The sequence below is a fragment of the Ovis aries genome, chromosome 20 (genome assembly GCF_016772045.2).
Source record: "Ovis aries strain OAR_USU_Benz2616 breed Rambouillet chromosome 20, ARS-UI_Ramb_v3.0, whole genome shotgun sequence".
NCBI lineage: Eukaryota > Metazoa > Chordata > Mammalia > Artiodactyla > Bovidae > Ovis > Ovis aries.
The window spans coordinates 4,177,179-4,652,516 of NC_056073.1; the positions used below are offsets into that span (position 1 = coordinate 4,177,179).

The following is a 475,338-nucleotide window of genomic DNA, read 5'->3' on the forward strand; positions in this document are numbered from 1 at the left end:
CTCCAGGTAACATCAGTCATTTTATTTCATGTTTTCAAACTATGTAGGGGGTGGGGGGATTGCTTCTTAAAGTGTTGTCATCAACAAGTTGAGTGAAAAAATACAAAACAGGCAGAAGCCCAGACAGACCTTATTAAATGATACAGGTGGAAGTAAGCCTGTTCACTGAGTTAGGATGGTGTTATCTGTCACATATAGGAACCACTGGATATAGAGTTTTTTTTTTTTAAGTAAAGAGATTTAGGGGCTTTCCTGGTGGCTCAGCTGGTAAAGAATCCACCTGCAATGCGGGAGACCTGGGTTTGATCCCTGGGTTGGGAAGATCCCCTGGAGAAGGGAAAGGCTACCCACTCCAGTATTCTGGTCTGGAGAATTCCCTGGACAGTGTAGTCCATAGGGTCGCAGAGTTGGACACAACTGAGCGACTTTCACATTGGTGGCTCAGCAGAGCTCATCTGCCAGTGCAAGAGATGCAGGTTCAGTCCCTTGGTCAAGAAGATTCCCTGCAGAAGGAAATGGCAACCCACTTTAGTATTCAAATCCCATGGACAGAGGAGCCTGGCAAGTTACAATTCATGGAGTTGCAAGTGTTGGACGTGGCTTAGCGACTAAACAACATCAAAGGGATTTGGAACTATGATACCTCCTGCATTCACGTGTGTAACACGTGTCTTTGAACTAGACCTTACACTCACCTTGCAGGGGGATGGGGAAACTTCTTGCCTGTCCTTGGATCAGGCCTTTCTGTGGGTGGGGGTGGGGAATGGATAGTTTCTTTGCTATGGCCCTTGAGATGTTGGATTCCACTTCTTGGACAAACACTGACCGGCTCTGGTGACTCATGTGTGAAAGGCAAGCATATTATGGGTCCTTATGAGGAGCCTGCATGATTTCATGATGTTTTCCAACTCCCCTCTTGGTATCTGCCCAGGGCAGGGCAGCCCAGAGCTTCTGTTGCCTGAGGTCCCATCAGGTGTTGTGGGACATTCACTTGACTCATGATAAATGACACATTCCTTCTTTTTCCAAGCAGCCTGAAGATAATTTCATTGCCAGTCCTGTCTTATCCCCATCTTACCCCAGCTGTCTTCTCCTCCTGCTCAAATAAACACATCATGTCAGCATCTCCAAACTCTGAGTGAGTCTTTCCTAGTCTCTCCCTCCCTTGATGAGAAGTACCTTCCCTTCCCTGTGTGTTGAGAAGGGAAATGATTCATTAGGAACCACTGATGATTCCTGGGCAGCAAAAAAGTTCCCACTCACCATCCTGTTTCAGTGTGTTGGATGAGGTTCATGGTGGTGGTGAGGATAGAGGATGACAGGTTAGAAATGTTGGGGACGTGATTGTGGAGTAGATTACTAGAGTAGGTGTATGGAGTAAAGAAGACAGGGATGAGAGGAGAACCCCAGAGTAGGGTGAGGCTGGGGGTTCATTATCGTAATTCAAGTTAGGTATGTTGAGCTCTGCATGCTCTTGCAAGCACTGGGATGGAAACGTTACATTAGCATCTAGTTACTGGTGCTTCAGAGGCCAGGTCTTGAAGCAGATATATATTTATGAATCTGGTGAACAAAGTCTTTTAGGGAGACAGTCTAGGGTGAAGAGAGAGCCTAGAACTGACCTTGGAGGAGCTCTGACATTGGTGGGTGGAACGGAATAGTATCCCCAGGAGATGGGGGAGAAGCAGTCAGAGGGGTAGAAGGAAAACCAGGAGACTGTTTCCAACGTGGTCAAGAGGCTAAAGTCTGAGGGAAACAGTGGGATCAGGAGTGAGTAGTGGATGGTGACTTGTGGCCATTCTATTTCTATATCTCCTACAGATGCTGGAGGACATTAACTAAGTGGAAATGTGAAAGCAAATAAAGGCAGTATGAACTTGTGGATTTTTCTGGAATGCTCATGCTTCTAAATAAAAATTTATTTCACCAGTTTGCTTTCCATCTGTGTTATAATCAGTTCCAGAGAGACTTCATTTATCATAAAGACAATTCTTTATGTATTACAATGGAAACATTATAACTAGAAGTATGGTCCCATAAAGGAATATAATTTCATCCTTTATAGATTTTTAAAAAATCATTGTGTGTCTGTGATTCTCTTTATGAAGCCAACACAATCATTTGATTTCTTATAGTTTCTCATGCTGCATGCTGGGTTAATGATCAAATATCAGGAAAATGTTTAAACGACTGCTTGAATTGTATAAAGCTTATTATAAAGAGAATGGTAAGCAGCTGTTTTCCATTTCTCCTGATAGAAAACAAGAATACAGCTCTATCCTAAGCTTTAGAAACTTGGGTAACAAAAAAAAAAAAAATGGACTTTTGCCTAGAACAGAGTGAACAATGGAGAGTTCCTGGAGTACATAATACCACATGGCTTAATTGGACCATGATTTGGGGACTTCCTGGGGAATGTTCTCAGTTTCCATGGCTGTGGGCATTGCTGCAAGTGGAACCTTCTTTTGAAACACATGCAATTCTTAACTTCTCTCTGCCTTAAGCATCTGTCCATCCTGAAGATGGCAAAGCCTCTAGAATTTGATACCAATGTAATTTTGAAGATTTATTTCCCATTTTCCCCCTTGGCCCTCTATTTCAGGAAACCTGCTATCTTCAGATAGGGCCATTGTGCCATTTTCAGACTTTTCTCTAAATCTTTGGACTATCTGACACAGATGTCCCTTCTCCCATGGAACCTTCTAGAACACCCCAATAAAATGTGATCTCTCCTTCTTACTGAATTATTTAAGCTTTCTTGAAATTCCACTTATTTACAGCTCATTCATTCATTCAATAAATGTTGACTGAGTGTCAACGGTGATGAGCTCTGTATTTGTGATAGGTGCTGGGACTCAAGTGGTCCTTGTTCTGGAATTTGCATTCCTGCGGCAGGCTAGCGGTTGAAGATTCCATGCTTGGGGGCCAGTTTTCCTGGTTCACATCCTGTTACTCTCTAGCTGTGTCATCTTGTTCAGTTTTATATTTCTGAGCATCAGTGTCTTCCTCCGAAAACCCCAGGTAAATTACAATTACCTGAACCAACCGGATCCATGGCTTCATCTTGCTTTCCAGCTGGAACTGTCCTGGTGACATCTGATCTTCTTCCGTTAGGCACGGAGCCAGGATGTGGCCTTGCTGATAGACTTGGGTCCTGCAGAGTGGCTGCCTGGTCTGTTTGGAGCTGGGATGGACTTTTCACAGACACAGCAATTTGTACTCCTCTGTCTCCCTGAGTAGCTCTTGATTTCCTGAGAGCACCCAGCTTGTCAGTAAGCTGTGGCCGACTCGGTATCCCAGTCCCTCATATGTTTCCCTTCTTCCCTGCCCCATCACCCTCTTTTAACCCTCCTGCTTCCCGGGCATTGCCCATCTAATACAGTGTGTATGCTAGTGTGCTTTCACTAGCGTACACATAGGCTAGTGGCCGTGCTTTGGGTGCAGGCTGTTTTCTAGGGAAACTTCAATTAGTAGGATACTACTTCAGTGGCTTACTGTGAGGATTATAAGAAGTGCCCAGAACAGGACCTGGCACAGAGTAGGTGATAAGTGCTAGCTAGTATTCTTGTGGGAAAAGCAAATGAGAGAAGAGGGTCTAGGTTGAAGTAAGGTGGGTTCTTCAAGGATCCTCAGAAGAAACCCTATTTAAACCAGGACCTAAATGTTGAGTGCATGGGACATATAAACCAGACAGAAAGCAGCATTGTATTTGTGAACCTGAGGATAAGAGGTTTGAGGAACTGGATACGTTAACAATTAAACTTCATGTCTGTTTTATTCAGCAGTGATTCTTTGCATATTTGCATTTCGTAGGACAGGAAAGTTGATCTTGCCTAGCCTTCTTGCAGTTCTGTATAGTGACGTGTGAAAGCTGACCTGTGTCACTTCTGGGCCGAGGCAGGGTCAAGCCCACGTTCCTCATCTGCTACAGGGATCAGAGACCATGTGTTCCAAGGGATGGCATGTGATCAAGAATCCTTTGTTGAGTTAAGCCCTCCAACATTTGGGGCCTGGTTTGTTATTGCAGCGTCTCCCAGCGTATCCTGACTAGTACAGCAGTGAATCTTCCTGGTGGCACTGTCAGCTTCTGGACTTTGATCACACCTGGGGTGAGAGTGAGCAACAGCAGGACCAAGGCAGGGTGAGTCTGCCAGAGGCAAGTCAGGGAGGTGTGGCTTCAGAGACCACTGGCTGATCTTCGGATTTGTGGTGGGATTATAGTTTACTCTTATTTTCTAAAAAGTAAGGCAAGGATGTTTAAAAAACCAGAAGACTTCATATAGACTTTGAAAACTTGCTTTCATTATTTAAAGCGAGGTTGCACTCCGAAAAGGGGCTACTTTGAGAAGAAAATTATCTTCTACTTCCACTTTCTTAAAAGTCTTCACTGGAGATTCCACGTTGTCTGTGATAAACTTCCTTTGAGTTATTTCTACCTAATACTATCTTTTGATTTAAGTCCTTGGTTACAAAAGAACAACTCTACCAGGTATAGAGTAATTTCCTGAGGGAGGATAAAAAATAATTTGGCTTAACCCTAGATTCCTGAATAATATTCTCCTGTTCAGCTCTCTTATTAAAATTATTGGATCTAACTCTTTTTCACTGTTGCTGAATTTGGAACACGCCGTGTGTGTGGTGGCATGGCCGTGGGTCATGCCTATACTCTGGGATAGAATCCAAATGTTCATGTGAGGACGTATGTCATGCTTATGTTCCTTGATAAAGAGATTTTTCCTGCAAATGCCCAGAACGAATCCAGGATATCACACTGTGGCTTGGAAACCAACAAATGACGAACAAATGATGAACTGGCCATCGGTTTCTTTAAAGTCTAGTTATAACGGGCACATATTTGCCATCTGACATAACTGGTTTTGTGAAAACAATCCTAAGTAACAACAATATTCTCATCTGTGTCCTTTGGAGAAACTTGCTTTTGGGGAAAGTACATGTTTTTCTAAGAAGTTATTAATTCACTTAAGGGTCCATGTGTAACTGTCCCTGGTGATTGGATAGTTGGGAGATACTGCCAAAAAGGAAACAATGGGATGCATTCAGAGAACACTATATTGGGAGTGCTCAATTCTTAGAAAAATAAATGCAGAACATCTAATCTCACCACAGTTGGATACATATGTTTTTGCAGATGGAATGTAATTTTCTAAAAATGTCAGCTGTGTATGTCTCATAAATACTGAAAACATATGCTAATTTTTGGCAGCAGCCTAGGGAAGCCTTGGCTTCCCTTAAATGGGGCCTTAAATTTAAATTTAAATGCACAATCGGTGAGTGACTCCTCAGCAATGATGGGAATGTACAAGAGAGATGGCTCATGTGGTGCGGAGTCAGAGATTGACGGAAGGAAAAGCAGCAGGTGGAGAAGGAAGCAGCTGAAGACACTTCGGGGCCTGGCAGGAAGGCAGATGGCAGCAGGCCTCAGGTAGTTGGGGGTGCAGTGGACCCCAGGACAGGATGGGTCTGACTCAGACTCTGGGACCATCACAGTCCTATGCAGAATGGCTTGAGGGATGCTAGAGCCTGTTATCCTATCCTTTCCAAATCAGCTCTTTTGTTGGCCAGGGCTTTAACTTGGCTTTAAACTCCACATTAAGAAAACTAAGTACCACAAACTATAGTAATTTCTTGCACATTTTTGGAGATTAATCGTATAAAGAATTTATGTATCTGCTTCTAGATACAACATGTAAATAAAAATTTCGTTCACAAGAAAAAAAAAAAAAAAGAAAACTAAGATCATGGCGTCTGGTCCCATCACTTCAAGGCAAATAGATGGGGAAACAATGGAAACAGTGACAGACTTTATTTTTTGGAGCTCGAAAATCACTGTAGATGGTGACTGCAGCCATGAAATTAAAAGATGTTTACTCCTTGGAAGAAAAGCTATGACCAACCTAGACAGCATATTGAAAAGCAGAGACATTACTTTGCCAACAAAGGTCTGTATAGTCAAAGCTAATTTCTCCAGGAGTCATGTATGGATTTGAGAGCTGGACTATAAAGAAAGCTGAGTGCTGAAGAATTGATGCTTTTGAACTGTGGTGTTGGAGAAGACTCTTGAGAGTCCCTTGGACTTCAAGGATATCCAACCAGTCCATCCTAAAGGAAATCACTCTTGAATATTCATTGGAAGGACTGATGCTGAAGCTGAAACTCCAATACTTTGGCCATTCTTCTTGATGTGAAGAAGTGACCCACTAGAAAAGACTCTGATGCCGGGAAAGATTGAAGGCGGGAGAAGGGGATGACAGAGGATGAGATGGTTGGATGGCATCACTGACTTGATGGACATGAGTTTGAGTAAGCTCCAGGAGTTGGTGATGGACTGGGATGGTGTGCTGCAGCCCATGGGGTCACAAAGAGTCGGACACGACTGAGCGACTGAACTGATTGGCCAGGGCAGTGTATCCCCAAGAGTGTTCCTTGGGAGTGCTTGCTTCTGCTGGATGTATTGGATGTTTATATGTTCCCCATCAAAACAAAGGGCAAGGGGCCAGTTGGGATAAAGGGGGACTGAAAATAAGTTGGAGATACAATGAACTGAACAAAGTTATATACAAATCTTTACTTTTGGACTTTGCAAAGCCGTATATGTGAGGTGGCGCTAGTGGTGAAGAATCTGCCTGCCAATGCAGGAGACACAATAGAAAGGGGTTTGATTCCTGGGTGGAGAAAAAGCCCTGGAGAAGGAAATGGCAATCCACTCCAGTATTCTTTTTTTTTTTTGGAAAATGTTTTTATTTATTTTAATTGGAGGCTAATTACGTTGCAATATTGTAGTGGTTGTTGCCATACATTGACATGAATATTCTTGCCTGTGAAATCCAATGGACAGAGAGGCCTGGTGGGGTTACAAAGAGTTGCACACGACATCACACACACACACACACACACAGACACACACACATACACACACACACACACACACATGGGTTGGCCAGAAAGTTTGGGTTTTTCCAAACTTTCTTACATATATATACATATGTGTGTGTATATATATATATATATATATATACATACACACACACATATATAAGAACTGTGAGTCTTTAAAAGGGAATATGGTATTCAATATCTCTCAAAATGATCTAAACACAGATTTTTTTTTCCCCTTTGCTATATCTCATAGGACAAGCGTTTGTGAAATATGCTTGGGGAATGCTGGCTTGGATGCCTGAAGTTTGCCCGTCAGCTAATTATTCAATTGAGTTAAGATAGCAAGATTCCAAACCTCCTTTTAAAATAAATATAAAGCCATTTCCAGAGGTCCTGCAGGGTGAATTGCTATCTGGTACACACACCACAGCACTGGCAGAGCAAGTAGGGGGTTGCTTGTTAGCTGCCCATGAATAGGGAGTGGGAGAACGGGGGGTGAGAGGGGTGGGGGGGGCGTGCTCATGGTCTTTGAACAGTGAGTCTGAGGCTGCAGGAGGGCAACCGAGGTGCTGGGCTGGATGCAGGCAAGGTGAGAAGTTGGAGGTGAAGTTATTGTATCAGCATGAAGAATGGATATTTTAATTCTCTGGGGGCAGGGGTTGCATGCATGTGCGAAGTAGCTGGGGAGAGGCGAAGGGTGCTCACGGCTGGAGGGAAATGAAACAGTGAGGGAGACAGGCTGACTTTGGGGCTACGATCTAAGTATTTAAAAGACATGTGCCTCTGATTGTCAGCTTCTGTTGAAAAAAAAGTGGTGTTGTTTAAAAGTTATTCCTAAAACACAGTGTGAGCTTTGTCAAGAATTTCAGCATGTCCAGAGTTTCTGAGTAATGTCTAAAAGAATGAGAAAAAAAATGCATCTTCTTAGCCAAATAATTTCCCCTTAAAATATCATTTTTAATCATAAAATAACATGTATTGTAGCAAATTTCAAAAACATAAAAAATAAGATGAAGAGAAAGATCATCCTTATCATCCATAATCTTTCAATCTAGAAAAATGCATTATTACAAAATACTATAAATCTTTACCATATTATCTTCCAGTTTCCTCTCCCCTCTTTAGGCTCCTCAGTTTTCAAATTGTGTAGTTTTGGCTGATACTGAATATCGAACATAACATTTTCATGATGATACCATAGCTTAACTGAGTGTGTGGTCAGTCATGTCTAACTCTTTATGACCCCATGGACTGTAGCCCACCAGGCTCCTCTGTCCATGGGATTTTGCTGGCAAGAACACCGGAGTGGGTTGCCATTTCCTTTTCCAGGGGATCTTTCCAACACAGGGATTAAACCCTGAAGCTCCTGCATTGTAGGTGGATTCTTTACCTATGAGCCACCATAGTCGGCAAATATGGCTACCTGCTTTTGTAAAAGCCTTGAGCTAAGAATAATTTTTACATTTTTGAACTGTTGAAAAGAATCAAAGAATAATATATCCTGCTATTTGAAAATTCTATGAATTCACAATTCAGTGTCCACTAGCAATGTTTATGGGGACCCAACCATGTCCACTTCTTTCCTGGGCTGCTTTCCTGCCATGAAGACAGAGAAGTAGTTGGGACAGACACAGCACGGTCTGCAAAATTTAATACATATACTCTTTGCAGAATTCCCAAAAAATCTTTGCTGACTTCTGGTTTAATCAGTCTACAATTTGGGGGCTTCTGTTTGTTTCTTTATTATTTTGCCTATTATAATTAATGTTTTAACTGATATCTTTTGATGGAAATCTTTGCCTACTTTTCTGGTTAGGGTAGTTTCCTAAAAATCTGATTACTCTGTCAATATGAGTTATGAATATTTTAGGGCTCCTGATGTATGCATACCAATTTCTTTCCAGAAAGTTCAAACAAGTTTTACTCCCACTGGAAGCATACAAGAGCTGCATAGATTTTGCTTTTGGAAAGATAATCTTTGTACTACCCTGTCTTAAACTATCATCAGTTTGATAATGAAGCAGTATTAGTCAAGTCCAGCCTTGCTAGTTATGAGGATTTTCTAGGGAGTAAGTTTCACATCCTTCATCATTTTCCCCTCTCCTTTCAACGCAGCCCCGACTGCTAACACTTCCTGTACTGAAACCTCAAACAACGTGCCTGCTCCTCAGGCACTGCAAGCAGCAATGTCTATTGGAGAAGGAGAAATAAAAGATTCATCAGGGTCTGCATCTGATTCTGTGTAAATCTGAGGTGAGGGCTCCTTTGCTGGTCTACATGAATATACCTATATTTTGCATGACTGATTTTATGCTCAGCCTTAAAAATTCCACCTGAATCTGCCCACACCCTCTTCTTCTACTGATGAACGTTCTCATGTCATGAAGAGGGAAGTGTTGTTAGTATCACTCCCATGGGGGCTAAAAAGGATAGAACTGTGCCCATGCCCAGGGCCTAGTGACTCTCACTGTAATGGTATTTGGTTGGAGAATGGATATTTAAGCTTCAAAATGTTAAGTCTAGATTTTAACTGTCCTTAATGTGAAACTGATTTATGCTCTAGAGAATCCAATTTTTAAAAAATGTATTTTTAATGAAATATAGTTGATTTACAGTGTTTCAGGACTACAGCGGAGTGATTCATACATGTACTATATATATGTTATATAAATAGAATAATATATATTTATTCTTTTTCAGATTATTTTCCCTGATAGGTTATTACAAGATATTGAATATAGTTCCCTGTGCTATACAACAGGACCTTGTTATTTTTCTATTTTGTGTACAGTAGTGTATATCTTTTAATCCCAAATTCCGAATTTATTCCCCCCACCTTTCCCCTTCAGTGCCCATAAGTTTAGGTCCCAGGTTCCAGCCTGTCTTAGAGGGACTGGGACTGAAAAGTATTATGAGACCGTTGAATTAATTAAATTTAATCATTTTATTTTATTATTTTTTATAGCACATCAAGGTGTATCACATAACCTCATACCTAATATGTATCACATAATATAATACATCTACTACAAATTGTTTTAAAAACTTTATTTTATATTGGAGTCTAGTTGATTTACAGGGCTATGTTAGTTTCAGGTGTACAGCAAAGTGACTCAGTTATGCGTATACATATATCTGTTCTTTTTCAAAAATTCTTTTCCCATTTGGGTTACTACAGAGCAGAGTTCCCTGTGCTACACAGCAGGTGCTTGTTGGTTGTCTGTTGTAAATATAGCAGTGTGTACATGTCAGTCCCCATCTCCCAGTTTATCCATCCTCACCACACTTCCCCTTTCGTAAAAGACCCTTGAGAGTCCCTTGGACTGCAAGGAGATCCAACCAGTCCATTCTAAAGGAGATCAGCCCTGGGTGTTCTTTGGAAGGAATGATGCTAAAGCTGAAACTCCAGTACTTTGGCCACCTCATGCAAAGAGTTGACTCATTGGAAAAGACTCTGATGCTGGGAGGGATTGGGGTTAGGAGGAGAAGGGGACGACAGAGGATGAGATGGCTGGATGGCATCACGCGCTCGATGGACGTGGGTTTGAGTGAACTCCGGGAGTTGGTGATGGACAGGGAGGCCTGGCGTGCTGCAATTTATGGGGTCGCAAAGAGTCGGACACGACTGAGCGACTGAACTGAACTGAACTGAACCATAAGTTTATTTTCTGAGTCTGTTTCTGTTTTGTAAATAAGTTCAGTTGTATCATTTTTTTTTAGATTCTGCATGTAAGAAATATCGTTAATCATTTTAGCCTGGCCTTAGGCTGGTTGCCATCTAGAGAAACTCATTGCTTTATTCAGCAACTAATGCAGCAGTCTCTACTGAAAATACTCTTGAGCCCTTAACTCTTCCTTTTCAAAAAATCAGAAAAAAAGTCCTAGGGAGACCGCAGAATTCTCACCTCCCATGCGTTGTCAGATAGGTCGCTTCTGTGACTGGATGGGGCCTTGGGTGAGGGTCTCCCTCAGCTGGGCGCAGCAGGTCTCCCAGGCTCCTCACAGTGCAGGTCTGCAGGCAGCCTGTACGGGGGGCGGGGGGGGGGGGGCCCGTGCGGATCTCCCCTCTCAGGGACCGGCCGCGCTGAGTGTGGGGCTGGGCCTTCTGTGCGGATCGCTGTGAGCAGGTGCATGGAGGCTTTCTCAAATTCAGGCTCCAGCAGGTGCTCAAACCTGAGCTTTCAGAAGGGCTGAGGGGGAAGCCTGTACACAGGTTCTAGCAGACGGCTGGCTGTCCCGGCAGAGCTCCTCTGAGTCACTTGGCGTCTCCGAGGCCCTGTGCAGCCTGCCAAGTCTCCACCCCGCCCTCGCCACCCCAGGAGGCGTCCCAAGTAGGCTTTTAGCCAGGGAGAGACTTTGGCAGAGTGTGAGGGAGAGATTTCTCCCTGTGTTGCTTACAACAGGATGTCATGCAGGCAGGCGTCCTAATTTATGACCGCAAGTTCTAATAAAGAAGGCACATACATCTTCAAGAAAAAAAATCATCTTCCCAGGGCTCTGGGACAAAATCCACAAAAGTACACACACACACAAAGGGATTTGAAGGACAATGATGAATCCAGAAGGTTAGGAAAAAAGGATTTTATACCAAACTCTGAAATGAAAGTGATCAATCTAGAAGATAGTTTGTTAAATTAGCTATGATTTACAGAACGTGGGAAGTAAGGAAAAAAATGCAGTAGGTATGATTGTATCGCTAATGTGACAGTCCCCACAGAGGACACAGAAGTTCAAGCTCTTTAGATCTGGAAAGACAGAGACATCCTTTCATCCATTATCCTAATTTTTCATATGACATATGATGAAATATCTCTAAAGTGACCTTTAGAAAAAAGCATTTGGAATTAAACAGAATTAAAATTTAAGAGGCTGAGTGCTGAGTCATTTACCTGGAGAAAAAATGCAAGTTGGATAATAAATGTCAGATGATGACAGAAAATAAGTCAAGGGATTATGAGCATGAAATTGTGAAGCTGAACAGTATAGGACTGATTTTTATTTTTTTGAAAGTAAGCAGCATACTGTAGGGTGTCTTCTGCAAGTTAGCACTGACAATTTTCTGGATGAATTATGATCTGGGGACATATGCAGCACTTGAAGGAATCTCAGAGGGGTACTAAGAAAATGACTACAGAAATGAAAATACAGCATTTAAGAAAACTTAAGGAACTGGGACTTTTAGAGTTTTCAAAAAATATATTAAATAACTTCAATATCTTTAAATATTTCCCATTCTCTCTCTTTTTTCCTCTCTCCTATTCTCTTTCTCTTTTCTCTCTCTATCCCTCTTTCCCTCTCACACACACCCATTGGTGCTTGAAACAGTTTTTTTCTCACATATTGATATATTTGCTTCAAAGTTAACGGAAATTGAGCTCTTCATTACCTATCCTAGCCTGTTACTAACCATTCCTATTAAGAATTCAGGGATAAATGTTCATTCATGATACAATGGGATACTACTCAGCCATAAAAAAGGATTAAATAGAGCTATTTGCAACTACATGGCTGCACCTAGAGATTGTCATACTGAGTAAGTCAGAAAGAGAGAGATATATATCACATGATATCACTTATATGGGGAATCTAAAAAGAGATACAGATGAACTTATTTACAAAACAGAAATAAACTCATAGACTTAGAAAACAAACTTACGGTTACCAAAGGGGAAAGAGGGAGGGGTAAAGTAGGAGCTGGGATTAAGAGAACAGATATATACTACTGGATTTAATATGTATATAACGAACAAAGAACTAGTGTACAGCACAGAGAACTCTGCTAAAAATTCTATAACAACCTAAATGGAAATGAATTTGAAAAAGTAGGTACATATATACAGATAACTGAAGCATCTTGCTGTACAACTGAAACTAACATAACATTGTTAATCAAATATACTCCAATAGGAAATAAAAATTAAAAATAAATAGATTCATTGAATTAAAAAGAATTTTGGGCCCTGTAAAGTCCTAGTTGATAACTCTATTTCCAATTTTTAACCGTAACTCAAAGGAAAACCAGTAAATATGTCTTCACTTCAGATACATTTCAATCATGGATGGATGAACCAACAAATCATTGATCTTCCTCCTACTTTTGAAGATGCCTGTGTATAAATGACTCCGACACAGAGGCCAGTCACGTCTCCACTTCCCTCTCCACTTGGATAGCCAAAATGAAGCATCTTTTGAAGAATTTCTGTGGGAAGAGGCCTCACAAGAAATCACGGGTTAGAAATAGTCTAGTTTCTCATTTCTGTGTTATGGTTTAAATCTGAGGAGAGTTGAATTTGCCTTTCAGCCCTAAGATAAAAATATAAGAAATGTGACCCAAACCGTGGGGAACGTAAATTCCTTCAGTGTTCTCTTGTCCAGGAAAACTTGGAACTCTGAAATTAAGGGAGAAAGAAGCTATAAAATGGAGGAATTATCTCCAAACTCTTTTAGAGTATACTTGGATGCACTTTTGGATATACTTGTCATTTTTGTTTTTGCATCTTTTTTTTTGCCAATGTGGGGGTCTTACAGTTGGATCTAAGAACAAGCCTTCAGAAATAAGACTTGCCGATAGCCTGGGGAAATTAGAAAATATGTCAAATTTCCTTGGGCTTTTGCACTTTTAACTGAAGTTATAAAAATACCCATTATAGGTGCTAAGCTGTGATATTCAGCACTAATAGTTAGCAGTGAAAGTTAGATTGGACTTAAGGCACAAGACAGTTTTATGTTGACATTCTGTTTTCCTAAGTGTCTTTCACCTTCAGAGTTGCTTTGGGGCAGAGCCCTTCTGGTTGACAGCAACAGAAACCCAAGCCAAAGGAGCTTAATGAAAGCAAAAAGGGTCTATTAGCTCACTGAAGGGAAAAACCTGAAAGTAAGCCTACTTGCAGGAACCTTTGTCTTATTGCATTAGGTCCAGTCCTTCACGTAGTGAATGTTGGTTTACTCTTCCCACAGGAATGAGCTGGTGAGAAGCATAGATACCTTACACTCCACGACTTTGACTGCTAGGTGTAGGTGTGTGGCTCAGCAGGTGTAGATGGATGAAAGATGCTTTTAGTTGTTGACACTTAAACTGTAATAATATAGCAAATATATTAGCAAATATACAATGGTCTATTTTTCTGGACCTCAAGCAGAAGTGAGTCCTGAAGAGTCAAGGCAGAAGGTATTCCTAAGATGGCAGTATTTCAATTACAGGCAGTATTTTTGTAACATAACTCCTAAATCTACAGCCTGGGTTAGTATGAAGCTGAGGTGAGACAAAGGTGAGACTCTGTTTCCTGTTTTCTAATTTTGGGCTCTATGACTTAGATCTCTGTCATTGAGGAGGAAGAGGCCCCATTGTGGCTTGGGTACAATAATACTCTCAAACAAAAATCAGGAAATTTTACTTGACAAACGTAGACTTTTCTAATTTTTAAATTTAAATGCTTATACCCCTGTCTTAATAAAGAAAACATATAATAAATATTAAATAAATATATTAAATTATTGAATAAAATGAAATAATAAAATATTTGCTGAGGGATATGATAATTAAGGGCTTCCCTTGTGGCTCAGCTGGTAAAGAGTCCACCTGCAATGTGGGAGACCTGGTTTGATCCCTGGGTTGGGAAGATCCCCTGGAGAAGGGAAGGCTCCCCACTCCAGTATTCTGGCCTGAAGAATTCCATGGACTGTATAGTCCGTGGGCTTGCAAAGAGTTGGACACGACTGAACGACTTTCACTTTCACTTTCATGATAACTAAATAATATTAAACAAAAATTGAGGGATTTGCCTGGTCATCCAGTGCTTAAGAATCTGTCTTTCAATACAGGGTACCTGGGTTCGATCCCTGGTCAGGGAACTAAGATTCCCACATGCCATGGGGCAGCTAAGCCCGTACATTCTAGGGCCCACATGCCACGACTAGAGAGGCCCCAACAGAAGATCTCAAGTGCTGCAACTAAGACCTAATACAGCCAAATAAATAAATACGTATTAAAATAAAAATAAAATGAAATTCATATTTTTTAGAATTGGGAAACTTGGCACACAGTTTCTATTTATTAAATTTAAATATTTTGATGCCAGTCTGAAAGAAAATATTCAGTTCAGTTCAGTCACTCAGTTGTGTTTGACTCTTTGCGACCCCATGGACTGCAGCACGCCAGGCCCCACTGTTCATCACCAACTCCCAGAGCTTACTCAAACTCATATCCATAGAATTGGTGATGCCATCCAACCATCTCATCCTCTGTCATCCCCTTCTCCTCCTGCCTTTAATCTTTCCCAGCATCAGGGTCTTTTCAAATGAGTCAGTTCTTCACATCAGGTGGCCAAAGTATTGGAGTTTCAGCTTCAGCATCAGTCCTTCCAATGAAAATTCAGGAGTGATCTCCTTTAGGATGGACTGGTTGGATCTCCTTGCAGTCCCAGGGACTCTTGAGAGTTTTCTCCAACACCACAGTTCAAAAGCATCAATTCTTCCACGCTCAGCTCTCTTTATAATCCAACTCTCACAGCCATACATGAGTACTGGAAAAACCATAGCTTTGACTAGACAGACCTTTGTCAGCAATGTAATGTCTCTGTTTTTAAATATGCTTTCCAAGTTGGTCATAACTTCTTCCAAGGAGCAAGCATTTTTAATTTCATGGCTGCAGACACCATCTGCAGTGATTTTGGAGTCCAAAAAAATAAAGCCACTGTTTCTATTGTTTCCCTATCTATTTGCCATGAAGTGATAGGACCGGATGCCGTGATCTTAGTTTTCTGAATGTTGAGTTGTAAGTATTAAATAAATGAACTAAATGATTAAATAAATAAAAATGAAATAATTCATAAGAGATCTTTATGGAATGATAACTCAATGATATTAATCAGATATTAAAATATATTTATTAAAGTAAATAGCTCAGAAAATTCACACTCTGCTAGAATAGCTGGGCTTACAGTCGTTGCCTATTGTAGTAGTTTTCTATTGCTGTATAACAAATTGCTACAAATTTAGCAGCTTAAACTAACACAAATGAAATATATCACAGTTTCTTTAGTTTCTGAAGTTGGGCACAGAGGGTCTGGGGAAGCAGAAGTTTCCTGTGATCTGTGATAAGGGATGAGGAGGTGGGGAGGAAGTGGCAAGCCCAGAGGGTGGAGAGTGTCTTGGAGAAGGTTCAGGAGCTCAGAGCTGATGTTAAGTGCAGTAGAAACAAAGTCAGCATTTCAATGGGAAGAAGGTCAGAGGCACTTCAGAGAAGAAACAGTGGCAAAGTCTGACCTTGCCCCATTGGATGCATGGTGGTGCCTTTGAGAAAGACAGGGGAGCAGAAAGGAGGAGCACATTGTCTTGGAGGGAAAAAAAGACAATGAATGCAAGTCTGACCACATTTCATTCCAACTGCCTGTCATTCATGCAAATGAAGACGTCCAGTGGACAGTTGGGATACTGGGTCGATAAGGGCATGGTAAGAAACTATCCAAGGACACAGTAGGGGCCGACTAGGTGAAAGGCTAATGAGAGAGCACAAGGGAAAAGAAAGAAGTGATGTGGAGCCTTTGCAACAGTGCTTAACAAAAAGTATGTACTCGGACAGCTTCAGAGGAGCTTCTGCAAGCTATGGATCTGTAGACCCCATCGCCAGCATCCTGAATCAGTCTGGTTAAGCACCCCTGGTCCATTGAGTAGAGACATGGGCTGTGTATCCATAGGCTCTGCGTCCTTGGATTCAACCAACCACAGAGAGGAAATGTTTTTTTAAAAAAATCCAGAAAGTTTCAAAAAGCAAAACTTGAATTTGCTGTGTGTTTGCAACTATTATTTTAGTGTGCATGCCTGCTAAGTTGCTTCAGTCGTGTCTGTTTGCGACCATATGGACTGTTGCCTGCCAGGCTCCTCTGGATGGGGTTCTCCAGGGAAGCATATTGGAGTGGGTTTCCATGGTCTCCTCCAAGGGATCTTCCCAGCCAGGGGTTGAACCCACATCTCTTATGTCGCCTGCATTGGTGGGCTGGTTCTTTATCACTAGTGCCACCTGAGAAGCCCCGTTTACTTAGCATTTATAATTTATAATACATTTACTTAGCATTTACATTGTATTATGTATTACAAGTTATAAATGAGTTAAATTATATGGCAGGATGTGCATATTTATATGCAAATAATGTGCCATTATATAGGGCACTTGAGTATCCGTGGATTTTGGTATCTGCTGGGGTCCTGGAATGAATACCCCGGAAATACCCAAGGACAAGTGTGTAAGAGATTGTTCACAAACTTGACTGGGGCATTTCAGGAAGTTGTAAGAGCATAATTATATAGTGAGTTGGGATAGAAGAGTCTAGAGTAAGTTCAAACAAGCTATTCTAGAGCAACAGTTTAAGATGCGAGGAGATGGACCCATCAATAGGGTGTTTTGTGAGAAAACAGAACATGGTAGGAGACAGATCAACAGATCAACAAATGAAGGAGGGAATGTGGGAAATGATGATTATCCCCAAACTCCAAGTTTCCTATTTGACTTGAATTCAGTAGGACTCACTGAATGAGAGTATTTCTTCCCGGGGAGAAATTAATTTGTACATTCATTTGTACATTCATTCAGCCCAGATTCACTGAGCACTTACTATATTTCAGATAGTGTTCTAGCTGAGGAGGATAAAGCTGGGAGCAAGAGGACAGGAGCCTTCCCCGTCTCTTAGGGCTCACCTTGAGACGAATGCAAGACACCTGAGCATCTAACACGTAAAACTTCAGATAGTGATCTGTTGAAGGTAAAGTAGGGTCAGGGGTCCTGGGTGGTTCTCTCTGGAGGGCGTATGCAGGAAGGACTCTCTGGAAGGGACCTTTGGGACCTGAATGAAGGCACCTGTGATAACGCTTGGAGCAGAGCTTTGGAGGCAAAAGAAGAATCGAGTGCGACTAGAACACGCCGGTGTGGATTTGTCTGGTGTTCAGACGCGCAGTCGTGCCTGACTCTTTGCGCCCGCACGGACTGCAGCACACCAGGCTTCCTGTCCTTCACCATCTCCCCGCGAGTTTGCTCAAACTCATGCCCATCGATCGAGCCGTCTGTCGTCCCTTCTCCCCTTCTCCTCCAATCTTTCCCAGCATCCGGCTCTTTGCTAACGAGTTGGTTCTTCGCATCAGGTGGTGCGGATAAGGGAGGGCACAAAGGTCTTGGGCGGAGCGGGCAGGATGAGAAATCAGAGTGACGGGTGAGACTCAGCCAGGGCCAGAGCGCTTGCAGGTCTGAGCGCCCGTGATGGTTAAAGAACTTTCTGGCTGCCCCGCGAGGGACGGACTAAAGGGGGCAGAGCGCAGACCGTCCGTTTATCAGGCACCTTATTTCGGACTTTCCCTGCCACCTTTAAGTCCTCCAAGGTAACTGCCTATTTATTTGAGCGCGAACTTCCCTCGGGTGTTCCGGCAGCTTAGGTCAAAGGCAGGTGCCCAGGTCGGCCGCTGGACCAGGTGACTGACCCGGCGCCCGGAGGCGGGCCTGGGGCTCCCTGACTCCGCGCGAGGGTGCGCTCGGGTCGCGCCTCCTTCGCCCCGGCGCCTTCCACCTCCAGGCGGCCTTGCCCTGACCTGCTTCCCGGGAATGCCGGGCCCGCCTCTCGCCAGTCCCAGCGGGACGTGAGCTCCTCTGGCTTGTAGCGGGGTTCCCCGGCAGCTCGCGCTGGGGATTCGGGTCCAAAACCCACCCTCGGGCCTCGGCTCGCTGAAAGGGGGCGGGTGGGGGCGCGAACCCTATCTCGGGCTCCGCCTCCGGGGCCGGGAGCGTCCCGCGCGCTCCGCACCGGCCGCCCGGGGCAGACGGGCTCCGGGCTCCGGGAGGGGAGGGCGGCCGACCCGCTCCGGCCCAGGTGGTGGCAGGGCCGCGGCCGGTCACTTCCAGGACCCCCGGGCCCGCGCGGGGCTCGCCGCTGCCGCGACAGCACCCCTGAGCAGGGACGCGCGCCAGGTAAGGCGGCCCCTTCTGCCCTGTCCCTGCCGTGACGGCAAACCGGGGACCTCCGGCTGGAGCTCCCGCGTCTGCAGGGCGCAGTTTCCTCCCGCGCGTGCGGAGGCGGCGGGTGGACCGGCAGGCAGAGTCGGCGCCCAGGATGGAGGCTGGGACCCGGGATCTGTCCTGCAAAGTTCCTGGGCGGTCGCCTGATCCCCGGAGCTTCTCTGGACTCTGATTTCTGCTCGGAGCATTCTGGCCTCTGAAAATGGATGGTGCGCGGTGATTTACTCCCCTAAGCTCAGCTCTCTGGGCCGCGCGGTCTTTCTAGAAGGGGCTCTGGTGTCCGCACGTGCGTCGCAGGGAGCGTGTTGCCGAACGCGGGGTGGTGGGGTGTGCGCGGTGCCCCGCAGGTTCTCTGAGACTGCGGCCCTGGAGGCTCACTCAGGGGAGCGTGAAAAATCCGGGACGGCACCCAGTCAGTTGTATCGGAATCTGTGGGAGTGGGCTACACACTTCCCAGGTGACTGCCAGGTGGTGTGGTTTAGGAACCAGTGGGTGCCAGCCCTGCTTCTCCAAGCAAGGGGCGTCTCTTGGCAGCAGCAGCAGCCTCCCCTGGGAACTTTCAGATATGCAAACTCGGGGGGCCCGCTTGGGAGGCACAGACTACCCGAATCTGAAACTGCGGAGTAGGGACCAGCCCTCTGTGTGTTCCTGGACCCTGCAGGTCATGCTAGCGCTGGCTCACTGTAGAGGGCTCTGGGTCGGGTTTCAGCAGAGGGAAGGGCAGACGCCTTTGGATCTCCCTCCAGAGAAGGGAGGAAACAGACCCCTTTTCTGAAAATCTTAGATATTTATCAGTAGGGTTCTACCCATATTAAAAAAAAAAAATGCCGCGGACTTTTGGAGAATTCTGAAAAGGGCGGAGACTTAGCCATCACCTGGAGCGAGTTTTCCTGTAGTAAACATTTTATATTTTTAAGAGTTGAAAGGAAGCCAAAGAAGACATGCACCTAAGAATCTCCTGATTGCAATAACACCAACGCTTGGCCCCTGATGGGGCTGCTCCCTATCATCCCTGTCATCAGTACACGTTACAGGACTCATATGAGGTATGAGCAACTGGAGGTTTCAGGGATTCATGCCAGTTCTCCAGAGTGCAAGGAAATTCAGCCTTGCAGGTCTCTGAATTCTCTGAGTGGCTGCTTTTTTTTTTAAGATAGAGATCTGAGATTTCAAAATTTTGGCCAAAAAAAAAAAAAATTCCAGCTGTTCATAAGTCGTTAGTACAGAAATAGAATGACTTTGCAAATAGGCTTAAATGGATCTGAAAATCTGATGTTGGAAACAAAGCTAGAAGAGGCGTGACTGTGGTCCTAGCACACGTGTGCTGGGGTGAACACTGCTCGAACAGTTGCTTTGCAAGCTGCTATTGTCAGAGCCAATTTGTGATGAAGTATAGAGACCTTTAAGGGGCAGGTTCCAAGCTTGTGTTTCGAGAACTGGGGGGAATACAGGTTGTGGTGAGGACTAGGAGCCTCAATCTGAGGCCCAAGCTGAAGGTTCACGATCTGTTCTTCTGATTCTCTGAGCTCTGGGGCAGGGGTATAACTCTGTGAGCCTCACCTTCCTCATCTGCAAAATGGGCACTGCCACAGTTCTCGTGTTGTCAGAGTTAAAGGAAATAATGCTTCCAGCATAGTCAATGAAATATTTGCTAGTCCGAAATGTGCTCACACACACAGACACACACTCCAACTAAAAAGAAAAGAAAGACCTAATCCCCAAACACTTTGAATGAAAACTATGTTGAGAACATGGTCACATTTTTTATTTCCATGTATTTACGTGTCAGCCTCACCCTTAGAATTTACAGTTTTTCCTTCTTACTAGCATCTGAATATATGGACATCCTCTAATTATCTTCCTAATTTTACTCTATGTTTTATATAGAGCTTTCTAGAAAAAATTTTTTTCTAGTAGATTATCTTCAAGTCAACAGCCTAGTTTTTAATCTACCCACTGTGTATGGTAGAGGTTTTACCATCTGGTGGAATTTATAATCTTCACATTCAAATTTAAACAGCCTTAAATCTGGCTCTCCAGAATATCATTCCTTATAAAAGACAGTTCAAATGGTAGGCCTGGCATGCTGTGGCTTCCAAGAACATCAGTTTAGAAGTCCTACCTGGTGTTTCCTAGGTTCTTGAGAGAGAAAAAATGAAACCTATCTAGTTTTATCAAGGTTTGTTCAAGATAATGTGAGAGAGAGCAAGTTGAGGACACAGCAAGGACAAGCCTTAACTGGCAGAAAGGGCAGGTAAGGCCATTGAACTGTCCTTTTCTTTCTTAGCTGCAATAATTTCACAATACTTCAGAACCACACACAGAAGAAGCAACTCCTTTTACAATATTTGGTTGGAACTGATCTGGGCGATCCTCTTAGAACCTGAGTTCTAGTAAAGAAAAAAAAATGGGGATTAATTCCAAAAAATATGCCACTTGACTCTGTACTTTGAAATACATCTCGATTCACCTTTAATTTTAGTGATAAGTTGACTATTATATTTCCAACTTGGGATGCAGTTTTAGGACTCATCTTCCATCTTTAAATGTAAGAGATTGTACTCTTTCTGTTAACAGTCTTCTGTGACTTCTAGAAGACTAAATATAATACAGGTTTCAGCACATAAACATCTTGGTTACTCCATTCAGGAAATCAGGTCTTCATTAGGATACTTTGGAAGTTACAATGTAATGTTATTAAATTGAATATGATTAGAATTTAATGTTATTAAATTAAATGTAATTGTAACTTAATGTAAGTAGGGTTTTCTTTTTGGCTTACTGTGTATAAGATGAGGAGTGGCTCTGGGCATGAAAAGTGAAGATCAGAGGCACTTCTCTTCATGGGGAAAATGAAGGCATGTGGAAGCAAATTAAAAGGCTCAATAATCAAATTATGTATCCTGGATAATTTAACTCAAGAGCTGAGCATCTGTGATGTTGCAAGTCAGCGACAAGATGAGGCAGCCCAGTGAGTGGACAGTTTGGAAAGATGCTAATACCCCATGGTGATTTCATGATTCTCCGCTTGCAGGCACAAGGGCTGGAGCAGAGATAATCATAAAGAAGTGAGCTTAATTGCCTTTATTTTTCATAACTTGGCTCACTTAGAAAGGTTCTGATTGTCTTCATTTCAGTCCATTTATTTTGATGGCCCGCTTTGTTCCAGAGTTGACGGTTTTACCATTAGGGCCAACCTGGAAAGTCATGTGAGCAAAACACATCACAGGAAAGGGATATAAGTTTTTATTTTGTATTTATTATTTTTGGATTGTATTTCTCAGCATGCAGTAGTAACTCTTTAGTTTGTTTCATTAGCATTCTTGTGGGAAACAAGTTGAAATATTTATTCCTGGCCAGGGATCCAGTCTCATGAAAAGAGAATTGGCTCTGTGGCTGAGCCTTCTCCATCTCGCAGTTATGGACACACACTTTTCAACCACAATGCCAAGCCTTGAGTCCTGACTGGCACTTACTAGTTGTTTGAACTTGGACCAGTTGTGTAACCTTTCTTTGTTTCTGTTTCCTCCTTAGTAAAATTGGGGTGAATGCATACTAAGTCACTTCAGCCATGTCTGACTCTCTGTGACCTCATGGACTGTAGCCCCCCAGGCTCCTCTGTCCATGGGATTTCCCAGGCAAGAATACTGGAGTGGGTTGCCATGCCCTCCTCCAGGACACCTTCCTCACCCAGAGCCCAAACCTGTGCCTCTTAAGTCTCCTGCTTTTGGCAGGTGGGTTTTTTTTTTTTTTTTTTTAATACCACTGGCACCACCTGGGAAGCCCTAAAATTGGGGAATAGTACCTACATCAGGGGGGTTATCATGAGGAGTAAATGAGTCAACGAACATAAAGTTCTACTAACAGTAAATGCTTAATAAGTATTTCCTATCATTCCACCTTGGAGGTTAATGGTTTAAGCTGATGCTCTCTTTTTCTCTTTTCACCTCTGAAAGTTAGATTCTGAAAAGGCAGTGCTAATTCAGGTTATGTCATTTGATGCTTTTTCTGTTTAAGCTAGTAAGAGAATTTGTTTCTGAATAAATGAAGTCCTTCAACATTCTTGGAAAATAATACAAACTTTTGAACAACATTCTAAAAGTTCCCAGATGCTGCTACTGCGGGCCTGAGGCCACACTCGGAGAATGACTGCTTCACCCACTAGGTCCCAAACTGGACTAAACATTGGAATCACCTGAGATCAGAGCTGTAGCATGTTGATGCCCAAACTGATTAAAAAGTTAATCAGTTGGGTTAATTTATTGTGAAATGTAGTTGTCATGTGCTTTGAAAAAGAGAGGCTGTGTACCATTACCCCTTACCTGTCTATATGGAATTCCTATGCACTCATAGCATTTTTAGGGATATTATAATTTGTCCAGCTGAAACGGGGAAACAGTCTTGGGGACCTCATTCTTGGCTAAAAGCTCAGGAACAGTTGGTGGTGGCACCAGATAACAACAGGCTTCCTGTATTTTGCTCAGAACATTTTTCATTCAACTGCCTTGTCTTCCGAAAAATCAGATAATGTGGTAGAAGCACATAATCCCAGATAAAGTGCCCTAGGAATCCTATGGACCTGCCTGTCTCCCTTGACCCAGTTTGATTTTTGATTTCAGGGTTATTTATTGAAAAGATTTTCTAAATGAAAATTCACTGACATCACCAGAGCTAAGTGTAAGAAAATAAACATATAGCTAGCCATTGTGAAAAGGATAAGTTTTTTCTGGCTAGGTTAAGAATCTAGTTGAGTTTTTCCTCTTTGCCATTACTTTAGCAGTTTGGCTTTTACTAATGAAAAACTCAGAGGTATCTTTGAAAATTTCAGGAAACATGGACAGTTTTCTCAAGTCCAAGTTTGGTGACCTTCTGGGAATCCTGCCAGGTTCTTGTATTTGATTCACTGTTTAATTTTTGTTTTGACTTGTCTTGTTTTGATATAGGTCAGTGTAGCCATGATTGCAGTGTTACGTTACCTGTTAACTGTTTGTTTTTACAGTTATTGGTGTCAGAAAAGATTAAGAACTGATACGATTTTCTTTTTAAATTCTAAGTAAAAACTTCTAGTGAAGTTTGAGCTTTATAGGAAGTTCTTCTAAATATATTCTTTGGAAATGTAGCCTTTTGCATTTTTATCATGTAACGGGGGTAAATAAAAACAAACACGCAGAATATACATTTTATATTTTTATGGCAACTTTCAAATCTACATGTGATTCAATGAAACAAAGTATTGAATGTTTTACAAATGCTAAACCTTGCTGTATTTCTCTACTGAATTAAGAAGAGGCAGTTTGATTCCAACTCAAGGGGTTGTCTAGGCACTCACCAGTACCCAGAATTAGATGCAATATTAAAGATAAGGAAAGGAGGAACATTCTTTGTAAGTGTTCAGCCAATAATCACACTGAAGTGTCTGTCCAGCCTGACTGTCCCCTGGGATTCAGAGAAGTTACTTTGTTCAGTTTAGTAAGTCTATTGAGAGCCAATTGGCAGTTTTCTTTTTTTCAAATGGAAAGCTCCTTGAAATTTATTATATAAAAATAGCACTTTGTACCTATTTTTAAGTGAAAAAATGTATAAGACAAAAATAGTTTTGACTTAAATTTATGAAAATCAACAAGCGTGGCATGACGTGTCATGTCACTGTGTTTCTTTTCAAACCATTTTGACTCTCATTTAACATAATGTCTTGAATTAATCTTTAGAAAGGGCTGAATATGATTTTAAAAAAATTATTGAAATATAGTTGATTTCCAATATTATGTTAGCTCAAGGTGTACAGCACAATATTCAGTTATGCATATGTGTGAAATATATATGTGTATATATAAGTATATATGTTCTTTTATAGGTTATTACAAGATATTGAGTGTAGTTCTCTGCGCTATACAGTAAGTCCTTGTTGTTTATCTATTTTATGTACAGTAGTGTATATCTGTTAATAGCAAACTCCTGATTCATCCCTCCCCCCTTTCCCCCTTCAGTAATGGTAAGTATGGTTTTTGCTTCTGTGGGCCTGTTTCTGTTCTGTAAATGCGTTCAGTTGTGTGATGCTTTCTAGAGTCGCCATATAAGTGGCGTCATATGGCCTTTGTCTTTCTCTGCCTGACCTACTTCACTGAGTATATAATCCCTAGGTCTATCCATGTTGCTGCATGTGGCATTATTCCATTCTTTTCTATGGCTACTATTCCATTCTGTACGTAGACCATATCTTTATTCATTGACAGATTACAGCAGCACTATATGCAATAACCAAGACATGGAAGCAACCTGTGTCCATTAGGAGGTGAATTTGATTTGAATTTATATTATGGCAAGAAGTGGAGAAGTTAGCCCAGAGGGAGGCACTGTGGGGAAGAGAAAAACCCAAGGTCCTGAGAATGCGGATGACTCCTTCACTTCTCTGGAGGAACTCTCCTTTTTTTCTGACACTGCCTTTCCATCCTTTCATAGTTCCTTTTCTTTTCTTTCCCTGTTGAAATCACTTGTTAGCCAGCACTTCTGGACTAAGGTTTGAAATGAGAGAGAGTGAAAGATGCTTCGTGAGGAGCAGAGATGCCAAGGTAACTGTCTTAGGTAGAGTGGTTCATACATTTCCTACTTAAGTCCCTTTGGAATGAGGAGGGAGCAGGGATGAAAAGAAAACGTGGGATTCAGAACTCTTTTTTTTTTTTTTTCTTTATCTTTTCTAAAAAAAATTATTTACCTATTTATTTTTTAGTTTACAATACTGTATTGGTTTTGCCATACATCAACATGAATCCGCCATGGGTGTACATGTGTTCCCAGTCGTGAACCCCCCTCCCACGTCCCTCCCCATACCATCCCTCTGGGTCATCCCAGTGCACCCGCCCCAAGCATCCTGTATCCTGCATCGAACCTAGACTGGTGATTCGTTTCTTAGAACTCTTGATGAGATATGGAGGCACATGGAAACTTATTCAAACTCTTGTATAACTTAGTGGCGGCAAGTTTGTCAGTGTGGAATGTGACCTACAATCTAAGTTATATGTTGTTTTCATTCCGCCATTTGAATAATAGTAATAGTATTTGTGCATGAAGTGCTAAATAAATAGACATACATTATTTCCAAGAAGGCTATGGACCAGGAAATGGGAAACCTGGTTTCTCATCCCAGTCTACCACTAACTTACTAAATTGGTTCTTATCAGAAAAGCCTGTAGTAAAACAGACTTGGTAGGTGTGATTGTAAAGTCTTCTTTCATTTTCTTTTTCTTGCTGAAAAGCACCATTTGAGACCATCATGGATCATATGAAGAGTTGTAGCTTAGACCATCTGTGTTCAGAGGTGAAGTCAGTTTGAGTAAAACCCTTTAGGAAGTTAGTCTCTGGAGAAATGTAGCATTCCTTCCAAAAATTCCTATAACAATATTCTTGAATGTTTACTGAAGATGGATGTTACTGTGCATGGGAAATAATGAGATAGCAGATCTTTTTATTTCAAGAAAATTGTATTTTCCTTTTCATGATGCCTAAACAAACTTTTTTGGCCTCCATAGGGGAATTATATAAGACATATTCACTGGTCTTTTCAACACTTGGAAAAAAATTCTTATTCTCAAGTATGGGTTTATAAGTGAAATCATGTTTATATGAGTAATCATATTATATTTTTGAGCTCAAAATTGTATGTTCTCAAAATATTAACAGTTGCATTTTGGAGGTAGTATGATAGATATTTTCTTTCCTGATTTTCTTTGTTTCCTCTATTTTTTAATACACATGTATTACCTTTATAATGCAAAAAATAAATACATAACTACATGCTTTTTAGAGGAAGCATATGAAATGGTAATTTTGAATACTAATACAAATGAGAAATAATGATGTTACAATGTGATTAATTTACATTTCTGTAATTCACAAAGCACTTGTGTGAGATGTACTTTGAAATACCAGACACACTAATAAGAGATAGTAAAATGTGGTGAAAATGATAGGCGTGATTTTTATTAAAGCAGAACATCACTTTCTTACTCCTTGTGAGTGCCAAAAGAATATTGTGTATTCTAATCCTGTAAAGCCATTGAAGATTATCGCTGAGATTGGGGTTGGGGGGGTTATGTAGTCTTGGCCCTGCCACTTTGCACCTGTGTGACCTTGTTCATGGTTCTTAACCTTTTAAAGCTTAATTTGCCCATCTGTCAAGAGAGGATCAAAGGACCTACTTCATGCTGTGGTCAAGAATGTTCAGTGGAATAATTCACACAAACTCTTAAACACAGTGCCTGGCAAGGAAAGGTACTCAAATTAGTTATTACCACAAGTGTAGTATTCTTGCTACTTCTGATCTTGTTCACATGTCTGACGTGGATATCTACCTTGTGGAAAGCTTACTGCTTCATTAGATGAGGATATCCTCCAGGCAGCCTGGGTCATGGCGGAGAGGTGAACCCAGACTTTCACCCTTCTCCACTTCGTGCTGGGGATGCAGGGGAGTGTGTCTCCTGAAGCTAGCAGTGCTCTAGGGGTGCCAACAGAGGCTTTGCAGAGCAACTCCTGTGACTCTAAGTACTCATTTTGGAGTCTGGGAGGCCAGCATCCTTTGCCATATGGCACAATCCCCAGTGGTTGTTGGGTAGAGTTGGAAGTGTGCTTAGGTCCGACCTGCAGCTGCAGGTGGTTTGTCATGAGCTCCTAGATTTTAGCAATTGTAGAGGTCTCGTTGGTCAGGGTCCTGGATAGTCCATCTTATGCATGCATGTGTGAAGTTACTAGAGTCGTGTCTGACTCTCTGCAACCCTATGGACTATAACCTGCCAGGCTCCTTTGTCTATGGGATTCTCCAGACAAGAATAGTGGAGTTGGGTTGCCATGCTCTGGTCCAGGGGATCTTCCCAACCCAAGGATCAAACCTGCATCTCTTATATCTCCTGCGTTGGTAGGTGGGATTTTTTACAACTAGCGCCACCTGGGAAGCATGACTACTCCCTCTTTTGGCTCTGAAAATTAGAAGATTGCTTCGTTTCCAGGCAGATGCAACTCTGGGTTTCAGTATCCAGTTGCCTCCTCAACTAGAGACGTTTGTGTGGCCATAGCCCAGAATTTTATGTATCTGTATAGGATATGCGTTAATTCATCCACTAGGCAAATATTTTTCCAGCTCTTTCCATGGATTAATTCCAGATCCTAGAGATGCAGCAAAAATGAGACACAATCCCTGTCCTCCAGGACTCACAATCTCTTTGCAAATTTCACTGCGTCTGCTTTGTCTATCAGGGTTGGTATCATATCACGGAACTCTTAACCCTAGTATATTGCTGCTCTCAGTAGAGTGCTTCAAAGAGGGTGTCATGGTTGATTTCATATGTTAATAGCTCCCATACCCACTAATCTGAAGGTTTATTATTGGGGGTCCCTGGGTCTATGCTCTTCTCAAAACTGTGATGAACTCTATATGTATAATGTATATCAGTAAGTTTCTACAAAGTGTTTAGACTAGGCACATAGTCTATCTATCCAAAAACTAAACAAAAACCCATGATGAACTGAATTGAAGTGATCATGGCTTAAAATAGAAGGAAGTTATGGAGACGCTGGGAAAATCAGAATCAATTGTTTTTAGACTACACATGTCAGAGCCTTGAAAAAAAATGTAAATATTTTTGAGCTCTGATTCATTCTCAATTCGTCAATTAAGTGAATGTCTGGCCAGTTACCAATATAGGCTAGTGAGAGCCATTTGTGCATCTGTATTTCCTTAACTGTGCCTTGAAATATTTTTAATTTTTAGCTGGATAGTGTGATTTCACATTGGACATTTTTCGGCCAGACCTATTACATCATTAAATGCTAAGCCTGAGTATTACAATGAGTTTGTGTGTTTTAAATGTTTCTACATCATCTTGGATAAGGCTGCCAAGTTGAATTTCATATCTCCTATCTAGAAACCTGCCATGTTATCCATACTTGAGCCTAAAACAGTTTAAGTAAGACTAGTGAAGCAATTATAATTTCATATTTTCAAACGCTTTGAATACTAATGACTTTAAGAATAAATGTGTGCATGTTTTCCACTTCATTCCATCTTCAACTTTTCCACAAAGATGAGCGTGTATCATAAAGAGAGCTGCAAGAAGAGCCTCTTTCCCCTTCCTCTCTATAGCTGTTTTCATGTTGCCAATCCTTAAGCAAGGCCAATCTATTTCTCAAGATAGTATCCTCAAGGAATCTGATTATTACAGGGTTGCCATCTTCTCAAATGCAGGGAAGAAGAATCCTAACCCTGCTTCTCCAGAGGGTAAAACTCTGCTACTTTTACTGTTCAGTTCAGTTGCTCAGTTGTGTCCAACTCTTTTCAACCCCATGGACTGCAGCACACCAGTCTTCCCTGTCCATCACCAACTCCTGGAGTTTACTCAAATTCATGTCCATCGAGTCAGTGATGCCATCCAGCCATCTCATCCTCTGTCATCCTCTTCTCCTCCTGCCTTCAATCTTTCCCAGCATCAGGGTCTTTTCTAATGACTCAGTTCTTCACATCAGGTGGCCAAAGTATTGGAGTTTCAGCTTCAGCATCAGTCCTTCCAACGAATATTCAGGACTGATTTCCTTTAGGATTGACTGGTTGGATTTCCTTGCAATCCAAGGGATTCTCAAGAGTCTTCTCTAACACAGTTCAAAAGCAACAATTCTTCAGTGCTCAGCTTTTGTTATAGTCCAACTCATATCCATACATCAGTTCAGTTCAGTTGCTCAGTTGTGTCCAACTCTTTGCGACCCCATGGACTGTAGCACACCAGGCCTCCCTGTCCATCACCACCTCCCCGCGATTACTCAAACTCATGTTCATTGAGTTGGTGATGTCATCCAGCGATCTCATCCTCTGTCATCACCTTCCCCCACCTTCAATCTTTCCCAGCACCAGTGAGTCAGTTCTTCACATCAGGTGGCCAAAGTGTTGGAGTTTCAGCTTCAGCATCAGTCCTTCCAGTGAATATTCAGGACTGATTTCCTTTAGGATGGACTGGTTGGATCTCTTTGCAGTCCAAGGGACTTGCAAGAGTCTTTTCCAACACCAGAGTTCAAAAGCATCAGTTCTTTGGCACTCAGCTTTCTTTATAGTCCAACTCTCACATTCATACATGACTACTGGAAAAATCATAGCTTTGACTAGATGGACCTTTGTTGGCAGAGTAATGTCTCTGCTTTTTAAAATGCTGTCTAGGTTGGTCATAGCTTTTCTTCCAAGAAGCAAGCGTCTTTTAATTTCATGGCTGCAATCACCATCTGCGGTGATTTTGGAGCCCTAAAAAATAAAGTCTGTCACTGTTTCCATTGTTTCCTCATCAGTTTGCCATGAAGTGATGGGGCCAGATGCCATGATCTTAGTTTTCTGAATGTTGAGTTTTAAGCCAGCTTTTTCACTCTTCTCTTTCCCTTTCATCAAGAGGTTCTTTAGTTCCTCTGCACTTTCTCCCATAAGGGTGGTGTCATTGGCATATCTGAGGTTATTGATATTTCTCCCAGCAATCTGATTCCAGCTTGTGTTTCATCCAGCTTGGCATTTCTCATGATGTACTCTGCATGTAAGTTAAATAAGCAGGGTGACAATATACAGCCTTGACGTACTCCTTTCCTGATTTGGAACCAGTCTGTTGTTCCATGAACAGTTCTAACTGTTGCTTCTTGACCTGCATACAGATTTCTCAAGAGGCAGGTCAGGTGGTCTGGTATTCCCATCTCTTGAAGAATTTCCCACAGTTTGTTGTGATCCACACAGTCAATGGCTTTGGTGTAATCAATAAAGTCTACTTTTACTGCAGACAATTTCAAATTTTGACTTTTTTCCTTTTAAAATCTTTCTCCTGGGAGTTGTTTTCTCAGAGCCATTTCTTTATGTGTGCTAACAGGGAAAGAAAGAAGGCATATTTTATTATCTGCAAAAGCTGCAAGAATGGGCTTCAGTTTCTGTGATCATTGTCCTAACTGGGGAGTTGCCCGTGTGCTCAGTTGCACAATCGTTTTGTCTGACTCTTTGTGACCCCACAGACTGTGGCCCACGGACTGTGGCCCACCAGACTCCTCTGTCCAAGGAGTTTTCCAGGCAAGAATACTGGAGTGGGTTGCCATTTCCCACTCCAGGGGATCTTCCTTACCCAGGGATGGAACCCTGTGTCTCTGGCATTGGCAGGCAGATTCATCACTGTGCCATCTGGGAAGCCCCCATTAGGGAGTTGGGAAGTTTTAAATGCAAAAACAAGGAATTTTGATATATCAAAAGGGCAGAGGGGAGACAAGTGCTCCCAAGAAAGCTGTTATTGTCTTTCTTCCCATTCACAAAAAGGAGCTACTGATAATTATAAAAATGTTGATTCTGTGCTGTGGGCGGGGAGTGGGGGAGGGAGTGATGAGTCAGCAAGCTCCCTGGCTCCCTGGGTACCTAGTAGACTGAGGTTGCTTATGGTATGATTGGGAGGTGAACTACTTCAAATATAAGTTTGGAAGCAAAGTAAGGCTCCAGATGGTTTAATGCTGGAGGTCGGTGCCAGGGAAGATTTGGTCTGTGTCATACTTTGCTTCATGGAGGAGGTGTGGCATGAGCCTGCTTCTAGAAGCATGGTTCAGTTTAGACGCACGCAATAGTCAACATAAATCACAGGGCTGGAAATTACCTTACAAGTAATTGTCATTTGTGATACAAACGTTGTTTATACGAATGATGCTTGATGCCTTAATCTCTCCCAATAGCATAACTAATGAGCACATGATCTGATGCCAGATACCGTTAAGGATGGGAAACGTTCAGCTTTAAACATCCTTATTTATTAAAAATGATTTTCTTAGGTTAAACTGAAAAATTCCTCCTTGGGATGCCCATGCACTGGTCCTTATTCTGTGCTCTAGGAGTAACAGGGACAAAAAAAAAATCTCTTCCACTTCAAATCCAGTCATGCCAGGATTTGAAGACAAGTGGAACATGGTATTCTAAAACTGCTTCTTTCTTTCTTTGTCTTTTGCATGGTTTACAGTTACTTCTCCAGCCTGGTCCACCTTCCCTGGACATGCTGAGTTTTGATTCTTTCTGACCATTGGTTGCTAAATAGAAAGGGTGTAGCCCTGCTCTTTTCTCACTGTGGCCCAAGAGCAAACTAATTTTTGGCAGCTAGCTCACACAAATGACTTCAGTTTGCCATTAGCTAAGGCCTTTTTGTCTGCTCAGCCCTCCTGCTGTTAGGCCAACGGATTCCTTTTAAGCATTCCACAATCCAAATTTTGGATCCCAGGGTTTTTGTGTATTTCTTTTGAATTTTGTCTTATTGTGATTGGTTCATTATTTATCCAGGTGAGATCTTATCCACAGGCTTCCATTCAATCAGTTAGAAATCTTTTTTAGCTTTTCTTTATCTAGAAACTTGATTTGCATGTCATCATTTTCCTCACTCAAATTATGGATAACCAATGAACTTGGCAGGACACATGGCAGAATTCTAAAATATCTCGCCAGAAACCTCTCGCCAGGTTGGCAGCCACTGTTACTCACCATGGGGGAGCCATTGGATTAGTTTTATATCCAGACTACATTTATCTGCTCTCATTTTTGAAGTGTCATAAGTACAGTCTTCTCATGATATCAGCCTTGTGTGTGTGCTTGCTAAGTCGGTTCATTTGTGTCTGACTCTTTGTGACCCTATGGACCATAGTCCATAGGCTCTTCTGTCCATGGGATTCTCCAGACAAGAGTACTGGAACGGGTTGCCATACCCTCCTCCAGGGAAATCTTTTTGACCAGCGATTGAACCCTCATCTCTTATGTCTCCTGGATTGGTAGGAGGGTTCTTTACCACTAGTGCCACAGAGGAAGCCCAATCCTATCAAAAAAGTACAGGTCAAACCATACGGCACAGGGAACTCTACTCAATATTCTGTAATAACCTGTATGGGAAAAGCACCTGTTAAAGAATGAATATGTGTCTATGTATGATTGAACCACCATGCTGTACACCTGAAACTAACAACACTGTAAATCAACTATACATCAATACCACTTTTTAAAAAAGTGAAAAAAGTGCAGGTCAGTTTAATGTGATTTATTCTTGGTAGTTAAAAACATTGTGTACTGTTTAGGACATATTCCTCTTGTAAGGTTTGTAAGTGCTTGCGAAAAGGAGTGACGTTTAGAATGTTTAACAACCAGAAAAGCCAGGGCACCAGCTTTGCAGCTCGGGCACAGGGCAGTCAGAGGAGATGTCAGGGCAGCCAGCTGACAGCTGATTTAATCCCTCAGCCTTGCGGGTTTCCCAGAAGCCCACATGCTCTTGATCTTCAGTGGCATTTCTTTTCTCCTTTCTGCAAGTTTCTGCTGTTTATTACTTGGGCTTTGAGCACTGGTCTATATCTCACAAATGAAGATATATTGTGAAACAGACTTAAAACTGGGAATGGGTGTGATTTGTTTAAGGGCTTGATGGGAAGGGAGGGTTTATTGAAGGGAGAGCTGGAAATATTTCCAAATACAGGATCTGGAGCCCTTCTGTAGAAATGGTCACTGAAGCAGAGAGGGTGGTGATGTTTCCAGCTGAGCACAAATCTGTCAATCACAAGCTAACCAGAAAAAGTCTAGACGATGAAGACCAATCAAGACAGATGCTATCTTTTGAGAAGCAGTGAAGAAATGTTGCCAAGGGCACTGTAAAAGGATTGATTATCTCAAGGAAGGGTAACTCTCATGGAGGGTATCTTAAGCAGAAGGAGATAAAGGAGCAGGGTATGGGGGTGGGTGAGAGGAGGCATTTCTTTGGAACCTGAGGAGGTCATTGATGCTGAGGTGAGGGTTTCCATAATGGTGAGTATGTACATACAACTTTATTGAATTTTAGAGAAAATGAATAATGAACATTTGAAGCTGTAAGATGAGTATAATACTTTCTTGAGATGTATGGTCAATAGAAAACAGTAAGGAAAAACCTAGAGTGGGCAGATTTAAGCAGACAAACATAAACTTTCTGCCTTCCTGGTTAACGTTGTTGTATTGTTCAGTGGCTAAGTTGTGTCCTTCTCTTCATGGTGCCATGGTTTGCAGCACACCAGCTTTCCTTGTCTTTCACTATCTCCCAGAGCTTGCTCAAACTCATGTCCATTGATGCCATTCAACCATCTCATCCCCTGTCACACCTTTCTCCTCCTGACCTCAGTCTTTCCCAGCATCAGGATCTTTTCCATTAAGTCGGCTCTTCGCACCAGGTGGCCAAAGTATTGGTGCTTCAGATTCAGCATCAATCCTTCCAATGAATATTCAGGGTTTCTTTAGGATTGACTGGTTTGATCTCCTTACTGTTCGAGGGATGCTCAAGAGTTTTCTCCAGCACCACAGTTCAAAAGCATCAATTCTTTAGTGCTCAGCTTTCTTTACAGTCCAACTCTCACATCCAGATGTGTCTACCGGATGGACTGTTGTTGACAAAGTGGTGTCTCTGCTTTTTAATATGCTGTCTAGGTTTGTTATAGCTTTTCTTCTAAGGAGCAAGCATCTTTTAATTTCATGGCAGCAGTCACCATCCACAGTGATTTTGGAGCCCAAGAAAAGAAAATCTGTTATTGTTTCCATTTTTTCCCCATCTATTTGCCATGAATTGATGAGATTGGTTGCCATGATCTTAGTTTTTTGATTGCTGAGTTTCAAGCCAGCGTTTTCACTCTTCTTTTCACCCTCATCAAGAAGCTCTGTTGTTCCTCTTTGCTTTCTGCCATTAGACTGGTATCATCTGCATATCTGAGGTTGCTGATACTTCTCCCGGCAATTTGGATTCCAGCTCATGAGTTATCCAGCCCAGCATTTTGCATGATGTACTCTGCATAGAGGAAAGGGAAATAGCAATCTACTCCAGTATTCTTGCCTGGAAAATCCCATGGACAGAGTAACCTGCTGGGCTACAGTCCATAGGGTGCAAAGAATCAAACATGACTGAGTGCACGCGTGCGCACACACACGCACACACACACACACACACACACACACACACACATACACAGTGTATAGAAGTTAAATAAGCAGGTTGAAAACATACAGCCTTGATATACTGCTTTCCTAATTTTGAAGCAGTCCATTGTTCCATGTCTGGTTCTAACTGTTGCTTCTTGACCTGCATACAGGGTTCTCAGGAGACAGGTAAGGTGGTCTGGTATTCCTATCTCTTTCAGAATTTCCCAGTTGTTTTTTTTTTTGTGATCCACACTGTCAAAGGCTTTAGTGTAGTCTGTAAAGCAGAAATCGATGGTTTTTTCCCCCTGGAATTCCTTTTCTTTTTCTATGATCCAATATATGTTGGCAATCTTACCTCTGGTTTCTCTTCCTTTTCTAAATCCAGCTTTTACATCTGGAAGTTCTCGGTTCACATACTGCTGAAGCCTAACTTGAAGGATTTTGAGCATCACCTTGCTAGCATGTGAAATGAGCATAATTATATGCTAGTTTGAGCATTCTTTGGAATTGCTCTTCTTTGGGATTGGAATGAAAACTGACCTTTTCCAGTCCTGTGGCCACTGCTGAGTTTTCCAGATTTGCTGACATATTGAGTGTAGGACTGGTTAATATTACAGTTTCATTATTGTGAAATAGTCCTTCATTACAGAGAATAATTAGTATATCAGCGTGAATGCACATTTCTGCCTTCAGTATTGTGCCATACCTTGCTTGGAAGACCCTTACAGCTCTGTTATTCCAGTGGTGATTTATTTATGGACTATCCTCTATGCAAAAGTCCAAAGATTTGTGTCCCTCTGATTTTAGAAATATTCAGTCCCGCTGGCCATTTCTGAATCTGTGACGGGAAGGAATATTGAATAGAAGGAAGAGGGAGGGTAGGTGTGGGGACGCAATGTGGAAAGTTTTTTGTGGACCATTGTGAATCCCAAATATGACCTTCCAGAAGGTTGTAGGCTATCATTTCACCTCATTTTAATTCCTAAACTGCAAAAGGGAAAGGGGGTAGGGAGAGAGATACCTTAGGAGGTTGGTTATAGATATAATATATAGAATATTATATAGATATAATATATAGAATATACAGAATAACATATCAACTATACTTTAATTAAAAGTATTAAAAAAATACCTGAGTTAGGGAGCTCTTCTTCCCTAATGTTTGCCTTGTGTTTGTTTTACAGAGTTAGCATTCTTACTAAAAGAAATACTGAGAGGGAAGACAAAGGTTTGCAACACATTAATCAGGTTATTTTTGACTCATTCATAGAGATGATTTAACGGGGGAGAGCAGAGTCTGGTGTTAGCTGTGGATCGGCTGGTGTGCATGTTGTGGTTCTAAAATCCTTAGAAGGGTCTGTGTTGGGAGGGACAATATCAGACAGTTCCCCTGTTACCAGCATCCATTTCGCTCTCTGTCTGATGGACTGAAGGTCTGAGAATTTGAGGTTCAGTTGGTTGGTGGATTTATCAGTTGGGTTATCAATTCATTGCCTCTTTTTCTTTCTTTCATTTTAGAAAAAGTTTGTCTAGAATGGTTTATTATTCTGTTATTTGTATAAGTAAGGCATAGGAAATATTCTAAATGTTCAGTATTAGAGACAAGGTTGATATTTGCATTGATTATGCAATGGCATTAAAAATGCTGTTTAACAGTAAATGTGTCTTTAGATATAAGTAGAAAATAGTAAACAAATTTATATATATAAATGTTCATGTCAAAATATTCAAAGAAAAAAGGATACAGTTTTAAAACTTATTGCTTAGGAAATGAGTATTTTATAAATACAGTATATTCCCTTCTTGGTGCTGTTTAATCATTTTTTGCCTTCTATTTTGTGTGGTATGCCTGTTTTGTTTTATTAGCATTTTCCTAGTGAATTATTTCTCTGACTGCTTATTTTCAACACTTGTTGTCACTGAATTTTAGGTGGATTTCTTATAAGAAGCATATAGGCAGACTTTAAAAAAAACTCTGAAATATTTCTAAATTCTAAATAGTCAAATTTAACTTGTTAAATTTTATTATGATTGCTAATATGTTTGAATTCTTTCTTTGCATCTTACTTTATCTTTCTATGTCTATCTTGTTTTCTTATTCTTTACTATAATTTTTATTCTTAGTTTTTCCATCTTTGTTTGATAATCATGATGGTGTGATCATTAATCTAGAGCCAGACATTCTGGAATGTGAAGTCAAGTGGGCCTTAGAAAGCATCACTATGAAAAAAGCTAGTGGAGGTGATGGAATTCCAGTTGAGCTATTTCAAATCCTGAAAGATGATGCTGTGAAAGTGCTGCACTCAGTATGCCAGCAAATTTGGAAAACTCAGCAGTGGCCACAGGACTGGAAAAAGTCCGTTTTCATTCCAATTCCAAAGAAAGGCAATGCCAAAGAATGCTCAAACTACCGCACAATTACACTCATCTCACATGCTAGTAAAGTCATGCTCAAAATTCTCCAAGCCAGGCTTCAGCAATACGTGAACTGTGAACTTCCAGATGTTCAAGCTGGTTTTAGAAAAGGCAGAGGAACCAGAGATCAAATTGCCAACATCCACTGGATCATGGAAAAAGCAAGAAAGTTCCAGAAAAACATCTATTTCTGCTTTATTGACTATGCCAAAGCCTTCGACTGTGTGGATCACAATCAACTGTGGAAAATTCCGAGAGAGATGGGAATACCAGACCACCCGACCTGCCTCTTGAGAAACCTATATGCAGGTCAGGAAGCAACAGTTAGAACTGGACATGGAACAACAGACTGGTTCCAAATAGGAAAAGGAGTACGTCAAGGATGTATATTGTCACCCTGCTTATTTAACTTCTATGTAGAGTACATCATGAGAAACGTGGGACTGGAAGAAACACAAGCTGGAATCAAGATTGCCGGAAGAAATATCAATAACCTCAGATATGCAGATGACACTACCCTTATGGCAGAAAGTGAAGAGGAGCTAAAAGCCTCTTGATGAAAGTGAAAGTGGAGAGTGAAAAAGTTGGCTTAAAGCTCAACATTCAGAAAACGAAGATCATGGCATCTGGTCCCTTCACTTCATGGGAAATAGATGGGGAAACAGTGGAAACAGTGTCAGACTTTATTTTGGGGGGCTCCAAAATCACTGCAGATGGTGATTGCAGCCATGAAATTAAAAGATGCTTACTCCTTGGAAGAAAAGTTATGACCAACCTAGGTAGCATATTCAAAAGCAGAGACATTACTTTGCTGACTAAGGTCCGTCTAGTCAAGGCTATAGTTTTCCTGTGGTCATGTATGGATGTGAGAGTTGGACTGTGAGGAAAGCTGAGCGCTGAAGAATTGGTGCTTTTGAACTGTGGTGTTGGAGAAGACTCTTGAGAGTCCCTTGGACTGCAAGGAGATCCAACCAGTCCATTCTGAAGGAGATCAGCCCTGGGATTTCTTTGGAAGGAATGATGCTAAAGCTGAAACTCCAGTACTTTGGCCACCTCATGTGAAGAGTTGACTCATTGGAAAAGACTCTGATGCTGGGAGGGATTAGGGGCAGAAGGAGAAGGGGACGACAGAGGATGAGATGGCTGGATGGCATCACTGACTCAATGGGAGTGAATTTGAGTGAACTCTGGGAGTTGGTGATGGACAGGGAGCCCTGGCATGCTGCGATTAATGGGTTCACAAAGAGTTGGACATGACTGAACGACTGAACTGAACTGAATTAAGTTTCCTTTATTTTCTTCCCCTACCAATTATCTCTGGAAGTTACATTCTTCTTTGTGTAATAGTGATTATTATTACATTTCTATAAATCAGTTAAAACTTGCATTTTCTTACCATGGGATAGCCAGTTGAGATCTATCCCTCCCCCTCAGATAACCTGCTTATCCTATTTACATGACTTTTATCACCTTCACTTCCCTCCATCCCCCATCCCACAGCCAGTACCGGTTTGAGGGTTTATGTTTTATTTCCAGAATGTTGCTAATGTTTTTTCACTAACAATGTTATATTGAAGTTTTTTATTTTGAAGGAATAGTTTTTGGAGGGTGGCATGTTCGTTGATTTTTAAGAAAATTTCTGTTTCACAACTAGCTCTTAGTTTTATCTTCTAGTGATTTTTTTGCAGAGATAGTAGACTTTTGAGTTCTTTATTCCTCAAATGTTCAAAATATTAAAAAATGAAAGTAGCTTTGGTTAAGTCCAAAACTATTTTCATGCATAACTTTGAAGATTTGGATCCATTATCTTTTGGCTTCACTTTTGTGCTAAGAAGTCTGCAGAAATCTGAATTCAATTTCTTTTTATGTATCTTTTCTATGCCCACCCCCTCCCACTCCCCCTACCTTAGGATTTTTTGCTTTATCCTTTGAATTCTGATTTTTCACTAATGCTGCTCGAAAAGATCTTTTTCCTCCCTGTTCAAGCAATTTGTTACTTTTGAGGCCCTCTAAATCTGAAGATTAAAATCTTTATTTAGCTCTCAAAGCTTTTATTTTACCTTTTCATACATTATTTCTACACATATATCATTGTATGTTTTCTTTCTGAAAACTTTCAAAATATTTTGTAAGATCTGTGTCTTTTTGCTTGTGGTCTGGTAGAATTCTTCAGCTTGGTTTTCCATCTAGGTACTTTCCTCTTCAATTATTTTCACATACATTTCTGAATATGTTAATATCTGTATTCAAACATTCTTACACACATCTCTAAATATGAATGACATTTAAGCTAGTCTTTTTCAGACTGTTATTAACTCTGTTTCTATAGGTGTTAGTTACTACATCTGCTGAGTTTGTGGGCTTCCTCTATGGTGCTGTCTTTTTTTTATCATTTACATCTTTGTTTTTGCAGTTTCATATTTACTACTGTATGGGTGTTTTTTCCATTTATTGTAGCTTACCCTCAATGATTGTGATTTGTACTACATGCTGGTGTCATGTCATCTGGACATGCTTATTCCCTGTTCCTCTTGCGTTTGTTCATGGTGAACCTGAGTCAAGCTCTACCCATCCAGTCAAAGAACCCATAGCTTCCCCAGAGATCCAAAGAAAGAGCTGCATAATGTCCCAGAGGCCACGGTTATCCCTCATTTTGTCCACCTCTGTCAGAGTGTTTTTCCTCCTCCTGCTCTGAGAACCTTCCATCTTTGAGCAACCCTGCCTCCCCAGCAATATAGGCCGTGAAATTCTGAAAAGGCCACAGCCAGTGTTACTCTGACAAGGTTACTCTAAAGTACCTGTAATTGTGGAACAGAGCAAAAGTCATTTTAGCACCTGCATTATTACTTCTGTTCTGAGCAAATATCTGGACAGCCATAATTGCCCCCTTGGGCTCTTGTGTGATATGGCTTTAAGGATATTGTTTGCAATTTCTTGTGAATAGCATTTGGATGTTATAGGAAAATTAGAACATCTCATTCTGGATAATGTCTGACATATTGTAATTCTGAGTCTGCTCTTGGCACTTGCTAGAGAAACATCAGTTTCCCAACAGGAACCAAGTCCAGTGCAGCTGTTTCTGCTTTCACCATGGAATTTGAAAGTCTGTGTAAGAGACTGGATGTAACCAACCAGTTTGGGAGTGAACAATGGGAGTCATGAGAGTTTCCCACAACATGAATTTCTTGCCTTGTAGATGATAAATTTGCCTTGAATTGTGGCATTATGATACTGTCTTGAATTTGGGCATTATGATAACTTTGAGGACTCCTTTCTGTAAGAATTTTAATGAATATTTAATAATTATAATTTTAATTATAAAATAATAATTTATAATTTTATAAATATATGATAATTCAGTCTCTTTATCACACTTATCTCACATTACAGGGACTTAAAGATATCTTTTTAAACACTTTCCACTGATCTCATTTGCCAAGGTGTGGACCAAAATATTTACAATGTAGAATGATTTCTAGTTCTTGTGGGCTGGCTTTTCCTAGGAAATATTCATTATTTACTCATTTGAAGTATAGTGTTGTCATTTTCCAGAATACCAGGGATAGTTTTATTCAACTGTAAGAATGAAGCACACAGCTCAAATGCACATCCCCACTGCTCTCTGCTATTTAAGAATATCTAGACTAGTTTTTACTGGCATCTTAGTTGGCAGAAGATAAAAATTCGACTGTGGTATCTGTTGGTAACATTTGTGTGTATGTGTGTTGAGGAGAACAGTGTAAAATAGTTTAAGAAATCTCACATTTAAGGATCCAAAACCCTACTGCAAGCATTCAGTTGGGTCTGTGTAGATCTTGTCATTTGTTTAGAAGGAGGACCATTTTCAAGGGTTTATGTTTTGGTCTCATAGGTTAGCAATAACAAAGAAATACTTTCATGAAAAGAGATCACAATGATATTGGGCATATCTTTGAAGCTCTTTGAATGTAATAGAAATAGGTATGTTAATTTTGATTACAAAATACTTATAGAAAATTCAGAGTCTATTAGATCTAGTAGATCCAATTTGGAACAATGGGGAAAAAATGACCTTTCGGAGGAATTTAAGAAGCTACTTATTAGCCTTGTATTTAATGGAACAAGTCATTCAATAAGTCATTTCAGAGAACAGAACTGTAGCCAATTTGAAATGGAAGTGCTCTCCAGCTCACTCATCTCTTCCCGCTGGTTTGATAGAGGATATGCTGAAGTCCAGCCAGCCTTGTTTTCTTGCCCAGATTCCAACAGTATCTTCGTGACCTTGCTGGGTCTGGGACACAGATGGTCCAGCTGCCAATACAGTCCTTTTTTCCCTGCACCTGGCTGAATATGGCCAGGAAGGAACTGAATATTGTTGACTCATCACTTTAAAACAAGTTACTGTTACTGAACTCAATATAATACTTCTTTAATTAACAAATGCAGGATGTTCATCATTTTCCATGTCAGAGCTTCCTTTTATATGGTAAAAAATTGTACACTAGTGTATTTTGGAAGATGGGCTTTTCATTTTCCATTCTTTTAGCACAGTTAGTCACATTTTATTTGGTTCTCTTGAATGTCAGGATGGTAGATTGTTCACGTTGGCTCTTTTTTTCCTCAGGAAACATCTCTGGCATACCTAATGAGGCGGTGGAGCCATCTGGGAGGTTAATGAAGATGTACTACATGAGACATTTACATGTTACTCTTGGCTGTTTAGCAAGCATTTCCCCCATAGAGACAAAAGGCTGGCTTTTGGACTGGCAGAGCTATGAAGGGTATATAGGAAAAAGGATGATAGTATATTTGGGGGAGGGGCAGAAAACACTGACATTGATTGAAACTCTTGCATTTAAATAAGCACTATAAATATTACAACTGTTTCACATGGAAGCTAGAAAGTAAGAGTTAAGATGAATTCATTTTGGAAACAAGAAATTTGAAACTAAATTTAAAAATACTGCATTTCCCCCATAAACAAACACATAGTATGTGCATGTTTCCCATTTGTATATTCTTAGCTGAAGATAAAAATAGACTATTGGAAATTGGGAATATTAAGTCTATGACAAGGAGTGAGATCCAACAGCTATTTTGTAATTTTGAAATATACATTCTGCCTTAAACATACGTGAGCCTGATAAAAATCACCCATGACAATGTTTTATAAGTTAATAACAATACAAAGTAAAATATTTTTATTGCTGTTCATCTTGATCAAGAGTGCCACTTAAATTAATATGAGAATTGTGTATATTCCTCACCAATAAAATGGCTTTGTATAATTAAGGAAAATCTTTTGAAGCTTTGAATTTTTTATTATAGGAGAAACAAAAAGTCATGGAATCCTTAAACCTTGGAAGGTGCCAAAAATATGTCACTTCATGGTATTTCTTTTTAAAAAATTTGAAATACAACTTTGTGTTAATTTCAGCTGTATGGCAAAATGAATCAGTTATACATATACAATATTCTTCTTCATATTTTTTTTTCATTATGGTTTAATCGCAAGATACTGAATATAGTTTTCTGTTATATATGGTAGGACTTTGTTGTTTATCCATTCTAGTTTGCATATGCTAATCCCAAACTCCTAATCCATCCCTTCCTTACTCCCCCTCCTCCTTGGCAACCACTCTATATCTGTTAGTCTGTTTCATTTTACTTAAAAGTTACAAGATAATTACAGTCATTTCTTTATGAAAATTAAGAACATGAAAAATAAATTCATCTATTTAAAAGGAGAGCCTAATTGCAGATTCCAAGGCAACTCACAAGTGTTTCCTGTATTAATCAAATATGTCATATTCAGTGGTATACATATTCTTCATATGTGTGAGTTCTTATGAAAATATGGCCAGTCTGAATTTTAAGATATAGAGTTTGAGTGCTAATTATAAAATATGTTCAATTCCATTATGGTTTGTCATAGGATGTTGAATATAGTTCCTTGTGAGAAGGACCTTGTTGTTTATCCATTCTATATAAGATACTTTGTATCTGCTAAACACGGACTCCCAATCCTTCCCTGCCACACTGTTCGTGATATTTCTTAATTGATTTATTATTGAGAGATCTTTATATTAAAGAAAGAGTAAAACTTGGACTCAGTTCTTTGAGTTGATGCTATGAAGGAATACCATGTTTTCTTTAGTCTTCTGTGGTAGTCACAGAACTTTGGATTAGAGTAGCCCAGTTGTTATGTTTCTATATACTGGCTTACTTGGAGCTACCATAGAACAGTTGCTTCAAAAGGTTTTTTACAGGACCCACAGGAAGATATTTTATATTGTGGCACATCTGTGCGTATTTGATAGATGTATATTAAATATTGTCTCATGACAAACACCCACCTTTTCTACATGCATGATGTTCTGACATTTCCTCTTCTGTTCATTCTGTTGGAGAAGGAGAAAACACACACACACACACACACACACACACACACAACACTGGTTATGACCTGCTAAGTTGCAGTTTGAACAACTGCTATAAAGTTTCTTCCATATATTTTTTTGGGGAGGGTGATGAATGTGTAGTTATATATGATCATCGTTAACTTTGTTTGCAAAGTATATTTCAGGTCCATGATAAGTTGACATCTTCTGACCTCACATTAGTTCTGGTCAATGAGTTCAGTGGAAAATTGACATATGTTTCTGGACTGGAATATTTGAGACCCTCTAGAGCTCTTTACTTCTATCATTGAAAATGGTCATGTTCCTAGAATGGGCCTGAAAATGAGTTACGTGTAGCAGAACCAGTAGCCAGCCCACAGTGTACATAGAATATGAGCAAAAAATAAACTTTGTTGTTAAAAGGCAATTCAATTCTTGGATATATTTGCTCCTCAGTATAGTTTAACCTTTCCTGATAGGTAGAGGATAATTCAATTATGTATTCTGCTGGCAGAAAAGAGCCTTCATTTGAGATATTAACTTTGCCTAAAAACACTACACAGTTCCATATGTACATACCTCATATGATGCTTATACCTGCTTTCCTAAAAACTAACAAGCATTTTATTTCTACTTGCTCATCTCCCAGCAAACAATTTGGTTTTCCTTCCGAGTTCTTTCTCTTGGAAAGGACCAGAGGTGGGTCATTCTTATTTCTCCCCCACACTCAGAGATGAACTATCATTCTTGGCCTGTCTCGGCTCCCAAGTCTCTTTCCACTCCAGTGAAAGAGTGGAAAAAGACATTCTGCCTCAAGTCCTCCTGCTTCCTGGGGGCCTTTCTGTTTTCTTATGCCTCCACAGTGAACTTTATAAAATGTGACCCAGAGTATGTCTATTGGGAAATCCCTCTGAAGAATCCCAGGATGAGCTTTAATGACAAAATCCGTTGCTCTTCACTTGATTTAAAGACCCTTCATGGATTGTTTGCATCACTGGCATTCGTCACACTCAGGGCCTGCTGTGGACTGAACTGCGTCTCCTCCAAATTCATGTGTTAAAGCCTTCAACTGTATTTGGAGGTAGGGCCTCTAAGGAGATAGGATTAGGTTAAGTAGGGACATAAGGGTGAGATTACAGGATTCTGTTTTTATGAGAAGAGACACCATCCAATGCACACCGCCAGCAAGATGGTGGCCCACCAACAGGGGGCCTCACCAGAGCCCACCAAGCCAGCACCTCACCCTTGGACCGCCAGCCTCCACAGCTGTGAGGAAGTAAATGTCTGTGGTCAAACCCCCTGCTGTCTGGAATTTTATAATAGCAGCCAGAACTCCTCAGTCCCCATAGCTTTCCCTCTGGGAATCTCACTTCAGGAAAGCTATTTCACTGAACACATTCTGCCTGTTAATCGTGCTCTGGGTATGATTCGGTATTATCTTTCTCTCCTTTTAAGATTACCTGCAAATCCCTGGTTCTCCTTCAAGTCACAGGTCAGACTTTACGTCCTCTTGGAAAAATTTCTTGTCTCCTCTCCCAGGGGGAGTTAGAGCTTCATTTCTCTGAGCTCCCCTGGCACCCTGCCCATATGCCCATTAACATCTCTCCTCTTCTGTGGTAACTGTGCAGTTCATGTCTTTCCACAGAACTCTACATATTAAACATTTTTAATTGAAGTGTAATAGATTTATAATATTGTATCAATTTCTACTGTACAGCAAAGTGACTCAGTTACACACACACACATATATATATACACAGATTCTTTTGATATACTTTTCCATTATCATTTATAACAGGATATCGAATATAGTTCCCTGTGCTATACAATAGGACCTTGTTGTTTAGTTTAGTTCAGTTCAGTCACTCAATCATGTCCAGCTCTTTGCGACCCCATGAATCGCAGCATGCCAGGCCTCCCTATCCATCACGAACTCCCGGAGTTCACTCAAACTCACTCCCATCTAGTCAGTGATGCCATCCAGCCATCTCATCCTCTGTCGTCCCCTTCTCCTCCTGACCCTAATCCCTCCCAGCATCAAAGTCTTTTCCAATGAGTCAACACTTCGCATGAGGTGGCCAAAGTACTGGAGTTTCAGCTTCAGCATCATTCCCTCCAAAGAAATCCCAGGGCTGATCTCCTTCAGAATGGACTGGTTGGATCTCCTTGCAGTCCAAGGGACTCTCAAGAGTCTTCTCCAACACCACAGTTCAAAAGCATCAATTCTTTGGTGCTCAGCCTTCTTCACAGTCCAACTCTCACATCCATACATGACCGCTGGTAAAACCATAGCCTTGACTAGACAGACCTTTGTTGGCCAAGAAATGTCTTTGCTTTTCAATATGCTCTCTAGGTTGGTCAAAACTTTTCTTCCAAGGAGTAAGCATCTTTTAATTTCATGGCTGCAGTTACCATCTGGAGTGATTTTGGAGCCCCCCAAAATAAAGTCTGACACCGTTTCCACTGTTTCCCCATCTCTTTCCCACGAAGTGATGGGACCAGATGCCATGATCTTCGTTTTCTGAATGTTGAGCTTTAAGCCAACTTTTTCACTCTCCTCTTTCACTTTCATCAAGAGGCTTAGTTCCTCTTTACTTTCTGCCATAAGGGTGGTGTCATCTGCATATCTGAGGTTAACCATATTTCTCCTGGCAATCTTGATTCCAGCTTGTGCTTCTTCCAGCCCAGCATTTCTCATGATGTACTCTGCATAGAAGTGAAATAAGCAGAGTGACAATATACAGCCTTGACATACTCCTTTTCCTATTTGGACCTAGTCTGTTGTTCCATGTCCAGTTCTAACTGTTGCTTCCTGACCTGCATATAGGTTTCTCAAGAGGCAGGTCAAGTGGTCTGGTAATCCCCTCTCTTTCAGAATTTTCCACAGTTGATTGTGATCCACACAGTCAAGGGCTTTGGCATAGTCAATAAATCAGAAATAGATGTTTTCTGGAACTCTCTTGCTTTTTGGATGATCCAGTGGATGTTGGCAGTTTGATCTCTGGTTCCTCTGCCTTTTCTAAAACCAGCTTGAACATCTGGGAATTCACAGTTCATGTATTGCTGAAGCCTGGCTTGGAGAATTTTGAGCATGACTTTACTAGCATGTGAGATGAGTACAGTTGTGTGGTAGTTTGAGCATTCTTTGGCATTGCCTTTCTTTGGAATTGGAATGAAAACGGACTTTTTCCAGTCCTGTGGCCACTGCTGAGTTTTCCAAATTTGCTGGCATATTGAGTGCAGCACTTTCACAGCATCATCTTTCAGGATTTGAAATAGCTCAACTGGAATTCCATCACCTCCGCTAGCTTTGTTCATAGTGATGCTTTCTAAGGCCCACTTGACTTCACATTCCAGGATGTCTGGCTCTAGGTGAGTGATCACACCATTGTGATTATCTTGGTCTTGAAGATCTTTTTTGTACAGTTCTTCTGTGTATTCTTGCCATCTCTTCTTAATATCTTCTGCTTCTGCTAGGTCCATACCATTTATGTCCTTTATCGAGCCCATTTTTGCATGAAATGTTCCCCTGGTATCTGTGATTTTCTTGAAGAGATCTCTAGTCTTTCACATTCTGTTGTTTTCCTCTATTTCTTTGCATTGATTGCTGAGGAAGGCTTTCTTATCTCTTCTTGCTATTCTTTGGAACTCTGCATTCAGATACTTATATCTTTTCTTTTCTCCTTTGCTTTTCACCTCTCTTCTTTTCACAGCTATTTGTAAGGCCTCCTCAGACAGCCGGTTTGCTGTTTTGCATTTCTTTTCCATGGGGATGGTCTTGATCCCTGTCTCCTGTACAGTGTCACAAACCTCCGTCCATAGTTCATTAGGCACTCTATCTATCAGATCTAGTCCCTTAAATCTATTTCTCACTTCTTCTGTATAATCATAAGGGATTTGATTTAGGTCATACCTGAATGGTCTAGTGGTTTTCCCTACTTTCTTCAATTTAAGTCTGAATTTGGTAATAAGGAGTTCATGATCTGAGCCACAGTCAGCTCCTGGTCTTGTTTTTGTTGACCGTATAGAGTTTTTTCATCTTTGGCTGCAAAGAATATAATCAATCTGATTTCGGTGTTGACCATCTGGTGATATCCATGTGTAGAGTCTTCTCTTGTGTTGTTGGAAGAGGGTGTTTGCTATGACCAGTGCATTTTCTTGGCAAAACTCTATTAGTCTTTGCCCTGCTTCATTCCATATTCCAAGGCCAAATTTGCCTGTTATTCCAGGTATTTCTTAACTTCCTACTTTTGCATTCCAGTCCCCTATAATGAAAAGGACATCTTTTTGGGGTGTTAGTTCTAAAAGGTCTTGTAGGTCTTCATAGAACTGTTCAGCTTCAGCTTCTTCAGCATTACTGGTTGGGGCATAGTCTTGGATTACTGTGATTGAATGGTTTGCCTTGGAAACAAACAGAGATCATTCTGTCATTTTGAGATTGCATCCAAGTACTGCATTTCAGACTCTTTTGTAGACCATGATGGCTACTCCATTTCTTCTAAGGGATTCCTGCCCACAGTAGTAGATATAATGGTCATCTGAGTTAAATTCACCCATTCCAGTCCATTTTAGTTCGCTGATTCCTAGAATGTTGATGTTCACTCTTGCCATCTCTTGTTTGACCACTTCCAATTTGTCTTGATTCGTGGACCTGACATTCCAGGTTCCTATGCAATATTGCTCTTTATATCATTGGACCTTGCTTCTATCACCAGTCCCATAAACAACTGGGTATTGTTTTTGCTTTGGCTCCATCCCTTCATTCTTTCTGGAGTTATTTCTCCACTGATCTCCAGTAGTATATTGGGCACCTACTGACCTTGTTGTTTACTCATCCTATATATAATAGTTTGTATCTGCTAATCCCAAAGTCCCAATTGATCCCAACTCCATACCCCTTTTTCTTGACAACCACAGGTCTGTTTTCTATGTCTGTTTCTGTTTTGTAGATATATTCATTGGTGTTCTGTTTTAAATCTGACATATAAGTGATATTGTATGGTATTTCTCTTTTTCTTTCTGATTTACTTTGCTTGGTATATGAAGTAAGTGGAAATGGCATTTCCCATTCTTTATTATGGCCAACTAATATTCCACTGGAGAAGGCAATGGCAACCCACTCCAGTACTCTTGCCTGGAAAATCCCATGGATGGAGGAGCCTGGTAGGATGCTGTCCATGGGGTCGCTGAGTCAGACACCATTGAGCGACTTCACTTTCACTTTTCACTTTCATGCACTGGAGAAGGAAATGGCAACCCACTCCAGTGTTCTTGCCTGGAGAATCCCAGGGACGGGGGAGCCTGGTAGGTTACCGTCTATGGGTTCGCACAGAGTTGGACACGACTGAAGTGACTTAGCAGCAATATTCCATTGCATGTATGTGCTCATGCTCATTCACTTCAGTTGTGTCCAACTCTCTACGACCCCATGGACCATGGCCCGCCAGGCTCCTCTGTCCATGGGATTCTCTAGGCAAGAATACTGGAGTGGGCTGCCATTCCCTTCTCCAGTGATAAAGTATGAAGTGAGTGAAATGAGTGAAGTGAAGTCAGTCAGTCATCTCTGACTCTTTGCAACCCCATGGACTGTAGCCTAGCAGGCTCCTCCACCCATGGGATTTTCCAGGCAAGAGGACTGGAGTGGGGTGCCATCTCCTTCTCCATATATGTACATCTTCTTTATCCATTCATCTGTGGATGGACATTTAGATTGTTTCCATGTCTTGGCTATTGTAAACAGTGCAGCTGTTAACATAGGGGCACATGTATCTTTTTGAATTATAGTTTTGTTTGGATATATGCCCAAGAGTGGGATTGCTGGATCATATGAAAACTCTGTTTTTAGTTTTTTGAGGAACCTCCATACTGTTTTCCATAGTGGCTGCACCAATTTACATTCCCTCCAACAGTGTAGGAAGTGCAACCTATTTTATAAAGGCCATTAACTATGCTTTTCCATCTCTGTATCCCTATTGCCTAGGATGAATGCCCTATTGTCTGAAATGGGGTGGTCATGAATATTATTGATTGAATAGATGAATAATAGTGGTAAAGGAGTTATTCATTTATTAACTTTTATCTCCTGAAGATTTTTTCTTCCTTCTTACAATCCAAACAACAAAGCTTCATGTGTTTTCCTTATCAAAACCAGCTGTCAAGACAGGATTTAAAATCATTTACACTGAAGTATAAATAACTGATTAACAGTTATATCTCCCAAGGGAATTTCCATTTTAACATGGATAGAATTCTTGATCTACAAAAACAAATCTTTCTTGGTAGAATTTCAGGCTTAACAAGCACATGGGATTGGTTATAATTGGGGTGAGAATGGAGTTTAAGAAATTTTCTCTGCTCCAAATGCAAACCTTAAATGTGAGATCAGACCTGTCACCTGCTGGTTCATGGAGGAACAGGCATGTCAGATTACACAGCAAATTCACGTTTGTTTCTACTTCTGAGCATAGATCAGATGAACTGCACATCTGGTAAATGTTTGCACATGAAGTGTGCATCTGCCAAGCATTGTGGTTTCCTGGTACATCCCATCCCAGTGGCTCTGAGTCAAGGTCACAAAACCGGCATTGCAGAGATTTGGTGATCTGGAACTGCATTCTGCTTTTAGTTGAGAAAGTTGCTCTCTTAATTCCTTTGAAGACCCTCCATGTCACCATTAAAGGCTTGGAAAAGGACTTGGGTGATTCAGAGTCCATTCAGTTGTTTGAAGCCATCCTGTAGGGATGAGAATCTTGACTACTAAGAAAAAAGTCTTCCCAGAAAGTTCTTCCCAGTTTTTCTCATTGACCCATTTTTATGTCTGGTTGTCTCATCGAAGGTTTCATGTGCTAGAAAAGAGTGGGCATATGTATAAGTGTCACTGGTTCACTTTGTTGTACACCTGAAACTAATGCAAATTGAAGATCAGCTATACTTTAATAAAAATCATTTTTAAAAGCTTCATTCTAAATACTAACAAATCTTGCCTAACTTAGCTTTGACACCTTGCTCTTCATGGATGTGAAGAGCATCTGATTTTCATATAAACTGTAATGCTAGAGATACCAAGCAGTGCTTTGTTTCATAAAAGCAAAGCAAACCAAAGAACACAAAAGCCATCCCCAAACAATTCAAACTAAATTAAGTTAGGAAAATAGGATTTTCTGAATGCAATGTGACTCAAAGCAGACCTGCTAGTTAGCAAGTCTGCTGGTTAGACTGGAAGGCTGACTTTTTTTTTTTAAATTTTTACTTTATTTTACTTTACAATACTGTATTGGTTTTGCCATACATTGACATGAATCCACCACAGGTGTTTACAAGCTCCCAATCCTGAATCCCCTCCCACCTCCCACCCCATATCATCTCTCTGGATCATCCCCATGCACCAGCCCCAAGCATCCTGTATCCTGTATCAAACATAGACTGGCACTTCGTTTCTTACATGATAGTATACATGTTTCAATGCCATTCTCCCAAATCATCCCACCCTCTCCCTCAGAGTCCAAAAGTCCGTTCTATACATCTGTGTCTCTTTTGCTGTCTTGCATACAGGGTCATCATTACCATCTTTCTAAATTCCGTATATATGTGTCAGTATACTGTATTGGTGTTTTTCTTTCTGGCTTACTTCACTCTGTATAATCGGCTCCATTTTCATCCATCTCATTAGAACTGATTCAAATGTATTCTTTTTAATGGCTAAGTAATACTCCATTGTGTATATGTACCACAGCTTTCTTATCCATTCATCTGCCAATGGACATCTAGGTTGTTTCCATGTCCTGGCTATTATAAACAGTGCTGCGATGAACATTGGGGTACATGTGTCTCTTTCAATTTTGGTTTCCTCGGTGTGTATGCCCAGCAGTGGGATTGCTGGGTCATAAGGCAGCTCTATTTGCAATTTTTTAAGGAATCTCCACACTGTTCTCCATAGTGGCTGTACTAGTTTGCATTCCCACCAACAGTGTAAGAGGGTTACCTTTTCTCCACATCCTCTCCAGCGTTTATTGCTTGTAGACTTTTGGATCGCAGCCATTCTGACTGGTGTGAAATGGTACCTCATTGTGGGCTTGATTTGCATTTCTCTGATAATGAGTTATGTTGAGCATCTTTTCATGTGTTTGTTAGCCATCCGTATGTCTTCTTTGGAGAAATGTCTATTTAGTTCTTTGGCTCATTTTTTGATAGGGTCGTTTATTTTTCTGGAGTTGAGCTGCATAAGTTGCTTGTATATTTTTGAGATTAGTTGTTTGTCAGTTGCTTCATTTGCTATTGTTTTCTCCCATTCAGAAGGCTGTCTTTTCACCTTACTTATAGTTTCCTTTGTTGTGCAGAAGCTTTTAATTTTAATTAGATCCCATTTGTTTATTTTTGCTTTTATTTCCAGTATTCTGGGAGGTGGATCATAGAGGATCCTGCTGTGATTTATGTCTGAGAGTCTTTTGCCTATGTTCTCCTCTAGGAGTTTTATAGTTTCTGGTCTTACGTTTAGATCTTTAATCCATTTTGAGTTTATTTTTGTGTGTGGTGTTAGAAAGTGATCTAGTTTCATTCTTTTACAAGTGGTTGACCAGTTTTCCCAGGAAGGCTGTCATTTTGATGTTGTTTATAGTCTCAACATCCCTGATGAATTCTGTCCTAAAAAGCCAGGTAACATCACTATAATTGAGAAACTGGTTTATTTTCTATTGTTTTAATTCATAAAGTAATTGAAGAATTTCATAGTAGTTATTTTTTTTCCTCTAGGATTATGAAGGAGAAGGACAAATACTTATCTCTTGAAAAGTGGAATTTTTTTGGTAGATAGATCCATATAAATTCAAGGATAAGGGAAATTTTCTACAAAGTTACCTGTATTTAGTTTCTAGAAAGAAATAATATAATATTCTTATTATTCCAGGTGAGGGAATCAGAGTGACTGATCTTAGTATAAACTTCACTGCAGCTATGCAGATGGTATTCTGCTGTGCTTGATCATTTCTGTATTTTTCTATTTGGTGAATGCATTAACATTTGTAATGTTAATGTTTTTGATGTTGAGCTTGAAAATTAGTCAAGACATACAGATTTTTTAAGCAATTCTATTTAGTATTTGTATTATATAAACAATTCTGTTTAGTTTTTATACTCTGTTGATTTTTGGGAAGAGTGTTTAAAATATGGTGGAGAAAAGCACATAGTATTGAATAGCAGGCACAATAATGATACTAACTTCTATAAATAGATACATTTAAAAAAGTGTATCTATTTTTAAAACAATAAGATATTCTATTAAATTATTAATACATGTGAATATTACAAGCCATGAATATATTTAATATTTAAAATTTTAGAAAACCCTAAAGACACCATCAGAAAATTACTGAACTAATCAATGAATATAGCAAAGCTGCAGGATATAAAATTAATACACAGAAATCCCTTGCATTCCTATACACTAAAAATGACAAAACAGAGAAATTAAGAAAACAATCCCATTCACCATTGTGTTGAAGAGAATAAAATACTTTGGAATAAATCTACTGAAAGGAACAAAAGACCTATATATAGAAAACTATAAAACACTGATGAAAGAAATCAAAGATGACACAAACAGATGGAAAAATATGCCATGTTCATGGATCAGAAGAATCAATATAGTGAAAATGAGTATACTTCCCACAGCAATTATAGATTCAATGCAATCTCTATCAAGCTACCAACGGTATTTTTCACAGAACTAGAACAAATAATTTCACAATTTATATGGAAATACAAAAAACCTCGAATAGCCAAAGCAACCTTGAGAAAGAAGAATGGAACTGGAGGAATCAACCTGCCTGACTTCAGACTATACTACAAAGCTACCGTCATCAAGACAGTATGCTACTGGCACAAAGAAATATAGATCAATGGAACAAAACAGAAAGCCCAGAGATAAATCCACACACCTATGGACACCTTATCTTTGACAAAGGAGGCAAGAATATACAATGGAGAAAAGACAATCTCTTTAACAAGGGGTGCTGGGAAAACTGGTCAACCACTTGTGAAAGAATGAAACTAGAACACTGTCTAACACCATACACAAAAATAAACTCAAAATGGATTAAAGATCTAACTGTAAGACCAGAAACTATAAAACTCCTAGTGGAAAACATAGGCAAAACACTCTCTGACATAAATTACAGCAGGATTCTCTATGACCCACTTCCCAGAGTAATGGGAATAAAAGCAAAAATGAACAAATGAGACCTAATTAAACTTAAAAGTTTTCTACAATGAAGGAAACTATTAAGCAAGGTGAAAAGACTGCCTTCAGAGTGGGAGAAAATAATAGCAAATGAAGCAACTGACAAAGAATTAACCTCAAAAATATACAAACAGCTCATGCAGCTCAATACCAGAAAAATAAATGACCCAATCAAAAAATGGGCCAAAGAACGAAACAGACATTTCTCCAAAGAAGACACATAGATGGCTAACAAACACATGAAAAGATGCTCAACATCACTCATTATCAGAGAAATGCAAATCAGAACCACAGTGAGGTATCATCTCACGCTGGTCAGAATGGCTGCTATCCAAAAGTCTACAAACAATAAATGCTGGAGAGGGTGTGGAGAAAAGGGAACCCTCTTACACTGTTGGTGGGAATGCAAACTAGTACAGCCACTAAGGAGAACAGTGTGGAAATTCCTTAAAAACTGGAAACAGAACTGCCATATGACCCAGCAATCCCACTGCTGCACATACACATGGAGGAGACCAAAATTGAAAGGGACACTTGTACCCCAATGTTCATTGCAGCACTGTTTATGATGGTCAGGACATGGAAACAACCTAGATGTCCATTGGCAGATGAATGGATAAGAAATCTGTGGTACATATACACAATGGAATATTACTCAGCTTTTAAAAAAGAACTTATTTGAATCAATTCTAATGAGGTGGATGAAACTGGAGCCTATTATACAGAGTTAAGTAAGTCAGAAAGAAAAACACCAATACACTATATTAACACATATATATGGAATTTAGAAAGATGATGATGATGACCCTATATGCGAGACAGCAAAAGAGACACAGATATAAAGAACAGACTTTTGAACTCTGTGGGAGACGGCAAGAGCTGGATAATTTGAGAGAATAGCATTGAAACATGTATATTAACATATGGGAAATAGATCACCAGTCCAAGTCTGATGCATGAAACAGGGCACTGAAAGTCAGTGCACTGGGACAACCCAGAGGGATGGGATGGGGAGGGTGGTTAGGGAATGGGGACACATGTACACCTGTGGCTGATTTGTGTCAATTTATGGCAAAAGCCACCACAATATTGTAAAATAATTAGCCTCCAATTAAAATAAATTAATTAAATTTTTTTCCAAAAATTTGCCAGTGACCCATATTAGTGACACATTCTTACCATCTGAAGTCCTTTTGTTAAAAAATGACAATGTTGTGCTGAGTCTTGACCAAATTCTTTTATAATGTAGTTGATATTCTTTTCATTGAGTATCTGAAAACAGACTTCCTTTGGCCAGAAACAAGCAGAAAATTCAGCCAGGTGGCAACCTAAAGGCAGTCACATGCCAGAATGCTGTGCTCAGAGTAGGTTTTTGTTGCTCTCATTCACCAATTACTGTATGTTCTCTTTGCACTTGAGCAAAGAACTTAGCTACTTAAAAGCTTTCCAGGTTCCTTACTTGACAAACCAGTAGCAACCACTAAAGGTAAACTCTATAGAGGGTTTCAGAAACCTGGGGTCAGTGCCTCACTCAACAGCAGGTGCTCTGAACCAACGATGCGCAGTTGACCTAGTGGTGAGACAGTTTCTCATCCATCCAGGGTTTCAAATGGATTTAAAGAAATGGCCATTTAGTACTGAGGAAGTTGTTTGCTTGAATAGCAGCGTTATTTTAACTTGTATAATGTTAAAGGAAAATGGAACATTTTAAGGGTTTTGTGGGGAGAAATTTAAGTTGTGGCTTTGAAAGAGTCAGTGGTGTTTAAATGAAGTTAGTGGTTAGAATGATCATTTTTAGGGTTTTCAGAAAAAAGAAAATTTTCTGATTTTGTTTTCCTGGAGGGTCAGAATTTTGTCTTTATGTCTCTGCTTATTGACTAGCAGTACTTTTGCTAAATGCATTTGGATAATGGAGTTACATAGAATGGGAGACTGTCCAACTACAACATTTCAGCATAGTTGTCAGAATGAAATCTAATATGTCATTATTTTCATCAAATGGCTCATCGTGATGTGTTTTTTCCAGCTAAGGACTTGTAAAATAGAGCAATGTCAAGATAACAATAGCTTGTATGTAGTGTCACTGTTTTTAACTTTTGGTTGGGTCAAATCTGATTTTTAAAAACACAATCCAGCTTTCAAGTATTAGATATGATTTTATTGTTCATGCCTACCATGTTCCAAAGAGATTGAGGCTTGTTAAGTATGTCACTTATTGAAATAAGGTATGTAGATATCAGAATGAGAAGTATTAAAATAATTAGTATTTTTGCTTTAATTGTGTCTAAAAGTATGGACTATAATATATCTTTGCTAAAGAAAATTGTAAATCCACATAATGAATAATGGAGTTCATTTAGAGACAGTGATTTGGCCTCTTTATTTAAAAAAAAATATTATTTGTCTACTGTGTTTACATCAAAGATTGTGAAGAGTCTGAGATTTCACCCTCTTGCAGTCTAAGAAGTTAGTCTGCCATTGTTTCAGATTGGTATACCGGAGACTCCTGGGTCAGAGGCAGAGGACTTTATTACAACACAGCGGACAGTATGAGTTTCATATTTGCTTTGGTTCATCTTGTTCCCCTAGTCCCAGGAGAGTGATGTGGAGGAACCCAGGTAGATTCTGCTTACACAATGGTTTATGCCACAGCTGAGGATCTCTGAACTTAGGAAATCCCTTTTATAAAAAGCGTACTGGAACGCTTGTCCAACATTTGTACTGGAAGAAGTAGTCATCTTTACTAAACCAGCCAGGAAACAAATCCCTCATCCCAGCAGTGAGATACTATTTATCACCACAGCTATTTGGGATATTCCCAGCATCCTTGGGAATAGTCTGGACAAAAGCTGATTCAAAGGCACGGAAACTCCATGTAGAACTGTCCTCCAGTGCTTTACAGTTAAATTAAAATGGGAAATTTTAATATACATTCCAGATCAATTAATTTAGTTCTTATCAGGTGGAAATGTTTTTGGTGATTACCCAGAGGAACCTTGGTGCATTTTATTGCTCTGGTAATTGAAATTATATAATATTCCTGAGTATCTTTGATTTAAAGGCAATTTGCTATGAATACATTATGCAAGTATAGTTTTACACTGATTAACAATGTTATATAGTTTTTGAAATTAGAATTATTCCTTCAACTGCGAAAACCAAATCTGCTGAAATCATTTACTGGTGGCCTCCAAAAAACTTTAATGTACTTTGTTTGCCAACATATACAGAAAATGACATAAAACTTCATATAATTTTATATTAAAATTTAATGATTTAGTTATTTGGAAAAGCAAATAAACTGGTGCTTTGCACAAAGCATGTTATAAGTTGAAGAATATGGCCTATGGCATCCAAATAAAGAATGAATAAAAATATAAAATAAGAAATTACAGGACTTTTCCTTCATATTGCCTCCATAAAGGACACTTTTACTCTTCAGTGGAAAGAGAAAGATAAAATCAAGATGATAAAGAAGCAAAGAGTATAGAAAAAGATGTGTTATATCCTCCCTTCCACTGGTGTTATTGTCACTATCAACCATTTTTCAAATGAACACAACTAATATGTGGATTGATTATCATGAAAAGTATTATTGATAGGACTACTGTTTATGCCAGAAGTGACTGGTCCCATCATGGCTCATCTAGGGGTTGCAGGTTTTTTTTTGTTTTTGTTTTTTTTTTCATTCTGAATAGACCAAGGATATGTCTTCCCTCAGTATGTACCTTCTCAGCATTTAATAAAAAATAAAAATATGAGTCACTCAAGTGAGATTTCTTTAGAATGAGAACAGAAATGTAAAGGATGGGAAAAGGAAAGTATATAGAACCAGTTTATTTGCCTACCATTGCCAAAGTCATCAACTAAGCTTCGTTTTTTGAAATCTGGGAGTTCTAATCTGTGATCTACTTTGAAATTCCTCCAATACCTCCCTGAGAGTCCCTTTTTTTCAAAAAAAATTTGGGCTTAAACTGAATGTAAATATATCCAACTGACAGTCACACTGAAAATCCCCTAGGCTCAAAGCCAGAGTATTTTTTGTACATTATTTTTTTCTTAGCCTTAAATGTAGCCAGATGAATATTCATTTAGTGCTATCCTATCAACTGATTTAATGAATTATATGTCTTCTAATGGGAAATCTGAATTTCATCACAGAGATGGGTTACACATCTAAAACTTAGAGAAGTAGAACCTCTTTCATATTATATTATTTAAATGTACTAAAGACTCAGATTATATAACAATTTCATTCTAGGCATGATATCTTAGAGCTTTACAGATGTATAGATTGAAAAACACGAAAAATATAACCATCACTGAAGGGTTAATAGGGTAGCAGAGATGTGCCCGCAAACGGGTCTCTCTGTTCAGACTGAGTGTCCTTGCATACGAGGCGTTCTGCCAAAGAGTCTGGACACAGCCTTGAGTTTAATGGTCCCTTGCAAACGAGGGAGCATTCCCTTCTTGAGATAAGAAGGAGATGAGGGCTTTGGGCAGACTCTTCAGTAGACAGAGATTTCACTCCCCTTTGCTATATGATAACATGTATGTACCTGCACTGTACTGAAAAGGCTTATTCTTACAGTCTGGAATTCTGCCTAAGGAGGGCTTTATAATAATAAACGGCAATTAGTTTTCCCAGTTGTTCCTCTGGCCAGAGTGGTGTCCTGTCTGTCTTTTGTATGTCTTGTATGTTTTATGTCATTTCACTCGTAATCTCCAGAAATCTACACATCACTATCATGCAAGTGAGTAAAATATAATAAAAAATTTTATAGGCAATATTATTATAATGTTTTACAATTAGTTGTTTGTGAAATCAGAATAGATTACAAGGAAAATACTTTCAATTTTAAAAGGACTTACCTGTTCATGGGCCAAAATGAAAAGCAAACATAAGCAGTGAAATTGTGTGTGGTAGGTTCATTTATTTCCTTTTAAGTTATTATTTTTTGAAATATCTAATCTACTCTTTTTAGAATGTTTTATTCTGAAATGAAAGCACAACCCAGAAACACTGATAGTAAAAGTATAGAGCTTACGTCAAATCTGAAACAGAAGGCTAACCAACAAATTTTTGTTTTTACTTTACTGCTTTACTCTTTGGGCAAAGGATTATGAACATGGTAGTTGACTTCTAGGATAAAACCTAAGACTTAGAAAGTTCAAATGAAGTTTTATTCATCAAGGTCTTCTAAGTGCCAATCCTTGAGGCAAGCCTCTATTGAATTGGTGGTTTTTTTTAATGCGGTTGATTTTGTTCCTCAGGGGTACAACTGGCATCCAATGGGTAATAGGCCAAAGATGCTACAAACATTTTAAGTGCATAGCACAGACTCCATGATAAATTCTCACCTGGTCTCAGATGTCAATAGTTGAGAAACCCTGGACTTAATAAACAGTAGTGCATTTACTGCATAAAGAGGAACCACAGCATATTAATTAATAAGAGGCAGAGTGTGGCCTTAAATGCAGCATTGATGAGTGTGGTGGAAAACCGGGGCCACATGGCCTCAGAGGGACTTGACTCAAACTTTTAGTTCTGTCATTGTGTGATCAGCTTTCAGAAATCTCTCTGAGTCACACTGTGCCATTGTAAATAGAACCAATAGTTTAGTTGCTATGTCCAGGGCTTGTAGGATTAAGCAAAGTAATGTATATAATTGTTTAGTTCATTGCCTGGTTCCTATAGGATCTCAATGAAGTCAGCTATTGTTCAGGAACTATTCAACAAGAATCTTGTAGCAATTAGAATGGTCTAAAGATGGATGTTTAGGGGGCACCAAACATCTGTTCTTGAATAAGTTCAACCTGAGGATGGACAACATCTTGTATTCCTCCCATTTTCCTTAGTTATAGAAGACTATTCCTAAATAAAATGTAAAACAATTGATGGCTTCCCTTGAGTCTTTAAGAAATTTTAGGCAAGGTTGACATAAAGTAAGCATAGAACTGATATCATTACCAAATGCAAGTTCATGTGCCTGACGCACAGGGAACCCTAACAATACTGCAGTGCCAGAGTTTGAGGCAGAGAAAGGTTTACTGCAGGGCCAAGCAACAAGGTGGATGCCTCATGCCCTGCAAAATTCCAAACTCCCTGAAGGGTTTCAGCACAGCACTTTTTTCCCCCCAGCATAGCACTTTTAAAGGCCAGATAAGAGAGGAGCATGGTTGGTTGCTGCAAACTTCTTGATGTCGGAATCCTTTGTTCTCGCAGCCATCTACATAGGTCAGGTCACGATGTTCCTGCAAACCTCCAACAAGATAAATGATATATAGCACACTTTTACAAAAGTTGCAGAGCCAACATGACTAAGCCCAGGCAACAGAACACAAGGGTTAAAGGGAACAGATCTAATGTAGAATCAGATTCGTTCTTCCTATTGCAGTATTATTCAGAGATATTGAACTTGCTTTGTATTTTGATATTGAAGCGATGACTCTCAGTCCTTGCACACATGTTTCCCGAGTTGCCCCTGCTAACCAGTATTAGTTACTTGCTTGGACTTCCATAAGCTATTTTCTGTTTCTATATCATCAAAATTTTTTGTACATCTTTTGTATGCTCCTTATAGTGAAATACAGGGAAGCTTGGTGTGCTGCAGTCCATGAGGTTGCAAAGAATCAGGTGCAACTTAGCAACTGAACAATAACAATGCCTAGCACAGGTCATGGTTGGCTATCTGACTCAGTGTCGAAAGTGACATTTATTAAACGCCCCACTCCAGTACTCTTGCCTGGAAAATCCCATGGGCAGAGGAGCCTGGTGGGCTGCAGTCCATGGGGTTGTGAAGAGTTAGACATGACTGAGTGACTTCATTTTCACTTTTCACTTTTATGCATTGGAGAAGGAAATGACAACCCACTCCAGTGTTCTTGCCTGAAGAATCCCAGAGATGGGGGAGCCTTGTGGGCTGGGTCTATTGGGTCGCATAGAGTCAGACACGACTAAAGTGACTTAGCAGCAGCAGTACATAAGGTCCCATGAAATGCACTGTGCATGGGCTACATTTGGTGAGTGACAAATGTTTGTTGAATGAATGAATTAAATATATTAACAATAAATATAATACTGTTTTTATTATATATTATACATTAAGAAGAGGTGGCAAGAATACACAGAAGAACTGTACAAAAAAGAGCTTCATGACCAAGATAATCACGATGGTGTGATCACTCACGTAGAGCCAGACATCCTGGTATGTGAAGTTAAGTGGGCCTTAGAAAGCATCACTATGAACAAAGCTACTAGAGGTGATGGAATTCCAGTTGAGCTATTTCAAACCTGAAAGATGATGCTGTGAAAGTGCTGCACTCAATATGCCAGCAAATCTGGAAAACTCAGCAGTGGCCACAGCACTGGAAAAGGTCAGTTTTCATTCCAATCCCAAAGAAAGGCATTGCCAAAGAATGCTCAAACTACCGCACAATTGCACTCATCTCACATGCTAGTAAAGTAATGCTCAAAATTCTCCAAGCCAGGCTTCAGCAATATGGGAACCATGAACTCCCAGATGTTCAAGCTGGCTTTAGAAAAGGCAGAAGAACCAAAGATCAAATTGCCAACATCCAGATGTTCACGCTAGTTTTAGAAAAGGCAGAGGAACCAGAGATCCAACTGCCAACATCCGCTGGATCATGAAAAAAGCAAGAGAGTTCCAGAAAAACATCTATTTATGCTTTTGACTATGCCAAAGCCTTCGACTGTGCGGATAACAATCAACAGTGGAAAATTCTGAAAAGGAGGGGAATACCAGACCACCTGACCTGCCTCTTGAGAAACCTATATGCAGATCAGGAAGCAAAGTTAGAACTGGACATGGAACAACACACTGGTTCCAAATAGGAAAAGGAGTATGTCAAGGTTGTATATTGTCACCCTGCTTATTTAACTTCTATGCAGAGTACATCATGAGAAACACTGGGCTGGAAGAAGCACAAGCTGGAATCAAGATTGCCAGGAGAAATATCAATAACCTCAGATATGCAGATGACAACACCCTTATGGCAGAAACTGAAGAGGAACTAAAAAGCCTCTTGATGAAAGTGGAAGAGGAGAGTGAAAAAGTTGGCTTAAAGCTCAACATTCAGAAAATGAAGATCATGGCATCTGGTCCCATCACTTCGTGGGATATAGACGGGGAAATAGTGGAAACAGTGTCAGACTTTATTTTGGGGGGCTCCAAAATCACTGCACATGGTGACTGCAGCCATGAAATTAACAGACGCTTACTCCTTGGAAGAAAAGTTATGACCAACCTAGAGAGCATATTGAAAAGCAAAGACATTTCTCTGCCGACTAAGGCCCATCTAGTCACAGCTATGGTTTTTCCTGTGGTCATGTATGGATGTGAGTTGGACTGTGAAGAAGGCTGAGTGCCAAAGAATTGATGCTTTTGAACTGTGGTGTTGGAGAAGACTCTTGAGAGTCCCTTGGGCTGCAAGGAGATCAACCCAGGGATTTCTTTGGAGGGAATGATGCTAAAGCTGAAACTCCAGTACTTTGGCGACCTCATGCGAAGAGTTGACTCATTGGAAAAGACTCTGATGCTGGGAGGGATTGGGGGCAGGAGGAGAAGGGGACGACAGAGGATAAGATGGCTGGATGGCATCACTGACTTGATGGATGAGTCTGAGTGAAGTCCGGGAGTTAGTGATGGACAGGGCGGCAAGTCATGCTGCGATTCATGGGGTCGCAAAGAGCTGGACACGACTGAGCGACTGAACTGAACTGAAGATGTATCTTGTATTGTTTATTTTTAGTAATATTGTATAAGTTCAGTTCAGTTCAGTCGCTCAGTCGTGTCCAGCTCTTTGCAACCCTATGAATTAATTGCAGCATGCCCTGCTGCCCTGTCCATCACCAACTCCTGGAGTTCACTCTGACTCATGTCCATCGAGTCAGTGATGCCATCCAGCCATCTCATCCTCTGTCGTCCCTTTCTCCTCCTGCCCCAATCCTCCCAGCATCAGAGTCTCCAAAAGAAATCCCAGGGCTGATCTCCTTCAGAATGGACTGGTTGGATCTCCTTGCAGTCCAAGGGACTCTCAAGAGTCTTCTCCAACACCACAGTTCAAAAGCATCAATTCTTCAGTGCTCAGCCTTCTTCACAGTCCAACTCTCACATCTATGCATGACCACTGGAAAAACTATAGCCTTGACTAGAAGGACCTTTCTTGGCAGAGAAATGTCTTTGCTTTTCAATACACTCTCTAGGTTGGTCATAACTTTTCTTCCAAGGAGTAAGCGTCTGTTAATTTCATGGCTGCAGTCACCAGGTGCAGTGATTTTGGAGTCCCCCAAAATAAAGTCTGACACTGTTTCCACTGTTTCCCCATCTATATCCCACGACGTGATGGGACCAGATGCCATGATCTTCATTTTCTGAATGTTGAGCTTTAAGCCAACTCTTTCACTCTCCTCTTTCACTTTCATCAAGAGGCTTTTAGTTCCTCTTCACTTTCTGCCATAAGGGTGTTGTCATCTGCATATCTGAGGTTATTGATATTTCTCCTGGCAATCTTGATTCCAGCTTGTGCTTCTTCCAGCCCAGTGTTTCTCATGATGTACTCTGCATAGAAGTTAAATAAGCAGGGTGACAATATACAGCTTTGACGTACTGCTTTTCCTATTTGGAACCAGTGTGTTGTTCCATGTCCAGTTCTAACTTTGCTTCCTGACCTGCATATAGGTTTCTCAAGAGGCAGGTCAGGTGGTCTGGTATTCCCCTCCTTTTCAGAATTTTCCACAGTTGATTGTTATCCGCACAGTCGAAGGCTTTGGCATAGTCAATAAAGCAGAAATAGATGTTTTTCTGGAACTCTCTTGCTTTTTGGATGATCCAGCAGATGTTGGCAATTGGATCTCTGGTTTCTCTGCCTTTTCTAAAACCAGCTTGAACATCTGGAAGTTCATGGTTCACGTATTTCTGAAGCCTGGCTTGGAGAATTTTGAGCATTACTTTACTAGCGTGTGAGATGACTGCAATTGTGCGGTAGTTTGAGCATTCTTTGGCATTGCCTTTCTTTGGGATTGGAATGAAAACTGAACTTTTCCAGTCCTGTGGCCACTGCTGAGTTTTCCAAATTTTCTGGCATATTGAGTGCAACAATTTCACAGCATCATCTTTCAGGATTTGAAACAGCTCTATTGGAATTCCATCACCTCTAGTAGCTTTGTTTGTAGTGATGCTTTCTAAGGCCCACTTGACTTCACATTCCAGGATGTCTGGCTCGAGGTGAATGATCACACCATCGTGATTATCTGGGTCATGAAGATCTTTTCGTACAGTTTTTCTGTGTATTCCCACCACCTCTTCTTAATATCTTCTGCTTCTGTTAGGTCCATACCATTTCTGTCCTTTATCAAGCCCATCTTTGCATGAAATGTTCCCCTGGTATCTGTGATTTTCTTGAAGAGATCTCTAGTCTCTCCCATTCTGTTCTTTTCCTCTATTTCTTTGCATTGATCGCTGAAGAAGTCTTTCTTATCTCTTCTTGCTATTCTTTGGAACTCTGTATTCAGATGCTTATACCTTTCCTTTCCGCCTTTGCTTTTCACCTCTCTTCTTTTCACAGCTATTTGTAAGGCCTCCCCAGACAGCCATTTTGCTTTTATGCATTTCTTTTCCATGATGATGGTCTTGATCCCTGTCTCCTGTACAGTGTCATGAACCTCAGTCCATAGTTCATCAGGCACTCTGTCTATCAGCTCTAGTCCCTTAAATCTATTTCTCACTTCCACTGTGTAATCATAAGGGATTTGATTTAGGTCATACCTGAATGGTCTAGTGGTTTTCCCTACTTTCTTCAATTTGAGTCTGAATTTAGTAATAAGGACTTCATGATGGCCACTCCATTTCTTCTAAGGGATTCCTGCCCGCAGTAGTAGATATGATCATCTGAGTTAAATTCACCCATTCCAGTCCATTTTAGTTTGCTGATTCCTAGAATATCAACGTTCACTATTGCCATCTCCTGTTTGACCCTTCCAATTTGCCTTGATTCATGGACTTGAGATTCCAGGTTCCTATGCAATATTGCTCTTTACAGCATCAGACCTTGCTTCTATCACCAGTCCCATCCACAACTGGGTATTGTTTTTGCTTTGGCTCCAACCCTTCATTGTTTCTGGAGTTATTTCTCCTCTTACCTCCGGTAGCATATTGGGCCCCTACTGACGTGGGTCATTCCTCTTTCAGTATCCTTTCATTTTGCCTTTTCAAAGCTCTTAATGTAATAGGATGAACAGGGCATATAAATAATAACTTCTTCTTCAGTTAAAAGCTTTGATGAAAATGGTGCTCATGTGATAGGAACTACAGAGTACTATTAGGTGTTTCTCTATGATTGAAATGGATGAGGAATACATTTTTTTTCCCCCTATCTAAGAGGGAGATGTTGCCTTGTAGATCTATACAGTTAATTTAAGGAAAAGCTTTTGAATTTGAGTTGTTGAGAAATGTACTAAGAAGAAAATAATGATATGATGAACAACACTTATGAGTTATTCTGACTTGAAGTTGTTTTTAACAAAGGAACTATACCTTTTAAAACTTTTATACATGGAATTAATATTATAGAACAGTTAGGGGTATAAAGCTACTGAATGTTCAAGCATGTTTTCTCTATGAGGCTCCCCTGGTCATTCCGAATTAAAGAATCCACCTGCCAATGCAGGGAATGTACATTTGATCCCTGGGTTGGGAAGATCCCCTGGGGAAGGAAATGGCAACTCATTCGGATATTCTTGCCCAGGAAATCCCACGGACAGAGGAGGCTGGTGGGCTATAGTGCATGCAGTTTCAAAGAGTCGGATACAACTTAGTGTCTAAACAACAACAACTTTATACTCTACACTTTGAAGGCATGGTACTGTAGAAAAATTTGGGTACCTTTCTAGGACTTGGTACCAAGCTGACGTTCTATAAATATTTTAAATGCATTCTTCTTTAAAGAAAAGGACACTAAATTGTATTCAGATAGTTTTATAGTATAGATCAATGACTGGGTATCTACTCATTTGGGGATGCAGAATTTTTAATACTTGTATAGCATGTCACTATATGAGAAATTATCATCTTTAGTCCTCATGTACTCGGGTTGGCCTCCCATCTCGGAATGCACACATTTGAAGAATATGATGCCACTGGAGATGATATGTTTGATTAATACAGGAAATACTTGTGAGTTGTTTTGGAATATGTAACTAGGGCTCGCCTTCTAAATATACACATTTATTTTGTCATGTTCTTAATTTGCAGAAAGAAATGATTGTAATTAGCTTGTAGTTTTTAAAGTAATATGAAACAGACTCACAGATCTAGAGAATTGACTTGTGATTGCCAAGGGTGAGGGGAGGTGGAGGGAGGGAAGGACTGAGAATTTGGGATGAGCAGACACAAACTATCACATGTAGGATGGATAAGCAGCAAGGTCCTACTGCATGGCACAGGGAACTGTATTCAGTATACTGTGATAACCCATATTCTTGGAAAAGAATATGAAAGGAATATATATATATATATATATTATATATATATATAATGACTGAATCACTTTGCTATGAAGCAGAAATTAACACAACATGGGAAATCAAAAATTTTTCAATAAAAAATTAAAATATACAAATATGAATAATGTTGAGGCAAATGATCTCATAATTAAAACAATTTTTTGTTTACAAATGCAAACAGATGTGGAAAATGTATCTTAGCTCTCATGTGTTTTGACCTGGAAAAAAAGACAATGTCAAGAAAATATAGCTCCAATTCTGCAGGTGGTTAGGGATGAGACTTGAACTGGAATCTTCCTTAGAGGCAGTAAATAATGCTGACCTAGCCCTAGCTACATCCAACTGTCCACCCTCACATCTGTGTGAGGTTGACCATAGTCAAGAGGCTCTGTGATTATTCCAATGGGAGTTATTGGAATAACAGAGCCCAGAGTAGGAGGAGAGAGAATGGGATTCTCAGCATCTCTTTGAGTCATCCTAGTGTGAATTGGGTTTTAAGAGTCATCTTGGGCCAAAAAGGAAGTTTATGTGTATGTGAATAGGGAATGGATATCTTTTTGCTGTTTTTATATTTTGTTGTATTACCTTTTGATTCTACTTGATTTACAATTTCAAAGCTAAGATATAAACTTTCTAAAAATAAGCTCTGCTCCAAAAATAATGTTTGTTTTCTCTGTGGGATTGAATGGTATCTGGGGTGGCTTGGTTGATAGGTTGGAACCTGACCACTGGTGTGGGAAAATGTCCCATGTGCCAGTTGACTTTGTAGTCCTCCACAATGACATTTTGTATACTCTGTCCTAGCCAATCATTACATAGATGTGTGAACTTAAAAGAAGTCATCTTAGAAGGTGAAGATGGATTAGTATAAATCTATCACCATTGTAAAAACAAATGAAACTCAATACCAGTGGTGGATGAGCCATCAAAATATTTAACTGATGGCCTCAAGCATGTAAAGCATAGTGCGGCTTAGGGAATTAGTGGTTTTAAACCTTGCCATATGGGAATTTACATTACTGAATGCAAGTTCACGTGCCCGATGCCTGGTGAGGCCAAACAAACCAAAACATCAGAGTTTGGAGCTGAGAAAGGTTTACTGCAGGGTCATGCAAGGAGATGGGTGGATTGTGCCCCTAAACACCAAACTCCTCAAAGAGTTTCAGCAAAGCACTTTTAAAGGCAAGGTGAGGGAAGGGCATGATTGGTTGTTGCCAAGTTCTTGATATAGGAATCCTTTGTTCTTGCAACTGTCCATGTGAGTCAGGTCATGATGTCTCTGTAAACTTCCAAATGTTATTTTCTGATCTGAAAATTTTTATCTCTATATGAATGGACCCTTAAAGGTCAGAGCCCTGAGAATGGGCCATCCTGTATGTTTCAGGCAACCTGCTTTCACAAGTGGTGCAGAGCCAGCATGACTAATCACAGGCAACAGAACACAAGGGTTAGAGTAAAAGAAACAGATCTGACATGGAATCACATGTGTTCTTCCTTATTACACTCAAAGCTATTCAGGCAATTGGACAACACACATATGCATGAATGTATATTACTTACAGAAAAGTGATAGACATCTTAAAATTTACAGACAATGATTTATGAATATTCAGGGAAGGGGGATTCTTTTCAAGTATAGCCATTGTTGTTGTCGTTGTTGTTTTTTTTTTCCTTTTCACTCATAGTTTTGCAAATCCTGGTGTTAAAAAATTTAAGGAAAGAAGGGAAGAAAAATATTATTTATTGAGTTTGACATGAGCAAGAGATTTTGCTAGTTGTTTTTATGCCAATTTATTTAGCATTCCCAACAAGCCTTCAAGGTAGAAAGGGTACATTTATTTCTGATTTTAGAGAAGAAAAGTAAGCTTCAGAGATGTTAACAACCTTGCTTTAAGCCACGAGTAAGTGGTAGATGAATAACTTAAATCTATTTTAACAAAAAGCCTGTATTCTTTCAACTATGCTATGGTTTCTAGCAACGCATGCAGGAAGATAAAGAAGTGCGTATATTTGAGAAAATCTCCTAAAATGCTTTCATTTTGATCTATAGGTAACTGTACTTTGGCATATAGATGGTGTGAGTCAGGAATGGACACCCAAAGACAGTATAGGTGCAATGGAAGTGGTAGCATCACTTGGAAATCTGATAAGTGAGCTTGTGGGAAGACAGCCAGAGGCCACCCAAACTCTCAGAGTCCCCTAGGGCTGGACTAGTGTGTATGTCCAGTACTTTTCTGGCAAAGAACATCTCTCCAATAACTGAAAGCTGGTAGGAAGCAAGGCTGACTTTTAGCAATAAAAGTCTGTATGTATCTCCACCCATTACCCGCTTATTGAATTTCTAGTATGTGAAAGCACTATGAAATACACTGGGAAGAAGTGAGATTCAGATATATCTCTGTCCAGAAGAGACTAATGAACAAACTAGGGATCACAGTGGGGAGTGAAAATATGGACAGGCATTTAGGTCTCTCATCCATCTGTACTTGCCTTTGCTATAGAGTGTGAATAGTGGTACAGTTTTATTCAATGTACCCTTCCCCATATGCTTACCTATTACAGCACATTTATCCAACAGTCCACCTCTTCACAACTCGTTTATAAAGCCATTTCTCTGTTATAACAAGTTCCTATACATAGGTGGGTTTGTTTTTTGAATCTTTCTTCAGACCTGTTATTCTAGTCAAAACTTTTACTGATACTGAATCTTTATAATTACCAGAGTTTTAAATGAAACAATATCTGTTGTTGTTTATTCGCAAAGTCATGTTTGACTCTTTGTGGCCCCATGGATTGCAGCACACCAGGCTTCCCTGTCCTTCACTATCTCCCATACTTTGCTCAAATTCATGTCCATTGAGTCAGTGATGCTATGTAACCATTTCATCCTCTGCTGCCCCCTTCTCCTTTTACCTTCAATCTATTAGTACAAATCTATTACTTATTTTTCTTCCTTAAAATTGTCTTGGCTAATTTTGGTGTGTTTTGCTTTCATTGAAATTTTTGATTAGACTTATCAAGTTTCACACCCACATCCAAACACAAAACATCTTGGTTTTAATGAGAATTTCATTGAATGCCTAGATTCATTTGATGGAAAATTTGTCACCTTTATGATATCAAGTCTTGTCATATGAATGCATTCATTTTTTCATAAATTTAGAACATTTTGCCTTTCAATTATAATCTTGTTATATTCACCCTAGACATACCATTATTTTTATTGCCACTGTAAAGAATATCTTCAAAACACATGCATAGAATAAGAATTTGATAGTAAACAACTTAGCTTTGTATGCAACAACTTCGCCAAAATCTGTTATTTTAAATTATTTTTATGGAAAATTTTATTTATGTAGTTTTTCTAATGATATTGGTAATTTCATTTCTTTCTCAATTCTTTTACATTATTTTTATCTTACTTTCCGAGATGGAATGTCTATTAAGTGCTAAACAGAGATGATTGCAGACATCTTTATATTCTTTCTGACTGCATTCAAAGAGAATTCTTCTAATATTTTACCATTAATTGTTATGTTTCCTATTGATTTTTTATTTTATCATATTAAAACACTTATATGTTTATTTTAAAATAAGTAATGGCTGTTGTATATTTCAAAATAGTAAGTGTTGAAATTCCCAAATGTTTTTTCTGCATCTGTTTCAGTAATATGGATGGATATGAAATGAAAAAGCCCCAAGCCTATGATGGTAGGCTTGTGAATAGGAGACAGTAGTTGGTGAATATAGAGAAAGTAGAGTCTTCGGGGTTTTGTTGTCCATTGTGAGCAGATGAACATAAAATAGACATTCATGGTTCTGATTTAGGATAGCTAGGTAAATGGTAGAGTCATTACTTGAATACAGAATAGAAAGACAATTGCCATTTTTCAGAAATAGATCTTGAACTCACTTCAAGATTTGATGAAAATGAGATGCATGTCGGCTGTATAAAAGTTGATGTTCACTAGACTTTTGGATATAATTATTTAAAAATGGACTCTTGAATGGAGGAGTGAAGGGTACTCTGGAGATAAACATTTGGGATTCAGTGTTATCAAAGCAGAAGCTAAAGTTGTAGGAGAGGATAAAGTTCTCTAGTGAGAGTTTGCAGATAAGAAAAGTAGAGACTATGTGAAGTAAGTCAGAAAAAGAAAAACTAATATTGAATACGAGCCCCAAAATGTGGAATCCAGGAAAATGATGTAGATGAGCTTATTGACAAAGCAGAAATGGAGACACAGACATAGAGAGCAAATGTATGAATGCCAAGGTGGGAAGGAGAGAGTGAGATGGACTGGGAGACTGGGTTGACATGTATCCACCACAATGTGTAAAACAGATAACTAGTAAGAACTGACTGTATAGTACAGGGGGCTTCCCTGGTAGCTCAGTCGGTAAAGAATCTGCCTGCAGTGCAGGAGACCTGGGTTCAATCCCTGGGTCAGGAAGATCTCCTGGAGAAGGAAATGGCAACCCACTCCAGTATTCTTGCCTGGAAAATCCTACGGAGAGAGGAGCGTGGAGGGCTACAGACCATGGGTTTGCAAGAATCAGACATGACTTAGCAACTAAACTATCCCCGCCATATAGCACAGGGAGCTCTACTCAGTGCTCTGGCGACCTAAATGGTAAGGAAATCCAGAAAAGAGAGGTATATGTATACAGAGAGCTGGCTCATTTTGCTGTACAGCAGAAACTAACTCAGCATTGTAAAGCCACTATATTCCAATAAAACAAACAAAACTAACAATGAAAAAAGATAAGTAGAGACTCTTTGCTAACCCCCAGGAACCTAAACACACAGAGGATAGTAGGAGGGACTCCCAGAGGAGTCTGAAAATATGTCATTCCCAGGGTGAATGGTGACAGAAAGCCTTAGCATGAAAGTTTCAAAACAGAAAAAGCCGTCTGTATGAGCCCAACACAAGGAGGTTAAGAGAGATGGCCAGAGAGTTGGGTTACTTTGGCAATTAGGAAATCACTGGCGTGCTTGATGGGTAGCGTCAGTAGCACGCTGGAGTCAGACCTTGCACTGCAGCTGGGGAGGCTTTAAAAGAATGTGGGGAAATAGGGGGAAACAGATGAAGATCTTGCCCATGCTCATGATCCTTGGCCATAGAGGGGAGAGAGATAAAGGAGCGTGCACTCAAGAGAGTCAAGGGAAGAATGATCCTTTGAGAATTAACTGTAAGTTTCCCAGCTTGGAAACTGTTGGTTGGGTAAAGCCTAGAAGGTTCAACTTCAGTTACATGGGATTGTGAGCTGGTTATCGGACATGGGGAAGAGCTGAGCGAGTTTGTGTGATTGGACAATTTTATTTATTTACTTACTTTAATATTTTTTTGTATTTTGACCTTTCACAATTTAAAAAATTATTTAAATATTTAATTAAAAAATACATATTTGCCTGGTCCTTGGGTCTTCTGACTTAGGTCTGAAATCATGGTGTCAAGCAAAAAAAAAAAAAAAAAAAGAAAATAATAAGCAAATTCAAAGACTGGAGCTGACCCCTGCATGATGATGAAGTCCTTGAATAAGGGTATGCCTTTAATGAAGTAAAACATATGAAAAAATATATTTATATAAAACATAAACATTTTGGTACCTATTTGTGGCCTAATAGTCCAGTGATCAAATGGATCTCTAATTTGAAAACAATAACCTTAAATGAAAAAGAAAGGTAGCCTTGCCATTTGGGGTAGAATTGTGAGTCTGTTTTGGTTATCATGATTCAGAAAAAGCTCTTAAACCCACAGAATCTGCTGGTCTGTAGTAGAGGAAGTCTTTGCACTTGTTTTTGCTCCAGCATTAGAATCAGAATAGAACCATATTCTAGATTCTGTTTGTTCTGGCACATCTTAGTTCATTGGATTTGTTTCCAATTTAAATGATATCTTTGCCAGGTGAAGTTGGTAATGATTAAAGAAGTTTAAAAATAAGTCAAATCCAGTGAGATGCTTTCCATGTATTTAGGTTTCATTTGAAAATTATATTCATGATAAAATGGGGTAAATCTTTTTAAGTTGCCATATTTATTTTTATAGTTGAAATTAGCCAAAATTGCCAGCTAAGTCGGGCTATAACAAAAAAGTTCAGAGTTTCTATGGAAACATGATTTCATCCCATCTATGAAAACCCATTTTGTTTTTTCTCCTTTATCATGGAACTTGAATCTCTGCAATGTTTTTTCCTGTGAGTCCTACTCCAAGAAAAAGAAAACAGATTTCCAATTATACAAAAATTCACATTTTGCCCATTAGAGTTTAACTCCAAGAGACTTTCATCAAAGGAGATAAACAATGGCCATAGCCTAAAATCTTTCCTATTTGGGTATTAATCCGCAATTTTGTTATTTTTGTCTAGGATTTTTAAATACTTTGGTCAACTTCTAGTTACAGTTGGTCCAAGTTATGTGAAAATTACTTCATGATTCTAATATCCTTGTGTGGTAGCTGGCTGATTTAGAAATCTCCAATGAAAGAACTGTAACATTCATCTTCATTTTTACTTTCTTCCCATGCTGACCCCAAAGTGTAACACAAGTTTGTTCTCAATAAATTCTTATCAAACCAATGATGCAAAAAATACTTCAGTGCCTTCTGGGAACTTAGCATTGTCGAGGGCTCTGCAGGATTCAAAAGACAGATAAACTAATTTCTTGTTTGTAATTAGGAATCTAGGGAGAGTGAACAGTGAAATGTAAAGTGCTTGCTATGCATTATTTAACCTCATGCGAGCCAGAGTTTTGCTATCTCATTTAATCTTTACAATAGTCCTAGAATAGCTGTTTCATTTTTCAGACGAAGAAACTATGAGGTTTGAGAATAGGCCCAAGATAGCAACTGGTGGACCAGGGTTGAATACCAGCCCTGTACTGACTAGTATGCATACTAGTTGGAGAGACAATTCTACACAGAAACTCATTAGTGAAGTAGGAAATGTTATTGGTTGGGAGGAGCTCAGACGAGGAATGATGAAGTGGATGAGAGTAATCATGAATAATTGTAAATGAAAGCACTCTTTACTTCATGGTGAACATTACAAGTGCCTGAAGACAGAGTGCCTGAAGAACTATGGGTGGAGGTTAGTGATATTGTACAGGAGGAGTGATAAGGACCATCCCCAGGAAAAAGAAATGCAAAAAGGCAAAATGGTCATCTGAGGAGGCCTTACAAATAGTGAAAAGAAGAGAAGTGAAAGGCAAAGGAGAAAGAGAAAGATATACCTATTTGAATGTAGAGTTCCAAAGAACAGCAGGGAGAGATAAGAAAGCCTTCCTTAGTGATCAATGTGAAGAAATGGAGGAAAACAGTAGAATGGAAAAGACTAAAGATCTCTTCCAGAAAATTAGAGATACCAACAGAATATTTCATGCAAAGATGGCCACAATAAAGGACAGAATTGGTATGGGCCTAACAGAAGCAGAAGATATTAAGAAGAGGTTGCAAGAATACACAGAAGAACTATACAAAAATGATCTTCATGACTCAGATAATCATGATGGTATGATCACTCACCTACAGCCAGACATCCTGGAGTGCGAAGTCGAGTGGACCTTAGGAGGCATAATTAAGAACAAAGCTAGAAGAGGAGATGGAATTCCAGTTGAGCTATTTCAAATCCTGAAAGATGATGCTGTGAAAGTGCTGCACTCAATATGCCAGAAAATTTGGAAAACTCAGCAGTGTCTACAGGACTGGAAAAGGTCAGTTTTCATTCCAATCCCAAAGAAGGGCAATGCCAAAGAATGCTCAAACTGCCACACAATTGCACTCATCTCACACACTAGCAAAGTAAGGCTCAAAATTCTCCAAGCCAGGCTTCAACAGTACATGAACCATGAACTTCCAGATATTCAAGCTGGATTTAGAAAAGGCAGAGGAGTAAGAGATCAAATTGCCAATATCCATTGAATCATTGAAAGAGCAAGAGAATTCCAGAAAAATATGTACCTCTGCTTTATTGACTATGCCAAAGATTTTGACTGTGTGGATCACAACAAACTGTGGAAAATTCTTCAAGAGATGGGAATACCAGACCACCCAGCCTGCCTCTTTAGAAATCTGTATGCAGGTCAGGAAGCAACAGTTAGAATTGGACATGGAACAATAGACTGGTTCCAAATCTGGAAAGGAGTATGTCAAGGCTGTATATTGTCACCCTGCTTATTTAACTTATAGGCAGAATGCATCATGTGAAATGCCCAGCTGGATGAAGCACAAGCTGGAGTCAAGATTGCTGTGAGGTATATCAATAACATAAGATAGGCAGATGACATTACCCTTATGGCAAAAAGTGAAGAAGAGCTAAAGAGCCTCTTGATGACAGTGAAAGAGGAGAGTGAAAAAGTTGGCTTAAAGCTCAACATTCAGAAAACTAAGATCATGGCATCTGGTTCCATCACTTCTTAGCAAATTGATGGGGAAACAGTGGAAACAATGAGAGACATATTTTTTTTGGGGGGGGGGCATGTAGCGGGCTCCAAAATCACTGTAGATGGTGACTGCAGCCATGAAATTAAAAGATGCTTGCTCCTTAGAAGAAAAGCTATGACCAACCTAAAGTGAAAGTGACAGTGAAGTCGCTCAGTTGTGTCCAACTCTTTGCAACCCCGTGGACTGTAGCCCACCAGGCTCCTCTGCCCATGGGATTCTCCAGGCAAGAATAATGGAGCGGGTTTCCATTTCCTTCTCCAGGGGAATCTTCCTGTCCCAGGGATTCAACCCAGGTCTCCCACATTGCAGGCAGATGCTTTAACCTCTGAGCCACCAGAGAAGCCCCTGACCAACCTAGACAGCATATTAAAAAGCAGAGATCCAAAGCAATCTATAGATTCAATGCAATCCCTATCAAGCCACCAATGGTATTTTTCACAGAACTAGAACAAATAATTTCACAATTTGTATGGAAATACAAAAAAAAATCTTGACTAGCCAAAGCAATCTTGAGAAAGAAGAATGGAACTGGAGGAATCAACTTGCCTGACTTCAGACTATACTACAAAGCTACAGTCATCAAGACAGTATGCTACTGGCACAAAGACAGAAATATAGATCAATGGAACAAAATAGAAAGCCCAGAGATAAATCCACACACCTATGGACACCTTATCTTTGACAGAGGAGGCAAGAATATACAGTGGAGAAAAGATAATCTCTTTAACAAGGGGTGCTGGGAAAACTGGTCAACCACTTGTGAAAGAATGAACCTAGAACACTTTCTAACACCACACACAAAAATAAACTCAAAATGGATTAAAGATCTAAATGTAAGACCAGAAACTATAAAACTCCTAGTGGAAAACATAGGCAAAACACTCTCTGACATAAATTACAGCAGGATCCTCTATGACCCACTTCCCAGAGTAATGGAAATAAAAGCAAAAATAAACAAATGGGGCCTAATTAAACTTAAAAGCTTTTGCAGAATGAAGGAAACTATAAGGAAGGTGAAAAGACAACCTTCAGAATGGGAGAAAATAATAGCAAACAAAGCAACTGACAAAGAATTAACCTCAAAAATATATAAGCACTCCTGCAGCTCAACTCTAGAAAAACAGATGACCCAATCAAAAATTGGGCCGAAGAACTAAACAGACATTTCTCCAAAGAAGACATACAGATGGCTAACAAACACATGAAAACATGCTCAACATCACTCATTATCAGAGAAATGCAAATCAAAACCACAATGAGGTTCCCTTTCACGGTGGTCAGAATGGCTGCTATCCAAAAGTCTACAAACAATAAATGCTGGAGAGGGTCTGGAGAAAAGGGAACCCTCTTACACTGTTGGTGGGAATGCAAACTACTACAGCCACTATGGAGAATAGTGTGGAGATTCCTTTAAAAACTGGAAATAGAACTGCCATATGACCCAGCGATCCCACTGCTGGGCATATACACTGAGGAAACCAGAATTCAAAGTGGGGCATGTACCCCAATGTTCATGGCAGCACTATTTATAATAGCCAGGACATGGAAGCAACCTAGATGTCCATCAGCAGACGAATGGATAAGAAAGCTGTGGTACATATACACAATGGAATATTACTCAGCCGTTAAAAAGAATATATTTGAGTCAGTTCTAATGAGGTGGATGAAACTGGAGCCTATTATACAGAGTGAAGTAAGCCAGAAAGAAAAACACCAATACAGTATAATAATGCATATATATGGAATTTAGAAAGGTGGTAATGATATCCCTATATGCCAGATAGCAAAAGAGACACAGATGTATAGAACAGTCTTTTGGACTCTGTGGGAGATGGCAAGGGCTGGATGATTTGAGAGAATAGCATTGAAACATGTATATTATCATATGTGAAATGGATCGCCAGTCCAGGTTTGATGCATGAGACAGGGTGCTCTGGGATGACCCTGAGGGATGTGACAGGAGGAAGGTGGGAGGGGAGCTCAGGATGGGGAACACATGTGCACCCGTGGCTGATTCATGTCAATGTATGGCAAAACCACTACAATATTGTAAAGTAAGTAGACTCCAATTAAAAAAAAAAAAAAGCAGAGACAGTACTTTGCCAACAAAGGTCCATCTAGTCAAAGCTATGGTTTTTCCAGTAGTCATGTATGGATGTGAGAGTTGGACTATGGGGAAAGCTGAGTGCCAAAGAATTGATGCTTTTGAACTGTGATGTTGGAGAAGACCCTTGATAGTACCTTGGACTGCAAGGAGATCCAACCAGTCCATTCTGAAGGAAATCAGTCCTGAATATTCATTGGAAGGACTGATGCGGAAGCTGAGACTCCAGTACTTTGGCCACCTGATGTGAAGAACTGACTCACTCAAAAAGACCCTGATGCTGGGAAAGATTGAAGGCAGGAGGAGAAGGTGACAACAGAGGATGAGATGGTTGGATGTGGCATCACTGACTCAATGGACATGAGTTTGAGTAAACTCCTGGAGTTGGTGATGGACAGGGAGGCCTGGTGTGCTGCAGTCCATGGGATCGCAGAGTCAGACATGACTGAGCGACTGAACTGAGCCGAACGGAACATTACATAGTATATCTAATCAACACTGCATATTTGTTTGTTTATCCACTGAAATATAGTATCTTGGCTCTGATACTTGTTTATTAAATATCTATAATTTTTTTTTAAAAAGCAGCAATGCAGTGGTATATTATTTTGTTGTTGTTATTGTTTGGTCACTCTGTTGCGTTCTACTCTTTTGTGACCCCGTGGACTATATTCCTCCAGGCCCCTCTGTCCATGGAATTTCCCAGGCAAGAATACTGGAGTGGGTTGCCTTTTCCTTCTCCAGGGGATATTCCCAACCCAGGGATCAAACCCCCTTGTCTTGCATTGGTAGGTGAATTCTTTACCAGTGAGCCACAAGGGAAGCCTCCTGGTACAATGTTACTCTTCTTTTTAAAAAAGCTCACAAAAGATACATGTAAATTGAATTTGCTGATTATCACAGATTCACAGAATTCCAAACTGGTAAATTTGTTTCTTTTATAGAAAAGAACTCAAGTCCCAGAGAGCAGTCTTTTTTTTTTTTCTTTCTTTCTCTCTTGCTTAAATTCTAATAATGGCAAAATCAGGTTAAATATTATCTTCTAACACCTAGTCTAGTATTTTTAAGCCACATAATGCTTTAACGCATTTATTTGTAGCAGATAGATTATTGTTACTGTTTAGTTGCTAAGTCGTGTTTTTTTTTGAGGGGGGGTGTTAGTTCTAAAAGTTCTTGTAGGTCTTCATAAAACCGTTCAACTTCAACTTCTTCAGCGTTACTGGTTGGGGCATAGACTTGGATTACTGTGATACTGAATGGTTTGCCTTGGAGACGAACAGAGATCATTCTGTCATTTTTGAGACTGCATCCAAGTAGTGCATTTCAGACTCTTTCGTTGACCATGATGGCTACTCCATTTCTTCTGAGGGATTCCTGCCCGCAGTAGTAGATATAATGGTCATCTGAGTTAAATTCACCCATTCCTGTCCATTTTAGTTCGCTGATTCCTAGAATGTCGACATTCACTCTTGCCATCTCTTGTCTGACCACTTCCAATTTGCCTTGATTCATGGACCTGACATTCCAGGTTCCTATGCAATGTTGCTCTTTACAGCATCGGATCTTGCTTCTGTCACCAGTCATATCCACAGCTGGGTATTATTTTTGCTTTGGCTTCATCCCTTCATTCTTTCTGGAGTTATTTCTCCACTGATCTCCAGAAGCATGCTGGGCACCTACTGACCTGGGGAGTTCCTCTTTCAGTATCCTATCATTTTGCCTTTTCCTACTGTTCATGGGGTTCTCAAGGCAAGAATACTGAAGTGGTTTGCCATTCCCTTCTCCAGTGGACCACATTCTGTCAGACCTCTCCACCATGACCTGCCCATCTTGGGTTTCCCTGAGGGCATGGCTTGGTTTCATTGAGTTAGACAAGGCTGTGGTCCTAGTGTGATTAGATTGACTAGTTTTCTGTGAGTATGGTTTCAGTGGGTCTGCCCTCTGATGCCATCTTGCAACACCTACCATCTTACTTGGGTTTCTTTTACCTTGGGTGTGGGATATCTCTTCATGGCTGCTCCAGCAAAGCACAGCTGCTGCTCCTTACCTTGGACGAGGGGTATCTCCTTACCACCGCTGTTTCTGACCTTCAACGTGGGATAGCTCCTCTAGGCCCTCCTGCGCCTGTGCAGACACAGCTCCTCAGGTTGCTCCTCCCAGCTGCCACCCCTGGCCTCCAGCTTGGGGTGGCTCCTCCCCGCAGCTGCCCCTGGCCTCGGGTGCGGGGTGGCTCCTCAGGGCCACCGCCCCTGGCCTCGGGCGAGAGGTGGCTTCTCCTGTCTGCCCCTGACCTTGGACACGGGGTAGCTCCTCTCGGCCACTGCCTCTGGCCTCGGACGCAGGGTAGCTCCTCTCAGCCGCCGCCCCGACCTCGGATGCGGGGTGTCTCCTCCCGGCCGCCACTGACCTCGGATGTGGGGTAGCTCCTCTAGGCCACCTCCCCTGGCCTGGGACTCAGGGTAGCTCCTCTAGGCCACCGCCCCTGGCCTCGGACGCAGGGTGTCTCCTCCCAGCCACCACTGACCTCGGACATGGGGTGGCTCCCCCATTCCTGCGCCGTCGCAGCCTGGCACTCTCGGCCGTTGCCCCTGACCTCGGATGTGGGGTCACTCCTCTTGGCTGTGGTTAGTGCACCGGGTCGCAGCCGCATGGCTGTCTGGGGAGGCCTTACAAATAGCTGTGAAAAGAAGAGAGGCAAAAAGCAAAGGAGAAAAGAAGGATGTAAGCATCGGAATGCAGAGTTCCAGAGAATGGCAAGAAGAGATAAGAAAGCCTTCTTCAGCTATCAATGCAAAGATAGAGGAAAAGAACAGAATGGGAAAGACTAGAGATCTCTTCAAGAAAATTAGAGATACCAAGGGAACGTTTCATGGAAAGATGAGCTTGATAAAGGTCAGAAATGGTTTGGACCTAACAGAAGCAGAAGATGTTAAGAAGAGGTGGCAAGAATACACAGAAGAACTGTACAAAAAAGATCTTTACGACCTAGATAATCATGATGGTCTGATCACTAATCTAGAGCGAGACATCCTGGAATGTGAAGTCAAGTGGGCCTTGGAAAGCATCGTTATGAACAAAGCTAGTGGAGGTAACAGAATTCCAGTTGAGCTGTTTCAAATCCTGAAAGATGATGCTATGAAAGTGCTACACTCAATATGCCAGAAAATTTGGAAAACTCAGCAGTGGCCACAGGACTGGAAAAGGTCAGTTTTCATTCCAATCCCAAAGAAAGGCAATGCCAAAGAATGCTCAAACTACTGCACAATTGCACTCATCTCACATGCTAGTAAAGTCCTGCTCCAAATTCTCCAATCCAGGCTTCAGCAATACGTGAACAGTGAACTTCCTGATGTTCAAGCTGGTTTTAGAAAAGGCAGAGGAACCAGAGATCGAATTGCCAACATCCACTGGATCATGGAAAAGCAAGAGAGTTCCAGAAAAACATCTATTTCTGATTTATTTACTATGCCAAAGCCTTGACTGTGTGGATCACAATCAACTGTGGAAAATTTTGAAAGAGATGGGAATACCAGACCACCTGACCTGCCTCTTGAGAAACTTATATGCAGGTCAGGAAGCAGCAGTTAGAACTGGACATGGAATAACAGACTGGTTCCAAATAGGAAAAGGAGTATGTCAAGGCTGTATATTGTCACCCTGCTTATTTCACTTCTATGCAGATTACATCATGAGAAATGCTGGGCTGGAAGAAGTGCAAACTGGAATCAAGATTGCTGGGAGAAATATCAATAACCTCAGATATGCATATGACACCACCCTTATGGCAGAAAGTGAAGAGGAACTAAAAAGCCTCTTGATGAAAGTGAAAATGGAGAGTGAAAAAGTTGGCCTAAAGTTCAACATTCAGAAAACGAAGTTCATGGTATCTGGTCCCATCACTTCATGGGAAATAGATGGGGAAACAGTGGGAGACTATTTTTTTGGGCTCCAAAATCACTGCAGATGGTGATTGCAGCCATGAAATTAAGATGCTTACTCCTTGGAAGAAAAGTTATGACCAATCTAGATAGTATATTCAAAAGCAAAGACATTGCCAACTAAGGTCCATCTAGTAAAGGCTATGGTTTTTCCTGTGGTCATGTATGGATGTGAGAGTTGGACTGTGAAGAAGGCTGAGCACCTAAGAATTGATGCTTTTGAACTGTGGTATTGGAGAAGACTCTTGAGAGTCCCTTGGACTGCAAGGACATCCAACCAGTCCATTCTGAAGGAGATCAGCCCTGGGATTTCTTTGGAAGGAATGATGCTAAAGCTTAAGCTCCAGTACTTTGGCCACCTCATGCGAAGAGTTGACTCATTGGAAGAGACTCTGATGCTGGGAGGGATTGGGGGCCGGAGGAGAAGGGGACGACAGAGGATGAGATGGGTGGATGGCATCACTGACTCGATGGACGTGAGTCTGAGTGAACTCCGGGAGTTGGTGATGGACAGGGAGGCCTGGCGTGCTGCGATTCATGGGGTCGCAAAGAGTCGGACATGACTGACCTGAACTGAGTTGCTAAGTTGTGTCAGACTCCTTTGTTACCCCATGCATTTTAGGCCACCAGGCCCCTTTGTCCATGGGATTTCCGAGCCAGGAATACTGGAGTGGGTTGCCATTTTCTCCTTTAGGAAATCTTCTTTATTAATGTGTTATTTGTTTAGCAAGCCTAGAATTTTTCCTGTAAACCAAAAATAGCTCAGGGTAGGATAAATTTTTATATTTGTAGCAAAACTATAGTATAAAATCATTTATTAAGTGGTTCATCTCCATTATATCATAGAAATCTTATTTTTTGAGGGGTGGTCTGTTTCTGACTAGCAGTTAATATTAAATAATATGTCAATGGTTAACTCTCAACAGCAGTCATAGATCCATGACAATTCAAAACCAGAAGAATAATGATCTAAACCTTTAAAAATGAACCTAAGTACACAGTACATATGAATTATATGAGGCCCCAAGTTACCATAAAGTAGTTCTAGGAAACCCTCTAGTGTATCATAATTACAACTTGGGCATGAGGAATGTTAATAAAATGCTTTGCACTGACACTTTTAGAATTAAGAATGATTTAGCAGTAATTATTCAGCTTCAGCCAGGTCTCTTAAACTCTCCAGGAAATTTGAATTGTTGCCATCCTATTCTCCAGTGTTCATTTGACCATTCCACAATTTTTGAAACTCATCAAACTTGGTTAGAAAGATCAGAAAAAGAAATATTCATAAAACATCATGCTAAAAATTGTTGATGTGGGCATACACATTCACTGAGTTTTGATGAAAGTCTAGAGGTATTTTATTAATCAGGTGGCCTTAAATTTAAGTTTAATTTGAAAGTAGAAGTTGTGAGGAAGAGCAACTTAAAGAAGGAAAAGAAATTTGAATTTTCAGAGAATGACCCAGGGAAATAACATTTGTTTTTTTTTTTTTTTTAAAAACGGGATGATTATACTAAGAACTGTGAAGAAGGCTGAGTGCCAAAGAATTGATGTGTTTGAACTGTGGTGTTGGAGAAGACTCTTGAGGGTCCCTTGGACTGCAAGGAAATCCAACCAGTCCATTCTGAAGGAGATCAACCCTGGGATTTCTTTGGAAGGAATGATGCTAAAGCTGAAGCTCCAGTACTTTGGATACCTCATGCGAAGAGTTGACTCATTGGAAAGACTCTGATGCTGGGAGGGATTGGGGGCAGGAGGAGAAGGGGATGACCCAGGATGAGATGGCTGAATGGCATCACGGACTCAATGGACCTGAGTCTGAGTGAACTCCGGGAGATGGTGATGGACAGGGAGGCCTGGCGTGCTGGGATTCATGGGGTTGCAAAGAATTGGACACAACTGAAGACTGAACTGAACTGAACTGAACTGAACTGATGTATGTCACACATTTATTCAAGCTACAACCCTCAACCCTGTCCCATCTCCATGCCACTGCTCCCAATTTAGTTAATTAGCTTAGAGTAGAAACACTGAAACCAGGTAAGAGGTTTTTTGTTTTGTTTTGTTTTCTTGCTTCCCAGGTGGTGCTAGTGGTAAAGAACCCTCCAGCCAATGCAGGAGACATAAGAGATGCAGTTCAATCCCTGGGTCGGGAAGATCCCCTGAGAGAGCACATGGCAACCCCCTCCAGTATTCTTGCCTAGAGAATCCCATCAACAGAGGAGGCTGATGGGCTACAGTGCATAGGGCCTCAAAGAGTCTGACATGACTCAAGCAACTTAGCATGCATGCATGCAAATAATTCAATGCATTGTCTTCTTTTCCATGATGGCTGGGTGTTTACATTATTGTCACACATGCTCTGTGAGTATCAATCTGCTATTAGCCATACCCAGGAATGTTGTGACATATTTTTTAGTAACCTGGAGAAAGCAATGGCACTCCACTCCAGTACTCTTGCCTGGAAAATCCCATGGATGGAGGAGCCTAGTGGGCTACACAGTCCATGGGGTGGCTAGGAGTCAGACACGACTGAGCGACTTCACTTTCACTTTTCACTTTCATGCATTGGAGAAGGAAATGGCAACCCACTCCAGTGTTCTTGCCTTGAGAATCCCAGGGATGGGGAGCCTGGTGGGCTGCCATCTATGGGGTTGCACAGAGTTGGACACGACTGAAGTGACTTAGCAGCAGCAGCTGGCCATTAAAAAGTTCTAAAGTAAGAAAAAGACAAAACAAATAGGGTTGGCTATTCATCTTAGAAAACATTTAGAATAGAAAATTTGTGTTTTGGATACAATTTTTTAAAATTGTATCTATTACGAATATTTTCCTCCGCTGGGTGGCTTCTACTTTTATTATATTTGTATAATCAACATTTATATTTTTTTCTTCAATTACTTAAGAAGCTGAAGCAAACAAACCACCATGCTTCTATGACACCCAATGAAGTTTTAAAAATGGTGTATGTCATCTAATACCCAGTCCATGTTCAGTTTTCTCTGTCTCAAAAATATGTACAGTTTGTTGTTTCAATCAGGATCCAACAATGTCCACAATTACATTTAATTTCTCTTTTGTTTTTATGGCACTTGTTTATTAATTGTACAAATTTCCCCTTTCACTGATTTCATCATCTTGGTGTCATTTAACTTGGTGTCATTTAAGACAGGATGGAGTTTCTTACCATTGGGTAAATACAGAGACTTGAGTAGTTTCAGGGGTTCTTTTTTAATTGGCCAAAAATAATTCACAGATGGCCATGTGCTCCTATTATGTCATGTTGGGAGCAGCATGCATCTTATTCACTCTAATGATGCTAAATAAGGTAGGGGAGTGGGTTCAGGTGCAGTCAAGCAATGCATGTGTTCTGATTTCGTCTCTAACTTTTCACCCAGTCATACTGGCAGCACTGGTGTTCTTTGCCATATTATATTATGAATATAAAGAAGGCTGAGCACTGAAGAATTGATACTTTCAAATTGTGGTGCTGGAAAAACCTCTGAGAGTTCCTTGGGCTGCAAGGAGATAAAACCAGTCCATCCTAAAGGAAATCAACCCTGAATATTCATTGGAAAGACTGATGCTGAAGCTCCAATACTTTGGCCAGGTGATATGAAGAGCTCACTCACTGGAAAAGACCCTGATGCTGGGAAAGATTGAGGGCAGGAGGAGAAAGGGGTGATAGAGGCTAAGATGGTTGAATAGTATCACAGACTCAATGGGCATGAGTTTGAGCAAACTCTAGGAGATAGTGAAGGACACGGAAGCCTGGCACACTCCAGTCCATGGGGTTGCAAAGAGCTGGACATGACTTAGTGACTGAACAACAACAACTCATTCATTAGTAGTTGCAAAATATGATTTTTCTAATTCTATTATATTCTTCTAGCATTTATTAACTGTTGCCTCATTAACTGTATTATTACTCTGAATTATTATCCATGTAGAAAAAGTAGGATGAATATTTGATTCTTTTTCTTCATTTGTATGCTAGCAGTCTCCAAAGGTGGCCAATGTATGTTTTTTATTTTTATTTTTTTATTTATCATCATGAACTCATAGGTTTAGTAAACTGTTGTACATCAGTCCATTGTAGTCGTTATCACTTTCAATGGTCAGATGGTCTTATCTTCAGCAAATAGGAACCCCTCAGTTTAGCTTTTGGGTCATTTTGATCTAATCCTGGCCACTCTTAAGATTTTCCTTGTTTTTAGAGTGACAAGATTCCTCTGTCTTCGGTCCCTCAGACACAGAATCTGCTATTCTCTCTAAAGAGCCTGATTTCTTTTAATGGGAAATGGTATGAGAAACCATTTTGGGGTGCTAGAGTTGCTTACTGATGATTTTCTTCATATCAGTTTGGCATTAGTTGCCTTCTTCTACCCATTTTCGTTTACCCTGGCTCCTCTTTTGTCTATGTAATTTATTTTCTCTTTATTATCCTGTATTGCTTTTTAGCTTTACAAATTCTTACATTTTATTTTCTAAGTTGGCATACCAGGCACATCGAGGACCAGAACTCACAATGCATGCTTTGTTTTCCAGCACACTTTCTGGTATATCATGGAAAAATTGGGAGATTAGGAAGTTGAAGTACAATTCGACCTGAATTAGAATTTCAAAATTTTATTAGCTTTCCCTTTGGAAATTGATGTCTTTGCTTTTTATATGCCTTACTGTAAAAATTAGAACCGAGTTAAGTAAAAAATAAAAATTAGGCTAATATATGTTAATAAAAGAAGAATTTGAGGATAGGAAATGTGCTACATTTATATGCACAGCTTAAAACTACCAACAGGATCCCATGGCTTGATTTTAGTGGACTTGCTGGTACAGGCCAATAAAATACACTGTACTCCATGTTCCTTGACTATCTTTTACTGGCCTCATTTTAAATGGTTACACAGACATGTACCTTATTTCAGTGCTTGAATATTTAGAAGCTGCTATGGCCAGATGGGATTTTAAACCTCCCCACCAAACTTCAGTAACTCCACCAACTTACTGCCATTCACTTTTTGTTGTACAGCTCTAATGGATACTGTGTGATATGGCCTTGATTAATTACATATTTTGGGGAGCTTAATTTGACCTGTGAAATTCCAGAAGATATAACTTCAGTTGTGTTGTTTTAATGATTACTCACAGAAACCAAACTTTACATATATCTATGAACCATTCCTAATTGTTTCACTGGTTTGCCAGCATTTTTCCATTTTCAGTTCTATCTGTCCCAGTTGATACTGCTCCCACCACCTTAGTGGCTCAGATGGCAATGCAGGAGACCTGGGTTCAATTCCTAGGTTGGGAAGATCCCCTGGAGAAGGGAATGGCAAACCACTCCAATATTCCTCCTAGAGAATCCCATGGACAAGGGAGCCTGGCCAGCTACAGTTCATGGGGTCTCAAAGGGTCAGACACAACAGAGCAACTAACACTTTCCTACCATCTTAGGGCCTCCCAGGTGGTGCTAGTGGTAAGAACCCACCTGCCAATGCAGGAGACACGAGACATGGGTTCAATCCCTAGAGGAGGGCATGGCAACCTACTCCAGCATTCTTGCTTGGAGAATCCTATGGATAGGGGAGGCTGATAGCCTATAGTTCATAGGATCACAGAGAGTTGGACATTACTGAAGCAACTTAGCATGCATGCCTACCACCTTGATGCTAAAAATATGGAACACAATAGGAGTGTGTGTGTGTGTGTGTGTGTAAAAACATGAAGTCCAGAATTTCAGTTTCCCCACCTTTTCCTGTTTTACAATTTAGTTCAAAGACAGAGCATATAAATATGTGCTTATAAATAAGCATGAGTGTTAGTGTCTCAAGAGGGGACTATTTTTAGTCTTCAAATTTATTGGTGGGTTTATGACCAAGCTTAGCAACCACATTTTGAGATGGCATTTTCCCGATAGTCCCTTGTTTTCAAAGCTTGTTGCATTCCTGGTGCTCCTCATGCGAATTCCCATGCCTCTCCGGCCACAGACCCAGTGAGACCCATTCATTGCAAGGAGACAAGGAAGTTGCTCTCATCGTATCCACTGCTCTCAGAAGTTGACTTACAAGTATTTATTTTGATCTTAACAAAATATTAGTGACAGTGGCAGTGGAACATAATATAACATATGTATATATATTTTAATTGGAGTAGAGTTGTTTTACAACATTGTGTAAGTTTCTGCTGTACAATGAATTGCATTAACTATATGTACACATATGTCCCTTCCCTCTGGAGCCTCCCTTCCTGCCCTTATCCCACTAGGTCGTCACAGGGCACCGAGCTGAGCTCCCTGTACTCTAAAGCAGATTCCCGCCAACTGTCTGTTTCATACATGGTAATGTGTCTATGTCTACGCTGCTCTCTCAGTTCATCCCACCCTCTCCTTCCCCGGTGTCCACAAGTCTGTTCTGTACATTTATGTCTCTCTTCCTGCCCAGCAAATAGATTCTCTGTACCATTTTTATAACCTTAGAAAATGGAAGAGAGATGAAAAGTAAAACAGGATAATCATCAATTGATCTCATTTCTCGAGAGTCACCTAATGCTTAACGTTTAGAGATCTCTTTGATATTGAAAGGGGGGTGCTCTACACAATGGGAAGACCTCGCCCTAACGCACAGGAGCTGCCTACCCTCTGCGGATTCACTGTGCATTCAGGGGGAAAGGTTCTCAATATAACACACCCTCTGTGGATTCACTGTGCATTCAGGGGGAACAGTTGGAAATGAAACACACCAGCTGGGGTCCTGCTGCCTCGGTATAGCTCCTGCCCTTCCTCCCCTTCCTCCCTCACCTCTCCGTCACTAACCTTCCATCTGTCCCTGGAACAAACAGAGTTGCTCCATCCACAGAAGGAGAGCTGGTCCTCAGTTTCAGGCAGGATGGCTCCTTCAATTCCTTCAAGAGTCAGCTTGCAGGGCATCCTTTCAGATGCCTTCTCTGAGGTCCATGTTGAAAGCAGCCCTTGCTCTGCTCCTGGCCAAGTTGCCTTAGAGCCTCTTCCAGTGTCTGAAACGGTCTCACTCAATCATTTATTTAGTCTCTGGTATGTAGGCACCACAAAAGCAGATTCCTTATCTAGTTTGGTCACTTCTGAATTCCCAGTACCTGAAAGAGTGTCTGTTACATAATAGGCACTTGAGAAATGTTGCTGAATGAAGATCGTAAAGCATTGTGGAGTGAGAGAATCTGAGTGTAAGTTCTGAGTCTGTTGCTTATAGAGTGTGTGTAACAGGCCAGTCATGTTCTCTAAGTCAGCCTTATAATTTCCTCAACACTTCCCAAGATTAAATGGCATAGAGTAGTCTCAAACATTTGACACTGTAAGTTTTCCTTATCACAATAATCCTATGAGGTTATAGTATATAGATCATCATCTCCATAGTTGAAGATTACAAATCACCAGTTTCATTTCCTTTTTTTGAGCTTTAGAACACTGTAAGAAGGATATTGAATTATAGTGGGTTAGGGGCAGTGTTAAATCTATAATCTGGATTGCTTGGTGGTTAGCCTAGTATATATTTTCTATTAGCAGGAGAGCTCAGTTTAAATTCCTACATACTATTAAAAGTAATTTCCCCCTTTATCCTTATCCATGAAGAAGTTAAGTAACATTTTCCAAAACAGACTTTTTCATGTTTAAGGACAGTGTGTGTTCCTATGTTCCCTAGAGGCTTTCATTCATATGAATAATCTTAGGTGGCAAACCAAATTTACTGAATCAGAGTCTGCCTTTTAATGAATCTCTTATTTGTGTGAATGTTAACATTTGAAGGATGCTAAGGCTGCCTGATTACTCTCTGAGTAGTCAGTTTTGAATGTAGAGAGTCTGAGTTATGCTATTTAGGGTTGTTAACCTGCTTCTCTATAAGGGGAATGCATGCATGCATACTAAGTCTCCTCAGTCCTGTCCGACTCTTTGCACCTCCATGGACTGTAGCTCACCAGGCTCCTCTGTCCATGGAGATGCTCCAGGCAAGACTACTAGAGTGGGTTGCCATGCTCTCCTGCAGGGGTTCTTCCTAACTCAGGGATCTAACTCCCATCTGCAGCCCCTGCATTGCAGGCAGATTCTTCACTGCTGAACCACCAGGCAAACCCCATACAGGATTAGGAAGTGTCTTTTTTTTTTTTTAATACCAGAATTTTTAGAACTTTGGTGGACATTAGCCTATGGGAAGCTTTTTAAGTGTTTGTCCCCTTGCCCTGCAATCTGAAGCCAGTGGGTAGGGTTAAGTCATCCATATGTTTAACAAGCTCCCCCAAAAGATAGAAGAAAATGATAAAACTCAATATGCCTCAGTTTATATACTCCAGGCATAAGCATGCATGCATGCTAAGTCACTTCAGTCGTGTCCAACTCTGTGTGACCCTATGGACTGTAGCCCACCAGGCTTCTCTGTCCATGGGATTCTCCAGGCAAGCATACTGGAGTGGGTTGCCATGTCCTCTTCTCCCCCAGGATGCATAAGCATATGTCCAATTAAATAACTGTAAAATGTATTTGTTAAATATATGAGTTATTTTTCCATGGTGAAATAACATGGTGGTGGTATTTATTTAATGCCCTTTTTATATAGTCTACATTGATGGTTGTCAACTAAAATATAAAGCAATCAGACAATTCACTTTAGCCCAAGGATTCTGAAGGAATTAAATACTACGTAGAAATAATGAGGATATTTTTGGTAGAGGAGCAGAATAACTTAATTTTGAGGTTTTGGGGAAGTAAGTTAGTCAATATTTATTAGTACACATTGTTGCCATAAAACAGTACATCTCGGTGATGACTCACCCAAAATGCTTCTTTCTTAATGACATTTTTTGACCTTTATAAGCTCTTTGTCGAGAGGGCCAGTCTAATTTAAAAAATGATGGTGATGATTTTGGACTCATTATTTTTCACTGAGATATAAATTGTGTCCAACAAATTTTACAGCTTTTAAGCCTATTGCAATCTATGCACCCAAGTGTCATCACTGCAAATGTAGACTATTTGTAACACCAGTGGATTAATTTGTGCTACATTCCAGCCTACTTTTCCCATCAAAGGCAAGCTTTTCCTAATATGGCAGTTTTCTGTTTTGGGACTTCATATACCTGGAATCATGCTCTGTGTATTCTTCTGTGTTTGTCTCCTTTCATTAGATAGAATATATTTACAATTATTCATGTGGTTGAATATAATAAAAGTTTATTTTTTGTTTCTCTGTTTCATTACTTGAATAACTAACAACTTGTTTATCCACTTTCCTGTGGATGGCATTTGAGTTATTTTTAGTTTGGAACTATTATGAATAAAATTACTATAAAATTGCTAAAGTCTTTTTGTTGGCACATGTTTTCATTACTCTAGGTTATATACTTAGTGAAAGGATTGCTGGTCATAGTTTAATTTTGTAAGAAACTGAACTTAACACTTCTCTGAAGTGGTTACATCATCTTACACTCTTACTATAAATGTGTGAGTTCCAATTTCTCTACATAGACTCATAAACCTTTGATATTGTCAGTTTTAAAATTTTAGCCATTTTAGTGGGTGTGAAATGATATCTTATTGTGGTTTTAGCATACACTTCTTTGGTAACTGATGATGAGAACCATGTACTATGCTTATTGGCTATTTCTATATTTTGTTAATAATTTTAAAAGTTTGTTCAAGACTTTTGCTCTTTAAAAAATTAGATTGTTTTCTGTTGTTGATTTCTAGGAGTTAGTCTGTGTATGAGTCATTTTGTAAGCATTTTACTCTAAATATTGACTTATTTTCTTTATGGTATCATTTAATTTTGGTGAAATCCAGTGTGAATCCACTTTTAAAATTGATAGTGGTTTCTATATCCTAAGAAAATTCACCTAATCCAAAGATTGTGAAGCTATTCTCTTATGTTTGCTTCTAGAAAGCTTATAATTTTAGCTTTACCTTCAGATTTATACTTCATCTAATTTTTGCATATGAAATAAGGTGGGGTCAAGATTTGATTGGGATTGTGTTGAATCTATTGATCAATTTGAGGAAGATGAAGATGTAACCAGTGTTGAGTCTTTTAATCCAGGAATATAGATTTCTCCATTTATTTGATCTTTAATTTCTTTCAACAATATGTTTTAGTGTAGAGATTGTTCACAATTTTCAATAACTTTATTTCTAGATTTATGGTGCTTTAATAGTGCTGAATACTTTAATATATTGCATATATTATATTCCCATGGTATTGTATATATATATATTTAAAAACACTATTAACCTTGTATCCTGTGACCTTGCTAAATTTGCTTACTAGTTCTACTAGAGTTTTAGTAGGTTTCAAGTTTCTATGTAGATAATAATGTTGTCTGTAAATAACTGCAGTTTTAATTCTTTCTTATAGTTCTTTATACCCTTTATTTCTATTTGGAATGTGGCGCTGGCTAGGATTTTCTATACATTTTTGAGTAGAAGTGATATGAGAATATGGCCTTAATTTTTACTGACTTGGGAGAGAATGCATTTAGTCTTTTACCACTCAATATGATCTGAGCTATAGATTTTTCATAGATGGCATTAATCAAATTGAAGAATTTTCTCCTAGTCTTAGTTTACTGAGAGTTTTATCATGATTGGGTGCTAAATTTTATTAAATAATTTTGCTGTGTAAATTGAGATGTCCATGCAAATAGTTTTTACTTTCTTAGTGTTGTAAATTCAGAGAAGGCAGTGACACCCCACTCCAGTACTCTTGCCTGGAAAATCCCATGGTTAGAGGAGCCTGGTGGGTTGCAGTCCATGGGGTCGCTGAGAGTCGGACATGACTGAGTGACTTCACTTTCACTTTTCACTTTCATGCATTGGAGAAGGAAATGGCAACCCACTCCAGTGTTCTTACCCGGAGAATCCCAGGGACGGGGGAGCCTGGTGGGCTGCCGTCTATGGGGTCGCACAGAGTTGAACACAACTGAAGCGACTTAGCAGCAGCAGCAGTGTTGTAAATTACATCAGCTGAGATTTAAAAAAAACAAAACAAAACATTTGTTTATTTTTGACTGCCCTGGGTCTTAGTTGCAGCATGCGGGGTCTTCCTTGTGGTACACAGGTAGCTTCTGGGCTCCAGAATGTGTGGGCTCTGTAGTTTGCAGCGCTCAGGCTCTCTAGTTGAGGCAGTGGGGTTTAGGAGTTGTGGCACACAGTCTTATTCACCCTGCAGCATGGGGGATCCTAGTTCCTCAACCAGACATGGAGCTTGTGACCCCTACACTGGAAGGTAGAGTCCTCACAACTGGACCACCAGGAAAGTCCTGAGATTTAAACATTAAATAATCTTGCATCAGTGGGTTAAGCCTTACTTGGTCATGATCTTTTTCATATATTGCTAGATTTTATTTGCTAACGATTCATTCTGTATTTTTACATCCTTGCCTCGTGAAGGATAATGGACTATAGTTTTATCTTGTAATATCTTTGTCTAGTTTTTTGTTAGAGTTATGTTGGCCTTATACTAGAAGTTGAGGAGAGTTCTCTTTTCCTCTATTTTCATTTAATTTTGCTTCATAAAAGCATTTATTTTTAAATGTTTGGTAGAAATTACTGATGAAACTATCTGGCATTGGTGCTTTATTTGTGGGAAAATTTTTGAATAAAAATTCAATTTCTTTAATAATTTCAATTTAGATCAGTTTCAGTAAGTAGTGAGCTTCCCTGGTGGCTCAACTGGTAAAGAATCCACCTGCAATGTGAGAGGCCTGCATTCTATCTCTGGTTTGGAAAGATGCCCTGGAGAAGGAAAAGGCTACCCACTCCAGTATTCTGGTCTGGAGAATTCCAGGGACTGTATTGTCCATGGGGTCACAAAGAGTTGGACATGACTGAGGGCCTTTCACTTTCAGTCTTAAGACTTTGACCATTTCATTTGTCTCCTTACTGTCCTTTAAAGTCTGTTCAGTTCAGTTCAGTCACTCAGTCGTGTCCGACTCTTTGCGACCCCATGAATCGCAGCACGCCAGGCCTCCCTGTCCATCACCAACTCCCGGAGTTCACTCAGACTCACGTCCATCGAGTCCGTGATGCCATCCAGCCATCTCATCCTCTGTCATCCCCTTCTCCTCCTGCCCCCAATCCCTCCCAGCATCAGAGTCTTTTCCAATGAGTCAACTCTTCGCATGAGGTGGCCAAAGTACTGGAGCTTCAGCTTTAGCATCATTCCTTCCAAAGAAATCCCAGGGTTGATCTCCTTCAGAATGGACTGGTTGGATCTCCTTGCAGTCCAAGGGACTCTCAAGAGTCTTCTCCAACACCACAGTTCAAAAGCATCAATTCTTCGGTGCTCAGCTTTCTTCACAGTCCAACTCTCACATCCATACATGACCACAGGAAAAACCATAGCCTTGACTAGACGGACCTTAGTCAGCAAAGTAATGTCTCTGCTTTTGAATATACTATCTAGATTGGTCATAACTTTTCTTCCAAGGAGTAAGCGTCTTTTAATTTTATGGCTGCAGTCACCATCTGCAGTGATTTTGGAGCCCCCAAAAATAAAGTCTGACACTGTTTCTACTGTTTCCCCATCTATTTCCCATGAACTGATGGGACCAGATGCCATGATCTTTGTTTTCTGAATGTTGAGCTTTAAGCCAACTTTTTCACTCTCCTCTTTCACTTTCCTCAAGAGGCTTTTTAGCTCCTCTTCACTTTCATCTCTTGTTTCCATATTGACTCAGGTAATATATGTTTTCTGTCTTACTTCTTAACTATTCTTGCTATGATTTATAAGTATATTTATTTGTTAAAGAATTAACTCTTTACACATATTGTTTTTCAATTTTCTATTTCATTGATTATTCCTTTTTTAATATTTTAGGTTTAATTTGTTGTTCTTTCTTTAGCTTATTAAGGTGGAAGCTTAGATATTGATTTTTCATTTTTCTTCTTTTATGAAATACACTTTTAAAGTTAAACTTGCCCTCTTAGTAGTGGTTTAAATGCATCATAAATTTTTGATTAAAAAATGATCAGTTGAAATATTTTAAGATTTTCCTCTGATTTTCTTTTTAACTCATGAATTACTTAGAAGTGTATTGGTTAATTTCCAAGTATTTTGGGATTTTCTTCCCTTTTTAAAAAATTCATTAATTTTTTAAAAAAATTTAAAATTTATCTGTGCTGGGCCTTCGTTGCTGCCTGTGCTTGGGCTTTCTGTAGTTGCTGTGAGAGGGATTAGTCTCCAGTGTGGTGCTCAGGCTTCTCACTGCGGGGACTTTTGTTGCAGAATCTGGTCTCTAGGGTGTGTGAGCTTCAGTAGCTGCACCTGTGGGCTCAGGAGTCGTGACCCACTGTCTTAGTCACCCCTCAGCACGTGGAATATTCCTGTCCCAGGGATCAAAACTGTGTCCCCTGCACTGCCAGTCAGAGTCTTAACCACTAGGCCACCAGGGAAGTCCTTTTTTCCTAATTTAATGTCATTTAGGTCAAAGAACATAATTTGTGTGGTTTCATTTCTTTGGAATTTGAGGCTTGTTTTTTTTCTCCAGCATATGGTCTGTTTTGGTGACTTTCATCTGTACAACAAAAGGACGTATATTCTACTGTTTTTAGGTGGAGTGTTCTTTGTCCATTAGTTGAAGTTGGTTGGTAATGTTTCTTAAACCTTTTGTACCCTTACTAGGTGGTGCTAGTGGTAAAGAACCCATCTGCCAATGGAGGTGACATAAGTGATGTGGGGTCAGTCTCTGGGTCGGGAAGACCCCCTGGAGGAGGGCATGGTAACATACTCCAGTATCTTGCCTGGAGAATCCCACAAACAAGGAGCCTGGCAGGCTGCAATTCATGGGGTTGTAAAGAATCAGACACGACTGAAGAGACTTAGCATGCATGCATGTACTCTTACAAATTTTTTTTTTGTCTAATTCAATAATTACTGAGAAATGAATGTTGAAATCTCACACTTTGATATGAATTTGTCATTTTAAAAATTTCCCCCCATTTTTCTTCATGTATTCTGAAGCTTTATTATTAGATACCTACATATTTAAAATTTTATGTCTTTCTGATCCATTACCCATTTTTTACCATGAAAATTTTTTCTAAAATTCTTATTGTTTGTCCTTCATACATCATGCATTTTTTCCTTTGGTTAGTTTTAAGAATTTACTCTTAAACTTTCAACTAATTATGATACACCTAGGTGTATCATAATTACAAAGTATTTGTTTGGGGTTTGTTTGATCTGATTGGTGGAAGGATTTGTCAACTGAAAAATTCTTGGCCATTGTATTTAAAAATATTTCTTTATTCACTTTCTCCTTTCCATATGAGAAGCTAATTAGCTGTGTGCTGTTAATAAATGAAGACCACTTGATACTGTCCCAGAGAGTTCAGAAGCTCTGTTGCCTGCATGACTCACTCATCTCCCCACAACTTTAACTTGGTTAATTTCTATTGATTTATCTTCAAGCTTACTGATCTTTTGATATATGCAAACTCACTGCATTAGTTCTTTTTAAATATATATTTGCATTGCAAGCATCTCATTCGCATCTTTTTTTAATAGTTTGTATCCCTCTTTTGAAATTTCACATTTTTGCATATTGTTGTCCATCTTACTCATTAGATCCTTTAACATGTTTATCATCGTCATTTTATTTATAAATGACCCTGCTTGGTGCTTCTGATATCGAGATCATTTCTTGTTGTTGTTCAGTTGCTTAGATGTGCCTGACTCTTTGGGACTCCATGGACTGCAGCAGGCCAGGCTTCCCTGTTCTTCACTATCTCCTGGAGCTTGCTCAAACTCATGTCCATTGAGTTGATGATGCCATCCAACCATCTCATCCTCTGTTGTCCCCTTCTCTTCCTGCCTTCAGTCTTTCCCAGCATCAGGGTCTTTTCCTGTGAGTCAGTTCTTCACATCAGGTGGCCAAAGTATTGGGGCTTCAGCCTCAGCCTCAGTCCCTCCAATGAATATTCATAATTGATTTCCTTCAGGATTGTTTGGTTTGATTTTTTCCCAATTCTAGGTGCTCTCAAGAATCTTCTCCAATACCACAGTTCAAAAGCTTCAATTCTTCGATACTCAGCCTTCTTTGTCTCTGCATCTGCTTATATTGTTTTTCTCCTGATCAGAGTAAAATTTCTTGTTTCTTCTCATATCTTGGAAGACACTTTTAAGATTTCTCTCAGTTTTTCAGTATAGTTTCCACTTTTTGTATTTGAGTTCTTTTCTCTCATCCTTTCTTTGCCTTTCTGCTTTTTGAGATGTGTCTCTCCACTGTAGTGAAGACCCAGTGTGCCTTGGAAGGTCTTTTCTCAGTTCTGCTGCTTCTCCCCTAACCTTCAGCAAGATAAGGATGTGTATTTGAGGAATTCCCTGGGTACTTGGAGAAGGAGAGAGAGGGAAAGACTCTCTCAAGATTGTTTTATCCCGCTCTCAATTTTCTCTGTATTACTTGTCTATTCCATGTACCCCGATAAGGCTCATGGGGAAAATTGCTGACTGAGGCATCCTTGCTCTGTGGCTCGGGCCTCTCAGAATTCTCGTCTGTCACACTAACTTTGGATTCTTCTATACTGTGGCAAATTCTTCCTCCTCCTGGAATGAAAGGAGTTCTGTCCTATTAATAACTTTTGGAATTCAGCTCATTTAGGTTTCTATAAACCCTGTTTTTTCTGCTGGGTTTTAAAATCCTATAGTTTATCTGGCATGTTCTCATTGTTGGGAGTGACAGTCTTTGGCAATGATACACACTTTAACCAGGAGTGAAGTCCCAGGACTAACTTAGAAAACATGCTTAAGTCACATAGCTGAATGTTGATGAGTTAAATAAAATAGGTCCTAATGTTTATAATTATTACAGCCATTAAAAAAATGAAATCCCATCACTCAGTTTTATCATATAGACTTTTGTTTAAAATCCAGATTCCCTTTGCGTGTTTCTTAAATGCAAATCCACATTTAAAAGAAGGGTATGTGTTGCCCTTGAGAGTCCCTTGGACTGCAAGGAGATCCAACCAGTTCATTCTAAAGGAGATCTCCTGGGTGTTCATTGGAAGGACTGATGCTGAAGCTGAAGCTCCAATACTTGGGCCACCTGATATGAAGAGCTGACTCATTGGAAAAGACCCTGATTCTGGGAGGGATTGGGGGCAGGAGGAGAAGGGGACGACAGAGGATGAGATGGCTGGATAGCATCACAGACTCAATGGACATGAGTTTGGGTGAGCTCTGGGAATTGATGATGGACAGGGAGGCCTGGTGTGCTGCGGTTCATGGGGTCGAAAAGAGTTGGACATGACTGAGCGACTGAACTGAACCGAACTGACTGATGTGTTGCCCCTGAGATAATAGAAAGAAGATGATAGGGCTCTACAGGCTGTGTTAAAAGAGGGGATTCTAGTAAGTATTTTGAGCAAAGCATAAAGTTTTAGAGAAGTTTTTGCTTTCCCAAGATGATTATGAATTAAAAAATTTATCATGTTCTTCCTTAGCTCTGATTTATTGCCTTTCATTAATATAGATAAAATGTGGCTATTTGGACACATAAGTTAATTCCAAGATTAGTAAAAAATTAACTGGGCTTTAACTAATATTATAGTTTCCAAATTCAAACTTATGATTGTTAGGTATTTGTCTTTATTTTTCTAATATATTTAACTTTCTTTAACTTTCTTTCTTTCTTTCCGCCTCTTTATTTCTTTTTTAGGAGTCCTAAAGCAAAAACAGAAACATGGCCCACCATACTACATTTCTTTGGATAATTTCGGTCCTGCTTCTTCAGAATTCTGTGTTAGCTGAAGATGGGGAAATAAGATCAAGTAAGAATTATCAGCATTGTCTTTTTTTTTTTTAATCAACACATTGATTGGGGAATGAAATAGAAGGAGCCTAAGTATTGGCTTTAAGGATCTTATTCTTACTGTCTTTGATGCTGTGATTGCCTGAAATAAGTGAATTGCTATGTTACACGTTAACTGGGAGGAAAAGCTATCAGAAGTCATTTTAAGAAAATTCTGTGGTAATATTAACCCACCATTGTTGAGTCACTTATATAATCTTCATGATATGTAGGTAAAGTACCTACTCACAGGATTGATTATCAGGACCATCCTGTGAACTTATCTCATAGAGATAACAAGATAATCTATGTAAATAACATAGGCATATAAATTCCCTTCTTCCACTGGAGAAGGAAATGGCAAGTCACTTCAGTATTCTTGCCTTGAGAACCCCATGAACAATATGAAAAGGCAAAATGATAGGATACCAAAAGAGGAACTCCCCAGGTCATTGCTGCTGTTGCTGCTGCTAAGTCGCTTCAGTCGTGTCCGACTCTGTGCGACCCCAGAGATGGCAGCCCACCAGGCTCCCCCATCCCTGGGATTCTCCAGGCAAGAACACTGGAGTGGGTTGCCATTTCCTTCTTCAAGGCATGAAGGTGAGAAGTGAAAGTGAAGTCGCTCAGTGGTGTCTGACTCTTCTCGACCCCATGGACTGCAGCCTACTGGGCTTCTCCGTTCATGGGATTAAGTGCCCAATATGCTACTGGAGATCAGTGGACAAATAACTCCAGAAAGAATGAAGGGATGGAGCCAAGGCAAAAACAATATCCAGTTGTGGATGTGACTGGTGATAGAAGCAAGATCCGATGATATAAAGAGCAATATTGCATAGGAACCTGGAATGTCAGGTCCATGAATCAAGGCAAATTGGAAGTGGTCAAACAAGAGATGGCAAGAGTGAACGTCGACATTCTAGGAATCAGCGAACTAAAATGGACTGGAATGGGTGAATTTAACTCAGATGACCATTATATCTACTACTGCGGGCAGGAATCCCATAGAAGAAATGGAGTAGCCATCATGGTCAACAAAAGAGTCTGAAATGCAGTACTTGGATGCAATCTCAAAAACAACAGAATGATCTCTGTTCGTCTCCAAGGCAAACCATTCAATATCACAGTAATCCAAGTCTATGCCCCAACCAGTAATGCTGAAGAAGCTGAAGTTGAACAGTTTTATGAAGACCTACAAGGCCTTTTAGAACTAACACCCAAAAAAGATGTCCTTTTCATTATAGGGGACTGGAATGCAAAAGTAGGAAGTCAAGAAACACCTGGAGTAACAGGCAAATTTGACCTTGGAATACAGAATGAAGCAGGGCAAAGACTAATAGAGTTTTTCCAAGAAAATGCACTGGTAATAGCAAACATCCTCTGCCAACAACACAAGAGAAGTCTCTACACATGGACATCACCAGATGGTCAATACCGAAATCAGATTGATTATATTTTTACAGCCAAAGATGGAGAAGCTCTATACACTCAACAAAAACAAGACCAGGAGCTGAATGTGGCTCAAATCATGAACTCCTTATTACCAAATTCAGACCCAAATTGAAGAAAGTATGGAAAACCACTATATCATTCTGGTATGACCTAAATCAAATCCCTTATGATTATACAGCGGAAGTGAGAAATAGATTTAAGGGACTAGATCTGATAGATAGAGTGCCTGATGAACTATGGAATGAGGTTTGTGACATTGTACAGGAGACAGGGATCAAGACCATCCGCATGGAAAAGAAGTGCAAAAAAGCAAAATGGCTGTCTGGGGAGGCCTTACAAATAGCTGTGAAAAGAAGAGAAGCGAAAAGCAAAGGAGAAAAGGAAAGATATAAGCATCTCAATGCAGAGTTCCAGAGAATAGCAAGAAGAGATAAGAAAGCCTTCTTCAGTGATCAGTGCAAAGAAATAGAGGAAAAGAACAGAATGGGAAAGACTAGAGATCTCTTCAAGAAAATTAGAGATACCAAGGGAACACTTCATGCAAAGATGGGCTTGATAAAGGACAGAAATGGTATGGACCTAACAGAAGCAGAAGATATTAAGAAGAGGTGGCAAGAATACACAGAAGAACTGTACAAAAAAGATCTTCATGACCCAGATAATCATGATGATGTGATCACTAATCTAGAGCCAGACATTTTGGAATGTAAAGTCAAGTGGGCCTTAGAAAGCATCACTATGAACAAAGCTAGTCGAGGTGATGGAATTCCAGTTGAGCTATTTCAAATCCTGAAATATGATGCTGTGAAAGTGCTGCACTCAATATGCCAGCAAATTTGGAAAACTCAGCAGTGGCCACAGGACTGGAAAAGGTCATTGCAATTCCAAAGAAAGGCAATGCCAAAGAATGCTCAAACTACCACACAATTGCACTCATCTCACATGCTAGTAAAGCCCTGCTCCAAATTCTCCAAGCCAGGCTTCAGCAATACGTGAACCGTGAACTTCCTGATGTTCAAGCTGGTTTTAGAAAAGGGAAAGGAACCAGAGATCAAATTGCCAACATCCGCTGGATCATGGAAGAAGCAAGCGAGTTCCAGAAAAACATCTATTTCTGCTTTATTGACTATGCCAAAGCCTTTGACCTTGTGGGTCACAATCAACTGTGGAAAATTCTGAAAGAGATGGGAATACCAGACCACCTAACCTACCTCTTGAGAAATCTATATGCAGGTCAAGAAGCAACAGTTAGAACTGGACATGGAACAACAGACTGGTTCCAAATAGGAAAAGGAGTACGTCAAGGCTGTATATTGTCACCCTGCTTATTTAACCTATATGCAGAGTACATCATGAAACGCTGGACTGGAAGAAACACAAGCTGGAATCAAGATTTCCAGGAGAAATATCAATAACCTCAGATGTGCAGATGACACCACCCTTATGGCAGAAAGTGAAGAGGAACTCAAAAGCCTCTTGATGAAAGTGAAAGAGGAGAGTGAAAAAGTTGGCTTAGAGCTCAACATTCAGAAAATGAAGATCATGGCATCTGGTCCCATCACTTCATGGGAAATAGATGGGGAAACAGTGGAAACAGTGTCAAACTTTATTTTTTGGGGGCTCCAAAATCACTGCAGATGGTGATTGCAGCCATGAAATTAAAAGATGCTTACTCCTTGGAAGAAAAGTTATGACCAACCTAGATAGTATGTTCAAAAGCAGAGACATTACTTTGCTGACTAAGGTTCATCTAGTCAAGGCTATGGTTTTTCCTGTGGTCATGTATGGATGTGAGAGTTGGACTGTGAAGAAAGCTGAGTGCTGAAGAATTGATGCTTTTGAACTGTGGTGTTGGAGAAGAGTCGAGAGTCCCTCGGACTGCAAGGAGATCCAACCAGTCCATTCTGAAGGAGATCAACCCTGGGATTTCTTTGGAAGGAATGATGCTAAAGCTGAAGCTCCAGTACTTTGGCCACCTCATGTGAAGTGTTGACTCATTGGAAAAGACTCCGATGCTGGGAGGGATTGGGGGCAGGAGGAGAAGGGGATGACAGAGGATGAGATGGCTGGATGGCATCACTGACTCAATGGACATGAATCTGAGTGAACTCCGGGAGATGGCGATGGACAGGGAGGCCTGGCGTGCTAGGATTCATGGGGTCACAAAGAGTTGGACACGACTGAGTGACTGAAATGAACTGAACTGAACTGAGTGACAGCTCAGTGTGTTGACTCTTTTCTGATTGCCTTTAGGAAAGCTTGCATGGGAGAAGGAAAGCTGGATTTTGTTTGTTTGTTGACCGAACCTTGGGGCATGTGGGATCTTAGTTCCCTGACAAGAGACTGAATCTGCTCCCCTGCAGTGGGAGGTGGAGTCTTAACCATTTCACCACTAGGGAAGTCCCAAATGCTGCTAATTGTAGTTCTGCTATCCAGGTCATCTTTTACAGACATCCTAGCATACACACTGAGGAAACCAGAGTTGAAAGAGACACATATACTCCAACATTCATTGCAGCACTGTTTACAGTAACTAGGACATGGAAGCAACCTAGATGTCTGGCTGCAGATGAATGTATAAAGAAGTTGTGGTACATATACACAATGGAATATTACTCAGCTATAAAAAAGAACACATTTGAGTCAGTTCTAATGAAGTGGATGAAACTGGAGCCTATTATAGAGAGTGAAATAAGTGGGAAAGAGAAACACCAATACAGTATATTAACACATATATATGGGATTAAGAAAGACAGTGACAATGATCCTATATGCAATGGAGCCAAAAGTCACAGATGTAGAGAACAGACTATTGGATTATCTGGGAGAAGGCGAGGGTGGGATGATATGAGAGAAAAGCATTGAAACATGTATATTACCATATGTGAAACAGATGATCAGTGCAAGTTGGATGCCTGAAGCAGGGCACTCACAGCCGGTGCCTTGGGACAACCCAGAGGGATGGGGTGGGGAGGGTGGTGGGAGGGGTCCAGGTTAGCGGGGAGGTGCATGTGCTCCCATAGCTGATTTGTGTCAATGTGTGGTAGGGGCCACCACAGTGTTGTGAAGTGATTGTCCTCCAATTAAAATAAATAAAAATTTTTAAAAAGTGGGTTTATATTCATATTTTAAAACTCATAAATATAAACTCTCTTTATAAATGAATTAGTGTTCCTCTAACAGTAGAAAACAGGTTTGGCAACTTGATTCAACTTGACTTAAAATTTATTAAAACAATAACATTTAATGTTTGCAGAACACTTTCATAGTTCACTCCACCCAAGCATTCCATGAGGTGGACATCCTTTGTTTTTTGAGTGGGAAAAGAAATTCATAAATGGCATGGGCTTTGCACAGTGTCATACATCTGGTTAGAGCTGCAGCTCATATTTGAACCCAGCTTTTCATCTTCAGTGGGCTTCCCTGGGGGCTCAGATGGTAAAGAATCTGCCTGCTATGCAGGAAACCTGGGCTCAATCCCTGGGTCAGGAAGGTCCCCTGGAGAAGGAAACAGCAACCCACTCCAGTATTCTTGCCTGAAGAATTCCATGGACAGAGGAGCCTGGGGCGGGGTGGGGCTACAGTCCATGGGATCGCAAAGAGTCAGACGTGACTAAGCAACTAACACCAACACTTTTGTCTTCAATGAATTCCTTTCCTGTGACTCTGGTGATCCAGCCTCTCTTACAAGGGGATCTCTCAGAGTGCTCTTTCATCTGTGGTTTATAAATGGCAGCACTTGCTTTTGTGTCTGTCCTCTTGGGTAATCTTGCAGATATGAAATATAGGCCCCATGGCTCTGGACTGGAGTAGAAATGGCCAAGAATAACCCTGTACAAGTTTATGATCACTGAATCAAGTGATACACAAACACTCACAGTTCCAGGCACAACGCGCTCCAGAGCATCAGAGAAGGGCGACCTCGAAGAGCCAGCAAACACAGCCTTCCTGTCCTGTCTCTCCCTCAAAACACCAATAAAAGCGTAACCCTGTCATCCTCATCCACCTTCCAAAGATAGCAGGAGAGCTGAGTTCCCTTGCCTTGGACAATTTGTCTCTGGGCAGAATCCTGTTTCTGCAGTACCTGCCCTGAAGTCTGGCGACAGTCCCCATGACAGAGGTTGCTGAAAGAGTGTCCTTCACACCCCTCTGCATGGCGACACCACCTCATCTGAGTAAAATCACACGACTTAAAATTTGTATCTCACTATCATGACTCACTTCCTCCTCTTCCAAACCATCGTTTCCAAGGGCATGGCATCCTTGTCCTGTGGGCCATAAGCAATAGTATTTTTGCTGCCTTAACTGCAAAAGTTAGAGAAGCAGGCAGCAAGTGCGGCTCTTCCACCCTGTACTCTCTGTTGACCACAGAATCACCGGGACAAACCAATGTGTCTACAGGGCTGGGTCTGTCTCTCACCTCCTGAACTTTGCCCTTGCTTTCCTTCTGAGTAGAATGTCCTCCTCTTGACCTAGATAAAGCTGCTTTCTGATCTCAGGTTGCCTGTCTGCTTTCCCACAGAACCACCCCTGACTTTCCACAGTTAGGTTGCCACCTCCTCCTATATGTTCTCATAATTCTTTTCGTTTCTCTAGCTAGCTCGTTGTCTGTCTTACTAGGCTGGGAGCTTTTAGAGATATCTCAGGTGTGTTTGAAGCCAGTCAGTCCCTAGAGAGCAGGTATTCCCTATAAACACACTGAAAGAATGAAATAGGGTTAAAAGCGTGTTGTATACTGTGGAAAAGAGAGTTAAGAAAGCTTTTGTTTTTTGTTCTTTTCACGTGTGTACATCTGGGTATAACTTGTACCACAGATAGTCTTTTTTCTTGATAGAACTCAAAGATGTGCTGATTTCACATGCTTCCTGGTATCTTAATAAGTCTTTATTTTTATGGAGAGAGGAATGGCTTTACCTCTTTGCACTTGACTCACTTCACATGAGGAATGTTTTACTACATAAGTGGCTGAAGATGAGTGATCAGACCTTTACACGTTCATTCTGTATGTAGTACACAGATGGCTGCTTTCATGATCTTGGCTCATATAAATTTTCTCAACTGTGTCAAGAATGTGTGTGCCTTTGCTGGCTAGGTGAGTCCTGAAGTTGGCAGAAAGTTTGTTCTTAGTTCCTTTCCCCATTCATTGGTTTATATGTATTTTTACAAATATTTCAGATTGGCATTTAACTAAACATATTTCATTGATAATGATGTTAGTGTATAGCTGAAAATGATGCATTTATTTATTAAAATATTTTGTGGTTTCATTTATTCTCTGGAGAAATAGAATAAAACGTTGCTTTATAACAATACCTGCCCCTACAAAGAGATATCTAGATGTCATATTCATATGCAGCATCCATTTTTTTTGTTTTTTTATCTATCATTTAAAAAAAGATTTTTTTTTTATTTTAATTGGAGGATAATTGCTTTACAATCTTGTGTCGGTTTCTGCCGTACGTTCACATGAGTCAGTCATAGGTATGCATGTTACCCCTCCCTCTTGAACCTCTCTGCCAACTCCCATCCCATCCCAGCCCTCTAGGTTGTCATAGGTCACCGGGTTTGAGCTCCCTGCATCATACAGCAAATTCCCACTGGTTGTCTGTTTGACACATGGTAATTGTAAATATAAATGTACACAAATTGTAAATGTACATATGTTCTGATGCTATCCTCTCAATCTGTCCCACCCTTTCCTTCCTCTACTGTGTCTACAAGTCTGTCCTCTATGTCCGTGTCTGCACTGAAAATGAAAGTGCAAGTCGCTCAGTAGTGTCCGACTCTTTGCGACTCCATGGACTGGCCTGCCAGGCTCCTCTGTGCATGGGATTCTGCAGGCAAGGACACTGGAGTGGGTAGCCTTTCCCTTCTCCAAGGGATCCTGCCAACCCAGGGAACAAACCAAGGTCTCCAGCACTGAAGTCAGATCTTTGCTGCCTGAGCCTCCAGGGAAGCCCTCCAGGTCTGCCGTCAATGCTGCCCTGCAAACTGGGTCGTCCAGATCCCATTTATATGCATTTGTTTTTCTCCTTCTGACTTCGCTGTGTATAATAGGCTCCAGGTTCATCCAGCTCATCAGGACTAACTCAAGTGTGTTCCTTTACATGACTGAGTAATGTTCCATTGTGTATATGTATGACAACTTCTTTATCCATTCATCTGTCAATGGACATCTAGGTTGTTTCCATGTCCTAGCTATTGGAAACAGTGCCGCAATGAACACTGGGGTACATGTGTCTTTTTCAGTTATGGTTTCCTCTGAGTATATGCCCAATAGGGTGATTGTTGGGTTATATGGCAGTTTCATTCCTAGTTTTTCAAGGAATCTCCATACTATTCTCCGTAGTGGGCTCTATCGATTTACATTCCCACCAACAATGCAAGCACCCATTTTTTAATGTCTGATTTTAAAGCTGATTCATTCATTAATCCTTAAGATAATTCAAAAATATCAACAAAAATCATAGCCCTCATTTATAAAGAATTTTCATAAGTTAAACAGTGTGTCATATTAATCTTCACAAAACTCTTATGAACTGCTTACTGTATCTTTTACTTTAAAAATTTTCAGTTTTATTGAGGTATTCAATATAATTGATATATAAAATTGTACGATATATAAGGTATACACTGTGATGACTTTATATACATATACATTGTGAAAGGATTCCCCAATCTGGTTAATTAAAAATTCATGTATTTGAAACCTTCCTCTTTTTGTTCTTTCTGTAACACATGTACTCTGATGATTTTCTTTCTCACTTAGGTTGTCGTACTGCTCCGACAGATTTAGTTTTCATCTTGGATGGCTCTTACAGCGTTGGCCCAGAAAACTTTGAAATAGTGAAAAAGTGGCTTGTCAATATCACCAAGAACTTTGACATAGGACCGAAGTTTATTCAGGTTGGAGTGGTCCAGTACAGTGACTACCCTGTCCTGGAGCTCCCCCTGGGGAGCCATGAGTCGGGAGAGAGCTTGATGGCAGCCATGGAGTCAATACATTACTTGGGAGGAAACACACGGACTGGAAAGGCCATCCAGTTTGCCCTTGATTACCTTTTTGCCAAATCCTCACGATTTCTGACCAAGATAGCAGTAGTTCTTACGGATGGTAAATCCCAAGATGAAGTCAAGAATGCTGCAGAAGCAGCAAGAGACAGTAGAATAACGTTATTTGCCATTGGTGTTGGGTCAGAAACAGAAGAGGCAGAACTTAGAGCTATTGCCAACAAGCCTTCATCCACCTATGTGTTTTATGTGGAAGACTACATTGCAATATCCAAAATAAGGGAGGTGATGAAGCAGAAACTTTGTGAAGGTAAGCCTTAATATAATGTGGAAACAAGCAAGAATGACAGTTTCTACAGTTTTTTATAACCTGTTCATTTGCAGTGGGGGAGATGGTTATATTCAATGTCAGATGAGTTAAGTCAGAACTGAAGTGAGCACATGTTTCTGTGTTAGAGTTATTCTGGATAAATTTTGTTTTGGGGAACAATTGCTTTCTTGTAAAATCTGCAGTTGGAGGATATAAGATTTTGTGATTTTTGTGTGTGTTTTCCTTTCAGATACAATGTGTTTATTCTGGAGGTCATAGAAAGTTAAGATACATAAAGAATGAAAATATATGTAAATCATATATTATTATATCACTCCTGTTAGCAAGGTTTCTGCCTTTTTCATTCTAGTCTTTTTTGATTTCAGAGTGTTTGAGAGTTTATTCATGTGCCTAAATAAGGATGTGGTGTGTGTGTGTGTGTATGTGTGTGTGTGTGTGTGCCCTTAGTCTCTCAGTCGTGTCTGACTCTTTGTGACCCCATGGACTGTAGCCTGCCAAGCTCCTCTATCCATGGGATTCTCCAGGCAAGAATATTGGAGTGGGTAGCCATTACCTTCTCCAGGGGATCTTCCCAATCCAAGGATCGAACCCAAGTCTCCTGCATTGCAAGTGAATTCTTTATTGTCTGAGCCACTTGGGAAGACTTCCCTAATAGTCTTCTTAGGGAAGACTGCCTAAATAAGGACAATATTGTATAAATAATTTCATACTCTCTTTCCATATTATTTATTCTATATTACTATAAGTATGATTTTACTCTATTAATATTACAGCATATAATCTTTTAAGATTATTTATTTAAATTTTCTCCATTTTTGTATAGTTGGTTTATTCCTAAGTTTTTCTAATACAAATAACTGAATATTCCAGTACCTAATTGTGAATGGGAATTAAAGAAAACAGAAAACAAATATCAAATTACTAACATTTTTAAAACTTTTGAAGAGTCTTAAAAACTTCACTTGAGAAAAACAAACTCCCACCAGCAATGAGGAAACCTTTGAAAATATAGTGCTTGCTAGTCTATTAATTATGTTTACATCATTCCATAAAATACTGGAGTTAATTAAGTTTACATCATCCCGTAAAATATGGGAAAGTTCCAGATTTTGGTAAATACTAAACCTTTTAGAGTACAGACATACTTGTGTTCATGTTATTTGGGGGGAGAATAGTTTATTCATATCACTTATTTTTAATATTATAGGCATTTAATGTGCCATCTACCCAAAATCATATTCATGCAAATCGAAATGTTTTTTCCCAGTTTACTTACAAAAAATCTAAAAATTGTTTGGTTCACTTTTGATAGAAAAATTTCTACATGATTGTGACTTAGAAACAATTTGTTTATTTTTTTTTTGTATTTGAGGGGACTGTGGTAGAGAAAAATACTTCAAAGTTTTTAGATTATCTACTAATATTTTAAGAAACCACTTCAAAACAAAGAGCATAGAAAATTAAGTATTTTCTATAATAAAACTTTTAAAAAAGGTACTAATAAGTAAATACAAATGCTCAGTACAGTTATTCTTTTCATGATTCTGTAACAGCAAAACTGTGTTGACTTTTATTGTGTTGAACAGGTCAAAGGAATTTAGGTTTTTAATGTGTTGTTGGATTAGTTAGAAATCTTTCACTTTGAAGTTAGGTATACTTCATTATTAAAATAGACTTTCCATGGTAAAATTACACTTACCATTCATTTTAATCCTAAAATATAAATTTGATTAAATATGTCTGTTTAGTATTTGCTTCATAGACTTTTCCTGAAGATCTGTATTTTCATAAATGCATTCTCTGTATTTAAATTTTTAAAAATACACATGAAAGAGTAGCTGTGTGTAAAGGGGTAAAGCTTCTTTCAGCTAAAATGTCTGATCTGTTAAAAAAAAATCAGATTTGAAATCTTGCCAAATATTTCTTCATCCACACTCAGAAAAAGAATGTAAGTAATGTCTGTGTCTATTCAGTTCACATATTCACTGTACAATAGACATCTTTTAAAATGTACATTTGAAGTTGTACTTGTGGAAGATATGAGTTTTTTTGCACTTGACATTTCATACTGTATTATGCATTGTGATTAATGCACTAAATTAATGCACTGCTGTATTGCAGCAGCCTCAAATTATATATATTTGTTATATAATTAGCATTATATATGTTAGATTATTTGACTAACTCACCTTTTCTTTGACAAATAGTTAACTTCTATTTTGAGGTGTTTAGCATATAGGGTTGTTCCCTTTTATATTCTACTGTTCTTGATCCAGGATGAACAAAATATTATCCAACTCTTTGTTCCCCTATAGATTATTTCATATTCATGAATCTGCTATTTCCTTGAAGGTGTATTGTTCAATATGTTCCTTATTTCAAGACCACCTAAAAGTGATGGAAAAATGATTTCTTTATATATTGGAGAGTATTTCTTTCAACTTGGGCTTAGTTTGTCCTTTTTTAGTTCTTTTGCCTTGTAAAGGTAGGTTGTTTATTTGAGATCTTTATTATTTTTATTGCTATGAATGTCCTCCTCAGTACTGCTTTTGCTGCATCCCATATGTTTTGGTATGTAGTATTTTATGGTTTGTTTGTATCAAGATATCTTCTGTCGAATAAGTCAAATCCTTATTTGACTTAAGGATTGTTCAAGAGTGTATTAATTTCCACATATTTGTGAATTTTCCAGTTTTCTTCCTTGCATATTAATAAAAATATTAATAAAATAAAATAATAAAATTATTTTAGTATCATTCAGTTGTGGTTGGAAAATATACCTGGTATGATTTCAATCTTCTTAAATTTGTTAAGGCTTATTTATTTATTTATTGTTAACCTAACATGTTACCTATCCTGGAGACTTTCATCTGTGCTTGAGAAGAATGTGTATTCTGCTGCTGTGGCCATGATGAGGGTAGGCAGTGTATTCTATATATGCCTATTAGATGCACTTGGCCTAGAGTGTTGTTCAGGTTCTTTTGTTTTGTTGACCTTCTGTCTGAATATTCTATTCATTATTAAAACTGGAACATTGAAATCCCTTACTGTTACTGGGTTGCTGTCTACCCTTTCAGTTTTGTCAATGTTAGCCTCATATGTTTGGGTGCTGTAATGTTGATTGCATATATATTTATAATTCATATGTTTCACTGGCAAATTAACCAATTTTTATTTTATATATATGCTTCCCTAGTGGCTCAGACGGTAAAGTGTCTGTCTGCAATGCAGGAGACCCAGGTTTGATCCCTGGGTTGGGAAGATCCCCTGGAGAAGGAAATGGCAGCCCACTCCAGTATTCTTGCCTGGAAAATCCCATGGACTGCGGAGCCTGGTAGGTTACCGTCCATGAGGTCGCAAAAAGTCGGACACAACTGAGTGACTTCACTTTCACTTCCACTTAATGTCCTTCCTTGTCTCTTTTGAGAGATTTTAAAGTCCATTTTGTCACCGTTTTCGTTCTCTTTTGGTAAACTTTTGTATGGAGTATCTTTTTTCCATCCCTTTATCCCTTTACTTTTATCCTATGTGTGTCCTTAATTCTAAAGTAAATTTCTTATAGACAGCATGAATCTTATTTTTTAAAATCCATTTAGCTACTGTATGCCTTTTATTGGGGATTTTAATTAATTCACATCTGAATAACTACTGATAGGGATTGATTCTTTTTTGTTTTATTGATTTTTGTAGTGACATGCAAATTCCTTTTTAATTTACTTTTGTATATTTTCTATAGGTAGTTTGTTTGGGGTTACTATGTAACGCAAGCATGCCTACTCAGTCATTTCTGACTCTTTTCAACCCTATGGACTGTAGCACGCTAGTTTCCTCTGATATAGAAAACATCATATAGTTATAGCAATCTATTTTAATAACTTCAAAACTCTATTTTTCATTTTTTCTGCCCCCTTTTCACTTTTTAATGATGCCACAAATTATATCATCTTATACTCTGTATCCATTAATATATTTTCACAGTTTTCTATATCAGAATTAAAAGTGATTTAAATACCACTGTTACAGTGTTACAGTATTCTGAATATGTCTCTATATTTACCTTTACCAGCAAATTTTATTCTTTCCAGTGCTTTTGTGTTGCTGCTTAATATCCTTTCAGTTTGAAGGGCCTCCCTAGTATTTCTTGTTAGGCAGCCCTAGTGGTGATGAGCTTTTTCTTAATCTAGAAAACTATTTATTTTTCTTTCTATTTTGAATGACAGGTTTGCCGGGTATGTTATTTTCGGTTGGCAGTTTTTTTTTGTCAGATAACATACCTCTCTTTCTTCAGGGTCAGTATCTGGAGAGTTATTATGTTCCTTTGATTGAGTCATATATCTCATAGTTTTGTGTTGAGATTTACACATTTGAAAAAGCAATCACTTTCCCCAGTCTTTACCAACAGGCTTTGCCCAGTGGAAGTCCCTCAGCAATCTACCTGGCTAGAGATTTTGAAACCATTTTTGGAGGGATATGATTTCTTTGGGACTGTGTAAGCAATTTGTTAATTAGTGAGACAGGTTTCTTTTTCAGAAACTCATAATCTTTCACTCCATTTGGTATCTTCCTGTAACACTTCAAGTCCTCTAGTTTTACAAATTCCCCCCTTTCCTTGTTCTTAGTGGCCACTAGGTGTCCAGGAGTGCTGGCTCCTTGTCAGCATCATTAGTCAGGTGGGACCAATATCATTCCCTCAGGCAGCCCTTTGAAAAGCTGGGATGCTGAATACATCTCCACTCTTTTCTCTTCCTGAGGGAGAAGCTTCAAGTCATGTGTCTTCTCCTGACCATGCAGAGCCATGTCACAACAAGCCACCGTCACACTCTTATTTGTTCTCTGTAGTCCCCAGGCATTCAATTGATTCTGGTTCCATCAGTGCTGCAAATGAGTCAAGACAGAAACCAGTCTCTCCATCTCTCCAGTCTCTCCGTCTCTCCAGTCTCTCTGAAAGCTGGAGCATTAGATGCATGCTCCATTTTTCTTTCTTCCTCACTGGGGAGTCATTATAAGCAAGGGCATCTCTCTTGGCACTTATTTGTGTCATCCTGGAGAGGGAACTGATGTGCCAGGGTGAAATCACTCTTATTGCCTACTTTAAGATGTTATTCTTATTTTTGTGCTCATCTGGGGAACTTCAACTTCCTGACTTGAATATGGAGTGTTCATAAAGGTATTTTGGCCCATATATCATTGTTAAATCAGCATTTCAGTTAGGGAATGGTTGTCGTGACTTTCTATTCTGCTATCTTGCTGACATCATTCTTCTGTCGTTTTCGTGAGTCAGCCAAGCATGGCCTTGATGCAATAGAATGAGGAGAGAAAAGAAAGTGATTTCTTCTTGTGCTTTGGAAAGTACCAACCTTAAGTATCTACAAGGGCTTCCAATAGCTTGTGGTTTGAAGGACTTAGTTTCAGGACCTATATTTTGATTCAGGTGAGCTGAACTCACCTGTGCACAGAAGACAGTTCAAAGAGCAGGACCTGGAGACCGCCTGTGTATTCTTACCATTCCTTTTTCCACCATCGTGATTCTTGGATGAAGCAGGAACTGTATCTGTTTCTTAAAAGAGTATATGGTGGGGCCTCAAGAGGGACCAGAAGTCAGAAGGCAATTAGCTGTGTAAATGTAGCCATATGTTCTTAGAGAGGTGAGAGGGGAGCGAGAAAGAGAGCTGGCTTCCCTAAGTGGAACTTTGGTGTCTTTCATCCCAAAAAGCACTGGGGCTTTTTTTCCGTTCAGTGCTTTCCACCATGGTGTACTTTAATTTGGAATGATATTCAGGACTTCTTAATTTCTTTTTCTCTTGTTGAAATTATTCACATTTTGGATGACTCTTTGCTTGCAGATTGCTGGATAATTTGATTATCTAATTCAAGGCATAATACTAATAACAGCCTGGTATACTCCTCTCCCCTACTCTGTTTAACTTACATTTCAATGGAAGCCACAAAAGGTAAAGATACACATATCAGGAGCCATGGCCAGGGCAACTGAGTTGCTTTTGGAGATAGGATTTCATGATTACGTGATTTCATAACAAGCATGTGGTTAATCTCTCTGCTCTCACATGGAGCTCATTTCCTTCCCTCTGCCTCTCCACTATTGGTACATATGTGCTTGAATTCCTAACCACAGAGATGGGGCACAGGAAAATGAGAGGTCAGAGGTGGGGTGAATCTGGCAGATGGGATTTGATGAGGGGTAACATTTCATGAAACCTCATTGAATAGTCAGGGGAATCATTTTGTTTTCTATCTGTAGATTAAAAGAATTTAAATCTAATCTGAATTGGTGACAACCTACATTGTCAAGGCCTTGTAGTATATGCAAAAATATGGATTTTCCATTCATTTAATTAGAATAGAGCTATGTTTCTAATAAAGAAATATGATATGTTTATATTTCATGTGAAAACCAATGATGAGTATTAAATTTGAAAATGTAAGATGACTATGGTATGGTATGATTCAGAAAATATTCAAATTATAGCACACAGACCTTGCTCTCAGGGTTTATGATTGGATTTAAATGCAGCTGAGTATGTTCAGTTCATTATTTCTAGCAAAGAAATAAATAGAAAATATTCAGAATAATTTTCTCAGGAATGTTTAAAGCTTATATAAGTAGCTCACTCTCCCATTCTTTCTCTCTCTCTAAAATGTTATTTATATAATACATATCACTTAATGACATATTTTATTATTATAACATCCTTTAAAATGACCATTGGCATGCCCATAGGAGTGACATTATACAATCACTTTGAAAAAGTCTTTGACATTATATATCAGGGCAAAGAATACTGCTACCTTATGAAACAGCAGTTCTACTTAATATGTAGCTGTGAGAAATAAGTTCATATGTTCACCAAAAGACTATTCAATAATGTTCATAGCAGCTTTATTTAAAGAAGCCCCAAACTGAAAACAACTCAAATGACTGCTCACAGGAAAATGGCTAAGTACATCATAGCATAATTCATAGAGTAGATCAAGGCATTTTACTGAATGTAGGTTGTATCTTACAAAAAAGTTTAAAAAATTCACTAAGCACAATGCAATGTATATTAAAGTAAAGCACTTGATAGTTCTTTCTATAAACCTGAGGCCATGTGAATATATATGATGGTCTAGCCCAATCTATGGAGTCAGAACCAGATCTGAATTTGGTTCTTGACTTGGTCAATATCACTCATTCTAAATATGATCTTAGGCTAATTGGCTGACTCCAGCTTTGGTAACAGAGGCCTTATTTTCATTTTGTTTCGTTCATTTTATCTTGTATTTGGATTAAATAATAATAACATTTATTATCTCATACAGTTTCTGTGGATCAGGGACATGGGCAAAGCTGGGCTGGGTGATCCTGACTCAGGTTCTCTCAAGGAATGCAGTCAAGACATCAGTTGGCGCAGCAGTCAGCTGAAGGCTTGACTGGGGCTGGAGGTCTGCTTCTAAGGTGACTCACTCACAAGGTTGGCGAGTTGGTGCTGTTGTTGGCAGGAGGTCTCAGGTCCTGGGCAGGTAAACATCTCCAAGGAGCTGTTTGAACATCCCTGCAACATGCGACTGGCTTCTCCCAGAGTGAGTCATCCAAGAGAGCGAGGAGGACACCAGTGTCTTTCCTGTTGGTCACAGAGGTCAGCCCTATCAGTGTGAGAGCAAAGAAACTACATTGTACGCACATTATTATCAGCATGCTAGAGGCTAGAGCAACAGACAGGCATGTTAAGATGTCTGGATGTCTGCTAAATAAACAAAAGAGTTAGCATGTTAAAATGATGCATAACTGTAATATTTAACAAAAGTTCTTCTCATTTAAGTTAAAAATGAAAAAAAGGAGTAAACAATGAGTTATAGGAATGGGATACAGACTATTGTCTGGATTTGCCTAAAGGTAAAATGCACTACCTTTCTCCATCTCTAGTATTCAATCAGAGAAAGGAATAGCTTAACATGTCATCACGTAATCAATGCTTTTAAAATGAAAACTGACAAAACCAGATGAGTTACTTTTGTAATTACCCTTTATTTTCTAAGCCAAGGATGGATTTCCATTCCTTATATTTTTCTTATTGTTGAAAAATAACACATTCTCTGTTAGTGAGACTACTCACTGGTGAAAAAGATTTTTACTTTTCTGGGTTGCACACAAGTTGTACTTAAGGCTAATTGGAGTTTATTGGTTCTGTTGACTCACCACTGAAAGGAGTCTTATAAAAATCTATGCTTACTATGTCCCGCTGTCTGTCAGTCATGTGTTGGGCAGACATCTTCCTCTGATGAAGTACTCTTGACTTTAAATCAATCTATATTTCAAGACAGTGGGATTGCTTGCTGGTTAAAAGGATGAGATCATTTAATCAGTGATGAGAAAATAAATTTTGTGAATCTGGGCTTTGGTAAATGGACTTCTTGGATAATTTATTTAGGATTTGCTATTGCTATTTTATTGTATTTCCAATATGATGAGATGGAGTCTAAGTTATTACAGTCTTAGTACTAAATTGAAACTGAAACCATGGTGGATGTGGCACCTTTTCTATGACTTGTACATTACATGATACTGAAGCCCCTGATGATATAACAGACATTCAGAAAGGCTAATTATTTGTCACTGAATGTCATTGAGGGATGTGTGTCAGTGACACCTATACTCACATTTGCCTTACCATTAAGGGCAAGTTCAATTCAGGAACGTTTAAAGGAGCTGGCTTGCATAGATCTGAGTTGTACACAGGGGCATCATAGACGACTATATTTTACTGGACTATTGGATCTGGATCAGTAAAATTGCTTTCAGTCTCTGACTGCAAATCTCCATATAAGATTCCCCAGTTATCAATAAAATATGTGACTTCTGCAGAGGGGTGGCTTACAAACAATCTAACAAGTAGAATTGGATTGAATAGGCACTTATAAACTGGGCTAGGTGAGATCTGGAAAAATGTGTTCGTTATTAATTAGTATGATAATCTCACATCTTGTTAACATCTGGCTTCCCTGGTGACTCAGTTCAGTTCAGTCACTAAGTCATGTCAAACTCTTTGCAGCCCCATGGATTGCAGCACATCAGGCTCCCCTGTCCATCACCAACTCCCGGAGCTTACTCAAACTCATGTCCATTGAGTCGGTGACGCTATCCAACCATCTCCTCCTCTGTCATCCCCTTCTCCTCCTGCCTTCAATCTTTTTCAGCATCAGGGTCTCAGTGTCTTTTCCAATGAGTCAGTTCTTCACCTCAGGTGGCCAAAGTATTGGAGTTTCACCTGCAGCATCAGTCCCTCAAATGAATATTCAGGAGTGATTTCCTTTAGGATGGACTGGTTGGATCTCCTTGCAGGCCAAGGGACTCTTAAGAGTCTTCTCCAACAGCACAGTTTAAAAGCATAAATTTTTCAGTGCCCAGCTTTCTTTATAGTCCAACTCTCACATCCATACATGACTACTGGAAAAACCATAGCTTTGACTAGACAGACCTTAATCGGCAAAGTAATGTCTCTGCTTTTTAATATGCTGTCTATGTTGGTCATAGCTCTCCTCCCAAGGAGCAAGCATCTTTTAATTTCATTCTGCAATCACCATCTGATTTTGGAGCCCCCTAAAATAAAGTCTTTCCTTTTCTCCTTTGCTTTTCACCTCTCTTCTTTTCACAGCTACTTGTAAGGCCTCCCCAGACAGCCATTTTGCTTTTTTTTCATTTCTTGTCCATGGGGATGGTCTTGATCCCTGTCTCCTGTACAATGTCACAAACCTCAGTCCATAGTTCATCAGGCACTCTATCTATCAGATCTAGGCCCTTAAATCTATTTCTCACTTCCACCGTATAATCATAAGGGATTTGATTTAGGTCATACTTGAATGGTCTAGTGGTTTTCCCTACTTTCTTCAGTTTGAGTCTGAATTTGGTAATAAGGAATTCATGATATGAGGAACTAAAAAGCCTCTTGATGAAAGTGAAAGTGGAGAGTGAAAAAGTTGGCCTAAAGCTCAACATTCAGAAAACGAAGATCATGGCATCCTGTCCCATCACTTCATGGGAAATAGATGGGAAACAGTGGAAATAGTGTCAGACTTTATTTTTTTGGGCTCCAAAATCACTTCAGATGGTGATTGCAGCCATGAAATTAAAAGACACTTGCTCCTTGGAAGAAAAGTTATGACCAACCTAGATAGCATATTCAAAAGCAGAGACATTGCTTTGCCGACTAAGGTCCGTCTAGTCAAGGCTATGGTTTTCCTGTGGTCATGTATGGATGTGAGAGTTGGACTGTGAAGAAGGATGAGTGCCAAAGAATTGATGCTTTTGAACTGTGGTGTTGGAGAAGATTCTTGAGAGTCCCTTGGACTGCATGGAGATCCAACCAGTCCATTCTGAAGGAGATCAGCCCTGGGATTTCTTTGGAAGGAATGATGCTAAAGCTGAAGCTCCAGTACTTTGGCCACCTCATGCGAAGTGTTGACTCATTGGAAAGACTCTGATGCTGGGAGGGATTGGGGGCAGGAGGAGAAGGGGATGACAGAGGATGAGATGGCTGGATGGCATCACGGACTCGATGGACGTGAGTCTGAGTGAACTCCGGGAGTTGGTGATGGACAGGGAGGCCTGGTGTGCTGCGATTCATGGGGTCACAAAGAATTGGAGACGACTGAGTGACTGAACTGAACTGAACTGAAAATAATGTCTGTCACTGTTTCCCCATCTGTTTACCATGAAGTGATGGGACTGGATGCCATGATCTTCGTTTTCTGAATGTTGAGTTTTAAGCAAATGTTTTCACTCTCCTCTTTCACTTTCATCAAGAGTCTCTTTAATTCCTCTTTGCTTTCTGCCATAAGGGTGGTGTTATCTGTGTATCTGAAGTTATTGATATTTCTCCCGGCAATCTTGATTCCAGCTTGTGCTTCTTCCAGTCCAGCATTTCTCATGATGTACTCTGCATAGAAGTGAAATAAACAGGGTGACAATATACAACCTTGACATACTCCTTTATTGATTTGGGACCAGTTCCATGTCCAGTTCTAATTGTTGCTTCCTGACCGGCATACAGATTTATCAGGAGGCAGGTCAGGTCGTCTGGCATTCCCATCTCTTCAAGAATTTTCCACAGTTTGTTGTGATCCAAACAAAGGCTTTGGCATAGTCAATAAAGCAGAAGCTGATGTTTTTCTGGAACTCTCTTGCTTTTTTGGTGATCCATTGGATGTTGGCCATTTGATCTCTGGTTCCTTTGTCTTTTCTAAATCCAGCTTAAACATCTGGAATTTCTTGGTTCATGAACTGTTAAAGCCTGGCTTGGAGAATTTTTGAGCATTACTTTGCTAGCGTGTGAGATGAATGCAATTGTGCAGTAGTTTGAGCATCCTTTGGTATTGCTTTTCTTTGGGATTGGAATGAAAACTGACCTTTTCCGGTCCTGTGGCTCAGCAGTAGAGAATATGTCTGCCAATTCAGGAGACACTGGAGACACAGGTTTGATCCCGGGGTTGAGAAGATACCCTGAAGGAGGAAATGACAACCCCTTCTTCTATTTTTGCCAGGAAGATCAAATGGACAGAGGAGTCTGGCAGGCTATAGTCCATGGGGTCACCAAGAGTCAGACATGCACACATAGAAAGGAGTAGCTGGACATATCTAATTGTCCTGGTCAGACTCAAAAGATGGACAGTTTTTCTGTTCCTGACTATGGTAGGATTTTAAATAGAACATGTTTTTATGACCCTGATAAGACTGAATTACTTATACTACTTATCCGTTAGATTTAACAGAAAGCAATTTTTACTGCACCCTAGTGTTTATTTTTTTTATTTTTTAAAATTTAAAATCTTTAATTCTTACATGAGTTCCCAAACATGAACCCCCCCTCCCACCTCCCTCCCCATAACATCTCCCTGGGTCATCCCCATGCACTAGCCCCAAGCATGCTGTATCCTGCATCAGACATAGACTGGCGATTCGATTCTTACATGATAGTATACATGTTAGAATGCCATTCTCCCAAATCATCCCACCCTCTCCCTCTCCCTCTGAGTCCAAAAGCCCGTTATACACATCTGTGTCTTTTTTCCTGTCTTGCATACAGGGTTGTTATTGCCACTTCCTAAATTCCATATATATGTGTTAGTATACTGTATTGGTGTTTTTCTTTCTGGCTTACTTCACTCTGTATAATCGGCTCCAGTTTCATCCATCTCATCAGAACTGATTCAAATGAATTCTTTTTAACGGCTGAGTAATACTCCATTGTGTATATGTACCACAGCTTTCTTATCCATTCATCTGCTGATGGACATCTGGGTTGTTCCATGTCCTGGCTATTATAAGCAGTGCTGCGATGAACATTGGGGTACATGTGTCTCTTTCCATTCTGGTTTCCTTGGTGTGTATGCCCAGTGGTGGGATTGCTGGGTCATAAGGTAGTTCTATTTGCAATTTTTTAAGGAATCTCCACACTGTTCTCCATAATGGCTGTACTAGTTTGCATTCCCACCAACAGTGTAGGAGGGTTCCCTTTTCTCCACACCCTCTCCAGCATTTATTGCTTGCAGATTTTTGGATCGCAGACATTCTGACTGGTGTGAAGTGGTACCTCATTGTGGTTTTGATTTGCATTTCTCTGATAATGAGTGATGTTGAGCATCTTTTCATGTGTTTGTTAGCCATCCGTATGTCTTCTTTAGAGAAATGTCTATTTAGTTCTTTGGCCCATTTTTTGATTGGGTCGTTTATTTTTCTGGAATTGAGCTGCATAAGTTGCTTGTATATAAGTTGGAATGATCTATTGTTCCAGAAAGCATTCCTTTCCTGAATACTCTCTGAACATATTGGGCTAAAATTAACAACTGTTTAGTTTCCTGCACTTGCAAACTTAGATCTTGAGTTCTTTTTCTTTTTTTGTCCTTGCTCCTAAATGTACTTCTTCAAACTAACTTGCTTTATCTAGATTGTTCAACTTACCTGTCGTGAGTATTATCCTCTGACTGATTTTGTTAGCATTTGATTTTCTTGGTCCTTAAAATAACTTCCAAGTTCCAATTTTTATTTCCAATTTCCAGTGGAAATTGGTTCTATGCTTATACATACATCTTTTTAGGACACTATAGAGTAGTTAGTTATTTACCTTTATTTCCCTGGAAGGTTTTGGAAAAATTGTTGGTTGTCAATCAAAGTAGGTTTTTATGTATGGAAACTTTCTTTTACCTGTTTCTCATAGCCAGTGTATGCAAACTTGCAAACTGTATTTGAGCATTTTAGCTACATTTTACTTTTCGATTCCTGTGAATGAGGATATTTTATTGTTCTTGTAGGTGAGCAAATAGGGAAGAAAGATTATTCCTTCAAGAAAATATGAGGATAGCGGGGGCTGAGAAGAGAGAAGTGAGGAGTTATTGTCCAATGGGTACAAAGTTTCTATTTCTGAAAATTGAAGCTTTTCTGCTTTAGTGGTTTTTCCTTGTTTTCCTTTCTGGTTCCCTGAATAGTGGTGGTGGTTATACAACATTTGAATATACTTAATGGTAGTGAATTTACACTTAAAACCAGTCAAAATGATAAATTTTACGTTTACTTTACACTTGAAAAATTGAAGGCCTAAAGAAAAATAAAATGTAATTATTTAAATACATTTTTCCTAATGAGAGGGCTTCCCTGATGGCTCAAGTGGTAAACAATCTGCCTGCAATGCAGGAGACATAGTAGACATGGGTTAGATCCCTGGGTTGGGAAGATCCCCTGGAGGAGGGCATGGCAACCCACTGCAGTGTTCTTGCTGGAAAATCCCATGAACAGAGGAGCCTGGCAGGCTTCAGTCTGTATGGTTGCAAAGAGCTGTTCACGGCTGAGCATGCATGATCACTAATGAGATGTGCTAGATATTAATGAAACCATGGCTATATTGTGATTACTGATAGACATTTTTGATTTCACGTACCATGCCACACTGTTTCCTGTACAATCCTGGAGATTATTAGAATACAGTGCAAAAGACTTGATTATAGAAAAAGGATGAACACAGTACTTGCTTTATTCCCCGCACTTGCATGCTATTTTGAAGTTATGAAGCATTTCCATATACATCAATGCATCTGATCATCAGACAAGCCCTGTGAAGGAGAGCATTATTCTCACTTCACAGATGAGAAGCCAGAGGCTCATGAGAGGTTAAGAGGAAGGCTTTGGTCTAAACCTCAGATTCTGATCTTCAGTTGGAGCTCTTTGTCTAATATCTTATAACTTCTGTTTGGTAAAACAAATCAAAAGAGCAATTCAAATAGGAATATTCCTATGATATAATGTTTAACACATTTTCTTTTCAAATAAAGTTCTTTCTTTTGCAGTTTTAAATCAAATGCATTTCAAATGAGGCTTCGCGTTGTTCTGTATTACCCTGCCCCCTGCCAGGAACAAATCTTGCATCATAATGGCAGGAAGAATTTAATTTATTGATTTATGAGTTCAGTTATATAATACAGCCTAAAGTAATGCTCTAAATTCTCCAAGCCAGGCTTCAGCAATATGTGAACCGTGAACTTCCAGATGTTCAAGCTAGTTTTATAAAAGGCAGAGGAACCGGAGATCAAATTGTCAACATTTGCTGGATCATCAAAAAAGCAGGAGAATTCCAGAAAAACATCTATTTCTGCTTTATTGACTATGCCAAAGCCTTTGACTGTGTGGATCACAATATACTGTGGACAATTCTGAAAGAGATGGGAATACAGACCACCTGACCTGCCTCTTGAGAAACCTATATGCAGGTCAGGAAGCAACAGTTAGAACTGGACATGGAACAACACACTGGTTCCAAATAGGAAAAGGAGTACATCAAGGCTGTATATTGTCACCCTGCTTATTTAACTTCTATGCAGAGTACATCATGAGAAATGTTGGGCTGGAAGAAGCACAAGCTGGAATCAAGATTGCTGAAATATCAATAACCTCAGATATGCAGATGACACCACCCTTACGGCAGAAAGTGAAGAGGAATTAAAAGCTTCTTGATGAAAGTGAAAGAGGAGAGTGAAAAAGTTGGCTTAAAGCTCAACATTCAGAAAATGAAGATCATGGCATCTGGTCCCATCACTTCATGGGAAATAGATGGGGAAACAGTGGAAACAGTGTCAGACGTTTTTTGGGGGGGCTCCAAAATCACTGCAGATGGTGATTGCAGCCATGAAATTAAAAGATGCTTACTCTTTAGAAGCAAAGTTATGACCAACCTAGATAGCATATTCAAAAGCAGAGACATTACTTTGCCAACAAAGGTCTGTCTAGTCAAAGCTATGGTTTTTCCAGTGGTCATGTATGGATGTGAGAGTTGGACTGTAAAGAAAGCTGAGCGCTGAAGAATTGATGGTTTTGAACTGTGGTGTTGGAGAAGACTCTTGAGAGTCCATGAACTGCACGGAGATCCAACCAGTCCATTCTAAAGGAGATCAGTCCTGGGTGTTCATTGGAAGGTCTGATGCTAAAGCTGAAACTCCAGTACTTTGGCCACCTCATGCGAAGAGATGACTCATTGGAAAGACTCTGATGCTGGGAGGGACTGGGGGCAGGAGGAGAAGGGGACGATAGAGGATGAGATGGTTGGATGGCATCACCGACTTGATGGACATGAGTCTGAGTGAACTCTGGGAGTTGGTGATGGACAGGGAGGCCTGGCGTGCTGCAGTTCATGGGGTCACAAAGAGTCAGACATGACTGAGCGACTGAACTGAACTGGACTGACTACAGCATTATTACCACATTTATTCCCCGCTTCTTGTGTTTTCATGTGGAGGAGCTTCAGCTAGACTATCTCTTCTTTTAATAAGTTGTCTTGATTTTACATTAAAATGAGTTTTTAAATGATAAGAAATTTCAACTTTAAGTAGAGATGAAAAGAAATTAATTTAGTAACGTAGTAAAAGATTAATATTTGTCAGAAAATGTGTTATTTTGAAATGTAAGGTTGGTTTAATAGTGAAGTCTAATTTGTCACTTCTCTGCTTAAAGTTCACTTAAGTTGGCTTTTGTCTAGGTGCAGGCAAAGTTTTTTGGGGAGTTCTCATTCTTTCAAATTAAAAGCAATGCTGCAGTGAGTATGTAGATTGACTTTCTCCACTTTCTTTCACTGCTTACCACTGATGAGAAAATGTTTCTTCAGATAAGGGCATCTGAGATAAGTAGATGGTCATGTTGGCAAAGTCCCTTTAGCTTTTTCTTTTTGGATGGACAGGTTTGTGAAGCTGGAGCTCCATTTTCTCTGTGGATCCTATGTGAGCTTTGAGGCAAGTCCTGTTTCTCAGGTGGTGGGGAATGAATCAGTCCTGCTGGGCTGCCAGGCAGGGGTGGTTAATTAGAGTTCACTGTCTCATCAGACTCAGTGGTTCACATCCCTAACCAGCACCTTCTGCTTGCACAGTCTCTGTATCTTCTCATCAGTTAGTGCTAAGCTTCCTAGAGGAAGAAGGATGTGATAGATTAGGTCCTTCAAAACTCAGCAACCTCTGATCCAAGAGGAAAATACCCTTCCCTTCCCAGGGATACATCTAATTCTATTTATATGAAAACTTAATTTTATTTCCATTATTTCCAATATTAATGATACAAATGTCCATCAGCAAGTGTGTAGATAATTGTGATATATCCATACAGTGGACACTAATCAGCATCCAAAAAGAATGAACTACTGAAACAATAGCCAGAGTGGATCTAAAATAATCATGCTGCATGAAAGAAGCCAGACAAGAAAGAGGACTTACAATACGCTTCCATTGCTATAGAATTATATGAAATTCAAACTTATTTGTAGTGACAGAAGACATATCAGTGGTGCCTGAGAATGCGGATGGGATTGGGATCGTGAATGGTGTCAGGAACAGATTGCAGGGAACGTAAGGAAACTTTTGAGGCTGATGCACATGTTCATTGCTTTGTCAGTGGAGTTGGTTTCACAGGTATATACATGTGTCAAAACTTATTAGATTGTAAACTTTATGTTTGATTTATTATATATCAATTTACCTCGATAAAGCTATTAAAATAGCAAAAACCCAGGACTTCCCTGGCTGTCTAGTCATTAAGACACCAAGCTTCTGCTACACAGAGCATAAGTTTGATCCCTGGTCAGGGACTAAGATCTCGCATGCTGTGCTGTGTGGCCAAAACAATAAACAGACAACTGCAGCCAAACAAAGCAAAAACAAAATAAGAAACAAACAAGCAAGCTAAAAACAACTCAGCATCCTCAGACCTGGAGATGCAAATATCCGTATCTTTTCAGGAATACATCTAATTTTATCTATAACAAAGCTTTAATTAATTTCAGTATTTTGTGCTAAATGTTATGACAGTATTATTGACCTAATAAAATCCATCTCATTACTTTTTATTATAGGATAAATATGATACTGTTCCCTCTCTTTAATGTTTTTCAGGAGAATGCTTATCTTAAAGCACATTTTGTGGAGGTTCTTCTATTTATATTCTGTTAGCTGCTCTATAAAATATAAGCAGTCAGGCTTAGTGTGTATATTATATGATGGCCTTGGAAGAATCTGAAAATATTGCAACATTCCTACAGTATAACAGCTTAATAGCATTTCAACTGTACAGAATTTTCCACATAATTTGAGACACTAGTTTCCTAGATAATTGAAAAGCACATCACATTTTTATAATTTATATACATGACTGTATAATGCAAACCTTAATGATTCTTCTTAAGGAAAAATTCTTTATTCATTTATGAATGTGATTAATAGAATGTATAATCTGATTAATCATAGATGAGATAATAGGCCCATTTGAAGAATTTCCATGAACAGAAAAGACCCACAGTTAAGTTTTTTCCAGAGTGAGAGATCCAACGACATTTGAACTGTAAGATTATAAACTGCTAGAACTGGAAAGAGTATAAGGAGCAACACACATGTTTTTTCTTACCTCTCAAATGCTGGGAAAGCAAGCAAGCAAGCAGAGTTCATTTCCCGGATCCAAGAAGTTCAAGAGCGGTATCCAAGGGAGTGTGACTCCCGGACAGTCCTGGATGAGAAGCAGAAATCCTGCTCCAGCCCGCCTTTACCACAGGCCAGGTGTTTCGTTGCCTCTTAGTTAAAATAGTGAAGTGTAAACTTCAGCATAGTGTTGCCCTTAAAACAGTTCATAAACAAATATTCATCTTACATTTCATCCCATTTTAGGGAGAAAGAAGACAATTAAACTCCATTGTCAAGTAACAAAAACACCCTGAAAACAAAAACGTTTTCTCAGAAATACATTTACATACATTTGCATGCATATAGAGATTTTAGAATACTATGTTCTTTATTCCTCCCTTAATTTTCTTTTTTGTTGAAGTAACCCATGATTAATCAACTTTTACGCCTTTTCCTTCATAGAATCTGTCTGTCCAACACGAATTCCTGTGGCAGCACGTGATGAGAAGGGGTTTGATATTCTTTTAGGCTTGGGTATAAAGAAAAAGGCTAAGAAGAGAATTCAGCTTTCACCAACAAAGATTAAAGGATATGAAATAACATCAAAAGTTGATTTATCAGAATTCACAAGGTAAATGTTATATGTATTTTTCTATTTTATTTTATTATTTTTGTGTGTGTTAGTTACTCAGTTACGTCCAATTCTTTGTGACCCTGTGAACTGTAGCCCACCAGTCTCCTCTGTCCATGGTATTCTTCAGGTAAGAATACTGGGGTGCCAGTACCATACTGTCTTAATGACTGTGGCTTTGTAGTAGAGCCTGAAGTCAGGCAAGTTGATTCCTCCAGTTCCATTCTTCTTTCTCAAGATTGCTTTTGGCTATTTGAGGTTTTTAGTATTTCCATAAAAATCTTGAAATTATTTTTTCTAGTTCTGTGAAAAATGCCGCTGGTAGCTTGATAGGGATTGCATTGAATCTGTAGATTGCTTTGGGTAGTATACTCATTTTCACTATATTGATTCTTCCAATCCATGAACATGGTATATTTCTCCATCTACTAGTGTCCTCTTTGATTTCTTTCATCAGTGTTTTATAGTTTTCAATATATAGGTCTTTAGTTTCTTTAGGCCCAGAGATAAATCCACACACCTATGGACACCTTATCTTCAACAAAGGAGGCAAGAATATACAATGGAGTAAAGGCAATCTCTTTAACAAGTGGTGCTGGGAAAACTGGTCAACCACTTGTAAAAGAATGAAACTAGATCACTTTCTAACACCACACACAAAAATAAACTCAAAATGGATTAAAGATCTAAATGTAAGACCAGAAACTATAAAACTCCTAGAGGAGAACATAGGCAAAACACTCTCTGACATAAATCACAGCAGGATCCTCTATGACCCACCTCCCAGAATACTGGAAATAAAAGCAAAAATAAACAAATGGGATCTAATTAAAATTAAAAGCTTCTACATAACAAAGGAAACTATAAGTAAGGTGAAAAGACAGCCTTCTGAATGGGAGAAAATAATACCAAATGAAGCAACTGACAAACAACTAATCTCAAAAATATACAAGCAACTTATACAGCTCAACTCCAGAAAAATAAATGACCCAATCAAAAATGGGACAAAGAACTAAATAGGCATTTCTCCAAAGAAGACATACGGATGGCTAAGAAACACATGAAAAGATGCTCAACATCACTCATTATCAGAAAAATGCAAATCAAGACCACAATGAGGTACCATTTCACACCAGTCAGAATGGCTGCGATCCAAAAGTCTACAAGCAATAAATGCGGGAGAGGATGTGGAGAAAAGGGAACCCTCTTACACTGTTGATGGGAATGCAAACTAGTACAGCCACTATGGAAAACAGTGTGGAGATTCCTTTAAAAAATTGCAAATAGAGCTGCCTTTTGACCCAGCAATCCCACTGCTGGGCATATACACCGAGGAAACCAGAACTGAAAGAGACACGGGTACCCCAATGTTCATTGCAGCACTGTTTATAATAGCCAGGACATGGAAACAACCTAGATGTCCATCAGCAGATGAATGGATAAGAAAGCTGTGGTACATATACACAATGGAGTATCACTCAACCATTAAAAAGAATATATTTGAGTCAGTTCTAATGAGATGGATGAAACTGGAGCTGATTATACAGAATGAAATAAGCCAGAAAGAAAAACACCAATACAGTATACTAACACATATACACAGAATTTAGAAAGATGATAATGATGATCCTGTATGTGAGACAGCAAAAGAGACACAGATGTATAGAACGGACTTTGGACTCTGAGGGAGAGGGAGAGGGTGGGATGATTTGGGAGAATGGCATTGAAACATGTATACTATCATGTAAGAAATGAAGTGCCAGTCTATGTTCGATACAGGATACAGGATGCTTGGGGCTGGTGCATGGGGATGATCCAGAGAGATGATATGGGGTGTGAGGTGGGAGGGGGATTCAGGATTGGGAGCTTGTAAACACCCGTGGTGGATTCATGTCAATGTATGGCAAAACCAATACAGTATTGTAAAGTAAAATAAAGTAAAACACAGACACACGCACACACACACACACACACACACACACACACACATACACACACACACACACAAAGAATACTGGGGTGGATTGCCATTTACTTCTCCAGGGCATCTTCCCTACCCATGGATTGAACCCGGGTCTACCTCACTTCAGGCAGATTCTTTACCGTCTGAATCACCAGGGAAGCATAGTTGCTTTACAATGTGCTAGTTTCTGCTGTACAGTAAAGTGAATCAGCTATATGTATACAGATATCCCCTCCCTTTTGAACCTCTCTCGCATCCCCCCATAATGTTGTATGTTGATATAGTTTTTTCTTGATAAATCTGTAGACATGTTGAGAATTCTTTAAGCTTATACACAGTCTTCTTTTTCCAGTAATGTTTTCCCAGAAGGTCTTCCTCCATCATACGTATTTGTCTCCACTCAGAGATTTAAGGTCAAGAAAATGTGGGATTTATGGAGAATTTTAACCATTGATGGAAGGCCACAAATAGCAGTTACCTTAAATGGAGTGGATAAAACGTTATTATTTACAACAACCAGCATCATTAATGGCTCACAAGTGGTCACCTTTGCTGATCCTCGAGTTAAGGTAAAGATGCCTAGGTATGACTGTGTTATTCATGGGGAATTAGCATCAAGTTGATGTGTTTTGGGAGAGGAGAGCCATAATTTAACATGACTGAAAAGATATTGATTTCCTAATGTAATTTTGCTTACTGAATAAAAGCAGCAAAGGAAGACAATTATTATTTCTTTAAATTATTGGAGTATAGTTGATTTACAGTGTTGTATTAATTTCTGGTATACAGCAGAATGATTCATTTATACATATATGTTATTCGTTTTCATATTCTTGTCCATTATGGTTTCTCACAGGATATTGAATATAACACTCTCTGCTGTACAGTGGAAAGGACCTTGTCATTTGTCCATTGCATATGTAACAGTCTGCAGCTACTAATCCCAGACTCATAATCCACCCCCCACCCCTTCCTTCTTGCCAGCGATAGTTTTGTCCTCTATGTCTGTGAGTCTGTTTCCGTTTCTTAAATCAGTTCGTCTGTGTCCTATTTTAGATTCCAGATATCAGGGATATCACACTGTGTTTGTCTTTCTCTTTCTGGCTTGCTTCAGTTAGTATGATGATCTAACCCATGTTGCTGCAGATGGCATTACTTCATTCTTTTTATATATATAAAACATACATAAATGTATATAACATCTTTGTGCATTCATCTGTTGATGGACATTTAAGTTGTTTCTATGTCTTGGCTATTGTAAATAGTGCTTCTATGAACATAGGGATGCATGTATCTTTTTGAAGTATAGTTTTGTCTGAAGTATAGTATATTGTCTGGATATATAACCAGGAGTGGATCATATGGCAACTCAATTTTAGTGAAAATATGTCTTAATTCGTGTGAGATTATGAGGTGGGGAAAATTATATTTTCAGTACTTGTTTCTAAGTGCCAGGAATATTTAATTATAATAACCACCCAAGGAAGGAGCTATTGCTCTCCTTTTACAGAAAAAAAATGTTCAAGTATATTAAGTTCTCTCTCTCTCTCTCTCTCTTTTTTTTTTTTTTATTAAGTTCTCTCTTAACTAGCATGGCTAGTTAAGTTGTGACATCAGGAATTTAATTTAGGTCTGGTCAGTTTCAAAGTCCATGTTGGTCTGCTTTATACTGCTATGTCCTACAGGGTAATGAAGTAAAGTCATATTTGTCAGAACATTAAATACAGGTAGATAATGATATAGAATTTGCATTTATTAGGGGGACAGTTTATATCCCCCAAAGAAACATATATTTAATAAAATATATAAACTAAAAGTAAAAGTGTATTTTCCAAGTCAAATGTGTTCAGAATACAGATATCATGATAAAAGCAATTACATTTTGATTATTATAACAATCTGAAAGTGAAAGTGAAGTCGCTCAGTCGTGTCCGACTCTTTGTGACCTCATGGACTGTAGCCTACCAGGCTCCTCTGTCCATGGGATTTTCCAGGCAATAGTACTGGAGTGGATTGCGTCTGATAGCATGTTATATAATTTAGGAAATATAAAAGGCTGTACATGGAACTATGCATTTTTGCAATTTCTTCATTTGGTGAGAAGAATAAACTTAAAACGTTGTCTGCCATTTTCATTAAAGACGATGTGCTGGTTTCTGTAAGAAGTGACAAATGAATATGGCATGTTTCTCACCTAAACGAACTTATTTATAATGTGATATTCAGTGCTTCTGGTATCCCATAGAAGTGCAAAATGTGGAATGTGGAAGAAAAAGTGGATCCCAATACAAAATGTGGGCAAGTCTTCATAAATGAGTTGGCTTCTGGAATGGGCTTTGCAAGATGTATAGGATTTTGATAGAGAGACAGGACACGGAAATCTTGGTTCATTTCTAAGGAGTCACGTGTAGTAAAGTGCAGGGTTTTCATTTAGAGCATAGAATGTAGCGTCCCCTGTGTTTTGAGTATAAGATACTCATGCACACAAAAAGTGAGCCAGGTATAAGTTCAAACTTGTATCTTATATGTAAACACGGACCTGGGAACTGGACACACGGTTTTGCGTTTTGTTCACTCAGTGATGGAATTCCATCAAAAAGTCTTGATCACTGTCCTGTCAGGATCTAAGCAGCTCTCTCTTCTGCTCCTTTTCCTTCTTTCATAAAGAATACCTTTGATTCTTCCCTGGAACTGGGCTTTGTCCTAGGAATACAGAAATTATTAAGATGGGGGCATGAGATTAATTCTAGTAGAGGGAAGAAGGTTGGCTTGGAGAGGGAAGGGACAGGGATTGAGATGGGTTTAAAAATTATTCAAACAAAGCAAGATACCTATGAGCCTAAATTATGACAATGAGAAGGGCAATGGAGAAGTGAATCTGAGTTGTGCCTTAAACACATCCTTGCTGGAATTTTGCATCTACCTGTTATGGCAACTGAGGTAAGGAGAAGAAGGTAAGGGTGCTTGCTGTGGTTTAAAAACTGAGGATATTATTAATATCATTTCGTGGAGATCAGGAGAAGAAGATTTGGGGGAGACTGTCAAAGTGGACGGACTAGTTACATGATACACAGATGCCATGAAGTACGTAGGGTGAGAAGATAAAAGAAGCCACTTGAATTGGACTTTAGGAACTTATCTGTGACCTTGAGGGAGTTTTTTCCACAAATACTTTGGTCCAGCTACTTTGGAATGTGCGATGGAAACTCATGTAGGGATTAATAAAGTGATTGGTGGGTGTTGGCCTTTGGGACCCAGCTTGGGTCAGGATGAGTTAGAATATGATACAGCCAATCTGTGTGGTATGGATTTATGGTTGATGACTAAAGAATAGAGACAAAGAAAATACAAGATTGTTAGGAATTCTCTTTACGAATCTCCTGTATTCTCTTCCTATAGACATTATTTGATGAAGGCTGGCATCAGATTCGTCTCTTAGTAACAGAACAAGATGTAACTCTGTATATTGATGATCAACAAATAGAAAATAAGCCATTACATCCAGTGTTAGGGATCTTCATCAGTGGGCAAACCCAAATTGGAAAATACTCTGGGAAAGAAGAAACTGTTCAGGTGAGTAAAAATGATTTGCTTTCTGCATCCTATAAAATGGAGCTTTAGTGATAGTATTTATCGCATATAATTGTATTTAACTTAATTCCTTTAAGGGACTTAATCAAAAAGTGGTCAGTTCATTAGTGAAATTGTATGTTTGTGTGTATGTATGAAAATGAAAAATCAGACTTAATAAAATAATTCTTAGAAATATGTTCTCCTGAGTGCATGGTAGAATTCTATGTTTTTATGAAACATTAATTTCATATTTCTCAGGAGAAACCTCGATTATATCATGAATTTGGGAAAGACAATATGAGTAAAATTGTGAGTGGCAGTTATAAAAGTTTTTTTGCAGCTGTGAGGATAAAATTAGATTAATGTATGTCAGGATTTTCATAAGCAAAACTGTGACAGTTTTGGTATTCTTTTAAACTAGCATATCTATTATGGTTTGAGAGGTGTATATTTCAAGCCGTGTCTTGAAAAATCCGTTATTTGAAAAGGTATGTTTTTCTCACCCTGTTTCTATTAAGAGAAGATGGTGTCATATTCAGATGTGTGATTATGGTCTCTGTGTATTAATGTCAAATTGTAGTAAATATTTAAATAGTAATAAGTGCTGGGTTTACTCATCACACAGCTCTCTGTGCCAACAACTAAACCTTGGAAACCAAAGATGGTTTCTTGAGCCTCCTCTGTGTGATCAGGAACGTGGAGAGATGTAGGGTGGACACAGAAAGCCTGGGGAAGCTTTTCAGTGGCCCAGGAAATGCTTTCTAGAGGAGCTCTTAATACAAGGATACTACATAAGTACCACTGTGTTTCCCAAGGAAACCAGAGACTTGTGTTTGGTGCTAGGAAAGTTTTCCTTGGAAGTTAGATTGCATCACACCTTTATGCTATATGTCAAGAATTCAAATTTTGTCTTTTTATTATTGACTGTATTTTATTGTTATCAAAGATAAGTGCTTTGATCTGTGTCACATTATTGCTGACTACAGTGACTGCTTCTGTGCATCTGAGTTGCTTTTTATAAAGCAATTTGTTTGGGCCTCAACTTTAACTTGACTGGTTTTGTTGTTTCCAGTTTGATGTCCAAAAGCTACGAATCTACTGTGACCCAGAGCAGAACAACCGGGAGACAGCGTGTGAAATACCTGGATTTGTGAGTAGGATGGATTATTTTTTTCCACCAGGTGTTGCTTCAGTACTTTCAAAGCAATAAATAGAATGCAGATAGCATGTGAGCTTGAATTTAACTTACAGAGTTAATCTGTTTCTTCATTTTCAGTGCAAGTAAAATGATATTGATTAAAACATATTTTGAGGTTCACAATTAAAATTATGTTATTATGTATTAATGTACAAGTGTAAATGGAAGAGCACAGGGAACATTTTTTCATCATCTTGGGGGTCATTGTTGTTCCACTTCTTGAATGAAGCAGGGTTGGACCTGCTCTAGAAAAACAGAATTCATTGTCTGAAAGTCCAATGAGTAAAACATGTTTCTAAACTTCATTTATTGTGTGAGTGAAACACTTTATGTGGCATGATTCTGAAGAGTAGAAAATAATTCATTTTCCTGTCCATTAGCACGTTTTCTCAAACCATAATAAATATAAACGTTTCTTCTTATTGTTGTTAGGTAAGATTTTGTTATACTTCTCGGATATAAGCAACTTTCTATTCCTTTAGAGATTTTAGTGCATTAGGAAGAAAAAGATTATAAACTAAAATGTTAGAGTCTGATCATATGCATGTGCGAGTGTGTGAAATTGATTTTTCTCTGGGCAAAAAATGGTATATTGTTGGTAATGCAGATATGGTAGAATGTAAAACTTTTTGACAGCGTGAATTCTCAGTGACATTTGAGCCCTACACGGTTCTTTTCCTTGTTATAGTCTTGTTGTCATCATCTTCCTTTTCCCTATTAAAGTGAGTAACTTATGGATTCACATCTTTTGAAAATTTGAAAGCTCAGAGCAGTGCTTTTAAGGGATCTATAATAAAAATCAACAATAGAAACTTCTAGAAATGATTTCTTCTGAGTTTTCTACTTTAATTGTTGAAACATTGTAACTTTTGTTTTATATATACTTATAACTTGGGATATAAATTTCTTTTGTTTAAACACTATGATGTTTCTTTTAGCTGCTTATAACCTGGAATATAAATTTCTCCTAAAAGCATTAAACAGTTGTTTCATTTTGAGAGTCGTTGTGCATACTTGATTTATTGTATTTCTCCACTGACATTTGCCGTGACCATGGCCACTCCACCCCCTGCCTCCCGTAAGAGAAGCATAGCTTGAGACTGTAGTTTCTGAGTTCTCATATCCACCTTCTGTGTTTTAATGGCTCCTTCCTCACTCTCATGTGTGACTTCTTCAGGTTTGTTTATACCCTTTTTCATCTTTATTCCCATCTTCTCATTTTCTGATTGAATTTGTTATTGTTTGGAAAGACTACTAACCCATTTAAAATCGTGCATTATTCAGTAAGAAACAGATTGTTTAGCAAGAAGCTTTCCTAAAGTAAATTGCATAAAATTGAATGCATGTAGTTTGTGACTTCCTTAGATGTGTTTTGTCTTTTTCTCTGCTTCTCACGTGATTTCCAGGGTGCTAAGTCGCTTCAGTTGTGTCCAACTCTTTGCAATGCTGTGGACTGTAGCCTGCTAGGCTCCTCTGTCCATGGGACTCTCCAGGCAAGAATCCTGGAATGGGTTGCCCTGCCCTCCTCCGGGGGATCTCTCTGACCCAGGGACTGAATCCGAGTCTCTTATGTCTCTCTGGAGAATTCCATGGACAGAAGAGCCTGATGTATGACAGTCCATGGAGCTGCAAAGAATAGGACACAACTGAATGACTTTCATTTCACTAAGTGATTTCCAGAAAGTTTAAGAGAGCATAAAAGCCCCACCTTGAGGTAATTTTATTCCTGCGAGGCTGTTTTACCAAGCACACTCTCATCGTTGCTAATTTCCTTCCTCCATCCTATTATAAATGTGCTACTGCTGCTAAGTCACTTCAGTCGTATCCGACTCTGTGCGACCCCATAGACGGCAGCCCACTAGGCTCCCCCATCCCTGGGATTCTCCAGGCAAGAACACTGGAATGAGGTGCCATTTCCTTCTCCAGTGCATGAAAGTGAAAAGTGAAAGTGAAGTCGCTTAGTCGTGTCCGACTCTTAGCCACCCCATGGACTGCAGCCCACCAAGCTCCTCCGTCCATGGGATTTTCCAGGCAAGAGTACTAGAGTAGGGTGCCATTGCCTTAACAAATAGGTAATGTTTTAGGATGCTGCTGCTGCTGCTAAGTCGCTTCAGTCGTGTCCGACTCTGTGCGACCCCATAGACGGCAGCCCACCAGGCTCTGCCGTTCCTGGGATTCTCCAGGCAAGAGCACTGCCATTTCCTTCTCCAATGCATGAAAGTGAAGTCTAGGATATTTGCTATCAAATGTTTTAGCTCTTGCTGGTTTTGATACTTCATTTATTTCTACTCTAGACAAAGAAATATCTGTAAATTAGAAAGATAATTTAGAAATTTCATCCAAAACATGTCTTAAAAACATGTTTGTTGTTGTTTTTCTTTCAGAATGGTGAGGTAGGCCTGGATGCTATTATTCTCCTTATGGTAATATTTGCATGGTGGGACTGTTTAGCTTCCTTCCATCAATTGTAAGTATGTTACAGAAATAGAATCCATTTATGTGGTTTGAGTGTATCTAGTATTAATAGCTTGTTTGTGTGATGCTGAATTTCTTATTGGATTGGGCTAGATATCATTGGAAAGTAAACGTAAGTTGTCTTCACCATTTCACACACACGGACACACGCGTGTGCACACGTATGCGTGCATCTTGCCGTGTAGTATGTTTCCTTTTCTGTCTTCTAGTGCTTCAACGGTCCCAGCGATGTAGGTTCAACCGCAGCTCCCTGTATTTGTCCTCCAGGAAAACCAGGACTACAAGGGCCCAAAGTGAGTAACACCTACCTTGCTTTTTTTGTTAAAACAGAAAAACTAAAGCTGAGCAAGCACAAAATTCCTAATCACCACTGAGCCTGTTTTGAATATTCTGCCTAATATCTTAGAAGATTTAAATGGTGAGTTTTAGTGATTTTTTAAAAAAGTGTATCCTAATCTGTAATTGCTTTTGAACTTTAAATTGATACCACAATAAAGTGGGGGAGAATATTATTTTGTTTGCTTGCTTGTCTATTTGTTTTTTCCCCTTAATGCTGCTACTGTATCCCAAGAATGATACTTCCTTACAATCAGGTGAAAAATGAAGAAAGACATGTTCTAAGGTCTTAAATGTCTAAATGTTTAATCTGTCAAGATGATTTTCAGATAGAAAAATGAAAGAAACACTTGAAAATTGGTTTGAGTGTTGTGTTTGACGTCCAAGTCCAAAAAGAGAGTCAACGGGGTGCATATGCACTCATTTATTTTTTACTTATCATGCAATAATTATTTTTAGAAAGTATATTCTTTTAGTCATTTTCATACATGCATATCTCTCAGTGGCATTTACATATTTATTTGCATGTGTACCTGTATATATTTGTGTGCATATGTATTTGTTGTGTCTATTTGTATAAACATATCCATTTGTGTACACATTTGTATATGATTGGAAGTATGATTACATAATATTTTGAATCTGTTTCTATCTGTTAAATATGAATGACTGAATTTTTTAAGTAAGTTGATACTGATTGTGGCATCACTTAGACATAGCCTAAGACACTGAGATGTTAAGTGGTTTGTCCACTATAGATAAATCTTGTTTGTGCTGCTGTGCTGTGCTTAGTTGCTCAGTCGTGTCCGACTCTTTGCGACAACATGGACTATAGCCCGCTAGGCTCCTCTGTCCATGGGATTCTACAGGCAAGAATACTGGAGTGGGTATTCTATCCCTTCTCCAAGGGATCCTCCTGACCCAGGAATCGAACTGGGGTCTCCTGCATTGCAGGCAAATTCTTTACTAACTGAGCTACCAAGGAAAACCAAATCTTGTTTACTTAATATTATTTAAAAATATCATCTAGATAAAAATGACTTCTTAGCTAGAGAGAATGTTTTGAGTATTAATCATTTATTACCTGAAGTGACCATAATAAATTTTGCTAAATATGAATTATAATATTCATTTAGATGGAATTTTCTGATAAATTTTAATCATCACAACTAAAAAATTTCAGATTTTAGTTTGGAGATCTGAGAAAATTGAATACTGGTCTTTCGTGTATGTTTCCCCATCCATTTTCAGGTGATAGTGCATGACCCGCTTCAAACCTAGCTTGAAATTAAGAAAGAAACACAATTTAAGAAATAAAAGGATAAATTTAAAATAAACCTGTTTGGCTTGGAATTTGACTTCAGCCCTTTATAATATGTTATTGTGAACAATTTTTTGATTGCATTTAGGAAGATTAATTCACATGTTCTTCTGATAAAGTAGCCATGTTATTTAGGATATTTTGACACAAAGGAAAAATACCTGCAATACGCTTCTCAAACAGTTTACCTTGCAAGGCAGCATGGTATGACCTACCTACCAGCAGGCTATCTTTTGAAATATATTTATACAACTTTATTTAACTTGGAATATTTTACACTGAAATGATTTGATGTGCAAGAGATGATTTGATTTTCCATGTGGAAATCAGAGTTCCATGACATTGACCTCTCTAAGCCCAGAGGACCTTCCGCCTGCTCAGGTTGCCCCCAGGGCCTCTAAGGGGCATCCACTCAGGGGGCAGGCACCCAGGGCCTCCTGATGTATCCTGATCTTCATCAATGGTCCATTAGGCATCTTGAAGTGATACCAATTTTTATGCACGTATGTTCTTACAGCAAACTTTTAGCACACGCTTTGTCTTATCTGTTAAAGCCTCCGATTTTCAGTATTTTCAAGTTTCATGTGTTCCTCGTTTTCATTCTCTCTTCTTAGTCATCATCTCACCCCTTTGCCACCTACTACTTTAAGTGAAATTGCAGTTTTCCACTGATCTTCAAGTTGGCGTGCTTTCTTAATCTGCTTTCCATTTTCTTCAGAGGAGCTGGCAGGAGGACAGGAACACACACACACTCTTCCATCCTTTTAGGGCTCTTTCCCCTGGAGGTGGTTCCTTACTCACATCAGGGACCTGTATGTGAAAAACAGAATCCATAGCAACACCCTGAGATTTTCTTCCCTTGGAGAACTTCTGGCCTAGAAAATTAATAGGTTTTTAATTAGTCCAACAGAATCAGAACTAAAACAGACGAAGCGATTTTACTATACATCCAGCTGAGATGTATTGGTCGTTTTTGTTTGTTAGATGTTCTCTGGAATGTTTTACAGATTTCCATAGGCAGACGTATCTGTGCAGGAGAATCTAGTCTTCCCAGTAGCAAGAAATTGGATTCTGGGAGCTGAGAGTTAAATCATGGAACTGAAAGAGGAGAAATTCACATGTGGGTGGGTGAGTAAGTGCTGATTCTAAGATAAAGTCAGTCATCTGCTTCAAGTTTTCTGAACTTCCAACAAATATGACAACCCTTTGTAAAACCAGGTTAACTTAACTATGATAGCCCATACTTGGGCTTCCCTGGTAGCTCAGCTGGTAAAAAATCTTCCTGCAATGTAGGAGACCTTGGTTTGATTCCTGGTTCAGGAAGATCCTCTGGAGAAGGGATACGCTATTCATTCCAGTATTCTTGGGCTTCCCTGGTGGCTCAGATGGTAAAGAATCTGCCTGCAGTGCGGGAGACCTGGGTTTGATCCCTGGGGTGGGAGTATCCCCTTGAGGAGGGCATGGGAAACCACTCCAGTATTCTGGCCTGAAGAATTATCACAGACAAAGGCTTGCAGACATGGGCTGCAAGTCCATGGGATGGCAGAGTTGGACAGACTGAGTGACTAAGCACAGCACAGCTCATACTTGGACTCGTCACTAAGCATAGAGAAATAAATCTGTTAAGCATAGAGAAGCCCCTGAATGAGGCTGGCTTATTCATTCTGTCTCCCTACTGTCAAAGAGAGTGACTAAATTAATGATACTCTGGGAATGATTTTTATACGGAAGCATTTCACAGTGAAGGTTAGTTCAGTTCTCCTTTGGAATTTCAGTGTCTAGAGTAGTGCTTAATAGTAATATTTTTTATTTAATGAATTGTAAAATGATCAAAAAAGTAAGATTCACCTATCCCCCAATTAACCCATGTGGAATGTGTTTGTTCTATATGAAATAACCAGGCAATCTCCGGTTTAAAAATAAATCCCTTCCAAAAGACCTGTCCATGCAACGGCAGCTTCTTCCTCCACTTCGTAGCTAAAGGGACATTTGTGGGGACAAACTCCCCACATTTGGTCTAATCTTCAGAATCTTCCTGCCAGTGCAGGAAATGCAAGGAAAGTAGATTCGATCCCTGGGTCGAGAAGACATCCTAGAGAAGGAAATGGCAACCCACTCCAGGATTCTTGCCTGGAAACTTCTGTGGACAGGAAGCCTGGTGGGCTCGTCTGTGGGTTCCCAAAGAGTTGGACACTACTGAGCACACACACACAGAGTGAAAATGTGGAAAAAAAGCAATTTTTTCAACTATTTTTTAAGGAAGAAGCAATTTCTTAATAACTTATTTTTTTCTGAAATACCATTCTTTCTACAAGTTTATTGGTGCCCTTTGTTTCACCCTGATAATTCTACTGAGTAGCGATTCCTTTGGGTTATCAAAGTAGCCTCAGGCTAAAATACAAAAGCCTTTGGGAAATTTTAGGAACCACTGGGCGTTCACATATTTATGCTAATTTCCCCAAACTAAGTGGATTTCTTCTAGCTGAAGAGAATTAATATTTGAGTTTTGAGGGAGAGAAGAGGTTGGTTTCGGTGAAAACCAAAGGAATTGGTCTTAGGTCAGATACTTCTGTGGAGGCCAGTGGGTAGTCGCACAGGGGTTTTGAGAAGAGAGCTTTAAAACATGGGATTCAGGCCTAAGCGACCTTTGTTTCAGATGAATAACTTAAAATAATTAGCTTACTTTTGCAAATGCAATTGCTTCTCACTTTGTTCATATTTGCACACTTGCAAGGCCATGTGCAGGGATGTTTCAGCTTAGTCCATGATGTTCCCATTCCTGGCAGCAACTCAGAAATTCTGTGGCACAAAATCAATTCATCATAAGTAAGAATTGCTTTTCAGCTGAATACTTATTTTTTGAAATTGCACATGTTTCAACTAAAGTATAAGAAAGTAGATTGAGAATTTAGTCACAGTTGTGTAATTATATGTCATATGTCTAATTTAATATATTTGGAAAATTGTTTCCATGTTAAGCTTGCTAGGCTTCCCTGGGTTGGTTTCTGATCAGTTTGCATTTTGATGTGGGCAGAGAGAGGGGCATTTAGGAGCATGGTGTCTAAAGTTGAATTAGCTGAGTTCCCATCTCAGTTCTCACTGCTGCCTTGTGACCTTGGACAAGTTACCTAAGCTTCTTGGGTCTCAGTTTTCTTATATATAAAGTGAGAACAGTAAAATTACCTGCTTCATGGGATTCTTATGAGGATTAAGAAATTGAATACAGGTAGATCTCATAGGGGGCTTCCCTGGTCACTCAATGATAAAGAACCCTTTTGCCAATGCAGAGGACATACAAGATGCTGGTTCAGTCCCCAGGTCTGAAAGATCCCCTGGAGAAGGAAATGGCAATCCGCTCCAGTATTCTTGCCTGGAAAATTCCATGGACAGAGGAGACTGGTGGGCTAGAGTCAATGGGGTCTCAAAGAGTCAGACATGACTTAGCAACCGAACAACAGCAAATCTTGTGGAGCAGTGCTTAGCATGTAGTAAGCAACCAGTAAAGGTTGGTGTCAGCTTTTACTACAGTAGTAAAATTGAATTTTTATTCTAATTGGCCTTCTCTTCAAAAATCAGCTAGGGTTTTGCTTTATTCTTCCAGTTTTTTGGAAGCAATAGCAAACCTACCTGAGGTTTTGCAAATAAACCAGTAAGGCAATAGTTCAAATAACCACTAAAACCTACCAGAAATAATAGAACCTGCAGAAGAGATTATTTTCCCTCTGGGGGCCATTGACCTGTGTTGCCTTAAGAAGTCACATTGGGTTTATCTTGTGGGTGAATTTTTCCCTTGGAAACTTAGTTTTGATTCATTTAAAATATTATCGTTAAGTATGTTTTGTACTTTCATGCAGCTTAAAAACACAACTCCTGTTTCTTCTCATGCCAAAGTTTTATTTCAGCCTCATCATCGTAGAAGTTAAATCTTCTCAGATCCTTTTGATGTTGTGCATTTTTCTGATAATTAATATTATATGAGTAAAGAGGTCATTAACGGATTTGATCTGATTGGAAATAATCAGTTCAGTTCAGTTCATTTCATTTCAGTTGCTCAGTGGTGTCCAACTCTTTGTGACCCCATGGATTGCAGCACACCAGGCTTCCCTGTCATCACCAACTCCTGGAGTTAACTCAAACTTATGTCCACTGAGTCAGATATGCCATCCAACCATCTCATCCTCTGTCGTCCCCTTCTCCTCCTTCCTTCAATCTTGCCCAGCATCAGGTTCTTTTTCTTTTTTTTTAAATTTTATTTATTTACTTTTTAAAAATTTTACTTTATTTTACTAAACAATACTGTATTGGTTTTGCCATACATCAACATGAATCCGCCATGGGTGTACACGTATTCCCAATCCTGAACCCCCCTCCCACCTCCCTCCCCATACCATCTCTCTGGGTCATCCCAGTGCACCAGCCCCAAGCATCCTGTATCCTGCCTCAAACCAAGACTGGCGATTTGTTTCTTATATGATGTTATACATGTTTCAATGCCATTCTCCCAAATAATCCCACCCTCTCCCTCTCCCACAAAGTCCAGAAGACTGCTCTACACATCCGCGTCTCCTCTGCTGCCCTGCATACAGGGTTATCGTTACCATCTTTCTAAATTCCGTATAGTGGAGAAATAACTCCAGAAAGAATGAAGCAAAAACAATACCCAGCTGTGGATGTGACTGATGATGGAAGCAAGGTCTGATGCTGTAAAGAGCAATATTGCATAGGAACCTGGAATGTCAGGTCCATGAATCAAGGCAAATTGGAAGTGGTCAAACAAGAGATGGCAAGAGTGAACGTTGACATTCTAGGAATCAGCAAGCTAAAATGGACTAGAATGGATGAATTTAACTCATATGATCATTATATCTACTACTGTGGGCACGAATCCCTCAGAAGAAATGGAGTAGCCGTCATGGTCAATGAAAGAGTCCGAAATGCAGTACTTGGATGCAGTCTCAAAATGACAGAATGATCTCTGTTCTTCTCCAAGGCAAACCATTCAATATCACAGTTATCCAAGTCTATGCCCCAACCAGTAATGCTGAAGAAGCTGAAGCTGAATGGTTCTATGAAGACCTACAAGACCTTTCAGAACTAACACCCAAAAAGATGTCCTTTCCATTATAGGGGACTGGAATGCAAAAGTAGGAAGTCAAGAAACACCTGGAGTGACAGGCAAATTTGGCCTTGGAATACAGAATGAAGCAGGGCAAAGACTAATAGAGTTTTGCCAAGAAAATGCACTGGTCATAGCAAACACCCTATTCCAATAACACAAAAGAAGTCTCTACACATGGACATCACCAGATGGTCAACACTGAAATCAGATTGATTATGAAAATGAAACCACAACCCAAAACCTGTGGGACACTGTAAAAGCAGTGCTAAGGGGCAAGTTCATAGCAATACAGGCATACCTCAAGAAACAGGAAAACAGTCAAGTAAGTAACCTAACTCTATACCTAAAGCAACTAGAAAAGGAAGAAATGGAGAACCCCAGGGTTAGTAGAAGGAAAGAAATCTTAAAAATTAGGGCAGAAATAAATGCAAAAGAAACAAAAGAGACCATAGAAAAAATCAACAAAGCCAAAAGCTGGTTCTTTGAAAGGACAAATAAAATTGACAAACCATTAGCCAGACTCATCAAGAAGCAAAGGGAGAAAAATCAAATCAATAAAATTAGAAATGGAAATGGAGAGATCACAACAGACAACACAGAAATACAAAGGATTATAAGAGACTACTGTCAGCAGTTACATGTCAATAAAATGGACAACATGGAAGAAATGGACAAATTCTTAGAAAAGCACAACTTTCCAAAACTGAACCAGGAAGAAACAGAAAAATTTAACAGACCCATCACAAGCATGGAAATTGAAACTGAAATCAGAAATCTTCCAGCAAACAAAAGCCCAGGTCCAGATGGCTTCACAGCTGAATTCTACCAAAAATTTAGAGAAGAGCTAACACCTATCCTACTCAAACTCTTCCAGAAACTTGCAGAGGAAGGTAAACTTCCAAACTCATTCCATGAGGCCACCATCACCCTAATACCAAAGCCTGACAAAGATGCCACAAAAAAAGAAAACTACTGGCCAATATCACTGATGAGCATAGATGCAAAAATCTTTAACAAAATTCTAGCAATCAGAATCCAACAACACATTAAAAAGATCATACACCATGACCAAGTGGGCTTTATCCCAGGGATGCGAGAATTCTTCAATATCCGCAAATCAATCAATGTAATACACCACATTAACAAATTGAAAAATAAAAGCCATATGATTATCTCAACAGATGCAGAGAAAGCCTTTGACAAAATTCAACATCCATTTATGATTTAAAAAAAAACTCCCCAAAAAGCAGGAATAGAAGGAGCATAGCTCAACATAATGAAAGCTATATATGACAAACCCACAGCAAACATTATCCTCAGTGGTGAAAAAATTGAAAGCATTTCCCCTAAAGTCAAGAACAAGACAAGGGTGCCCACTTTCACCATTACTATTCAACATAGTTTTGGAAGTTTTGGCCACAGCACTCAGAGCAGAAAAAGAAATAAAAGGAATCCAAATTGGAAAAGAAGAAATAAAACTCTCACTGTTTGCAGATGACATGATCCTTTACATAGAAAACCCTAAAGACTCCACCAGAAAATTACTAGAGCTAATCAATGAATATAGTAAAGTTGCAGGATATAAAATCAACACACAGAAATCCCTTGCATTCCTATACACGAATAATGAGAAAGTAGAAAAAGAAATTAAGGAAACAATTCAATTCACCATTGCAACGAAAAGAATAAAATACTCAGGAATATATCTACCTAAAGAAACTAAAGACCTATATATAGAAAACTATAAAACACTGATGAAAGAAATCAAAGAGGACACTAATAGATGGAGAAATATACCATGCTCATGGACTGGAAGAATCAATATAGTGAAAGTGAGTATACTACCCAAAGCAATCTACAGATTCAATGCACTCCCTATCAAGCTACCAGCGGTATTTTTCACAGAGCTAGAACAAATAATTTCACAATGTGTATGGAAATACAAAAACCTCAAATAGCCAGAGCAACCTTGAGAAAGAAGAATGGAACCGGAAGAATCAACCTGCCTGACTTCAGGCTCTACTGCAAAGCCACAGTCATCAAGACAGTAGTACTGGCACAAAGACAGAAATATAGATCAATGGAACAAAATAGAAAGCCCAGAGATAAATCCACACACCTATGGACACCTTATCTTCAACAAAGGAGGCAAGAATATACAATGGATTAAAGACAATCTCTTTACCAAGTGGTGCTGGGAAAACTGGTCAACCACTTGTAAAAGAATGAAACTAGAACACTTTCTAACACCACACACAAAAATAAACTCAAAATGGATTAACGATCTAAACGTAAGACCAGAAACTATAAAACTCCTAGTGGAAAACATAGGCAAAACACTCTCTGACATAAATTACAGCAGGATCCTCTATGACCCACCTCCCAGAATACTGGAAATAAAAGCAAAAATAAACAAATGGGACCTAATTAAAATTATAAGCTTCTGCATAACAAAGGAAACTATTAGCAAAGTGAAAAGACAGCCTTCAGAATGGGAGAAAATAATACCAAATGAAGCAACTGACAAACAACTAATCTCAAAAATATACAAGCAACTCCTGTAGCACAATTCCAGAAAATAAACGACCGAACCAAAAAATGGGCCAAAGAACTAAATAGACACTTCTCCAAAGAAGACACACAGATGGCTAACAAACACGTGAAAAGATGCTCAACATCACTCATTATCAGAGAAATGCAAATCAAAACCACAATGAGGTACTATTTCACGCCAGTCAGGATGGCTGCGATCCAAAAGTCTACAAACAATAAATGCTGGAGAGGGTGTGGAGAGAAGGGAACCCTCTTACACTGTTGGTGGGAATGCAAACTACTACAGCCACTATAGAGAACAGTGTGGAGATTCCTTAAAAAACTGGAGATAGAACTGCCATATGACCCAGCAATCCCACTGCTGGGCATACGCGCCAAGGAAACCAGAATTGAAAGAGACACATGTACCCCAATGTTCATTGCAGCACTGCTTATAATAGCCAGGACATGGAAGCAACCTAGATGTCCATCAGTAGATGAATGGATAAGAAAGCTGTGGTACATATACATAATGGAGTACTACTCGGCCATTAAAAATAACACATTTGAATCAGTTTTAATGAGGTGGATGAAACTGGAACCTACTGTACAGAGTGAAGTAAGCCAGGAAGAAAAACACCAATACAGTATACTAACGCATATATATGGAATTTAGAAAGATGGTAACGACAACCTTGTATGCGATAAAGCAAAAGAGACACAGATATATAGAGCAGTCTTTAGGACTCTGTGGGAGAGGGCGAGGGTAGGATGATTTGGGAGAATAGCATTGAAACATGTATAATATCATATATGAAATGAGTCAGCAGTCCAGGTTCAATGCATGATACTGGATGCTTGGGGCTGGTGCACTGAGATGACCCAGAGGGATGGTACAGGGAAGGAGGATGGAGGGGGGGTTCAGGATGGGGAACACGTGTATACCTGTGGCAGATACATGTTGATGTATGGCAAAACCATACAATGTTATAAAGTAATTAACCTCCAATTAAAATAAATAAATTTATATTTTAAAAAAATAAGAAGAGAAAACATCTAATACCCTAGAGAATGGAAACACTACTCTCTAATGCCTGGCTGACACTGGCTATCTTTGGATTAGAATTACAAATTGTGCCTCTTCAGCAAGAAATTACATGTTCCTGCATTACTTTTCTCCATGAGTTTATAGCTATTCCTTTTCTATCTCTTTTAAAAACGGCATGTCCCTTCTCCTCAGCCTTTCCATGTGGTCAACCTCTTGGGCTAGCATAAAGAAAAGCCCATCCCTTCTCCACTGGCTCATTGATAGAGTTCACACAGTTCTTTCCATTTTTCCTGTCATGTTGCAGGAACAAACCTTCCTTGCCAGTAGTCTGAACTCGAATTTCAGACCAGAGCACTTTGTTCTGTGGAAGTTCCCTTAGCAGTGGCCTTTAGTTAACATATAATCACTGGGGTATGTGTGAATAATTTCTTGCTGTAGGTGTGAAGCCCTGCTGAATTTGAAATCAGTTATCTTTCTGTAGCAGTTCACCGATAAATGATGGCTGAGACATGATCTTTTTCAGCAAGATGCCCCTAATGGATTCTGTAATACACAAATATGATATCATTGTTATTATTGTTTTTGGACACACCCTGTGTTTTGTGGAATCTTAGTTCCCTGCCCAGGGATCAAATCTGTGCCCTCAGTGGATGGTCCTAACCACTGGACCATAGGGAATTCCCTGATACTATTTTTGAGGTAGTTCTTAGAATTAAATTATAAAACACATTCACCTCACAAAAAGTGTTGCTTTCATTGTTTTTCACACATGGTGACCATATGACTGCTCAGTTCAGTTCAATCACTCAGTCGTATCTGACTCTTTGCAACCCCATGGACTACAGCACGCCAGGCTTCCCTGTCCATCACCAACTCCTGGAGCTTGCTCCAACTCACGTCCATCACATCGGTGATGCCATCCAACCATCTCATCCTCTGTCATCTCTTTCTCTTCCTGCCTTCAATCTTTCCCAGCATCAGGGTCTTTTCCAATCTGAGTATTGGCCATTGGGCAGCATGCTACAGTTTTTAGAATGGGTCTGGGCTGTTGTTGCCAGGCTGTACAGAATAATGTTCCTTGGAGGTCTCTGGTTTGTGAGGACAGAGTTTGTATTTTAGGTGTAACATTTATTCAGGGATGCTGGGAGCTGGACAGCGTTGTTTGGCTTGGGCCTGGTTTTTCTGAGGCTTCGTTTTCATGGGGCTTCCCTTGTAGCTCAGCTGGTAAAGAATCTACCTGCAATGGAGGAGAAGCTGGTTTGATTCCTGGGTTAGGAAGATCTTCTGGAGAAGGGATAGGCTACCCACTTTAGTACTGTTGGGCTTCCCTGGTGGCTCAGCTGGTAACGAATCTGCCTGCAATGTGGGAGACCTGAGTTCAATCCCTGGGTTGGTAAGATCCTCTGGAGAAGGGAACAGCTACCCACTCCAGTGTTCTGGCCTGGAGAATTCCATGGACTGTGTAGTCCATGGGGTCGGAAAGAGTTGGATATGGCTGAGCGAATTTCACTGTTTCTTTCACTTTTCATTTTGATGAAAATATTCAAATTGTAGAAGTTTAATATTGTGTTAAAATGAAATTATAGTCAGAGACACACTGACTAGGAACAATTGTTGTACAGCTTTAAACTTCACTCCCACATGGAAGATCACAAAGCCTGTGGACTTCTTTTTTTTAAGGATATAAATTATTCCTAAAATTATTGAAGTATAGTTGACGTACAATGTTGTGTTAATTACTGCTATACAGCAAACTTATTCAGTTAAGCATATATATATATATATGCACACATATATATGTGCTTTTTCATAGTCTTTTCCATTATGGTTTATTGTAGGATATTGATATTAATAGTTCTATGCAGTAGGACCTTGTTGTGTATCCATCCTGTATATAATAGTTTGCCTCTGTTAACCCCAAATTCCCAATCTATTTGTCCCCCACCTCTCTATCCTCTTGGCAACCACAAGTCTATTTGTGTCTCTGAGTCTGTTTCTGTTTCATAGGTAAGTTCATTGGTGTCATATTTTAGATTCAACCTGCAAGTGATATCATATTAAAAATAATGATAAATTGAATTGTTATATCATAAGTCATGGATTCCTGTAGTGTAATGTCTAGAATAGAATTAAAGTTGTAGATTTCTGAGTGAAATATTAGTTGTTGAAGACATAATTGTTGTAACATTGCACAGTTTGTTCAGAATTCTAAAAATGCTTCCTGTCATAAATACTGACATTTTACATCAGTGAAAAGTACATCCCTTGTTATACCTGTAATGTTCACAGAATTAAATCCCACATAATTAAATATTATGAAATATTTCATAATAAAAAGGCTTTACTTTTAAAAGTAACTATGATATCATTTTTCTAACCCTATTTTGGGATTTCCAGTTATGCATTTGTTTGTTTGTTTTACAATAAGCTGCAAATGATGGAAGTGGTTTTGAACCCTGGTGGGCTCTGACTGAATCAATAGAGTTGGTTGTTTTGGACTGAGATCATTTTTTCCCTCTCTAGGGTGACCCCGGACAGCCTGGGAATCCTGGCTACCCTGGACAGCCTGGTCAAGATGGTAAGCCTGTGAGTACAGAAAGCTTGGTCATCTCCAGTACTGGGATTCTAGGGTCAATGTAACCTCATTGCAAGGGGCCAAGTTCAACAGGCAGGGGAGACTTTATTTAGGACAGTTGTCACAGAGGAGAGTCAACTCCACACAGCTGGACCAGAGGGAGGGGGGCTCCTGAGTGCTGGGTGAGCTGGGGGGAAAGTGCTGGAGGCCTTTGAGGCGAGGCTGATCCAGGGATGGAGCAAATGCAGTTGTTCCTGAGTCTGGCGAGTGTCCTCCGAGTGATTAGCCCATCTGTGTTTGCTCATGTGCACCTGTCCAAGTTAGGCTCCTCCCCTCTGTTTCCTTAATGGTTCAATTTCAAAGGGATGGCTCCTAGATCCTGGGGAAGGACCTGGGTTGTCACATGGGCAAGAAGCTTTTTAAAAGATTTGCATCTCAAAGGATCAGAGAAAGAATTAGATAATCAGTTTTCTAAAGTAAATGCTATAAGAAAGGAGATCAAGAGTGTAGAGATGGGAAGGAAAAAACTGAAGTTTCTTCAAGCTGAGGGCAACATTAGGGCTAGCTTGATCAAGAGAACTAGTGTATTAGTCACCTAGCTATCTTCACAAGAGCATACATCTTCACTACTTTTATTTATTCATTTATTTAAAAATTATTATTATTATTTTTTGCTTTACAATATTGTATTGGTTTCGCCATACATTGACATGTATCAGCCATGGGTGTACATGTGTTCCCCATCCTGAACCCCCTCCCACCTCTCTCCCCATCCCATCCCTCTGGGTCATCCCAGTGCACCAGCCCCAAGCATCCAGTATCATGCATTGAACCTGGACTGGTGATTCATTTCACATATGATAATTTATATGTTTCAATGCCATTCTCCCAAATCATCCCACCCTCACCCTCTCCCACAGAGTCCAAAAGACTGCTCTATACATCTGTGTCTCTTTTGCTGTCTCACATATAGGGTTATCATTACCATCTTTCTAAATTCCATATATATGCATTAGTATATTGTATTGGTGTTTTTCTTTCTGGCTTACTTCACTCTGTATAATAGGCTCCAGTTTCATCCACCTCATTAGAACTGACTCAAATGTATTCTTTTCAATGGCTGAGTAATATTACATTGTGTATATGTACCACAGCTTTTTATCCATTCGTCTGCTGATGGACATCTAGGTTGCTTTGATGTCCTGGCTATTATAAACAGTGCTGCCATGAACATTGGGGTACATGCCCCTCTGAATTCTGGTTTCCTCAGTGTATATGCCCAGCAGTGGGATTGCTGGGTCATATGGCAGTTCTATTTCCAGTTTCTAAAGGAATCTCCACACTGTTCTCCTTAGTGGCTGTACTCATTTGCATTCCCACCAACAGTGTAAGAGGGTTCCCTTTTCTCCACACCCTCTCCAGCATTTATTGTTTGTAGACTTTTGGATCGCAGCCATTCTTACTGGCGTGAAAGGGAACCTCACTGTGGTTTTGATTTGCATTTCTCTGATAATGAGTGATGTTGAGCATCTTTTCATGTGTTTGTTAGCCATCTGTATTTCTTTTTTGGAGAAATGTCTATATAGTTCTTTGGCCCATTTTTTGATTGAGTCATTTATTTTCCTGGAATTGTGCTGCAGGAGTTGCTTGTGTATTTTTGAGATTAATTCTTTGTCCGTTGTCGCGTTTGCTATTATTTTCGTCCATTCTGAAAGCTGTCTTTTCACCTTGCTGATACTTTCCTTTGTTGTGCAGAAGCTTTTAATTTTAATTAGTACTTTTGCTTTTATTTCCAATATTCTGAGAGGTGGGTCATAGAGGATCCTCCTGTAGTTTATGTCCAAGAGTGTTTTGCCTATGTTTTCCTCTAGGAGTTTTATAGTTTCTGGTCTTACATTTAGATCTTTAATCCATTTTGAGTTTATTTTTGTGTGTGGTGTTAGAAAGTGTTCTAGTTTCATTCTTTTACAAGTGGTTGACCAGTTTTCCTAGCACCACTTGTTAAAGAGATTGTCTTTAATCCATTGTATATTCTTGCCTCCTTTTTCAAAGATAAGGTGTCCATAGGTGTGTGGATTTATCTCTGGGCTTTCTATTTTGCTCCACTGATCTATATTTCTGTCTTTGGGCCAGTACTATACTGTCTTGATGACTGTGTCTTTGTAGTAGAAACTGACTGCCCAGTGAGTTCCTAATAGCAATGACTAGATGGGCTCAGAAATCCTATTTTGTTTTCAAGTTAAAGATAATGTTATTTTCCCAAGAATATATGCACTATAGTATCCCTATAATCTGACTTTAAAAATACCCTGTAAAGTTCATAGAGAATTTTAGGGATATTTATGAATTAAGGAGACATAAAGCTTAACCACTTTAAAACAACTGAGGCAAATGCTTACAGGTAAATCATCTGTCAGGATGTTTATCACAGTAAACAAACATGATACATTAGGTCTCGAATGTTAAATAATTTTGCCAAAAGAATATCTCCTGGGAGACTTTATCATGAGATATTAACTTACCATGAAGCCTGGGAAGGTTTATACTGTGAGTCAATAATTTTCAAGGCATGAAAGAAGCACAAGCCTCATGTTAAACCACCAACACTCTAACCATCAGGATTGAAGAGCTTGTTTAATCCCTGACGGAGGTTTGCTAGCAAATTTCATGCAAAAGATACAGCCAGCTTTGGAAGCAGCAATGTACTGCCTTTCACGTTGTGTTGCCTGGGAAAGGGGTTAACACACAGGGGAGCCCCTGAGAGAGTGACTCAAGGGAAGGCGTGTGCAGAGGTGACGAGGCCGTGGTCAGCTTGGAGCTGAGGAGCTGTTGGACGGGGGTCGGTCCTGCGAACTGACTACCCGCCCTCCTAGGACTTACTCCCGGTGTGACGGAGATTGGTGGGGGCTGCAGAAAGAGAGTGATGCGGTTTGACTCACGATTCAGAAAGATAAACATGAACGTTCTGTGGAGAGATCACATGAGTGTCAACTGAAAAAAAAGTCATAACCTAAAAAGCTTTATTCAGGGGACTTTCTGAGGACTTCAAGACTGGGAGGCGTCTTCTCAGACAGCGTGAGGGACAGCTCTGAAGAGGAAAAAGAGAGGCCAGAATATAGAGGGCTTATTGAAAAACAGGTCAGGTCGTCCAGAAATCAAAAGTACCTGCCATCTCAGCTCAGGAATTCAGTGGGTTTCTGTGTTTGGGAAGAGCCCGAGGCTGGGCTCCCTGAGATCGTCCTCTTGACCTGCACCTCAGGCGTCTGGAGCCAGTGTCCTGTGCCTCCTCACCCCGCGGCTCCTCAGGGTGCGCCCCGGGGGGCTGCAGTTGCTGCGGGCTTGATGGTGGGCGTGGTGTTTTCACCTGGGTCCCTCAGGGCTCACTGTCCAGGCAGCTGGAAAGCAGTGGCTGCAGCAGCCTTTGTTTCCTGATACGGCAGGTGGCGTTTTCCAGGCACATTCACATTCCGTGCCTAGGGTGTTGGATTTGCTTTTCATAATTTTTATTTTGCTGTGCTGGGTCTTCACTGCAGCGTGTGGGTTCTTAGCTGCGACGCCCGTGCTTCCTTGTGGGGTGCAGGAATGTCCCTGGCTGTGGTACGTGGGCCCAGGAGCCCCGGCGCACGGCCTCGCCGGCTGCGGCGCATGAGCTCGCTCGCTGTGGCGCATGGGCTTAGTTCCCCCGCAGCGTTCAGTTTTCAGTCACGTGAGTGGGAATGGGCCACCACGGAGGAGGTTCTTTCAGGATTGGGAGGGCGGCCTGGGTTAAGGGCCATGTACAGACGAGGGAGGGCATCGGAGGATGAGATGGCTGGATGGCATCACCGATGCAATGAACATGACCTCGGGCAAACTCCGGGAGAATCTGGAATGGTGAGGACAGGGAGGCCTGGCGTGCTGCACTGCACGGGGTGGCAAAGAGTTAGCCACGACTGAGAGACTGAACAGCAACAGCAGTGCAGAAGGAAGTGCTCAGAGTCAGGAGTATTTTTAACGTGAAACTGAGCAGGCTCATTGTCAAGTTAGACGTGAGGCCCGAAAGAGCCCCGGAAGCTTCACAGGCGTTTAGTTTGAGCAGCACGGTGAGTTTGGGGGCCCGTTTCTGGGCTGGCTGACAGAATCTCAGGACTCTTGAGTCAGAGAGAAGTTGGAGAAAAAAAGCACTCAGGCTCTGTAGCACGTGGATGTATCTGAGCCCACTACCGCTAGAGATGATTCAGGGAGTAAGTTCAGATCATTGGAGAAGAGAAGGGGGCAGGAGGCTGCGCTTAGGGCTCTGTTCCGGAGGAAAAGAGGAGGATCCAGCCAAGGAGACTGGGAGAAAATTGTCAGGGAAGCAGGAGGACCACCGGGAGACGATGAAGTCAGGAGGACCACATGGAGACGATGAAGTCAGGAGGACCACATGGAGACGGTGTCCTCCCAGAAGTCAAGTGAAGACTGAGTTTGAAGAAGGGGGCAATCCTTTGTGTCATTCCTGCCTTGAGGGTGATAAAAATGAAGTTCGTGCTTAGACTGCTGAATTTGCTTTAAAAAAATTTTTTTTTTTAGATTGTGGCTGCGTTGGCTCTTCACCGCAGTATGCAGGCCCTCAGATGCGGCGTGCTTGCTTCTTGCTACGGTGCAAGAACTTCTCTCGCTGTGGTGCAAGGCCTCAGTGGTGGTGGCACACGGACTCTCTAGGTGTGGCACGTGGGCTTAATTGCCCTGTAGCATGTGGGATCTTATTCCCTGACCAGGGATTGAGCCTTAATCCCCCGCTTTGAAAGGTGGATTCTTAACCACTAGAGTGCCAGGGAGGTCCCTGGATTTGCTGGATAAGTGTCATTGAGGACCTTGATAAATGAGGTTTCAGGGAAAAGCTGAATATAAAACTGGATTTGAGAGAGGTAAATCAGGAGGCCAAATGGTAACAGGGATACAGATGCTTCTGAGGGGTGTAACAGGGAAGAGAGACCTGGAGGATATGGGATGAAGGGGTTTTGAAAATGAGGCATAAGGGGGGAAATGTGATTTGGGAGATAAGGGATAATCGTAGGAAGAAAAGACTTGGGTAGGTAAGGGCACTGGTTCCACTCACAAGAGGGAGAGTGTAGCCTGGATAAGAGTCTAGGCAGTTGAATATTTACATGGGGGCAGAGAGCCAAGCCACTCAGTACAGCAATAGCCGAGTGTGAGGATGAAATGTTTATCATCAGAGTGCTTCTATTTGAGTTGAACGAAATGAGTAGATTTCAACCCTAACATCTCCCCCTTTTCCTTTATCCACTCCTGTTAGGTACGTGTCATTTCTCTTATAACCCACCCCTTCCTGAGAATAACTGCATGTGTTGCGTGACCTCAGCACACTCCCTCGCCCCCACTTGGAGGGGGGAGTTCCACTCTGATCACACAGGGGGAGGTGGGCTTTATGAAGACGAGCTGTCTGCCTGGAGACCCCTTCCATGGGACATGCTCTTCCTGTTGCTGGCAGGTGCAGTGTGGTCCCGGCTCCAAAGCAGAGACATTTCACCTGCTGACCCTTCCCAGTGATGCGGAGCTCCCCAGACAAGATTGCCATTTTATTCGGGCTTTTGTCTTTTTAGTGGTTACAAAGTCCTGAGAAGTATTGGGAGGTGAGTGCATTCCACAGGTTATCAGTTCTAGTTTGCTCTTTTACCACTGGAAATTAGCTACAATTTGACTTCCTAGTTGGCAATAGTAGTAAAGAACCACCTGCCAATGCAGGAGACTCAAGAGAGGCAGGTTCAATCCCTGGGTTAGGAAGATCCCCTGGATGAAGAAATGGCAACCCACTCCAGTATTCTTGCCTGGGAAATTCCATGGACAGAGGAGCCTGGTAGGCTACAGTCCATGGGGTCACAAAAAGTCAGACACGGCTGAAGTGACTTAACATGCACACAGCCTGGTACAATAACTTTGGATGTTATATATGTGACTCTCATTTAAACTATACTAGGCTTATTGTCTCATCTCATTCAGTACATGGATATTTGTGTTGTGTGTGTGTGTGTGTGTGTGTGTGTGTATGTGTGTATAGCTGCACCTCTGTAGTGTCTGACATTAAATGTTAGACACTATCAGATAATATCTGCTGTAAGAGAAAGAACAAATTTACTGCAACAGACAGAATAATGTCCACATCCTAAACTCCAAGCCCTGTGAATGTGGCAACTTACATGGCAAAACAGACTTTGAGATGAAGACATTTTCTTGACTAATCTGAGTGGCCCAGTGTCACCACCGTGATTCTTAAGAGAGGGAGGCAGGAGCGTCAGTCAGAGGAGGAGATGCTGTGGGTGATGGAAGCAGGGATCAGAGGGGGAAGCTGCCCTGAGCCAAGAGATGCAGGCAGCTTTTAGCAGCTGGGCAAGCGAAGGGACAGATTCTCCCCTGGTGCCTCCAGAAGGAATGCAGCCCCAGTGACAACAAGAATTTAGCTCCCTACCTTGGACTGCAAGGAGATCCGACCAGTCCATTCTGAAGGAGATCAGCCCTGGGATTTCTTTGGAAGGAATGATGCTAAAGCTGAAACTCCAGTACTTTGGCCACCTCATGCGAAGAGTTGACTCATTGGAAAGACTCTGATGCTGGGAGGGATTGGGGGCAGGAGGAGAAGGGGACGACAGAGGATGAGATGGCTGGATGGCATCACTGACTCGATGGACATGAGTCTGAGTGAACTCCGGGAGTTGGTGATGGACATGGAGGCCTGGCGTGCTGCGATTCATGGGGTCGCAAAGAGTCGGGGCACGACTGAGCGACTGAACTGAACTGAAGACCCATTATGGATTTTTGACCTCTGGAACCAGGAGTGTGTGTGTGTTAAGGCACTCTGGGGGAATTTGTTACAGCAGTCATGGGAACTGATACACTACCCCCAATGCTGTTTACCCAAAGGGATACAATTTTCTCTTAAATATCTTCCCTACCCCTGTCTTTCCTCCTCTACAGGAGATAGGAGGTTGGGTGGCCAGGCAGTAGGAGAAAGTGAGCCTGGGGCCAGAGCAGCTGAGGGTCATTAGTGCTTGTCCAGGGCCAGCGGTGGAGTGGGGTGCGGTGGGTGGGGCTCTGGCTGGTGGCTGAAGCCATCTGGCCAAGGAAACTTGGATGGAACAAATCGAAGGGAATTCTGCTTTGTTTGGATTTGGTTCTGTGCAACCCCCCTCAATCAGCAATTTGAATCTTTTTCACATTATAACGAGGCCAAGTCAACTGGAGCTTTAAATAGGAAATTATTCCACTCTGGAGAAACACTAATTTTCATCAGGAAAATGCCTTCAACCCGAATTAAAGAGCTGCCTTCAAATCCTTCCACTGCTTTCTCATTTCTCTATCAGTTAAATGACTCCTCTCAGCACAGTGTCTGAACGTATTACTATTTTACTGTTTCAACACTATCAAAAGAGAGGCCCAGGAAGTATTTATGTATCCTCTTAGGTACTTAAGAGTAGGACCACTATTAAAGGCTCTGCAATGCTATGAACATTGGAGTTTTTTAAAAGAAGGCCATTTTGGGGAAACATAATGGGGCTATTTTATGATCTTGTGGAAGTTTTTGTTTTTAATGGTGTTTCTTTCTGTCTTTTTTTTTTTTTTTTCTGTCATCATTAATTCCTCTTCATGAAGGAAGGTATTTCCCTGAACCTAAAGCCCTGGTTAGTTGTTGGGAAGATCTGGGGCCGTTTTGCTCTCTGCTTTTGAAAGTTGTTTTGCTTCCCTGGGTCTCAGCTTTTCTGTCTGGAAAATAAGAAAGTGGTGCCCAGTGAGGCCCAGTTTCTCTCCAATGCTGATTTTCTAAGATTTCATCAAAGTCATCACATTTGCTAAGAGAGAAAGTTGAGCTGGACCAAACTTCAGGTTTCTGGACAAGATTCTCCATATGGGTCTTCAGAACTGAGGGCTTCCCTGGTGTCTCAGATGGTAATGAATCTGCCCTCGGTTGGCAAGATCCCCTGGAGAAGGAAATGGCAGCCCAATCCAGTATTCTTGCCTGGAGAGTTCTATGGACAGAGGAGCCTGATGGGCTGCAGTCCATGGGATCGCAAAAAGTCAGAAGAGTGAGTGACTAACTCTTTCCAGAACTGACCCAGGAAGGTGACTGTGCACTATTTCTGCTGGACAAGTGTGCTCAGTCCAGAGTCAGCCGTGGGATGCAGTGCGTGCCCCAGCCCCGCTGCTCTCAGCCTGTCCCCGAGTGGTCCACAGAAGAAGGGTGGCTTTCTCCAGGGATTAGACCTTACAGAAGCGGCAGTTAGCACAGACGGGGAATTCCAAACTACAGGACCTTTTCCAGCCACACATAGCGGGGTGGGGCAGGTCCTCCAGATGAAGGTGGAAGATTGGTGGGAGGAAGGAGGGGTCTCCTAGAGCCTGCAGGCACTTGTGACCACTTGACTTTGGTTTCAGTCGGAATGAACTCAAGAGCCTTGGGAGGGTCTGGAATAAAGTATTGATGTGATATCACTTATTTGTAAAGGAAATGACTGACTTCCGAGTTGAAAATGGAAATTGGACTTAAGGGTGATAAGGGCAAAAGCAGGGAGATGAGACAGGAAATAATCTAGGAATGAGACGAAGGTGGCTGGCACTGGGTTGGTAGGAGTGAGGGGAAGGGAACTGCTTATCTTCTGGGGATATTTTGAAGTTAGAGCCCCCACGATTTACTGATGCATCAGACATGAGTTGCGAAAGAGCAGTCAAGGGTGAATCTAGTGAGATGTGGAAGGATGGGGCAGAGAAGACTGGGGAAGGGGAATCAGGACTTTGCTTTTGGACAGATCAGATGTGTACATTAGGTGTTCAAGCAGAAATTGTAAGTGGATGACTGAACATAAAAGTCTGGCATTCAGAGGGAGTTCTCTTTTTATGAACTGTCCTTTCTTGTATTTGGATTGCTACTAATGCAATTCTTGTACATTAAGATGATGAATTCTTTGCTATAGATGTCACTAGTACTCTTTATTTGGTTTACAAAAGAGGAGTAAAATTTCCCCACTATTAAGTATTTCGCTGTTTTTTCCAGGTTTTTTTTTTTTTTTTTTTTTTTTTTTTAGCATTTGGTACTCTATGTTCACTGACTTAATATGATTTTCAAGAATTTTTGATTCTTGATTTCATTTTGGGAATTTATTTTAGCATTTGGGTTGACATGAAGCTCCAAATAGCTTTGGCGAATTTGGAGGATGGCTATTCTAACAGACTGAATTCAACAGAATATTTGTCTGGGACATGGCATTTAAATTTAACCTTGTCAAAAGAGGAATTAACATATGTAATGTGTGACTTAAAAGGCTAATATGACTTTTGGCATTGTTGGTAATATATGATGTGAATATTAAGAAAGACTGCAGTCCTGCTTTTGGAGTGCTTTTGGTTAGAGGTACGAAGGAACTGGAATTCACTCAGAAGAGAGTCAACTCAGAAGACAACCTTGGGAGGGGTGAGGGGGTTACTGAGCTTAAGGTGTAATCCCAGCGAGGATGCTCTTCTCAGTTCCACAGTCCTCCAGAGTGGCGGTAGAGAATAGGAGGAAAGAACACTAGGAAACAAAAAAGTGCAATAAATAGGAACACTAGGCTTACAGAGGAAGCTTGGCAGGGGCGGGGGCGATAATTAGTAATAGGACCCAGGAGGCAAGCTTTATATGCTTTTTTCTTTTCAGACTCTGAACTGAATATGGTACCAATTGCGTACTCAGTCATTTGAGAGCTGTCGGGAACTGGAGGCTGGGTGCTGTGGAGATGCGGGGTCTGGAAAATGGGAGATGTTAGTGTACAAGTCAGAGGAATGCTGTGATGTAGTTTGGGAAAGAGAATGACAGGAAGTGGACTTGTTATGAAGGGTTGGGGATGTTCTAGACGGAACAGTTTCTACCTGAGCTCTCCCTTCCCCTCAGCCTGTGTTCCTTGCCAAACATGCTCACGGTCGCACTGTCTTCCGCTGCCACTGAACACACGCACACACACGCATCCTCAGGAGTCTCACTGATAAGCTCAAGGATGGACTGTTTGCCTCAAATGAAGTATCCAGTGCCTGGGCCGTTTATCTTCCTTTTTCTAATAAAATCGTACATAAAACTCACCTCTTCTATAAAGCTTTCCTAGACAATGCTTAGTGGATTAGCTCATTCTTTTTTTTTTCAACACACCCCTTATGTAAATTTCACATATGAATCTTTTCATGTTTATCTCATGCATCTCTTAAATAGATTACAATATATTTTATATATTATAGGTAGTATGTACAATAATAATTGTACATAATCATTATAGATGTGAAAGCTATTTGTATATTTAATTAAATTAGGGAATTGTTTGGTGACACATTGAGCACTTGTGATTTTTATTTTAGCACTTGTGATTGTAAAGGCCAATTCATGCCTACATTGTATCTTCTTTTGATTATAATCTGTCTGATTATAATCAGAGCTGTTTCCACGATTATTTTTAGAGCCCTAGGTAGTGGTGACTAGTTGGACACAATGTTTATATGTTTGTTTGTTTATTTGTTTTTTTCATTCTTCCACTCAAATACTAGGTATTTCATTGAGTGTTCTTCTAGGGTAAGGGAATATAGCAATGAACAAAACAGAAAAAATACCCTGCTGTTTTGGACCTCACATACCAGTGGGGAGAGACAGATAATAAATTCACAATTATGAAATAATAAATAAGCAATATTAGATGGTGGCAAGTACTATGAAAAAAAGTTAGCAGCAGAGCAAGAAATGGAGTGAGGAACGTTGGTCATAAAGCATAATTGATAGAGATTATAATAATTACTTTGGAATTATAATAATTACTAACATGGTACCAGTTACCTTTAAAAGTTGTGCATTCTCCTTTTGAAATAAGCTTAGTATAACCTTAAGTGTAACCTCATTCAGGGAATAAAGTAATTTACCTAAGTTTAATTGAATCTGTGAATCTGAGAACAGAACAGAGCTGTATCTGCAGAGATTATTTGTCAAAGGAAGGCAGTGGTTAGCTCAAGGCAAATTATAATGGGAAAGTGGATGGTGTTGTTTTATGATTATCATTCATTCTTTTATCTAAGGCAGGGAGAACTAGATTTAGATTAAGTTTCACTTGCAGATGTTGCTGCCCACTCCCCACCTTTGGATGTTTTAATGAATTTTCAACCTTTTAAAAAGATGGTACAAAAGTGCTATGCATTCAGTAGAAATTGCACTTTGAATTTTGGTCTTTTCCTGGACTAGTGATATGCAGTACAATGGTTTTGCCCAACTGTAGGCTAATAGAAGTCTTCTGAGCATGGTTAAGTCTTCTGGGCTACCCATGATGTTAAGTAGGTTAGGTGTATTCAGTGCATTTCCAGTTTATGGCATTTTCAATTTAAGATGGGTTTTTCTGGATGTAATCCCATTGTAAGTCAAAGAAGATCTGTATAGTAAATGTAACTTGCTTTCATTTGAATTAGAAATTCTGTTTTTTATTCCTCAAAAGCATATAACTTCTTTTTTCTTTACAAGTCAATTTTATAGAGATATAGATTGTTTACTATAAAATACAAATACACTCATTTCAAGTCTTGACAAATGTATACACCTGTCTAATCACCACTCTAATCACTATTCTAGGTTTCCATTCCTCTAAATTGTTCTCTCTCGCCTCTGTGCAATCATTTCTCCCTTTCTGCCCCGTATTAAATAGTTCCATTGATTCTATGCCCTTCAGTGTTAGCCACCAACCTACTAAAAATACTTCTGGAAGTAGGTGGATTATAAAAAAAACAAGTCTTCATAAATGAAATAGCCTTTTCAAGCTCTAGGCTTTCTTCCTGTGACTGTCATTCAATTTACTTTTTCTTTAGTCCATAAAAATATTTTTCTAATGATTATGCTACTTTATAGTTGATCACCAATTAAACTGTATTTCCCCCAGAGGCCATCAGTCAGTGGCAGAATTAGCCATCTCTCTGCATGAGCCAGAAACCTAGGCTTCATTCCACAAATTCCAAACCCCTCACCCCCTGTTCCCCACCTTCAGGTTAGACGAAACACCCCTGAGTAGGTTTGGGTTCTACCTCTCATCCTTTCCCCTGCAGGAAGCTTCCACTTTGTCTTCATCCATTTCCTGCCCCCTCTCATCTGTCCTCCAAGTAAGCTTTGCAGAGCTCCAGTCTGATTGTGTGACCCCCTGGCTGAGCGGCTTGGATAGGGATCGAAGACCCTCAATGCTGTGCACTTGGCTTCCGTCCACCCATGCCGGTCCTGTTTCAGAGCCTGCTTTCTTGTGCTCTCTCTTCTTTCTTCTCATGGGTCGGCTCATCCTGTCCACTGCCTGGCGGGCGGAAAGCCTCCTTCTGATGCCCTGTGCTTCCTTGACTATTCCTTTGAGCCTGTCTCTTCAGGAAGCTTCCCTGGACTGCCTACCTTACACCCCCCACAGCATCATGGTTCTTTCTTAGAGCTCAGTGTGTGTGTAATTTTATAGATATTCATGTGATTTATTTATCAAGTCATTTTAGCAATCAGTTAAAGCCTATGAACTGCTTGGCTTTAGTGACAAACTAATTTCTATGGTGGATATACCTGGAAAGACAATTTTATGAATATTGTTAGAATGTAGCTGTGTAGAAAATTTAGTTGTGTGTAGAACTGAGTTGCCCAGAAGAATCCACAGCACACATTAAAAGTATATACTTGATTTTGGTTGCCTAGTTACCCTGGCTGGGTATCTAAGAGACTCTATTGGAAATTTGGGAAACACGGAAGAAAGTTATGTAATAGTGTAAATTTTAAATCACGTTCTTTTTTACATTTAAAAATGGGAGTGACATCCAAAGAGATTTCTCTAGATTTCATTCTCATTTTTAAGTTTAGAGTATTTAAGGGAAACCAATGACTATCCTCATTACTGAAACAAAATTATACATTTAGATTGGCAGAATATTTTATGCTATGATTAGAACTGGGCTCAAAAGAAACTGTGACCCTTGCAGTGATTTTATTTTCTTAATTTCCTTTTCAAAGCTATACATCTTTCCTGGAGCATCAGAACTCTGAATCATGGAAGAAAGTAAATTGGTTCTCTATTCTTCAACCCTGAAATTTGGCAGCAAGAATATTTTTTCCTAAAAAATGACTCATTTACAAAGAGACTTTGTGTGAACGTGGAAAAGACTTTTATACTCTCAGAAATCTTGCAGTTGGGGGAAGGGTGGGTATTTGGACATGCTAAAATTGCAAAAGGGCAAAATTAATGTTGAGTAGTATTAATTGGTTGATGATAATGTGAAAGTTGCGGTTCTACAAGAAAACACAGAAACACCTATATTCATAAAAAGAAAAACTCAGTAACCTATATGAAAAGCTTATCATTTATCCTGTTTCAGGGCTTTTTTTTTTTTTTTTTTTGGTTTTAATGTACCCTGCTATGAGTCAAGCAATGTTTTATTTCTTGCTCCTCTTGGAAAATGTTCTATGTTGTAATATTCCTCCCTGTTAACCTTTATTTTCCTGATTTTTAATCCAAAATTTGTTTTACTGAATTTCATCCAACTTCTCCTGGTGATTTGCCTTGGGATCCCCCAGGTCGGATGTGGTTTTGGTTTTTCTTTATTTTGTTGCTAATCATGTTTCCTCTAGCGCTAAAATAATCCTTGAGCTTCTTGATACAATTAAGTTTTCAAGAATGCATCTTGTATGTGAAGAAAACAGCAGTAAGCTGGTTCTTATATAGTGGGAAGCACTGATTATTCCTGTGCCGCAGTTTTTCTAAAGACAAAGCAAACAGGCCCCTGGAAACACAGGACTTGGTTACATGTTCAGCGTCGGATCTGTACATGTGCTGAGGAGAGCTTGAGGCGTGACCTGATGCCCCAGGCTCTGACGGTGGCCATTAAGGCTAAAGAATAAGGTTCTGCAGAAGCGATCTATGGCTTTGTACACAGTCACTGAGCCTGAAGACAAGAAAGAAGCTTACCTTTGCTGAGGTTCTAACACCTGCCAGACATTTTCACCTGTGAGTCCTCCGTTGATTTATTACTATTCCGGTTTATGGTCAGAAGCTGAGGCTTAGCTCTGTAAAATGGATTAGCTGAAGTCCCGCAAAAAGTCAAGGGAGGAGCAAAAATTCAGCCCCAGGTCTTTTCCAGTTTTGAAATTCATTGTCTTTCCACTTCACTGTGTTGCCTCCCAGGACTTGAGGATGTGATGAGTGTGCCTGAGGTCACATTATGAGTCAGAGGTGAGCTGGGAACACTGTCTGGGGTATCTCCACATTGCCTTAATCCATTAAAATGTAAGACATTCACTTACTCCTTCCTCAGAGAGGAGAGATGCCATGGCAGCTTTTGATCTACTAAAGATTAACTTTCTGAAAAAAGTAATAAAGCACATATGACATTTGGCTTGACTTTTGAAAAAAAAATGTGAAAGCAAAAATTCATTAAATGAGAACCATTGCTGATGACCAATCATTTTGATACATAGTCAATTTCCATGGTGACTTTCTTTTGAGGAATTTTATTAACATTTCTTTCCTCTGGGTCCTCAGAATTCTAAGGAATTTAAAACAAATCTGGAGACTTCCCTGATGATCCAGTGGTTAAGACTCTGTGCTTCCACTGCAGGGGACATGTGCTCAGTCCCTGGATGAGGAACTAGGATCCTTCATGCTGTGTAGCCAATGATTATAATAATAATAATACCAGTGCATACTAGGCGTGCAATAAATGTTAGCTATTAAAAATAAAGCAATAAAAATATGATCCAATTAGTCTGGCACATGGAGTTCTTGAATCTGAATAATTGTTCTAGAGTCCTAGGACCGGATGTGTCACGGAGCATTTTCTGATGAGAGGCACATTTCTACCTGCTTGGTCTAGTTCCTAGCTATGTAACTTTTGACAATTTCTCAGTTTCCTCATTTGCAAATGGGGATAATGTAGAACTGACCTTAAAAGGTGGCTGCGAGGATTAAGTGGATTAACATATATGAAGTATATAGTCTAGAACATGATTATACTGTATAAATCATTGGTACTATTATTTTTTTTCCCAATGATAGTAGCATGCTGTAAGTCATGTCACTCTCTCCATATGGTGCACACAGGGTTTGAAGGATGTAAGGAGCACCCTGAGTGGTGGCATTTTTAAGGGACCTGGTTCTGTGTAGGCACGTGCTAGCAGTGGCAGCTGAAAAGCAATTCCAGGCCCATTTGATTCCAAAGGTAGAGAGAAGGAAATTCAGTGATAACTAGAGTGGCAGAGATTCCAGGCTGAACAAGCTGTGTCCATGGCTTTTCTTTCTCCTCCCTGATCTTGAGAGCATGGACCACGTGGTATTACTACAGCTTCAATTCCAGAAGCCACACAAGCAAACATGGTTCCTTGGGGACAGAGATTTTTTTACACTTGCATTCTGTATGGATGACTTGGAGGTGAATTTTTCCAACGTCTGGTTGACAAAGTATGCAGCAGATGCTCTGTTCAATGATATATAGAAATAAACGATCCTTTGTCTTTCATCTCAAGGGGCAAAATCCAGTGACACAGAGACAGTGCCATCCTAAAGAGCGAATGGTGGGTTTAGAAATTGCAGGTTGCTTTGTATGGAGTTTGAAGAGGTTTGTTTTGAGACTTGTTCATGGGGTGAAGTAAAATGTTTAAGGATGGGGCCAGTGGACTCAAGAGAAATATGTGAGTTTAAGGAATACTGGAGAAAACATAATGATACATTCTGTGAACAAGCAAATGGGGAAAGACTGATGGTTGGTGATAGAAATCATAGTCACCCCCATTCTGGGAGTAGCTGAGAGCTTTTTACAAAATGAGAAAGTATATAAAAAGAGAAAAATAATAATCGGAGACTGATCTTTCAGAGGCATCATTATTGTTGCTATTATTGTTATCAGAGTTAGCAAAGGATAGTAAAAGGAATATTTGAAAATTGGAATGGAAAAGCAGGGACTTCTGATGTCTCTAAAATTGCAGCTGAAAATGTACTGACACGTAAGTGGGTGGATACAAAGATCCATGCAGACACTCATGAATAGCCACATGGGAATGAAGCTTTGGGGTTTAAGAATTAGGGTGTTACTGGAGACATTAATGAAATCTGTGTCAATAACTGTTGGCAATAGAAAACTGGACTTGAACAGTAAGAGCTAAGAAAGACGGGATGTGAATCAGAGAGGGAAATGTTTGCAGGTGCCAGGTGGTCCAAGTCAACCTGACACTGATCCTGGGAAACTTGGGCAAGTGTTGAGGGTCTGAAGTTTGTTTTGGAGTTCAGTGGCCGTGCAGGGAGTGAAGATTGAATAGTCTGCATCTGTCTGAAAAAGTGTTTTACCAAGTTTCCAAATTCTGGAAGGATGTGTAGGACACAATGGATTTGAAAGTCACCTTAGCAGACAGCTCAGCCTTGCGAGGTGGAGGGACACATCATAGCCATGTTTGTGGGGTGAACTTTCTAAATAGGCAACCCAAAGTCTGTTATAGAGTTATCCTGAAGAATAGCATTCATCCAGGTATAATTTATTGCAGATGACCATAATCTGGTTTTTCCAGTGGTCATGTATGGATGCGAGAGTTGTACTATAAAGAAAGCTGAGCACCAAAGAACCGATGATTTTGAACTGTGTTGACGGAGAAGACTCTTGAGAGTCCCTTGGACTGCAAAGAGATCCTACCAGTCCATCCTAAAGGAGATGAGTCCTGGGTGTTCATTGGTAGGAGTGATGTTGAAGCTGAAACTCCAATGCTTTGGCCACCTGATGCGAAGAACGGACTCATTTGAAAAGACCCTAATGCTGGGAAAGATTGGGGGCAGGAGGAGAAGGGGACGACAGAGAATGAGATGGTTGGATAGCATCACCGACTCAATGGACACGGGTTTGGGTGGACTCTGGGAGTTGGTGATGGACAGGAGGCCTGGCATGTTGTGATTCATGGGATTGCAAATAGTTGGACACGACTGAGCGACTGAACTGAACTGATAATCAGGTAGTTTTAAAAAGTGTCACACTTGTTTAATCCTCCAATCCTAGATGCTTTTCTTTTGAATACATTGAATGTATTTCTAATGTGCAGAACATTTCTCCAGGAACTCTGAACATTGACTCTTGTTCCCATGTTAGTTACCTATAGCCATTTATCCATCTCTCTCTCTCTGTATTTCCCTCTCAAAGCCTTCTTTTGCAGTGAAGCATTTCTCAATAATTTTATTGAGCTAAAGATATTTAATACCATTTTCCTAAAGACTGTGCACTCCTTATTAAGCATTTGCCCCTTTGTAGTTGTGGTTTCTTAAACTTCTTCAACAGTCATTAAGTGAAGTTGTAGGTGTGAGAAATGTGAGAAAGAGTGAATTCTGAAATGGAAGGCTGGGAATTTCCTGACAGTCCAGTGGTTAAGACTCTGTGCTTCTACTGTAAGGAACACAGGTTTGATCCCTGGTCGAGGAACTAAGATTTCGCATGCTGCGCGGCAAAACCAAAAAGAAAATTGAAATGGAGGGTTTCCCTTTGTGAATATGATGAAATAGTTATTTCTTGTTTCCTTCTCTTCAGGGATATCAGGGAATAGCAGGATCACCAGGTGTTCCAGGATCCCCGGGAATACAAGTACGTGGTCTGTGTCTTCATATTTTAGAGGTACTGTTTCTAGTGAACCAAAGAACATAACTAACAGATTTTTATTTTGTGGTTAATTTAGGGAGCACAAGGACTGCCGGGTTACAAAGGAGAACCTGGGAGAGATGGAGAAAAGGTAAATACACACAAACAAAGTTGTATCTGGTTGTTTCAGTCACTCAAAGACAAAGGCTGTTACCTGTGATGACCCCCATTCAATGGTGTTCATCTTGGTGAAGTCCAAAATTTTGGCTCAGAAATGTCAGGGACCACTGGCTGATTAAGCACACAGGAGGCTTTTATCACCAGAACAAAGTGGTTGTGCCTAGATGGCCACTGGCAGATGGCACAGGTATTGGCATTGCCCTGGTGCCGTGTTCTCTCTCTCAGTTAAGCTCCATAGGGAGCTGCCTTCTTAGAAAGAAGAGAATTATATGAATGGAGTATGTTCCCATGTTAGTTACCTATAGCCATTTATCCATCTCCACAATATAAACCCATTTTAGTCTAACTGGATGGACTTCTTTCTCCTGTAGGGATTCTGTGGGTGCAGACATTTGTCTGACTTTCCTTTTCTATAGCTCTGAGATTTGCCATGTTTATTTACTTATTTTTTTTGTTGAGAGTTTTTTTTTTTTATTTTAGTTGCTTGGAGGTATTTAATTTATTTATTCATTCTTTGCTTAAATTGGAAGAACCATGTTCTTTAAATTTGTTCAATATATTATTACCTCCCCAAGGATCCAGTCCTGGATCCAGGAAGCTGGCCCATATCCAAGATGGCCATTTGGATTTGCTCAGATCCCCAAGATGATTTGTTGGCTTAATTCCTAAAGCACAATCTTATTTCTGCATTCTTTGAAGGCTCTTCTGCAGTTTGCACCTGATGAAAACTTGTGCTTAATTTTCTAGCTATAAGCCTTGCAAAATGATTGCCTTTTAAAGACAGGGTGCATGGTATTCACACCTGAGAAACACTGATCTGGACTCCATCCATTTTAAATATTTGTGGTTGTTCATACTGGTTATAGGAAATTGTAGCTGCCCAAGTACTATCTCTGGATGGACCCTCTGGCAGATCTCATGATGGGGGTGCTGCTTTCAAGCTGTTTGATCTTGGCATGTGATTTGACGTCTTTGAATCTTATTTTGTTTGTTGAATCAGTGGGGATTTCTTTATAGGTTTATATCACAAAATGAGTGTGATAACATATGAAAAATACTTAGTGTGGTTCCTGGTACAGGATTTTCCTTAAATAAATGTTTGTTGTCTTATTGTTCTGGTCTGTTTATCAAGGAATGAGGTTGTGGTTGGGTTGTTGCGTGGGAGTGGCTGGCATGTGTCCTGGGCAGGAAGTGTTAGGGCAAATAGGATAGTCAGTGACCGGAAAAGATACAGAGAAGGTGGCATCGGTCAGGGCAGCTCTGTAATGTGGGGAGCCAGGGAAGACAGAGCAACCACAGCAGCTGATGGAATTCTCGAAGAAATGGTACAAAATCTTCCTGCCTCTCAAGGGACCTGGGCCTCTGTGAATGTTTTTAGCCACTGGCACCTCTGCCTATTTTAAATGATGAAGGTGTTTCTTAGGAGGTGATGGAGAGCAGGCCAGGCCCACAGGTCTGGAGATGTTTTATATTTGTATGCTCTGGGCTATCATGAGAGACCCCCAACTCCTCTACAAGAATGAGAATGAGGGATCCCATTGGGAAGCTGCAGATATTTGTCCCGAGACCACATGCTGGGCACCTCACTCTAGTAGTGTACAGGATCATTGCTCTTCCTTTAATGTGTTCGCAAGTAGCCTGATTCAGGCATGGGGTGAATATATAAAAGTATGCATGCATGAATAAATGTATTTAGGAATGGATAAATGAATATATTTATTTAAATATTTTTGTGTTGACGGGTTTAAATGGTGGATTTTTATTCATTCACCATAAAAGAATTGGAGTAAAGCACCTTATTTGAAAATAAAGAACAGCAATCTACAAAGCAAACAGACTCACAGACACAGGGAACAGACTTGTGGTTGTCAAGGGGGAGGAAGGATGGGGGAGGGAGAGAGTGGGAGGTGGGGGTTAGCAAATGCAAGCTCTTATAAATAGAGGAATAAATACAAGGTCCTACTGTACAGCACAGGGAGCTATATTTAGTATCTACTGATGAACCATAATGGAAAAATATGAAAAAATATATATACACACACACACACACACATATATGTATATATGTATAGCAGCATCAGTCTGCTGTACACCAGAAACTAACACAGCATTGTAAACCAACTATACTCCAATAAAATAAAAATTTAGGGGCAAAAAGAACAATAATTCTATTAGTTACCTCTTAAACTACCTGCTCTATCGTTTTGAGTCATTGTATTATCTTTAAAATAGAAGCAAGTGACTCTCACAAAGCCATATATTCTAATGCAGAAAACAAAATGAATAAGATGTATGTTTATACAAATTTCTCTGCTTTCAGCCTAGTAGTGATTTTGTTCAGTCTTGTTTTCTGAAGTTCATCGTTTGGGCATCAATTCTGGTGGACGTAACTATGGGCCTAAAATCCCAATGTGTTGCCCCTAACTTCCCTCCTGACATCCTATGTGGCCGTGAGAATATCTTTACTGGAGAGCTGCAATAGTTCAGTGAGTTAAAGGCTTTTCCTTGGTTCTTTCTCCAGAATGTTCAGCAAAGGGAAGGTTGAAAACATACTCTGGGGATGGCCTTGACTTGTGGTCGATCAGGGCATTTTTTCCAGGCATCACCCATGGCCTTCAGGGGATTGTTCCACATGTACTGTTCTCTGTTGGGATATTTTCCCAGAATAATTTCCATTGTGGATTTCCACTGAAAACTCCCATGGGAGTTTCCACTTAAGATAATTAAAATTATATGCACTTTCTTGCTGACTATAACATTTGTTCCTCACATATCAGGGAAGAGAATGTATATAGATTTTGTATGGTTTCTTTTCCCCTGAATTTACAAAATTAAGAGGACATCTTATCCACCAAATGATCTTCAGTTAATGACTTTCAGTCCAAAGCTATTCTTTGGCCTCTAAGAAATACTTTGACTACTTCAAAGCACTTCCCCAACCTTAAGGAAGCCTAATAGATTTAAATCATGTGGAGAAATATATTTCGTTAAAAAAACAGTAAGCTGGGTTGATTAACTGATGTATATTTATGGGTTTTCTAATTGACTATGAAACTTGGCATGGCAAATGCAATTCTGGAGACACAGGAAGCATTAATAATTTTTTTAAACTAGCCAGACTTTGTTCAAATTCATCATTTGGTTTTTCAGGGTTTAAGAAAAAATATATCTTAATTCTAACTAAGGTTATCTTTATGGTACCAATTATATACATTTTGTTTAGTATTTTCATGAGAGCATCAAACACTTGAATTGTCTTTTCAGAATCTCTTTGCCTACTTGGTCTCAGCATCATATCAGGGTATCATGTGACAAGTGAGCCTTTCTTAGATGAATAAGCCTCATTATCTGGGCTTTGAAAGGCAAAAGCTGAAGTGATGTGACAGTGATATCTATTACACAATCAAAGAATTCCAATATATATATATGTTGAGAATAGTAATAAAGGACCAAGCTGAAAGGGTTATTAGAGAATAATATTTTAAAATTCAGCATTCCAGTGGCTTTACTACTTCACCTCTCATCTCTAGCAATGTTCCTGTAGATAAATGTTTTTCTTTTAATAAAATTGAAACAAAGCTAGTAGTGACATAGGAGGGAGAAATAGAACTGGCTTAGGAAGGGGCCACTTTTTGCTTCTTTCTTCGTCTTTTTCCTTCTTTCTTAACTAGGGAGAGTAATCTGCCCATGTAGATTTCTGATGGCCCCGTGGCCCACACATGTGTGTGTGCGTGTGTGTTGCAAGGTGGGGGATGGCTTAATACAGTGACAAGTTTCAGGCTGTGCCCTGAATTCAGACTGCTTCACCTTCCGAGTCATGCTTCTTAATCTCTTTCAATCTGTTTTCCCAAATCTAGAAAGTTGGGCTATCAGTATTTCTTCATAGCCTTGTTGTGAAGACTAACTAAGGCCATGCATATGTTTGACCAGAATTAAACACTGTTAATTAGGGATGATGACCATGATCATCATGGTGATTTGTAAACTGCCAAAAAAAATTGTAAATTAGTTTATCCGTTATTGTTTCTCTTAGTGTTGGACTGCACCTTCAGGAATACCTTACACCTTGCTTCACTTCCTTACCCTCATTGATGTGTGTGTCCCTCTATTGTGCTCTCTCTTCTGTTGCCATGGATGAACTATCCTTGTGTAATGCCCAGCCCTCCTACGTGCTCTAGGTCTCATCCTTCTCCCTTCCTGTGTTATTCATTAGTCCTGCTCTTCTGTGTCACAAGCTTTTTCTTTTTTTAAAAAAATTTATTAAAATAAAGTTGATTTACAATGTTGTGTTGATTTCTTCTGTACAGCAGAATGACTCAGAATGAGCAGAATGACTCAGCGGTGTGTATGTGTGTGTATATATACATATATCTTCTGCGGGCTTCCCAGGTGGCGCTAGTGGTAAAGAACCAGCCTGCCGATACAGGAGACATAAGAGAAGTAGGTTCGATCCCTGGGTGTGGAAGATCCTCTGGAGGAGGGCACGGCAACCCATTCCAGTATTCTTGCCTGGAGAATCCCCATGGACAGAGGAGCCTGGTGGGCTATAATTCATAGGGTCACAAAGAGTCAGGCATGACTTAAGCAACCTGGCATGGACGCATACATTTCATACGATGTGATATATGTAAGCATTCTTTTTCGTATTCCTGTCCATTGTGGTTTATCCGCAGGATATTCAGGACAGTTGTCTGTGCTGTACAGTAGGGCCTTGTTTATGCATGCTGTAAATAACAGTTTGCACCTGCTAATCTCAGACTCCTGCTCTACGGTTACCCCAGTCTCCCCCACCTTGGCACCCCCCAGTCTGTTCTCTGTGTCTGCGAGTTTGTTTCTGTTTCATAGGTAAGTTCGTTTGTGTCACATTTTGGATTCTACACATAAGCTATATTTATATATATATATATATATATATATAATATTATGTTTATATTCCACATATAAGTATATGTCTTTCTCTTTCTGGCTTACTTCACTTAGTGTGATAATCTCTAAGTTCATCCATGTTGTTGCAAATGGCATTATTTCATCCTTTTTTTGCTGAGTAATATTCTATTATAGATAGATAGACAGATAGATAAACCCCATATCTTCTTTACCCATCCATCTATTGATGGATACTTAGGCTGTTTTTATGTCTTGGTTATTGTACCTGGCACTGCTGTGAACGCAGGCGTGCAGATACTCATTCAAATTACAGTTCTGTCAGGTTACATGCCCCAGGGCAGGGTTGCTGGACCACATGGCTACTTTGTTTTTTCTTCATTAAATTTTCCCAATCGCCCAAGTCATGACCCATCAGAAACGTACCAAGGTAAATCCACTCCAAAGCTTCCTTCGGCTGCCCCCCTATTTTTCTGTTTCCCATCACAATGTAAATACTCAAAAACTCCTGAACCCCGTCCAGGAGGTCGCCCATGCCAACCTTATGCTGCGTGTTTAGATCATTAGCTTCCCCTCCCTTTGAAAGCCGGGAGTCGTTGTTTTCAGGCATCTCTCTTTATCTGTGTCTCAGCAGCATTTGACACAACTGTCTATTGCCTTCTTTTTGGAACCATTCTTCTCCTGGCTTCTGGGACCACATGCTCCTAGGTTTTCTCTTGCTTTCACTGGTTCCTTTTTCAGGATTTAATTGTTGTCATCTCTCTCTGTTCTCTAGATACTGGGGAGTCCCAGTTTCAACCCCATGCCCTTCCTCTCCTCCAATAATACCTTACTATTCTATTATTATCAAATATAAATGAATATGAATATCAATTTATGTGTCAAATATATATACACATCAGTGATAAGCATATATTGGAATCGTTGTATGTTGGGGCTTCCCAGGTGGTGCTAGTGATAAAGAACCCCCTTGCCAATACAGGTTAATGTTAGAGACGTGGGTTTGATCCCTGGGTCAGGAAGATCCCTTGGAGGAAGGCATGGCAACCCACTGCAGTATTCTTGCCTGGAGAATCCCATGGACAGATGGAACCTGGTAGGCTACAGTCCATAGGGTTGCAAAGAGTCAGACATGACTGAAGTGACTTAGCATGTATGCATGCATAAGTGTATGTTATAAATCATAGAATAAATCATAAAGTATTATTGAATATCTACACACACTTTTTTTTTAATGAAATATTTTGTTTCATCTGAATCTGGAGAAATCGTGAAGTTGTTACAAGCAAGGACTTTTTAGAAAAACTTTCTTTCCTTTGTAGAGCAGAAGTGGCACCACAGTTTCCTTCTCTCCTACCTCCTTTCCTTAGAAGCTTTTCCTCCAAGGCAGCAGAACCCTCCAGAAATCTTCTCTGGAGTCAGGCTTGGCTGAACTTCCCTTCCATCTGTCCATGTGGTGCTGACCTGTGTGTTTTGTTTTTCCCTACGTCTGCAGATGCTTTTGCAAACCCTCGATTGTTTCCTGATCCTTCACCCTCTTTCCTTGTAGGGCACTATAGTGGATTCAGCCTTTCAGTTCATGATGAAGAACCGTTCATTCTATATCCTGCCTCATTTCTTAGCTGCTCCGCCACTTCTTGTCCTGTTTCCTTTCCCTCTGCCATCATTGGGAAAGCTTAAAACTTTTGTTGAGTTTTTACAGAATGTTTCGTCTTTTCTTGATTTCAGACTCTTATTTCTTGTCTTCACTTGAGTGTGCTCTGTGTTGTGGTCACTGATAAACTGTGGCAGGGATGCTCCGGAAGGTGTAGTCCAATGGTGACTCCCAAGCCCAAGGGAATGCCCCTGTTAGAGGGAATGTACTAGTGGATTTAAACAGCTACCAGTAAATCATTATGGTCTGAGCCCATGTGACACTTGGTGTCTGCTTGTATCTAAGAGGATAAGAAACATAGAAGAGGTATAAGACTTACACTATCTTGGATGCCTGAAGGTATACTGTTGTGTGTATGTATGTTTTTCTGTTTTATTTTTAGACATACTTGCGTGGATGTTATCCACATGCATTCTCTATCACATGCCTCTTCACAAAAAGTCCTATCAGGTTAGTAGCACAAATCAGGCTTTGCCCATTTTTCAGTAATTGTGAGCTAGATGATCCCTATTTTACAGCTTTGAAACTGAGAAATGAGAAACTTGTCATCTGCCTGAATTTTCTCAAGAATTAGGGGTTGAAACAAAATGTCTTCATCTCAGTGTGGCTTTCCTTTCACCCCCCCTTTTTTTTTTTTTGCTTTGACCAGAATCTTTTTTAAGATTCTGATTATTCCTTTTTTGCTCTATTAGTTGCAGTATGGAAAGGCCTGTGTGCAGCTGAGGAGAAGGGGAGGGGAAAAGGGGGAAGGGATGGGGAAGGGAAGGGCGGGAGGGGGAAAAGGAGAGGGAGGAGGAGGCTGGAGGGATGAGTGATGGCTTGCATTGATTGTTCCATGCGAGTGCATTCATAATCTTACTTTTCTATGTGTACCTGTAAGATGTTTCTGCCATATCTCAGAAATAAAGGCTTTAAGAAAGAAAAAAAAAATCACTTTTGGGAAGGAAGGGATTGTTTATTTTAGATCTTAGTTCATCAAATTTTTAAACTGCAAAATCTTTGCAATGAAACACTTTTGGGCATGTAGTCCCATGTATATGTATGAATTATACACTGTACTACTGAACAAAGGATTATATACATTAAAAACACAGATACATGGAACGTTTAAAAGAATGAGAGTTTTAAAATATTAGTTTTCATATTTTCTCATTACTCAAAGACGTCATCTCAGCCTAACTTTGGAGACTGTGACTCTCAATCAACCTATCAGACTGACAGTCTCATCAAAGGCATGTTCATCAGTCATAAATGGGCTGGAGGTAACCTGGAGAAAATGGAACTATTTTACTGCAAATCTTGGATTCTCTTTGATTTTAATCTCTTGTAAACTAAGTGGAAACCAAGAGTGTAACTCCTCAAAATAATTATTTTAATGGGATTTTCTTGGAGGACTCGAGTATTTACTGTATTTTAGAAAATGGAAGTATTTTATAAATTCAATAAATTATCATGAATCATCATTAAGTCATCAGCTAGGACAGAGTAGGTTATGCTGCAATGACAGACAAATCCCAAATGCTGATGCCTTAAAGCAAAAGATTTATTGTTCATTAAATTAAACTAAGTTCTTAGCAGACTCAGGCTAACAGAAGTTTCACTCTCTAGATGATAACTAATTATGCTACCAGGTCCCTGGAGAATCAAACAGCTGTTCTTAAACCACTTCCATTTATCATCATTTAGCCAGATCAAATTTTGTAAACCACACCAACTTCAAGTGGCAGACAAGTGTGATTTCCCCCATAAGCTTAGAAGTAGAGAGAATATAAAATTGCTAAATAATGATCACATCTACTAAGACAAAATAGGAGTGCATCGAGAATGGATGTTTTTCTCAAGGAGATTGGAGTCTAATAAAGAACATGACCCGTACGAAGAACTATTCTAAGAGAGATTATTGGCATTATGTGCCAAAGATGAGAGCTGAAAAAAACTCAAGCAGTTTAGTGGAAAGTTGAAAATTCAAAGCAAAAAGCAATGCTTGCTCATTTAAAAAAAAAAAAAAGGCTTTGTGAGTGAAACTGTAAACAGAAGGTTAATCACAGCTATAGACTTATAGGAGCTGTTTTTTCCCAACTTAAGAAACCTCTAACTTAGGGGTGCTGTGGTTCCTTAGTGTGGGTATATCATCAAGACTGTAATGAACATCTTTGTATGTATTTCTCAGTACATTTTTCTGAGTATATCCATAGGAAAATTTCTCAGACGTGGAATTGATTAGAGAATCAAAGGGTTAAATTCATAACTAAATTTTAACGCAAATTGTTTACCTTCCAGAAAGTGTGTACTCCATCAACAAGTATGTGGAAAATATCTTTTCCCACACTTTTTTCAGCACTGATACTCATTAAAATTTCTGATTTTAATTACTATACGTTCAAAATGATACTGGTTTGATTTATAATTCATTTTTAGTGAGTAAGGTCAAGTACTCTGTCATGTGATTTTGGAAATAGTATCCAGTTTAGTTCAGTTCAGCCACTCAGTCATTTCTGACTCCTTGCGAGCCCATGGACTGCAGCACGCCACGCCTCCCTGTCCATTACCAACTCCAGAGCTTACTCAAACTCACGTCATTTGAGTCAGTGATGCTATCCAATCATCTCATCCTCTGTTGTCCCCTTCTCCTCCTGCCCTCAATCTTTCCCAGCATCAGGGTCTTTTCAAATGAGTCAGCTCCTTGCATCAGGTGGCCAAAGTATTGGAATTTCAGCATCAGTCCTTCCAGTGAATATTCAGGAATGATTTCCTTTAGGATAGACTGGTTGGATCTCCCTATAGTCCAAGGGACTCTCAAGAGTCTTCTCCACCACCACAGTTCAAAAGTATTGATTCTTCGGTGCCCAGCTTTCTTTACAGTCCAACTCTCACGTCAATACATGACTACTGGAAAAACCATAGCTCTGACTAGACGGACCTTGTCAGCAAAGTAATGTCTCTGCTTTTTAATATGCTGTCTAAGTTGGTCATAACTTTTCTTCCAAGGAGCAAGTGTCTTTTAATTCCATGGCTGCAGTCACCATCTGCAGTGATTTTGGAGCCCAAGAGAATAAAGTTTGTAACCATTTCCAATGTTTCCCCACCTACTTTCCAGGAAGAGATGGGACAGGATGCCATGAACTTACTTTTCTGAATGTTGAGCTTTAAGCCAACTTTTTCACTCTCCTCTTTCATTTTCATCAAGAGGCTCTTTCATTCTTCTTTGCTTTCACCCATAAGGGTGGTATCATCTCCCTATCTTAGGTTATTAATATTTCTCCCAGAAGTCTTGATTCCAGCTTGTGCTTCATCTAGCCCGGCATTCTGCATGATGTACTCTACATATAAACTAAATAGGCAGGGTGACAATATACAGCCTTGATGTACTCCTTTCCCTATTTGTTGTTGTTCCAGTCCAGTTCTAACTGTTGCTTCTTGACCTGCATACAGATTTCTCAGGAGGCAGGTCAGGTGGTCTGGTATTAGCATCTCTTGAAGAATTTTCCACAGTTTGTTGTGGTCCACACAGTCAAAGGCTTTGGCATAGTCAATAAAGCAGAAATAGATGCTTTTCTGGAACTCTCTTGCTTTTTCTATATTCCAGTGGATGTTGGCAATTTGATCTCTGGTTCCTTTACCTTTTCTAAATTCAGGTTGATCATCTGGAAGTTCATGGTTCATGTACTGTTGAAGCCTGGCTTGGAGAATTTTGAGCATTACTTTGCTAGTGTGTGAGATGAGTGCAATTGTGTGGTAGTTTGAGCAGTCTTTGGCATTGCCTTTCTATGGGACTGGAATGTAAACTGACCTTTTCCAGTTCTGTGGCCACTGCTGAGATTTCCAAATTTGCTGGCATATTGAGTGTGGCACTTTCAAAGCATCATCTCTTAGGATTTGAAATCGCTCACCTGGAATTCCATCACCTCCCCTAGCTTTGTTCATAGTGATGCTTCCTAAGGTCCACTTGACTTCACACTCCATGATGTCTGGCTCTAGGTGAGTGATCACATCATTGTGGTTATCTGAATCATGAAGATCTTTTTTGTACAGTTCTTCTGTGTATTCTTGCCACCTCTTCTTAATATCTTCTGCTTCTGTTAAGTCCATACCATTTCTGTCCTTTATTGAGCCCATCTTTGCATGAAATGTTCTCTTGGTATCTCTAATTTTCTTGAAGAGCTCTCTAGTCTTTCCCATTCTATTGTTTTCCTCTATTTCTTTGCATTGGTCACTGAGGAATGCTTTCTTATCTCTCCTTGCTTTTCTTTGGAACTCTGCATTCAAATGGGTATATCTTTCCTTTTCTCCTTTGTCTTTTTCTTCTCTTCTTTTCTCAGCTATTTGTAAGGCCTCCTCAGACAACCATTTTGCCTTTTTGAATTTTTTTCTTGGGGATGATCTTGATCCCTGCCTCCTGTACAATGTCATGAACCTCCATTCATAGTTCTTCAGGCACTCTATCAGATCTAATCCCTTGAATCTATTTGTCACTTCTACTGTATAATCATGGAAATAATGTTACTTCTCTGCAATTTGATTTTTATTCATATGCAATTTTTTCCTTCTGGACTCTTCATCTTTTTTAAGAATGATTTTTATATGCATGTCATAATTCTATGTAAATAAATTTCCTGAATTATATTATGTGTTTTAATTTGTTTTTTAGAATTTTAGTCATACAGGAATTTAAAATATGTATATATATAATATATGTATATGTACATATATGTAAAGTTTTACTTCTTTTCTCCTATATTTGTATCTATATAGAAAGATTCAGCATTCTAACATTTTGAATATAATTACTCATGATTTAATTTTTAAAATTTCTATTATTTTATATTTTAATCTTAAAATTTTTGGTATTTGGAGTAAAGTTAGATGAGTATTCATATTTTTACCTTTATTTTTCTAAAAGAATAGCCAATTGCTACAACAGTATTTATGAAATTTCACTTTTTTCTCCATTTATTTAAAAAACCATCACTATTCCTAAATTTCCATTTTCATTTGGGTCCAGTGTTTTTGGCTTTCCACTCTGTTCCACTTATCTGTCTACATCTTCTCCATGGCCAAATTGTTTAATTATTGTCACTTCATAATGTGATTTAATATTGGCAAGCCTAGTACTTCTTCATTACTCTTTATGATCAAAATTTTCCTGGCTATTCTTACATGCTTATTTTTCCAGATAAAGTCCTGTATCTTTTTTTTTCAATTTTTTTAGAGGTTTCTATTTCTACTTTAATGAGGATTCCTTTGAATTTATGGATTAATTTTAGAGGCACTAACATCACTTCAATATTGAGTTTTCCTATTCAGGACTGTGACTTACCTTTTTTTTTCATTTCAATCTTAAAACTCAATGGAATAATATAATTTTATTTTGTGTTGGTTCTCAACATTAGCTAAATTTATATGTAGGAATTTTTGTCTCTTTTGGTTCTGTTATAAGTGGAACATTTTCTTTAATATAGTTTTATTTTGGTTATTGCTTATACATATAAAAGCTGTTTTGTATGTTAATTTATAGAACAGCAATTAACTGATTTATCAGTTATTTCAAGGTAATAGGTATATTGGCAAATAGAGATATAATCATAAATGAATATATTTTTTACTCTTCTTTCCAAGTTTTACCTCTTTTATTTTTATATTTTGTCTTAATTTATGGGCTGGTAAAAACTGATAGAAAAACACTAAAAGCAGTGGAGATACAGGGCAACTTTGTTTAAAAGTTTTGCACAGTCATAGTCTCTTTTAGTCCAGATTTATGATTCTTTTGGTAGAATAATTCTCTCAATAGCAAATATTTATTTGTAATTTTGTATTGTTGACTTGTGATTCCAGCCTGCAGCATCATCCACAGTTCTATCTTAGTCATGGCCCTTTATGCATTCATTGGTTAGTTACGAATAAGTAGAGTTTCTTTTTATTAAACCATCATGTCCAGCTTGAGGGAATGTTTTGAAGCAACTTTTAGTAATTTAGAGAATTTGAGAATAGTTTTTCATGTTCATGGGGTTCTCAAGGCAAGAGTACTGAATTGGTTTGGCATTCCCTTCTCCAGTGGACCACATTTTGTCAGAACTCTCCACCATGACCCGTCCATCTTGGGTGTCCCTACATGGCATGGTTCATAGTTTCATTGAGTTAGACAAGGCTGTGGTCCATGTGATCAGAGTGGTTAGTTTCCTGTGATTGTGGTTTTCAGTCTGTCTGCCCTCTGATAGAGAAGGATAAGAGGCTTATGGAAGCTTCCTGATGGGAGAGAGACTGAGGGGAAAATTAGGTCTTGTTCTGATGGGCAGGGCCATGTTCAGTAAATCTTTAATCCAATTTTCTGTTGATGGGCGCATCTGTGTTCCCTCCTTGCTATTTACAAACTATGGTGGAGGTAATGAAGATAATGGTGACCTCCTTCAAAAGGTCCCACGAATGATGCACTGCTACACTCAGTGCCCCCAGCCCTGTAGCAGGCCACTGCCAACCCACACCTCTGCCAGAGACTCCTGGACACTCACGGGCAAGTCTGGGTCAGTCTCCAGTGGGGTCACTGCTCATTTCTTCTGGGTCCTGGTGTGCACAAAGCTGGGCAAAGGCTAATAGAGTTTTGCCAAGAGAATGCACTGGTCATAGCAAACACCCTCTTCCAACAACAAAAGAGAAGACTATACATGAACATCACCAGATGGTCAACACCAAAATCAGATTGATTATATTCTTTGCAGCCAACAATGAAGAGGCTCTATACAGTCAGCAAAAACAAGACTGGGAGCTGACTGTGGCACAGACCATGAACTCCTTATTGCCAAATTCAGACTTAAATTGAAGAAAGAAGGGAAAACCACTAGACCATTCAGGTATGACCTAAATCAAATCCCTTTCGATCATACAGTGGAAATGACAGATAGAGTCAAGGGATTAGATTTGACAGGCAGAGTGCCTGAAGAACTATAGACAGATTCGTGACATTGTACAGGAGGCAGGGATCACGACTATCCTCAAGAAAAAGAAAAGCAAAAAGGCAAAATGGCTGTCTGAGGAGGCCTTACAAATAGCTGTGGAGAGAAGAGAAGCTAGAGACAAAGGAGAAAAGGAAGGATATACCCATTTGAATGCAGAGTTCCAAAGAATAGCAAGGAGAGATAAGAAAGCCTTCCTCAGTGATCAATGCAAGGAAATAGAGGAAAACAACAGAATGGGGAAGACTAGAGATCACTTCAAGAAAATCAGAGATACCAAGGGAACATTTCATGCAAAGATGGACTCAATAAAGGACAGAAATGGTCTGGACCTAACAGAAGCAGAAGATATGAAGAAGAGGGAGCAAGAATACACTGCAAGAAGAACTGTACAAAAAAGATCTTCATGACCAAGATAATCACGATGGTATGATCACTCGCCTAGAGCCAGACATCCTGGAATGTGAAGTCAAGTGGGCCTTAGGAAGCATCACTACGAACAAAGCTAGGGGAGGTGATGGAATGCCGGGTGAGCGATTTCAAATCCTAAGAGATGATGCTTTGAAAGTGCCACACTCAATATGCCAGCAAATTTGGAAAGCTTAGCAGTGGCCACAGGACTGGAAAAGGTCAATTTTCATTCCAATCCCAAAGAAAGGCAATGCTAAAGACTGTTCAAACTATGACACAATTGCACTCATCTAACACACTAGCAAAGTAATGCTCAAAATTCTCCAAGCCAGGCTTCAACAGTCTGTGAACTGTGAATTTCCAGATGTTCAAGCTGGATTTAGAAAAGGTAGAGGAACCAGAGATCAAATTGCCAGTATCCATTGGATCAAACGAAAAAGCAAGAGAGTTCCACAAAAGCATCTACTTCTGCTTTATTGACTATGCCAAAGCCTTTGACTGTGCAGACCACAACAAACTGTGGAAAATTCTTCAAGAGATGGTAATACCAGACCACCTGACCTGCCTCCTGAGAAATCTGTATGCAGGTCAAGAAGCAACAGTTAGAACTGGACATGGAACAAGACTGGTTCCAAATAGGGAAAGGAGTACTTCAAGGATGTTTATTGTCACCCTCTTATTTAACTTATATGCAGAATACATCATGAGAAATACTGGGCTGGATGAAGGACAAGCTGGAGTCAAGATTGCTGTGAGGAATATTAATAACCTCAGATATGCAGATGATACCACCCTTATGGCAGAAAATGAAGAAGAACTGAAGAACCTCTTGATGAAAATGAAAGAGGAGAGTGAAAAAGTTGGCTTCAAGCTCAACATTCAGAAAGCTAAGTTCATTGCATCTGGTCCCATCACTTCATGGCAAATACAATGGGAAACACTGGAAACATTGACAGACTTTTTTTGGGAGGGGGCTCCAAAATCACTGCAGATGGTGACTGCAGCCATGAAATTAAAAGATGCTCGCTCCTTAGAAGGAAAGTTACGACCAACATAGACAGCATATTAAAAAGCAGAAACATTACTTTGCTAACAAAGGTCCATCTAGTCAAAGCTGCAGGTTTTCCAGTAGTCATGTATGGATGTGAGAGTTGGACTGTGAAGAAAGTTGAGCACTGAAGAATTGACGCTTTTGAACTGTGGTGTTGGAGAAGACTCTTGAGAGTCCCTTGGACTGCAAGGAGAGCGAACCAGTCCATCGTAAAGGAAATCAGTCCTGAATATTTGCTGGAAGGACTGGTGCTAAAGCTGAAACTCCAGTACTTTGGCCACCTGATGTGAAGAACTGATTCATTTGAAAAACTCTGATGCTGGGAAACATTGAAGGCAGGAGGAGAAAGGGATAGAAGAGGATGAAATGGTTGGATGACATCACCGACTCAATGGACGTGAGTTTGCATAAGCTCCAGGAATTGGCAATGGACAGGGAGGCCTGGTGTGCTGTAGTCCATGGGGTCTCAAAGAGTTGGACACAAATCAGCAACTGAAATGAACTGAACTGACTGCACTGAGAATGGTTTTTAGGGGCACACACTTGAGTTGTACCTTCCCAGAGGCTGCGTTTTGACTGAACTTCTTTTAAAGGCCTTCTCCAATTTCATTATTTGCCTATTAGAGATGGGGGTTAAAAGGTGTATTCTCCCCATCCCAGTATTTTTAGACTTGATCTATTCTTTTAATTGCAACTTGCAAACTGGCTGATTCTTTTCTGAACTGATCTCTTTTATAGTTACCTTTTCAAATGTAGCCAATACCAATTGATTCATGATACTGTCATTCTTTTTTTTGTTTGTTTTGTTCTTTAGCTAAGTTCATTGGATGCATTCTTTGCCTTTACAATTTATTACAAGCAAAGTTTTCACCAAATATTCACTGCATTACATGAATCATTGTATTTCCAACCTCCAGAAATTATTTTTCACTGGCCACTACCTAGCCTCAGAGCCACCACCATATTTGTTTTTTTAATATTATTATTTGGCAGCTTCTTTTTGCTAGTAGATAAATTTTTATATTAATCAGGCTACAGTGATTACTTAGGCTAACCTTTCCTGCAGTAACTGATGACTCAACTGCTCAATGGCAAACACAGCAGCCTTTGTCTTTCACATTATAGAACCATTGTAGGTAGACACTGGCTTACTTTTACAACTTCTTTGCTACCTATGACTTTTAAACCTTGGACACTACTTGGCTGAGTGTATTGGGTCTGACTTGCACGTTTTTGTGTTTTGTATTTTGTAGGTATTGCCTTAGTAGTCTCCAAGCATTTTACTGTTTCTCTGCCCCTCCCCTCTTCATTGCTGGATATTAATGTGGATGCTGTGCCTTTTAATTTTACTTAAAAATCTTGCTTATCACATGAGGGTAGTTTTGTTCAGATTTTAGGTTTTCTTGGTTCCAGTGTGGGTTAATTTTCCTGGTCTTCTCACTTCCTCTGAGGTTGGTGTATCTTATCTCCAGGAAAATATCACCAGTTTGAAGATGGTGTTTTCTATAAGTAGTCAGAGAATGGAATTCTTAGGTGAAACTAGGTTCATCCTTAAAGTGAGTTCAGTTTACCCTTCTTTTTGCACTTTTATTAAGTACTGATTACTCAGCTAAATTCCATCTTATCAAGAGTGTATCTTTGTCTACCTGACCTTCAACTCTTGTCTCAATTCAGACAGGTAGTTCTCTCACCTTTAACTTTATGCTCGAAACTGAAAAATGGGGTAGTAGGTAACCATGTGATTTGGTGACTTGGAATTTAGGGTGGAAAGAGTTGCCTTTCAAGGGTTCTATGCCTTGAATAACTGTAAACTCTTTAAAATGTGTGAATAAACAACCTTCATTAAAATTGAGATTTTTAAGAATTACATCTATCATAGATAACTGGTCACATCCTCTTCTCTCTCTACCAGACAGCTAAGGAAATCATAAATTTTTTGTATGCACTGTCTTAATTTGCCTAAATAAATGTGAATTAACCTAAATCTTGCTGAGTGAGCCATTGGGCTTCTCTTGAAACTGTGTCTTGACAATTAAGATTTTTGAACCTAAGACAACAGTACTAAGTCTCACAGAAATAAGTATGAAAATTATGTCCACCAAATATCACACTGTTGTGATTTTCTCCATCTCTCCTCTTCTGGAGATCATGTAGATCCTTCCCTCTTCGTAGACACATGTGAATAGACACCTACCATGAACAATTTACTGAGATCAACAATAGGAGAAAAATCCTCCACAGAACCCTAGACTTTCATCTCAAGTCTATCTGCACTGAGCTGGGACCTCAGAGGACGGCTCTCTCAGCAGTGTTAGCCCTCGGCCACTTCCATTAACTCCTAGGTCTTGCCACATAAGAGCCTAAGTGTTTTTAGAATGGATGACTGCTCTCTAAGGGTGGGGTAAGAACTATTGATGAGATTCCCCTGGCCTCTCATGTTCTCCTTCTCTGATCATAAATGAAACTGCTAAAAGAGGATTAGTCTTTTATAGGGACAGGGTTTTAGTGCAGATGTATATTTAACTGTTTGCAGATTTGTTTCCAATAGATTTTGTCAAGAATGAGGTGGAAGAGTATATATTGATATTTTTAGGCTGAAATGTGTTTTCTTTAATTAATTTGTTTTATTTTTAGGGTGACCGTGGACTTCCTGGTTTTCCTGGGCTTCATGGAATACCAGGATCAAAGGTTGAAGAAATCTGTTCTTTATAAAATTAAGCAATGTTTCACTTTATTTCAAATTGAAAGCACTCTATGTCATAAATGTGCTATCAATAAATGCTCATATATTAAATGACTAGGTTAAGATTAATACATAGTTTACATAAAGCTTTTACAAATTTCCTTTAAAATTTTCAGCCATAAATCTTATAGTATCTAAAAATTGATGAGTAACTGATTATATAGAAATTCTCTTAATCTTTATAAAGCCCTATTAGAGTAACAAATGCCCTCACTTTTCCTTTATAAAGCCTGGGATAGAAAACTTTTGTAAATAAACTTTAAATAATTTTATTTCTATTTTGTTTTGATGTTAGCATATTAAACTCCATTGTGTATAATTGGTGGTTTTCTTTAATCTATAAGAGAAATACTAAATATTTCTCTAAAATTCAGGATTTATATTTTGTCTTTTAGGGTGAAATGGGCCCCAAAGGAGAAAAAGGATCACCTGGATTTTATGGCAAAAAGGGAAGTTTAGATCCCAAAACAGAGTATCATATTGAACTTTTAATATAATGGAAATAGAAAATTGAAATTTCAGTCCCAGTCCACTCTGCTGGCAATTAGCTTTTTCACCTTTCTCTGTGGGGTTTATTCTGAACAACGAAATAATGGAAAAATGACTATTCACTGTTATACTTGATTTTCTATAAGAATACTTTGTGTTATTGACCCTTCTGAACTTAACAAAATATTTATAGATAGAGATTACTTGGAAGTAGTAGCTGTTTAACAGTGTGTCCTTTGAGAATCTTATTTTTTCTCATTGAAGGGAGATTATGTTCTCTCTATATTTAAGATACACATTTCTTTTAATTCTGCATAGATGTGGTTTCTGTGTTTAGTTGCTTTTAATAATTCTTCATCCACCTTATTCTCAATGTCATATTGTGTCCTGGTAAAATAATGCTTTGCCAAAAGCTGCAGGGCCAATACAAGCTGTGGTTCCACAAATTCTATCAGTCCATGAGGAAATTATCTTTTTTCCTATTTAAGTTTGACTTGGAATTTAAAAACCTTCTTGTAAGGATTGTTTTTGTTTGTTTTTAAAAACAGGGCGCAAAAGGTGAAAAGGGAAATGCTGGCTTTCCTGGCCTTCCTGGACGTGCTGTGAGTTTGACAGAAAATTTTCTTAAGTATTTTACATTAAATAAAATTTATCCTGTACTGTCTTCTTTTAAAAAAGAAACAAAACCAATACAATATTGTAAAGTAATTAACCTCCAATTAAAATAAATAAATTTAAAAAAAGAAACATTAGTGCAAAAATATATTAAAACACTTGTACTTATTTTTCAGGGAGAACCTGGAAGACATGGAAAGGATGGATTAATGGGTAGCCCTGGTTACAAGGTATTTACCAAAAAAGGTTTCTGTAACTAGTGAGTGATTATGAGAAAAATGTACAGATACTAGACTTTTGTTTGCATATGACATTGGTATAAAATGAATGAACTAAAAGTTGTAATTTAAAGATCATAATCAATTTATTTTGAATATATCATGAATTCTTATGTGTTGGGAATAAAATCCCAGGATATTAGAAGCTTCTTCAATGAGCCATTCAGATAGGTTTGTTTAGTTGATCTGAGCCACAGGTACTTAGCTGTGTCTTCCAAGGGATTTGACTTTTTTTCAGAGAGTAGGGGAATGAATCCTCAACCCTAACAATTTTAACCTTAATCCTGATAACTTGTGTGATACGAATATGCGAGAATTAGAGTAAGAAGAATGGGAACATGCCAGTGACTTATCAATCCTGAAAAAACTCAAAGGCACATGCTCCTATGATGGTGGGTGAACACCATCTTATTCTACATAAATAAGTTTTTCTGGGTCAATCATCAAACAGAAACAGTCTTTCCATAGTGTGACCTATTAAATAAAAGGACATCAGGGACGTATATATATTCAAGTCAATATATCTGAAATAAGCCAACAGTCCACATCATTATTCTGCTGTGTGTTTGTTTTGATCCCTAGGAGAGAATTTGTGTAAATCCATCAGCCAGCAAGACCACTTGGTCAAGCATTAGATTAGAGATGTCATCACGTTTCCTAATGGTCACAACTTTGAAGGCCTCACTTGCTCAATAATTCAGTTCAGATTTCCTTGATCTATAGGTGTTTTCTTTTCCTTTGGAAACACTGTCCATTTCTTCACTTAAATTTATGGAAGTTCTCTAAATGTCAAGTGAGTCCTTGAAGATTACAGATAGTGCTTCCTGAATGTACAGTACGGGGCTCTGTTTTCAAGAGTTCAATCATGTATTATTAATTATATTTGACTAGTTTGTGTTTTATTTCCTACTTGTTATTGATTAAGCAAGTATTTATTTATACTTTGTAGGTACTAGACATACAGAAGAGAACAAAATTCTCATGGGTTTTATAATCTAGTCTTTTGATGCTTTTAGAGAACACAGATTCTTATAATACAACTTGGAGAGTTTGCACATAAGTATATACAGTGTGCCCTCACCACAATTAATGGTATAAACATATCTGTCACCTCCAAAAATGTCCTTCCTTCCCTTTTATTATTGTTTATTATTTTTTGTAATATGAGCACAATATAAGATCTACCCTCATAGCAAATTTTAAAGTTTACAAAGCAGTATTGTTGTCTGTAGGCCCTAAGCTGTATTGTACAGTAGATTTCTAGGAATTATTCATTTTGCATAATTGAATCTTTGTATTCTTTGACCAATACTTCCTTGTTTCCCTTTCCCCAGCCCCTGACAAAAACCATTCTATTCTCTGCTTCCGTGAATTTGACCATTTTAGGTTCCTCATGAAAGTGGGACCGTGTAATGGTTATCATTTTACATATGGCTTATTTCACCAGTGTATGTCCTCCAGGTTATCCGTGTTGTTGAAAATGGAAAGATTTATTTCTTTTTTAGGTTGAAAAATATTCCCCTGTGTATGTGTGTGTGTGCGTGTTTATCTATATCACACTTTAAAGTCATTCGTCTGTTGATGGACATTAAGTTTCTTCCATGTCTTGGCTATTGCGAATAATGCTGCAATCAACCCAGTAGCTTGGATGTCTCTTCAAGGTTTTCATTCTTTTTGTTATATATGCAGAAGTGATATTGCTGGATAATATATAGTTTTATTAATTTTTTGAGGAACCTCCACATTGTTTTCTATAGTGGGTGTACCAATTTACATCCCTATAATAGTGTACAAGGGTTCCAGTTTTTCCAAATTCTTGCCAGCACTTGTGTGTGTGTGTGTGTGTGTGTGTGTGTGTATTTATAATAACGCCAACTGATAAGAGGTGATATCTCATTGTAGTTTTGATTTGCATTTTCGTGATGATTAGTGATGCTGAGCACCTTTTCATTTACTTGTTGGTCATTTGTGTGTCTTCTTGGAGAAGTGATTCCTCAGTTCCTTTGCCTATTTTTAAATTGGTTATGATTTTTTTTTCTATTGAGTTGTAGGAGTTTCTTATATATTTTTTATATTAACTCTTCATCAGATATGTGACTTGCAAATATTTTCTTCCATTCCATAGTATGCCTTTTCTTTTCATCTTGTTGATGAGTTCCTTTGTTGTGCAGAAGCTTTTAAGTCTGATAAAATCCCAGTTCTCTACTTTTGCTTTTGTCATCTGTGCTTTTGGTTATATGAATATTAGGATTGTTTTTGCTGTTTATGTATAAAAATGCCATTAGGGTTTTGGTAGGGATTGCATTGAGTGTATAGATCATTTGGGGTTGAATAAACATCTTAACAATATAAAGTATTCCAATCCGTGAGCTAGGAAAGCTTTTTCATTTATTAATTAATGTCTTTAATTTCTTTCATCAATATTTTATCATTTTCAACATTCAAGTCTGTCACTTCCTTGGCTTAGATTATTCCTAAGCATTTTATGATTTTTGATGCAATTTTAGGATTCTTTTCTTAATTTCCTTTGTAGATGGTTCATTGTTATTGTATAACATTCACTTATTTCTATATGTTGATTTTGTACACTGCAACTTTTCTGCATTTGTTAGTTTTAGCATTATTTTATGTAGTCTTTAGTGTTTTCCTTATGCAAGATCATATTATCTACAAACAGAGAGTTTTACTTTTTCCTTTCCAATTTAGATATTTTTAAATTTCTTTTTCTTGCATTACTGCTCTGACTAGTACTGTCAGTACTATGTTGAATAGAAGTGGTAGATGTGGGCATCCTTGCCTTTTTCTTGATCTTAGGGGAAAAATCTTCACCTGTTTGCCATTGAATATGATATTAGCTGTGGGCTTTTCATACATCTATGGTCTTTATTATGTTGAGGTAAGTTTCATGTAATTTGTTGAGAATTTTTGTCATGAAATAGTGTTGAACTTCATCAAATGCTTTTTCTGCATTTATTGAGAGGATCATGTGATTTTTATCTTCATTCTATCAATGTGGTATATCCATACTGAACCATCTTTGCATTCCAGAGATAAGTCCCACTTAATCATGATGTATGATCCTTCCGATGCACTGTTGAACTCAGTTTCCTAATATTTGTTGAGACTTTTTGCATGCATGATCATGAAGGATATTGGTGTCACCTTCCAAAGCACTGTTGAATTCAGTTTGCTAATATTTGTTGAGACTTTTTGCATGCATGATCATGAAGGATATTGGTCTGTAGTTTTCTTTTCTTGTAGTGTTTTCTTGGGCTTTATTTGATACTGGTCTAATAAGTTTGGAAGTGTTCTGTCTTCTTTTTCTTGGAAGGCTGTAAGGTGGATTGGTATTAATTCTTCTTTAAGTATTTCGAAAATTTACCTGTGAAGTCATCTGTTCCTGGGACTTTCTTTATTGGAAGGCTTTTGATTGCTTATATCAGTTCAGTTCAGTTCAGTTGCTCAGTCATATCCAACTCTTCACAACCCCATGAATCGCAGCACGCCAGGCCTCCCTGTCCATCACCAACTCCTGGAGTTCACTCAGACTCACATCCGTCGAGTCAGTGATGCCATCCAGCCATCTCATCCTCTGTCGTCCCCTTCTCCTCCTGCCCCCAATCCCTCCCAGCATCAAAGTATTTTCCAATGAGTCAACTCTTCTTTATATAGTCTTCTTTATTTGTCATTGGTCTATTCAGGCTTTCTGTTTATTCAGTCTTGGTAGATTGTAGGAATTTCTCTTTTTTTCTATGTTGTCCATATAATTATTCATAAGAGTTTGACCCTTTAAAAAATTTATTTTGAGTCAATTGTAACTTTTCCCTTTTTATTTCTGATTTTGAGTCTTGGCTATTATTATTTTTTTCTTAATTAGTCTCATAAGGAGTTATTCTTTTTATTTAAAAAAAATCTAAACTCTAGCTTTGTCTTTTTTTTAAAATTACTATTGTTTTCCTATTCTCTGCTTCATTTATTTTTCTTCTAATTAATTATTTCCTTCCTTCTGCTAGGCTTCCCTGATATCTCAGTTGGTAAAGAATTCAGCTGCAATGCAGGAGACCCTAGCTCAATTCCTGGGTTGGGAAGATCCCCTGGAGAAGGGAACAGATACCACTCCAGTGTTCTGGCCTGGAGAATTCCATGGACTGTATAGTCCATGGGGTCACAAAGAGTCAGACACAACTGAGCAACTTTCACTTTCACTTTCCTTCTGCTAACTTGGGCTAAGTTTGTTCTTTTTCTACTTCCTTGCCCTTTCTGATATTAATCTAGGTGATACATTCACATGTATATACCCACAATTGTAAACTTCAGTTTACTCTTTTTAACAGCTTATTGATAAATAAGTCACATATCATATATTACTCATTTGATGTATAAAATTGAATGGTTTCTAGTATATCTACGAAGAAGTCAATGGCACCCCACTCCAGTACTCTTGCCTGGAGAATCCCATGGATGGAGGAGCCTGGTGGGCTGCAGTCCATGGGGTTGCTAGGAGTCAGACACGACTGAATGACTTCACTTTCACTTTTCACTTTCATGCATTGGAGAAGGAAATGGCAACCCACTCCAGTGTTCTTGCTTGGAGAATCCCAGGGACAGTGGAGCCTGGTGGGCTGCTGTCTGTGGGGTCGCACAGAGTTGGTCACAACTGAAGCGACTTAGCAGCAGCAGCAGTATATCTACAGAGTTACTCAATCAACACTACAGTTTAATTTTAGAACATTTTCATCACCTCAAAAAGAAACCCACTGGCAATCACTCTGACTCTACACACGGACATCACCATCTGGTAGTGTACTGACATCACCGTAGTCAGTACTGAAATCAGATTATCTTCTTTACAGTTGAAGATGGAGAAACTCTATACAGTCAGCAAAAATAAGACCTGGAGCTGGCTGTGGCTCACATCGTCAGCTCCCAATTGCAAAATTCAGGCTCAAATTGAAAACCAATGGCTTAGGGAAAACCACTAAGCCATTCAGGTATGACCTAAATCAAATCCCTTATGATTATACAGTGAAGGTAACAAATAGATTCAAGGGACTAGATCTGTTAGACAGAGTGCCTGAAGAATTATGGACAGAGGTTCATAACATTGTATAGGAGGTGGTGACCAAAATCATCTCTAAGAAAAAGAAATGCAAGGAGGCAAAGTGGTTGTCTGAGAAGGCTTTACAAATAGCTGAGAAAAGAAGAGAAGTGAAAGGCAAAGGAGAAAGGGAAAGATATACTTAACTGAATGCAGAGTTCCAGAGAATAGCAAGTTTTAGTAGAGGTGAGAAAGCCTTCTCAAGGGAACAATGCAATTAAAGAAGAAAAAAAATAGAATGAGAAAGACTAGAGATCTTTTTAAGAAACTTGGAGATACCAAGGGAATATTTCATGCAAATATGGGATCAATAAAGGACAGATATGGTAGGGACCTAACAAAAGCAGAAGATATTAAGAAGAGGTGGCAAGAATACACAGTAGAGCTGTAGAAAAAAGCTCTTAGTGACTCAGATAACTATGATGGTGTGGTCATTCACCTAGAGTTGGATATCCTGGTCCGTGCAGACAAGTAAGCCTTAGGAAGCATTACTACAAACAAAGCTAATAGCGGTTATGGAATTCCAATTGATCTATTTGAAATCCTAAAAGTTGATGCTGTTAATGAGCTGCTCTCATTATGCCAGCAAATTTGGAAAACTCAGCAGTGGCTACCCTGCTCCAGTATTCTTGCCTGGGAAATCCCATGGACAGAGAAGCCTGGTGGGCTACAGGCCTAGGGTCACAGAGAGCAACTAACACTTTCACAGCAGTGGCCACAGGACTGGAAAAGGTCAGTTTTCATTCCAATCCCAAATTAAGGCAATGCCAAACAATGTTCAAATTACTGTAGAGTTGCACTCATCTCACATGCCAGCAAGATTATGCTCAAAATCCTTCAAGCTAGGCTTTAACAGTACATGAATGGAGAACTTACAGATGTATAAGCTGATGTAGAAAAGGCAGAGGAAACAGAGATCAAATTGCCAACATATACGTAGAAAAAGCAAGAGAATTTCAGAAAAACATCTACTTCTGCTTCATTGACTACACTAAAGACTTTGACTGTGTAGATCACAGCAAACTCTGGAATATTCTTAATGAACTGGGACTACCTGCCTCCTGAGAAATCTGTATGCAGGACAAGAAGCAACAGTTAGAACCTGACATGGAGCAACGGTTCAAAATTAGGAAAGGAGTATGTCAAGGCTGTATATTGTCACCCTGCTTAATTAACTTATATGCAGAATATATCATGTGAAATGCAGAAGTGGATGAATCACAAGCTGGAATCAAGATTTCCAGTAGAAATATCAATAATCTCAGATAAGCAGATGATACCACTTTAATGGCAGAAAGTGAAGAAGAACTAAAGAGCCTCTTGATGAAGATGGAAGAGGAGAGTGAGAAAACTGGCTTAAAACTCAACATTCAGAAAACTAAGATCATGGCCTCTAGTCCTATCCCTTCATGGCAAGTACATGAGGAAAATATGGAAACAGTGTCAGATTTCATTTTATGGGGCTCCAAAATCAACATGGATGCTGTTTGCAGCCACAAAATTAAAAGATGCTTGCTCCTTGGAAGAAAAGCTTTGACAGACCTAGACAGTGTATTAAAAAGCAGAGACATTACTTTACCAACTAAGTTCCTATAGTCAAAGCTATGGTTTTTCCAGTAGTCACGTAAGGATGTGAGAGTTGGACCATAAAGAAGGCTGGGCATGGAAGAATTGATACTTTCGAACTGTGGTGCTGGAGAAGACTCTTGAGAGTCCATTAGACACAAGAAGAACAAACCAGTCAGTCCTAAAGGAAATAAACCCTGAATATTCATTGGAAGGACTGGTGCTGAAGCTGAAGCTCCAATACTTTGGCCACCTGATGTGAAGAGCTGATTCATTGGAAAAGACCCTGATGCTGGGAATGACTGAAGGCAAGAGGAGAAGAGGGTGACAGAGGATGAGATGGTTGGATGGCATCACTGACTCAATGGGCATGAATTTGAACAAGCTCCAGGAGATGGTGAAGGACAGAGAAGCCTGTCATGCTGCAGTCCATGGAGTTGCAAAGAGTCGGATGCGACTTAGTGACCGAACAACAACGACATACTCTACCTCTCACCTACTTCCTTTCCACATGAATTTGCCCATATGGACATTTCATATAAACCACGTGGTCTTTTGTGGTTCATCTCTTGGCCTATCCTAACATTTGTGAGGTTCTTCGATGTTTTGCCCTGTATTAGTACTTTATTTCTTTTCATTGCTGATAATATTTAATTATTTGAATATATGGATATTATTCATTTATCAGTTCATAGACATTTGAGTTGTAATTTTAGGCTCTTATAAATAGTGTTTTATCAACATTTATGTACAAATTTTTGCATGGACATGTTTCCATTTCCCTATATTTTTGATAATGAAATATCTGGAGAATATAATTAAGTTTAACATTTTTAAGTTAGCTCACTCTTGATATTTACTTTCTTGCTAGGTCCATGCTACCCTTAATATTTAACTTTGGTTATGTCCTGAATTTTCTAATTAGTGTGGATCTTCTAATATAGTTAGGTTAATTTCTTCTTGTCTGTTTGAAATTTTTTACTAGAGTCATTCACATTTTTCTAAAAGTCTATTTAATTAAAAAGATAGACTTTATTTCTTAGAGACATTTTAGGCTCACAGCAAAACTGATCAGAAAGTACTAAATGTTTCCATATACCTCCTGTCCCCTCCTCCTATAGATTTCCCCAGAATTGACTTCTCATACAAGAGTGGCACATTTTTTTTTTTTTAACAATTGATGAACTTACATTTACACATCCTATCACTCAAAGTCCATAGTTTACATTGGTGTTCATGCTTGATATTGTACATTCTGTGGGTGTGGTCAAATGTATAATGACGTTTCCACCACTACAGTCTCAAACAGAATAACTTTACTGCCCTAAAAATTCTCTGTTCTCTACTTATCTTCCCCTTCCCCTAGCCTCTGACAACCACTAATCTTTTTAATGTCCCCAAAGATTTTCCTTTCTAGAATGTCATATAGTTGGAATTATATTGTGTGTAGTCTTCTCAGATTGGCTTCTTTTACTTAGGATATTCTATTACTATATGTGTTTAAGACTCCTTAGTGTCTTTTCATGACTTGATAATTCATTTGTTTTTAGTGCTTAATAATATTCTTTTGTCTGAATAGTCTGCAGTTTATATTTCCTTTTCAGAATGTTTGAATAATGAATCATACCTAATTTTTTCTGACCTTATTAAAATCTGTTTTCTTCCTCCCACCCAGCTTTTTGTTTGGGAATTTTTCAGTCATACAGAAAATTGAACCACATAAATATATGAGTACCTATTTCTAAAATTTGTTTTTTTGTTGAGCCACTGGAAAGTAAATTAGACTCCGTGCATTTCTCTCCTAAACACTTCGGCTTGTATCTCCTAAATGAAAGTCACTCAGTTGTGTCTGACTCTTTGTGACCCTATAGACTGTATAGCCTGCCAGGCTTCTCTGTCCATGGAATTCTCCAGGCCAGAATATCGGACTGGATAACTATTCCCTTCTTCAGGGGATCTTCCCAACCTAGGGACTGAACCCAGGTCTCCCACATTGTGGGCAGATTTTTTACCACCTGAACCACCAGGGAAGCCTGTACCTCCTAAGAATATTTTAATTCCATCATGATGTCCAAGAGATTTAATGTCAATATAATACTATTTTCTAATATTCAAATATTCTAATTGCTTAAAAAGAGTATCCTAAATAGCTATTTTTACACTTGATACAATCAATATCTGTGCACTGCATTTGGTTGTGTATTGGTCAGGGTTGCTCTAAAGAAACAATATCAATAGGGCATATGTATGTGTGTTTATACTGTTTATAATATATGTGTCAATGTATAAATGTATATTTGTATATCAAAATACATATTTATGTTTTCATGTATGTTATATATATTTTATATAGAGAGGGGTAAAGAGGTGTTGGTGAGGGAAAGAGTGAGGGAGAGGGAGGAATGGAGATTGATAAATTGACTCATTCATTCATTCAAAGGAATTGTCACATGCATTCATGTGGACTATGCTTTCTGTCACTTTAGTTTTGCTTCTTATAATGTCAATTAAATATAATCATATAATATTTAAGGCTTCCCAGGTGGTGCAGTGATAAAGAATGTGCCCGCCAATGCAGGAGACGCAGGAGACGGGGGTTCAATCCCTGGGTCAGGAAGATCCTTGGAGGAGGAAATGGCAACCCACTCCAGTATTTCTTGCCTGGAAAAATTCCATGGACAGAGGAGCCTGGTTGGCTGCAGTCCATGGGGTCTCAAACAATTGGATCTGACTGAACGACACAACACACACACACACACACACACACCATATTTAGTGGTATGGATATAGACAGTTGGTTTCTTCATTTATCAGCTGATGAACATTTGAATTGTTTCCCATATTTGGCATTTATGAATAATGTTGATATGAATATGCTTATACACATCCAGATTGGACATGGTTTCATTTCTCTTGGGTTGATACCTACTAGAATTGCTGCATTGTATTGGAGAAGGCAGTGGCGCCCCACTCCAGTACTCTTGCCTGGAAAATCCCATGGACGGAGGAGCCTGGTGGGCTGCAGTCCATGGGATCGCTAAGAATCGGACACGACTGAGCGACTTGATTTTCACTTTGACTTTCCGGCACTGGAGAAGGAAATGGCAACCCACTCCAGTGTTCTTGCCTGGAGAATCCCAGGGACGGGGGAGCCTGGTGGGCTGCTGTCCGTGGGGTCGCACAGAGTCAGACACGACTGAAGCGACTTAGCAGCAGCAGCAGCATGGTGAGTGTGTATTTAACTTCTTAAGAATATCCCAAACTATTTTCCAAAGTGATTGTGTTATTCTCTATTACCATTAGCAATTCAAGAGCATTCTACTTTTACCACATCCTGCCAACACTTAGTATTTTGTATTTTAGCTCTTTTATTTGGTACATAATTGTATCTCATATGGTTTTAGTTTGCATTTTTTCTGATGACTGACAGGGTTGGCATCTTTTTATGGGTTTCTTGGCCATTTGTATATCTTCTTTTGTGAAGTGTCTATTCAAAACATTTGACAATTTAAAACAACACTTTGGGTTGTTTTCTTGTTAATGAGTTGCAAGAGTTCTTTGTACAGTAGGTCTTTTATCAGACATGTATTTGTGAATATCATCTCCTGACCTTCACATTGCCTTTCATTTTCTTAATGGTGTTATTCAATGGGAAGAAGTTTTTAATCCGGATGAAGTCTAGCTTCTTAGAGTTTCTTTTTGCTTATGTCTTCGTGTTGTATTTAAGAATCTTTACCTAACTTAAGGTCAGAAATTTTCTCTTTTCTTCTAAAAGAAAATATTTTCAAATGTCTTAAATGCATGTATAAATTATCATAGTTTCTAAGATTGTACCACCATAGTTTACAAATGGTGTGATCACTCATCTAGAGCCAGACATCCTGGAATATAGTCAAATGGGCCTTAGGAAGCATCACTATGAACAAAGCTAGTGGCGGTGATAGAATTCCAGTTGAGCTATTTCAAATCCTAAAAGATGATGCTGTGAAAGTGCTACACTCAATATGCCAGCAAATCTGGAAAACCTAGCAGTGGCCACAGGATGGGAAAAGGTCAGTTTTCATTCCAGTCCCAAAGAAAGGCAATGCCAAAGACTGCTCAAACTATTGCACCATTGTACTCATCTCACACGCTAGCAAAATCATGCTCAAAATTCTCCAAGCCAGACTTCAACAGTACAAGAACCATGAACTTGCAGATGTTTAAGTTGGATTTAGAAAAGGCAGAGACCTGAGATCAAATTGCTAACATCCACTGTAACACTGAAAAAGCAAGAGAGTTCCAGAGAAACATCTACTGCTTTATTGACTATGCCAAAGCCTTTGACTGTGTAGACCACAACAAACTGGGAAATTTTTAAAGAGATGGGAATACCAGACCACCTGACCTGCCTCCTGAGAAATCCGTATGCAAGTCAAGAAGCAACAATTAGAACTGAACATGGAACAACAGACTGGTTCCAAATTGGGAAAGGAGTTCGTCAAGGCTGTATATTGTCACCCTTCTTATTTAACTTGCATGCAGAGTACTTCATGTGAAATGCCAGGCTGGATGAAGGACAAGCTGGAATCAAGATTGCTGGGATAAATATCAATAACCTCAGATATCAGATGATACCACCCTTATGGCAGAAAGTGAAGAAGAACTAAAGAGCCTCTTGATGAAAGTGAAAGAGGAGAGTTAAAAAGTTGGCTTAAAACTCAACATTCAGAAAACTAAGATCATGGCATCTGGTTCCATTGCTTCCTGGCAAATAAATAGGAAAACAATGGAAACAGTGACAGACTTTATTTTCTTGGGCTCTACAAGCACTGCAGATGGTGACTGTAGCCATGAAATTAAAAGACACTTGCTCCTTGGAAGAAAAGCTATGACCAACCTAGACAGCATATTAAAAAGCAGAGATATTACTTTGCCAACAAAGGTCTGTCTAGTCAAGATTATGGTTTTTCCAGTAGTCATGTATGAATGTGAGCGTTGGACTCTAAAGAAAGCTGAGCACTGAAGAATTGATGCTTTCGAACTGTGGTGTTGGAGAAGACTCTTGAGAGTCGCTTGGATTGCAAGGAGATCCAACCAATCCATCCTAAAGGAAATCAGTCCTGAATATTCATTAGGAGGATTGATGCTGAAGCTGAAACTCCGATACTTTGGCCATCTGATGCAAAGAACTGACTTACTGGAAAAGACCCTGATGCTGGGAAAGGTTGGAGGTGGGAGGAGAAGGGGACAACAGAGAATGAGATGGTTGGATGGCATCGCCAACTCAATGGACATGAGTTTGAGTAAGATCTGGGAGTTGGTGATAGGGAAGCCTGGCGTGCTGCAGTCCATGGGGGCTCAAAGAGTTGGACACGACTGAGCTACTGAACTGAAATGAGTTTACAAATTTAGTTCTATGATCCATTTTGATTATTTTAATTCCTGTGTGATATAAAAGTTAAAGTTCTTTTCTTCCCTTTTCTCCCTGGAGATCTGGTCATTACAGCACCATTTATTACAAGGTTTTCATTTTCCATTGAATTACAGGAGCATTTTTGCTAAATATCAATTGATCAATATATGTGTTAACTGATTTTTGAACTCTTGGTTCTGTTTTATGCATCTATGTGTGTGCTAAGTCACTTCAGTGGTGTCTGACTCTTGGTGACCCCATGGACTCTTCTGTGATCCCCAGGCTCTTCTGTCCCTGGGGATTCTCCAGGCAAGAATACTGGAGGGGGTTGCCATGTCCTCCTCCAGGAGATCTTCCCAACCCAGGGATCAAACCCATGTCTCCTGTATTACAGGTGGATACTTTATGGTCTGAGCCACCAGGGAAGCCCAGAATAAGTCTTGAAATTAGGTAGTTTAATTCTCTAAATCTGTTTTTCTTTTAAAAATTGTAATAAATAATTGAGGTTCATATAAACTTCACATAAGGTTTAGTATCAGCATGAAAATTTCTAACAACAACAACAAAAACTTCTGGGGCTTGTTAAAGAAATTTTTTAGTTTGGAGTACTTTTGTATTTACAGAAAGTTATAGATAAATAGTACAGTGAGGTACAAGTGATGTTACTATGTTGTCAAACTTATACAAACCATTAATCTGAACCATAATTTTGGATTTTCTCATGATTGTTTTTATTTTTCTTTTCTATGACAAAATTTGTCCCCAAAACATGAACTAATAACATCTTTCGGTATTGACATAGACAAATTCACCATGTTAGAATGTCATTCTTCAATCTGAAGTCCCATCTGTCTTTTTTGATTTTCCATTAGTTTTCCATGAAGGTCCTTGTTCTGTTCCAGGATCCAATCCAGAACACATTGCATTCCTTTTCTTTGTTTTTCTTTTTTATCATGTCTCCTTAGTCTCCTCTTATCTGTGATGATTTATTAGTCTTTTCTTACTTTTTATAACAGTTTTGCAGAGCATTGGTTAGGGTTTCTGTTAGAATGTCAGTCAGTTCACGTTTGTCTGATTAGACTGGAATTATTTTGGGGGGTGGTGGAGAAGGATAGCACAGAGGTGAGTGTCCTTCTCATTGCTGCTGCTAAGTCGCTTCAGTCATGTCCGACTCTGTGCGACCCCAGAGACAGCAGCCCACCAGGCTCCCCCGTCCCTGGGATTCTCAAGGCAAGAACACTGGAGTGGGGTGCCATTTCCTTCTCCAATGGATGAAAGTGAAAAGTGAGAGTGAAGTCGTTCAGTTGTGTCCAACTCTTAGTGACCCCATGGACTGCAGCCCACCAGGCTTCTCCGCCCATGGGATTTTCCAGGCAAGAGTACTGGACTGGGGTGCCATTGCCTTCTCCGTCCTTCTCATTATATCAGAGTAAATGACATCCACATGTCTGATCATTGGTATGTTAACCTTGATCCCTTGGTTATGGTGTTACAGTTTACCCTTGTACAACACTGGAGTTAAGGGCATAACCTTCCCCACAGTTGAAAATCCAAGTATAATTTATCGTCTGCCCTTTGTGTTTGTGGTTCCTCTGTATCCATGAATGTGAATCTATGGATGATTCAACCAACCAGGAATCATGTGGCGCCATATATATATATATAAAACTTGGCTAGCGTGTGAGCTGTATGCTAGTCAGTACATTCTTTGGCATCACCCTTCTTTGTGATTGGAATGAAAACTGACTTTTCTCAGTCCTATGGCCGCTGCTGAGTTTTCCAAATTTACTAGCATATTGAGTGCAGCACTTCAACAGCATCATCTTTTGGGATTTGAAGTAGCTCAGCTAGAATTCCTTCACCTCCTCTAGCTTTGTTTGTAATGATGCTTCCTAAGGTCCACTTGACTTCGCACCCCAGACTGTCTGGTTCTGAGTTCAGTTCAGTCGCTCAGTCGTGTCCGACTCTTTGCAACCCCATGAATCGCAGCAAGCCAGCCCTGTCCATCACCAACTCCTGGAGTTCACTCAAACTCACGTCCATTGAATTGGTGATGCCATCCAGCCATCTCATCCTCTGTCGTCCCCTTTTCCTCCTACCCTCAATCCCTCCTAGCATCAGAGTCTTTTCCAATGAGTCAACTCTTCGCATGAGGTGGCCAAAGTACTGGAGTTTCAGCTTTAGCATCATTCCTTCCAATGAACACCCAGGGCTGATCTCCTTCAGAATGGACTGGTTGGATCTCCTTGCAGTCCAAGGGACTCTCAGGAGTCTTCTCTTCTAGGTCAGTGATTACAGCATCATGGTTATCTGTGCCATTAAGATATTTTTTGGTACAATTCTTCATGTATTCTTGCGACCTCTTCTTAATAGTTTCTTCTTCTGTTAGGTCCATACAGTTTCTGTCCTTTATTGAGCCCATCTTTGCATGAAATGTTTCCTTGTTATCTCTCATTTTCTTGAAGAGATCTCTAGTCTTTCCCATTCTATATTTTTCCTCTATTTCCTTGGATTTTTCACTAAAGAAGGACTTCTTGTCTCTCCTTGCCCTTCTTTGGAACTCTGAATTCAGCTGGGCATATCTTTCCCTTTCTCCCTTGCCTTTCATTTCCCTTCTTTCTTCAGCTATTTGTGAAGCCTCCTCAGATAACCACTTTGCCTTCTTGCATTTAATTTTCTTGGGGATGATTTTAGTCACTGCCTGCTGTACAATGTTACAAACCTCCATCCATAGTTCCCCAGGCTTCTGTCTACCAGATCTAATCCCTCAAATATATTCATCACTTCCACTGTCTAATCACAAGTTATTTGACTTATAATATTGTAAATCAATTATATTTCAATAAATATAAATACATAGATGAGGGGAAATGACATGAATATATAATTCTTAAAGCCAAAAAAAGGTTTAAAGTGGCCCTTAAATGTACAGAGATGTTCAACTTCACTCATAATAAGAGAAATACAAATTGAAGCTATACCAAGGTACAATTACTCACCAGTTGACAAAAGTTCAAAAGCTTGAGTTAAAAATCCAATCTTCTTGTCAAGGCTGTGAGTAAACAGATAGTTTCATATATTGTTAGTATCCAGGCAAACAGTACCACCCTTACAGGTGGTAATTGGGGCCGGAAGACTGGAAAGTGACCCCCACTTGCTGGTGCTCATGTCTTTTTAATTCCTTACTTTTGAGTGTGCCTGGGACCTATGACTTGCTCCTAACCAACAGGTGTCACTCCTGTAATGATGGTACGTTATGAGGGGCTCCATTTAGAGCCTACTTGCTCAATTCTGACAACAAAGTAAGTTAATGTGGACGTAGATACTTTTGCAGTCAGGCCTCTGGATGAGAACACAAACCAGCAGACCTCCCGGTTACCGCTTTGTAAGACCCTACTCAGAGAACTGGGCTTCCCAGGTGGCATTGGTGGTAAGGAACCCACCTGTCAATTCAGGAGACATTAAAGATGTGGGTTCAACCTCTGGGTCAGGAAGATCCTCTGGAGGAGGCCATGGCAACCCACTCCAGTGTTCTTGCCTGGAGACTCCCATGGACAGAGGAGCCTGATGGGCTACAGTCCACAGTGTCGCACAGAGTTGAACATGACTGCAGGGACTTAGCATTCATGCACACACACAGATAACTCAGTAAAGCCATGCCCAGACTTCTGGCCCCTAGTGACAATGAAATAATCAATGTGTTTTTTTTCCAAGCACTTAAAAAGTAATTCATTTTTCCTAAATTATAATGCCAAACCATAGCTGTCAAATAGAAAAATAACATATTATTTGAAAATAGTGTAGCCTGAAACAAATCATAATAGTTAAAGAACTGTTAAAATTCCAAACCCTTTGATGTCAGTAGAGTAGCTAACTTTCCTGGATCTTCCCTCCTGTTTCTAGAGATGTTCAAGGCACTTTCACAAAGACTCTTATTTAATTTTCTTAAAAAGAAAAATCTATGAAGTTGAGAATATCAATATCATTTTGAAATTAAAATCAAATTAAGAGCAATTAAAGCATTTACCCCAAAGTGCACAGTCCTTTACATGGCGCAGCCTGAATTTCAGGCCTAGTTTGTGTGATTCCTTTATGCATGATGTCTTCCAAATTTCTTGTCTGTTTATTTGGTTAGCCAGGAGGAGCTTACCCAGTCTTACATCTTTAATATATTCTCTGGCATACTAGAATTTTGTTTATATACTAAGAATAAACCATGGAATAAGATCAAAGGTAAATTATAGTGTTTAATAACAAAGTAAGGATCTTCTTCAAAATTAAATTATATTCTCATGGTCACACACCTTCCACCAGATTTTGAGGGTTGCAATGGCCACAGTGTAATACTGTGGTGTAATACTAAATTACACCTCATGCTTTCATTTTTGTGGGTAAGTACCAAAGACCACCACATGAAAGGAAATACACATGCAATACAAGTTTCACATCTCTGTTTTTGGTTAAATTTGCTTTTTAAAAATAACGGGTTTGCTATAGAATAAATCATCTTTGACATTAGCTGCAGAGACTGGATTGAGGAATAATGTTTAGCATGACATTTTCTATTTATCTTATATCAGGAAGGAATTAATAATAGAAGAGCAAAATGATAAATTAGAGGTTGAGACATGTTACATGCCTTTTTTCCTACCAGCCAAACATATTGGTATATACCAGGATCTCCAGGTCATGAAAGGAATCAAGTGATGAAATTAAGTTCCAGATGCAGTACTGGATTTCATACACTAGTTGTATATAGCATTGGAAAATTTTATGGAAGATAACTAAGCAGAAATCCTCTTTTCGTCTCCCAATGAAACATTTTTAAAACAGTGAAGAGATCATTCCTGGGTCAAGATTACTGGCCATGATCTTGTCATAATTACCCTGCATAATCTTCTGACAGCATCTGCAATAGTTCTGTCCACAAATGCTCTATCCCATTTCCTTTTGCAAATAGCTGTATCCCATTTCATTTGCAAATAGCTCTGTCCACAAATAACTCTATCCCGTTTCCATTATCTTCCCAAAATTTGTCAATAAATCATCCATTTTGCCTACCTTAATGTGCTCCAGCAGTTGTACATATAGTCTTATATTATGTTCAGTGTGATTCTAAGCATTCTGGGTGATTAAAAAACTCCTATAGGATGTGTTTCTATGCTTTAAAGAATGTGAAAGCCAGGAAACCAGTGCCTACATAAATGAGACACTTGCTGAACAATCTGGCCATTATAAAACTCAGTACCAAGTACAAAGCCAGACAAAGCCATTGTGGTTCACCAGGGATGGGTAGGTGAGTGCAGAAAGGGTGTAGAGTCTCTTCCTTGAGATCTGGGTTAGAACCAGTGTGGTTCTCAAAGTGTGGTTGCAAGCCCAGCAGTATCAGCACCTGTTGAATTAGAAACTCTGGAGTGGGGTCCACCATCTGCAGTTTATCTAATGCTCCAGATGATTCTGATGCAGCTAGAGTTGGATAATCTCTGCTATACATTATAAAGAGTAGATATTTTATGCGTATGATTCTGTATCCTTCTGATTATCACTCTTGACAAGAAGTACAAAGAATAAGAAGAAATTAAATTTTCAAGTAATTGTGGAACTTCATTACTGATATATGTTGTTGATGGTGACTTTTTAAAAAAAAAATACCTCTTAATCAGAGTAACATATTAAGATGGAGTTAATGATCAAAGTAATAAAAGGGGAGGTCTTTACCAACCAAAGTGGTCATGCAATCCCGAATTAGTTGTTCTCACTGTTGGACAAACCTGTATGCAAGACAAGAAGCAACAGTTAGAACCCCACATGAAACAATGGACTGGTTCAAAATTGGGAAAGGAGTATGTCAAGGCTATATGTTGTCACCCTGCTTATTTAACTTATTTGCAGAGCACATCATGCAAAATGCTAGGCTAGATGAATCATAAGCTGGAATCAAGATTGCTGGGAAAAATATCAATAACCTCAGCTAGGCAGATGACACCACTGTTATGGGAGAAGACGAAGAGGAACCAAACAGCCTCTTAATGAAGGTGAAAGAAGAGAGTGAAAAGCTGTCTTAAAACTCAACATTAAAAAAACTAAGATCATGGCATCTGATCCCATCAGTTCAGTTCAGTTCAGTTGCTCAGTCGTGTCCGACTCTTTGTGACCCCATGAATCGCAAAACGCCAGGCCTCCCTGTTCATCACCATCTCTCAGAGTTCACTCAGACTCATGTCCATCGAGTCCGTGATGCCATCCAGCCATCTCATCCTCGGTTGTCCCTTTCTCCTACTGCCCCCAATCCCTCCCAGCATCAGAGTCTTTTCCAATGAGTCAACTCTTCACATGAGGTGGCCAAAGTACTGGAGTTTCAGCTTCAGCATCATTCCCTCCAAAGAAATGCCAGGGCTGCTCTCCTTCAGAATGGACTGGTTGGATCTCCTTGCAGTCCAAGGGACTCCCAAGAGTCTTCTCCAACACCACAGTTCAAAAGCATCAATTCTTCTGCGCTCAGCCTTCTTCACAGTCCAACTCTCACATCCACACATGACCACTGGAAAAACCATAGCCTTGACTAGACGGACCTTAGTCGGCAAAGTAATGTCCCTGCTTTTGAATATGCTATTTAGTTGGTCATAACTTTTCTTCCAAGGAGTAAGCGTCTTTTAATTTCATGGCTGCAGTCACCATCTGCAGTGATTTGGGAGCCCAAAAAAATAAAGTCTGACACTGTTTCCACTGTTTCCCCATCTATTTCCCATGAAGTGATGGGACCGGATGCCATGATCTTCGTTTTCTGAATGTTGAGCTTTAAGCCAACTTTTTCACTCTCCTCTTTCACTTTCATCAAGAGGCTTTTTAGCTCCTCTTCGCTTTCTGCCATAAGGGTGGTGTCATCTGCATATCTGAGGTTATTGATATTTCTGCCGGAAATCTTGATTCCAGCTTGTGTTTCTTCCAGCCCAGCATCACTTCATGGCAAATAAATGGTGAAAAAGTGTAAACAGTGACAGATTTTATTTTCTTGGACTCCAAAATCACTGTGGATGGTAACTGCAGCCAGGAAATTAAAAGATGCTTGCTCCTTGGAAGAAAAGCGCTAAAAAGCAGAGATAGTACTTTGCCAACAAAGGTCCATCTAGTCAAATCTATCATTTTTCCAGCAGTCATGTAAGGATGCAAAAGTTGGATTATAAAGATGGTTGAGCACTGAGGAATTCATGCTTTTGAACTGTGGTGCTGGAGAAGACTCTTGAGTGTCTCTTTGACTGCAAGGAGATCAAACCAGTTAATTCTAAAGGAAATCAATCCTGAATATTAGTTAGAAGGACTGATGCTGAAGCTGAAGCTCTAATACTTTGGCCACCTGATGGGAAGAGCCTGCTCTTTGGAAAAGATCCTGATACTGGGAAAGATTGAAGTCAGGAGGAGCGGGGATGACAGAGGATGAGATGATTGAATGGCATCACTGACTCAGTAAATATGCTGTTGTTGCTGTTCATGCAGTTATCGCTGACTCTTTGCGACCCCATGGACTGCAGCACACCAGGCTTCCCTGTCCTTCACCATCTCCCGGAGTTTGCTCAGACTCGTGTCCATTGAGTCAGTGATGCCATCCAACCAACTCATTCTCTGTTGTCACCTTCCCCTCCTACCTTCAATTTTTACCTGCATCAGGGTCTTTTCCATTGAGTTGACTCTTCCTATCAGGTGGCCAACGTATTGGAGTTTCAGCTTCTCTGGGAGATGGTGAACTACAGGGAAACCTGGTGTACTACAGTCCATGGGGTTGCAAAAAGTTGGACATGACTGAGCAACTGAACAACAACTGATGGACAACTCTCCTGCCCCCTTTAATTCATATACAGATGATCTAAACTATGGATTTGCTTCAGTATGACAATCACATATGATAATACCTGGAAGTGGTGGAAGTTAAGTTACCTAATGACTCAAAAGTCTGCCATGGTTCTTAAATCATCAGAATTAGCTGTTCACATAAATTGCTGGGACCCACCATCCAGAATTTCTGACTCACTGGGTTTGTAGCAGGGCCTGAAATTTTGCGTTTTGGAGAAGTTCCCCAGTGCTGTGAAGCTGATCTGGCTTGAGTAGGGACCAACCTTAAGAACCACTGACATGGGTGGTTCCTCCTGACATGATCATATTGGGTCCTGATGCTCAACTTTTACAAAATCAATACTCACAGATGTTGGTGGAGAGGAAAGTCATGTTTAATCAGAATGCCAGCTCTCTAGGGAGAAGGTGAACTTGTGTCTCCCAAAAACATCTCCGAAGATTCTGCTCAGCCATGTTGATGTATGGCAAAACCAATATAGTATTCTAAAGTAAAATAAAGTAAAAAAAAAAAAAAAGAAGTAGGAAGTAATATCAGTTAATCATTGGGATGGGGGTCAGAGTCCTTTCTATCCCCTCTGCATGCCAGCTTGAGTGCAGGCTTATCGACTCCTCATAATCTTTCTTTATATCTTGTCTGGTCCCCACAGTTTGTTTGGAAGGTTACTGAACCAGAAGCTAGGGAAGGTATCTGATCATCTGTCAAATGCTTATTCTTCACTTCTATTATACTTCTTTCATCTCCAGAGAGACTCAAAAAGTTAGGCAAAATATTGTGTGATCCAAAGATCTGAAAAGTGTGTCAGAACTGGAGATAAGTCGAACACAGAGTTCCTGGTTTAAGGTTAGCGTCAAGACAAAGGGACATCTTGCTGAGAACTCTTTCCTGCAAAGAGCTTTTTCCTGCCCAAAGCTGCAGTACTGATCCTTGTCAGTACTTGCCATAGTTATTTTCGTCCTTGTCAGTACTTGCCTTGTGTCAGAACTTGCCATAGTTATTTTCTCTAATTTTTCAGGCTTTTGAACTTGTAGCTTTTGTGAATCTCACAGCCATTTTTGTTTCTCTTTGGTATTTTTAGAAACTTTTCTGTAGAACTGTTGGGTCAGTAGGACCTCCCTGACCTCTAGTTTGGTTAATTTACAGGAAAACATTATCTTTTGCCCCCTTCTATTCTCAACTGTCATCTAGTGTTTGTAAATAAAACTGGAACAGATGAAATATTTGGCTTTAGTTGGTATTTTCACTGTGCTAATGAAATGCAAGAATTCATAAAAGTGGGAGAAGCAGTGTTTATATAATGTGATATGGTTGGATTTTTTTCTAAGGGTGATTGTTTTAGCCAAGTGTTATTGGTTCTTCTTTCTGTGGTTCATTTTTTACAATCTGGGGAGTTCATTAGGATATGGAACTATGGAAAATGGTGTTGACACGTGCTTTAATACATGTATTCTGAGACTTCCCCCCGACCCAACCTTTTAAACTTACCTGGACTCAGATATGTGAGTTATTTACAAGAAAAATATTTTCATTTTGGTTTTACTTTCTCTTTTGCTTTCATGTCCAGTGAAATGCACTCTCTGGTACAATTCACGTGTGGCATAGTTGTTTGCAGAGAACTTCGTTTGTTAAGATATAATACTTTCCCAAACAGACATACAACCTCATGGCTCTTTATGACCAATAGGTTTTAAGAAGCCTAAAACATCTATTTCAAGGGACTTTTCCCAACTGCCCTATATTTTTGTCCAGACAGTTTTATGGCCATATTGATCTGTGGATATTATACCTTTTAGGATTAAATTCAGCTAATACTTATTTTTTTGGTAAGCATGTCATGATATGTTTTTACATGCTAGCAATAGATTCATTTGGGAAAAACTTATAGCATGCCAGAAAGTGGATGTAAAATAAGGTGCATAAATAATTTGAGCAGAATAATTTAAAGATATATAACTGAAAACTATTATAATTTTAACAGCTACCTAAAATATACATTTATATGTTTATTTTAAACTAATACCAGATTAAAGTGCTGAATAATTTCAAGTAATAACCTATAGAAACTACATTCTTAAGGAAAGCTTTGTTTTGATTTTAAAATGCAACTCTTGAGAGGTAAGGTCACATATCCAACAGGGTGATCAATTTTAAAGTAAAAGTAAAACTATGAAAAGGACTGATGTAAATATAAGTCACATGTACTTTGAAGACAGAATCATCCTGTTCTCATAAGGATGAGTATACAGGTATCCCAGTTATCTTATAACTACTCAGTTATCTTCTGTCATGTATAGGCTTGATGTTTATACAGTCACCTTATGGATTTCAGAATGAGTTATTTGATGTCAGGGAAAGTTGACATCAATAGTCCAGACAACAAGGACCTATTGTAGAGCACAAGGAACTATATTCAATATCTTGTAATAAACTATAATGGAAAAAACCTCAAAAACTATATGTATATATACATATACATATATATGTGTATATATATGCCTGCATATGTACGTGTGACTGAATCACTTTGCTGTACACCTGAAACTAATATAACATTGTAAATTAACTATACTTGAAATTTTTTAAAATGAGGAAAGAAATCCAGAGGTAATTTTAGTTGTTTGTCTCTAATGTGCTTTAGTATATATATGCTGTGTGCTTAGCTTCTCAGTCGTGTCCAACTCTTGGCGACCCCAGGGACTGTAGCCCGCCAGTCTACTCTGTCCATGGGGATTCTCCAGGCCAGAATACTGGAGTGGGTTGTCATGCCCTGTTCCAGAGGATCTTCCCAACCCAGGGATCGAACCCAGGTCTCCCGCATTGCAGGTGGATTCTTTACCAACGGAGCCCCTGGGGAAGCTGGCAGTGTTGCACATATGTAATGTTGCATATTACTATTTTAGTGAGCATACCCGCAAATGGCATTCTCTGTTTCTTTTTATCATTAACAGGGAGAAGCAGGACCTCCAGGTGCTCCGGGGCAGGATGGATCTCGAGGAGAACCTGTGAGTACCTTCTGGAGTCAGTTCTAAAGGATGACGTTCTTCATCCGTCATGAAATCCTTTGACTATTTAAGTTCGCCTCTTCTCCTCCCAGATGTGTACGAACTGTGGAATGCTGTAAAGTATAAAATAGTCAACCTTCTTTTACAAACTGGGTAAGGTTTTGCTAACAGGAAATTTATGCACTGATTGAATCTATCACAAAAATGTCAAGCAGGTGCTTGACATGACAAGGAATCATGGCAGTGGATAGTGAAGGTATTTAGGTTTAACCTCTCCTCCTAAACCAGCAAATAGAAAGCTGGGAGTTACAGAGTGGGACTTCATCCCCTCCTCTGCCCCGTGCCATCCGTTCAGAGAAGGCAAGGAAAGATCACTTAATCCTTTTTTTCTAACTCCTCTGTCCTTCTTGCTGACTGGTGGGAAGGAAGCAAGGTTTGCTGCACCAGGAGATATACTCTGTTGGGAAAGCAATTAGAAGATTAAATATCTAAAGTTTGCCCATGTTGTCTGGATATAATTCTTCTGGTCTGTATTCTCTTCCAATTAAGAATGTATATCATTATGTTTTTCTGTTGTTTTGCCAGTCACTGAAACTTTGGTTTTTAGAAATATATCCCACGAAGATTGATCTTTACCAAAGATCAGATATTTGTGTGTGTGTGTGAAAAAGCTTTGAAAAACAGGGGAAAAAATTGTATTAGGTTTTGTGATGCAAAGAAATGAAGACTCCTCTGTTGTGTGTGATGCTGGTTTTAAGTATTTTTGATGAAGATTTTTGGCCCCACTAAAAGGAATGTGTTCACTTTATTTGTTCTATAAATGGGGCAGCCAAGAAAATTAGTAGTGCTTAAGTAGGAAGGACAGAGAGCTTATATAAACTCTTTAAAGCTAATTAAACACAGCTTGTAGAAGCAGGATGGTGATTCATCCCTGCAGACATTGATAAATGTGAGCACTAACTCTTGGAATTAAAATTGAGGATAAAGGATGTATTTTACTGGGAAATGATGATCTTGCTTTAAAGTACAACTGCATGCACAGGCCTGTTCCTTGAAACTTAAAGGCTGGTACTGATCAATCCTAAGAGTACTTTATTTATTTATTTATTTTTAAATTTATTTATTTTAATTGGAGGCTATTTACTTTATAATATTGTATTGGTTTTGCCATACATTGACATGAATCTGCCACGGGTGTACGTGTGTTCCCCATCCTGAACCCCCCCTCCCTCCTCCCTCCCCATCCCATCCCTCTGGGTCATCCCAGTGCACCAGCCCCAAGCACCCTGTATCATGCATTGAACCTGGACTGGCGATTCATTTCACATAAGAGTACTTTAGTCCTAAGGGTAATTTACTTTCTGAGTGGCAAATGATTCTCAGTTAACTTCAATCCAGGTAACAAACTCAGTTCTACCACTTGTTGGATTTATTAGCATTGGTTTCAACTGTATATCACTGTGTTTAAGAATTATAATCTTTTAGTCATTCATTCAATAAGCATCTACTGTCTGCTTTGTGCCAGACATTATATTAATTGAGGAGAAAATGAAGATGAATTTGTCATGGTCATGCCCTCAAGGAGTCAGATGTACCAATAGACAAAAACATCGTATAAAATGTTCTGGAGTGAGATACGAGGTGGGGATGGAGGAGGCTTGCAAAGTTGGCAGAGATGTATGTGATGCTAAATAGGACGTCATTGAAAAGGATACATTCTTATTTTAATAACCATTTATTGAGATATGATTCAAATACTACTGTATAAAATTTATCTATTTAAAGAGTAAACAAGATGCTTTCTTGGCCAAATTCTGGAGGAGGAATAAGAGCTGTCTAGTTGTTTGGTCTCCTAAGGCAGCAACCTGTAACATGTTCCAAAACACGAGAAAACTGACATCAGTTGACCGCTTAGAACAGACGGAGGGGATGTGATAGAACTAATGAATGAGGGTGTAGAGGTAGGCAGAGGCCAAAGCAAAACGTGTCTTGTATGTCTGTGCTATTTGGACTTGAATCTGAGCGTTGTCAGCGTCATTCAAGTGTTCTAAGGAGGGAAGTAAGGTGTTCAGTGACATTTTAGGAATGTCACTCCCACAGCAGAATGAGAATGGGAGGTGGAGGGCAGAGCATGCAGGAGGCCAGCTGAGCCCAACAGCCCCACCTCCCTCTGAAGCAGGGACATTCAGAGTTGGGAAGGGGAGAGGGCGTCTAATTTGAAATGAACTAAGAAAGCAACAACAATGCCCAGAGGTCAACTGGATGTGAGCAATATGAAAAAGGATGTCTCTCAAAGTCTTACCCCACATCTGGAGGCACAGGAAGACCAAGCAGTGAATAGGAACTAGAGTCAACAAGGATTTATTTCAGCTGGGGAGGTGATCCTATGATAGTTTCAAATGGGACAGTAGCAAAGTCATTTAAAGAAGAGCCCCATGATTTGCATAATTAGCATAGATATAGAAAATGGGGACTAATGTAGTTCCAATAAGAAAAAGTAGGTCAATTCAAGACAGTTTAAGAAGAATTTCTATGAATCTACTAGGTAGATTTCAAGAGTTTCTAAGAATCTACTAGGTATAGTAGATAGAAAAGTGTTCCCCGCCAGGGTATCAGATCTTAATAACTAAAACATGTAAATGTTATTGTATCTGAAAACAGGGTCTTTGCAGGTGTGATTAAATTAAGGATCTTTAATGTGGGCTATCCTGGCTTGTCTGAAGGGAAGCACATCTAATCAGTCAAGAGCAGAACTGAAGTTTCTGAAGGGAGAGTGATATTGGAGTGATGGGGCTGCAAACCAAGGGATGCAGGCAAGCAGGCAGAAAAGGCAAGGGATGGATTCTCCCCTGGAGCCTCTGGGGGAGTGCAGACTTCTGGCCTCTAGAGCTGTGAGAAAATAGCATTCTGTTGCTTTAAGCTACCAAGTTTGTGGTAAATTTTTACAGCAGTCATGGGAGATGAGTACAGTAGACCAGTCTTTAACCATCATTTATGTAACAAATCTATGTAAAAAGCCCATAGTGATATGATACACACCAAACTGTTCATAGCACATGTATTGATTAAAAATATTTGGGTTCAAAGCAAATAGATAAACAGCTTTAAATGACAGTTTGGTTAAAAGTGAAGCTCTTCAATCATTAGAATTTTCTGATTCACGAATTTTGTTAAACCTCTCATGTGTTTTGCAAAACTTCTTTTGTCCACTTCATATTTTTCGACATTTTTGCTTTGTTTAGTAACTTTCATCCCATCTGTCTGCTCTGTACTATTCATCATATTGCAAAATTGGAATAACTTAATTGTCAGATACATTACTGTATATGTAAACCATAGTATAAAAATATAATATTCTAGTTTACATAAAATGTAATGGCTTCCCTGGTAGCTTGATCTGTCTGCCCTCTGATGCCCTCTCGCAACACCTACTGTCTTACTTGGGTTTCTCTTACCTTGGATGTGGGGTATCACTTCACGGCTGCTCCAGCAAAGCGCAGCTGCTGCTCCTTACCTTGGATGAGGGGTATCTTCTCATGGCCACCCCTCCTGACCTTGAATGTGGAGTAGCTCCTCTCAGCCCTTCTGCGCCTGCACAGTTGCTGCTCCTTGGACGTGAGGTTGCTGCTCTTGGCCACTGCCCCTGACTTCAGGCATGGAGTGTCTAACTCAGTGAAACTAAGCCATGCTGTGTGGGGCCACCCAAGACAGACGGGTCATGGTGGAGAGGTCTGACAGAATGTGGTCCACTGGAGAAGGGCATGGCAAACCACTTCAGTATTCTTGCCTTGAGAACCCCATGAACAATATGCAAAGGCAAAATGATAGGATACTGAAAGAGGAACTCCCCAGGTTGGTAGGTGCCCAATATGCTCCTGGAGATCAGTGGAGAAATAACTCCAGAAAGAATGAAGGGATGGAGCCAAAGCAAAAACAATACCCCGTAGTGGATGAGAACAGTGATAGAAGCAAGGTCCGATGCTGTAAAGAGCAATATTGCATAGCTACCTGGAATGTTAGGTCCATGAATCAAGGCAAATTAGAAGTGGTCAAACAGGAGATGGCAAGAGTGAACGTTGATATTCTAGGAATCAGCGAACTAAAATGGACTGGAATGGGTGAATTTAACTCAGATGACCATTGTATCTACTACTGTGGGCAGGAATCCCTTAGAAGAAATGGAGGAGCCATCATGGTCAACAAAAGAGTCCAAAAGGCAGTACTTAGATGCAATCTCAAAAATGACAGAATGATCGCTGTTCATTTCCAAGGCAAACCATTCAATATCACAGTAATCCAAGCTTATGCTCCAACCAGTAACGCTGAAGAAGCTGAAGTTGAATGGTTCTATGAAGACCTACAAGACCTTTTAGAACTAACACCCAAAAAAGATGTCCTTTTCATTATAGGGCACTAGAATGCAAAAATAGGAAGGCAAGAGATTCCTGGAGTAATAGGCAAATTTGGCCTTGGAGTACAGAATGAAGCAGGGCAAAGGCTAATAGAGTTTCACCAAGAGAACACACTGGTCATAGCAAACACCCTCTTCCAACAACACAAGAGAAAACTCTGCACATGTACATCACCAGATGGTCAATATTTAAATCAGATTGATTATATTCTTTGCAGCCAAAGATGGAGAAGGTCTATACAGTCAGCAAAAACAAGACCAGGAGCTGACTATGGCTCAGATCATTAACTCATTATTGCCAAATTCAGACTTAAATGGAAGAAAGTAGGGAAAACCACTAGACCATTCAGGTATGACCTAAATCAAATCCCTTATGATTATACAGTGGAAGTGAGAGATAGATTTAAGGGACTAGATCTGATAGACAGAGTGCCTGAAGAACTATGGATGGAGGTTCATGACATTGTACAGGAGACAGGGATCAAGACCATCCCCAAGAAAAAGAAATGCAAAAAGACAAAATAGTTGTCTGAGGAGGCCTTACAAATAGCTATGAAAAGATGAGAAGTGAAAAGCAAAGGAGAAAAGGATATATTCCCATTTGAATGCAGAATAGCATTCTCCTAAGAATAGCAAGGAGAGATAAGAAAGCCTTCCTCGGCAATCAATGCAAAGAGATAGAGGAAAACAATAGAATGGGAAAGATTAGAGATCTCTTCAAGAAAATTAGAGATACCAAGGGAACATTTCATGCAAAGATGGGCTCGATAAAGGACAAAAATGGTATGGACCTAACAGAAGCAGAAGATATTAAGAAGAGGTGGCAAGAATACACAGAAGAACTGTACAAAAAGATGTTCATGACCCAGATAATCACAATGGTATGATCACTCACCTAGAGCCAGACATCCTGGAATGTGAAGTCAAGTGGGCCTTAGAAAGCATCATTACAAACAAAGCTAGTGGAGGTGATGGAATTCCAGTTGAGCTATTTCAAATCCTGAAAGATGATGCTGTGAAAGTGCTGCACTCAATATGCCAGCAAATTTGGAAATCTCAGCAGTGGCCACAGGACTGGAAAAGGTCAATTTTCATTCCAATCCCAAAGAAAGGCAATGCCAAAGAATGCTCAAACTACCACACAATTGCACTCATCTCACACGCTAATAAAGTAATGCTCAAAATTCTCCAAGCCAGGCTTCAGCAATACGTGAACCGTGGACTTCCAGATGTTCAAGCTGGTTTTAGAAAAGGCAGAGGTACCAGAGATCAAATTGCCAGCATCCTCTGGATCATTCAAAAAGCAAGAGAGTTCCTGAAAAACATCTATTTCTGCTTTATTGATTATGCCAAAGCCTTTTGCTGTGTGGATCACAATAAACTGTGGAAAATTCTGAAAGAGGTGGGAATACCAGACCACCTGACCTGCCTCTTGAGAAACCTATATGCAGGTCAGGAAGCAACAGTTAGAACTAGACATGGAACAACACACTGGTTACAAATAGGAAAAGGAGTATGTTAAGGTTGTATGTTGTCACCCTGCTTATTTAACTTCTATGCAGAGTACATCATGAGAAATGCTTGGCTGGAAGAAGCACAAGCTGGAATCAAGATTGCCGGGAGAAATATTGATAACCTCAGATATGCAGATGACACCACCCTTATGGCAGAAAGTGAAGAGGAACTAAAAAGCCTCTTGATGAAAGTGAAAGAGGCTTAAAGAGTTGGCTTAAAGTTCAACATTCAGAAAATGAAGATCATGGCATCTGGTCCCATCACTTCATGGGAAATAGATGAGGAAACAGTATAAACAGTGTAAGACTTTATTTTTTGGGGCTCCAAAATCACTGCAGATTGTAACTGTAGCCATGAAATTAAAAGATGCTTACTCCTTGGAAGGAAAGTTATGACCAACCTAGATAGCATATTCAAAAGCAGAGACATTACTTTGCCAACAAAGGTCTGTCTAGTCAAGGCTATGATTTTTCCAATGGCCATGTATGAATATGAGAGTTGGACTATAAAGAAAGCTGAGCGTTGAAGAATTGATGCTTTTGAACTGTGGTGTTGGAGAAGACTCTTGTGAGTCCCTTGGACTGCAAGGAGGTCTAGTCAGTCCATCCTCAAGGAGATCAGTCCTGGGTATTCACTGGAAGGACTGATGCTAAAGCTGAAACTCCAATACTTTGGCCACCTCATGTGAAGAGTTGACTCATTGGAAAAGCACCTCCTGGTGCTGGGAGGGATTGGGGGCAGGTGGAGAAGGGGATGACAGAGGATGAGATAGCTGGATGGCATCATCTCGATGGACATGAGTTTCAGTAGACTCTGGGAGTTAGTGATAGACAGATAGGGCTGGCGTACTGTGATTCATGGGGTCGCAAAGAGTCAGACACTACTGAGCGACTGAACTGAACTGAACTGAACTGGTAGCTCAGCTGGTAAAGAATCTTCTTGCAATGCAGGAGACCCCAATTCAATTCCTAGGTTGGGGTGGTCCCCTGGAGAAGGTAAGGATACACACTCAAGTATTCCTGGGCTTTCCTGGTGTCTTAGCTGGTAAAGAATCTGCTTGCAATGTGGGAGACCTGGGTTTGATCCTTGAGTTGGGAAGATCCCTTGGAATATAATAAAGTCTGATACTTTATTATGTAGGGAAACTATAGTATAAAAATATAATATTCTATGTTTATAGAAAATATCATACTCTCTGAATACGTATGCATAAGGACAGGGAGGCCTGGCGTGCTGCAATTCATGGGATCAGAGTCGGACACGACTGAGCGACTGAACTGAACTGGACTGAAGGAAGAATCTACATGATAAAAGTTTGGTTTAATCATGTTTTGGTTACTTTGCTTATTTTTCCTCCCCAGTTTGCATTTTGGTGCCTGCTTTTTGCTTGTCTGTGTTTTATTTTCTCCTGTCAACATGATATGGTTTTTGTAATACATTATAAAAATATAAGGCCTGGCTTTTGTGTATTTTGCAGTGTTTCTTTGTTTCTCAAACATATAAGTTTGTCAGGTTGTATTTCCATCTTTGTGCCAAGGAATGGCACAAAATCAAGATTGCTTCAAGGAATTCTCAGTTATTGGAAATGTGTTTTCTTAACTTCTTACTAAATCACTCTGAATTTACCTTGTGCAGTTAGGTGGATGGGGAGACAGGGCAGTAAGGGAACAGCATCATGCCAAATTTACTTGTAGTTGCCACAATAACTGTACACATTCTTTTTTGACCAAATTGGCTTTTAGGCCTATTATCATGTCAGTCAGCTACTTGGCTTTTGCTGGGGGTTGGTGACCAGGTTACCTGAACTGTCATCATTTCCCCTACTGTTCATCATAGCTGTTTTGTGCTGGTTGGAGCCCAGCAATGTCTTGTGTTTATCGTAGCTTTTCTTTCTCAAGTGTCTGATCCATCACATCCTTAGTTCTGTGATCACCAGCCCACCCACTGTGCACAGGGTGCAATGGCTCTTGGTGAAGACTTGCAGGCAGTACTTGGATTCCACTCTTCGAGCTAAGATCTCTGGAGCCCCACAAGGATGAAAGAAAGGATGCCACACTTCCTGGATCTATGGAGGTTAGCACATCTTTCTTTGTTAAGTCATTTTATTTTACACACACTTGCCGTATCATTTTTCCAGAGATGCAGATGTGGGGATTATTGTATTGTATTTGAGGACATTGGCTCATAGAGGCTTTTGCTTCATTTCCTCATACCTTCTGAACTCTTGCTAAACCACATCTTATGCTTCTCTTTGCAGTGTGTGTTAACTGCTGAGGTGGTCCGAGTTATCATTTACTTAAGAGACAAGTAGGTTTTTTGTTTCATCGCCTTTTCTGTGGTGCGACTATTTGGCATGACATTTTATGCACAGAGGTCAGGGGCAGAAAATCCTTGAGGGAAGTTAATGTTGAATTGCTATGGTTGTTTGCCACATGAAATAATCCACTTTATCATATACTAGCAATGTCGACGTGTCTTTATTTACTCACTTGGCTTAATTTTTTACTTAAGAGAGGTAAGAGGAAACAAAAACCCAACTAGTTTTGATATTGCTCTTATTTGATTTCCAATTGTATGGCAAGCTTTTTAAACTCGGTACATATTTGTAAGATTTTTTTTTTCCCCTACTCCCCTTTCAGGAACCAGGAGTGGCACTCCCTTGGTATGTGTTGAGTGAAACAACCTTTTAAACCTGATATGTGCTGTTAAGAATTTCACAAGGCACTTAGGGTGAAGCCAACTCACATTTAACAACTGAGAACATTTTGAAAATTCAATTGTCTTTATTATTGTAATAGTGCTAGTTCCAGAGTTTATGTTTTAAAACCTGATTGAGAATAACTCTTAGAGTGCATTTTGAATTAAAACACATAAATATCCCATTGGTCTACAAGTGTTAGTACACTTGTACCCAGTATATGCCACTTTTTGGTCTCCCAAAGAATGATGTTTGGCATTGTCATGACTGCAAAAATATCCTTTAATCTTAAAAGCAAACGTTGGCCTGTTATCTACAAATTAGTTCATCAATTTATGAATATGTTTCTTTCCTATTACAAATGATTCCACTGATATCGTAAAATCTGACCACCATCGAAGAACTTTATAAAACAACACTGTGGATTTTAAATTTAGAAGCTCTGTGAATTATGGTACTGATTATGTTTCTTACTGATGTTTTGAAGAAATCTTTTAAAATCATTGTTAGACTGTTAGTAAGCATTTAAGAATTCTTTACTTGAATCTTCTTGATTCATTTCTTTAATTTGAAAGAGGCCTTATCGAATCCTGAAATGACAAGATGAATAAATTCAGTTGAACGTGTGAAAGGATGCATGATTTATTCTCAGAATAGGTGACAAGTTCTTTGAGTCGATAGAACGTCTTTGTTGCTTCCAGGAGGCTCTGTTTCTGCTAGTGTGGGGATTGATGACACCCATCTCTGCTTTGAAGAGAGTGGTTGAAAGGAAAATGACACTACAATTGGTATACGATATTGAGTCTAGATTTTCAGGCTTATAAGATTTTGGCTTTAAAATTATCTTCTGCAGTCATAATGGGACCAAGGGAGGTTTTGTATACTTTCATTAAAAACTTTTGCTATAAGGTTCTTATATGATACCCTTGAATTAGTCCAAATAAGTTCTTTTTTCAAGGCATGAAAATACATAATTAACAAAACAGTGTTGTTCAAGATAAAGGCATATTTTATTGTAATTCTCAGTTCATGATCTATCTAGATGGGTATGTTAGAAGAAGAAATAAGGAAATTTCACATTCTTTCTACTTTCATAAGTGTGGTAGCTATTTTTTTGTATGAGCTGATGAATGCATCTTTTGGTAACTAGATCATTTCATTTTAAAGATCTCTTTCTTGGTTTCTATTTTTTAAAAAAGATTTCAAAATGCTTGAGTGTGTATCACACTGAAAACTGAATCAAATGTTTTGATGCCTTGAGAGTTGACACCAGAGTATCATTGATGTTTTAGGTATGTTTAAGGGAGGTGAAAACACAGATGGGGAATTTCTGAAAAAGCACTTGAAAATTTTTGCTTATATCAAAGTACATTTGCTTGTATCAAAATACATTTTTGCTTATATCAAAAATACATTTTTATTTTTGAGAATCAGAAAATAAGCTAATAATTAGTTAACTGATTGCTAATAGTTCTAGGTACTTAGTTTATAAAATGACTTTTGTAATTTTTAATACTGGACTAAAGGGTTCCATTGTTTGCAATAGAAGTAGTTTAGTTGTAGTTCAGTGTGTTTCTCGGTCTTGATTTTATAAACTAAGTACCTAGAACTATTGGCAATCAGTTAATTATTAGCTTCTTACCTGATTTTGATCTTGCTTCATTAAAAGATTATGGCTTTGAAATGCTTTTGGCAAAGATTTACACTTTGGAAGTTGTAGAAAAAAAGGTATGTTTTAACAAAAGATTAATCATGAGTAGACTAGTATTTATTAATACATTCCAGAAGTCCTGTACTACTCTAATGGTTCACAATTAATCTAATCAAATGAAAATGATCAACACAAGATATTAGAATATGCTTTTATTTTAGTAATTTAATTTTAACAAGTTGTTTGACTTTTTCAATAAAAATATTTCTTGAAAATAAAGTATAAAGAGTAATTTATAAAGTAAAATTCAAATTAAACTAGAGTAAAGGAATTACATAATGATTTATTTGTTCTAAGAACTATGAATAATTTTTGTTGTGATACAATATTCTTCCTTTCTGCTGTCTATGGAAAAAGAAGATGCTTTATTGATGGATTTAGGTGAAATATGAAGAACTTCTGAACAATATATATCAAAACTGGATTAAAACCACTAGTAGAGAGCTTTAGGGGCTTCCTAGGTGGCGCAGTGATAAAGAATCCACCTGCCAATGCAGGAGACGCAGGAGATGTGGGTTTGATCCCTGGATCAGGAAGATCCCCTGGAGGAGGAAATGGCAACCTACTACAGTATTCTTGCCTGAGAAATCCCACTGACAGAGGAGACAGGCAGGCTACAGTCCATATGGTGGCAAAGAGTCCGACAAGACTGGGCAACTGAGCACACATACACAGAGAGCTTTAAAACTGCTGAAAGCTCTTATTAAGATGGGTAGTTAGGTGCAGATATTTGCTGAGCAATCATGGAAAGTACAATACTGTACCAAGTGGTTTTAGTTGGAACATTTATTCCTTAGTTAGGAAAACAGAAAATTCACTCAAGAAACATATGTTGTACAGAAGAATGTATCAAAATCCTACTGTGGATTAAGACTGTTCAGTTCACTTCAGTATAGTTGCTCAGTCATGTCAGACTCTGCGATCCCATGAATTGCAGCACTCAAGGCCCCCCTGTCCATCACCAACTCCCGAAGCCCACCCAAACCCATGTCCATCACGTCAGTGATGCCATCCAACCATCTCATCCTCTGTCGTCCCCTTCTCGTCCTGCCCTCAATCTTTCCCAGCATCAGGGTCTTTTCCAATGAGTCAGCTCTTCGCATCAGGTGGCCAAAGACTGTTGAAAGCCATTCAAGACAAGTGAAGTTAATCATGAAAGGGAGAGTGTGAAGATTTTTTTTTTCTTTTTGATGAAAGGTTAAAGACTGGTGAGAGAATGATCTACAGTAGTTTTTAATCAGAGAGGCATATGAAAATTCAATTGGTAGAACCTCATAAATCAGAAATACTCGAACACAAATAATTTTCAGAAGAGTTGTTTCCTAATTTCATGGCTGCAGTCAGTGTCCACAGTGATTTGGGGGCCCAAGAAAATGAAATCTGTCACTGTTTCCATTTTTTCCTCATCTATTTGCCATGAAGTGAGGGGACCAGATGCCATAATCTTAGTTTTCTGAATGTTGAATTTTAAGTCAGCTTTTTCACTCTTCTCTTTCAGCTTCAAGAGGCTCTTTAGTTCCTTTTCACTTTCTGCCATTAGAATGGTGTCATCTCCATATATGATGTTATTGATATTTCTCCTGGCAATCTTGATTCCAGCTTGAGCTTCATTCAGCCTGGCATTTCACATGATATACTCTGTATATAAATTAAATAAGCAGAGTGACACTATAATTTGGAACCAGTCCATTGTTTCATATCTAGTTCTAACTGTTGCTTCTTGACTGACATACAAGTTTCTCAGGAGGCAGGTAAGGTGGTCTGATATTCCCATCTCTTGAAGAATTTTCCACACAGTCAAAGGCTTTAACATAATCAATGAAGCAGATGTTTTTCTGGAATTTCCTTGCTTTGTCTATGATCCAGTGGATGTTGACAATTTGATCTCTGGTTCCTGACTTTACTGAATTTAGCTTATACATCTGGAAGTTCTCAGTTCATGTACTGTTGAAGCCTAGTTTGAGGGATTTTGAGCATTACCTTGCTAATGTGAAATGAGTGCAATTGTGTGGTAGTTTGAACATTCTTTGGCATTGAAATGGCATTCTTCGGGATTGAAATGAAAACTGACCTTTTCCAGGCCTGTGGCCACTGCTCAATTTTCCAAGTTTGCTGACATATTGAGTGCAGCACTATAAGAGCATCATCTTTTAGGATTTGAAAGAGCTCAGCTGGAATTCCATCACCTCCACTAGCTTTGTTGATTGTGAGAATTCCTAAGGCTCACTTGACCTCACACTCCAGGATGTCTGGCTCTAGGTGAGGTATCACATTATCGTGGTTATCCAGGTCAATAAGACCTTTTTTGTACAGTTCTTCTGTGTATTCTTATGTATTTTTCCTTTCAGTTCCATTAAGTTCATTCACTCAGTTGTGTCCGTCTCTTTGTGACCCCATAGACTGCAACACACCAGGCCTCCCTGTCCATCACCAACTCCCAGAGTTTACTCAAACTCATGTTGATTGAGTTGGCGATGCCATCCAACCATCTCATCCTCTGTTGTCCCCTTCTCCTCCTGCCCTCAATCTTTCCCAGCATCAAGATTTTTTCCAATGAGTCAGTTCTTCGCATCAAGCAGCCAAAGTATTGGAGTTTCAGCTTCAGCATCAGTCCTTCCAATGAATATTCAGGACTGATTTCCTTTAGGACGGACTGTTTGGACCTTCTTGCTGTACTCCAGATCAACTGTCCTCCATGAAAAAAAAATTAAATGTGTGAGAACACTAAAAAAGAAAAATGGCAATAAACACATGAAAGCACATTCAACATCATTAGTCGTTCAGTTCAGTTCAGTTCAGTCGCTCAGTCGTGTCTGGCCTCCCTGTCCATCACCCAACTCCCGGAGTTCACTCAGACTCACGTCCATCGAGTCAGTGATGCCATCCAGCCATCTCATCCTTGGTTGTCCCCTTCTCCTCCTGCCTCCAATCCCTCCCAGCATCAGAGTCTTTTCCTATGAGTCAACTCTTCGCATGAGGTGGCCAAAGTACTGGAGTTTCAGCTTTAGCATCAGTCCTTCCAAAGAAATCCCAGGGCTGACCTCCTTCAGAATGGACTGGTTGGATCTCCTTGCAGTCCAAGGGACTCTCAAGAGTCTTCTCCAACATCATAGTTCAAAAGCGTCAATTCTTCGGCGCTCAGCCTTCTTCACAGTCCAACTCTCACATCCGTATATGACTACTGGAAAAACTGTAGCCTTGACTAGACGGACCTTAGTCAGCAAAGTAATGTCTTTGCTTTTGAATATACTATCTAGGTTGGTCATAACTTTTCTTCCAAGGAGTAAGCATCTTTTAATTTCATGGCTGCAGTCACCATCTGCAGTGATTTTGGAGCCCTCCAAAATAAAGTCAGCCACTGTTTCCACTGTTTCCCCATCTATTTCCCATGAAGTGATGGGACCGGATCCCATGATCTTCATTTTCTGTATGTTGAGGGAAATAAAAATCAGAACCACAATGAGATATTACTTCACACCCAATGAGATGGATGGTTATAATAAGAAAGACAGACAATAATAAGCATTGGTGAAGATTTGGAGAAATCAGAGTCCTAATAAATTGCTGGTACAGAAACAAATATATATATAAATTATATATATATAAAATGGTATAGCCATTGAGAAATCAGATTGGCAGTTCCTTAAGTGGTTAAACATAGAGTTATTTTATGAGCTAGGAATTCCATTCCTAGGTGTATACCGAAGATACATGGGTATACTGAAAGCATACATCCACACAAAACTTGTGTACAAGTGTTCATGGTAGTGTTATCCATAATAACCAAAAAGTGGGAACAACCCAAATGCCTGTCAACTAATGAAATGATAAGCAAAATGGAGTATTTCCATATAATGGAATATTATTGAGTCATGTTATGGACTAAATATTTTGTTTCCTGCCCACCCAAATTCATATGTGAAGCTGTTACTCCAGTGTGATGATTTTTCCATTAGTGACTGTTAATTAATCAACCATCTCATTATGTTTAAATAGGAAAAATGGAGATATGCATTGTATGCACTGGTTAAATGTAATAGTATACACAATATTTCAAAAATATTATTATAATTAAAACACATTAGTGAAAGTTGCTCAGTCATGTCTGACTGTGATCCCATGGACTGTAGCCCGCCAGGCTCCTCTATCCATGAAATTCTCCAGGCAAGAATATTGGAATGTGTTGCCATTTCCTTCCCAACCCAAGGGTTGAACCTAAGTCTCCTGCATTGCAGGTGGACTCTTTATCATCTGAGCCACCAGGGAAGTCCATAAGATACATAGAAGATAGCAAATTTAATACAATTTTCAAATAAGTGGGGGTTTTTAAACCATATAAATTAACTAAGGTTAAACATTCATCTGTGTTGTTCATCAAACTAGCTTCACCTTGATTTAGTATTTTAAAATATATTTTGTTTGGTGACTTCCAGCATATGTGAAATTGCAAAAAAAAAAAAAATACAATTTTCAGATTTTTCTGAAAAAAAAAAAAAATGACGTACAATTTTTACTTAGCCACTGAGTCAGCTAAAAAGATCTTGGAAAAATTCATTTCCTATTTTCTCCTTAGTGAGAAATTTGCCACAATTTGAGTTCCATGGAACCAAAAGTGTAGCCTGTACTTTATAGGTTTTCAGAGGGTCAGAGCTCACTTTAGAACAATTCTGGTATGATTTAGGAGCTTTATCTTTAAAGTGGAATTGTTCTTAGTTTTACGTACATCTACAGGCATCTATTCCTTTTACTAGGTACTGTACTTCACATGCATGATCACTTTTGGCTCACTTATGTCAACGGATAGGTTACTTTCCCAGATTTGGGGGTTTAGGGAAGTTACATGACTTTCCTGTGATATGGCAGTACAGTTTCTGCCCCTGGATCTCTCAGTCCTCTTCCTTGCATCCTCTGGATTATCGGGTGTATTGTTTCAATTTGATAAGATTTTTCTATTTTTTTTTCTCGTCATGAAAAACAATACTTTAACAACAGCAAAATTCATTAGAATATCTTCTTGGATTAAAAAAAATAGAATACTGGGATTAACATATACACACTGCTATATAATAGCTAACTAACAAGGACCTGCTGTATAACACAGAGAACTGTACTCAAAACTCTGCAATAACCTATATGGAAAATAATTTGAAACAGAATGGATATATGTATATGTATAACTAAAGAATCTGAAACAGAATGGATGTTACATGTATAACTTACAAATAGCTGAGGAAAGAAGAAAAGTGAAAGGCCAAGGAGAAAAGGAAAGATATACCCTTAGAATGCAGAGTTCCAAAGAAAGTAAGAAGAGATAAGAAAGATTTCCTAAGTGATCAGTACAAAGAAATGGAGGAAAACAGTAGAATGGGAAAGACTAGAGATCTCTTAAAAAAAAAAGAGATATTCATGCAAAGATGGCACTTATAATAAAGGATAGAAACAGTATGGACCTATCAGAAGCAAAAGATAATAAGAAGAGGTAGCAGGGATACACAGAAAAACTATACAGAAAAGATCTTAATGACCCAGATAACCACAGTGGTGTGATCACTCACCTACAGCCAGATATCCTTGAATGTGAAGTCAAGTGGGCCTTAGGAAGCATCACTACAAACAAAACTAGTGGAGGTGATGGAATTCCAGCTGAGCTATGTCAAATCCTAAAAGATGATGCTGTGAAAATGTTGCACTCAATATGCCAGCAAATTTGGAAAACCGAGCAGTGGCCACAGGACTGGAAAAGGTCAGTTTTCATTCCAATCCCAAAGAAAGGCAATGCCAAAGAATGCTCAAACTACCACACAATTGCACTCATCTCACATGCTAGCAAAGAATGCTCAAAATTCTCAAAGCCCGGCTTCAACAGTACAAGAACTGAGAACTTCCAGATGTTCAAGCTGGATTTAGAAAAGGCAGAGGAACCAGAGACCAAATTGCCAACATCTGTTGGATCATTGAAAAAGCAAGAGAATTCCAGATAAACATGCACTTCTGATTCATTGACGCTAGAGCCATTGACTGTGTGGATCACAACAAACTGTGGAAAATTGTTAGAGATGGGAATACCAGACCACCTGACCTGTCTCTTGAGAAATGTATTTGCAGGTCAAGAAGCAACAGCTTGAACCAGATATGGAACAGTAGACTGATTCCAAATCAGGAAAGGAGTACATCAAGGCTGCATATTGTCACCCTGCTTATTTAACTTCTATGCAGAGTACATCATGTGAAATTCTGGGCTGGATGAATCACAAGCTGAAATCAAGATTGCTGGGAGAAAAATCAATAACCTCAGATATGCAGATGACACCACCCTATGGCAGAATATGAAGAGGAACTAAACAGCCTCTTGATGAAAGTGAAAGAGGAGAGTGAAAAAGCTGACTTAAAACTTAACATTCAGAAAACTAAGATCATGGCATCTGGTCCCATCACTTCATGGCAAATAGAAGGGTAAACTATGGAAACATTGTCAGACTTTATTTTTGGGGGGACTCCAAAATCACTGCAGATGGTGACTTCAGCCATGAAATTAAAATATGCTTGTTCCTTGGAAGAAAAGCAATGACCATCCTAGACAGCATATTAAAAAGCAGAGACATTACTTTGCCAACAAAGGTCCATCTAGTCAAAGCTATGATTTTTCCAGTAGTCATATGGATGTGACAGTTGGACCATAAAGAAAGCTGAGTGCCAAAGAATTGATACTTTTGAACTGTGGTGTTGGAGAAGACTCCGGAGAGTCTCTTGGCCTGCAAGGAAATCAAATCAGTCCATTCTAAAAGAAATCAACCCTGAATATTAATTGGAAAGACTGATTTTGAAGCTGAAATTCCAGTACTTTGGCCACAGGATGCAAAGAGCTCACTCGTTAGAAAAGACCCTGATACGGGAAAGATTGAAGGCAAGAGGAGAAGGGGACGACAGAGGATGAGATGGTTGGATGGCATCACCAATTCAATGGACATGAGTTTGAGGAAGCTCTGGGAGATGCTGAAGGACAGAGATGCCTGGCGTGCTGCAATCCATGGGGTCAGAGTCAGACACGACTGAGCGACTGGCCACCACCACCAAATAACTGAATCACTAGCTGTACACTTGAAACTAATGTAACATTGTAAATCAACTACATGTCAATAAAAATTTTAAAAGAAAAACAGAAAATGGAGAGGTGACTTTAGGTGCAAAACAAAAATGCAGGTAACATGAAGCAACTTTCCATGGGCTCTCCCGGAGAGTCTTCCTATGATACCCCTGGTCTCATTCTGTAGCTTATTATGTCAAACTGGTGGTATTTTCTGTTATATATAAACACAAGTAGATCAAAATTATTTACAAGGCATTTTCTGTTGAAATTATCTTTGGCTATTTTGAGTCCATCTCCAAGTGAGTCCTAGTGTGTAGACGAGGGAGAATAACTCCAACCTTTGTTTCTTAGATTCCTTTTTGTCCCCTTAAAGATGAAAGGGAGTAGTAAACCTGTTTCAAGCAGTGGCATACAACTGGTAGTTTCCTTATAAGGATTTATTGCAAGTACTTGTATAATGGTTTCTTTTTGGTCTGGCAGCTATGAGTGTGCTACTTCTCTTTAGAATTATTTTACTGCAAAATAATCTTTCGTACATCGTTTGTAATGATCTGTCAGTTAGTGTGGAATTTAAACAAATTTGAAGTTCCCTGGATTCAGGAGTTCTCTGATGTTCTCAGGATTTGGACTTAAGCCTCCTGCTTCTGGTTTTCAGTTTTATTTTTACAGTAGCCTCAAGACTTCTCTATGTATACAGCACCAATGATAAAACATCTAGGGTAAAGATGAAAAGTTTCTCTACATTGAGGGACACCCAGAGAGGTTCACTGAGTTACATGGAGAAGAGAAGAGGGAGGGGGTAGTGAGAGGTGACTGGAATGAGATGAGGTGGGATCAAAAGAGGAGAGAGCAAGCTAGCCAGTAATCACTTCCTTATGTGTGCTCCTCAGTCTGGACTGCTCAGAGATGTTCACAGACTTATACAGGGAAGAGGAGAGGGAGGAAGTAGACAGAGGTGACCAGGAGGATAAAAGAGAGAAATGAAAAAGAGAGAGACCGATCCAGCCAGTAACCAGTTCCCTAAGTGTTCTCCATCATCTGGAACACACAGAGATTCACAGAGTTGGATAGAGAAGAGAAGGGGGAGGGAGGAGACAGAGACCACCTGGTAGAGAAAAAGGAGAGTCCAAAGGAGGGGAGAGCGATCAAGCCAGTAATCTCGCTCTCAGATAAACTTGGGTACTGAAGATTGGGTTTTTAAATGTACAAAATTGACAACAAATACCAAAAAGCAAAGATTAAAAAACTAGAGTAGAGGTTGGATTTTCAAAAATACAATATTAAAGAAAAGAAGAAGAACAGAAGGAAAAAAAAACACAAAGTCATGAGAATTATTAAAACAACAGCAACAACCACACACACGGGGTTTAAAATAGGGTCCTTTTTTTTTGGAAAGTGATAGTAGGTTATAAAAATTAAAATTAAAGGAGAAATTGAGGATGTAAAAATTTAAAAAAGTTAAAAGGAGAAAAAGGAAAGAAGAAAAACAATCAAACAACATCAACAACAAAAAAAAGAGAATGGTCGTAAAAATAGTAAAGATATATCTGGGACTTTCTCTGGTGTTGTGGGCAGTGTGGGGTCACTTCCAAGGCTGTTCCCTCTGTTTAGCTTCTTCTGTTTGCTGGTCTCTTCAGTGTCTGATTTCCGCCCTGACACAAGGTGGACACTTTTTTTTTTAGGCTCACTTGTTCAGTCGCGCTGTGGGGCACAACACTGCCGTGTGCTCGCAATGTCTCAGCCACGCTGGACATGCCCCTGCACAACTGGAGCCTATTATACAGAGAGAAGTAAGCCAGAAAGAAAAAAACCAATACAGTATACTAACACATATATATGGCATTTAGAAAGATGGTAATGATAACCCTCTATGCGAAACAGCAAAAGAGACACAGATGTATAGAACGGACTTTTGGACTCTGAGGGAGAGGGAGAGGGTGAGATGATTTGGGAGAATAGCACTGAAACATGTATACTATCACGTAAGAAAGGAATCGCCAGTCTATGTTCGATACAGGATACAAGATGCTTGGGGCTGGTGCACGGGGATGATCCAGAGAGATGATATGCGGAGGGAAGTGGGAGGAGGGTTCAGGATTGGGAACTCATGTACACCCGTGGCGGATTCATGTCAATGTATGGCAAAACCAATACAGTATTGTAAAGTAAAATAAAGTAAAAATAAAAACTGGAAAACAAGCAAACAAACAAATTGGAAGACATTGCAGAGTTCCACTGCAAACACATTTCTTTCTCAAAACTAGTAATGAAACATACTTAAAATATTTACAAAGTCAATGTCTTTATAGTATTTCCCCTTTTTAAGCAATGAAGTATAGTTTGCATGGAACCTTACGGTATTTTCAGGTTACAGTATCACCATACCACATTATAATGAGACATTTCTGTTCTTTATGAATTGGTAACCTCAGTAAGGCTAGTAATGACGTCACCATGCCAAATTATTACAGTATTATATACTCTAGTCCCTGTGTGTTACAGTACATCTGCACATCCCTGTGGCTTATTTGTCTTACAACTGGAAATTCGTGCCTCTTAATTCCTTCACCTGTTTTGCCCAGCACCCCAGCCATCCCCTCTGGTGACTACCACTTTGTGGAATTGTTGGACCATATGGTAATTCTATTCTTACCTTTTGATGGACCTCCCTACTGTTTTCCATAGTGGCTGTAGCAATTTACACTCCCACGAGCAGTGCACAAGGATTCCCTTTTCTCTGCATCCTTACCAATGCTTGTAATTTTTTGTCTATTTGTTGACAGCCATACTTACAGGTGTGAAGTGATATCTCGTTGTGATTTTAATTTGCATTTCCCTGATGATTAGCAATGTTGAGCATCTTTTCATGTGTATTTGGCCATCTGTATGCTTTTCTTGGAGAAATTCCTATTGAGGTCCACTTCCCATTTTTTAACTGGATTATTTTTTTGATGTTGACATATGAATTCTTTGTATATTTTGAAGTTTAACCCTCTATCAGATACATAATTTGCAAATATCCTCTCCCATCCAGTAGGTTACCTTTTCATTTTGTTTATGGTTTCCTTTAGTATGAAAGCTTTTTAGTTTGATATAGTCCCATTTGTTTATTTTTGGTTTTGTTGCTCTTGCTTGAGTAGACAGATCCAAAAAATTTCTCCTAGGAATTTTATGGTTTCAGGTCTTCCTTTTAAGTCTTTAATCCATTTTGAGTTTATGGTGTAAGACAGTGCTCCAATTTGATTATTTTGCATGTAACGGTCCAGTTTTCCCATCTCAATTACTGAAGAGACTTTTTCCTCCACTCTGTTCTTGGCTTTTTATTTGTAAATTAATTGATCATGCAAGTGTGGGTTTATTTCTGGGCTATGTATTCTGTTCCATTGATCTGTGGGCCTATTTTTGTGCCGATACTAATCCAGTCCATCCTAAAGGAAATCAGGCCTGACTATTCATTCGAAGGTCTGATGCTGAAGCTGAAACTCCAATACTTTGGCCACCTGATGTGAAGAACTAACTCATTGGAAAAGACCCTGATGCTAGAAAAGACCCTGATGCTGGGAAAGATTGAAGGCAGGAGGAGAAGTGGACGACAGAGGATGAGATGCTTGGATGGCATCACCAACTTGATGGACATGAGTTTGAGCAAGGTCTGGGAGCTGGTGATGGACAGGGAGGCCTGGCATGCTGCAGTCCATGGGGTCGCAAAGAGTCAGACACAACTGAGTGACTGAACTGAACTGCGATGTTTAGGATATTATAGCTTTCTACTTTGAAATCAGGGAGCAAGATATCGCCAGCTTTCTTCTTCCTCCTTAAGATTGCTTTGGCTATATGGAGTCTTTTGTGGTTCCATATAAATTTTAGGATTATGTGTTCCAGTTTTATGAAAAATGCCTTTTGGAATTTTATTAGAGATTGCATTGTTTTTATAGATTTATTTGGGTGGTATGGACATTTTTAGCATTATTAATTCTTTCAATACATGATCACGGTGCATCTTTCCATTTATTTGTGTCATCTTCAATCTCTTCCCTGATGTCTTACAGTTTTTGGAGTACAGGTCTTTCACTTCTTGGTTAAAATTATTCCTAGGTATTTTTAAATTTTTGATGCAGTATTATGAATGGGATTGTTTTCTTCATTTCTGTTTCCACTAACAATTATTAGTGTAAAGAAATGTAACAGATTTCTGTACAGCTGATCCTTAAATATTTAGGAGATTAGGAGCACTAACACTCCATGAAGTAAAAAATCTGCGTGTAACTGTTAGTCAGCCCTCCATGTATTGGGTTCCTTTGTGTCTATGTCTGAATTCCACATCTTTGGATTCAGCCAGCTGGGGATCTTGTACTGTTGACTTTTGAAAAAAATCTTCATTTAAGTGGACTTGTGCAGTTCAAGCCTGTATTCCTCAAGGGTAACAGTGTAGTGAGGAATTTTATAGCCTGCAACTTTATTGAATTCACTGATGAGTCCTAACTGTTTTTCAGTGGAGACTTTAGTTTTCTATATATTGTATATCATTTGCAAATAGTGACAGTTTTTCTTCTCCCATTGCAATTTGGATGCCTTTTATCTCTTTCTCTTACCTAATTGGACTTCCAATACTATATTGAAAAAAAGTGGAGAGCATGGCCATCCTTGTCTTAATCCTAATCTTGCAGGAGTACTTTCCACTGTTGAGCACGATGTTAGCTGTGGGTTTGTCATATATGGCCTTTCCTATGTTAAGGTATGCTCTGTTTGTCACCACTCTGTAGAGACCTTCTATCATTAATGAATGTTGGATTTTGTCGAATGTTTTTTCTGCATCTATTGAGATGATCACATGATCCTTATCAGCTGTTTTGTTAATGTGATGTATCATATTGATTGATTTGCAGAAATTGAAACATCCTTGCATCCCAGGGATAAACCATACTTGATCATGGTGTGTGATCCTTTTAATGTATTATTGGATTCAGTCTGTTATAATAATATTTTGCTGAGGATTTTTGCATCAGTGTTCATTTGGAATATTGGCCTGTAATTTTCTTTTCTTAAATGTTTTTATTGGTTTTGGTATCATGGTAATGCTGTCTTCCTAGAATGAGTTTGGAAGTATTCATTTTTCTTCAGTATTTTGGGAGTAGTTTCTGAATGATAGGTATTAACTCTTCTTCAAATGTTGGTAGAATTCACCTGTGAAGACTTCTTGTCCTGAAGTCGTTTATTGAGGATTTGGGGGTTACTGATTCAGTATCATTGCTAGTGAGTGGTCTGTTCCCTATGTTTTGATTTCATCTTTGATTTCTTTGTTAAATCACTGGTTGTTTACTAGCATATTGTTTTGCCTCCATTTGTTGCTGTTCAGTAGTTCAGCCGTATCTGACTCTTTGTGACCCTATGGGCTGCAGCATGGCAGACTTCCCTGTCCTTCACTATCTCCCGGAGCATGGTCAAACTCATGTCCATTGAGTCGGTGATGCCATCCAACCATCTCATCCTCTGTCATGCCCTTCTCTTCCTGCCATCAATCTTTCCCAGCATCAGGGTCTTTTCCAATGAGTCACTTCTTCACATCAGGTGGCCAGAGTACTGGAGCTTCAGCTTCAGCCTCAGTCCTCCCAATGAAGCTTCAGGGTTGATTTCCTTTAGGATGGACTGGCTTGATCTCCTTGCCATCCAAGGGACTCTCAAGAGTCTTAGCCTCCATGTATTTGTGTTTTTCCAAGTTTTCTTCTTGTAATTGATTTTCAGTTTCATACTATTGTGGTTGGAAAAAATGTTTGATGTGGTTGTTTTCTTAAATTTATTAACACACTTGGCCTAACATGTCATCTATCCTGGAGATTGTTCTGTGTTTACTTGAAAAGACTGGGCATTCTGTTGTTTTGAAGTGGAATATCGTGTGTGTATATATATATATGAAGTTCATTAGGCCTACTGTGTCTATTAAGTGCAAAGTCTCCATACTGATTTTCTATCTGGATGGGGTATTAAAGTTTGCTGCTGTTATTGTTTTACTGTCAATATCTCCCTTAATGTCTATTAATTTTTGCTTTATGTGAGTGGGTGCTCCTAATTTGAATGTAAAATGTTGCAAGTGTTATATTCTCTTATATGACCAATCCTCTTTCCATTATAAAATGCCCTCCTTTGTCTTTTTAACAGATTTCTGTCTTAAGTATTGGTACCCTAGCTTTCTTTGTTTCTATTTGCATGGAGATTTTTTCCCCATCCTTCACTTTCAGTCTCTGTGTGTCTCTAGGTCTAAAGTGAGTTTCCTGGGGGTCGCAGATAGATGGGTCTTTTTTCCAAATCCATTTAGTCACCTTAGACACATTTAGTTCATTTACATTTAAAGTAATTATTGATAGGTATATTTATTGCCATTTGGTTAATTGTTTCTGTTTTTTTTTTTTAGTTCTTTTCTGTTTTTATTTTTTTCTCTTTTCTCTTCACTTTTTATTTGATAGCTTTCTTTACTATTATATTCAAATTTCTCCTTATTTTTTGTTTATCTCATAGGGTTTTGGTTTGTACATACCATGAGGTTCATATATAACAACCTCTGTATATGGTCTATTTTAAAATTTATGTTTGCTTAAGTTGAGGCACACTCAAAAAGTACTATATTTTAATTCCCCCAGCCTTGTTTTATGTTTCTGGAATAATATTTTACATCTTTTAATATTATGTATCACTTAACTGTTTTAGATATTCTGATTTCCCTGCTTTTGTCTTTAAACGTCATACTAGGTTTTTGGCTGGTTGATCCACTACCTTCACTATTTGCTTGCCTTTAGCAGTGATATTTTTTTCTTTCATAATTTTCTTATTTCTAGTGATAACCCTTATTTTTAACTGTTTAAAGAAGTCCCTTTAGCATTTCTTATAAGATTAGTTTAGTGGTGAAGGGCTCTTTTAGCTTTCATTTGTCTGGAAACTATCTCTCCTTCATTTCTGAATGATAACCTCTCAGGGTAGAGTATTTTGATAGTAATTATTTTCCTTTCAGTACTTTGACTATATTGCACCAGTCCATTCTGACCTATAAAGTTTCTGTTGTAAAATCAGCTGATAGTCCTTGTCTTATGGAGGTCCCTTTGTATGTAACTATTTGCTTTTCTCTTGCTGCTTTTAATATGTTCTTTTCAATTTTTGACATTTTAATTATAATGTCAACTGGATTCATCTTGATTGTGATTCTTTGTTTCCTGGACTTGGATGTTTATTTCCTTCATGAGGATGGGGAAATTTTCAGGCATTATTTTTTTTAAAATATATTCTCTATCAATTTTTCCTCTGTCTTCTCCTTCTGCTGCTGCGGCTAAGTCACTTCAGTAGTGCCCGACTCTGTGCAACCCCATAGATGGCAGCCCACCAGGCTCCCCTGTCCCTGGGATTCTCCAGGCAAGAACACTGGAGTGGGTTGCCACTTCCTGCTCCAGTGCATGAAAGTGAAAAGTGAAAGTGAAGTCGCTCAGTTGTGTCCGACTCTTCGCGACCCTATGAACTGCAGCCCACCACGCTCCTCCGTCCATGGGATTTTCCAGGCAAGAGTCCTGGAGTGGGTGCCAGTGCCTTCTCCGCTTCTCCTTCTAGAACCCCTATAATGTAAATGGTGGTATGCTTGTTGTTGTCCCAGACATCCCTTAAACTATCCTAATTTTTTTCTTTTTTTTATTGGTTTCTTTTTCCTTTTTTCTACTCCTATTGGGTGATTTTCACTACTGTGTCCTCCAGATCACTGATCCATTTTTCTGCCTTCTCTAATCTGTTGTTGATTCCTTCCAGTCTGTACTTCATTTCATATTCAGTATTCGTCAGTTCCTGTCACTTTAAAAAAAAAATATTTTCTGTCTCTCTATGGATGTTCTCACTGAGTTAGGCCATTTGCCTCCAGAGTTCAGTGAGCATCTCTGAGACTATTACTTTGAACGCTTCATCTGGAAAATGTCTTATCTCCATTTCATTTAGTTCTTTCTCTGAGGTTGTCTTTTTCTTTCATGCAGAAGGGCAGAAGGCATTCTTTCATCTCTTCACTTTGCCTAAATCTATATGTCTCTTTCTATGTATTAGGTATAGCAGCTACATCTCCCGGATTTGAAAGGACAGTCTTATGTACAAGATGTCCTGTGGAGCTGAGTGGTACAGTCCCCTCTGGTCACCAGAGTCAGGTGCTCCTGGGGGTATCTCCTGTGTGGGTCATATGTGTCCTCCTCTTGTGATTGGGCTGTGATGGCTGCAGGCTCCCTGATGTGTGGATTAACTCCTGGGATCAGGAGCTGCTTTGGAGGGGTGCTGGGGCAGCCTGCTGTGCAGAATGGGGAGGGAGGTGCTTTACAGTAGGCAGCGAGGGCAGGTGCTCTGGGGAATGCTGGGGAAAGGGATTAGCTAGGTTGATAGAGAATGACAGGCTTGCCAGGCCAGCTAGTTAGAAGGAGAGTGAAAAAGAATGATGCCTGCCAGCACTTCTGACCCCAGAGAAGCTCCACCAGATCCCTGTCCCCCAGCACCTGCCATATATTATTCAAAGGATCTCCTTCTCACATGACCCAGGAGCTTTTCAAGTCGCTGCATCTGTCCTGGGACTTGGAGCAAGTGTAACCCCACTCACTGGTTTTCAAAGCTAAATGTTATGGAGCTCATCTTCCCAGTGTAGGGCCTCAGGCTGGGAATCCTGACATGGGACTCACACGTCTCACTCCTCAGGGGGCACCTCTCCAGCTGTGATACCCCTCCCACTGGTGGGTCTTCACACTGGGGATGAGAATTATAACCAGATTGCTTCTCTGCCCCTGTGTAGCCTTTTCGTTTTGTCCTGAATTGTAGAAAATCCGTCTTGCTAGTCTTCAAGTTGTTCTCAGAGATGATTGTTCCCTATGCAGTTGTGATTTGGTGTGTCCATGAGAGGGGATGAGCTCAGGATCGTTCTAATCTTCCATCTTGATCTGGAGCCTCATTATAGTATTTTTCTGCAGTCAGAATCAGCCAAACATGAAAAGGCAAGGTTAGTGAATGAGCGGCAATGCTAACCTGTTGGTGCCCCCTAGTGGTAAGCCTTAGATTGCCAGAGTCAGATCGAACACTGTGAACTTTGGGGAATGAGGTAGAGGAAGGCAAGGTAGGAAGATGTTGAAAAAGAAGAAAGAACGAGAGAAAAAAAAAAGTCCAGAGGAAAAAAAAAGTCCTCAAAATGAAGGAAAACAAAAATTGAGTCTTAGAAAAGAATTGACTTCATTTATTTTGCGACTTTCAGGAATGAGCTCTGAAAAGTCATGAAAATTTATTTTAGTCCCCGCTCTGAGCTGTGTGCTCTGTGCTTAGTTGCTCAGTCAAGTCTGACTCTTTGTGACCCCATGGACTGTAGCCCGCCAGGCTCCTCTGTTCATGGGGATTCTCCAGGCAAGAATACTGGAGTGGGTTGCCATTTCCTACTCCAGGGGATCTTCCTGACCCAAGGATCAAACCCAGGTCTCCCACATTGCATGCAGATCCCTACCGTCTGAGCCACCCAGGAAGCTCAAGCTAAGTGCTGGTAAGAACTCACTGACATAATATACCAACCATACAGCTAAGTTCTGTTATTTTTCATCATGTATAAGATGGGGACACTAAGATTCTAATTTAAATATCTGGCCTGGAATCAATCAGTATGAGATGAAGGTCTGACTGGCTCCAGAATCCAGACTTGCAACTGCTTCTGTTCTGGCCTTTATTAACAATCATTTATAATGTCTATAGCTAATAAGAATGATACTGTCAATATATGGGTTTTATATTCATTGCATCTTTAGGAATGAGCAAATCACTTCTTGATATAATAGAAGAAAACTTTATATACTTCTAATATTTTGATAACCGTATGATAATAAATATCTGTAAAACTCTGTAGAAAGGTTACAGTTTTTGATTTAAAAACTCCACTAGTTGATTAGATTTGTTTTGTACATTGAAATTATTGCATTACTTAACAGCAGATTTGATCCAAGAGTCAACAACCATACCACCTGGAATGCACCCAATCTAGTCAGAGTTGACCCGAGATGCTCTAACTTCAGGAGTTAAATATTCCATTGCATGTGGAAAAGTATAAAGTGATATCTTGTCTTTTCTAAGTAATGCATCATGGACATATTTCCTTCATTATGAAGTGGTCTCTAGGAAATAGGCACCAAACCCTTCATTCTAAATCATGCATTTCTATTTTTAATGACTTTTTTGTTATGCAGTAATGGTTTAATGGTTACAGAGAAGCTTCTAGAACATTTTTTCATGTCGGCATTCTTTCACCACAGCATTACACAGGATTTTCCATTTGATTTTCTGCTCTTCTTCAAGCCCAAACTGAAATAATAGAACTGGAGGAAACATGTTTCTTTATTCTCACCAAATAAAATTCTTGCTTCTGTCTTTACTTATACATGTTCATAGTAGCCTGAACCCAAAACTGCACAGACTGAATATGAAATATAAAATAGTTTGCTTGGAAAAATATTTACCCTGTGAAGTAATTGTTACTAAATACTTTTGAATCAACAAACTGGTAACACTCAAATGGTTTTGAATAATATTTCTACTAATGTAAAATTGGCAAGGTTTAGTCAATTTCAGTGAACGTATTGGGAGACCCAGGAAAATATTGTCTAGGAGAATTTTATTAACTAATATAGCTCTGAGTGATTTCAGTTCTTCTCATGAACCTCTCTCTCAACAGATTTTTATTCTATGCATGCTTGTGGTATTATATTAGTTTTGCCAAGAATTGCTTTTATAAAATGTTTTACATTTTATTTTGAGTATTATATAGTATTATGTGTTTCACTGGTATTTATGAAGTATTTAATAATTCTCGATACAGTTGAACTAGAAGATATTATGACTTCTTTAAATATCTTTGACTGAATGTATTCATGTTTGACTAATTTATGAAGACAGGAAATAGGCAAAGGAATCTATTTTTCTTAATCTGAAATCTCCCCAAATACTCTCAATATTAGATATTAGATATGATGAAATAATGTAAGATTTGTGGGTGTGTCCTAATATAGACCATGCTTAGTATTAGAATTATTTAGATCAAAGATATTGAATCAAATCCAGGGACTGATCTGGGTGGAATGGGGGCTCTTAAGACCTTCTAGGAGGCGAGGCCTGGGTGCTGCTCAGAGATGTTTGGGCATAGTTTTGTTTTTCCTTCAGAGTGAAAATGTAGCCTTGCTGACAGTGGGGTTGGCCGCAGAGACAGGAGTAACTAATAACTACTAATATAGATTGTGTGTGAGAGTTGGACTGTGAAGAAATCTGAGTGCCAAAGAACTGATGCTTTTGAACTGTGCTTTTGAACTTGGAGAAGACTCTTGAGAGTCCCTTGGACTGCAAGGAGATCCAACCAGTCCATCCTAAAGGAGATCAGTCCTGGGATTTCTTTGGAAGGAATGATGCTGAAGTTGAAACTCCAGTACTTTGGCCACCTCATGCGAAGAGTTGACTCATTGGAAAAGACTCTGATGCTGGGAGGGATTGGGGGCAGGAGGAGAAGGGGACGACAGAGGATGAGATGGCTGGATGGCATCACTGACTCAACACACGTGAGTTTGAGTGAACTCCAGGAGTTGGTGATGGACAGGGAGGCCTGGTGTGCTGCAATTCATAGAGTCGCAAAGAGTTGGACATGACTCAACTGAACTGAACTGAAGAGCATAGAGATTTGAACAGGGACGAAACCTTAAGTAACAAAAGTTTCTATGCAGCACAAAATTCAGCTTCTCGGGTCTGATGGTATCAGGGCAATTGCAGGATCTCTTTAGGAATTCTTGGGCCCAAGCAACACAACAGTGACACCCCTGCAGAACTCTGTAAGTCCACCTTGCATCTGATAAGAGTTTATAGGCAGATTTTACTTGAATTTTGTTTAAATTCAGACCTTCACCATTTTACTGAATTTGTGTGAGTGTGTATTTGAATAGGGTTTGGTTCTGGGTGGTTTCATGCTGAAACATGGTCTGTTGAAGTGGACTTTGACTGCTTTGAACGTATGCATTTTCTGCCTTAGAAACATGCAGTTCACATCACTCTATTTTCTTTATACTCATCACTCAATTATTTACTTTTGATTTCTCTTTAAAGTGCTAACAGGCATACTGTGCTCATGTATTATAACGTTACTTTAAATTTTTATACTGTTTTATTTATTCTCTAGTTAGTATGTTTATAGAGACTTGTGTTTTCAACTAGTGTGTGAGCCACTTGTTGATGGTCATCGCTCTCATACAACTTTTGTTCTCTGCAAAGGGTGAACTGAATTGAGCCAAATAGGATCAAACTGAATTCCACTTTATGGAATTTAAGTTTGGGTTTTAAAACTAGAACTGTGTGCTGTATCTTGCACCATCATTGTGGCTACCACATGGACAAGTGTTAATAGTTAAGATGTGACGTCAGAACAATGGCAGATTCTCCCTGCAGTAGAAAATACTTGATTTCATTGCCCTGATTTATGGAGGACCACTGCTGTTCTTTGAAAGCCTTGAGGATGCAGAGGGCTTTCAGAGAAATACCGATGGTGCTCAATTTCCCTATCTTCCAAATTCCTTTTTCTGGCCAGAGTCAATATATATCCATAAAAACAAATGTTAGTCATTTGTTCAATTGAAGTGTCATCAAGAAAGAAGCTAGGAAAATGGAAAGGAGCTAGGAAGAAATAAATTTTGATTGATACCATCACTATTCAATAAATATGTGTGATAAATGATCATTCTGGTAAATGTCATCGAATGACAATAGAACTACTTTCCTATCGATAAATGTGCTGGCATTATTCTTAAAGTTAGATAATTAGCATTAATTTTCTCTGAATCTTGCTAGAGAACTTGTACATTCGGGTTGAACCAGGTGAATGAATTCTCTTTCTCTCTTTGTGTCTCTGTACAAACTGCTCTGCTTATACTCCACAATTTTCTTGGCAAGGAAATCATCAGGAGAAAGATAACTGTATCTTACATAAGGAGTTAAGTTCCTGGGTGTTTCAAGGCTCAGTTTGAAGGGAGTTATTTAGTTTCATTAGTTTTTAGTCATGGTTCAGAAGCTGTGAGGCCTTTGGACCTGTTTTGTTGAATTTAAACTCCTATGATTTGACAGTCTTTTTGCATTAATCATTATAAGTAAAGCAAGAAAGTGTTCAAGTGAAATATCCTTATTTTATCACTTATGTTGCTCTGAAAGAAGAGCCAAGGTTAATATCCTCATAGTTTCTTTTCTTCAGTCTATATTTAAAGCTATAAATATCAGTACATGTTCGTATAATATTAAATCCCATAAATTTTTTCTTTTCCAAAATTTGCTTCCTATAAATAGCAGTTTCACGCTGACAAGAGCTATGCTTGATGATTTGCATCATTTGCAAATTAAAGCTCCCATTTTGGCCTATTCTTCTTTAATTATACTATCTAAATTTCTTAAATTAAAAATAACACATATATATGGAATTTAGGAAGATGGCAATGACGACCCTGTATGCAAGACAGGGAAAGAGACACAGATGTGTATAACGGACTTTTGGACACAGAGGGAGAGGGAGAGGGTGGGATGATTTGGGAGAATGACATTCTAACATGTATACTATCATGTGAATTGAATCGCCAGTCTATGTCTGACGCAGGATGCAGCATGCTTGGGGCTGGTGCATGGGGATGACCCAGAAAGATGTTATGGGGAGGGAGGTGGGAGGGGGGTTCATGTTTGGGAATGCATGTAAGAATTAAAGATTTTAAAATTTAAAAAATAAAAAACTAAAAAAAAAAAAAAACTACTCTATTTCTTTTCAGGGCATCCCAGGATTTCCTGGAAACCAAGGATTAATGGGACAAAAAGTAAGTATGACTGAAAGTTGAAAGATTTGGGCCTGGGATCTGTTTATGAAAAGGGCAAAGTGGTGATGTCTCTTCACATAGAATATATTTTGTCACATTTAGGGCAATAGTTAATGGTTCAAATGATTTAATTTTGGAAGCTATTATTTTGACCTTACAATTTTTTTGTTTGTTTTATACAGATAGTATAAATTTGAATTTATGCACATGCTTTCTATTTTACTTGGTGACTTTCTAACTTGTTCTCTTAGACCACCCTTTCAGGGTAAGTTTTCTATTTCCTGAACTATATCTTTAGAAATTCCTTTAGTACCAATACCTTGATTGTAAATGTTCAGTTTTTATTTAATTACTAATATCTTTATTTTACTCTTGTGTTTGAGAAAGGATTTTTGTAGGGTATACAATTCAAGGTTGCTGATTATTTCTTCTTGATGCATTGAAGTTTTTCTACTATCATTTCCTGGCCTCCATGGTTAACTATGAAAAATCTGCTCTTGTTCTAATCACCATTCTTTTGCAAGTGATCTGTCCCTTCTTTCGGCATTATTCAAGGTATTTTATTTGTTTTTAGTGTTCTTAAGCTCAGTGCAGTGTGTCTCGATATGGATTTATCTGTATTCATCTTGGTGGGAATTCAGTTTCCTTCCTGGCTCTGTGTAGGTATTTCTGTTAACTCTGAATGGCCTGGCTGTTAATCTCCATGTTACTTCTCTTCCTTCTCCACTTTCTGCTCTTTCTAGCAAATCTAGTTAGAAATATCTCATTCCTTCTAATTTTGTCCTCTCCATCTCTAAATTGCTTACTTTCATATCCTTGATCCTTAAATTCTGGTCAATTTTTTGGCCATGTTTTTCAGTTTCTTTTCTATTCATTCTTCCTTTACTGTGTCTAACCTGCTGTTTAAACCATCAGTTGATACAAAAATATAAGCAATCATATTTTTCATTTCTAGAATTTCAAATTTTAATGACATCCTTTTATTATTTTTTCTTAAAGTACAGCTGATTTGCAGTGTTTTGTTAGTTTCAGGTATACAGCAAGGTCATTCAGTTTTATTTATATATACATACATATATATATATATAACTGAATGACTTTTTGGATTCTTTTTCCTTATGTGACATGAAAGTTGCTCAGTTGTGTCCAACTCTTTGCAACCCCATGGACGATACAGTCCGTGGAAATCTCCAGGCCAGAACACTGGAGTGGGAAGCCTTTCCCTTCTCCAGGAGATCTTCCCAACCCAGAGATCAAACCCAGGTCTCCCACATTGGAGGCAGATTCTTTACAAGCTGAGCCACCAGGGAAATATTGAATATAGTTCTTTGTGCGAATAGCATTTTTTTTTATTCTTCATAGCCTCTTGTTCTGTTTTCAGTTTTAATAGTCTTTGATGATTCTGTTCTTTCATTTGTAAAGATTTCAGAGAATAGCTCTGAATTCAGTTTCTAGCCATTCTAACATCTGCAGTTCACTGTCACTACTCTTTCTTCTCAGTCTTGCGGTTTTCCGCTTCCCTTGCCTTGATTGTTGATTCTGAGCTCATTGCTTCATCCTAACAGGCAGGCATCCTGTCAGCCTACCTGAAGCGTGGGAAGCCTAGCTGCCTCCTGCTGGCAGGCCTGTGTACCACTGTAGCTGCCTTTGAGCCTTAAGCCTTTGTAGGTGTTCAGCTGCCTAGTGTTCAGCTTCCTGAAAGCTGAGCATGTGCCCTCAACATCCCCAGCCCTCTTGTTTCCTGCATCTCTGTCTCTAATGATGTTTCTGCAGAGTTCCAGATCTTCATAATTATAGTTGTAATCAAGAATATTTTTTATTAAAATAAAGGATCTTTGAAGACTTCCCCTACTTCTCATAAGATTAGCACTCTCAAAGACGATGAGGGCTTTGGTTCTTGATTCAGAGAAACCCTTGGAGCATAAGGTCAACATTCAATCCCCAAAGCTGACATCTAAATGCTATGATATGCTCACTTATGTCCCAGTCTGTGACACCATGGACTATAGCCTGTCAGGCTCCTTTGTCCATGGAATTTTCCAGGCAAGAATACTGGAGTAGGTTCCCATTTCCTTCTCCAGAATGCTTTGTTAGGAAATTCCTAATGATGAATTGATCATTTGCAATTTTAAACTTTATCTGTATTTGATTTTTAGGGAGATATTGGGCCTCCAGGACCGCTAGGGAAGAAAGGAGCTCCGGGAATACCTGTAAGTTAGTGTCATTCTTTGGGGTGTGAAATAGTGTTGCTATGTATCCAGAGTTCTCATTCTGAACCTCACACAATGCAGGTTTTCAGGAATGAGACGCACAGGCTCCACAACTGCCATCCATTTGTATGAAAAAGATTTTGTCCATTTTTATAGAGGAGAATAGAGTTCTTCAGCTTCTCAAAAAGTTGGCTATCTAAGAAAAGATCAAGAACTCTTACTGTAGCTAAACCAGAAAACAAATTCTCCAGCTCTTTATTTAAAAAAACAAAAACAAAAAAACTGAGCACTATGAAAAGGTCTAAATAAATGTTCTTTTTTATTTTTTAGATAATTTACAAATTTATGCAAATAAGGAAGAATACATTCAGAACACGTTGTATAGGAAGATCCTAAATTAGTGAGAAAATAATTTTGGAAGTTTTGGGAGTAAAGGGACATATGAGTTTGCTACTAAAAGTTATGAAAATCCTATGGCATATAAGACTCCATAAAAAAATTTCTGAAAGTCATTACTAAAAGTGATTTGGATTTCAACCTATGAATCAAATTGCCTGTAATAGCTTTTACTTTGAGTAAAAAATATCTGATAGTTTCTGACTTTTCATTTAATTATTTAAGTTTAAAAAGCAGGTATTTATCTTGTGAAAAGATTTGATAAAATTATGGTGAAAGATTTGAATGGAATATTCTTCCTCTATCTCTATCATCATGACCAAATTATTTTTTCATTGAAATATTAAACTTAATTATTTACTAGTATTTAAGTTAGCCTCCAGAAAATGAAAGTATTGAATAGAACTTCATTGAACTTCAAAAATAAGTATATTTAATATTTCTAATATTTGAAACACGGTGCTATGAGTAGTATATTTTACATTTTATAGTTGTGATAACAACCTAAATTGATAGCAAAGCATAGCAGTGATGACATGGTATTTTCAGTGTGACTACACTGAGATTTCATTTTCTGATAATGCTAACTGAATATTTTTGCTTATCATATTTTCCTTGCTATGATAAAGAGAAAGCAAATGTTTTTAATATATATGATAGTATAAAAGTTGAATCTAAATTAAATTAGTTCCTTGTTGCTAGAGTAGTTATTCAGTGTTTTATTTTGAATCATATGATTAGTAAAAATATGGCAATTTATAACTTACAGATTATTATATTCAGAGAATTTATTAGATTTTAACACTTTACAAACATTATTCAAGAAAATAAAAAATGTAAGTAAAATTGGCCAATATAATATCTAGGGAGAAATTTAAATGTTGGTCATCATGAGAAAAGGAAGAAAGTGAGAGTGCTGGAAAAATAAACTTTTCTTTACAGTTGTTTTTTACTAGCTTTCCAGTAATTTTTGCTGTTGGTAGGTGATTTAAGCAACCAGTTATAAGGGCTCTGCTGGCCTTCATGTTATCTTACATAACTTGATTCTTTATTCTCCTTATTTGGTTGTATGAATGGAAGTTTCTCATATATTGCATTACACATTAGTGGATTAATTATTATGGGACTGTATAACTTGAAAATTGATTGACTGCTTTTTAATATTCTTCTCTAAATTGCTCTTGCAATCCCCACTTAAAATGTAGGGTTTGATGGGAACCGATGGCTCACCAGGTCAGCCTGGAGCCCCAGGATCTAAGGTAAAGAAAATGAAATTAACAAGACTGAGGACTCTGTGCAAAATGACTATTGATGTACTTCAGTCAGAGTTTTCACTACACTGATGTTATTTTGAATGTGGTGTGAATCTATAAACAAGCACTTGGAGGAATGAAGTCTTCGGTGAAACCAAGCATGTAAAGCACGGTTGTGTGAAGCAACCCTAGTTTAAGCTGGGAGGAGTCCAGGATCCTCGTGACAGCCCTCTAGCCTCACTGCTAGCCCCGGCACACTGAGCAACACCCAGAATTCTAAGGAACCAGTGCTCAAGCCACTATCTAGAGCCTCTCTAGTGATGAGGGAGGTAAATTTTCCAGCTTTCAAGGCCTTCTTTGGTATATTATTTTGTGGAATATATGTGGAATTTTTATTTTTAAGATGCCTTATAATGAATTTTATTAGGTGTTTCCTCCCTCAGGACTGGACGTAAGTTGGCATATTCTCTTAACTTCCACATTTTAAAAAAAGTAAGGCAAGCTTGACACATATACTGAGATTTCAGGTGATGCTGTTTTTAAGTTAGAACTGAAATTCTTTTGAGTTTCCTGGTTCAACTATTTTCTAGGTGTACATAGTCAGGTGCTAAGAGAATTTCTTTTTTTCTTGGCTTATTAGAGGATCAGATTGGGTAGATTCTGGCTTGACTTAAGAAACTATTCTTGACTATTTTACTGAGTAGATTATAGGATAACTTTCTGAAAGAAAGTGATGGGATCTGGTCTTTTGAAAGCATTCATCCTTGAACTAGACCAGGGAAATAGATCCTGGCATATAACATGAGTAGATGGCCTAATCTATTCTACTTTTAATTTCTAAATTACCTAGAGAAAGAGATGGGATAGAATGTCAGTGAGTTAGGGAAAGTAGCTGCCCTGTTACTAGGGGTGAACTCTGAGGGTCCTTGGAACACTGTGGACCCTAGCAGTAGTAAGTGTGCACCCACCAAATGGGCCTTCTCCATCATTTCTCAAGGTCATTTTGTAAGAAAAGTAGAGTATTTGTATGCTCCTTAAATAACTGGGGTACAATGGACTCTCCCATGATTCTGGATGCTCTAATTCTTAAGAATTGCAGCCTGAGATTTTATCAGCTGTTTAAAATTAGCCACTTCCCATTGTTGGCTCACACTGAGCTGGAGGTCCGCTAAATCTGTTGGACTTTTCATAAAAGACTTTAGAGCAATGTATTTGTGGCGTCCACCCCTTGGGCAGGTCTGCTGATATGTCTGGCGAGTCAAGTGATTCTAACATCCCAGTTTATTTTTACATAAATTACTATGAAGTTTGATTTCCCTCACCTTGTACAATTTTTAAAATAGATTCAAGATGTTAAAACTGATTTTTAGCATCTATTTTTGAACCTGTTTTGTTTCAAATAGACTCAAGATGTTAAAATTATACCTCTAAAATGTAATCTTTTCAGTGAAACGTTTGATTTCACTTCTTTTCATGCAGTGTATTAGCTCAGGTCTTAGAATGTTTTTCTGCCAAGGACCAGGTTGGACATATTTTGGTCTTTGAGGGCCATACAGCTTCTGATGCGGTCACTCATCCCTGCTCTTAGAATGTAGAAGCAGCTGCTGTGTGGGTGTACCAGTGTTCCTTTTATAAAAATAAACTTTACAACTTTATTTATAAAAACAGGCTTTGGGCTGACTTAGCCCACAGGTCGTAGCTTACCTGCCTCTGTATCAGGAGTCCCCAACCCCTGGGCCTTGGTACCAGCCTGTTAGGAACTGGGCCACAGAGCAGGAGGTGAGGGGTGGGGCAGCAATGAAGCTTCATCTGCTGCTCCCCATCACTCCCCATCACTTGTGTTACCACCTGGACCATCCCCTGCCCAGTCCGTGGAAAACTTGTCTTCCCCGAAACCAGTCCCTGATGCCAAGAACTCTGGGGACTGCTGCTCTATATTACCGTATCCCTCTGGTTGTGTCAACTAATGTATTTGGGAACAGTGCCTACAATATCAACTGATATAAGGTCAACAGTAGAACAATGAAGCTGTTGCAAGCAAGGCAGCTATGATGCTGAGAGTCTGTGTAGATCTTTAGAGAACTTCCAATTTCCACTACAGTACTCATTTTTAGAATAGGTGTTGAACCACATGTAAGTCTTTTTTACCATACCAGATTCCAGTTTTGTAAAATATTATGTAAATCATATCAAAGTACATTAACATAATCAAGTCATGTAGTTTTCAGCCAGTCCTGTCACCCCTGTGAGTTTCAGCTTAACCATTTGTAAAATTAGAAATTTTAAGGAACCATGATGCTATGGTATAATCATGCTGTTAACGTGACAAATGCTTTAATTAAGTGCAAATATTATGTTTGTGTGGTTCTCAACATGAGCTGAGAATGAAGGTGGTTCTCTTTTCTGATCACACCCGCCCTGACTCTGGGTGGTCATCACTCCCCTCTCCTAGGTGTCACACCAACCTCTTTAATAACAGGGTTTTGCCAGACATGGACCGGGCTATGATTTCAGGTGTCAGAGCATATTTGAAAGCCAGAACCACCTCTGACAATCTCTCCTGATGAACCAGGAGGCGAGTTGTCTCTTTTCATAACCAGTCCTGTTTTCCTATCTTACATGCTTTGCTCTAACAACTTGGTCTTACTTTCCAAGTGTCTGTTAGCAAGGACTGTACTGGAATTCTGAAAAAGCATGCAAACTAAATGTTATCTGATTCATGTTTCTTCCAAAAGCCACTCAAAAGTGCATTTGAGGCTAATTTTCTTTCCTTAAGTTACATACTGAAAATGATTTCTACAGAGAAAGTGAAACAGGGAAGGATGATTTCCAGCCTAGAGGATGCTATTAAGATACATGAGTCTGGCCTCTGCAACACAGGCCTAGCTGATTAGGGCTGGTCCCTAAAGATTTTTTTACTTGGAGCTACCAGCTTCAAACAGGCTCATTGAAGACTTTATAAATATGCAGACTCACTTCCTTGTTTAAAATAGTTTTTCTTAATAAGAAGATCTAATATATAAATTCTATTTTACAAACAATTGGAAAGTTAAAACTGTAAAAATTGTTTAAAACATGTTCCTTTAAATGTCTGGTGACATTTAAATTCAAAATTTAAAATAATTTTGATGCATTGACAGGGAAATAAAGGTGAACCTGGACTTCAAGGGCTGCCTGGGGCTTCTGGGCTCAAGGTAATTCATTGTGTTTTGATGTATTTAGAAATGTTTTCAAAGTATGCGGTCCTCTCATTTTTGGGTGAGATTAACAGTTGTATTAAGAAAAGATATGTGAAATGAAGGATGAAATTAACGTACCTGAAAGCCAGTGGTGAATGTGGGCCAATTTCATTTCTGTGTTTTGGATATTTTATCATAGTTTGGGTAATAAAGGCATGACATATACCTTGGTTTTTCTAGAATTGGTAAAAATTGGTTGCTAATGTGAATATCCTCTCTGGTCCAGAGAATATCACTCTCTTCTGTGGCTGAGCATGAGAGTGTGTGTGTGTGTCTCCCAGGGTGGTTTTGTTCCTTGGTTGATGATTGATGGGACTTTATCTTCAGTTTGGGAGTCACAAATGCCTTACCAGTTTCCTCCAAACCAAATAGTTGATGTCAGTCATTTTAAATTCTTTTCTAGCCTTCAAAAATCTAGAGTCATATTCAACAACTCACAGTGAGCAAAGAGAACAGAACTTAGTTTCCACAAAAGAGTCATTTTTAGTTAATGTGACGAAAGTTTAGGACTAATGGTAAAACAAACAAAGCAAACCCAAAACACCATGAAGCACGTTTCGGAGTGCATCCTGTCTCTTAAAGTTTTAACCTAAATGTTGTTGAGACATCGTCATTCTATACTTTCACGTTGTAAGTCTTTCTTATTTAAGGCATTTAAAAGAAAGGAAATAATACCTATGACATGACAGGGAGTAGAAAATTCAGTTAAGATAATACAGAATATTCTTTGCTGTGAAAACAGCTCAAGAATTTATGTTTAAGAAAATAATTTTCCAGATATATAAAGTAAAAATCATAAATGTGTATATTTAATGGTAAGAATGTTCACCCCAATATTGTTTATAAAAATGGTGAAAATGAGTGTTTGGCAGTAGGAATTTTATTAAATATGGTAAATCAATACAATTGAATGATGTTCTATAATTTTAAAAAATTTAAAACATATAATGGTATATTAAAAATTTCAATATTAATATATTTTGAAGTAAATAATTTATTATAAAATTATGCATACATGGCACATTTTAGTAACTAAGTTGCCTATATGTTTGTGAGAGGTAGAGGGAAAATATATAACCAAATAAAAATATTGGGTAATGAAATTTTTAATAATTTGATTGCTTCTTTTTATTACCAGTTTTGTAACAATATATTTTTTTAAAGGAGGATTTATGAGAAAAGGCAATTTCAAAGATGAAGAGAAAATATTAGTAAATGCAAAGAGAGATACCCATGTTCATTATTTTCACTGCTTAATTTTTTATTGTTGAAATTATAAATATAAGAAAAATACCAACTATTTGTGAAGCTTTCAAATATCATATGTTCTCAGAATTTCTTAACTAGAAAAGATAGGAAGAAACATAGGACATCCGTGGACTTTTCACTCTTTACTAGTTCTATAATAATAACTCTGAATGTTCATAAAGTTTTTAGCTATCAGTTTTAAATTTGAGATGTATGTAGAGATACAAGCAGTGGGGCTGTTCACAAGCAGTGGGTCTGCGATGTTCATGTGATTTCTGTGTTATTTAGGGAGAGCCAGGAGCGGTGGGTCCCCCAGGAGAACCAGGATACCTGGGTTTACCTGGAATTCAAGGGAAAAAGGTATGATTTTTAGGATACATAATTCAGTGTTAATCAGCTGCGAACATGTAGGTTTTTCTTTTGGGCGAGTAGCAGAGGAGGACCAATGATACATTCAGCGGTGAGATGACCTCCGTACTTGGCACACATGTAACGTGTTCAACCCCGTGCCAAGAGCTGTGGCCTCTTTCATGTCCCTGCATGGGTACTGTCTCCTGCGTGAGGACCTTGGAAAAGATAGATTAGAAAACATACAGTTAAGTAATATCCTGTAAATTCATATTGTTCAGTAGGAGAGTCGAGAATTGTTTAGGGAAAGTGTGACCGAGTCCAAGCTTGCTCTGCTCTCCACTCGACAAGTTAGTAAATCCAAGAGACGAGGTTTGAGGCAAGGAAGAGACTTTAATCAGGGAGCCAGCTGACCAGGAAGTTGCAGGTTAGTGCCCCCAAAGAACCTTCTTGTCAGGGCCTGGTTGCCAGGTTCTTTTATGGATCAGAGACTGGGGGAGGTGAGGAAACAAAGGAAAAAGACTATTCAGTCCTTGCAAGTATTCTATAGAATGTCAAGTGGCTCAGGTTATCTCCCTCAGGCAGGCCATTGTGTATGCTAACAATAACAAAAAAGGGTTAAAGTCACAGCTGCAGATGCAGTGTAAATTTAAAACTAACCCTTCCAGGTTACTTAAATATTCAACTTGAGCCACTCTTAACCAAAGTGTGAATATCTTTCCCAAACTGAAGCAAAAGTCTGAAATGATAAAAATTATAACCAGAATGCTTGACCATGATATTCTTTTCTCTGAAACAATTATATTACAAAACAGTTCATCTAAAATTAATTTGAGTTTAAAATATAAGGCTTATATATTCACATAAAATATTTTGGTGAGATAAGATAGCATTCCCTTGGGTTCTCTCTCTATCCTATTAAATAAAAGAGCTCTGAGTTGTATCTGTGTAAATATTGTTGTTGGCTTGAAGGCTTTGAGCAAGAACTTAACTGGCTATCTGTCAGAGAAGTCCACACCCCTGAGTTAGTATCTAAACATTCAGGTTAGAAGTGACTGTACCAGTTTTGTTTTGTAAAGGGTACAAAGTCTTATGTCTCCATCTTTGTATCCCTTGCTGTTTCAAGTTTTGTATCATTTCATTTTTTCTATCCCTTATGTGTTATTTGCTCGGGCCCTAGGTTATTGTACCCAGAGCAATCTTTTTTGCTCTGATGAGTGGCAGTCAGCACTTGCTGACGCAGGGATGGTCCACACAGCAGTGATTAAGTGTTGGACTCTTAGTGGCTAGTATTTATTTAATACTATTGACTATAGCATTTACTTACTAAATCTATGTGAATATATGTTTGGATTTAGAGAATTTCCTTGTTCAGAAACTTGTCAGTTAAAAGAAAACCTGTGTTTTATTTGCTGTAAGCACAAAATTCTGTGTTTGGATGGCATGGCCCAAGTTCAACTTTGGGCAAATGCTTACCTTTCCTGATCTATGTGTTAATTATAAGAGCAAAGACATTGAACTAGTTGGTTTCAAACATCTCTCCTGGCTGAGAAACTCTAGGAAACAATATTATGGTATATGACTTTTCCTACAAAAGTTAATTTTTGAAGCATATATTTTCTAAATACCGTTTCAGCATTGTTTCATTGTTTCTTATAAATCTGTGGCTACTGTTTAGCTGAATAGTAAGAAGACTTTTCAGTTTGATTTCATAAAACAAGATTTGTCAAGTCTTCTCTTTGTTTAACCTTAGATTGTCATCAATATGGAAAAGTTTTCTTCTTCCTTATAACAAAGAAATTGTAGTAAACTTTCTTTTGAATATAAGAGCACAAGAAAGTATTCATTTAGAACATCATTTTGACATAATGTGGTTTTACTCTCTTCCCAAATATTATGTTAGCTTCTGTATATAAGGCACTTGTGGAATTTGCATGAGACCATGTATTTTTCTTTGCTGAAGAAAAACATGTTTATTTGAAAGGTTACAGAATATATTATATTATGCTAAATATAAAACTGCCTTTTTGCAGGGGGACAAAGGAAATCAAGGTGAAAGGGGCATTCAGGTATGTTACTGGCTTTTTTTTTGGCTTGCAATAAAGTCAGGACTTTATGGTTTATTCTTGTAATATCTGTTCATTTATATACTTTATGGTGTGTTGGTTTCCCCAGATGATTTGACATGACTTATAGCACAAATAAATTTGATAAGACACTATTCACTCTACATATGAAACATATTCAAACTAATAAAAAGAGGGAGAATTATACCAGAAAATTAGATCAGGCTGAAGAAATCTAGGGTGATTTAGGACATTTGGTTTTGGCTGTCTTAGTGAAAAAGGTGAAGAGAAGGGATGTGCTACAGCTTTGAGAGGGGAGGACAGTTCTACCTCAGTCCCAGTGGCTCTAGAAGAGATTTTTCCTTAATTGATCGCTGGTCCATGAATAAGACGCTGCTGGCTGAAACAGTGACACACTGATAAGGAATAAACTGTATCTGTCGGCCTTTTAATCTTTCACGTTCTAGAAATATATACGATTTTTCTGACCAAAATTGTAAATCTGGACAGACAGTATTTCAGCGATTTTTAAAAAATTTTGTTTTACTTTATTTTACTTTACAATACTGTATTGGTTTTGCGATGTTTTTAAAATTACAGAGGTTAGCAATAGTGGCTGAGTTTTGCTACATAAAATAAGCTTCACATAAAACAAAGACACTGCAGAATTTCCCAGAATGTTCAAAACTCTGGAATATCTAGAGGCATGAAAGAAAATTTCAAAGTAAAAACCTGCTAGGGTCACAGTCTCAAAGTGTTTCAGACAATGAAAGTTGAATTAAGCCCCTTCTCTGAAATCCACCACCCTGGTCATTTCTTGTCATGGGTCCTGGGTGACTGAAGCATCATTCTAACTAGTCTGCTTGAGTCCAGTCACCCTTTCCCCCAACCACAAAAAATGTGTAAGTTGAGTAAGTTGAAGGTGTAAAAGGTGTTGGTTTAATCCATTTATATACTGCAATATGATTACTACTGAAGGTGAGCTAATACCTTTATCATGCACGTTAATTTGTTTTTTGTTTTGAGAACAGTTAAGATTTCATATCTTAGCCACTTTGAAGTTTGGAATTTAACTGCATATTTAAGATATTAATTTGCTTATCTTCTGTACCACACAGTAAGCAACTTGATGGCAACGTAGGGACACTTTGCTGAAGTGTCCTGAAGTTACAGGGTCCTGCCAGCAAATACGGCCCCTGGGAATTCATGGGTATAACTAAATGGAAAAAAAAAAAAAAGACAAACCAAACCTGCTATTCAGGAGTGATTTAAAATTTCAGTCACTAGATCTTTAACTGATTGTATATCTAGGTGTATGTTTTACTAGACTATATTAATTACCCTTTCAACATACAGATGAAATAGTGGTGTTTCAGGGTCTGGCCCAATGTCTTATATAAGATGGATGTCTTATACAAAATATTAATTGAATGGACAAATATGTTTGTATCTTTATCAAGTTTTCTTTATTTGTCCTAATTTAAAGATCTTCATTCAAAATATTTTCTACAGTGTAAATGTAGAAATGTCTTTAATTTTTTTTATTTTTTAAATATAAATTTATTTCTTTATTTTTTTAATTTTTATTATTTACTTTCTTTTACTTTACAGTACTGTATTGGTTTTGCCATACATTGACATGAATCCACCACGGGTGTACATGAGTTCTCAAACATGAACCCCCCTCCCGCCTCCCACCCCATATCATCTCTCTGGATCATCCCCGTGCACCAGCCCCAAGCATTTAAAATGTCTTTAAAGTGGTCTTCTTGCCCTCACATGTACATAATACACACCAAACATAATGCCATTGAAATTAAGAAAATGACCACAGTCACTGAATTTTTAAACAGTTTTCATGCCATGAGCATGGACTCTGCAGAACACCCTCAATTGTCTAACATGTTCTATTTACATATTCCCCAAAGTCGGTAGTTTGTTTGTCTCCGTCAACTTTAACTCTAAGGTTAGGCTGACTTTCCTCTCACTTCTTTTCTTCTCTCCTCTTGCATCATTTTGCATATTTGCATCGCTGCTCTTGTGAACTTTGCTCTAGACAGCAGCAAAGTACATAGTATGTGTTGTGTGTGTGAATGCATCATGTATGTGTAAACTAATAAATAACATTTATTCAATTTTAAAGGGTCAAAAGGGAGAAAATGGAAGACCAGGGATTCCAGGATCACAGGTATTTTTTTTTAATGGAAAATAAATCAATGAATCACATAACTGAACAAGACTGAGAGTTACCTGCAAATAAAAATGAGTGAGGAGAGGGGAGATGTAGTGTGCGTTCTGAGTGCACAGGGATGAGAATGCTTGTGGTGATGGTGGTCAGGGCTTGCTTTAATTGTTTAATTTGTATTTTTATTTTCCCATGCTGATACTCTCTGTGGCTGTGAAACTTGGCTTGCAATACTTATTTCTCACCAAGTAAATGACTAAAGGTCGGGGCTTCCCTGGTGCCCTGTGATTAGGACTTTGCCTTCTAATGCAGGAGGTGCAGTTTCAATCCCTTGTCAGGGAGCTGAGCTCTCACATGCCTCTCAGCCAAAAATCCAGAATGTAAAAACAGAAGCAATGTTGTAAGAAACTCAATAAAGACTTTAAAAATGGGCCACATTTTAAAAAATGACTGAAGGCAGACAATTCCACCTGCTTCTTGGAGTAGTCATGGCCCAAGGCAGCCATTCATAGCAGCATCTCTGTACCTATTGTGGAGTTTTTCTTTTCTTCTTAAAATATGAGCAGTTGAGGCCCTGTGTAGTGAAAGAATTGACTTGTTTCCCTCTAGTTTGTTCAGAGACACAATTTGCTACCCTACGGATGTGTTAATCCCATCTCGGGGAACTGTCATGGAATAGATACATAAGACATGCTTTTCTTCTTTTTTAAGAAACATTTTAATAGTATAATTGCTTTACAATGCTGTGTCGGTTTCTGCTGTCTGCCAGTGTGAACCAGCCATAAACACACATATATCCCCTCCTTCTTGAGCTTGCCTCCCAGCCCCATCCCATTGCTCTAGGCTGAGCTCCATGGCAACTTCCCACCAGCTATCTGTGGAACACATAGTCACCTGTGTGCTTCAGCGCTAACTTTCTTCTTTAAACTCCTCCTGAAGCCATGTTTCTGTGAGATTGTCACGTGGCGTGTAGGTTAAGTCAGAGCCCAAATGGACAAATAAAATCATCCAACTGATAGGGAGTGTGGGCATAAGGCAGATTCCGTAGTTGCACTAACTGGTGGTAGGGGGATGAAACTGTGAGGTGATGGCTCCAAGGGTGGGGTTTCTGGGTCCCTCGCTTGGAGGAATGGGAGAGGCCCAGGCGGGTGGGAAGGCGTGTGTTTGAAAGCACACGCCCCGGGGCGCGTCTTAGATGAAAGGTAAGCTCTGGGTGTCGGGAAATTGAGAACCTAGAAGCCGAGCTTCAGAGCAGGCGTCACTGAGAGCGCCCAGGACCGAGTCCGCCCGTGTGCAGTGATGGTCAGGAAGAAAGGTCTCCAGTTTGGGCCCCTTCGCCCCATGATAAACGGCCGGATGACAAGCAGCGCTGTGCCTGCTCCCCGCCGCCCTGCTCTGCTTCCCCGGGTTAACCACACAGCAAGTGTGCATGGCTCTTCTCACGGGAGAGCCTCGCCTCTCCATGCGTCAGCCTGCAAGACCCGGCCGGGCCTCCTACGTTTTTACTCACAGAAACTGCGATAGGAGCCTATTTCCTTTGGATTCTGAGCGCACAATTTGGCGGCTAGCTCACTGGTTGACAGATGACACTCTTGGCAAGGTTCCTTTAACATCTTTTTTTTTTTTCTCACTTCTCAAGAGAAAAAGCAAGTCTGCCTCCCCCAAGGCAGGATTTGGGTTTCCTGGAAAGCTCTGTCCTGGGTGTGTTGGAAGCTGCATTTCCGCCCCCATGACCTAAGTCTACAGAGGGGTCGGGGCAGCTGTGGCCTCTCAGCTGCTGAGTGGTTGTCCCACCCATCTAAGTAAACAAAGCCCTAAGTTACCTGTCAGCCTACCAAGTGCGGCACGTGTGCGATTTGATTTTTTTTTTTTTTTTGGCCTTCTTGTTGTGAATGGGGCCCAAGCAAATGTTTCTCTCACAAGATCATCTAAGTGGATTCTCAGCTGACAGCTGTTTTCAGTTTCAGATCTAATTTGGTTCTAGTCCTGGGAGCTTTTATCTTTTATCTTTCCCTGTACCTGGATCCAATTGGAGGATTCTATCTGGTAGGGGACATCTCTGCATTTCTTCAGAAACTTCTATATTTAAAGAATGGCTTGAGAAAGAGTGTTTTACTCACTAACTGATTTTTTATATGAAAACTAAAATTTAGTGTCTTTATGCTCAAGTTTTGAGAATCTCCCTTACTCTGTGCCAAACACTGATTTTCCCTAATTTTTTCTTCTGTCTCATTTGGATCTTCATGTTGAAGGAACCTAGAAATAAACCAACATAAATCCTCAGACTTCATTGTTATATATGGAATTCTGTATTGAAATGTTTATTATACACTGAGTTTTATATTGAATTGCAGAACATGAATTTTTAACTTTAAAGTTGATTAATGATCAACTATATTTCAATAAAAAATAATAAAGTTGATTAATGAAATCCCTCCTGTGTATTGTGAAAGCTATACCCTTTGTTCTAAACTAATATTGGGTGATTCTGGAGCCTGAATGTACAATGAATTTCAAAAACAAAAAATTCTAGTGTATTTCCTAAAGGTTCTTATCATCTCTCAAAAATGTCATTGGAATGACTATGTAAAAGATAAGAGGAAAAACTTTAAAGGAACCATTCACATGTATCCCATGATTGTGATGGTGAGAGAGCTTCAGGTAAAGGTCATATCATGGGAGGAAAAAACTGCCACATTGGTCGACATGCACATATGCATGCTAAGCTGCATCGGTCATGCCTCACTCTCCTATGGCTCCTCTGTCCATGAGATTCTCCAGGCAAGAATATTGGAGTGGGTTACCGTGCCTCCTCCAGGGGATCTTCCCAACCCAGGGATCAAACCTGCATCTCTTGGGTCTCCTGCATTGGCAGGCGAGTTCTTTAGCACTAGTGACACTTGAGAAGCCCATTGTACAAAATTTGTGTTGTTCAGTTGCTAAGTCGTATCTGACTCTTTGCAACCCCATGGACTACAGCATATCAGGCTTCCCTGTCCTTAACTATATCCCAGAGTTTCCTCAAACTCATGTCCTTTGAGTCAATGATGACATCGAATCATCTCATCCTCTGCTGTCCCCTTCTCTCCCGCCCTCAAGTTTTCCCAACATCAGGATCTTTTCCATTGAGTTGGCTCTTCACATCAGGTGGTCAAAGTATTGGAGCTTTCAGCTTCAGCATCAGTCCTTCAATGAACATTCAGGACTGATTTCCTATTTAGGATGGGACTGGTTTGATCTTGCAGTCCAAGGAAATCTCAAGTCTTTTCCAGTGCCACAATTCAAAAGCATCAATTTCACACTCAGCCTTCTTTAAGGTCCAGTTCTTGCATCCATACATGACTACTGGAAAAACCATAGCTTTGACTAGACGGACCTTTGATGGCAAAGTAGTGTCTCTGCCTTTTAATATGCTGTTTAGGTTGACCATAACTTTTCTTCCAAGGAGCAAGCATTTTTTAATTTCATGGCTGCAGTCACAATCTGCAGTGATTTTGGAGCCCAATAAAATAAAGTCTATCACTGTTTCCACTGTTTCCCCATCTATTTCCTATGAAGTGATGGGACCAGATGCCATGATCTTCGTTTTCTGAATGTTGAGCTTTAAGCCAACTTTTTCACTCTGCTCTTTCACTGTCATCAAGAGACTCTCTAGTTCTTCCCTTTCTGCCATAAGGTTTGTGTCATCTGCATATCTGAGGTAATTGCTATTTCTCCCTGCAATCTTGATTCTAGCTTGTACTTCATCCAGCCAGGTGTTTTGCTTAATGTACTCTGCATATAAGTTAAATAAGCAGGGTGACAATATACAACCTTAATGTACTCCTTTCCCAGTTTTGAACCAGTCCTTTGTTCCATATCCAGTTCTAACTATTGCTTCTTGACTTGCTTACAGGTTTCTCAGGTATTTCTCAGGAATACCAGGTGATCTGGTATTCCTATTTCTTTAAGAGTTTTCCATAGATTTTTGTGATCCACACAGTAAAAGGCTTTCATGTAGTCAATGAAGCAGAAGAAGATGCTTTTCTGGAATTCTCCTGTTTTTTCTCTGATTCAGTGGATGTGGGCAACTTGATCTCTGGTTCCTCGGCCTTTCCTAAATTCAGCTCATACACCTGGAAGTTCTCAATTCATGTACTGTTGAAGCCTGGCTTGAAGGATTTTAAGCATTACCTTGCTAGCATGTGAAATGAGTGCAATTGTGCAGTAGTCTGAACATTCTTTGGCATTGCCCTTTTTTGAGACTGGAATGAAGATTGACCTTTTCTAGTCCTGTGGCCACTACTGAGTTTTACAAATTTGCTGCCTTACTGAGTGCAGCACTTTCACAGCATCATCTTTTAGGATTTGAAATAGCTCAGTTGAAATTGAATCATCTCCGCTAGCTTTGTTCATAGTAATGCTTTCTAAGGCCCACTTGACTTCACGCTAACATGCTTCTTTCCTAATCTCTGAATTTCCAGCCATGAGTGATTTAAGCATAGGACAGTCTGTTTTTCTCCCCTATGTTATCTTTTCTTTAACCCATCGTTTATCTATAGTACTCAAACAAAATTTAATTTTAAGAATCCAAATTTGAAACAAAATAGGATCTTAATCACTGAATAAAAGAATAAATATTCCTTATTTTACTGATTTGAGCTTTCTATTGAAGAATAGTTAGTGTACAATCATATATAAGATGTACAATATAGTGATGTAATTTTTAAAGTCTATACTCCATTTATAGTTATTATTAAATATCGGGTATGTTCCCTGACTTAACTTTTAATTTTCCTTAAACTAGTAATATATTTTAAAATAAGAGTAGAGTTTTAAAAGAATTCAGATAGAAAGCCATTCTAACCTACATATTTGACCTGCATCATTTGAAAATATTCATATAGATGAATGAAAGTTATGTCAATTAACCCTTTTATATTATTCATTTAGTATATTTCCTAGTCATCAGTCTCCTTGAAAAAGGTTTCTTGTATATGTAATTTTGTCACTATTTCTATTGCTGTCTTCCAAACCAAAAATTCAAGTTTGATTAAATATGTCTAAAGGGTACATGCCACATTGTTAGTACTATAACTTGTACGTTTTTTTTCCTATTAATTTTTGTAGGGAATTCCAGGCCATCATGGTGCAAAAGGAGAGGTATGTTTCTTCTTGCATTATGCTGTCCAGTCCTCACAGCTTAATTTTCAGTACTGTATAAATAAATCTAGCCATTGACATGCCAAGCAGAAAATATCTTTCATGTTCTTCAATAGTTCCTGAATAGAGATTTTCAGAATATGTAGGTTCACTGAATTAGGTACAAAATGGTATGCATTTGTCAATAGTATTGATTCCTATTCTAGATTAGGAACTGTTTTTCTGCGTATTTTCCAATGAGGAATAGTGTGCATTTCTATGCCTACCTCTAGAATTTAAACTCCCTGGGAACAAGACTGTCACAGTCACTGATGTATCTCTGGTACTATGCATATTGCCTAATCAATATATGTACTAATTAATGGTTATTTGTAGGGTTGGATGGGTGGTTGATTGGATGGATAAATTGCTGTTTCATATAGTATGAAATTTCCCTCCTGATCAATTATGGTGTTTCCCAGCAGTTACCTGTATAATTTAGATATATGTTTGTATTTATTCATATCTGTATTCTGGAGGACTTTTATGGTGCAATTATACCTCCTGAAATATTTAAATAGAACTTCTGAAGATTTCGCTTGTTTTTAGAGAGGTGAAAAGGGAGAGCCTGGTGCCCGAGGTGCCACTGGAGCCAAAGGAGAGTCTGGGGTGGATGGTCTGATGGGGCCCCCAGGCCCCGAGGGGCCACCCGGACAAGCAGGTCCTCCGGGTCCCCCAGGACTGGATGGGAAACCCGTATGTATTCTGCTTCTTTCACAGTTTTATGTTTTCATTCTTTGTACTTGGCATGTCCATGTTATAACCCCTAATAATTTGATGCAGGGGAGAGAATTTTCAGAAGAGTTTATTCGACAAGTTTGCGCTGATGTATTAAGAGGTAAGTCTCAAACATACAGATTTTAATAACTTTCAAATTTCAGAAGTCATATAAATATTTTTGTAGACATTATAAAAGCATAAGTAAGATGAAGAAAATAAAGGACATTTATCCATCTTTGTCTCTCCTATATAAGTATTTTTACATGTAACTTTTATAATCTTTTTCATAAAGTAATTTATCATTATTTCACCATTGATTAAATTTTCTTTTCTGACATAATTCTAGTAATTTTATTCCCCAATATGACACTTAAAATTTAACAGTTTCTTTTAGGAAGGTACTTTTCCCCCTTATTTAAAGCAATTTCCACAATAAAATTATTATAAATAGCAATGGATATTTCCTAGTTAAGTTTCTAGAAATGAAGTTATTGGCCAAGAGTTAAGCATCTGTAAATCTTTTTTTTTTAATTATAAGTGATTATTAATGTCCACTCACCATTTAAACATAAGAGTTGGGGTTTCTTTGCTTTCAAGCCCAGTTACCTGTCTTACTTCAAAGTGGAAGAATTCAAAGCTGTGATCATTGCCAGCCCCAGCACGGCTCCCCGGGTATTCCAGGGCCACCCGGTCCCATGGGCCCAGAAGGTCCCCGAGGATTCCCTGGTTTGCCAGGAAGAGATGGTGTTCCCGGATTAATGGGAGCTCCGGGACGCCCAGGTGCCAAAGGACTAAAAGGTACTTAGTTTGTATGTGTAAGCAAATGAACAACAACAAAATATATTTTTTGTATTCACCTCTTAAAGTGATTTAATAGGCAAGAGTTCATGTTTGTCTTCTTGAAGACAAAAAGTTTTTCTATCCCTACATCTTTAAATAATTTGTCAGCTGAGTTAAAGAATAATTATTGTATTTTTTGAAAGCATATCCTAAAGTCAAGAGAGAAAGTTCAAGGTTATAAAGCATGTGAACCTGTAAATCAGAAAATGTTGACAATGAACTTAGAAATTTTGCTTGAGTCCAATAGTGTCTTTAAATAGAACATCACAGACACCATTTCCTTTATTTTGACTTTGGTAATGTTTGTTACTGTATTCAACATTGTTTTCTATTATAAGAAAAATTAGAGACTTTGCTGGTGGTCCAGTGGTTGAGGCTTAGTCTTCTAATACAGGGGGCATAGGTTCAATCCCTGGTCAATGAACTGCGATCCCTCATGTCTTCGGGCCAAAAAACTAAAACATTTAAAAAAAAATAGCAGATGCAGTGTTGTGTCAAATGCAATAAAGACATTAAAAATGGTCCACATTAAAAAAAAAATCTTAAAAAAAAAGAATTAAGTTTTGCAACCAAACTTTCTAATAGTAGGCCACAACTTAACTGCTCTTTGCCTTTGAATGTTTATGTGAAATGTTGGTTGATAATTATTTCCTTTTAGTTTAATATGATTTGAACAATTTAGATGTTTCATCAAAGGAACAGCTGTGATGAACAGAAAGGGCTAAATAATAAAATTAATTCCAATAATTTTCCTTTCTTAATATTTAATCTCATTATGTTTCTAAAGCATTAATTATTTTAAAAACTGTGGCTTAAAAAATTCTCTTTCCTGTTAGTAATAATAAATAGGTGGTAAGTAATAATAAATAGGTGAAACTTTTTTAAAAGATTTATTTTTCTTTAATGTATATATTAACAGCTTTGAAAGAAACAATCTAAGGAAGAAGTGATTTTATGGGAAAAGTAAGCTTATTCACCTCTCTGACACTCTGCAGGCCTCCCTGGACGGAACGGGGCAAAGGGGAGCCAAGGACTTGGGTACCCTGGAGCACAAGGTCCTCCTGGTCCCCCAGGTAAGAATTGGTGATGCTCATAAGTGTTCCTGCACATTTTGCTTTAGGAAAATCACCATAGACCTATGTCCAAAGATTTGAAATCAAGACTTTTCTTTCCTTTTTTGAGTGATTCACATTCAGCACATTGAGATCTAACTACTAGAAGTTTTATCCTATATTACATTTATGAATCATTGAAGATTCCCTCTTATCATTTAGATTCTTTAGAATGCCACTCCTTAGACTAGATCTCATATGGTTTCAGTCGCCCATGCCTATCTAATGTATATCGCTGTCTGTATCATTGTCTTATCTTTATGATTCTCAGTTCAGTTCAGTTCAGTCGCTCAGTCATGTCCGACTCTTTGCGACCCCATGAATCGCAGCACGCCAGGCCTTCCTGTCCATCACCAACTCCCGGAACCCAAAATAATGCTGAAATGGACTCAAAAGCCAAACTCTGCTAGCTGTGTTCACTTTGCTTTGCCTCAGTTTTCTCATTTGTAAAATAGCGATGAGATGTTATTTCAGTTCAGTTCAGTTCATTCGCTCAGTTGTGTCCGACTCTTTGTGACCCCATGAACTGCAGCACACCAGGCTTCCCTGTCTCTCACCAACTACTGGAGTTTACTCAAACTCATGTCCATTGAGTCAGTGATACCATCCAACCATCTTATCCTCTGTCATCCCCTTCTCCTCCTGCCTTCAATCATTCCCAGGATCAGGGTCTTCTCAAATGAGTCAGTTCTTAGCATCAGGTGGCCAGAGTATTGGAGTTTCAGCTTCAGCATCAATCCTTCCAATGAATATTCAGGAGTGACTTCCTTTAGGATGGACTGGTTGGATCTCCTTGCAGCCCAAGGGACTCTCAAGAGTCTTCTGCAACACTACAGTTCAAAAGCATCAGTTCTTTGGCGCTCAGCTTTCTTTGTATCATGACACTGTTGGATGATTAAATGAGTTAATATATGGTGTGCTCTCAGACAGTGTATGACAACCAAAGCTGTGTTTTCCATAAATGTGCGTCATCACTATTATTTTAGATGTTACTACTTTTTGAGGCTTTCAGGTGGAGCAGATGATTCAATAATTTATATGCAAAGCATTTTGAACAATACTCAAGTGTCAAATAAACATTTATTAGTAGTAATAGCAGGAACTATTAGTGATAGAGAGTGCTCCCAAACCACACTGCTCCATCCCCAGACCTAAATATTTCAGTCACCAACTTTAAAAGGTCAGTGTCTTGATTTAATTTTCCTTTCTTTGAGCATGCTAGTTGAACTAAATTATGGTTTACAAATTGGTGTTATAATACCATTGTGTATGGATTATTATGACATTATGCTAATGACAATGTATTTCACTGTGGAAACTATATACCTATAATGAAAATAGTCATTTTGACTGCAAATATGGCACAAAAGTGACTTCATTAAAGTTTCCGCTTACTGATATATTACTGGCAAATCTAAAATAATATTGGCAAAAGTAAGCTGAAAGTAAGACATAGTTTAGCCACAAATTGAAATCTTAAAATTGTGAAAATGCGAAATCCACAAATTGAAATCTTAAAATGTTAGCTCTGTGTCTTCATTAGCTGCATGATTTCTGTAATAACACAGCTTGGCTTAGTTTTGGAAATTATTTTTGGATAGTTCTTTTCCAAATGGAAGGCATATAGAATTATCAAGAGGATTCCTTCTCTTTCCACTTTGAGTACAAATATGTAAAATGTTGAAGAGAGTCTTTTTTCCAGCTTACATGTTTTACAGATTGAGCTGTGTCAGCCCAGAAACAAACTCTGTGTTCATATGTTGCTATTGTTCCATCATAGGTCCAGAAGGGCCCCCTGGAATAAGCAAAGAAGGTCCTCCTGGAGACCCAGGCCTCCCTGGCAAAGATGGAGACCACGGAAAACCTGGAACCCAAGGACAGCCAGGCGCCCCGGGCATCTGTGATCCATCGCTGTGTTTTAGTGTCATTGTTGGAAGAGACCCCTTTAGAAAAGGACCAAACTATTAGTTTCTGGTGCCTCGTCCAGTAGCCTTGGCATGGTGCTCTTCTTTTGTGGTCTTTGCATCTCAGGAAGATAACAACAGTAATCCCTTGAAAAGAAACTCAAGTACCTCGGTGTTTTTATTATTGTTTTTTCCTTAGGAAAAATATAGAAAAGGTCACGTATACTGATTTTAAAGGCTCCTCAGTTCTTTGGACCCTTTAGATTGGTAGCATTAACTAAATCTCAAGGGTTTCTTGTAAGTCCATTCATTTTAATCAAAGTTCAATATATAAAAAAAAAAACCACCATTGCCTGTCAGCCAGTCAGTTTCAGTCACTGTGAAAATTTCACATTCAGCCTCTGTGCAGCAGAGTATTTGAGTTCAATTTCTTGTCTGTGTGAATTTCATGTTTCATAGCTCATTCTTCTACATTAGCTGAAACATGCATCTGGCCATGGGAAATGAGATCAGGGCTGATATTCAGCTTGGGAACAGACTGTATCACCACATGAGCACTATTCCAGCATCTGTGCTTATCAGACAGGGTTTAGCCACTCGGTGCTTTGAATACCACCTGTGAAAGAGATTAATGTGTTTCTTACTCCGTTTGCAAATTCTAGAATGATTCAATGAATGATGATGCTAAAAAGAGTAATGATTACATTGGGAATGGTCTAAATATGAACCATTAAAGACATTCTGGAGAAAAAGGTTCATTAGACCTGGTCAATATGTTCAAAGGAATCGTGAGTTCAGAAACACTAAAAATGCTTTCTTCTTCATACCTGCTTAGTAATTGGAATGTTTGTTGCATGCCTTCATTTTCCATTTCATTTACTGTATGTGTATGTTTATATATGTTAACTTTTATTGTAGCAAAGCTAATGGGAATCAGTGCTCTAGTTGACAGGAAAGGTAACTCCATAGATCCTAGGATGTCTTGATAATTTTTTAGCAGACTAAAATATTTTAAACAATCTTGGTGTACTGTACTTAATGCTTTTGTAAGGAATGTAACTTGAGATAGTCCATCCTTATCATGCTCTAAATTTGTTACATGCTTGTTATTCAAAGTACAATAAAATTGTGTAAAAGCTTGAATGCAGCATTTTTTATACTGACTTATAAGTGATTCTGAGTTTATTATGCATTGCAATGATCATTTATTTAGCGGGTATACTTTATTAACTTATTTGCCCTATTTTTAAATGACTGATTTGCATGAAATAAGAACATAGAAACTGGGTTGTGTGCCACTCGCCTGGGCAGATAAAGCCCCTGCTTCCTGGCCCAGGAATAGCTGGTGACCAGAGTTTAGCTTAATTGATGACATGTCCTTCGGTGACTTTGATGAGGACCTTGGAGGGGACTGAAGCCCATACATTCAGCAGCTGAATCAGCTTAAGGCTTGTTTTGGTGGTCTGTCTCCGGCAAAGCCCCAGGTGTCTGTTAGACCTGACCAAGCTACTACCCCTGCTAATTATACCATTTTGTGGGAGACCTGGTGAAGGGGAAGAATGGGAAACTTCCTTCTGCCCCTTGTTCCTTCAACCAGCTTGGAGCACATGTGATGCTGAAAACTCAGCCTCTGTTTTCCAGTGCTAAATTGAATCTCAGAGAGAGTTTTGGGTAAAATAGAAAAGAATAGCTGTATTGCTTTGCCAGGCAGAAGGGGACATAGTGGGCTCTTGTCCTTGGAGGCTGTGTGTCTCAACCTGGGAGGATTTGGTGAGGAGTTTTTATTGCAATGATTCAAAGGCAGCGTTGCTGATACGGTGCGGCATGTGCAGGATTCCTCCAATCTGGTCTCAGGTGACCTCTTGATCTCTTGATGAGCTTCTTTGGTTCCTTTCATCTCGCCCCGGGTGGTCTTCTCTGGAATGAAGAATGCTGACATCTGCCATTTACTGGGGGACCAGGACCCTGGCTGTGCTGGTGTTTCCTGACTGCTTCTCCCTTGTCTCTGCATCCTTTCACTTCCCTGATTAGCGACTGTTTGAACTTGCCGTTTGGACTCAGGGAAGGTGATGGAGGTTGGAGGCTGTACCCTACAAACAAGAAACGGGACAGAAAAGCTTCCATGTTCAGGGGCCCCACAAGGTCCTGCTCAGTTTCACATGGGCATGAAGTGCACAGAAGTGGCCAGGGACACAGTGGTGATGCAGGCATGTGGTCCAGCACGAGGACACTCATGTCTAAAAAGAAACAGGTAGAGCAACAGGGGATTGCTATATAATCATCCTAAAATAGGAGAAAGTGCTATGGAAATGTATGCGCGCATGCATGCTAAGCCACTTCTGTCGTGTCCAAGTCCTTTGACCCCATGGACCGTAGCCCCCCAGGCTCCCCTGTCCGTGGGATTCTCCAGGCAAGAATCCCGGGGTAGGTTGCCATGCCCTCCTCCAGGGGATCTTCCCGGCCCAGGAATCGGACACACATCTGTCTCGTGCATTGGCAGGTGAGTTCTTTACCACTAACGCCACCTGGGAAGCCCATAGAAGTGTATAGAATGATGCTATGGACTAACTAAATTGTGTCACTTCCAAATTCATATGTTGAAACCCTAACTCCCTATGGGACTCTGTTTGGAAATTAAGGTTTTAGGCTGTGATTATGGTTAGATAAGTTCATAAGAATGGTGTACTAATCCTGTACAATCAGTGGCCTCTTCTCATATGTCTGCATATGAGGAAAGGCCACATAAGCACACAGTGATTTGAGAGCCAGGAAATTATCTTACTAACTAAGCCAGACAGAAAATGATGAGAATACCGATGAACTATTTTCAAACAGAAATATATTCACAGACATAGAAAACAACTTTATGGTTACCAAAGGGGAAAGGAGGGAGGAGGGACAAATTAGGAGTGTGGGACTATAAAACAGATCAACAACAAGGACCCACCATATAGCGCATATCTTGTAATAACCTTCAATGGAAGAGACTGTAAAATAGAATATGTATTTGTATATCCATGTATACTTGAATCACTTTGCTGTGTACTTGAAACTAACACAATAATTGTAAATCAACTGTATTTCAATGTTAAAAAAAGTTGCATTAAAAAAAGGCCAAGGACTTCCCTGCTGGTCCAGTGGCTAAGACACCTTGCTCCCAATGCGGGGGGCCCAGGTTCATTTGCTGCTCAGGGAACTAAATCCCACATGCCACAGCCAAGATTTCCTGTGCCACAACAGCAAGATCCCACAGCTGCAAGGAAAACCAAAGGTCCTTGTGCTACAGCTAAGACCTGGCATGGACAAACACATAAGTAATAAATACTTTAAAAGAAGCCAGGAGGATCACCAGCATTAATCTTGCGCTTTCAGTCTCTAGGACCAAGAGCAAATCCATTTTTTAAATACTTTGAAAGAAGCCAGGAGGATCACCAGCATTGATCTTGCGCTTTCAGTCTCTAGGACCAAGAGCAAATCCATTTTTATTGTGTGAGCCACCCTGTGTGTGGTGTTATATATGGGAGCTCAAGCTGCAAAACATATGAGGGTGGAGAAAAATCCCTTAAAGCCATGATTATAAGCTGAGATTGGAAGGCTAGGAGACATTAGCAGGCCAAGTCATGTAAAGGGAATGAAAATGAACAAAATCTGGAAAACTGAGAACAAAACCTAAGGAATAAAAATCGTGTTTACTTTCAGTATCTGCTTTCAAAATTGTTATCTAGAGGTGAAATATTTCTGTAATTTAGCATGGTAGAGGGTATGTGCTAATATAGTCTTGCCTAACAAATTAGTTGGTACTAATTTTAGACTAACTCATAAAATACAGATGTTTGAAGAATGAGCAAGTGGATGTTTGTTCTGCAAGTACATTTTGACCACAACGGTGCACCATCGTCTCGAGTGCCTCTTAGTGCAGTTACAAGGGCATGGCTTCTATAGTGAGGTTGCCTGGGTTCAAATTTCCACTTTCTTTTTCTAGTAAGAGTCTTCAGGAAATGTCTTAATCTATTTGTGCCTAAATTTCTTCACATATTAAAAGAGGAATTTTAATAGTATTTGTTTTTCAGTCACTAAGTTGTGTCTGACTTTTTGTGACCCCATGAACTGCAGCACGTCAGTCTTTCCTGTTCTCCACGACCTACTGGAGTTTGCTCAAATTCATGTCCACTGAGTCAGTCATGCTATTGACCATCTCTCTCACCCCCTTCACCTTTCGCCTTCAGTCTTTCCCAGCATCAACTTCTTTTTCAGTGAGTCGGCTCTTTGCCTCAGGTGGCTGAAGTATTGGAGCTTCAGCTATAGCATCAGTCCTTCCAATGAATATTCAGGGTTGATTTCCTTTAGGATTGATTGGTTTGAACTCCTTGCAGTCCACGGGAATTTAAAGAGTTTTCTCCAGCGCCACAGTTCGAAAGCATCAATTCTTTATGGCCCAGCTCTTACATCCATACGTACATGACTATTGGAAAAACCATAGCTTTGACTCTACAGACCTTTGTCAGCAAAGTGCCATCTTTGCCTTTGAATACACTATCTAGCTTTGTCATAGCTTTCCTTCCAAGAGCAAGCATTTTTTTTTAAATTTTGTGGCTACAGTCAGTGTGTACAGTGATTTTGAAGCCCAAGAATATAAAATCTGAAACTGCTCCACTTAACTCTTCTATTGGCCGTGAAATGATGGGAACTGATGCCATAATCTTAGTTTTTTATAATATTGTTTCAAGTCAGTTTCTTCACTCTAATCTTTCACCTTCATCAAGAGGCTCCTTAGTTTCTCTTCACTTTCTGCCATTAGAGTGGAACCATCTGCATATCTGAGGTTGTTGATATTTCTCCCAGAAATATTGATTCCAGCTTTTGATTTATCCAACGTATTTTGCACGATGCACTCTGCCTAGAAGTTAAATAATCAGGGTGACAATATACAGCCTTGACACACTCCTTTCCCAATTTTGAACAAGTCAGTGGTTCCAAGTCCGATTCTAACTATTTCTTCTTGATCTACATACAGGTTTCTCACCACACAGGTGAGGTGGTCTGTATTCCCATCTCTTTAAGAATTTTTCACAGTTTGTTTTTGACCCACACAGTCAAAGGCTTTCATGTACTAAATGAAGCAGAAGTAGATGTTTTTCTGGGATTCCCTTGCTTTTTGTCTCTGATCAAAGGAATGTTGGCAATTTGAAGTTAAAAGACACTTGCTCCTTGGAAGGAAAGCTATGACAAACCCACATAGCTTATTAAAAAGCAGAGATATCACTTTGCCAACAAAGGTCCCCATAGTCAAAGCTATGATTTTTCCAGTTGTCATGTACAGATGTGAGAGTTGGACCACAAAGAAGGCTGAACACTGAAGAATTGATGCTTTTGACTTGTGGTGCTGGAGAAGACTCTAAAATCCCGTGGACTGCAAAGGGATCAAAGTAGTCAATCCTAAGGAAATCAACCTTGAATATTCTTTGGAAGGACTGATGCTAAAGCTCCAATACTTTGGCCACCTCAAGGGAAGAGCTCACTCACTGGAAAAGACCCTGGTGCAGGAAATCACGGACGGCAAAAGGAGAAGGGATGTCAGAGGCTAGATGGTTAGATCACTGATTCATGGGACAGGGATTTGAGCAAACTCCAGGATGTCGTGGAGGACAGGAGAGCCTGGTGTGCTGCTGTCCATGGGGTCGCAAACGTCGGATAAGACAGCCGCTGAACAAGAACAAGCAGCAAAACCTTGGGGCTAATCACCTTCAGGCATTTTATCTGTATTTCATTTCATTAGTTCCATTTAGATCAACTGTATTTTCATCCTGGTTCTTAGAGCTTTACCAGATGATTATTTCATTTCCATCATAAAGAGACTTTCAGTTGAGATGGAGCTGCACATAATTCGTTTTTCCTTTTTTTTTTTTTGGTTGAGGTTTTGTTGCTTTACAAAGTTGTGTTGCCAATCATTCCTTCTATTGCCAGTAGAGGGCAGCAAAATACACACGCACAAACCCCCACACACACCAAAAATAAGCTATGAAAACTTACTGCATTAATCGTATAAACTGTCGCTGTGTATAGTTAGCCTGAACATTTTTTTCAGTTTTGTAAGTACAGTTAGATTTACATCCTTAAAATAGAATTGTTCCAAAGGAGAAAAGAATCACGAGGTTTTCATAAATTGAAAACCTAAGCCAGAGGGAATGAAGCCACTTATACCTTGATGTCTTACCGGTCCACTTTATCTTGGAGTGATTTAGTTTATTGAAGTAGAGTACTCTGGCTAGGACCTTTGATGATGTCTTCAGAGTGATAACTTTTCAGGGAGAGGTGGCAGCTCACTTTTTGGAGTCTTCAATTACAGGGCTGTCTCTTTGGCTGCGGTCTTAGCTGCGTTGTGTCTGAGGAAGGCAGAAAACCGGCCTTGCCATTATGCAGTGATTCCAGTGAAGAGTTAAACGTCACACCCTCTAATCTGGGACAGCACGTGGTATAAATCATTAACACAACAGATGAGCAGCTCTGTGGCTAAAACATTAACAACCGAATTGTTGACGGTTATGAGGCATGATGGAGAAACAGAAAGAAACTCAAAGTCTGTTTGCAGTTTAAAAACAAAAGACCAGAAACAAACCCAGACTTTAGTTAAATTGAGCTGCAAAGGCTTTAACAAAACATTTTCTTAAAAGCTACATACAAAATTTTCTTTTGCTCCAAATAGCACATTTGAAATAAGGAACATTACTGTTCCTAAGCACTAAGGTATTTTTGATCCCCACCTTACCTTCCCCTAAAGTAAGTTTTCCTGTAAAAATTTTGAGTAAATGGATTTCAAAAGGACAACTTGAAGTAGCTGACAGAAGTCTCATTCTGAATAAGAGAGAGTAATGAGATGTTTTCCCCATCTTGAAGGAGGAAACAGACAGAACAGGCTCCTTGAAAGCAGGAATCCGTCTTGGATTTTGAGCTGTGTGCCCTGTGGGCTTTGAGCTGTGTGCCCTGTATCTACGGAAACGACATACCAACTGGAAAATCAGACCCCCCCGATGGAAGAGCCCCAGAGCTCGTACCTAGACTGTCACTTAAAAGAACACCCTAATTATCTGTGTAACCAAATAGAATCATAAATTCTATTATGTTTATTGGGGTATGACCACAGGCCCATTGATAATTGTCCACTTGTTAACTACCTAGGGTTAAGGCTTATGAATCACGGGTTAACTTTGATTGTATCTTTCTTTTCCTTTGTTCAGCCTAGTTTCAGAGAATTCTGGGAGGTGAGTTTGAGCAAGTACACTTAGGGTATATAAGATTTTCACAGAAACTGGTCGGGGTTCTTGGCTAAGCGGAGACTCTGCCTTGGGCCAGCTGGTGTAACAAACTGCACTCCACTATCTGCATTGTCCTTCTGAGTGAGTTTGTTTCCCGGAACACGGGGCTACAACGTCTCAGTGTCCAATTCAAAATAACATTACATCAAATTGCAAACATGTCTATAGATCCTACAGAGTGAAATTCAAAGGGAAATTTTGAAATAGGTAATTTTGACTCCAAAATAATAATAATAATAATGTTAAGAGAGTCCTGTGATATGTGACCCTGGATGAATCTGATAACTTCCCTGATTTTTTTTTTTTTTAGTCTCTGAAACAAAGGGTTTAAGTTACCATGTTTTGCAACTCTGGCTGCATTAGAATCACCAAGGGCGCTTCAAAAATATTCTCTTGCCAGAGTTCCACCAAACATTCTGGGGTCACTGTCACTGCCTTGCCTTTGAGGCCTCCAGCCAGGGAACAGAATCCTGTGAGAGTGATGGTTAGTCAGTGTTAGGCTTTGGGAAGCTTGTGTCGAGGGTGGCAAAAGATAAGAGCAGAGATGTAGGGAATGGGGACAGGGCTGCAGAGAGAGAAGGCAGACACCAAAGAATCTTGAGGGATTGCAAGGAGGAAATAGCAGGAGGAGGTGTGCATTGCAGATAAATCACTGACTACAGTGAGAAGACAGATTATCAGGCAAGACTGGAAGTAGAAAAGCTAATTCAGTGCCATTCCTGTGACCCTGGGGATAAAAGGATAAGACAGAGGCATAGGGGACAGGGGGAATGACCACTGACTTTGAAAACTCAGCCTCTGTGCACTAGTGCTGAATCGGAATCAAAGACAGAGATCTGGGTGAAGTAGAAAAAAATAGCATTATTGCTTTGCCAAACAAAAAGGGAAACAGCAAGCCGTGACCTCAAAAATATGTGTCCAGACCTGGGGGGATTTGGTGAGGAGTTTTATAGCAATGGTTCAAGAGCTGGGGTTGCTAATAAGAATCCTGGTATATGCAGGTCCTGATCCTTTAATTTGGCCTCAGGTGATATCCTGTTGGGCTTCCCTGGTGGCTCAGATGGTAAAAGAATCTGCCTACAATGTGGGACACCTGGGTTCTGATGAATTTCTGTTGTTCTTGAAGTTATTAAACTCTAACCTTCTCCGGAATAAAGTAAGCTTCATTAAGTAGTTCAGTTCAATTTAGTCACTCAGTCATGTCCGACACTGTGTGACCCCATGGACTACAGCACCCCAGGCCTCCGTGTCCATCACCAACTCCCAGAGATTACTCACTCATGTCCATCGAGTCAGTGATGCCATCCAACCATCTCATTCTCTGTTGTCCCCTTCTCCTCCCGTCTTCAACATTTCCCAGCATCAGGGTCTTTTCCAGTGCGTCAGTTTGATCTCTAGTTCCTCTGCCTTTTCTAAATCCAGCTTGAACGTCAGGTAGTTCATGGTTCACATACTGTTGAAGCCTGGCTTGGAGAATTTTGAGCAATACTTTGCTAGCGTGTGAGATGAGTGCAATTGTGTGGTAGTTTGAACATTCTTTGGCATTTCCTCTCTTTGGGATTGGAATGAAAACTGAACTTTTCCAGTCCTGTGGCCACTGCTGAGTTTTCCAAATTAGCTGGCATATTGAGTGCAACACTTTCACAGCATCATCTTTTAGGATTTGAAATAACTCAACTGGAATTCCATCACCTCCCCTAGCTTTGTTTGTAGTGATGCTAAGACCCACTTGACTTCGTATTCCAGGATGTATGGGTCTAGGTGACTGATCATACTATCATAGTTTTCTGGGTCATAAAGATCCTTTTTGTATAGTTCTTCTGTGTATTCTTGCCACTTCTTAATATCTTCTGCTTCTGTTAGGTCCATACCATTTATGTCCTTTATTGAGCCCATCTTTGCATGAAATGTTCCCTTGATATCTCTAATTTTCTTGAGGAGATCTCTAGTCTTTCCCATTCTATTGTTTTCCTCTATTTCTTTGCATTCATCACTGAGGAGGCTTTCTTATCTCTCCTTGCTATTCTTTGAAATTCTGTATTCAGATAAGTATATCTTTCCTTTTCTCCTTTGCCTTTCTCTTCTCTTCTTTTCACAGCCTCCTCAGACAACCATTTTGCCTTTTTGCATTTCTTTTTCTTGGGGATGGTCTTGATCCTTGTCTCCTGTACAATGTCATGAACCTCCGTCCATAGTTCTTCAGGCACTCTGTCTATCAGATCTAGTCCCTTAAATCTATTTCTCACTTCTACTGTATAATCATAAGGGATTTGATTTAGGTCATACCTGAATGGTCTAGTGGTTTTCCCTACTTTCTTCAATTTAAGTCTGAATTTGGCAATAAGGAGTTCATGATCCGAGCCACAGTCAGCTCCTGGTCTTGTATTTGCTGACTGCATAGACCTTCTCCATCTTTGGCTGCAAAGAATATAATCAATCTGATTTAAATATTGACCGTCTGGTGACGTCCATGTGTAGAATCTTCTCTTGTGTTGTTGGAAAAGGTTGTGTGCTCTGACCAGTGTGTTCTCTTGGCAAAACTCTATTAGCCTTTGTCCTGCTTCATTCTGTACTCCAAGGCCAAATTTGCCTATTACTCCAGGAATCTCTTGCCTTCCTACTTTTGCATTCCAGTCGTTTATAATGAAAATGCCATCCTTTTTGGGTGTTAATTCTAGAAGGTCTTATAGGTCATCTTAGAACCGTCCAACTTCAGCTTCTTCAGCATTACTGCTCCGGGCATAGACTTGGATCACTGTGATACTGAATGGTTTGCCTTGGGAAAGAACAGAGATCATTCTGTCGTTTCTAAGATTGCATCCAAGTGCTGCGTTTCGGACTCCTTTGTTGACTGCTAAGTAGTTAACATCTTCCATTTGTTGGGGGTTTTAGTTCCCTTAAAAGCTGGAAGATATTGTGTGTGTGTCCCTTGAATAGGAACCCAGGCCCTGCCGCAAGTCTGCACTCTTGTGTCTTGGCTGCTCTTCTTAGTCTCCTCAACCCTCCCTTCCCTGGCTAGCAGCTATTTGCACCTGCCCCTTGAAACTCCAGGAAGGTCATGGAGGCTGTCTCTGTTAGTCACTCAGTTGCGTCCTACTCTTTGCAACCACAAGGACTGTAGCCCACCAGCCCCTCTATCCATGAACTTCTTGAGGCAAGAATACTAGAATGTGTTGCCATCCCCTTCTCCAGGGGATCTTCCCCACCCAGGGATCAAACTAGGGTAGATTCTTTGCAGGTATTAGGGTAGAATCATTGCACATAGATTCTTTACCATCTGAGCCACCAGAGAAGCCCCATGAAGGCTGAATGAAGCCTCAGTTCATACAAACAAAAAACAGGGGACACAGACAAGTCTCCCAAGCCCAGGAGCCCCACAGAGTCCTGCTCAGTTTCAGTATTAGTCCTACTAAAATCAAGGCTAACACCCAGAATCTAGTCACCATGTCCTCAGGGACCCAGAGGGGTGAGGTCTTATGAGATAGGCTTCCTAGGAATGGCCTTCCAACATGTAGCTGTGAGTGAAGCAGATTCCTGGGTTTTACCCTTGCCACTTTCATGCCAGCAAGATCATTCACTGGTAGCACCTCTGTTACCTTAGCCAACTCTCTTTATATACTAACTGAACAGGCTGCCTGCAGTCCAGAGTGTGGCTCCTGTGGTTCTCATCAGCAGTGCCAACAGGTAATGCTGCACAGTTCCTGGAAGAGGTGATGACATTTGTTCCTGAATAAATCCCTCTGAGTTGACTATGACTGTGTTTACTCAAACCTCTTTGTTGCTGATAATTGCCATGATTTCTCCTATTTCATCTATTTATTCATTCAATTCATTCATTAAATAACTCCTTGGAAGTAAGTTAGTGAACTTTCTTCTGTGCTTCTAGCAAGACTGGTTTCTTTTGTTTGAGTGAAACTTCCTGAAGCTAGCTAATGAAACTGTAATTTTTTTCATTTTCTATTTTTTGAAAAACAAAAGGTGCTATGCTGTCTTTGTTACCATCCCCAAAATACCATATTATTTTAGAATCAATAGAAAAACAAGGCTTTGAAGACTTTTAGGTACTCAGGCTAATTAAATGCCTTGAAAACTTTGGACACTAGATAGAGAATTAGTCAGCTTGGGGGAAAAGTGGGGGAGTGGATAATAGGAAAAAATAGGCATGTTGTTAGGGAAAATCATAATTTCCAATTCCACTTTTTGTGATGTGTGATTTAATATTGGTGCTTTCTAAGGACATGACCACATTATCTAATTATCAGTGGAATAAAGTGGTTTTCTGGTGCCAAATATTACATTCCATAAGACTAACTACTGATGAGATTAGAAAAGCTTATCGACTGTTAGAGATTCTGATCTTTTGGCATGGAAATTAAAGTAACTACATAACTTTTTAGGTCTATTATTACCTAATTTCTACATAGGAAACTGGCAAAGAAATGTTGTTTCCCAAATGTATGTATTTATATGAAAATCTGCATTAATGCTTATTAAATGAAATTGGTACATAATATTACCCAGAAGAAAGAAAATTCTAACAGAGAAAAAAATTGAAATTGTTTTCTATTTCTCATTACACAAAAAATCCTTCAAATAAAAATAAACAAATCAAATAACTATTCTCCTCATTTCACAATTTTAAAACTGCCTGATATCGATCTGATTTCTGTCGTTTTTTAATCCCCTGCCTTTCTCTATTCTCTCCCTTCCTTCCTGAAAGTCCAAAATATAAACTAAAACTTGATATTGTTTACTGTATATATTTAGCAAATACAATAGGCTAACTTTAAAAACAACTTCATAAGGTATACTTTACATACAATTGAAATACATCTGTTTTTAAGTATACAATTTGATCAGTCAGTTCAGTCACTCAGTTGTGTCCAGCTCTTTGTGACCCCATGGACTGTAGCACACCAGGCCTCCCTGTCCATCATCAACTCCTGGAGTTTACTCAAACTCATGTCCATTGAGTCAGTGATGCCATCCAACCATCTCATCCTCTGTCGTCCCCTTCTCCTCCTGCTTTCAATCTTTCCCAGCATCAGGGTCTTGTCCAATGAGTTGGTTCTTTGCATCAGGTGGCCAAAGTATTGGACGTTTTGATAGGTTTCGACAAATATACGTGCCCTGTGAAACCATCACAGTTCAGCTACAGAACATTTGTATCAGCCTCAAAGTGTTTTCTTGAGGCCTTCCCCAGATAGTTTACCTCTCTTCCAGCTGTACTTACCCCCAAGCTGCTTTCTGCTGCTATCAATTGACAGTTTTCTTTTCTAGAGCTCTGTATACATGGAATCATGCACCATGTGCTCTCCTGTTTCTGCCTTCTTTCATTCAGCATAACGTTTTTAAGATCCACCTGTGATGCTGGATCTATCTTTTTTTAAAATATTTAATATTTATTTGGCTGCACCAGGTCTTAGCTGCAGCCTGCAGGGTCTTTAGTTGTACCAGGCAAACTCTTAGTTGTGGCATGTAGGGTCTAGTTCCCCAACCAAGGACTGAACCTGGGCCCTCTCCATGGGGAGGACAGACTTAGCCACTGCTCCACCAGGGAAGTCCCTTGAATTGTATCCTTTTGAATGGCTATATTTCATTTTGATTATTAATTCACTTGTTTTTTTAAATTTATTATTATTATTTTAGTTTACAATATTGTATTGGTTTTGCCATACATCAACATGAATCCCAATATACACGTGTTCCCAATCCTGAACCCCCCTCCCACCTTCCTCCCCATCCCATCCCTCTGGGTTATCCCAGTGCACCAGCCCCAAGCATCCTGTATCCTGCTTCAAACCTAGACTGGCTATTCATTTCTTATATGATATTATACATGTTTCAATGCCATTCTCCCAAATCATCCCACCCTCTCCCTCCCTCACAGAGTCCAAAAGACTGTTCTATACATCTGTGTCTCTTTTGCTGTCTCGCATACAGGGTTATCATTACCATCTTTCTAAATTCTATATATATGCGCTAGTATACTGTATTGGTGTTTTTCTTTCTGGCTTACTTCCCTCTGTATAATCAGCTCCAGTTTCGTCCACCTCATTAGAACTGATTCAAATGTATTCTTTTTAATGGCTGAGTAATACCCCATCGTGTAGACAGTGGGTTATTACCAGTGTGGGACTTTTCTGAGTAAGTCTGCTATGAATGTTCATTTACAAGTCTGGATGGTGATGCTTTCATTTTTCCTAGATATTAGCAGAAGGGAGGAAATTGACTCTGAAAGAAAGAGGGGAGAGAGAACCATTTGTTTGAAAATAGTGGGTTGGCCAAAAAGTTTGCTCAGATTTTCCCATAAGGTACAGAAAACCCGAGTGAACTTTGTGGCCAGTTGAATACATTAAAAAATTAAGTCAAGTACCATCCCATTTGTGATTTCAGGAAAAAGCAGGAGAATTGGCTGACCTTTGGAATGAGGACACTGGGTGTTTCTGAAGCGGATTTGAGCTTCACAACACTGTATTTCAATCCGTGTGTGGAGAGAGTGGTGAAATTCACTTGGATGTGGCCGTGGCTGGAAAGAATGACCTCCGTCCAATGTGGAAGGCCACGGTTCCCTCAATGTTTACAGCCACCAAATGCATCATGTTCTGAAAACTCAACTTGATGAGCTTTTCTTTTCAGTTCAAAATTAAATGTTCCTGTCTATAGTTTTGCAAAGAAAAGGAAAAGAAAAGAGTAGGTTAGAAAGCACTTGTGTTTGTTGAAGACAGGTTGTCTAAAACAGAGTATGTTTGGGAGGAAAATGTTATTACTATCTTTAGAGAAGAGAAGTCTTACTTTACAGAGAAAGCTTGCACCCTATGAACAAAATAAAGTAAGCATTTTAAATTCATTTTAGAGAAGGAAGCTGAAGTAAATAATTGTGGACTTTGTGAGTATCAGGTATCTGGTTAAAAACAGAGAAAATGTCAACACTTTGATCCTTAATCTCTCAATTCTCAGTGCAATCAATTTATTTCCTTCCTTCTTATCTGCTGCCTCACTCTGTACCCATGTGAAAAAAATCTTTAAAAATCCTGGATAAACCTATACGCAAGGCAGTCTAAGGCAATACCAATAAATATTTTAGTTTTAATAGCCTTTGAATAGCTGCTCATTTCATAGACCTTGAATTTGAACAATAAGAATTTAACACTTATAGTGCATTCAAATTACTTTCTTGAAATAGTCTTGTTTCCATTGTGACTTTCATTGTATTGTTCTTTCTTAATATGAGGATTAGAGCATATCTGATCATTTTTGTTGACAAATTTTGACATTGTAGCACACTTGTTTGAACTTTGAAGCTATCCACTCTGGGGATTACAACTTTTTTTTAACTTAGATTTTCAAGAATTGAGAGTCTTGGCTTATCTTCTGTAGCTCTGCATTCCAATAAATAACTCTGGATAATCATGATAGTGAAGGAAGATCATATTTGGAACTAATTTTTACTTAGGCTTTTGCTTTTCCAGAACATGTACTCACAATTCCTCTGAAATGCTTATAATCCCTCGGGTTTTTGAAATGAAACTAAAAGATGGTATGACTAGAGCTTGAAGGCTAGAATAAATGGACCTTCAATTAATGAACTTTCGAAGATGTAAGTGTGCCCCTGTATGCTAGCTGTTGTACTGTACTATTTTACTTTTCAAGGTACTGTATTGTAAGATTAAACACATTCTATTTATTTTTCACATTTGTTCTTTATGTATTATTTGTGTGAAAAGTATTATAAAGCTATTATAATACAGTACTATACAGCTGATTGTGTTAGTTGGTTATCTAGACTACCTTTGTTGTAATTATGAACGTGCTCTTGGAATGGAACTTGTTTGTAAATTGGGGACTTACTGTACTACTAATTGAAGAAAACCAGATATGTCAATTAAGAAATTTTGTACTTTTCTATATATGGAAAGATGCAAGAGTCTGGGCTCACTGAAATCATTCCTTTAATATGCACCTAAGCTGTCTGGGGCCAGTATCCTGTGTTCTTGCATCCTAAGTTTCCTCAGGGCTCACCGTGGGGAGTGGCTGAAGTCTGATGCCTGCTAAATGGCAGGTGGTATTTCCTCCCTGAGTTCCCTTAGGGCTCATCAGCTCACCAGAGACTGCGCTGCAATAGCTGATGACCGTGACATCCTTTGTTTACCAATATGGCAGGTAATATTCCATTCCTCAACATATAATATGAAGATTCCCCAGCCCATGGAGCCCAACGAGATGACTGGGGAGATGGGCTGAGGCTTCCAGGGCAGCTAGGACAGTAGCTGTGCACGCCTTTTCCTGACTCAAGAAGATCTCTTGCAGTAGAAGATAGGTGTGGAAACTACTTGGATGGCTTCCCAATCAGGTTCAATTTGAGTATCTGCATTGCTACGGCCTTCAAAAACATTGCCTCCAAAATAACCAAGACCTGAAGATTTTTAAGGTTTCTGGGAGCTTCTTGAGAGGCCAGAGGAGGGGCCAGCTGGGCCTGGCTTCCCTTGGGTCCTTCAACTCACACCAGGGCCAGGAGGCAGAGACTAACCATGTGTGTTTTCCTGGGCAGCCTATCCCCACTGCTTCCTCTCACCCCTTCTCCCTCTTTTCTCTTTTCTAAAAATGTATTTGCTTGTTTGCTTTTGGCTGTGCTGGGTCTTCAGGTCTGTGCACAGGCTTCCCCTAGTTGCAGTTTACAGGCTTCTCATTTCAGTGGCTTCTCATGTCTAGTATGGGCTCTAGGTGTGCAAGCGTCAGTAGCTGCTGGCTCTTGGTCTTAGCTGCCCTGTGGCATGTGAGATCTTCCTAGATCAGGGATAGAACCAGTGTCCCCTGCATTGCAAGGGAGATTCCCAGCCATTGGACCACCAGGGAAGCCCTGCCTCTTCTCTTTTATATTTGTACTGGGGCAGAGTGACGGGAAAGATGGTGCTTCCAGACAAAATGACTTATCTAGTCATTGACAGAGAAAAGGGGCTCCTAATTCCTTTAAAGAAAGGACGCAATGGGGTAAGAAACATCTCAAGAATGTCACAGCATCTCAGCGTCAGCCACTTCATGCTTTGCCCATACAACTGCTCTCCGCTGAAAGGCTTTTTGTGTGGAACAGTGGGATGAAGATCATGTCAGTCCTCTGAGGAGGAATTCTGATCTTAACTCAAAATGTAAAACCATAATACACAAGAATTTTTGTGTAGCCATTTGTGTATCTGAAGATTTCCAGCATTCTTTGCTCATGACAAAATCATCCTATTTTCTCCCCTCTTAAAAACAAATTTGGATCTTGTGTCAGAGACCACAAAATCTGCTCAGTCTATTTCTTCCTCTTTCACGAGAGGCCAATAAACTCAGAGGAGCCAAGGGGCGTGAGATGTTCCATGCTTTTGTGCTCAGATCAAGCCCTTCACATCCCTGGTTGAATTTCTAACCCTGCTCACCACTTTTGATAATTGCTACTTGAGGGGAAAGGGTTGCCAAAGAAGGAATTGCTCCTATGAAGTGGAATGATGAGTAGCTACAGCAGGAGAAATTTGGTCTTTGCTTCTGAAATCATGCAACTCAGATTGGGACTTGTATGCACCCTCTTTTAACTGAGGTCACACACCTAGTCTCAGGACTTAATGAAGCTTAGGTTCTTAACGTCTCATCCCAGAAAGAATTCAGTGCGGGACAAAGTCATAGATAAGAAGTGGATTTATTTAGAGAGAAACACACTCCACAGAGATAGTGTGGGCTCTCTCAGAAAGTGAGAGTGGCCCCCAAATAGGGAATGGTTAGTTTTTATGGGATAATTTTATAGGCTAATGAGTGGAAGGACTAGGGGGAAGGATTTCCAGGAATTGGGCCACCATCCCCTTTTTGGCTGCTAATGGTTGACCTCAGAACTGTCATGGCACTGGTAGGTGTGTCATTTAGATGCTAATGTATTACAGCGAGTGTATACTGAGGCTCACGGTTCACCGGAAGTCAAATCTTCCACCATCTTGTTGGCTGGGACCTTGCTGGCTCTAATCAGGTTTTGTCGTATCTTGGACTATGTCATTCTTATAAAGGTTTTGCCCTGCTCCCCCTCCCTCCTGTTTCACTTCTGCCATGAGAGGTAGGGGTCACTCAAGTATACTCAGATGTCAGAGGTTCCTTCACTGGAAGGGAATTTGTCCCAGCTTGCTAGCCCTCTTTGCCATTTCTTTCTCTCTTCTATTTTTAAAAGTGGAGAATGGGGGACTTCCATGGTGGTCCAGTGGCTAAGACCCTGTGCTCCCACTGCAGGTGGCCTGGGTTCAATTCCTGGTCAGGGAACTAGATCCCATATGCCACAACTGGAAGAGTCTCTATGCTGCAACCAAAGATCCTGCATGCTTCAATGAAGATCAAAGATCCCATGTGCCACAGCTAAGACCAGGTACAGCCACACCAAAAGAAAAAAAGTGAAAAATGGAGCCACTGGGAAGGGAAATTGCTTTCTACATCTAAAGGCATTTGAGATGATAGAACTCTGTCACCACAACGATTTGCTTCTGAACTTGTTTGTAACATCAGCCTCCCTATTCAGAATCATGAGCTTTCTAGTTTTCTTGTACCAAGCTTTTCAGGGTGAGTTTTTGACCCCTAATGTTTGGCTAAAGTTCTGTCCATATGAAAGGTGCAAGCTAAGTAAACTGTTGTTGCTTAAGGCTTTTTATTTTTTCTTAAAGATATTTAAAATCCAACATCACTTTTATAAACTGTCATTTTGTCCCATTTTGACTCCAAAGCTGTGCCATACTCCCCACAGATGACTTTCTGGACCATTGTTCTTTCTGTACCATAATGCTAATAAGGTATCTGTTGTTGCTGTTAAATGTCTCACTAACCAACTATGGAAAGAGGTGCTTAATGGAAGTTTGCTTTGCACCAAGAAGGGATTTATTTGAGGTCAAAGTTCTCAGCAAGGAGTTTGTCAATGGGTCTTGTGTGGGAGAGAAAGTACCAGACAGAGCTAAAAATGCACAATTGCCTTTTCATGATTATTTAGTGGGCAGCATCCAGTCAACAATTGGTCCTGAAATTTAGAGATGCTTGTTCCTTGTGTGGAATTAGTTGCAAAAATCTTTAGGCTGAATATCATTCATAGGTCAAGGAACCTCCCATTTTTATTATTCTTCTCAATTATGTGTTATATCAAGCATCTAATCTCATTTTGAGTTTCCTGGCAACACTGTAACTTCAGACAAACCAGTTGTAATATGGACCTTCCTTGGGAAGATTAAATGACAAGAAACTCCTCATCAAGGGCTTAGTATAGTAACTAGATGCTTCATAAACAGGTCACAGTGTAGACCATAATCTGCACTCAATCACCCTCCCGTGGTTCTGTGTGGCCTTGTGACCAGTGCTGTCCCCTGGGATATGCTCAGAGGTGACCAGGGCTGTTTGCAGGTTGTGCTCACATGGGAAGAGAACTTGCCTTCTCAGATCCCTTCCTCTATCCCATTGCTTGGAAGGTGGAAATGGTGTAAGTCCTCAAACTATGTATTTCAGACCAATCTGCTAGGGATAGCAGATCAATGTATGACTAGGTGAAACAGATTCTTCAAACTTACTTTGGACTGTTCATGGCCAGACTGCTATAAGACAGAAAAAGAAACTTTTAGCTTAATTTAGAAATCTTTTGTGTATGACCTAATATATATTCTAGTAAATGTTAAATTAACTACCAAAAATCATTTGGTTTGTCAACATACAAGTAATACTAATTGTTCTTTTATGTGAACCATGCTACTTTTTTATACATGAAGTACAATAATGCATGTGTATACTTTAAATAGAAGTGCTTATTTTACTTGTGAAGTCAAGTGGGCCTTAGGAAGCATCACTATGAACAAAGCTAGTGGAGGTGATGGAATTCCAGTTGAGCTACTTCAAATCCTAAAAGACGATGTAGTGAAAGTGCTGCACTCAATATGCCAGCAAATTTGGAAAACTCAGCAGTGGCCACAGGAATGGAAAAGGTCAGTGTTCACTCCAATCCCAAAGAAAGGCAATGCCAAAGAATGCTCAAACTACCACACAATTGCACTCATTTCACACACTAGTAAGGTAATGCTCAAAATTCTCCAAGCCAGGCTTCAGCAATACGTGAACCGTGAACTTCCAGATGTTCAAGCTGTATTTAGAAAAGGCAGAGGAACCAGAGATCAAATTGCCAACATCCGCTGGATCATCAAAAAAGCAAGAGAGTTCCAGAAAACATCTATTTCTGCTTTATTGACTATGCCAAAGCCTTTGACTATGTGGATAACAATAAACTGTGGAAAACTCTGAGAGAGATGGGAATACCAGACCACCTGACCTGCCTCTTGAGAAACCTGTATGCAGGTCAGAAAGCAATAGTTAGAACTGGACACAGAACAACAGACTGGTTCCGAATAGGAAAAGGTGTACGTCAAGGCTGTATATTGTCACCCTGCTTATTTACCTTATATGCAGAGTACATCATGCGAAATGCTGGCCTGGGTGAAGCTCAACAAGCTGGAATCAAGATTGCCGAGAGAAATATCAATAACCTCAGATATGCAGATGACACCACCATATAGCAGAAAGCAAAGAAGAACTAAAGAGCCTCTTGATGAAAGTGAAAGAGGAGAGTGAAAAAGTTGGCCTAAAGCTCAACATTCAGAAAACTAAGATCATGGCATCCAGTCTCATCACTTCATGGCAAATAGATGGGGAAACAGTGGCTAACTTTCTTTTGGAGGCCTCCAAAATCACTGCAGGTGGTGATTGCAGCCATGAAATTAAAAGATGCTTACTCCTTGGAAGGAAAGTTATGACCAACTTAGACAGCATATTAAAAAGCAGAGACATTACTTTGCCAACAAAGGTCTGTCTAGTCAAGGCTATGGTTTTTCCAGTAGTCATATATGGATGTGAGAGTTGGACTCTAAGGAAAGCTGAACTCTGAATAATTGATGCTTTTGAACTGTGGTGTCGGAGAAGACTCTTGAGAGTCCTTGGACTGCAAGGAGATCCAACCAGTCCATCCTAAAGGAAATCAGTCCTGAATATTCATTGGGAGGACTGATGTTGAAGCTGAAACTCCTGTACTTTGGCCACCTGATATGAACAGCTAACTCATTGGGAAAGACCCTAATTCTGGGAAACATTGAGGGCAGGAGGAGAAGGGTATGACAGAGGATGAGATGGTTGGATGGCATCACTGACTCAATGGACATGAGTTCAGGTAGGCTCTGGGAGTTGGTGATAGACAGGGAGGCCTGGCATGTTGCAGTTCATGGGGTTGTAAAGAGTCGGACCCAATAGAGCAACTGAACTGAAATAAACTGAACGGAATTATTTTATCCACTTTGTATATGACACTTAGCACATTTCTGTGTCCACTGTCATAACTGTTGCTTGTTATTCATATGTTAACACACACACGTACTATAAAGCATTACATATATATGCACCTAAAATTTAAATAGCGTATAATCTTACCTTTCTGTATTTGGTACTGAAACGCTGGGCTGGAAGAAGCACAAGTTGGAATCAAGATTGCCGGGAAAAATATCAATACCCTCAGATATGCAGATGACACCACCCTTATGGCAGAAAGTGAAGAGGAACTAAAAGCCTCTTGATGAAAGTGAAAGAGGAGAGTGAAAAAGTTGACTTAAAGCTCAACATTCTGAAAATGAAGATCATGGCATCTGGTCTGATCACTTCATGGGAAATAGATGGGAAACAGTGTCAGACTTTATTTTTTTGGGCTCCAGAATCACTGCAGATGGTGACTGCAGCCATGAAATTTAAAGATGTTTACTCCATGGAAGAAAAGTTATGACCAACCTAGATAGTATATTCAAAAGCAGAGACATTACTTTGCGGACTAAGGTCCGTCTAGTCAAGACTATGGTTTTTCCAGTGGTCCTGTATGGATGTGAGAGTTGGACTGTGAAGAAGGCTGAGCGCTGAAGAATTGATGCTTTTGAACTGTGGTGTCGGAGAAGACTCTTGAGAGTCCCTTAGACTGCAAGGAGATCCAACCAATCCATTCTGAAGGAGATCAGTCCTGGGTGCTCTTTGAAGGAATGATGCTAAAGCTGAAACTCCAGTACTCTGGCCACCTCATGTGAAGAGTTGACTCATTGGAAAAGACTTCGATGCTGAGAGGGATTGGGGGCAGGAGGAGAAGGGGACGACAGAGGGTGAGATGGCTGGATGGCATCACTGACTCAATGGACATGAGTCTGAGTGAACTCCAGGAGTTGGTGATGGGCAGGGAGGCCTGGCATGCTGTAATTCATGGTGTCGCAAAGAGTTGGACACGACTGAGTGACTGAGCTGAACTGAACTGAACTGAATCCTCATTTAGTGGGTTTGACCCCTTGATTGGGAAGATCCCTTAGAGAGGATGTGGCAACCCATTCCAGTATTCTTGTCTGGAAAATTCCATGGATATAGGAACCTGTCTACAGAGGTGGGCTATAGTCCATGGGGTTGCAAAGTGTCAGACATGACTGAGCGACTGCACACACACATACAATCCTTACTTAAGATAAAGTGTGCAGTTCACTTAAATTACTAAAATTATAAGCATTTTTGAAGTATTGCTTTATTACAGGAAACTGATGTTTTAATACTTTCTTGAATTAGAGATTTGTTTTAGCCAAGTTTATATTATGCCACTTTCCAATAGTCTTACTCCATTTAGCCACATAATGTGGGTTTGGCACCTTACCAATTTCCCAACCCATCATTAGTTCATAATCCCAGGGCTTCTGTAATGAATAAAGATCAGCCATCCTTGAGAAAGTACACTGTGACACCATCACAAGAGAAGACAGGAGCAGGCTGTTACAGAGGGGGAATCGGAGAGAGTCAGAGCATAAGGAGGAGTGGGTCAGCCGTTGTGGGCCTTGAAAATGGAGGGCATCATAAGCCAAAGAGTGAAGGTGGCCTCTACAGGCTGGGAGTGACCCCTGCGTGAAAGTCAACAAGGACAAGGGGACTTCAGTTCAGCAAGAGTGTGGGAGTTAACTCTGCCAACAACTGAATACAGCCTGCAAGTTACATTTTGATTTTAACCTGCTGAGACCACTGTCAGAATTCCACCCTTCTCAGCTGAGAGATGATAAAATTGGCATTGCTTTAAGCATCTACATATGTACTCATTTGTTACATCAACTAAAGAAAACGGATCCCAGAACAGCTTTCTGGTTCCCAAGTCATGACAAGAGCAGAGATTAGATTATCAATGGAACTTTGGCTCAGGACCATGTCGCACTGGGCCAGTAAGATGTGAAAATGCAGCTTTATATTATTCACTACATTTCCTAAGTATATTACTGGATTAGATATACTCGGTAGATTTGCAAAATGGCTTGAAGTTTGTTACAGAGCCAAGTGGTAGATACTGTAATACTATTTCCCCACCAAATACAAGCTAAAGAAGTATTGCATCCCTGCATGGAGATTATATGTGTTATCGAAAACTAGGAAAATGTATTTGTGGTTATCCTTGTCACAGGCTCACTCCTGTTGTAGTTGGGCTTTGGAGAATAAGTGCTTGAATGCAAGCTTTATCAAGCTGGGGCTGCATTGAAGATGTAGTTGTTTTACCCGGGTAAATTGACACAGCCCCTGGTTCTTGATATGGAGCTGTTGATCTGGAAAATACACCTTCCTCCCCCGCATTCCAATAATTAAACCAGAAAGACTTGGTTTTGTCCTGTAGAGATGGCTGTACCACTTTAGGGCAACATGAATAGGATCTCGTACCATGATACCCAGATGTAATCATTGCTTCTTGATAATAATCATGGTTTCTTAACTCTTGTTTTGGGAGAAAACCAGGGAGCCTAAAGGTGATAAATGAAAACGGCGACAATAAACCCCTCTGACTGAGCTCATCTCTATTCTGTGATCATGTTTTATACTGTGCAGCAAACACACTAATGAAGTCCGGACCCAGTCTCTGGTACATTCCCAGACTAGCCTATGTGAAGAGCTTTTCCAGTTTTAAATATATCACATTGGTATAGAGGGAAGTAGTTGAGCTTTCAGGAAGTTTGAGACAGCTTTCAATTATATTTTTTTACCTGCAGTTATTAGTATTCCCTTTTCTAGGAGATCTTAGGGATTTACACCAAAATCTGTTAAAAATTACTGATTCCTTGGCAATATTCTGATGGCTCTAAGTTCTTTCTTACTCAATAGCAAATTGAGTAAACTTTACTAAATAGTGAAAGTCATGTCAAGTCGCTCAGTCATGTCCAACTCTTTGTGACCCCATGGACTATACAGTCCATGGAATTTTCCAGGCCAGAATACTGGAGTGGGTACCCTTTCCCTTCTCCAGGTGATCTTCCTAACCTAGGGGTCAAACTCAGGTTTCCTGCATTGCAGAAGGATTCTTTACCAGCTGAGTCACAGGGGAAGCCCAAGAATGCTGGAGTGGCTAGCCTATCCCTTCTCCAGTGGATCTTCCTGACCCAGCAATTGAACCAGAGTCTCCTGCATTGCAGGCAGATTCTTCACCAACTGAGCTCTCAGGGAAGCCCTTGTATACCTGTCTGTGGCTGATTCATGTTGAGGTTTGACAGAAAACAGCAAAATTCTGTAAAGCAATTATCCTTTATTAAAAAGTAAATTAATGAAAAAAAGAGAAGCCCTTACTAGATAAGTAAACCTTATTTTAGTTTCCTGTGTCATGTCTTTGTATGCTGGCATCATCCACTTGAAATTACTATTAATATTTGCTAGCATGGCGGTTTCCTCGCTCAATGCAGGTATTTCTGCACAAAAGCTGGCCAGGGTACTGGCACTGCTCAGCACCTAGGCTTCCAGCAATAGCAGCCAATCCTGATGTCACTGCCCCCTCTTCCCCCATCCCTGCTGCCTCTGCACTGCCTATGCATACCATGAGTACTGGCCTCCAACTGATTTCAGGCTGAGTTCCATGATACCTTCTACCAGGGACAGGAAAACACTTTGTCCTTGGTGGAATACACACTTGAAATAAGGTAAGCCTTTCCTGACCGCCATACTTCTGAAAGTTTCCTCCCATCAGACAGGTCCATGTGGACCTTGGATTCAGCAGGGAGCAACATGAGCAAGTGCTCTGGTGTGGGACTGTGCAGCGCCCAGATCTCTCACCTTTGAAGACTCAGGCCCTCATCTCCAATGGAGCAGGGCAGGACAGATCTAACTTCATATTAGATCCTTTGCTTTTGCCTCTGTATTCTATTGTTTTTTCTACAAGTTAATCACTAGAGGCATATTGTCTATAGCTTGAAGTATATATAATGGCCCATCTCAGTGAATCCTGCCTCCCAGGTAATGAGACTTAAGATAAAATACCTTTATTTAGCTCACAGGAAACACCCTGACCAGACCACCTGTGAATGGCTGCAGGTAAGAAGAAATTAATACATTCCCTCTGGAGTCTGCCCAGAAACAGGAAATATTTGAATAACTTATCATCTTTTTTTACTCTCCCTCCTCACCTCCCTCTCTTTATTCTATAAAAGAGACTAGCATCCAAGAAATCCCATCTGGGCAAGATGAATCTTTGGGACACTAGTCCACCATCTTTTGGGCCTGTCGGCTTCCCAAATACAGTCGCTATTCTTTGCCGCAACAATTCGTCTAATTTATTGGCCAGTTCTGTGGTGAGCAGTGCAAGCTTGGACTTTATAACACAAGTGGCCAGGGTGTTGCTGCTGATAGCCCTCAGCTGAGTTTGTAACCTTCTGGAATTACCCACGAAGTGCAGCCCAATCCCTCTCCCAAGAGGCAGTTTATATGCATTAACTGGGGACTTTATTTGGGACCCAGATGACCAAGAAGTTGGCAGGTTAATGCTTCAAAAGAAGCATCTTGTCTGGTCCTGGATGCCCGAATATAAGTGAGGTTCTTTTATGGATCAGAAGTGGGTGGAAAGTGAGGAAACAAAGTAAAAAGACTATTCAATCCTTGCAAATGTCTCGGCAAACTTCAGGCAGGGGGGTGTGTTAGGTTCACTTCCTTTCAGTTATTTCATGGGCGGCTTGAAATGGAATATCTCCTGTCATATCAACAAAGATGCCACATCCAGCTGTGATTCTGGCCTCCCCAAATGTGTATTTCTGAGCTAAGCTGGTAAGCAGCAGATGAGAGGGCATCTGCCATTTGCACACAAAGAATTTAAGAAAGTCGCAGTCCTTCACAGGTGGGCAGGATCAGGTTATCTCCTGAGACAGGTCATTATGTGTGCCTATAGCAACAAAAGCAAAAGCAGCAAGTTAAGGGTTAAAGTCACAGAGCAGACCTAGTGTGGATTCAAAATTAACCCTTCCCAGTTACACACACACTCTCTCTCTCTCTCATGGGTGCTGATCTCAAGTGTATTTCCTCATAAACTTCCTGCCCCAAAGTCTCAAGCCAAAGGATTTCCCCAATAACCAGACCTATGGCATCAGGTTAGCACAACAGCTGTATACAGTGTTTTGGGGAAAGTTGTGTTGGAATGAACCGCATCTAATCCGAGGCACTTGTTGCGATTTTAATATTCCATTTTTATTTGTCCTGAAGGTGTACATGAGGTATTCTTGATCAGAGACAGATTTCACATTTATTACCTTGCCTTGAATACAAGTGTGATTCTCTCTCACTTCAGCACTTACCCCCAAGGGGGTGTGATGAGAGCCAGATGGAAGATCCTTCTTCGTAAGTAGCTGGACACTCCATCAGTGAGCAGAGTGGACTTTATGCTTACACACAGGACAGTTGCCTTCCCTTTCCTCTCCTGAATGGAGCGAGAGACACCTCTGCTCTGTGGAGATGGTATGGGGAGGACCCTGGGTTCTCACTCTAACCATCTGGAATGCATACACATGTCTCCAGAGGCTGCATGAACTTTGGGTATCTCTCTGACTTTTTATGACCTACAGATGTCTCCAAGGTCCTGGGCCTCATTTTCTCTTGAAATGCAAGCACATACCTTCAGGATTAGGTCAGTCTTCCTGAAATTCTCTTATCATCATGTGCCAGGATCCCCAGTTTTCAGCAAAATGTATTTAGGAAGCCCAAACTTTGCAGGAACAGAGAAAATACTTTCTCTATATTCCACAGAGATCACAGATGCTGTTTGGAAGCATCGATGTTTTCATTAAAGATTTTGTGATGTGATTGGGTTGTGTAGTTTCACAGTCTGCCTTTTGAGAGTTGTCGAGATTTTATTGAATATGAACTACTTAATATTCAACATAAGTTCCTTTCTGCTTAAACTATCCAAAATAGATTCTTTTGCATTTGCAACTGAGATTCTTTTTGAAGATACTATTTATATAGTGTTTTACAGTGCAAGTAAGTCTATACGTTGTTTAAGGAAACAGACATGTTTAGTAAAACTATAAAAACACATCAAGGAATAATTAACATCAGATGTAGGATTACTTGATACTTACTTCAGAGGTTGAGTAAAGGAAAGTTTTTGACTGGTAAAGATCACATAGAACTGTAACCATATTGATCATGTTTTACTGATTATAAGAGTAAAGGGTATAGAAGTTCAGTTCAGTTCAGTCGCTCAGTCGTGTCCGACTCTTTGCGACCCCATGAATCGCAGCACACCAGGCCTCCCTGTTCATCACCATCTCCCGGAGTTCACTCAGACTCACGTCCATCGAGTCAGTGATGCTATCCAGCCATCTCATCCTCTGTTGTCCCCTTCTCCTCCTGCCCCCAATCCCTCCCAGCATCAGAGTCTTTTCCAATGAATCAACTCTTCGCATGAGGTGGCCAAAGTACTGGAGCTTCAGCTTTAGCATCATTCCTTCCAAAGAAATCCCAGGGCTGATCTCCTTCAGAATGGACTGGTTGGATCTCCTTACAGTCCAAGGGACTCTCAAGAGTCTTCTCCAATACCACAGTTCAAAAGCATCAATTCTTCGGCACTCAGCCTTCTTCACACTCCAACTCCCACATCCATACATGACCACAGGAAAAACCATAGCCTTGACTAGATGGACCTTAGTCTGCAAAGTAATGTCTCTGCTTTTGAATATACTATCTAGGTTGGTCATAACTTTTCTTCCAAGGAGTAAGCGTCTTTTAATTTCATGGCTGCAGTCACCATCTGCAGTGATTTTGGAGCCCTCCAAAATAAAGTCAGACACTGTTTCTACTGTTTCCCCATCTATTTCCCATGAAGTGATAGGACCAGAAGCCATGATCTTCGTTTTCTGAATGTTGAGCTTTAAGCCAACTTTTTTACTCTCCACTTTCACTTTCATCAAGAGGCTTGTTAGCTCCTCTTCACTCTCTGCCATAAGGGTGGTGTCATCTGCATATCTGAGGTTTTTGATATTTTTCCCGGCAATCTTGATTCCAGCTTGTGTTTCTTCCAGTCCAGCGTTTCTCATGATGTACTCTGCATAGAAGTTAAATAAGCAGGGTGACAATATACAGCCTTGACGTACCCCTTTTCCTATTTGGAACCAGTCTGTTGTTCCATGTCCAGTTCTAACTGCTGCTTCCTGACCTGCATGAAGATTTTTCAAGAGGCAGGTCATGTGGTCTGGTATTCCCATCTCTTGAAGAATTTTCCAGTTTATTGTGATCCACACAGTCAAAGGCTTTGGCATAGTCAATAAAGCAGAAATAGATGTTTCCCTGGAACTCTCTTGCTTTTTCCATGATCCAGAGAATGCTGGCAATTTGATCTCTGGTTCCTCTGCCTTTTCTAAAACCAGCTTGAACATCTGGAAGTTCACAGTTCACGTATTGCTGAAGCCTGGCTTGGAGAATTTTGAGCATTACTTTACTAGCATGTGAGATGAGTGCAATTGTGTGGTAGTTTGAGCACTCTTTTGCATTGAGTAGTCTCTGCTTTATCATATATATGATATTGCACAATACATCTACAAATACCTGCAGAAAATCTTATAATGCAAAAATTCAGTTTCTATAACAAAGAGCCTCTCAAATGCCACAGTTTAAGGAAAAATTAATGTATTCCTTTCTCACATAAGAATTCTTACAGAAACAATCCAGGTTGTCGGGGAATCTCTGCTCCACAGAGTCATTTGGGGCCTTATTCCTCCAAGGCTGTGTCCTCATTGGCACAAGGCACACTGGGTTACAGCTGTGCTCTGAGAAAAGACCATGAACTTCATAGGCTAAAATGGCTCACACCAGAAAGGACAGATGCCCATGGGCAGAACAGGCTGCAAGAGCACCTGGGAAGTCTTTCCAGCCCAGTGATGATCCCAGCTAAAGCTTTATTATAGTAGAAGAAAGAAGGAATACATTTTGATGAAAATAAGCCATCTTTACCAAAGGGACTTTTTGAAAACTATGTACAAATAATGAATTAATAAGACATCAATACCTACGTACAATTTTCTTCCTTGCTCAAGAATCTTCAAATACTATAGATTACCATTTAATCTTCCTTGAGAAGAGAAATTTTGCATTTTAGAGTCAGATAAATTCTAGAGAATATGCCTTTTCTGGCTCTTAGTGGACTCAAGGACTTCACATGGCAAACAACCTACTTAAGACTCAATAGGAAAATAGTTAAGAGCGTTAATAATCCTCCTCACTAGATCACTTGCCATTATTAACCAATGCTCTTTGTGAGGAAACTTGTGGTCTGCCACACGTCTTTTTCTGGTTGGTGTGTTTTGTTTAAGTTTGTCTTTCAAGTGCACGTTCTTATGTCTTCTCAAGACAAGGAAGATGGTCTCCTTGCTCTGCGTTTGAACTTGTGAAGGTCTTCCCCAAACGAGGAAAAGTTACCTTGGCAACAGTGTGTCTAAATTATTCTCTTCAACTAACCAATCCTGATTCCTATCTATGCTTAAAGAAAAGCAGTCTGTTGCTGGAACAGAATTACAGCCATTTTACAACTCATTTTGTGTATTCAGCACAAATTTTCTCTTTTAATATTTTTGGTTTTCTTTTTTTAAAATTAATTTATTTTAATTGAAGGCTAGTTACTTTACAATATTGCCGGGAGAAATATCAATACCCTCAGATATGCAGATGACACCACCCTTATGGCAGAAAGTGAAGAGGAACTAAAAAGCCTCTTGATGAAAGTGAAAGTGGAGAGTGAGAAAATTGGCTTAAAGCTCAACATTCAGAAAATGAAGATCATGGGATCCGGTCCAATCACTTCATGGGAAATAGATGGGAAACAGTGGAAACAGTGTCAGACTTTATTTTGGGGGGCTCCAAAATCACTGCAGATGGTGACTGCAGCCATGAAATTAAAAGACGCTTACTCCTTGGAAGAAAAGTTATGACAAACCTAGACAGCATATTAAAAAGCAGAGATATTACTTTGCCGACTAAGGTCCATCTAGTCAAGGCTATGGTTTTTCTTGTGGTCATGTATGAATGTGAGAGTTGGACTGTGAAGAAGGCTGAGTGCTGAAGAATTGATGTGTTTGAACTGTGGTGTTGGAGAAGACTCTTGAGAGTCCCTTGGACTGCAAGGAGATCCAACCAGTTCATTCTAAAGAAGAGCAGCCCTGGGATTTCTTTGGCAGGAATGATGCTAAAGCTGAAACTCCAGTACTTTGTCCACCTCATGCGAGAGTTGACTCATTGGAAAAGACTCTGATGCTGGGAGGGATTTGGGGGCAGGAGGACAAGAGGACGACAGAGGATGAGATGGCTGGATGGCATCACTGACTCGATGAATGTGGGTCTGAGTGAACTCTGGGAGTTGGTGATGGACAGGAGGCCTGGCGTACTGCGATTCATGGGATCGGAAAGAGTCAGACACGACTGAGCGACTGGACTGAGCTGAACTGATACTGTATTGGTGTTTTCTCTCTGACTTACTTCACTTTGTATAATAGGCTCCAGTTTCATCCACCTCATCAGAACTGATGATTTGGGAGAATGACATTCTAACATGTATACTATCATGTGAATTGAATCGCCAGTCTATGTCTGACGCAGGATGCAGCATGCTTGGGGCTGGTGCATGGGGATGACCCAGAAAGTTGTTATGGGGAGGGAGGTGGGAGGGGGGTTCATGTTTGGGAATGCATGTAAGAATTAAAGATTTTAAAATTTAAAAATAAAAACTAAAATTAAAAAAAAAAGAACTGATTCAAATGTATTCTTTTAAATGGCTAATACTCCATTGTGTGTATGTACCACAGCTTTCTTATCCATTCATCTGCTGATGGACATCTAGGTTGCTTCCATGTCCTGGCTATTATAAACAGTCCTGCAATGAACATTGATGTACACTTGTGTCTTTCAATTCTGGTTTCCTCATTGTGTATGCCCAGCAGTGAGATTGGTGGGTCATATGGTGGCTCTATTCCAGTTTTTTTTAAAGAATCAACACACTGTTCTCCTTAGTGGCTGTACTAGTTTGCATTCCCACCAACAATGTAAGAGGGTTCCCTTTTCTCCACACCCTCTCCAGGATTTATTGTTTGTAGACTTTTGGATAGCATCCATTCTAACCAGTGTGAGATGGTACCTCATTGTGGTTTTGATTTGCATTTCTCTAATAATGAATGATGTTGAGCATCTTTTCATGTGTTTGTTAGCCATCTGTATGTCTTCTTTGGAGAAATATCTGTTTAGTTCTTTGGCCCATTTTTTGATTGGGTCATTTATTTTTCTGGAATGGAGCTACAGGAGCTGCTTGTATATTTTTGAGATTAGTTGTTTTCAGTTGCTTCATTTGCTATTATTTTCTCCCATTCTGAAGGCAGTCTTTTCACCTTGCTTAGTTCACATAGTTTCCTTTGTTATGCAAAAGCTTTTAATTTTAGTTAGGTCCCATTTGTTTATTTTTGCTTTTATTTCCAATATTCTGGGAGGTGGGTCATAGAGGATCCTGCTGTGATGTATGTCGGAGAGTGTTTTGCCTATGTTTTCCTCTACAGTTTTATGGTTTCTGGTCTTATGTTTAGATCTTTAATCCATTTTGAGTTTATTTTTGTGTATGGTGTTAGAACATGTTCTAGTTTCATTCTTTTTTTTAAATATAAATTTATTTATTTTAATTGGAGGTTAATTACTTTACAATATTGTATTGGTTTTGCCATACATCAACATGAATCTGCGATGGCTATACACATGTTCCCGATCCTGAACCCCCTCCCTCCTCCTTCCCCATAACATCCCTCTGGGTCATCCCAGTGCACCAGCCCCAAGCATCCTGTATCATGCATTGAACCTGGACTGGTGATTCATTTCATATATGATATTATACATGTTTCAATGCCGTTGTCCCAAATCATCCCGCCTTTGTGCTCTCCCACAGAGTCCAAAAGACTGTTCTATACATCTGTGTCTCTTTTGCTGTCTTGCATACAGGGTTATCATTACCATCTTTCTAAATTCCATATATATGTGTTAGTATACTGTATTGGTGTTTTTCTTTCTGGCTTACTTCACTCTGTATAATCGGCTCCAGTTTCATCCACCTCATTAGAACTGATTCAAATGTATTCTTTTTAATGGCTGAGTAATACTCCATTGTGTATATGTACCACAGCTTTTTATCCATTCATCTGTTGATGGACATTTAGGTTGCTTCTATGTCCTGGCTATTATAAACAGTGCTGTGATGAATATTGGGGTACATGCATCTCTTTCAATTCTGGTTTCCTCAGTGTGTATGCCCAGCAGTGGGATTGCTGGGTCATAAGGCAGTTCTATTTCCAGTTTTTTAAGGAATCTCCACACTGTTCTCCATAGTGGCTGTACTAGTTTGCATTCCCACCAACAGTGTAAGAGGGTTCCCTTTTCTCCACACCCTCTCCAGCATTTATTACTTGTAGACTTTTGGATTGCAGCCATCCTGACTGGTGTGAAATGGTACCTCATTGTGGTTTTGATTTGCATTTCTCTGATAATGAGTGATGTTGAGCATCTTTTCACGTGTTTGTTAGCCATCTGTATGTCTTCTTTGGAGAAGTGTCTATTTAGTTCTTTGGCCCATTTTTTGATTGGGTCATTTATTTTTCTGAAATTGAGCTGCATAAGTTGCTTGTATATTTTTGAGATTAGTTGTTTTCAGTTGCTTCATTTGCTATTATTTTCTCCCATTCTGAACTTTGTCTTTTCACCTTGCTTATAGTTTCCTTTGTTGTGCAGAAGCTTTTAAGGTTAATTAGGTCACATTTGTTTATTTTTGCTTTTATTTCCAGTATTCTGGGAGGTGGGTCATAGAGGGTCCTGCTGTGATTTATGTCGGAGAGTGTTTTGCGTATATTCTCCTCTAGGAGTTTTATAGTTTCTGGTCTTATGTTTAGATCTTTAATCCATTTTGAGTTTATTTTTGTGTATGGTGTTAGAAAGTTTTCTAGTTTCATTCTTTTACAAGTGGTTGATCAATTTTCCTAGCCCACTTGTTAAAGAGATTGTCTCTAATCCATTGTATATTCTTGCCTACAAACTCATTCTATGAGGCCACCATCACCCTAATACAAAAACCTGACAAAGATGCCACCAAAGAAAAGAAAACTACAGGCCAATATCACTGATGAACATAGATGCAAAAATCCTTAATAAAATTCTAGCAATCAGAATCCAACAACACATTAAAAAGATCATACACCATGACCAAGTGGGCTTTATCCCAGGGATGCAAGGATTCTTCAATATCTGCAAATCAATCAATGTAATACACCACACTAATAAATTGAAAAACAAAAGCCATATGATTATCTCAATAGATGCAGAGAAAGCCTTTGACAAAATTCAACATCCATTTATGATAAAAACTCTCCAGAAAGCAGGAATAGAAGGAACATAGCTCAACATAATAAAAGCTATATATGACAAACCCACAACAAACATTATCCTCAATGGTGAAAAATTGAAAGCATTTCCCCTAAAGTCAGGAACAAGACAAGGGTGCCCACTTTCACCACTACTATTCAACATAGTTTTGGAAGTTTTGGCCACAGCAATCAGAGCAGAAATGAAATAAAAGGAATCCAAATTGGAAAAGAAGAAATAAAACTCTCACTGTTTGCAGATGACATGATCCTTTACATGGAAAACCCAAAAGACTCCACCAGAAAATTACTAGAGCTAATCAATGAATATAGTAAAGTTGCAGGATATGAAATCAACACACAGAAATCCCTTGCATTCCTATACACTAATAATGAGAAAATTGAAAGAGAAATTAAGGAAACAATTCTATTCACCATTGCAACGAAAAGAATAAAATACTTAGGAATATATCTACCTAAAGAAACTAAAGACCTAAATATAGAAAACTATAAAACACTGGTGAAAGAAATCAAAGAGGACACTAACAATTTCATTCTTTTACAAGTGGTTGACCAGTTTTCCCAGCACCATTTGTTAAAGAGATTGTCTTTTCTCCATTGAATATTCTTGCCTCCTTTGTCAAAGATAAGGTGTCCATAGGTGTGTGGATTTATCTCTGGGCTTTCTATTTTGTTCCATTGACCTATATTTCTGTCTTTGTGCCAGTACCATACTGTCTTGATGACTGTAGCTCTGTAGTAGAGCCTGAAGTCAGGCAGGTTGATTCCTCCAGTTCCATTCTTCTTTCTCAAGATTGCTTTGGCTATTCAGGTTTTTTTTTTTTTTTTGTATTTCCATACAAATTGTGAAGCTCTTTGTCCTAGTTCTCTGAAAAAATACCATTGGTAGCTTGATAGGGATTGCATTGAATCTAAAGATTGATTTGAGTAGTATACTCATTTTCACTATATTGATTCTTCCAATCCATGAACATGGTATATTTCTCCATCTATTTCTATCCTCTTTGATTTCCTTCATCAGTGTTTTATAGATTTCTATATATGGGTCTTTTATTTCTTTAGGTAGATTTATTCCTAAGTATTTTATTCTTTTCATTACAATGGTGAATGGAATTGTTTTCTTAATTTCTCTTTCTGTTTTCTCATTGTTAGTGTATAGGAATATGAGAAATTTCTGTGTGTTAATTTTATATCCTGCAACTTTACTATACTCATTGATTAGCTCTAGTAAAATTTTCTTTCTCAATATTAGAACCATTTTTAAAATTAATAATTAAGCTTATTTTTGGCTGCATCAGATCTCAGTTGCGGCACCTGGGCTCTTCATTGTGGTGCATAGATTTAGTAGTTGTGGTGCATCAGCCTAGCTGTCTGGCAGCATGTGGGATTTTAGCTTCCAAACCAAGCATCTGACCTATATCCCTTGCATTGGAGGGCAGATTCTTAACCACTGGACCACCAGGCAAGTCCTCTAGAATGTTTTTTTTTTAAAACCAGTTTCTAGGTAGAAGAAAATATGCATACTTCCATATACTTTATTCCTTTCAGCTATGAAACAACCAGAAAAAAGAAGATGGAAGTATGGAGGTTCTGCCCCATCATCTCCATTTTACCAAAAAGTTTTCAGTAGTTTGAGACTTAAGTTGGAACATATTTTAAAGTTTGTGTTAACACAGATCAGTAGATACCTAGGATTTAGGTTTTATTTAAAATACTTCATATTAAGACATCTTGCCATAATCACTACAACCTTTCTTTCCTTCAATAACTTGACTACATTTTTTCTACTTTTAAAGTGGAACATGAACAAAATATTGATGGATCTGTACCTGTGATTAATAAAGTCTTCCAAATATGTTACATGTGGTATATAATCCTTACTAGCTAGGGAAGTACTTAGACAGACAAATCTCTAAACTGTGCTCAATGTTTCATGTTAAGTCATGAGGCTTCTTTTTGGAATTATTCTTGCTACTTCTGTAAAAATAATAAACCATATTTTCTTCTTAAAATACTTTGCCATTTTGCTTTTATACCTCCATGTATGGAGGATGATTGTAATGTTACCCACTGAGCAAAAGCCTTAATAGTTTTTTTCCTTCAGAATTTACAACAATTCTGAATTATATCTCCTCACTCTTTTTTTTTTTTGAAGAAAAACAAGAATTTGGGTTGTATATTTACAATGTTTTCATGTTCTCAATACTTTTAAGTGCTGATTTCCTAAAATGCATGCATATACTTTGCACAGATTTAAACGATATATATATTTGCTTACTTACTGAGGCTGTGCTGGATCTTTGCTGAGGCATGTGAACCCTCAATTGCAGCATGTGGGGTCTAGTTCCCACCAGGATGGAATCCCTGCCCACTGCATTGGGAGAATGGAGTCCTAGCCACTCGACCACCAAGGAAGTCCCCTTTGCACAGATTTAAAATGATAAAACAAAATAATCTTAGATATAAAATTATACAACACTGTTGTTTCACAACTACTAAAGGTGAAAAAAAGACATGGGGAAAATCACAGAGCTGACCACCTGTGGGAAACGTTGCTTAAGACAGAGACACTACACATGAAAGACTCCCACTCTCCACCCCTAAACATGCTGCTTCCCAAACCCATCTATGGTAAAACTTGGTAATTGATATTGAAACCAAGCAGGACTCTGTGGGGCTCCAGGACACAAAAGCCTTTCCACGTCCCCTGTTTCTTGTCTGCAGGCAATAAGCTTCATTTGGTCCACCCAGGTGGCACAGCAGTAAAGAATCCACCTGCCAACGAAGGAGATGCAAGAGAACATGGGTTCGATTCCTGGATTGGCGAGATGCCCTGGAGAAGGAAATGGCAACCCACTCCAGTATTCTTGCCTGGAAGATTTCATGGACAGATGAGCCAGGCAGGCTATGTCCATGGGGTTGCAAAGAGTCAGACACAGCTGACTGACTGAGCAGGTACAGGCACACAAGCTTCATCCAGCCTCCACAACCTTCCATGAGTTCCAAAGGGCAGGTTCAAATAATTGCTAATCAGAGAAGGGAGAAGATTCAGAGACAAGGGAAGAGCAGTCAAGAAACAATAGTGCAGCCTTGGGACAGGGTCTCGGTTCCCCCTCAAGGGATACACATAAAAATAGTTTTGAACTGTTTTGCAGATACTGAAACTTCCACCCAGCTGTAAAAGTTAACTGTAGTCTGCCCATAAGAACATAGGCCCCAAAACAATTAGAACCAGAAGGTTGATGATACTGACTCCCTTACTTCACCACCAACCAATCAGAAAAATGTCCACAAGCTAGTCATGCCCTCTTTGGACCCTGACTGTAAAACTCCTCACTACCCTCTCCAGGCTAGGACACAGTTTTGAGGGCATTAGGCTGCTCTAGTTCCCGTAACTGGCAAAGCAATAAAGCTACTCTTTGTAACTTCACCAAAAACTCAGTCTCTGAAATTTAATTTGGTGTCAGTGTACAGAGGCTGGATTCAGCACCAGTATTTGTCCTAGTGAATGCAGCTGTGGTCCATAACTCATTCTCCACAAAGTGTCTCAGATGGTTTCTGTTATTTGGAATTAATACTTGAGCTGAAGCCAGAGCTTGTCTAATTCCTTGTCTTTTCTACTGTAGTCTAATATGTTTATATTTGCCACACTGTAGTTTTCACTGTCATATAAGTGGCTTAGGTATTTTGTTTCAGGCTCTATGAATGTTTTCTATAAATCAAACTACTTTTGTTTTATCATACTATCAGTTCAGTTCAGTCACTCAGTCATGTCTGACTCTTTGCGACCCCATGAACTGCAGCACACCAGGCCTCCCTGTCCATTACCAAGTCCCGGAGTATACCCACACTCATGTCCATTGAGTTGGTGACCCCATCCAACCATCTCATCCTCTGTTGTCCCCTTCTCCTCCCACTCTCAATGTTTCCCAGCATTAGGGTTCTTTCAAATGAGTCAGCTCTTTGCATCAGGTGGACAGATTATTGGAGTTTGAGCTTCAACATCAGTCCTTGCAATGAACACCCAGGACTGATCTCGATTAGGATGGACTGGTTGGATCCCCTTGCAGTCCAAGGGACTCTCAAGAGTCTTCTCCAACACCACAGTTCAAAAGCATCAATTCTTCAGAGTTCAGCTTTCTTTATAGTCCAACTCTCACATCCTTGCATGACTATTGGAAAAACCAGTAGTCATCTAGCCTTGACTAGATAGATCTTTGTTGACAAAGTAATGTCTCTGCTTTTTAATATGCTGTCTAGGTTGGTCATAACTTTCCTTCCAAGGAGTAAGTGTCTTTTAATTTCATGTCTGCAGTCACCATCTGCAGTGATTTTGGAGCCCCCCAAAATAAAGTCTGACACTGTTTCCATTGTTTCCCCATCTATTTGCCATGAAGTGATTGGACAAGATGCCATGATCTTAGTTTTCTGAATATTGAGCTTTAAGCTAACTTTTTTCACTCTCCTCTTTCACTTTCATCAAGAGGCTCTTTAGTTCTTTGCTTTCTGCCATAAAGGTGGTGTCATCTGCATATCTGAGGTTATTGATATTTCTCCCAGCAATCTTGATTCCAGCTTGTGCTTCTTCCAGCCCAGCGTTTCTCATGATGTACTCTGCATATAAGTTAAATAAGCAGGGTGACAATATACAGCCTTGATGTACTCCTTTCCCTATTTGGAACCAGTCTATTGTTCCATGTCCAGTTCTAACTGTTGCTTCCTGACCTGCATACAGGTTTCTCAAGAGGCAGGTCATGTGGTCTGGTATTCCCATCTCTTTCAGAATTTTCCACAGTTTATTGTGATCCACACAGTCCCACCCCCCAAGCATAATTATTTTTTGATAAAAATGTTAATTTTTTTCTTAAAGTTCAGGATTCTGACTCACAGTTTCTACACCTGAATTATATATGTATTCCTTGAATACTGTAAGTACTCTATATATGAATGAGTTTTATTGTATGAGTGCATTTGTTAGTTCAATTCAATTTTAAGTCCAACAAAGTTAGCCCAGGTACCCAGATAATACAATTGGCTATAGAGTGCTGTACTGTAATAGGTTTATAATACTTTTCACACAAGTAATACATAAAAAACAAACACAGAAAATAAAGAAAACATTTTTAATTTTATAGTACAATACCTTGAAAAGTACAGTAACATAGTATAACAACTGGCATATGGGACCTGGCATCAAGTGAACAGTCAAGAAGAGTTACTGACTAGGAGGAAGGAGAGGAGACAGAGAAACGGTGGAGCTGAAAGACTGTCTGAGAAGGGAGATGGAGGGCAAGCTGCAGTTTCACTCATCTGATATTGATAGCACAGGTTCTGTTCCTTGCTGGATTCAGTTCTATTTACCCTCTTGAAAAACTGATCCAGTGATGTCTGGGTAGTAGCTCTTTCTTTCTCATCATGCCAATGCCAGCTATATCACTGTTGCTTTTATGCTTGCTTCTGGACATCTTGGGCTTGAAATTAGACACTGTACTTTGGTACTGTGTACATTACTGTACACAAAAGTACAATGACTTGTAGAGGATGCATCGTGTATGTGACAATGTACACCAGAAACATGAACTAACTTACATGATTGGATGTGTGAATGTACATTCAGCATCTTTGAAAGTTTGCAACTTGGAGGTTCATATGTAGGGGACTTACTCTTCTTTTTTTAGCTCTTGAAATAAGTTTGCTTGAAATAACTTTGCTCTTGAAATAAATTTCTCTTCTGGAGTTATTTTAAGGACATATAGCTTAAATAACTGGGGTACCCTACAACCTTTAGGATTCCTTGGTGGTACAGATGGTAAAGAATCTGCCTGCAATGCAGGAGTTGTTGTTCAGTCACTAAGCTGTGTCCAACTCTTTGCAACCCCAAGGACTATAGCATGACAGGCCTCCCTATCCTTCACTATCTCCCCGAGTTTGCTCAAACTCAAGTCCACTGAGTTGGTAATGTCATCCACCACCTCATTTTCTGTCAACACCTCACCTTCTCCTCTTGCCCTCAGTCTTTTCCAGTATCAGAGTCTTTTCCAAAGTGTTGGCTCTTTGCATCACATGGCCAAAGTATTAGAGCTTCAGCTTCAGCATCAGTCCTTCCAATGAATATTCAGGATTGATTTCCTTTAGGATTGACCAGTTTGATCTCCCTGCTGACCAAAGGACTCTCAAGAGTCTTCTCTAGCTCCACAGTTTGAAAGCATCAATTCTTTTGTGCTCAGTCTTCTTTATGGTCCAACTCTCACATCCGTACATGATTATTGAAAAAACAACAGCTTTTGCTATAAGGACCTCCATTGCCAAAGTGATGTCTCTGCTTTTTACTTTTATTTTTTATTTTTTAATTTTATTTTTTTTTTACTTTACAATACTGTATTGGTTTTGCCATACATTGATATGAATCCACCACAGGTGTACATGAGTTCCCAACCCTGAACCCCCCTCCCACCAGCCTCCCCATATCATCTCTCTGGGTCATCCCAGTGCACCAGCCCCAAGCATCCTGTATCCTGTATCGAACCTAGACTAGCGATTCGTTTCTTACATGATAGTATACATGTTTCAATGCCATTCTCCCAAATCATCCCACCCTCTCCCTCTCCCACAGAATCCAAAAGTCTGTTCTTTACATCTGTGCCTCTTTTTAATACTCTGTCTAGGTTTGTCATAACTTTTCTTCAAAGGAGCAAGTGTCCTTTATTTTCATGGCTACAGTTGCTATCCACAGTGATTTTGGAGCCCAAGAAATAACATTTGTCACTATTTCCATTTTTTTCCCCATCTATTTCCCATGAAGTGATGGGACCAGATGCCATGATCATAGCTTTTTGAATGTTGAGTTTTAAGCCAGCTTTTTCACTCTCCTCTTCCACCTTCATCAAGAGGCTCTTTAGTTCCTGTTCACTTTCTCTCATTAAAGTGGTACCAACTACATATTTGAGATTGTTGATATTTCTCCCAGGATTCTTGATTCCAGCTTGTGATTCATCCAGCAATGCAGGAGACCCAGTTTCAATGTGAGACACCTGGGTTCAATCTCTGGATCGGGAAAATCCCCTGGAGATGGGAAAAGCTACCTGCTCCAGTATTCCTGCCTTGAGAATTCCATGGACAGAGAAACCTGGGGGGCTACAGTCCATGGGGTTGCAAAGAGTTGGACACAACTTAGCGACTGAACAACAACAAAATATATTTTCATAGACATGATCTATGATTATTAAATTGTCCACACACTATAGAAAATATCCCTGAATGGAAAAACTCTTAATGTCTCCTATTTTCAAAATGTGTTGTATAATCCTAGGTTTTTGGGTTTTTTTCCCCCCAGAATATACTAAAATTTGTTGTTCAGTCACTAAGTCATGTCCAACTCTTTGCCAGGCTTCCCTATTGAACCAGAAAAATGTGACAAACAAAACTGGACCTGCCTAAAACAGGATATTGGGTCAAATTCTACCATAAATCCACACATGAGACTTTTTGTAAGGCATCTTTTCACAATTAAGGGTATAATTTAGATTTTGGTGGTTACGTCTGTGTACAGCCTGAGGGGTGAAAAAAGAAGAGGTTGAAATAATTCAGAGATCACCATTGTTCTTGCTATGTTTTTGGTAGACTTTGCAAAGAGTTTGAATTAGATGCCGAGAAGAAAGACCACACAGAAAAACAATCTTGCATCTTATTTCAACTTTACAAGTCAGTTTCTCCATCTCTTATGATAATACATACACATTTAAGACAAGGAAAGTGGCTATTCAAATTTCCATGCTCTCATCACCAAGCCAGGAATGTCTTGCTAATCAGATTCCAGCCTCTAGAGTTGGAGTGACTGCTGCCTCCTGGTGCCTTGAATTAACATTGATGTTTTGGGTATCACTTTATGCCTCATTGTGAGCCCAGAAAGCTGCTTCTTTTAGAAAGGAAACTGAGGTTAACTTAAGGCCTCATTAGACTGTTGGTGATTTTTCTGTAGTATTAGTAATTGTGTTGATGGATGATGTGGGACTACTTATAAATCATAATAAATAATAATTCAAGCTGTACCTTTGATTTTGCCAACAAATAGCTTTCTAAATGTTTTATCTGAGTGTTTTTGTATCCAAATGTCTTTCTTTTAATGTGGTTCATTTATGATATTCATTTTTTTTTCTTTTCTTTTTTTTTTTTTTTGAGGGAGAGGGTGGGATGATTTGGGAGAATGCCATTCTAACATGTATACTATCATGTGAATTGAATTGCCAGTCTATGTCTGACGCAGGATGCAGCATGCTTGGGGCTGGTGCATGGGGATGACCCAGAAGGATGTTATGGGGAGGGAGGTGGGAGGGGGGTTCATGTTTGGGAATGCATGTAAGAATTAAAGTTTTTAAAATTAAAAAAAAAAAATGTAATACATAGGAAAAATCAAATCAATACTCAGATCTGGGGAAGTGCCACAAAATGAAGTTATCTGTAGGTGTGGTCTTCACTTCATGGTAAATTTGTATTGTAGTATGGATGGTTAAACTATTAGTAAATCCCTTTAAAGTTTATACTACTTTATTTCAAATTGTAATGCGCATATGCATTTATTTTATTTTTTTCACAATACTCATCAGATAGATAATATTGTCATAATAAGTGTACTGGCCTTCCAGCTCTAAAGAGTAAAGAATATCTTGGAAATAGACAACAAAGTCTGACAGATTTGCAAATGAATGCTTTCTTGGAAATAGAATTGTTTGGGACATCTTGGAAACAATAATGTGAGAAATATGTGTGTTGCTATTGGTTACAAACATAGGGTTTCCCCCCCCCCCATTTTGGTATGGAAATAAATATATAAATATTGAAAAAAAAAAAAGAAAAAAAACATTTATGATATTCAATGAGAAGGCTTGCTGTCTTCTGTCCTGCTCCTTAGTGCTGTCTTCTTCTGGAGGAGGATGGCGTTGCAGCAATATAAATAAGTGAGATTCCTTGCTTTCATTTTTTCAGTTTCATTTTTTTTTCTTCTTTATAGAATCCTAAACAGTTATATTCAACAGTTATATTCAAAGCCTTCAAAGGAGGCTGGGAGGTTAGGAATACATTCTTTCTAATCTTTTCATTTTACAAATAGAAAAGCAGATTTTTTATCATACTTTATTCTTCCTTTAGTTTCTATTTCCTGAAAGAAAGAAGAAATCTGTGTATTTTCTATACATTCTTTCAAAGTTACAAGTAATTTTAATCTTTCCTCACTTCCACCTGAAACTCTGATCACTGATCACTTTCTTTAACCACTATCTCATGATTAGGGATGATGTCCTGTATTCTCCAGTTTCCACAATGCAAATTCTTGACCAAATATATACATATTTATTTTTTCTTTTCCCTGCAAATTTAACTCAATTCTCTTAATATAAAATGAAGGGTTATGTTTATGGGACTAAGAAAGTTTGGAAATTATGTTTTTTCACACCTGAATTATGATTTTAAAATTTGTATAGATGAAATCTAGCTTTTTGGCTAAATCTGTAGGAGACTCTTTGAAATTCATCCGCTTTGTTAGTGCCATTGACAGAGATACAATTATTGACTTGTACCCTCACCAGTCAAAGTATGTCATTTCAATCTTTTTTCTAGCATGGCAGTGGCAATGTGCCATTATCACTCTTTTCCAAGTGTTGATTTCTTGGGAGACAGATTCTGAATGGCCAGTTGAGGTCAGGAGATGACCCATGGATTAGCTAATATTGTGGCCAAAGTACCTGGTGTCTTAGCCCAAATATGACCTGTGAACACCCACATCTGCAGGGAAAAGATGTCCTCAGTGTAGAATGAGGACCAAGTGAATTGAGTACCCCCTCCTTGTAATACTATATATCTATTGTCCTATAATAAATTATTACAAATACAGTGACTTCAAACAACACACATACATTACTGCAGTTTCTGTGGATCTCAGGAGTCTGGGTGTGGCTTCACTGGGTTCTCTGCTTCAGGGTTTCACATGAGGCTGTAGTCAAGATGTCAGCCATGTTGGGAGTCTCTTCCAAAGGCTTGACTGAGAAAGAAGAAACAGACTTACCATGTGGATAAGTCACAATTCCTCACCATGTGGATCTCTCCAATACAGCATCTTGTCTACCACAGGATACAAGTCAGGAAAGCTAAATAGTCTGCTAGCAAGACAGAAGTTATCATCTTATCCAACCTAAGCATGGAAATGAGTTTCCATCACATTTGGTGAATTTTGTTGGTTAGAAACAAGTCACAGGCTCTGGCTATGCTCAAATGAACAGGATTTCACAGGGTATGAGCACCAGGAGGCAGAGGCCATGTCTACCAGGTGATGTCCACCACCTGCCCTCAAAAGTACTACAATCAACCACTAAGTTATTTGGTTAGTTCAGCAAGTTTCCTATATCATGCACTATTTTAGTTGACTGAAGTTGGAAAAAGAAAAAGGATGAATCCCTGCCGCCACTGCCCTTAAAATATTTGTAGTTTAGCACATAAGCCAATAGACTGAGAACAATGTAAACATAGTAGTTCAGGCCATATATTCCTCAGTTTAAACTTTTTAATTGCTTCATGTTGCTCCGAGGCTAGAATATGATTTCTTACCTTAGCTCAGCAGAGCCTGTGCTATCTAATTATTTCCTGCTTTGATATTCTTATTGTATTTCTTCCATTTTTTCACTAGGTTCTACCCATTTTAGCATCTGTTAAGTCCTAAGACATGGACATGTTAGAAAACATTTTAAAAATAAAGCTAAAATGTTATGTCATTAAATTCCCACCATTAAAACCTCAATCATCCAATGAATGTCAACTTTAAACCTTTAAATTTCGTATTATGACCACTAAGTAAACTAATTGTCAAAATGTAACTTTTGATAATGAATTGTACTGAATTGCTTTGTAGGACTGATAGCTGTATGCTGGCTGATACTTGAAAGCAGCCTTGAAAAGATGAATGTTTTAATTTGAAGAAGTAACTTCCTAGACTTCAGAGTTCTTAGAACACTCTGGAAGAGTTGGAAGATCCTTATAGATTACATCTACCAATATCTTTAACTTATTGTTTGCTTTTTTTTTTCCCCTCTGCATCACACAATATCTTCTTACTGAGCAACCATAGAAGAAATTACTTCCTTTTCAAGAGAAGCTTCTTTTCTGTAATTGTTTTTAGTTCATCTATGAGCATTTAATTGTGTAACTGATCGGAATACTGTTTCGTTGCCAAAGACACATTTTGAGACGTAGCCACAACTAAAACCTACATAGTGGCTGAAAAACCTGTGATCTTTCTTTACATAGAGGTCACATCTTGTCGTGGCAAAAGGGCTTGCATAACTCAATGAAATGCTTTTGAATTGTTATGCCGTAGAAGACTCTTAGAGTCCCCTGGACTCCAAGGGGATCAAACTAGTCAATCCTAAAGGAAATCAACTCTGAATGCTCATTGGAAGGACTGATGCTGAAGCTGAAGCATCCAATACTTTGGCCACCTGATGGGAAGAGTTGACTCATTGAAAAATACCCTGGTGCTAGAAAACATTGAAGGCAAATGGAGAAGAGGGAGACCGAGGATGAGATTATTAGGTAGCATCATTGACTCAATAAATAGGAGTTTGAGCAAACTCCAGGAGATAGTGAAGGACAGGGAAGCCTGGTGTGCTGCAAAAGGTCAGACACAACTTAGCGATTGAACAGCAACCACACATCTTTTTATGTAAATTGCTTTGTCTTCATCTTAACAGTTCACCTAAGTCAATATAATATTCCTGCATTATAAAAGCCCCTTTTCCTTTCTAGTCCTTTTCCTCTCCAGTTTAGAGTTCCTCAAAGTATTATCTGCCTAAGGTTCTGAAAGACTTGGAGTGACACACGTGGTCTCTCTTACAGATTTATTCCATTTTTTTTGTTTTGTTTTGTTGTTACTTTAATGTGATGCTCCTTCCCCGGTGACCAGATTGTAAAGAATCTGCCCACAATGCAGGGAAACCCAGATTCAATCTCTGGGTGGGAAGATCCCCTGGAGAATAAAATGGCAACCCACTCCAGTATTCCTACCCAGAGAATCCCATGGACAGAGGGACCTGGTGGGATATAGTCCATGGGGTTGCAAAGAGTTGGACACGACTGAGCGACTAGCACTTTCATTTTTGATGTAAAGAGTTTGACTCAACAGTTATGAATGGATAAGTAGAGGTCTCTCTCTCCCCTCTTCCTTCCATCCCTCCCTCTGTTCTCTTCAATTTCCTCCTCCATCATCTATTAGATATGTAATATTTTTGTAATACCTACACTCAAGGTAGAATGCATAAACCTTGAACAAAACCCCCTCAGGGTCTATTAGAAAGTCTATAAAAAAGCTGGTAAATTGTACATTTACTTGTCCTCTTCTTTCTCTGTATAATTACCTGTGTCACTTGGGGTGTTTTACTGTTTTACACATGTCTCCTAGTATACTAGGGGAAAATCCATCTGACCCCATGTTGGAGCTGTTTCTTTTACTTTAACCTTTGTGCTCTGCTGTCTGTCATGCTGGCTGAACACCTTTTGTAAAAGAATGGTGCCTATAGCCTGAGCTATACAGGATAGACTGTTCTCAAGGCTCTGATCTTTAAAGGTATAACACCTTCCCATTCATACAGAGACAAAACGTTGCAGAACAAAGAATGTTGTTGCTGTTGTTCAGTCACTAAGTTGCGTCTGACTCTTTGAGACCCCATGGGCTGCAGCACAACAGGACTCCCTGTCCATCACCATCTCCCAGAGTTTGCTCAAACTCATGTCCATTGAGTCGGTGATGCCATCCAATCATCTCATCCTCTGTCGTTCCCTTCTCCTCTTGTTCTCAATCATTCCCAGCACCAGAATCTTTTCTAATGAGTTGGCTCTTTTGCATCAGGTGACCACAATATTGGAATTTCAGCTTCAGCATCAGTCCTTCCAATGAATATTCAGGACTGATCTTTAGGATTGACTGGTTTGATCTTCTTGCTGTTCAAGGGACTCTCAAGAATCTCCAGTAACTCACTTCAAAACTATCAATTCTTTGGTACTCAGCCTTCTTTATGGTCCAGTTCTCATATCCATACATGACCACTAGAAAAACCTTTGTCTAGCTTTGACTAGACAGACCTTTGTCAGTAAAGTAATGTCTCTTTTCAATACACTGTCTAGGTTGGTCATGGCTTTTCTTCCAAGAAGCAAGTGTCTTTTATTTTCATGGCTTCAGTCATCATCCACAGTGATTTTGGAGCCCAAGAAATAAAATTTGTCATGATTTCCATGTTTCCCCCATCTATTTGCCATGAAGTGATGGGACCAGATGCCATGATCATAGTTTTTTCAATGTTGAGTTTTAAGAATAACATTTGTTTTCTTTGAGGTTTACTGGAACCTCATGACCTGACCTATAGGGACAGCTCAAGAATAAAAGATTCTGGCAACAAGAAGTTTGCAGCAACCAATCATATTCCTTCCTGTTTTAGTATAAAATAAGCTGGAATTCTAACTCAGGGAAGATGGTTCTCTTAGACATTAGTCTACCATTTTCTACATCTGCTGACTTTCTTTATAAAGTTCCTATTCTTTGCCCCAACAGCTGATCTCCCAGTTGGTCTGGGTTTATATTTGTCTGTTATGAGGTGAGCAGAATGAGTTTAAACTTGGTAATACGGGTAAGGGGTTTCCCTGGTGGTTCAGATGGTAAAGAATCTGCCTGCATTATGGGAGACCCAGGTTCAATCCCTGGCTTAGAAAGATTCCCCTGGAGAAAAGGGAATGGCTACCCACTCCATCACTGGGGTAGGAGGAGGGAGGAGGCAAAGAAGGACAGAAAGAATGGCTTCATAATTAGTCCAAGGAAATAGCCTTTCTGAGAGTGAGATACACAGGCAGCGGCATATCCAGTCAAGTGAGAACTGATTTGGAAATGGATTTAGCTACTCGTCTCTAAAGGATTTAGATTTTCCTTCTGCTATTTAGAGAGGATCTCTCTCTGGGTGAGCCAAGCTGAGCCCGAAAGATCACAGCTCCCCTGGCTCTTCTGAAAGTGCTGAGATTTATTTCTCTGGGTTGGCCCCTGTGAGTCCTGCTTCATTCCAACAAATCTTACTGTTTTCAGTTAGAGATGAATATGTTACCATATAATACCCAAAGAAAACTGGCGGAATTTGTGATGATATTTTTGAGAGCCATCTCACCATAAAATAAATTGGAAACATAGGGCCTGTTGTATGTTTAGATATGCAGAGAATTGTATGGGGTTGCCTAAAGGAATAATTTTGAAACCAAGGTCAGAGTGTCACAGAATTAAAATATCTCAGTTTCACCTACGTTTACGGGAAACCACCAGAGGAGTTCCACTTAGGACGAACAAGCTGTCATACAGATTTACACTTTGACTGTTGGCATTTATTTATTGCTTCCCACTTAAACATGATTTTCTCACTTATTCAGTCAATTAATTTAATAAATATTTATCAGTACTAAGTGTGTGATGTTGCTTAGGATAGAAAGATAGATAGGATGTGACATTTGCCTCGAGAAGTCTGTAGATGTTTGAAACTATTTATCTCTAAGGAAGCTGGTTCCCCTCCTTACCCACCTTCATGGGAGGAGTAGAGAAAGATAATGATGAAACAAGATTTAATGCTATAATAGTCCACTCATATGATCATATTGTTCCATTTTCTCAAGACCATTCATTTCTGTACCTACCTACGTTACTGCATTTCCTCCTGGTCTCTCCTTGAGACCTACTCCTATCATCAATGATTTCCTTGATGTCTTGCTTCTTCTAGCTGGTTTTACCAACAGGAGTCCCAGTGGGTCACAGGGAGGCACAGTGAGGTCAGCTTTGACCCTTTACTCCCTGGGTGGGGGGGATCATCTTGAGATGATGGTGACTTTCCATAGAATGTCATTTCCCATCCTTAGGCAGGTTTCCCTTGAAGATTCTCATCCTGTGTCCTCTCACCACTGAATCTGCGCTTTTTTTCTTTTCTTTTCTTTTTCTGTTTTTGAGGGGGTAAATGGGCTAATGCCATAATGTTCTTATTCTTCCTTTATACTCTGCCTACTCTTTGGAAAAGAGTATAGAAATAGAGGAAAACAACAGAATGGGAAAGACTAGAGGTCTCTTCAAGAAAATTAGAGATACCAAGGGAACATTTCATGCAAAGATGGGCTCTATAAAGGACAGAAATGGTATGGACCTAACAGAAGCAGAAGATATCAAGAAGAGGTGGCAAGAATACACAGAAGAACTGTACAAAAAAGATCTTCATGACTCAGATAATCACGATGGTGTGATTACTCACCTAGAGCCAGACATCCTGGAATGTGAAGTCAAGTGGGCCTTAGAAAGCATCACTACGAACAAAGCTAGTGGAGGTGGTGGAATTTCAGTTGAGCTGTTTCAAATCCTGAAAGATGATGCAGTGAAAGTGCTGCACTCAATATGTCAGCAAATTTGGAAAACTCAGCAGTGGCCACAGGACTAGAAAAGGTCAGTTTTCATTCCAGTCCCAAAGAAACGCAATGCCAAAGAATGCTCAAACTACCATACAATTGCACTCATCTCACACGCTAGTAAAGTAATGCTCAAAATTCTTCAAGCCAGGCTTCAGCAATACATGAACCGTGAACTTCCAGATGTTCAAGCAGGTTTTAGGAAAGGCAGAGGAACCAGAGATCAAATTGCCAACATCTGCTGGATCATGGAAAAGCAAGAGTTCCAGAAAAACATCTATTTCTGCTTTATTGTCTATGCCAAAGCCTTTGACTGTGTGGATCACAATAAACTGTGGAAAATTCTGAAAGAGATGGGAATACCAGACCACCTAACCTGCCTCTTGAGAATCCTATATGCAGGTCAGGAAGCAACAGTTAGAACTGGACGTGGACCAACAGACTGGTTCCAAATAGGAAAAGGAGTCCGTCAAGGCTGTATATTGTCACCCTGCTTATTTAACTTCTATGCAGAGTACATCTTGAGAAATGCTGGGCTGGAAGAAACACAAGCTGGAATCAAGATTGCCAGGAGAAATATCGATAACCTCAAATATGCAGATGACACCACCCTTATGGCAGAAAGTGAAGAGGAACTCAAAAGCCTCTTGATGAAAGTGAAAGAAGAGAGTGAAAAAGTTGTCTTAAAGCTCAACATTCAGAAAACGAAGATCATGGCATCTGGTCCCATCATGTCACGGAAAATAGATGGGGAAACAGTGGAAACAGTGGCTTACTTTATTTTGGGGGGCTCCAAAATCACTGCAGATGGTGATTGCAGCCATGAAATTAAAAGACACTTACTCCTTGGAAGGAAAGTTATGACCAACCTAGATAGTATATTGAAAAGCAGAGACATTACTTTGCTAACAAAAGTCCATCTAATCAAGGCTATGGTTTCTCCAGTGGTCATGTATGGATGTGAGAGTTGGCCTGTGAAGAAAGCTGAACGCTGAAGAATAGATGGTTTTGAACTGTGGTGTTGGGGAAGACTCTTGAGAGTCCCTTGGACTGCAAGGAGATCCAACCAGTCCATTCTGAAGGAGATCAACCCTGGGATTTCTTTGGAAGGAAAGATGCTGAAGCTGAAACTCCAGTACTTTGGCCACCTCATGAGAAGAGTTGGTATTCCAGGAGTTGGTAATGGACAGGGAGGCCTGGTGTGCTGCGATTCATGGGGTCGCAAAGCTTCAGACACGACTGAACAACTTACCTGAACTGACTCTTTTGAAAATAGTTTCTTTGTAAATCAAATCTTCTCAGACAGTTCAATTTCAGTTGCTCAGTTGGCTTCCCTGTCCATCATCAGCTCCCAGAGCTTACTCAAACTCATGTCCGTCGCATCAGTGATGCCATCCAACCATCTCATCCTCTGTCGTCCCCTTCTCCTCCCACCTTCAATCTTTCCCAGCATCAGGGTCTTTTCCAATGAATCAGTTCTTTGCATCAGGTGGCCAAAGTACTGGAGTTTCAGCTTCAGCATCAGTCCTTCCAATGAATATTCAGGACTGATTTCCTTTAGGATGGACTGGTTGAATCTCCTTGCAGTCCAAGGGACTCTCAAGAGTCTTCTCCCACCCCACAGTTCAAAAGCATCAGTTCCTCAGGACTCAGCTTTCTTTATAGTCCAGCTCTCACATCCATACATGACTACTGAAAAACCCATAGCTTTGACTAGATGAACCTTTGTTGGTAAAGCAATCTTTTTACTTTTAATATGCTGTCTAGGTTGGTCATAGCTTTTCTTCCAAGGAGCACGTGTCTTTTAATTTCATGTCTGCAGTCACCATCTGCAGAGATTTTGGAGCCCCCCAAAATAGTCTGTCACTGTTCCATTTTCCCCCATCTATTTGCCATGAAGTGATAGGACCAAATGCCAAGATCTTAGTCTTCTGAATGTTCAGTTTTAAGCCAACTTTTTCACTCTCCTCTTTCACTTTCATCAAGAGGCTCTTTAGTTCTTCTTTTGCTCTCTGTCATAAGGGTGGTATCATCTGCATATTTGAGGTTATCGATATTTCTCCCAGCAACTTTGATTCCAGCTTGTACTTTATCCAGCCTGGCATTTCGCATGATGTACTCTGCATACAAGTTAAATAAGCAGGGTGACAATATACAACCTTGATGTACTCCTTTCCCAGTTTGGAACCAGTCTGTTGTTCCATGTCCAGTTCTAACTGTTGCTTCTTGTCCTGCATACAGATTTCTCAGGAGACAGGTCAAGTGGTCTGGTATTCTCATCTCTTTAATACTTTTCCCAGTTTGTTGTGATCCACAAGGTCAAAGCCTTTGGCATAGTCAATAAAGCAAAAGTAGATGTTTTGCTGGAACTCTTGCTTTTTCAATGATCCAGCGGATGTTGGATCAAATCTCCTAGAATTTTTCCATTTTGAATGATGGATTGATTATGACAGTGGTCTTTCATTTTCTTATTGTACTTTATTTCAGTCTTGCATTATTCTAAAAAACATAAGAAAATCTATTTGTATATATTTTATTATGCTTAAGTACAAAATTATAATTTTTAAACTAACTGAATCTAACTAAATATTGCAAACATAAAAATGATGCTCTTTTCTTTAACCAAAGCATTTTCTCAGCCATTTTCATGTACGTTACCAAGACTATCAGTATAAAAAACAAAAATACAGGTCTCACATCCAAAATGAGATGGATAAAATTGTGTCTTAAACAGAAATAATTTACTCTTTGGGTTTTTTTGGTGTTTCTTATTCTTGGTTTATTCTGTTTTCTGGTCTTCAGAACTGAAATGAAAAAATACTTCTTTGATTTCTGATTTCAATATTATAATGGTCTTCTCTGACTTTTAATGGAGCAGGTGCAGGCTTACAGTCTGACATCTGGGCAGATCTCTTAAAAGAAACAGAAGTAACACTTCTTGACCAACAGGTGTTTTGTTATTCTCACAGGCCAGATCAAATGACTGAGTTAGAAGTTCACATAAAGTTTAGTAGACTAGCTTCAGGCTAAAGGACAGTTTTATTAAAATGGGTCAACTAAGATTTCTGAAAGTGGAGTATAAATCATGGCAGTTTCAAAGACTTTGTAATTTTCATGATTTACAAATGTTTAATATATTCATTAATATTCTAAGACATATCTTCATATATTTACAAACAGATTAGGATTTATAGTCAACAAAATCACAGTACATTCTGGTTTTCTCAAAATACGACCTTCTAATTCTATAAAATTTACTGCTGTCTCTGGGGTCACACAGAGTTGGACATGACTGAAGCAACTTAGCAGCAGCAGCAGCAAGATTTCTTCTGGCCCCAGAGCTATAGACATCAAAGGTATATAATCAAGGGCTCTTAACCTACGGTCTCTGGCCTCTGGTCCTTGGGGACACTTATAGGCGTTTCATAAGGCCTAGAATATTACATGAAAAATATTCATGTTTGTTACATATTTGTATTTTCTAGGAAGGTATCAGCAGAATTCAAAGTAGATTAAGAACTACTAGTTTAATTTTTATTGAGCGTGAGAGATTTTATGATTGTTGAAAATATTCAGGAAATGTATATATATGGACCCTCCCTTACAGGGACCTATATCCGGATGAGAATAGATATGGGACTAGTTTTGATCAATAAAATATGAATAAACCTCATGTGAGTCATATTTGAGAAGAAGCTGTACAGCCTTTTGCAAGGTCGGCATCTTCAGATTTACCGCTGCCATTCGACTAGCTATACCCCAAACAGAGGGTACTTTGTCAGCCTGGGTCCTAGCTCAGAGAAGTAAGTGGAATTTGAGGGTTTTCTTTGTTTTTGCAGCAAAGATTACCTTAAGCTGCCTGATAAGTAAGATGATCAATTTTCCCAACATTTCTAGAGCAGACTAAATCCATTTCCCTGATTAAACAGCAAATCAGGTAAATTTTATTCACTGTTTTTCATGGTATTCCACAAAGCCTGGTGTGTCAGCATCTACAATTATATCAACTCAGGTCTTCCTTCTTCCACAAATGTTTCGTGAATGCTCTTTGTTAAAATCAGTTCAGTCACTCTGCTTCCAGACTAGGAGGACTAATAGGGACCATATTTATCCCCCACTTTCCCACACCATTTTGAAGAAAGCAATAAGAAAAATATAGACAAAATGTATGACATAAAAGTTTTCAAGATACTGGACATCAGGCAACAAAATACAGTCATCTCTAGAGATGGGAAACTAAGGAGATGAGTCTCATCTGACAAAAATTCTTCAAGTGATCATTGAGCTAATGATATTTGATGTTGCAAGTTAGCTTAGTCCATAAAATTGTATAAATCCAGAAACACTTAATTCTGTCATATTGAAGGTATTTTCATTGCTTGGCTAGCCTTATCAACAGAATCTCAAAACTGATTTAAACATATGTTGATTTAATACTGAAATAGCTGAAGTCATTTACTCTGCAGCCAAGCAATTTGCAGTTTATTGAACTCTAGGAAAATTACATTCAGATGACAATTAAACAGCTTCTGAGTGTGAGTGAGCTTTGAGGATTCTAACTTGAAACTCTCTTCAAAAAGAACTTCCACAAAAGTTGGCTCACAAATACAGCTTGTTTCTTGTTATTATGATTATTTGGAAACTCACATTTCATCCTAATAATACCACACTTTTGCTATAAAAAGAAGTAAGAACAATTGGAAACTTCATCACTAAATTTAAAAGCTTTATGGCTGTGGGATTTTATCAGAAAATGAGACCTAGCATTTTCTAGAAGAATATATTTAAGGGAATTCTTTTTCTCAAAAAAAAAAATTTTTTTTTATTTGACTGTACTGGGTCTTAGTTGCGGCATGTAGGATTTAGATCCTTGACTGGAGATCGAACCCAGGCAGGCTCTCTGCACTGGGAATGAGGAGTCTTAGCCACTGGGCCACCAGGCAAGTCCCTAAGGGAATTCTTATTTTTATTAGAAATTCACAAATGTAGAATAGATGCAAGACATTTTGACTCTAGACTAAAGTTGTTCTCAAGCATGAAAATTATGTATGTATGTTTCAAAAAGCAGAAAGAAAAATTAGTTTTAAACTTTTGAGATTTATTTCAAAATAAGAAGATCTTTATAATGAGACATAAAGCTGGAGAGAGATGGAGGAGTAAGAATTAGTCTGTTTTCAGATTTATTGCCAGCTTCTTTGAAGTTGTGAGCAAGACAGCTAATTTAGCGATGCTTTTTTCTGTAATCATTTATTTATTTTACTGAAGCATGGTTGATTTACAATGCTGTGTTAGCTTCAGGTGTACGGCAACATGATTCAGCTATATAAATGAATCTATTCTTTTTCATATTCTTTTCCACTGTAGGCTATTACCAGGTACTGAACATATTTCTCTGTTTATGTATTTTACACATAGCAGTGTGTATATGTTACTCTCAAACTCCTGCTTTACCCCTTCCCTTTGTTTCTGTATTCTTGACATTCCCTCCCAGTTAGAAGATCCTCTCACACTATAAAACAGTCTAAGAAAGCTTTGCAAAGGGATGAAATATAATTGTCAGCAACATCAGAATGTGATATCACTTTCCCATAGCTGTCATGGCCTCGGGATATGTGAGAACAGGTAAACGAAGTCTGTATAATAGTTTGCATTTGGGATTCAAACTATTTCTTATCCATAAACAGATTTTTTTGAGCTAATTAATTCTAGTTATTATAATATGTGAACACGTTATGAAGGATGATTTCAACTTATACGTGTAAACATGTTATGAAGGATGAATTCTGCTTTCAGAGAAGGGAAACCCACTCACTTGCAGCAACCGCCTGAGTTTTAGAAGGGCCAAGAAGTGTGGCTATGGAGATGCCTGTCTGTATTTTCTAGATGCCTTTCTGTCTTTTCATGAACATTTCAGAGGTTGCTATTGCTTAAACAAATGTACAGCTACCAGAAATATTATCAGCATTTGGATATCTTGTTCAGTCGCTTCAGTCGTGTCCCACTCTGTGCGACCCAATGGACAGCAGCCCACCAGGCTCCTCTGTGCAAGGGATTCTCCAGGCAAGAATACTGGAGTGGGTTGCCGTTTCCTTCTCCCTTGGATGTCTTACTTGAAATAAACAATCAGGCAATTGAAACTTACACCTAAACTTACAAATGAGAATCTAAAATGCATTTTTCAGTTGAATCATGAACATGATAGTGACTCTAATAAGGTCACTGTTTTGACATTACCAAATATTTGAGCATTTCAGCTTAAAACTATGTTTCAGATAATTGTGACGGTAATATGTTCATCTGGATAATAAATGCCAGCAACTTACCCCACCCTCCAAACTCAGTTGCTTAGCACAATAAAAGTTCATTCTTTGCCGACATCCAGTTTCATGAGTGAGGCAGCAATTTTGCAGGGTTCCTTTGGCCACTAATTCAAGGGGTCAGCTTTTTTTTTCAGTTGGGAAGCACCAGCATCCACCAGAGGAGGCTGTGTGTGGAGTACATAGCCGGAGGTTTGCACGGCAGACCCGAGAGTGTGGTTCTTTCCCTTCCACACCCCATTGGCTGAAAACTGCACAGATGGTTGGTCTCAGTCTGAACTCAAGGATGGCTGGGAAGTGTCACTTTGGTGGCCACTGGCGAAGAGGAAGCAGCATCAGAGAGTATCCCTTTAGCCTCTGCCACAAGGAATGCAATGTTAGTATTTCAAAACAGATACTTTTCAGTTCTTCTCTCCCCAAATTCACATTCTTCCTCAGCTGTTCTACCCTTCCTCAGGGAAAGGAGAAGAGCAAATGTCTCTGTCGGGAAAGGGGGGGATGACATGCAGGTGCCCTGACCGCATCAGGGGAGGTGAGTATCATGAGTCATGTAGGGGCTCCACGGAAGGCAGGGAGATGGAGGGACACACGACCGGTGGGGTTCTCTCGAGCCGGGGGGTTCTCACAAGCATGTGAGTAGAAAGCCAGAAGTCCTCCTGGGAGGACACCCAGAAATGCCAGGAATGGCAATTTTTTCATGAGGCTAGAGGAACTCAAAAGAAAGTTAGGGAGGTATCTAGGAGCCAGAAAAAAAGGCAGAACCAAATGCTGGAGCTTTGAGAGTCTACAAGTGATGCTCTGGGCTCAAGTCTTGGTCTCAATATTTCAGGAGCTCGAGTATTGTATCCTGAGTGGGGACAGGTGACTGGGTCCATGGAAACAATGGAGCTGAAGCTGAAATCTCAAGACAAAGCAAATCCCTTGGAAGACTAGAAGAAATTCACCCACTTGAGGAAAGGAGACAGTAGAGGAATTTGTCCATATCAACTTGGACTCTGGGTGATGTGATTTGTTAAATTAAAGCCTCCTTTTCATCATCAGAATACTTTCTACTGATTTCCTCACATGCCTTTATTAGTTTTGTTTCTTGTTCTAGATGGTGAAGGTGCTGGGGTTGGGGGTCAAGGAAAGAGAAGGTTAATACTAGTAAGGAAAGGAGTTGTGTCCAAGTTCAGTTCCATTTTGTACTAGTCAGACACTCCCAAGCAAGGCAAGGCACCCAGTTTCCTCTTCTGTATGACTGAGTGAGTGAATTTGCTGTCGTGTCCAACTCTTTGTGACCCCATGGACTGTAGCCTGCCTGGCTCCTCCAGCCATGGGATTTTCCAGGCAAGAATACTGGAGTAGGTTCCCATTTCCTTCTCCAGAAGATCTTCCCAACCCAAGGATTGAACCCAGGTCTCCCACATTGTAGGCAGATGCTTTACCGTCTGAGCCACCAGGGAAATCCTCTTCTGTATACTGGGACAATAATATGTCCATTCGAAAGGAAATCAACCCTGAATATTCACTGGAAGGACTGATGCTCCAACACTTTGGCCACCTGATGCAAAGAGCCAATTCACTGGAAAAGACCCTGATGCTGGGAAAGATTGAAGGCAGGAGGAGAAGCGGGGGTGGGGGGGGGGGGGGTGACAGGAGATGAGACGGTTGAATGGCATCATCAACTCAATGGACATGAGTTTGAGCAAACTTCTGGAGATAGCAAAGGATAAGGAAGCCTGGGGTGCTGCAGTCCATGGAGCTGCAAAGAGTCAGACATGATTGAGAGACTGAACAACAACAAATATGTCTCATAGATTTTCTTTGAGAATTAGTCTTTACATGCAAAGGGCCTGGAACACTGCCTGGAATAATATAAGTGTTAGCTAGAAATATTAGCATACTATGTGCTTTATAAATATATAAAGTAAGAAAACATTTTAAAAATGTACTGATATCAAAAACATTTTCAGGCATCTTCTCAGCTGAGTTTTATCTTATTCTGCATGTGCGCTTTTAAGTATCTTCCTGTAGAAATGACTTCTTAGTGGCACTAGTTATTTTTCTAAGGCATAACCTTTAGGACAAAGATGTAAATCTATATTTTAATGTTACTGTTGCACAGTAAAAATAATTTACAATAGCTTCTTGGCATCTACAACAAGATAGGCATTATTTTACCTTTTAGTGAAGCTGGCTATACATTCATACTAGTAACTCTAAGGTTTCCTTTTTCTTTTTGTCTTGAGTTTGTGTGTTATTAAGATTTTATGTTTTGAAATGTTTTGTGGGAATATTTTAAAACCACATGCCATATAATAGATTACATTATGCACAAATCAATCTGAAATCTGCTCATAGGATTACAGAAAGATGATCATTTTGTTTCTCCTTTATCATCCAGGTATTTCTGGTGCCAGATGCTGTAGGGCATTTTTTTGCTGTCTTTCACCCTTGTGCCTTGATGTTGGGTGAGGTGGTTAACTCATACATACATAACCATCTCATACACTGAGATGGTTAAGTATTTAGCTATACTTGAGAGTGACTGCAAATCATGCGAATATATCTCACCAAACCAAAACTAGAAGGATGTTCAGCTGCACATCCTCTCTGTCAGGTTCTCAGAATGCCCACGGCCCCTCCAGCATGACCCTGTATAAGAGTTGTGATGGACAGGAGGTCTCCATGGAGGAGACAGGGGTCCCAGCCAACTTATCAAAAATCATATCACTGTGCCCAGATATGGCTGGAGAACCTTCAAGAGGCTTGAAAAAGGCCCTTATAGATGAAAAATACCCAAGTTTGGGGGTTTTATTTTCACTGCAGGGCACGCAGGATCTTAGTTCACCAACCAGGGATTGAACCTTTGTCCCCTGCTCTGGAAGGACAGAGTCTTAACCACTAGACTGACAGGGAAGTCCTGAAAGATGCTGATGTTTTAGTTTACTAATGTTGCAGTTAATAAGTTTTGGGCTCCTCTGTTCATGGAATTCTCCAGGCAAGACTACTGGGGTGGGTAGCCATTCCCTTCTCCAGGAAGAATCCCTGACCGAGGGATCAAATTCTGGTCTCCCATATTGCAGGCAGATTTTTTCCCATCTGAGCCACCAGGGAAGTGCTTTATAAATAAATAACAGGGTTTGCTAATTCCAGGCTCAAATTGCAGTTTAACTTGATCTGTCTCGAAGTATAAATCCCTAAAGATTAAGGCCAGGGCAGGACCAGCACTCACCCTAGTGGATCCGTAGTAGTCAGTTACTTGATGATTAGTTTATTATTCTATTTTGTGATGTTAAACATTTTATTTTTATAAAGCCAAACATTTGTATATTTTGTTACCAAACAGCACATAATGTTAGGCTATGATGGATATTTTGTGATTTGGGGAACCAGGGTGAACTTTTTTTTTTCAGTTATAATGCGCATTTGTGCACTGTAGTTGATGGTAGGCTTTAGAAGATCTTTATAACATTCTGGTCAGTGAGTTTCTTGGCACTGAGCCTTGAGTGTCGACTTTATATACCTGTGTTTACCTATCAGATTAAGTGGTTGAACACTTGATAGGATGTTCTCCAGGAGAATTTTAAAACTATATTGAAGACTTATTATTGGCATTATTCTATGAACCTTGATTTTGGAAGGTGTTTTAGAGACTTTAAAAAATTTATATTAATTCTCCAAATATTACTCGAGATTATGGCTTAATAAAAATTTCAAAATTTGAGGAAGTCATAAAATGTATCAAGTATTAAACTTATAAAAGTATTAATCTGATTAGGAATTTTAATATGTTTATTCCTGATATTTCTAGTTGCTTCTTTTTTTGTAGAAAACACCTGTGGTAGAAATACAAAGGATCATAAGAGACTACTATCAGCAGTTGTATGCCAATAAAATGGACAACGTGGAAGAAATGGACAAATTCTTAGAAAAGTACAATTTTCCAAAACTGAACCAGGAAGAAATAGAAAACCTTAACAGACCCATCACAAGCACGGAAATTGAAACTGTAATCAGAAATCTTCCAGCAAACAAAAGCCCAGGTCCAGACGGCTTCACAGCTGAATTCTACCAAAAATTTCGAGAAGAGCTAACACCTATCCTCCTCAAACTCTTCCAGAAAGTTGCAGAGGAAGGTAAACTTCCAAACTCATTCTATGAGGCCACCATCACCCTAATACCAAAACCTGACAAAGATGTCACAAAAAAAGAAAACTACAGGCCAATATCACTGATGAACATAGATGCAAAAATCCTCAACAAAATTCTAGCAATCAGAATCCAACAACACATTAAAAAGATCATACACCATGACCAAGTGGGCTTTATCCCAGGGATGCAAGGATTCTTCAATATCCGCAAATCAATCAATGTAATTCACCACATTAACAAATTGAAAAATAAAAACCATATGATTATCTCAATAGATGCAGAGAAGGCCTTTGACAAAATTCAACATCCATTTATGATAAAAACTCTCCAGAAAGCAGGAATAGAAGGAACATACCTCAACATAATAAAAGCTATCTATGACAAACCCACAAGAAACATTATCCTCAATGGTGAAAAATTGAAAGCATTTCCCTTAAAGTCAGGAACAAGACAAGGGTGTCCACTTTCACCGCTACTATTCAACATAGTTCTAGAAGTCTTGGCCACAGCAATCATAGCAGAAATGAAATAAAAGGAATCCAAATTGGAAAAGAAGAAGTAAAACTATCACTGTTTGCAGATGACATGATCCTCTACATGGAAAACCCTAAAGACTCCACCAGAAAATTACTAGAGATCATCAATGAATATAGTAAAGTTGCAGGATATAAAATCAACACACAGAAATCCCTTGCATTCCTATACACGAATAATGAAAAAGTAGAAAAAGAAATTAAGGAAACAATTCCATTTACCATTGCAACGAAAAGAATAAAATACTTAGGAATATATCTACCTAAAGAAACTAAAGACCTATATATAGAAAACTATAAAACACTGATGAAAGAAATCAAAGAGGACACTAATAGATGGAGAAATATACCATGTTCATGGATCGGAAGAATCAATATAGTGAAAATGAGTATACTACCCAAAGCAATTTACAAATTCAATGCAATCCCTGTCAAGCTACCAGCCACATTTTTCACAGAACTAGAACAAATAATTTCAAGATTTGTATGGAAATACAAAAAGCCTCGAATAGCCAAAGTAATCTTGAGAAAGAAGAATGGAACGGGAGGAATCAACTTGCCTGACTTCAGGCTCTACTACAAAGCCACAGTCATCAAGACAGTATGGTACTGGCACAAAGACAGACATATAGATCAATGGAACAAAATAGAAAGCCCAGAGATAAATCCACACACGTATGGACACCTTATCTTTGACAAAGGAGGCAAGAATATACAATGGAGTAAAGACAATCTCTTTAACAAGTGGTGCTGGGAAAACTGGTCAACCACTTGTAAAAGAATGAAACTAGATCACTTTCTAACACCGTACACAAAAATAAACTCAAAATGGATTAAAGATCTAAATGTAAGATCAGAAACTATAAAACTCCTAGAGGAGAATATAGGCAAAACACTCTCAGAAATAAATCACAGCAGGATCCTCTATGATCCACCTCCCAGAATTCTGGAAATAAAAGCAAAAATAAACAAATGGGATCTAATTAAAATTAAAACTTCTGCACAACAAAGGAAACTATAAGTAAGGTGAAAAGACAGCCTTCTGAATGGGAGAAAATAATAGCAAATGAAGCAACTGACAAACAACTAATCTCAAAAATATACAAGCAACTTATGCAGCTCAACTCCAGAAAAATAAACGACCCAATCAAAAAATGGGCCAAAGAACTAAATAGACATTTCTCCAAAGAAGACATACGGATGGCTAACAAACACATGAAAAGATGCTCAACATCACTCATTATCAGAGAAATGCAAATCAAAACCACAATGAGGTACCACTTCACACCAGTCAGAATGGCTGCGATCCAAAAATCTGCAAGCAATAAATGCTGGAGAGGGTGTGGAGAAAAGGGAACCCTCCTACACTGTTGGTGGGAATGCAAACTAGTACAGCCACTATGGAGAACAGTGTGGAGATTCCTTAAAAAATTGCAAATAGAACTCCCTTATGACCCAGCAATCCCACTTCTGGGCATACACACCGAGGAAACCAGAATTGAAAGAGACACATGTACCCCAATGTTCATCGCAGCACTGTTTATAATAGCCAGGACATGGAAACAACCTAGATGTCCATCAGCAGATGAATGGATAGGAAAGCGGTGGTACATATACACAATGGAGTATTACTCAGCCGTTAAAAAGAATTCATTTGAATCAGTTCTGATGAGATGGATGAAACTGGAGCCAATTATACAGAGTGAAGTAAGTCAGAAAGAAAAACACCAATACAGTATACTAACACATATATATGGAATTTAGGAAGATGGCAATGACGACCCTGTATGCAAGTCAGGAAAAAAGACACAGATGTGTATAACGGACTTTTGGTCTCAGAGGGAGAGGGAGAGGGTGGGATGATTTGGGAGAATGGGAATTCTAACATGTATACTATCATGTAAGAATTGAATCGCCAGTCCATGTCTGACGTAGGGTGCAGCATGCTTGGGGCTGGTGCATGGGGATGACCCAGAGAGATGTTGTGGGGAGGGAGGTGGGAGGGGGGGTCATGTTTGGGAACACATGTAAGAATTAAAGATTTTAAAATTAAAAAAATAAATTAATTAAAAAAATAAAGTTAAAAAAAAAAAAAAAAAGAAAACACCTGTGGTCAAGCACTAGACCATCATTGACCTCTGCCATATAGTAGTCCTTAGCTCCAAAAGGAATTAAATCTCTCATGGGGAGACTGGGCTGCCTTGACTCCTTGAAAATGAAAGCTGCACCTCGCTGGAACTTATGGATCTAGGCCATAGATTTGGAATGATTATGGATCTTTTATACAGTGAGATATGTTAGTACCCAAGATCTGCAAAGCCATTTTACAATGAGAGGCCTCTGATGCTTTTATAACTTTACTGCATGCATTCTTCATGAAGATTCCTGGCACTTGAAGCTTATTTCTGATGAATCAAGATTATTTAAACGATGTCCCCCAAATAGTGAAAGAACAAATGTCAAAGATCTTGTTCTTGCTTCTTTCTGGGATAAATCTTAGGCCAGTTGTTCTTGTTTTTGTAACATGTGGGACCTAGTTCCCTGACCAGGAGTCTAACCTGGGCCCCCTGCACTGAGAAGCACAGAATCTTAGCCACTGGACCATTTGGGAAGTCCCCTGGGCCAGTTTTAAGACATCTTTAAGAATTTCCTTAAAGAATTTTAGAGATTTTTGTTAAACATTTAAGTGAGTACTAACTTAATCATGACACTCCTGGGAATCAATTTGAAATGACTCATCCCTCATTCAACAATTCCAAGGGATCTTTATATTATTGTTTGACCAATAGGTCAATCCTAAAAGGTCAAAGTTGATCACACTCACTTGAATGCATCATGTGAACTGTTTATGAAGTATGCATTTATCAAATGACATTTTTAATGATGGAATATGTAAATTTTATCAAATATAATTAATAATACTTCATAGCACTAAACAATAAGAATGTTAAAATGTTTATTTCATATTTGTACTGTTACTCTTTTGCTCATCACAACCTTGAGCTTGTGGTTTTATTAAGAAATAAATGTCAAGAAATGATAAAAAAAAAAAAAAGAATCCACGCTTCAGAACACTTTCCTTTATCCCATATATGCCAAGAAGATTGTTACCACTGATGGTGTGGGCCTGAGGAGTTAAAACAGAAAAGCTGGCTATTAGAGTGGAATTTTATTTTCTCATATCACCCAGAGTCAGATACTTTGTTTTCTCATGGGAAAATTACTCCAAAAACATCTCTACCCTGGGAATGGCTTTGGCATTCACACACCAAGGTTAACACAGACTGTCTTAGACAATGTTAGGGTTATTTTTAACACAGGACAGAAGTCATGCTTTGGGAATTCTGAAATGTGAGAGTCATTCTCTCTGTAATCACATCTTAGATAATATGAATAGGTGATGTTCATTCCTTGCATTCAATCTTGGCTTTATACAAATCCAAAACTAGCAAGTATATCTTGGGAAATATCAATTCATCACCGCATTTACAAAACCCATTGAGATTTGGTGCAAGAAATGTTTGATTTGGACAAATTAGATGGAATGAGATCTCAGTGTAGAATGTAAGCTCAATGTCCCCTTTTCTGTTTCCTCTCTCACCACCCAACCACCAGCTTGGTAAGTGTGGAGAGAAAGGCTCAGACACTTCACAGGTGTTCTGTGCATGCCAACATATCAACAGAACTCAATCTCCACTCTTTCAAAAGATAACAAATTTGTTACTTATTTTCTGGCTGTAAAAGGGAACATATGTTTATGGTAGACACTTTTGAAAATAGAATAAAAGACCAGAAAGAAATTGTAAAAATCCCCTTGAAACCACTGACCAGAAAAACAAAACGAAACAAAACTACAGCTAACATGTTGAGGTACAACTTTATAGATATTTGTGTTTGCAGAAACATGAAAATGTTGGTTCGTTTGCAGATATTTTTGTATGTGTGCATCGGCAAATGTTGGTTTTTAAAGATTTGACAAAAATTCACCTTACAGTATTATTTTAAAATTTAATTTCAGTAGATCAGGCTCTTTGTTTTGTTGATTGGTGTATCCCTACCCCTGGCACATAGTAGTGAAAAAGTGAAAGTGTTAGTAGCTCAGTTGTGTCTGAGTCTTTGTGAGCCCATGGACTGTAGCTCAACCAGGCTCCTCTGTCCTTGGAATTTTCCAGACAAGAATACTGGAGTGGGTAGCCATTCCCTTCTCCAGAGGATCTTTCCAACCCGGGGACTGAACTCCCGTCTCTTGCAGTGCAGGCAGATTCTTTATTGTCTAAGCCACCAGGGAAGCCCAGCACATGGTAAGCTATCAATAGATATTTGTTGAACTTATCAGAACAGAATGACTTTTATTCACTATCAGTAAATACCCTTAGAAAGCATCATATTTAATAGTTGCCTGGCAGTCCATCAAGTAGTGAATTTTAACTTATATAACAAGCATACTATTGCTGGGAATTTAGATTATTTCACATTTTTTTTCAGAATGGAATTATCAGAATATCTCTTGTCCGTGATTTTTTTTTAGTTTTGTACAACTTTGACTACTCGAAATAAAACAAAAAGTTGGGTTTGTCTGAAATCCCTTATTTTAAAAAGACTCCTATAAAAATTCACTTAATGGATACACTTCCTTCATTGGCCTGTGTTGCCCATTTCCTTTGACGGGCCATCCCTCTGACAGTCTCCTCCAGAGAGTGTGGGAGAGACTGGCTCTCTCTGTGCAGCCACCCTTCTGGTCAGAGTGAACATTCGTGGATGGACCATGACTTAGGTCATTGAGGTGAGAAATACTTACTTTCCCAGGACTGTCAGGAAAATCATTCTCTTAGCTCCTTGATGGAAAGGAAGAAGAATAGAGCTGTGGAAATGGCTGCAAGTGTTGAGGTATATGAGGAACCAACTTTGGGTAAAGTAGACATCACAGACAGCTGAGAGGAGAGGCAGCAAGAAGGTGAGTTTCTGTTCACTGGGGCCAGGCCTCCCTTGAAGTTTGACCTAACCTTGAGCTTTCCCAATGCCTGAACCAAAGTGTCCCCTCCATTTCCAGTTGAGATGAATTTTCTATTAGCTGTGATAAAAAGAAAATGATTCAATGAATATCCCTCACAGTATATAAAGGTTCATTTTCCCCAAATCTGCTCAATATCGGTTATTCTCATATTGGCTGATTTCATAGGAAATATATTCTGTCTTGTGTGGATTTGCGCTTCTTCAGTTGTTGGTGATGGTGAAAATTTTGTGTGTGACCATCACTGTTTAATTCTTCTTTTATGGTTCCAGTTCCTTGGGAGGCATTTCAACTACTTAGTTTCCGTGAGACAAATCAGTATCCCTTTTTTGGCTCATTTTTATATAACTTATCATTTGGAATAATCTCAGATTTACACAAAAGTCATAAAGGCATTTCAGCAAGCCCATGGATATCTTTCACTCTCCTTTTTCCTGAAACACAACCGTGGTGCATTCACCAGAATGAAGAAAAACATTGGTACAATGCTAGTAAACACAATACAGGCTTTATTTGGGTTTCAACAGTTCTTCTATTAATGTCCTTTTTCTGTTCCAAGACCCAATCAAAGTTATATTTAGACCTTGCAACCCAATTCCACTTGGCTGAGTCAACATGAACTTACAAAGAGCTAAGTGACTTTTAACATTAGGCAAGTGAGAGGAATATTTCCATTTGACCATGCTTTCATTATTTTTTCTTTCATCGTCCACAATACTGCTCCACAAGTATCCAGGTTGATATAGAGAGGACTGACTCAGTCTTCACCAAATGAGTAGGCTAATTCAATATTGCGGTTACAAGATGAAACAGATAATTTCTGAAGCCCCCTCCAAATGTGCATTCCCTCTGGGAGAAGTACTGAACTTTAAATACAGTAAGTCCTGACATATGAATGAGTTTCATTCTGAGAGTGCATTTGTAAGTCCACTTTGCTCATAAGTCAAAGGAAGTTAGCCCAGGTACCCAACTAACATGATTGGCTATCTATATAGTACTATAATGTAGTGGGTTCACAATACTTTTCATAGAAAGAATACATAAAAGAGCAAACACACGCAGACACACACACACAAACAGTTTTAATCTTACAGTATAGTACCTTGAAAAATACAGTAGTACAATGTAACAGCTGGCATCCAGGGGCTGGCATCAAGTGAAGAGTCAAGACGAGTCACTGATGGAGGAGGGAGAGGAGCTGGGAGATGGTGGAGCTGAAGGATCGTCCCAGCAGGAGACGGAGGACAGGCTGTGATTTCACTCATGCCTGATGTTGATGGCACAGGCTCTGGTTCCCTGCTGGATTCAATTCTATCCACCTTTTTGATAAAATGATCCAGTGACGTCTGGGTCCATTCTGGGCTTGAAATGAAGACACTGCACAACAGTACTCTATACAGTATTGCACAGCAAAGTACACAAAAGCGCAACCCCTTGTAGAGGATGCGCACACGTGACATAGTACTCCAGACATGTAAGCTGACTTATGTAAGTGAACATGCCATCAACACGTTCATATCTTTGAAAGTATGCAACTTGAAGGTTTGTATGCAGGGGACTTACTGCACTGGAAAATGTACCAGTTGTGTGTGACCCTGGGAAAGTTACCTAAAAATTGCCCTTGCTTGTAGATAATCACCTTATTAGGCCTTCCACACTGAACATCAGGATTACGAACACTTGATTCCATCTCTCTTTCAGCTTGTGCTCCAAATTGTCCACTCTCTCCCCTTTGTAAGGTCTTCCTTGGTGACTCACACAGTAAAGAATCTGCTTGCAAAAGAGGCACAGGTGTAAAGAACAGACTTTTGGACTCTGTGGGAGAAGGCAAGGGTGGGATAATTTGAGAGAATAGCATTGAAACACGTATACTATCATGTATGAAATAGACCGCCAGTCCAGGTTCGATGCATGAGACAGGGTGCTCAGGGCCAGTGCACTGGGATGACCTAGAGGGATGGGATGGGGAGGGAGGCGGGAGGGGGGTTCAGGATGGGGGACACATGTACACCCGTGGTGGATTCATGTCAATGTACGCAAAAACCACTACAATATTGTAATCAGCCTCCAATTAAAACAAATAAATTAATTTTAAAAAAGAATCTGATTGCAGTGTGAGAAACCAGGTTCAATCTTTGGGTCAGGAAGATCCCCTGGAGGAGGAAATGGCACACCACTCCAGTATTCTTGCCTGGAAAATTCCATGGACAGAGGAGTCTGGTGGGCTCCAGTCCACGGGGCCACAAAGAGTCGAACATAGCTGAGTGGCCAACACATACATGCTCTTAGTAAACTGTATCTTGTTCCATTCCGCTGGAAGCCCAGCCCAGAACAGAGGTGATATCCCTCAAGTGACACTGCTGCAATCTTAAGAATCCCAGATGGTGGCTGCGTCAAGTCAAAGGACTGATCTGGCGTCTCCCACAGTCTTCGCATCTCCCTTCCTCCCTCCACCAGGGAAGGAGAAAGTGTCCACCAGCCCTACAAGGCACTGACAACACTGAATGAAGAAAACAGACATGTTTTCTGCCTTCCCTCATGTATTGGTATCCTACGGATAACGGAGGGAGTAGGCATTGATCACAGAACTGCATGGGCACCTGATTGCAATTGGAGACAGATGGTCTGAGGGACCCCTCAAGCTGCACCAAGGATCAAAGCATCTGGCTTTATGAGAGCCAGGTTCTGGCAGGGGTGGCTGGCGGTCTTCTCAAGAAAGCTGACATCTGCTGAGGATTAGAAGTCTGAAAGGGAAGTACTATAGGTGAATATGGTGTGGTACATAGAGGTGAATGGGGTCGGGTGGCCATCAGGGTTTCTGGGATGTGTTCTGAGACATCTCCAGGCAGAGAATGGCAGGAGTGATGCTCTGGGATCCAGGATCCGAAGGAGAGCCAGTGAGCCTGGGTGAACAGGGAGAGAGGGAGGCAGAGGACGCAGCCCTCAGAGAGGAGCTGGAGAGGCATGGAGGGGTGGGGACAGCTTCGGGGCAGGGGCGAGGAGCATGAGGATGCAGAGAAGGACAGAGTGAGGATGAGGCCAGGCAGTGAGACAACGGGCACTGCATTCACTCTCCAGCTTCAGAAAGGCCACCTTGCCCTTCCCTCCATGAGATGTTGTATTGGAAACTTTATATCTCCTCCTAAAGCCCACAACTTCAGTAACACGATGAGACCATCAGACAAACCCAAACTGAGGGACAGGCTACAAAGCAGCTGACAAGTGCTACTCACAGCTGTCATCACATAGGGAGAGTCAAAGAAACTGTCAGAACCATGAGGAGCCTGAGGGGACATGAATACAGACCACAGGGAATCCTGGATAGTATCCTAGGACAGAAAAAGGACATGTGGTAACAACTAGGGAAACAGGAATACGGTATGAACGTTCACTAATAGCAGTGCATCAATAGACTCCTGTTAATTATAACAATTATGTTATATTGATGCTAAGGTGGTACACACAGAGAAAACTGGGGTGGGCAATATGGAATCTCTGGGTACTGCTTACTCTTTTTTTCTGTAAATCTAAAACTATTTGAAAATGGAAAGTTATTTAAAATACGCTTTTATCTCAGAAAACTTACTATGAGAATTTCTGAGTTTTAGCAATCCAAATCCCCAAATTTTACTTGTAAAATTTCTGGGCTTCTCAGACCAGATACAATCATTCTGCTCACAGATTCAACCTCTGACTTTCCCTCTGAAACAGATCAATATTGGTTACACATTCCAAGTTTACTTAAGGGAAACTGTTCACCTGAAGTTTGGTTTTCCAGGGATAGGAAGCCATTTTCAGTTTGTTCACTGTGCCATTATAATCTTATCGGCTCATCCCTCCACCAGAACCAAGATAACTCTGATTCCTCCTTCTAGGACTCACGCCACTTGCAGAGAGTAGGGAAAAACACTAGCGTATTCAGGTATAAGTGGTGGTCTGTGAAGGCCTTACAAATAGCTGAAAAAAGAAGAGAAGCTAAAGGCAAATGAGAAAAGGAAAGATATACCTATCTGAATGCAGAGTTTCAAAGAATAGCAAGGAGAGATAAGAAAGCCTTCCTCAGTGATCAGTGGAAAGAAATCGAGGAAAACAATAGAATAAGAAAAACTAGAGATCTCTTCAAGAAAATTAGAGATACCAAGGGAACATTTCATGCAAAGATGGGCTCGATAAAGGACAGAAATGGTATGGACCTCACAGAAGCAGAAGATATTAAGAAGAGGTGGCAAGAATACACAGAAGAAATACACTAAAAGGATCTTCATGACCCAGATAACCATGATGGTGGGATCACTGACCTAGAGCCAGACATGCTGGAATGTGAAGTCAAGTGGGCCTTAGGAAGTATCACTACGAACAAAGTTAGTGGAGGTGATGGAATTACAGTTGAGCTATTTCAGATCCTGAAAGATGATGCTGTGAAAGCGTTGCACTCAATATGCCAGCAAATTTGGAAAACTCAACAGTGGCCACAGGACTGGAAAATTCAGTGTTCACTCCAATCCCAAAGAAAGGCAATGCCAAAGAATATTCAAACTACCTCACAATTGCACTCATCTCACATGCTAGCAAAAAAAAATGCTCAAAATTCTCCAAGCTAAGCTTCAACAGCTCATGAACGTTGAAATTCCAGATGTTTAAGCTGGATTTAGAAAAGGCAGAGGAACAAGAGATCAAATTGCCAACATCTGTTGGATCATTGAAAAAGCAAGAGAGTTCCAGAAAATCATCTACTTTTGCTTTGTTGACTACACCAAAGCCTTTGACTGTGTGGATCACAACAAACTGTGGAAAAGTCTTCAAGAGATGGGAATACCAGACCACCTGACCTGCCTCCTGAGAAATCTGTATGCAGGTCAAGAAGCAACAGATAGAACTGGACATGGAACAACAGACTGGTTCCAAATCAGGAAAGCAGTATGTCAAGGCTGTATATTGTCACCCTACTTATTTAACTTATATGCAGAGTACATCATGAGAAACCCTGGACTGGATGAAGCACAAACTGGAATCAAGATTGTCGGGAGAAATATTAATAACATCAGATATACAGATGACACCACTCTTATGGCAGAAAGCGAAGAACTAAAGAGCCTCTTGATGAAAGTGAAAGAGGAGAGTGAAAAAGTTGGCTTAAATCTAAACTTCCAGAAAGCTGAGATCATGGCATCTGGTCCCATCACTTCAAGGCAAATAGCTGGGGAAACAATGGAAACAGCAAAAGACTTTATTTTCTTGGGCTCCAAAATCACTGCAGATGGTGACTATAGCTATGAATTTTAAAAGGTGTTTGCTCTTTGGAAGGAAAGCTATGACAAAACTAGACAGCACATTAAAAAGCAGAGACATCACTTTGCTGGCAAAGTCCATCTGGTCAAAGCTTTGATTTTTCCAGTGGTCATGTATGGATGTGTGAGGTGGACCACAAAGAAGTCTGAATGCTGAAGAACTGATGCTTTTGAACTATGGTGCTGGAGAAGACTCTTGAGAGTGCCTTGGAGAGCAAGGAGATCAAACCAGTCCATCCTGAAAGAAAGCAACCCTGAGTATTCACTGGAAGGGCTAATGCTGAAGCTAAAGCTGCAATACTTTGACCACCTGATGTGAAGAGCTGATTCATTGGAAAAGACGAGGATGAGGTGGTTGGATGGCATCTCTGACTCAGTGGACATGAGTTTGAGTAAGCTGTGGGAGATAGTGAAGGTCAGGGAAGCCTGGCGTGCTGCCGTCCAAGAGTTGAACAGGACTCAGCAGCTGAATAACAACTCCTAGCCTCCACTTGTGATGCCTCCTCTAGGAGGCCCTCTTGTTTCCTCAAGCTGGGGTTCAATCCCTTCCCCTCATGGCTCTTGCGTGGCCTCCTATCAGGGCGCCAGCCACACCATAGGGACTAGTGATGTCCTTTCCCTAAGCTCTGTAGGGGCAGGAATCTAACTCACTTCTGTCTCTCACTGTGTCAATCACATCTCCCATACCCACTGCAAGACACTGTACAATAAATGTGTGGAATAAATAACTGAACACACATCGGTAATTGTCTTAACACACATCGGTAATTGTCTTAGAATGCATCAAATCACATGTGCTGTAGAAACACACTGGAATAACTTCTAGCAAACCCATCCTTCATCCTATACTGAACGCCACAATGAGAAGATTTGGCATACAGCAAAATCAGACCGCTCCGGGAGGTACTGAATGGGCCAGCGGGTGTCCTAGAGTTGTATCATGATGGATGGTGGTCCTTTTTCCAAAAATGAAACAAGCAGAAATAACAAAATAGATCCCTTCTTCCCCCAGAGAGAAATTGAGAAAAAGGGTACTTGGCAAAGGGATTTATTGAGTTCTCAGTAGAACAATTATCACCAGACTTCTTTTCTAAGGGATCCACCCTGGTGAAGTGCAGTTACTGCTGTTTAGTAATGTGAGTCACAGTATCAGGGGAGGCATTTCCCAGATTATGCAGAGGACAGTTAGGATCAGGGGAGGCATTTCCCAGATTATGCAGAGGACAGTTAGGAAACTGTTTTACGCTTCCCTTATAGGTGCAAATGTTTTGAACAAAACTGTCTGACAGCATGTCTTTATCCTGGAGAGGTGTGTCCTATGTCTAACAGGGCTGCCTGCAGCTTGGTGCCCAAACAGAGGACTCTAACAACCCTATGAGGCCTGGGACACCAGCTGGCCTTGGTCCTCAACTCACCCAGAGGGCCATACTCAGGAAAGGAGGCCCATGTCTCCCTCCAACTGTCTGCTGGGACCCCTGTCCTTCCTTGAGGACAACGTGGAGGGGATGAACCAGATTTAGGGCCCTGGGCTAGCAGGCCAAGTGTGGGCAGGGAGAATGGCTGGCCATTGTGAGCACACAATTGGATATTTTAAAAAATTGGAAGGGAGAATCTCACAGGGGTGCAAATAGACAGACAAACAAACAGCTCCAAGGAGAGCCTGAGGTTTAATTTCTCAGGATGTTCCCCTTTGACTCAGAGTGCATGTAGTTCACAGCCTTGCTTCCTCTGGAGCTGCTGCGGGCTGTGTCTGGGGCTTGCAGGCTGTCAGCCCCTTAGGCTGTGACAGAACAGAGCAGGACTCTCTGGGGCTTGCCCGTGGCCCCCACGTCCTCTGCCTGCCTTTTGTCTATAGAAAAACTTCAGCCAAAGAATAAGCTTAACAGATGAAGTGAGAAGATGCAGAAGCAAAGGAAAGCAGTCGAATAAGACAAAATAATAATAGTGCTTTCCTGGTGGCTTAGATGGGAAAGAATCCGCCTGCAATGCAGGAGACCTGGGTTCAATCCCTGGGTTGATAAGATCCCCTGGAGAAGGGAAAGGCTACCCACTCCAGTATTCTCGCCTGGAGAATCCCCATGGACAGAGGAGCCTGGCAGGCTACACTCCATGTGCTGAGCGACTTAGCACAGCACAACACAGCATTATATAATAATAGTTATTAAGCAAAATCAATGAAATTTAGTTCCTCCTCAAGAGCTGTAGATAACATTGAAAGCCATATCCTTTGAGCTGTCTTAGACATACTGAAACTCCCACCAGGTGGAGAAGTTAACTACATCATGACCGCAGTGTAGCCATGACATTGATGTTGTTCTGTTTCTCAGTTGTGTCTGACTCTTTGTGACCCCATGGACTGCAGCAATGCCAGGCTTCCCGGTCCTTCATCATCTCCCAGAGCTTGCTCAAACTCATGTTCATTGAGTCGGCGATGCCATTGAACCATCTCATCCTCTGTCATCCCCTTCTCCTCCTGACCTCAATCTTTCCCAACATCAGGGTCTTTTCAAATGAGTCAGCACTTTACATTAGGTGACCAAAGTATTGGAGCTTCAGCATCAGCCCTTCCAGTGAATATTCAGGGTTGATTTCCTTTAGGGTTGGCTGGTTTAATCTCCTTGCTGTCTGAGGGATTCTTAAGAGTCTTCTCTAGCACCACAGTTTGAAAGCATCAATTCTTCAGTGCTTGGCCTTCTTTATGGTCCAACTCTGACATCCATACATGACTACTGGAAAAACCATAGCTTTGACTACACAGAGCTTTGTTGGCAAAGTGATGTCTCTGCTTTTAATACACAGTCTAGGTGTGTCATAGCTTTATATTGCCACAATTCTGAGGAACTGGAGTCAAAGCAGTGGGAACAAACCAACCCTGGAACTAAAGACTAACTGTACTTAAAAGCGATCAAGATGATGCTGACCAGATTACTAACCACCAACTTCAAGATGACTGTCAGAGCTGATTGCCCTATTTCTGCCTGTAGCCCCCTCCCTCTCACTATAAAAGCTCTTGCCCACTGATGGTCAGTGGGGGGCAAATTGGCCTTTGGACAGGTATTCGCTCTCTACCTAGGTTGCCAGCCTCTGAAATAAAGCAAGCTTTGCTTTCCACCAATCTTGCCTCCAGTGTACTGACTTTAGAGCAGCGAGCGGTGGGACCTCACTTTAGGTAACATTGAGGCTCCTGGTGTGAGAGTGAGAACAATGCTGTTGGGGGGAAGGGGAGTCTGCAATCTAAGCCAGAGGGAGACTCTGCATTAGACCAACAATGAATCCACTAAAGTCAAGTTGGCATAAATTAGTATCAAACCTGAAGTAGCTAGGCTGAGGCTGCCAAAGGGAATAAAAAACTCTGGGCAGTCTACATTTTTTTTGACTTTCCTAAGGATGCTTTTTACCATGTTTTGACTCTGCATGACCAAATTTGCATATCAACTTACTTCTCACTGTTAGACTCCTCAGCAGTGTGATTATCTGGTCAATAACTGAAACTTCAGTTACTGGATTTATAGTCCAAGAAATGCAGTATTTGGAAGTTCATCTTCATGGAAGGGAATATATCGCTTATGAGCATGAGATTGTTAATTTGCTTAACGCTTGAGTTCTTTTTTAAAGTGTTTTGTTGTTGTTGAAATATGATTGATTTTCAATGTTGTATTAGTTTCTTCTATGCAGCAAAGTGATTCAGTTACATACATACATATGTTTATATAGTATGGAATTACAGTCTTTTCCATTGTGCTTTAGTATAGGACACTGAACATAATTCACTGGGTAATGTTTGCCTCCTAATTGGCAGCACTTGAAGATGGATTTTGATAGTTTTGAGTCCAGGAAAAGACTAGAACTTGAGGCCATGTTTGAAAGTCGTCTTCAAAGAGACTTTTTTTCCTTTTTTTGGATTTTCTGATTATAAATCTCCTGCTTCTCCTGGAAGTAGCTCTTCCGCAGAGCCTGAAAACAACTACGCTATTTCCGTATTGATCGTCTCAGGAAAGACATCTTGAAAACTTGCGTGTGATCCTGAGCTGCGCTTCCCAAGCTCCCATTCTCTGCTCAGCCTGCAGCACTGGGACCTCACCCTGAGCACCTCCTGGCGTGACCCCCTGGAGATCACGTGCAGACAGTCGTGCGAGCATGTGTCATGTGGGACTTCCCTGCTCCACTCGCCAAGCCTTGGTGCTTACTGACATTTTCTCTGGTTTCTCCTCTGCTCATCCTTCTTCTCCCCGTCTGTTCACTCTTCTTTTCTTATCATGAAATGTTGTTTCCCAAGGCACCAAGTTTTGTCTTGTTCTCCTTGTACTTTCATACTTTTCCTGCATGGGCTCTTTGCTTGTATTATGAGCTCTACACAGAGATCTCTAGAGGTGTGAAGAGTCTAAACCCTCCACCGGAGACTCCAGGACTACTTCTGACTACCTTCCGGATATTTGCACAACTGTTACACAGGTCCTGCACATGACTTGTTCCTCAGAGAACTTATCGTTTTCAGCCTGTATCCCCAAGCCCACTCCTCTTCTTGAATGCCTCACTTCATTTGATGATATTGTTATTCAACCAGGCCTCCAAGCCTGAACTGTAGACACAGATCACTTACTGCTTTTCACCTTCTATCCAAACCATCACATAGTCAAGTTGGTTCTACATCCTTTAGCTGTCCCTCTGTGTTTTAAAGACTATGCAGTTAATCTGTTATTATTTAAAACTTATGCAATTCAGAAATAAAGGAATAAAGAGATAAAATTATCCTTCAATTTCCCTCATACCTAAATCTCACCTCACAGTGAAATTCTGTCCAAAGAAATAGCTTCCTATCAGCTAGCCTTTGGGTCTGGGGTATCCACTCTTACAAGGAGAACCTACCCTGGGTGAGATGGGCTTGGGGGCCCTGGACATGCATGCTAGTGATTCTCTGTCTGAGACACCAGACCATGACGTCAAAGAGGGATCCTGGGTTACAGTGATCATGGGAAGCAGGGAGGTGGTCCCAGACAGACGAGAGGGCTCAGCTGGAGGAGAGCAAGGTGGGCCTTTAAATTGCAGGGTCCAGGACAGGCGCCTAGGGAGAGTACCAGTTAAGAAGGGCTCAAACTAGTAATTTAATTTTTTTCTTCATCAAATACTTATTGGACTGTCACTATAAACTGGAACCTAATGCATATACTGAGCTTCCCAGGTGATGCTAGTGGTAAAGAACCCGCCTGCCAATGCAGGAGACATGAGATGCTGGTTCGATCTGTGTTGGGAAGATCCCCTGGAATAGAAAATGGCAATCCACTCCAGTATTTTAGCTTGGAAAATTCCATGGACAGAGGTGCCTGGCCGGGTACAGTCCATGGGGATGCAAAGAATTGTACACAACTGAAGCGACTTAGCACACACACGTGTATACTGAAGAAACAGCTGGTTCACAGGACAATTCCTGTCTCCACGGGGTTCTCACCTGTGCACAGCAACTTCTTGTTTTAAAGAGGCCTTCCCCAATGTGCAGGAACATTTCAGCTGGTAGTGAGGATAATTCACTGGTGTCTATATTTCTCTAAATACGCTAAATAAATGTTATGTGGCTAATAGCAGAACTATATTTTTTAATCATTACAGGGTTTAAAATAAATTTATAATCTAATGTTATTCTCACATAAATTTGATCTTCAAGATAAAGTAAATTGGGTTTCATCTTAAAAAAAATCGCTGAGGGCCATTATTTAGAGTGCAGTACCCTCTAGTGGTTACAATGCAGTATTTATTTTCAGTTTATCACAAGACTCCTTAGAATGGAAAGTTCCTTGGGTCTTTGGGGATAAGATTTTAGACATTCTGAAATTTCTCATTAAACTTATTTTTCCATTTATTATTGTTTTCTTGCAAAATGTCTCAGAGTTGCTGAAATTATACTGAAGTAAAATCAGACAAAATAAATATTTCATGGAGTTTTTTAAACAATATTCAGAGAAGCCCAGAAATAATCCCAAGAGACAAAGGGAGAAAAAGCTTTCATTTTAAGATTTATCAGGAATAAAATCATGAAAGAATGATCTAGAAACTGGAGTGTTCCACCTAAAAGACAGGAACCTCTTAAAATTTGAATACAAAAAGTATTATAATACAAAAGTCATTATTGGTTCATAGCAATTTTAAAAAGGTCAAAATAAAAAGACGAATGACAAAGGGCACCTCAACTCCAAATCTAGAGACAGTCACAATAATTTTTTTGGTATTAAAAATGTAGTATTTCAAGGCCATTGGTCAATTTATTAACCATTATTACCATTTTCTTTGTGCCTAGCATGTCCATATAAGAATTGCTTAGTGGATATGTGCTTTGAAGGTGAGAGAAAAACTGAAAAATAATTTTTTTTTTAATTTCAAAGACAAGGAATCTTGACAAACAGTAATTCAGATTTTACTCTAGTGTTAACTTAGCTCCAAATACATACCTATCAACTGTTAGATTAGTGCAAACATAATTTTGGTTTCAGACAGTGAATTTTAAATCATTATAACTAGGCTCAAATAGATCTTTATTAATCAAAATAAGACCAGTTACAATCCGCACATTTTTGCTAATGAGATGTAAGTTTGTTTGTTCCTGGACCATGAATGATACAAGTGGAGCAGAAGGGCATGCACCCATCTTCTCCCATGAGAAGTCCAAAATTACAACTCCCTGCTGAGCAACCGTCAACAGGAGAATGCTGGATCCCACCAAAAAAAGATACTCCACATCCAAGGGCAAAGGAGAAGCCCCCAAAAGACGGTAGGAGGGGCAAAATCATGTTAAGAGTCAAACCTCATACCCGCCAGAGATATTTGGAAGGCTCAAACAAAACCTTGTGTGAACCAGGACCCAGAGATCCCAAAGACTGAACCAGGCCTGTGTTTGAGTGTCTCCTGTAGAGGGGTCATACAGAGTTGGACATGACTGAGCGACTGAACTGAACTGAGCTGTAGAGGTGTGGGTCAGCAGTGGCCTGCCAAAGGGGCAGGGGCTCTGGCTGCAGCAGACCTGGGTCACCCAGCCTGTGGCATAAACCCTCTTGGAGGAGGTCACCATTGAACCGCCGAGCAGACGACCCACAAACTGCAGAACAATTATACCAAACAAATTCTCACAGTGTTAAGAAAGTTCTAGGACCCAAAACAGATTTCCCAACTTGGGGATCTGGCAAAGGGACTGAGAACCCCCAGGGAATTTGACTTTGGAGGCAAGTGGGATTTGATTACAGAACTTACACAGGCCTGGGGAAACAGACTCTTGGAGGGCACGAACAAAACCATGTGTGCACCAGAACCCAGGAGAAAGGAGCAGTGACCTCACGAGAGACTGACCCAGACTTGCCTGTGAGCGTCCAGGAGTCTCTGGCGGATGCCTGGGTCAGTGGTGGGCTGCTGCAGGGTCTGGGGCACTGAGCGTGGCAGTGCATGAACAGGACCTTTTGAAGGAGGTCATCAGTATCTTCATTACCTCCACCATATTCTGGTCTCAGGTCAAACAACAGGGAGGGAACACAGCCATCTACAGAAAATTGGATTAAAGATTTACTGAGCATGGCCCCGCCCATCAGAATAAGACCCAGTTTCCCCCACAGTCAGTCTCTCCTAACAGGAAGTTTCCATAAGCCTCTTATCCTTATCTGTCAGAGGGCAGACAGACTGACACAGAAAACTAATTAAACTGATCACTTGGACCACGGTATTGTCTAACTCAATGAAACTATAGGCCATGCTGTGTAGGGCCACCCAAGATGAATGGATCATGGTGGAGAGTGCTGACAAAACGTGGTCCAGTGGAGAAGGGAAGAGCAAACCACTTCAGAATTCTTGCCTGGAGAACCCCATGAACAGTATGAAAAGGCAAGAAGATAGGACACTGAAAGATGAGCTCCCCAGCTTGGTAGGTGCCCATTTGCTACTGGAGATCAGTGGAGAAATAACTCCAGAAAGAATGAAGAGATGGAGCCAAAGCAAAAACAACACCCAGGTGTGGATGTGACTGGTGCTGGAAGTAAAGACTGATGCTGCAAAGAACAATATTGCATAGGAACCTGTAATGTTAGGTCCATGAATCAAGGCAAATTGCAAGTGTTCAAACAGGACATGACAAGAGTGAACATTGACATTTTAGGAATCAGCAAACTAAAATGGACTGGAATGGGTGAATTTAATTTAGATGACTGTTATATTACTACTGTGGGCAAGAGTCCTTTAGAAAAAATGGAGTAGCCTTCATGGTTAATAAAAGAGTCCAAAACGCAATACTTGAATCTCAAAATCTCAAAAATGACTGAATGATTTATGTTTGTTTCCAGGACAAACCATTCAATATCAAAGTAATCCAAGTTTATGCCCTGACCAGTAATGCTAAAGGAGTCTGAAGTTGAATGGTCCTATGAAGACCTACAAGACCATCTAGAATTAACACCCAAAAAAGAAAGCCATTTTATCATAAGGGACTGGAATGCAAAAGTAGGAAGTCAAGAGATACCTGGAGTAATAGGCACATTTGACATAGAGTACAGAATGAAGCAGGGCAAAGGCTAACAGAGTTTTGCTAAGAGAATGCACTGGTGATAGCAAACACCCTCTTCCAACAAAAAAGAGAAGACTCTACACATGGGCATCACCAATACCAATATCAGATTAATTATATTCTTTGCAGCCAAAGATTGAGAAGCTCTATACAGTCAGCAAAAAACAAGACTTGCAGCTGACTGTGGCTCAGATCATGAACTCATTATTTCCAAATTCAGAATGAAATTGAAGAAAGTAGGGAAAAGTTTTCAGGTATGACCTAAATCAAATCCCTTATGATTACACAGTAAAAGTGAGAAATAGATTCAAGGGACTGGATCTGATAGACAGAGTGCCTGAAGAACTATGGATGGAGGTTTGTGACATTGTACAGGAGGCAGTATCAAAACCATTCCCAAGAAAAAGAAATGGAAAATGGTTGTCTGAGGAGGCCTTACAAATAGCTGAAAAAAGAGAAGAAGCTAAAGGCAAAGAAGAAAAGGAAAGATATACCCATTTGAATGCCAAAAATAGCAAGAGTTCCAAAGACTAGCAAGGAGAGATAATAATGCCTCCTTCAGTGATCAATGCAAAGAAATGGAGGAAAAAAATAGAATGCAAAAGACTAGAGATCTCTTCAAGAAAATCAGAGATACCAAGGGAACATTTCATACGAAGATGGGCTCAGTAAAGGACAGAAATGGTATGGACCTAACAGAAGCAGAAGATATTAAGGAGAGGTGGCAAGAATACACAGAGTTCAGTTCAGTTCAGTCGCTCAGTCATGTCTGACTCTTTGCGACCCCACGAATCGCAGCACACCAGGCCGCCCTGTCCATCACCAACTCCTGGAGTTCACTCAGATTCACATCCATTAAGTCAGTGATGCCATCCAGCCATCTCATCCTTTGTCATCCCCTTCTCCTCCTGCCCTCAATCCCTCCCAGCATCAGAGTCTTTTCCAATGAGTCAACTCTTCGCATGAGGTGGACAAAGTACTGGAGTTTCAGTTTTAGCATCATTCCTTCCAAAGAAATCCCAGGGCTGATCTCCTTCAGAATGGACTGGTTGGATCTCCTTGCAGTCCAAGGGACTCTCATGGGTCTTCTCCAACACCACAGTTCAAAAGCATCAATTCTTCAGAGCTCAGCTTTCTTCACAGTCCAACTCTCACATCCATACATGACCACAGGAAAAACCATAGCCTTGACTAGATGGACCTTAGTCGGCAAAGTAATGTCTCTGCTTTTGAATATACTATCGAGGTTGGTCATAACTTTTCTTCCAAGGAGTAAGCATCTTTTAATTTCATGGCTGCAGTCACCATCTGCAGTGATTTTGGAGCCCCCAAAAATAAAGTCTGACACTGTTTCCACTGTTTCCCCATCTATTTGCCATGAAGTGATGGGACCGGATGCCATGATCTTCGTTTTCTGAATGTTGAGCTTTAGGCCAACTTTTTCACTCTCCTCTTTCACTTTCATCAAGAGGCTTTTTAGTTCCTCTTCACTTTCTGCCATAAGAGTGGTGTCATCTGCATATCTGAGGTTATTGATATTTCTCCCAGCAATCTTGAGTCCAGCTTGTGTTTCTTCCAGTCCAGCGTTTCTCATGATGTACTCTGCATATAAGTTAAATAAGCAGGGTGACAATATACAGCCTTGACGTAGTCTGTTTCCTATTTGGAACCAGTCTGTTGTTCCATGTCCAGTTCTAACTGCTGCTTCCTGACCTGCATAGAGATTTCTCTAGAGGCAGCTCAAGTGGTCTGGTATTCCCATCTCTTGAAGAATTTTCCACAGTTTATTGTGATCCACACAGTCAAAGGCTTTGGCATAGTCAATAAAGCAGAAATAGATGTTTTTCTGGAACTCTCTTGCTTTTTCCGAGATCCAGCAGACATTGGCAATTTGATCTCTGGTTCCTCTGCCTTTTCTAAAACCAGCTTGAACATCAGGAAGTTCATTGTATTGCTGAAGCCTGGCTTGGAGAATTTTGAGCATGACTTTACTAGCATGTGAGATGAGTGCAATTGTGTGGTAGTTTGAGCATTCTTGGCATTGCCTTTCTTTGGAGTTGGAATCAAAACTAAACTTTTCCAATCCTGTGGCCACTGCTGAGTTTTCCAAATTTGTCAGCATATTGATTGGAGCACTTTCACAGCATCATCTTTCAGGATTTGAAACAGCTCAACTGGATTTCCATCACCTCCACTAGCTTTGTTCATAGCGATGTTTTCCAAGGCCCACTAGACGTCACATTCCAGGATGTCTGGCTCTAGATTAGTGATCACACCATCATGATTATGTGGGTCTTGAAGCTCTTTTTTGTACAGTTCTTCTGTGTATTCTTGCCACCTCTTCTTAATATCTTCTGCTTCTGTTAGGTCCAGACCATTTCTGTCCTTTATTGAGCCCATCTTTGCATAAAATGTTCCCTTCGTATCTCTAATTTTCTTGAATATGTCTCTAGTCCCATTCTGTTCTTTTCCTCTATTTATTTGCATTAATTGCTGAAGAAGGCTTTCTTATCTCTTCTTGCTATTTTTTGGAACTCTGCATTCAGATGCTTATATCTTTCCTTTTCTCCTTTGCTTTTCGCCTCTCTTATTTTCACAGCTATTTGTAATGCCTCCCCAGACAGCCATTTTGCTTTTTTTGCATTTCTTTTCCATGAGGATGGTCTTGATCCCTGTCTCCTGTACAATGTCACAAACCTCATTCCATAATTCATCAGGCACTCTATCAGATCTAGGCCCTTAGATCTATTTCTTACTTCCACTGTTTAATCATAAGGGATTTGATTGAGGTCATATCTGAATGGTCTAGTGGTTTTCCCTACTTTCTTCAATTTGAGTCTGAATTTGGTAATAAGGAGTTCATGATCTGAGCCTGGTCTGGTTTTTGTTGACTGTATAGAGCTTCTCCATCTCTATACAGAAAAGGATCTTCATGACCCAGATAACTATGATGGTGTGTGATCACTCACCTAGAGCCAGACATCCTAGAATGTGAAGTCAAGTGGGCCTTAGGAAGCATCACTACAAACAAAACTAGTGGAGATGATGGAATTCTGGTTGAACTGTTCCAAATCCTAAAAGATGATGCTGTGAAATTGTTGCACTCAATATGCCAGTAAATTTGGAAAACTCAGCAGTGGCCACAGGACTGGTAAAGGTCAGTTTTCATTCCAATTTCAAAGAAAGACAATGCCAAAGAATGCTCAGACTACTGCACAATTGCACTCATCTCACATACGAGCAAAGTAATTCTCAAAATTCTCCAGGCCAGGGTTCAACAGTACATGAACCGTTAAGTTCTAGTTTTTCAAGCTGGATTTAGAAAAGGTAGAGGAATCAGAGGTCAAATAGCCAGCATCCATTGAATCATTGAAAAAGCAAGAGAATACCAGAAAAATATCTACTTCTGCTTTATTGACTACGCTGAAGCCTTTGACTGTGTAGATTACAACAAACTGGAAATTTCTTCAAGAGATGGGAATACCAGACCACCTGACCTGCCTCCTGAGAAACCTGTATGCAAGTCAAGAAGTAACAGTTATAACTGGACTTGGCAAAACAGACTGGTTCCAAATTGGGAAAGGAGTACTTCAAGGCTGTATATTGTCACCCTGCTTATTTAACTTACATGCAGAGTACACTATGTGAAATCTGGACTAGATGAGGCACAAACTGAAATTAATATTTCTGGGAGAAGTATCAATAACCTCAGATACACAGATGACGCCATCCTTATGGCAGAAAGTGCTGGGAGCCAGCGTGAGGAACTCCGCCCATGGCAAAGGTCATGAGGAAGGAGGCTTTGGCATACGCAAAGGTGAGATCGAGCCTCAGGAAACCCCCTGTTCCTGAGCATCTACCTCCAAAACCAGAGTGCCTACTTTACTGTTTTATGCTCTCACCTATACCTATGACTTTACAGTGGGCTGACCCCCCACCACCTCTCTTGGAGAAGGAGTTAACTTGCAGCTCCAGTTAGTAAAAATTCCTGGGTGTGACAAGAGTGTTTCAACTTATAATCTCCTCTGAAGGTTCTCTAGCCTGCCTGAGCAGGTTCGTCCAGCCACATGTGATTGTTTACAGCCTCCCAACTGTGAGAGGCACGAGATGATTTAAAACTTTCTAAATACAGACTCTTTTGAGAAGTTAGAAAATTATTAGTATAGTATTAGTGGGTTGATTAGAAATTATATTGGTGAAGGGTTTTTCATTTGTTGAGCCAATATTTGCTGCTAAATCTCCATATTCCCTGCCCTTATAATGAATATAACTAGCATATAGGAGAAATAAGTATTAACCTCTAAGATTAATCATGTTAAACCTTAGGCTAAGTAAATTCCTTTCTTGATTGTAACCCACTACACCCTCACCCTATAGGAATGCAACTTTATTTGGAGGGTGGCACTTGGTTTAAGAAAAAATCACCCCTGGAAAAAATAAGTTTTCTGGTTGACTGACCGTTATCAGAAAGGGTCATAAAATGTCAGCAGGCCTCATGGCCAGAAGATGATGTAAAACCCATAAGACTTTGGATACATTTATATGAAGCACCTGGTTTTGACATGACTCTGTATTCATCCCTATGTATAACAAATGTATATAAGCAAACCTGAAAAATAAAGAAAATGGATCCGTTTCTGGAAAGACTGATTCCCCCGTGTTGTTCTTTTTTTCCCCTTCTGGCTGATTTCCATCTGGAGCGTGGATACTCGCCAAGCCTGCTAATTTTGCCTGGGCTTCTAAGATCAGACCGGGGAGGCCTCAGTGCCTCCTCTCCTTCGGGAGAACAGAAAGAGGCCTGTGGCCTACATAAGTGGTCCAAACTCCTTGTCTTAGAGTTTTATTGGTATTCCACGTAAACCAAGTTATTCAGCCTCTTTTTCTCCACTAATTTTCCTACTACACTATCCTTTTCTAGTCTCTCTTTATATTTCTAATTAAATAGCTTTTTTCCTAGGATGCCGATTCCGTCTCCCCTTCGAATTACCCTGGATCCACTGGGGCTGGACCCCGGCAAGAAAGCAAAGAACTTTTTGATGAACGTGAAAAAAAACTGGCTTAAAACTCAACATGCAAAAAATGAAGGTCATGGCATCCAGTTCCATCAATTCATGGCACATAGACGGGGAAACAGTGGGAACAGTGACAGACTTTATTTTGGGGGGTTCCCAAATCACTACAGATGTTGACTGCAGCCATGAAATTAAGAGACACTTGCTCCTTGGAAGAAAAGTGATGACCAACCTAGACAGCATATTAAAAAGCAGAGACATTACTTTGCCAACAAAGGTCCATCTAGTCAAGGCTGTTTTTCCAGTGGTCATGTATGGATGTGAGAGTTGGACTATAAAGAAAGCTGAGAGCTGAAGAATTGATGCTTTTGAACTGTGATATTGGAGAAGACTCTTGAGAGTCCCCTGGACTGCAAGGCAATCCAACCAGTCCATCCTAAAGGAAATCAGTCCTGGATATTCATTCAAAGGACTGATCCTTAAGCTGAAACTCCAATGCTTTGGCCACCTGATGTGAAGAACTGACTCATTTGAAAAGACCCTGACGCTGGGAAAGATTGAAGGCAGGAGGAGAAGGGGATGGCAGAGGATGAGATGGTTGGATGGCATCACTGACTCAATGGACATGAGTTTGAGCAAGCTCCAGGAGTTGGTGATGGATAGGGAGGCCTGGTATGCTGCAGTACATGGGGGTCACAAAGAGTTGGACAGGACAGAGCGACTGAACTGAACTGTACCGTAAAAATCCATGCTTCAGGATTCAGTGAACTTGTGGAGAGAGTTTTATGCCTCCTGCTGGTTGTGGAAGCATTTTCCCTGCAAAAAGTTGTCAAGATGCTTGAAGAAGTAAGTATTTGTTGGTTAGTGAGAGGTCAGTTGAATATGTTAGATGAGGCAAAACTTTGTAAATTCTTTCAATTTTGAAGCATCAGTTGTGTGACATGCAGTTGGGTGTTGTCGTGGAGAAGAATTGGGCCCGTTCTGTTGACCAATGCTGGGTGCAGTCATTGTAGCTTTTGGTGCATCTCATTAATTTGCTGAGCATACCTCTCAAATACAAAGTTTCACTGGGATTCAGAAAGCTGTAGTGGATCAGATGGGCAATAGGCCACCAAACAGTGACCTTGACTTTTTTTGGTGCAACATTGGCTTTGGGAAGTGCTTTGGAGTGTGTCTGTGGTCCAGCCACTGAGCTGTTCATCACCATTTGCAGCAAAATGGATAGACTTGGAGGACAGTATGCTAAGTGCAATGAGTCAGACAGAGAAAATACAACATAATAATACATAATCAAAATGTGACAAATAGTGAATATTAAAAAAAAAAAGCACAGTCACAGATATGCAGAAGAAATGAGTATTTGGTTACTGTCCAGGGCATTATAGGGGTGGGAGAGTGGGAGGTACAGGCTACTAGGATTAAGATAGGCTACAGGGATTTATTGTACAACATGGGAAATAGAGTCAATATTTTGTTATAACTGTAAGTAGACTGTAACTTTTAAAAACTGTATTAAAAAAAAGATACACCACCGTTGTCATACACACAGAAGCATAGCATGGTCCCAGCATGGTTATGCTTAGAGAAACATTGGCAGAAAAGATGGCAAAATGCAAAAATGTGTGACCTAGCATAATAGGAATACGAGTGATTACACATATCCATACTGTCTCCTTTATCCTTTTTCTTTTCAAATTTTGTAAGAAGTTTTCCAAGTCTCTGTTCAAGCAGAGGTCTGTGCTCCATAGGCCCATAGCCCTGCTCTGGTGGGAAGGGAAAGACTGCTCATCGCCCTGTCGTGCAGGTCCTTCAGCTGTGGTGATGAGTGCCAGAGCTACAGCCAGACCTGCTCTGGTGCCTTCACAGGCAGGGAGGGCTCTTCCTCTCTCTAAACATAAATTTGTGGCTCTACTTCTTGTCTTTGTACTCCTGTCCTTCTACTGGGGGCTTTTCTATCATTAGCATCAACTTGTTACTTCCTTTTAAGATTCGTAATCATTTATGCCTTTTGTGGATAAACCTGGTAGATTTAGAAATAATCAAATGTTTATTTCAAAATAAATATTTGTTTAAAAATCTATCATATTTACTCATAAGATCTTTTTTTGAATCAGCCATCTTTAATAGGCTGATTCAAAGTAATGATAGGCTAGAAATTAGGCTAACAACTGGTAAATAAAAAGTATGTGTGAGTGGTTCTGTTCTTCTTGCTTAAAACTTATCAGAACGTAGTTTATTTCATGGTACTCACTTTTATATCATTTGTCAATGAGTCAAGTTACATGAGCTGGAGTGGAAACTCACAGGCTTCCTGTGCCACCCACTTGGGAAGCTGTGAATAATGAACCATGGGAATAGATTGTGAAAGTGAAAGCATTAGTCACTCAGTCCTGTCTCACTCTTTGCAATCCCATGGACTATTGCCCACTAGGCTCCTCTGTCCATGGAATTCTCCAGGCCAGAATACTGGGGTGGGTTGCCATTTCTTTCTCCAGGGGATCTTCCCCACCCAGGGATCGAACCCGGGTCTCCTGTATCTCCTGTATTCCAGGCAGATTCTTTCCCGCTGAGCCACAGGGGAAGCAAGACTGTTTTCAGAGGGGGGCAGTATAGTTCCATTGGGATCACTTCATATTCTGCAGTTCACCCTATATTTCTTAAATTCTTTGCTTCTGAGTCTGCTGTTCTCTATAACTTACAATCTTCACCTCACCTCCCCACCTCAACCCCAAGCATATCCTCTTCTTAATTCAGTTTATTTCACACATCAGTTTCTCCTGGGTTTCCTTAAGGATCTCCACTTCCCATGGCAAACTTTGCATTTATTTATTTATTTTTTCATCAGGCTTTAGTCAACTTCAGGGGAAAATATCATTTGCTAAATTATCTGCTCTTTGGTTCATGCCTACCTGACAGCTAGTCGTTCAGTCAAGGCTGTCAACAGCCTCTGTCTTCAGCTCTTGTTACTGGAGTGTTTCTCTGTGAGGCTCCCATCCTTTCCAGTCTCCTTACTCCAGCGGTCTGCTAGCTGACTGTTTATTTCATCTCCACCCATTTCCTTTCTTATCAGATATTCCCTGCAATTCAGAATTAGGATCAAGCTCCATCACCAGGAAAGCACAATTATTCAGACTAATTTCACTCATTTTGTGAGCTAGAAATTGCATGTCTGATTTAATATGGTTTGTTCACTAAACTCAGTATGTGGGTTATTTCAGCTGTCTGCTTCCAGCTGTATGCTTTCCTTAAGCCCAGAATATTCTTCTCAAACACAAAGAACTGGTACTTGAATTTTTCCTCATTAACTTTAGTTTTATGAGGGGAAACTTTGAAAATTTTATTGACTTCTTTTAAAAAGTAAATCAGCCAAAATAACATAATACTGATGCTATTATTTCCTAGTTAAGAGTACATTTAAGAGATTTAAGAAAACATTCTAGTCTCATGAAAACTTTGTGATATCAGTAATAAATAGTTCACTTTTCAACTCCCATCTATAGGTGATATCAAACGTACCAGTACCATCTGATCGTATAAGGTTTTACATATTTTACTTTAAATTTCCTGCTGCTGCTGCTAAGTCGCTTCCGTCATGTCCGACTCTGTGCGACCCTGTAGACGGAAGCCCACCAGGCTCCCCCGTCCCTGGGGTTCTCCAGGCAAGAATACTGGAGTGGGTTGCCATTGCCTTCTCCAAGGTATGAAAGTGAAAAGTGAAAGTGAAGTCACTCAGTCATGTCCAACTCTTAGCGACCCCATGGACTGAAGCCCACCAAGCTCCTCCATCCATGGGATTTTCTAGGCAAGAGTACTGGAGTGGGGTGCCATTGCCTTCTCCCACTTTAAATTTCCAACATTTACTTATTACATAAACTGTGAATGAGATTCTCTTAAAAATGGCTTGGAGGTTAATCTATTTCTTTATAGCTTGGCAGTTAATCTATTTCCTTATAGTCTATGCCGGTGGTTGTAAGAATCACCTGGAGGACTCCTGACACCTCAGATTGCTGTCCTCCCCCACCCCACCCAGAGTTTCTGATCCAATAGGTCCGTGGTGGAGGAGAAGAATTAGCATTTCTAACAAGTTCCCAGGTGATACTAATGTTGCCTGGTGTGGGGATCACATCAATTGTGCTAATGTGAAAAGTTAATAATGCCTACCTTTGTGTTTATCCTCTGTGGCTTCTCTATTTCTATAGTGGGAAACTATTCTCAGCTTCTCTAGACTACTGGTTTGGTTTCCTGACATCCTTTGAGTTTGTCTTATAGTCTTAAGTGGGTCTTACACAGCATTCTGCAGACTCAGCTGTAGCCAACGAGATACCTCCTTCTGTAATGGAACCAAACTCGGTCCACTCGCCCATTCACGGTAAAGCCAGTCTGCTGGGACATGGTTGTGGTGGTGTAAAGTGAAGTAAGGTGAAGCGTTTACTGCAGGCAGCAAGCAAGGAAAGCAAGGAGTGTGTGGTCCTCTGATGCTCAGAAGACCCAATTCCCCAATGGCTTTCAGAGAAATGTTCTTAAAGACAGGTTGAGGGAGAGGATAGGGGGGTGTGTGCCTCATCAGCTTGGGCCACATTCTCTGGTTGGTGTTGGGTAACCAGGACTCAGCCATCTCAGTCTCCTGGCTCCAATCATCCCGGGGTCCAAGTGCTGGTGATCAGCATGCAGTTAACGTCTTCCACCTGGTGGCCTTTTCAGTGTCTGCAAAGGAGCTCAGAATATATAGCTCAGAAGATTATCTGGAGCTCTTGAGGGGGCTTCCCAGGTGGCTCTAGTGGTAACGAATTTCACTGCCAATGCAGGAGACACAAGAGACATGGATCTGGAAGATTCCCTGGAGTAGGGAATGGCACCCCACTCTAGTGTTCTTGCCTGGAAAATTCCATGGGCAGAGGAGCATGGTGGGCTAGAGCCCATGGGGCCACAAAGAGTCGGACACAACTAAGCAACTGAGCACACACACACTATAGCCCTTTGAGGAGGACTAAACATCTTTGACTTTGTTTCCTGGCTAAACTACAACTTTCTCTCTTGCTTGACTGTTTTCCTTTGTTTCTCACTTCTCTGATTAAAATTGTTCTCTTTGAACTTATGGAGTTAAAGTTTTTCTAAAAACAGGACGCAAGGGACATGGCAGGGTGCCTCCTCCACTGAAGGATTATGGTAATTGACAAAACAGGTCAGGGTTGGATCAGCACTTAAAGAGAAACTTCTTTAGCTGACTGATGGATGAGCTCCTGAATTCTCAGGTTTAGTTACCCAGTCACTCTATCATCTAGTTTTTTTCTCTATGAAATCCACAGTATGTGGTTTGAAAGAGAAGAGGATCTTGTCTGGGCCCACCTCCCGAGTCAGTGTTAAGTCTGATTCTAGGGCGCTCAGATGTCTCCATCTGGAGAACACGTGGATGCCAGTGGTTTTCTCCGTGCTGCTTTGCAAGCCTGTGTTCACCCAACATGCCTGAAGGCAATGGGCTGGCTGCACCGTTCATTCTGGACTCTGAATTGCCAGGTGTAATTTAATGTCCTTAGAATCTGTTGATTCTTTATATCCATGAATTCTTCCAGGTTCTCAGGGTCCTCCTTGGGAGAGGTTTTTTATCTCAGGTTTTTCTGAAACAGAAAGCTCTTTAATGTGTTAATTCTCACATTCCGACTCTTTGCGACCCCATGAATCACAGCACGCCAGGCCTCCCTGTCCATCACCAACTCCCAGAGTTCACTCAAACTCAAGTCCATCGAGTCAGTGATGCTATCCAGCCATCTCATCCTCTGTTGTCCCCTTCTCCTCCTGCCCCCAGTCCCTCCCAGCGTCAGGGTCTTTTCCAATGAGTCAACTCTTCGCATGAAGTGGCCAAAGTACTGCAGTTTCAGCTTTAGCATCATTCCTTCCAAAGAACACCCAGGACTGATCTCCTTTAGAATGGACCGGTTGAATCTCCTTTCAGTCCAAGGTACTCTCAAGAATCTTCAACACCACCATTCAAAAGCATCAGTTATTCGGCGCTCAGTATGAATGTTTTTAAAAATTACTTTTAATTACATTTATGTAATTATTTTACATGTTCAGCTTTCAAAACCAACCAACCAACCAACCAAGCTGAGTCTTCTTATTTTGCTATTACAGTCTTCCCCCCTGCCTCTAAGGGAATTGGTTCCAGGACATCCTGGGATACTAAAATCTTTACATACTCCATTGCTTGTATAATATGGTGTGATATTTGCATATGACCTATGCACACCCTCCATATACTCTAAATCAGCTCTAGATTACTCATCATACCTAATACAGTGTATCCCACATCTCCCACAGCATTAGAGGCAGATTCTTTACTGTCTGAGCCACCAAGGAAGCTCTGAACTGCTACATAAGTGGTAAATACAATGCAAATGTTATATAGACAGTTGTCTGCACAGCAAATTCCAAGTTTTGCTTCTTGAAGCTTTCTGATATCTTAAAAAATGTGTGGTTTTTTTTTGGATCCATAGTTGGTTAAATGTGCAGATACAGAAACTGTGGATGCAGAGGGCCAACTGTGTATGTGGACTGGTTCTGATGCAAAAGAGCCAACTCATTGGGAAAGACCCTGATGCTGGGAAAAATTGAGGGCAAGAGGCGAAGGGGTGATAAAAGATGAGATGGTTGGATGGATGGCATCACTGACTCTGTGGACATAAGTTTGAGGAAACTCAGGGAGACAGCGATGACAGAGAAGCCTGGTGTGCTGCAGTTTATGGGATCACAGAGTCGGACACGACTTAGCAACTGAACAACAAAAACAGCAACAACAATAATCAGTTCAGTTCAGTTCAGTCGCTCAGTCGTGTCTGACTCTTTGCAACCCCATGAATCACAGCACGCCAGGCCTCCCTGTCCATCACCAACTCCCGAGTTCACTCAAACTCATGTCCATCGAGTCAGTGATGCCATCCAGCCATCTCATCCTCTGTCATCCCCTCCTCCTCCTGCCCCCAATCCCTCCCAGCATCAGAGTCTTTTCCAGTGAGTCAGCTCTTCGCATGAGGTGGCCAAAGTACTGGAGTTTCAGCTTCAGCATCAGTCCTTCCAATGAACACCCAGGACCGACCTCCTTTAAGATGGACTGGTTGGCTCTCCTTGCAGTCCAAGGGACTCTCAAGAGTCTTCTCCAACACCACAGTTCAAAAGCATCAATTCTTCAGAGCTCAGCTTTCTTCACAGTCCAACTCTCACATCCATTCATGACCACAGGAAAAACCATAGCCTTGACTAGACGGGCCTTTGTTGGCAAAGTAATGTCTCTGCTTTTCAATATACTATCTAGGTTGGTCATAACTTTCCTTCCAAGGAGTAAGCGTCTTTTAATTTCATGGCTGCAATCACCATCTGCAGTGATTTTGGAGCTCCAAAAAAATAAGTCTGACACTGTTTCCACTGTTTCCCCATCTATTTCCCATGAAGTGATGGGACCAGTGCCATGATCTTAGTTTTTGAACCATTCAGTATCACGGTAATCCAAGCCTATGCCCCAACAACAATATTACTTAAGAGAAACAGTACTTATTTTTCTCCTTCTGCAGCTTCCATTCCACAAAACAGATGGGAAGAAGGCTCTGCAAAACATACAAATACAAATGATGCCCCACAAGTACAAAGGTTTGATTTTTAAAAGCAGAGCTGTTAATATGAAAAGAAAAATGAAAACAGCTGCCCAAAGGAACACAAGTTTGTAATAACACTTACAAAAAACTCCAAAAATAGATGAGGCCTTATCTGAACTCCTTAGAATTAGCTTGGCTAGAGTAAAATTACAGGTTAGACATGTAGGTTGATTCAGAGGTCCAGTTTACAACCAGTTTGCTGTTGCTGTTTAGTCACTGAGTTGGGTCTGACTCTGCAACCCCACGGACTGCAGCAAACCAGGCTCCTCTGTCCTCCACTATCTCCAGAATTTGCTCATATTCATGTCCATTGAATTGGTGATGCTATCTAACCATCTCATCCTCTGATGCCCCCTTCTCCTCTTGCCCTCAGTCTTTCCTAGCATCAGGGTCTTCTCCAATGAGCAGGCTCTTCTCATCAAGTGGCCAAAGTATTGGAGCTTCAGCATCAGTCCTTGTAACGAATATTCAGGCTTGATTTCCTTTGGGATTGACTAGTTTGATCTCCTTGCAGTCCAAGGGAATCTCAAGAGTCTTCTCCAACACTACACTTCAAAAACATCAATTCTCAGTGCTCAGCCTTCTTTATGATCCAACTCTCACACCTATACGTGACTACTGGAAAAACAATAGCTTTGACTATATGGACCTTTGTCAGCAAAGTGATGTCTCTGCTGTTTAGGTTTGTGATCGCTTTCTTTCCAAAAAGCAAGCATCTTTTAATTTCATGGCTGCAGTCACCGTCTGCAATGAATTTGGAGGCTAAGAAGATAAAATCTGTCACTGTTTCCATTTTCCCCCTTCTATTTGCCATGAAGTGATGGGACAAGATGCTATGATCTTAGTTTTTGAGTGTTGAGCTTTAAGCCAGATTTTTTATTCTCCTCTTTCACCCTCTTCAAGAGGCTTTTTAGTTCCTCTTAACTTTCTGCCACTAGGTATCATCTGCATATCTGAGGTTGTTGATATTTCTCCCAACAATCTTGATTTCAGCTTGCGATTCATCCAGCCTGGCATTTCAGATGATATACTCTCCATATAAGTTAAATAAGCAGTCAATATATAGCCTTGTCATACTCCTTTCCCAATTTTGAATCAGTCAGTTTTTCCACGTCCAGTTCTAAACGTTGCTTCTTGACCTGCATACAGATTTCTCAGGAGGCAGGTAAGGTGGTCTGATATTCCCATCTCTTTAAGAATTTTCCACAGTTTGTTGTGATCCACACAGTCAAAGGCTTTAGCATAGTCAATGAAACAGAAATAGATGTTTTTCTGGAATTCCCTTACTGTCTGTATGATCCAGCGAATGTTGGCAATTTGATCTCTGGTTCCTCTGCCTTTTCTAAACCCAGCTTATGTATCCGGAAGTTCTCAGTTCACATAGTGCTGAAGCCTAGCTTGAAGGATTTTGTGTACAACCTTACCAGCATGTGAAGTGAACACAATCATTTAAACATTCTTTGGCATTACTCTTCTTTGGAATTGGAATAAAAACTGTCCTTTTCCAGTTGAGTGGCCACTGCTGAGTTTTCCAAGTTTGCTGACATACTGAGTACAGCACTTTAACAGCATCATCTTTTAGGACTTTAAATAGTTCAACTGAAATTCAGTCACCTCCTCTAGCTTTGTTTTTATTAATGCTTCCTATTGCCCACTTGACTTCACACTCCAGGATTTCTGGCTTTAGGTGAGTGACCATACCATTGTGGTTATCTGGGTCATTAAGATCTCTTTTGTATAGTTTCTGGGTATTCTTGCCACCTGTTCTTAATCTCTTTTATTCTGTTAGGTCCTCACTGTTTCTGTTCTTTATTGTGCCCATCCTTGCATAAAATGTTCCCTTGATATTGCCAATTTTCTTGACGAGATGTCTAGTCTTTCCCATTCTATTGTTTTCCTCTATTTCTTTGCACTGCTCATTTAAGAAGGTCTTCTTATCTCTCCTTGCAATTCTCTGTTTTGCAACCAATTCCCATTACTAATACCAAATTCTTAGGATAAGCTCCATAATTTTGAGGTTTCCTCCATAGTTATCCATAAGGCGATGAAACACTCTCTTGGGAACAATTTTAGCTGACAATCTGAAAGAGCTCAAGTATATACACTCTGCTGGTATATAATCATGCAGAATAAAGACATGCTCACTTTTTGAGCATTTCAGCATCTAAATTCAACAGATGGACCGAGAGAGAGCTGCCAAAAGAAATAAGTTGACAAGCCTGGGATTGTTGCCATGACCGATGAGGACACATTTCAAAGGAGGACTTTTGTCTACTTCCCTCCATTCTGTCTAATGACTGTACATCTCTATTTTCACGGCCTTGTGGGTACTCAGATGATATATCCAGTCTGTGTCTTCTAGGGTTCATGAAGGATGCTGAGTACAGTGATTATTTCTTTTAAATCACATATCAATACAATTTGAATATGTAATATGCATTAGCAATCAACTCAGAAAAACTGAGCAAAATTTTCATAAAAATAGGGGTAACAAAGTTTTTATAATATACTCCTGTAACATTCAAATACAATCTCTAATGTGTTATGTAGGATAATTTTTCAGATGATAAATTTCTGATAGTATTACTAAGCATAGGTCAAGTAATGGGTGAAAATTGTTTACTTAAATATATTTATTACAGAATAAAGTTGCTAATGAGTAAAGGTTTTGTGTGTGTGTGTATTTTTGTTGTTATTTTTCATGACAGAGACAGTGTAATGCAAAAGAAACTCACAATAACTACCCCCTGACTCAAACAGCAAACATTTTCAAGCAAAGCCCAAGGTGAAATTTTAGGATTAAGCTGGTAGGTTTTATGCTTTCATTCTGTCCTCTGTGTTTTAGAGTTTAATAATTATGAGATTAAATTTTGCAAAAAAATGTGAGGCGCTTTCAGGTTATGCTTCTATGGTGTGAAACTGAAAAGACTCGTAATGAGAAGTCATAAAATTCTGGTTTCTTTGTTCTGAAGGAGCAGTTTACAGGCCAAGTTGTACCAATGATTATTATTCACTAGATGGCAGAATGCTAAAGAAATGCTTCGGCATGGAACAGTTGGTTTCATAAACGTGCTGGGTAATTTGATGCAAGTGTTTTTGTCTTCATATTGTGGCTAACGTCAAGGGTTTACTGACATTAAATACAGTGAATATTCTGAAATAGCCCCTGCCACAGAGGAAGGCAGCTTCTCTAAGTAAATAATAGAAACTCAGATCTGTAAGGGAGCTCTGTCATCCTCCCGCACGCCTCCAAATCTTTGCCTTCTTCTGTATTTCCTAGGATGGTTGCTTTCTTTACAGTCCTCGTGGCTTCTTTTTTTTTTTTTTTAAATTTTTTTAATTTTTTAATTTTTAAATTTTAAAATCTTTAATTCTTACATGCGTTCCCAAACATGAACCCCCCTCCCCCCTCCCTCCCCATCACATCTCTGTGGGTCATCCCCATGCACCAGCCCCAAGCATGCTGTATCCTGCGTCAGACATAGACTGGCGATTCAATTCTTACATGATAGTATACATGTTAGAATGCCATTCTCCCAAATCATCCCACCCTCTCCCTCTCCCTCTGAGTCCAAAAGTCCATTATACACAGCTGTGTCTGTTTTCCTGTCTTGCATACAGGGTCGTCATTGCCATCTTTCTAAATTCCATATATATGTGTTAGTATACTGTATTGGTGTTTTTCTTTCTAGCTTACATCTAAATGTAAGACCAGAAACTATAAAACTCCTAGAGGAGAACATAGGCAAAACACTCTCCTCGTGGCTTCTTAACTCATAAACTTCAGAGACATTTTGGAATCCTTCCTCTTTCTTACCCATCTCTAGCACAGTATCGAATATCAGCTGGCCTTTTTGCTGGGGCCTCCACCCTTGTTCATTTCTCCTGACACATTCACAGCCGTGCTCTGGGTAAGTCCTGCTTGTTCCGTGCAGGGCAGGGTGTGGTCACTGCCTCCTATCTGTCCTTTCTGGTTTGACTCCTGGTGTGACCAAGCTAACTTCCGTGCTCTGTCAGCATGATCTTTCCCAAACACACGTTTCATCACATCAGGTCGTTTAAGAAATACTGTGGGGATCACTTTTCACTTATCAGATGGGCAGAAAATTTAAAAACAAAATTTGATGAAAACTCACCTTCAGGGGAAATGGTGGGTGACAGATGGGAGGGCTGTTGAATATCTCCATTTACAACAGGAAATTTTGCCATATTTTGAATATTTAAAATAAATGTTTCCTTTGAACAACTCCTCTGCTATTATTTTCATGCAGCATTATTTCTATGATCCAAACTTGTAATTATTGCTAATATTAATCAATATAGATGTGTTTAAGTATAGTTTGGAACATTGACATAATAAAATCCTGCACAATCTTTAAGAATAAAGTGGATCAGAATGGGTTGATGAGAAAATACCTTGAAGGCATGTTACTATTTAATAACTGAAAGAATATGGTGCAGAGTAAAAGGAGAGTATGAGTCATTTGTGTTAGAATATTTATTTTGTGTTCATGATTTTTGCATGCATACATGGAAACTCAGTAAGTACTGGAGACAAAGTAGCCTAGTGGTTAACAGCATAGACTGTGGAGCTGTATTGGCTGAGTTCAAAAGCTAACTCTATCCTTACTAGTTCTATGACCCTGGGCGGGTTGGTTAGTCTTTCTGGGCCTCAATTTCCTCTTTGTAAAATGAAAATGTTAATAGTGACTCCCTTATAAGGCTGTTGGAAGGATTATATGGGTTAATTAATATACATTACTTTGGACAGCATCTGGCATATAATAAGATCTATATTAGTATCACTTTATGGCAAATAGATGGGGAAACAATGGAAACAGTGGCTGACTTTATTTTTCTGGGCTCCAAAATCACTGCAAATGGTGATTGCAGCCATGAAATTAAAAGATGCTTGCTGCTTGGAAGGAAAGTTTTGACCAACCTAGACAGCATATTGAAAAGCAGAGACATTACTTTGCCAACAAAGGTCTGTCTAGTCAAACCTATGGTTTTTCCAGTGGTCATGTATGGATGTGAGAGTTGAACTATAAAGAAAGCTGTGCACTGAAGAATTGATGCTTTTGAAATGTGGTGTTGGAGAAGACTCTTGAGAGTCCCTTGGACTGCAAGGAGATCCAACCAGTCCATCCTAATCGAGATCAGTCCTGGGTGTTCATTGCAAGGACTGATATTGAAGCTGAGACTCCAATAATACTTTGGCCACTTAATGCAAAGAGCTGACTCATTTGAAAAGACCCTGATGCTGGGAAAGATTGAGGGCAGCAGGAGAAGGGGACAACAGAGGATGAGATGATTGGATGGCATCACCGACTCAATGGACATGGGATTGAGTGGACTCCAGGAGTTGGTGAAGGACAGGGAGGCCTGGCGTGCTGTGGTTCATGGTGTTGCAAAGAGTCGGACAAAACTGAGTGACTGAACTGAACTGATATTAGTGTCTATTGCAAATTTATGCTTTTTTCAACCTTTTTCTGGAAGAAACTGTAAGGAACATTTCCAGAAGGTGGGTCTAGAGACTGAGGAACATATATATAGAAGCCAGAGGTCCAATTGCCAACATCTGTTGGATCATCGAAAAAGCAAGAGAGTTCCAGAAAAACATCTACTTCTGCTTTATTGACTATGCCAAAGCCTTTGACTGTGTGAATCACAACAAACTGTGGAAAATTCTTAAAGAGATGGGCATTCCAGACCACCTGACCTGCCCTCTGAGAAACCTGTATGCAGGTCAAGAAGCAACAGTTAGAACTGGACATGGAACAACAGACTGGTTCCAAATCGGGAAAGGAGTATATCAAGGCTGTATATTGTCGCCCTGCTTGTTTAACTTATATGCAGAGTACATCATGAGAAATGTTAGGCTGGATGAAGCACAAGCTGTAATCAAGATTGCTGAGAGAAATATCAATGACCTCAGATATGCAGATGACACCACCTTTATGGCAGAAAGCGAAGAACTAAAGAGCCTGTTGATGAAAGTGAAAGAGGAGAGTGAAGAAGTTGGCTTAAAACTCAACATTCAGAAAACTAAGATCATGGCATCCGGTCCCATCATTTCATGGCAAATAGATGGGGAAACAGTGGAAAGAGTGACAGACTTTATTTTGCTGGGCTCCAAAATGACAGCAGGTGGTGACTGCAGCCATGAAATTAAAAGACACTTGCTCTTTGGAATAAAAGCTATGACCAACCTAGACAGCATATTAAAAAGCAGAGATATTACTTTGCCAACAAAGGTCCGTCTAGTCAAAGCTATGGTTTTTTCAGTAGTCATGTATGGATGTGAGAGTTGGACTATAAAGAAAGCTGAGCACTGAAGAATTGATGCTTTTGAACTGTGGAGTTGGAGAAGACTCTTGAGAGTCCCTTGGACTTCAAGGAGATCCAACCAGTCCATCCTAAAGGAGATCAGTCCTGAATTGAACTGAACAGATATATATGTGTGTGTATGTATGTATACATATACATATGTGTATATATATATGTATATGTGTGTGTGTGTGTGTATATATATATATATATAAATCACCTACATATATATATGTAGGTGATTTAGTCATTGAGTCTTGTCTGACTCTTGCAGCCCCTTGAACTGTAGCCCACCAGGCTCCCTTGTCCAAGGGATCTTCCAGGCAAGAATACTGGAGTGGGCTGTCATTTCCTACTCCAGGATATCTTCCTGACCAGGGATTGGATCTGGGTTTCCCCCATTACAGGCAGATTCCTACCGATTTGAGACACCAGAGAAGAATATATATATATATATATATATATATATATATATATATATATATATATATATATATAAATGAAGTCGCTCAGTCGTGTCCGACTCTTTGCGACCCTATGGACTGTAACCTACCAGGCTCCTCCCTCCATGGGATTCTCCAGGCAATAGCACTGGAGTGGATTGCCATTTCCTTCTCCAGGGGATCTTCCCGACCCAGGGATCGAACCCGGGTCTCCCGCATTGTAGACAGATGCTTTACCGTCTGAGCCATCAGGGGAGTCATAACATGAGTAATATTAAAACAGAGTGCCTTTTAAAAATCTGTGGTTCTCCATCACTGTAAGGTGGATATGAATTTAACTGGGTGTCCTGTCTTCTGCTTGACATCTGAAGTGATTATCGGTAGTATGCATTTACTGCCCTTTCGGTACTCGCTTCCTGCTTGGTTTTGTAGTCTTATCTGCTGTCTTCTGCTTTTAGGGTCTTCTCACGTTGGTTGGTGAGGGCCGGAGCCAGCGTGAGCTGGTGCGTCTCCCGTGCTCAGTGCCCTGGCCTGCCGTATGGGAGGGTCCTGGCGCAGGTTGCTGGAGCAGAAGGCCCGAGGGCCGGGTCTCAGCGGGCCCGCTCCCTGGTGCGCTCTCCCAGCTCCTAGCATGACACCCTCACTCCAGAGAGGGCCAGCGCTGGAGCTGAGGGCCTGCTGTGGGCCCTCGGCGTGGACTTGGGCATGGGCTGCGTGGCCCGGCTGCAGCCCATCACCCGGCCTACTTCTGCTCTGCTGCCCGTTTCAGCAGCAGCAGCGGTCCTCCCACAGCCAGGGCTGAGTCCCCCGTGTGCCTCGCAGCTGTGGCTCAGCCCTCACCCCGTGCGGACCTAGGAGAGCGGGAGATGTTCGGGGAAGCGCTCTGACTGCAGCAGCCCGCCCTGGCCAGGCACCACGGTAACCGTCCACATGAGTTATTTCATGACAGGAGGTCCCGGTCAGGAACATGGAATCGACAAGCCACCAACCGGAAGAATTTGGGAAAGGTCAAAAGGAGGCTCCACGTGTCCAGCCACCTCCCAGAATCTTCCTCCCTGGAATCCACCTTAGCTGAGCAATGTGTACACCGCCGGGAAGGACCAGAGTAACTGGCCAGAGACAACCTGGAAACCAACCCCGTCCCCATAAAACCCGGGGCTGCGAGCCTGGCAGAGCAGGCCTCCTGGGTTCCCTTACCGCAGGCTCTGCACCCGGGTGCCTCTTCGCGGTGAGGTCTCAGGCTTTGCCAGCATGCGTGTCTCCTCGGACAGTTCACTGCCGAGTGTTAAGGGGCCGCCTTTCAGGGCTTGGAGGGGTTGCCAGGCTCTGGCTGGGGTGTGTGCGTGCCAGGGCAGTTGCGGGAGACCAGCCAGCGACTTTGTGTGTGTCGGTTTCAGTCGACCCTCCCTGCCCTGTGTTCGGGAGTAAGCAAAGCTGTGCGTGTTCTTCAGGAGCCGAGTCCAGGCTTCCCACAGCCCTGCAGTGAGTCCCATGGCCCTTCAACCAGCCAAGAAGACTCATCTTTCCAGTGGTGGACCCCGGAGCTGGAGTCTTCAAATGTGACTTGAAGCACTCACCGCTCAGGACTGGCCGCTGCCCATGTAATCGGCTTCCTTCTTCGTGTCCCCTCCCCCACGTGATCGCTTCTTTCCCCTTCCTACCAGGCTGTGCGTGGGTTTTTTCTTCCTGCCTCGGCTGTATGAGTCTTACTGCGAGTCTCCAGTCAGTGTTCAGTGAGACTTGCTCCACATGTATGCTTGATGTTACGGTTTTTATATTGGAGTATAGCTGACTAACAATGTCGTGAGAGTTTCAGGAGGACAGCAAAGGGACTCAGCCATACATATACACGTATCCATTCTCTCCCAAACTCTACTCCCATCCAGGCTGCCGCAGGACATTGATCAGAGTTCCCTGTGCTCTACAGTAGGACCTTGTTTGTTGCTTACTCATTTTAATTATAGCAGTGTGTACACGTCCATTCCAAACTCCCTAAATGCCCCTTCCCCTTATCCTTCCCTACTGGCAACCACAAGTTTGCTAAGTCTGAGAATCTGTTTCTGTTTTGTAAATAAGTTCATTTGTATCATTACTTTTCAGATTCCGCATATAAGGAATGTCATACAGTATTCCTCCTTTTGGATACATTCTTAGTGGGAGTAGCTCCACAAATTCCTACTCTGCCATCTTGATCTCCTCCCTTGCTTTTGCTTTTTTTCAGTTTCTATGTGGAAAGACTTGTGCTTGGAGATGTAAATAAAATTGGCCCAAGCCTCCAACCCTCATCCTATCAAATACACAGTGATTTTCCTGTGACTTTTGTGAATTCTTAAGTTACTGAGACATCTTAGTCCCAGTTGAGTTAGCCACATCCAATCTGAGAAGCAGTACAAATATTGGGGAATTTCTTCTCATGTGTCCAGAAGTGAGCTATTAGGGAGTGAGATTACTCGTCCTGTTGACTTTTCTTTATTTTCTTTTTTTTAATATAAATTTATTTATATTAATTAAAAGTTAATTACTTTACAATATTGTATTGGTTTTGCCATATATCATGTGAGACAGCAAAAGAGACATGGATGTATAGAACAGTCTTTTCTTTATTTTCAACTGCATCCAAATAAATAGACTTTCCCCACACCCTCCTTTTCAGAGTCCCCCATGGTGAGATTGTTTTCATTGTTCAAAGTATGCAGATGGACTCTTCATAACTGAAACAGATTAAATTATAAAAACTATTTCAGAAACCAATTCCACAACATATGTCTATTAAAATGTTAAAAGTATTTTTTTAACATTTAGAAAGGAGTTTTGAAGAATGTACAGAGTTAAAAATTTTTTAAGAATCTAGAAGACACTTTGGTATGAATGGCATTGAAATGAATCGCCTGTTCAATGCAGGATACAGGATGCTTGGGGCTGGTGCACTGGGATGACCCAGACGGATGGTATGGGGAGGGAGGTGGGAGAGGTGTTCAGGATTGGGAACACGTGTACACCCGTGGTGGATTCATGTTGATGTATGGCAAAACCAATACAATATTGTAAAGTAAAAAATAAAATAAAGTTCCTAATTTAGTAATTAAATTGTGTGACTTTATAAATTGTGAGCTTTATTAACTAGTGAGCTTACCATTATAATATTTAGATGAAATCTGAAACCAGTAATAAATCACCCAAGGACATGTTAGGTATCTTAGAAAATTAATTAAACATTCATTCAAAAGATTTAATTAAGTCATTTGAGAATATCATCTACTTTTTTGTTTGTTTGTTTATCAAAGTAAGAGATAGTGTAGTCTCTTTATACATAACACCTTTCCTTAGTCCTGATATGCAATGTAAATGTTTGAATGTAGGCTTGATTCATTTGGGATCAGTTCTAAATGAAGTGAAAAAAATCAGTAGCTTAGACTATTAAGGCACTTAAAGTGTATTATCAAATAAATCATCATGCCCTGGAGTCTTGTGTCTACATAGGAGAACAAACAAGTAAAGACAACCCCTAAGCTTTTAGATTATATACCATATAGTGGGTATTGAGTGGATATAGTGAGTAGGATGAAAATCATTTAAAATCCCTTTGAAGACTAAGTCAGCCGTATATTGCGCATGTGTGTGCTCAGCTGCTTAGTTAGGCCCAATTCTTTGCGACTCTTTGAACTGTAGCTGCCCAGCTCCTTTGTCCATGGCATTTTTCAGGCAAGAATACTGGAGTGGGTTGCCATTTCCTCCTACAGGGGATCTTCCTGGCCCAGGAATAGAACCCATGTCTCCTGTATCTTCTGCATTGCAGGCAGATTCTTTAGCCCTGAGCCAGCAGGGAAGTCCCCAGAAGTGTATTAAAGAAAATGAAAAAACAAACGTGAGTAATTTATATGCCTGTTGAAGCTGAGAGTTTAAGCTGGGTGTTAATAGTGACTTCATCTTTGATTGCATAGTGGAAATTTAACAGCTCAGTCCATCTTCAGTAATAATGATGCAATTTGATAATATAATTCAAAGATAAAATACATAAAAACGTTGACTTAAATAAGACTATGCACCCTCTTTTATAAGGAAAATTAACTCCTGGGTAAATATGCCAAATTTATCATTTGGAGTATATAATTGGGCATTAATCATGTATAACATAGCACATTAGCTATTGTACATTTTAAATAAATACCCCGAAAGAGAACATTTAAGCAAATCATCTAAAGTTTATTTGGATGGTTCATGGGCTTTGAAACTGAGAACTAAAATTTATTATATAGGATCTTTAAAGCTAATGCCTGCTTTGAATTGTGTTGGTGGAACATTGTAAGCTTTAGTCAGAGAACAGTTATTGAATTCCCAGTTTCCAGATGAAATAGAAAGAGGAAATGGAGTGAAATCTATCTCTACATAAACAAATCATGCCCCTTATTAATAATGCTTCAGCTGTACAAGATAAACTAGTAGGATTTGTAATACTTCAGTCCTCTTATTCAGGAAAAATAAGGAAAATGCAAATCATAATCCAGGATTTTTCTTGGATAAATGAGAGATTATTTGTTTAAAGGGACCATTGTGTGGAAGAAGAGGCGGAGAAATAGAATTTCTAAGCAAGAACGTCCGGAGAAGGTGGAGGAAGGGAGCGGAAGGTACACTTTCACCTTATCATATTCAACCTAGGAATACATGGGAAAGATGGAGAACACAGACCAAGGGAGGGTGTTTTTCTAGCCCACCTTCCAGACTTCTCACCTGCATTTCATCAGGACAAGGATGAGATGAGGATGAGGTAGATGTCTGTCTTTGGAAATTTCCCAGTGACTTTATTTTCTAGAAATTCTCAGGTAAGATTTTAAAGAACTGAACTCTTTTCTGAAATTTTCTGGTGATTTGGTCTCACTGACACAGGTCTGTGGCTTGAACGTTTTCTAGTTCTAAGTGATGGACAGGAGCATTCAGGCATCACTCAACAGCTGCAGAATCATCCAGGCCTATAGATATCCATTCTGTGATGTCAGCACTTCCCAGAACATGTAATTTGATCTAAAGCGCAGACCAAATATCAAGTGTAGACTGCATAGCCATTTCGAATTTTAACATAAAATTCCCTGACTTTCAGAATCATGTAAACCCTCTTTACACTTCACTAGTCACCCCCTTCTTTTTCCACTTCGAAATCTGTCAGAAAACCGCAGAGAGTTGAGTAAGTAAGCAGAGGAGATGCATGTCTTCAACAAATATCTACCGATAACCTATGCGGCTGGAGAAGGAACCAGCAACCCACTCCAGTGTTCTTGCCTGGAGAATCCCAGGGATGGGGGAGCCTGGTGGGCTGCCGTCTGTGGGGTCTCACAGAGTCGGACACGACTGAAGCAACTTAGCAGCAGCAGCAACCTATGTGGCAGGCAATAGGGTGATGCTGAAAAATTGTTTGAATTCTTCAGAAAACTTCTAAAAGCCATGCCTCAAAGATTTGTGATGGAGGGAGATATCCTGTGCAAAAAATCATGAAATCCACACCCAACCTGACTCATCCTGCTTGGGTGAAAACCAGCAACAATGTACATCAAACTAAAGCAAACTTTTCAGATGTCCAACACAAAGGGGGTTTCTTCTCTGTTTTCCAATATTCCAATATTTTAGTCTAATCAGTCCACATTTTAAGTAAATCTCTGTCAGCTTTAAAAAAATTGGCTCTTAAGCAAATTTTTACTTTTTTACTTCAAAAGGATTTTTCTTTATTTGGTTTCCCAGGTGGCATTAGTGGTAAAGAACTCACCTGCCAATGCAGGAGACATAAAAGACACAGGTTCAATCCCTGGGTTGGGAAGATCCCCTGGAGGAGGGCATGGCAGTTCATTCCAGCATCTTTGCCTGGAGAATCCTATGGACAGAGGAGCCTGGTGGGCTACAGTCCATGGGGTCACAGAGTCAGATACAACTGAGTGACTGAGCATGCACTGGTTCTTTTAAATGTCCGTGTCTTCTCAAGGTCTTTTAATATACTGGTGCTAAAAACTATTCATTTGTTCATTCATTCATCCTTCTACAGAACTGGGGCCAAATGGGACTGTCTGCAACCAGTCCATTCTAAGGGAGATCAGTCCTGGGTGTTCACTGGAAGGAATGATGCTAAAGCTGAAGCTCCAGTACTTTGGCCACCTCATGCAAAGAGTTGACTCATTGGAAAAACTCTGATGCTGGGAGGAATTGAGGGCAGGAGGAGAAGGGGACGACAGAGGATGAGATGGCTGGATGGCATCACTGACTCGATGGACGTGACTTTGAGTGAATTCCGGGAGTTGGTGATGGACAGGGAGGCCTGGTGTGCTGCGATTCTTGGGGTCGCAAAGAGTCGGACACGACTGAGTGACTGAACTGAACTGACTGGGACTGTCTGCCTTTGCTTTCCTCTAAGGCTTGCAGCTTCCTCTGCTTAAACTGCGCTAGAGAATCTGGGCTGGCGATCAATCAAAGCAGGCTTTCCAAACAGTGCAAAACTGTAGCATTTAAAACCCTTCTGCCAGTCTGCCAGTCTGCCAGTAATTTTTTGAGTGGGCTGAAGAAGTGAACAGAGGGGGAAGCAAAGAAAGAGATGGCCAAAGATGAACCCAGCAAAGTCGGAGAGAGACCTGGCTTCATTTCGATGTCAGCTTCCAGCTGAATCTAAGACCCAGCTCTGGTGCCACTTTTGGAATTGTGACAGGTTCCCGCATCCTTTCTATAAATATAAATTCCCTTGTGTTTACCCTTGTCTCAGTGGGAGTTTCTTACTTGTAAACAGTTCACTTCCAGCCAGTCTAATTCAGTGTTACTATATGGGCAGGATAAGAAGGGGGTGACAGAGGATAAGACGGTTGGATGGCATCATCAACTCAATGGATATGAGTTTGAGCAAGCTCCAGGAGATAGCAAAGGACAGGGAAGCCTGGTATGCTGCAGTCCATGGGGCCACAAAGAGTTGGACAGGACTGAGCAACTGCACAACAGCAAAATGGATATCACTGGGCTGCTAATAGTGACTGGGTTCTGTAGTAGGCACTAAGTAACAAAGATAAATCAGACATGACCACCGATCTCAGTATGTCAAGTGCCCTTGATTTATACAAACACTCACAAGCACTAGGGGATGCAAGGACGCACTATCCCAGCTGTGGATTTCTCATAATACCTGAAAAGGTCAATAGGGGTCTCTCCTGATTCACTGAACTGCTTTTCACTATGACTTACAAGGCACCCGAGTATTTAGGGACTTACTCACTTTTCTTTTCATGATCTTGGGAATAGACTATACTAAGCAACTGTAGATGGGTAAATGAGACAGATTTAACTTTATAGTGCTAAAACAGCTTTTCCAGTCCCATGCAATTCTAAAGATATTTTCTTAGTAATCAATGAGTCAAAGTTTCCATTTCAAAGACAGTTATTAGAACCAGCGTCTTAGTCATTACTGGTGGGATTGCAGTCAGCAGACACAGGGGGTGCAAGAAGGCACAATTAAGATGAGAGACTCTCCCACACAAGGTTCTTATCAAGACTAGGGAACAAATAATCTGCAAGAAATAGAAAACAGAGATGAAAACGAAAATGTTGCCAATATTGCTGTTGACAATATGCTCACTGGAAATAAGATGAATTCGTTTTCTTGTTTTCCTCTTCATGTGGTTTTAAACTGGGGTTATATGAAATTCTTAACTACTGAAGAGAGAGCCTAGCCTTTGATTTTCAAAAATATTTTGCTGATTCCTCTTAATCAGTTAGTTCCTGTTGTCTGAAGCTGTGTGTATGCTGTGGGCTCAAAGTCAGCTTGCCTGTGTTGCCTTCTGCAGATGACCAGCTGAGCAGGTGATGAAAGAAGATAGGTAATGTGACTGGTGGTGTGATGCTCTGGGCTAGGACTCGGGGAAGCAGACCTTCCTGTATACGCTGATACAGATATACCAATATCTGCATTGGTCTTCTTGGGCTCTCATAACAAAGAACCCCACATCTGGTGGCTTGCTCAACAGAGAGTCTCACAGTTCTGGAGGCTGCAGGTTTGAGGTCCAGCTGTTGGCAGGACTGGTCTCTTCTGAGACCCGTGTCCTTGGCATGTAGACAGCCGTCATTTCCCTGTGTCCTCATAGGGCCTTCCCCTGCGCTCTCCCATGCCCAAATCCCAACCCTCCTCTTCATACAAAGAGGCCAGTCGTATTGGATTAGGGCCCACTCATTGTCTCAATTGCTTCCAACTCCAATCACATTCTGAGGTCCTTAGGGATTAGGACTTCCACATATGAATTTGGGGGGGTGGCCAGGGAGGGGTACACAGTTCAGTCCAGGATGGGCTGTACTGCCATCTGTGGGTTATAGCAGGGACGTGATTAAAGAAAACGGATTAATGAGGCTGTGTTATGTGATGGACCCTGGGGCAGGAATCCTGGACACCAGCCCTGACCTGTTGCTATATTAAAAAGAGAGTCAGTAACTGGACCTGTGGTTACCTAAGCCTGGACTCACCCAAGCCTGGACTCAGGCTTTAAAGCTGTTTGGGAATATTGGTTTTTCTAAGATTTGGCTCTGTTTTAACTCACAGGTAAAAATGTATTTCTTTCTTAATCCTTGCACATGTAAAAAAATATTGACAAGCCTAATTAATGTCATGGGTTAAAGTGTTTGTGTGTATATGTGTGTGTGTGTACAACTTTGAAACTACTTCTTGTATGTTCGTGAATAAAAAACTCTTAAGGCTTTAGGAAATATAGAATTTACTACTAAAATACACCTAGGTTGCATTTGTATTTCTCCTTAAGCATGGATCCTTGGAGAATTATATTCTCTGTTAAACACTAAAAACAGTCCACTCAGAAGAGGGACTGCTAACCATCAGCTATTAAGTAGTACTGCCTCTAAAAAATGAAAAACAAAAAAAAGGGGGGCCATCTGGGATACAAGAGCATGTTTTTATGGGTCTCCACAGGATCCTTGCAAGAATGCATGCAGCAAGAGTGGAGTCCAAAGTTTTGGAAACCAAAGAACAATTTAGAAAAAAAGAAAAATATTTTTCTGAAAAGAAGGCGGACAAAAATCACACAATACTCCCTATGTGATAGATATTTTGAAGTTAAAAATCAGTTACGTTTTTCATCACTTTGTGTATTTAATGTTTATTTCACTAGAGAAGTATTTCATTTTAAAGTTTTATTTTCAGCTTTCTAGGCTTTTCTCCCAAATTATTTGATGCAATATGCCATGGATGGACATTAAAGTTGCAAACAGTCAGGCGGTGGGTGAATTTACACTGACTAAGCCACTAGGCTGGGTAAAGTGACCCTGAGAAGTTCTATATGTAACTGTGTTAGTCGCTCAGTCGTGACCGACTCTTTGTAACCCCACAGACTGTAGCTCACCAGGCTTCTCTGTCCATGGAATTCTCCAGGCAAGATTACTCGCGTGGGTTGCCATTCCCTTCTCCAGGGGCTCTTCCCGACTCAGGGACTGAACCTAGGTCTCCTGCATTGCAGGCAGATTCTTTACCATCTGAGCCACCAAGAAGTGCTTTATAATCTCCAAAATCTTTATTAGTTTTGCTATAAAACTATAGTACATCAACAAGCATTTGAGGAATTGAATATCTTTCATTAACACTAGAAAGACAATATAATGGCCACTATTAATGCAATACAGATTTTACAAATCTTCTGTAAAAATGGAGCATCTTCCATTTAATCAGTCATTAAGTGTGAGTCTGAAAAGTGATAGGATAAGCTGTCTTACAGGTAAAGGTGGAAAATTGGTCAAATGTCATTTCTTTGAAATAGTAACTCTTCATCATTTGTGAAAAGGTAGGCCTGAGTGAAAGTGAAGTCGCTCAGTCGTGTCTGACTCTTTGCGACCCCGTGGATTGTAGCCTATCAGGCTCCTCCATCCACGGGATTCTCCAGGCAAGAATACTGGAGTGGGTTGCCATTTCCTTCTCCAGGGGATCTTCCCGACCCAGGGATCGAACCCAGGTCTCTCACATTGCAGGCAGACGCTTTAACCTCTGAGCCACCATGAAGGAAAATCAATGTACAGTCTTAGAAGGTTGGACTGGCTGCTTAGAAAGATTATCTGTACATGTTGGCTTCCTAAGAGTATTCCTGTCCTCTGCCTTGGCCCACTCACCAGCAGCGAGGAGGGGAGGGCTGAGTCTCCATCTGAGCACAGCTCCTGAAGGGCTCCGATAATGCCGCTCACGTAGTGTGTTACCTCCCACTCCAGTGTTCTTGCCTGGAGAATCCCAGGGACGGGGAGCCTGGTGGGCTGCCGTCTATGGGGTCACACAGAGCCGGACACGACTGAAGTGACTTAGCAGCAGCAGCAGTGTGTTACCTGTAGGAAAGTGAGCGGCCAGCCCCAGCTCCCTGTTGCCTCCAGCCCTTCATCCTTGTTTCTCAGAACCTCTTTACTGTAACTCCTGGCTCCTCTGAGTGTGAAAAATGATGCTTGCACCGCCACTGCTGCTCTCAGCTGGTACTTAATTTGTACCTGTGCGTATGTGTGTTTCGTTTGGCTCATGTTATAAACAAATATTAAATAAAAACAATTTGTACAAAGAGTTGTGGAAATCAGTGATGGATAGTGATTCCAATATGAATGGATGTCAGTAAAAGAGACATATGGGCACAGCAGTGAGGAGATGGACTGGGAAGTCAGACTGCTTATGTTCACCCCGCCGCCGCCCCCCTTGCCCGCCGCCGCCCCCCCTTGCCCGCCGCCGCCGCTGCCCCCCGACGCCCATCGCCAGTGTGTTCTAAGGAGGTTACCTCTGCAAAATGGTTGCCTTGTATGGTTGTAAGAATCAAATTGATTAACACATGTAAGAAACTCGGAGTAGCATTTATCACACCGTGAACATGATAAAAGTGATAGTACTGTTTGCCAAATAGAATACCTCTGGGGAACTATCCTAGTAGACTTTTTTGGTTCATATACTGAATCTTTATGGTGTTGCTGATCTCTCCTGCTGGTTTTGATGAGGGCTCCCTGTGGGTCTGACATGTTTGCAAGGACCTCTGGGAATATCTCCAGATCTCAGCTGCTCCAGAGAATCAGGTTCCTCCCTCCTTCCTTCCTTTCCTCTCTTCTCTTCCTTCATCATCAAATATTTATTAACCAAATGTTAGGCATGATGCTAGAGTTATATGAGTCGAGCCAAATTGTGACTTCAAGGGACTGACACTTTGGATTGAAAGAGGGGAGAATTAGAGGCACTGAAAACTAAACAGACCATTTCAATGCAGCCTGGTATCACAGTGCTGGGATTAAACACAGGATTCTAGTGGGCTGCCTAGAGGGGCATCTGACCCTGAGTGTGAAGTGGTCTAGATAGGAGAGGAGATGGACGTGGGGAAAAACTACCTGGAAAGGTGAAATCTGATTCAGCCTGAGTACTGAAGCGTCTTTCAGGAATTAGCCAGACTTGGATGGAAGAGAGGCTGAGGGTGGAGAGAAACGTGCATTAGTCTGTTGAAAAGTTTAGAGGTGGCACATTTGGAGGAGATAAGTAGACCCCCGAGTCTAGTGGGGTATGAAGGGGAGCAACCAGCAAAGGCCTTTCAGTCCATGCTAAGGTGTATGGAAGTTTCTCTAAAGCTTGGAAGAGCCACTAGGGATCTTAAGCAGGAAAATGGTAGGAACTGATGTGAGTTTCAGCATCCTCCTACAGTGGGGAGTGGATTAGAGGGGGCCCAGATCAAGAGAAAGGAGGCTGGCTGTGAGGATATTCTCGCGAGGCATGGGAAGGCAGTGGTAGGGGGTCTGTGACGTGGGTAGCATAAGGAAACGCAGTTTTCAGAACACAGTGGCTGCTCAGGTTTGGAAGATGAAGAAAGAGGGGACACATCGGACTGACGTTTATTGACAAGACTCAGACAGCTGAATGGTGGTGAAACCCTTCACTGAGATAAACAGCTACAGGTGTGGGGCCACATATAGTCCTCTCTCAGCCTTTCAATGGGAACTGCCTGCAGAATGCTTCAATGGAGGCATTTATAGTGTCTGGGAATCAAAATATATGGAATAGAGAAATAGATTTAGGGGGCTGGGCATGTGGGTTTTAACTGACAACCTGGGATTATAAGCCAGCCAGCAGGACACATGTACTGAGCAAGATGTGAATAGACCCAGACAGATTTAGCAGCATCAGCATTTACAGTGTGATGGACTCTGCACTTGACAGGGGGGATGGAAGGAGTACTATGAATCTGATGCCAAAATAGCTGGGAGAAAATGGGACTGTCCTGGTCAGGTGAGCAGGAAAGGAGCTGCAAGCTTCAGAGGAGCAGAGACCCTGCGTGTGAACATTCAGCAGTGAAGAACTAGGCTGTGGAGAGGAAGTCACCACCAGGGAGGCTGTGGCAGGAGCTAGGCAGGCGCACAGCCCGCTGGGGAGGGCTGAGGAGGGTGCACGCGGTTTAAACAGAAAGAAGGGCTGCTCTGAGCACATACAGCTTACCCTTGAGCAACACGGAAGGGACAGGCACCTGCCCCGGGAAAATCCAGAATCTACATGCAACTTTACAGTCAGCCCTCCACACGCACCTCATCTGCATCCTCAAATTAAACCAACCAAGAGTAGTACAGGTCTGTCGTATGCAGTCAGTTAAAAACAAAACAAAAAAGCGCATATTAGTGGACCCAGCGCAGTTGAAACCTGTGTTGTTCCAGAGCTAACTGTAGTTGATTGTGAAGAGGATGGTGGAGAAATGGATTGCGGCGAAGTACCTAACAGGATAGAGATGGCCACACAGGAAGAAGAAAGACAGTCACAGTGGTGAGTGTTTAGCAGTGACCCCAAGCCAGCAGAGGTCTAATATGATGATGCTCCCAAGGAGCGCAGGCTGAAGAGGAGGTGGATGAATTTTGTTTCGACTTCTCAATTTTAAACTTTCATTATTTTTGCTGTTACACATTCATCACTGACTATATTCCATGCGTTAAAAATTTAATTAAAATTGTATTTTATTGTGGTAGTTTCAGGTACAGCAAGATGATTCAGTTGTACATATACATGTATCTGTTCACCTTCACCTTCTTTTCCCATTTAGGTTGTTACAGAATATTGAGCACAGTTCCCTGTGTTGTACCGTAGGTTCTGGTTGGTTACCCATTTTAAATAAAGTGTGTGAGGTGGATGCATTTTGACAAAAGCAGATGTCAAGTGAGCCTTGGCATCTTGGCACTGAAGAGTTCTCTCCTGGCAGTAGAGGCTTGCTTTAATAAAATGTTCTTGTGCTTGGATTGAATTAGAGGCCTTTCCTTTGTCTCACTGTCGAGAAGCTTGGCAGAGAGTAACTGTAACAGATCCATTCTGCCTCTGCCTGGCCCCCACTTGTTTAGGGATGGGAGTTGTTCATTTCTATGGTGCAATTAAAACGAGGAAGCAAAGCTCTTTTGAGTACACAATAATCCCAGCACTTTGAGGCTCTTGTGTCACCTCCTTATATTACGCATAAGGAAACAGGTTCATCAGGTGTAAAATGCTCAGACCCCCTGGCTATGAGGTCACAGAGCAAGAATGGTGCCCCAAGACGTCCTTTATTAAATCTTGTTTAGTCACTAAGTCATGTCCAACACTTGCGACCCCATGGACTGTAGCCTGCCAAGCTTCCTCTGTCCATGGGATTTCCCAGGCAAGAATACTGGGGTGGGTTGCCATTTCAATCTCCAGGGGATCTTCCCAACCCAGGCATCGAACCTGGGTCTCCTGTAATACAGGAGAACTCCTGCACTGCACGTGGATTCTTTACCAAGTGAGCTACAGTTCAGTTCAGTCACTCAGTTGTGTCCAACTCTGCGAGGAGAAGACTCTTGAGAGCCCCTTGGACTGCAAGGAGATCCAGCCAGTCCATTCCGAAGGAGATCAGCCCTGGGATTTCTTTGGAAGGAATGATGCTGAAGCTGAAACTCCAGTACTTTGGCCACCTCATGCGAAGTGAGCTACAAGGGAAGCCCAAATCTTCCAAAATTTACTAAATCCCAAGTTTACTAAATCTTCCTGACTTGCAGCTGCATTCTGGGCAAACACACAGTGTTCAAGTGTCACGCATGTTTCCTGGATGTCTTCAGAATCACTGAAACCATCTCAGAATACATGTGCACAGAACTAGAAACTGAATTACTAAAACTTAGCCTCTAGATGGTCAGAATTCTGGATCAACCTGGGGACCATCCTGACACTCCTGAGAATTATCACTGTTACCAAAGAACCAAATGGCTCATAGCTAGGCTGTTTTTCATTCAGCTGTGAATTCTATGAACATTTCCTAAGTACCATCCAGCTGTCATGCTATTAACAAAAATACTGGCAATACTTGTAGCAACTAGCATTTATAGAACAGCTGCGGAGCTCTAGACACTACTGAAAGTATGTTACATGTTTTAACTCATTGAATACCCTCAGCTACCTTTGAAGCGGGTCCCATGACAACCTGCATTATTTTAAAGGTGAGGATACTCATCCTTTTACATTACATTGATACATAGTCCTTTATATATTATTTTCATTTTCTACTATAAGCATGTGCTAACTTTGTAATGAGAAAAAAACAAGCCAAAGGTAAAGCGATCATTCAGTAAATAATATTAGATCCAAATGTATGAGCTCAAGGCTTGTGAGCCTGCCCAGGAGGAAGGAGGTTCTGGAGGAGCTTTCCCACCAGGTGCATTTTATCACATAATTGGCACTTCACTAAGCTCATTAAACACCTTGCTGATTGGCCCAATAGTTCCTAACAGAAATACCAGATACTGGTTGTAAAAATAATGCTAGGACAGAATATTCACTTTTTTTTAGACCATTGGCATTCTTCATTGCAATTGTGCTACTCATCCTACCTTCTCATATGAATAAGCCTGGATTTCTAAGAAATAACAGTGTCCTGTCAGGTTTCTTGGCTTTATGTGCTTGAATTCAAAGCCATAAATGATATTATAATGGATTTTACATCTGTTAGTTAAATATTCTGGGAAGAGGCCAGTGTGTTCAAAAGATAGGAAACCTGGAGAAGGAAAAATATTTACCTAAATATAAAATAAGAAGTGTTATGGGTGATGCAGAAAATTTTAGAGAAGTTATTCAAGTTTTAGGGGTTTCTTCCAACCTTGAGGAGTCACGTATGAAGTAGAGCGCTTCTCACTTAAACGTGTTGTTGTGTCTGATATTGCAGTCTATTCTTTCTTTTATTACACTGGAGTTCCATATCATTGCTAATATTTTGAGCATTACTTTGTCATTAGTTGTAAAATAAGGTTTCTGTTTCCTCTTAAAAAATGCAGTCTAAAAAGATGTCCTGTGTTCTTCAACATGGTTTAATTCAATGTAGAAGTCATAGGGGCAATCACGTGGGCCCCCTGGGGCCTTTACACATGAGACATATTTTTATGGAAGTAGCTTGGAGAATATATAATCCAGGAAATAATTCAAAGTCTATCTGGCATGCTGAGAAACAGAAGGAAGTAGATGTTAATTAAGGTTATATCCTGATAGATAAGAGAAAAGGACAGATAACCCAGTGAGTGCAGATAGATAATATGGATTATTCAGGGACTCCAAAATCTGTTTGCATTCTCTGTCATTTATTAGCTGTTAATTATCTTGATAGTTTACTTTTGCTGTATAACCTTTGTTTAAATATTATTACATTAATGCGATATCTTCTGTTAACCAAAATCTTTATCATTTTCAGAACAATTTTACATTTATTATGTTATTTGATCATTACAAAAACACTTTTGAGGACTGAGAAAGTAATACTTTTTGTCCCAAGTTATATAATTATCATTATTTAAAGTTCTAAATTTTATTTCTGGGCTCTGTGTTCTGTTCCAATGATTTATGTGTTTGTTTTTATGCCAGTACCATACTGTTTTGATGACCATAGCTTTTATCAAGATTGCTGGGAGAGAAATATCAATAACCTCAGATATGCAGATGACACCGCTCTTATGGCAGAAAGCGAAGAAGAACTAAAGAGCCTCTTGATGAAAGTGAAAGAAGAGAGTGAAAAAGCTGGCTTAAAACTCAACATTCAGAAAACTAAGATCATGGCATCTGATCCCATCACTTCATGGCAAATAGATGGGGAAACAATGGAAACAGTGACAGACTTTATTTTCTTGGGCTCCAAAATCACTGCAGATGGTGACTGCAGCCATGAAATTAAAAGATGCTTGTTCCTTGAAAGAAAAGCTATGATCAACCAAAACAGCATATTTAAAAGCGGAGACATTACTTTGCCAACAAAGTCCTGTCTAGTTAAAACTATGGTTTTTCCAGTAGTTATGTATGGATGTGAGAGTTGGACTGTGAAGAAAGTTGAGCACTGAATAATTGATGCCTTTGAACTGTGGTGTTGGAGAAGACTCTTGAGGGTCCCTTAGACTGCAAGGAGATCCAATCAGTCCATCCTAAAGGAAATCAGTCCTGAATATTCATTGGAAGGATTGATGCTGAAGCTGAAACTCCAACACTTTGGCTACCTGATGCAAAAAACTGACTCACTGGGAAAGAAAGACCCTGATGCTGGGAAAGATGGAAGGCGGGAGGAGAAGGGGACAACAGAGGATGAGATGGTTGGATGGCATCACCAACTCAATGGACATGTGTTTGGGTAGGCTCTGGGAGTTGGTGATGGACAGGGAGGCCTGACATGCTGCAGTCCATGGGGTCTCAAAGAGTCAGACACAACTGAGCTACTGAACTGACATAATATTGATGGAAATTAGGGATCCTCAATACTTTCAACTTCTTTCTTTTTTTCTCAAGGCTACTGTGGCTATTTGAGGTGTTTCATGGTTCCATATACATTTTAAGATTGTTTTATTTCTGTGAAAAATGCCATTTGAATTTTGATATGAATTGTATTACTTTATAGATTGCTTTGAGTTATGTGGACATTTTAACAATATTTATTCTTCTAATCTATGAGCATGGATAGCCTTCTATTGATTTATATCTTCTTCAGTTTCATAAAATCTTACAGTTTTGGTTGTATAGATTCTAGACTTCAAAAATACAAAAAAAAAAAAAAAAAAAGAAGAGAACCTACGTATAAAATCACCACAACTATTGCCATATATTTTGATGCTCCCCAATTCTTTGACTGCATATGTATATAATATGGGGCTTTTTCAGGAAGATATAGTATATCAATAACCTCAGATATGCAGATGACACCACCCTTATGGCAGAAAGTGAAGAGGAACTAAAAAGCCTCTTGATGAAAGTGAAAGAGGAGAGTGAAAAAGTTGGCTTAAAGCTCAACATTCAGAAAACAAAGATCATGGCATCCGGTCCCATCACTTCATGGGAAATAGATGTGGAAACAGTGGAAACAGTGTCAGACTTTATTTTTCTTGGCTCCAAAATCACGGCAGATGGTGACTACAGCCATGAAATTAATAGACACTTACTCCTTGGAAGAAAAGTTATAACCAACCTAGATAGCATATTCAAAAGCAGAGACATTACTTTGCCAACTAAGGTCCATCTAGTCAACGCTATGGTTTTTCCAGTGGTCATGTATGGAGATGTGAGAGTTGGACTGTGAAGAAAGCTGAGCACTGAAGAATTGTTGCTTTTGAACTGTGGTGTTGGAGAAGACTCTTGAGAGTCCCTTGGACTGCAAGGAGATCCAACCAGCCCATCCTAAAGGAGATCAGCCCTGGGATTTCTTTGGAAGGAATGATGCTAAAGTTGAAACTCCAGTACTTTGGCCACCTCATGAGAAGAGTTGACTCATTGGAAAAGACTTTGATGCTGGGAGGGATTGGGGGCAGAAGGAGAAGGGGACGACAGAGGATGAGATGGCTGGATGGCATCACTGACTTGATGGACCTGAGTCTGAGTGAACTCCGGGAGTTGGTGATGGACAGGGAGGCCTGGCGTGCTGCGATTCATGGGGTCGCAAAGAGTCGGACACGACTGAACTGACTGAACTGACTGATAGTATAGCTCATGTATTTGACAAATATTTCTTGTGTGCTATAAATGCAGAACAAGATAGATAGTGTTTCTGCCTTCATGGAACTTATGTTCTTGTAGGTAATATAATATGCAGATAAATACATATCTATTACATTCAGTTCAGTTCAGTCGCTCAGTCATTAGGTAACAATAGATGCTTTGGAGAAAAATAAAAGTGGCAAGAGGGTGCAGATTGAAGGAGGTTCTGTTTTATAAAACGTGGTCCAAAAAATGCTTTTCTGATGGGCTAATATTTGAACAGAAACCTGAGTGAAGGGAGTGTGATAACTCTGTGATATATGAGGTAGAGGACGTTTCAGGCAAAGGGAACAGCATTTGCAAAGGCCCTGAGGAAGGTTTATTTATTTATTTATTTTTGTAGAAAAATCAAGAACACCCAAATGGTTGGAGAGAACTGAGGCTTAAGACATTTCGAAGGGGAACTATTTATCTAGTTTTGCTGCCACCAGCCACCAGGATTTTGACTCTAATTGTCAGATCTATTCACCCAATGTAAGTGTTTATTTATAACAATTTTTGAAGAGGGAATTTAACCTTAGATTTTCAAAGACTTCTAGATATGTTGAGAATGACTGAATACGCACTCTATATTTCTATAAATTTTATTAAATCCTCTAAAAGTATACAAGGGCATGTCATGGGTTCTTTTTCCTCATAAAGGATTTATTGCCCTTAGATATTATGTATAAGAAAATAATTTCTGTAACAATTTGTGACCATTTAGTCAGGTGTTTCTCCCATCTGCCCCACTTGCATTTGTATTAACACTGTAAACTGCATCTGATGTCTTTGATGGAGTTTGCTGGTGAGCTGCTCAGAGCAGCCTCTGCGTGTGACTCTTTGATGCGTTCACTTCACCTCTACAAGCCGGGAAGTAGGTATCCATTTCCTTTGGAAAGCTGCTACCAGTGTTTACATTGTTACTCAAATTCAGGGTAACTTACACTGCGACTTCAATCCATGTGGCTGGGACTCAAATATAGTCAAAAGCCAGATTGGGACTTGAACCTATGGTCTTTTAACTGAGATCACACATCTGGTTTCAAGGTTTAATGAGTCTCACGTTCTTGATGTCTCATCACAGAAAGGATTCAGTGAGAGACAAAGTGATAGGTAAGAAGTGGATTTATTTGGAGAGAAGCCCTCCTCAGAGTGTGGGCCCTCCTAGAAGGCGAGAGCAGGCCCATATATGGCCTGGTCAGTTTCTGTGGGCTGGGTAACTTTATAGACCAGCTGTTTCGGGAAGGGGGTGGGGATTTTCAGGAACTGGGCTATTTCCCACATTTTGGTCTTGATGGTTGGCCTTGGAACTGGCATGGTGCTGGCGAGCGTATCATTTAGCTAATAATGTATTACAGTGAGTGTATATCGAGGCTCAAGGTCCACTGGAAGTGGAAAATTGCACCAACTTGGACCCCGTTCTCACTAGTTTTCTGATGGCTATGTTATTCTTTTAAACACTGGGGCCTGCTCCCTTCCATCCTCTTTCAGAACCATGAAGTCCCTTCTGCCAGGAGAAGAGCCTTCAGCATCAGTTACCTTGTTTCTTCTGCAGCCTCGCAAGTATTCTGCACTAAGGCTTATTTGCAGCCGAGAAGAATATATCATCAGGGAAATTCTTATCTTACAGGCAAGGAAAATGGAAGTCCCATCCTCTGCAGGGTGGGCGGGGGATGCTGGAGAGAAAGAGAGAGGGCAGGGATTCAGACAGTGATAAAGAATTCAGGGTCTATGCTTCCTCTCCCTGTGGGAGAAGGCAAGGTACAGGAAAATCTTGGGGAAGCAAGGTTGCTGTTCATGTCTGGACAGACCTTGGGAAATTTTGAACTCTCTATTCAGTATGGTTTGAGAATGATGAGGAAGGGCAAATCCTTAGAACTGGTCGAGGCAAATGTTTGGGCTGAAATGTAGTCCCACAGCCTCGCAAACCGAGCATGGTGTCCCGGCCACCCACAATTTCCCTGCGCTCCCTGCCGACTGACACAGATGTGCTTCAAAGAGCCAGGTTATGTTAGGGCATGCTATGGTAACTGACGGCGGCACGGAGACCAAACGAAGCGGATGGGACCAAGCGCATCTCGGCAGATGTGGGCAGAAAATCCTCAGTGACATGATTCTTTGAGTTAAGCGTGATTGCAGGGGGAGGTAGCTTAACCCCTGAAAGCATAAGTTCTCTTGGGAGGGAAACAGGAAGATTGATGGGGAAGAGACTAATTAAAACCTCAGTGAGTCTGTATAATGAAAACAACTCAGTTACTAATACCCCAAGAGTCTGGCGAACCTATAAGGACCAAGTTTCCTCAAACGTATTCACAAGATTTTTTTGTCTACTAAGTGGCAATGAAAACTTGAGACAGGCGACAACATCTTTGAATTGTAGAAGTGCAGCTTGTGTGTATCCAAGTTAGAGTGTGCAGATTTTAACTCTGGCAGGATTAGTGTATTTGACACACCGCAGAGTAAAGAGCTTGCCATGAGGCATACGAGCAGCCATGAGCCCGATGGATGCATCTGTAGCTTTGAAACCGCAAACCAGCCTCAAGAGTGGAGGCTTAGGAGGTTTCCACAACTCTTCTTTTTCTTCACGTCTTCAAAAATTTCCATTTTCACCATTGTGTGGTCAAATGATGACACAGATGCCTCTCAGGGCGCCCACAGGATCTTTGTCAATCCTGAAGTTTCCAGAAAGTAGCAACATCTATGCTGGCTGCCCTGGTTCTTTAAATGTCTGCCACAGCTCAGCCGTTCCCAGATGTTCAGGTGACCTCCTGCATATAATAAGGCTGCCCCAAGAATATGCAGTCTAGGTTTGTCACAGCTTTTCTTCCAAGGAGCAAGAATCTTTTAATTTCATGGCTGCAGTCACCATCTGCCAAGCAGTTTGTTGTTCCCTGTACGGTTCTGTTGCTTCTTGACCCGCATACAGATTTCTCTGGAGCCAGGTAAGGTGTATCAGTATATCAGCCATGCGCCTGCTTTTCCCCACAAAGCATGTGCTAACTTAGAAAAATCGCCTATTCCATATTCAGTGCAGGACAGCCACTCCTGTGTTCCACGTCTGCCACCACACTTCAGCGCAGTTGCTCAGTCATGTCTGACTCTTTGCGACCCCTTGGGCACCCCAGGCTTCCCTGTCCATCACCAACTTCTGGAGCTTGCTCAGACTCATGTCCGTTAAGTCAGTGATGCCATCCACCCGTCTCATCCTCTGTCATTCCCTTCTCCTCCAGCCTTCAATCTTTCCTGGTATCAGGGTCTTTTCTAATGAGTCATTTCTTCCCATTGGATGGCCAAAGTATTGGAGGTTTAGCTTCAGCATCAGTCCTTCGAATGAATATCCAGGACTGATTTCCTTTAGGAGGGACTGGTTTGATCTCCTTGCAGTCCAAGGAACTCTCAAGAGTCTTCTCCAACACCACAGTTCAAAAGCATCAATTCTTCAGTGCTCAGCTTTCTTTATGGTTCAGCTCTCACATCCATACATGAAAATGAAAGTGAAGTCACTCAGTCGTGTCCGACTCTTTGTGACCCCGTCCCCCTGGACTGTAGCCCACCAGGCTCCTCCATCCATGGGATTCTCCAAGCAAGAATACTGGAATGGGTTGGCATTTCCTTCTCCAGGGGATCTTCCTGACCCAGGGATTGAACCCAGATCTCCTGCATTGCAGGCAGACGCTTTAACCTCTGAGCCACTAGGGAAGCCATTTATGACTACTGGAAAAACCATAGCTTTGACTAGATGGACTTTTGACGGCAAATAATGTCTCTGCTTTTGAATATGCCGTCTAGGTTGGTCATAGCTTTTCTTCAAAGGAGCAAGCATCTTTTAATTTCATGGCTGCAGTCACCATCTGCCAAGCAATCTGTTGTTCCATGTATGGTTCTTTTGCTTCTTGACCTGCATACAGATTTCTCTGGAGCCAGATAAGGTGGCCTGCTATTTTTATCTCTCTAAGAATTTTCCTCAGTTTGTTGTGATCCACACAATCAAAGGATTTAGCATAGTCCATGAAGCAGAAGTAGATGTTCTTCTGGAATTCTCTTGCTTTTTCCATGACCCAGTGGATGTTGGCAATTTTATCTCTGATTCCTCTGCCTTTTCTAAATCCAGCTTATATATCTGGAAGTTATTGGTTCATGTACTGTTGAAGCCTGGCTTGGAGAATTTTGAGAATTACTTTGCTAGGGTGTGAGATGACTGCAGTTGTGCAATAGTTTGAGCAGTCTTTGACATTGCCTTCCTTTGAGATTGGAATGAAAATTGACCTTTTACAGTCCTGTGGCCACGGCTGAGTTTTCCAAATTTACTGGCATATTGGGTGCAACACTTTCACAGCATCATCTTTAGGGACTGAAATAGCTCAACTGGAATTCTATCACCTCCGCTAGCTTTGCTCATAGTGATGCTTCTTAAGGCCCACTTGACTTCACATTCCATGATGTCTGGCTCTAGGTGAGTGATCACACCATCGTGGTTATCTGAGTCATGAAGACCTTTTTAATATAGTTCTTCCGTGCATTCTTGTCACCTCTTTTTAATATCTTCTGCTTCTGTTAGGTCCATACCATTTCTGTCCTTTATTGTGCCCACCTTTGCATGAAATGTTCCCTTGATATCTCTAATTTTCTTGAAGAGGTCTCTAGTCTTTCCCATTCTATTGTTTCCCTCTCTTTCTTTGCATTGATTGCCGAGGAAGGCTTTCTTATCTCTCCATGCTATTCTTTGAAACTCTACATTCAGATGGATATATCTTTCCTTTTATTCCTGGCTTTTCACTTCTTTTCTCAGCTATTTGTAAGGCCTCCTCAGACAACCATTTTGCCTTTTTTTTCCCCCCTTGGCGATGGTTTTGATCACCGCCTCCTGTAAAATGTTACGAACCTCTGTCCATAGCTCTTCAGGTACTCTGCCGCCACACCCGCCTCCTTGCTTCTCCTTCTCTAGGGATGCGGGCCAGTGGCCCTCTGGAAAGAGGTTGTAAGTCCATTACAGCTTTATTTGCACACACTTTTAACCCCTAGTAACATACATCTAAAAGTTTAGTGTCGATGGTGGATCACACTTTGTTGGTTCAGGTACAGGGTATATGACCTGGTCTGGGAGAGCCAAACAACTTGCTTTGTATTATTGAGTAAATAACATCAACTTCTCCGTCATGTCTTACTGGTCTGTTTCTCACTGCAATCTGAGACCAACTGAGTGGCTATCTTCACATTGATCACTCAGGGACGGTGCCTCCATTCACCTGTGACTCCATCTCAGAAGTTTTTGGTCCCAGCCATGAAGATAAAGTTGAGTGGGTTCAAGAGACATTTGAGGTTAGACTTAGAAGCAGCATCAATTCGGCATACATGGGCAGGGATCTCTCAAGAGATGATACAACTTTTTCAAGAAAGTTCGTGTCTAGGCTACATGATAGGAAGAGCCAACTCTTTTGAAAAGACCCTGATGCTGGGAAAGATTGAAACCAGGAGAAGAAGGTGACAACAGAGGACGAGATGGCTGGATGGCCTCACTGACTCAATGGACATGAGTTTGAGCAAGTATCAGGAGATGGTTAAGGACAGGGTAGCCTGGCGTGCTGCAGTCCATGGGGTCACAGAGTCAAACATGACTGAGCAGCCGAACAATAACAGCAAAAGAAAGACTAGGGAATAGATAGCAACACATGGATATGCACGAGGCCAGCACTATGTCCACTGGACACCAAAGCTCAGGTGGTCACACAGACCACACTGGTGCTCTCCTCCAGGGGGAAGTGTGGAATCCCAGGCAGTGACTGTATCATCCCGAAGCCAAGGTCCACGGGGCTCTGTGATCTTTTCCATTAAGTCCTCATATGCCTCCTCTTGATCCTTGTGTGCCTGTTAACTTGCTTCAGTCCTGTCCGACTCTTTGTGACCCTATGGCCTATAGCCCGCAAGGCTCCTCTAGCTATGGGATTCTCCAGGCAAGAATACTGGAGTGGATTGCCGTGCCCGCCTCCAGGGGAGCTTCTGAACCCAGGGACTGGACCCAAGTCTCTTTACATCTCCTGCACTGGGGGGCAGGTTCTTTATCACTAGTGCCACATGGAAAGCCCTTCTTGATCCTTATCTATACACTAACATAACACATCACCCCTGCCTCTCTCTTATGCTGATAAACAGCATAAGATAAGTTTAGCAAACCTCTTATTGGAAAAATGGTAGAAAAGACGAACCCTGGAAGTCACGGGTTCACAGCAGCACTGAAATCCTGTGCAGAAGGCTGTTTTTGTAAAGTGCACTTAACCACATCCTCCTTATCCATGTTTGCAGTGACTGCTTTAAAGGTGTCTGCATATCTCTAACACCTGCCGCTTCCTAGTGAATGTTTAGGGCCCAATACAGACTTTTTCTATTTTGGAGTATCGTTGGTACAATGTTGTATTAGTCTCAGGTGTGCAGCAAAGACAATCAGTATACACATATCCACTCTTTTTTTTAAGATTCTTTTCCTATGGAGGCCATTATATTGAGTATATTTCTCGTGCTTTACAGTAGGTTCTTATTACTTGTCTGTTTTATATGTAGTAGTAGTGTGTCTTTGTCACTCCCAGTCTCCCAGTTTATCCCCCTGCCCACTTATTCTCTGGTAACTGCAAGTCTGCTTTCTACATCCATGACTCTACTTCTGTTTTATAAATAGGCGAATTCGTACTCCATTTTAAAAGATTCCATAAATAAGCAATATCACAAGATATTTGTCTTTCTGTGTCTGACTTACTTCACTCAGTGTGACAGTCTCAGGTCCATCTGCGTTGCTGCAAATGGCATTATTTTGTTCGTTTTATGCCTGAGTGATATGTTTATTCATATGTTTATTTTGTGACGGAATGATTGCATCTTCTGTGTCCATTCATATGTCAATAGACATTTAGGTTGCTTCCATGACCTGGCGACTGTGAACAGTGCTGCAATGAACATTGGGGTGCATGTCTATTTTCAAATTATGGTTTTCTCCAGGTACATGCCCAGGAGCGGGACTGCTGGGTCATGTGGTAGTTCTACTGTTAGCTTTTTTTTTTTATTTTAAAGAAACTCCATAGTGTTCTTCATAATAGTTGCACCAATTTACATCCCCACCAAGAGCATAGGAGGGTTCCCTTTTCTCCACACCCTCTTCAAACAGTTAATGAAGCTCGGTATTAAAAAAGTGACCCTATAAAAATGAGTGGTAGATTTGAGTAGACATTTCTCCAAAGAAGACATAGAGAGAGCCAAAAAGCACATGTAATGGTACTCAACAGAACTAGTTATTAGAGAGATGCAAGCCAAAACTACAACTACCGGTCAGAATGGCCATCATCAAAAAGTCTATAAACTATAAATCCCACAGGAGATTTTAAGTCTCAGTCAATTACTTTTTTTTTTCATCATCTGGACTCTTTTTTGTTTAGATAACACATTTTTCTCCAAATCCCTTTGGGTTTCTGAGCTCCTTGCATCCACCCCTTTCTGTCTGCCCACCACCACAGTTAGAGTTCTTTTCTGTACTCCTTCCCAAGCTGATTTAAGTTTTTGCTTTCTTACCCGCCTTCCTGACCACTTAATTGGTGCTTACCTGATGCTCTCTCAAATATTGTATCTGAGCAGGGAAGTCATTGCACTAGGTTTAAATATTATTTTGTTAAGATTTGTTTCTCAAAAACTTTTTCAGTCTTATCTTTTACTGTTTGAAGTTCAAAAAGCAGAGGGTTTTCCAACTCTTAGTTTGGACCTTTTTCCAATTCACAGTGAGGGAGAAAAATTGGAGGTCTGAACCCTGAATTTGAATGGTGGTTTCACAGATGTAAGGAAAATACTGATGAAATTGTTGTGGGTTGGCACACAGGCATTGCCTTTGACCTGAGGACACATGCCTGAAAAGTTTATAGAAGTTTCTAAATGTGAAAGTGAAGGAGAAGCAGTGTCTTGAGAAGGGTAGCAAGGGCATGGGATACTTCATTAGGGGCCTGAGGTACCTAGTCACTTCCATTCACAAATCTTGATGCAGATTCTGCAGTTGAAACAAAGGCAGGACACTGACCACCTTTTGCAATTGATTATATACGTTAAGAAAGTGAAAGTTGCTCAGTCGTGTCGACTCTTTGCAACCCCATGGACTATACAATCCTTGGGATTCTCCAGGCCAGAATAATGGAGTGGGCAGCCTTTTGCTTCTCCAGGGAATCTTCCCAACCTAGGGATTGAACCCAGGTCTCCCGCATTGCAGGCAGATCCTTTATCAGTTGAGCCAACAGGGAAGCCCAAGAATGCTGGAGTAGGTAGCTTGTCCCTTCTCCAGTGGATCTTGCTGACCCAGGAATTGAACTAGGGTTTCCTGCATTGCAGGCAGATTCTTTACCAACTTAAGTTAAGAAAATATCTAACAAGAATAGAGACACATTGTGTCTTGTGGTTTATTTTAAAATGCTCGCTTCCTTCCCTCCTCCCTGGATTCAAGCTCTTTTTGCATTAGAGACACTCACATTCAAAAGATACCAAATGTAAAATGAAACAAACTGTCAACATGGAAAGGTAAATGGAAACAACAACAAACTAGATTGTCAAGGACCTAAATTATGGATTATTTGAAGAAATAAAAGATAAAATAGAAATCAGGAAAGGAAAAATAATCAGAAAAAATAAAAAAATGAAAGGAATATCTATAAAATGAAAATTTTGAAACTAGAAATTCAATGAATGGGTTAAACAGGATGTGAGGCATAGCTAAGGCAACAATGACTGAAGTCATAACAGCACTAATATTTGCTGATGTTGGCACTGAGTATTATTACCATTAAAATATTTCTTAAGACAGTATGGTGCTGGCACAGAGGCAGATATATAGATTAATGAAAAGAAATAGAAAGCCCAGAGATAAATCCATGCACCTATGGACACCTTATCTTTGACAAAGAAGGCAAGAATATATAACGGAGGAAAGACAATCTTTTTAACAAGTGCTGCTGGGAAAACTGGTCAACCACTTGTAAAAGAATGAAATTAGAACACTTTCTAACACCATACACAAAAATAAACTCAAAATGGATTAAAGATCTAAACGTAAGACCAGAAACTATAAAAGTCCTAGAGGAAAACATAGGCAAAACACTCTCCGACATAAATCACAGCAGGATCCTCTATGACCCACCTCCCAGAGTAATGGAAATAAAAACAAAAATAAATGGGACCTAATTAAAAGCTTTTTCACAACTAAAGAAACTATAAGCAAGGCGAGAAGACAGCCTTCAGGATGGGAAAAAATAATAGCAAACAAAGCAACTGACAAAGAATTAATTTCAAAAATATACAAGCAGCTCATGCAGCTCAATTCCTGAAGAATAAACAACCCAATCAAACAATGGCCCAAAGAACTAAACAGACATTTCTCCAAAGAAGACATACAGATGGCTAACAAGCACATGAAAAGATGCTCAACATCACTCATTATCTGAGAAATGCAAATCAAAACCATAATGAAGTACCATTTCACGCCAGTCAGAATGGCTGCGATCCAAAAGCCTACAAACAATAAACGCTGGAGAGGGTGTGGAGAAAAGGGAACCCTCTTACACTGTTGGTGGGAATGCAAACTAGTACAGCCACTATGAAGAACAGTGTGGAGATTCCTTAAATAACTGGAAATAGAACTGCCTTATGACCCAGCAATCCCACTGCTGGGCATACACACCGAGGAAACCAGAATCGAAAGAGACACGTGTACCCCAATGTTCACTGCAGCACTGTTTACAATAGCTAGGATGTGGAAGCAACCTAGATGTCCATCAACAGATGAATGGATAAGAAAGCTGTGGTACATATACACAATGGAGTATTACTCAGCTACTAAAAAGAATACATTTGAATCAGTTCTAATGAGATGGATGAAACTGGAGCCTATTATACAGAGTGAAATGTCAGAAAGAAAAAACCAATACAGTATATTAAGGCATATATATGGCATTTAGAAAGATGGTAATGATGACCCTATATGTGAGATAACTAAAGTGACACAGATGTAAAGAACAGATTTTTGGACTCTGTGGGAAAGGGCGAGGGTGGGATGATTTGAGAGAATAGCATTGAAACATATATTACTATATGTGAAACAGACCACCAGTCCAGGATCGATTCATGAGACAGGGTGCTCAGGGCTGGTGCACTGGGATGACCCTGGGGATGGGATGGGGAGGGAGGTGGAAGAGGGGTTCAGGATGGGGAACACATGTACACCCATGGCTGATTCATGTCAATGTATGCAAAACCCACTACAATATTGTAAATTAACTAGCCTCCAATAAAATAAATAAATTAATTAAAACATTAACCATATGTTTGTATACATGTAAGTATGTATACCATATGGGCTTCCCTGATGGCTCAGATGGTAAAGAACCTGCCTGCAGTGCAGGAGACCCAGGTTTGATTCCTGGGTCAGGAAGATATTCTGGAGAAGGGAATGGCTACCCACTTCAGTGTTCTTGCCTGGAAAATCCCATGACAGAGGAGCCTGGCAGACTACAGTCTATGGGGCTGCAAGAGTCAGACACAAGAGTGACTAACATGTAGACAAAAAATATTAATTATCATTTTAGGAAGGAAGAATACATATGACCATTAAAGAAAGTTGAAAAATTACAAACTCACTTGTTTTTAAAGAAATATAGATTAAATAACAGCATATTTTATTACCTTAGCAAGGATTAAATGTTGATACATAGATGGGCATAATTGTAGGGAAATGCTCACTGCTCTTAGGGTAAAAATTGTCATAACCTTTCCAGAGTTTCCAAGTGTTTAATGGGCAAAATCTTTCACTTAAAAATTTCACTTAAAATTATTTTCTCTTAACAAATAATTATGTAGAAAACTGTTTCCTGAAAGATTCTTTGAATAGGAGCAAATTGTAACAGGAGCAAATTGTAACTATTATAAACAGTCAAAATATCCAAAAAGGGCTTTGCTAAACAGATTTTGTTTTACATTGTGACAGTAAATGGCTGTGAATAATAATCACCTTGATATTTATTAACATAAAAAGATATGGTATATTAAGTGAAAATTGGACATCTTTTTTGGGGTGTTAGTTCTAAAAGGTCTTGTAGGTCTTCATAAAACCATTCAACTTCAGTTTCTTCAGCGTTACTGGTTGGGGCATAGACTTGGATAACTGTGATATTGAATGGTTTGCCTGAGATGAACAGAGATCATTCTGTCGTTTTGGAGATTGCATCCAAGTACTGCATTTCGGACTCTTTTGTTGACCATGATGGCTACTCCATTTCTTCTGAGGGATTCCTGCCCACAGTAGTAGATGTAATAGTCATCTGAGTTAAATTCACCCATTCCAGTCCATTTTAGTTCGCTGATTTGTAGACTGTCGACGTTCACCGTTGCCATCTCTTGTTTGAACACTTCCAATTTGCCTTGATTCATGGACCTGACATTCCAGGTTCCTATGCAATATTGCTCTTTACAGCATTGGATCTTGCTTCTATCACCAGTCACATCCACAACTGGGTATTGTTTTTGCTTTGGCTCAATCCCCTCATTCTTTCTGGAGTTATTTCTCCACTGATCGTCAGTAGCTTATTGGGCACCTAATGACCTGGGGAGTTCCTCGTTTGGTATCCTATCATTTTGCCTTTTCCTACTGTTCATGGGGCTCTCAAGGTAAGAATACTGAAGTGGCTTGCCATTCCCTTCTCCAGTGGACCACACTCTGTCGGACCTCTCCACCATGACCCACCTGTCTTGGGTTGCCCCACATGCATGGCTTGGTTTCATTGAGTTAGACAAGGCTGTGGTCCTAGTGTGATTAGACTGACTAGTTTTCTGTGAGTATGGTTTCAGTGTGTCTGCCCTCTGATGCCCTCTTGCAACACCTACCATCTTACTTGGGTTTCTCTTACCTTGGCTGTGGGGTATCTCTTCACGGCTGCTCCAGCAAAGCACAGCCACTGCTCCTTACCTTGGACGAGGGGTATCTCCTTACCACCGCCATTCCTGACCTTCAACGTGGGATAGCTCCTCTAGGCCCTCCTGCGCCTGCTCAGCCACCACTCCTCGGGATGCTCCTCCCAGCCCTAGGCCCTGGCCTTGGGTGTGAGGGGCTCCTCCCAGCTGCCGCCCCTGGCCTCGGGCTCGGGGTGGCTCCTCAGGGTCACCACCCCTGGCCTCAATCATGATGATGTGATCACTAATTTAGAGCCAGGCATCTTGGAAAGTGAAGTCAAGAGGGCCTTAGAAAGCGTCACTACAAACAAAGCTAGTGGAGGTGATGGAATTCCAGTGGAGCTGTTTCAAATCTTGAAAGATGATGCTGTGAAAGTGCTGCACTCAATATACCAGCAAATTTGGGAAACTCAGCAGTGGCCACAGGACTGGAAAAGGTCAGTTTTCATTCCAATTCCAAAGAAAGGCAATGCCAAATAATGCTCAAACTACCGCACAATTGCACTCATCTCACATGCTAGTAAAGTAATGCTCAAAATTCTCCAAGCCAGGCTTCAGCAATACGTGAACCGTGAACTCCCTGATGTTCAAGCTGGATTTAGAAAAGGCAGAGGAACCAGAGATCAAATTGCCAACATCCGCTGGATCATGGAAAAAGCAAGAGAGTTCCAGAAAAACATCTACTTCTGCTTTATTGACTATGTCAAAGCCTTTGACTGTGTGGATCACAATAAACTGTGGAAAATTCTGAAAGAGATGGGAATACAGACCACCTGACCTGCCTCTTGAGAAATCTGTATGCAGGTCAGTAAGCAACAGTTAGAACTGGACATGGAACAACAGACTGGTTCCAAATAGGAAACAGAGTAAGTCAAGGCTGTATAATGTCACCCTGCTTATTTCGCTTCTATGCAGAGTACATCATGAGAAAAGCCGGACTGGAAGAAACATAAGCTGGAATCAAGATTGCCAGGAGAAATATCAATAATCTCAGATATGCAGATGACACCACCCTTATGGCAGAAAGTGAAGAGGAGCTAAAAAGCCTCTTGATGAAAGTGAAAGAGGAGAAAGAAAAAGTTGGCCTAAAGCTCAACATTCAGAAAACAAAGATCATGGCATCCGGTCCCATCCCTTCATGGGAAATAGATGAGGAAACAGTGGAAACAGTGTCAGACTTTATTTTTTTGGGCTCCAGAATCACTGCAGATGGTGACTGCAGCCATGAAATTAAAAGACGCTTACTCCTTGGAAGAAAAGTTATGACCAACCTAGATAGCATATTCAAAAGCAGAGACATTACTTTGCTGACTTAGGTCCATCTAGTCAAGGCTGTGGTTTTTCCTGTGGTCATGTATGCATGTGAGAGTTGGAGTGTGAAGAAGGCTGAGTGCTGAAGAATTGATGCTTTTGAACTGGGGTGTTGGAGAAGACTCTTGAGAGTCCCTTGGACTGCAAGGAGATCCAATCAGTCCATTCTGAACGAGATCAGCCCTGGGATTTCTTTGGAAGGAATGATGCTAAAGCTGAAACTCCAGTACTTTGGCCACCTCATGCGAAGTGTTGACTCATTGGAAAAGACTCTGATGCTGGGAAGGATTAGGGGCAGGAGGAGAAGGGGACGACCAAGGATGAGATGGCTGGATGGCATCACAGACTCGATGGATGTGAGTCTGAGTGAACTCCGGGAGATGGTGATGAACAGGGAGGCCTGGCGTGCTGCGATTCATGTGGTCGCAAAGAGTAGGACACAACTGAGCGACTGAACTGAACTGAACTGAGTTGAGTGCAATTGTGTGGCAGTTTGAGCATTCTTTTGCATTGCCTTTCTTTGGAATTAGATTGAGAACTGACCTTTTCCAGTCCTGTGGCCACTGTTGAGTTTTCCAATCTTGCTGGCATACTGAGTGCAGCACTTTCACAGCATCATCTTTCAGGATTTGAAACAGCTCCACTGGAATTCCATCCCCTCCACTAGCTTTGTTCATAGTGATGCTTTCTAAGGCCCACTTGACTTCACATTCCAAGATGTCGGGCTCTAGATGAGTGATCACATCATCATGATTATCTGGGTCGTGAAGATCTTTTTTGTACAGGTCTTCCATGTATTCTTGCCACCTCTTCTTAATATCTTTGCTTCTGTTAGGTCCATACCATTTCTGTCCTTTATCAAGCCCATCTTTGCATGAAATGTTCCCTTGGTATCTCTAATATTCTTGAAGAGATCTCTAGCCTTTCCCATTCTGTTGTTTTCCTCTATTTCTTTGCATTCATCGCTGAAGAAAGCTTTCTTATCTCTTCTTGCTATTCTTTGGAACTCTGCATTCAGATGCTTATATCTTTCTTTTTCTCCTTTGCTTTTCACCACTCTTCTTTTCACAGCTATTTGACAGAATGTGGTCCACTGGAGAAGGGAATGGCAAGCCACTTCAGTATTCTTGCCTTGAGAACCCCATGAACAGTGGGAAAAGGCAAAATGATAGGATACCAAACGAGGAACTCCCCAGGTCATTAGGTGCCCAATAAGCTACTGACAATAGCTACTGACGATAGCTACTGGAGAAATAACTCCAGAAAGAATGAGGGGATTGAGCCAAAGCAAAAACAATACCCAGTTGTGGATGTGACTGGTGATAGAAGCAAGATCCAATGCTGTAAAGAGCAATATTGCATAGGAACCTGGAATGTCAGGTCCATGAATCAAGGCAAATTGGAAGTGTTCAAACAAGAGATGGCAAGGGTGAATGTCGACAGTCTACGAATCAGCGAACTAAAATGGACTGGAATGGGTGAATTTAACTCAGATGACTATTACATTTACTACTGCGGGCAGGAATCCCTCAGAAGAAATGGAGTAGCCATCATGGTCAACAAAAGAGTCCGAAATGCAGTACTTGGATGCAATCTCCAAAACGACAGAATGATCTCTGTTCGTCTCCAAGGCAAACCATTCAACATCACAGTTATCCAAGTCTATGCCCCAACCAGTAACACTGAAGAAACTGAAGTTGAATGGTTTTATGAAGACCTACAAGACCTTTTAGAACTAACACCCAAAAAAGATGTCCTTTTCATTATAGGGGACTGGAATGCAAAAGTAGGAAGTCAAGAAACACCTGGAGTAACAGGCAAATTTGGCCTTGGAATTCGGAATGAAGCAGGGCAAAGACTAATAGAGTTTTGCCAAGAAAATGCACTGGTCATAGCAAACGCCCTCTTCCAACAACACAAGAGAAGACTCTACACATGGACATCACCAGATGGTCAACACCAAAATCAGACTGACTATATTCTTTGCAGCCAAAGATGGAGAAGCTCTATACAGTCAACAAAAACAAGACCGGGAACTGACTGTGGCTTAGATCATGAAATTTATGTCCTTAGAGCTCTGTATATGATTGAGATAACTGCACAACAGTGGAGCCTCATGAAGGTTGGGACACCTTCTTTGAATTCTGTTGGATAAAATGGGAAATGAGTAATTAATTAATTAATAGTAAAGATCCCAGATGCCCTTCCATTCTCCAGGAAAAAAACAAAACACTATAGATGTCAGTTGGCTCACAGACACCATTCCGTTTCTTTCTTTCACATTAAAAATTCTGAAAACAACTGCGTGTGATCATCACCTCCACTGCCATCAAGCCTTTGTTTAGATTGAACTAAAATGACAACAGACGGTTTCTGTTCTCTTCTGCTTCTGACTTCTGGAAGGCACCCTCTTTCCTTTATGAAATACTTTTCTCCCTTTTTCCCGCTACTTCAGGGCTGCCTTCTCCGTATCTTTGGTTTCTTTCCCCCAGAGAGCATCTGTGGATGTGCCTGTTTCCCCCTCTGCCCTGTTCAGCCTTCATTTTTTTCCCTGGCCTGTTTTGTCTTCATCTATAAATTCTTCTCTCACATGCATTTTAAATGTTTAGGAAAGAGAAAAGACTTATTTGATCAACAAATAAATCCTAAGGAAACGGAGGAAAGGGAAACCCAAGTGTCATTTCCAAGAGCTAATGTCCATTAAGAGCTAGAAAGATCCACCCTAGATTTCTAACCTCCAAATTCCTATCCAATTCTTCTGGGAACATTGTAGGAACAATTTCTCCCCATCATGTCCTAGGATGTTATATCAGGAATATTTAAATAGGCACTTCCATCTTCCTCAAGTAGCTCTCCTAGCCTTCTAAAAATATGATATGCTTTATCAACTGTAGAAATAAAATCCCCCCTGGAAGACATAATCTTGCAAATATAAAATGGTTTTTATTTATTTATTTATTTAAATGTAAGTTTATTTATTTTAATTGGAGGTTAATTACGTCACAATACTGTATTGGTTCTGCCATACATCAGCATGAATCTGCCACAGGCATACTTTTTAAAATTTATTTTTAAAATTGAAGTATATTTGATTTACAATGTTGAGTTACTTCCTGATGTGCACCAAAGTGATTAGGTTCTGTATGTTTGTATGTATATGGGGCTTTCTGGTGGCTTAGTGATAAAAGAATCTCCCTGCCATCACAGGAGATGCAGGTTCAGTCCCTGGATTGAGACGATCCCCTGGAGAAGGAAATGGTAACCCACCCCAGTATTCTTGTCTGGAAAATCCCATGGACAGAGGAACATGGTGGGCTGCAGTCTATGGGATCGCAAAGACAGAAACTTCCTAGCAACTAAGCAACGACAGATGTATATGCATATTTATTTTCTTTTCCATTATGGTTGACTACAGGATATTGAATACAGTTCCCTGTGCTATACACTACCCCTTTATGAATCATAGACTTGTTGGGGTGAAGGAACTGCATAACTGAATCAAACTATGAGCCATACCCTTCAGGGCCTCCTAAGATAGATGGGTCATAGTGAAGATTTCTGACAAAATGTGGTCTGCTGGAGAAGGAAATGGCAACCTACTCCAGTACTCTTGCCTGGAGAACCCTATGGGCAGTATGAAAAGGTAAAAAAAGATATGTCACCAGCAGATGACCCCCCCAGGCCAGAAGGTGTCCAATATGCTCCTGGGAAGCATAGAAGGCAATTACTAATAGCTCCCATAAGAATGAAGCAGCTGGGCCAAAGCAGAAACAACACTCAGCTGTGGATGTGTCTGATGGTGAAGGTAAAGTCCAATGCTGTAAAGAACAATATTCCATAAGTACCTGGAATGTTAGATTCATGAATCAAGGTAAATTGGGCATGGTCAAGCAGGAGATGGCAAGACTGAATGTCAACATCTTAGGAATCAGTCAACTAAATTGGATGGGAATGAGTGAATTTAATTCAGATGGCCATGCATCTACTACTGTGGGTGAGAATCCCTTAGAAGAAATGGAGTAACCCTCATGGTCAACAAAAGAGTCCAAAATGCAGATTTGGTGCAATCTCATAAGTGACAGAACAATCGCCATTCCTCTCCAAGACAAACTACTCAATATCGCAGTAATCCAACTATATGCCCCAACCACTGATGCTGAAGCTGAAGTTGACCAGTTCTATGAATAACACCTAAAGAGAGAGAGAGAGAGAGAGAGAGAGAGAGAGAGAGAGAGAGAGAGAGAGAGAGAGAGAGATGTACTTTTCATCACTGAAGATTAGAATGTAAAAGTAGGAAGTCAAAACATACCTGCAATAACAGGCAAGCCTGTACTTAGAGTACAAAATTAAGCAGGGCAAATGCTAACAGAGTTGTTCAAGACACCATAGCAAGACACCATGCTGGTCATAGCTGGTCACGCTTTTCTAACAACACGAGATGACTCTACACATGAACATCACTAGATGGTCAATACTGAAATCAAATTGATTATGTTCTTTGCAGCCAAAGATGGAGAAGTTCTATACAGTCAGAAAAAAAAAGACCTGGAGTTGACTGTGGCTCAGATTATGAGTTCCTTTATGCAAAATTCAAGCTTAAATTGAAAAAAGTAGGGAAAACACTAGAACATTCACATATGACCTAAATCAAATTCCTGATGATTAAACAGTGGGAAGGACAAACAGATTCAAGGGATTAGATCTGGTAGACAGAGTGCCTGAAGAACTATGGAAGGAAATTTGTAACATTGTACAGGAGGCAGTGACCAAAACCATCCCTAAGGAAAAGAAATGCAAAAAGGCAAAGTGGTTATCTGAGGAGGCTTTACAAATAGCTGAGGAAAGAAGAGAAGTAAAAGGCAAGAAAGAAAAAGAAAGATATACCCAAATGAATGCAGAGTCCCAGAGCATAGCAAGGAGAGATAAGAAGCCATTCTTAAATGAACAATCTAAATAAACAGAGCAAAACAATAGGTGGGAAAGTCTAGAGATCCCATTAAGAAAATTGGAGATGTCAAGGGAATATTTCATGCTAGGAAGGGCACGATAAAGTACAGAAATGATAAGGAAGCAGAAGAGATTAAGAAGAGGTGACAGAAATACACAAAACTACACAAGAAAGTCTTAATGATCCAGATCACCACCATGGTGTGGTCACTCACCTAGAGCCGGACACCCTGGAGTTTGAAGTCAAGTGGGCCTTAGGAAGCACCTCTACGAACAAAGCTATTGGAGGTGATGGAATTCCAGTGGAGCTGTTTCAAATCCTAAAAGATGATGCAGCTAACATACTGCACTCAATATGTCAGCAAATTTGAAAAAACTGGTCACAGAATTAGAAAAGATCAATTTTCAGTCCAATCCCCAAAATGGCAATGCTGAAGAATGTTCAAACAACCATACAGTTGTGCTCATTTCACATGCTGGTAAGGTTATGCTCAAAATCCTTCAAGCTAGGCTTCAGTAGTATGTGAACTGAGAACCTCCAGATTTCAAGCTGGGTTTCAAAGAGGCAGATAAATCAAAGATCAAATTGCCAACACTCATTGGATAATAGAGAAAGCAAGGGAACTCCAGAAAAATATCTACTTCTGCTTCATTGAGAACACTAAAGTCTTTGACTGTGTGGATATTAAGAAACTGTGGAAAATTGTTAAAGTGAGATGGAATACCACCTTATCTGTCTTCTGCAAAACCTGTATGATGGTCAAGAAGCAACAGTTAGAACTGGACGTAGAACAACTGACTAGTTCCAAACTGGGAAAGGAGTATAACAGTCTGTATATTGTCACTCTGCTTATTTAACTTATATGCAGAGTACATCATGAAATCTGAGCTGGATGAATCACAAGCTGGAATCAAGATTTCTGGGAGAAATATCAACAACCACAGATATGCAGATGATACGACTCTAATGGCAGAAAGTGAAGAGAAACTAAAGAGCCTCTCAATGAGGGTGAATGAGGAGAGTGAAAAAGCTGACTTAAAACTCAACAAGTCCCATCTCTTCATGGCAAATGGAAGGGGGAAAGTGAAAGCAGTAACAGGTTTTTTTCTTGCACTCCAAAATCTCTGTGAATGGTGACTGCAGCCAAGAAATTAAAAGATGCTTATTCCTTGGAAGGAAAGCTACAACAAGCCTAGACAATGTATTAAAAAGCAGAAACATCACTTTGCTGACAAAGATCCATATAGTCAAAGGGATGGTGTTTCCAGTAGTCACATATAGATGTGAGAGTTCGTCCATAAAGAAGGCAGAACACTGAAGAACTGATGCTTTGAATTGTCATGCTGGAGAAGATTCTTAAGAGTCCTTTGGACTGCACAGAGATCAAACCAATCAATCCTAAAGGAAATCAACCCTAAATATTCATTGGAAGGACTGATGCTGAAACTGAAGCTCCTATATTTTGGCCACCTAATGCAAAGGACTGACTCATTGGAAAACACCCTGATGCTGGGAAATATTGAGGGCAGAAAGGGAAGAGGGCAACAGAAAATGAGATGGTTACATAGCATAACCAGCTCAATCGACATGAATTTGAGCAAACTCTGAGACAGTGAAGGCTAGAGGAACCTTCTTGCTACAGTCCATGGGGTCTCAAAGAGTAGAACATGACTTAGTGATTGAACAACAATAGCTATACAATAGACCTTGTTGTTTATCTATTTTATTTATATTGATAGTAGTGCATATCCATTAATCCCAATCTCTTAATTTTTCCCTCCTCCACCTCTTTTCTTCTTTAGTAATCACAAATTTGTTCTCTATAAGTCTGTTTTCTAAATAAGTTCATTTGTATCATATTTTAGATTCCACATGTAAGCAATATTATATGATATTTGTCTTTCTCTGTCTGCCTACTTCATTTAGCATGAGCACCTCTAGGTCCATCCATGTTGTAAATGGCATTATTTCATTATTTTTTATGACTGAATAATATTCTATTGTGATCCACACAATTAAAGACTTTAGCTTAGTCAATGAAGCAGAAGTAGATTTTCCTTTTTTGCTATTCCCTTGCTTTTTCTATGATCCAATGGATCTTGGCCATTTGATCTCTGCTTCCTCTGCCTTTTCTAAGTCCAGCTTGTACATCTGCATGTTCTCTGTTCATATACTGCTGAAGCCTAACTTGAAGGATTTAGAGCATAATCTTGCTAGCCTGTGAAATGAGTGTAATTGTATGGTAGTCTGAACATGCTTTGCCATTGCCTCTCTTTGGAATTGGAATGAAACCTGACCTTTTTTTCAGTCCTGTAGCCATTACTGAATTTTCCAAATTTGCTGGCACATTGAAAGCAGCACTTTCACAGCATCATCTTTTAGGATTTGAAACAGCTTAACTGGAATTCCATCACCCTGAATCACTTTTGAAATAACTTAACTGGAATACAATCACCTCAACTAACTTTGTTTGTAGTAATGCTTCGTAAGTCCCACTTGACTTCACACTCCAGGATATATGCCTCTAGGTAAGTGACCACACCACCACGCAATCACAGTTATCTGGGTCATTAAGCCCTTTCTGGTATAGTTCTTCTGTGTATTCTTGCCACCTCTTTTTAATCTCTCCTGCTTATGGTAAATTCTTGCTATTTGTGTCCTTTATTGTGCCATCTTTGCATGAAAATATAGCAAGGGAGATAGTTCCTTTGCTACCACCAATTTTACTGAAGAGAACGCTAGTCTGTCTCATTCTATTGTTTTCCTGTGTCTTTTCATTGTTCACTTGAGAAGGCTATCTTTTCTCTCCTTGCTATTCTCTGGAACTCTACGTTCAGTTGGGTATCTCTTTTTCTTTCTCCTTTGCTTTTACTTCTCTTCTATTTTCAGCTATTTGTTAAGTCCTCCTCAGAACACCACTTTGCCTTCTTGGCATTTGTTTTCATTGGGGGTGGTTTTTGTCATTGCCTCCTGGACAGTGTTATGAATCTCCTCCTATACTTTTTCAGGCACTTTGTTTACCAGATCTAATCCCTTGATTCTATTTGTCACCTCCACTGTGTAGTCATATGGATTTTATTTAGGTCATACTTACAGGTCCTAGTGGTTTTCCTTACTCTCTTCAATTTAAGCCTGCATTTTACAATAAGGAGCTGATGATCTGAGCCATAGTAAACCCTGGGTCTGATCTTTGCTGACTATATAGAATTTCTCCATTTCACCTGCAAATAATATACTCAATCTGATTTCCATGTTAGTTAGCTGTTTGGTGACGTCCATGTGTAGAGTCTTCTCTTGTGTTGTTGGAAGAGGATGTTTGCATGACCAGTGTGTTCTCTTGGCAAAACTCTGTTAGGCTTTGCCCTGCTTCATTCTGTACTCTTAAGAACAAACTTTCCTATTATTCCAGATATCACTTCCTACTCTTGCATTCCAATCCCCTATGATGGAAAGAACATCTTTTTTTTTTTTTTTTTAATGGAAAGGATAAGAAGCAACAGTTAGGACAAGAAACAAGGACTGTTTCAAAATTGGGAAAGGAGTATGTAAAGACTGTATATTGGCACACTGCTTTTTTAACTTCTATGCAGAGTACACCATGTGAAATGCCATTGTATGAAACACAAGCTGGAATTAAGATTGCCAAGAGAAATATCAATAACCTCAGATATGCAGATGACACCATTCCATTGGCAGAAACTGAAGAAGAGCTAAAGAGCCTCCTGATGAAGATGGAAGAGGAGAGTGAAAACCTGGTGTAAAACTCACATTCTAACATGTATACTATCATGTGAATTGAATCGCCAGTCTATGTCTGACGCAGGATGCAGCATGCTTGGGGCTGGTGCATGGGGATGACCCATAAAGATGTTATGGGGAGGGAGGTGGGAGGGGGGTTCATGTTTGGGAATGCATGTAAGAATTAAAGATTTTAAAATTTAAAAAATAAAAAACTAAAATTAAAAAAAAAAAAACAAAAAACAAAAAACAAAAAACTAACATCATGGCATCTGGTCCCATCCTTTCATGGAAAATAGATGGGGAAAAATGGAAACAGTGACAGACTATCTTCTTGGGCGCCAAAATCACTGTGGATTATGACTGTAGCAAGGAAATTTAAAGAACTTGCTCCTTGGAAGAAAAGCTATGACAAACCAGTTGCTCAGTCGTGTCCGACTCTTTAAGACTGCATGGACTACAACACAGCAGGCTTCCCTGTCCTTTACCATCTCCCGGAGCTTGCTTAAATGCATGTCCATTGAGTTGGTGATGCCATCCAACCATCTCATCCTCTGTCATCCCCTTCTCCTCCTGGCTGCAATCTTTCCCAGCATTGGGGTCTTTTCTAAAGAGTCAGCTCTTTGCAACAGGGGGCCAAAGTATTGGAGCTTCAGCTTCAGCATCAGTCCTTCCAATGAATATTCAGGACTGATTTCCTTTAGGATGGACTCGTTTGATCTCCTTGCAGTCCAAGGGACTTGTAAGAGTCTTCCCCAACACCACAGTTCAAAAACATCAGTTCTTCAGCTCTTAGACTTCTTTATGGTCCAACTCTCACATCTATATATGGCTATTGTTGGCAAAGTAATGTCTCTGCTTTTTAACATGCTGTCTAGGGTTGTCATAGCTTTTCTACCAAGGAACAAGCATCTTTTAATTTCATGCCTGCAATTACCATCTGCAGTGATTTTGGAGCCCAAGAATATAAAGTCTCTCACTGTTTCCATTGTTTCCCCATCTATTTACCATGAAGTGATGGGACCAGACATGAAATTCGTCTTTTGAATGTTGAGTTTTAAGCCAACTTTTTCATTCTCCTCTTTCACTTTCATCAAGAGGCTCTTTAGTTCCTCTTTGTTTTCTGTCTTAAACATGGTGTCATCTGCATATCTGAGGTTATTAATATTTTTCCCACCTATCTTGATTCCAGCTTGTGCTCCATACAGCCCAGTATTTTGCATGATGTACTCTGATTGTAAGTTAAATAAGCAGGGTGACAATATACTGTCTTGAAGTAATTCTTTCCCAGTTTGGAACCAGTTCCTTGTTCCATGTCTGGTTGTAACTGTTGCCTTTTGGCCTGCATACAGGCTTCTCAGGAGGCAAGTAGGTGGTCTGGTATTCCCATCTCCTGAAAAATTTTCCACCGTTTGTTGTGATCCACACAGTCAAAGGATTAAGTGTAGTCAATGAAGCAGAAGTAGATTTTTTTTTTCAGGTATCCTCTTGCTTTTTCTATGATCCAGTGGGTGTTGGTAATTTGATCTCTGTTTCCTCTGCCTTTTCTAAATCCAGCTTGAACATCTGGAAGTTCTCAGTTCATGTACTATTGATCCCTGGCTTGGAGAATTTTGAGCATTAATTTGCTAGCGTGTGAAATGAGTGCAATTGCCGGGTAGTTTGAACATTCTTTGGCATTGCCTTTCTTTGGGATTGGAATGAAAACAGACCTTTTCAGTCTTGTGACCACCGCTGAGTTTTCCAAATTTGCTGGCATATTGACTGCAGCACTTTCACAGCATCATCTTCAGAATGTGAAATAACTCAGCTGGAATTCCATCACCTCCAGTAGCTTTGTTTGTGGTGATTCTTCCTAAGGGCCACTTGAATTCACACTCCAGAGTGTCTGACTTTAGGTGAGTGCTCACACCATCTTGGTTACCTCGGTCATGAAGATCTTTTTTGTATAGTTCTGTGTATTCTTGCCACCTCTTCTTAATATCTTCTGCTTCTGTTTGGTCCATATAATTTATCTCCTTTATTGTGCCCATCTTTGCATGAAATGTTCCCTTGGTATCTCTAATTTTCTTGAAGAGATCTCTAGTCTTTCCTATTCTATTGTTTTCCTGTATCCCATTCTTTTGCTTTCCTGTATTTCTTTGTATTGTTCACTGAGGAAGGCTTTCTTATCTCTCCTTGCTTTTCTTTGAAACTCTATATTCAGATGGGTACACATTTCTTTTTCTCCTTTGCCTTTCGCTTCTCTACTTTTTTCAGCTATTTGTAAGGCCTTCTCAGAACAGCCATTTTACCTTTTTGGATTTCTTTTTGTTGGGAATAGCTTTGATAACCACCTCTTATACAATGTTACAAACCTCCATTCATAGTTCTACAGGCACTCTGTCTATCAGATCTAATCCCTTGAACCTAGGCAGTGTATTATAAAGCAGAGACATCACTTTGCTGACAGAAGTCTGTATAGTCAATACTATGTTTTTCCAGTAATCATGTATGATTGTGAGAGTTGGACCATAAAGAATGCTGAGTGCTGAAGAACTGATGCTTCCAAACTGTGGTGCTGGAGAAGACTCTTGAGAGTCTGTTGGCGAGTAAGGAGATCAAACAGTCAATCCTAAAGGAAGTTGACTCTGAATATTTTTTGGAAGGTCTGATTCTGAATTGAAGCTCTAATACTTTGGCCTCCTTATGAGAAGAGCTTACTCATTGGAAAAGTCCCTGATGCTGGGAAAGACTGAGAGCAAGAGGCCACCAGTGACAGAGGATGAGATGGTTGGGTGGCCTCACTGACTCAATGGGCATGAGTTTGAGCAAAGTCTAGAAGATAGTGAAGGACAGGAAATCCTGGCATGCTGCAGTTCATGGGGTCTCAAAAAATCTGAGAAGACTTAGCAGCAGAACAGCAACAGCAAAGTTTTATTGTATATATGTACCAACAACAAAATATAGCATGTCTTCTTTATCCGCTCATCTGTCAGTCGACATTTGGATTGCTTCCATGTCTTGGCTATTGCAATTTGTGCTGCTGTGAATATAGTGGTTCTTGTATTTTTTTTTTAATTAAAAGTTTTCTGATATTATACCTTAGAGTGTAATTGTAAGATAATATGGTAATTCTAGCTTTAGTTTTTAAGGAAACTCTGTACTGTTCTCTGAAGTGACTGGATTAATTTACATTCCCATCAACTGTGGGAATGCTTCATCAAAAAAGCATTCCTTTTTCTCTATACCCTGCAAAGATAAAATTCTTAATATAAGTGAGAGTAAGTTAATACAATGAGCATCATAAAGAATAAATATTAAAAAATTAGTTTGCATAATCCAATCTTATAAATAAACATATATAATATATTACAGATATGTGTGTATAAATATATTAATATGCAATCCTATTTATTATATGGTATTTCTCCAGCACACACATTCTATGATTAACGTATATGTATAGTTTTGTACAGAGGTAATTTTGCAGAATGCTTTTAAGGTCTTCTGGAGAAGGACGCCAGGAAAGGGCAGATTGCCACAGCCTTGAAAATGTGCTTTGGTTGGTCCTTGGTGCCGCTGGCCTTGTTGTCTTGCAGACAGAGACCCGACTCAGCCTTCCTTGTTGTCCTCCTCTTTGATGCTCTCGTCTTGTTTGCTAAGGAAGCTCCATGAAGCCCTCAGCTAACTGAACAGATGACTTAAGCTTTGCTCCTCCTGTACATGCTTCTTGCATGGTGGAGTCAGGGCAGGATGAGGGTAGGCTGAGTGGCAGATGACCTTAGGTTTTCCTGTACAGGCAGCCAAGTTGGGACACTTGGGTTCATAAGGGACACTCATGTTGATGATCACAGTGTGCAGGGCTAGCTGAGACCCATTAGGTCACAGTGTGTGCAAGGGAAGCCCAGCCCCTTCTCCCCACCACTCATCCAGGCACTCAGCTTATCCAGGCTTGTAGGGTGAGGAACTCTTGCTTTTGGCCCTGCAGAAGGATTGGTGGTGGGAAAGGCCTGCTCTAGACAAGAATGCATGGGTCTTCTTGGAAGCCTCCGTGCACTGTCGTCTTCTCATCTATCTGGGCCCATCTGAGCTGTAATAAGGAAATGTTGCAACATGTGTTTGGTATATATGTGTGTATGTATGATTTCAACTCTTTGCAAATATAACTTGGTCTATTTACATGCACCATTTAAAATTTTGATTATTTTAGGCCTCTAACTTTTGAATACTTTTCCAGGAAAGAGACATGCAAATAGAGGACTGTCTAGATATGCATAGGAAAAAAAAAATACCGACAGGATATATAGTAAAAGTAGAGCCATTTTTTGAGGGGACATTATGCATGCTTATTATACTCTTTTACTCTTTCTATTTTTATGAATTTAAAAATCATCATCAAGCATTATTTTTAGTCAGGAAACATACCTTGAATATGAACTTCAGTCTATTTGTTCTCAGATTAGTAGCCTCGGGTCTGCAATAATTGATAATTCATTGACTTGTAGTATCAGTGATTCTTGCTAGAGGTATTTGATCTTTTAGCATTGCTAAGATTGGTTTTGCTGACCTGCTTTAGTAATTTTGCTGAATTTCTGCAAGAGTTTTTTTAAATAAAAAATTTTATAGGCAAATACTTTGGGTATTGCTCAGTCAGTACACTTTATTTCATTAAATTCTCAAGCTCTTAACCAAAGGATGAAATCACAGTGAGATCATTAAAAAGGCAATTTGGCAATTGAGAAACCATTACACACACTATTGAAGACAGACTTTTATCCCTGCCAAAGAAATCACCATGACTAAGAGTTCCATCACTGATATTATTATGATGCATTAAAGTCCCTATCTAATTATAATATATAAACATTTCAGCATGACTTATAAATTCTATCTTATCAGAGAATTTATTGCCTTCATTTGTCAGAATGGGAAAATAAAGAATGGAAGTCAAATGATTAACCCAAGGACACACATCAACATTTTAAACATCTGGAAATGGGAATCTGGTCCTTGACATCAGTGTTCTTGTTCATTAGAGGTCATTTCCCATCAACTATGTCATTTTAATTAAATATTCCTTATAGAATTAATTAATGTAAAATATGCTATGTGAAAAGTAATCATTATTTAGCTTTGTTTGTAAGCTTTAGTTTGAATTTTGAAAATTACCCAAATCTTCTCCTTTTGGAGAGGTCATGAAAAGGAAAATTCAAGGTATTGACAGATAATAATACTAAGAGAAAAATTTGAACATCTCTGAGACAAAAATTTCATTATAAGATTTTTTTTTCAGATTTTAAATCTATCAAATTCTGGTTTCTCCAATTTGTAGCAAGTGAGACAGATAAAGTTCCATATAGTCAAAGCTATGGTTTTTCTAGTAATCAAGTATGGATGTGAGAGTTGGACCATAAAGAAGGCTGAGCTCTGAAGAACTGATGCTTTTGAACTGTGGGACTATAGAAGACTCTTGAGAGTCTATTGGACTGCAAGGAGATCAAACCAGTCAACTCTAAAGAAAATCAATCCTGAATATTCACTGGAAGGACTGATGCTGAAGCTGAAGCTCCAATGCTTTGGCCACCTGATGCAAAAGGCTGACTGATTAGAAAAGACTCTGATGCTGGAAAAGACTGAAGGCAGAAGGGGACGACAAAGGATGAGATGGTTGGATGGCATCACCATCTCGATAGACATGAGTATGAGCAAGCTCTGGGAGTTGGTGATGGACAGGGAAGACTGGCGTGCTGTAGTCCACATGGTCACAAAGAGTCAGACATGACTGAGCAACTGAACTGAACTGAGACAGATAAAGAGAAGCTTTCTCCTAGGCTTTTAATATTTGCTTCTGATTTGAGTTGTTGACATTGCAAACTTTCTTTCTTACTATATTTTTGTTCCATTTTGTTTTAGTTTCCTTAAAACCATGAGAGAAGTAAAAAAAAATAGAATATCTTAATATTTTTCAATTTGTAGGTAAAGTTTGGAATACATGGAGGTCTCATTTTATATTTGGTTTGAGTTACTTTGTTCACTTTTAGTTTTAATAAAATGTGAAACAAAACAAAACCCTCTAGTGTATACGACTGTTTATTTTATTATGCTCTGTTTAGTTATTCAAGAAAAAAAAAGTTACAGAAGTGTAATCGTTGCCATCTGTTGTATTTGAAGTAAACTCTAGTCCCAAAGTCAAAAAAGTCATGGCAACAACTTATAAAAACAACTGCAATAATATCAACTCACTATGGTTACTGGTCAAACTTTTTCTCTCAAATGAAGTAAGTTTCCTTAGAGGATTATTTTAACATTTGATTTATATCATTATTAAGTTTTCCTCCAAAATCATCAAAGTCTCTAATAAGACTGTTATTTAACTCTGCCTGATAGGAGATCAACAGATTTTTCTGTCACTCTGACTCAAACCTCATCAGAACTCCTTCTTTAAAGAATATTATTTTAAAGAACTTCTTAGGATCTGATTTTAAGGAGAAATGTGTGTATATATACATGTATACATTATCCCATAGTATTAATGGCTACTGTTACAGGCAAATACACAAAGCATGCAAATTTGGTCATGTGGAATATTCACTGTGACTTGGGAACATTTATTCATAAAATGGTACTGCCTCAGGCCATATTTTTGTCATGTTTTTCTTTAGAAATTGTAGCTGTAAAACATTAGGTGGTCTTCAAGGTAGAAGGTCTTATATGAGGTTGCTCTCTCTTGAGGGCATAAAGGCAAAATACAGCACCATTGGCTTCTTTGGAAATTAGCAGAGCTAGTGTTTAAAGACATTGCCAATGTATTTACTTGCTTTTTTATTTTCCAAAAGGGAACTCTAATTACTCTGCTGCTGCTGCTGCTAAGTCACCTCAGTCGTGTCCGACTCTGTGCGACCCCATAGACGACAGCCCACCAGCCTCCGCCATCCCTGGGATTCTCCAGGCAAGAACACTGGAGTGGGTTGCCATTTTCTTCTCCAATGCATGAAAATGAAAAGTGAAAGTGAGGTCGCTGAGTCGTGTCCGACTCTTCGTGACCCCATGGACTGTAGCCTGCCAGGCTTTTCCGTCCATGGGATTTTTCAGGCAGGAGTACTGGAGTGGGATGCCATCGCCTTCTCCGCTAATTACTCTACCAAGGAAAAAAAATGTCTTACTCTTACATCCATACATCCATATTTTAAAATCATTTTGACCCCTCTAAATATTTTTCAAAAGAAGCCATAATCAGAAGTATTGTGAATATTCAAGAACATAGCTTATTTTAGAGAAATTAGCATAAAACATTGTCATTATTTAATTTTTCTCTAAAATAACTGAATAAATGGAAATAAATAATTAAATGGTTGATACTAAATTTTCATTTGTACTATGAAATTGACAATCACTATTTTTATCACTTGGGAAAGCTTATGATTTTAAATTAAAAAATAAATTTGGAAGTTCTTCAGTTCATGCAGGATAAAATATTATTAAATCCTGTTGTTATAATTTTTACATTGGTAATGTTTGTATTAATGTAATTTGTGGTGTTGGCAGGGTTTGTGTATGTGTGTGATTGTTTGGAAGAAAAGAGAAGGTGTAAAAACAAAAGGGATTCACTCATTTACCACACATCTTGCTCACCTATTATGTATGAGGCATTGTGCTAGGTATTGTATGGAATTTACAAGAGTCTTAAGGCATGTATAAGCTGGATTAGATGGGAAGATAGTATGCATTCATATCACTGCAGGATAACCATTGCTTGTTTAATCTTAATGCCAAGCCACAAAAGCCTGGAAGTAAATACAGGGTCATATTTTGAATAAATATTGCTTCTTAGACTATGCTCCCCCAAATTAAAACTATTTCCAAGATATCTTAGGGGCTAAACACTGTCCAAGATTAGGATGTTTTGGGTACAGTAATCATCTGCCATTTTTATTTTCCTCCTGAAAATATTTGGTTCAGTTCAGTTCAGTCGCTCAGTTGTGTCCGACTCTTTGCAACCCCATGAATCGCAGCACACCAGGCCTCCCTGTCCATCACCAACTCCCAGAGTTCACTCAGACTCACGTCCATTGAGTCAGTGATGCCATCCAGCCATCTCATCCTCTGTCGTCCCCTTCTCCTCCTGCCCTCAATCCCTCCCGGCATCAGTCTTTTCCAATGAGTCAACTCTTCACGTGAGGTGGACAAAGTACTGGAGTTTCAGCTTCAGCATCATTCCTTCCAAAGAAATCCCAGGGCTGATCTCGTTTAGAATGGACTGGTTGGATCTCCTTGCAGTCCAAGGGACTCTCAAGAGTCTTCTCCAACACCACAGTTCAAAAGCATCAATTCTTTGGTGCTCAGCCTTCTTCACACTCCAACTCTCACATCCATACATGACCACAGGAAAAACCATAGCCTTGACTACATGGACCTTAGTCGGCAAAATAATGTCTCTTTTTTTGAATATGCTCTCTAGGTTAGTCATAACTTTTCTTCCAAGGAGTAAGCATCTTTTAATTTCATGGCTGCAATCACCATCTGCAGTGATTTTGGAGCCCAAAAAAATAAAGTCTGACACTGTTTCCACTGTTTCCCCATCTATTTCCCATGAAGTGATGGGACCAGATGCCATGATCTTTGTTTTCTGAATGTTGAGCTTTAAGCCAACTTTTTCACTCTCCTCTTTCACTTTCATCAAGAGGCTTTTAGTTCCTCTTCACTTTCTGCCATAAGGGTGGTGTCATCTGCATATCTGAGGTTATTGATATTTCTCCCGGCAATCTTGATTCCAGCTTGTGTTTCTTCCAGTCCAGGATTTCTCATGATGTACTCTGCATATAAGTTAAATAAGCAGGGTGTCAATATACAGCCTTGACGTACTCCTTTTCTTATTTGGAACCAGTCTGTTGTTCTATGTCCAGTTCTAACTGTTGCTTCCCAACCTGCATACAGATTTCTCAAGAGGCAGATCAGGTGGTCTGGTATTGTTACATGTGCTAAAAAAAAAAAAAAAAAAAAAAACCAAACAAACAAACTATTGATGAATCACAACAGCTACTGAATGTCAACAACAAAAGCTTCATTTGTACATGTGTACCCCTTGTTGCCTCATTTTTTTTCTTATTCTTTAAAAATACTTAATTTAATTTTTATTTTATATTGAAATACAGCTGACTTACAGTGTGTTAGTTTCAGGTGTACAGCAACATGTTTCACTTCTACATATGCATATATCCATTCTTTTTCAGATTCTTTTTCCATATAAGTTATTACAGAATAGTGAGTAGAGTTCCCTGTGCTCCACAGTAGGTCCTTGTTGATTATCTGTTTTGCCTTTGTTGCCTATTTTCTTTCTTTTTTTTTTTTAAATTGGGGTATAGTTACTTTACAATGCTGCATTAATTTCTGTTGTACAATGAAGTGAATCAACTGTATGTATATATCCTCCTTCCTATTCACTAACAACAAAAGATCAGAGAGAGAAATTAGGGAAAAAATTCTCATTTACCATTGCAACAGAAAGAATAAAATACCTGGGAATAAACCTACCTAAGGAAGCAGAAGTCCTGTACTGAGAAAACTATAACACCAATGAGAAAAATCAAAGATGACACAAACAGATGAAGAAATATATCGTGTTCTTGGATTCAAAGAATCAATATGTGAAAATGACTATAATACTCAGAGCAATCTGTAGATTAGATGCAATCCCTATCAAATTACCAATGACATTTTTCACAGAATTAGAATAAAAATTTTACAGTTTGTATGGAAACACAAAAGACCCCGAATAGCCAAAGCAATCTTCAGAAAGAAATAACAGAGCTGGAGGAATCAGGCTCCCTGACTTCACACTATACTGCAAAGCTATGTTAATCAAAGCAGTATGGCACTGGCACAGAAATATTGATCAATGGAATAGGACAGAAAGCCCAGAGATAAGCTCAGGCACCTATGGTCACCCAATCTATGACAAAGGAGACAAGAATATACAATTGTTGCCTCTTTTCATCCTCAAAGACACCAGACTCATTTTCTGCCTTGGGAAGACTTTTCTCCCCTCACCAGTTTCCAGTTCAGTCTCTCAGCCATGTCTGACCCTTTGCAACCCCATGAACTGCAGCGTGCCAGGCCTCCCTGTCCATCACCTACTGCTGGAGTCTACCCAAACCCATGTCCATTGAGTTGGTGATGCCAAAGTAGTTTCTCTGCTAGGGTGATCATAACTTTCCTTCCAAGGAGTAAGCATCTTTTAATTTCATGGCTGCAATCACCATCTGCAGTGATTTTGGAGCCAAAAAAATTAAAGTCAGCCACTGTTTCCACTGTTTCCCCATCTATTTCCCATGAAGTGATGGGACCAGATGCCATGATCTTTGTTTTCTGAATGTTGAGCTTTAAGCCAACTTTTTCACTCTCCTTGTTCACTTTTATCAAGAAGCTTTATAGTTCTTCACTTTCTGCCATAAGGGTGGTGTCATCTGCATATCTGAGGTTATTGATATTTCTCCCGGCAATCTTGATTCCAGCTTGTGGTTCTTCCAGCCCAGCGTTTCTCATGATGTACTCTAAATAAAATTTAAATAAGCAGGGTGACAACATACAGCCTTGAAGTACTCCTTTCCCTATTTGGAACTAGTCTATTGTTTCCTGTCCAGTTCTAACTGTTGCTTCCTGACCTGCGTCTCCCCTCACCACCAAAACTCTAAGTAGCAAAGACATTGATATGATCCAGAGAGTTTTCCTGGATCTGCAAGCATGTTGTTTAACCACCCTGCTGAAAATTCTGTGCCAAAGAGCTACAAAGCAGTGGCAGCTGCTTTGTGAGCTATAGCAACTTTCCCCATACTGGGGGAATGTGTGGTTCTCAGGCTCCACGGCTCTGATGTGTAACTTAAAATACAGAAAATTCTATCTTTCTATCTTCATGGTGCACACACCAATAACACTCAAAATTTCAATGACACTGTCAGTAATCTTTACTTTCCAGTAGCTGCCTCTCTCCCTGGGATCAGATATGAATCCTCAGGGGTAGGGAAAGAAGTCTGTATCAGAATTGCTGAGATTGTTTAATAATGAGTGTGTTGTTACTGGCCCAATCTTGCATGCCTATCACTCCCTTAGATTAATGTCCTTCCCACAGATTGTCTTTATGCAGATGAATTACTGTGCCGACATTATCTGTCTTGAACTTGTCTAAATCCTAAAATAAGGACAATTTATATGCAAATGGGATTCCTGTAACATAAGAACAGACAGAGAGTTATGGAATGTCAGAGAAGGAAAAGGAAACCTTTGTCTAAGAAGATTTCACAAATGGATATTGTAGTTGCCATTTATAGAACTGAGGAGAGGATATGGCCAGATCTTCTGAGTTAAGAATATCACGTTCTAAATGGGAACCTACAAGCAATCCAGTTTATGCGGCAAGTTTTAAACATAAAGGACTTAAAAGAGAGAATTAAGTATTTACTCAATGCATGGAAGGGTTGATGGGGTGAATCTTAAGCTGGTCCTTCAGGAAAAACTCATAGAATATCACAGAACTGACTCACCAGAATCTTTTCATGCTTCCTTTAAGATTGCTGTGGGTACTACAAAGTTCTAGAAGTACCTAAGGGAAATGAAAACCAGCAATCAGGCAGCTGCTGCCACAGAAGACTCTGGGTTCCCAGCAACTGGACAGGAAACAGTGGCATGATTTCCAGGAACATCTCACACCCTTACAACAGATTTTCAGTGCAGAAAATTGGGCTCCGGCTCAATCTTCCTATTCTAAATGCTTTGCAAGTCCATCTCTATTTTGCACCCTAGCTGAAGATAGACCCAGAAATACTTACACCATAACAATTGGCATACAATATGTATCAGAGCTTCCCTCCTCTCCACCCTTCAGAAAATGGATTTTAAATATCTCTTGGCAAATCACTGGCCTGTTGACTCTGTCCACTGTGTCTTCATATTTTGCACAGGACATATAATACATAAATGAAGGTATAAAATTAGATTAAAATTTTATTACAGTATAAGATTAGAACTTTCAAGAGAGATTTGATGCTGACAGATGCAAAGCTAGCCCTTACATGACTTTTTAATAAAGTTTCTTCAAAATGAAAGCACAACACTATCTATATAACAGCATTTGGCTGGAGAAGGGAAGGGCAACCCGCTCCAGTATTCTTGTTGGAAAATCCCATGAACAGAGAAGCCTTGCAGGCTACAGTCCATGGGGTTGCAAAAGAGTCGAACATGACTTGGTGACTAAACAACAAAACCAAAAAGTGGAAAACTAAAGTAACTGCTGGTACTGTGAGACCACTTTTATCAGTAAACCTATTTATATATTCCTGTTCAAGAAAACCACAGTTATTAGAAATCAGTTTTCTCCATCCTGATGCAGTTTTGCAGTTTGAAGCTATCTAGAAATAAAGATACTATGTACATGTAATAGGATACAATGACTAATTTTTTCCCACCTTTCCAAAATCATAGATATTATCATGTTCAGTTCAAATTAAAACTATCTTTATGGCTAAAGCAGTTTATTTGCATAAATATAAACATTTTCAGCTTATAGCACAATGGGAAGTACTCTAAAATTAGTCTTTTTACACAAGCAGAATTATCTACAAAGCAGAAACAGACTCACAAAGTAGATAACAGATTTGTGGTTGCCAAGGGATTGAGGGGAGGAAAGGATTGGAAGTTTGGGATAAGCTAATGCAAACTATTATATATAGGAAAGATAAAAAGCAATGTCCTACTGTATAACACAGAAAATTGTATTCCATATCTTATGATAAATCATAATGGAAAAGAAAAAATTAAATTAAATTAGTCACTTTAAAAAGTTGTTTGTAGGCTGGGAGTAAGGATTTCAAAAGGCCCTTGACATTTTCATTATACTTAGTTAATGATCACAGGATTCATTTTGATTCAAACTAAGGTTATACTCTTAAAATTTAAAATTATTTTAAATTTTGAAAACATTCCTAAGACGGCAAAGTGTCCAGCACGGCTGGGCCAGACAGTATCGTAGCTGTAGGGCTTGCAGTGCCTTGGCGCCTGTATCCTGAGCCTGGTAGCCCTGCATTGTCTCTGGCCCTGTAGTGGAGATGCAGGATGAGCATATGTGATGGGTGGTCATTTTCCTGAAGTCAACATTATCGGAAGACTGACCTACCCCTGGCAAAAAAGGGCCAGTTCACACTGCTGGTTCCGAAGGGCTGCTCTTTGAGACCAAGTTCTGAGTGGAGCCTCTAGTCGCTGGTGCTCCTGGCTGCCTTTCTTCAGCAGGTGCCCCTGGTGGCAGTGTGTGTGTTCTCTATGTTTCCAGAGGAGCCTATTATTACCTTTCTAAAAAGAAAAAAAAATGTTTTAAACAAATTCCATATTTTAAAAAATGTTTATGTTCAATTTTCTTGTATTGCACTCTTAAGAGTCTGAAACTCTATTCTAGGTTTTGTTTTGTTTTGTTTTGTTTTTCATATTTGTTATTAGTTTTGTACCTTTAAGAGTCTAATTTTTAGTATCCACTTTCATTTTAGGGATTTGATTTCTGGCTTGATTGCACTCTTCCCTTTTGACTCTTCCTTTTCTCCTCCTGGTAACCTTTATCTCCCTCCCCCCTCTTCTCTTTTCTATATAACTTTGTGAATCTCTTTGGATGTTCCTGGCTGTGGAGAATTGTTTCACCATTAACCGAGGGGTTCTGTCTTCTGTACTGTGTGGATACAAAAGCCTTGATGCTACTGTAAGAGGGGAATCAAAACCCAGAGGCAGGAAGCTCAACTCCAGAACTTTGGGCTTTCATAGAACTCCTGAACACAGGGAAAGTTAATAGATGAGAGCCTACCCCAAAGCTGCCATACCTACACTGATACCAAGTTCCATTCAAGAGCCAGCAAACTCCAGTGCAAGACACCACACACTAATCCTTCAGCAAAACAGGAACACAGCACTGAACATTGAAGGACAGGCTGCCCAAAGCCATACCAAACCCATCGACACCCCAAACAGTACTACTGGACACTGGATTGCCCTCCAGAGAGACGAGATCAGCTCCACCCACTAGAACACAGACACAAACTCCTCCAACGAGATCAGCTCCACCCACTAGAACACAGACACAAACTCCTCCAACGAGATCAGCTCCACCCACTAGAACACAGACACAAACTCCTCCAAGCAGGAATCCTTCACAAGCCATGGTCAACCCTATCCACAGAGAGCAGACTCTGCTATTAAGAGGAACTATGACCCTCCAGCCTGCAGAAAGTAGACCCAAAACACAGCAAACTAAACAAGGTGAAAAACAGAGGAATATCCAGCAGGTGAAGGAACATGATAAAAACCCACCAAACCAAACAAAAGAGGAAGAGAAAGGGTCTGAAAAATAACTCAGAATAATGATAGTAAAGATGATCCAAAATCTTGAAAAGAAACTGGAGTTACAGATAAATAGACTAGAGTCATGGATTGAGAAAATGCAACAAATGTTTAAGAAGAACCTAGAAGAAATAAAGACTAGTCAATCAATAATGAACAATTAAATAACTGGGATTAAAAGCACTCTGCAGGGAACCAATAGGAGAGTAACTGAGATAGAAGAAAGGATAAGTGAGCTGGAAGATAGAATGGTGGAAATAAATAAAGAAAAAAGGATAAAATAAATGAGGACAGCCCCAGAGACCTCTGGGACAAGGTTAAACACTTTACCATTTGAATCATAGGAGTCCCAGAAGAAGAAGACAACAGGAAAGGGCATGAGAAAATATTTGAGGAGATAATAGTTGAAAAATTTCCCTAAAATGGGGAAGGAAATAGTCACCCAAGTCCAAGAAGTCCAGAGAGTTCCATACAGGATAAACCCAAAAGGAAACACAACAAGATGCATACTAATCAAACTGACAAAAATTAAACACAAAGAGCAAATATTAAAAGCAGCAAGGGATAAACAACAAATAACATACAAGGGGATCCCCATAAGGGCAACAGTTGATCTTTCAACAGAAATTCTGTAGGCCAGAAGGGAATGGCAGGATGTACTTAAAGTGATGAAAGGGAAAACCTGCAACCGAGATTACTCTACACAGCAAAGATCTCATTCATATTCAAAGGAGAAATCAAAAGCTTTACAGATAAGCAGAAGCTGAGAGAATTCAGCACCACCAAAGCAGCTCTTCAACAAATGCTAAAGGGTCTTCTCTAGACAGGAAACACAGAAAAGGTTTCTAAAAATGAACCAAACAGTAAAGTAAATGGTAATGAGATCATACCTATCAAATATCACCTTAAACATAAATGGGTTAAATTTTCCAACCGGAAGACAATGACTGGCCAAATGGATACAAAAACAAAACCCCTATATATGGCTGTCTACAAAAGACCCACCTCAAACTTAGGGAAACATACAGACAGAAAGTAAAGGGCTGGAAAAGATATTTCATGCAAATGGAGATCAAAAGAAAGCAGGAGTAGCAATACTAATATCAGATAAAATAAGCTAAAATAAAAAGAGACAAAGAAGGACATAATGATCACATAATGATCAGAGATCAATCCAAGAGGAAGATATATCAATTATAAATATGTGTGCACCTAACATAGGAGCCTGACACGACTGAAGCAACTTAGCAGCAGCAGCAGCAGCAGCAACATAGGAGCACCTCAGTACATAGGCAAATGCTAACAGCTATGAAAGGGGAAATTGATAGTAAACAGAAATAGCAGGGGACTGTGGTGGCTCAGAGGTTAAAGCGTCTGCCACCAATGCGGGAGACCTGGGTTCAATCCCTGGGTTGGGAAGATCCCCTAGAGAAGGAAATGGTAACCCACTCCAGTATTCTTGCCTGGAGAATCCCATGGATGGAGAAGCCTGGTAGGCTACAGTCCACGGGGTCGCAAAGAGTCGGACATGACTGAGCGACTTCACTTTCACTTTCTTTCACTTTAATACCCCACTCACACCAATGGCCAGATCATCCAGACAGAAAATTAACAAGTAAACACAGGCTATAAATGATACATTGTACCTGTTAGACCTAATTGATATCTACAGGGCATTTCAAACCAAAACAATGGATTTAACCTTTCTCTCAAGTTCATGTGCAACATTTTCTATGATAGATCACATTCTGGGCTAAAAATCTAGGCTTGGTAAATTAAACACAAATTGAAATCATTTCAAGCATCTTTTCCAGTCACAATTCTGTAATAGTAACTATTAACTAGAGGAAAAAAAACTATAAAGGACACAATCATATGGAGGCTAAAAAACATGCTTCTGAATAAACAAGAGATCACTGAAGAAATAAAAAAGGAAATCGAAATATGCATAGAAACAAATGGTAATTGAAAACATGACAATCCAAAACCTATGGGATTCAGTAAAAGTAATGCTGAGAATGAAGTTCATAACAATAGAAGCCTACCTCAAGAAACAAGAGAAACATCAAATAAACAACCTAATTTTACACATAAAGCAACTAGAAAAAGAAGAACCAACCCCCCAAAGTTAATAAAAGGAGGTAAATCATAAAAATTAGAGCAGAAATAGAAGAAAAAGAAACGAAGGAGACTATAGCAAAGATGAATAAAGCTCATTCTTTGAGAAGGTAAATAAAATAGACAAATCCTTAGCCAGACTCATTAAGAAAAAAACGAAGACTCAAATCAATAAAATTAGAAGTGAAAATGAAGAATTGTGGCTCAGAGGTTAAACCATCTGCCTCCAATGCGGGAGACCCTGGTTCGATCCCTGGATCAGGAAGATCCCCTGGAGAAGGAAATGGCAGTCCGCTCCAGTATTCTTGCCTGGAGAATCTCGTGGATGGAGAAGCCTAGTAGGTTACAGTCCACGGGGTCGCAAAGAGTCTGACACGACTGAGCGACTTCACCTTACCTTACCCTTACAGAAATACAAAGGATCACAAAAGACTGTGAACTCACAGGAAATCACTTGCATTTGCACACATTCTGTGCAAATGTTAATGTTTGTGTGTGTGTGTGTGTGTGTGTGTGTATGTAAGTTGCTCAGAACAAGCACAAGCACAAGCACAGAAACAAAAGCTGTATTTAAAAATCTACCAACAAAAAAGCCCAGGACCAGATGGCTTCACAGTTGAATTCTACCAGAAATTTAGAGAAGAGCTGACATCTATTCTACTCAAACTCCTCCAGAAAGTTGCAGAGGATGGAAATCTCCCCAAATCATTTTACAAGGCCATTAACACTCTGATACCCAAACCAGACAAAGTTGCCACACACACAAAAAATAAAACTATAGGCCAATATTACTGATGAGCATAGATGCAAAAATCCTCAACAGAGTTCTAGCAAACAGAATCTAACAACATATTTAAAAGATCATACATCATGACTAAGTGGGCTTTATTCCAGGGATGTAAGAATTCTTTAATATTTGCAAATCAATGTGATAGACCATATTAATAAATTGAAAGACAAAAACCATATGATAATTTCAGTAGATGCAAAGAAAACCTTTGACAAAATTCAAGACCCATTTATGATACAAACTCTCTAGAAAGTAGGAATAGAAGGAACATACCTCAACATAATAAATGCCATATATGACAAACCCATAGAAAACATTATCCTCAATGGCAAAATATTGGAAACATTTCCACTAAAATCAGGAACAAGACAAAGGTACCAACTGTCACCACTATAATTCAACATAGTTTTGGAAGTTCTTGCCACATCAATCAGAGAAGAAAAAGAAATAAAAGAATCCAGATTGGAAAAGAAGTAAAACTTTCATTGTTTGCCGATGATATGATCCTCTACTTAGAAAACCCTAGAGATGCCACCAGAAAATTACTACAGCTAATCAATAAACATAGTAAGTTGTAGGATATAACATCAATACATAGAAACCCCTTACATTCCTATACATTAACAATGAAAAATCAGAAATAGAAATTAAGGAAACAACCCCATTCACCATTGCAACAGAAAGAATAAAATACTTAAGAATAAATTTACCTAAAGAAGCAAAAGACCTGTATACAGAAAACTATAAAACACTGAAGAAAGAAATCAAAGATGAAACGAAATCAAAGATGAAACAAATAGATGGAGAAATAGACCATGTTCTTGAATTGGAAGAATCAATATAGTGAAAATGAGTATACTGCCCAAAGCAATCTATAGATTCAATGCAATTCCTATCAAGCTACCAATGGTATTTTTCACAGAACTAGAACAAATAATTTCACAATTTGTATGAAAATACAAAAGACCTCAAACAGCCAAAGCAATTTTGAGAGATAAGAATGGAACTGGTAGAATCAACTTTGCTGGCTTAGACCATACTACAAAGCTACAGTCATCAAGACAGTATGGTACTGGCACAAAGACAGAAATAAAGATCAATGGAATAATATAGAAAGTCCAGAGATAAATCCATGCTCCTATGGACACATTATCTTTAACAAAGGAGGCAAAAATATACAATGGAGAAAAGACAGTCTCTTCAACAAGCGGTGCTGGGAAAACTGGTCAACTACATGTAAAAGAATGAAATTAGAACACTTTCTAACACCATACACAGAAAGACACTCAATATGGATTAAAGATCTAATTGTAAGACCAGAAACTTAAAATTCTTAGAGGAAAATATAGGCAGAACACTCTCCAACATAAACTGCAGCAAGATCCTCTATGACCCACCTCCCCAAGTAATGGAAATAAAAACAAAATAACAATTGGGACCTAATTAAACTAAAAAGCTTTTACACAATGAAGGAAACTATAAGCACGGAGAAAAGGCAGCCCTCAGAATGGGAGAAAATAATAGAAAATGAAACCGACAAAGAATTAATCTCCAAAATATAAAAGCAGCTCATGCAGCTCAATACCAGAAAAACAAACAACCCAGTCAAAAAGTGGGCAAAAGACCTAAACCGACATTTCTCCAAAGAAGACATATGGATGGCTAATAAACACATGGAAAGATGCTCACCATTGCTCATTACTAGAGAAACGCAAATCAAAACCACAATGAGGGATCATCTCATGCCGGTCAGAATGGCCATCATCAAGAAGTCTACAGACAATAGATGCTGGAGAGGATGTGGAGAAAAGGGAACTTTCTTATACTGTTGGTGGGAATGCAAATTGGTTACAGCCACCATGGACACCAGCGTGGAGATTCCTTAAACCACTGGGAATAGAACTGCCATACAAACCAGCAATCCCACTGCTGGGTATAAACCCTGAGGAAACCAGAATTGAAGGAGACACATGTACCCCAATATTCACTACAACACTGTTTACAATAGGTAGGACGTGGAAGCAGCCTAGATCCCCATCGACAGATGAATGGGTAAGGGAATTGTGGTACATATACACGCTAGAGTATTATTCAGCTACAAAAAGGAACACATTTGAGTCAGTTCTAATGAGATGGATGAAACTGAAGTCTATTATACAGAGTGAAATAAGTCAGAAAGACAAAAACAAATATTGTATATTAACAGATATATATAGAATTTAGAAAGATGGTAATGACGATCCTACATGCAGGGTGGAAAATGAGACACAGAGATAAAGAACAGACTTTTGAACTCAGTGGGAGAAGGTGAGGGTGGGATGATTTAAGAGAATAATATTGAAACATGTACATTACCATTTGTAAAATAGATGGCCAGTGCAAGTTTGATGCATGAAGCAGGGCACCCAAAGCCAGGGCTCTGGGACAACCCAGATGGATAGGGTCGGTAGGGAGGTGGGAGAGGGGTTCATGATGGAGGAGACTCTTGTATACCTATGCCAATTCATGTTGATGTATGGCAAAAACCATCACAATATTGTAAATTAGTTATTATCCAATTAAAGTAAATAAATTAAAATATTTAGAAATGTTCCTCAGTGCCATGTAGGTATAAAAGTTTAAAAAAAATCAAAATGGCTGTTTTGTAAAATCAAGGTTAGACCTTGGGTGGAAAGACATCCCCCCATCCCCTTAAATCACTTTTAAGGACACTGACAAGATAGAAGTTTCAAGAATATTGGAATTGACTATGTCTTTAGTAGAGTTAGAGTTGCCCTTGTGGCTCAGCTGGTAAAGAATCCACCTGCAATGGGGGAGATCTGGATTTGATCCCTGGGTTGGGAGGATCCCCTGGAGAAGGGAAAGGCTACTCACTCCAGTATTCTGGCCTGGAGAATTCCGTGGATTGTATAGTCCATGGGGTGGCAAAGAGTTGGACATGACTGAGCAACTTTTACTTCACTTCACTTTGGTAGAGTTAAGGACGAGAAGCCACTGTGATGTTGTAGATTCTGGATAATTATGGAGCACTTGAAAGGAGGCTGACATTACACTGGATTCTAGAGCTGTACATGGAAAATATCATATAATTTGAGGTGATTATAGTTGTACTTTTGTTTTCTTTATGTCTGAAGGTGTGACCTAAATCAAATCCCTTAAGATTATACAGTGGAAGTGAGAAATAGATGTAAGGGACTAGATCTCATAGACGGAGTGCCTGATGAACTATGGACTGAGGTTCATGACATTGTAAAGGAGACAGGGATCAAGATCATCCACAAGAAAAAGAAAGGCAAAAAAGCAAAATGGCTGTCTGAGGAGGCCTTACAAATAGCTGCGAAGAGAAGCAAAGCAAAAAGCAAAGGAGAAAAAGAAAGATATGCCCGTTTGAATGCAGAGTTCCAAAGAATAGCAAGGAGAGACAAGAAGGCCTTCCTCAGCAATTAATGCAAAGAAATAGACGAAAACAATAGAGTGGGAAAGACTACAGAGCTCTTCAAGAAAATTGGAGTTACCAAGGGAACATTTCATGCAAAGATGGGCTCAATATAGGACAGAAATGGTATGGACCTAACAGAAGCAGAAGATATTAAGAAGAAGTGGCAAGAATGCACGGAAGAACTGTACAAAAAAGATGTTCATGACCCAGATAATCACGATGGTGGGATCACTCACCCATCCTGAAATATGAAGTCAGGAGCCAGACATCCTGAAATATGAAGTCAAGTGAACCTTAGGAAGCATCACTACGAACAAAGCTAGTGGAGGTGATGAAATTCCAGTTGAGCTATTTCAAATCCTAAAAGATGGTGCTGTGAAAGTGCTGCACTCAATATGCTGGCAAGTTTGGAAAGCTCAGCAGTGGCCACAGGACTGGAAAAGGTCAGTTTTCATTCCAATCCCAAAGAAAGGCAATGCCAAAGAATGTTCAAACTACCACACAATTACACTCATCTCACACGCTAGTGGTGTAATTCTCAAAATTCTCCAAGCCAGTCTTCAACAATATGTGAACTGTGAATTTCCAGATGTTCAAGCTGGATTTAGAAAAGTTAGAGTAACCAATTTGCCAGAGATCAAATTGCAGAGGCAGAGATCAAATTGTCAACATACACTGGACAAAAAGCAGGAGAGCTCCAGAAAAACATCTATTTCTGCTTTATTGACCATGCCAAACCCTTTGACTGTGTGGATCACAATAAACTGTGGAAAATTCTGAAAGAGATGGGAATACCAAACCACTTGACTTACCTCTTGGGAAATCTGTATGCAAGTCAGGAAGCAACAGTTAGAACTGGACATGGAACAACAGACTGGTTCCAAGTTGGGAAAGGAGTAAGTTAAGGCTGTATATTGTCACCCTGCTTATTTAATTTATATTTAGAGTACATCATGAGACATGCTGGACTGGATGAAGCATAGGCTGGAATATTGCTGGAGAAATATCCATAACCTCAGATATGCAGATGTCACCACCCTTATGGCAGAAAGTGAAGAACTAAAGAGCCTCTTGATGAAAGTGAAAGAGGAGAGTGAAAAAGTTGTCCTGAAGCTCAACATTCAGAAAACCAAGATCATGGCATCTGGTCCCATCACTTCATGGGAAATAGATGGGGAAACAATGGAAACAGTGGCAGACTTTATTTTGGGGGCCTCTAAGATCACTGCAGATGTTGACTGCAGCCATAAAATTAAAAGATGCTTACTGCTGCTTGGAAAGAAAATTATGACCAACCTAGACAGCATATTAAAAAGCAGAGACATTACTTAGCCAACAAAGATCTGTCTAGCCAAACCTGTGGTTTTTCCAGTAGTCATATGTGGATGTGAGTTTGGACTATAAGAAAGCTGAGCACCAAAGAATTAATGCTTTTGAACTGTGGTGTTGGAGAAGACTCTTGAGAATCCCTTGGACTCCAAGGAGATCCAACCAGTCCATTGTAAAGGAAATCAGTCCTGAATATTCATTGGAAGGACTGATGTTGAAGCTGAAACTCCAGTGCTTTGGCCCTCTGATGAGAAGAGCTGACTCATTGGAAAAGACCCTGATACTGGGAAAGACTGAAGGTGGGAGAAGAAGGGGACTACAGAGGATGAGATGGCTGGATGGCATCACCGACTCAATGGACATGAGTTTGAGTGAACTCCAGGAGTTGGGATGGACAGGGAGGCTTGGCCTTCTGTGGTTCATGGGGTCACAAAGATTCGGACACGTCTGGGCAACTGAACTAAGCAGAAGGAAGATGTGACAGATGACTGAAAATTGAGATTCATTCAGGCAGAGGCAGCTTTTTGTGGTTTATATTGGGAAATGTTTGAATGAAGGGAAACGGCTGATGAATCACATAACCATCTCAGATTATCATGAGTCTATAGAAGAGAATGATGGATGTAGGTGCTTTGGGGCATTGAGTCCTTTGCCATAGAGGCTTGCCTGTCAAGTGTTACTAAATATTTGTGTGGTTCGCTTTTAAAATCATCACGACAAATCCTCAAGATTCAACTTTTTAGATGGGCTCATTTCATAAATTTTCTGAGTGAAAAATTTAGTCAAGAGAGCTGATATCCCTAAATATAACTGATTTTGATAACATTGGTTTTTCTTGATGCTGGGTTTATAACATAAGAGAAAGAGACCAATGATGTGAATGATGTGAATGATGTGAGATGATGTGAGATGTCAATGATGTGAACTCTCTATAAATTTAACTTTACTATTCCACACTTTGCAAAATATTTAATTGGCAATCAATTCAAAAGACTTTCATATAAAATGATTACCTGAACACTGATTTCTAGTTTTGCCTCATATTCTGATTTTAATGACAAAATAATAGAGGAAGCCGGAATTAATGCTGGCAGCTAGGAAAAAATAGAGTAAGTTTGTCATAACATTTCAGGAATAAGAGCCAAATTAGAAATTTTGCCTTTTAATCAAGTAGTTTAGCCTAGAGAAATCTGGAAAACCCTTTCAGAGGGTGAAAGCACCCTCGGGAGGGAAAGATACATTCCACTTGGACCCTTACTATTGAAATTTAAGGCATTTACAAGAACCTGCATCCAAGGACCCACATATCCCAGGTAACTGTAGATCTGCCATATGATGGGAACTTTATTTATATTGATAGCTGTATGCTGATAAGATAACTTTAAAAATAATGAAAGACAAACAGTTAATGAATAAGGTAAAAAATCTATTGAAATATTTGAATCTGGATATCAGAGAAACAAATCTATAGTGTTTGGTCAGAGGAATGAAATAAACCTATTAGCATCAAAGTAAGCTAAGCCCGATCAACCCAAAATATACACTTTAAATATAAGGAAGTAGTGAAACAGTATTTTTTTAAGGGAAAACTTGTGATCTAGAATTTTGCTACCAGCTGAATTTTTATTCATTTAAATTATAAATATATCTTTTATAAAAAATACTAAACAGTGAAAACTGAAAGAAAAAAGTGAAATGAAGTTTAAATCATCGTAATTTTCTCTTCCCAAAGACATATAGATGGTCAACAGACACATGAAAAGTTCGAAATGCAAACCAAAACTATAGTGAAATGTCACATCACACATGTCAAAATGACTGTTATCAAAAACCAACAAATAACAAGTGTCAGTGTGAATGCGGAGATAAGGGAAACCTTGTGCAGTGTTAGTGGGAATGTAACTTAGAGCAGTCACTGTAGAGAACAGGATGAAATTCCTCAAAAAATTAAACATAGACCTGGCATATGATTGAGCAATTCCACTTTTGCATGATGTCCCAAAGCAAAGAAAAATACTAATTTGAAAAGATATATGGACCCAGCATTCATTGCAGCATTATTTACAATAGCCAAGATACGGATGTAACCCCAGAGCACACCGTGGATGAATGGATGAAGATGCGGAACATCACTCAGCCACAAATAAGGATGACATCTTGCGATTTGGACAACATGGATGGACCCAGAGGGTATTATGCTAAGTGAAATAAGTCAAACAGAGAAAGACAAAGTCTGTATGATTGCACTTACCTGTTCACACTAAAAAGAAAAACAAACAAACAAAGATAACAAACCAGAAATAGACTCATAGATACAGAGAACTAACAGGTGGTTGGAAAAGGTGAGGGAGGAGAGAATAGCTGAGGGAGATTAAGAGGTACAAACTTCTACTTAAAAAATGATTGAGTCATGAGAATGAAATATACAGCATGAGCGAAACAGTCAATTATAATATCTTTCTATGGTGATGAATGGTGGACTTATCATGATGACCATTTTGTAATATATTGAAATATCAAATTACATGTTGTGCACCTGGAACTAATATAGTGTTGTAGGCTAATTCTACTTTAATTTAGAAAAAATATTTAGACACTAGGAAGTAATGCATCAAAATGCTAATGGTGGTTATCTCTAGGGGGTGGGGATTATAGGGGATTGTTACTTCTTAGTTTATGGTTTTATGTATTGCTAGTTGCTTGCAACGAACATGCATGCTATTAAGTTAGAAAGGAAATAATACATTCTATTAAAAATGAAAATAATTGCAATTATGTGCAAAATGAAACTGTAAGAATACTGTCAGAATCAGTCAGTTCAGTTCAGTTGCTCAGTCATGTCTGACTCTTTGTGACCCCATGGACTACAGCATGCCAGGCCTCCCTGTCCGTCACCCACTCCCGGAGTTTACTCAAACTCATGTCCATTGAGTTGGTGATGCCATCCCACCATCTCATCCTCTGTCATCCCCTTCTCCTCCAGCCTTCAATCTTTCCCAGCATCAGGGTATTTTCCAATGAGTCAGTTCTTTGCATCAGGTGGCCAAAGCATTGGAGTTTCAGTTTCAGCATCAGTGAATATTCAGGACTGATTTCCTTTAGGATGGACTGGTTTGATCTCCTTGCTGTCTAAGGGACTCTCAAGAATCTTCTCTAACACCACAGTTCAAAAGCATCAATTGTTCAGTGCTCAGCTTTCTTTATAGTCCAACTCTCACATCCATACATGACTACTGGGAAAACCATAGCTTTAACTAGATGGACATTTGTTGACAAAGTAATGTCTCTGCCTTTTAATATGCTGTCTAGGTTGGTCATAGGTTTTCTTCCAAGGAGCAAGCGTCTTTTAATTTTATAGCTACAGTCACCATCTGCAGTGATTTTGGAGCCAAAATCTGTTAGAATGGCTGCTATCCAAAAGTCTACAAACAATAAATGCTGGAGAGGGTGTGGAGAAAATGGAACCCTCTTATACTATTGATGGCAATCCAAACTAGTACAGCCACTATGGAGATCAGTGTGGAGATTCCTTAAAAAACTGAAAACAGAACTGCCATACGACCCAGCAATCCCACTGCTGGGCATACACACTGAGAAAACCAGAATTGAAAGAAACACTTGTACACCAATGTTCATCACAACACTGTTTACAATAGCTAGAACATGGAAGCAACCTAGATGTTCATCAGCAGAAGAATGGATTAGAAAGTTGTGGTACATATACACAATGGAATATTACTCAGCTATTAAAAAGAACACATTTGAATAAATTCTAATGAGATGGATGAAAATGGAGCCTATTATACAGAGCGGAATAAGTCAGAAAGAAAAACACCAATGCAGTATCAGTTCAGTTCAGTCACTCAGTCGTGTCTGACTCTTTGCGACCCCATGAATCGCAGCACGCCAGGCCTCCCTGTCCATCACCAACTCCCGGAGTTCACTCAGACTCACGTCCATCGAGTCCGTGATGCCATCCAGCCATCTCATCCCCTGTCGTCCCCTTCTCCTCCTGCCCCCAATCCCTCCCAGCATGAGTCTTTTCCAATGAGTCAACTCTTCGCATGAGGTGGACAAAGTACTGGAGTTTCAGCTTCAGCATCATTCCCTCCAAAGAAATCCCAGGGTTGATCTCCTTCAGAATGGACTGGTTGGATCTCCTTGCAGTCCAAGGGACTCTCAAGAGTCTTCTCCAACACCACAGTTCAAAAGCATCAATTCTTCAGCACTCAGCCTTCTTCACAGTCCAACTCTTACATCCATACATGACCACAGGAAAAACCATAGCCTTGACTAGATGGACCTTAGTCGGCAAAGTAATGTCCCTGCTTTTGAATATGCTATCTAGGTTGGTCATAACTTTTCTTCCAAGGAGTATGGCATTTAGAAAGATGGTAATGATGACCCCATATATTCGAGACAGCAAAAGAGACACAGATGTAAAGAACAGACTTTTGGACTCCGTGGGAGAAGGCGAGGGTGGGATGATTTGAGAGAATAGCACTGAAACATGTATATTACCATATGTGAAATAGATGACCTGTCCAAGTTTGATGCATGAAACAGGGCACTCAGGGCCAGTGCACTGGGGCAACCCAGAGGGATGATATAGGGAGGAAGGTGGGAGGGGGTTCAGGATGGGGGACACGTGTACACCCACCGCTGATTCATGTCAACGTATGGCAAAAACCAACACAATATTGTAAAGTAGTTAGCCCCCGATTAAAATAAATTTATCAAGTTAAAAATAAAAATGTGAAATGCACTGAAAACTAACAATAATGTACTGAATCTAAAATATCAGATGATATTGTTGACAGTGTGTCAGGAATTTGGAAGGAGTTGTGGATGGAAGAATTATATAAGCAAGGAAATAAGTGACTAATAATTAAATACTGTGATGAAATTCTTAGAAAACACTAAAGGATAAGAAAATATGGTGGTAATTTTCAGAAGCATAAAATCAGAAGTGAGTAACAAAAATCATTAAAACATGAGAAATAGAAGTAAAGTGAATTATTTTCCATAAGAAAATATGTATAAAATTTTAACTAGTTGTACTTAAAATGTCACACTTCTGAGAACTTACATGTAAGGAGCTTAAACTTAAAAATGATGATCATGCGATCATAAGCATTTTATAATATTTATTGCAAATTAGTTACTGAGTGCTTATTCAGTGCCAAACACTATTCTAGACAATACATCAATGTACTAAACAGACTCAGGTATATGCCCTGGTGCAGATTATGTGATACCTTGTCATGTAATGACCATTAAGAAATAGGTCACTTGTATTAGGAAATGATATACATGTATACTTTGGAAAAATGGAAAAGCAAAGTAGGGAAAAGATGATTGCAATTATAGGTTGCAACTATAAATTGGATGGTCTGAAAGCTCTCGGTAAGAAAGTGACTTTGGGGCAAACATTTGAAGAAGATGAAAAATTTCATCATCTTAATACTTTGAGGAGCAGTGATCCAGGAAAAGGAAAGAGCTGGTGCCCCATACCCATGGACACATAGCTAGATTATCTTCCGTGGTCTGGGAGGGGATGCAAAGTTAATTCTTGCCAATAGAATTGACTCTCTCTCTGTCTGTGCATTTTATTGGCCAGTTAGCTGTAGGAGATCAAGCAGAGTACTCCAAGATGGTCTTAGAGAACAGTAGAGTCCCTTGATGGAGGACGATTAGGTTCCCTGGGAGGGCATCTAGGAGAGCCACTCAACCTCCATCACATTGTGACATTTATGCTGTCAAGATTTCTTTTTTAAACAGCAAACTATCATTACTTACTCTGACTAATTCAGAAGCAATTGTAAGGATTTTGCCTTTGGAGGTGAGTGAAATGGGCAGCCAGAGAAGGGTTTTGAGCAGAGGAGTGATTTGATCTAACTTGTATTTCAAGAGTTTCACTCTGACTGTTCTGTTGGTACCAGACCACAGATGCGCAAGAATAGAAATGGAGAGACTGGGTAAGCAGCTAGTGCGATTACACTAATGAGAAATGATGGTGGCTTGGACATCCCACCAGCAGTGGAGATGATGAGAAATGATCAGTCCAACATGGGTTTTGAAAGGAGAGCCAATAGAACTTCTTTTCATATTGAATATAGGAGTGAAATAAAGAATGATGGCAAGGTTTTTGACCAGAGACCTGGGAGGATTGAGTATCTATTTACTGAGATGGGGAAAATGGTGGGTAGAAAAGAACTTTGTGGAAAGATGAATTTAGCTCTATTAAGAATATTAATCTGAGTTTCAGGTGTTGAGTAAGCAACTGGAAACGAGCCTCGTTTCAAAGAGATCTCATAAGCTAAAAATGTTAAATAAATCATAATTCAGCTATATTATTTATTTTGACCACATAAAAATACCCTTATATATGATAAACTATAATTATGAAAAAAGTCTGGATAACATATTTCTATTAACCAAATATGATCCTTGAGAAAGTTATCCATTTTAGTTTTCATTTCTTCACTTATTATTGAAAATAGGATTTTACCATGTTTCATGCTCATATTATGTATACATTTTCCTATGGGGCATATTTGTATCTTTATTGATTTATATAAAACCCTTAGTATTTTATATTTGATTATGTATCTTGATGTATTTTGCTAATATATTCTTTTTTTCATACAATTACAAAAGCTTAGACTATTATCCCAAATTATAACTGAAAATGTTAATCATTGTCTGTCTCTCTTTAATACAGAAGCAAAGAGAAGAGAATGATTCTTTTCCAGTATCATTTGCTTCTCTAATTTGTATCTTTATAAAAATATATTTTCCTTTAAACTATTTTAAGAAATTGCCTTCCATTTTCCAAAATAATATGATTTTAGCATAAAATTCCATGTAATGCGATGGATGAAACTAGGGAAAATGAGGTGTATAGAGTTATTACGTATGGTTGATAGCTTCACTTTATGACCTGAGATTTTGTTGGAGAACAAGCATCATCTATCAATGGATGATCATGATGGGGCCACAACAATCTTCCAAGGATGTGCTAAAAGCCATGACCCCAGGTTGACTCTGAGGTCGAGGACAGTCAATAATTAGGGGGCTGGAATGTGAATTGAAAGCAGAGGCAACTCAAAGAATTTTTGAAGAACAGCATTCCTTTTCCTGACCTGTTTCTATTGTAACATCTTCACCAAAGGTAGCTCTTGCCTCATTGTGAAGCCAGCACTTGGTATTTGCCAGTTGAAACGCTTTTTGTCTCTAACTTTCAATCTGGAGTGGTTTTCTGCATTCAGCCCATCTCCCTTGTAACTTGTGTCTGCCTCTCCTTGAGCAAGTCAGCCTTCCTTCTCTCCCTTCTTCCTTCATTTTCTTCTTTCCTTTTTTATCTCTTCCTTTTCTTCTATTGCTATCTCCTTTTTTCAATCTTATTTTGCCTCTTTCTTGCTGTCTTCCAGATTAAATGTTATTTTTGGCCCCCTGTTTCACCTTTTTCTCTTTCTGGTTGAGAGGTAATTTATTTGCTGTCTCGCTAGTCTTTTAATCAGTATCCTATAAATTATAACATGCAGCCTAAAATAGTGAATTTTAAAGTGAATCAGCACCTTTACTCTCTTAGGCTTTTGTTATCTAGTATTAGCTATCTTTCTTTCTTGCCTTCTTCTCTTTCATCCTCACAGGCAAGGCTTATTTGTATATATTCACACTTTTACCAATTTCTCTGCTCATTCCTCCCTGCATCACATTCTGGAATCCTTTCCATTTCTTTTAAGTCATTCCTAAGAATTTTTTTTTTTTTTTTCATAAAAGTCAGTTTGTGTATGAAAAGCTTTCCCCCCACTCCAAGTGTTTTTGAAAAACAGTTTTGTTGAAAACACAATTGTGCACTGAGCTCTTGAGAGACACTTCTCCCCAAATTTGAAGGGATTCCACTATTGTATCATTTCCTGTGTTGCTGTTGAACATTTCAGCTGAAGATTTAGTTTTTGCTCCTCTGTAGGAATCTTTCCCTTCCTTCTCATGGCATTCAGGTTCTGTTTATTTCGCCACTATGTTCCTAGTAGTGTGTAACTGGGCACCCTGAGGGCAGCCCTCTCCTCAGTGCTCTGCACCCGTCACCAGGCGGAAGGTCCCGCTCAGCCCCTGGTCACCGCCACAGCAATCCCCACGCTCCAGCAACTGTCAGTAAGCAGCCCCTAGTGGCCCTGCTCAGCTGCTGGATGGTGATGCAGGGGCCCTGCCCACAAGCAACCAACCGTCACTGAGGGACCTTTCGTGAGAGGGTTCAGCTGGAGACTGGCAGAGTGCTGATCAGCAGGTGGGGTCAGCAGGAAGAAGCAATCCTGGCCTTTTCCCCGGAGCCCTCCAGCTTGTTTCCTGGCCCTGGCTCAGTGAGTGAGCTGAGGCCCAGGGGACAGGCCGGAATCTGTTTCCTGTAGGGCTCCAGAGTCCAGACCAAGGCCACCCCTGGCCTCAGCCCAAGCCTGCAGCAGCAGTGAACCTCTGCACCTGCCTGTCTCTCTGAAGTAAGAGCAACGGCAGTTTGCCTGGGTCACGGTCTGTGAGGCCTGCCTGCGCCACCCCGCTCTGGGTGGCCTGAGGCCCGAGGGCGAGCTGGGTTGGAGGGCTGGCCCCCTCAGCGAGGACAGCTGGGCAGGGTCTGGGGACCTGTCCCTACGGGAGCCACCGGCTGAGATCTGCCTCCTCTTAGCCAGGAGCAGGACTCTGGAGGGTGAAATTGTGCCTTGGGACCTTGCCCTTTCTTGTCAGAGAATACCATTTGTCTGATAGAGATGTGCAGGAACATTGTACCTGACCGTGACCCGACCTCAGGAACAAAAGATCTGACTCCAAGACATCCGCAACGGCTAACCACACCCTCCTCACCTTTCTTAAAAAAGGCTTTGCTGAAAGCTTTTCAAGAGTTTGGGGGTTTATAGCATGAGCCACTCACCTCCGCATGACCTTGCAATAAACTTTTTTCTGTTCCAAACTCTAATGCTTTGATATTCAAAGTATCAAAATCCTTTGACTGTGTGGATCATAACAAACTGTGGAAAATTCTTAAAAGATGGAAATACCAGACCACATTACCTGCCTCCTGAGAAATCTAAATGCAGGTAAAGAAGCAACAGTTAGAACTGGACATGGAGCAACAGTCTGGTTCCAAACTGGGAAGAGAGTACATCAAGGCTGTATATTGTCATCCTGCTTATTTAACTTACATGCAGAGTACATCATGCGAAATGCCAGACTGGATGAAGCACAAGCTGGAATCAAGATTTCCAGGAGAAATATCAATCACCTCTGATATGCAGAGGACACCACCCGTATGGCAGAAAGTGAAGAAAAACTAAAGAGCCTCTTGATGAAATCAAATAAGAAAGTGAAAAAGTTGGCTTAAAACTTAACATTCAGAAAACTAAGATAATGGCATCTGGTCCCATCACTTCATGGCTAATAGATGAGGAAACAAAGAAAACAGTGGCAGACTTTATTTTCCTGGGCTCCAAAATCACTGCAGATTGGGACTGCAGCCATGAAATTAAAAGATGCTTGCTCCTTGGAAGAAAAGCTATGACCAGCCTACAGCATGTTAAATAGCAAAGACATTACTTTGCCAACAAAGGTCCTTTTAGTCAAAGCTATGGTTTTCCCAGTAGTCATGTATGGAAGTGACAGTTGGACCATAAAGAAAACTGAGCACTGAAGAACTGATGCTTTTGAACTTTGGTGTTGGAGAAGGCTCTTGAGTCCCTTGGACTGCAAGGAGATCCAACCAGTCCATCTTAAAGGAGATCAGTCCTGGGTGTTCATTGGAGGGACTGATGCTGAAGCTGAAACTCCAATACTTTGGCCACCTGGTGTGAAGAATTGAGTCATTTGAAAAGATCCCGATGCTGTGAAAGATTGAAGGCAGGAGAAGGGGATGACAAAGGATAAGATGGTTGGATGGCATCACCGACTTGACGGACATGAGTTTGAGCAAGTTCTGGGAATTGGTGATGGACAGGGAAGCCCAGTGTGCTGCAGTCCATGGTTTCACAAAGAGTTGGACACAACTGAGAGACTGAACTGAACTGAACTGGCCTCTCTGTGCACTGGGCACACAGACTTGCTTTTCAGTGACAGTAGGTTTCCCCTTTTTTAAAATTCTACTAGGATTCACTCAGTTTCCCAAATCTGAGAATTTTAATACATTACATTCTATTTCTCTTAATTCCCCACACAAAAGGAAAAAAAAAAAACCACACACACACTATGGCATCTTCATAAATGTTTATGTTGTATTATCTGGTATATTCTTGTTGAGAGACAACTTCATGAGACAGCCATGAGAAATAACTTCTCTGCCTAGTTTTATACATGGTGACTGGAAAAATTTACATGGACTAGGTTTTTTGCTCTGTTTATTTTACCTTATTTCCTCTCTAAGACCATGTGAAGTCGCTCAGTCATGTCTGACTCTGCGATCCCGTGGACTGTAACCTACCAGGCTCCTCTGTCCATGGGATTTTACAAGCAAGAGTACTGGAATGGGTTGCCATTTCCTTCTCCAGGGGATCTTCCCAACCCAGAAATTGAACCCAGGTCTTCTGCATTACAGGCAGATGCTTTACCTCTGGTTTCCTCTCCATTACCCAATTATTTCCAGTGCCTAGAGCTGTAGAATACACTTATATTGCTATATGACCTCTGGTTCTCTGCTGTTAGGTCAAAGAACTTAAGGAGTCAACAGGGTGAGTGGTAGAAGTATTCCTAGAAGCCAGTCCTGCACTGGAATGAAAGGAATAACTTAACCATTCATAGAAGTAATTGTGAATAAAATAAATATACTAGATACTAGACACTTGAGTTTGACAGTACGGTCAACCTCAATGAACAGTCAGCTCATCTTCGTTCCAGATGGATCCCTGGAAAGACCATTCCCTGTCTAAAGGCATCCAGTGAAATGGGAAATGTGACAGAGGTGAATTTGGACAGTAATGAACCATATGTCTTAACCAATTGCAATTAAATGTGTTTCTTTTAAACATTTTAAAAAAGCGTTATGATTATGTGACTGATTGACTTGGTCTCCTTAGGACATTGAAAGGGGTCCATGTAAATGAGGGGCCTGAAGTTTATTTCAGCACAAATCTCCTTTTGTTCAGTCTCTGCCCTCCTCCTCAAAGGTGACTATTTTCTGAATTCTGCCTTCATAGGTTAAACTTTATTTATTTTTTGGACTTTATATAAATGAGATTACACGGTATATGTTCTTTTGTTTTGTATCCTCTCACTGGACATTGTTCTGGCAAGATTCACCTGCAGTGTTGCACATAGCTACAACTGGTTAATTGTTAGTAGAGCATGACATCATGTGAATAAACCACATTCTTTCATCGATGGAAATGAGTCATTATTAGTTTAAAGCTATTGCAGATAATGTTACTATCTACGTTTTCATCTTGTCTCTCAGTGTGTCTGTATGTATGTATTTGTTTTGGGTCTATACCTAGTAGTAGACCTTATAGATCACAATCCTCTTCAACTTTAGGTGATGTGAACCTCTTTCCCAAAATATTATATCAGCTACACTTTTACAATCAATCTGTGAGAGTTCTTATAGTCAGCACTAGTAATTCTCAAAAGTAGGAAGTGGAATCTCATTCAAGTTATAATTTTCATTCCCTTAATTGTTGTCATATGCTTATTAACCATTCAGTTGTCCTCTTTTGCAAAATGTCTGTTGAAGTCAGAGTTGTTTGCCTTTGTCTTATTGATTTGAAGAAATAGTCACATATCTTGAGTATATGTCTTTGTAAGGAATATAAGTTACAAACATTTACTTTCACATATTGAAAGTAAATAATTTTAACTAATATGTTATTAAATACCTATGTAATTTTAATGATTATGTGTTTTTATATTTCTAGAAAAACTAGTTCTTTCCAAATATCCTTGGTCCATTTTTGGTAGACTTAATTGCTTCACCTTTTTAATTTATTTTTTGAAATTTCTTTAAATATTCAAAATGTTAATGTTTTGTATTCAAGATTTCAATATCTCAAGTGTTGTGAGTTAAGGTCTACCTTTTTTTCCTCCTCAGTGCTGATTCTTTCCCGTAGTTTCTTCATGCGTGGGTTTGGAGGGGCTAAGGAAAGGGCAAGAGGGGAATGAGACCTTGGTTGAGGTTATCCTTTGCTCCTGAGAGTTGATTTTTTTTCTGCCATATGGCTATGTGTGTCAACAATCTTAGGTCCTCTTAAATTCATTTTTTAATGAATGATGTGATACAGAGGAGTTTGTGCTTAATTTGCCAAACAAATTAAGATACTGAAAAGTTTAAATGTGAGAATAACATGGTTAGATTTCTAATATTAAAAGAGCAAGAGGGAGAGAAAAGAAAGAGCTTGCAAGATGATTTGAGTGAATAGTTGGAAGTTTGGGACCAGTTACTATGTTACGCAGTCACCACGGTGGTAGGTAAGGCAGACACATACAATAATGCTGGCCGGAAGAAAAGTTGCAATGACTCATTGAGACAATATGTATTTGTAAGTAACATTAACATAAGTAGAAACAAAAAGAATAAAACACCAGTGGTCAAAGACCCACATTTTAGTGAAGAGGAATTTTCATTCATTGCTGATGGAAATACAAATTAGCCAAATCTCTAAGGGAGAAATGTGATAATACATACTAGAAACTGCAGACTTCCCAGGTGGTGCTAGTGGTAAAGAACCTACCTGCCTGCCAATGCAGGAGACAAAGGAGACTCAGGTTCAATCCCTGGGTTGGGAAGACCCCCTGGAGGTGGGCACGGAAACCCACTCTAGTACTCTCGCCTGGAGAATCCCATGGACAGAGGAGCGTGGTCACTGCACTTCACAGGGTGGCAGAGTCAGACATGACTGAAGCAACTTAGCATGCACACACTAGAGACTATAAAATCAAAAGTATGATATCTTTTCCCAGCAATTCCACCTTTAGTAATAATTAAGGGACTATTCGGGCTTCCCTGATAGCTCAGTTGGTAAAGAATCCGCCTGCAATGCAGAAGACCCTGGTTTGATTCCTGGCGGGGGGGGGGGGGGGATGCTGGGGGGCGGAGAGACCCTCAGGAGAAGGGATAGGCTACCCACTCCAGTATTCTTGGGCTTCCCTGGTGGTTTAGCTGGTAAGGAATCCACCTGCAATGAGGGAGACCTAGGTTCTATCCCTGGGTTGGGAAAATCCCCTTGAGAAGGGAAAGGCTACCCACTCCAGTATTCTGGCCTGAAGAATTCCATGGACTGTGTAGTCCATGGGGTCACAAAGAGTTGGACACGATTGAGCAACTTTTACTCTAAACGGACTATTCAGACAAGCATGTTACAGTGTATGAGCAGACGTTTTACTGGTTTGTTTCTGAGGTAGAAAATTAAGACAAATTTATCATTCAGCAGAATAGAGTCAGCAAAAATGGAGATAGAGATTCATATACTTGAACGTGGAAAAATTCACAATCTAAGTGATAAAGTAGGTCACAGAACAGTATGTAAAATATTATACCATTAAAAAATTTGTATACATGAATAGAACATATCTGAAAATGTGTATGTAATTTAACAATGCTCATGTCAAATATATTTTTCTCTATTGACTTATAGTGTGCAGGTCAGAAAGCAACAGTTAGAACTGGATGTGGAACAACAGACTGGTTCCAAATAGGAAAAGGAGTACGTCAAGGCTGTATATTGTCACCCTGCTTATTTAACTTATATGCAGAGTACATCATGAGAAACGCTGGACTGGAAGAAGCACAAGCTGGAATCAAGATTGCTGGGAGAAATATCAATAACCTCAGATATGCAGATGACACCACCCTCATGGCAGAAAGTGGAGAGGAACTAAAAAGCCTCTTGATGAAAGTGAAAGAGGAGAGCAAAAGTTGGCTTAAAGCTCAACATTCAGAATATGAAGATCATGGCATCCGGTCCCATCACTTCATGGCAAATAGATGGGGAAACAGTGGAAACAGTGTCAGACTTTATTTTTGGGGGAGGGCTCCAAAATCACTGCAGATGGTGATTGCAGCCATGAAATTAAAATAGGCTTACTCCTTGGAAGAAAAGTTATGACCAACCTAGATAGTATATTCAAAAATAGAGACATTGCTTTGCTGGGTAAGGTCCATCTAGTCGAGACTATGGTTTTCCCAGTGGTCATGTATGGATGTGAGAGTTGGATTGTGAAGAAGGCTGAGCACCGAAGAATTGATGCTTTTAAACTGTGGTGTTGGAGAAGACTCTTGAGGGTCCCTTGGACTGCAAGGAGATCCAACCAGTCCATTCTGAAGGAGATCAGCCCTGGGATTTCTTTGGAAAGAATGATGCGAAAGCTGAAATTTCAGTACTTTGGCCACCTCATGCGAAGAGTTGACTCATTGGAAAAGACTCTGATGCTGGGAGGGATTGCGGGCAGGAGGAAAAGGGGACGACAGAGGATGAGATGGCAGATGGCATCACCGACTCGATGGAGGTGAGTTTGAGTTGGGGCGTTGGGGATGGACAGGGAGGCCTGGCGTGCTGGGATTCATGGGGTCGCAAAGAGTCAGACACGACTGAGTGACTGAACTGAACTGAACTGAATGTTTATAAATTACTATGGTTTAAAAACTGATGATGTCATTAATAGGCACTTCAAAGAAGCCAGTATAGACTACTGGTTACTGAGGAATATGATGACTTACATGCCTGAGAGTCTGAATGAAAATCTAATTGGATATATCCGAACACCAGCTTGAAAGACTCTGATTATAGAAATTTTAAAATGAAATGGGGGATGACAGAATTTTCAAGAATTTAAGATTAAATGGTTGATGTAGAATTTTTCCCAATATTAAGAAAATAATCCTTGCAGGCAATTTGGTACTAAATTTTAAATGCTTAGTTGAAAGAATGATATAAGTCCATATTTTGGTAGTATTTATCAGCTTCTTTCCTATATGAAGTTTAATTTTCTGGGATTTAAATTCCCACCATTCTGTCATGTATAAATAATTGCATTAATCAGATATTTGAAGTCCCTTATAGATTAGGTGAGCTATACATTTTAAAGAAATATATTAAATAATTATGATTCTTCAGGTCACTATTTAAATAGATACTTTAATTAAATTCCTCAGTTGGATAAAAATTCCATTACTATTCTTTGAATATCATTTTTTAAGGCCAACTTAATAACTGATCCTTTCATCATTAGTTTGGTATTTTGAAATTTTAACTTTTTTTTTTTAACTCCCAACATTTGGTTGTTTTTTACTTTTTTAAAAAAAAAAAAACTATTTTGTGTTGGAGCATAGCTGATAGCGACGGACTCAGGTGGACAACAAAGGGACTCAGCCAGACACACACATGTGTCCATTCTCCCCCAAATCCCCTCCCACCCAGGCTGCCACATGACAGAGCAGAGTTCCCTGTGCTCTACAGTGGAATCCTGTTAGCAATCCTTTTTAAATACAGCAGAGTGTACAGCTTATTTCTAAATTCCCAACTATAGCTTCCCCTCAGCTTTCCCCCACTCCCCCACCCCACAATCAGAAGTTTGTTCTATACATCTGTGATTCTGTTTCGTAAATAAGTTCATTCTGTTTTGTAATAAATTCATTTGTATCGCCTCTTTTTAGATTCTACATATAAAGGATATCATATGATATTTCTCCTTCTCTGTCTGACAGACTTCACTCAGGATGGAAATCTACAGGTCCATCCATGTTGCTGCACATGGCATTATCTCATTCTTTTTATGACTGAGTATCATTCCACTGTATATAAACCATACCTTCTTTATCCATTCCTCTGCGGATGGACATCCAGGTTGCTTCCTTGTCCTGGTTATTGTAAATAGTGCTGCAAAGAACACTGAGATGCATATATCAGTTGGACCCAGGGTTTTCTCTGGATACATGTCCAGCATTGGGACCGCTGGATCATATGGTAGCTCTATTTTTAGTTTTTTAAAAGAATTTCCAAACTGTTCTCTATAGGGACCGCACCAATTTGCATTTCCACGAACAGTGTAGTAAGGTTCTCTCTTTATAAATTCTCTACTAAAAACCAAAACCAAAACAAAACAAAACTTCCCAGTTCAGACAGACTAAATGTTCTTGCATGGAAAGCAAGATCACTTAACATTGCAGCACCAACCCACTTTCTTGACTTCATTTCTTTCTGTGCTTCAAAACACGCCCTGCAGTTTAGCTACTTAACGGTCTTGGGGGCACGTAGTGAATATTCTTAAACTTTTGTATGAGTGCAGGTAACTTCTTCCTCATACTTTTCTTCCCTTATCAAATTCTTATGGATCAGTTTTGATCAGTTCAGTCCAGTCACTGAACACAACAGTGACACAGTCAGTTGTGTCAGACTCTTTGCGACCCCATGGACTGCAACACGCCAGACCAACTCCTGGACCTTATTCAAACTCATGTCCATCGAGTTGGTGACGCCATCCAACCATCTCCTCCTCTGTCATCCTCTATTCCTCCTGCCTTCAATCTTTCCCAGGATCAGGGTCTTTTCAAATGAGTCAGTTTTTCGCATCAGGTGGGCAAAGTATTAGTTTCAGCTTCAGCATCAATCAGTTCTTCCAATGAATATTTAGAACTTCCTTTAGGATGGACTGGATGGATCTCCTTGCAGTCTGAGGAACTCTCATGTTTCTCCAACACCACAGTTCAAAAGCATCAATTCTTCGGCAGTCAACTTTCTTCATAGTCCAACTCTCACATCCATACATGACTGCTGGAAAAACAATAGCTTTGACTAGAAAGACCTTTGTTAACACAGTAATGGCTCCACTTTTTTTTTTTAAGTGTATATTCATTTATTTCAAGACCTGTGTATGTCTATGCCAGATACAAGTAAGTACTAATTAAATATATTTGACAAACTGGTGAAATTTTTAGTCTTTGATATTATATATATTTTTATTATTTTATTTTATTTATTTTTATTTTTATTTTTATTTTATTTTGCTTTACAATACTGTATTGGTTTTGCCATACATTGACATGAATCAGCCACAGGTATACATGAGTTCCCAATCCTGAAGCCCCCTCCCACCTCCCACCCCATATCATCTCTCTGGATCATCCCCGTGCACCAGCCCCAAGCATCCTGTATCCTGTATAGAACATAGACTGGCGATTCATTTCTTACCTGATAGTATACATGTTTCAATGCCACTTTTTAATATGCTATCTAGGTTGGTCATAACTTTTCCTTCAAGGAACAATCCTCTTTCAATTTCATGGCTGCAGACACCATCTGCAGTGATTTTGGGGCCTAAAAAAATAAAGTCTGTCACTGTTTCCATTGTTTCCCCATCTATTTGACATGAAGTGATGGGACCAAATGCCATGATCTTCGTTTTCTGAATGTTGAGCTTTAAGCCAAATTTTTCACTCTCCTCTTTCACTTTCATCAAGAAGCTTTTTAGTTCCTCTTCACTTTCTGCCACAAGGGTGGTGTCATCTGCATATCTGAGGTTGATGATATTTTTCTGGCAATCTTGATTCCAGCTTGTACTTCTTCCAGCCCAGCGTTTCTCATGATGTACTCTGCATATAAGTTAAATAAGCAGGGTGACAATATACAGCCTTGACGGACTACTTTCTTTACTTGAAACCAGTCTGTTGTTCCACATCCAGTTCTAACTGTTGTTTCCTGATCTGCATATAGATTTTTCAAGAGGCAGGTCAAGTGGTCTGGTATTCTAATCTCTTTAAGAATTTCCACAGTTTATTGTGATCCACACAGTCAAAGGCTTTGGCATAGTCAATAAAGCAGAAATAGATGTTTTTCTGGAACTTTCTTGCTTTCTCCATGATCCAGCGGACGTTGGAAATTTGACCTGTGGCTCCTCTGGCTTTTCCAAATCCAGTTTGAACATCTGGAAATTCACAGTTCTTGCATTGTTGAAGTCTGGGTGGAGAATTTTTAACAATACTTTACTAGCGTGTCAGATGAGTGCAATTGTGTGGTAGTTTAAACATTCTTTGGCATTGCCTTTTCTTGGGACTGGAATGAAAACTGATCTTTTCCAGTCCTGTGGCCACTGCTGACTTTTTCAAATTTGCTGGCATATTGAATGCAGCACTTTCACAGCATCATCTTTTAGGATTTATTTTCTTTAATATAAATTTATTTATTTTAATTGGAGGCTAATTACTTTACAATATTGTATTGGTTGTGCCATACATTAACATGAATCCACCATGGGTGTACATGTGTTCCCCATCCTGAACCCCCCTCCCAGCTCCATCCCCATCCCATCCCTCTGGGTCGTCCCAGTGCACCAGCCCCAAACATCCTGTATCATGAATTGAACCTGGACTAGTAATTCATTTCACGTATGATAATATACATGTTTCAATGCCATTCTCCCAAACTATCCCACCCTTGCCCTCTTCCACAGAGTCCAAAAGACTGTTCTATATATCTGTGTCTCTTTTACTGTCTTGCATACAGTTTTATCATTTCCATCTTTCTAAATTCCATATATACGCATTAGTATACTGTATTGGTGTTTTTCTTTCTGGCTTACTTCACTCTGTAGAATAGGCTCCAGTTTCATCCACCTCATTAGAACTGATTCAAATGTATTCTTTTTAATGGCTGAGTAATATTCCATTGTGTATATGTACCACAGCTTTTTATCCATTCATCTGCTGATGGACATCTAGGTTGTTTCCATGTCCTGGCTATTATAAACAGTGCTGCGATGAACATAGGGGTACATGTGTCTCTTTCAATTCTGGTTTCCTCGGTGTGTATGCCCAGCTGTGGGATTGCTGGGGCATATGGCTGTTCTATTTCCAATTTTTAAAGGAATCTCCATACTGTTCTCCATAATGGCTGTACTAGTTTGCATTCCTGCCAACAGTGTAAGAGGGTTCCCTTTTCTCCACACCCTCTCCAGCATTTATTGCTTGTAGACTTTTGGATAGCAGCCATTCTGATTGGCATGAAATGGAACCTCATTGTGGTTTTGATTTGCATTTCTCTGATAATGAGTGATGTTGAGCATCTTTTCATGTGTTTGTTAGCCATCTGTATGTCTTCTTTGGAGAAATGTCTGTATAGTTCTTTGGCCCATTTTTTGATTGGGTCATTTATTTCTGGAATTGAGCTACAGGAGTTGCTTGTATATTTTTGAGATTGATTCTTTGTCATTTGCTTCATTTGCTATTATTTTCTCCCATTCTGAAGGCTGTCTCTTCACCATGCTTATAGTTTCCTTTGTTGTGCAGAAGCTTTTAATTTTAATTAGGTCCCATTTGTTTATTTTTGCTTTTAGTTCCAATATTCTGGGATGTGGTTCATAGAGGATCCTGCTTGATTTACGTCAGAGAGTGTTTTGCCTATGTTCTCCTCTAGGAGTTGTATAGTTTTCTGGCCTTATATTTAGATTTTCAATCCATTTTGAGTTTATTTTTGTGTATGGTGTTAAGTAGCTCAACTGGAATTCCTTCACCTCCACTAGCTTTGTTCATAGTGATGCTTCCTAAGGCCCAGATTTCCCATTCCAGGATGTTAGGCTCTAGGTGAGTGATCATACCATCATTATTATCTGGGTCATGAAGATCTGTTTTGTATAGTTCTGTGTATTTTTGCCACCTCTTCTTAATATCTTCTGCTTCTGTTGGGTCAGTACCATTTCTGTCCTTTATTGAGCCCATTTTTGCATGAAATATTCCCTTGGTATCTCTAATTTTTGAAGAGATCTCTAGTCTTTCCCATTCTGTTGTTTTCCTCTATTTCTTTGCACTGGTTGCTGAGGGAAGGCTTTTTTTATCTCTCCTTGCTCTTCTTTGGAACTCTGCATTCAAATGCTTGTATCTTTCCTTTTCTCCTTTGCTTTTTACTTCTCTTCTTTTCACAGCTATTTGTAAGGCCTCCTCAGACAGCCATTTTATTTTTTTGCATTTCTTTTCCATGGGGATGGTCTTGATTCCTGTCTCCTGTACAATGTCATGAACCTCATTCCATAGTTCATCAGGCACTCTGTCTATGAGATCTAATCCCTTGAATCTGTTTCTCACTTCCACTGTAAAATTGCAAGGGATTTGATTTAGGTCATACCTGAATGGTCTAGTGGTTTTCCCTACTTTCTTCAATTTAAGTCTGAATTTGGCAATAAGAAGTTCATGATCTGAGCCACAGTAAGCTCTTGGTTTTATTTTTGCTGACTGTATAGAGCTTCTCCATCATTGAGTGCAAAGAATATAATCAATCTGGTTTCAGTATTGACCATCTGTTGATGTCCATGTGTAGAGTCTACTGTTGTGTTGTTGGAAGAGGGTGTTTGCTATGACCAATGCATTCTCTTCAAAAAACTCTATTAGCCTTTGCCCTGCTTCATTCTGTACTCCAAGACCAAAATTGCCTGTTACTCCAAGTGTTTCTTAATTCCTACTTTTGCATTCCAGTCCCTTGTAATGAAAAGGACATCTTTTTGGGTATTAGTTCTAGAAGGTCTTGTAGGTCATCTTAGAACCGTTCAACTTCAGCTTCTTCAGAGTGACTGGTCAGGGCATCGACTTGGATTACCGTGATATTGACTGGTTTGCCCTGGAAACGAACAGAAATCATTCTGTCATTTTTGAGAGTGCATCCAAGTACTGCATCTTGGACTCTTGTTGACTATGAGGGCTGCTCCGTTTCTTCTAAGGGATTCTTGCCCACAGTAGCAGATATAATGGTCATCTGAGTTAAATTCACCTGTCCAATCCATTTTATTTCACTGATTCCTAGAATGTTGACATTCACTTTTGCCATGTCCTGTTTGACCACTTCCAATTTGCCTTGATTTATGGACCTAACATTCCAGGTTCCTATGCAATACTGTTCTTTACAGCATCTGACTGTGCTTCTATCACCAGTCACATACACAACTGGGTGTTTTTGGCACCTACTGACCTGGGGAATTCATCTTTCAGTGTCTTATCTTTTTGCCTTTTCATAGTGTTCATGGGGTTCTCAAGGCAAGAATACTGAAGTGGTTTGCCATTCCCTTCTCCAGTGGACCACACTTTGTCAGAACTCTCCATCATGACCCATCTGTCTTGGGTGGCCCTACTTGGCACAGCTCATTGTTTCATTGAGTTATATAAGGCTGTGGTCCATGTGGTCAGATTGGTTAGTTTTCTGTGTTTGTGGTTTTCAGTCTGTCTGCCCTCTGACAGGATAGGAGGCTTGTGAAAGCTTCCTGATGGGAGAGACTGACTGAGGGGGAAACTCTGTCTTGTTTTTTTGGTGGGGCCATGCTCAGTAAATCTTTAATCCAATTTTCTAGTGATGAGTGGGGCTGTGTCCACCCCCCCCCGCCACCCCCGTTATTTACTTGGGCCAACTATGGTGGAGGTAATGAAGAAAATGACAAACTCATTCAAAAGGTCCCATGCAGGCACTGCTACACTCAGTGCCCCCAGCCCTGCAGCAGGCCTCCACCCACCCATGAGTCCATCAGAGACTGCTGGACACTCACAGCAAGTCTGGGTCAGTATCCTGTGTGGTCACTGCTCCTTCCTCCTGGGTCCTGGTGAACACAAGGTTCTGTTTGTGCCCTGCAAGAGTCTACTTCCCAGATCTGTGTAAGTTCTGGCAGCTCTATGGTGGAGTTAATGGAAACCTCCTCTAAGAGGGCTTATGCCAAGCAGGACAAGAAGTCTACAAAACCTGTCGTGACAATTGATTTATCTAGAAGCTAAGAAGATTTCCTAATTCTCCTCCCTGTCCCAATTCTAGCTCCAGCATGAGGTCGAAGAGTGACCTTTTCAGGTAAAGAAAGACCATACTGTAATAAAGAGTAAAACCTTCCTTGAGGACTCAGAACAAATTAGGTAAAGTTATTGATGATATACATGTACGAGTTCCAACAGTGATTAGTATGGTATTGGTTTCATTATGTTAGTACATGCACAAAACATCACTCACAAAGTAATGTTCAAATTCAATCCCCTCCCTCCGCTCCAAAAAAAAAAAAAAAAAAAAAAAAAGAGAGAGAGAACAGAAATAGAGTGTGTAGAGAAAAGTTTAAACATACCCATTTATTCTTATTGGGCAGGACCTTGGAGGCCTGGGCTGTGGTCAGGGCCTTTGTCCTTCATTAGTCCCTGGAGAATGACCACAGTGTGTGGGCATTTTCTAAGTTGGGGGGAAAAATGAATAGGTGTATTACATTTGCAAGACACTTGATTTTTTTTTTAATAGATTGTTTCTAAGTGTGTCGGAAATGATCTATTTCAAATTTCAGTTGGAGCAAGATTAAATTAGGATATATCTTTCTTGGGACCCTTAATAGGTTGCTTTAAAAACATTTTTCTAAAGTAATTCTCTTTAGATACTTTGTTACTTAATAGTTACTTAATGCTACTAAATGATTTTCAGTTCAGTTCAGTTCAGTTCAGTCGCCCAGTCTTGTCTGACTCTTTGCGACCCCATGAATTGCAGCCTTCCAGGCCTCCCTCTCCATCACCAACTCCAGAATTCACTCAGACTCACGTCCATCGAGTCAGTGATGCCATCCAGCCATCTCATTCTCTGTTGTCCCCTTCTCCTCCTGCCCCCAATCCCTCCCAGCATCAGAGTCTTTTCCAATGAGTCAAGTCTTCACATGAGGTGGCCAAAGTACTGGAGTTTCAGCTTCAGCATCATTCCTTCCAAAGAAATCCCAGGGCTGCTCTTCTTCAGAATGGACTGGTTGGATCTCCTTGCAGTCCAAGGGACTCTCAAGAGTCTTCTCCAACACCACAGTTCAAAAGCATCAATTCTTCAGCACTCAGCCTTCTTCACAGTCCAACTCTCACATCCATACATGACCACTGGAAAAACCATAGCCTTGACTTTGATGGCAAAGTAATGTCTCTGCTTTTGAATATGCTATCTAGATTGGTCATAACTTTTCTTCCAAAGAGTAAGCGTCTTTTAATTTCATGGCTGCAATCACCAACTGCAGTGATTTTGGAGCCCCCCAAAATAAAGCCTAACACTGTTTCCACTGTTTCCCCATCTATTTCCCATGATTTTAACAGGTATAATTTTCTTCCAGGTACAATTCTTCTGGGTGTAGTGCTTTCACTGTTTGTATGTATCATCATTCTTTTTGAATTAAGCATTGAAGCAATTTTTCCCAGAGTCAGTGGGCTTGGCATCATCCCTTTTCATTAACTATATTTATTTTCTCCCTCTCATTTGCTTCTCTTTTGATGATGGACACTTAAGAGAGTAGTGCCAAGATACACTTTTGCTTTTGTTCTATGTTTTCCCCTTTTTGACAAACATCATCTCATAGGCAAACAAGTATTTTTTATCTTAAACACTGTTTATTTCGGTCTGTGTGCTTTCTAAACCTCCATTTGATGTCTATTGCCAAGTACTGAACACTCTAGTTTGGCTGCCATCTGGTTGGGAAAGGAAACTGTGTCATTCTCTGTTGTCAGGGGCTTCCTGACCCATTCTGAATTATTTCTTGGTTTATAAGCACTCCCTACCATAAGAATCTCTAGCTGGCTTTTCTGCTTAACAGACATTTGCTTCCATGGCTTTCAAAACCCAGACTCTGCCCAAGCCCCTTCTCAGAATGCCCTGGTCCTCAGAGCTGCTTCTTTCTCTTTATCTCTTTGGAATTTAACCTCTTTCTCTGAACAAACGAGTCACGTTTATCTGAACCCTACCTTTCAACTCTTTTTTTTTTTTTCTTCTTCTTTTGCTTATGTTTGGGGCCTCTGGAAATCTGAGCCTGGGGGAAAGAAAAACAAATACTCAGAACTTTTTCTGAGAATGCCTGGCTCCTAACCTTTCTATGTCTCTGCAGCACACACAAAGCCTCCATATCTATGTCACAGAGATCCCTCTCCCCAGAGCTCTTTTATTCCAAAGTACAGTGAAGAATTTACTATCATCTGGTGGATTTCAGCACAGTAATTTAACGTTTTAAATAGAAACTTCACTGCTTAATATTTTGGCTAGGCTTGTCTTAATCAATAATACTAATTTTATTGTAAAACTAACTACAATCAATTGCTTGTTTTTTATGTGCCTACTTCTGTGTTAAGTAGTTTATGGACATATAAGAAATCTAGTTTTATCAAATAGTAAGCAGCTCTTTATATCAGTCAGTACTGAGTTTCATGAGCCATGCTGCAATGTTTAGGACTGTGATCCTTGAATTAAAGACCTGGGTTCAAATGTATGTCTGTTAAGTAGTATGCATATGGCCTTGCATGTATTATTAAATCTTTTTATACAACAAATATTTTTGAAAACATACCTGCCATTTATTTACTTTTGAGTTCATTTTAGATTTAAAATGACGTATTGAATGTGTACATTTCAGAGCTGAAACTGCATCTTTAATGTAAGGAAATGATGATGTCTAACCCAGAGAGTTACCATGGGGAGTGAATAAGGTTGTATACACAAAGCACTTATGTTAGTGCTTGGCACATACCAGTGGTCAATAAACTGTGCTCTTCCTCTCCCTCAGCAGTTATCAAGCTGCTAAATTCCTCGGGGCAGGAATCTGCTAGAATTTCATTCCTTACATATCACAATATTTCATAGCAATTTCTAATGTTAAACATTGCTAAAATGCTAAAATCATGACAAAGTGAAAAAAATTATAGTTTAGAGGTATATTTCATCAGTTTTAGAAGCATCTTGTATATTTTTACACTTTTGCATTAACGTTTTATTGCCCAGATCAAATTTCTATTTTCTGGATGAATTACTTTATCCTAAGAAATAAGTGGTTAATCATGGGTCTGATTCTCTCCTTTCAGATGACATTTAGAAGGCAAAGACTCTCAAGATGTGATATGACTATTGGCTAATCCCTTGGAGAGTTCCTTTCTCAGGATACAATAGAAAGCTTAGACAAATTTTCAGAAAAGTAGCCTAGAAAAGTGTGGTGCATGCTAATTCATAATGACATTAGATCTGGCAGGTGAGGTGAAGTCACTCAGTCTTGTCCGACTCTTTGCAACCCTATGGACTGTAGCCTACCAGGCTCTTCCATCCATGGAATTTTCCAGGCAAGAGTACTGGAGCGGGTGGCCATTTCCCTCTCCAAAGGATCTTCCTGACCCAGGGATCGAACCCAGGTCTCCCACATTGTAGGCAGACGCTTTACCAGCTGAGCCACCAGGGAAGTCTAATTCATAATGACATTAGGCAACTGTAATCTGCCGAAGATCAGTGGTAAGGGAGCAGCTCTGTTTTGACATCCTACACATAATTATCAAGATCAGATCCGAACACAAGCTCTGAAATCAAATGTCCAGGCTGTTTTTCATATTGTTCTGTATTTTGCCATACAGAGCACCCAGAGTGGGACCACTTGCTCGTCCACGAATGAATAACCTCAGTTGGAAACTTTGCTCAGGAGACATGCTGTGTGAGCTCTCTGCCCCTTCTTCTGCCCCACCTGCGGGAGCCCTAGAGATAGTTCTCTGCCACACCCAACTCCTCTTTCTAACCGTGGGTCAGGGTTGCAACTTCTTTTCCATTTCCCCTTAGCAATCTTCATCATGATGGCTCCACAACAGTTAAGTGTGCATCTTCAGTAGAGTGGTAATTTCAGTCAGTCTTTTCTATGGACCTTTAAAATTTTATTTATTTTTTATTGAACGATAATTGCTTTACAGAATTTTTCTGTTTTCTGTCAAACCTCAGCATGAATCAGTCATAGGTATACATATATCCCCTCCCTTTTGAAACCCCCTCCCATCTCCCTCCCCATCTCACCCCTGTAAAAGTAGAAAACCTGAGTATTTTACAGTGTTTAAAGGAATTGAAATCATTAAACTTTGCAGAAAAGAAAATTTAAGATCTAGGCAATTTTATAAAGTGAGTTCTATAAACTTTTAAGTGAATAGATCATTTCAGTCATATAAAAATTTCCAGATAATAGAAACCAGGAAATATTCTGTTCCACATTTTATAAAGCTAAAATAACCTTGATGTCAATAGTAGATAAAGACAATAAAAGAAAGGTCAATCTCAGAGACCTCCAGGACAATATGAAATGCTCCAACATTCGAATTATAGGAGTCCCAGAAGAAGAAGACAGAAAGAAAGATCATGAGAAAATCCTTGAGGAGATAATAGTTGAAAACTTCCCTAAAATGGGGAAGGAAATAATCACTCAAGTCCAAGAAACACAGAGAGTTCCAAATAGGATTAACCCAAGGCGAAACACCCCAAGACACATATTAATCAAATTAACAAAGATCAAACACAAAGAACAAATATTAAAAGCAGCAAGGGAAAAACAACAAATAACACACAAGGGGATTCCCATAAGGATAACAGCTGATCTGTCAATAGAAACTCTTCAGGCCAGGAGAGAATGGCAAGACATACTTAAAGTGATGAAAGACAATAACCTACAGCCCAGATTACTGTACCCAGCAAGGATCTCATTCAAATACGAAGGAGAAATCAAAAGCTTTACAGACAAGCAAAAGCTGAGAGAATTCAGCACCACCAAACCAGCTCTCCAACAAATTCTAAAGGATATTCTCTAGAAAGGAAACACAAAAAGGGTGTATAAACCCAAACCCAAAACAACAAAGTAAATGGTAACGGGATCATACTTATCAATAATCACCTTAAACATAAATGGGTTGAACGTCCCAACCAAAAGACAAAGACTGACCGAATGGATACAAAAACAAGACCCCTCTATTTGCTGCTTACAAGAGACCCACCTCAAAACAAGGGACACATACAGACTGAAAGTGAAGGGCTGGAAAAGATATACCACGCAAATAGAGACCAAAAGAAAGCAGGAGTGGCAATACTCATATCCGATAAAATAGACTTTAAAACAAAGGCTGTGAAAAGAGACAAAGAAGGCCACTACATAATAATCAAAGGAACAATCCAAGAAGAAGATATAACAATTATAAATATATATGCACCTAATATAGGAGCACAGCAATATGTAAGACAAATGCTAACAAGTATGAAAGGGGAAATCAACAATAACACAATAATAGTGGGAGACTTTAATACCCCACTCACACCTATGGACAGATCAACTAAACAGAAAATTAACAAAGAAACGCAAACTTTAAATGATACATTAGATCAGTTAGATCTAATTGATATCTACAGGACATTTCACCCCAAAACAATGAATTTCACTTTTTTTTCAAGTGCTCATGGAACCTTCTCCAGGATAGATCACATCCTGGGCCATAAATCTAAACTTGATAAATTCAAAAAAATCGAAATCATTCCAAGCATCTTTTCTGACCATAATGCATTAAGGTTAGATCTCAATTACAGGAGAAAAACTATTAAAAATTCCAACATATGGAGGTTGAACAACACACTTCTGAATAACCAACAAATCACAGAAAAAATCAAAAAAGAAATCAAAATATGCATAGAAACTAATGAAAATGAAAACACAACAACCCAAAACCTGTGGGACACTATAAAAGCAGTGCTAAGAGGAAAGTTCATAGCAATACAGGCATACCTCAAGAAACAAAAAAAAAGTCAAATAAACAACCTAACTCTACAACTAAAGCAAGTAGAAAAAGAAGAGTTGGAGAACCCCAGAGTGAGTAGAAGGAAAGAAATCTTAAAAATTAGGGCAGAAATAAATGCAAAAGAAACACAAGAGACCATAGCAAAAATCAACAAAGCCAAAAGCTGGTTCTTTGAAAGGATAAATAAAATTGACAAACCATTAGCCAGACTCATCAAGAAGCAAAGAGAGAAAAATCAAATCAATAAAATTAGAAATGAAAATGGAGAGATCACAACAGACAACACAGAAATACAAAGGATCATAAGAGACTACTATCAGCAGTTGTATGCCAATAAAATGGACAACGTGGAAGAAATGGACAAATTCTTAGAAAAGTACAATTTTCCAAAACTGAACCAGGAAGAAATAGAAAACCTTAACAGACCCATCACAAGCACGGAAATTGAAACTGTAATCAGAAATCTTCCAGCAAACAAAAGCCCAGGTCCAGACGGCTTCACAGCTGAATTCTACCAAAAATTTTGAGAAGAGCTAACACCTATCCTCCTCAAACTCTTCCAGAAAATTGCAGAGGAAGGTAGAATTCCAAACTCATTCTATGAGGCCACCATCACCCTAATACCAAAACCTGACAAAGATGTCACAAAAAAAGAAAACTACAGGCCAATATCACTGATGAACATAGATGCAAAAATCCTCAACAAAATTCTAGCAATCAGAATCCAACAACACATTAAAAAGATCATACACCATGACCAAGTGGGCTTTATCCCAGGGATGCAAGGATTCTTCAATATCCGCAAATCAATCAATGTAATTCACCACATTAACAAATTGAAAAATAAAAACCATATGATTATCTCAATAGATGCAGAGAAGGCCTTTGACAAAATTCAACATCCATTTATGATAAAAACTCTCCAGAAAGCAGGAATAGAAGGAACATACCTCAACATAATAAAAGCTATCTATGACAAACCCACAGCAAACATTATCCTCAATGGTGAAAAATTGAAAGCATTTCCCCTAAAGTCAGGAACAAGACAAGGGTGTCCACTTTCACCGCTACTATTCAACATAGTTCTAGAAGTTTTGGCCACAGCAATCAGAGCAGAAAAAGAAATAAAAGGAATCCAAATTGGAAAGAAGAAGTAAAACTATCACTGTTTGCAGATGACATGATCCTCTACATGGAAAACCCTAAAGACTCCACCAGAAAATTACTAGAGATCATCAATGAATATAGTAAAGTTGCAGGATATAAAATCAACACACAGAAATCCCTTGCATTCCTATACACGAATAATGAGAAAGTAGAAAAAGAAATTAAGGAAACAATTCCATTTACCATTGCAACGAAAAGAATAAAATACTTAGGAATATATCTACCTAAAGAAACTAAAGACCTATATATAGAAAACTATAACACACTGATGAAAGAAATCAAAGAGGACACTAATAGACGGAGAAATATACCATGTTCATGGATCGGAAGAATCAATATAGTGAAAATGAGTATACTACCCAAAGCAATTTACAAATTCAATGCAATCCCTGTCAAGCTACCAGCCACATTTTTCACAGAACTAGAACAAATAATCTCAAGATTTGTATGGAAATACAAAAGCCTCGAATAGCCAAAGCAATCTTGAGAAAGAAGAATGGAACTGGAGGAATCAACTTGCCTGACTTCAGGCTCTACTACAAAGCCACAGTCATCAAGACAGTATGGTACTGGCACAAAGACAGACATATAGATCAATGGAACAAAATAGAAAGCCCAGAGATAAATCCACACACATATGGACACCTTATCTTTGACAAAGGAGGCAAGAATATACAATGGAGTAAAGACAATCTCTTTAACAAGTGGTGCTGGGAAAACTGGTCAACCACTTGTAAAAGAATGAAACTAGATCACTTTCTAACACCGTACACAAAAATAAACTCAAAATGGATTAAAGATCTAAATGTAAGATCAGAAACTATAAAACTCCTAGAGGAGAATATAGGCAAAACACTCTCAGAAATAAATCACAGCAGGATCCTCTATGATCCACCTCCCAGAATTCTGGAAATAAAAGCAAAAATAAACAAATGGGATCTAATTAAAATTAAAAGCTTCTGCACAACAAAGGAAAATATAAGCAAGGTGAAAAGACAGCCTTCGGAATGGGAGAAAATAATAGCAAATGAAGCAACTGACAAACAACTAATCTCAAAAATATACAAGCAACTTCTGCAGCTCAACTCCAGAAAAATAAACGACCCAATCAAAAAATGGGCCAAAGAACTAAATAGACATTTCTCCAAAGAAGACATACGGATGGCTAACAAACACATGAAAAGATGCTCAACATCACTCATTATTAGAGAAATGCAAATCAAAACCACAATGAGGTACCACTTCACACCAGTCAGAATGGCTGCGATCCAAAAATCTGCTAGCAATAAATGCTGGAGAGGGTGTGGAGAAAAGGGAACCCTCCTACACTGTTGGTGGGAATGCAAACTAGTACAGCCACTATGGAGAACAGTGTGGAGATTCCTTAAAAAATTGCAAATAGAACTCCCTTATGACCCAGCAATCCCACTTCTGGGCATACACACCGAGGAAACCAGAATTGAAAGAGACACATGTACCCCAATGTTCATCGCAGCACTGTTTATAATAGCCAGGACATGGAAACAACCTAGATGTCCATCAGCAGATGAATGGATAGGAAAGCGGTGGTACATATACACAATGGAGTATTACTCAGCCCTTAAAAAGAATTCATTTGAATCAGTTCTGATGAGATGGATGAAACTGGAGCCAATTATACAGAGTGAAGTAAGTCAGAAAGAAAAACACCAATACAGTATACTAACACATATATATGGAATTTAGGAAGATGGCAATGACGACCCTGTATGCAAGTCAGGAAAAAAGACACAGATGTGTATAACGGACTTTTGGTCTCAGAGGGAGAGGGAGAGGGTGGGATGATTTGGGAGAATGGGAATTTTAACATGTATACTATCATGTAAGAATTGAATCGCCAGTCCATGTCTGACGTAGGGTGCAGCATGCTTGGGGCTGGTGCATGGGGATGACCCAGAGAGATGTTGTGGGGAGGGAGGTGGGAGAGGGGGTCATGTTTGGGAACGCATGTAAGAATTAAAGATTTTAAAATTTAAATAAATAAATAAATAAATAAATAAATAAATAAAATAAAAAAGAAAGGTCAAGCACAGGCCAATCTACTCTGAGAGTTGGTGATGGACAGTCAGTGATGGGAGGCCTGGCATGCTGCAGTCCATGGAGTTGCAAAGAATTGGACACAACTGAGCAGCTGAACTGAACTGAATCTACTCCTAAACATATATGTCAAAAATTCCAAGCCAAATATTGGTAAACTGAATTTAGATGATGTACAAAAAAAAAAAAAAACGGAAGAAAGAAAATCCAAACCAAAAAACCCCTGAAATTCTAATATTTCAGAAATTCAATTTTGGCTCGATATTATAAAGCCTGTTAACGAATTTGCCACCTTAATAGGTTAAGAAAGGGAAAAAATCTAGATACTTTTTTTAATAGAAATATATCAATTATTTAATAAGATTTAGAGTTAACTGATGATTTTAAAAAAAGACCTTAGCAGGTTAGGAAGAGAAGACAGTACATAGCAATCATCTAGAGCAATTATATTTAATGGAAGTGTTATTATATACACACTCCTTTTTGGATCAGGAATAAGAGGGATGTTCTGTTTTATTTTTTGTACTCAATATTGTCTTAGGATGTGCAGGTCCTAAAGATAAGTGTGTGTGATAATTCCCACTGTCAGGGCTCAGAGAACCACATGCCTATGCCAGAATCCAGTAACTGGACTAGTCTAGGGAGGGGATGGCGGACACCCAGTGTCTTGAGTATTTTCCTACCTCAATCTTCCCATGGATATCAAATGTCTAGAGCTGAACTCTGCAATATGGTGGCTACTACGTATATGTGGCTGAAGTGTCATTAGTCTGCATTGAAATGTACTGCCAGTGTAAAATATAATCCTGTATTTCAAAGACAGAATAAAAAGAGCAACATACCTTTTTAATAAATTTTTAACAAGATGAAATCTTAATATGTTGCACATATTGGGATAAATGAATACATTACCAAAATTAATTTCACTAGTTTCATTGTACCTTTTAAAGTTGTAGCTAGTAGAAAATTTCAAATTACTTATGTGGGTCACTGAGTTGCATTCAGGCTTCCCAGGTGGTGCTAGAGGTAAAGAAATTGTCAATGCAGGAGACTTAGAGACATGGGTTCAATGCCTTGGTTGCAAAGATCCCCTGGAGGGAGGGAATGGCAACCCAGTCCAGTATTCTTGCCTGCAGAATCCCCATGGACAGAGGAGTTTGGCAGGCTACAGTCCATGGGATCACAAAGAAATGGACACAGCTGGAGCAAGTTACTGGGCATGCATGCACACAAGTTGCATTCTGTCTCTACTGGACAGCTCTAATCTACAATAAATCTGAGTTAAAGGGCATTAGTTCAGGATCAGAGGGGAGGAGACAACACAAACTCTGCCAGGTGGAGGAAGGAGGATGGAGGAAGAGCCGAGTTCTGTGCCAAGCTGCAGCCATCACCCCTGGGATGCAGCCATCATTCCTGGGAGGCCTGCACTACACAGGGTGAAGAGCCATAGCCGAACTGCAGGGGTTGTCCACTGGGGACTTCCTTTTCTGGCTGTGTTGGCCAACTTGCTTAGATGGCAACCAGTTGGAGATCACAGTGGGATGTAGGATCCTGGGGGATTCTTTGGGTACTGGAATCCCTGTTGACCACCATGGACAGCTTAAGTTTGATGCTGGGTCTTTGAATCTAGAGCAATAAACTCCCACTGTTAACAACTTTCTGTCTGTCTTATTAGACTATAAGATTCTTAGGGGGGTCCTATATCTTATCATCTTTTTATTATACTCTAGGCTAATACAAAATGTTTTGGACATAAAATATACCACAACCATCTTCTGAATCAAGTGAGAATTATGTCTTAGTTTAGCAACTTTCTGTGGGACTATTATTCCTAATCACCTCTTTATAACCATTAAATTCCTTCAGGGTAAAAAATGCAGGTCTTCCCAGAAAGCATAGAATTCCTTCATAGCTCACAGTTTCATAGTATTTGTTTGCTTTTCTAAAAATATATTTTAGTTTTTTTATTTATTTAACTGTACCAGGTTTGTTTGCTCTGTACCTGTATCAAGGTTCAGAAACTGTACCTTGTTTCTGTACATGGGGTCTTTAGTTTCAGCATTTGAACTCTTAGTTGCGGTATGTGGGGTTTAGCTCCCTGACCGAGGATCAAACCCCCGGCCCCTGTGTTGGGAGCTTGGAGTCTTAGCTGCTGAACCACGAAGGAAGTCCTTCATGGTGTTTTTAATGTATGTTGGAGACCTTACCGTTAATGTTATTATTTATGTATATGGGATTCCTTTTTAAGCTTATTTTAAGCTTATTCCTTTTAAGCTTATTTTTCACAGTTGAGAAGTCTTTGTTCATATGACGATCCTTGAAAGCCTAAAATAATAGAAAATCTAATAGAGGTAGTTGAATGCTGTAGTCACTAAAGAGTATACCCTGAGTATTCACCAGAAGGGCTGATGCTGTAGCTGAAGCTCCAATAGTTTGGCCACCTGATGTGAAGAGTCAACTCATTGGAAAAGCCCCTTCTGCTGGGAAAGATGGAAGGCAGGAGGAGAAGGGCATGACAGAGGATGAGATGTTTGGATGGCATCACTGACTCAATGGACATGAGTTCGAGCAAACTCCAGGAGATAGTGAAGGAAAGGGAAGCGTGGTGTGCTGCAGTCCATGGGGCTGCAATGAGTCAGAACAACAGCAACAACAAAATTATTTTATTCCACTCTTCTGTACCTGATCTTTTCCCTCATTCTTGTTGCAGGGACACTATGTACAGACGGATCCACATATTTCCTGGTATTATTGAACATCTATTGTCTAAGGCTCTGCAAGGGATAAGAAATATACAAGCTGCATTCTCTGTTTGCAAGCTCTTTCCATCTGATAGGAGAGTTAAACACAGCAATAACTTTAGCACATATGGTGTATGAAAAGTGTGATGGAAGCTGTCAAAATCCAGGACTGCCAGATTGCCTGGGAAAGAAGGATCACTCTTCCACTTGAGGAGATCAAAGCCAGTATCCTTGTTGAGTTGACATCTGGCCTGAGCCTTAGATAGTGAGTGGAGTTTTGGATAAGTGGAGAAAAAAGAGAGGCAGGGGAAATGGCATGAAAACTGGTATCTTGTAGAAATGTTTAACTGGGTGAGTAAACAACAATTTTTAGGTTTTTTTTCTCTCTCTAAAAGTAGTGTTTACTTTATTTGATAGGCAATAGGAAGGCACACACACACAAAAAAAATTGTGAAAGCAAATGGTTTAACCAAAGCAAGACTAGTAAGATAATGTGAAGTTGTGTAAGGTGACTAAGGAAGATAAAGAAGCCTTCACGCTTTAAAGACGTGCTGATAGGAGAATGAAATAATCACTCATAGCATTTAGCAAATGATTTTGATATAGATGATGTAGATAGAGAATGAAGAAAAGATTATCACCAGATATCTGAAACTGATTAAACTGGGTAGTGAAAAAATTATGTCCTTTAATTCTAAAGGAGACCAAATATCCAACTTCCTTTCACTCTAAACTTTCCCTCGGTAGAAAACTTATCTCTATCTTTTTTCCTTTTCAGATCTTTCACAAAATAGTTGTTCTAATTTATCATTTTAATTATTTCCCTTTGCGTGGACTTTGAAATCTGATTTCCATCAAAGCCACCCCACTGAAAATTTTTAGGTAAAGGTTTTTGATCAGTTTGTGGCTTAAAAGGACAGATGACTTCTATTACTTATCTTAACTGATCTCCCTAAACTGTTTGAGAATTGCATCTAGTCCACCCTTTTGCATTCTCTGCTGCCTTGGGTTCTGTGACATCACTATTGCCGTGTTTCAGTTCCAACATAACTGGCTCTTTAAAGAATAATGTATATTGGTGTTTCCTAACCTCCTGTTTCCAGTCATTATACCTTATTATCGTGTCTATTTGCATTCTCATGGTTTCAGCTGTCACTTCTCATGCATTGCAGACAAGCGTTTATTGAGAAACTACCCTTCCCAAGCATGCACTGATGAATGCCACTCCACCATCGTGGCTCTTTCTCCTGAGCTCCAGGCTCCAGAGCTGCCTGCACAAGTTAATTAATCTCCTTGTCTCTCAGCTCTGCATAGATAGCATTCTCTATTCTAATTCCTCCTCAGGCCTGTTCTTATTCTTCTGTCCTCTTTCTTGGTGAATGGTATGGTGCATGGTAATATCATTGATCTAGTTGATCCAGTTAGGACCCCAGGAGCCATGCTTGGCTGCATTTCAGTGGATGACAGCATGGACAGATACCAATGGCCACAGACCAGATGCCTTCTTTTCATGGCATAAAATTGTCAGGCAGGCCAGACAGCTCAGTGAGGTGCATAGCACCAGGGACCTGAGTCATTTTTCCTGTTAGCTGGGAAGAAAAAACAGCATTCCTTGACCAAATTAGGAAGACTTCCCGTACACACCAACCAGAAAGAGATAGGACATGTGCTCATCCTGTCTAGCCAATCATGTAACGCCAGCTACTCCTGTAACTGAGACAAAGAACTGACTGTATATAAACCGCCATATCCCTTTGTTCGGGGTCCCTGACGGATTCCGCTGTGTTGGATGAGACTTGGACCCTAGCGCGCTAGAAATAAACTCCCTTCCTGCCTTTTTGCATTACTGTGGAGGACTTGCTTTCTCTTGGTAGGTTCGGAGATATGGGCTCAGTGCATAACAAAAATTAAATAACTCTGAAGAGAAAGTAGAGTGGAAGAAAATTTTTGAGTAGAAGGCATTTAAATTAGGAATAATCATGTTTCCATAGAATTGACTACAGTATGATAATGTAGACTAAAATGGAGATTGAAATTACAGACAAATGATGTCAAATTTTGACTCCCTGAGTATATGGCCTTGAATTATGAATTTAAATTTGTTTAATTACAACATACTTATGAACATTTTTCAGAGGCTCCTCATAACCTTTCGGATAAGGCCCCAAAAGCTGGAAGAAGATGATCCGAGACCCTTTACAACATATGATCTAAGACCCTTTACAACCTGAGTCATGCTCACCTCCCCAGTCTGGCCACAAACATCCTTATATCCTACCCTTGAATGTGCTATTTTTCTGGTCTCCAAGACTCTTTATTTGCCCTTACATTTTCCCAGAATACTTCATAGGCAGTGTTCATTTGGTTAATTTGCGTTAATTAATTAATAAACATTTCAGGTAAAAGCAAAACTCCCTGCTCTCAAGGAACTTGTTGTCTATTGGAAGAGGCAAGCATAAGAGTTAAGATATCTCTTACTGATAATGATAGAGCTATGTCGCAGGTGGTATCCTTTATAATTGAGGAAATGGCTCTGGAATGCTTTGCCTAAGGGTGAACTTTTCAGGGCATTCTTCCAGCTTTTGTAATCAACTGCTTTTCCATATTCAGAGGAAACTTCCCATTTATGGTTCTTTTCAATGAGGGAGCAATATTCTAAATGGTACAAAGATTTAAAGTGGCAGAATTTAGAAAAATAAAATGGTTTTAGCACAACTCTTACCCCGCTGATCACAATTGTCAGTTGCAGTCTAGGCATTTCAATTTTGAAAAACAATTCTAAAGATTGCTGTGATGTACACACAAGGCTGAGTACTATTGTTAAGTAATCTCAAAGAAAAAAGGAACAAGATCTTTCTTTAATGATCTACATTTTGTTCAGGACATAGCTTAGAGACCATCCTTTCAGAAATTCTAGATTATCTGAAGTCCGAGATATGTACTCACAGCCGTCTGGGCTTAGCTCTACGAATTACACTAGATGGTATATTTTTATCTTCATCAAACCTATGGTAGGTAGAAACTATGTCAGTTGTTAAGATAGAAATTGTATCACATTTTGGTATTTCCAAGACTACAGGGGATTCTTGTTTTAAAAGAGAACAAATAACTTTCATTTTTTACACAGTGAAACCAAGGTGTCATTGGTTTCTTCCAGTTTTAAGTACTCAGTGGACAACTGGAGATGTAGAACTTGAAGTTGAGAAATAATTCAGGACTAAAAATATTGGTCATAACCTTCAGGATGGTGTTAGCTGACGCATGAAAAGTAGACTTTATCTCTTTGGGCAAAGTGAAGCTGAAAGGGGCCAAATAACAGAAGTTTGAGATAAATACATATATGTATGTGTGTATGTATATATATATAAAGCATATCATTAAATTATAGGCATTATATATAACATACTATATTATTACTATAAAAAATATATATGACTGAATGCAAGTAAAATTGCATATATTGTATATTCTATTCAGTTCAGTTCAGTCGCTCAGTCGTGTCCGACTATTAATATACTATAAAATTCTATATAATTGCATATATATATTGTATGTGTTTACAGAAACAGTGGAAGACAAAGAGGTAGTACAAAAGGTCAGAAACTTTCCTAAAATACAAAGAAGAGAATCAGTCCCATATAATTCAGCAGAAGAAAAAGTTTCATGTTGTAATAATGGGCAAACACTGTTAAATACTATAATTATAGTGTCAAATGCTGTTGCAATCTATCTAAGATGGTAAGAATGGAGACAATCCATGTTTCATATAATTAAGATGTTAGAGTTGACAAGCAAGGAAATAGTTTCAGCTAAGTAGTGGAGACAAATCTTAATATCATAGTTGACAAATGCATGGTGATATAATGGTGGGAGTCAGACTAGGAGAAAGATTGAATGGTAAGGGATTGGCAGGTGAAAGCAAAGAGTTTGGATCATATTAAGACCAATCTATATTTGGAAGGGGTGTGTATTTGTTCAATGACTGACAATGCTGATGATAGAAAACCATCAAAAAGGAATGAGTGGGCAAAGTAGGATGCAAGTGCAAGCGGAGGAAACGGGAGGGGCTCAAGGCACCTTTTCACAGGACGTGAAAAAGAGTAAGTAGATGGAGGCATGCAATCATCTTGGGGTAAACTGAAGACTCATTTCAGATTTGTTAAAAGTTCTTCATAAGTTATGATATCAGCTGAAGATGGGCAAGATGCGTACAGATGTGGAGTGGGAGGCTGAGGAGACGAGACCAGTGGAGGAACCACTGGGAACACATCCAAACAGAGTCAGCAATCTGGAAATTAATGGCTGGTAGAAATTAATGGTAGGGGTGCAGTGATGAGGGCCCAGTTGATAGAGCATGGTGGTCTGAAGAGAAGCAGAGAACAGGCAGTGGACATGACCTGAGGAAATAGATCTGCTCGGTGGGAATGTTAATTTAAGATGCATCATTGATCTATCTGTCTTTGTGCCAATACCTTATTGTTTGGGGTATTGTAGCTTTGTAATATAGTCTGAGGTCAGGGAGCATGAGTCCTTCAGCCATGGTTGAAAACAGTAAGGAGGTTTCTCAAGAAATTAAAAATAAAACTACCATGTGACCTAGCAGTTCCATTCCTGGGCATATATCTAAATAAAAGGAAAACTCTAATTTGAAAAGATACATGCAACCCAGTGTTTATAGTTGCACTTGCCAACGTTTGGAAGCAACCTAAGTATTCGTCAGTAGATGAACGGATACAGAAGATGAGTATATATAAAACTGTTACTCAGCCGTATAGAAAGATGATATCTTTCCATTTGCACCATCATGGACAGACTATGGTGGGCATCATGCTTAGTGAAATAAGTCAGACAGAGGAAGAGAAATGCTGTGTGACATCACTTATACATGGAATCTACAAAACACAGCAGACTAGTGAGTGAAACAGAAAAGACTCAGGCTCACAGATGTAGAGACCAAACTAGGGGTCTCCAGTGGAGAGCGGGTGAAAAGGACGGGCAACATAGTAGGGGAGGGGGGAAAGGGTTATTAGGGAATGACATGAAATCATGTGTGTGAAACTTTTGAAAATTGTAAAACACTATAGAATTGAAATAACCTTTCATTCAATTAAGAAAATGGTAAGGAGAAGCAGATAGTGGCCCTGAAGTAAGCGATCTTTTTAACTATGAGTAAGACAACAAAGAGTGAATGGGTTGAGAAATACGGCATAGAAATCAGTGGCAAAAAAAAAAAAAAGGAAAAACACAGGATAATAGGCAATAGTATTAGTGGAATGAGAGTAGCTTTGTTGTTTGATGAGCATTTTTCTGTGTTTTAGCTCCTCCAGTGGCCCATATGAAAATGTTACCCTCAGATTCTGTGTGACTCCCAGATTTTTAGAATTCACAAACCAAGAAAGTTTCAAATTTGACTGACATGAAGTTGCCAGATTTTAAATTCTTAAACTTATTTTTAAGAAATAGCCTCCAATTAAAATAAATGTATTAATTCTAAAAATTTTAACAAAATTAAAAAAAAAAAAACCCTGCCATATGCTTTCACTATAACGTGCTAACATAAAAGTGCATTTTAATATAAAAAATCAGAAAAGGCAAAACCTTAGAATAAGAAAATGAAGTTTCCCTAACAAAATACATTTTGAAATTATATTAATCCCTGAGCTTAAATATATATGCACATTCATATGCATCTACCTATCTATCTTCTGTCCTTATTGTTGTATCAACATTTCTGTAAATTATTTTCTGTTTAATTTGTCACAAAAGCTCACATATCCACCCAGAACCTCAGAATACCTCTTTCTTTGGAAATGTAAATTCCCTGGTAGATAAAATTAATTAAGATGAGGTCATATAGAATTATGGCTTCTAAGATCTGTCTACACAGCCAGATCACTGTTTAGATAACCTTTGTGGGCTGATCCATAACACAATTCAACACACTATTTCTACACCATTTGTGGCCCAAATCTGTCCTATAGAAAATCCTCAAATAGCTTTAACTTAATTAAATTCTTGGAATAAGAGCCCGTCTCAAGTCAGACACTTTCCTTCCTTTTCCATCATTGGATAAATTAACCAATGGTTTCTTGCCTTTAACATTTCCTAGATGGGAGATGGAAAACTCAACAGTGGCCACAGGACTGGAAAAAGTCAGTTTTCATTCCAATCCCAAAGAAAGGCAATGCCAGAGAATGTTCAAGCCACTGAACAATTGCACTCATTTCACACACTAGCAAAGTAATGCTCAAAATTCTCCAAGCTAGGCTTCAAAACTATGTGAACCAAGAACTTTCAGATGTTCAAGCTGGATTTAGAAAAGGCAGAGGAACCAGAGATCAATTTGCCAACATCCGATGGATCACAGAAAGAGCAAGAGAATTCCAGAAGAACATACTTCTCTTTCATTGACTATGCCAAAGCCTTTGAGCCTGTGGATCACAACAAACTGTGGAAAGTTCTTCAAGAGGTGGGAATACCAGACCATCTTACCTGCCTCCTGAGAAATCTGTATGCAGATTAAGAAGCAACAGTTAGAACCTGACATGGAACGATGAACTGATTCCAAATTGGGATAGGAGTATGTTAAGGCTGTATACTGTCACCCTGCTTATTTAACTTACATGTAGAGTATATCATGCGAAATGCTGGGCTGGATGAAGCACAATCTGGAATCAACATTGCCAAGACAAGTATCAATAATGTCAGATAGGCAGATGACGCCACCCTTACGCAGAAAGCAGAGGAATTAAAGAGTCTCTTGATGAAAGTGAAACAGGAGAGTGAAAAAGCTGGCTTAAAACTCTACATTCAAAAAAATGAAGATCATGGCATCTGGTCCCACCCCTTCATAGCAAATAGTTGGGGAAACAGTGACAGACTTTATTTTCTTGGGCTCCAATAATCACTGCAGATAATGACTGCAGCCATGAAATTGAAAGACTCTGGTTTCTTGGAAGAAAAGCTATGGCCAACCTAGACAGCATATTAAAAAGCAGAGACATTACTTTGCCAACAAAGGTCCATCTAGTCAAAGCTATGGTTTTTCCACTAGTCATGTGTGGATGTGAGAGTTGGACCATAAAGAAAGCTGAGTGCTGAAGAATTGATGCTTTTGAACTGTGGTGTTGGAGAAGACTCTTGAGAGTCTCTTGGACTGCAAGGAGACCAAACCAGTCCATCCTAAAGGAGATCAGTCCTGAGTATTCATTGGAAGGACTGATGCTGAAGCTGAAACTCCAATACTTTGGCCACCTGATAGAAAGAACTGACTCTTTAGATAAGACCCTGATGCTGGGAAAGATTGAAAGCAGGAGGAGGAGGGGATTACAGAGGATGAGATGGTTGGATGGCGTCACTGACTTAATGGACATCAGTTTGAGCAGGCTCTGGGAGATGGTTGAGGTCAGGGAAGCCTGGAGTGCTACCATCCATGGAGTCACAAAGAGTCAGACACAACTGAGTCACTGAACAACAACAAGATGGGGGTAATACACCATCTACTACAACCCTCTGCTTTAAGGAACACATATCAAGTTCTCTGATAGACTCACTGAAGTCTCTAATTCAGTTTGACACTAGAAGCAGACACCATGTCTGACTCTTCCCTCTGAAAAGGAGGGACCCTCAACACACCACTGTTTTCTCCATTTTTGACCACTGACTACTCTTGGGTTGAAGGACTTTAGGATGATTAATTAATGTTTGTAGACCTCCCTTGAAATATTTCACATTTGATGTCTGATATTTGTCATTTAAGGTATTGATTAAAACTTCCACCTATTGTCTTTTAACTTGTGATCCACTGTTTAATGTTTGCTTCTTCCTTAAACATATTTTTTTCCTAACAAATGTATTCCCAGTATGGACATAAATGCCTAACATATGGTACCATAAGGTAATAAATACAATATTTATTGAATAAATGAATTGTGTAGTTACAGAAGAAATATTTTCCTTAATTGCCAAGTTTTAAAGCTAATATTTCACATGATGTTTTAAGAGGAATATATAGAGACATGGACAATGTTCTCAACATCAATATCAGAGAAGTTTTATTCTAAAATAGTTTATTTTACACCTCATGCTTAAATTTTCTCAAGGAGTGAATGGATGACATGTCCATTAGATGATTTTTTTCCTAAATTAGCTTGATTCCTTAACTATTTTTAAAGACAAGAAATCAGATTTTGGTATTAATTTATTTGAAGAATTGATATCTGTAAAGCTGATTGATGGCTGATCCAAACCTTCAGAACTAGACTCGCAGGTGATAACATTTCACATTCCATTTTTGATGTTGAGATACTGGTACCAGTACCTTTTCTAAATTAAACGACATCTTGCCCATGTAAGTAACTACCCACTGCTACATAACAAATAGTTCCCCAAGTTAGAAGCTTAAAACAAAAACATTTACTATTTCATAGTATTTGTAGGTCAGAAATCTGACCCTAGCCTAAATCGATGTCTGTGGCTCGAGATCTCTCATGATGACGCAGTTCACCTGGTGGTCGTGGCTGTGGGATCCTCTGATGGTTTGATGGTGATGGATGAGGGGAGAGAGATGCCTCTATGCTCACTCGTGTGGCTGCTAGAAGCTCTCAGCTCCTTACTTCATGGACCTCCCCATAGACTGACCAGATGTCCCTACAGCAGGGCAGCTGGTGGTTCAAGGGAGAGAGCCAGAGAGGGAGAGAGAGCGCCTGCAAAGGATAGTTTTTTATAACCTAATATTGGAAGCAAGATCCCATTACTCCTTTTTTTTTTTAAACCATATTAATTTTATTATCTATTCAGAATTTAAAATTTCCCAGCAATACAAATAATGTTTTAGATTTGAGATGTTAATTAAAACTATACAAATATATACAACCTTTACCACTAATACAAATTACTCTTTAGATTCGAATGTGTTTCAAGATAGTGAGCTGAGTCTTTGTACAAAAATATCATATTCTTTTTATTTTGTGTAATGTCCATAAGTTGATATCAATTGCATTAGCATTTGTTAAGTTACAAAGCCATGAAATACATAAAATTTCAGCAGTTTGATGACATTATTCTTTACAAGGAATACCCAGTCTGTAAAATGACAGGCTTAAACAGAGTTGCCCTAATTTTGAAATGACTATTTTAAATATCGATCTCTTTTTCTTATAAAAGCAACTCAATACGTTCAATCCACATTTTCAGGGAAGCTGTTGCACTTGAGCACAAATACAGAAGAAGCTATTTTAGAGACCGCCTGTCATATTTAGCGGACTTAATGGCAGAGCTAGAATTATCTTGAAGAATTCAAATTTCTACATTGTAGAGCATGTAAAAATTCTTAACTTCAGCAATTTTAAAAAACCCTCATTATTTGGCAACTTGCACATAAATTATTTTCTTATTATTTCAAGTAATATTTGAGAGTAGAGCAGTGGTGATAAACAGAGGAGTTATTCCTGAAATCTGCTTATAAATTTTTCATTGAGAAAAAAACACCCAAAGTTTGTTGAAGAGAAACTTGCCATAATGGTTTGCAGAGATTTCCAGCACTCCCTTTCTGCCTGTGTTTCTCGCTTTGTGTTTAGTAGGCCTTTGGGCAGGCTTCCCAGCTAGATCTTCTAGTTCATCACTGTTCTTTCAGTTGTGTCTGGTTGGTTGTTTAAATCATTCACTGATTTTTTTTTTTTTAAATAGTAACAATGCATGGCAAAACCAATACAGTATTGTAAAGCAAAATAAAGTAAAAATAAAAATTTTTTAAAAAGGTGAAAAAAAAAATAAATTTCCCCCCTAAATCATCATATTCTTTTTTTATGTCCTGCTTTTAAAAATTACGATTTCTATTTCTTCTGTTACCTCTTTCACCATTTTAAGCATGTTTTAAAACAGTGTATTTCAGACGGCTTCACTTCCTCCAGGCTGGCATGGGTGTTGCCTCTAGCTGTTTTATTTAAGGACGCCTGCTAATTGTTAGATTGTTTGCTTGTGCAGTTTGCAATTTATGATTTTGAAGTTCTTTTTCAGTAAGGAGTTCCTTTGTTGCAGTACTGTGTACCTTAGGATATGATATTATATACTTATGTTTGCTCAATTGGTTTCACACTAGGTTTTTTTTTTTTTTTTTTTTTTCTAGACTTGAGGATTTCACTATCATCCTTGGGGATTTGGACACGACTGAGTGACTGAACTGAACTTGGAGATTAGTTTTGTGAAGTTGTTTGTTTTAATTTTTAAAAGGGAATATTGTTTTCTGATTTAGATCCTCAAGCAAAATTAAATATCCTTGTTACTTTCCCAGTGTTTTTATCCCTCTCCTCTACCACTCAGGGCTTCCCTGGTGGCTCAGCTGGTAAAGAATCCGCCTGCAAAGAGGGAGACCTGGGTTTGATCCCTGGGTTGGGAAGATCCCCTGGAGGAGGGAAGGACTACCCACTCCAATATTCTGACCTGGAGAATTCCATGGACTGTATAGTCTATGGGGTTGCAAAGAGTCAGACACGACCGAGCAACTTACACTTTTCTACCACTCAGGAGTCATTTTTCCATTCTCCTAGCTTTTTACAAGGATCTCAGGTCCTTCACCTAAGCTCACATATGTCCAAGGTCATGTTCTTATCCCAAATACACATTTAATCCATTGCATCTAAGAATGAGGTTTCATTTGGATCTAATAACCCCTTCAACATCTACTGAGTCACTTTACAAAGCTTTTGTTTTATATTTCTTTGTTGCTGGCTCTCAGGGATTTCTTTCTTTTCTTTAAACTCAGTAAATACATTGTTAATTGCTCATTTGTTTCTAACTCTTCCTGACCCCATGGAATGTAGCAAACCTGGCTCCTCTGTCCATGGAATTCTCCAGGCAAGAATATTGGAGTGGGTAGGCCTTCCCTTGTCTGGAATACCCCACGGACGGAGGAGCCTGGTAGGCTGCAGTCCATGGGGTCGCTAAGAGTCGGGCACGACTGAGCGACTTCACTTTCGCTTTTCACTTTCATGTATTGGAGAAGGAAATGGCAACCCACTCCAGTATTCTTGCCTGCAGAATCCCAGGGACAGAGGAGCCTAGTGGGCTGCTGTCTATGGGGTCGCACAGAGTCAGACACGGTTGAAGCAACTTAGCAGCAGCAGCAGCAGCAGCATCCCTTCCCTTCTCCAAGGTAGCTTCCCAACCCAAGGCTTGAACCCGAGTTTCTTGCATTGCAGGCAGATTCTTTACCATCTGAGCCACCAGGGAACTCATATGTGTATTTTAATTATTATTTTGATTGTATGTTACATACTGTTTTTCCACTTTTATAGCTAGAGGACTGAGTAATAACTGGACTGAAAAAATATAGTATAATATACTGTTCAACTGGGCTTCACTTGTGGCTCAGCTGGTACAGAATCCGCCTGCAATGTGAGAGACCTGGGTTCAATCCTTGGGTTGGGAAGATCCCCTGGAGAAAGGGAAGGTCACTCACTCCAGTGGGCTGGAGATTTCCATGGATTCTATAGTCTATGGGGTCACAGAGTCGGACACGACTGAGTGACTTTCACTTTCATCACTTCCATACTGTTCAACTACTTCTTTACCGTATTTGTTAAGTCTGTCTACTCTTCCATTCTTTATTTTCCTTGTTTTGTCCTCATGCTTAGAAAAACATCATAATTTCAGATCTTGCCCTACATGAACTCTATGTCTCCATGTAGCCCTTCATTTCTTCTCACCCACCAATTATTCCCTATATGCACCTAGGGACCCACTGTATCATTTCTTTTACCCTATAATTTAAAACTGTATACATAAAACACTTATGGGTGAGAAGACATAAATCCTTCTAGCTGAAAGAAATGCAATTAGTGATTTGGGGAATTTGAGTGTGCCATTTCAAAATCCTGTTCCATAGAGTAGCGGTGTGGTTTGGTACAAAGAGAAATAAAAGAAATATTCACAACAGAGCCCTGGGATATAAAAGTCTCATTGTGTTTTTCATTACTGGGTCATTACTTGCCATTTTTTTTTTTTTAAACAAAATAAACAGGAAGAATTGTTTCCAGGTTTAAAGTTGAAGAATTTGGGGACAAGCTTGAAAAATGGAGACTGAAATGCCTAAAAAGTAAAAGACGAAAAGAATAAAAGTCTAAAGATGGGTGTTTTCATGCTAACAGAGAGAGCATTACTATTTAAAAGATGGAAGTATGTCTACATATTTAGAATGAAAAAAAACTAGCACTGAACTCCTGCAACTTTACAATTTATATAACCAAAAGGTGGCAGTGTTCCATTTGGTTTCCTCCTGAGCCTCATTTTTCTAGAGGTAAAATTTTTAGATATATTCTGTCTCTAATTTACTTTTAAAACAAACATTAAGCAATATTACTATTATTACATGTGCCAGAAGATAATTATGATTGAGAAGAAAAAAAATTTTTTTGACAACAGGAACTTTAAAGGATTTATTGTATAGAATACTTTAATCCGGATGGCCAAAATAAAAAAAAGGATAGACATTTTAAAGATCAGCCTATTGGTGAGTCATATCTCAAATATTTCATTTGTTATTTGATTACCTCTTTGGTCTACTCTCTCTTAAATATTGATTGATTGATTGATTTTATAACACTGTGGAAGATCGATTTATTTCCAGGTCTCACAAATTAACGAGGGAAACGATTTGGCTTTTGTGTTTACAGAAGACAATATGTTTTCATCACCATGATTAAAAATTTTCTTCAAGAAGCAAATAATAGATATTTATGGCCATTGACAAATAGGTTGAAAATATATGCAAATATATTCTAAGCTATTAATATTACAATGAAAGCAACTACAATAAGCAATTGAAAAAGCTTTCAACCCCAAATCCTAAATCTGCTCCAAAATCTTAAATGAAAGCTTACACGAGGCAAAAATTCTTTTATGAGTGTATCCTGGCAAGAATTGACCTAACAGTCAATTATTATAAACAAAGTCCAGCTTTCTTAATTAAAATACAAAATATTGGCTGTCGTTCTTAGCCTGAAATAAGTTCTGTCTTAAGGAAACTGCAATTATGGTGGCGCCTTCTATTGCCACTGGTGGTCAGATCCTGTCAGTATTTGTATAAAACCCTCTGTTTTAGAACTTTGCAACAGTGCTGCGGATTGTTACTTCCTTAGCTAAAGTTTGGCATCAAAATTCTAAAACAGAAGTTTAGGAATTTTGTTTTGAGTTTGGTCTGAACACCAGAAGACTGTCGTTTTTATTCTCATAAATGTGGGGGAAAAATACTCTTCTATTTATTATGGTTACATTTTTGGACTTGGAGATTTTATCTCTGTTCACCTACTATATATAAAAAATATATAATTGGTTATATTCGGCAAATGATACTGAATATAAATTAATGAAACATTCATAGTACTTTTCACTTTAAAATGACTTTTAAGGACAGACTTCAGGTAGTTAAAAAACAGCTATTTTTAGTTGGTAAACCAAATGAGTTTTTATACCTGATTTTATCAAGATGAGTAAACATTTATTTTCCAGTTATCTGTGTTAGTGGCAAAGTCCTTTTAAATGACTTGACTTATTCCTTTGAAGCTCCTTTACCATCTAACCTAAGAAAAAATTTGTAGGACAGAACAGGTTTGACTGATGTTTATTCCATTTTCTTCTGAGTCCTTATTTCCCAATTGAAAGAATGCAATGATAGTAAAATTGACTCCAGTTTGTCAGTGAGAAGAAGAGGAGTGGAAGTCACGCACTGATGTTTTTTACCTTATTCCAGTATTATGACTGTTTTTTCCCCCACGGAGTGTTTCTCTGGGTATTTATACAATTAAAAAAAGTGAAACTGTCTTTCCAACACAAGAACACTACTGTTAAAAGCATGTGTTTCGAGATTCTTTTGTTATAGCTCATCTGTCGCCGTTGACTAGTGATGGTACAGTTCACACTGGCACAAGAAAATGTCCTTGAGGAGATAAGCTTTGGGCCTTTTGTGTATTCAGCTGTGGGATAAACTTCGTTGTGCTTCATTGCTTCAATGTGAAACACTTTTGTGGACCAGTCACAATCATGGCCTATAGTTAGATTGCAGCTATGTGGGTCAGGTAATTAGATGCATAAATAGCTGCTGATTTAACACTGTCATTTACCTACAGATATATGTTTAGTAAACATTTTTGAAACAGAGGAATGAACATTCATTCTATTGGGTATTTATGTGCCAAATGCTGTGTACGGGCATGGAGGAGGTGGTGTGGGCTGGGGGTCTTGTGAGACACGAGAAGAAAGCCCTGAAGGCTGTCTTTTCACCTTGCTTATAGTTTCCTTTGTGGTGCAGAAGCTTTTAAGTTTAATTAGGTCCCGTTTGTTTATTTTTGCTTTTATTTCCAATATTCTGGGAGGTGGGTCACGGAGGATCCTGCTGTGATGTATGTCAGAAAGTGTTTTGCCTATGTCAGGGTTTGATGTCCGGGTTTGATGCATGATACCTGATGCTTGGGGCTGGTGCACTGAGGCGACCCAGAGGGATGATACGGGGAAGGAGGAGGGAAGGGGTTTCAGGACAGGGAACACGTGTATACCTGTGGCGGATTCATGTTGATGTATGGCAAAACGAACACAATATTGTAAAGTAATTAACCTCCAATTAAAATAAATAAATCTATTTAAAACAATAAATAAGTATTAAAAAAAAAAAAACAAACAGCCCTGTCCTCCAGAACTGGTCACTAAGCAGTGAAATCTAATGGCAATTGGCATTTATCATTTATTATGTGCCAGGCCCTATGCCAAGTCTTTTTATACTTATATACTCATTTAATCCTTATAAAATCCTTGTAGGAGGAAATTTGATGAACCCCATTTTACAGATCTTGATACTGAGACAAAGTCTGGTTACACAGCTAGGAAATAGTGGAGCCAGGAATCAAATTCAGTTTGATTTCTGAGGCTGGACTCTTGATCACTGTTTTATCTTGCCTTTCCAATGATAACAAGACACAGATTAATTCTTTCCCCAAATGTGCTATTTGCAGACCAGTCCTAGGATGTGTTTTGCAAAATAGTAATCAGCTCCTTAGAAAAATGGTAACATTTGCTTGGAAAATACTGCATACTATAACTCCTCTTCATCACCAGCACTATTAAAATATCTTCGCTTATTCTATTGCTAAATACTTTGGGTCATCTCTCTGTAAAGGTGTGAGAACTGTCAGTTCATTCTCAATGACAGCATTCTGAGTAGTAAATGTGGTGTCTTTTTATTTTTTTTAAGGTGAAATAACTGAGGAACTTTCTTGGTGATCCAGTGATTAAGATTCTGAGCTTCTAATGTTAGGGTCACAGGCTCGATCCCAGGTTGAGGAACTAAGGTCCACATGCCAAGTGGCACAGCCAAAAAAAATTTTTTAAGTTAAAAAAAAAAAAAAGATGAGGTAACTGAAGCAGGGGTGTTAAGCGAGCTTTCTTACCTGGAACAAAGTGGGCAGCACAGAGACCTCTGCTTGAATTAGTTCTCCTGATTCAAAGCACGCTGCTCTAGGTTGTGTAAAGCAAACCTCTCCCCAGCCTTTCGTCTGTGCCAGTGTGCTCTGGACTGCCCTCTATCCAAGTCCTCGGTTATGTGTTGCTTATCTGAGTCAAAGGTGAACAGGCTAACTCTCCCTATCTTTTCACTCACCAAATTTCCATTAACATAAGCAGAAAACCTCAAGGTAGATGTGCATTTTACATTCTCTTTCTTGCGCAGTGGAGGAGCAATCAGCCAATCAAAGCTCTTTTTTTTCTTTTGCCACCACACTGGGATACTAACAACCAGGATGGAAATGGATGGATCAAAGGAGGAGCGAGAAGAGGATGTCACCAAGGAGAGAGACGCTTCATGGCTTTGTGGTGGTAGGAGATTGTGGATGAAATTCCTGGCCTTGCCTAGCTTTGTCTATTTGTAGACATCACAACCTTCATTGAGGGAATGATCTTTCTATAATAATTCTTAAGTGATTTTCCTCCCCATCCAGTGATTCAAATAGGAATACAAACATTATCTCCATTTATCAACGTGCATCGACCAGTGGAAAAGCTTACAGATGGAATTCTTTTGGGCTATGTGGACATGATGAGTTGAGAAATATATCAACCTTTATGAACCATTTATTCATGCAGTCTCTTCTTTAATGGGCTCAGTCTCACCCACGGTGAGGTGGTTTTGTTGTTTTTTCTTTTTTCCCCATTTCACAGATGAAGAAATTTAGATTCCAAAAAGTGACTCCTTCCTGTTTATTCTCTGATTGGATGATTTCAGTTTGACCTTCCCAAGATCATTCAGACACTTAAAGTGGCAAAATCAAGATCTAAATCTAGGTTCCTGGCTGACATTCTCTGAGCATGAGTTAAGTGATAAAATATAGTGGATCCCCAGGAAAACATTCAAACATCCATTCAAGATGACATTTGGAAACTTGCCAAGAAAATAGCATACAGGTTATGGGCAGTGAGTTTTAAGCTCATGCCCTGTAGTTTTTGATTTTATCCTTATAAGTGGTTCCAAATAATTACTTTCTTTTGGTAGAGGGATTATGCCAACAAATTCCCATAGAATTAAACATCCATTAACATCTATAGATTTGGAAGAGAAAAGTCAGGGTGACTGAGCTTCTCCAGACTTCCAAGGAAATAACTTTTGCCATCTAGAAAACACTGGAAAAGCTTAAGGAGTCCTGAACGCTGCATTTAAGCAGCTCTGTTTAAAGAAGGGATCTTATCAGATTGATCTTCACCTAATGAGTCTTTCACTGATTCAGGAAGCTTGTTTGAAAATTTATGTAAATAAGCTTTATATCTACATATAAGGGATTCTTGGATTATGTGAGAAATTATATATGCTCTGGCTTAACTTTATTTCCTCAAAATAATTAGAACATATCATTGATAAACATTATATCTAGATAATTTCATAGAAAAGTATTAAAAGACATTTTAAAAGATAATGTTAAATTATATTACATATATAATCAAAGCCTCCTATTCAAAAAAGTGTATCTCATGTCAGAATATATATAGACACTGAGACTAAGAAATTAATGTTTTGGACTCAAAGGTAATTATCCATTATGTGAGATATGGACTGGCAGTGAGGTATAATTTCTGTAGCTATTTAGATTATTTTCTTGTATTTTCACTGTAATACTGAATACACATTCAAGATCATAATTATTATTATTGTTTTTAAGATTTTAGCCAGAAATAATAGAAATCTGTGAATGTAAAGTGTTTGTGTCTGCATCTGAAAACACTGATGTGATGTTGGATTGACAGGCTACAAAATTTACTTCTGGTTCTCCTAAAGCAACCTAAAAGTAAAGTGAGTTTGTCTAATGGGAAGAATATTATTGTACCACCGTTTGATGTTATCACTGCCTTGCTAATGAACATGCAGTGATGGAAAATGCAACTCTTCTAGAAGGAAGAAAGAAGTGGAGATTAGGAAGGCGGGGGAGCAGGATTACCCTGCAGGAAGAGAGAGGTGGTGAAAGGTGAGAGATAAAGGAAGCAGTTACACACTTGAAAGAGAGTTCTAGATAAGGAAACCAGGCAGGATAAGGTTTTTAAAAATGGAGACACTGAGATAAAGAGTTTATTGTAAAATGGAAGAACAAAAGATATCAAGAGAATGCAAGGGTGACGAAGAAAAAATCAATAGCTTTTAAATATAGAAAGTATCTGGGAAAGAAGACGACAGAAGCCCCAGTGCCAGAGGGAGCTTCAGAAGTGCATGTGCTCCCCTGAGGAGTGCCAGTGCCTCCAAACACAGACACAGGCACACACAACTCTCTAACAACACCACGGCGTGTTCAGAACTGAACCTACTGGGGATAGGCATGAGGGACATCACTCTGTGATTTAAGATGACTTTTTTTTTTTTTTTTTCTCAGTTGAATTTTAAAGTTACATAGTGGAGCAGGCCTTGCTATTCACCTTACATTATCATACAGGAAGGAACTGGAAATGTGAGCTAAGAGGAAGGTGTAATAAACAGATACCATTTTGAAGGATATATTCTTTCCGTCTCTAAGAAATTGCATTTTAAGCTCAGCATTCAAGTATAAATACTCAAGGAAATCATTCTAGAAACAACTATCCTCCCAATTTGGAAAGATTGGAGCCTGTGTGTTTTATTCATTGCTATAGCAGATGCTGAATAAATTGTATTTAGTATATAAATAAGTGCAAATGTTTTTCTGGATGCAAGCATTGTGTATTTCTTTAAACAATTTATCGCTTACCTGGGACTCTTAGCAGCAATCAAGGACAAATCAAAAGTCTTGTTCTAATTTGGAAACTCTATTATGATACTGAAACATCCTCATGTGCGTAATGGGTTGGAAGCTGCCAAGACTATTTGTTAAGGGTTCTTAAGTTTGGCTGTTTATTCATCAGTATTAAAAAAAAATACTAGTGCCTCCTTAAGAGATATGATGTAGTTGGTCTTCTGGCCTAGTCACACTAACGACTAGTGACCCAGTCATCAGCATCTTTTTTTTCTTTTCTAAATTGAGGTGTAATTGATATACATTACATTAGCTTCAGATATACATGATTCAATATTTGTATATATTGCAAAATGATCATTAAAGTCTAGTCTAGTAAGAGCTACTCCCTTAACAGCATCAGTAGTATTTCTCAAAAGTTCTCTCTGCTCCCCATTTGTGGTTATGTAACCTGGTTTGAGAACCTTTGTGTTACACGTCTAGTGTTATACACTTACAACTTGGATATTAATCATTTTTGTCCATACTCCTCATTATTAGCTATATTTGCTTGTCATATTACATCTTAGGGAACAGAGTTTGTAACCTCTATTGATACAGAGTAGGAATGGGTCTTGGGTGATATATACACAGGTTTTTTTGTTGTTGTTGCTGTTGGACACTTTTTGTGGCATAACTGGGGCTAATTTGTGAGGCTCTAAATTTATCCTATAGCTTTACCCTAAAGCTATTGATGAAGATGCTATGAAATAGTGTCTGTTATCTTAAAAAAGACAATATGGAAAAGTAGGGCTATTTAGGCTTCCCAGGTGCCGCTAGTGGTTAGAAGATGTAAGAAATGTGGGATCGATCCGTGGGTCAGGAAATCCCCTGGAAGAGAGCACAGCAACCCACTCCACTATTCATGCCTAGAGAATCCCATGGACAGAGGAGCCTGGCAGGTTACAGTGCATAGAGTAACCCAATGGACTGAAGTGACTTAGCATGCACACAGGGCTATTTAATTAAAGCACTACTGCTATCAAGGCATGTTTGCATTAGGTAAAGTACTTTAAAAATTTCCTTTGAACTGTCTCATTTTGAATGTATCAGTGGGAAGAACATTTATAGGTTATATCTTCCACTGAGGACTGAAGCACCATTTGTGGGAATTACAGGGATATGTTGACAATCGTGCCTTTCATTCATCTGTGCTGCTACTGCTGCTGCTAAGTCGCTTCAGTCGTGTCCGACTCTGTGCAACCCCATAGATGGCAGCCCACCAGGCTCCCCCATCCCTGGGATTCTCCAGGCAAGAACACTGGAGTGGGTTGTCATTTCCTTCTCCAATTCATTCATCTGTGAGACACCTACAAATTTTGAATTGGTTAGTATGCTGGTGAGATACTTCTGGAGTCTTCCACCTGCTAAAGTGTGAAGGATGGAAAACATGAGTTGAAAGACTTTGACTTTTGGACACCCAAACCTGCTTTATCAAATGCCTCTTCCACCCTCCACGTGTGTTCAGACTTCACCTCATCCCAGTGGGTGTCTCAACACTCTACACCTACTTGAATCTTGGCAGGTGTGGTGTTCACAGCTAATGTCTGTTAAACAAAAAGTGGTCGCCTTCAGGGCTTCTTGTAATTTGTGTCATAAAAGAGTACCCAAACTCAAAACAAATAAGCCATTACAAGCCAAAGGTGGTATTAATTGACAGGAACAGAAGTTGCTCTTTTGGGTGAAGGGCCACTTTAATTCAGTGGGCATTCACCTCATCAGAGCTCCCTGTGATGATAGGAATTTTGTAAGATATTTTGTAAGTGCTAACACAATTCACTGTTGTTTAGTCACTAAGTCATGTCTGACTCTTTTGCGACCCCACGGACTGTAGCCCATCAGGTTCCTCTGTCCATGGGGTTCTCCGGGCAAGAACACTGGAGTGGGTTGCTTGTGTCTCCTGTGTTGGCAGACAGATTCTTTACCATTGAAACACCAGGGAAGCCCTAATGTGACTCATTATATGATGCTTTTAGATACTTGCACCCTGATTCTTGGCTGTGGGATGAGGCCTATAATAGGCTAGTTTCCTTACAAAAGGAGACTTTGGTACTGTAGGTGAGCCTTCCTATTAACAGATGGAGGAACTTGTCGATGAGTATGTCTATGAATCCTTACAATGTATAATGCTTCCAGAGAACACTGCTCTTTGAAAAAAATCCCTGAAATATTGTTCATCTTTGTTAAAAAGTCAGTTGTTCAACAAATATCAACTGAGCTGCTAATATGTACTGTTTAACAGTGATGAACAAAATTGACTCAGCCCCTGCTTTTATGGTGCTTGTATTCTAGCTAAACTCTCAAGAAAAAAGTGAAATTACCTTTCGAGTAACAATAACATTTAAATAATAACTTTATGCCCTTAAATCAACTGAATCTATAAAACATGACTGTAAGCTTTCTGAAGACAAGTATATTGTTCGATTTGTTTTTACTGTATAAGCAAAACAGACAACACATAATAGTCATATATAGGCATTCAATAAATGCTTGTTGAATTAATAAATTATTCCAAATGTTCAGTCATTGTGAATGAGTTTTTAAAATTATGACACGTACTCTATAAATGAAATTATTCTTTAATGGTTAACTAAATAACAGCTTAATGTTCAATCTACCTATTTAAATAATCTGTCAACTTGGATGACAGATAAATCCTCTGCCTTAGTAATTTGTTTTACCAATCTCTTAGGGTCAGTCAATTAGAGCCTGTTTGTCAGATGAATCCTTAGATAACTATTTCATTAACAGTTTTTAATTTCTAATGATTAAATGTTGGTTCATTCTTCCTTAAGTAACTACTAGACTACCTACACTCATGAAATAAAATTAAAAAAAATCTTAGGAACATGGACTAATACCAAAGCGTATTGATGTATCTTCTGTTCACTTAAAAATATTCAATAACGTCACCATTCATTAAAAATAATACCAACCAAAAGTTTCAAATCTTTTGGGT

The 475,338-nt window shown here is 39.7% G+C and overlaps 1 protein-coding gene across 3 annotated transcripts; it reads left to right on the forward strand.

Annotated features, from left to right (window-relative positions):
- The first annotated feature begins 18,692 nt into the window (after positions 1 to 18,692).
- COL21A1 (collagen type XXI alpha 1 chain) lies at positions 18,693 to 262,037 on the forward strand. Of its 3 annotated transcripts, XM_060403571.1 has the most exons (30): positions 18,693 to 18,847; positions 97,557 to 97,668; positions 105,907 to 106,458; positions 124,858 to 125,026; positions 127,342 to 127,558; positions 130,389 to 130,562; positions 131,635 to 131,712; positions 134,145 to 134,153; positions 134,445 to 134,528; positions 147,115 to 147,177; positions 164,705 to 164,758; positions 164,850 to 164,903; positions 182,514 to 182,567; positions 183,018 to 183,069; positions 183,658 to 183,713; positions 183,903 to 183,956; positions 206,858 to 206,911; positions 238,148 to 238,192; positions 240,349 to 240,402; positions 242,004 to 242,057; positions 245,192 to 245,245; positions 246,827 to 246,898; positions 248,920 to 248,955; positions 251,096 to 251,140; positions 256,247 to 256,279; positions 256,868 to 257,014; positions 257,102 to 257,156; positions 257,636 to 257,836; positions 258,874 to 258,951; positions 260,771 to 262,037. In XM_060403571.1, exons 2-30 carry the CDS (start codon positions 97,581 to 97,583, stop codon positions 260,956 to 260,958), a joined length of 2,874 nt encoding a protein of 957 aa, XP_060259554.1. In that variant the 5' UTR covers positions 18,693 to 18,847; positions 97,557 to 97,580; the 3' UTR covers positions 260,959 to 262,037. The 3 variants fall into 3 exon arrangements, with proteins under 3 accessions (XP_060259554.1, XP_060259553.1, XP_027814165.1); XM_060403570.1 differs by lacking the exons at positions 18,693 to 18,847; positions 97,557 to 97,668; positions 105,907 to 106,458; ... (3 more) ...; positions 131,635 to 131,712; positions 134,145 to 134,153 and having other exon boundaries at positions 134,247 to 134,528; positions 147,115 to 147,169; XM_027958364.2 differs by lacking the exons at positions 18,693 to 18,847; positions 97,557 to 97,668; positions 105,907 to 106,458; ... (12 more) ...; positions 183,903 to 183,956; positions 206,858 to 206,911 and having other exon boundaries at positions 256,870 to 257,014.
- The last annotated feature ends 213,301 nt before the right edge of the window (positions 262,038 to 475,338 follow it).

Excerpts from the sequence above, each read along its gene's own strand:
- COL21A1 (XM_060403571.1), top strand. The coding sequence starts at position 97,581 with ATGGCCCACCATACTACATTTCTTTGGATAATTTCGGTCCTGCTTCTT. Across the intron at positions 164,904-182,513 it reads CTGGGAGAGATGGAGAAAAG|GGTGACCGTGGACTTCCTGG; the intron begins GTAAATACACAC and ends TTTTATTTTTAG. Across the intron at positions 238,193-240,348 it reads AAGGATTAATGGGACAAAAA|GGAGATATTGGGCCTCCAGG; the intron begins GTAAGTATGACT and ends TTTGATTTTTAG.